General features: G+C 43.4%; 38 protein-coding genes and 2 long non-coding RNA genes across 65 annotated transcripts; 18 read left to right on the plus strand and 22 right to left on the minus strand.

Annotated features, from left to right (window-relative positions):
• Window positions 1-682: 682 nt before the first annotated feature.
• irg1l (immunoresponsive gene 1, like) lies at window positions 683-3,610 on the plus strand. The gene is made up of 5 exons (XM_053880045.1): window positions 683-818; window positions 1,520-1,707; window positions 1,870-1,962; window positions 2,029-2,234; window positions 2,686-3,610. Exons 1-5 carry the CDS (start codon window positions 683-685, stop codon window positions 3,608-3,610), a joined length of 1,548 nt encoding a protein of 515 aa, XP_053736020.1.
• Window positions 3,611-3,949: 339 nt separating this feature from the next.
• glod5 (glyoxalase domain containing 5) lies at window positions 3,950-5,071 on the minus strand. 4 transcript variants are annotated; one of them, XM_053879656.1, is made up of 4 exons: window positions 4,957-5,071; window positions 4,750-4,890; window positions 4,489-4,644; window positions 3,950-4,421 (listed from the first exon to the last, which is right to left on the minus strand). In XM_053879656.1, the coding sequence occupies exons 1-4, from the start codon at window positions 5,014-5,016 to the stop codon at window positions 4,287-4,289; spliced, it is 492 nt and encodes a 163-aa protein (XP_053735631.1). In that variant the 5' UTR covers window positions 5,017-5,071; the 3' UTR covers window positions 3,950-4,286. The 4 variants fall into 4 exon arrangements, with proteins under 4 accessions (XP_053735631.1, XP_053735630.1, XP_053735629.1 ...); XM_053879655.1 differs by having other exon boundaries at window positions 4,483-4,644; XM_053879654.1 differs by having other exon boundaries at window positions 4,489-4,890.
• A 912-nt stretch (window positions 5,072-5,983) lies between these two features.
• Window positions 5,984-12,507, minus strand: rlim (ring finger protein, LIM domain interacting). The gene is made up of 4 exons (XM_053879953.1): window positions 12,361-12,507; window positions 11,270-11,499; window positions 9,335-9,439; window positions 5,984-9,248 (listed from the first exon to the last, which is right to left on the minus strand). The coding sequence occupies exons 2-4, from the start codon at window positions 11,436-11,438 to the stop codon at window positions 7,543-7,545; spliced, it is 1,980 nt and encodes a 659-aa protein (XP_053735928.1). The 5' UTR covers window positions 11,439-11,499; window positions 12,361-12,507; the 3' UTR covers window positions 5,984-7,542.
• A 2,080-nt stretch (window positions 12,508-14,587) lies between these two features.
• On the minus strand, window positions 14,588-83,058 carry nexmifb (neurite extension and migration factor b). 2 transcript variants are annotated; one of them, XM_053878689.1, is made up of 4 exons: window positions 82,536-83,058; window positions 30,429-30,559; window positions 20,135-24,317; window positions 14,588-19,608 (listed from the first exon to the last, which is right to left on the minus strand). In XM_053878689.1, the coding sequence occupies exons 2-4, from the start codon at window positions 30,508-30,510 to the stop codon at window positions 19,524-19,526; spliced, it is 4,350 nt and encodes a 1,449-aa protein (XP_053734664.1). In that variant the 5' UTR covers window positions 30,511-30,559; window positions 82,536-83,058; the 3' UTR covers window positions 14,588-19,523. The 2 variants fall into 2 exon arrangements, with proteins under 2 accessions (XP_053734664.1, XP_053734665.1); XM_053878690.1 differs by having other exon boundaries at window positions 14,589-24,317.
• Window positions 83,059-87,892: 4,834 nt separating this feature from the next.
• abcb7 (ATP-binding cassette, sub-family B (MDR/TAP), member 7) lies at window positions 87,893-110,268 on the minus strand. Of its 2 annotated transcripts, XR_008416070.1 has the most exons (17): window positions 109,764-110,268; window positions 107,051-107,125; window positions 106,896-106,973; window positions 106,159-106,278; window positions 104,142-104,274; window positions 101,999-102,267; window positions 101,424-101,512; window positions 101,202-101,289; window positions 98,953-99,127; window positions 98,069-98,226; window positions 95,925-96,088; window positions 95,645-95,774; window positions 95,208-95,379; window positions 94,693-94,796; window positions 93,376-93,483; window positions 88,728-89,791; window positions 87,893-88,600 (listed from the first exon to the last, which is right to left on the minus strand). XR_008416070.1 is itself a non-coding variant. In XM_053878691.1 (16 exons), the coding sequence occupies exons 1-16, from the start codon at window positions 109,914-109,916 to the stop codon at window positions 89,573-89,575; spliced, it is 2,235 nt and encodes a 744-aa protein (XP_053734666.1). In that variant the 5' UTR covers window positions 109,917-110,268; the 3' UTR covers window positions 88,697-89,572. The 2 variants fall into 2 exon arrangements, 1 of the variants encoding a protein (XP_053734666.1); XM_053878691.1 differs by lacking the exon at window positions 87,893-88,600 and having other exon boundaries at window positions 88,697-89,791.
• Window positions 109,740-112,441, plus strand: uprt (uracil phosphoribosyltransferase (FUR1) homolog (S. cerevisiae)). The gene is made up of 7 exons (XM_053878695.1): window positions 109,740-110,473; window positions 110,931-110,973; window positions 111,038-111,107; window positions 111,170-111,232; window positions 111,298-111,459; window positions 111,859-111,957; window positions 112,126-112,441. The coding sequence occupies exons 1-7, from the start codon at window positions 110,250-110,252 to the stop codon at window positions 112,230-112,232; spliced, it is 768 nt and encodes a 255-aa protein (XP_053734670.1). The 5' UTR covers window positions 109,740-110,249; the 3' UTR covers window positions 112,233-112,441.
• On the minus strand, window positions 112,440-119,464 carry zdhhc15b (zinc finger DHHC-type palmitoyltransferase 15b). The gene is made up of 11 exons (XM_053878694.1): window positions 119,307-119,464; window positions 118,961-118,987; window positions 118,790-118,884; window positions 118,448-118,568; window positions 118,049-118,118; window positions 117,163-117,195; window positions 116,957-117,077; window positions 116,541-116,673; window positions 116,328-116,454; window positions 115,877-115,992; window positions 112,440-113,925 (listed from the first exon to the last, which is right to left on the minus strand). Exons 1-11 carry the CDS (start codon window positions 119,422-119,424, stop codon window positions 113,882-113,884), a joined length of 1,005 nt encoding a protein of 334 aa, XP_053734669.1. The 5' UTR covers window positions 119,425-119,464; the 3' UTR covers window positions 112,440-113,881.
• LOC128767019 (uncharacterized) lies at window positions 117,536-120,382 on the plus strand. Its single transcript, XR_008416071.1, has 2 exons — window positions 117,536-117,641; window positions 117,954-120,382. It is a non-coding gene; the product is annotated as an uncharacterized LOC128767019 (long non-coding RNA).
• A 39,525-nt stretch (window positions 120,383-159,907) lies between these two features.
• On the plus strand, window positions 159,908-165,159 carry fgf16 (fibroblast growth factor 16). The gene is made up of 3 exons (XM_053878696.1): window positions 159,908-160,321; window positions 161,749-161,852; window positions 164,101-165,159. The coding sequence occupies exons 1-3, from the start codon at window positions 160,018-160,020 to the stop codon at window positions 164,344-164,346; spliced, it is 654 nt and encodes a 217-aa protein (XP_053734671.1). The 5' UTR covers window positions 159,908-160,017; the 3' UTR covers window positions 164,347-165,159.
• Window positions 165,160-167,764: 2,605 nt separating this feature from the next.
• On the minus strand, window positions 167,765-194,477 carry atrx (ATRX chromatin remodeler). 3 transcript variants are annotated; one of them, XM_053878687.1, is made up of 35 exons: window positions 194,294-194,477; window positions 192,828-192,991; window positions 192,558-192,616; window positions 192,418-192,467; window positions 192,117-192,220; window positions 191,907-191,987; window positions 191,421-191,530; window positions 191,251-191,318; window positions 187,917-190,276; window positions 187,772-187,841; window positions 187,383-187,552; window positions 187,145-187,306; window positions 186,956-187,070; window positions 186,775-186,874; window positions 186,501-186,674; window positions 186,225-186,366; window positions 186,039-186,148; window positions 185,713-185,859; window positions 185,439-185,616; window positions 185,176-185,313; window positions 184,919-185,094; window positions 184,315-184,432; window positions 183,225-183,355; window positions 183,051-183,145; window positions 182,822-182,961; window positions 182,513-182,663; window positions 182,333-182,433; window positions 180,920-181,028; window positions 180,539-180,716; window positions 180,232-180,423; window positions 171,883-172,032; window positions 170,672-170,788; window positions 170,127-170,222; window positions 169,924-170,052; window positions 167,765-169,055 (listed from the first exon to the last, which is right to left on the minus strand). In XM_053878687.1, exons 3-35 carry the CDS (start codon window positions 192,573-192,575, stop codon window positions 168,831-168,833), a joined length of 6,405 nt encoding a protein of 2,134 aa, XP_053734662.1. In that variant the 5' UTR covers window positions 192,576-192,616; window positions 192,828-192,991; window positions 194,294-194,477; the 3' UTR covers window positions 167,765-168,830. The 3 variants fall into 3 exon arrangements, with proteins under 3 accessions (XP_053734662.1, XP_053734663.1, XP_053734661.1); XM_053878688.1 differs by lacking the exon at window positions 192,828-192,991 and adding an exon at window positions 194,031-194,146; XM_053878686.1 differs by lacking the exon at window positions 192,828-192,991.
• A 3,797-nt stretch (window positions 194,478-198,274) lies between these two features.
• Window positions 198,275-210,488, minus strand: kif3a (kinesin family member 3A). The gene is made up of 17 exons (XM_053878693.1): window positions 210,343-210,488; window positions 208,592-208,862; window positions 208,365-208,509; window positions 207,270-207,354; window positions 207,042-207,147; window positions 206,804-206,943; window positions 206,515-206,712; window positions 206,253-206,427; window positions 206,082-206,180; window positions 203,805-203,961; window positions 203,553-203,733; window positions 203,163-203,273; window positions 202,856-202,981; window positions 201,686-201,739; window positions 201,486-201,554; window positions 200,563-200,693; window positions 198,275-199,704 (listed from the first exon to the last, which is right to left on the minus strand). Exons 1-17 carry the CDS (start codon window positions 210,346-210,348, stop codon window positions 199,656-199,658), a joined length of 2,103 nt encoding a protein of 700 aa, XP_053734668.1. The 5' UTR covers window positions 210,349-210,488; the 3' UTR covers window positions 198,275-199,655.
• Window positions 210,489-210,845: 357 nt separating this feature from the next.
• On the minus strand, window positions 210,846-227,264 carry sh3rf2 (SH3 domain containing ring finger 2). The gene is made up of 11 exons (XM_053879764.1): window positions 227,107-227,264; window positions 226,524-226,877; window positions 222,520-222,726; window positions 220,826-220,921; window positions 219,299-219,691; window positions 214,270-214,391; window positions 213,961-214,131; window positions 213,018-213,292; window positions 212,644-212,945; window positions 212,027-212,325; window positions 210,846-211,956 (listed from the first exon to the last, which is right to left on the minus strand). Exons 2-11 carry the CDS (start codon window positions 226,851-226,853, stop codon window positions 211,776-211,778), a joined length of 2,376 nt encoding a protein of 791 aa, XP_053735739.1. The 5' UTR covers window positions 226,854-226,877; window positions 227,107-227,264; the 3' UTR covers window positions 210,846-211,775.
• An 18,739-nt stretch (window positions 227,265-246,003) lies between these two features.
• Window positions 246,004-260,453, minus strand: LOC128767505 (BTB/POZ domain-containing protein KCTD16-like). Of its 2 annotated transcripts, none has more exons than XM_053879602.1 (2): window positions 259,044-260,453; window positions 246,004-247,394 (listed from the first exon to the last, which is right to left on the minus strand). In XM_053879602.1, exons 1-2 carry the CDS (start codon window positions 259,846-259,848, stop codon window positions 246,943-246,945), a joined length of 1,257 nt encoding a protein of 418 aa, XP_053735577.1. In that variant the 5' UTR covers window positions 259,849-260,453; the 3' UTR covers window positions 246,004-246,942. The 2 variants fall into 2 exon arrangements, 1 of the variants encoding a protein (XP_053735577.1); XR_008416121.1 differs by having other exon boundaries at window positions 247,255-247,394; window positions 257,355-260,453.
• Window positions 260,454-263,289: 2,836 nt separating this feature from the next.
• Window positions 263,290-279,979, plus strand: nr3c1 (nuclear receptor subfamily 3, group C, member 1 (glucocorticoid receptor)). 2 transcript variants are annotated; one of them, XM_053878472.1, is made up of 9 exons: window positions 263,290-263,363; window positions 266,400-267,583; window positions 274,023-274,183; window positions 274,384-274,500; window positions 274,573-274,854; window positions 274,941-275,085; window positions 275,839-275,969; window positions 276,543-276,700; window positions 276,811-279,979. In XM_053878472.1, exons 2-9 carry the CDS (start codon window positions 266,400-266,402, stop codon window positions 276,961-276,963), a joined length of 2,331 nt encoding a protein of 776 aa, XP_053734447.1. In that variant the 5' UTR covers window positions 263,290-263,363; the 3' UTR covers window positions 276,964-279,979. The 2 variants fall into 2 exon arrangements, with proteins under 2 accessions (XP_053734447.1, XP_053734446.1); XM_053878471.1 differs by lacking the exon at window positions 263,290-263,363 and adding an exon at window positions 264,802-265,123.
• A 772-nt stretch (window positions 279,980-280,751) lies between these two features.
• ndfip1 (Nedd4 family interacting protein 1) lies at window positions 280,752-284,424 on the minus strand. The gene is made up of 8 exons (XM_053878473.1): window positions 284,249-284,424; window positions 283,280-283,373; window positions 282,491-282,630; window positions 282,329-282,416; window positions 282,142-282,266; window positions 282,005-282,071; window positions 281,831-281,939; window positions 280,752-281,490 (listed from the first exon to the last, which is right to left on the minus strand). Exons 1-7 carry the CDS (start codon window positions 284,282-284,284, stop codon window positions 281,833-281,835), a joined length of 657 nt encoding a protein of 218 aa, XP_053734448.1. The 5' UTR covers window positions 284,285-284,424; the 3' UTR covers window positions 280,752-281,490; window positions 281,831-281,832.
• Window positions 284,425-285,897: 1,473 nt separating this feature from the next.
• Window positions 285,898-288,946, minus strand: LOC128767264 (glucosamine-6-phosphate isomerase 1-like). 2 transcript variants are annotated; one of them, XM_053879187.1, is made up of 6 exons: window positions 288,819-288,946; window positions 287,668-287,769; window positions 286,888-287,070; window positions 286,629-286,813; window positions 286,380-286,554; window positions 285,898-286,300 (listed from the first exon to the last, which is right to left on the minus strand). In XM_053879187.1, the coding sequence occupies exons 1-6, from the start codon at window positions 288,940-288,942 to the stop codon at window positions 286,257-286,259; spliced, it is 813 nt and encodes a 270-aa protein (XP_053735162.1). In that variant the 5' UTR covers window positions 288,943-288,946; the 3' UTR covers window positions 285,898-286,256. The 2 variants fall into 2 exon arrangements, with proteins under 2 accessions (XP_053735162.1, XP_053735163.1); XM_053879188.1 differs by lacking the exon at window positions 288,819-288,946 and adding an exon at window positions 288,407-288,489.
• A 1,466-nt stretch (window positions 288,947-290,412) lies between these two features.
• On the minus strand, window positions 290,413-294,066 carry gnpda1 (glucosamine-6-phosphate deaminase 1). Its single transcript, XM_053879068.1, has 7 exons — window positions 293,848-294,066; window positions 293,623-293,750; window positions 292,528-292,629; window positions 292,211-292,393; window positions 291,952-292,136; window positions 291,717-291,891; window positions 290,413-290,560 (listed from the first exon to the last, which is right to left on the minus strand). The coding sequence occupies exons 2-7, from the start codon at window positions 293,744-293,746 to the stop codon at window positions 290,502-290,504; spliced, it is 828 nt and encodes a 275-aa protein (XP_053735043.1). The 5' UTR covers window positions 293,747-293,750; window positions 293,848-294,066; the 3' UTR covers window positions 290,413-290,501.
• A 696-nt stretch (window positions 294,067-294,762) lies between these two features.
• hspa4b (heat shock protein 4b) lies at window positions 294,763-302,228 on the minus strand. Its single transcript, XM_053878821.1, has 19 exons — window positions 301,925-302,228; window positions 300,960-301,017; window positions 300,621-300,761; window positions 300,190-300,312; window positions 299,978-300,077; window positions 298,938-299,071; window positions 298,625-298,869; window positions 298,468-298,544; window positions 298,209-298,360; window positions 297,984-298,090; window positions 297,768-297,901; window positions 297,118-297,302; window positions 296,950-297,045; window positions 296,730-296,885; window positions 296,540-296,665; window positions 296,370-296,477; window positions 296,176-296,295; window positions 295,519-295,680; window positions 294,763-295,365 (listed from the first exon to the last, which is right to left on the minus strand). The coding sequence occupies exons 1-19, from the start codon at window positions 302,029-302,031 to the stop codon at window positions 295,162-295,164; spliced, it is 2,535 nt and encodes an 844-aa protein (XP_053734796.1). The 5' UTR covers window positions 302,032-302,228; the 3' UTR covers window positions 294,763-295,161.
• Window positions 302,229-302,695: 467 nt separating this feature from the next.
• Window positions 302,696-304,264, minus strand: LOC128767523 (cytochrome b-c1 complex subunit 8). Its single transcript, XM_053879626.1, has 3 exons — window positions 304,165-304,264; window positions 303,237-303,407; window positions 302,696-302,864 (listed from the first exon to the last, which is right to left on the minus strand). The coding sequence occupies exons 2-3, from the start codon at window positions 303,388-303,390 to the stop codon at window positions 302,770-302,772; spliced, it is 249 nt and encodes an 82-aa protein (XP_053735601.1). The 5' UTR covers window positions 303,391-303,407; window positions 304,165-304,264; the 3' UTR covers window positions 302,696-302,769.
• A 530-nt stretch (window positions 304,265-304,794) lies between these two features.
• On the minus strand, window positions 304,795-307,220 carry gdf9 (growth differentiation factor 9). Its single transcript, XM_053879295.1, has 2 exons — window positions 306,899-307,220; window positions 304,795-306,234 (listed from the first exon to the last, which is right to left on the minus strand). Exons 1-2 carry the CDS (start codon window positions 307,218-307,220, stop codon window positions 305,351-305,353), a joined length of 1,206 nt encoding a protein of 401 aa, XP_053735270.1. The 3' UTR covers window positions 304,795-305,350.
• Window positions 307,221-307,746: 526 nt separating this feature from the next.
• sowahab (sosondowah ankyrin repeat domain family member Ab) lies at window positions 307,747-309,946 on the minus strand. Its single transcript, XM_053879299.1, has one exon. It carries the CDS (start codon window positions 309,886-309,888, stop codon window positions 308,692-308,694), a length of 1,197 nt encoding a protein of 398 aa, XP_053735274.1. The 5' UTR covers window positions 309,889-309,946; the 3' UTR covers window positions 307,747-308,691.
• Window positions 309,947-310,872: 926 nt separating this feature from the next.
• LOC128767439 (septin-8-A-like) lies at window positions 310,873-316,724 on the plus strand. Of its 3 annotated transcripts, none has more exons than XM_053879507.1 (10): window positions 310,873-310,985; window positions 312,142-312,256; window positions 312,671-312,866; window positions 312,929-313,115; window positions 313,176-313,337; window positions 314,258-314,354; window positions 314,419-314,587; window positions 314,677-314,809; window positions 314,916-315,103; window positions 316,107-316,722. In XM_053879507.1, exons 1-10 carry the CDS (start codon window positions 310,956-310,958, stop codon window positions 316,159-316,161), a joined length of 1,332 nt encoding a protein of 443 aa, XP_053735482.1. In that variant the 5' UTR covers window positions 310,873-310,955; the 3' UTR covers window positions 316,162-316,722. The 3 variants fall into 3 exon arrangements, with proteins under 3 accessions (XP_053735482.1, XP_053735483.1, XP_053735481.1); XM_053879508.1 differs by lacking the exons at window positions 310,873-310,985; window positions 316,107-316,722 and adding exons at window positions 311,064-311,217; window positions 315,766-316,077; XM_053879506.1 differs by lacking the exon at window positions 310,873-310,985 and adding an exon at window positions 311,066-311,217 and having other exon boundaries at window positions 316,107-316,724.
• Window positions 316,725-317,201: 477 nt separating this feature from the next.
• ccng1 (cyclin G1) lies at window positions 317,202-321,076 on the plus strand. Its single transcript, XM_053880092.1, has 6 exons — window positions 317,202-317,368; window positions 318,665-318,928; window positions 319,223-319,476; window positions 319,740-319,818; window positions 319,901-320,011; window positions 320,132-321,076. Exons 2-6 carry the CDS (start codon window positions 318,665-318,667, stop codon window positions 320,321-320,323), a joined length of 900 nt encoding a protein of 299 aa, XP_053736067.1. The 5' UTR covers window positions 317,202-317,368; the 3' UTR covers window positions 320,324-321,076.
• A 164-nt stretch (window positions 321,077-321,240) lies between these two features.
• nudcd2 (NudC domain containing 2) lies at window positions 321,241-322,341 on the minus strand. Of its 2 annotated transcripts, XM_053880093.1 has the most exons (5): window positions 322,277-322,341; window positions 321,934-322,164; window positions 321,661-321,709; window positions 321,435-321,586; window positions 321,241-321,349 (listed from the first exon to the last, which is right to left on the minus strand). In XM_053880093.1, exons 2-5 carry the CDS (start codon window positions 322,120-322,122, stop codon window positions 321,266-321,268), a joined length of 474 nt encoding a protein of 157 aa, XP_053736068.1. In that variant the 5' UTR covers window positions 322,123-322,164; window positions 322,277-322,341; the 3' UTR covers window positions 321,241-321,265. The 2 variants fall into 2 exon arrangements, with proteins under 2 accessions (XP_053736068.1, XP_053736070.1); XM_053880095.1 differs by lacking the exon at window positions 322,277-322,341 and having other exon boundaries at window positions 321,934-322,270.
• A 236-nt stretch (window positions 322,342-322,577) lies between these two features.
• On the plus strand, window positions 322,578-359,862 carry gabrb2a (gamma-aminobutyric acid type A receptor subunit beta2a). 3 transcript variants are annotated; one of them, XM_053880091.1, is made up of 15 exons: window positions 322,578-322,719; window positions 322,784-322,884; window positions 322,953-323,020; window positions 323,279-323,499; window positions 323,562-323,644; window positions 323,716-323,859; window positions 324,664-324,767; window positions 330,418-330,511; window positions 330,897-330,964; window positions 345,510-345,730; window positions 349,899-349,981; window positions 353,372-353,509; window positions 353,602-353,754; window positions 354,767-355,011; window positions 357,732-359,862. In XM_053880091.1, exons 1-15 carry the CDS (start codon window positions 322,679-322,681, stop codon window positions 358,086-358,088), a joined length of 2,121 nt encoding a protein of 706 aa, XP_053736066.1. In that variant the 5' UTR covers window positions 322,578-322,678; the 3' UTR covers window positions 358,089-359,862. The 3 variants fall into 3 exon arrangements, with proteins under 3 accessions (XP_053736066.1, XP_053736065.1, XP_053736064.1); XM_053880089.1 differs by lacking the exons at window positions 322,578-322,719; window positions 322,784-322,884; window positions 322,953-323,020; ... (2 more) ...; window positions 323,716-323,859; window positions 324,664-324,767 and adding exons at window positions 330,151-330,329; window positions 355,456-355,596 and having other exon boundaries at window positions 330,411-330,511; window positions 357,732-359,841; XM_053880090.1 differs by lacking the exons at window positions 322,578-322,719; window positions 322,784-322,884; window positions 322,953-323,020; ... (2 more) ...; window positions 323,716-323,859; window positions 324,664-324,767 and adding an exon at window positions 330,149-330,329 and having other exon boundaries at window positions 330,411-330,511; window positions 357,732-359,843.
• A 5,230-nt stretch (window positions 359,863-365,092) lies between these two features.
• Window positions 365,093-380,040, plus strand: atp10b (ATPase phospholipid transporting 10B). The gene is made up of 21 exons (XM_053880047.1): window positions 365,093-365,502; window positions 366,759-366,963; window positions 367,703-367,788; window positions 368,028-368,134; window positions 368,469-368,600; window positions 368,816-368,943; window positions 369,052-369,304; window positions 369,879-370,066; window positions 370,965-371,123; window positions 372,834-373,377; window positions 373,442-373,527; window positions 373,593-373,719; window positions 375,117-375,301; window positions 376,913-377,180; window positions 377,797-377,873; window positions 377,939-378,064; window positions 378,133-378,333; window positions 378,396-378,476; window positions 378,927-379,031; window positions 379,100-379,287; window positions 379,703-380,040. The coding sequence occupies exons 1-21, from the start codon at window positions 365,093-365,095 to the stop codon at window positions 379,938-379,940; spliced, it is 3,894 nt and encodes a 1,297-aa protein (XP_053736022.1). The 3' UTR covers window positions 379,941-380,040.
• A 1,510-nt stretch (window positions 380,041-381,550) lies between these two features.
• On the minus strand, window positions 381,551-385,842 carry fbxl3l (F-box and leucine-rich repeat protein 3, like). 2 transcript variants are annotated; one of them, XM_053879234.1, is made up of 5 exons: window positions 385,593-385,842; window positions 383,553-383,892; window positions 383,221-383,343; window positions 382,462-382,633; window positions 381,551-382,389 (listed from the first exon to the last, which is right to left on the minus strand). In XM_053879234.1, exons 1-5 carry the CDS (start codon window positions 385,760-385,762, stop codon window positions 381,746-381,748), a joined length of 1,449 nt encoding a protein of 482 aa, XP_053735209.1. In that variant the 5' UTR covers window positions 385,763-385,842; the 3' UTR covers window positions 381,551-381,745. The 2 variants fall into 2 exon arrangements, with proteins under 2 accessions (XP_053735209.1, XP_053735210.1); XM_053879235.1 differs by lacking the exon at window positions 385,593-385,842 and adding an exon at window positions 385,195-385,580.
• A 1,212-nt stretch (window positions 385,843-387,054) lies between these two features.
• atp7a (ATPase copper transporting alpha) lies at window positions 387,055-400,480 on the plus strand. Of its 2 annotated transcripts, XM_053878853.1 has the most exons (24): window positions 387,055-387,376; window positions 387,446-387,514; window positions 388,106-388,235; window positions 389,244-389,715; window positions 390,040-390,786; window positions 390,877-391,071; window positions 391,153-391,316; window positions 392,737-392,898; window positions 392,983-393,059; window positions 393,360-393,579; window positions 393,668-393,901; window positions 393,973-394,064; window positions 394,862-394,989; window positions 395,923-396,077; window positions 396,147-396,281; window positions 396,353-396,547; window positions 396,640-396,822; window positions 397,943-398,156; window positions 398,221-398,367; window positions 398,440-398,582; window positions 398,652-398,855; window positions 398,917-399,034; window positions 399,104-399,206; window positions 399,267-400,480. In XM_053878853.1, exons 3-24 carry the CDS (start codon window positions 388,116-388,118, stop codon window positions 399,538-399,540), a joined length of 4,482 nt encoding a protein of 1,493 aa, XP_053734828.1. In that variant the 5' UTR covers window positions 387,055-387,376; window positions 387,446-387,514; window positions 388,106-388,115; the 3' UTR covers window positions 399,541-400,480. The 2 variants fall into 2 exon arrangements, with proteins under 2 accessions (XP_053734828.1, XP_053734827.1); XM_053878852.1 differs by lacking the exon at window positions 387,446-387,514 and having other exon boundaries at window positions 387,057-387,376.
• Window positions 400,481-401,274: 794 nt separating this feature from the next.
• Window positions 401,275-407,539, minus strand: sfxn1 (sideroflexin 1). Of its 2 annotated transcripts, none has more exons than XM_053878854.1 (11): window positions 407,375-407,539; window positions 405,556-405,725; window positions 405,321-405,491; window positions 405,108-405,206; window positions 404,970-405,045; window positions 404,819-404,904; window positions 404,534-404,661; window positions 403,605-403,654; window positions 403,450-403,499; window positions 402,210-402,257; window positions 401,275-402,143 (listed from the first exon to the last, which is right to left on the minus strand). In XM_053878854.1, exons 2-11 carry the CDS (start codon window positions 405,717-405,719, stop codon window positions 402,047-402,049), a joined length of 969 nt encoding a protein of 322 aa, XP_053734829.1. In that variant the 5' UTR covers window positions 405,720-405,725; window positions 407,375-407,539; the 3' UTR covers window positions 401,275-402,046. The 2 variants fall into 2 exon arrangements, with proteins under 2 accessions (XP_053734829.1, XP_053734830.1); XM_053878855.1 differs by lacking the exon at window positions 407,375-407,539 and adding an exon at window positions 406,581-406,726.
• Window positions 407,540-409,799: 2,260 nt separating this feature from the next.
• atp5po (ATP synthase peripheral stalk subunit OSCP) lies at window positions 409,800-412,872 on the plus strand. Its single transcript, XM_053879465.1, has 7 exons — window positions 409,800-409,893; window positions 410,166-410,216; window positions 410,301-410,411; window positions 410,721-410,850; window positions 411,190-411,302; window positions 412,363-412,449; window positions 412,641-412,872. The coding sequence occupies exons 1-7, from the start codon at window positions 409,867-409,869 to the stop codon at window positions 412,749-412,751; spliced, it is 630 nt and encodes a 209-aa protein (XP_053735440.1). The 5' UTR covers window positions 409,800-409,866; the 3' UTR covers window positions 412,752-412,872.
• A 160-nt stretch (window positions 412,873-413,032) lies between these two features.
• On the plus strand, window positions 413,033-414,671 carry LOC128767450 (UPF0461 protein C5orf24 homolog). Its single transcript, XM_053879530.1, has 2 exons — window positions 413,033-413,280; window positions 413,462-414,671. Exon 2 carries the CDS (start codon window positions 413,468-413,470, stop codon window positions 414,134-414,136), a length of 669 nt encoding a protein of 222 aa, XP_053735505.1. The 5' UTR covers window positions 413,033-413,280; window positions 413,462-413,467; the 3' UTR covers window positions 414,137-414,671.
• An 896-nt stretch (window positions 414,672-415,567) lies between these two features.
• Window positions 415,568-427,292, plus strand: nsd1a (nuclear receptor binding SET domain protein 1a). Of its 3 annotated transcripts, none has more exons than XM_053879798.1 (23): window positions 415,568-416,229; window positions 416,918-417,726; window positions 418,189-418,330; window positions 418,427-418,599; window positions 418,921-420,640; window positions 420,722-420,840; window positions 421,454-421,673; window positions 421,864-421,958; window positions 422,019-422,063; window positions 422,168-422,368; window positions 422,435-422,527; window positions 422,602-422,725; window positions 422,788-422,988; window positions 423,122-423,301; window positions 423,897-424,053; window positions 424,120-424,325; window positions 424,398-424,510; window positions 424,573-424,842; window positions 424,906-425,022; window positions 425,083-425,224; window positions 425,592-425,698; window positions 425,765-425,969; window positions 426,118-427,292. In XM_053879798.1, exons 2-23 carry the CDS (start codon window positions 416,935-416,937, stop codon window positions 426,861-426,863), a joined length of 6,168 nt encoding a protein of 2,055 aa, XP_053735773.1. In that variant the 5' UTR covers window positions 415,568-416,229; window positions 416,918-416,934; the 3' UTR covers window positions 426,864-427,292. The 3 variants fall into 3 exon arrangements, with proteins under 3 accessions (XP_053735773.1, XP_053735771.1, XP_053735772.1); XM_053879796.1 differs by lacking the exon at window positions 415,568-416,229 and adding an exon at window positions 416,624-416,830; XM_053879797.1 differs by lacking the exon at window positions 415,568-416,229 and adding an exon at window positions 416,624-416,830 and having other exon boundaries at window positions 422,441-422,527.
• Window positions 427,293-427,861: 569 nt separating this feature from the next.
• Window positions 427,862-431,754, plus strand: slu7 (SLU7 homolog, splicing factor). The gene is made up of 15 exons (XM_053879302.1): window positions 427,862-428,012; window positions 428,157-428,312; window positions 428,421-428,574; window positions 428,651-428,731; window positions 428,847-429,011; window positions 429,108-429,173; window positions 429,248-429,379; window positions 429,493-429,590; window positions 429,694-429,761; window positions 429,946-430,085; window positions 430,567-430,728; window positions 430,797-430,898; window positions 430,975-431,049; window positions 431,219-431,341; window positions 431,405-431,754. The coding sequence occupies exons 2-15, from the start codon at window positions 428,164-428,166 to the stop codon at window positions 431,582-431,584; spliced, it is 1,695 nt and encodes a 564-aa protein (XP_053735277.1). The 5' UTR covers window positions 427,862-428,012; window positions 428,157-428,163; the 3' UTR covers window positions 431,585-431,754.
• Window positions 431,755-432,735: 981 nt separating this feature from the next.
• On the plus strand, window positions 432,736-434,475 carry c1qtnf2 (C1q and TNF related 2). The gene is made up of 3 exons (XM_053879868.1): window positions 432,736-432,869; window positions 432,948-433,202; window positions 433,332-434,475. Exons 1-3 carry the CDS (start codon window positions 432,821-432,823, stop codon window positions 433,970-433,972), a joined length of 945 nt encoding a protein of 314 aa, XP_053735843.1. The 5' UTR covers window positions 432,736-432,820; the 3' UTR covers window positions 433,973-434,475.
• A 618-nt stretch (window positions 434,476-435,093) lies between these two features.
• On the plus strand, window positions 435,094-452,750 carry ccnjl (cyclin J-like). Its single transcript, XM_053879865.1, has 6 exons — window positions 435,094-435,340; window positions 435,780-435,938; window positions 439,774-439,984; window positions 448,356-448,655; window positions 448,724-448,883; window positions 449,474-452,750. Exons 2-6 carry the CDS (start codon window positions 435,870-435,872, stop codon window positions 449,994-449,996), a joined length of 1,263 nt encoding a protein of 420 aa, XP_053735840.1. The 5' UTR covers window positions 435,094-435,340; window positions 435,780-435,869; the 3' UTR covers window positions 449,997-452,750.
• A 1,503-nt stretch (window positions 452,751-454,253) lies between these two features.
• On the minus strand, window positions 454,254-455,088 carry LOC128767668 (gastrotropin-like). Its single transcript, XM_053879872.1, has 4 exons — window positions 454,953-455,088; window positions 454,723-454,883; window positions 454,568-454,657; window positions 454,254-454,490 (listed from the first exon to the last, which is right to left on the minus strand). The coding sequence occupies exons 1-4, from the start codon at window positions 455,017-455,019 to the stop codon at window positions 454,434-454,436; spliced, it is 375 nt and encodes a 124-aa protein (XP_053735847.1). The 5' UTR covers window positions 455,020-455,088; the 3' UTR covers window positions 454,254-454,433.
• Window positions 455,089-457,540: 2,452 nt separating this feature from the next.
• LOC128767667 (alpha-1A adrenergic receptor-like) lies at window positions 457,541-468,060 on the minus strand. Its single transcript, XM_053879871.1, has 2 exons — window positions 466,909-468,060; window positions 457,541-459,441 (listed from the first exon to the last, which is right to left on the minus strand). Exons 1-2 carry the CDS (start codon window positions 467,858-467,860, stop codon window positions 458,876-458,878), a joined length of 1,518 nt encoding a protein of 505 aa, XP_053735846.1. The 5' UTR covers window positions 467,861-468,060; the 3' UTR covers window positions 457,541-458,875.
• An 18,735-nt stretch (window positions 468,061-486,795) lies between these two features.
• On the minus strand, window positions 486,796-489,769 carry LOC128767554 (uncharacterized). 3 transcript variants are annotated; one of them, XR_008416137.1, is made up of 4 exons: window positions 489,664-489,769; window positions 489,291-489,477; window positions 488,758-488,910; window positions 486,796-487,043 (listed from the first exon to the last, which is right to left on the minus strand). It is a non-coding gene; the product is annotated as an uncharacterized LOC128767554 (long non-coding RNA). The 3 variants fall into 3 exon arrangements; XR_008416138.1 differs by having other exon boundaries at window positions 486,796-487,317; XR_008416136.1 differs by lacking the exon at window positions 486,796-487,043 and having other exon boundaries at window positions 488,142-488,910.
• A 29,259-nt stretch (window positions 489,770-519,028) lies between these two features.
• On the plus strand, window positions 519,029-521,449 carry LOC128767460 (hepatitis A virus cellular receptor 1 homolog). The gene is made up of 6 exons (XM_053879540.1): window positions 519,029-519,115; window positions 519,191-519,529; window positions 519,599-519,637; window positions 519,693-519,754; window positions 520,220-520,310; window positions 520,415-521,449. The coding sequence occupies exons 1-6, from the start codon at window positions 519,037-519,039 to the stop codon at window positions 520,525-520,527; spliced, it is 723 nt and encodes a 240-aa protein (XP_053735515.1). The 5' UTR covers window positions 519,029-519,036; the 3' UTR covers window positions 520,528-521,449.
• A 1,324-nt stretch (window positions 521,450-522,773) lies between these two features.
• Window positions 522,774-528,690, plus strand: LOC128767275 (cell adhesion molecule DSCAML1-like). 4 transcript variants are annotated; one of them, XM_053879206.1, is made up of 15 exons: window positions 522,774-523,493; window positions 524,354-524,626; window positions 524,711-525,049; window positions 525,854-525,982; window positions 526,050-526,217; window positions 526,383-526,453; window positions 526,981-527,215; window positions 527,291-527,350; window positions 527,428-527,487; window positions 527,615-527,743; window positions 527,813-527,968; window positions 528,041-528,093; window positions 528,162-528,261; window positions 528,327-528,357; window positions 528,429-528,690. In XM_053879206.1, the coding sequence occupies exons 2-15, from the start codon at window positions 524,407-524,409 to the stop codon at window positions 528,493-528,495; spliced, it is 1,818 nt and encodes a 605-aa protein (XP_053735181.1). In that variant the 5' UTR covers window positions 522,774-523,493; window positions 524,354-524,406; the 3' UTR covers window positions 528,496-528,690. The 4 variants fall into 4 exon arrangements, with proteins under 4 accessions (XP_053735181.1, XP_053735182.1, XP_053735183.1 ...); XM_053879207.1 differs by having other exon boundaries at window positions 522,774-523,474; XM_053879208.1 differs by having other exon boundaries at window positions 522,774-523,089.
• Window positions 528,691-566,278: the final 37,588 nt, after the last annotated feature.

Here is a 566,278-nt window from a genome sequence, read left to right on the forward strand (position 1 = left end):
ATACACTTTTATCTTGGCCCCAAATCCATATGTTGTACTAAATGCCCATCATTGTGTTTGGATCAAATATTCTCTACTGTACATGCCTTCTCTCACAACATTATATACCTTAAACTAAAAATAACACAAACAGAACTGCAGTTATGGATGTGTCTAAGAACACAAGTAGTAAATACAGCATGAATATGATAAAATGAAGCCTCTTACCTGCTGAAGTGTCAGATATACCGCGTGGCTCCGCAGCCTCCCATATATACTGTTATTCCAAGCGAAGGAGGAGTTGCAGAGAATTTCCCGACCCAGGAGAAAAGTCTGCAACCTGAGAGTCTGCTCCACCTATAACAAAGACTGCCCCCTCCCTTTACGGCCACCGCTGAATAGAAATAATGCAGCTGACAGTGACTACATTGATGGAGACAGTGATGACGCAAACACAGGCTCAGGAAATTCCGGCTGAAAATCTGGTAAAATGAGGTAATATTTTTTCTCCTTCCTCGTCCCACCCAGGACGACATCACTGCTTGTGTAACAGGTGGACGATATAAGGAGCGTGTCGTCCCTCATCCAGGTGGCAGCAACATCTCAACACCTGAGACGGAGGAGACACGATGATGGTCCTGCTGCAGGTAAAGCAGAGTTCAGAGGAGTTTAAATGTTGGTGTCACCAGCGTTCAAAATATGAATGATCGATCATAGTTTAGTTGAAGATCAATTCATTTCTGGGGGAAGAGTCTTGTTTAACACGTTGTTATCCATCCCACAGAAAACACTGAGACTCCTGCAGGGTGCCAGAGGAATGCACAAGTCAGCAGTGGAAGGTAACCTGCCGTGTTTTTAGATTTATACACACTGTACTTGTACTTTACTTTGTCGCTATTCTTCTTTACCAGAAACGTTTCTTCAAAAGCTTATTTCTGCTTCATATTGCTTCACATCCTCCATGCTAAAATCAGTCTGTTATCATAGAAGGTCACCTGAATGGGGTCACCGGAAGTGTCGCATGATAACCTGAGACATGAAAATGAGACTATTATGAGCAGTCAGAAAAGAGACAGCGTTATTAATAATGATGATAAATAATGATGTATTTTTGTAGTTGTAGGAGTACCATTAGCAAGAATGACAACAACAACAACAACAATAACAATAACAATAATAATGTATCATCAAATAAAAACAAATATTGCGAGGAACAGAAGTGGTCAGAAGACAGAAAAATTTAAGCTACAATGAATGGATTATGAACATTAAGTGAGTGAGTGAAAATATATTGTGCTATTCATGTGACTTAAATATGATTTCCAGTCTGAGATCTTGCCCGTGAGGTAGAAAGAATATGTTTACATTATTTTTATACAAATTGGAAAATACAAAATATATATCCTTTTTTAATAACAATATGTAAAATATATGTTTAAACATAAAAAAAAGTGTAACAAATAGGGTTTGCGGATATTTGCGTCATTAGTCACCTCAGAAAGCGCAGTGAACAACATGGCTTGTGGTTCCTGTGCGACAGTGTTGAAGAGTCCACTTCCTGAGGAAACGGTGACGGCCAGTTTTGGGAAGTTCATCAGTGAGGTGAGGCCTGAGCACCTGTCCCCCGTGGTTCTGCGGCGCAGTAAGAGAATGGTGCTGGACAGCATCGGCGTGGCTCTGCTCGGCAGCAGAACGGAGGTGTTTGAACTGGCACTGCAGCACTGCCAGGTGAGGAGCTGGCTACCTGAAGGGCCTGAGGGATTAGTGTGACAGGATGCGAGCAGAGGACAGAGAACTGACTGGCCATTTTCACCGGAGAAGCCGGAGCAGGTGTTGTCAGAGGCCACGGTGCTGTACAGAAAGGGTGACGCGTGTTTTTTTTCCCGCCAGCACATGTACGCTCCACATCACGTCAGCTCAGTCTATGGACGCAGCGGCACCAAGCTCTCGCCGACCCTTGCGGCGTTTGTCAACGGAGTGGCGGTGAGACAAGCAAGTCCAAACCCATGTATCACTCAAACAGGTCGGTTGATAGGTGTCATCCGACAGACTCACTCCATGGACTTTGATGACACCTGGCACCCGGCCACTCACCCCTCAGGAGCCGTGCTGCCCGCTGTGCTGGCCCTCTGCGACATGATGCCGGCGAGCCACAAGCCAAGCGGCCTCCACCTCCTGCTGGCCTTCAACGTCGGCGTGGAGATCCAAGGCCGACTGATGAGGTTCTCTACCGAGGCGCATAACATCCCCAAGAGGTTGGTGCATCAGAGGAAGGTCAAGTCGGGCACAGGAAGTCTATCAGAGCCAGATCTGAGTGACTTCCTGCAGATGCACTTGGGTTTTGTAATTATTTATTACTTTATGTGTAATCATATTTTGATATTTTATTTTATATTATTCCTTTTAAAAACGATGTATATATATATATATATATATATATATATATATATATATATATATATATATATATATATATATATATATATATAATATTTCTATTATTTTTCTTTTTGTAATTTTGTTTTTATTTCATTCTTGTTTTTAATATTCCGGTTGTTGTTGCTTAACCTTTAGTACCAAAGACAGTCTGTAGGTGGAGTCACACTCATTCACTCTAAAATGGAGTGACAGGCTGAGCAGTCTATAAAGAGCACTATTTGATAGAAGAGTAGTGTAGAAACAGAATCTTTGGTTTTTCATCTCCAGGTTCCACCCTCCCAGTGTGGTGGGCACCATGGGCAGTGCAGCCGCCTGCGCTCGCCTCCTGTCTCTGACTCCACTCCAGTGCAGTCACGCGCTAGCCATCGCCGCCTCGCTCAGCGGCGCCCCCATGGCCAACGCCGCCACTCAGTCCAAACCTCTGCACATCGGCAACGCCGCACGCTTGGGGCTGGAAGCCGCCATCTTGGCCTCTGGCGGTCTGGAAGCGAGCATGTTGGTCCTGGATGCTGTGGAAGGCGTGGCTGGCTTCGATGCTTTCTACAGGGACTACGCTCCGCAGGCGTTAGAGGCCCCGGACTGTGGGCACCAGTTCTTGCTGGAGCAGCAGGACATGGCTTTCAAGAGGTTCCCAGCACATCTGGGGATGCACTGGGTGGCAGATGCTGCTGTCTCTATCCATAAACAGGTTGTGGGCATTGACCCAGGGACCTTGGACCCAGCTCAGGTGAAGGACATCCTGCTCAGGGTGCCCTTATCCAGGTACATCAACAGACCCTTCCCAGAGTCCCAGCATCAGGCTCGCCATTCCTTCCAGTTCAACGCCTGCAGCGCTCTCCTGGACGGCCAGGTCAGCGTGGAGTCCTTCAGCCCAGCTGCAATGGATCGTCCGGAGCTTCACGCCCTGCTGAGCCGGGTGCGTGTGGAGCATCCTGGAGACAATCCAGCCAACTTCAGCCGCATGTACGCAGAGGTCCAGGTGACGCTCCTCGGCGGTGACGTTCTGACGACGCGCTGCGACAGCTTCTACGGTCACTGGCGAAACCCTCTGACCAATGAGAGCTTGAGAAAGAAGTTCAGGAGCAATGCAGGGGCGGTGCTTCCATCAGCGCAGGTGGAGCGGCTGGTGGAGCTGGTGGAGGGTCTGGACACACAGGCGGACTGCAGCGTCCTCCTCTCGCAGCTGCAGTGACCCCCCACGTATTACTGGAAGAAGTGTATATGTCCTATGTTAGCAATATGAATCTAAATGTTTGTGTTGCGCAAGACAGTTCTGGAGGAAGAGCAGTACAAGTCGAAGTATATCCTTCAATATTATTGATATATGCTGGATACATTTTATATTTTGATATTTCATCATTTGCTATAATATTTGACGTTTGTTCTTGCTGGCATTTCTTTTTTCTAATGTCACCCACGTTGTTCTTATTTAAAATTAAATGGAATGGAAATGGAATGGATCTGTGGCGCAGCTTAAATATGAGGAGTGAGAGTCGGCAAGTGAATTTCTGTTTTATTGATGACCCATCTACCCGTACAGTATGCATGCACCCATCATTGTAGCTGGTTTGCAATCAATATTTATCAAAAATCTGACTCACTATTTACAACTACAGTCCACGACTAGTCATGTGGTCAGAGGTCATTCTTATGTCACAGTAATTACATGTATTACATACATCTAAAAATACTATTTTACTATTTATAAAAATTTTAAAAACCAAATGAAGTAGCGAATACCCTGAGGGTTGTTCTATCAGCCAAACATTTAACAATAGACATCTCTAAAGAGGATCTGTAAACAAGAATTCTCTGCTCTCAGTCAAAATGCCAGGAGTCAACCAACTATAAACAAACTAATCCAGCGCTCATTCTGAGCTGGGTGTGTCATAGTTGGACACTTCGATGAGGTTCCCATCTGGATCTCTGAAGTACAGGGAGGTGATGGGTCCCACAGATCCGCTCCTCTGCACCGGACCCTCCTCGATCTCCACTCCACAGACCTGAAGAGTCGACAGACGTGTCATAAACCTGCTGCCAGTGAGGACCACGGCGCTGACACACGTGTACCTGCAGATGTGCAGCCACTTCAGCCAGAGGCGTCTTGGTGATGAGGCACAGGTCCATGGAACCTGATGTGGGGTGTTTTGCCTTGGGCTCAAACTCCCTTCCCAGCTGATGGAGGTTGAATTTGTGGACCCCGAAACCCAAAGCCTTGCGGTCGCCCTGATGGAGGAGGAGGAGGAGGAGGAGGAGGCAAGGGGTGTGCTGCACAATATCGCCCTCTGCTGGTGAAAGCTCAGTAGACGCCTTCGAGCGCGGCGGACCTACCTTGAAAGTGATCTCTTGCATCCCGAGCGCTGTCGTGTAGAACTTGATGGTGTCCGGGACACTTTTCACCGTCAGAACCAGGTGGTCCAAGTGGCTCACTTGAACGGGACATGTTTTCTTGAACCGTACAAACCCTCGCGACTGTAACGCAGACGTAAAATAAGACTCTTTTGAAAGCACTCAGCGCCGTTAGTGAGACGAACCCACCGTCAGGAAGTTCGGCCTCAACAGCCCCAGTCGACTCCGAGCGCCCTGCAGCAGCGCCATAGCGACACTGAGGCGGCCACTTCCGTGTTTGAGGTGAGTCGCGCTGTTACTGTTCAACGCATCTCAATAGCCCGTGACTTCCGCCACATTATTGTCATGTTTACGCGGTGTTTCAAGTGTGACCACAGCGACACGTTTCGACACAAGATGTGAATGGAGCGTACGTATACAAATTGTTGGTTTTCATAACCTTTAGCTAAACATATTTCACGTCTTGAACCCTCAACCAACAGATGGCTGACAGAAAGCACAGATGTCGGAAATCACTGCGTTTGTTGGTCCCAAAGACTAAATAGCATTAAACCTTGCGAATTGGTTAAAAACAAATTACTATTTTATTCTTGCTTTGACACTAATAGATCATTTATATTGCACCCTTCAGACTCACAAGGGCGACTGAGTGCTTTACCTAAAAACAAAATCAAAGGCCAACATTCAAGAATTGACACCACATTGAAATAAAACAAACTAAATTGAATGAAACAAGGATTTTTGGGTTTTAGCGTATTGAGTAAATTAAAATAACTGATCCCTCCAATGTAATTACACTGTAATTTTCCAAGTGACAAAGTGAAACAAGTAAATAAAATAAATACTACTTTATGTAATTCTTTGTTGTTTTTTTGTCTTTTGATAGCTATGGACTACATTCTTTTCAGTCAATGATCAATTCATTAACTAAATTCAGCAACACTTTTGAGGTAGCTCGGGACCAAGCGCATTATATTCAGATCGATGGCAGTGAGGTGAGGAGGAGGAGGCATCACGATACAGTACAGTATTGCGAGATTGAAGAAAGTGTCCTTATTTTCCAGGGCCACTAGATGGTGCACTTGGTTCAGAAATGATGTGAAGTTTCATTGAAAATGTTGTTGTGCAAACTGGTGGCCCCTGAAAACCTGGACATGGAACCTCATCTACCGTCACAAATGCACGGTGACTAACGCAGGTGAGGACACAATTCAGATGCGATACTTGGATGTTGGTAGCATAACAACTTGTTTAATTCAGCGATTAGTTTCATTTCAAACACCCGGGCCACACACTGTAGCGGGTGGCACACAGAACAAGGCCCAAACTAATAACGCATGGCCCAAGAGGGAACATACAATCAATCACATATTGATGGTATTAAACAATGACATAAAATCTTGCATTCAAACTATTCCCCAAGGAGGGAAGTACAACTGCGGTAGAGACATCTAACAGTGGAACAACAGCTGGAAAGCTCATCATCACGGTGGTGCCACTCTCCCAGGTGGAGTTTCCTTGAACAGTGCTATTAAAAAAACCTACAGACCTCAAAATAAAAATGTTTCTCAACACTTTAGTATTTTATAGTCTTCATTTATGATCTTGTTTTTTTTTTTTTTTTAAACATAGTATACAAATATAACACGGTTTGTTTTTGCCCATATTCTCATCTGCATGTATTGCACACACGGAGCGGAACACCTGCACTTAAGGCAGAGGGAAGTAGACTCACTGACAGGCATCTTGACTCGGGCCGGAGAGCGTTGGTGTTTCACAGACTTGGCATGATACTGGGGACTCTCCGCTCACAACAGAAACAGTGGTATGTACATTCATGTGTAGTTATTTAAAACAAGATTTCGGCAAATGGCATGAAACTCGACTGCATTTCAAGAAAGTCCACTCAAAAACAAGTGAAGAAAACTTAAATTATCCAAACAATACCAAACATGACTAGAGGGAGAATTAAAAATCAAAGACAAACGCAGGTTGGATGTTAAGAATTAAATACAAGGGGAGAAGCAGCAGTGTAAGTGAACAGTTCTTATTGCCCGTGAGTTGCACTTGCATGACCGAAGCGTACAAAAAGGAAAACAGTCTAATCCATCCCTAATTCATCAATACTATTGGCCCTTTGAGGTGAAGACAGACTTCAGGTATCAAATTCTAGCGTCCTTGTAAAATGTATAAATAAAAAAAACAAAACAAATCAGCACTTGATAATTTTAAACACATGTAGTTTTAAATGGAAGTAAAGAACCAATTCAATCTTAAATAACATGACAGGAGACAGAGTTTGTTAAAGACTAAACTTTTGGTGCCAGAGTCTACATCATTTACAATCCAATAGCAATTGACCATTACAAAGTATGTTTGAGAGATTTGTACAAGCTTATTTACAGCTAATACCGCAACAAGGGAGCGTACTAATCGCCTTGAGGCCTAAGTAAGGTGTTGGGTGACTCGCGGGGGACGTATTGAATGGTGATGTGCTGCAGCTGTGATCAAAGAGTCGGGGGAGAATGGATTGGATTTTCATGTGTCCATCCTGAGCCATTGCACCAGAGACCTTGGTCATGAAGAGCATGCATTTCCTGTGTCTAACGTTGGGCTTCTGTAAGACTTGTCTTAAGAGGTGGAAGCTATGGCAGCTAATGTGCTGAGTGAGGCCCCAGGACCCGTGAAAACATCAGGATGAACTCACCGATGGGCAACAACAAGACATCTTTCCCCAGAGCCCCACACGGTTAAATGGCGGAGACACTGCCGGGCCTACACCACGCTCTCTCGGTTGGCAGACACCAGTACGGCTCGACGACAGATGGGGCACGTGGAGTTCTCAGACAGCCAGCGATCGATGCAGTGCACGTGGTACTCATGCGAGCAGGGCAGCTTCCGTAACTTGTTCCCCTCCGCATACTCGGTGATGCACACGCTGCACGTCTTCATGGCGTCGCTCTCACCAAAATTGCGCATGGTGAGGTTATCGATCTGCTCCTTCGTCAGACCCTGAGGCTGGTCATCATCGTCGTCGTTGAGCAGGAAGAAGTGGGCAAGGCGGAGGAAGGGCAGCGAGCTGGGCTCCTCAAGATTGATGGGGGGTCTGGGCCGGGGTCTGAAACCTATGGAGGGTGGAGCTGTGGCCAGAGTCTCATCTACATCAGCATCGAGTGTCCTGGCCCGGACCCCGGCAGCAGCTGCGGCGGCCGCGGCGGCGGCAGCTGCGACCGCAGCGGTGGCGGCAGCGGGCGGCTCCTCCACATCAGCAGCAGCTGCGTTTGCTGCGGCAGATGTCGCATCTGGATTATTGAGGGCCTCGGCCAAATCGGCCGCCGTGGTTGCGCCACGGTTTGAATCGGTTGAATCAGAGTCCGAATCCATGAGGTAGCCAAGTTCACCGAAACCAGTCATGATCTGCCGAATCATGGACTGCAGCGCCATGGAGGTGGCCTCTCCTAAACCTGCGTCGGAGATCCTGCGGATGGGAATGCGGATGGTGCTGACATAGGTCCTGACACCAGCGCGCTCCGAGCGAGAGAAAGTCCTGCGGAAGCCGCCACGCTCGCTTTCATAGAGAAAGGTGTTGTTGGAGTTCTGAGAGCGTGAGCGGGTCCGGCTGGCGATGCTGTCCCGTTGCCGATACTCGCCTGGGCGCACGCGGCGTACCTGAAGATCGAGCATGATTGTTGGGGGCCTGCGCCCAGCTGCACCTCCCTCCCCTTCCGCACCCGGAGCATCTCCTTCCTGAGACACAAGATTCTGGGCATCAGAGGCAGGTTCTGCGCCTGCCCCAGGCAGCGGTGGGTCACTTTCAACAGTGCTTTGCCTAGAAACGACGTGCTGTCGAGTCCGTGAGCTGCCCTCCACCTGAGGCACAGGAGAAGGACTGCTCTCCAAGCTGGGGGAAGGAGAGCTCTGAATGAAGCTTGGAACACGCAGCTCCTGCAGTGGATCTCGTGTAAGCGGGGAGCGACTGCGTGCCGTGCGAGCCCGGGTTTGGCGCACCTCAGGACTTCGGCTTCGGGCTCTCCTTTGCCCTCTCCGTGGAGGGGATGGCGTTGGCTGCACAGGAATGAGTGTTGGAGGACTGGGAGGCTCCTCTTCAATCTCTTGTGAAACAACCTCCTCTATCTCTGGCTCAGGCTCCACGATGACGGCCACCTCTTCCACGACAGGTTCCTCCAAAACCTCAGCCTCCATTGGGACAGCCGGTTCAGCGTTTGCCGGGTCTGTGGCTCCTCCCTCTTGCGACGCCTGTTCCCGCTCCGCAGCCGCCTGCTGTTCAGCCAAGTTTCGGTTAACACTGATTTCTAAGCTGAAGCGGAAATCTCCACTGTTGGGGTTTGTCTGACTCACTGCACGCCAGGACTGATTGCCACGATGGCCAGTCCGGGTTGTGTTCCCAGTGCGTCTAACAGTGTTTAACCAGTCCAACAGGCTGTCTCCATTAGCAGGCTCCTCAGAACCTTCAGGTGGTTCTAAAAAAAGAAAGGCATAGAATTACATTGGCACAATTATATAGACTTCTAGTTGAAAAATGTTTGGGAAAAACAAAAACAATTACCACTAGTCTCTTCTGCACTCTCAGTCCTGGGTGGATTACTCTGCTGCTCTGGTGCATCCTTAATTTGTTGAAGTCGACTTAAGAGCTCATCTTCTGTTACCTCTCCTGCAAGCAAAATGACCACAAAAATAATAAAAAAAAGTGGAACGCATTACAATTCATGCTACGGCTCCACCCCAGCACCACATCAAACAATAGGTTCATTCACAACCTATAAGCCATTTTTTTATCCCGAGGACATTCAAGTTTTACAACACTGCAATTGGAAAGTAAAGAGAGATGTAAGGAGCAGATTACAACAGTTCTGTCAAGTAACAGAGGTCAACACATAAATGAGGTTCAATGAAGGAAAAACAGAAAAACGGGGTCGAGACCCCTGACGCTCAGCAGCAGCAAACATACAGCAGCTATTCTCAGTATCCTCTGTAGCTTTCGTTGTTTATGAAGACAAGTGTCACCAAGCTGAAACAGGACAAGGTGCAAACCACAGCCTTTCCATTCAGAACTAGTTTTGCTGTGCTGTTCAAGTGTTTGTTGAGACCAGATCCACCACCCTTAGGTTTACACATGAAAGAGATCCAGGAATAAACCTGTCACCAGTTAAACGCTTCTCCTTCCTTGATCCACATGATGACCTTCGGTCTTCAGACTAGCAACATCCTACTATTCTGACTTGTGAATGTGGATGCATTATTGACTTCTTTTTATTATTTTGGATTGGAATAATTGAACAAATAGGTTTTGGCGAATCAAACATGATTTTTTTTTATCCTATAAGGTAGACAGATTTTCAATACCAGATAAGAGAATTGGGAAGCTGATGTATTGGTTGTCTAAAATAGTTATACGAGAAAAAAAATCTCGTAAAAAGATACACTTCTTGCAGGTTTGCTTCTTAAAGCAACAGGACAAAAACCTCGGCACTTACCAGGGCATGCCACTGTCCACTCAATGCCCTCTGCTTGCAGGCTGCTCCACTAAAAGACGCTCCAAACATATAATCCCCTTTCCACTGTTCTGGGACAGAAACGGATGGCGTGTCTTCAGTATTGTGAAGGCTGCTGGATATTTTAACACAGTGACTTTATCAGAAACGACTCTTGGTTTCAGCCACAGGACAGTGCTGGAGCAGCTTGTACCACAAATATTTAAATAGAACTTGGAGGTCAACGTGTGCTTCACTCAGCAAAACATCACTGCCTAAAAAAATAGCATCTGTTTTAGGTTTGGGCCTCATCACAAAGGGTGCGCTAATGTTAATCCACAACTCAACATCAACCGTTGTGTTTTAACTTTTACACATGACCATGTGGATATTCATCTTTGTACTCAAACCCACACAAACCCGCAAGTCACCAGACTGTGGTGTTTGCTGCTAAAGTTTGATGGAAAAACAGCATCAAATTGCAGATTACAACAAACTAAGAGACATCTTTAGAAGCGATCATCTAATCACCAATTCAAATGTTCAGGCAATGTTCACAAAGTAAAACAGCACCAGCATTACACCTTATCTGAAATGCTCACAACACTGTTTAAAACAGGAACAGTCGTGTGGTTGTCTAATATTTAAATCCAAAAGTGATGCACAGGATCAATTGTGTTGGAGGGAGCTAATAGAAAGTTGTCTGCATCTATATTTTGGGAGCAAACAAAGAGGGATATTGATTTGTTTTGTGGTAAGCAAAAATTAGAATTGTGTTATTTGACACAGTGTGACAGAAATTGAGTGAAATATATTTCTGTTATGGAAGAAATTGGAGCTTCTTTTCACAAGAAAACTGTGATGACATATGCCATATTAACCTCCTCAGACTGGAGCATTTGTTGGGTTTTGCTTTTTGCAATATAAATTACCCAGAAAGAGTAATAACCATATCTCGTAAGGAAAGTTGTTTAGCAAACAAGAATGTCCTTGTCTGTTAAGAGCCTCACCTGGGGTTCCCAACAGATTATTATCCCTCATGAGACGATAGTCCTCATCGCTGAGATTGTTGACAAACTGGTAGAAGGCTTCCTCTCTGTCCAAGCGGTCCAGTTGCCTCCGGCGTTGAGAGGCGAGCTGGTCGCTGCTGCTCTGCTCTGAGCTGTCAGACCCTTCCATTGACCCGGAAGGAAACCACAAGGAAGGGAATGAGTTTACAGACTCCTTAGAGATCAAGGTGCTGAAAACACAAACACAAATGATCAGAATCAGACAAGACAGTAACTAGGTTAGAACAGAATGGTTAATTTGAAGTTCATATGCAGGTAGCACAGAAAATGTGCTTGAGAAGGTCACATTACAACACCTGAGTACTACATAAAATAGTGTTAGTTTTGCTTATGTAACAACTTTGTTTATGGAAGGTTGTCAGGCTCTAAGCAATGTGGACATGGCAAAGCAATTCATACCATCTCTAAATGGTTCGAAACTACTTTTCAGTATTGATTTAGGAAACAAATAAATTTATTTACAAGCACGTCAGATCACCATCTTGTCTTATTGTACTGTAATGCGACACTCAAATGATACCCAGTCAACATAAAAACAAAATGGCATCATCACATTAGCCAACCATTAGCATTGTTTCCACTCAAAACAGGACACGATGAAATGCTTCTATTCACACCTGCCAGATTGAGATCACAGGAAAATAGCCAGTTTGGTGGTAATGGTGCACACAGAACAGTCTGAAACAAAGTGAGCCAGTGTACGAGAGCAGTTAGCTAGATGCTACGGAGCTAACTAGCCATGTAGCAAACGAGCAGGCTCCCGTAAGCTTGTCGTGTAACAGCTGTGCATGTTTCCTCCGTGTCAATGTTCCCCCCTGGCGTGTCGGACACAGTCGTAGCGTCCGGAATGATGTTGGATGGTGTCGAGTGGTCAAATACGGATTTCTATCGATGACCGAATACATGCAAGCTAACTAAGCGATCGACAAGAGCCAATGACGTTTGCAGTCAGAACCAGAGCAAACAAGATCAAATGAGGTTGAACATTAAAAACAGCCATTTAAGTTATTCACACAAGTCTGATACGTTACCTTTGTCGGGAAAACAGGTGTATCGGCGAGTGTCCCAGTTGTTCTTTAAATAATCTCTGATAAACAGGAGTCCATTTTCTTTCTTGGAGGAATGCTACAAAGATCTTCCGGAAATGACGAGGGACAAGATTCCCCGGACTGTGCCTCGCAGGCAGACACTGGTCACCCACTGCGAGCGCACGTGCGCGTGTGTATCTGTCTGCGAGCGTGTGTATGTGGGCCGGCAGCCTGCAAGACTAAATCCAGGGTAAATATTGCTCACGGTAATGCGAGCGTCATTTCGAGGTGTTTGTTGTGAACACTGGGGCGCTTTCGACCCGACTGTAAATAATAATAATAATAATAATAAATTAATTAAGAAAATAATAGTTATAATCTGATCATTTATGTATGTTCTGGTAAACTAAACAAGGTCATCTTTTTTTTTTTTTTCAATCAATTGATTGAAATTAATTTAAAACGTTTATATACGTCAATAATAGACACCAACGCTACCACGGGTATCGGACAATAGGCTAAGGTTAGTTTTTCATCACTTATATATAAACGGCGTACAAAGCATACTAAGCCTCCCAGCTTCAACAGTGACATCTAGTGGTGAAAAATTGCATGGTCTGTTGCACATCGTTAACGCCTTCCATGAACACCGTTTCTTGTTTTCTATCATCCAACTCAGAGAGCGCTTTTGTCTGATACATGTGGTGCATAACGGGACTGAGGCTCATGACGGCCTCAGACTTGGATAACGCGTTGGTCGTGGGCCAAGAAATGTGCGGATAAAGATGCTGAAAGTATTGTCGTCACAGCAGCTCAGACACAGCTCAGTTGCCAAGGCCAGAGTTGGCACCCGACTCCTTGCTTCTTCTTCTCTTTTTTTTGTTTAATTTGTATATTAGAAACAGTTGAATGAATCCCACATGGATGGAGGCTGTTCAAATGAGTGGTGTGTTTACATGAGGGGTTGGTGATTGGGGCGAGGAGGCGGCCATCTGGTAGGTGTTTGGTGAACCTCAGATATAAACACATTGTGGCTCGAAAGATCCAATTAAAGTGTGAACCGGTCTCCCACCCGTCTCAATTAAAACACAAGCATTTAACAACCATTGGAGTTGGAAAGGGTCACCAAAGCACCACAGTATGGTTTGTGGAGCTGTGGGTTTGACGGTTGTGCGCTTCCTTGCACAAGGCAGTTGGTCTTCATGGTGGGTTCAGTCCAGACTCAGTCTCAGGTTTGCTGGACTCTAAGAAGTCTCTCAGGTGGTGCTGGTGGAAGTCATGATCACAGATTTCACAATCAGAATTACTTTATTTATCCGGGGGAAATTGCTTTTCGCTACAAAAACTCTGACTCAAGATAAATAAGTGAATACAAAAATAGAGTGAAAACAGTATGTTACTCAAAAAACATACTAAATAAAAAATAAAATGAAAACATTGAAGAGCTAAGATCACAATAGAATAGAATAGAATAGAAGAATCATCTGAACATATTTACAGTGTATACACATTAAAAAGAGTTCCAGGCTATAGTACAATGTTGTTGCAAGTCATTTTGTTGCGAGTGGCATTATTTCAACGTTTAATTTACCCCATCATTCATAATTTAAAGCATTGAACAATGCTTCCTGATGAAGACCAGTGAGGCGCATCGAGTTTAAGCAGCATTTGTAATCGTAACTGTCTCCCTCAAGTGGCCGGATCGGGGAACTACTAACGCTTCCCATCAGAGTAGGATGATGAACGACAAGTATCACAGAGCAGCCCAGTTAACACCTGAAACAAAAGGCGCCAAGTAAGAGTTTGTAAATAAATGTGCAAATAAACAAGGTGAAACTATATGGGAATAAATTACTTGAAATAAAATGGAAAACAAAAATGTAAATGCTTTCTTCCAATTGTATTTTCATTGATATTTCTAAATTCATTTCTGAATTATTGCACTGCTGATGGGACCAAGAAGGGACACAGAGTTTGCTCAACCAATGATTCAGTTGTCACTCGAGTTCAGTGATCAGCGTGACTCAGTCGAATGCAATCAAACATAGGTTTGTTTCTCTGCCTCTGTTCAGTCTCTGCTGCTTATTAATAATAAAAAATATATACTACTATAACATGAATTACACAGCACTTCCTGCAGAGCACTGCAGTATTTTAAAAGGAAAACGAACATTTAACTTTGTACTTCTATTACATTTACAGTGGCAGGATAGCACCAAAACAGGCAAGTTGATTTTATTTTAGAAATTTGAAAGACATTTTTAATGTCAGGTGGTGGTGGTAAGGGCGTAATAATTCTGGCGAATGCCTTTTTACTACAGTACAAAATTAAATTTACAGCAGACTCTCATTCCAGTTTCCCAAAGTGTAGCTTCTTTTCCTCCGACCAAAATAAGGTGGTGTTTATTTGTATTTTAGGGACAACAATATTTTATTTTTAATCACCTTTTTACACGTGGCTAAATATTAATTCATTTTCTTCCAATAATAGGTTTGCAGAGACTGAGGTTTCCAGCTACATAGGGTGAGAGGCAGGAGACAAGTTGAATCACAGCCACTCATGCGGCTTCTTCACAGTTTACATGAGAGGAAACCCATGGTGCACTGCGACCTCAGAGATTCCTCAAGCTGCAGTTGAACCTGAGATGTTCTGCCTTTAAATCCATCTCTTCCTGAAAATAATAGAATGTTAAATTCCGTATTGCAAATTTGTCTTTTGCGCTTCCGTTTTGCCACTGTGCCATTTATGTATCAGCAGTTTACAGAGGAAATATTTTTGATCATAAAAACTTCATCGTTGGCATCATCTGCCGGACTCCATCCAACAAAAGCCCATTTTAATTTCAACACCAGCACACGGAGCCCGGCTAATGAGGAAGCTGCGGATGGTTCCACGTGCTGAAATAATGGAGATCTCATCTGAAGCATCCACAGAGCCCTTCCATGTATAGCTGGCTTTCTTATCTGTTGTGGGTGACTAAAGAGCAAAACAAAGCTAATAGCACCTGACAATTGAAGAGGCAGACATCACAGGCGGTGTTTATGGTCTGAGACAGTATCTCCAGCTCCAATTAAGCATGCCAGGATGAGTTGCAGCGCGGACCGCAGCGGCCCGGCTCAGAGTTATGGATGAGCAGTCACTCCAGCAAAGCCTGACCCTGAGTGCTAATTAGATATGACATTAAAATAACATGAGGCAGACGTGCAGAAATTAAAATGCCTCTCCTCTAAGAGGCTTCTGGACTAGCAAACAGCAACGGACTAATGATTTGGGCTGTGTTCACACGCCTTTTTCAAAGCAGGGATCAAACCCCTGAAAAATGTCGTCATGTTGTTATCGGTGGGTGAAAGTCCCTCCTTCATCCTGTAGTGAGGAGGTGACTGAGACAAAGTCTGCTCATGAGTTCCAGTTGGATTCTCCAAAAATGACAGAGCCAGGCTACAACTTTGGTTTTCAAATGATCCTAAAATAAAAAGACACAAAAGATGTGTTTTATTTCCTCCATCTGTGATCATTTTCACACCGATAAATATTACATAAAAGTGCATCTCCTTACTTTCCTTAAGTAACAGGAATGAGGAGTATTGACTCAGACGTTCAGAAATGTCAGGTAATAGACATGTAATGTAATGACATGGTAAAAAAAAACAAGGATTCACTTAAGGATTTTCAAGTGATCCACATCTGTAGTCTACAACAATCTTGGCTGACGTTTACTGACACAACTCTGTAAAATGGAAGTCTAAAACATAAAGCTGACATTCTGTCTCGCAAAAAAGGACATTAGAAAAGGGCAGAAATTATGTTATAAGTTATTATACATAAGTTATTATTCTATCGTCTCCTTTTCTATCTTTCAAACCATATTGAAGTGGGAGAGCTGTTGTTGTATATTTGATACAGGTTTGAAATAAACTGCTTGTTAATGGACTTTGACAGGTGAGATACAAGGACCAGTTATTTAAATCCCCTCATAGAATAATGCAAAGTAAGGTTTGGGTGTAGTTATAAAGTTACCTGTAAGTGCAATCATTTAAATAAAAAATACTGAAAAATCTAAAGGGCACATTTTGCATGCTGTGTATCATTTTCTGATCATGGGGAAAAATCTAAAATTCGGTTTTTACGATTAAAAAAAAAAGGACAGGACAGTGGAGGGAGTCATGATAGGTGGGTGAGGGACAAGATTAAAAACAGTATCAGATAGGTAAAGCTCATGTGGGGACCAGTTGGTGTGGACAGGAGAGACAGTGGGCATGTGGGACCATGGATGTTGGAGATGGAGAAACCAGGTCAAAGAAGAAGAGGAATGTGTCCAGCGAGGTTCATGGATGCATTGGAGGAAGACATGACAAGGGTTGGTGTGACAAGGGGGGGGGTGTAAAGGTCACAGGGGGCCACAATAGGACAGGTATCATTCTTTAAAATTCATCTCCTCGGGAGGTCGCAGTGTAAGAGGATGTGAGGGGCACCAAGAGGAGGACAGTCCTCCACCTTTCCCAGTTGCACGGGAATGCGACCGCATCCAAAGTACAGATAAAAGCGTAAAAAACACAACCCAACTCTCTTCAGAAAGCAGCATTCAAAACTGTATTTTAATTTGTATATTTACTCCATAAACATTATTACAAAACTCAGCAAGTTACCAATATTACATTATCACCATACAGGCTTGATCACAAATATTTAAAACCTTTGCAACAGTTACAACAAAAACAAAATAATACTCAAATAATTTACATGAAAATCTATAAAACAGCAAATTGTTCACAAATTATATTTTTTCCAAGTTTTCTTTTTTTTTTTTCTTTGCTTATTTGTGTTTTTCACAGTAACACAACACTCTCACAACAAGATCATGGTCTTATTACAAAACTTCCAACAAAATGTAAATATTTCTAGTTTTCTGTTGATACTTTCATATTTTGGTTTTTAAAACCAGAAACTTGTCATTTTATATCCTTTCCACAGCCCACAAAGGCGCATAAAAGGTTAATCACACACACAAATACTTCACAGCACTTTCTAAGAAAAATATACACTTACAAAATATGTTACAAATTGGCACACAAAAAATATACAAGATTTTGTCGTGTCAAGAGTTCATTAAGATTCCATCTGGTAACAACTCTAGACAGTATATATAAAGCTCGGTAATCTTTTAATGAAAAGAGCAAAAGTAATTCCAATCAATGTCAAAGAATTGTGACGTGAGAACATCGAACAGAACATTTTAATATACATTCATAAAGAGGGTTAGATACCTAATCTATTTTGCATTTATTTTTTAACTGAGGAAAACAAAACAAACCCCCTAAATCAAACCAAAAGAAGAATTTGTCACCTTCCTTAGCACCGTGAAAATGAGGCAGCTCAACAGTGGCACAATTTATCAACTCAAATAGAAAAAAAAAAAACAAGAAACAAAAAACAATGAGAATTACATTCAATTTGACAATAGGCAGGAATGAGAGAAGGCAGACTCAGTGGGCTGTGAGCCCGTGTGGAGCTTCCATCAGCAGCTTGTCTTGGTCCTAACCCTGATACACTCGAGAACACCAAGGCGTGGCCACGAAAAATGCCATCCAATGTGAGACAATGACACGATGACTAGACAGCGTGCAAGAAAGAAAGGCATGGTATTTCTTTTTTTTAAACGGATCGAAAATCTCTTCAATTGCACAGCTTAGCGGAAAGGCTTTTCTAAACCGGTTCACCGGGGCAGTACCACGCTGGTGTTTTGGTCGCCCTCATGATTGGAGAAAACAGCCAGGAGAAGGCGCCACCTCGACTCTGAAGAAACAGCAACGACCAAATAAAAGGAACCAGCAGTGAGAACTAGTTTCTGTGGCGAGTCAAGGAGCTTTTACTCCACCAGCAGATTGTACTACACCTCTTGTGTGTTGATGTCGATCAATACTTTTTATCAGTAGCATCAATAATCAATGCAGGATCTTTGACAGCCATCTGGTAGGTTTGTGCACACTTCAAAATAAAAACTGAAACCTCTGACAGTACCCTCCAGACACACTTGATGATTCAGTATTGTCATAAACCGGCAGACGTGTGAACAGCTGCCAAGCCCAGAGACGTGATGTCTTCAATATTTGCCGGCAGACGATCCAAAAACACAGGTGAATCATTTTAAGCAGGTACTCTGATGACGAGCATCTGACTTGGAGACTGAAGTCATTCCAGAACAACGATGAGATAAAGATATGGATGTTGAAACAACGCAAAAAAAAAAAAAAAATGGAACACAAATCCGAAACATACGAGAAAATGTTCAAATCATGGTCTTTTCTTCAGAGGATTAAAAACAGCTTCCACATGCTTTCCTCCCTTCACCAAATCACTGTACCACTTTTACATTCGCAGTGGAGCTGTTCACTCACAGTTGAAAGACGTGCGCGTGTGTGATGAACTGCCTTGAATTTGTGCTGCAAAACAGGTTTTCAGAAAGCCCCTACTGGCAAACCATTTAATTGCTTCACCCCATCATCTGTTCTACACTATCCTCGGTCAAAAGAAAGAATGTTTGAACATCTCTGTATTTATCTTCGTCTTGTACTGCAGCCTTCAGAGCAGATTTCCTCTTTGTCTCTCTTTTGTCGCTTCTCAGTGCCAGGTGATGTTGAGGTAAATTGAATTTGGCAGACAAAGTATCGGGAAACGAGGAGGATTCAAAGTCCTCCTGATTAGTTTGAGTACGTGGCGGTACCACTGCCAGCTGTTGGTGCCTTTCATCAGAGAAGACAGAAAAGTCCCAAATGAAGTGTACCTGCATTGGTCGGAGACTCCAACTCAAACAGGTGGATAAAAAAGAGGAACAACCAATATTCACACATATATCAGAGGTCATTTACACAGCATTGTTACTTTTGGCACATTGATTTCAGGTTATAATAATAATCTTTTTTGCAAATATTGCATGTTCCTGTACAACAACATTGACAAAAATACTCTTAGGGTGGCGCTTTCATGAATTTGCAAGGCGTGAAAATGTAACCTTAGGTCAGTTCCTCTTCAATCCAGATGGAAAAAAAAGCTTTTAAAAAAAACATTCCAACCTGGAGTGGGGGGGTGGGAGGTTGGGATAAGACAATGTCTGATATGTCGTCAATAAAAAATGGTCCCCATCTTGTGTTTTCAAGATGTCTTGGGCTTATATACGGCTCATTATAGTAGGTTTTCCTCTTGAAATGAGCCAGGCAGTGTATGAAGGACAGCAACAACAGGACATCCATATTCTGCATACAAAAACAGATGAGGAGGAGGGTTGCGTAGATGTCACTCAATGCATTTGTTTGTATAGCTACATCTTTAGGGAAAAGAGGGTGCAAATACATAATTCAGAGGAGATAGATTTGCAGAGAGAAAATACAAAAACAAAAGTTCCTCATAAAAGGCGACAGAACTGTATTCAAGGCTTATTCTATTATTTTCAGACAAAAATAAATGATCAAAACAACAATAAGAAGAACAAACAGAAGCTTAAACAACAAAAGCAAGAAAAATGCAGCCATGGTTGTTTCAAATCTCAATCAAGCTTGACACAATCACTCAATAGGTAGTTTGCAAAGTACAAGAAGTTTTTCATGCAGATATTAATTTCCTCTTTCGGGAGATTAAAAGGGATTGGGAGTAGTCAGGGGGAACGTAGTAGTCATGCAGCTCTGGCATAGCGTCAGTGTGGGTATGCTTGGAAGGAAGGGCTGAGCAGGTGGTGGGGAAAGAGAGAAGGGGGTGCAACAGCGGCTGAGAACGAAATATTACCTCAGTTTCTCAAAAGAGGTCATCAGTGCTATGTCCTTATTTGGGTCCCTCTCAGCTCGCTTCCCCTTCAGTGTTTCAATCCGAGGGAACTTGGCGCTGGTCTTGTGGCGGTACAGCTTTTTGTGCGCGGGCCCCGGGTTGATGAAGTTGGGCTTGTCGAACATGTTGCAGCCAAGAGCTAGCTGGGGAAACAGGGGGTGAGCGGGGTTGAACTTGGACTGGTTTTTCACTCCTTTCCCGCCGGCCTTTCTGCCGCGCCCAGCGCCCGTTAGCATGGCTCCCTTCTTCTTCAGGTCCGCCTCGGTGCCAGCCAGGATTTTCAGTGTCTTTAGGTTGAGGCTGTTGGCCTCAGAGGGCATGCAGGCCTCCGACATGGGATTCCACAGTGGCTCAATGGATGCCATCATAAACCTCTGGACCTCGGCCATGCCAGAGACAATGTTGGACAGTATGTTGGACGGCTCCTCGAATTCTCTCTGGTCATCTGCTACAAGATTGTTGCTTTCTGACCAGCCGGTGCCGGACCAGTCTCCAGTGCTGCAACTATCGTTAAGACCGGCGCCGCCAGCCTGGCTCTTCGCCGCCTTCCCCTCCAGCATGGCCTTTATCTTCTTGGTCGACCGAGAGTTTTGCTTGGGCGTCTTGACTTTCTCTGACTTGGGAGCTCTGGGGCCTCTGACTTTCTTTGGGCTTTGTCCGGCAGCTGATTGTTTACAACTCCCCTTCTTCTTGGACTTGATGCTCTTTGCAGCTTCACCTGTCTGTTCGTCAAACTCACTACCACAAAGCTCCTTCTTATCTAAGCATATGACGTCCTCACTGTTGAAGTTGTGCAGCAGGTGACCATCTTCAGCGGTGAACGCGTTGCCTGTATGCTCCTGTTGCTGCATGACTTCACAGTTCCATTTCACTTCCCTATTGCAGTCCATAGTCATGTCATTCACCTCTTGGTACTTTCCAACATTAGCAGGTATCTTCATGTCTCGCCCCACCACCTGAGGAGACAGGTTAGGTGTCTCAGGTGGGGACAGCTCCGACAGGGAGGAGTGTCTGAACTTGTCAGGTGTGAAGTTAGAGATATCCAGCAGGTCTGAGGACTCTCTGAGAGGCGTGAGGGCGTCCACACTCTGCTGAATCACCACTTTTGGACTACAGTGAGCCAGGAACGTATCCCGACCCTCCTCCTCACCTTCTCGCTCACAAGACTTGAGGCTTAAAGAGCTGTAATTGCTGGAGGACGCCGACAAAGAGCCGACCGAGTCGTAGCTGATCAGCCTGCCATTGTCTGTACACAAGGACCCTCTCTGGTATCGCACCTGGCCCTCAACACAAGCGGACTGACACACCGGCATATCGGGCCCAGGCTGAAGGCCAGTTTCTGTCAGGTAGTTCTTCTCATACATCAGCCCGTCGCCCTCAGGGCTCAGCTGCCTGTAGTTAGTCACGGGCATGCTGTCATTTAATGGCACAGAAGCTGAAAAGTTGCTGGGTAGGATGGGAGTTTCCGGGGTTTCGGGGCCAAAGTTTTGGCTGCCGGGACACAATTGTGTGTGCCACATCTGGGGGAAGCTGGGACAGTTTTGAGGGGATTGCTGGAGCTCGGACTCAGACGGAGGGGAGAGTACACAGCTCTGCGCCAGCTGCAGAGACGGAAACTGTTTCTCTTCCAGGGACAGCCCGACTGGATACTGCTGCCGGTTGGCCTGCTGAGGGAAGTATGTAATAGAAGCTCCTCCAGAGGAGTCTGTGGCATCTAATAGAGTTTGCAGGTATCCTCCTGGGATTACAGGGACACCAGACTCGACCTCCTGTGAAGCCGGCACTTTATCAGAGGAGCATGTTGAGGAAATGAAGGGAAATTTGTCCTCAGATGTGTGAGACGCGGCACTCGTGTCAGTGAAATGAGGTTTGACTGAAGCTAAGTTCATTTTTGCCTGATGATCTAAATCATCGACGGCATCCTCAATCCGGCCTCCAATCGCACAAGCATCCATTCCATTTGCCACCCTCCCAGCCGTCTCACCTTCCTCCTTCATTTTCAGGCTCCTCAGCCGGGCTTCACTTTTGAATTTCTTTATCCTGACTACGGTGTTTTCACCCAGCCTTCTCCTTTCTCTCTCCTCTATCTCCTGGGAGCGGCTCTTGGTTTTTACAGTGTGCATGAGAGAGTCTAATGTGACAGGTGCGCCTAGAGCTGTTATTATTCCTGCTTCCATAACCTCGTCTTTGGTGACACCTTCGTGGCCCGGATTAGTCTGAAGAGACACCTGTGCTATTGCTGATTGCTCCACAGCATGAATTCTCTGAACCTTAATTCTGTTAGCAATCTTGTATTTTCTTTTGGGATGATTTGCGTTAAAAGGGCGATGGTGTCGGCCATTTAGATGAACACCACGCTGCTGCTTATCTCTGGCGGCAAGTCGCAGCTGCTCCTGTCTCTTCCTTTGTCTTTCCCGCCAGAAGTCCTTCAGAGGCGCTAGCATCTCATACTTGCTAACTGTGCTGGCGGTTAAACTAATAGGGGCTTCCACAGGGTCCAATTTGCCCAATTTAATCGACATGAGCCGCTCTCCTTTGAACCTGTTAATGATGATGTATTTGATGACCACTGGCGGCTCTTTACGACATGATTTCCGACGTTTTTTAGGGCACCAATCGACATCTTCCTCTTCTTTCTGACCCGGGACGACTTTCTCCTTCTTCTCCGCGTTCTTTTCGCTTTCCAGTGAGTCAACGTCATATAAGTAGTCATCACTGTATCGTACCTTTCTTTTGGAGCGTAAGCCGTAATTGAGTGGGTTGGAGGGACTAAGGAATCTTTTCGAGGGGCCCTTCTTGAATTTGCCCTCGTGCACCGTGTCAGAGGAGGATCCGGTGCAGGAGCTGTCATCGCTGAATTCACCAGACTCCTCTGTAGAATTGAAGTCCATCAAGTAGCTAACCTTGGACGCAGACATAGGTGAACCTTGGGAGCCATCTAGTGGACTCTGTCCACTGCAGTCATTGGCTTTTTCATCCTGCCCGGTCTCCAGGATAAGCTCGTCGGTTTTTGGTTGAACCTCATCGGCGCTCCTCCTCAAAACTTCGCCGCCTTCTTCTTTCTTAGCACAGCTGGCGAGGACACTGGGGAAGAAATTGAACTGTGTTTCCTCCTGAAGCACGTTTGTTTTTTCCCTCATGTTGTCCTGGAATGATTCATAGCGAATCTTCAGTGAACAGACATCACTGCTTAATGTTGAGTCATCGTCTTCGTCATCAAATAAGTTGTCCACGTCTTCCTCCGAGAAGAGGTTGACCGACAGCTCGTTTTTAGAACAAAGGTCGAGCAGTTCCATCTTACTCTCGCTGATGAAGGACTCAAAGTAGCCCCAGTCTTGACCAGCATTGGCCAGCAGAACCTCCTCACCACTCACTTTGTCCAGTAACAGTCCCTCGTACAGATTCTTGGCTGTTGGGTCTTCTTCCGCATCTTCACAGTCCTCAGTTGTTTTGCTCACATCAGCACGCTTAGTCTCGGCTGATCCCTTCGGCAAAGGAAAGGGAAGCAGCTGATCAGAGAGGAGCTGTTCTCCATAGTGACTCACTGCCTCCCCTGCATGGCTTAGGCACTGAATGCTAATGTTGTTAATGTCAGAAAAGTCCTCTCGGCTCACGTCCCCCAACCGTACGCTAAGCCCGGCGTCGGAAACTGGATCTGTGGTTGGGTCGTGCGATGGGTTTTGGATTGAATCTGTGCCTGTGTTGTCACGTGTCTCAATAAAGCACCCAATACAAGTGCGGGCTGGGTGCAGGAGAGGGTCCTCCGCAAGCGGCGGCACATTCCCAGGCTCCATCATTGTCACTGAAAGAGGATGGGCAATAGAAAGCGGAAGGGAGGACTTTTGGGTAACTCCTTGGTCCCAGGAGGTGACAGTTGGGGTGGGAAGTGATGCGGGGGTGTGGTGAAGATGGGGTTCTACAGTCGGAGTCTCATGGAGAGGAGGGCAGGCAGCTGCTTTCAGGCCAAAAGAAGGATCGGTGCCAAGGGAGGGGGTGAGGGAGAGGGTTGGTGATGGAGGCGTGGTGCTGGGGTGTGGTGGGCAATCGCGCTGTGAAGTTTCGGCAGCAGAAGGGGATGAGGATGGAGGTCGAGCAGCATCTACAAGTCTGCACAGACTCAGATCACCACTCTGCTCACATGCCCCTGCGGGGAAAAAGAAGAGCGCTTTCAATTCGGAGAAGTTTTAACCGCAAATCAAAATTACATTGTTTCAATTCTCTCTCGTTACACCGGAATTTGTTCTGGCTGAGAAACACAATTAGTGTCAATTAAAAGTCCTGTCGGAAATGTCATTGTGTGTTGCCAGCTTGAAACATTAATAATTCAATTTTACTTCTAAATTTGAAGCCACATCGTGGCAGCTCCAAGCCAATTAATACTTCAACACTTCAACTTCTGCAGGCTCCACAAAGGCATAACTGTGAGTTATTTTCAAGAGAAAGAAGGCAGAGAAGAGAGACATCTTTCCTGTAGGTTACAAGAGGATCATGGGGTACAGCCAACTAACAGGCTTCCTGGGTGACAATACAAGAAAGTACTCTGATAAACAAAGACAAAAAAAGATGAAAAATACATGTGTCACGCCGTGTTAAACAGCAATTACCTCACAGCAGGTATTACGGTAAACCACGCCGGTACTAGGGAGCCTGTGATGGTATACTGGAGTCGCACAGAATCCCCCTCCAAACACTCAAACCTCCCTTTGTCACAAGCCGCAGAACAATTGCACAGATTAACATCAGAAACAGCAGTGATGACTGCATTGAAAGTGGGCTTTTCTACAGGTTGATTGTGACAATGTCTTAATCACTTGAAAAGATCTATCTGATGAGTAACAATCAAAACCCACAGAAGCGGCTCATAGCAGCAGGCAGATAGCTTTGTTTGCGCTGCATAATTAGATGAGAGCCGCAGAGGCAGATACGTACACATGGGACACGACAGCCCCATATGTTGGAGACTGTATAACCAATATCAGATACACCTGCCTCAATCCATAATCCCAGGATGGAGCCCCTCACACACAGTCTGAAAACCCTGCCAGGACTAGAAAAAAACAAAACACTTCTATTAGGTTTACATTCTTAGTTGTTTTTTTTAATTCTGTGCAGAATAATTCATCAATAATTCTTAATCTAAATGGGACAAGCGTGACGCTGCCATACTGGACGATAAAAGCTTCAAAAGAGTTAAGAAAGACATTCTGTCGGAATCAGGAAACTGCTCTCACAGCATCTTTGGAGTGGCTGCCAGAGAACCATGCTGAGGCGCTTCCCGCAGTTCAATTCGACAAGTCTAAATGACCTCATAGGAAAAGCATGCCATCGACCAAAGTTTCCAAGCACAAAGGAGCAGCTATTCTTCCAGAATGTAAAAAAAAAATAGCAGCATAAACGGCAACAACATATCAAGACAAAGATTGTACCTTGAGTAATGGCAAGAATAGATCTGATACACATCACGATACCAGGGTCACAATATACCTGTATATCATATAGCAATATTCCATACATCTAACTCAAGAAATACTCAAAGCTGATGGACAAATTAAGCTAAATATAAAAAATGTCAAATGTATGTGTGACATTAAACTGCTGCTGTAAAGAAATTATTTTTGTTTTTCCATTGACAACATACTGAAAACATCCCAACTTGCTCACCAAAAAGCTCACACTGTCATCAAAAACATGACGAAAGGATTGCCTTTAATTTCTGACAGAAGACAAATGACTGAAATGTTTTACTTCCATACTTATAATTATGAAAAACAACATAACAAGGGTGAAATATGAATATTATATCTGAGGTCAAAGTATCACTATACATTGCTGCATCATACTTTTTCACTCCTCTATATTTTGTCGTACTCTTTCAAGTTTAGGAACATATTTACAACTCGGGGAAGCTACCACAGGCCATCCTATTTAGAGAGTGCTCCAAAATCAATACCTTCTTCACATAGTATGAGGTGAGGTCACAGTCTATGCTAAGAGACCCAGGATTGTGCTAAACAGAGGTATCCCACTACGCTTCTGGAGCCAAGTCTTTTATGACAAATGTAATGTCTGTCATGTGGGCTCCAACAAAAAAAAAACATTATTATGAATGACCACCACAAGTGACATCTACATGATCATCAGATGAGAAGTAAACACTATAATACACCTTTAACTGGTGCAAAAAATACAGCTGCCAAACTAGTGTTGTAGTGTGAGCAAGTCAGCACAACATAAACCGGCCTACAGTATACAGTGGATCAGTGCAGTGTCCTCAGATATTATGTCACCTTAACTGCATACAAAGTCGATGAGTAACACATTTTCATTGCAGCATCAAACGCATTTCTTCAGGGTTTTAGAATGGATTATCGCGTCAAAGTCTTGTGCTCAGGTTTCTTTATTACGTGTGTGAATGCAATGATGTGTGTGTCCGTGTGTACTGGTCTGTGTAAAGGAGAGTGGGTATTGGCTCGGGGGGTATGGTGTTATTGAGAGGCCATCTGTCTCCAGCTGGACCATTAGCTCTTCAGCTGTTCTGAATGTGCCACAGATCAGTCAGTCAGACAGGTACACATACACTCGCAGTCGCTGGAGATGACTGTATCTGACAAACTGTGTTTGACATTTGAGGTCAAAGGAAGATTGGCAGCCTCCTGCTCACTGATATGGTCCAACAGAATGGCGCTATTACATCCGCGCAAGCAAATCTAACCACAATAGAGACCTCGTGATCTCACCATTTCCGCTCACAAACAGATTGACATTTTATTTGGTCCGACACAGACTGAGTTCTGCTCCTTACATGCAAGTCGTGTGAGTGCATGTGATGCTGGATCTAAGACTTCTCACCCTAGTTGGCGTGGACCCGAACTACTGAGCATATGGAAGGACCCGGCTGCTGGCAGGTGGCGGTGATCTTCTGATCCTACGACTTGCCAAGCCCAGTCATGCTAGACGGCCAGATAAGATCTCCAGTGAGAAGCCCATCAGGTCCATTGACCTTCTTGCATGTATGATTTTTGTTTATTTCCCTCACCTCATTTGGGAATCCCTCTTTAAATCAGGTTACAGGACATGACAAACAGTCAAACCCTACACTGAGTAAAGGTGCAGTCACCTTATTGAAATGCTACACAAATGTATTAGTTTACATAAATCCCAAATCCATGTTGACAAAGTTGTAGAGACTGGAGACGACATTCAAAACCTACAGTAACACTTAAGATTTGGGATTTGATAACTACATTTGTTTGTGTCATACAGGTCATATTCAAAGATAGTGATGATAAAATGTGTCAACATTAAACCAAACTGTGATAATACGATCCTGCACACTTCATTGGATTGACTTTTATTACGCCTTTTGCTGCAGTTTCAATAAGATTCTGAAACAAGAAGATTTATTTCCCCCTCGTGTTGCATTCAGTTTTCACTAAGATCTCTGTATTAATGAGTTGGTGAATACAAGCACGGAGCAAAGCCTTCTCATGCACATCGCAAGATTCTCAATGGGGTCAAGGTCTGGACTCTGGTGTGAAAAAGATGCCTTGTGCTATACTCTTTCACAAGTCGAGCCAGCTGGATCCTGGCACTGCCATCTTGGAAAATACCTGTGTCATCAGGGAAGAAAAAAATCCATTGACGGCACAACCTGGTCATTCTGTACACTCAGAAGACCTCATTATTTGGCCACATGATGTCACTGAATGAAGACCTGACCAACTGTAACAACCCAGGACAGTCCAAGCATCGTCTTGATTTTTATATTTGGCCAAGCTGTGTATGATGAGCAGGGCATGAGAAAGAGTTACAGCTAGTATGAGGAACCAGCACTGAGCTTTGTCTAGAGGGCCGGAAAACCAGTCCATCCCCAGCAGACTAGCATCAGCAGTCTACAGTCCTGACTCCACCGACTCACTCTTCAAACACAACTCACAATAGCCAGCTGGATGGATTAAGTAAAACAATATCTATAGAACATTAGTGGAAAAGTTATTGCAAAGTAAGCGAAGACAGTAACCACCCTGAAGCAGACCAAAGCGATGTGTCTTATGTTTGCATTAAAATGACTACGACAGGCCATCTGTCAGCATATTAATAAAAAATCTGTTACCTAATCCAAAGTATTCCGTATATCCCGCTGCTTCCCCTTTCTATTATGCAGTTGTGCTGATTTACAATTGGTAATTGTATCTCAGATAAATTCTGTGAGTGTCACCGATCACCCGCCAACAATCCAGGAGACTGCAGGTGTGTTTGCCACTGAAGTCTTTCCCAGTTGATATTTAGGTTGGAGACAAACAGTCCCACAATCCCTGCAGTGTATATTAAGTATAATGCAAATAAAACAGCTGACATGCGTATTTGTTCTTTTAATAGGTTTCTGGAGAGAGAAAAATGACTCTTATCCCTGCCACCCCCCATTCTGCTCACTATCTAGTCTCTCACCAACTTCTTATCCCTTTAAGAAGGCTTTTACATTCTTAAATGCTGAACTAGCTGTTCTGCAGCTCAGCCACCCGGGGCGTTCACTCATCCAGCTGATAGGCCAGCTACACTAGCTCCTCCACCTTCTGCTCCATCTTCACTATAGGGCATTTTGTGAATGGTGGGGGAAATCAATCCAGCCAGTACAGGATGTTCATAATAAGTGGTGAGTAACTGCAGCATGATTCATGGCCATCTTCCTCTGAGAGCTGCCTTATTCCTGCTCAATGAAGCAGCTCCAGACGATCCACTACTGCTCCTTTTTTCTTCTCCTATTCCCCATCGGCTATACCTACCCTCTTCTCACTTTCTACCTCCACTCAGCAGCTCTTAAAGAAAGTGCTGGCTGATCTATTTCTGTTCCCCGAGCAGGGACTGCTTGTTTAAAATGCCGCTATTAACCTCACGTTAGGATCGGCAGTTAGTTGAACAAGCTGACCAGTGAAGCCGGAGACATGAGACCAAGAAAACCAGAGCTGCTTTTTAGAAGAACAGACCTCTCTTTTAGCGCATATCCATCAGTAAGTATTGCACGAACTGCAAACCTGGAATCAACCAAGTTATTAAAAAACAGATTAGACTAGAATGCCTTGCCTTCAATTTGGACAAACAGGGGATTACAATATTGTCAATTACACAATCCACATAGTTATGATTAGTGCTTTGCTAAAAAGAGTTGAGCCAGACATCAAAAGAATTTCTAATGGTGAGGTGTTTTGATTGAGTCTAAAAAATGTTAAGATCGTATTAACTGTTAAGACAGTTTTGAAAAATAAAAAGCCAAAACATATTACATTATTGTGGTAATGTTGACATAACTTAATAGATATTTTCTACACTTCTAATCATGCAGTTATGTCAGTCTTTTCACTGTGAAACGTTTTTTGGGTGGTTGGCACTTTACTTTAAATTTTAAATAAGGCTAAGACGAGAAGCAGCGTGAATAGATTGGGTTTCTTTTTTTTTCTTTCCCAAGAATGGATTTGTCAAATGCAACATAAGTAGCTTAACAATACAAGCCAAACCGGTAAACTTTCTCCTTCAAGATTATAATATTTAACAGCTTCTTATTGTAAAGCCGCTTCCCTTATGCGCCATTATTCAATGTCTTCTGCTAATCTGAGGACGTGTTGTGGGGGCAGCAGCCAAAGCAAGGAAGTCAAGAATTCACGGCCCCTGGAAAAAGACTCTTGCTCTCGCTCCTGCCCATGAGCCAAACTCCAGATGGGTCTTATTTCTCATTCAACCAGTTATGTAGAGATGGCGAGAGGATTATCCATCTCCACTAAAAGTCTCTGTTTGGTTATCCATCATATACATGGTTCAGATACCTGTAAATTATTTTCAAAATGACGTAATAACCATTTCATTACATCACAAATAATAAGTTTGTGTGTCCTGGGGCAAGGGAGAACCAGTATCTAATGAAATATTTGACTCTATGGTTTTAGAAAAATATGTGCTTAAAGATTGGCTTCCATTTTTGCCAAAAGAAAGGAGTGAGGATGGTCACAAGACAGTTCCAAGGAGCGTTTTTTACATCATGCAATACTCCAGCTATATCGATGTGTGTTTCTAGGAACATTTTATTAGAGATTTAGTGATGTTATTTAAATATTGGAGAGGTTTTAGAACATAATCCGATCATCTCTATTAGTGATGATAGTCCTGGAAATAAATACGGCTCCTCCGTGTTTTGTGTTTTAGTGGATTAGAGTGGACACTAGCTTTATGAGTTTTCATGGAATGTAATGAAAAGTATCTTCACCTGTAATCTCAGCTTTGTTTACATTCTCTGCTTCGGAAGTCTTCACGATCAATGAAAGACTGCTGTCTGTTAACACATCCATCAATACGGTTCAGCATCGCACTTCCTACACATCATTCGGACTGCACCACCTGAGGAGTGAGAGACACAGAGACACATGAGAAATTAGTTGAACGTTGGCGTGCCACAAGACTGACAGAGGAGAAACAAAAGGTTGCGGCGAAAAGCAAGGACCTGATTCCTGCGTCTACAGAAGACCTCCTGGGCATCAAACAATTACACATTCCTTCACTGCGGACCAGATTCAAGTCTAAGATTAATTTAAACTGTGCCAGCAGAGAAAGTACACAAAGCAACATGACTGAGATCACTATGGCAACTGAGTGTCTTATTTTCAGCTTCATTTAACATTTATAACATCGTTGTTAACCTATGCGAACCCGCCACAGTTTGCTCTGAGTATATTTGTTTATTGTAATTTGCCGACTTGCTCATCACCCTGTAATCCAAGCAGACTCCAGGAGAAAAGATTAAAAAGAGAAGTGGTGACGGCAAACTGAGAATAATTCCGGCAGTGGCAAATGCTAGTGGTTGAACCGATGAAATGACGGAGGGTCTCTACAGAGCAGAGCGCGACATAACACAGAAAGTACATCAAGTAAGTCGTGTAAAGTGGAGTGGAATCTATGATAAAAACAAGCACTTTGTTGTTTGTAGTTAAGAACTACAAATGCTCAGTAATGAAGGGAGATGATAACAAAGAAAAAATATTGCTTTGGTGGATTTCGCTGCTTCATTTTCCCTTGCAACAGATGACACAGTCCGGAAGCTCTTTCAGCATAGATTTCGAAGCCCCATTAAAAACTGCAGCAGTGTCAAGGTATGCTTGAAAAGGCTGCAGAAAGATATGCCAGGGTCATCCAAAATCTCATCTCCGCGAGGCTAACCAAAGTGCACTCACATGTGCAGCGAAATCTCGCCGCCGGCCTGGACAGCTCTTTGTTGTGCCTTCTTATGAGCATTCTGCAACTTGATTGAACTGTTCTGCAACGATGGTCACTCGCAGTTTAATTTGAAAATCAAGTTGGACGGCTCCAATTCGCCTGCTTTTTTATCTCAAGCAAATGTGTGATTTATTTTTTGCAAAATGGATTTTCTGTGGCTGCTGTCGTATCAGTCGCCATCTTCTCATCTCACAGTAATACTGTGTGATGTGATGGCTGCACTTGACTACTTTGAAATTCTGAAGATTCCATAAGATTAGATTAATAAAGTCACCAAGCAATGACATCAAACGGAGAGCCATGTCAGGTCACGTGTGGTCTCAACTCCACAGACATGTGGTCCAAATCCGCTCCACAAGGGCATCTTATACAGCCTGTAAGAGCCTATCATGGAGCACGACTACAATAGTCTGCACACTCCCAGGCTGTTATCTTGCTGGCAGGGACCTCAAAATGTTAAAATTCACCAGCAAAACGAAAGACTAGAAGGGAATTTGATGAAGGAATATAATGCAACTCACATTCAACAATACATTCAACTCACAACACTAAAAATAAAGCAAAATTCTATTCAACAACCACAATTAAAATTCAGCAAAGGGAGCCAAACCAAAAACTCTTTGTTGGACAGAAAGCTCAGAATGGTCTTCTGGTACTCAGACATTGCCATATTTTGTAAGCATATTTTCTGAAAATAAATCATCTTGACGGTGTTAATTTTATTTTTTTTAATTTTAATTAAAAAAAAGATCGGTGTCGACTAAGTGTCCGTAATACTATTGTTTTGAAAGCAGTGGCTTTGACCAGTCTGTTTAACTGATGTCATGAAAATGCAAAACATCATTTCACCTATGACGTGAAGGACATCAACAGAAATCACGTAAAAATGGCGATCTGGTCAGCTTTTTAGCTTCAGGTGTATGGATTGGTGGACCATTGTCATTCTGTCTCTTGTAATTCCAGTCCCTATTCAGATTCACACAGATGATTTGTGAATAGGGAGTCATGCCGTGTTAGCTCAAAATGGATTTTAGTGATGCAAGAGGATGCCCAACCCAGAATTGGCACCCGAAGAGGTGGGGGGTGTCGGAATGAAGCTTCTGCCTATCTGATTGTAATTGGTGGCGTGCAGTGGGGGGAGGAAAGGAATATTAATCCAACAACACAAGAGACACAGGGGCCAATGAATGATGAACGTAATATTGCGGTCCCTTGCCTGTTTATATTGTGCTCTCTTTATTCTTCAGCTCCTGGATTTCTCCTCTGGAGGAGGGGGTGCTGCAGGATGACAAATGAGCCGAGGGAGGGGATCTAATAACAAGATCTTCTGGTGGTGAGGAAAGGGTGACGGAGAGATTAAGACAGACGCCAGACAATAAGACAAAGGTAGTGTGCAGCTGACAACAAACAACTGCCATCTCTTTCGTGCTATTGCTTCTAAATGTCATTAGCTGCTCACTGACCTGAATAGCGCTGCTACCTGAAGGGAACCCTGGCTGCAGCTTACAGTTGCATACACACTGGCTGGCTGGGTAATTACCTTATGAGCCATTGCATCTGCTCATGTGTGCAGCAGGTAGAACCATCCCGTAGAAGGCCCTCTGTCCAATCGAGGAGGCGCCATTGCTCCTAGAGCCACCGACTGGGAGCACTACACGCACATAGGCAGCTTCGAGGTGTATCAAGGAGGAAATAAACTACAAACAAGCCTCATCAAACAAGAGAAAAAAAGGGAAAAAAGGACAAATACTGACTGCAGCTGCAGACATCCTTAGCCCCAAAGCCGTAAGGCGCTTGAGGAAACACGGTGACGACTCGGCATGTCTGTGCTGGATGAAGCCCCTCAAACACAGCATCAGCACGGACAGAAACAATCCCAGAGCAAGTCAGAGAATGGCAAGCTTTTCACTCCGACAACAGCTAATCCAGACATGGAGTACGTTCTTGTATCTTGTTGATTTTTTGGTGACTTTTGTGAGGACTTTTACAACAGCGAACAAGTGGCCATTTCTCCCAACAAGTGATGTAGGGAAAACACTTATGCATAAGCCATTTAAAAACAAGCACGTTTGGGTATAAGAAAAAAACAAGAAGACACCATGACATTTCAACCATCAACTCAAATACGCGGGATTTAAGGCTCAAGTGAAGTTAACCAAGTGCCATCACTTCACATTTAAATTCCATCTGAGGTGATTTAGCTTTCATCACTCACATGGATGCATCAAACCACGATTGAAGAGTCTTTGACATTGTGTGTCTTTCCCACCAGCATGTCACCTATAGACAAAACGGATGGAGATCTAATGACATCCAATGGCTAATTCAAAAGCCGGAGAAGCAGCAGTTATCAGAATTGTTGATTTGTGGACCCAATATTGACTCATCTCTTTGCCTATTACAAGGGCAAGAAAGGGAAAGTCGAATAAGAAAAACACATCATCAAATTTTGGTATTTGGTATTCACTGTGTCAACTGTGCCAGCAAGTGTGGCACTCATGCGCATGGATATTTTCTTGCACCTCTAGTCATAATGCATGTTGGCGTAAAGATGTTTCAAAGAACATGAAGCCCTCCCATGGTCCAGATCAATGAGTTCAACGTGTTACATACTGCCAACCTACATTTGCATTTTTGTAAGGAGGTGTGTGTAAATGTAATTCAGCAAGAAAAACTATAACAGCACCTGTACTTTGTACATTCAATTGCATATGCTGTTCGACATGTAGACTTGGCTAATGGACTGGCAAAAGCATGAATTCAAATGTGGACTGTCACTCATTACAGCACAAGCTTTTAGACAGCCAGACATTTGCGACAGAGGTGAAACATTTCTTTGCACTTAAATCGAGTCCTTTTGAAACATTTCAGTGAATGATGCCCTGGATTGCAGGCAAACAAAAACGATCAGAAAGAACGGACCTCGAGCAAAAGACCATCAGTTTGAGTTCTATCAAAAGCCAACAAGCATGTCCAATTTGCCAAGCGGTTAAGTCCGATGTCTGAAAGCGCTACAGCGGCCATCAGCTGGTTTTCACTGATCTGATTCATCCATCCACATCATTAATACTTCACTCAGGGCACAGCCATTTAACACGGCATCCGGAAACAGGTCTTTAAACAGCGCACATTAGGGCAGGTAATCACTGTGCACTCGTTTCTGAGGCATTAGCAGCAGAAGAAAGACTCTGCTACTGCTGACCCTCCATTATTCTCATGTAAGTGCTCAAGGTTTGCCGCATGATAAGAGGCTGAAATAAAGACCAAGAGAAAACCAAACGGAATGATTAGGATTTAAGATCTGCTCCGCCACCTCCTCCACATGCTTAATGTTAATGTGCAGGCTGGATAACAAGATAAGAACATGTTTACTTGCTCTATATGGGACTTATCTACACTGCAATCTAAACCCTGCAAGCCTCTTCCCAGGTCTCTGCTTCTTTGCATTTCTCCTCCTCATTTCTATTGAATTTTCCTCCGGTGGAGAGGCAACACGAGGGACGACGGAGGTAGGAGTGTGTATAATTGCGGAAAATACGAAGCTCAGTCTCACAGCAGAGGTACACAGACACACAAAAGAACCATTGTGTCAACAGAGGGAAAGAGTCAGAGAGTAAGGAATAGATATCCAACCGAGTGCTCAAGGAGGGCACAGCGCCACACGGAACACTGATCCAAACAGACAGAATGAACAGACAGCAATGAAATGGCGACTCAGCGCAGGATTACAATTTCAGAGCAGGTTCACTGGCTGGATACAGGCAAACCTGCATCACACGCAACACACAGCAACACTCCTCGGGCTGCTCAGAGAAACAATGTGAGCAGAGGTGTCCCTCCCTAAACGCAGAGCACGCGCTGTGAAGAGCGTCACATACAATGAAGGGCCTTGGGCTACGGCCAAATTACCATGTGGGTTTTGTCTGCACCACTCTACCTTAAATTAGAACAGGAGAAGAAAAACTCTGACCAAAGCTGTTGTTCCCCTACGACTCAGTGGAAAGTGTCCCTAGTTTAATGAATCCTACGCAGACTCATGAACCACTGCTCATCACTTCAGATCAAATATCTTGTCGCACAAAGACCATTTAACCTGTTTTGTTGTGCTAAACGTTGACATCACATTTTGACTTCTTAGCTCAATGTTATTATCAGCAACATTTATTTCAACAGAGCACAGTATTTGGAAGGTTTTTGAGAACATCACCATGCAGCACAGACATGTGGGGAATTCTGATGACCAAACCCACTTATGAGGGCGGCCTGGTTCGTATGTGTTTGTTGCATCAGTGGAATGCCTCTAAATCCTGAGGAATGCTCATAGTTTTAGAAATATCCTAAACACATGAAACTAAAAACCTATTCTGACTCGGACTCACTCTCTCAGTCCTGGTGCGTTCACATATAAACGCACACAATCCGGTTACTGACTTCCAGTATTACAGGAAAACAAATAAATAGTCAATAAATGCGTAGCAAATTCTAATCAATACAGTGTGTCAGTCTGAACCCAAAAAGCAAAAGTCCACTTCTCCCATCTCCAGGTTAATGTTTATTGAAAGCCGGCTCCGCAAATTCATTTAGCAGAAAAGAGGTCTATCACCCGCGGTCTGAGGAGGGGCGTAAAAAAAAAAAAGACTTGAATTTTTACACCTTTAATAGAAATACAATATGAACAGCTTCAACTGTTGCACTGCATTATGGTTTGCAGGGGTGAAATCATATGCTAAAGAAGGACAGTGGCCCTTGACTTGAACACTGCCTCCATCGAGAAACATGTCATCTAATTGCTTGCGTTATCTTGACCTTTTAATGAGAAAATGAAACTGGAAATCGCAATAAAGCAAAGCAAGAGTTGCTCTCGCTGCTCCAATCAGGCCCACGCTGTCTTTACCCTTTACCTGGTGAAAAAATGCAACGCGGCCGTACCTTACGGAACACTGCAATAATCGAGACATATTAGCACATGCTGTGATGTGAAATTCTATCTTTGTAAATGTCATATTTTAGCCTCTCATCAGATATTTCCTTTTTTATGCCTGGCATTTAGATCGTGGCTAGTTCAACCACTGCAAATCAATCTTGATTCAATTAAATATATCACTGCACCCAGAAAGTCATATTGAGACCTGTTAGAGCTAATGCAGAACTTTAAGATATTAATGATGGATGGCTATAGATTTTTTAGTTCCTATTAAAGATCAATACATACTAGTGAGATGACCGAAAGCCTTTTTTTTCCACGTGCTCCAGCAATTCATTTTTTCATGTTTTGAATTTCAAATGGATGAAGAGCACATCTTTTCAAACAGCAAATATTCACTTCTTTTCATGGTATTCAGTCAGCTGAATGCCACCTAAAACCTTTCCAAGGCCAAGGTGACATAACCAAATGGAAGAAGCAGCAGCGCTTTGAAAACAGCTTACACAAAACAAAGCGGCAACTAATTAGCTTCTAGCTCAAACAATAGTTTTTAACATAATTGGTGCTACATAATCGGCAACATATACATCAGCCTATGTAAGGTGTCGACCTTTTGGAACCGCTTTACACACCTAGATATTCCGCAGCTAGCATCTCCCACTGGCTACCTTCATGTTAGTAAAGAAACGATGATCTCTGAACAAAACACAAGAGTTTAAAAACCAGAAATTCTTCTGGTGAAGTAGAACTGAACCATGTGTTCCTCCAGTGATTCGCAGAGGAGAGAACATGTTGTTTTAATCCGAGCCGACAAGTGCGGTTTATCTTGGACACCTCGACACTCACACACAAGAGAAACACATTCAGCATTTAAAAAAAACAGAGATCGTACATTAACATTCCATCTACACCTTAAATGATGTCTATCAACACAATTACTGTGTCTGTGCTCGTTGACCACATTTTCTCTGGACCATGAAAGAGTGAAAAGAGTGAATATGAATTTTCTTGTGAGAGGTTTTCTCGGTTACTTTTTCATTACTCAGGAGGAAAAAGTTTGTGTCTAAGAGTCAAAACATTGACACAACACAGACGTTTGTCAAAATGTACCAGTCACAATATTTAGCATCACTAACAAATTGTTTTAGCCATAGAACTCAAAGTGAATGACACAGTTGGTGGGCACCATTTCTTCTTCCAGCATGGATGTTTTCCTGGTTAACCGCACCCACTAAACTTAAGAATAAAGCAGATTTTATACAAATATAAGCAGCACCGATCTAGCCGCGGGTGTAGTGGTGCAGTCTGCGCCATAGCAAGGTCAGTGGTTCCAGTTTCCAAAATCCTGCCGTAACCCTGTTAGCTGCATCACTGTTTAAGCCGCAGGGTTTGGAAGAAAGTAGAAGCTTATAGTCTGGATATTATGGTAACCTCTAAATGTTCTTTGGCCTCCCATTTTCGCTCTTCATTTGCAGGAAACGTTTTCGATTTACAGCTTCAGGACATGCACAATCAGGCTTTTAGCTTGCAGGACGTCCAGGCGTCCTTGCGGAACCCTCATGCTGAAAATGGGACGCCCTACTTTTCGGCAGGATGCCTCGAAGATTCCCTATTATTTTCCCTGGTATCTTTGCTGAATGAGATTGAAAAAAAAAAAAGTGCTGAATGAAGCTCGGAGAGCAGTTGCTTCGCTGCTCTCTTGTTTTCCCGATCAAATCAAGCCACACATCGCATTTCATCGGTCACAATTCTGTGACGTACCATAGACAGGCGCAGCAAGAGGACCATTCCATGTCTCTTTAAAGGAAGGAGCAACACACTGACAACATCTGAGAAGTTCGTCTTTTCTTTGTCTTCGACAACATTTCATCATCAGCTTGATACAGCAGCATCTGCTGTCACTCAAAGAAATGTAACATGTGTGGTGTCGTAGCATTATGAATGCAAGCAAAAGCAGATTCATCTTTAATAAACAGATTCATTCGATGTAAGTAAAGATTGAAGGTATATTTGTGAGGCCGACATTCAGCCTGGCTGCAGCCGGACATGAGCAGTAAAAGCCGACGGGTTCATTAGTCCGCTATCCCACTGACATCCTGCCAGGGTGGCGATCCACAGGTTTGACTGATGAATGGATTTGTTTGATGCAAGTCCAGATGAAGAGGACGGACCAATCATTTCAAAGGAAAGATGCTAATCTTCTCTGAGTATTCAAGAAGATTTACAACCTTATGCAGTTTTACAAATTAGATGTGGACCTCTATCAACGGTTACACTGCTCTCTCACATGTTAGACTTTTCAAATGGCACCAGACAGAGGCGCCAAACTTAATCACCCAAGACAGGCCGAAAAAAAATGCTATTTATAGAACAATCTTAGCCTGGAGACCCGTGTACTGTACAGGAGTCAGTCACTGGAATTACTACAAGCTCATAACAGCATAAGATATCTCTATAGTTCACCACCTCTTTGCTTCAGAGTTATAACAGGGGAAACACTGGAACACGAACACACACTACAGTACACCAACTTTTTCATTACCCCAGATTATTTCTTACATTTAACAACTCTACCAGCCATGGAGGGCCCCGATATCAACATGCATCAAGGGGTAGCACCAATAGATAATGATCAACAATTTAATCCGTTCAAGACAAGACAAAAGGTAATAGAAGAAATGACACTTGTTATAATCCATCAGTAGAATTTATTTTGAATTACGTGTTAAATAAATATCTCGCAATAACAGGATTTTTTTTTAATCAGATGATTCAGCACGTTTCAGAATGATCTTCAGTCTTCTTCAGTCGCTTAGTTGGACATTCTGTTTTATTGTTATCACATCTATACTATTCTGCTTTTTTGATAAAGTTTCAAGACATTAGTGTTGAAGATGTGACCCATCAAAAGAGTGTGCATGTCAGACCAGCTGTAAAATTATCACCCAGGAAATATTCAATTATAAGTGCATCCAAATCTACAACAGTGAATTTGAAGACATTGGCTCGCAGGTATTTTGATCAGTTCAGTATAAAATCTGAATTCACTATATGAGAGTACACAAAAGAAGGGGGGAAATACTTGCACTACTTGTCCTGTCTCCCTCTAATAGATTAGAAATCTTAACCTAAAAAAACAGAGCATGTCCTCATTGATAGCAGAGAGATGGTATCCACTTGAGATAATCACAGACTGCTGCAGACAGACATCCACCACGAATCCAGCTAATAGATCTTTATCAGGCCAACACAACCTGCACAGGAAGATACAGTCACCGTTTTTCTGAACCTCAGAGGCTTCATAAACTCACAAGGATCCATTTGAATTCCAGTTTTATTGAATGATTTTATGGAAGAACAATACGGAGCAGAACATTACAAACTAAATAGAGCTAAAAAAAAAACGGAAAAAGAGAGTGCTGTATTATTAGAACCAATACATTTATAAACCCATAAAATCACCAAGACAGCTCATAATAGCAGTGACAATGCCATATGTGGCAATACACTTATTTTAGTTTCTTAACAACAGCCAATATTTAAAGGGAAACTCCCCTCCCACATAATCTGAATATTATGTGCATGAAAAGGAATGTATTGTAAGGCCTTCAGGTACAGTCCACAGTCCAAAGGAGGAATGAATATTACACACCTTTTCAGCTGGGTTCATGTATATTCAAACAGCTGAGGACCCGGAGTGAAGGTGGCTCTTCAAGGTCAGGTGGTGAAAAGAAGGAGGCTTACGTTACACATGTGGACTTGCCTGGAGTAACATGACATACTCACAGGAACATGTGTACGTTTGTGGCACCTTCAGTAGAACCAGTGTTTACCAGCCTATTGGATTCATTTGTGTAAAAATGATGTACTCGTTTCTCAAATGGGCAGGAGGTCCATGCAGGTGAATGGCAAAAAAAAGAGAATGGCAATGAGGCAGGAAGTAGCCGAGGTGTTAAAAGTTGATTAGGTTGTGAAAGGTCATGTAGTCAGGCCTCATCAAGTGTCCCAACGGAGCAGGAGCAGCTCAGGGCCGTTGGAATCACTGCTAATGAGACAGAAGCAAAGGCATCCTGACTAACATATGGATATCGCCGCTCCCATGTTCAGCCATCCTCTGACGCTACATGAGAGAGGGTGCGCCAATACTGTGTTAATGTGATGACATTAATAGAGGAACATCTCACCTAACTGGAGCTTGCTGTAACAAGAACAGGCTGTGCAAAGAAAGAAGACTCGCTAGCATAATGGAGAGACATGTAAAATTATTCCATCGCCGACGAAAAAGAAGCTCCAATTCAAATGTACGCGGAAACACAGCTAAAGCAGCATCAGCCTTTGCAGTCAAGTCCGATGACAGCATTTACATAAAGCCTTTGTGCCCCTTAGAAGCCAAGGAAACACAAGAACTTGAAACAAGATGAGTCACTACTTCAATTGCCACATTGCATTGATGACAGAAAATCCTAGGATTCACCACAGTCTACACCGCACATGGGTGACAAATCCTAATCTGTAAGAGGGAAACCAACAGGAAGTGCATGAAGGACGGTGCTCAGTTCTGGCTCTGGCTGAGCGCCATTAGTGGGAATGTTAATGAAGAGATTCATAAATGGAAAACGTGACATGACTGAGTTCATAGGGTGGATTACCACTAGTGGCTGGGACATTAGAGAAGCCAGTGATGCAAACATCAACCCACAGACTACAGCATCAAAAGGTTACGTGTGAATGGCATTTAATCATGGAATCTAGGTTTGAACATGCTTGATCAATGCTGGCTAATCTAACAGACATGGAACACCAGGGACCTTCTTACTGGAGGCTGGTGGCTTCCAGAGGCCTGCTTAAGTAGCAGAGTCAAATGTTGACTACTGACCGAACAGCTGGCCATTTTCATTTACAGATGTTGCCCTTGGAATGCATTCAACCATCAGCATGATGGAAGTGAAGGGTTAAAGAGCAGCAGCTGTCACATTGGGAGGCTATACAGTACAGAAGGGCTGAACGATTCATCAACACGAGCATGAGACTGTCAAAGCTGCCTTTGCTTCTCTGTCCTGCTGAGTAGACCGTTTCCCCATTCTTCTTGTGTCTGTGCATTTCTTTCAGAACATTGCCAACAGGCACCACAATACATTGCCAGACAGGTTCCCAGCTACTGTGCTAGGCTACGTCTTTTTCCTTGTAGAAATAAATGTGAGACAAATTATGAACTTTATTTCTTGACTTAAATAATTTTCAAATGTCTGAGGTGATTCTATTGAGATGTCCCGGTACGTTGTACATTTTCACTGCTGCCAGGCTTAAAAAATAAAATAGTTTATCCATTTTATTTCCTGAAAAATCTTCATTTTTTTCCCTTGAATTCTTCAGCCTAGTGATGGGCTGGTGAGGCTTCATGAAACAGTGTCCTTGTTTTCAGAGCCAAGCAGATGGCGCTCTTGGTTTAAAAATGATCTGAGGTTTCATTGAAATGCTTGTTCAAAGCCAAATATTTTAGAGCAGAGAGTGCCATCTAGTGAGCTCTGACAATAAGCACACTGTTTCATGAAGCTTCATCCGCACATCACTGCTTCAGGACAAAAGCACGGGACCAATTTTGCACAAAGAAGCCCTTCTCACATATTCATAAAGACCATTTCCCATCAGACATATTGAGATTTAGAATCAAGCGTTGTTCCGACAGGAGCCAAACAGTCCCACGTGTACAGGAGGTCAATTTCTATGTTCCTTGCGGTCTTGTGATATGATTGCATTTTTTATGAGGCGCTGCACAGAAACAATTACATAAACGCACGCTCCCACTCACACTTTAAAAGATGCTGATGTATGAGTAACTGCTTATAAATACAGAAGATGCATCCAACCTCCAGAAGCACCGAGCCAAAACTGCATCATCATGACGGAGCCTTCAAACGCAGCCGCCACACAGACTGCATCCATCAGATCATCGTTACTGCGACGCCATTTCAGCGGCCATTATCCTATTTCTAGCAGGTGCGTTTATTAACGCCGCACTTTGTTTGCGCTGCTGAGCGTGAACGCTGCGTGCTGATTGGAGGTCATTACTCCGCAGTGATCAGTGCTAATGCGGTCATGTAATGTCCTGCAGGTTTACATGGCCGCCGAGCCGCTCGCTCAATGTCGGATCCTGCCACAACAATACCTGTCAGGCACGTTTCGGCTTCCAGTGATCAATACTTTTTTATTACCACCACTTTGTTCCACCTCTCTCTCATGAGCTGGAGAATAATTGACATTTATGTAATTTTCTGGGCCACTGCTTTGTTTGCAGCTTTCTGTGTGTATGTCTGTCTGGAAGTGAGACTGTGTTTGTGTTTACTCTCGCCAAACTTGAGGCAACATTTTGGAGAAAAAAAAAAATCGCTGCAAAATACAATGCACTGAAGCATTTAAGACCAGCTTGATTCGGTGGTGAAGGAAAGCATTCAATTTGCAATAGCTTTTTATGACCATGAGCATGTATTCAATAGTCATTTCTTCACAGAGAAAATGCTAGATGAGAAAAACAAAAAAATGACCCCACAATGAACAGGATTCTGTTCCTTTAGTCACACTAGGTGGATTACAATCAGTACATCTGTTCACAGATGTCCATCATTGTTTCCTTTCCAAGCAGAGTAATATTCCACTGTGTTTTTGTCTAATAAGAAATCGAAGTCCTCCTGTAGTTTCATTCAAAGATTTCATTTCTGGTATCTTCATAATTTAATTCCTAATTTCATAAGGAATGTCAGACTCGTGTTTTCTTCCTCTGGACTTCAATGAAAACTTTCAGTACAATGAGAATTAGTTCTCCATTCTCACATATTAGCACCGCAAAAAAATAAAAATATGGGATCATCTCCAGGTCACATGTCCATATGAAACCATTTGAAAAACCATGAAAAACATTGCATCATTTGTCAGAAAGAGCAACGGTTTTGTAGATTTCAGACCAATGGTCGATGAAGTAAACAAACATAAACCAATCCACCAAAGCAGTTTCAGACCAGCATGAGCAGCACCACAAGCCTTCTCTTTGAACTCTAACTCTCTGAATATTGTCCTGAGGCGCTGTACTGTAAATCCATCATTGCTGCAAGGCAGTTACCTGTCACCCAAGGTTATTGATTTGTGATCAATATGAGAGGCGCTAAAGGGTGTAAAGGATTTTTAATGTGGTTTATTTTGTCACCTTCTCAATGTTGTATGCATCTATTAAAAGTGGACCATATTGCTATTTTTCTCTGTCAATTCTTGTTTATTTGCGTATATTTAGAGATGGATTAGGGGTGACTGTCTCCTTTAAAGGGGTTTAAACAGGTTTTTAGCCTGGGGCGGGGCGTCAAATGTAGGTGCTGAGTAAGCCAGATGTGGTTGGTGTGGGGTCTACTATCTGTGAAAATCGATACGGTTGCTGGATGAATTAAAAAAGTCCTTTTTCACATTGGATCAGGTGAGCTACATAAACATGCACCACCATAGGTTTCTGACTGCTGCCTTGATGGATTCTTTTTTTTTGTATTTTGGGGGATTTAAGGTGAACAATTTTCTCTACGTATATACGTTTGGTTTCAGGTGTTTGATGTGTGCTGTTAAAGAACGCGAATTTTCTTTAATAATACTTTCACTTTGGACTGAAACTGCTGCATTGTGTTGCTTACAGGAACCCGGGTTGCGGGTTGCAGGGAGCGTCAACTCGTGTCCTTACTTTACAGCGCATTGTGCGGTTCTCCGTCCACCATGTGGCGGTGAATCATTACCAAAGGTTTAATCGGTGACAAAGGAAGCAGAGGGATGCAGTTGCTTGCCAGACCCTGTGTGGAAAGGTGCAGCGCTGTCCTGACAGTCATGCAAACAAAGGACATTCACTTCGCCACGGCAAACACGGTTATGTGACTGTACACTGCAGAGACATATATTAAATGCAGCAATATATTTGTATCATCAAACCTGTGCGGTGACGCAACTAAGGAGGTGGTGATGGGCAAAAGGGAAATCTCACTCAGCATCAGTGTTGGCTACAACTGCCATCAACGGCTAATCAATACTGCAGTGCACCAATGGGAGACATGTTCCATTAAGTCTGTGAGTCAATGTGTTCCCCAGCAAAGAGCACTGGTATATTTTCTCTGACACTTGTCCCCCGCACCGCCACCCCACATGCTTGATTAGGCGCCCTGCGTGGCTCCATTGATGTGTATCAGCCGTCCTCCCCGGAGTCCTATCAGCCACTGACTCTCAGAAGGAGGTGTGAATATATACAACCTATGGCCTCTGCCCTTTGACACAAGATGACCCAAGATGACCTGCAGTTAATTAGTTGTTGCTGTTTCCCCCCCCAACATATGCTCCAATATTCGTTGATCCAAAAATAAATTAACAAAAAGCATGGCGTAAAAAAAAAAAAGCAGCTTTTTAATTGGCTTGTAGACAGACTGCATTATTACATTTCTCTATAATAACCCCAAAAACTGGTTGGTCTCCCTTATTCTAAAGCGTACAGATCATCTTTGTGTAGGATTTTCAACGGTTTCAAATGTTTATCCACTAACACGACATAGTCATAATGCAATACCTAGTAATATTAGTAGGCAGCAGGAACATGCTGCAGACCATTGCAAATCTTCAATTATCCTTTTTCGCTCAAACATATTTTTTTGTTTTTGTTGCCATGCAATCGCTATCGACCCTCAGACAAGCGAACACAATAAGGGAACACGCACAAACAGAAGTTAGTAATTAATGAAATGACCTCTGAATGCTACAGCAGCCGTCTTTCATCCCGCGTTCATGCGTTTGTGAACACAGATGCACGCAACCACAGAGCGGCTGCTGGAACCTGCCAATTATTCTGTACTTTACTGGACCGTTGCTGCATCGGAGGTGTGATTGGAATAACAACCATTCTCATGCCATTCTGCATTCCCTGTTGTGCAGCAGAGAAGAAACAGGGGAAGAGGGAAGGAAGCATGACGAAATCGTGGCAACTTTGAGAAGGACACCAAGTTGAAGGAAAAGAAGGGAAAGCAAATGTTTAAGCAGGAAACCAGAGACAGAGGTGAGGGGGAGAAGTCAGAGCTGGGCTTCTCTGGCAACATGCAGAGGCAGTATGAGACTGAGTGCTATCTGAGTGACACTCACTCTCATATCCCCCCTCAGGGGAAATAACCCTCTTAATCCAGCATGCTCTTTCAGATAGACAAGATCCCCCTTCTTCTCCCAGCAAGGATATGAGGCGCTCCCTCCTGCGATTCAAATACCAGGGACGAGGAATGGGAATCAAATAGACAACTGTGTGTCCTCACAACGCTGGAAAAAGACATCAATGTCTTAACAGCAGGTTCGATGTAATGAAGTGACAAGAGCAATAGATGGCTATTTAGTTGGAAGGGGGTCATAATTATGATAGTAGCCACAGTAATAGTAGTAGCAGTCATAAGAGTCATCGTAGAACACGTGGAAGTACGAGTAGTGACAGTAAGAGTCAGTAGTGGCAACAGTAGAAGCAGATTAGTCACAATTGTAGCTTGTAATTTCTTTTCTTGCTATGAGAAAAAGAATAAAATATGAATTTTTGGTTGGCGTGTACGACTCGATTTTGAGAGAAAGATCGTCTGCATCTATGAGAGTTTTCCAAGTACTTCTGCAGTCAATGTACTGTTTAGCCATGCAATAGACATTTACTCAAACCATGGGGTACTTTGTTTTTACCCTGAATAAATAGCATGATAATGACTAAGGAAGGTGATATAGCGAGTGTGTGTTTAAAAAATACACAATCAGTAAGAGCGTAGTTTTGATAGCAGCATTATTTCCTTCCAATTGTTGCTTGTGCTCATCATATATATATATCTATATATCTATATATCTATATATCTATATATATATATATATATATATATATATATATATATATATATATATATATATATATATATATATATATATATATATAGGTGGAAGGGAAAAACCTCTAGTGGCACATCCGTTGCGAGAGATCGCATTTCTCCACAGTCCAAGTTTGGTAAAATAACAAATTATAAGCTATCTTGCAGTCATGGGAATCACAACAGAGGCAGGCTATTAGCAGTAAAATGTGCTGTGCTCACCCACTTTGTGCCCCCTGCTATTTTTAATACCCCTCAGTACTGATTTAATTTGACAATCAGAAGCAAAGTGAACTAAAAGAAACAAAATCTGGACAAAACATGAGATCAATAAGTGAAGGATGTCCTGGTCACAGAAGGCCTAGCAGCAAGACCCGCCAAACACGCAGCCTTTTCAGTGTGAACCGAGGGTGGTCTTTCTCTCGCAGTACTGCTAAATCACTCCACAGCCCGGCTGCTTGGTACACAGTGCGAACTGCAGAGCTCGGCCGACACAGTGTGATATTATATTTGCATTACAAAGGCTTTCCCTCCATCTGTGACACACAGCAGAAAAAAAAAATCACTTTCCTGTTTGAGCTGTGAGTACTGATGTTTCCATAGGATCAGTGTGGAGCACTGATGAGAGCCCGGTCAACACAAGTCACATGCGTTGACTAGGGAATTCATGTGGAATTATCATCTCATACAAAAATATATTTCTCATTTTTCAACGCTAGAAGTGACCGTCCAATATACAAACACTGATATCAAGCTACTTGTGAGTGAGGAGAAAGAGTTGTGCGCTTCACTCGGCCTACAGGACTGAATAGACTTGGCTGGTCCACACAGCTCTCCCTGTTGTCACTAGCCCATGGTCGTCCGCCAGTCGCCTACTTGGCAGGGAGAGGTGCTGTACAAAGCAACTGGCAGGTCTGGTAAATAATGCTGATAGAGTGTGATAGAGAGAAAAAGCCTCTCCTTTATTCCAAACAGCGACTAGTAGAGAGACCAGCACGGTGGTCTTTCTCTACGATCTATTTAAATGCCGACGCAGGAATAGAAAATACTACCTGGCAAGTCTTGTCTTTGATGATTCCTGTCAGATTAAAAACAACTATTCGCCCTCAGACAAAGCTTACCAGGAGACCCAACATTACAGCTGCAGACAAACTGCCAGCAGCTGGGATTTACAGTACAAACTTCATGCAATTCCACAGATGAAGGAGGCACGAGTGGACAATAGAAATGCAGCTTTGAGGGGAAACACTCATCCAGGCAATCATGCAAAGCCCTCGACTTAGTTGGTGAAATAGTGAACAGAGAGAGAGGCGCGAATGAAAGAGACAGACGTGATTATCTGTGCGATGAGTTTAAGATTCCACATCGACGTGATCAAGCCACTATGTTGACGCTGCGTCTTCCGTGACAATGCTGTTTGTATAAACAGAGCCAAGCTCAAGTTCAATGACTGGATTAAAGCATTGTGATGCACATTTCCATACGGAGTTAATGGAGCCCGTTTATCTGGATTGGCACAACTGCATATGCACTGTAATTACTACACTTGGCCCAGCCCAACTCAGTTATTATACTCTTATTATATATGAGTGAAAACTGAAAACACTACAATTAAAAGGCGGTGGATTGGTCTTAATTCAATGCTGGTGCGGCCATTTGGATGTCCGTTGTTTTGACTAAAAATAACTTTGCTTTATGCTTTATAATGCTTTACAGCATATGCATACACATGTGAGTTACGCTCTTTCAAAGTAGCTTGCTAGGTTTCTGTTGTTCACTTGAAACCATACACTGACGTCGATTCGCCTCATAAATTAACAAGCGGACAAAGTTGAAAGAGCGTGTGTAGCGTTAGAAGTCTTCCCACAGCCACAATTTCATCAGTTATCTTTTAAGCTGCGAAAAAACTTACAAAACATTGATTGAAGGCAGATTACAATCGACTTGAGAACAATGAAAAGCTGAGGAAGCTTCTGCTCTTGTTTGTCTGTTTTCAAAGGAGTGATGTGGAGCTCTTTAGCTGAACAACACAGGCTACATACATCAAAAAGACAGGCTTCAACATTTCATCCTTGTATATATGTGTGTATACATATATATATATATATATATATATATATATATATATATATATACACAGTGTTTGGGATTCATACCTTCACTGCGACGACAAAGAAATGCAAGCTATTTGCAAGTTTTGAATTGACTTTCTCTCAACAGTTTTAAAACGATTAAGACTTCTTTTTAAAAGATGACACTTCTTTCTCATTGGATGAGTTCATCAAACCTCTCAGAACTCTCTCTGCCTCAAGGAGCTGCTACATCAGCTCCACTTCTTCATCTCTCACTGGATGCCACGTTCTCTCCTCTAAATTCAATGGGCTCAAGAGTTTAAACATTTATGTCAAGCAAAGAGTTTAAGTTATTTATCAGTGCAGTCTGGTGTGTTCATGGGGAAGAACCACACAAAAAATGGGAAAATGGAACAATTCCGAGCAAGTTTACAATTCACATTAAATAGTGAGTGAATACTGTATAAAAATATGAGACACAACTTTTAGGTCGAACCCCTCAAAGATTTCCACAGTAGCAGCTCGATTCTCCAGTCCATGCTAGATAGTACCAATCTAGTGCACCATGGACATTTAAAGGCACCAATAAACCAGCCAGTAGTGGGAACACTCTGTGAATTATTGGATGTCCTTTAGATGTGTTATTATATGTATCACACATACTACACGTGAGAGAGTGAACGGTGAGATGGAAGCGAGTGTGATGAAAACAGTCCCATCCATGTCTCGCGTGCTAGCTATTTATTTTCTGCACCTGCTAGAAACACAACATTTTCGCCTTAAAAATTCAGCGCAAAGTAGTGTTCCAGAGATAGTCAGTTCTAACCGCAGTGTAAAATTCTTGACAAAAATAAGGAGCCGACCTCGGAAAAAACTTGAGTTTGTCAATAGGTGTCCATAAAAAAAAAAACACATTCCAAATGAAAAATTAACAGCAGAAATGAATGCCATATTGATTTTGTGTCCAGTTAACCTAAAGGAAGCACTCTGGCAGCAGCCTTGCCGCTCGATGATGCCAAAGGTGAACTGAATGTTCACAATAAATGTACCTCCATTCGGGCACAGGGCACTAATTTAATTATTTTAAAAATAATCTCACACACCTTCCTCCACTAGGTACCTGAAGATCTCTGGTAAGAGCATCTTCACAAAGCTCTGAATGGGGTTCGTAGTACAGGACAACTGCGCATGTAGCAACTTGCATTTCCCAACATCATTGTACAAATTTAAATGACCAAATGGTGCATGTGTAGATGCTCTTCTTGTATTCAGGTTCAGATTAATCTACATCACAGGCTAGAAATTTGAAATTTCTAAATTTGACCCCGCCTGAAATTAAACTGTGGAACATTTTGACAGGAAAGAGCGTCTGACATCCCACCAACAGCACTCTGATTCTATGCAACATCGACCAATCAAATGCGAGTCACATGACTCACCAGTTCTGGATAACCACAAGATTTTGCCTGAAAACAAATATGGCGCCCACAACGGCATGGCCGCGGGACCACGAAGGCATGAGAATCTGCCTTCATCTCATTTTGATCTAATTCATTGACATTATCAGGGAGGAACACCTTTTTCATGGAAACCAGTACAGCAACAGTACGATTCAGGAAGTATACAGGGACTAAGGACCGGAAATAGAGCATCCTGATAAAAAAAAACAGGGTGTCTAATTTCTCCTGTTTTTCTGTTTAGGACGTCCCCAGACACTCCTCCGGCTAAAACCCTGACAGCATGGCATGAATGGTATGAATTTCGCCCCCAGTATTTGCACTGCTGGACCACTTGATGCAGTGTTGGACAAATACGAATCTGTGAATGAATGCTAAAACTTTCACTGAGCCCTGAGTCAGCTTCCGATATGAATTTTAGTCCAATGCCACGCAGCCCACCTCCTACCATCTGAAATGTTTGTTTCGCTTTTCGCTTTTCATTGTAGCGGCCTTTTTGCAGGTGAGGGACAGATGCAGTAGTGTCTATAGGATAGAACTCCTCAACTGCCATGTTGAAGGCTCAGCAATCCATCGGAACCAATATCATGATGACCACAGGTAAGGCTTCTATTATCATGGACACAAAGGAAAGGCGGTGAAACCACCTCTGACAAACTACGGCAGGAGAACCGGCGCATGCTGGTTAAAGCATGATGAAAGGAATGGAATCCAGAACAGCTCCCTGTCAGTGGATAATCAAACAAACCAAGCATTAGGAGCAGCGTATTCAAATTCAATTGTGAGAGCTGCTGCTTCTGAGGCAGGAAAAAAAGATGCCAAAGAGCAAAGGAAAATACAATTGTGTTGTTTGGAACATGGTCGGAGCCAAAAAGAGCTGTTTTATAATTCCTCCCATTAGAGAAGCTCAAACTTTGTCAGTATTTTCTTAAGTTAAATGCTAGCTGATGACTTGGGATTGGTTACACAATACAAGCAATGAGCGTTTTAGTTCCCTCTGTGTCAATCAGATAGTGCCCAAGGTTGCTAAACTGCAAAGAGCGGATCATGATTATATACCAGAACAATTGTCACGTCATTGTGAATTATATTCATGTCGCAAATTCATCACCACCAGTGTGAAAGAAGTAAGGCAGAAAAGTATTTAAAACGAAATTGAGTGTCTAAAAACATTCAAATCGCTCAGACACGACTTGTCTCCGAGCTTTAAATTCTCCTTTAAAATGACAAATAAGTATACATCAGTCAGAGGGGAAGAGGTTCACTGTCAGGGTAGGAGTTGATTTGTCCATTCACACGATGAATCATCAGTTTAGGTGCCACAGTCTCCTTTGTATTGCACATTTGGCTCCAGGAACCCGGGAACTCACAGTGAGGTGACTTCAGAGAGCTGTTTTATTTTGTCAGACAGCAAAAAATGATCAGACATTTGTTATTTTGGATGACCAGTACAGGCACCTTTGATGGTTCAGTAGGTTCGGTCCACGCTTAATGTGCTGGATCAAACCGCTTGGAACGTTATTGACAGATCTAGCGTCCCTTAACTGATAAGTCCTCGAAACAGCAGCGGTTATGCTTGACTGGTTAGGGCACATTGAGTCATAAATCAATTGAGGGTTATTCATAAAACTGCTTTCATACATAGGTCCCAAGTGCTGCTTACACAGTAAGACCAGATAGATGGTTATTTAAAGCAGATAAAGAAATAATGAAAATATAAATAAAAACTGAAAAGCTAAAGTGCGTTTAACATACTGTGCCTGGGACATTTTAAGGACGATGGCAGACTATATTAGCCAATAATTAATATTTAATCAGACATTAATCCATTCACATACATTAAAGTGAGCATTTGTCAGTACATGTCAATTTTCTGTAATTTTATCTTTAATTGGAACAAAATTCATTATTGAAAAAAAAAAATTAAATACAAAACAACAAAAAAATAAGACATTTGAATTTGGATTAAAAATTATGTGGAAAAAATATGAAGAAAAATATGATTCAAATTCGAATGAGACGTTTTTTTCTTCAGTAGCCAAGAGTAACCACACATTCAAACAATTATGACTCTCCAGAAAGTAAATTATAAATTGCCTTTTCTAGTTGAATCAAGATTATATCCTAAATAAAATATGATTGAAGGCATTGAACTGACATTGCAAAGCAGCGCAAACACATTTGCATGCGTGTACGTACTGAGATGGAAAACCAGCACACTGCCACAGCAGCAGGTTTTCACATTAGAGTGTAGTGGCTCCTCTGAGCAGTGCAGGTTACAAGGAGGCCGCCTGAACGCTTCACAACAGTGTGTTAAGTGGAACAAGGAGTGCAGGGAGAGTCGGCAGAAGAGCGGAACATCTCACTGACAGAGGCGGCGGGCCCTGCACTGAGCCGCCGAAACCACCAGTACATGGCACAGCTCATACCCGCTCACTATCTGCCACAGGATCTCACTCAGGATGCCTCATGCCAAAGAGACTGTTACTAGTTACTGGCAAATGCAGATCATCATATATGGACTGCACCTTCAAGGCCTTTGGTTGCGTATAGCTGTCAACGTGAGAAAGCAGGTGGGTGTGTTCACTGTATCTTTGTGTAAGAGAAGAAGGGAACAATGTGCTGATGAGAAGGAGAGGAGGACAAGTATCGCCATACAGAAGAGAAAGGCAGAGAGCAAGGACGAGGGAAAAAGAAGAAATGAGCGGGTGATTGTCAGCGATGGGGGTGGGAGTGTAAGATTACATACGTACAAACAACATTCTGGACCAAGACTGAATAGTCGTGTGGCTGTTTTTCCAGAGCTGCACTCTCTTGCAGTTCATTCTGTGCCTGCTCAATGCCCAGGGCGGCCATTCAGAGACACTCCCTAGCAGCAGCAGCAGCAGCACACGGTACATACACACCACTCCTCCATCATAACAGCTCACTGTCCAATGTGCACCAACACACCTGGGGTAAGAATATAGATATATTTCTTTACAAGTGTCCTTCCCAGTGTTTTCTGACAGCACACAAGCAAGCAGCAGCTATTCACTGGCTGGAACTGAAGATCAGAAGGCCATGGCCGATTTTATCACCACCGTCCCATACATACCAAGAACACTGAGGTGGAAAACCGGATAAGCCAGGATGAAACCTGAATGTGCTTTATCACGGCAGTGCATTTCTGTATTTGAAAAACAGATTGTATTAAACCACATAACTGAAACAATCGTTCAGGTTGCTCTGCACCTTGTGCCATTGAGTCACTCTCCAGTATTTGGCCGTGCTTTTGACTCTCTCCACCACTGAAGCCCAATGTTCATTGATTTCCGTTACTCGACCGAATTATTCAGTGCATCCCTAATCACCAGACTATAGATTACATCGCAGTCGTTTCTGGCAGGTTCAACATTAATGTAGCTTGATGGGGTCGACCATAAATGATGTAAGATAGATAACAGTCTCCGTTTTCAGGAGACAAAGCAAACATAGAATGCAGATTCAAATAGCTCCAGTCACAGTGAATCGATAGTGGAAAAAATTGACAAAGCAAAAGCACATACACATAATATTTTTTTAAGTCACTGATGACCCCCTCACCCTCACCCCCACCCGGGGATTTAGACTCCTACTAGCATAGGGGCTTTTCCTGCTGTTGTTGTGACTAGTAAATGGCTCAACTCTCTCTCTCTCTCTCTCTCCGTTTTCATGTTCAGGTTGTTATGCTAATGAAGAACACTGCATGCGGGATTGGACTTGTATACTTTAAATGGAAGCTTGGCAGCAAGGTAACTCTTTCACGTTTTCGCATTGAGATCAGACACGACAATTTAACTGTTGGATTGGGTGGGATAATTGCTTCTAGTCATCGCTGCTACAACACATGACAAACTTAAGATTCAAAAGGGTAGAAAATTATGTAACAATTGTGTAACACTTCTGACTGGGGAAAACACATTAACCATGAATAAACCTCCCCAAATTCATGACGGCCACAGAAAACACTTGAAATATAGAATAGGCACTATGTGAAAAAAAGAAAACGAATGTTTTGCTATTCCTTCTTCAACTAATGTCTGCTTTTATGGTGCTTTGAAGGATTTCTGCAGTGAAATAGGACACGTGAAAGGCAGCAGGAGATGAGAATGAGAATGAGAAGCAGACGCTAAATGTGAGTCATAGAAACGTTTTGAATCTGCGGCGTGACAATGACGATAAAATAACATGTACGCACAGATGCTTGGAAAATAAAAAGCACATGAAGAAAAGCAGTTTTCTCGATGAAAGGTGGAGACCATCCAGACCTCAACAGAGGGAGGTCAGCTGTCCATAAGGGATTCTAGGCCATAAGCAGCCAATGGTTTTACTTAGCAAGCCAATATTGAGGACTTTTTTAGCGAGAAGAGGAATAAAGAATGATGTTCAAAGGTCAGGGAACATTTGGTCCTGTTATGAATCACACATCTTAGACCTTATATGTTTTGAACGTTCATCAGCAGAGGATATGGATGGACGTTGTCCTCAGAAATGACTGCTTAAAAGCAATAGCTGCACAGTCCTGTTATAGCGGCGCAGCACTTACAGTTCTGCCAGGTTAAGAATATTGTTTCAACCTTTATCAAAGTGTACTGAAATCTATTTTACAAGACGGAGTGTTCTAAGATATTCGACTGCCTTTCCTTCTGGTGTATTTCAAGGAGCAAATATATGACTGACGTTCAGCAAAATCCCACCTTGCCCTCTTGCCAATGACTTCCACATGACAGTGGCATCGGATCACCTTCCATTCAATGCACACCGCTGCTCACAAAATGACGTCGAATATTTACGAGCTTTTGAGTCAAACACATCACATCTTCCTGAAATGTGACATGACAGGAAGGAAACCAGATAAAAACATGGCTGCTCTTAAACTAGAAGTGGGTGTAGCTGCTGGGTGTGATGCTGTTGTTGTTGTTGTCATGCAGCTGGATGTAAATTGTGTTTATTCCTGGCTGTCTGTATTATTTGATGAACACCACAAAAGAAGAGCTGTTGTGACAACAAAAAAGCCCCACTGACAGATTTTGTAATTGTGGCTTTGAGGTTGTAAACAACATGACTGATGAAAACTAGTGATGACTCATTTTAAGTGGTGACAGCAGACAAGAAATCCATGTAAACAACATAATATGTCTGTTAATAAGTATAATTCAAACCCAGACTGAAACCCTCCGTGATAGTTTGACTTTGGATCTATTGCTGGAGGACAACACCGTTTAATCCATGTATTTAGTGTTGGTACCGACATTTGAAGAATGTCTGATGGAGGATGGAGTGAAAATATTGTTGTCAGATTTGGACTTCTGTGGTTGGTGCTGCAGCCTCACAGCAGGCAGGTCAGTGGTTCAACTTCTGAGCTTGAGGCAAACCGGGGCCGGGGTTGAACCTGGGCCCTTTCTGTGAAGAGTTTGTATGTTTTTCGCATGGCAGCGTGACACTTGGACTATGTATCGGCAGGTATCTTGCGATACAATACGCATCCCGATACGATACATTGCGATATATTGCGAGGCTGTTTAGCAATATCTTGTAATAATAATTTAGAATCATTTCCAATAATCATTTTAAGGGGAAAATCATATAATCCTGTATAATATGTGTATGAAAACAAGTTTATTGTTATGACGTTAGTCTAGATAGAATTCCAACAGATGAATGAATCACTGCCAACAAAACAACACTAGCACACAAAAAAAGTATTAAACACGCCACAAATGTAGCACCATATCCAAGTATCTGTGTATTAAATATTGATGAAGCCAACATAAAATATCACACAATCAAGTATCACAATAATTCATCAAAAATATAGATACAATATCGTGCAATCAAGTATCGTAAAACATGAGCGTATCAATATTTCTACTTCTATTTTCCATTTTTTTAAAACTCAAAATACATATACTTGAAATCAAAGGGAAAAACCCATTTAAAGTCCACCTAAAGCACCGTGACCTACACAGAGTGGTGTGCATGCTCCTCCCTTCGACAGGCCAGCCATTAGAGACGTCAAGAGGTCATCTGAAAAGAGTCACAACACTTGATGCAGGGAAACAGGGATTTGATGAAAGCGGATGAGAGTGAAAACCAGGCTGTGTTTGCAGCCAGTGGTGAAGCAGGACAATTTATGTATTTTGAAGCTAAGCCTAGTGTTCAATAATTAAAAGGGACACTGATGTTGGATTCTGTTTAATCTACTTCTCCAATCAAAGAATGAAGACTGTGAATATGAATTATGTTCGGCCCACAACTAGATCTGTGTTTGAAATTTGGGCCCCTGAGTTTCTGAGTTTGGAAATTGACTTATCCACAAGTGTGGTGTTGACACCAGGTGAACTGGCCACCTGTCCAGAGTGTCCCTCGTGCATGTTTTGGTGATGACATCGCATTGTATAATGTGGTGCCCCTGCAATTTCAGAACAAACGCGATTCAAATAACTTGACTTGCGCGTGAAATGTGAGGAAATTGGGCTCTGTGCTCGTTCACTGTCATTTTTGCATTCACCTTAAGTCACCTTAAAATGAAAAATAAATTCATATGACATCATCTGCAGGTGCATGATTACGATGTTTAGTTGTTGATGTTGATCCAGACGAAAGGGAATTTGATGCAAGTCAAAATACAGTATATACGGTTCCACTCTTTTATGCTGCATCATGTACGGCCTTTTAATTTCTTGCGAGCAAAATATTTGCAGTCATTATACTTTTTAAGCGATCTGAACTTCAGAACCTCACATCCCGCCTCGTAATCATGAATATTTATGAGTTATTCAAAAGCCAAACGGCGATTTGGCCTTGGAAGTGTCTACGTTGTGTGGTGCAAAGTCAGCACCCTTGACCCCAATCATCCCAGGTCAGAACATTAATGCTAATGTCAGCATGTCAACTTAAATGCACCTTTAAAAGCCTGAATGCTTCATTAGGTCCCACAAGGCTCTAAGTCACTACGAAGTGAAGCGGAAAACATTTTGTTCTTGACGAAGAAAATCGACTCTTTTGAGAGCAATTTCACATCTTCCTGTAGCAAAGTTTAAAATATTTGTTAATTATGGGCTTCACCTGTCTGTTTATGCATCTGCATCCACACACACACACACACAGCTGTCAGCAGTGACAAGCGGGGGCGCCAGCCGCTCCAGGAGCTTAAACACAGGAGTTTATTATCCTGAGTAAAATATGTGCTGAATTGCCTAACACAAACTTTCAACTGGTCTAAGGTTTGTTGCACTCTTTTTTAAAGAGCAACTGAAGAAACAAAACCCCCAGGATATTTCAGCTGAATACCAACAAGGATAGCAAATATTTGGAAAAGATGGTGGGATGAAACGTAAAGACATTATCTTTTAATTGAAACGGAATGTTCCGATTGTATTTTGTACGATAACATTGTGTGTTTTGGTTGAAACAGCGGATTAATTAATGTTGCCCAAAGCATCAATAAATACAGCAATCTCATTCATGAACAGTCCTATTATAAAGCTAATACAAGTCTTAAATGAATACACATTTGCTTTACATCTTTAGCTCTTGAACCTGATGTACTGTCAGAGTTTGAACTGTTGCAGGGTATTACAGCGGAGGGTTATTAGATTGCAAAGCAACTATTTGAAAATGATGACATCATGGCCCCGTCTCACAGCACCGACAGACTACATGAACTTTCCATATCAATTGAATTGGACCAGGTGCAGTACAAGGGTGACTACGTTGTTGTTCTTTCTGCTCTTCTAGAAAACCGCGGGGGAAAAGACTGCCCAGGAAAAGATGTGTTTTGTGTGGTCATGGACTCGGTATAGAGGTTTATTGATAGTTCCTGGGGAAATCGTGTTATACACCCGTCTAAAAATGTGGTGCTATCCCATTTGGTTGTTTGTTTCTCCAACAGTATTTTCAAGCTGAGAGAAACCAGAGTATTGATTTCACTAGATCGATGAATAGCACATGCAAACAACCTACATACATCTCTGCAGAGAAAATATGAGAAGATTCATTCCTTATATTGTGTAAGCTTCACTTGGTAGTACATTTTCTGAGTTATCATACGGGCACTGATTTCACTGAAAATCGCTGAAAATTACATGATCCACCAAGGCGTTTTGTGTCTCATTCCAACAGGCAATATGTTTAAAAAAAAGGTGAGATAAAATCAACATTTCTCTTGGAAACATCTTGTTTGTTTCGTTCAAATTTGAATCCACCTGCAGTCGGTTTTATGCTCGGAATGGTGCATCAGCCGCAGCGGCTGCCTGACCTTGTTAGATGCTGTTTTTTTCTTGACAATTACAGCCTAGTACTAGGCTTTTGTCCTGTGCCATGCTGCGGTGGCCTTGCTGCCTGTACCCAGCAACTCGTGTGAATGACAGCTGATAAAAGCGCTGGGCTTTTGCTGGCGTCACTGCCTCTGTGTAATTCCACAGCAGGGGAGTGTGCTTTTAGCTATGAAGCCCACAGCCACAAGAGCACTAAAGACACAGGCACAAACCTCCGTCAAATTGCCCTTTAAGCTCCAGAGACAGATATTTTATTGGCAGAGACAATTGTCAGTGTTCTCACTGTGAGTGTTTTTATTGCATTGCATCAGTAGCCGTGCATGCCGACACAACGCTGTGGCAGAACATGCTGCTGGCTGGTACGCCAGGAACAACCACCCTAATTATGAGGGCCACATTAAATTTTCATAACACAAAACAAGGCAACAATAAAGCCTCTCAAGTCAATAATGCAGCACGACAGTGCAACCCAAAATTGTTTGTGAAAACAGACACCTAAAGTACTGATTTCTGTGTTTTCTTAAGTGTGTGTGTAAAGGAAAGAAAGGAAGAAAATGAGCGAGAGAGAGAGACCTTGAGTGCAATGGGAGGAGTTGATGCCGCAGCATTCAGGAAGACTCTTTCTTTCTCTCTCTCTCCGGCCCTTTCCTCCCCCCCTCGCACTTTCACTCTCCCTTCTCCCGCAGCACTTAAGCAGCTGCCTCCACTTATGCAGGGCACATTTCAGATGACCAGAAGGAGGAGGGACGGGGAGGGGGGGCAAAAAAAAAATGGAGGATAGGAAATATTTGTTGGGGGGTGGCATTAGGGAGGGGAGGTGAGAGTGTTAGGGGGAGGGAAACCAAAGGTTGCACAATGATTGCACAACCTTTCCAAAGCTGCTGAAGGGGGACGTTGCAGGTTAGGTGAGGATGCTCCCCCCACTGAGCCACCGTGCTCTAAAAACCAGCTATACATCAGAGATGAGAAGGTTAATAGCTAGACACTGTAACCCCTGTAATAGAGCTGGTTTCTAATGACCATCAAAGAGTGTTTACTCTGACTGCGCTTATGATGAATGGCAGTATAGGCGCCGCACCTCCATCTGATGGAGACAGAGACGTGGAGAAGATGACAGGAAGGGAGAAAACCGAACATCTGAATCTCAGGAGGGCGAAGCTAGCACACGCCTTTACCTTGAGAGCAAATCCAATCGCCATTTGATGTGATCCATCGCACATGGTGATCATTTTTAACAACTCTACGTTTCTAGTACATGTCTTGTATCTACACTAAACACGTCGCAGACCGAGGCTATTAAAATGCATGTGTTGATGCAGAGGACAGGTCCAACGGTACAGTAAATTATGCCTGCAACTCTGGGGTGCCAGTTCCACCCACAGGCCAAAGACATACATTCACAATGTAGAGGCTGCATATGTTTGGAAAATCTCTGGCCTGTTACGATTGGCTGCAGTTGCTCCCATGACCCAAGCGCGCTGAAGAAAGCCGGCCACATCCAATAAAAAAGTTTGAGTCAGTCTTCGTGAGCAGTATAATGCTTATGGCGTAAAATGAGTCGGCAGTGCAACACAACAAGGAGCTACAATTAAAACACCCAGTGCATCTTGGGATTTATAGTCGATACACAACATGTGAACCGCCCACAGAACCCATCCACACACAAGTAAACGCACTCGCACCAATAGAAATTCTTCACGACTTGAAAATGCCTATTAATAATACGAAGTTTGACGTTGTTTCTAGGGATGGGTATTGTCAGGGTTTTATGAATAACAGCACTGCTTATCGAAACAGATACTGACACCCCAAAAACTATACATCATACGAAAAAAAAATCACATGAAAAGATGTCTTCTTGTAAAGAGTATTATTATTGCCTTAAAATACAAGACACTGTTGCAATAACAAAATGCAAGAACAGCTTCCCTCAATAGCTATATTGTTTCAGTGACGGAGAACCTGCGTCAACAGTGACCCCAGCTCAGACTCAGAATAAATGAAAACGCAGCTGTAGCTGGGTTAAATAACCGCTAGTATCCAATAATAATCAATTTATTTCATTTCACTGCAGATACACTCCAGTATGACCCTTGTTCACAGTCAATGATCCAGCGTCCACAACCTCAGATGAACGATAGTATTGCGCTCCGTCAGTTAGCAGATCATGCTAACGTGTTAGCATCTGTATGGATCCACCATGGAGGTCTGGGTATAAACAGGGCTCATGTACTGGTTTGATTCGTGTTTAAAAATCAAAGTTTAGCCCAAGCATTTCACTTGTGTTTTTTTCATTGGCTGCTCTGCTGAGCAAGTGTCCGTGAAACCTCCGAGAGGCGTAAGCAAGGCGTCTCTCTGAGGTTGTGGTCAAGGCGTTCCACCATGGTGGTAAACCCTGCTACCTGTGGAAATACCCAAAACGGCGGTCTTTGCCCTAAAGCTTATCAGCTGTCCGATGTTGATCCAATTTCCAATACATACTGGTGCCAAAAAGTACCATCCCTCTTTGTTACCCTACAAGAATAAATATGAATTCTAAGAGACAACAACAGTGGAGACGTAAGGTCAGCGCCCACCTGTCAGTGTTGAATATACAGTATATTAACTTGGATATTTGAGGAACTGTTGACAGCAGGGCAATAAAGTGAAAAGATAATGACTGTGTTGATACAGTGGATGAGTATATATCAGAGAGGGGCACGGTTGCTGCAGCAACGAGTCATTCCCATGCTGCCTCCTACAACTTTGTGAGATGCAGTTTTCATGTGGAAGGTGTCTGACAAGTGGCAGCTCGGACAATCTGCCTGCTGTCACCATGATGACTGAGTCTCCATCCTCCACGGAGCCTCCAGTTTGTCTCACGCACACTGCTCTCCCTGTTGTGATGATTGAGAACAAAAATAACTCAGTAGGATAGGCCAAACTGTGGAGTCCTACAGGTTTGACTTTTTTTTTTTGTTTGTTTTGGTCACAGAACAACCTTTTGGAGGACCAAGCGCAGCCTTGCTTTGCGTTTTTGAGTTTTCAAGAAGCATGACATATATGGTAGATAGATTCATACATGCCACAGATGCACATATAAACGAGAAGAAAATTTACCAACAGAAACCACAAATCATACTTGATTTTACACTATTATTGATTGACCAACCAAGCTTGGCAATAGTCAAGTTAGGTACCTCAAAATTGACAAAACATGATTTTTTTTCTCACCAAAAGATGTCACCCACACACCATGAGGCAGTACAAATGTCCTGTTTTTTGAAAATTCATATATATGGTCAGAAAAATGGAATTCCAAATGGACACTATATTAGCAATGAACCTTTTTCATCTATCTTCCTCACAAAAAAAACACACAATGTAAGATCCTAAAAACACAAACATGAATGTCACTGTGACCACGTCCTGAAAAATGTTGAAAACAAGGACCTGATTTCTGTCCTATCGATTCATATTAGCAGGACCACCATCTATGTTCTGTTCCACTGTCTATTAAATCAGTTCCTTCCATGTAAGCACACACAAAAGTCAATAAAAAAAAGGAAAGAAAAAGAAGCTGATGGACAATTCAGCTCAGCTCAACAAATACAAGTGTCTAGAGTAACAGGGTCACACAGGGAACTACATCCATACAGATATATGTAAATGTATTTAGAAACACATTGAATAATAACAGCAAAAGAAGATGTGGCAAGGATTTGCGCATAAGTGGATGATGGGTGAAGACGTTGAAGGTCCTGAAAACATCTCAATCAAACAAACAATGCTCCTACTTGTATTGACTTGTATTACAATGAAAGATATATTTTTTAAATTGCAGAAATTTGGTGGCAATGAAGCAACATGTACAGTATTTGAAGCTCATTAACATGATGTGTCATTTTGGACGGGGGATTCATGCCATGCCCAAGTGGAAAATAAGTCGGGTGTAGCCCTCGTATTAGCTTTAAAAGCACAATAAATGCCCAGCTAATACGTCTGGCATCTCTTGAGCCAAGACAAAAGCTGATCATCGATCACGGCTCAATAAGCAGGCAAGGAGGTCCGAACAAGCTCTGAAGAATTTCACATCAATAAGCTCATAATCAATTGGTGGTTTGAAAAGTGAGTTTTAAAACCTGAAGCTCAATTTAGCTGCTACGTGACCGTGATCCACAAAAGCTCACGAAGCCCTCCTCTGTATTTAAATTGTTGATTCGGAACAATGGAATACACACCGAGAATCATTATTGCTCCACTTTTGACACTGGTTTTTAAATCCAATAATTATGATTCACATGACAAAGTCTGATCCCAAATTCTCCCATAAAATATTTCGCTTTGTTCCCAGAGCCAGAAATGATTTCTCTTTTGCCACAGAAGGCGACTCCTTTACTTGGCACCAAAACCAAAGGACAGGGGCAGGAGGGGCGGGGGAGAAGGGAGGCAGGAGAGAGAGAGAGAGAGAGGGGGTCTAGAGGACAGAGAGAGAAGAAAGGAGGAAGTCTGTGAGGGGAGAGGGTGGGAAAAGGGAAAAAAACAGAGGAGGCGAGAGAGAAATGTGAAGGATGTCAGTCAGGGAATGACACGGCAAGAGCATGGGACAAGCCGTCGAGCCCTCTAGACCGTTGTCAATCTCAATATTCAACTACCTCAGAGAGCTAATGTCCCGCCTTTCTTTCAAACGCGCTTTAAAGTCATTGACGTTATTAGTTTTTCTAACCCGGCTTAGGGGCTTATTGATAGACCGAGCAGATGGAAATATAAATGGCTCCTGAATCTCCGACGGCAGAAAACAATCATTCCCGTCTGTTGCTTAAGTCGCAGCACATTTCAACACGACCAGCCAGAGTTCTTGTTTTCACCTGCATCAAGGCTGTTTCTTCAGCAACCCTTTTGGATAACAAGTAAAAAATAGAAGGATTCCTATAAAACCTTTCATCAGGCAGTGTAGATTCAGAGAGAGAGAGAGAAAAAAAAAAGCCCACAGTCACAGCTTTAATGCAAGTCGCTGTGTTCTGGATGGCGGTGGGGGTTAGGCTTTCGGATGTGCCACAGCTGAAATTGGCAGACTATCAGTCGCAACCCTGTAACAGAATGTACAGCATTTCTAAACAGTATAAGGAGATTTGACAGCCAAAAGGCCGAGAAAAAATTCAGGGGGAGGGTGGAGGAGAAAAGACGGTGACAGAGTACAAAACAGAGACATGGCATTTTTAGAGCCCTGATGTGTACGTTGGAATGTCTTCATTATATCTGGGTCAGCACTGCACATACATCTGGACTCTAAAAACAACACTTTGGATCCGCCGTCCGGAGGCTATCTTCACATAACACAGCCACACAATGCTGAGTTGGTGCGATTAATGTGACATTCTTGGCACTGCTACAACAGGAAATGTGATATTTAAAATCCAATGTCAGTCAATTTGCATATATGGGGGGAAAATGAAAGCGTTTCTTTCACTATATCTTGCATTAGTTAAGGGCTGTCTGTGTTCTTAAATACTGTTACAATAGCTAAATGCGGGTTGAGTAGTTCTGATACCGCCATTACTATTTTATACTCCATCTCAAATGATATACCTTTGAATCCTGGGACTGCACCATTGGAAATCTTGTGATGGCACGTTACTCACGCAGGGTTGGTTCGACCCAGTGTTTTAGCAGGGTAGGGGTTCTCCACAATGGTACTCCACTCAAGGCGGACGCCCCCTTTTAAGGTAGACATTTAGGAGGACTGCTCAGGACAAACAACGTGCCCTGCCGTTGTCCTAATCACCCCCATCCTGCCCCCCGCAGGGACACCCCTGACTGCAACCCAGTCAATGAATGGCTGGTGAGAGGGTTACACAAATGTGTATCATCCATGCGTGACTGCACAAAATACATGCACAATACTGGCCAGTTTTGGTCACACACATATTTCATTTGGCAGTATTAATACCTAGCATGATACTCAGGTCGCCATCACAGCATAAGGACAGGAGGGTAAACCCAGTATGGACATGGGGTCTGAGACATAGGTGCTACATATTCCCCGAGTCGCACACGGTCCTAGCATACGACCCATTGTTTTTCCTTGTCAGGGCAACCCACCCAGGTTGAATGAAACCTGGCTTGCACAAAACTGAACAGAGAATTTAAATTACCAGGAAAATGAAATGATGTGTTGTCTCTGACTGCGGGAGAAGCTTCAGTTCCCTCAACGACAAAGTCAGAACAAAGCACAGTGTGCCTCCATGCTGGTAATCAGGCCTATTGATCAGTGGCTGTGTGGGTCTGTGAGGGGCTGCTGAGGCCTGGGATCTGGTGGCTGTGCGCTTATGCACAGGGGTATTAGCAGCGTTTATTTTCCAGGCCTTCGGGACAATGCAGCCTGTGAGCGAGGTGATTAAAAGACCTGCGCTATTGAGCTCTTCAATCAATGCTGTCCTGTGCTCCTTCCATGAAGCTGGAGGCCACCACTGCTACAAGAGATCCCCGCACTAAACCCTCCTCCAAAGTCTCACACCAAAGCCAGCTTCATTATGACCCTAAGCCAACATGGGACAATCCAAATCGCTCCACGAAAACCTATTCACTTAAGACACAACACGGCGAAGGGATTTTTCAATACTGATGCTGCTAGGATCAAACAGTGAACTGAAGAATGGAGGTAAAACTAGGCGCTTTCGATTTAAACAGATAAGGTTAATGAGTTATTTGTACGGTTGATGTATTCCAGCGGTTAAAAAGGTTAGGCGCATCTACACCGCTGCCCTTTGGAGTGATCTCCGTTTCACGCTCCCTCAAGCAGTGGTAATGAGAGGTCACCGTGCACCACCAGGACCCCAGGAGCTACATGGTCACCGAGACTGACGCATGCTATTTCTTACAATTTCCTAAAAAATAAATTCCAGAGAGGAACATGTAGCTTCACTTTGCTCGCAATCTCTCGAGTTCAATATCCTGGCAATTGGTTTGCATTCAGTCAACCATGACCTCGGAACAAGTGCCCTTCTTGTTTTTCTTGGGGTGGGTTGCGCACTTTCATGCTTTCAGGACGAGAAAAATCCTGATTCTGTTTTATAATGGAGATGCACTTTATTCTGCTTGTGGAAGAAGGAGTTTACCCTCTGGTGCTTGATTTGTCAACAGGATCAAACAGAAACTTTATATTTAATAAGCTGCATGCAGCTGGTCGGATTGAAGAACCGAGTTTTTTATTTTGAGAAATCTTTTCTGTTTAACCAACAAAAATACACAACCAGCAGGCGATTAAGACTTGCATTTGAAAAGAATGAAAAACGGGGAAGTAAACTGTCCAAACAACATCACAAATATAATGAGACACACACACACAGATTTGCATCTTCATGTCTCACAATGAAAACAACACACTCACACAGAAATCAGAACTGCATCTGTTGGGACACTGTGACGGCTAAACTTCGAAAATTAATAGGAAAATTATGGACTATTTCGGAGAAAATATTTTCAATTAACAATACATATTATGCAATAGAAAGGAGGCTACACTCTCCCGTAGAGATAAGGTGAGTGCCCCAGTTATCTGGGACAGACTCAAAGTAGAGCCTTCTCATCAAGAAAGGTCAGCTGAGGTGGCTCAGGCACCTACACGAACACAACTTTCTTGACACATGCGCAACTGTAGGTCTTTAGAGACTGAAAGCACAGATAAAATATGCATGCAGCTGGAGCTGAGGCTATTTAGGATTCAAGCAACTGTAAATCCAATAGCGAATGAGAAATAAAACCTTATTTAAAAACGTATTTTAGAATGAATACATATGAACTGTGGCTAATGATACAATTTCGTAAGAGCACATGAATATTTTTATCTGACAAAACTTCAAACTACTTACATTTGTCTTGTTGACATCATAGAAAGACGCAACACATTATCACTGCCAAGGTTGTTGTATGACTCAAAAAGTTTTTAATGGATTTTCATGACAGATTCTCAATGTGGCTCCTCATGCTACGTTCAGAACTAGATGTTAAAAACAGCACTCAATTGAATCGCTAAAATCCATCTTCTCCATGTGACTGAGGTGAAAAAAACCCCAACGTTGTTCACCGAACAACATATTTCACAGTTAGTGGGAACAATCATTAGAGCTTTGTACACTGAAGAATGTCACCGACCCGGTGGCTTAATGGTCAAGAAAGCTTGTCTTGACCATGGAACGCGAGTGAGAGAAATGCAATGGAAGGAGTTCTGGTTGTATGGAGTGGAGAAGAAGGACGTGGCAGCAGCATGCGTCTCTTGTATATGCGATCAGGCTAAGACGGAACATTACGAACTATCACAAGGAGAAAGGTGATGTTTGGGAAATTTCAATGGGATGATGACCAGCCATATTTAGATGACTATATCTTACTAAAAGCTGCTTTTACGAGGGAGTACCTTTGGTCATTTAAATTTAGAGGGAAAAAATACAAGTAAAATAAAATTGGTTTGGACACTTGGTTTGTGGATTATAGTGCTGGTTCTGTGAATAATAATTTTGTTTGCATAACAAAAAGATTAAAATAGTGAGACATGGAGGGTTTGTTGGTGAGGTTTGTGTTTACAGTTTAAGTTTGTTCTAATGTGACAAAAAAATATTTTTGTATATGTGTGAAATTTTCAAAAAGAAAAACAGAGCAAGTTTGAATGTCGGCACAGACGGTGCATTTTTGGCTGGTAAGATGTTCCAATTATAGGTCCACAAATGGATCATTTAAGGTTGTCATAACAACCATTTTAAACCAGTCCAAAACAAACAAAACACCAGAATTGGAATCTAATGCTCAACAGGGCTGACAGTATTTTTCCAGCAACTCTATTTTTCTGAACGACCACTGCTTGAAGAGCCGTTTGTGAAGAGGATGCTGCAGAGAATAAAAGTCTTCTTTGATTCATTTACAAGGATTGATTTGGTAATTACATTATAATCTGCGAATACAGAGAGACAAAAGCTGGTATCACAGGCGATGAGGCGTCCTGGGGTGTGTCGCTGTCAGGTTTGGCGGTGCGAGCGGCTGAGGTGGTGGGCTCTGCTTAAGACCGAGTATTGGACAAACACAAACAAACGAGGCAGTGGCCACTGTGACTCAGTGCTCTAATGAACCAAGGTATTGACTCGCTGGATTTTTCTTTCTCTCAGCCGCCCTGTCTTTCTCTCTTCCTCTAGTACACATTTTGCCCGGCTCACTCTCTCCCTCTGTCTGCTGTGTTTGTATGGATCCCAGCTGCCACTCGGAATACCAATTACTGATGGCCCAGGAGTGGGGGAAGGACAAGAAGGGAGATAGAATGAAGGAGAAGAGGTAGAGAATAAAGGTGAATAAGGGCGCAAAAAGAGGAAAAGAGGCAGTGATCCGGCGTGGTTTGCTTTGACTTGGTGGTCAGGGGAAACAGTTGTGGATGACGGTACAGAAGGGTGTCAGAGGAGGAAAGGTGTTGCTCCTTTTTTCTCGCAGAATGAGAATATCAAACAAATCCTCGATGCATCTTTGATGCCGTGACATATACGGGAAGGAAATCAAAAGCAGCCCACACCTATCCACGGAGAGAGGGGTCAAGCATTTTCCGTTTTCCGCTGGAATTCCAGCGATAAAGAGGCGTATTACGAGCCCTATTATAAGATATTTGTGTTTGATAAAGGGATTTGGATCCTGGAGAGCTTTCCGGCCCCAAGGACACTCCTTCTTTCCCTCTCCTCTCTTCTAACCACCGCAACAATTCTCATGACAACCATAATGAGCACGCTCACATTCTGCACGATACCACTAATTTGAGAAATTTCCAGCACAAAGACATAATTAGACAAACTAATTAGACGAAGACTTCGCTGCATAGAGAACCTCCGCAGTTCAACTCATCCGCCTACCTGCAGAAGACTAAAATAGGAAGCAGCCATCAAGCCATCCATGCTTGTGCCCCTCAGTTAGAGCACTGAAATGTTTGTGAGATGGCGCACCAGGGAGAATAACATGATCCCTCCCGGGGGCTGGAGCCGCGCCGCGGCAGACATACAGCAGGATCTTTGTTTTGGCTTTAGTGTCACATCCGGCTAACAGGTCTTAGCCGACCACAGATTGCCTCCCTATTTATATCCAACGCAACGACAGTGTCTCGGTGCTGCGAAAAGTCTGGCCGAGAACAGCAGTGTGACATATATCATGTGAATATATGACGATTCGGAGACTTCAAATAGGTGGTTCATACGGTATATCACATTTGGGGTTTTTTTGTGTAGAGCATCAGAAAAGTTAGAACGACAAGAAAAAGATAACAGACTCCCTGGGAAGGTTGTTGGATCCGTTAAACAAAATTTCCCCAAATTCTATTGAATTATTTTCAGTGGGATGTGCCTCAGATGCATTGAAGCCCACTTGCAACTGGCATCAGTTGCTAAAACTGCACACCCTCAAGAATCCAGAGGAACCAGTACAGGGCAGTCCAAGACAACAACATCAGGAAGAGACTTTACTATGCATCTATTTAAGTTCCAACAATTCCCACATTGTGTTTAAAAAGGAGGTGTAATGTGGCAGGTAATTTAGCAAAGCATGTAGCAGGGCAGGCTCTGACAATACAGCCGTTCACAATTGGCGCCTCGCAAACACGTGACCGCTTCAGGAACTGGACAGTGCAAACAGTGAACTTAGCTTACACTCGCTTTAAAGTTGTGCGTGCGTCACAGAGATGACTCATTAGAAACAAGGAGGAAACATGACGGTTTTCTTCTGTATCTTAATAAAAGCTAAAACAAGTCCAGACTTCACTTTCACAAGTAAACATTGCGAGGTCCACGGCATGTCAGGGGCAGACACACATTGCAATACCAGCTGAGGGGCAGCACCGAGAGATTCCGGACAACTGTTGTGGTTCTGAACTCATTTTCAAAACATGACATCAATAATTACTCACAATACACAATAATTACATTGGTAACAACAGAGACTGTGTTGGATTTATTCAATGCTGAAGAGAGTTTTCAGTCTCTGCCGTCAGACTTGGATTGTCATCAAGATCCATGATCAAACATGAATGAAAGTTCGCGCAGAGTTTCACCTTGTTATGAATGAAACAAGACTTGCGTTGTGTATCTTGTTTATCATTCATCATTGAGCGCCAATGTGTCATTTCAATTCAGCGGAGCTCAGGCAACATGAAACACTCCAGACCCCAACACTGCCTTAGCAAACACTATACTATACTATACTATACTACACTACACTACACTACACTACACTACACTACACTACACTACACTACACTATACTATACTATACTATACTATTCTATACTACACTATACTATACTATACTATACTACACCGTCCATCATGGGGCAACAAGAAGTATCACTGTGAGTTGCTGGCAAAGGGAGGTACGGTAATAAGAAAAATAAGAAACTGAAGTACTAACAGTACAGAATTTTACCTCAGCTACCTAGTATTTTAGCTAAATAATGAATGTAATTTTCCACTTTGTGAATCTAATGTCTCACTGAAAATATCCCTGGGGCATTTACATTTCTCTATCATGGTTTTGGCCGTTCTGTGAGAGGGTAAAATCCCAACACGATGAAATGAAATCTAGAGAAAAGGACGAAGCAGTTCAGGAAAATAATGAATTCTGAAACCAAAATGGATCATCATGAGCATTTTTGACACCGAGGTGGTGCTCAGACACTCTTCGTCCACTTACAAAGACAGACTTTGGTTGATAGTGAGCTATAGGTGAAGTGTCGGGCTTTCTAATGAAGTATATAAGGAGGCACTTGGAAAGGAATTGGAGAGGCGAGGGAGGTTTAAAGGTAATTGATTTTTAAATGTGATGGGAAAACCCACAGGTCTCTGGAGGGAAGAAGAGCTACATGGGTAGGAGACTCCTTGCCGCCATCAAAAGTAATTTAATTAACTTCTTAAATACATGTAATAATGGAAACATAAATTAATGTTTCCAAAAGCCCCAGAGATAAGAGTTTAAAAAATCATTACTTTCCTCTCCACAATGGCGCCTTTGTCCTACAAAGACTGGTGTGCCAGTGCTTGTGGGCATGATCTACTATCCAAATACCAAGTTCAAGAGTTAATCTGGCGTACGGTTAGAAATCAAATATACATGGATATTATGTAACACATCTTGGGTTGTGCTCAACTCAAGATTATTGTGCCGCTTGTGTCGAGATCACAGTACATTGGAGGATGGGCTCAAACTGTCGCCTGCTTTACTTTCATCACTGACATTTGTTGTTTAATTCATCACACATCTTTGTGTCTGTGTGACTCTTGGATTGGAGCGTTCTATGGCCAAGAGTTCATCCACCGAAATGACAATAATTAAATCATTAAAACAATGTGGTTACATACCAAAAACATACCAAGAATATCTGCGCTACTACTGCAAACAGTTGAGCTCATCCCCTCAAAACATGTTGTCACCTATATCTATGTAGCTGTGTACTGCACTAAAACACATCCACACATGAGTAGTTAAATCAGTTCCCGCAAAGTTGTATAGCGTATTTGCTAAGCTCATAAACGGCAAACTTTGTATTATGATCCTTCTATTAACACTGCAATTATCAGGTCGTTCCTTCGGAAGATAACGCGTGCTGTTTACGACACCATCTGAAGCCTCCACCAGCTCTGACTGTAGTTTGCTGCTGTTTATTTCATGTCTGGTCACTTTGTCCAGGTACAATCGCTGTCCCACAGCACAGACCTTAACAAGCAACGCAGCATGCTTCTTAGCGCTGCTGCTGCCTCTGAAATCGATCATTCGAATGCATCCGTGGACACACATGCAAGAACACATTCCAAATGCATATAGATACCTTATCTGTTCTCCAGAGGCCTCATCACCGGAGCCAAAACACTGCATCTTTGATTGTGAGTTTAAAACCTATTAGCTCATATTGCTATAAAGTATGCATGCAGACTGTACACATGCTCTCCAATGACAAAGAATCCCTCTCAATGGAATTACCTACATAAATAAACCATAAGATAATCCAAAATAGTGCACACAAAAGGGAAAAACCATACACAGGCATAGACCTCGGAGACTGATCTCAAAGGATACTCGCCATCATTTGAATATAAAAGGAGAATCTCTGGTGTTGTTATGATCCCGAAGAATTTAGCCCACTCAGTGTGTCCCGCTGCGACAGAGGCACAGCAGCAGCAGCAGCTTCATAACACTGACGGAGGCATAAAGGAGAAAGGTGCCGTGGTCAATGTCCTCCAGGAGCAGGAACATACAGCAGCTGTTGCAAGGAATTCAAGAATTCTAAAGAATCCTACGCTGAGTGAGGCGATACAAGCAGCCAGGGGAATGCAGCTGAATTTCAGATCCTGAAGGACAGATTCCGCCGGTTTCTAAGATTTGGGGACAGCACTGCACTGAAGAGTGGTACATTTTGATTCAGTTCATTTTCACAGACGTTTCTCATTCAAAATGAATCAGAAAAAGCCTACAATAAGCACGACAAATAACCCACAATGTCACATTCAAAATATAATACAAGTAAAAATTTAAAGCTAAGGACTGCAAGAAAATACAAGAATAAAATTGGAACTCAAATGGCTTGGAAATATAATCTGCAAATGCAAGGTGAAAAATAAGGACCTGCCTTGTCATTTCAAGGCACTTTCACTCTCCAATATATTTTGAAGTGCACTGGATACTGAGGTGAGTTGCAGTTATTTAAGTAAAATGATGAAATGACAAAGTATGGCAAACTCTATAGTGCTTATCCAAACAGAAGCTCTTAAACATATTTTATTTGAGATAACAAAAAGCCATATTGTCCTACATATTAATTAGCTATGAAATATTCATGAACATTTCTACACACAAGGATATAAATGCACATCTGTTGGAAGAGAAGATAAGATTAGCATAATATATCCTTGGCAGCCGAGCTGTAGTTGTCCCTGAAGTGGAGAGAGTTTCATTTAGTGGCCGGCTAATGGGAGATAAACGAACTCTTATCCTTTTTAATATCTTTAATTATGTTTGATGTGGCATGAGAAGAGGAATTTCATCATTTACTGAATTAATAGACAGAATCTCAAGATGTATTGGCTGTTATTTGTCATTTTTATTTCATTGTAAAGAAGAAAGGGGCATTTTTAACAAGTCCTCCCGTAACAGCGCCTGCCTCGCGTAACTATTCTGGAAGTAATACTACATTAAAACATCCTAACGCTTTCCTGCTGGCTACAACAATGACTCCAGCCAAAACTCACACCTCCTGAATTCCAGAACAGATGCGGTAACAATGAATCTCCGAGGTTTTTATGTGACCAAATGATGAATTAGCTCTTTTATCAGCAACGGCTACACTGAGGTGCATATTTGACTCCCTTTGGAGAGCGTTTTACCGGCTCCGCTGTGATTTATGCAGCCTGCATTCTGAGGGTGTCTCTGACTGATGACTGGAGGAAATGAGTTAGAGGAGAGCCGAGAGATAGCGCGGTGAAAAATATCTATTTGCATGTGACGGCGCTTCCCTTGCGTCACTCGGTTTTTTTTCAAGAGCAAACCTGAAAGATGTGTCACGGAGGCTCTCGATGTCAGTATAACAGAGATGTCTATGATGGTGAAGATGTGAGGCTGGTAGGAAACTGGAAATTGCTGGCTCAATAGCTGAAATAACCAGACATGAAACGCTGATGCTCACCGTAGGCTGCTGATTACTTCAGCTAGTTTACATATCATTTCAATAACTAATTCAACCTTCAGTTGAAGCTCCCAATTATTACACTGCAAAAGAAAATAATAATAATTCATCACCGCGTTCATTGTGGCCCGAATACAATCCATTACATTCAGAATGCTGCAAGATTTCACTATAAGAGGGAAGAGGAGAAGGTATACATAATAATAAATGTCCATGGATTTAAGATTAATAGGAAGGAATTTCAATTCAGTAATCAGACAACTTTCATAAATGAGGGCAGGGACTTGAACCTGCTGATTTTGATGAATTAATTCCAGAAAATAATGCAGATTATTCATGCGTGAAGTTTCTTTTGCAGGGAGCACCAACTCCAAGTGCATAACAGAAGCAGCCACGATGAAGGAGACTGGATGAGATGGGGGTGATGGATGGAAATGGAGTTCCCTCACCATGTTTGAGCTTTTGTGTAACAGATTCAACTGAAATTTGATAATTACACATCAAAATGCTACACAATGTGAGTAATAAATTCAAACCTCACCTATGTAAAACATAAAAGTATCACAGCCGCAAAAAAATAAATAAAAACATCATCTAAATTGAGACATAAATTAAGAGACAATAGAGATGATGAAGTGAGAAGAAAAGAAGGAAGTTTCTTTTACCTTTATAATAACTTTAAAGGGCTGCACACATTAATACAGAGGTGGATAAAATAAAACAATAAAAATGATGCCATCATCAAGCTAAAAGACAGGAGGAAAGCTTGATAGATATAAGAGAAAATGCAAAAAACATTACTATATTATACTATGTTATATGTTTTTTCCCATTTGAGATACATTTTATTCAAAGATTCTCAATATAATAAATATTGGCAACAGAATTATGGGTAAAAAGATTTTTTTCAGTTAAATATGTTTAAATTATTCTCAAACATATTGCTAAAATTAGCACTACCTGTTAGAATGAAGTAATTTTACATTTTGATATAATGATTAATAGCAATGGAAATACAGACATAAAATAGGTGAAAAAAGAAAAGATTATTTCTTGCATTAACTTGACAAGGACCGCATCAATACAGGGAAGGGCCCATGTGGCCCCCAGGCCTGCACTTTGATCACCAATAGACTGTTGAGAAGAAAGCCATTATGCTCATTTGAACAGGAGCATCTGTATCAAACGAATTACATTTCAATGGGATTCCATACATTGCATGTTGCCAGCCACTACTTTATGCACAAAGACATGTGGAAGTCAGTAGCCTAGAACCGTGCATGCACTGCACGAGCCCACTGCTGCGTTCTGCGAGAGAAAGCCGTGGCCACAAGCCGTGGCCGCACCAGGACGTGTGCACACGCAGCTGTACATCCTGGAAGTCAGCGTGCTGCAGCGCACACTTGATCCTCTCCTGTGAGGTGCATCTGAAATGAGGAGCTCTAATTATTATTTCCATTGTGCCCCACTTCTGTGACAAGGACCACTAGCTGTGAATGATTATGATTATTAGCCGTAGAAGAATAGCAGTCACGCTGTTGTGTCATCAGCAACATCATCCACCCGATCAGGGTCAGATTCCACTTAAAATTCATGTATGCCACTCGGCGCCCATCTCTGTGTTGGGAAATTTGACTTCCTCTCAGATGTGCTGCGCGGGCTTCGCCTCTGGCATGTTACGGTAAATGGGAAGTAATGTGTTATTATTTGTCAGCTGACAGGCGAAGGATTGCATCTCCTCGCCAGCTAGCTACTGTCGTCCTGCCATACGCCTCAAACACGACGTGAGCTAAAACAGCTTTCAATTGAATCATCCCTCACGTGGGATTCAGGCAGACCAGGCCACAAGCAGCAGCACAATTGGAGTGAAATTAAAAACCCCACACCAAACTTCCATTCAGACCAAAATATTGCCTGACTTCCAGATGGTTTTATGCCGGCAAACAAGGCTCTCTTGAATGGCTGGTAATTATGTACAGCAGCAAATAAAGGCCGCTTCCTTTCTGAGGCACTGGTGGCTTGTTAAGTGGTGAACAGACAAAACGGCATTTAGAAAATGAAAGGTGCAGAGAAACATCCAGGGCAGGCAGGGAGCTTCTCTGCCATTAAACACAGCGGCGTCTGCATCAGCACCGTTTGTTTGTTCCAGCTGGCTCTGCTGGGAGGATGCACCCTGAACCCCCCACCGCCAACTTTGTCTCTTCCTTCATTTGTCCCCCTGTCTCTGTTCTCCCTCTGTGTCCATACCATTCTCTAATCTTCCCACAACACGCAGCCTCCTCCTTCTCTGCAGCTCCCTTTCTTGCAGTAGGCTTCTCTCTCTTTCTCATCATCAACCCTTTTTTTTTTTTTTTTTTTCTCATCTCCTCCCCCTTAGATCCGCCAAATCAAAGATAAGGCTAATGAAGGTGGCTTATTATTTTAGCACTCTGGATGCTGACCGTGTCCTGCAGAATATGACTCTTCAGGTTTTGACATGCCATTTAAAAAAAAAAAATGAAATACTGTTCGAATTATACGGAGGGCAATGAATCTATTAGTGTTATTATATAACAAAAACAGAGGCGCTATTGCCACCGCGCGAGCCGCTACAAAGGGAACAATACATGGGCGCACACGGCGCGAACCCAATTAAAATCTTTCCTCGTCATATAGCCGGCTCCCTCGTGTCATGTTGTGAATGCGCTGCGTTCACACCCTCCGTGTGTACACCTGTGACCGTCGCATTAACTCCCCACGTGGTTGGGCTCTTTCTCATATTTCCCTGGTCCTGATCTGGGACTGTACCTCCAAGGGGGGCCGCGAGAGCTGCAGCAAAGCAGGGAAATCTCACATCACATCCATCCATCCATCCATCCGCAGTATAAGAGCCTGATAAGGAAGCGGGAAATGAGCTGTGAACCTGGCGCTGGCCAATTCCCAGTGGCCACCTGACGACATATTGAGATCAAGCAGTCAACACGGAAAGTGGTTTAATAGAGTCCCTCCTAATTGGACTTTTATTTGTTGATGGTGGGAATCCTGATGCATCGCTTTAATTATAAAAACAAAATGCTTCAGTAGAGAATAAACCTTCCCTTGAACGCGCATTTATGAGCAACCGCAATTAGACGATGGTTTAAAGGCTAAAAAGAAAAGGGAGGTGTGTGGGTTACGTCCAGATGTTATGAATCTAGATGCACCAGTATGGAAAGGTCACGTCCAGAACTCTCACTCCCTCCTGATGGAGCCTCCTCAGGTGCATCCTGGGACTGGTTTAGAGACGGGACCTGCCAATACAGCAGCCTGACTCAAGCAGAGCAAGTTATCTACTCAACAGTCGGATCAATTCTGGGCAGCCAACATCCACGATCATCTCCCTACTTGGTCTGTCAAGAACAGAGAAGTGACAGAGCTCATTTAGAAGCAAGTCACCGCAAAGGCTGACCCCTCTTGTGCCAGAGCACTGAGGCCGATTACAGAAATTCGTACGGATGGAATTGCTTTAGGTCGAAATGCAAAGTCAGGACAGGAGCACAAATTGCCCCTTTTGGCAGTTTGCGATATCATCTAACTGCAGCCACAAATGGCTGTTCCCGATTGTGTGGCACGTCCAGGGTTAGAGCTCCTGACTGGTCGGGCTCTCGGAGTGAATGACTACTTTGTCTTTCCTAGTAAACACACTGGAAGGGGAAATGACTTCATAACCCACCTGCATTCCGACGGAAACGCCCAAGTCGTAACCTTCTCCCCGCTTGGGGCACCTTGCTACTTACTTGTCAACTCAGCAACGGAACACAGAGGACAGACACTGAGTCTCTCGTGGACGACTGACCTCCTCACAGGAACACTTATCTACACAGATCTACTAATCGACTGTGAATAACAGCCATCGACCATCGTAATGGTGCAGAAGAAAGTAGAAAGGACCCGTCGCACCCATGTGCTCTGACTCAGCAGTGCTGATCCGCAGCTTCGCCACGTCACACAACCACAACAACATCACTTGCTAGAAGAACCATGGCATTTGAAGAGAAAGTTCCGCAAATCTTCTTTTAAGTCAAGCAAACTCATCTATATTGGTATTTTGGTTGCGTGTACACCTGCGAGAATTGAAATACATTTTCAAATGTGTTTTTGTTTTGTTTGTATGTTTTACTATATCATACTTTTGTTGGTTAAATGGACTCAATTGCTGTTCAAACACAATCTCTGGTCTGTGGTAAATGTTATTGTCTTAATTCAAATGGGATTTCACATTTCAGTGAGGTTATAAAAGATAAATAAACACACATCAAAGACAGTTCAGAGAACTCTACATAGCAGTTCCAAGAAGAAAAACCCAGTGCTAGTGCTTCCACTGACAATCTGTCTTTTTGGTCACTTTTTTTATGAAGTCTATGTTAATAATCGGGATGCTGACAGGTGAAAATAATGATGTGAAAAATGAATAACAAAAACTGGGTTTCACCTGAGAAAAATGAATTGATGCAACAGAGCATTTTCAAACATCTACTTCCTGTAATACTGTTCCATCCCAAGTGTCACGAGTCGTTGCTGGCCATAATCTCAAATTATAATCTTTTTTTGTGAAGTGAGTGGCAAATTACATTTTCCTGCTTTGAACCAAAACACGAAGTTGAGCTCAGTAGAAGCTTAAAAAGCATGATGTAAGAGTTTGTAAACCTTGTTTCATCTAAATCCTGAATTGAGGACACAAACCCTTCCAGTGTGTCTCCTACATCATTCATAGTATACTGCTGCAGTATTTCTTTTTTGTTAAAAAAAAAAAAAAAAAAGAAAATCGAGCCAAAATGATTACTTTCTTTCTTTTTTTTTCTCAGATGACACATGGAAAAAATAAATATTGACTATCAAAGGACCTCTGTCCTGGATTGTTTTATCAAGTCGGACTGTTATTTGCCTTCTGAATAAATAAAAGAAACCATGTGTAGATACCACTAAAAATAACTCTGAGCTTTTTCTTTTTCAATATATAATTCAACCTGTCTTGTGTTTATGAATGTAGAGGCAATGTTTACCAGGGAAAAACACAATAAAAAAACAACAATAAAGCGCCTAACTGGGGAGCACAGGTCCATGTTCTGGCTATAAAAAAAGACATTGGGGCCCACCTAAATCCTACGCAGGCATGTTCATGTTTGGCAGCCGTGGTCAGAGCGACCGCCTGCAGAGAGCACGTCCAAGATAACCACAGACAGCGTCTGCTCGCATCGACTCGGCCCAATCAGGCTCAGTCAGGGCCCAACATGTAGCCAATCAAGCCTGGATCTGTAATGTATTTCTGTTTGCACTGTTCTCAATCCATTACACAAGTGCGCTTTAGCAGTCCTGCCTCAGCGCCTCGCGCCGCACACACTGACACATATTCCCTAAAAAGAAGCGTTCCTTAAAGTAGATTAACAAAGTTTGCCTGTCAGCTCCAGATGCAATTTTTGCCTGGCTCAGCCACTGTGTTGAGTGTGTGTGTGTGTGTGTGTCTTCCTGGAACATCTCCTGTCTGGGGGCAGGCAGCAAAGAGCTCAGCAGCGCCTCAGTCCCCCAGGACACGCTGCAGCACTCTCCTCGCGGCCATGAAAAGCAATCAGAAGCGTCTCCCTGGTCTAACCTCTACCTCTAATTACAGAAGTCGGCGGCGGAAGCGGAGCGACTCCTCTGCTGGGACCCAGCCAGCGTGTCACATCCCAGATGCAAAGGCTGAGGTGGACACAGCAGGAGTTTGCATGGACTGACCTGACATCAGTAACATCAGGGATTTGCTTTTTTTCATTTCTCAGATGTAACACATCCAGACACGGAGACGTGTGTTGGATCTGCTGTGCGACCTTCTAAATCCGACTGAGACCAGACGAAGAAGGCATCTGTATTTTCTTTCAGCATTTAGAACATCACTCGTAGCATTAAATGCCCAATTCAACGGGACAGCAGGTGGCAGCAGTGTCTCGCCAGCACAACCAAATAGAAACCAAGCAACAAAGTCAGTCACACTTCAGATACAAAGATGGCAATGGCCCATGGGACCTTAATGCAAATCTGGCACGCCACCAAAACCTCATCATCCGCTCCTCGCCTGCTGATCCCTCCTGAAAAAATCCTTGAGATACATCCATAACTTGTCAAGTTCTTTTGCTAGCAAGGCAAAAACATGACCTTCCTGGCAGCAGAAGAAATCAGGAGAGGAAGAAGAATCTCATTGTTAAATTCAGCGGACGGTGGCGCTTTTGTCCTGAAGATAAAAGGGATTTTAAAAAGAAATGCATAGCTTCGAACTCCAGGTGCAGCGCTGCTGCTGAACTGCCGAAACCTTTCTGCAGCAGGAGGAGGGGCACCATAATGCACTGCAACAGTTGAAGCAGTTTTAATCCTGTTTTGGCCGATGCTATTTTTTTCAATAATAATAAATAAGTTATAACTTGTTTATGCTAATTAAATATTTTTTTACCTTGCATAACATTACTGTGGCAGTAAATGAGGTCTTTCACTACACAAACGCAACACAATCTGACTGCTGTGTTAATTGGTTCAGAAAAGTCACAGGCCTCAATAATGTTCTCACCTATTTTTAATATGTCACCACACGGGCCATAATAATAAAGCGGAAAGATAAGAAGCCAATACAATCATGTAAAGTCCTGTCAAGTGTTATGTATTACGGGATGTGAAATATTCATCAGGAGCGAGGGCATGATGAAAGCAAAAATGATGGATGAGATTGAGTACATTCTGTACGGCAGATGTTGAAGTGGAGGCCCATCACACCAGCCCGAGGCTGAAGCAGGAGAAGCCACAGAGCACACATGGGCACGGCGAGATAAGAGACTATGTACACAAGCTGGTGGTGGTTTTATTGCTGCAACATAACGCTTGGATGGCATTTTAAACACATTTTCAGCAAATCTGCCAGTGCTGTCTTTTGCTACAGCGGAGTTGAAATGTGTCATTGGGCTCAATTTCTCACCCAATTTAAACTGAAAGCAGAACAGCACTTTGGAGAGAGCTATGACACTGACCCGGACAAGACGAGGATGCAGTAATGACATACAAATCACAGGCGGAAGCCACACTGGGATATGATACCTCCACTCACCTTTGTGGCGACATCCGTATTTGGGGGTTTAGCATGTCATATTTGCTGCTATATTTAAGTCTAAACTGCTAAGTAGCTTTTAACTCTGGACTCGCTCAGGTTTGCCGGCTTTAACTTTTAACCTTTCAAAGACGGAGAATAACAAACTCCACTTATTAAAGAAAAAATAATGATGTAATGATGAGTCGGGGAGCGCAAAGTTTGAGGTCTGTGGGTTCAAATGTCATCATGAGGCTGTGGATTAAGAATCTCCAAGACAGCTCATGAAAATCAGGATTAAGAAAATGCATTTTTTCAGCCTCTTCTTTCAGCATTTCTCTTCAGGGGGTTACCACAGCAAGTCACAGCCATGACGCTCCTTTTTCATTCATGAATGTCTATGCTTTACAGTAACACACAGACGAAAAATATTGAACACCACTGCTTTAATAACTCGATACCTAAATATCATGTTGTACTTATTATTATTTATTTTTTACCAACTTAAACAAATGACTCAGTTTATTGTATAAATTCACAAAATTAGTGGTTTAGTCTGGATTAGATTATTAGAGCAGCTTCTCATATACAACAAAAAATCAGATTAAAAAAAGTACCTAATTTTATTTTATTATTAGTGTACAATTAATATTTCAAAAATAATAATAATATGTTTGCTTTAAATTAGTATTATTTTCTTCAACAGTCTACTATTATGATTATTCATTTATGGTGTATGATGGTATGGGCAACTCGCTCCGCTGCTCCATTTTCAACTGCAATATTAAACCCGGTGACAAATTTGGCGCCTGCGATCGCAAAGCCTTGGGCCCATGAAGGCATGAGAATCAGCAAAGTTCAATCCAATTCAGCAAAATTACTGAGGAGAAACACCCATTTATGGAAACCAGAATGATGGCAATACGATTCTGGCACTATATAGGCACTCATGATCAGAAATTATGGGCATCCTGCTGAAAAAAACAGGCTGTCCAATGTCTGATGTTTAGGGCCACCCCGGGACGCCCTGATGGCCCTCCAGCTAAAAGCCAGTCGTGGATGTTTCACTAATATTTAATAGGACCAAGGCTGTTGCTGTTGTTGTGATGGGTCACTTTATTTATTTTCTCCCCCAGGAGAAGGTGGTCAAGGCTGGGAGCCACCTTAATGTTACACCCCGTATTCAGGTACTTGAAAAACAATGTGCATATGCAGCTAGCAAACATGTTACCATAGATTAAAAGGCAGGAGAAACTCTCAAAACTAGTATTTGACCTGCTTTTCTACTCACTACAATCACCATAACCCAGCACCAGTACTGATTCATAAAAAAAAAAAAAAAGTACTTTATGAGCTTTATATGACCGGATCAGTAAATAGCATGCAGAATAACAATTCTCTTTATGGAGGCGAGACATTGGTTTATAGCAGAGTCTCATTGTGTATTCATGGCATAATAAGTCAACAGCTTCTTCGCTACCTTTGGGGCAAAGATGGCTTTTCACCCAAAAACCACAGCTACACAGCAAAATGGTGATACGAGGTGATGTGGTAGACAAAAAAAAATGTATCAGTGTCTTTTTTGCGGCAGACTTTTTCGTGAGCCAAATCGTGAGCAAGTACATTTCAATCCTTCACATTTTTACAGTGGAGGATGTACAGGTCTTCTGGTTGAAAACTAACCACAGCAGCACATGAGGCGTCCGGAGCAGGATACACACATCACCTCGCCCCGGGCCGAAAGGCACACTGTGCTGCCACACATGATAATGACACCCACATCAACGTGTCAACTCAATTTGCTCCTGGAATCAGGCGTCTTTGACTCAATCAATAGCTTCTGGCCTCCACTGCTGGCCTCACAATGCAGCAGGAAACCCTGCAGAGCCGTGCGCTGTATCCCCAGAAAACAGAGCGAATAAACATGCAGTGGACACAGCAAAAAGAAAAATCACTCCAGGCCATTCATCACACCCATAAAGCTCCTCATGCTGCAGACGCCAATAAACGTTTCAGGTCATTAAATCCTGTTCGGAGGAAAGTTAAGAACAAGACCCTCCATAAAGGTGTGGGCCGGCAGCTCAGGACATTCTCAGCAGGCTCGTCTGCCTGGGACATCCAGTCCACATCTGCCACCGAGCAGGGGAAGGAGACAGACCCAGTAAGCCACTGATCCACTGACCCAACAGCACAGGGGCGCGCGCGCACACGCACCTGAGCGGGAGCTGAGCTCAGCCAGCCTGATGTGCGGGTCAATTTCAAGAATTTGTGTCCATAAATCAATGTTGAATCATCGATGACCGCAGCAGAGTGGCGCGTGAGGGGCTGGTTTGGGGTTTCGCTGTCTCTTTCATTTATCATTCATTGGACTGGGCCATAGATTCCTCATCTCTTATTCATTTTGGGGGGCAGCAGCAGCTCTGCTCAGCATGCACAGCCTTGAATCAAAATGACGTCCGTGCATGGGCCACTGACAATACACGCACGGACACAAACACACGTGTCCATTTCTGCTGGCTTGCGATGCGACGAGAGCGGAATCAGTGTCGGTATTTTGGGGAGGGAGCAGGGGAGGACGGCTGACGGTGGGCTACGGCAGCTGTCCCGAGGAGGCAGGGATGCTACTACAGAAAATGTCTGAGCCCATCACAAACGTACCAGGCTAAATGGAGCTGTCACTTGGTCAGAGAGACAAAAACAGCAGCGTGAAAACAGCTCACCTCCAGAGCGGGTTGGTGTCTCCAAGCGGCGTCGCAGTAGGATCCTTCTCCAGAGTCGTGGACACTACCAAAGATGCAAACACTTCCCCGTCATGTTGCCCCCAGCCCCCAGCCTCAGCAGCAGCAGCAGCAGCGGCAGCAGCAGCCCGGGCCTGGTAGCAGGTGGACGCGCCTTCACAGATGGAGACGGCGCGACTCTCTCCTCCGCCGCCGCTCCATTTTCAATGAGCCGACAATCCCGGAGCCTACAGGGCAGCCAGCATGCCCGAACACCGCGGCGTTTCCTCGGACAAACACGGGCCTGTGCGAGCCCCGGATCCGCCGAGTCCCTCGCTGGTGCCGTCTACCAGACGCCTGATGTTGTCATTGCCACGGCGCGTCTTTTTCTCCGGCTTTTCTTCCTCTGAGTCGTTTTTCCTCCGCAGCCTCACCTCTCCTCTTCCTTGATGTGCGCAGGCTCGCCGTCGCGCGCCCGCCGCGTGCTTCTTCTCTGATTCTTTTCCGTCCCGACCTGGGAGCGCGCGCCGCAAGCAGGGCCGCGCACTGTCGCATGAACGCGCCGCGTGGATCGCAAACACGGCGGTGTCATCGCGCCCCTCCTGCAAACGTCCGACCTCAAGTACAACTCAAACACATGGAACCGTTACACTACAATGGTGAGACTGAATGAAAAATTCTACATGAAAAACACAAGCGTGAGTGAAGCTGTTCATATTGCAGGATATACAGGCGTCGGACAAAAATAATGGAAACACCTTAAAGCTTTTTTTTTAGTTTTAAGGTGTTTCCATTATTTTGTCCAACCCCTGTGTGTGTGTGTATATATATATATATATATATATATATATATATATATATAAAGTCAGTTGGAACTTACCTGTTTCAGTACTTGTTTTATTTGAAGAATAATTCTACAAGATTGTCACTGTATGTATTTTTTTTTTTTTTAGAAAGAAACAACTTTATATCGACCCAAAATGAAAACCCAGATACCAGTAAGTCATTTCAGCGTAATGTGGGACCTTCAACACAAGGCTCGGGGTCAATTTTAGAAACCAATGGGGCGTTCAGGTGCTATGAGATGGTGTAGAATTGCATAACTGACTTTTCACCATCGACTCCGCCTCATGTCACAACCTGTTTCTCCTCACAGCTGCACGTCCGCTTTGGACTTCATTCGGACATTTGTAATCTGCATTTGATCTTCAAACATAAACATCAAAACTCAAGCATCTTCTCTGTTTAAGCCTTAATGTACCTTCTTTTTGAAAATATTGATGTTTATTTTATATTGTACATTCCTTGTCTCTTAAAGGACCTTGGCCTTTCTTGCTTCAGATGCTGTTGTTCTCTGACTGTAAAACAGATTAATGACTAATAAAAGAATAATATTTCATGAACACAAAGACGTGCGAATATAAAACGTGTCAATAGAGCACTCTCTTAATGACTAATGAAGATAGTCTGTCCTCCTACGAGCTGTTTATATTTGGTCACTGGCTCTTCAGTCCACAACAAAAGAATGAACTAACAATCATTTAAAAAGGAAACAACACCATTAGTCAAGTTAAAAATGGGATGTGGAGAAACGATCTTGAAGTAGTACTACTTGAAGACCATTCATTCTGCATTGTGAATGGAATGGTTGTGTTCAGCTGAAGATTAATGCCCAGTTGAAACATATGGAAATGTCTTTAAAATTTGAAGATGCTTCTCAGGGTGACATACTTGACAGGACTCCCTCTGTTGGATGGGTTGAGAAGCAAGGCCATCAGACAGAGGCACAAAGTGGAAGGTCTACAGGAGGGAGATGATATGTCCAGGTTCAACTGGGAGGAAGCCACGGGGCAGATCCATGACATGCTAGAGAGATTAAGTCTCTTGTTTGACCTGGAGACACTTTGTAAAAGTGACGTGCTGATGAAGCTTCATGAAACAGTGTCCTTACAGTCAGAGCCCACTAGATGGCACTTTCTGCTGTGAAATCTTTGGATTTGAACAAGCATGTCAATGAATCCTCAGGTCATTTTTAAAGCAAGAGCGCCACCTGCTGGGCTCTGAAAACAAGGACACTGTTTCATGAAGCCTCATAAGCCCATCGCGACTCTATAAAGGGCGGGAGGTACTTCATCAAGATGTATGCCACATGGAATTCTTTAGATTATGCTCTCATTTATATATTGCATCCCTATAATATTTATTAGAAAAAAAATATAGCCACAGCTTCTTTTAAGTGAAAATATTGAAAAGATATGGTACAGTAAGACACAAAAACTTTGGGTAAATCCACATTGCGCATCCATAATTTGGCTCAAATGATCAGAATGTTAGTACAAATTATTACAGAAGTAGAGTTCTCATGTTACATTCAGCTCGCTTTTGGCAAATACTTCCTTAGGTAACTGAAGTACAGTTCTTCAGTTTTTAATCGCTGACACTCAGAGAAAAAGCCTTCCGAATGTTTTCACTGTCACAATTCATTTTCACTATCCTTTGATGCACTGCCTTTTATCACGAAGCTTGACAGATGCGTAATGATCTCCATGGCAACAAAAAATTCTCATCTTAAAATACAGTTTCATTTGCGAGCGTCATTCATATGTTTACGTCAGCTGTAATATAATTATTCACTTTCAATATACAGTGTGACTCACTTTGCATTTGTATAAGACTTGCTCCAAACAAAACTTCCAACACACAATAGTCTTCGGTTTTTGCTTTCGTCTCATGGGACAATTGGAGTGTGAATTAAATGTTCATTCTGTCCTACAGAGATTTTTTTTTTTTCTGACATTTAATTCATTAAAAAAAAAAAGATGACCAACAACCATGATGACCACATCGAGGAAGGGAGAAACTGTAAAAGTAGAAATGAAAGGAAAAGGGCAACAGAGAATATTGGATAGGGACAAGGAAAAAAGATACAGAGGGAAGGAAGAAAAGATAAGGAACAAGGAGGGATGGAGAAGGGAAGGAAGAATGAAGGGGAGAACCTATAAAATAATAAAAGAGAAGAGGGAGGAGCAAAGAAAGGAGGGAAAGAAGGGTAGAGGGAAGGAAACAGAGGAAGTAACCAAGAAAGGAGGCAGAGAAAAAAGGGATATAACAGAGGGATGAAAGTAGAGGTAAATGAAAGAATGGCAGATAGAAGAGAGGATGAAAGACATATGGAGGGTGGGGGGGAAGAAAAAGAATGGTGTGTTAGAGCAGCCAAGGAAAGAAACAAATGGCAGAGATGAGATAGGGGCAAAGAAAAGAGGAAAAGAGGCCAGGTAGGATAAATGGTGGAAGGATCCAAGGACGAGAAAAGAAACAAAAATCAATAATAGCAAGAAAGGAAAAGACAAATAGAAGGAAAGGATTGAACAAATGAAAGAAGGAAGAAAGTGATGAAATGAAGAAGGAAAGCTAGAGGCAATGGAAAGAGGAAGGCCGGAAGGATTGATGTTAAAGAAAGGTATGTGATGCAAGGAAAGCTGGGAGAATGAAATGCCAAGAAAGACATGAAAGAAGTGAGGGATGTGGCAGGAAACACAGGGAGAGTACACCGACCGAAGAAGACAAGGAAGGATGGAGAACTGATGAAATGAATGAAGACCAAAGAAGTGAGGAAGGAACCAAAGCGGCATGGTGACTACCTAGAAAGGAAGGAAGTTACAAACAGGAGGAATGTTTTTGTCCGTTCCGCAGTACGAGACACTGAAGTAATTAAACACACACAAGTTGTAGACGCCTCACAGGGTTGTTTGTAGGAACAACGTTCGCAGCGTATTGTGGACGGCTCACAGAAGAACAGCAGTTGTGCCATCCATAAATGAATGGGAGCGAGACGTGATGGTGTCGGTGAGAGAAACCCTGCAGCCGCTCACCACACACTGAATAATGGAGCAGCTCCGGCGGGAACAACCCTGTGATGTGACTTTACTGGGACAATGTGTTAATCACAGCCAGAGTTCCGAACATCGCCACGCTCGCAAGGTTGTGTGAAAATGAGTGGCAACTAGTGGCGATGAAGTGTCATGTGCTGGTGCTCCTCACAATCTCATCAGTGAAATCTTCACGCATGATTGATTATTAGGTCTATAAATTGAGCTACTTAAACACACTTCCAAGCGCTCTTCTCCTCCTTCCCCTCTTTTAAAGACTGTCAATTCATTCAGAAACCCAGTCATTGGACTGAAAAATGCAAGGAAATTGACAACAATCCACTATATGCTGCTGAAGCTAGCGTCAGCTTCATGGGTGTTTCTCTCGCTCCAGCTCTGTCAGGGGAGGGCTAGTGATGTGCTGATGAAGCTTCATGAAACAGTCTCCTTATTTTCAGAGTGGCTCTAAAAGATGCTCTAAAATCTTTGGATTAGCTTTCAATGAAACCTCAGATCATTTTTAAAGCAAGAGCACCAGACCCACAGTACCTTCTATCAACTGGGAACAGCAGGTCCGAGCTCCTCACCCTATCTTTCAGGGAGAGTCAGAGTAGCTGGGATAGGCTCCAGTGCCCTCAACAGGGGGTAAATGGAAGGGAAAAATGTAAATAATTATTGAGTAAAACTATGAAAATCTGGAATATCGACGTACATGTCGCAAGAATAAACAATCCGATTCACAAGGTGATACGAATCTTGTTCCTGAACAGAGCAGAGGAATTCGCAGATGCCTACCAATGCGCTTTGTTTTATAAATGCTAGCCAGGTTCTAAAGCGAGTTCCACAACTTTAAGTTACGTTTCCTCCACAAGCTCACCACCCGAACCGCTGGAAGTCCACACAGGTGATCCTTCAGCACGGCCGGCCACTGAGGTCATCATGCTTCTCGCTCACCCTGGTGACAGCCGGGGCGCAGCGGCGGGCCCCTCGCTCCCACCCCACTACAGTAGAACTGGGATGTGGCCACTAGCGTCTGATCCTTCATAAATATGCATCAGCAGCTCCTCGGAGGAGATGGGAGTTATTTCCACTGTTTTGTGTGGGAGTGTAAATTTATGTGCGTAATCCTTGTGTACTATATCACCGCTCCCGGTCAAAACGAGAATGAATATTCACACATGCGTGCTCTGATACACAGTGGCATGATCCTCTAATGTCGATAAACACAGATATGGTGGTCTCTGACGCTCACTGGGAGAGATTCCTCTGCTGATCCGTGACATTTCTATATCTCCATGTGGATCAGCGAATGAGAACTCACCAGTGAAGTTAAGATGCAATTTTAATATTTCACAGGCAGAAAGGTCTTTTCTCTGAAGAGCAATAAAAACAAGCCCGAGTTTTTTTTTTTTTTTCCACGTATAAAAAATGCACGAGATTCTCTGTTTGTTGTTATTTTTCTAAATGTGGTGAACTCTGATGAACTCCAGCTGAAATATTGATGGGCTGAGAAGTTATGCCAGAAATTCTTTCAGAAGGGAAGTCAGCGGCTCATTGGGAGGAGCGAGATGGCGGGGTGAGAACCTTATGTACCGCTCAGATCTGTTCTGGTTCTGGAAAAATCCAGAAGAATTTGGCTGGAATATGAGGTTTGCTAGGAAGAATATCAGTGTTGGGATGAGGCTTTAAATGAGGGCCGGAGAGGTTTTCCCAAAACAAAACGGAATGTGCGTTTGACCTCATTATCTCAGGAGCACTTCATTTGGAACCTCAATTCTATTTCACCCGTCACTCCTCGCTTTGCAAGTCAAATGTAGCATCCTTCAAATCACACACGGAAGAAGACGAAGAAAATCTGAAGGTCAGTTTGGAGATAATTCTACGTGTAAAACGAGGGAGTAACCTTTTAGGTTCCGTAGCCTCATTACCCCTTCCGTCATTAACATCAACTCCACATCTGAGGGCCAGTAATCCGGCCTGTGTTCCTGTTCAAGCCCGGTCCACTTTCATCTGCAACGTGTGACTCCATCAGAGGGCTTCGCGCCGCCGCTCGCCACGCTTCACTTCATCATGAGGATGTCGGTGTTGATTGTTGTCCCACCTGAAAGGCTTCCACCGGTTTGAAGGGGCATCGAAGAGCTGCAGGGGTCCAAGAGAAGGACGCTGCTGCTGATAGACTCTTCCTCTCTACCCAAGAACCTTGAACACATTCAGCACTGGTTTAAGGAATTCACTTTTCATCGGCTGATCTCGATGACAATGCTACTAGAGAGAAAATGGATTTAAAAACCTCATTTATTTAGACAAGAAAAACAGCGGTACTCACGGCAATGTGGTCTGAATTTACACACCGCCATGATGGTTAAAATGTGCACGGCAAAAGCAGCCCTCCCAAAACGAGGACGTACACCTCCTATAAATAAAATCAGAGGTTACATTGGAACACTTTGGAGCAGAAAGAATATCCAAGTCGTCCTCTGCGGTTGTGGTGATTCATTAGTGACGGCGCCTCGTTCCTCCAGCGTGTCTCATGAAAGTGTCATGGTGTCCTTCAGTGCATTAGTGAGTCTGGATGACGAAAACCATGAAGAAGACGTGTTGCGGAACATGTGGACATTAAAATGAGACACGATATGATGAATAATAAACAAATCCCACGGCTGTTAGCTCTAAATGCATCTGCTATTCAAACCTCAGATCCTCGGGAGACGCGGCTGACCACACTTGCGTTTAATATTTAAAAGGATAACAGGGATTTCTTCCTCCTCCTCTGCAAGGCATATGTGAGCGCTTGCGTGTTCTCCGCTCGGTTTTTCCAGCGTGATGAAAGATGTCAATAAACATGATGTCAGTAATGAGGGGGCGGGGTCTCCGTGTTGATGAACAGATGTCTTACACACACGTATGTGATATACGGGGTCCCTTGTTTTGGCTTCTGCTGAGACAACTGGCACATTAAGGATCCATGTCTGGACGGCGGCCAGCGCCAAACACTTGCTCAGCTCCGTGTTGAAAATGTCCTCTGCTCACTCGAGGGTGGAGGAAAAGCGGGGGATTGCCCGGCCCAAGGTGTCTGGGACGCACCTCCTCTTCCTCCCCCGAACCACGTACGGCTCCGTGTTTCCAGCAGAGGCCATCTGTGTGAGGGATGACGGAGAACGGCGGCGCCTCTCAACAGGAGCAGTTCCCACAGCCCTTTACGCTGTTGAGGATCTCCTCCTGCAGTTTCCTCCTCTCCTCCTCCTTCGGGGACAGTGGCTCCTCTGGCACCTGCAGCGGGTTCTTGCTGCTGGTGAGGATTTTGCTGTTCTGGGTGTTCCACAGGTCGGCGTACAAGCTTCCCGGCATGCTCAGGAGCGAGTGGTGGTCACCGCGCTCCGCCACCTTGCCCTGCAGCACAGCAACAGCACCGTGAAACATTCAGTCTGAAATGATGATGTTCCATCTCTTTGTCATGAGGAGGTTTAGCGCTAACAAGCTTTCTGTTGCTCTTCTATTCAGCATATTACAGCACGGACATGCGTCACTTCTGATGAGACCTTTTCCTGCACAAACAAACACCAGTTCTAAAGTTGCCAGTCTCTATTCCTGACCAGACTCAGCGGCCCCTAAAATCCCTGCCGCCTCCCGAACAACTGTTGCCATCTTCTCACAAACACACTGAGTCACAACACACATGCCTCCCACACACAAACGAAGAACCCCTGCCTCCCCTCCCATGAGCAGGCAGAAGTGTCAGGATGATCTTAGAGCACCCAGGAGGAGCATGTGACTTGTGTTTGCTGGATATTTTAATGAGTCCTCTACTGGTGACACGAGCGAACTCCATGACTCCATCACATGCAAACATGGCTCCTCACCTCGGCCCTCTGATCCCTGTCTTCTCAGGCAGGGAACATGATGGACACGCTGGCTCGCCGCGGTTCAAAGACGCCTCTTATTCATCAGATCTGACTCCAGCACCCCTGGAAAAATGTCACTTCACCTGCATTACAGTCGGAATGATCTCTGCCTTTATACAGCACGCAACGCAGCAGGGCACCTTGGAGAAAGCTTTAGTTGCCCTAAAAGAAATCTTTTTCAATTGCAACTGGAAAACTCTGACTCCATTTAAAGTTCATAAAATCATGTTTCTGCTACTGCAGGATCAAATATATTTTGGAAGTCATCAAATCCGGCTTAGTTCAATGAAAGTACACAGCAGAGGTGTCAATCGCACAAAGCGCCAATAAGTAGGGAGAATTAATGTCCGACACAATTCAGTACACAAAAACTGAAATTAAGTTTTAAGTTGATTCCTGTATGTCAGAAGGTCAGCAGGGAAAGATCACAGCCCCTTCCACAGCAGGTCTCAACCTGAAGGACAGACCTGAAACTGAGTATATTCTCTTGGGACCTTGACTTCTTCTCGAGAACTGATGTCATTGAGAGTTTCTCAGTGATGTGCTGATGACTAGATGGCACCCTCTGCTCTAAAATCTTTGGATATGAACAACCATTTCAATGAAACCTCGGCTCATTTTTAAACCAGGAGTGCCATCTGCTGGGCTCTGAAAACAAGGACGTTGTTTCATGAAGCCTCATCACACCATCACTAGAGTTTCTCAACGGGACAGGATTCGTTTAGTTCTTCTTTTCGAAAAGAAGTTTGAATTTTGAGGTCCCACCATGTTCATTTAAGCCCAACCACTTCAAGCATGCGCAGGATACACGAAGACAAGAGTAGGTCAGATTCAGCCCGCAGGCCTTGAGTTTGGCACCAACACTTCTTCAGGAAAACTGACTGAAAATCCAGTGTGGCTTCACATTTAGGCACAGAGGGGTTCAGACTCAGACCCTGGATCAAACTTACTTTACCTACAATGAGGACTCAGCTGACCTAAATTCAATCAAGAACAGCTTCACTACATTAAACATATAACTTCCTCACAAGGATGACAACCTGAGATGAGAACCTGAGAAGCAACGGCAGAATCACGTCATGCTTTCTAGTATTATTGATTCAAGCGAAACAAACCGAGCGCATGCCGACGTCTGCTCAAGCATTTAAGGACAACAACGGCAAGAACTGCCAATGATGAGAATTCACGTTGTAACAGGCGATGTGTCAGTTCACCTCGTGGGTATTACCATCTGCTCGGCACTGAACAGCAACGACATCATCAATTTAGTTTCTCTCTGCTGAAGTCTGCGACACTGTTGTTTCTTCATACTCCTGCAGATCTCTTAAATATTATCATACAAGGGAACATTTGTCATGAGCATCAAAAAACGTATCCCCTGCAAGTCTATGTTGAACAGGAGGAGGACAAACGGAGAGAATAGAGAATATTACAATAATTTAAATCTTTATTGTCGTCACTGATGAAATGTTCATCATGGACACATTTCAATGGCTCGTTTCACAGACCACTGACTGGCACAATAACGGCACACTCAGTCTGTATTATAATTTTGATCACAGTCCAGCCAGTGATATGGACAAGAGGAGTATAACAGTCAACTCACTTCTGTTGTAGCATTTGGTGCCCTTACAGAGGACGACAGTGGACTCCAGACTAAAACCGACTTTCTGTACCTGACATCATCAGTGAATGAATAAAGTGAAGCTGCTCCCCCTGGAACCTTTCCCTGGAACTCGCTCAATCGCAAGACAACAGCAACATCATCATTATGTCTAAAAGATGTTCATCTTAAAATGCAAGTTATTTATTTTGACTTTCATGCATGTAATTACAATGTAATTAAATGAACCAGCCGGGATCACTTTTTGATTGTCTGTGGTGTCAAGTGAGATCATCTTTCTTCTGACAGCTTGGTACCTGTGCCGCTGGCATCGCTGTCATGTTGACACTTAAAGAATGTAATGAGATTCAAAGCCTACAAATATCGCTTTATTCTGAAAATCTGCAGGATGCACTTCGGTGTTGATGACTGATGCGAGCATGAACGATCCTTTCAAATCCAATTTGGCTGGCAACACGTTTGCAAACTGCAAAAAATAGAACAAAAGCCTACTCTAGCGCTGCGGCACAAATTTGGTGCGGCTTCTCAGATTGACTCGCATTCTATTTTGCAAGGGGCAAAAATAACAACTGCCAAGACCCTGCTGGTGCCAGTCCAACGCAATGATCAGTCTCATTTTTTTAAGGACTAAAATTGTGACACGGGGAATTATTAACTGTTTGTAGACAGTGTAGTGCGTTATATAGTAAAATTTTAAAAGGGTAAAAACCCACTTGGAAAAAAAAAAAAATAATAAATCAACCCAGACACCACATAACACCATGATATTGAAATGTGTCACAGCTAACTGAAGGAAAAAAAAGAGTGGTCAAATTAGGAAGTTTAAAAGATAGCATCGCTACATCTACACAGAAGAGGTGACAAATATGGCATTAATTGTGTGCACTCGTATCTGCCTGTGTATCACCGAGCCCAATATTGATTCACATCTTCACTGCATCTTAACAACATTGCGTCTGTCTTGAAATGTTTAATACTGCATCAGTGTCTCAGCTGCGGCCCACGTATATTATTGCCAGCGAGATAAACAAGTTGTGTGACCGCGACATCCAGTCCAGTCTGACAGCTTTAATGAGCCCGGGTGGCGAAAATAACACTTCTACCTGTTGTCCGGATGCTGTTTAGTTTAATGAGGAAAATGAAACAACGCGTGTCCTCACTGCTTACACTGAAGAAAGATAACTGGAAACAAGCGAGTGTCAAATGCACCTGGTAAATTCTTGTCGCTGGCAGATGGAGTGAACTGCGGGTCACACAGAGAGCAGGTCACTGACCTTCCCCGCCGAGCAAAATCGTCTAATTGGACTGGCAATTAACACGGCGCATGTTTACGGCGGCTCACTCTGACTTGCCGTATCATTTGCTTTTTATGAGGCCGACGGTAGAACTGGAAATGTTAATCAGGCAAGGAGCGGGATCAAGCAAAAATGAAGTGGATGAGTCCTTACCTCATTGAGCACTATAATCTCATCTGCGTCTACGATTGTCGAGAGGCGGTGGGCGATGAACATTGACGTCCTGTCCTTCACCATCCCCTTCATTGAAGTCAAAATGTTCTGGAGACACATGAGGGGAAAAATAGAGGGATCAATGTTAAAGCTCTGGTAAAGTGGCCGCTTCTGAAGACAGAGAGATTTAGCCCCCCAGGTCTGCAATAATGGCTGTTTGGAAAAAAAAAAAGTGAATGACAGGATATATATGAAACGTTCTCCCAAACTCAATCGTGAAGGAGACTCTAAATCAACAGATTGTGGATCAGTGACATCTACGTTCCTCTCCTCCAGCGTCTACCCGTATTGATTCAACAACACCAAAGTCATGAGGTGTCGCACACATTTTTAATTAACAGCAACATATTATACCCAAAACCGTGGAGCGTGGAGTTCAAAGCAGGCGTATGGAACTTTCTCATTAAGTGTAACATTTACAAAGATGACAGGGTTTATGCGGAGAAGTGGGAAGAAAACAGCGGCAGGTGGCGAGGGAAAAATACGGGGGAGGTTTGTGCATCGCAGCCAACACGTGACCTGGGAAGGTGAAACTACTGTGCAGCGGTGCTGAAGCAAGCGCATACGGGGCAAAGAGGTGGCGCCCATTTTAACAAGCTGGTAATGAGGAAATGTAAGGGTGTGATGAAATGATAATTTTTAAGTCACAGAATGGAGAGGACATGAGTAAAAAGATCACACGTCTCTGCCCATTGCATAGGAAGGCCGTCCAACAAGAACGACAGCATGAATATTAATAACCAACGAACCAAGTCCTCATTCATGGAAGGTGTGGGAAAGTGGTTCCATTCATGTGCAAACGCAGTCACAAGTATCACACACCAAACTTGTGTGTCCTTGATGGAATTCAAGAATTGCACAGTGAGACCTGTTTGAGCTCTCTCCTGTCACTCTGAGCCCTGTTATCTGACAGCAGTACATGTAATCTGCTACAAACCACGCACAGAATTCCGGTGAGGAATGTGTGTCACAAATATGAACATACTGTATATCATTACAACCTGTACAGAAGAGTCACAAAACTGCACCATAAGGACGCTGTATTCGAACGGGATTTCTACATGTATCACTGTCATATTCACAGCACCGGTGGTTGATAATTGCATCTTTTTATAGACCGTTTCTGTCCTCGACTTTACAGGTGCATGTGTGCAGGCTGCCCTGATCTCCCTCACTAACATGAATGGCTCCGTCACACTGTAATTTTTTTTGACTCAAATGTGAGAGCTGATCCAATGAATCTTTTCAGACACTCACCTCTTCGGTGATGGAGTCAAGAGACGATGTTGCTTCATCATACAGCAGTATTGGTGGGTTCTTTAGAATGGCACGGGCAATGGCCACACGCTGCTTCTCTCCACCTGAAACATAAATACAGTTGGACTACATTGTGGCACTGCGTATTGCACTACAGAGTCAAAGGTCTGATCAGACCAGCACAGGTACTAGATGGACTTGGCTTGTTAGCGTGACTTATTGATGATGATGTCACACAAAGATATGAAAAGAAATAAGGCAGATATTCATTTTTAAATTCACCCTTGGCAGCTGCTTAAGCTGTGGTGAACTTCTGGGTGATTCTTGGAATGTTGTTTCTTATCATGTGTTTTAAGCTTAATTTGTATGACTGACTATGTGAGAGAACCCACACATTTTTATCACAACTGACTTAATTCTTCACCTTAAATAAATTGTTCATCTCAATATTCCCCAGCTGTGACATAAATACACAAAGAATATTTTGACACCGCAGTTGTCATGAAGCGACAAACCTGACAGCTTGAGGCCACGCTCCCCAACTTGGGTGTCATAGCCATGGGGCATCCTGAGAATGGCATCGTGGATGCCAGCAAGTCGTGCTACTTGATACACTTCTTCTGGCGTCGCATGAATGTTTCCGTACTGCAAGTTGTAGAAGATGGTGTTGTGGAACAGAACCGCATCCTGATGACAACACAAAAATAACAGAGGCTTCAGAAAGAGTCTTTGTTGCGGCAGAGAGAAGAACAGAGGGTGGGAGGGAGATTGGACGAAATGACTAAAATACTGTTTACGTACCATCTGCTCACATTAGCCTGTGAGCCCATTGAAAAGAAAGCCTTCACTAAATTTATCGTGTATATATATACGATATATATATATATATATATTGCAGTTACATTGTCTGACTGTTAAATCCTAGACAAATTTGAAGAGGAGAATACCAGACCTGCGGCACGACCCCCAATGCCTTCCTCAGGCTTTCAAGGCTGACGTCTCGGATATTCTGCCCTGCTATGTAGATGTTCCCCTGCTGGGGCTCATAGAAGCGGAACAACAGCCGCACAATGGTACTTTTCCTGCAACCAGAAGTGGAACCAATTGTTGGCATGATTGTGTCTCTGAGCTGTGCCCCCCCGCAGACGAGTCTACTGATGATGTCTGGCGACAGGAAAAACTAATGATTTGCATACCTGGTGAAAGGTACCAAAAAGCTGATTTCCACTTACCCTGACCCGCTGCCACCGACTATAGCAACCTTCTTCCCGGCAGGCACTTCAAAGGACACCCCATTTAGGACTTTCTGTCCTTCCAGGTATTCAAAATAAACATCCTCGAAGCGAATGGTGGCTTCCTGGGGAGCGACAGTCAACAGCGGGGCCAGATCCTTTTCCTATGGCAAATATAAGATCTGGATGTTATATAATTTGACATGAGGGATATGGATGCAGACTGGAGGGGGGAGCCTGGTATGAGGCAACAATCTTCCAACACCTTTCAGGAGGAACCCCTGCTTATGCATCAGGCAGAAATATTCCCAGCAAAACCGTTTCAAAAGAACAGCAAAATCTTCAAATGGTGTCCTTCGCCGAGAATGAGGGATCAATAAAAGTGAAAACTTGGGGTGCATACTAAGCAAAGCCACAGTAGCAAAGACAAGGACAGTCATGAACACAGCCATCCTTGCACAGACTAAAAAGCTGCTTTGTCGCTGGGTAACCTGACAGCAGCGTAATTACGCATAATCCATCTCAACCGATTACCATGAATTACATTTTACTGTTATGATTTTTCGGCACGTCCCTCACCAGCACAAGAAAATAGTAATAAGAAAAAAACATATTTATTTTAGGTTTGCATAGGGGCCAGCAGATTCAAGGGAGGGGCGCTTGTTTTATTTATTTTATTCTATGACTACATAATAGGCCAATGCGTTTCACCCAAAATGCATTATGCACTCAGGCAGTAATGGCCTGCTGGGCAGTTTCATTCCACAGGGAATCACAATGGAGACAGTATTACCGATGAGTGAGAAATAACTGGACAGATTCATTCCTCCTACTGTAATTACAGGCCAGAGACAGGAATGGTATTCACACTGTTAGGCAGCAGGCGCACATTTGCACTTAAGTGTGCTCCTCTTTTTCCGAAAGATTGGCTGCCGCAGTAAAAATATGGATAAGTGGAACACAATGGCTCATAAAAACAACACATAGTGATTACCCAGAATGCATACGGTTTTAAAGCGACAGTGATTAAAGCAATTGACATTTTAAATACAACGTGTGAGAACAGATTGAGTTCCGCACTTAAATGTGTTTTAACCAGGAGAGCTCATATACAACTACATTTCTTTTCAGGGTATAACATCTCCTCATAAGCACACAGGAATACACATGGTAATATTTTACTATCACATGTGCAATACCCATTTCATTTTGATAGACAACATTTATTAAAATTCTTCTACACTCGAGCACATTATTTTAACTTCACTTTTTTTCCCAATTTGAACGTCGTAATGCCCACTTAGCTGGAGACTGTAGAATAAATTGATCCCCATTGTAACACGGAGTGAATCAGATCCAGGAGCAGTAGAAGTGATGGAGTGCTAGTGTGCTAAGCTAATTTCATTTTTCAATAAGACGCCGCCCTGTGAACTCTTTCCAATTTAGTGTGTATTGATTCCACGCTTTGACATTTTCTTCTCTGCTGTATTTCTCCTCTCCATCCTTCAGGTGGGTGCAGACAACCACAGGTACAAGCGTATTGTGTTCATAAAAATCATGTGTCCGTGTGAAAGACGGAGTAACTATCGCATTTAAATTTTATAAAGTGGCATTGCGCCGCACAAGGAATTCAAGCTTAACTCAAAGTGAACAAATTTAAAATACGACTTGGAGTACATGAGGGTTTGGTATGAACAACTGCATCACAAAACCCCATCTAAAAAGACAAATTGAGGAAAAAAGAAAAATTATTTTAATCCATGTTCATTTAAATCAAAATAACAAAGGAAAGATGCCTTTGACTTGGCAGAATCATGAGGAAAATATTCTTCAATATAAAGTTGCAACACCACACAAGGTAGCATTTGTGTACTCCTATTCTATGTAGTCTGCATAAACACATCACCATGATTCTTATTTGACAATTTCCTTTTTAATCAACAAGCTCTGCCAGCTGCACCTTGCCAGCGCTTTGAGGTAGAAAAAGTTGCATTTCATTTCTCATTACCGACTATATTCATTTCCTTTTCTACCGAAGCAAATCTCCTTTCATTTTTTCTGTTGCCGAAAGAAAAATAACAACACAAATACCAAATTTAGGACTTACAGCGACAATGTGGAGGCATGTCAAGCTGACAGGTTACCTTGATTTTTGTGTCAACGCTGAGCAGAGTGAAGAGAGTGTTCATGTCGATCAGAGCCTGTCTGGTCTCTCGGTACACCGTCCCCAGAAAGTTCAGAGGGAGGGAGAGCTGGAAGAGCAGCCCGTTAACCATGACCAAATCTCCTACTGTCATTGAACCTGCAAATAAAAGACAGCTTTAATCAAATCGGCTCATATGGAAGGCTACGTTTACACGGTGATGGAATGTTACACTATACTGTCACTTCCCATCGTACATTCTGTTTATCCAAATCTGACAGGCCTCACCTCTCCCAGAACAAACGGTCCTGCGGCCCATTCAAGTGATAGAACTGATCCATTACTCTTGATTTCATTTATGATCAACAACCATATTTAATCTAATTAAACGTAAACAAAACAAAATCTTGTGAAATGACATGAAACCATAATATACCTGAAAACATTTCGGCAGGACGCCCTATTTTTCCTCTGTAACTTAGCTAAAAATGATTTTCAAAAAAATATTTATGATAGCTATGTACTTTTGTTGACCAAATCTCTCAACTAATTGGTTCAAAAGTTCTGTGACGCAACACGGACATGCCAGTCTGATTTGAGAAAGTGTCCCAAACAAAGAGGCTAAAAAGTACAATGATGGTGAGGAGGACAGTAGGGCAAAGAACCACTGTGAAGAGTAGAGTTGGGCGGAAAAAAAGAAATCCATGCTAAAAGCCAGCTTTCCAGCATGTGCTCAAGTGAAGGTGTGATGTTATTCTCACGACCATTACCCAAAACTAGTTAGTAAAATCACTAAACATGAGTCTCAAAGGAGAAACCCCAGTGTCGCTCTACAACATCAATGGCTACTCTAATAATTTCGTCTGGTCCTGCAGTCATACTCACCCGCTGCAATGCCCTTGCTGGCCAGTAGCATAATCCCAGTGAGGCCAACAGAGAAGATGGCACTCTGGCCGAAGTTGAGCATGGCGAGCGTGGATGTGGTTTTTAACGAGGACGACTCGTAGATTTTCAGGAAGCTGTCGTACCTCTCAGATTCATACTTTTCATTGTTGAAGTACTGCACACAAGATATGAAAAACAGGGTGAGCTGAAGAGAAAGGGGCTGAGCACATTGAAGGATTCGTAAAGGCATGACTGAGTTGAGGAAAGTACTGAAACAACAAACAGCACAGGTTAACGGTTGAACAAGGAGCTCTGAGTCTCAATATTCTTTCACTTTTCTCACTGTTTGTCAGGGGCCTTGAATCACCTAAGCGTGTGGCTCTTAACTCTTTACAACTAACTTCAATATGTAGAAGTAGAGATACACCCAACAATGATCGAGTATGAAGACAAGTGTAAAGGGTGTAAAGGAGAGAGAATAATAGAGGTAATGAAAACATTTCTTGAATCCACCTGAGTAATGGACAAGGGAGTGAAAAAGAGAGTGCAGGCAGGGTGGAGAAGTCTGAGACAGAGCAGATCTGCAAGCAAGAAAGTGAAGTGTGAGAAGAGGTAAGAGAATCAGGTCACTAGACAAGATCAGAAACGAGTATATAAGAGGGAGCACTTATGTGGTGTTAGGAGGTCACATCCGTGCATACAGAGAGGTAAAACTGCAGGCTGGAGGAGAAGACAAACAATGAAGTTCATGGATGAGATAAATTAGAATTTGTTTATCTTAATTACACAAATATAAATCAAAACAATGGAGAGGTTTTCAGGCACATCAGGACAAATCAAGGGGCCAGAGCTATTGAAAGCCTTTGAAGACATTCTGGTTTGCCTTACCACTACTGCCTCAGAGAATCCTGTGATTCATCATTTTGTACAGAACCCATTTTGTTAGATTGTTAAATAGTCAATGTTCATACACCTAATGGTGTGTGATGTAGAAGAGCAAAATGTACTTACAGAAGACACACAATCTGCATTTAGATGAAACATATAATGAATTCATGTTAAACAGTAACAGAAATTGACAAACTACTTCTTTGTGGTTTCATGGGCCTATGGGTTTAGCAAGACACTTTTCTTCATCAGAGTATCACACAAGCAATGCTAATGTGGTTTTAAAAATGCTGCTATTACTATAGTAAAAAGCCTGACGAATAAGCTGCAAGCTTAACTAATGACTAAGCACAACACATAAAGCTCGCTGTTATAACCAAGCTCCTCAACTCTACTGCCAACGACCTAATATTGGTGTTTGTTAAGTTTGCTCCTTTGTTTGGCTGCTCTGGTTAAGTGGGCGATTTGCTTCCCTGCCTCACGGTGCCGGTGCCACGCAGAGACAAACGTGCCATTGATTAGCATATCAGGCAATTGCAGAGAAGTGTTTCTTGAAAGAAGGAAGGAAATGAAAAACAAATGCAAGCAGAGTGCGGCACCACATTCAGGTTCTCATCCAGTCGTTGGTGAAAGTGGAACGGATTTCTGAGTGGGCGGAGATCTAATTACATATGCTCAGAATGATGCTAAATCTGGCCACATAGACACAGACGATACAAAAAAACAGTGAATGCTGCGCGTAAAAACCAAAAGGAAAACTCACATATACATTTGTTATATTGGATATATTTGTCACACAAAACGACTTGCATCACAACTGATATTGCAAGTTATTTACACGATTCATCATTGTAGTGCTAGAAATAGAACTTGGTCTATGTTTATTTTCTCTTATTTCCAGATGACATCATATGTTCTTTTTGTCAGACCATCACGTCACTCGAACTGACAAATGATAAAATATTCAGTAATAAAGCACCTCTGTGGTACTTTCCAATCCATATTTTGCTCATTATGTATATTGAGAATCTGCAAAAATAAAAATGTAGATATCATATATCATCATCATGGCATCATTATACATGTGAATATCCTTACCTAAAATATGACATTTATTTTCCTGTTTGGTCCTGGTTACTTTTCACATTCATGCATTTATTATACCTGTATTACCAGCATTAAAAGATGTTTTTCTTTCCCACTATACACAATGAATTGATACGATTATTAAAAAGAACTTCGGCAGGTCAAAAACTCATCAGTATTCTAATCAAAAATCTTCCCGTTTAGAAACATAATACTGAATATTCTCAAGTAATTTTGTTGAGATATGAAATTGATTATTTTATTTAGAGTCTCACCTTAACGGTCTCATAATTCAGGAGGGAATCAATGGCAGCATTGCCCGCTTCATTGTCTGCTTTGTTCATTTCGATACGAAAACGAGTCCTGTGTGAAGAAGAAAAGCAATTTCTAGCAGAATTTATGCAAATCACATTTGCAATATCGACACACAGACGATACCAAACCAAACACGACTACATCATGATTACTAGTACAAACTGAAAAAGAAGACGATTTACCTCCACTGTGTAACAAGAATGGTGAAAAGCGTGTATGCTGACAAGGTTCCCAAGGCCACTGCTGCAAACTGTCCTCCGCACTTGTAATACTGCCGAGGACAAAACAGAATCAAGACAAAGTAAAATGTTCCGCCTTGTTATAAAACATCCAGAAACCACATGAAATCACAGAGGCCATCATCACAGGGCATTTGAGTACATTCCATTTTAGTCCATTCCACTGTGAAATAAGGGCGTTGCAAATGGAGAGGAAACTATAGGGAACTAACGACGTTAATTCATTTGCTATTTGAGCAATGAAGTGTGCCCTCATTATGGAACCGCAAGAATTTCAGTCCTGCATGGACTAACTGTGCAAATCTATAGATGAGCTGTCAGTTCAAGTGTGGTGGGCTCAGGGGGTCCGGTTGTACTGTATGGGTGAACACGATTCATCATTGTCACTAATGGATCTGTGTTGTGCCTGGATGATACGAATGCGTTTCATGACTGGATGATTGCGTTGATAACACCACAGGAAAACCAGCAGCATGAACATAATCGCTGGCATTCGTGAGAACAACCGCGACACTTACAAGGATGGCGCTGACGAGGCCCATCTCAAACATGGTTGGCCCTAGGTTGAAGACAAGCGCACTGAGGACGAAGGAGATGCCTCGTGTGCCACGGTCAATTGCTTTGGACAGCGCTCCCGTCTGGCGGCTGAGATGGAAACCCAAATCCAGATTGTGCAAGTGCAGGAAGACATTCTTGGCGATGCGCCGGATCGAGCTCTGGGCCACTTTGCCAAAAACAGTGTTTCTGAGCTCATTGAAGAAGGCTGAACCAGCGCGTGACACACCATCTGGGACAAAACAGGACAGCGATTAGTGCACGTACTGTGCAAATACATGCGGTCAAGAAAGCCAGAGAGAATCGATGTCACAAACATGCATTAGATCAGATTTTTTTTTCTGTGCACATACAAGCACCATGGATGGATGCGTTGGATACATAGTATGACGGCTGGAATAGACTCAGTTCATGAGCACATTGGTGGAGGGAGGAAGAGCACTGCTGGAAAGCTTGTAACCACTTGATGTCTGATATGTGGCCATTAAATTGACATTCAAAGGCATAAATAAAAGTCATTACACAAATTGGGGATATGCATCTCTTCTACAGTTTAAATGCCTATTAACCCATCATAGAAACTGCCTGAAAGGACACACTTTTGAACCGTTAATTCACACTCAATTTGATTTTAGATTAGGGAATATATAAAACGGAAGCAGTGACTAAATCCTTTGAACAAACATTTTGAATTATTCCCACTTAACCAAGTTATTTGTTGCATGAAGGCAAACCACACAGTTGGCCTGCTACACCACGAGAAATGAGGGGTTAAAATAAATAGGTTTGGCTATGAGTCATTGGCTGAGCAAGGACTTCGAAGCACAAAGGGCAAATGCCCCATAGAAGTCTTGGTCAGTTAGAATGGAGTGGTCATTGAACAAGAGCAAGAATGAAGCCAATAAATGTAATTCAACTATAACACTGGCTATTAGACACATACAGAGAAAGCGAGTGATTTTTGGTGATTAATAATGGTACCACTTTAGATTGTGGAACACATTAACCATTTATAAAGTAATTACATGTTTATTTACAGTTACTTCTCTGTAATTAAGAAGAGAAAACTTTCAGTGACTATTGCAGGGTAAAGGTTTTAACAAGACACTAATCAATAATTTAAAGTCATCAATTAGTCGCCAATTTGCTGCAAATGCACATATGAATAAGTCATTTACTTAAGGTAATAATAAATGTTCCAAAGCTCTTCTAAATAATCTAAAGTATGACCATAATGGTTTAACATCCTGGAGTAGACTGAGAGGTTCTGTAGATACAAGACTGCTGCTGCCACAAGAGCCAGCAGAATATTCTCCGTGCCAGGCAGTGCCAACGGCGCAGTAATGTGGCGTAAAATAGGAATACACGTCAAAAAGAATAAAGGGTCTAACATCTGACAAGGCAGGATGAGCACTGAGAAAGCTTTTGCAAGAAATTACACACATCAGAAAAGGACAATTCCAGTCGGCTCAACATTTGCATTGTGTTGTATCCTTGATCTTAAGTCATGTTTGTGTCCATTAAATCAACAAGCCACATTTGTGCCGAGATCACAGCAACTCATTGTGTGTTTTGTTTCCAATCTAATTCCATTAAACTGCAGTCAAGGACGGCTTCATAAACCATCTCTTTTCAACAATCTATGCTCTGCACCTGGAGGTAAAAACTTGGTGCTCAGGGCACGTTAGGAGACCTCTTATAGACACAGAGCACAGCTATAAAAGGAGAAGTATGGGCAGGCACAAGTGGTTTGCAGAGAAAGAAGCATCCCTGGCCTCTGACCAACAGCGAAAACCAACACGTCTGAAAGGACTTTCGGAATTTCTCCTGTGCTGTAGAAATGATGGTCTGTTTACCAACGGAGCACAAGGGTCTAAAGAGAATGTATTCAGGGAGGTGCAGAAGTGAACTCTAATGTGGAATTGAGTGAGGATTGAGTAACGTTAAAAAAAAAAAAAAAAAAGAAAGAAAAAAATTGAGGCAGAGGTTGGAGAGCAGCATTGATATGAATGTGCTGGGAAAGGTCAGCGTGGAGATAATAGGCAGTCCCCCAGTCTCCTCTGATGAGTGCAGCACCTGCTAGAGCAACACAAGTCTGGGACTTACAGCCAATCAGCATAGCCGTTGCCATGGTAGCCACAGTGCTTGGCGCGTCATTCAGGTTCAGCATGTGTCCCGACATCTGGTTAAGCTCATCCACTGCATACTTAAACATGAAGGGCACCATCACGTTTGTGATCTGGGATGGGAGAAAGGGCAGAAGGAAAATTTTAGAGAGAAGGCAGGTACAACAGAGGCAGTAACGCAATATGTACAAGATAAACACATTCATTCAAGTCCAAATAATGATCCACAGTTAAACACCATCAGCAAACTTCCATCTCTCTCTTCATTAATGCCAGTGAACGCGTTTAGAAAAAACAAATACACGCAAATGGAACAAAACTACATTTGTTTCTGTATCTACAGCAAGGAAAAGGACAATGTAAATCAAGACGTAATGCTTGCTATAGAAAGCTTTTGTCTGTAATCACAATTATCTCTTCCTTACAGAATGTTCTGACCTCATGCAGGTGCAACAGCAAGTGGTACACCTGTAATTTGCTGGGTCCACTTAACAATATGACTCAACTTGTTTCTGTTCCTCTCTCAGAGAGAACCAAACCAGCTCTACAGTCTTATTAATTTGGAACATAGAGTACGGCAATGGAAAGACTTTTGGTACAAATGTTACTACCCTAATAATCGTCCTCCCCTTTCAACACTTTAGTGAGCCTTGTTTAAAATGGAAATGGGACGTACTCGGGGTTTTAAAAAATAAGCAGCTGTGGGACTCTTCCAGACCTGTGGGACTCTTACAGTCATGGACTGTGGGCCATTTTGGAGTGCATATTCCAAATGATGTTTCTACATTCTGAAATTTTACATTGTCAGAAAGGTTCTCGGAAATAGAGTTGTGCACCATATCTCTTTGTGTAAAAAAAAAAAATGGCACTAATAATAAAATATATGTCAAATGTAAACAGTAGCTCCAGATAACTGTAAATACATTAATAGATTGCTTTTTCATTTAGCCCTTTCTTCTCCTTCTTCTCCTGCAGTGTCAGAGCGAGCGCAGTGGCTGGTGTTTCCTGCTAATGGACTGAAATGGTTATAAGGGCTAATTAAAAGCACAGGGACAGCTGTGTGACGAAGGCGAGGCACTCTGGGTGCATTAAGACAGTTAGAGAGTGCAGCAGCTCAGAGAAAAGCATTTCCAGGTCCCCAGTTTGATACAATATAAAAGCTTGAAATGTGTGTCAGTGATGGTGTTAAAAAGACTCAATAAAGGAGTGCTTCGAAAGGTTTTTAGTTTACACACTTGGGTGTCATACTCCTACAAACAACCTTCTCAGCAGAGAAGGGGAAAAAATCCATTCTGCCATTCGGCTACCCAGATGACAAGATGCATTACAAAAACAGTAATAGCCTATAATCAAATGGTCAAAGCATCTTTCATTTCACTGCTGTGCTTCATTTGTTAGAGCAGATTGAGATACTCCACTCTAATGAACTGCATTTGAGACCAACTGGTTGGGTCTTATTTATAGCACAATGTCAATTATAGTGACGGAGGATGAAATAATACACATAGTTAATCAGTTGATTTAATTCCGCTCATGGTTTGGGCAAAGAGAAGGAAAAAAACAACAACAGAGGCCAACTATAACTAAGAAGAAATGAGAAAATGTTATTGCCATGCGCTCCCTCTACTCCTCCGCACTCACTAGAGGGAGCCATGCTGGGCAGCATCAGGACCGGCTTAATTAGGAGCCGTGAATTTGTCATCATCTCCCCGGGTGTGAATTAGAGACCAGCGACACAGAGAGAGGAAATTCATCATGCGGGGACATGATGTTTGCAATAGATATTTGAAGACACGAGTTGGAATAGCAACACATAATGTTCTTATTTCAGTCTATATATATCTTTTAGTCACCGTGGACTGGCTGCTTTTTGTGTTCGGTAGAAGCAGTCTGGCCATAAATGAGGGCAATAATCTGTTTTTTTAGCTTTCATAAGATTTCAAACACTAAAAACCTAAAAAACTTGGTCGAGTGAAAAACACATATTTTGTCTTTACCTTTGCTCCAGCAAGCAGACCCAGAGAGATGGCAACACGGGCCCTTAGGTCTGGTCTGTCCTTTGGCCACACGTAAGACACCATGGCAGACAGGATTTCGGAAGAACGAACCTCCTTCAACTGGACAAAAAAATGATTTAAAAAACATAGGTCAATTGGAAAATTGCTTGTTATTAAATCAACTGGATAAAATCTGGCAATAGACTTGCATTTTACAATTTAGTCTGACTATCACAATGAGGAGAGGAGGTACTCGAAGAAGAAATATTGAACATCATATGTCAGTCGAGCTCTCTAGAGGAACCAGGGAGCAGCCGCGACAGCAGAATCTCCAGGTGGACTTGGAGATTCTGCCTGACACTACACGTCCCACGAGGTAGTTGGGCTGTCATCCCAGCTGAGGTTTCGGACCCGCTGGTGCCAACATGGCTGTTTACCTTCACTTCACCAAACACCTGCCACAGGGACTTTCCACAGGGCCCAGCGTACAGAGTAATTGTTCTAATTCACCCAATATGATGGCGACATGTGACAGTGTAGCACCAGATTAGGGAGAAATTGCCCCAAGCAGCTGCTAGTAATCAAATTCAAGAGGGAAATACCAAGCATGTGAACTTGTAAGACAGTGGAGGTTTTGAAGTTAGCTGAGACACACCATACAAGTCAACACAAACATTTATTCATAAAGTGGCAGTCAACTATCCCTAAGCATATTAGACTGAAAGAATAAAACTTACAACATTTTTGGGGTCTGCATTGAGGCGTCCACCGGCATGTCCGTGCCAACATGTTCGTTTGTCTGTGAGCTGCACGTGCTGCAGAAACAGAAGAGCACAGAAAACCATCTCATCCCTCAGGGAATCATGAGGAAAAGTCAGACTGGCTTTCTTACTTTGACAGCTTCCAAAATATTCCGACTCTTGTTTGCATGCCATGTGACTGTTCTGATGTGCGGAGAGGAGTTCAGCTGAAGCACAAATAAAGACATGAGTGTTATACATCACTGTAGATCTGCACAGCAGCATTTCCTTATCTGATACACCTAAAGCCAGAGGTAAGTGACAGTAAAAAGAAGCAATTATCAGTGACATGACACCTGCACATAGGTTAATAAACCATAATACACTTTCATATTACACATCGAATGTAGGCTATAATATGCTATATGTACTTCTGAAAAAACACCAATCTGCATTTTAATATGTGCAAAAGGGAAAGCACTAAACAACCATATGTATATGCAGAATACCAAGAAAATACAGATGTAAAGAGACAAAAAAAAACAAAAAAAACAATATTGGGACATAAGAATGCACACAATGGATGGAGACCAAAGATCACTTTTAGTGACTGTTGGCTTCAAATCAAAGCCCAGTGATACAGCACTGAACACATATGAAGATTATTGAGGCGGGGTGTTAACAGGATTTGTGACGAGGAAGCTGAGCTTCTCAATTGGTGCTGGGACAGAAACTTATGTGTGTGGTGTGTTGCGATGTTAACATGGCCCATCACAGACCTCTTTATACCTCTTTGCTGCCACCACACTCAAGTGACACAATATAAACAGGATATTGAAACTCCTGAATACAATTTTAAGTTCTTATTATGGCACATAAATGGGCACAGATATACACTTTATATTTATATGAATGAATCACGCAATATGTTTTACAATGTAGGATGAATAAATGCTAAAGTCTAATTAAAAACATAATATAGAAAAAAAAGGTAATTCTGAATGCATGGTGCAGCACTGAGACAAGAACTACTGTAACCAACAGTGTGTAAGCCAACTTTCATTGACAAAAGTGAAACTGAAACATAACGACGGTGCAAACAAGTTGGTGCACAAGTCTAAAAGCTGCAAATGATCTCACACTTGGACTTTTGTTTATTTTTGCCATTCGGTTCTTGATGAACCAAAAACCAATTTGTTTTTTTCTAGGCACAGCCAGGAGAAAAAAAGCTTTGTGATAAAATAACACTACAGTAGCTAAAAAAATGGTGTGTCCACAGGAAGAAAGAATAGAGTTTTCAAAATTCCAAGAAAAAGTCAAAATCAAATCATTTTAAAGATTTGTTTTTGATTCAAGACATCAAATCAAGACAATCAAAAAATAATTGACAACAGATTTCTATTTTAACCTTGGTTCTTTGATGAAGCCTTGTACAGTCTTGAAACCCATGTAATTAAATCTCCAAAGACAAATTAGAAAATGCACAAAATTAATAAAATAAATGTGTTTTCTCCTTTGCTGATTTTCCCCAATTATAGGAGATGAGCGGGAAAAAATGATGGCAACAGAAGTATAACAGTTGTCAAGTTTGCGAAGGTGAAGCGCCCATAGTTGGCCATCACGTCGAACTGTTGGAGAGTCTTGCAGCCACTGGTATAAAGATGAGTTTATGATGCGACTGTAAGAGCTCTCCATCCGACACAGTTCACTGTTGAGAGGATACAAGGGGCTGTTCATGACGCTCCCTTTTGTATCTGCTGCTCTTATCCATCACCTCCTCCACACAGAGCCAGGCTTCTTCACCTTCTTATTCAGCCTTCAAGCTCCACCCTCCGCAAACCACTAATGCGCTGTCGATTAGCAGAAAGTGAAGGACATGAACCACCTTCAGGAGAATAGATGTCTTGAGGCGTCCAGGTTAGTGCCAAGCAGAACACCTCGCAAGGTATACAGGTATATATATATATATATATATATATATATATATATATATATATATGTATACTGAGTACTACTACTGAGTACAACAGAGTGTGTGTGTATATACATACACACACTCTGTGAAGTGTATATATATATATATATATATATATATATATATATATATATATATATATATAAAACACTCTCAAGTGTTGTACTCAGTAGTGGGAGAGTCAGTAATATTGTTTTGGATGGTGTGGCTTTCTTACACACACACATATATATATATATATATATATATATATATATATATATATATATATATATATATATATATATATATATATATATCAGTTTGACATTTAATTTGACAAAGTTGTTTTTAGAAATAATAGCTTTAAAACTGCCTCAACCTTTGAACTAATTTCTATTTAATAATTAATTTAATTAAAATAAATGTGTACCTGGTGTTTGTTTTTGACGTCAGGGGGATAATCAGTAACCCTGTCCTCCGGGTGGAACGAACCCTCTTATCTAATGCACGCTGTTGTAACCGCGTGACTCACTACTGCCGTGTACATGATAGCATGCTTCGCGTTCACGAGACTAGATAATGATTCGGCAATAAAATAATATAGCATACATTTAAATCACATAAACATGTATAAAAAAGTAACAATAATGTGTTATGAAGCAGGAGTGACACATGCTGTGGTTGAGCTAAACCTTAAGTTATGCTCGAACTCACAGTTGGTCAGTTCGCCAAGAGATATTTACGCGACAGTTCATTCACAAAAACACTATGACACCTGGGCTTTGTGACGTTCTGAAAAGCCACGCAACATGTTGTAGCCGCCCATAAAGTTCAAGTTATGAAGTCTTTCTTTCCTCCTGTCCTTGCTCTGACTGAAGCCCTTGGTGCTCTCCATATTGCTCCCTCACCTGATATCCAGTCTGGCGTCTGGGTCCACTTCTGTTTCCATCCAGGCGGCCACCCCAGACGTGATATGAGCAAGTGTGTCGCAGGAGAAGCGCTACCTTCCTCTTTTGGAAGCGAAAGCCACATTTCAGCGGTGCCAACAACATCGGCGCCATGTTGGCTGAGGGAGAAGGCGGTTAGTCAACACGCCGACTCTGACGTCATATCCTGTCCGCGCTGTCAGTTGTCGGCTAGCAATGCTCGGTTTTTGAAGACACGCTTTGTGAGTGGATTAAGTCAGATCCGCGTTTGGTCCACGCACCACGCATCGTTGGGATTGTTGGCCACTATACGATCGGCTTGATTAGTGGCTCGGCGAGAGCGTTCGGAGACTTATCTCCGCTGAAGTCGAGCGGAGGAGGCTAAACACGTTGTGCTGCCGCTAAGTCTTTGTCGTCGGGGGGGTCGCACTTGTTATCGTCCACAACTTCTGCTGCTTCAGAGCCAAGATGCCGTCCCACACCCAGCAGATGAACACTGTCAACAACGGGCAGGAATATCCTGTAAAGCAGGTCCGGTTTGCTAACAATAACAGCATACCGACGGTGCTGTCCAGCCCGGGGCCAGTTGACGTCTGCCCTCAGCCCATGACCCTGGACCCGCTGGGACCTCAGTTGAAGTTGCTGCCTCTAAATGACCAGATCCGAGAGCTGCAGACCATTATCAGAGACAAGTGAGAGCCTCATCATGTATAATAGTAATGTACTTCATGCATGCTTTTTAATAAAGTAGTAAGGGATAGCACAGTTGAAGAGGCGGGGGTCGAGGTTGAAAAAAGGGCAGGATCATAAATGAGTTTTTCTTAAGGACACTGACTATGATGTGAGTCAGGTTCTCGGCTGTGTATCCTACCACGGTGGCAGCAACCACCCAGCCTCTGTCATCCTCTCTAGCCAAAGAAAGCACCACATCCAGTTGCTCTAGTTTGGACTCGGAAGCAATTTCTAAAGTGACAGTTATGTTTGTGGGGTGTTGTGAAATGCAGTAAACGATTGACAGGATTGTGGAGCTTATTTATGCACAGCAGGGGGGAGGGGTAAACTGCAGCTCAAATTCCAGATTATGTACAATAACTATGGTGCCATAGAAAAAGCCTTAGAAAAACCCCGAGCAATTATTTCTATTTTCAGGACGACCAGCAGGGGAGACTTTGTGTTCTGTGCAGACCGACTGGTAAGTTCCTGCGCTTGGATTCAAGAAAGGCTGCTGAAAAACAAATTCATATGTTGCTTTCCAGATCCGTCTAGTCGTTGAAGAGGGCTTGAATCAGCTGCCCTACTCAGAATGCACAGTCACCACACCCACGGGTAAAAGGATTCAAACCTGGTGGCAGCCTTCAATGACATTTTAAATTCAATCTTCTCATCAGGTTACAAGTATGAAGGTGTGAAGTTTGAGAGAGGGAACTGCGGTGTTAGCATCATGCGGAGCGGTGAGTTGCATATAAGCTTGTTGTGTTCGGCTTACTTGTTACACTCCACATGTTGAATCTGGCAGGCGAGGCCATGGAGCAGGGTCTCCGGGACTGCTGCCGATCTATCCGCATCGGGAAAATCCTCATCCAGAGTGACGAGGAGACACAGAAAGCCAAGGTCTACTACGCCAAGTTCCCCCCAGATGTTTACAGAAGGAAAGTGCTGCTCATGTACCCCATCCTCAGTAAGTCTCCTTATCCAGCGATGATCTCAGTCCAAAGCTGGGAAATGTCACGAGATGAACCTTTTTTTTTTCCAAATCTGGTATTCATTCATTTTGAGAGATCTGTCTCAAGTTGACCTTCAGGACTGCGAGTCCACATTTCCACAGCACACCGGCTCATTCCCACTGTTCTGATAATTATGGCTCTCGTGGGGGAAATTACGCTCTGCCGGGAAGATGGCTACCAAGCTGCTGAAAAGCATAATGAGAGCCAACAAAAATAGAATCTCCCTTTTCCAGCGTCCTCCTGTTTTTGGAGGCCACGCGAGGTTGAAGGTCCATGTCATTATAATGAGGCGACACGTGGGCTTTTAGTGCTTAAACGTGTTGCGATGTAGGTTTTCTGCTGTGTGTTTGCAGGTACAGGGAACACAGTGATCGAGGCGGTCCGGGTTCTGATCGAGCATGGAGTCCAGCCAAGACACATCATCCTCCTCAGCCTCTTCTCCACACCTCATGGTAACATTGCTTTCTCAGTCTGATCACATCTCACCCAGTATTTCACTGAAACGGCTTATAAAGCTCAGCAGGAAGTAGTGTGAATGGCTTACTAGACAACACAGTTATGCTTTACTTGGTTGAACTGGTGAATATTGGAGTTTTTTTTCAAGACTTGTTTCCTCTCAGGGGCCAAATCAATCATCCAAGAGTTCCCAGACATCACAATCCTGACCACAGAAGTCCATTCAGTGGCTCCTACACATTTCGGGCAGAGGTACTTTGGCACCGACTGAAATCAGCCTGAGGAGCTTCACCTGTTTTTAATCAATATATGTAATGTGTTATTGTGCCTAAGGCTACAAATGATCATCCTTTATGGATACAAAATGTTTATTTATTTTGATCTCATTTTTGCTGTGAAGGCTTGAAACAAAACCATTCTGACATGTGGCAAGGTTTTATTTGCATGCTTCATTGATGGATCAATAAAGGTTTGTAAGCAGACATGAAGTATTTATTGGATGACAAGAACAGCAACCAATTTCAATGTGCTTTTTAAATCAGTGAGACAACGCTGAGGTCAAATTTGCCGTAATGTTATGGCGAACATACGGTCCTAGTGTTCAGGGTCTGACTCACTAAACTCATCACACACAGACACTCTTTATCAATAAATAGACACAAGACATAAAACATCCTTTTTTTTTTACATGCTTCTGATACCTAGTTAAAAAAAACGGTTTCTTCCATCCACACAGAACACCATGTTTGTGATACACGAGCCCACTATTGTCCACAAACCAAAGCCTGTACCAAATATAAGTAGAAAAAAAAACGAGTACACAAACACAGCTTCAAAAAAAATGACGTCACTTTGCAGAAACACAAAGACCCCACCCATCCTGTGGAGGAGAGTCAGACAAACACAGCTGTTTAAAAAGAAGGGGAAGACACCCTTCAGTAGTCCTTATCAGAAACCCATTGATTTGCTATTGCTGTTGATCCGTTAGTACTGCATTCGTATGACAGCCTTGGCCAAAGTGCACAAATAATCTACATGCATGCAGCATTGGTGTATGTTGGTTCCACTATGACTTCATAATTTACTGGTTTAAAACAAAATCTAAATGTAGCCCCTTAATCTGCGATAACGTGAGGTGAGGAGTCCTTTTTGTGTGGTGTTTGTACGCTCTCTATGTGCTTGTGCCACTCTTTTCCAGGCACTCCAGTTTCCTCCCACAGTCCAAAAACATACAGGGGTTAACCGATGACTATCTGTATACAGTAAGCTGTCTTTTGACCCGCTGACCTGTCCAGACTCTCGCCCAAGTAACTGGGATCAGCCGAGTGACCCCATAGGAAACAAACACATATTTCAAACATCTCTATTAAATGTTGATGTGAATTGAGACAAGGATTCCAAACCTTGCTCCTAAACCTTTGACCAAGACTGTCGGAGATAAACCCTGTATATGGTTAAATATGAGTGATGGCTGCTTGGTCAATTACACTCAACTAACAGCAAACCAAAATTGTTCATACAATTAAAGAGAATCAATGTGTAGAAAACACATTTAACTGAACACAGTGATACAGAAATGTAAGGCGCAGGTTAAACTAGGTGCACTCGCGTTGCAAATAAGAATAAAAATCAGGTTCATTTATTATCCATGGAACGATAGGAGCACACACAAAGTTGAGGCTCTGAGGCAGAAAGTAAACAGTGATATTGAGTATTTTTGCTCAACCATTCAACAAAGGTGATACATACAGCTCTCTCTCTGGTGACACTGCTGGTTGTCCATCTGGGTCTGCGTCAGCCTTTTTGCAGGACTGACTGCTGAAACTTGGTAACGTTCCTGACTTCAGATGCTGTTTGGAATGCACAGTGTGTGATATGTATCGGTTTCCACTGCAGCAGCATTGTCTTTGCTCTGGGAGCTCACTCCTCAACAACCACCGTGACAGACGGCTCTCCGTCCTCGTCTGAGAAGAGGAGAAAAGAATGTCTTGGTTAACAACACATGACCGCCAGGGGGAGGCAGAGTGTTTTGTCTGTTTGTCTCGTAAGCATTAAAACAGGTGGGAGTAAAAACAATAAGCAGCGACCACAGTCATCAAAAATAAAAGAATATCAGCATGTTTTACAAGAAGTAAGAGCAGTACTAGAGCAGTACGCCGCTGACAACAGAAGTATCGGCAACACTTTTATTAGTGTATACTGTAGATGCAGTGCTAGTCTTGTTTTGGTTAGATGTTGAAGGTTTGTAGTAATATATAAAGCGAAAGTAGCAGTAGCAGCAGTAGAACTTAAAATGCAAGTACTAGATGCTATTTCAAGAGTCAGGTGTATTATTAATACAAGCAAAAGTTAAGTAACAGAGTAGTTGAATTAGTATCATAAGTAGTAGCAACACATTGTTTAATAATACTACATTATTATTAATAATAATAATAATAGTCGATTGACATTACATAAGTCATATGTACATACACACACTGATGGCAGTAGACTCTGTCACCAAATGGACCAAGAAACCAATACTACAAGTACTAGTTCAACAAAATGGTGGCAACAGTTAAAATAGTGACATTGTCAATAAGACTAGAATCAGCAGTATAAGTGGTATTGCAGTTATTTGAATAGAAGTAACCAAAGCAGCAGTCATTACGTAAAAATTTGAAATTGTATTCAGTAAAGTGGAACCATAGTTATATGAGAAGGAGTAGTGGTAATAAACGTGACAGTAGTGAGTGTTATTGACCAGGGTTAGAAGCAGCATGCGCAGTTCTAATAGTAGTAATAATATATACAGTAGCAGGGAGTGCAGGACTAGCAGTAGCAGCAGTTGGAGCGGTTTTGCAGTGGTGTTCCTGGATGTTGTCACCGTAGCTTTTATAGCAGAGCTTGTTTACTTTTCTGAATCGTCAGTGCTCAGTATCGCAGCAAAACCCAATTTAGGATTTCTCTTTTACAGCCAACTGAAAAATACCTCTTCTGTATGTGTACCGTATTAAATCTTAACTGTTTGTGTGAGGACAAACGATTTAGACACACAGCTTCTATTCTCATCGTCAACACTCATTTATTTCCACACAGTCCACAGAGTTTAGTGACTATATTCCAGCAGCATGTAATGTGACTAACGTGCTCTCTTTGTTAGGAATCATAAAAGTCAGCTGATGCGGATTAAGGAAACCAAGGCCGAAGCATTTGTACCAACAACCTTTGTCAAAACAAAACAAGTAAAAGCTAAATAAACACACCAGGGAAATAATAAATGGTTGTTTTAATAGGACATGTGCTGTTATTTTATACCATCTGCAGTTATTTTAATGTCAGACTTTAGGGCACTGGGATCTGGAAAGCTTTATACGGACAGGAGTTTCACACGAAGATCGTGAGGACAGTCAGCTTGAAAACCACACGTCAAGAAAGAGTGCAAAGACATCATCAGCAAGATAAGGTCACCTTTGGATAACAACTATTGTTGAAATGTCTCCAAGAGCTGTTGATAATGGTGGTGGTCCACAAACGTGGGAATAAGTGTTCAGATGGAAAATATACTGGATTTTTAAGACAAAAGATAAAATCCAGAAAAGCTGACGCAGAGTGCCAAATCATGCAAGGAAAAGAGTGTTAAAGTAGAGCGTGCTGCGTCACCGTAGTGGTGGTGTTGCTGCTGCAGGCATTGTATCAATAATACATGAAGTAATGGCAGTAGTAGCAGCTGACGCAAGAGCTGTCGTAGTCGAAGTCATTTATGTAGTCATATGCCCCTGTAGTGGTAGTATTACGAGTAACCATGGGTATCCTCTACTGGTGCCTGGTAAGAACAATGATGTTGTTGTTCTAATCTTTTTGGCTGGTACAAATATTAGCATGAGGATTAGCTCATTCTAACGGCATGACTAAATCCATGCGCAAATAACTCACCGAAGCTTCCTTCCTCCGAACCGTCGTCAGACTCCTCCCACATTTCCCGGTTAGCCAACAGGGGGTTCTGGTACTCACTGCGGTTCTTCAGAGGGAAATAGTGTCCGTTCCCTTGACTGACATGCAGAGGACACAAAAACAGTGTTGCGAGGAAGCAGGGTTATAAATAAATCTGAACAATGACTGACAGAATAAAGGTGACATGATTTTATCAGGCTCCTCTTCAATTCCCAGCACATTACTCGCAATAGCAGAAAAATGATCAGTACATAGCCATCCTCATTTGGGTAAGAAGTGTCAAGAATATAGTACACTATGTCAACAATACTTAGTGGAATTTGGTGTCATGGTTTTGCTTCAGTTAATCAAACCAACCCAAGAGAAAAACACATTTTAGTACCGGTTGTTTCACTTTGCTATAAAAACATTTGGACTCTCCTTTACAACTCACCTTGTGCAGACTGGAATTAACCAAAGCCTTCGATCTTCGCCAAAAACCTGCTGAAGGTTTTTACGGATGCCAACATCAAATCCACTTTTATCTGGTCCACTGATGAAAACCGGTGCTGAAAAAGCCTCTGGAAGGAAAATGAATCATGAGAACGGAAAGAAAAGAAACAAAATCATTATAGTTTTTTCCTGGAGCACATTAGTAAATTAGTACCTAAAGTGGATCTGTTTTTGGCCACCAACCAGCAGTGGTAGCCGAAGAGGAACATGAGACTGACAAAGAACATGAGCGCAACAAACATGAGGAAGAGGACATGAAACTTTGCGGGCCCATTTTGCAGGTCACCCTGTGGGGGTTGGAGAGAAACAGGAGAGAGAAACCAGAGAAAAAAATTACCACGTGAAAGTATGCGTCATTGAATATGTTGTGATACAAATTTATCATATATCAATTGACATCTTTGGAATTTTAATCAGACAGTGAGACAAGTCTGAATTCAGTCATGACATGATGGCATTCAAATCTGGCTCTTTACAGGCATTAAATTGTGTTATAAACTACCAAACTGTCAAAAATGCAGTCAAGGCTCATGACTTCAGACATAAATTAGCTGATAAATTAGCACTTACCACCCAGAATTTGAGGAAATACTGAAAGACTGTGGCTGCGATGAAAACGCAGTATACCATGGAGTAGGAGAGGAAAAGCAGGAAAAACTTGTAGTTGGAAAACCCAACACAGTTGTTTACCCTAAAGTTGAAATAAAAAATATATCAGTAATAAAACAATAACTACAATTCAGAAAAGCAGAAATGATGTTTCGGGAGCACCTTACCAAGGACAGTGGTGGTCCATCTTCAAAACACACCTGCAATTAAAAGACGTTGTACATTTAAAATTGGTGATAAGAGCAAAGAAATTAAATTAAATGTTTATTTCAATCTCATTTGTTGAACTTCCATTGACATATGCATCAATCACATTCAAGAAAGATAAACATTTTTCTGGCCCTCATTCCTGTGTTTCCTTATGTTTCCAGAACAGAGGTTCTATGTTGTTGTAGGCAACACTATATGTTTATTTTCTTTTTTAGTGCTGCTTTTCTCAAGATGTTTCTACATTTTTGTCTGTGTAATGTCCTTTAATACATGCCCTTTTTTTGGTCATTTGCCATTTCCTTTACACCGTGTTGTGTGCTATGTTCAGTTGTTCCTGATCTTTGAAGTGTCTGCTTTCAAGTAGTCTGGAAGTCTGTGTGTCTGATACATTTTGTTGAATCGACAACAAACGTTGCATCGATATTTCATTTCTTCGGTAAGTCAGTCACATTTATACTTCTTTTTGTCAGAGTGAGGTTCTTGCTTGTGGTCAGAAAAATTCCCTCTTCTTCTATGTTTATCTTCGGCAGGAGTTAGTTTAAAGTCTTGGTAGGAATCTATTGCTGGATTGAAACATGACCACCAATATTTGTCGATCTGCCATCTCAGGTGATTCTCGCTCTTCAACAGAGCCTATAAGCACATCTCCAGGAATACGATTTGGCCCTGGCAACATAGATTTACTGTGAAGTTATCCTTAACCTGTTCACTCTCGTACAACTGTAATTAAACCTAACAACACCAACAGGAACAGGACCAGGACACAGAGAAGCGTCCACCGTTCTGCTGCGGCCTCATTGACAGGCTGAAAGTACGAGGACTTAGGAGGAGGGAGTGACTTACGTTTCACAGACAGAGCAGTGGTGGCAGCGGTCAGGCTTCAGCACCTGGCAGCGGTCACAGAACCTGATAGCTGGAGATAAAAAGATGGCCAGTTGAATGAGCGACATTTGAGCTAAGTTTACCCTTCGCTTACTTCCTGCTGAGTCAAACACAGTCTCTGCAATCAGCACTAATGAAAGAGATGCCTTGGCTGATTATTCCTGACATGGACGCCGTGCGGGGCCGAAAGCGAACTTGATAACAACATAATAACAAGAGGGGGAGATGTGATCTTTCTACAAGGAAACTGGGCAGTTATGTACTTGAACAATATGGATGCATTGTTCTACTTTAATCAGTTGAACAGTGGCATTTGTCCATTGTTGCAACTGTTTTAGAATGATACAAGGAGCACGATACCTCCAGACTGTGCACGGGTGAAGATAGGAAGTTTCTTTGCGATTTCAACCAGGATTTGTTTCTGAGCATCTGGTCTCTCCTCCATCTCGTATCTCTGCTTGTCTGAGTAGGACAGCTGGAACTTAAAAAAGAAAGACCCATTTAATACCAACATTAAATGATAACACACTTTAACACTAACAAAAAGAAACTGAGGCAATTCAGTTCCCATCAGTTACAATGCGTTTTCTTTTTTATAAGTTTTACATTTAGGCACACACTGAATGTGGTTAAAGGGGAAATCAAAGTCGTGAATGACATGCTTCAGTTATGTATATCTTTCACACGTCACATTCTACCTACTTTTTTGCAGGGAGTAGCGGGAGGAGTGAAGATGGACTTCCAGTACGTCCAGGAAAACATCACGAAGCAAATGTGAAACACCAGCAGATAAGCCACTGAAACCAAAGACGGAAATCACTCATGGAACACGTTTACACACGTGAACGAATTGTAGAATAGACGTGATCGAACCTTTTTCCACGGTGTTGGTGAGCGTGACTGAAAAACAATCACGAGACGACATGAATCGCAACATTGAGGTTATCTGGTTGAACTGGTTTGACTGATCACAACAAAAACACCAGGAACGAGCTAACGCTATCACCCGAAAAGACAAGTCGTTGCCCAGCTCTCTAAATTATGCTTTCAATAAACAAGACAGGGAGACAGTTTTGGAAATTTAACACTGATGCCATAGAATAAACGAGCCTCCCCTGGACACTTCCGGCTGCCGAGCTAGCTACATTCCGTCTATGTTGTGCGGCAAACGATCGCGACTACTACTTTCCCAGACAAAATCACAGTACTTTCTACTTACACAGACATAACTGGAACACATAGGCGTAGTACGACCAAAGGACCACGGACGTGATGATGAGAACAGGTATCCAAGAGAACACCCTTTGACAGCATCTCAAACCTTTGGAGAGAGCCATACTCCAGCTACTCTGGCTTCATTTCAGGGATCCGCTAGTATTCCTGGGCTCCTGGATCGATGTTATCGGAGAGCGATTAACCACACTGCTGGAACGGCAGAAGATCTGTTGATGCTTCACTTCTTATTAAAATAACTGCAGTGGATATAAACTTAATTTTTGACACTTATAAATACACTTTAGGACGAGGTAAAATATGAAGGACTGTGGTTCTTTGGAACACTTAAAAAACTACCAGCACCTCGTGAAATGTACATCGCATCAATCAATCCAACAAATATATTCAAACTGCATTGGTCAATACCAAAGGTACCATAAAAGGTACCACTTCAGGTACTGACCATTGCAAAAAGGGAGCGGTAGAGGACACAATATCATGCAATACCAGTTGCCAACTGGTATTGTGATTTACCTCATATTAAATAGCATATTATTATGGCAACACACCTAGCGAACAAACGTTTTATTCAGTATAAAATTACAGTTACCTCAAATTACATTAGATAATTTCAATAAACTTGACGATTTTTGTCCATCCGTTTATTGTTATTATTATTAATAATAATAATAATAACAATAATAATAATAATAATAATAATAATAATAATAATAATAATAATAATAATAATAATAATAATAATAATAATAATAATAATTTATTTTTTTTTTATAATAACGGATTTTATTTTGTACAATGGATGTTTTGCCTACTCCACACCAGCAGCGGATCGTCCTGCAAAATAAATTGTCCACCTCCCTAACTATATGTCTGTATTAAAGGATTATGTTTTTTATTTTACAAACACCTGCATTCCATCAACCTGGAGCGTACTCCCTTGACACTTTGTAGCATTCACCAATAGGAGGCAGTGTGAGACCCTTATAGCATCGCTGGCTCGATTCCGTGGAACCGAAGAACAATAAAGCTGGATTTAACGCACAATTAATGAAAAAGAAACTGATGAGCGTCCTGTCTTGTTTTTAAAGTACATTTTAAAGGATATTAATTTCTCGTATTAGTGCTCAAAATGATTTGCAAAATGCTGTACACCTTATCTGCACACACAGTTTTAAGATATTGATCTGTAGGCCATAGACAGCACATGCTTATGCAGATCCATAATTATATTTATGCAATTTATAGCAGAAAGAAATATCACCCTGTAGTCGGACCGATCATTCATTCATTTTCATGCGGGCTGGAACACGATGCTGGCTGTGAACATATGGGGTGAGTGGTTGGGTGCCTGCACATGTCCCATAGAGACACAACTACACTCACATTCACAGCGTTGGACAATTAAGGGTTTCAACTGTATAGTTGAACCTGGTCATCCCAGTAGGGCTGACACACTGAGACATTCCCACACCAGCCTGAAATCATGAGTCCAGCCATGTATAAAATGTAATCGCACAATCCCAGCTGAGGAAATGAATGACATTAAAGGCGATGCATTGATGCGTCACAGCCACTCATTGGACTACGAGGAGGATACATATGAGTGACACCTGACCTAGATCTATTCTACTCCTGCTGTTCAGAGTCACTGCTTCATTACAGAAAATCTTGTATTTAATTCAGATGACGGAATAATCACCTCTACAATGAATATCCCAGTTAAACCAGGAGTACAATGCGACTCCAGTAAACAAAGGCCTGTGCCTTTTATTGGTCCCATTATGTCTTGAAAGATAACATTTTAAAAAATCCCCTGTAAAATCATCTGACTTCCCGGGGATCAACAGGTCTGATGTCAGTGGAAAGAGGATCAGCCCTGATCTGTGACTAAACGTCATCTTCATGTTTTCAGAGAGGTGCAACCTTTATTTTGACTGTGCTCTTTAGACTTCTGGACCACCGTCATCCTCTGACGTGCGCAATAATCGCCCCGTTACTGAACACTCCATAAGCTCTCACCATGTCCGGGGACCCTGGCGCAAGCAGAGCGTTTCACCACAGACTCAGGCCAGCAGGACTGTTCCGACGTGCGGAGACGCTTTATGTGCTCCACAATAGCACCTGCTCTTTCCTTTACGTAACAATACAGAGTCGCATCCTTCTGGGACTGGAGTGTGAGGTGGGCCACGACTGCTGTTCCATCACACGCATGGTCACGTCTCACTCTCGCAAGGCCTTTCCTGGTCATTTTCAACACGTCACTTGCTCTAGATCACTTCCTTCATAGCACGCAGCAAACCTACACCCCTCCTTCCTCCCTCTTTGGGCTACAGTGTCGGCGGTCGGTGATGACAACTCCTCTCTCATTCAACCACTCACTGGAGGCAGGGAGCGGCCGCCCATCCATCAACACAGCAGCAAACCCCTCCACTACAAAACTATTGTGACGGGCAAAATAGTAACGACCTTTTAATCAAAACATTTTCCCCCATGTGGAAGTGAAACACAAAAGCACCTATCAGCAGGTTGGGGCAGACTCCAGGTCTCGGAGGTGTGGGTGAGAGCCGCGGTTGGAGGTGCATTCCAAGCCGCCCTGGTGGAAGTCTACATAAACAGACAGTAGGGATTGGACCGGTGCCCGTTTTGGGGAGAAGCCATGCGTGTCTGCAGAGAAGTGCGAAGAGATGGGCCTTCACAATGCACCACCATGCAGAGTCATTAGGCACAATGGCCGACACGGTCTGGAGTGTATCGAGTTTGCTCTTGAGCTGCTGCTCGCTGTTATGCCTTGAAGATGAAGTGGCACTTAGAGTGTGCGTTTCATTTGACCCGAGCTTGTCATGTCAGCCAGTTGTGCGGCGCAGTCACGGCTGATTCAGGGAACGCTGCTGTTGCTGAGCTGCACATAGGCTAATTCTGCAAAGTTCACAGCACAATCGACTATCAGATTTCTCCTCACTTATAAATAAGACTTTATCAAACATTGTTTCTGGGTTCAGGCACTGACAGTCGGCACTTCATGCCTTCCTCACTTGTCAGATCTGCACGTGTCCCAGAGATATTGTGGCGTGTGTGAGTGTCTGTGACGGCATGAATTTGCTCACCCTTAAACATCCAAGTATTAGGACTTTGTGGGGTCTAATCCAGCTACTCAGGCAAAAGGCAGGGGATACCCTGAATATATATATATATATATATATATATATATATATATATATATATATATATATATATATATATATATATATATATATATATATATATATATATATATATCAATTCAATTTCACCTTGACAATAAATAAAGTGCTGAGTCCCTGCTGATTCACTCTGATCTTCAATTTGAGGATCAAGAAAAAGCTGATCCATAAGGCAAAGCTCTGGTTGATGTTTCAAAGTCGGCCCTACTAATGGTCCGTAATGCAGGTGCAAGTGAGTGATCTCCCTGTAGAGGTGGCATCTTATCCAGACGCATTTTTGAGGAAGCCTCATTGATTTAGCTCCTGCACCAGCGACGGGAACTTGGAAGGACGAACAGATATGTCTGTTACCGACGATTTCTTCTGCTTCTTCTAAATTTTGAGAGCAAAGCTGAGGATCATTTCTGGCTGTGTGGCAGCAGCGGGACATCACAGCTCAGTGGTTAAACGTGTACTTACTGTTGAAGCAACAACTTATACAGTAAGTCATTTGATTCTTTGTCACCATAACAGCTATGAAGTAACATTTCTTGTCGCGGGCGCTGTTGTTGTAACATGTGGAGTCGTGGTTTGACTCCAGATGTGTGTATGTGTGTGAGGAAGAGGAATGAAGCTGCTATTTGTCGTGCGTGTTTAAAGACTGTCTCCATTTTTTTTTCAAACACCACAAGTTGCAGTATTGTATTTGATAGGATTTCATTCCCGGCATGCTTGAACGTCTGGACGCTGAATTCATCATGTGTGCATCCGTTTGAAGCAATAGCAGAGCAGATATTGGAAAGTCTGCATTCATCTTTACGTATTATCATTGGTGTACATCCAGGTGATCACGGACACGTTTCCGTGCGCACTTGCCCACATTACTTCACTCAGACAAAAGACAAGTGTGCAAAAATCAGACGTATGCAAAGGATTAATTGGAGCGACAAACCAGTCCCTGAAAACACAGCAATGACTTCAAATGAGGTGTCATTTGCAATTTGGGCTAACACAAGGCAGAATTAAGTATTCCAGCGTTCAATTATACACACGGAGAACTGCATCGTGTGCGCATGAAGCTGTCATGTCGGAGAATAATGCATGACAGTCCCACACTTTCAAATCACAGAGCCAAGTGTTCTGACTGAAAGCATCACTGCAGAACCTCAAAGACAAACGCGCAAATCGGATGATGGGCCCTGCCGACTTCAGACGTCTGGAAAGCTGTTAGGTCAGCGTGACATCAGCAAAAGAGAAAGGGCTCTCAAACATTATTCTCGCCTGGTTTTCTGCTCATATTCACACTTAACAGTCGAACAAACAATGACAGGGCGGGGAGGTATTGCAGACACCTCACCCAGCATGTGTGAAAATACATCTGCTCCAGGGTGGAGACCTGGATGTCTTCAACAATCATGGAAATTTAAATGGCCCCGCCATGAAGAGGGCAACATGTACAGCGTTTAATAAAGCCTTTTCATGACACTGTCGATATGTCACGCACAACAAGTGACTGATGTTTTACAGGCAGCCATTGGAGCACACAATGGGTCGGACTTAATGTTTCAGCTTAAACAGATTGATGTGCGCTTTACACACAAGACTGACAACTGAGCAGAGTTTTGTGGGAAGATGACTTCAGCTCTTCTCTGGTTGGAAACATAATAGGAGTGTTCTCAGGTTCAGGATCAGTTGTGTTTGGATTCAGTTTGTTGAGAGAGAACAGAAAGGACGAGGGAAGAAGATAATTTGAAATCTCACAGTCGAGTCTCCTTACACTGTTTCTTTGCTAAATATATCCACTGAGAAAACACACACACACACACCATTGTGGTGAGGAGGACAAGTGCCTGGAGCTTTCGGCTCCTGTGTGAGACCCTAAGGTACCGTGGATGGGAGTGAACACGACTATAAATAATATAATTATTGTCCAACGTACCATGTTGCTAATCCTGATTAACCGTAGTCAGCCATTAAACACCATGCAATTTAAAAAAAAGTCATTCTGAGGGGTGAATATATCTGGGTTCCTTTCTGGAGCTCTCACTGGGAACACACAAAGAGTGTTAGATAGCTATAGTTTCCCTGACAACCTCTTTGTACAGGTTATTTATGAGAGAGGCATTTTAAATTGAATGGAAGTTGGAAGTTAATGGACACAAAATACTGCACCAATGAGGTCTGTCTTTCAGATGACCTGTTATTGTTCTTTACTGTATTATTCCTCAGTAGTGCTTAGCATGAAAATGGCTTCACAAACACTTGGTCTCCTCAAGAAAAGGACAGAAGAAAAAAGGAAAATACGAAAGAGAAATTTGATTATATTCAAAGTAATTTTACTTTTGTTGACAGATTTTTAATATTAATAAAAGTTCCATAGTGGGTGTAGTCTGTTCTGCAATCATCAGTTTCCCTCCATTATCTAGCCAATCTTTGATTAAACATTGAGCCATTTCGAAAATGCAATAGACGCGCATGAATAAAAATGCCAAAAATATATGTGCTAAACTTGATTCTTTCAAGGTGATTCTTAATCGTTGCTCTCCCGTACCGTATGTGACTGGATCTGAAGTTAATCATCCATGTTTTTAAAAACATCAAGAGCACCAGATCACTTTTCAGCTATAGTAGAATTCTTGTCACATGACACAACGGCGTTATACTTACTACATGTTTTTGCTCGGACTGTGCGGCTTCACTTGAGAACACAGCAGGTCACCACTATGTGAAGATTCTTTCTTGACATCCTGGCTCAAAAAGCGATTACTCACTGACTGTGCAGTGGGGAATAGACTGAGGTGAAAGGCCTCATTGGGTTCTGATGATCCAGCTCTACTTACGCAACCGCAATTGGCTTCACTTGGGACCAAATCTGTCTTCCTATGCCATGAGTGTCAAAATTGCTCACCACTGTACGTAGAAACATACGGCGAATAACCCCTAAACTCATCAGTCAGTCACTCTCTCAGTAATGACGCTGAACTATTTAAGCATAAATAAACTTTACAGAACCATTGCTCGGGAGACCATGATGTAAAGTCCAGTCGAGCGTCGACTCTACCTGCCTGTGAAGTTCTCCATCTCACCACGTTACACTCACCTGCGGAGGGCGAAGGTTAATTCAAGTGTCAGAAGCAGAAACTCTGGTACCAGATGTGCACATTGCGACGTGAGCCAGATATTCTGAAGCAGGGAGCTCTGACAGAGTAGTAATGTGGCATGATGAAAGTTCGGGTGACAACAGCTCATCTGTCTCCCGCTCTGGCAGCTTGCAGTAATTTATGTGCAGCCCATTTGATTCATCGACAAAAGAATGCATTCCAAGGTTATAAACTCATAAATATTCCCGCAAACTGGTGACCTCTGTTAATGACAAAAAGTTACATTTCACCAGGCCTCGCTTTGTCTCCCCGCTCCCAGAATCTGGGTTACTTTCCCAGACTGGAAAGGGGTCTGGAGTTATCATCTCAAAAATAGATTCCGGTGCAGGTATTTTTGGGACTCTTACCATTTTCCATTGGAGCTCGCAGGGCCCTGCTGTGGGAAAGTGAAATAGAACACAGGGCTCAACCTGTGACAGGAGGGGATGCAATAAGAGAAAGATATGACACAGTAATGGCACAGGAAAACAAACATAGATAAGGTGAGGGGATGGGATCGCTGACAAGCCGAAAAGCCCCGATGTTGCCGCTGATACATTATCATGCTTCAGGTTACCAAAGCAAACATGTGAGAATGTTTTGTTCTTGTTGTGCCAGGAATGTAAGAGACACAGTCTGAGACCGCAGGGGGTTAGTTGGTAGTCATAGCACATGTTGTTGACCTTTTCTGTACCTCCACAGAACCTGGACCCGTGTCTGTGCCCGAAACTAACATGCCTTTGAAGTGTGGACAGAAAGCCAGCAAGCAGGCGGAGGAACAAGCAGAGCGAACCATCCATTTCAAATTGTTGCCAGCAGGATCACACTTCATTAGCTGAGATTGCTTGTAACTGTCTGTAGTGCACTGCTGAGAAACTCCATTCGGAGGATGTTCAGATATATAGGCATCAGTACAGTAGGTTTTGTCGAATTCAGCAATGTTTAAAGTCACGCATCTTGTTTGTAACTGCCGCAGGACATTAATTCCGTCTCTTGTCTTTCAGCTCAAGCCGATCCCAGCTGCACGGGAGAGAGGCGGCGAATACACTTTTATATAACTTCAAATAATATGTTATAATAAAAGTGAATGCATTTTTGTCCAAAGCTATTCACTACCATCATTGACCATAATGCGAAAATCCATCTTCTTGCCTTTACTATTACAAACCAATGAGAGCGCAGTTTCAGGTCACATGTCTCACATGACAGTCCATCACCACCTTGTCGTCCATTCATACTAATACGTGACTGGTTTACACATCCACTTTAATTTTGTGGTGATATACACAGAGTGGGAAATTCTTCAACAAGATGAAGAAGTGATTGGAGCGCTCACCAAGATGGACCCAGAGATGACTGCATCTAAATCGTTTTCACACAGTCGATAAAGGGCTACAATTCTGCCTCTCCTATCCACCATCTTGACATTTTATTAACTCTAGACCTGCACCCCGGAGATTTTTTTTTTTGGCGACCACTCGGGTGGGCATAGAGCAACAAGTCTTGCCAAGTTCTGTACAGCTTGACTTTTGTTATATGAATGGAACATAAAGTGTTCATAAACTCTTTGAAGGTTTTAAATACAAAAAAATGTGTTTAAACTAATGGTTGGATATTATTTGGACATTGCAACATTTATTTTAAATATATGTATATAAAAAGCATTGAATTATATAATGAGTAATTTTCCTACGTTGTTTGTGGTTGACCCCTCTCTTTATCAGCTGGAGGAATCTTATTTCCCTAAGTGGAGCCATTGATGTATTTTAAATGCTCCTTCTTTCCATTGGCAGTCTAGCAAACCCTGGCAGCTGAGTTGTCGGATCAGTGGTTTCAGTCCCACTGCTGTCAGGAGCCGCTGGCCAGACTGACAGCTGCTCGGAAAGACACACTCGTGGGCCCAAATACGACCTGTGCTTCCCAGTCTCAGTGCAAACATTCGCTCACATATCTTACAACTGCAGATTGATTAAGTTCTGCTCAATCCGTCTGTCGTGGCTGCTGGCTACATTCAGCCATTATTCAGAGGAGCCACCGCTAAAACACTGCACACACAAACGCTAACTTGGACAGCAATGAGACGAGCAGAAACATGCTTTGCTTGGATAGTGAGGTAAGATTAATGTGATGAAGTGCGGCACATCTGGCTGTAGTGGGTGTCAGACTAAAGACATCTCAGCTTAATCTCTTGTTATTAATAGTAACTCAAGAAACGATCAAGATAGGCGCTGTATATACAGCGCAGCCCGCGTCACCATAACAACTCATCCTCCAGATAAGAGAACACACTTCTCATGACACCACCATCATGAACAGAGAAATAGAGTTGTCATTCTCAAAAGAGCTCTGTGTTCACTTCAGGTTCAGGCGCGAGTTAAGTGCCATTAAGTGTCACCTCCAAATGGTCCCCTCATCTTGAAGCCACATAAAAAGTTAATTCTATGCACTGGAGTACCAATGAGAACTTTGTTACATTGTATTTTCCATTCAGAACCAATAGCCAAGAGAAATATGGCAGGAGCAGCAGTTCTACATCAAAGTCATGGCTGCGGAGAGAGAGAAGGCAGCAGAGAGGGAGGGGTTCCCATCATGCCGCTCCTGTGTATCCCTCTCTCCTCTTCCCGCCCTGTCAGGCTGCAGACACGCACTGCCCGGGTGCAGCGGCGCTGAAGCTCAGCGCTGGGACGGCAGCCTAACTATTTAGCCTCCGCAGCCATCCACCCGTCACGCTTGACACTTCTCCCTGCACTCCCTCAGCACATTAGCATAACAAACTTTCCACTTGACGTAGTTCTCATGAGATGGACGGGTCTTTCAGGAATGCCTATTTTCCGGAGGATGGATGGCTACTCATATGGTGTGAATGTATCTGTGGGACACAGGCGGCCTCTGCGCCGCTCTCGTGGATTCCCAAAAGCTTGTAAAAGCTGCTTTCATGTCACGTAGTCCAGTGTGGAGTTAATGAGTCCTGTATTTTTTACAACTGCCATTAATAGAACCAAGACTTGGCCCTCCGGCCGTAGAGTCCATTTAAGGGATGTAAATGGGTCAGACTTAGGTAAAAGTTGTAACAGATCGTTATTACTACTATAACTGCGATCCTGAGTCAGACTCATGTCGAGCAGACGGCTGGAGAATTGACTCGACAATTGCACACTGTAGCCCGCAGTGTGAAACCCGCCGCATTCGACTCAGGGAGAAGTAGACTGCACTGAGATTAATGCCCCACCCTTTTTCCCAAGTGACGCAGCCAAGCCAAGGTGTCTCTCTGGGCCTGAAAAAACCACCACCAGTGCTGCTTTTGAACTATGCAACCAAAGAAAACAAGCTGAACAGGCATTTTAGAAAACAATAAATCATGTCAGCCATCAGGTTTTCACAAAAAGCTATTTTACAAAAAGCATTTAGGGGTTCACTAACCCCAGATTTCTTTGGTTTCTTCATACATCAGTGCCAAAGGATAATAACAAATTATTAAAATCGACAAATGTAGAGAATTGGCATCTTCCATAGAAATATTGGAAAAGTGTCCTAAAATATTTTGATACTACTTCATTGAGCTGTCATCTTTTGTTTAGTTTAGTTTTTTACTTCATATTGGTTGGCTGCATGAAACACTGTCACAGATCTGGATCACAACATGGGAAATCCCCTCGATCACCTCCAACCTTTCCACATGTTTTGAGGAAAGACTGAGGCACATGAAATTGCTTAATTGAATAAAAGATGCATTGCATTGATGGAACACTTCGTCCTCATTAGCGAGACTATCTTTGCGTCACGACTGAGGATTCTGCAACTGATAGTGAGTGACACATGAGTCATCAGCACAAACTTTCTCTTTTAGTTCAGCTCTTCTGCTATTATCAGTCACCATCTCCCCGAGCACAACAGCACCTCCAAACTAAAATCCTCCTTTGGGCAAGACAATAGCATTTCTCAACAGTGTCCCTGATACCTAAGACGCAAAAGCTGGCGACAAAATCGACTCTCTGAATCTCTTATGTCAAGTAGAATCACTGCAAAAGTGACTGAAAAACAACTGTTTAGCTATCATATATCCAATTTCTTCCAGATGAAGCAGGAACACCTCCCTAGGAAGAGGTTGAAGAGACCTAAGCATCCTTAACAGACGCATCTACACTAGATGTGATGGAACAGAGATTTTGTTTTGTGCTTCCTCCAGATCCAAAAATTCAGCCCGAATTTTGCACCCTATCACTCACTGAAAGATCGGGATTTTTGCTGCGAAAATATACTTATCTTGGCTGTTTGTAGCCACTTGTATGTTCATTTGTCTTGTCATATTTCATTTCTTAGGTCACTACCAAAAGCTTTTGAAGGTAAGCTTGTAAAGCTAATAGGAAAGTTTGGCTCGGCTGCACCACTGAAGCTCCACCAATCCCTCATTATCAAACAACCCTATGAGATATTGGAGAGATCATTTGGATGACACTTTCCATCGTATCAGTCAGAGATCCACTGCCTTGACTTTAATATTCGAGCTGTTGGAGGCTACAAAAATGACTTATTCTTCTTATTTACTCTTCACTTATCGATCCCTTAAACTTTATAAAAATGGGAGAGTTGTTGCACATTTAATATGGGATTGAAACGTGAAACTAATTTGAAACTGTTTTTTTGGGTCTGGCTCCTGAGCCCTCGAGGTTTGAGCGCTGAGCCCGGGACATGTTTGTTATTTCATCGATCATTTGCACATAAAATCATTCTTAGATCAGTGAAGTGATTCCCATTTTTTGGCAAGACAATGCTAAAATGGTATTATTTTATCTCTTCATGGCATAATGAAGAGATTAAAACTGCAATATTGTGTTTCAAACAGTCTACTCTTCAATAAACCATCAACCTCCTGTGTGTCCCGGGTATAAACAAAGACTCTGACACAGAAGAGACTTGGCCACGTGAGGTCTGTCTGGTCAGAGCGAGGTCACCTCCTGGGCCATCCGTCAGGTAGCACATCCCCACATGCAATAAATCCCGGCTGAGATCGAAAACACACGTCATTAATGGCGGCGTCTTATCTGTGATTGATGATATTGATTTTGTTTTCCGTGCGTTCTCATTCTGAAATGTCTCCTCAGCATTTAGTCTGATTGCTGAGCACTGGCATCAAAGAGTGGCCGGGAGAAGCGGACACGATGTGTCCCGGGATGGCTTTGTGACACGCACAGGAAGGGCTTGGACACGTGCGTCTCGTGAGAGCGCTTCTCATGAGACCTAACAAGGCTTTACCCAAAGGTCAGCTATGCTCGCAATGCTTTCGTGTCTGATTGAATCAATGGCTGCCTGTACTGGCGTCTTAATAGTCACCAGGGGTTGTGATGGAAGTCATTTTCCTGCTGTTAAACCACAGAAAGAGGAGGACAGCCGTCCTCACGAATATAAAGGGCATCCTGATTCGCAAATCACTGATGAAAGAAAATAAAGAAGTACGCTTTGATTCATGCAATACGGAAGTTTCTTGGATTAGTTGTGAGCAGATGAGGCGCTAAAATCACAGCGACTAGAAGCATGAAAGGAAGACTGGGCCTCACACTGGATTGCAGGACCATATTCAAAGCTTTTGCCTTCTAACTACCTTAGGTTGAACCCTAACTGTAAACCAAATGACACCTTTAAAGGAGTGTGACAAGGGAAGGTCAAAGCCTCTGGTGTGGAACAGCCTGAGCGGAGTAAACAAGATCAGAATGCAGCTGTGGATATAAGGGAGAATGTTTGTTATTGTCACTGAATGCTTGCCCCTCAATATTAATAGGGAAAGATGGAACATTTGCGCTGAAACTGTTGTACAAAATGCAAGTTTAATGAAAGAAGGCAGTTGAACTTTTATAGAAACTTTGACTTCCTAACCACACAGATAGCATCTACATTTTGTGGCTGTGCACTGTTGTAAAAGAAAATATTGCAGTTTTCCTGGAGTCCGTCAGGCTTTTTGTTTCCATTGGGTTTTCGTTCACGTGATTCAACGGCGGCCATATTGGTTGGTTGCATGTTACAGTGCTGCCCCGGACCAGACCTGGATCACAACAGGGAAATCCCCTCAATCACATCCGACCTTTCCACATGTTTTGTGGAAAAACTGAGGCACATGACATTGTCCAATAACTTTAATTGAATAAAGGATGTCTTGCATTGATGGAACACTTCATCCTCATTAGCAAGAATATCTTTATGTCATGACTGAGGATTCTGCAACTGATAGTGACACTCAAAAATAAAAAAAAATAGTGAAGATTTGTCAGCTTTGTGCTCAGCTCTTCTGCTATCAAGGGACAGTACAAGCAGTGACTGGTTGTCTCCCATTGCCTCCCCAAGTGTAAGAACACCTCCACCTGAGCTCCTGCAGGACACCTGGAGATTCCTTTTTTTCCTTCAAGCATAAACAAAACTCTGAGATACAGTATCTGGAGAACTTCCGTGTCAATTTGAGAACCATGCCATCTAGACCTCCTCCACAGAGCTGCGCCACCGGTTGTGAATTGTAACATGATGTGCTTTTTGGAGGATTTATTGGTGGACCAACATTTTAAGAACGGGTGTGATCTCATCTTTCCATCTATGGTGACCTCTCATTGTTCCAATTTGTTCTTAAATTATTTGCAGGAAAAGGGAAGTGGTGAACTCGAGGCAGAAAGAATAGAGCAAGTTTGATCGCAAGTAAAAACAATTAAAATCGTGTTCTATGTGAGTAGCATACTGCACGAGCAGAAAGCTGAGAGAGGAGAAGGGGTGGACGATAAAATGGTTCACGGAACATTGTCCTTCATTGAGAAACGCAAGGGCAGTGTCGAGCAGCTAAGTGTTTGTTGAACACCGTGAGGCCAAACATGTTAACAAGTCTTTATCGATTTAGTAATGACATTCCCGTCCACTCTATCTCCACAGGGTGCCCCACCCTAACTGAATCCAGATGATCTCCATCATGTCATACTTGGAGAGGAACCAATCTTACATGACAGAAGTGGGTGGGTGTTTCTATACTTCTGATAAAAATTGGGAGAGTAGGAAAAACATTTCTAAAGGGACACTCTATTAAACCAAAGGCATGAGGCCTTTTCCACAGATGTTTTGCACATTGGCCTGAGTCAGACAGCGCGGCTGGTAATGGAGTGATAGGCAGTGTACAGACTTGCTCCACTGAGAGCCATTTTACGCCTTTCAGGGTGTTCAAAAAGTACATTATCAGGACCGCACACGCGCGTACCTCTCACACAGACTCTTCCCATACGCCTTCTGATCACAGGCCTTTTTGGCGGCTCACATTTGGAAGTTGTGAAGCACTATATTCTCTACACAAGACAGGAATAGACCTTCATAATTCAGGTTAATGGCTTTTAACATTCTTATGACTTCATGTTCTGACTCCCTAAAGTTGTACTGATTCATGTATTCCATTTTTGGCAGTGTCATTTATGCAGTTTTACTACGCTCATCCAGATCATTTTTGTGTTGCTTATCCAGAGACTGAAAAGTGTTCTGTTACCCTTAAACTTTGCGATACACTCACTGCAATAAATCAAAAGGAAAATAAAATCAGTATAGCGAGACAGACACAAGAGTTGACAAGCTATGTAATGCTTGCTAAACTCTGCAAAAGTACCCCCAATCACAAAGCCTGGAAGGCTCAAGATTTACTGCCACAGTTTCAAGCCCCTGAGAAAATGACAGATATACAAGCCAAGGATTTAAATGGTAACGTTTGTTACTATTGGGAACAAGCTACACTTCATTATTAGATGGGTGTCTGTCTGTCTCGCTGAGTTATCGTCCCAGTTTTTCCTCGGCTTTAATTTACAGTTAATTTTATGACCTTCAAAAACCAAACATGCTACAAACTGGCTTGGCCTGCTCGTAGATTTAATGTGTGGAATTCCGATATTGAGATAAAACAACAGCTTTATTTACGGGTGAGCATACCCCAAACCTATTAAACTTGGAACAGATGTGTATTTGTCCTGTCAGGAGATTGTGAAATTCTGCTAAATCTTGATCAGACGAAGAAATTTACAGCAGGGACTGTTATTAAAAACACATTTTTCAAGTTTAAGATTCACCACTTTTGTCATCCAAATTCCTTTGGACTTCGATCAAATTTTACGATAAGAAAAGTAATTCTTGCATCAAGAGTGTTCGATGCTCAGTTCATGTGCCGTCCCCGGTAGAAAGCAGAGATACATTGTCATTGAAAATAGGGACATTTAAACTGAACTGTTTATCTCAAAACATCCTGTAATGTCTTCAACTATCTTGTTTATCCTGTGCAATTCGCCTCCAACAACTTACTCTCAGTACTGTGCAACATTTCCGCCAGCTAGCTTCACTGTCAAATGTCCGCTCTCATCTTGCCAAGTCTGCAGCCCTTTGCCCTGCGTGACCTTTCAGCCAGAGTGCACCTGTCTTGTATCTTGTGTTGTTGAGATCGTCTTGGACATCAGCCATCTGTCTTAACTTCTCTGTCCTTCCTGTCTATCATCCGGATCTCAGGTTGTCACTCGCAAAGTCATGTCATCTCTCTCATTTGACTGTGCCTTTATAAAGAGTTAAAAGTGAGACTTAAAGAGGCTCAGATCCATGTTGGCGTCCCTGTCCCTCGGCCCAAGTCACCACACTTGTTTGGGTCACTGCAACCTTATCACGTTTCACATGTCTCCCCACTGTCATGCTGGCCACTCTCAAGTTACTTTGCTAAAACCATTCAGTCTATAACCATCTAGTCATTTACTGGCTGTTAATGAGGAGCCAATTTGTTTTAGCAACCAACCGTTTTAACTGTCATTAGTTTTCAGAAATGAGAGGCACACTTCTCTTTTCCATGACCGCTTTCGTCTCCATCCATCCAGCGCAGCCCAACACCTCAAACAGCTGGATAGGATGTGTGGATTTGCTCCGTCCACCAGTTCCCACAATTTAACTGCCTGGCACGCAAGAAACAGCCAATACATAAATGTGTACTTCAAAGTTCACTTCAGCTTCACATTGACTGATTGCCTCACTCATACATTAGAGTCAAGAGCAATACTAAAACAGGCTGTAAAATCACAATATCACTATAATGTTTAATGCGGTTTCTGATGTTTGTGCAGCACAAGACTTAATGTTTCCTTTCTCCACAGCCAAGACTTCAGTTCAGTGCCCCAGTAAACACTCAGAGCCACTCTGGGCTTCAACAGAATGTGCACATCACTGTGGAGTGGAGTGGAGTGGATGGTGAACAAACTCAATTACAGCGCTGCAATATGTGTATTTACACCAGCAAGCGCTCAGTCAAACTGATGTGACATTAGTCAGGTGGTAAGTGAAGCCATCATTGGATTACTTCACTTCCTTATGCAGTCAGTCAAGAGAAAAATCATCTTCAAAAAGTAATATGAGGGATTCATAGTTCAATGGAACTTTTCAGCATGAATCTCAACCACCAAAAACTGAAAAGATGAAACACACACACACAAAAAAATAAAACAAAACATAATGTTCCACTAATAAATTGGAAGCAGTCACTTATATGTGTAGTACATTTTAATATATTCTAATCATTTTTAAAACCAAATTATGATGATTATTATTATTGTTGTCATTTATTTTTGATAATTCACACAGGTTGCTTGAATTTGGTTGGTTTTCCTATTCCCTTATTTTATTATTATTATTATTTTAACTCTTTATTTTACAATTTTGCTTACATAGTTATACACATACATGGGGGTCAGAACAAACCTAGATAAAATAAAAAACAACAGGTGAAGGAATAGTGACATATAAAATAAAATGAACATACAGTCAGGCAAATTATATGTGTTCTTATTGCCTTGTTAACACACATAATAAACGAAAAATATGGCGTATGTTTTTGGGCATAATAAAACATTTTTTTAAATTAATTGATTAAAAAAGAAAAACTACAGCAATTACCGCACTGACATATTTTGTGCTGTATAAGAAGCCACAGTTGTTGGGGTATTGATGAAGAAAAAACATTGGAAAATATTAATAATTCATGCTTTGTGGCATTTCTTTGGCAGTAGGCATCGGTGTCTGAGGGGAGCACATGTATTACAGAGGTGTGAAAGAGAGAGACTGAGAAACAAAATATAAAAATAAAAATAAAGAGAGGAAACACTGAATAAAAAAACGGAGTGACTTTTTCAGTTTAAACATGGATCATTACTGTCACACTTTTGGAAAAAGAATATTTAATAAATAATAATAATCATTATCATCATCATCATCGTTTTCTTTCACTGTCATGCAGAGCACGTGTCCATTCCTTCAGTGCTCAGCAGAGACTTTAACGCCTTAAGGTAGTCACTATATTTATCTTCGGTGCGTCCAAAGATTCCCATCAAGCCAGATCCCAACAACTGCATTAGACTGCACCTTCAGCTGCATTGAAACATGCTCCAGCTGGTTTTACAGGCTTTGGCCGATCTCCGTTCTCCGTGTCCATACTGACTGGTAAAACCTCAGCGAGTGCACAGTGGAAAGTCAAGGTAGTTGGCCCGCGTGTGCAATCAGACAAAGGCTGTCAGGATGATTCCGGCCCTCCTCGCTCACTAAACACACAATAATGTCACCGAGTGGAGGAATGAATCCATGGAAAAGGAGCATAATCCTCATTACAAAGGCTTTTTGGCATTTCCTTTTATGACATATATGACTGCTGAACAATTATGTATTCTCCAATGCCATCAAGCCTCTCAGCACCGGCCTTGTGGCGGCCTAACCTTTACAGAGCGAATGGAATCTCCGGACGAAAACACAAACATGTCAGCTTCCTTTTTCCTATCAACATAACGCTGCACAGGAACAGGGGCTCTGGCAAAGTCACAGTCACATCCCCATTAACATGATGATAAGAAAAAGCGCTCAACAAATATGTATTTTAAAATATGATTGTTGATGTGACTTCATACGCTCAGCATCTTGACATTTCAGATCCCAATGTCCAACATTCCTCTCTTCACATACGGTCACCAGCTTCGACCCAAAGAACAAGATCCAGTTTAAGAGATTCACAAGTTGGTGGCTGGACTCTACAGTACAGTACAGAACACACATACAGTCTTTTAAAACACTTAGTTAAACTGTTAAATAGCTGGAACAATTCAGCCTCTCTCAGAACCTAATCTGGGCATTCGCGTCCCCTTCAGGGAGGCATCGCACTGCTTTAGTAGGTGGTGAATATGATGAGCTTGGTACAAGAGAAAAAGGCCAAGTAATGCTTTCCATACACCACACAACACGAAGAAGTCCTCTGATGTAGCAGATGGTTGGCTTTGTGATTTGTCCTTTAATCATAAAATAACAATGTTAATCCTTTGTTTGACTCACGGAAGGAAGAATCAAACATCATCCAGCAGCTCCTTTAGTTGCTGAAAACTTCCTTACTTGGATCGAGTTCTTCCATGTTTAGGTTCCAGAATGAATTACCAAGACTCGTCCATTTCACTTTTTCAATAATGCATTTGTTGCATTTGCACTCGCATAATGCAAATGTTTATGGCTGAAGTGAAAGTCAAAACTATTGTTATTCATTTGTAGGACTTCTTATTTTCACTGTCCTCATTCCTTTTTAGTATGTGTGTTTGATGTTGCAAAATACATAATAATAATAATAATAATAATAATTTGATTTATGGACATTTAGAAGACTAATGAAGCAGTCATTTATGTATATATTTTTTGGTTAAAAAAAAACATTTATTTGATGGAACTTGACCGAACAACAGCAGCAGATAAATCACACAAAACTTCAGACAACTTGACTGTGAAAACATCACACCAGGAAGAGAGCAACATGCTCGGCCAGTATGACCTCTCGAGGGGCAGATAAACACAGACAGAAGGCCGAACTTTGAACCAGTCTACACTATATTGTTGTTTGAGCAAAGAGTAAACCTCTTCTTCAGTAGCTTCTAGGAGTCTCTTCCTGGGGAGCGGAGGTGAAGAGATGCTCTCGAGCTAACGTTGCCCAGTTGATCGTCCATGGTCAGTGGAAAACTAAAGCTTCCTCCTTATAGTGACTGTAGGAGACAAGACTACAGAACTCAACCGCTTGGATCTTGACATGACACACATGACCAAGAGGTGAGAGTTCACGCATGGGCAGTACGTGTTTCTGATCAGTTCTTACCGGTGTAGTGTGGTGAATTTGAAGTTACGCATGCATAGCAATGTACATGTGGAAGAAACTCTTAAAACTGTCTCCAGTAGGTCTCTGAACATGAGGAGTGAATTGGCGGACTTGAGGAGCATGTGTAAAATCTGAGTTCACTCTTGTTGTTTTCTTGTCTGGATGTATGGAAGGCATTAGTTGTCTGGCAAGGTTCGGATGTCCACATCTCTGTGGTCTGATTTTTATTTGTCTCTATGGTTACAGACGTTTGCATTTGTGTTTCTGCTCACTGCAAAAACCCGTTATGAAACCCCGATGTCTTGGTGCGTGGATGAACTGGATCCTAAACAGTCGTCCATGTAAAACTGACCGGTGGTCTAGCGCTGAAAAGAGACGACCCCAAGTTTACTCCCTGACCCCGCACAGGAATCTTCCAGCGGCTTGTCAGGGTTGGCGGCTCTATCCCCGGGACCTCTGGCTTTCTTATCCAAATTTCAGTCAAGCTTCAAAAATAAAGAGCCCATGAGACCCATTCGCCAGAGCAGGCAAACCCTGAACCGACAATGCGTCACCAACTCCACACTGACACTTTTTTTTTCTTCAATGTTTCAACCATTTTCTTCTTTCCAGTGCTTAGATCTTCTCACAATTGTTTCCTCTTTTACCCTGCTTCAGTCACTATTTTCTCCTTTGACATTTCCCACACCCCCCTTGTCCCCCTCCCACCAACGGTCGCCCCCATCGTCTCCCTGTCTGTTGTTTTGTTTTTCTGTTTCTGCCTTTTGATTTCTATGGTGACAGTGCTCTTCCCAGGAATAATGGAGGCTGGGGGATTATGAGGCGTGAAGGCAGATGGATGGCTTTCTCATAAATAGGTAGGAAACTCCTGGAGCAGGGTAGATGGGATCAGCAGATGTGTGACAAGAGCTCAGGCTCTAATTGAGGATTTCTATGATCTTTCGGAAGTTCACGGCGCACATACAAAGATGACCAATGTGCGTTTGTGTATTCACGTTTATAAAAGATTGTTCAGGTTTCAGTACAGTACATGATGGCATTATTATCTTTATTATTAGTCTGCCCATAACTCCAACAATCACTGCTCTGCAACGTCACCTGCTAAACTGCCAAATTATCGGTCCATCCAAGTTAGAGCCGGGGAGATGTCTGGAGAGAGCCACCTAAGAAAATGGGTGCATAGATGTTAGACTCAGACTTATCTTCAGCCACATGACATTTTCACAAGGCATGATGAAGATCATTCAAAGTGGAAAAGTTGATCTGCTCATAAAAGTTCCCTAAAATGAAATATCCCCAGTTCTGCCTCGATAAAATGTCAATTTAAAGAAGTTTTATATAAATGTATATTCTGGGGTTTTAAATGGACCATTTCCATAACCTAAATTGAGAAGTCAGTCTGATCGTACAAAAACACAGCCATGTAACAGACAATATAAGACCTCAAGGCCTTGGGTCTGAAGTAAGAAAAATACGACACACCCATGTTTCTATCTCTATATTTGTGGGATCCACTCATTGCCATAATGCTTTCCCCAGCCTCTCATCCTTAACCTAACCATCCAGCTATTAACCAGGACTCTTAACTTAACTTAAACCTAATTATGATGAAACAGTTATTTTGAAGTCAACCTTGTAGGGGCCACACAAAGACATAAGGACCCCACAAGGAGGTGTTTCACCCAAAATTGGTCCTCACTAGGATAGCTATGTGTAAACACACACACACGCCTTTTAAAACAACAAAGTTCCTGCAGGTATAACATCATCGGATTGCAATGGCAGTGAGGCTTCACGATGACACAATCCTATTCTCCACGTCTCCCAATGGCATGGGAACCACACACACCGCAAAAGCCTCAAGTCAAAACACATCAAAACATTCAGGGCTCAAACACGGGCAGCTGAACAGGAGGCCGAACGGAGAGAAGCTCAGTGTGTTTATAGTCTGATTGAACTTGTTTAGAGGACATGTTTGGGCTGTTGGTGGATTCAAGGGGATGTTTAGCTCCGACGTGTTTGCAATTCTATCGTGGTGTAATGAGAGAGGTACATTTCAACAAGTGGTTTTGTCTAAGTAAATGCCAACCTCAGCGCTACCACAAAGTTTGCTTTGGACAGAGCGACAAAGAATATTGAGTTGCATGTGTGTGTGTGTGTCTTGAACATCCAGTGGCTGCTGGGCTCCATACTTGTCTAACCGCGCTAACCACAAGCGAGCCACAGCTAAGCCTCCAAAGCCAATTAATATGTTATGAAGTGGAGTTCCCTTTATTTATTTATTCATCCCTCCTGGCAGAGAAGAGCCAGACAGTTACTGTAACTACACATGGCTGGCTGCAAGCACCATTTTTGGGGGAGACATGTAAGTGGAGGTACCTTTGAGACATGTCTTTTTTTTTTTTTTTAATAAAAAAAAAATTTCCTGACGTGCAGAACAACCTTGGCTGCTCTTGATTCGTGCATATATTCTACGGGAAAGGCCCGCCGGTGCTCTGAGACCCACATTTCTGTTGCGTTGCCAACACATTGCTCAATGACGCATGGTGCGTTGACCACGTAACCCGGCTCCGTCAGAACTCAACCCCGCGTGTACCGGTCAATGTAAACGCGTCGTGCAAAAAGGGATCACCTCCCTTATAAAAACATCCTGCAGGTCCAGCTGAACACACATAGGAGACCCCAGCAGCCCTCAGCACCACGTACAAGTCAGCGTGGCAAACACCCCAGAAACACATACACACACATCGACAGGCCTCACACGTTCCCACCCTCGTAGCCACTACTCGCCCAAGGGAGCCACAGCCATGCTTTTCCCAGGCTTTGCTCATATTGTGTGTCACAGGTGTTTCGAATGCAGATACGGCAGCAGGGCTCCAGAATACCCCTGCTGCCATTCTCAGGCGTGAGAGAACATGCTGGATATTACCTTGACAACATGTTTATTTCTTTGCTGTTATTCCTGCGTCGAGACAAAATGCCTTTCCTGGAGTTTCCTGCATAAGTCCTTGTTCAACACTAACACCCTTCACTTGACAAGACATCACCTCCAGTAATGCTCAAGTCCTGATGTAATCCACCTGGCCTCACTCCACAGCGCCCACGATGAATCTGCCGCCTTGTGTCTGAACATAATTGGAAGTGTGTGTGTGGCTTTGTACGGAGCAAATCCGCAATTGTGTAAAAGAAAATGGCTGTGCTGTCACACATGATGAGTATACAGGGATATACCATGCATTTAAATACAGTATATGAGGTCCTTCGGGGCATGAGTGAGGAATGTTTGTCTCACTCACCCATCATCATCGAGGGAAATTGTTTGTATGATGATGTTTGAGGGGGAGGGGACGAGGAAGCACAAGAGAGTCACCAAAAGGAATTTCGGAGTGGAGTCTCGTGTCTAAGCAGGTTCAGGAAACAAAGTAAACAGCAGCGTGGAGCTGCAGCGAGAACAAGACAGTCAGTTCCAACAGGGGAGGCGGCACACACATTTTCATCCCATGATATTGCCGTTGTTAATGTGGGTCTGTCAGCGATGAACTCCAGTGATATCAATGGGAATTGTTGATGGCTTGAGTGAATAAGTGAGTTAGTTATAAGTGATAACGCATGAATAGGTGAGCAGCCGGAGAATGGTCTTCTTATGTAGGTGGTGATGACGTGCAGAAGATCTGAGTTTCTACTGGGTTGTGCGAGAGTTCCAGAAGTCTACCGCCACCAGCTGTCCCATTAAGCTCATGTGAATATGGCCATTTATGATATTCGTAGGTAGTATATTGACTCTTGTCAAGTGGACTCCTGCGTTGTATAGTAGAGTGAGAGAAAACATCATGGTCACCTCTGTGCATCCTCAACCTAACTCCAGTCATTTGTTTTGAATGCCAAGAAATGCCACTGGAGGGGACACATTTGAATCAATTGAAACAAATCTGCTCACGTCTGCATTAACTTTGGACGCAAAAGTCAACGTGATGATCGCCAATATGTGACGCCTTAGGAGTGAGGATGTGTTGCACTAATAACATAGATGAAATCAATGCAGACGGTGCGTCATCCAAGCCACACCGGTTATCGTGTGGCAATGCTTCTCTGTCAAGGAAAAGCACAACGGAACTATAAACTACTAAACCTTTAACGCCAAAAATCCGGTCTCTTTGTCACTTGGCCTATGCACTGAATTGGAGCGCTACCCACCGGCATTTTTCTTTGTTGAAGACTGTTGCGTTCGACTGAAGCTAATGCCGCAGCTAGACCCTGACACTCATTCCCTCAACATGTAGTATATACTGTTTATATTTGTCCATATATTGTTTGCCAATTAAAAAAGTGACATTTGCATGTATTTTAGTGGCTAAGAAAATCGGTAAAAAGAAATGCATGGGCTTGTTAGCACTCTCAAAAAAATCGGCTATTGGTATCGGCCAAAAACGGTGGAACCCTTGTTATGAAACTGCTGACTATTATGTTTACACAATGTGTTTTTATTAATTGATTTGGTATTCAGGATGGATAGACTCTCCGGAGCTGGAGTGCCAATTTAGCATCTCTCCTCGAAGCATCGCTGCCACCGAAGGAAACATGGAAATGGGGTTCTGATCAGTGTCTGTGTGAGAAAGCTCCTAATTCTGACAGGCATTTCCAGATATTCTTCCTCCATGGCAAGCTAAACCCTTTTGCTTTGCTAACAAGTCAATTGTATTGACCTTTGAATCACAAAGCATTCTGAGACCTGCAGTCACTGTTCTGTTCATTCCCTCTCGCCTTGAGCTTATTTCTGGAAACAGAAGACGGACCTGAAATTCAGATGAGGAGTTCAATTTATTTTTACAATAATCCAACACCCCTCATTGAATCATCGGAACAAAAGAGTGGTAGATCATCTCGTATCACCAACGCCTTTGATCAGAAATTACCGTGCTATTTCCTTAGCTTGAAAGAATAAACAGTGGCATTCCTTCGAGTCCAATGTACGTGCAGTCACATATTTGTTTTCTCTTTCCCCCCGACGCTCTATAATCAATCCCTGATGGAATTACTACATTATTCCATGGAAAGTGCCTGACATGAGCAGGTGTTTCAGACTCCGGAGCTGATTGCCAGACAGAGCCGGCCGCGGCACAGAAGTCTGTTAGCGCTAATGTCATCTGACAGGGTCTCTGAAGGCCGCGAGAGAAAAGGGGGATGATTCGATTTTCCAGCGCTGCCCTTTAGATATCAGGTTAATCACAGGTTATGTACACATCAGAGCGAACCCTCGCCGCTATTCTTTTAGTGGTTGATGAACTAGAGCTGTGGTCACCAAAGTGTACGAAAGAATCGTCCTGTTTTTGACGTGTAAATGAGGTGTCTACGATTCACTGTTACAGGACGTGAATGTAACTGTCAGTCTCTTTCTCACTGGGAGGAGATTAGACCTGTAGTTCTCAAGGCCAGCTATAAACTGGCTTCAGTACTTTGGTAGTAACTGGGGATGCTCCGATCGATCGGTCACTGATCATGATCGGCCGATTTCACTTCCTGTCACTGCCGATCACAGCAACTGATCATGTGACAGCCGACACTCTGATGAAGCCCCACCGGTCGTGACGCGTCCGCTCCTCCCTCCGTGCTGCTCACTAAGCTGTGGCTGGTGTGGAGCTTCTTTCAGTCTGTCATGTTAAGTTTGCATCCTGCAGCACATGCACGGGAAAATGCTGTTCAGGGAAGCGCCTTCAAATTAAACACGCCATTTAAAGCGCCAGCACGTAACAGAGCACGGAGAGTTTTCTGGGCTCATGAAAGTGAGACCGCTGGTTCCTCAGCACACACACAGAGCGAGGTGACCAGCCTTTCTCAGGTGTCGATTACACAGAGACGGAAACGACCAGAACCTTCACTGTTTTGGAGCCACCTGAATCTAAAACTTTTGAAAACATTCGGGTTGGAAACTTTCATAAATGCAATGCTCTCTGTCTTGGAGTCCCGCTACTGTATGTAAATATTTCACGGACATAGCACAGAGATTTCTAGAGATTCACCTGCAACGTCTCACATCAAATTATATGTTTCTCAGTTGTACTTATGACAGAATAGTTGCTGCATTCCGCAAGGTTTTTTCTACTTTTTGGATTCTTGAAGAGGAATATTAAACCGTGTCTGAATTAGAATGATTTAATGGTACATGTTTTCACATCATGTACACAGAAGGTCTCATCATCTAGATTACAAATTCATTGTCAATCCACGTGATCGGTATCAGTGATCGGCAGCAACAATCCTGATCGGAGCATCCCTAGTAGTAACTCTCGACATTTATACAAAGCATTCAGAACTTCTTAGATATAAAGGCAGCATATTTAAATTGACCGAGTAAAGCAGGATGCTACACCTTCTGTACGAACTGAGAGATATTATTCAGGAAATCACACATTGGGGCTCCTCTCTGTACTGTGTCCTATAAAAATTGCTACTTCAACAAAACCTTTTCCTGACTGCAGGACACCCAAGTATTCTCTCCAACTTTCCATCGATACGCCACTGTCAGGGAGAAGTATCGGCTTTGATTTGACATCCTTCCTGACGCAGCAGGTGTTTTGAAAGCGGAGCGACACTTCATAAATCCATAGAAGACCATGTTCACAGGCAAACAACTGTCATCAGCCTTAACATCCAGCAGGCTTTCCATCAAAAGCAGAAATCAGCAGGAATCTCGCTCACATCTGTTTCTGGTGACGCCAACAGACAAAAGTCATGAAATCACTCACTGGAGATATGGAGGTAGAGAGAGAGAGAGACGCAGAGGTTGAAGGTGGTTTCAATGGAAGTGCTATAGATGACCTTATATTGAAGGCCGGGGAGAACACGCTTCACACCATTAACTCATCAGGACTTTATGGTGTCGCTGTTGCCCCAGGACATCATCAAAGACTCCTTCAAAGTATTGTACTGCGCTAACAAGACGACCAGGAAAGTTGAAACTTCCATCAAAACTGCCATGGGCCTAGACAAACTGCGAGAGTGTCGCATCTGTTAGGCCCATAACTGGGCTAATCCAGACTGGGTCTCCGCCGCTATGCAGGAGAAAAATTCACAGACACCTTCAGTCTTCTTCCACACCTCGCCCCCACAACCAGGTTCTGATCCAGCTCAAATAATCCCCCCAGAACCTGATATCCTTTTAAAAAAAAGAGCATGCTGTTTTTAAATCTAACTGCCCCGACAATAGTGCGGCGTGGAGCGGTCTGCTGCGAGACAACAGCGCCATTCACTTCAACTTTTTTGTCAGCATTTTAATATTCCAAGGCAGAGAACGCGTGAGTGAAACCTTATGTCCCAGGTGCATCCGCAGAGCAGCGTCACAGCCTCTGATTGGGAGGAGAGGCAGACAATAGACAGGCTTTGTGAGGACAATGAAAAAGCCATGTGTCTATGTGGGCATTTCCAGACCCCGGGGTCAGAGATGTAAAGTTTCATAATGCAGCCATCACTCTGCAAACCTCTAAACAAGGCTTTAGCTTTAACATCTCTCCCCGGCACCTTCTCTGGAAAATGGCTTAAGTCTGGCCCTCTGGAATGTGTTTATGGACGTCTGTCCACCTGACAAATCCATCGCCAGTTATATGAACTACTGTCACCAGTCATTTCAAAGGTTGTGCTCATATCTTCCAAAGAGGCTGCCACTGTGTGTGTTCTGTTTCCATCATTGAACTGTGGAAGGAAGGAAGTGTACTCATGATCTCTGGCTCATGGCCCATGTTTCCCCTGGCCTGTTGAAGCTACCACTATCAGCAGCGTTTCCCATTGTGGCCAATCCCAGATCCGACTAACCGTTGAAAGAGTATTTGAAATTCTTGATGAAACATGAAGCCATGAGAACTAGAGGGATCTGAGGAGCAGAAGGACAGCGCTTCCCAACAGCTAACCAGACAGTAACAACCACAAGTCCTCAAGTGTAATAATCACGGATTTCATTCACTGATATTTCAGAGTCTGGATTATTGAGTATTTAAAGGCTGAAAAATGTCTGTTGCTCTAAATTAATAGTAATAGGTCAAAAAAAGCCACATGTAGTGTCATCGTGATGAAAATAAATCAGATTTTTCTGTCTGTTCTGTTCAATTTCAATAAGATTATGCAACATTTTATCGTGCCGTCGAGCCAACAGAAGCGATTCAGCGCTATTTCATGAATTATATCAAGAATAAAACATGAATTAATGTCCAGTTCCATCGTCACTTTGTCTTCTCAGAAGCTAAATCTTCCTGAAACTGCCACATGAACACTGCAGCAGAGAGGCTTTTCGGAGTCCACATCACACGCTTAAGCCAATAAGAGCATGTTAAAAGTCAAACACACCCGCTCCATTGACAAATAGTCTAATACATCATGGGCAAAGTTGTTTAGATTGACAGTGTGTTTTGTGCGGCAGGCGGCGAAGTGCTTTTGAGCACTTTGTGAAATCAGCCTGTTCTTTAAAGGAACATAAATACATATCAGAGGTTGATTTAAGGAGGATGAAGTAAGACTTTTAAAGAAGAATAAGCACATATGATGAATACAAGAAAGACTGTGACTCTTCATTCAGTTTGCATGAAGCTTTCAACTGCTTATTTTTGATGATGATATAGCAAAGAGGTTAGAGAAATTTATATATATATATGTCTAGTTCTATCTATATTTATATATATACTCTCTATGTTTATGTATATGCTATGCTTCATATGTTGGAACTCTGGACCAAACTGTACAAGTCTATAGGACAGTATTGTATTCCGAAGACTCTGTGACATCTTTAACAAGTATTTTAACTGCTACGTTTAAAGATACAGTCTTAAGTTTAAGATATCTAAAAAATTCAACATCTGTCAGAAAGAGGACACAGCTATAACATAAAACTTACATTTACAGAAGACACATTTATGTTTTAGGGTGCTAGAAGAAATGTAGGACAACTGTCCTGACTCCTTGTAGAACACTACCAAAGACCCATCTTTATCATTAAGTCAGCGAAATAAATATGCTGTTTGTGAGCGTCTCGAGCTGTTGCAAACATTTCATATCGCCAGTTGCTGAACAGCTGTTATATTCTAAATGATCCGTGACTGACAGCAGAGAGGCAGTAATAGGGTGTTATGTAAACACGGTTGCCAATACTTAAGTTAATTGTGCTTTACAGGCTCAGAGTTGCCGTGTAACCTGAAGTACAATAACAAACTCAATCCTAGATGCCATCAAAAAATGTTCTTGAACTATCAGCGTAGCCAGCGGGGCTCCACCAGGGCACGGTTCAAAGAAGGGTGGAAAATCCACACACAACCAACAGGTGAACCAAAGATCCTTTGTCCCCCACCAACTGATAACTACTTTTATCTTTGCCCACATTTTTCCCCGCTAATCCTCTACACATAGAGTCAAACACGGAAATGAGAACTTCTGTTTGATTGGATAAATCCGTTTGGCCGGTAAACAAAGCCTCTTCTCAGTGAGGAGAGGCAGCCACTCATCGAATTACCACAACTATTCATATCAGCCTTTGCTCTACTGGAAAGACTTAGGTCGTAACCAATCCTGCTTTTCTTCAGCCGCTTGCACTCTCTTTTAATTCTCCACACTTGTGCCGCAAGATTAACCACACGTCCCGCATACAACCAGTGGAAGTGAACTGTGACGCTGCATTTCACATGACGGCCACATGAGTACACATCCATAGAGACACCCGTCCGTTCAGGATTTATTTATGACTGCGCAATAACCAACACGGCACACATGACAATGGAGTTCAAAGGCTAAATAATTTATCATGGTATATGCTCTGACCACATCTAAGTTTTTATACTGTCACTTTCCACGCTAATAACTTTAAAACCTAAATGTTACTTGTTATAACTGTGAATATTATGCGAAGACGGAGAAAGTGTCGGGCCATTTTCTGTCCTGCTGTTGACCAACAGGTTTGCATTTGATGTTGAAGGTAGAGAGCAGGTGTTTCCCTCTGCAGATCGTCATTGGAGGAAACACATTGTCACTCCTGAGGCATTAAACATTGACTGTTTTCTGGTGGACTTTTGTGTCCCTGAGTGATGTCAAAGTCAGTTGTCAGGCTGACACGTTAGGCTTTCAGTTCCATCATATTTCCACTACCATGGCATACGTTGATGCTGAGGGCAGCGTCTCATATCTAAAAAAATTGAGTTTGGTCTAAGGGTTGAGACAGGTGGCGCTTCTTCAGGTTTCATGCTTGAAATTCAATTGAATGTCACTTGGTTTATATAGCACCTCATATGATCATGAGCTTCACACATGGTGCACAAATGCCGACTACAAAAGGAAGTATATATGCCAAGTAAGATCACACACACATGCCGCTATCTTTGTGTGGACATATCAACGACCTAACCATTTCCCCGGTCTTGAACTTAATCCCAATTATAATCAGCTTTTCATCCTCAAATTGAAGCTTAACTTTGAGGAGACTGGCAAAAATGTCCTCACAAGTAGGTGTGTTTCCAATAATTGGTTCCCACAACTATAGCTAAATCAGGTATACACACACACACAGCAGTGGACTCACGGGTTCAACTAAAGAGTGACAATGTGCTATTTGAGGGGGGTCAAGAGATGTGTCCCGAGACAAAAGGTGCCAGAGGTGGGATAGCGCTGTTTAATATAGTTGATGAAAGAATGAATGAATGAACGGCAGTATGTTGGTGTATTCTTGTTTTCCTGCGAGCAATGGTGTCAGAAGTGGGATTAGGAAATTTGAAATGTTTGTGTGCCAGTGTGTGTTTGTGTGCCAGTGTATTGGAAGAGGGGCACTTGACTCATTGAAGCACGCCCTGAACAGATGGAGAGAAATCATGGACCCCTGTCAGAGGAATCAGTGCGTGTAAAGAGTGCCTCAGGAATGAGTCGGTTCTCGGTGTGAGCACGAAGGCTAAGTCAGGACACAAACTCTGCGACAAATGCAACCCCAAACAGGCCCCCCAAAAAACTGTCTCCCACAGAGGGTCTCCAAATGATCAATCACTCCTAAATCGTGCAACACGCACAATGAAATGTTTTATGTGAATGAGGATCCGCCACTGGCGGGTCGCCTGGCAGCAAAAGTCTGGATGGATGAAGCCTCCAATGAAAGTTGAACAACAGGTGTGTTGTTCCACTTTGTGCAGGGAAGGCTGCAGCAGGCCGAGAGCAGACGCTGCTTAGAGTTTCACTCTTTGAAACTGATATGGGTGAGCTGCTTTTCTCAGGCCGAGCCAAAATCTGCCGTTGATGGACAGACCACCCAACTCTCTGTGCTTATTGGCGCTCAGTGGGGCAGCTCGCCGCAAAGGCAGCCCCCCCGCCACTCTCCTTTGGGAAGGAAATGGATCAGCCGACTGTTTGTCAAGTACACTGTCAGGGTCTCCCTCACAATCAAACAGCCAGATTTGTGGGCATGTCGCTAATGGAAACCCTTAAAGTACACAGGTTTACGCCACATCCCTTTAACAGTGACTGTAAGGTCCATGAAAAGTTCATCGTTCGGGCTCATTCAGGGTTACCTTCTGTAAATAATCACACAAATAATTTACATCTATATTAAAAATATGATGTTCTGGCGGGTTTTCACTTACTATTTATGGGATTTCAGCACCGAAAACATCCCTGTGTTTTTCACAATCCAGTACAGATTAATGGCTACAAGTAACATTTCATTCCAGTAGGAGTGAAAATAAAGGACTGTCAACTACAGTGTTGCATTTTCTTGCCACAAACATTTTTAAAAGTGAGTACGACTCTCATATACTAGTTCCTAAGGATATGTTGAAAATGAAGCAGATCAGCCAATACCTGTAAATTCTGCGTGGAGGTTAACATCTCTTTGACTCCTAAAAACAACAGAGGGAAATACTTGAATACATGTTTCATTTGGGAAATCTGATTGGCTACCTGTCTTGTACTTGCATCCCGATCATCTAGTGCTAGAGAATAACAGACACTTGAAAATATTCTTCCATAGTAACACACACCATTTGGATCAGAAGGTTGGGACACTCTGGAAACGTCAGCGCGCATATAGACTGACAACCACTCACACACAGTCTGTGAACCTCTGTGCTTTTGTACGGTGGGAGAAGCACGAGGAGAACAATGAAACTCCACACAACAAGGTCCATCCTAATCCCAGCCATGACTTATTGCTCTGAGTCTGCACCACATCCATGTTGAGGCAACAAGAAAGAGAAAATAGAGAATATTCTGAGTGAAATGTAATGCATGCAGAAGAATAAAAGCAGAGCAACACAATCACACACAATCATATTCAGGCTGAACAAATCATCAAAGTTGTGTTTATCTTTTTAGACAAATGCTCACTTATGATTAGAACAACAAAGTAGAGCCACATGCAAGAACCATTCAAAAATAAGATATTTTGCGAGAGTTAAATGTATTTTTTTATTCCCTTATCTCCTTATTTCCCTAATAAAGTTGGAAACAAACTATTGAAGAAATGTGTAGAATTGTTTAAATGCAATATTAAAATATGTATATAAGAAAAAAAAAATAATAATAATAATAAATAAAGCCCAACAATGAAGATGCACGCAATGGTCAGGTGTGAATAGACAGAAACCACAGCAGTAATACCGGCCATTGTTTTTCTGTAAGAACTCTGGAAAAATGTTTAAATCTTAGCACGACTTACACAGGAAAGGTTCTCACTCTCACGTTTAATCCTCGACAAAGATTCCCAAACAAAGTCACCTGGTTCAAATCTCTCTGTTCTACAATTATTCGCATATTTACCATGATTAGTCACATACGCTGAAACACTTTACTCTCATAAACATATTAGGAGGTGAGTGGGGGTTTAACTCTCCCCCCACAACTCCCTCTAAATAACAAGAGAAAGAGAAGTGCGAGCTGCCAAACGCTGCATCAAACCCAGAGCCAAAACAAGCTGCTCTACCTCTTGTCCTGGCACATCAGACCTACATCTTCTTGGATGCAACGCCTCCATCTGTCAGTCCCCCACATACATTTCTCTGTCTGTTCACATATTGCGGCAAATGTGTTCATGCTGGCGAAGCAGTGAGCTAAAGGACACCAGTTATGTTTGGCTGGTGAAGAGGGCAACCCCGAGAGTCCAAATCCCAAACATATGTGAGCCCAGTTCGCTGGATAAGATCTGAGATACTGATCATTTCTTTCATGGATTTTCTTGGGCATAAAAAGAAACCCCTCCTCGTCCGAACTGAGGCCCCGTGTGTCCCTTCACTCAATATGCTAAGGACTGAATGAAGTTGCTCGGCCAACCCTCCAGTTCCATTACCGCGCTTGGTGCGGCGTTTATGTCGAGCAAAGCATGAAATTCAACAAATATTTGAAAATCTTCAGGGTCTCTTCTCGACGATAAATCCCTCCGCCGTTGTGTAAATCATCGGACATATGAAAGCACGAGGCTGTGGAGAAATTAAGCCTGAGATTTTTGTCAAAACGCTTACTTCACCCGACACTCTTTTCATGACTCAGACACATCTGGCTGACAGGTGTCCTGTCTGTTGAGTAATTTCATTCCGTCAAAGCGCAGCGCATGGAGAGGAGAGGAGGATAAGGGACCCTATCTTCTATCTGTGATGACATCAGGGCTGGGAGAGCTTGTTAGCGATGGAGAGTTAAAGCTGCGTTGCTTAGTTTCAACAGACAGTAATCCAGCCTACCGCTGTCAGTGCCCTTTCAAAACACTGATTACTCCATTTCCAAGGGCCTAATCTCTGTAAACAATCTCTGTTTTCATTATCTTTTAAACTGATTAGTCCTATGAATATAACTTTCCAATGCTGGACTCAGACAGGAAAAAAAAAAAAAAAGGGTTCTGCCATATTGATGCCAGCTGTAGCTGCATGACTTTACAAGAGAAATAAAGCCCCGATACAAACACAGATAGAGAGACGGCTGGGAGGAACACATGGGACTGGGAAATGCTTAAAAGTATGACGGACAACGGATAAAAAAAAAAATCTCCTGAGGGAAACTCTTCAACCTGGTTGCGGTTTTGCACAATTTGCAGCTGGATATTATAGTCGAAACCTGGAATAAACAAAGTCTGGAGCATTTTCCCTCAGAGCGGATTGACAGTTTGTGTGGTCACCCTCAAAAAAAAAAAAAAACAATCTATCTTCCGTGCCATTTTCGTTTTGGACAAAGTGAGCTAATCTTTGCCAGCGCATGTCTCCATCTGTTAACAAACATTTCCAATATGTTGAGAACAAGCTCTTGGCCGTCGGTCTCTCATGCATCAGGATGTGATGAACGCTGTGCACCTGTCTCGGCCTCCAGTCTAGTTTCTGGCAGCGAGGAGACTGCCTTAACCCGAAAACTATTTACCCCCAGAACATCAAAGAAAGAGGAGTCAGAGGCTTCATAATAGACAGAAATCTGTTTGTGATTTTCTTCTCTCCTTTCTAAACTGTGACGACGAACCCACTGCACCCTGTTGTCATCACTGCAGCCAAACAAAGGTCAAGGAGCTGCCTTGTGTCAGCCACCAACCTACAGGCCTCCTGCTAACACATGGAAGCAGAGCAGGCAGAACCTGGCGCGGCCTCGGTCACAGTAAAGTGAGAAAGAACTCATGCAAACCTGCGTTTGCACTGTGACAAGGCGGAATGTAGAAGAATGAGAGCAACTCGAATCACCCCTCTCTGAACTCTCCACTTAAGTTCACTAATGATTCTCCATTTGTCATGGCGTGACATCGCATGATTGTGAGACGCTATGAAACGTTGGCTGGGCTTTGAAAGCAGAAAACATCAGCACCCTCTACTGTTGAACCTTTCCATCCCCAATGGTGCGCATCTGCATTTTGTTTTCACAAGAATGATTCTGTAATCGTAATAGAACTGTGCTTCTACCGACGCACACTGACTCTTATGAAGACATATCGGCTTGCAAGAGACAATAAACAAAGTGAATCCTTCATGATGGACTTTGTCTTATAACTCAATGAAGCGTTCGATTTGGGCCTTAACAGCTCCCTGTATGGGAAAGTTTGGTGTTAGGACAGGATCCCAGAAAGAATGGTCCCAGATGTTGGGAGCCAACTCAGCTAAAACATACACTGAAAAATAAAGTGAGGAGTGAGCACATCAGCAAGCCTCATGTAGACGCATCAGAAGTCTCTTTGCGTTGTCTTACTGTTAGTTGGATGAGGTGAGTTGGTGCTGCCGTGGGTTTTTAGGTACATAGTCTCGGTAAAAAGGCCGTGGCCCTCGTCTCCACACTGCCCTCAGTTGGTGCTCACGGTGTGGATGTCATTTTGAGCTTTAGAAGCATCGCCTTTAAACTTGGTCCAAATAGGATTCATAGTGACCAGACTTCTGAAACTATGTGTGGATTAATAAGTAATGCTTTTGTTGTTGTTGTTGTTGTTGCAGTGTACTATGGGACTGTGGCAGTGTGAGCTACTGAAATCATGTGGAGAAGTTAGGGAAGCTAGAGATGTTTGGACACGTTGGAGATGGAGGTACCAGGTAAAGGACGGAGGGATGTCCACCGAAGGGGCTCATGGATGCAGTTAAGGGCTCCATGAAGAGGCTCAGTGTGACTGGAGCGGAGGAGCAACATGGGGTAAGATGGAGGAGCCTGACTTACTGAGGCAACCGTGGACTCAAGAGGAGAGCCATACCCGAATGAGTTTGACAGAACTAGATAAGAACCCGATTGTAGTAGTTAAAATGGAAAGATTTTGGATTTGTTTTGCTATTTTTATTGTTTTTCTTTTCATTTTGCTTTTCATTTTAACATTAACTTGAGGCTTAAAGACAACAGTGAGCAGAACATAATGCAGTCTGTACTCACTTTGCTTGTTTGTGAGAGTAGTTTTGCCCAAACTGTCAATGTTTGAAATAAAATAAAAAGTTGGTCAGTTGTCACTGGACGTAATATTGAGAGTTGCTATTTAATACTAATAATAATGTAAAATAAATATTTGTTTAGTAATTTAGTAGACTTTTTTTTTGTATTTTCGGTCTCAACTCCAAATGAAGCTGCACAGACCTGGTTTTGTACACATGTAAAAAGACAAAAAAGGCATGTGAAATTGTTTCTCCTTGCTTGGTAAAATATTTCAGTAGGATACAACGCATCTAAATGGGAGTACAAGCGAGTAGTTCATTTAAATAGGCTCAAACTTTGCCAGCATCTATGCAGACTTTTTCCAGAAACAGTCATCATGATGAATCAGTTCCTCCTTAAGACACGCATCAGAAAAGGTATAAATTTCTGTGATAAATTTAGCTTGACTTTGAAGAACAACTAAATATAAATGTGGAATAAGTGGCTTGCGTCAGCGGCAAGATATGGGCCGCCTGGCCTTTTTCTTCTCTTTGTAACTGAACCTGCAACAGCATGTCACTGTCTCCCCGGCTAAACAAATTAGTAAGTTGGATTGATCAAAGTGAAAAAGAAGTATTTGATTTCAGAGACAGAGTGGGGGGTCGAGGAGAGAGATGGAGTATGCAAATGTGAAAGCCTGAGTGAAATCATGAGGCAAGCGAAAGACGGAGCAGAGCCTTAGCAGCTGGACTGCCATGTAAATAGCTGTGCGGATAGGTAGGGCTGGGATCGGAGCCAAAGGGCTCTACAAAGGCCTCAGAACATCTGTTGGAGGCTAGATTCCTGCGCCGTGTTGTCGTAAGAATAATAGCTGGGCTCTGAGCTCCTGTTCCTTCATTAGACGGGATCATGATCACGCATATGCACTGTGCCACACTCAGAACGCGGACAGGAGTTGCTCAAACGTATGCCGTTCTCATGCCATCATCCGTGTTTTTCAATGCAGTTTTATGTTGATGGATGACGTACTGACAACACTTCATTTCTGTAGCTCTGTCCACTGGTCCCAGAGCGCCTTTAGAGGCAGAACTGATCATAGGCAGCATCCTGGAAAATACCAAAACATCCTAGTACAAATGAAGGGTGTGCTTGTGGACACACCATGGACAAAAAGGTTTTAGGGTTTTAAGGTGTCCTGGTCACAAAATATGGCTACAGCAGTTCGTCCTGCAGTGTCTGTTCCAGCCTGTTCCAGGCTCATGTCAGTGTGATCTTTTCATGTGTAGCACCCTAACTGCCTCACACATGCAGGACCAACCTGAACCCAAACTGCAAGCACAGGACTGTCTCAGTATACCTGTCATGAACTCAGGCATCCTGGCTGTTTCCCACGGTGGAGAATGTTATCACTCAAGACGTACAAGACTCGCCTTTATCTCCACTTTATTGATTTAAAATTCAATTTCTGCCCTTGTTTTAACTTTGGTCAGGAGTTTTATTTTTAGTGGTAACACCCAGACTTTTATCTGAACCTGGACTTTTACGATCCAAATCTAAGTTCACTCTAACTATAATGAAAGGGAGTTAGAAGAAACTCCAGTATTGTGATGAAAAAAAAAATTTAAATTAAAAACCCTCTCAGACAACAAGAGGGACTCCTGAGCTCCCAGACACATTCCACTCTATTTTTCTCCCCCAGATGGAAGAGCTACTCCAAAGATGTCAACTGCATTGGGATAAAATTTGAAAAATCTGCAATGTAGCATGCAGTCATGGTCAGATTTGTCCATTCATTACAGCCTGTATGCAGTACACGTATACACACGTGTACCTGAGGGCAAATGTTTAGATGCCACGCAACAGGGCATCAGTGTCACAGAAAGAGAAAACATTGGTTTATTTAGTTCGGACTGTTGTTGTCCGCAGCTACTTCAGCGGGTTTGAACTGTTGGACGACAGAGGGAAATCCTTACGAGCACCTGCACTGACTCATCGGAGCAGCACTACTTCCAGTCTCTGGTGGGTGACAAAGCTTCTCAGGAGAGATGCCAGATCCAGTCACGGACACGCCTTCTTATTGAGCTTTCAGCAACAGTCTGTCATATTTAGGAACACCCTGTCTTCCGCTTAGTCAGAATGAACGCTGGTGGGAACTAGATTGTTGAACTTCAGCATGATTTTATGTTTCCATCTTGATAAGAAGTCCTGAATACCGGGTTTGGACCTTGAAATGGCTTCATCGATCAAGTGCTGGGAACTGAAAATTCACATCTATGAGCTTTAGCTTCCAGCTCATTGTTGTCATACACTCCAAGTCATGACTCTTTGGGGTTCAGTAGCTGCTGTCCCTTGTGAGGAGGGGTCACTTGAGATGGTTTGGGATCTCATTTGGAAGTCAATTAATATCTTACTCTATAGGTTTTCCAGGAATGTCCAGATGGCAAAGGAGCACACTGGACCAGATGGAACCCAACACAATCTCTCATGACTTGGAGCAGAAAGTTGAAATTTTTTAATCAGTTGGGCGACAATAAGCAGTTCACTTTGCGTTGCCTGGATGAGATGTAACAGCAGTGACGATGAAATAGGATGGTGTACAGGTAGGTTGAAATCTTGGGGAGATACTCAGTTTGGTCCATGACGTCTGATGAAAGTTTGCTATAATCCAAGTTGAGTTCTCACCAGAGTGCAGTACGTCAGCCTCAGCAGCAACCAAACCAAATATAAAAGTACAAACCACCCAGGCGAAAGACGGCAGAGTGGTTTCTCTGTTTGGCCCTCAACTTTGTGTGTTACGTTCGGAGCCCCTGGTGCTCCCATGTTCAATAACAGACAAGTCCAACGAGGCTTTCTCCTCACCACCGGGGCACATGCTAGTGATCTGTACAGCAAATGTTGGCTTTAGACTGTGTCCCTTCAGTACAAGTGGCTTCTTCAAACTTGAGGGGCTCCATTCATTAGGGCTTGAAAGCAAAGCAAACAAATTCATTAACACGATCTTTTAAGCGGAGTGGCCGAGGCAAGCCGGCCCTGAAACGTTAAACCATTACCTAAATTCGCATGCATCTGTCTGAACCCCCCTCCCAGCCCACTCCCGCCCCTGCCCCGGCGCTCACAGCGCCCTTGAACAAGGCCGAAGGACCACCTGCATGAAAGAAGAGACCCTCTCTGTTATGTCTCTGCTTGGGAATGAAATAACACGGAATCCAGCTCTGCAAATAACTCACAGTGAAGATCATTTTCCACATGCTGCTTGACAAAAGGTAAAATAAGAACAGATGACATCCCCACTCTTCTCCCTCTCTCTGGGAACTGGACAGGAGAGACCAGGGTGCGTGACCAAAGACCTTCCAGTGTCAGGCCGGAGAGCCACAGCGTTCCCACGTCGGAAGCACGGCTCAGCTAAAGCCAACGCACAAACACTGCAGTTGAACGGACATTTCATATTTGGGTATTCAGTGACCTATTTTCTGGACGGTCTCCAGATCACTAAAACGCTTTCATCTGTTTGAGAGTCGCAGGCGTTATTTAAGTAAACTATTTCCCAAAATGTCAAACAATTTACTCAAAGCCGACATGATGCCATAATGGAATCAAAAACATGTCTCCTTGTGTAAGGTATCACCTTAGCTTGACCAGGCAGACCCCTCCTCAGGACACACACTCATCCAAATAAATAGGTGAGGCACTTATTAGCCTCACATTCAGTGTAACTTCTTTTTTGATTTTGGTCCTCTGCGCACTCGAGGGACACCGAACATCAAAGCCCTTGGCTTGAGGTCATTATCTTCATTGCTATATCCGCGGCAGGTTGTCGGCATATGGTAACATTTTAACTCTGGATTTTCTTGTGTGTGTGTGTGTGTGTGTGTGTCTGCAGCCATAAATCTGCCGTGTCAAGTATAAAATATATTTGACCAACAACAGATGTACTTCTAATAGCTACCACGAAAAAAAAAAAGAAATCAAAATGAACTACGTTGAGAATGTTACACAAACAGTGGAGGGCCGGCGAGATGGATGTCAGTGGTGTGTAAAAGAGAGTGACATCATTAGAGGGGAGAAGAAAAGCAGGGGGGTGTTGCTTTTTATTTTTCTATTACCCTGCATCCATTTCTCTCATTCACTCTGCCCTCCTCTCTTTACTGTAATCCCTCTTCTTGCAGCCTTTAACTGAGACGAATTCCCCTTTCATCCTGGGCTGCAGCGAGGGCCCTCGCACAAAGCTCCACTATCCCTGACTCCTCGGTCAACCCCTGTGCCCCAATTCATCAAGCGGAGGCCCCGGGGCATTCATCACCCCCACCACCTTTCATATCCCGCACCAGCTGAAAGCCACTGTCCCTCCTCTGACTTCAATACTGCTGCGACACACCCCTAAGATTTATTGTGGCGTAATTAGTAGCAGCCAAAGGTCAGTCATACTGTACCCCACATCTGCCCCAAAATGGGCCGCCGCCACAGAGGGCCGGGGATTAGTCCAAAAAGCAAGTAGCTGCAAATATTAATCAAGACTGCGACAGTGACGGAAGAACAATGGTCCTGGTGGGAGAGGTGAGTGCTGCCCCTCGGGACGGGATTTCCACAAACAACTTGAAAGGGCTCTAAAATAACAAGCAGCGATACTCAAACTGCGCTGCTGGTTTAACAGCCTTCCACAGACGGCTAACTTGGTGAGCGTCTTGTCATCGTCGTCGCAACAAGACGGGACCTGTTGCAACATTGTGTTCCGGCAGATGCAAAATCCCCATTATATCATAACCGGTGCCTGATTTACAACCAGGCTGGAAGCAACTATGTGCCCTCGTGCTTTGCTATGCAAATGAGGAAAGGCAGAGCTTTTTAAATGCATTGTTTAAAAGCATGAATTAGCTTGGACAAGGTGTCGACCCTACGTCTTTTCATTGACCTTACTGGCTGAATCATAAGAATTATGACTGCTATAACACAAAACATTACTGCTTCACTCAATTGACACCGAATATTTGGGCTATTTAAAGTAAGCTAAACTCCAGGTCCAGCCGCTCTAAATCATTTTATTTTACTTCCTCTCAGCTTTCCAATTTTATTTACTGTTCTGACAATAACAACACATTTTGGCCCCTTTAACACTCCTTATCTATAATGTCTGAAGCCATGATAAAGTTAACAAGCAAGCTTAAAGAAAGTCGGACCTCATTCTCATCCTTCACATTTTAAATCACAAAATAAAAGCTTATTTCTCCGCTGTGAAGGCCTCCCGCCACTGGGCTGCAGTGTTCCCTATTCCACGTCAACCAACCAAGCGGTGCAATCTTCCTTTATTTTGTTATATACAGTCTACACTGAGCCTTCAGTATTCCACTACTCAGTCAAACGTAGACTCCTTTACTAGGACACAGCAGTTCTCTGCTTTTCAATACGTACTTTTCATGTTGACTCCCCGAGCTTGCCTGTCTTTCACATTTATTTAAAAATGTTACTTATTTAAACAACTCGAGGTGCCAATAGAGTAACATTTTTAATCATGTTTAATCGCACTCAAGCACTTCATGGATGAATTACCTTTTTTTAATCTGTTCCAAATGTTACTTTAAGGAGGATTTTATCAATGCAATTAAATTCTAATTTCATGTGAATTGAATTCAACAGGGCAACAGCATCTTTGCTGCATGTCTGACAAAATTCCCAACTGTAGAAAAGTTTTTTTTTTTTTCGTTTTAATAAAAGTACAAAGCTGCAAACCGGATCACCACCTTTTTTTCCCCCTGCCTGAAGTCCAACTGGTGAAGCTGCTGGTTAACTGGAGCACTGACAGAGAGGTGCAAGAAAGCACCTGCCTCAGACTCAGACTGTGGGCGGTGGGACAAACTCATGAAACTTCTCTGCAGACGGCTGGACGCTGGAGCTCAGGAAATTCTGATAATATTGCCGGGAAATGTTGCTTTCGAATTCCTCCTCTGCCTCTTCAAAGGCAGTGAAGTATGGCTCGTCCTTCTGAGGTGGACTACAAGATATATATATATATATTTTTTATAGTGTTCTGCTGAGCGGCCGGAGCCTCGGACCACAGCCACTGGAGTCAAGTTGTCCAGAACGACAGGATACAGCCGTGGTTTTGCGGGAAGAGGCGAGTTCTCCGCGCGTTATCTTGACAGGTTGGAGTGAAGAAGGAGTCGGAGCGCACAGTGGCGCGCGTCAGAAAGGATGCCAGCCAGGCGTGGCTTGGGTTTGAACATCCAATGTGGGAATGCGTGGGGAGCATGTATATAATACCAGTCTTTCCATGTGATAAACAGAGAAATCAATCTGATGACACCAGCTGAGGACCATCTATAATCGGAGCGGACTTGGAGCTGCTCGGTCGCGCGTCTTTTTTTTTGGCGTGTATGGGTCGGACTTGCACAAACTTTTCTCCCCCCTCCTTGAATCAGCGAACACTTTTAAATGCCGTCGCTTAATTTGACAGCTGTGCACACAATGGCGGAGGTCGGGAGTTTTCTCGGGACGTTTGACTTGGATTTACAGAGTTTTCCTGCACTGGGGAACGTGCCCGTACCGGAGTCTCCCGTGGGCTTGAACGAGCAGCTGGGCCAGATCGAGGGGCGGCTGCAGCGGGGGTCGCCGACGGACTTCGGGCACCTGAAGGGGATCCTGAGGCGGCGGCAGTTGTACTGCAGGACCGGCTTCCAGCTGGAGATTTTCCCCAATGGAACTGTACACGGGACACGACAGGACCACAGCAGATTTGGTGAGCGCTCCAACTGCTCATTCCCTTCATTTCCTGCAGTTTATTTGGCCAACTTTGACCTCACGAAAGCGCAGGATTTCAATGCTGTTTAAAGTGATTATCAATGAGGAGTAGTTAATGTTTATATTTCACTCGTTATTTCACCTTTAGAACTTGAAAATAGCCCTCATGGAGGGGCTGTTTCCACGACGACGGTCCCTTTTACGTCACTGTCACCTGGCGCGCGGCTAATCCCAGCGCGCGCGGGGGGAGGCGCAGGTGTCTCCCACCGCCGCACAACAACCGTGCGCGCGCACGACGAGACGTCTCGCGCCTCATGTCCGCTCAGTCATTTGGCGGGAATAATAAGTGGGACAACAGCGCCTAACGCGGAGCCAAAAGCGGCCGGTTTACCGGGACGGGCGGTCCGCTGTTGCTGTCTGGCTTCAGTTTGAAGGCGCGAGCGCGCTGTCTCTGAACAGCGTGGCTTTGATTCAACAGACTTGAAACACCCCTCAGCTCCGATCGCTCGCGGAGTGAGAGGGATCCTCTCGGAGCAACCTCCCCACCAGCCACCGGCTTCTCTTTTGCTCGCTGCTTTCCCGGCGTTTGTAACCGCCCGTGAGTCAGCAGCCCGTGAAGTATCCCAAAGCTTCACAAAAGTGATTCCTCGGTGTTTGCCAGAGTGGGAGGTTTCCGAGACACCACGAACATTATGATCGACTGGAAGCGTTTCCTTCTGGGGATTGCCGCAGCAGATAAATCACCATGTGTTATTTGTTGTTCTTGTTTTCAGCCAAAGCTTGTAGCGTCGTGTACAAGCTGTAATTTCAAATGACTTACACGGCCACACCTAGAAAACTGGGATCCTAGTTTTGGTTTTGTCCAAGCAAGTGAGATCCGCTTCGTTTAAGATGTGATATGAAGATTCTTGGCTTCATCCTTGTGCATAAGAGAATAGAAGACAGAAAGTTTGATCTTAAATCTGAACAGTCTAATGTCATTTTTAGGGTGCGACGAAATACGAGCTAGAAACAAGTCTTGCTTCAGGCCTCAGCTTTTGCCTCCCTAAGAGGAAGGAGTTGTGAAGTAGGAGCCGTAATGAAGGGTGTCCAGATGATAAGATAAGATCGACTGTATTGATCTCACAAAGGAGAAATTCACCGTTACGCTCTTACGTTGTTAGTGCAGAGACAGACATAAGTAAAAGTCCATTCCTCCATTTGTGCTTTATTTTAAATTGGCCCTAGAAAGGTTCCGTATGGAGAGTGGGTTGAGTGAGGTTCCGACAAAAGAAGAAGGCATCTTGGGAAATGAACGAGACTTGGTCTTGATCAGATCAACTTCATAAAAACAGCCTCTCAGTGTGGAGTTGAGACCTGCATCCTCCTTGAATGAGGAAAGAGAGCACCATATTTTTCCCCTGATCACTGTGTGTTTGGCTTCAGGGATCCTGGAGTTCATCAGCCTGGCGGTGGGGCTGGTCAGCATCAGGGGGGTGGACGCTGGACTCTACCTCGGCATGAATGAGAAAGGAGAACTCTATGGGTCGGTGAGTCAAACCACATGGCTGCGCTGATACGGTTGATTTTGTGGTGGCAGACGGGAAGAAGTCTGAGACAAAACAAGGAGATAGTTGAACAAGGACTCTGATATGAGGAGTGTGTGTCTTTGTTCTGCCTTTCAGAAGCAGGACGCGAGAGGAAAAAGGGGGAGCATGTGGGGGTACAGGTATCAGGTGTCCCAATGCATTACCTGGGGGGGGGGTCTGCTGACTGAAGGTGGCTACTTTTAAGCACAGCCATTCTGTGAAAAGTGCAGATATTGTTACTGCGCGCTATCTGGCCTCCTGGAGCTATGACCCCGGGGGAGGGGGCGGGCAACAGTGGGAGGCACCCACTCCAGAAGAGAGGGGGTAATTGCACACCTGACTGAGTCACCTGACTGAGAGGGGAGGCCATGCAGACACGTCTGTCTGAACCTGGGAGGCCAGGAAGTGCAAAGGGGGAAGTAACGCGGCGCAGCAACGAGACGGATGCCTCCGTGCCCAAAACTGCCGGACCATGACGAGCGTTTGATCCGATGAGTTGAGTGCGTGTAAAACGATGGGTTTGCTCCAGTCACGTGGCCCCGAGGTTGTGTTTACAGACAACAGCTCCGGCCTGTGACAGCCTATCCACCAAACTGCCGCTGGAATAAAAAGCGGCGCTGCTTTAAAACAGAGATCAGGAAGGTTGGTGTGAGAGTCAAAACAAAGGCAGAGCAGGACCAAACAGGAAGGAGGCGGGTGGCAGTGAAGAGGATGGACTTCCACTGGGACCAGTGTTTGCAAGAATTTCATAGAAGTACAGTTTAAATGATACGATCCTCTGAATTCAAGGCTACAGCCACACAAACTTGAGTCAAACCTCATGATGCAAACTGCTGCAGTGCATCATGGGTCTTTGGGTTCAATAAGATCTTACTCGCACTTTGACTCATCACGACAGTTAGCTTGTTCTGGGCTTATGCTAAAAAGTGCTAATCTTTATATTATTTGGAACAAAGACTCAGATTAGACACGACGTATGATGGTCACACTTACGAGTGCTAATATTGGCTGACTAAACGTGTAGAACAAACCGTGCCAGTGAGACACCGAGCTAAGTCGCTCACTTTGCCCCTTACATGACCTAACATGTATTTATTTTGTTCTTTTTAATGTCTGGAATGTCATTGATAGCATTGAGCACAATGGTACAGCAGGTGGCAGTAGTGTCCCGGGTACTCACTATAAATGAGAGCTACCGAAACATAGTCTCATTCCCATGGCGTAATCCTGACATTGGGAAAGTGTTTTTTTGCGTCTTAAGTTGATGCAAAAGGCAGCGTTCAGTGTCCCATGTTGACGTATGAGGCTTTCAATTGAGGCTTCCGCTGCATATCCGGATAAAGGGTGGGTAGCGTGTTGCGTAAACAAAGGGGGGTTGTGGCGGTTAGCGTTATCCATCCTTCCACTCAGAATTTTGCGATTTGTCACTTGGTATATACGGTCCCTCATGCTGCCTTCAGTCAGGAGAGCCACCTACGGTTCTACAAGTAACATCCGACTTACGACCTGCTCAACTTGACCACGACCACGGCCAGCAGATGCTTTTTTTTTTTTATTCAATGTCACCGCAGCACGTAGCAGCCCGGCAACGCATACGCCAGTTACGGCAGCACAGTATCCCAGCATCTCACTCTCACACAGCCATCTACCACTACAGTGCTACCTATAACCCTCGTGTCGGATATCCGACTTACGACCGGTTGGTCGGAACCGATCCCGCTCGTAAGTCAGATGTGACTTGTATAGATACCAAGTCACATCCAAGGTAACTCTGTGGAGAGAGCTCCCCATCGTCTGACCCGTGCGGGCTGTACCATGGGAGTGAGAAAAGGTTGGCGCTGCAGCAAATCTTTATGGACCCAGAGGGTGACACTATAATGGAATCGTACAATCCGATCAGACGTCCCTGAAAATCAAATTGTAACTTGTTCTTTTGTTTTTGCGTTGACTTCTCCAAAGTCAACCGACCTAATTCCGGTAACTGCTATTGTTCCGAAAAGGCATCTCAAGTGAAGGAAACGACTTGAGTGAGCGAGTGTGTGTGTGTAGTGGGTTCACTTGGTGTCTGAGAGAAAAGGTCAGAAGGTTCGAGGAGGATCTGCCTGTGGTCATATTGAGCACCTGCCCACATGAGCCTCTGTGGTTCACTTGTCGTGTGATGCAGACATCTGCCAGGGCCTTTAAAATATGTGTCTTTTCGTCTCCACAGCGGAAGCTGACGGCTGAATGTGTGTTCAGGGAGCAGTTTGAGGAGAACTGGTACAACACCTACGCTTCCACCCTGTACAAGCACACGGACACGGGACGCTTCTACTACGTGGCCTTGAACAAAGACGGCTCGCCGAGGGAAGGCGGCAGGACTAAGAAACACCAGAAGCTCACTCACTTTCTACCCCGGCACGTGGAGATAGAGAAGATCCATCAGTCCTACAGGGAGAACTTCCAGCACAGGTGACCCGGTGCTTATACTGGAATTGAGCGGGAAGGAGAGTCGCGGATATTTGGCTGAAGACTGTTTACCCTCAACTCCGCCGGAGGTCTGGATCACCAGCACTGATATAAACATGTTTGTGTAAGTCCACGCCGCCTCAGAGAGGAGATTCTTCTGTGAAACCACTGTGGATGCAGACCAAAGGAGAGTCCAGTCAGCTGCCATGTTTCCTTTGTGAGGCGTCGGAGAGAGCGTTGGTTTTTGAGCCATCACTTTTAGTTGCACCCAAAGATGGAAAGCACTGCAGACTGTGTGTACGTGGAGAACCACACAGTTCATAACCGAAGAGAAGGCACATAAACAGATGAGAGGACGGAGCGCCGCTGCATCCGCGTTTGTCGGCAGTTTGAGACTGTCAGACCGAATGTTTCGGCGCGTACAAATGTCATTGTTCGACAAAAGTGGCGGACGAAATCTCTCCAGCGAATGTGGGGGATGTAAAAGCACTTAGCGAAAAATGTTGACTCACATGTTCATCACGACAGAACCAAGTGATGAAGAGCGGAACTCTGTACAGACAAAGAGACTTGTGAGACTCGTGATGTTCCGCGCGTCGGAAACATTATTAAAAATGCAAGCAGCTGAGGGGTACATATGGGTGATCCTATTTATGAGATGTACAATATATTTATTTTCTACATATAAAGTATAAATATAAAGCTATATATTTATTTATTGCAAAGACTTTATTTTGTAATGAACTTGAAGTTATCTGGACCCTAGATTCTACTGAAATCACACCAAGAAACACAGAGAAAAAAAATGAAGAGCTGCAATAGCACGGCAATGAAATTGTCCTGCTTTGGAGGATTCATCGTGAGAGACCGTTTTCTGCCTGGATGAAAGTCTGATGTACCAATTAAAACCACCTGTAGAATACACCGCCAAGTGACAACTCTCTCTTCATTTCATGCTCATCCAAGTGTCCCGTCCTTTGATGTTTTTTATTTTATTTTTTTTACATAATTGTTAATAGGTGCGTTGAAGAGGGAGCAGCTGAAAGGTCTCTCTGATGACTGTCACCATTTTTAAAAACAGAAATAGTGAATCTCAATCTCATTACATGTGATACATGTGATATATGTTAAAATGATGTGCTTCTTTTCTGATCTCTCCTGATATTTGACGGAATACTCAGTCATTAATAGGCCTGGGATGTTAATGCAATTTATTAATTCCAGAAAAAAAGAAGAATATGACGGAAAATTGAAGTTAAAAAAAAACTTCCTCCCTGTTGTTTATATGTTTCAACTTAAATTTGATCATTCAAATATTAAAATTGACTGTAAAATTTGGGAAACAGGTATAAAAAGAATAAGATCAGTGGGTTCATCTTTATATCCGTAGTTCACGGACGCAAGTTGCATTTCCAGATTTGAATCCAAGTCACCCACTGATCCCCAGTAATTCTAAATCCACCTTGTGTCAAATGAACTTCCCAGGTCCATGATGTCACAGGAGGGTGACTCACCTCGCCATTGTACCCTCTATAGTAGGATGTCAAGTCTTTCATTTCAAGGTCCAAATCCAGAGCGAGTGAGAAAGGCACATGTGCAGGTTAGTTTATAAAAGCTCTTTCCGTTCCGACATAAAATCAAATAGACTTGACAGATGTCTGATCTCCGGGCGTTGTTATTTAGCTCGACCTTTAATGTCGTGTTGTAAAGAGACGGTGAGAAAATGGCGTGAAAGAATAGCGGCGATTCTCTCTTTTTTTTCTTTTTTTTCCCATGCAATCCCAGTGCCCTCATAAAGCCTCAGTAATGGCCACAGCCCGGCTCGGTCTCAGTAATGTCTCAGTCAGTCCACCGTGCTAAATCAGATTCCTTCTGCAACTGGATCCTGACTTCTAATTGGCTTTACACATCAGCGTGGATTTAAGCAGTGATTGGTTGTCGGTGCTGGGGGCCTCTCGCTCTCCGCCGCCCTTCAATGGACAGAAACAGCTGCCCGCTGCTGCGCGGCCAGGAGGCCGGCGACGTGCCGCGGACTCGGGCTGGTGGTAATCTGGGGCTAAAAGGGGACGGGATCAACATTTCAACATCTGCAATAGTTGTAATGTTTCTCAACTGGCAGATATCTGTGAGCCGCGAGACCGAGATCCCCCCGGGGGAGGGAATGGAAAAGTCAAAGACATGCATGGGGAAAACCCTGGCAGACAGAAATGAAAACAACACCGGCAGAGGAAAAATAGATGAAAGATTGAAGGGAGAGGAGAGGGGACAAAAGGTGCTCGAGAGTCAGGGGCCTGGAAGGCGGGTGCAGGACGCAGGGAAGTTCCTGCTTTTCCACACACCTGTGTCGCCCTCCATGACCGTACAGTCTTTATGACACTGCAAACATGAGCCTCTTGTCAAGACACCATGATCATGGGGACTCAAAATGTTTCAGGGGTGACCCTTGTTCATTCTGCAGCAGCTCCGTTGTTTTCCACCCTTCATTCATCTCCCGCTTGAACATCACTAAATTATTCTCAAAAATCAAAAATAAATGCCTCATATCTGTTATTGAGCAGCACTGTGAACTAGTTGTAGCGGCTTATGAAGTTTGCTGGTGAGATGAAGTTGATCTACTGTAAAGTGGACCAAAAGTGGACTGAGAATCTTTCACCTGCAGTTCATCCAGATTCAGACATTCATATTTCTGCTTAAAATATCTACATAAAAAGGGCAACCTTAACAACAATTGCTGCCACAATTAAGAAATAAATAAAAAAAATAGTAATTTGCGGAGGTGAGAGTGAAACTACTGAATTCATTCCAAATTATATGCACAGTGCAGCACAGTGAATCATAAGGTCAAATAATATATTTTTGTTTGAGCTGCATAATAAATAATCTGTAATCTGAAGTCTCAACCAAAAATCCTAAATCCAGCAGAGTTGAGGCTTTGACAAGACTCTGTCTTCCATTCATTCACAAGTTTTAGTTATATTCTGAAGAGGATTATTTAGAAAAAAAAAGGATTGATACAAATAACGCTGGTTAAATGCATTATTCCTGGCTACAATGTGTTATCATAACCAGAACATTCATGATGATGGAGAGCAAATGAGAATATGCTGAATTACAGACAAGTTAAAAGAAAAAGAAAAAAACTCCCTCCTTGTTGTTTGTGTCTAATGTTTCAACTTAAATTTGATCATTCAAATATTAAAATGTCAACAATTGATCTTAAAATTTGGGAAATATGGTTATAAATGGAATAAGCTCAGTGGGTAGATTTCCCTCGGCAATACTTCATCTTGAAGCAGATGAAATCTTGTCATACCAAGTGTTCTGAGCTCATACAGAGGAGCGATCGCCTCATGATTCCAGGCCAGCAGAGAATCTCTTGCCATATACTTCCACGACAGAATGAAAACGCCACCGTGGATGATCCTTTTGGTCGCTTTATTAAATGTTATATTAAATACAAGATAATCAGGTTCATGATAAAACATGTGGGTGTTATCTGCCAACATTCTTAGACGAGAAACCATTGAAGAAACACACCTTGTGCAAACACAGGAGCCGACTGGCGAAAGTTTTCAGGAGAAATGCCGACAATCTCATCTGGTCAACGTTAGCGTCACCTGGAGGACCTAAAAGCAGCTAAAGAGTTCCTCTGACGCTTGACCGACAACAGGTGCTTCTAACTACGGACCCTGTCCTGAACACACATTTTCAATTTGGACAGACTGGTTGGGCCCTGCCAACGCTGACCGAACCGGTTGTGCTTGGTCAGTCCTTCACCCCGACTGGGAATAAAAGCAGTAGGACATGAACAAGAGACAAAACACAGTGCTATGCTAGACATCACGTGACCACGTGGATGATGTCAGTAAGAAAGTAATCAGAAACCAGCAGGCAGTTCGAGAAGGACACAAGCATTCCGATAGCAACGGGTAACAGAAACATGGAGTAGTGAAATAGAATTTTAAAAAAAATGCTTGAAAACTCTTTACACATTTGAATAAACTAGTCATATAAGGCTGTTTCTGTCAACAAACCAATGGTCTTCCATCTCCGTGACGACACAGCAGCACCAGAGAGCAGATGGTGGAGGGAGGGAGGGATCTCCTCGGCCCTGGAGCCTTGCCGGCAACAACACTGGTCCCACTCAGCTCACTTAGACGTTGAAAACAGTATAAAAATCTCAACAAAACAACGCTCATCCAGGGGAAATCTTTTTCTTTAAATACTTGAAAACATGAACGTACAGAACGTGAGCAACTTTAAGGCGGTATGTACATCTCTTTTTTTTTAAAACCATGACAGGTTCCCAAGTAGAAGCCTTTCAAACAAGCATTTATACAGGTTTCTCCAGGCCCCAGTGCGAGTTCAGAACCACGTGTGGCCTCAGTGGACAGCAGCAGAGTCTCAGCGTTTGCACTGAGCTCCAAGTGGACCTAAGGTGGCCTGTGAAAGAGCAGGGAACCTCAGCTGGAGTCCAGGTGTCTCTTGGTCCTAAAGGCCCGTGGAGGGCCCGGGATTCTTGCCCATGGCTTGGTGGGAGCTCATGCCATGGAGCTGCTGGTACAGACCCAGCAGGTCCATTTGGCTGAGCCCGCCGGCTCCCAGCATGCCGTTCTGCAGAGCTAGCTGGTTCAGGTAGCTGGCCTGGTTGGCCATGGCCAGCTGCTGCTCCTGGACCTTCCTGTTGTTGATCAGCTTCTGGACGTACATCATCAGCTGCAGGGAGCAAACACTCATCAGGAAGGAGAAAATGACAAGGTCATGGTGAAGAGGTGAGGACAGGTACAGGACCAGCTGCTCCAGTGATAAGTTTGTGACATGATCTAGATTCAGGATCCACCTAGTCACTGAGGACCATGTAGTTCTCAGGCTGAATCTGGCCCATCAAGACACGTGGTCTGGGAGAGAACTTAAATGTCTATTTCAGTGTTTCATAAACAAGAAAAAAATCAACAGTTTCCAGAAGAAGATCTGATCTAATGTCAAACAACAGAAGCAAATGGAAGTATGGGGACAGGTGTTTGATGACAGGTGGAAATCTGAAGCGTGGATTTAGCACGTCACCCAGACACCCAACAAGGAAGCGATGTCAACTATGTAAGTGCTGTTCAACGTCACAGAAAAATGAAACGTATGGGTCAAGAATTCGTCACCAGACGGACACTGGTTCTGTTCACTAACCACAGACAGCAAACATGAATCCTGTCAATCCTTAACTGCATATGAAATTGTGGCTCCTGAAGTGATGTACAATCCTGATCCGGATGAGGGGAGGGAGCCCACACGGACCAGGAAAGTGTGATATAACCCACCTTCTAATCTGGACTGGAGTTACAGCAGGTGACCAGACAACATCCCACTGACTCTCAGACCACGTCCAACAGTTTCAACAAAGGCAGAAACCAAGGCGTTTGCAGTAGAAAACCCACATTGGCTGCAGCTATGACACAGAATCGTAGCTCATAGCTCCTTGTTTCAAACAGCAGAGGTTCACGATGTGAACGGGATCAAGCACGTCCTTGTCAACAACCCGATTGTTCCATCTGCAATGCCACTGCACATCTAGGTTTTTCACTGAACGTACCGTCTGCTGCCTGTTGACCACGTCTCTATAAATGGCTTCTCTGCGTTTGATCTCCATCTCCACGGAGGTGAGCCTGCCCAGGGCCATGGACTGGACCTGGCTCTCCAAGAGTGACGGGTTGTCCTTCCACTGAAAAGACAGCAGCACATGTGATCTCCGACTGACCTGCACCTACTGCAGCCAGCTGCGACAGCGCTGCTCACCAGGCGACCGACGATGTCCTCCAGAGACTCCCGAGGCAGAGCCTTCAGCGCGTTGGTCGCCTCGATCACCTTCTGTCGGCCCTGGTTGATCAATTCCTGGGAACACGATTCAACTTCTTCACACATTTAAACTACGCCACAAACACGACACATCCATGTCTGAGATGAGATACAGGTGGAGGAAGCTGCGTTGGTGACACTGAGCCACAACCATCTGAAGTCACTGGCCTTGTGAGCAGCAGCTGGACTGCAGCCCTCAGTGGTAAAAGGAAGGTGGCGCAGTGAGCTGGTCCTGATACATAATGGTGGCATCAGCAGTGCATTACAGGGCAGAGTGGAGGTCAGACTTCAGGAACATCACTGGGCACCTCATGGGGATCCACAGTTGAGAGGCCAGTCCATGTGCTGTCCCAGACTGGGCGGACTGACGGGGCAGAGCTGTGCCTGACTGTTGTCGCAATTAGCAGTTGGGCCTGTGGAATGTGGTGCGCCATGTCGAGGGGGGGAGAGGAGGAGGAGCAGGGCATGTGGAGCTCATTACTTACCTCCAGCTGCTGGTTGGTCATGGAGGCCAAAGCTGCCATGTTGTAGGAGAAGTAGCCAGAGTTCCCCATGTCTATACCGCCGTACTGTGTGGGGTAGTTGGTCCTCATAGAAAGACCCTGGGGGATTGTGAGAGACGTGTGTGAGCAGGTTCAGAGAGAGGCTGGTGGTGCACAGTTCCAGCAGAGAGGTCAACCCGGGACACACCAGACCGTTTGGTTCTGGTCCCACTCTTCCGTCGTGTTGGTGATGAAACTTGACAAAACAACTGTTAGCCTTTATCGGGAAGATGATCTTTTATTAAGCGCGCGTGTGAGTGTGTGTGTGTGAGTCCTGTCCCAGTTCAGGCCAGCAGGATGCCGATGTCTGTGTGTAATTGAGCCTCTGCTGCAGATGGTTTTCCCGTGCCCTGTAATCTGGCCATCCGGTATGTAAGGGTGTGTGTGTGTGAGCGTGCACTCGGGGGCCTGTGGGGGTCTTGGTCAGAGACAGGTGTGCAAGCCCCAACACTCCACACACAAAGGAAGAGAACACACTCCTAATGAGCGGCGTTCTCATCTAAACATCAACAGGAACGTGTCCACCCTCGGCTGGGATCTGGTTTCTGAGGGCAGCCGAGCACCACTCACACATCAGTTGCGCATTCATAAGACAAAAGTCGCTGGGCTGCATCCAATAGTTGACATTGTCAACAAGAATCTATCACAGTTAATTTCCCGCACGTCTTTCTGCTGTCATTTCAAGGAAGAGAGTCATCCTGTTTCACAGCACTCTATTGCCAGGTGTTGACAGAATGAGTGCAACATTCTTGTCTCCCTTTGTCCGGAAACTTGGGACTCCAAAATGATGTTGGTGGCAGGAGTAGTGTGTGTCAGGGGAGCGTGAGAATGGTGTAACTTTGAACCGTACGACGCAATGACGCCGTTTTTCATTCACACATGTTATAACCTCGAACATCGCATGTTGTTTGCTCAATGGCGACTGCCCTACTGTCCAATGGTGAGATGTGGCACTCAAAAAAACCCCAAAAAAGTCACTTGTTGCTCAGCGAGGGCTGTGGTGAGTGCAGTAAAAATAATCATTAGAGTAAATTGGAATCTAGGATTACAAGTGAGGAGTGAAAACCCACACTCCAGCAGCCCTGGGGACAGTCTCCAAACCAAACACAAATGACCCACTCATTTATAGGTAAAATCCCAAACACTTTCTCTACCTTTTTCTCTGCCTCGTACTCGGCCCAGGCTGCTTTGCGATCTTCCTCACTGAGGGCTTCTTCCTCCTTGTGGTCCAACAGGGAGTCATGTTCGTGATAACACACTATCTGGTCCTTGTTGCTCTGGAGCAATTCAGCCAAGAAGGGATCCTACAGAGAAGATGGCAGGAGAGGTCAACAGGGTCAACAAGTAAAAACCTCACATGGTGTGAGCATTTCTAATGCAATTGGAATCAGGAACTTAAGGAGAAAAAAAAATGTTTGACAGGAAGCCCAACTGTAGGGGGGTACGAAAATATCGGTGCGCTCAAATATTGCAATACTTCATGAATGAACTCATTTTCATGCACATAATATTGTACTGCGTTACCTGATTTTCCCCTTTAGAATGACGGCTCAGCTGATCTTACAGTATCACAATATATCCCAATGGCAAGATCCATGCCAATACACCGCCCTAGTTGACTGTGTACAGATGGCAGGACTACTAAACATTACTTTGATGATGTGCTGCTTTTAGTTTTTCTTCTGTTCTTCACACATTCTCATTAAATATCATTTGTATTTGTGCCCATATAATACAGCCACACCTCTGAAATGCAAAACAAAAGTGTCTGAAAATGTTTTTCAGCAACTGTATAAGTCAGTGCTGCTCTTTTAACGCCTCTTCAGTGCTCTACAGGATTTACGTCATACATTTCAAATAACTGAGCACCACTGAGATGGAGGGAATGAAGCCACGGACCTGAGCAAGATTATATATGAAGCTAATCAAATTTTTAAAAGCAAAACAAAAAAGAAAACCCATTCAACAAAGGTGACCGAGTCGATGCTGGGTATGTCATACAGCATGCTCATGACTGCCAGTGTTCTGCTAAGAAAAACAAAGGGCGGACCCAAGTCCAACACTTCTTCCACCCTCACCTGTCCATCCGGGTTTGGAATTGAGAAAGTCAGTGCTATCTCCATTGAGTTCCCAACATTTCACCTGAGTCGCTCTCAGTAGCGACACACACGTATTAACAAGGCATCCCTTTTTTACCAGGGTGCTTGAGCTCAAGTTCTCACTTGACTGGTCTTCGTCATGTGCTGAAATGTAACTTCTCCGTTCAACGCTTCAGTGACACCGACAGATTCAGAAACACCTTGACGGGGGATTAGAGGACATGTAAAAACACACAACTAAACGAAATAAATGAAGGTTTTTAAGTGGGGGGGGGGAAAAGGGGGGCTGGTTTCCATGACAACGTTGTTATTGCAAACAATACCTGGGGAAAATTAGGAGAGTGGGGCCAGGCTGTGCTCACACAAACATGGTTCAAATTACTCACACTGCACAAGGTTTGCTTTTCTTTGTCTGGACTCAGCTTTACATTAAACTGGAATTTTGCACTCTGGAAACAACGTCATGCAAAAGTTGCATCATTAAGACGCACGCGAGCCAATTTAGAACCCCCCTACTCCCCCTCCCCTCTGGCTATGCCTCCCCTCTTGCTCTATGAGCTGTGACAAGTTGGCACAGATAGTACAAAACCTAGATGCGGAAAATGCAAAATTGTCAAGGCAAACATGTAAATAGAGGCTCAAGTAGACAGAGAATAATTTGCAAAACTGTAGCGACGACAATGAAGTGCAGCAAAATCTCATGAGAAAGTGGTGGCAGTTACTAAACGGTATTGCTACATCACACTTTTAAACCACCTTGACAATAAACAACTTTTGAATGACCAGTGTGACTGTTCCCATGATACACCTGGTATTGGACTAGTCACATCTAAGGTTATATTTACAATGGCAGTCTGAATACAGCCTGGCAGGTTACAAATATATTTTGATATTCAACACCAGTTTCACAGATTGTGCGTGTTTTTCAAACTTGAGGTCCAAACGCATGACGGACTTCCTGTAAGTCAACCAGGTAACGGGTCAGCGGAGCTGCAGGTCAAATGACAGTACAGATGCTGCCCCTGGAACTGAGTACTTCTTGGGATACCCAAGTAATCCCCAGCAGCAATTGCTCAGGGGTGGTCCGGTCCATCTCCTGTTCGGCCGTGCGAGTGTGTGTGCATGTGTGCGTGTTACTCTAGTCCGCAGTAATGATTGGGCGAGTAACCTGACCTGCACCATTGTCATTGCTAAAAACCTGCACAGCTAAGTTGATCACCTCACAGGATCTTGGCACAAACAGTCGCGGGGTGAAGTGCTCGTGAGAAATACATTTAACCCGTAACTCTGAGACCGTAAATCAGAAGAAAAAAATCCATCCGCTGAAGTGAAAACCTTAACAACTAGCATGGCAACGATTGGACTCCAAACTGAAACAAAATTTTAACAATTCCTTTTTTCAGGGCCATCTGACACTTTAATCCCATGTAATCCATTCACTGCATCAAGAATTGTTCCTGGCACCATCAGGGAACCAGGGAAGGCGAGGACAGGCTCCCGACAACAGGAATGTGAGTAGCTGGGATATTTGTAATACCAAAACACAGCCAGTCAAAACTCTTGCTTGCAGCTGCACATCAATGATACAGCCCTTCTGGCCGCTTCTAAACAATCTCACCGCAGAAACACACTGGGAAGATTATTGGGCACGGCGCCCAACGTCGGCGGGCCAAGGCTGCCTTCCAGGCTTCTACCTTTTAATGCCGTGGACCCAAGAACATTGGTTGGGATTTATTTGGCCCACCATTAAAAAGCTTGCGTCGCAGGAGGCTAAACAAAAGCAATAAACACACCACATTCCGATGTAGGACTCAGGGCGGAGCAGGGATGAACATGAGCGGCAGAGTACAGAGTCAGACAGTGGACAATGGTGGAAATGTGATGGACAGGAAAAAAGGAAATTAGTTTTTGAATCAACAAATAATGAGAAATGTTATGAGTTATTCTCTCCATTTTTTTATGGGGACAGTGAGATCATCTCCTCTGAGGTGGTTGTGAGCACCTACCTTTTCATATTTGTCTACACTTTATTTCATCAGATGTCATTTACATATTGCCATGTACACACTGTGTCTTAAATTGTGTGTTATAGAGAGTAGAAGCATGAAACACCATAGAAACTAGAGAAGAGGGGAAAAACTAGAGATGCCCAGACAATTCCTGATAGAGTGGACAACAGTGTTCCCTCCACTTCACTTCATATCAGCAACAGTTTGATTTTCCCAGAGCTCCGCGCAGCAGAGAGGATTGTTCAGACATATTTCATAATGAAACACTATAGTAGATGTAGATGTTATTCACATTTTAGAGTTAAAGGGCGAAAAGGACGACATAGACTGAAGCTCGGCGTTGTGAGGAGACCCCTGGATGAATTTTGAAAGGCATATCTGTGTCACTGGTGTTATGTTTGTTCATGGAACATGGTGTCAATTATGGAATTATTAATTACACGCGTTACATCAGTACTCAGGAAGCACTCAGATCTAAGTACTATGTCAGCAAAAAAGTGGTATCGGAGCGGGACATCCCCAATGCGCCATACATATACTGTGATGGTTTGGACCTTTGATATAATATCAACATTTCATCTGTAAATACATTTTTGTGTTGTGTAAAAACAAAATTCTTTCTTGAGGTAAATGGAAAAAAAACTGCATGTTTTGTACAATTGGTCACCAACAGCCTTTAGTTTTCACATGGCATGCTATGATGCTTTTGGTGCCTGGTTTAAGGAAAAAAAGAATAAAAATTTCTTTAGGCTTAACGTCACGTAACTGACAAACTTAACATACTTCAGATTTTTAAATCAAGTGTAAGTGTGCAACATTGTTTTTAGACTTTTAGTATTTCAAAATCGTGAAATCCTTTTTAATCAAATGAACCTTCAATATTGGGTGATTTTTTTTGTAGTTTCTATCGTGCTATGACCCAAGTACTGTGATGTGTATCGCATCAAGGGGTTGTTGCCGGTACTCAGCCCTAAAAGTGGGATTAAAGTGAGGCATTATTTCTGCTTCTTATCCACATGACAGTAGTGCAGACATCCTCCTCGCCTTGGTAAGGTAAGGTAACTTTATTGTCAAATATGCTACCGTACGAGACATATAGCATGGATGAATATCTTGGAGGCTAGGACCGATTCCTTCCGCTTGAATCATCATGACACAATGTTAATAAGTTCAAGTAGAAAACACCAAAAACCAACCGATGAAAACCAAAATACTGATCCCATAATTCCTAAAATGTTTAGCTCTAATTCTGCCAATAAAAAAATGTGGTTATTGACAGCCGACCAACCAGTCGCCCACCCTGTAATGTGAGTAGTAAAAACATCAGAAAGAAATAGGGATCAACTCAGAAGTTCATCATGTTTCCTGGATTATTGAGTGCACATTTACAAAAGGCTTCATACTGCTGCAGCTTGGTGATGTGGAGGTCCCAGAAGAAAATCTATCTTCCTAAATGTTGCATGCAGTTAGATGTTGGTTTTGGGTAATTGATCGTTGCATGTCTGTTTGGAGCGGAGCCTTTGTTATCCTGGGTTACAGGCCTGCACTGTGTTAGCAAGGGACTGACAGCACAGGTCCACGTTTAGTCGACTCATCATGATCAAACAGACTGAGTTTCCTTTACCACCGGTGATGTGCAAAGACCCGTCCAGAGTTTGTAAACAGTATCAATGGGTGTGTTTGCATTTGGGCAACTGAAGTATGGATCACAATTCTCAGTCAAGCTTCACCAGAGGTATACCTCACTAGGTCAGGGGGACACGGGTCCCAGATCCACAATATCAGTAGTGGACAGAGGATCCTGGCAAGTGGCCAAACATACAGTGGTAGATCTTTAGTCCTGGCTAAGATACTGATCATGCAGCAACCATGTTTAGTTCTGAAAACCTTTGTCTGTATAAATGTTCTGCAAGTGCATATCTGAACTCTACCACGGTTTATTAAAACTGAGACTTCCCCATTCCACAGGAAAAAGACTAGAAAGATATGCAATTACACGTCGTCACGTCACAACAACCTAAATGCACAGAATTGTATATGTCCAGTGTATTACTTTCAAACTTCAGTCTGCCCAGTTCTGAGAGTACCGCAAACAATTATTTATTCTAGTGAGAGGTTCATATACAGAACCAAAGTCAAAAATCAGTCTCAGTCAACATTCCAAAAACACAATATTTAGTCTTATTTAAAACTTTCAAACATCTGCTTAAGTCAGTAAGTTTCACCTTTTTTGGAAGTTCACAGTCTGGTTCCTGGTATATATATATATATATATATAGACATATATATATATATATATATATAGAGAGAGATAGATAGATAGATAGATAGATAGATAGATAGATAGATATGTGTGTGTGTTTACCATCATAAAGGCTCAGAGGAGTCAGAAACTGGGAAGAAAAAGGCAAACTCTTAGGGGGCAACTCTGTCCTGACCTCTAATGAGACAAGCATGGTCTGGCTTATTACTTTGGCCTGCTGCTGTCTGTACTTTGTTTGAATTCTGCCTCCTCCTCCTGTACCTGCCTGGGCCTAATGACTGCTGCAGCCATCACCTGCTGGGAGCACAGAGAACCCTGCGCCCACGAGCGGCCAGACGCACCAGCGGTGATTGATGCAGAATCAAAGTGAAAACGAAGATATCGAAGTGAAACAGATGAATGGTGTCAAACTAAATTTGTTTCGATCCATTCTGCAAGAAAATGGCTGAGGATGTGCCGTAGTTGGTGGGTGGGAAGTCAAAATCTCATGTCTGGGTTTCAAGCCTTCTTTGTCATTAAGGGGAAGTGCACCGGCCTCCTTTGTCTTCAATTAGTCTCTGTGAAGAGCGGAGGGGCATCTTTAAGAGCAGGTTTAAATAATGACCCTTCATCAGGCAAGGAGGCCAGGGGAGTATAAGGAAAACAACTGGCTGAACTTGCTTTGAACATTCTGCGGCAAAGTGGAACGCGGAATAACAGATGGCCGTGGAGATTGGCGGGACAGTATGGAGGTGGATGGGGGGATAAAGTGAGAACAGTTCACGCACAGAAGGACGCCTTTACTGGAGGTGAAGGTTTCACCTTACACTAGGGGACAACCTGTGCCTGGAAAGTCCTGATCCCCATTGGCAGCTCAGAAGCAAGGTTTCCCAGGTTCTGATGGAGCTACCTTTCTGTCAGTAGTTCAGAGAAGCTCTCTGTTAACCTTCCTTCCCACACTCACCTTCAGCACAAGTACAGTGAAATAAATGAAATGAGATCTAAACCAGTGATTCTTAACCATAGGGCCGGGGCCGCTAAAGGTTTTTTTGTTTTACACCTTTGGGCTGTGAAGGCTGCGAGACACTCAGTTTTAATACATTACCCATGTATGGTGGCAGTAGTGTGTCACTGAATTGACTTGACAGCTGCAAATCCGCGATAGTTACCAACTAGTTCTTGAAAAGAAAAAATGATGAAGAAAGCCACCCCCAACAGTAAACACAGTTCCTGAAAGCACCCGTGGGGGGCCCCAAGAGAAAAAAGGTTAAGAACCTCTGATCTAGAGCGCACTCATCAGCCTGAAGACTCAAAGTAGAGCAAACACTTTTTCTGAAGATATGAGAAGAACGATGGCCTTCCTCACCTCAAGGCATGGCCAGCCAGGAAATGGATTTGGAAATGTCTCAGTATAAAAAAGTGAATTGGGGTTTCCATACTGTCTGACCCAGGCAAGCCTGAAGATAATGGGCAAGTAATACCTGCTGTAAACATTTGACTGACGAATTAGAATCATTATATACAATTACCTTGTTTAATATCAACTAATTTGCCTAAAAATAATCTATATCAGTGTGGGAATAATAATCATGCACTCCTTTTCATGTTCAATTTTACTTTTATTTTTCCTATTAAAACGGCGTTGAAATAATGAACGAATGTATTTTTTAATTTTAATATGTGAAAATTGGCTTAGGAAAATATGGCAGTGAAAAAAAAGTTACATCTATAAAAAAGTCTGTAGTGCAGTTTGGTATTGGGAGGATTAAAAACCCAAATACCTTCAAATATACATTGCATTTGCAGAAAGAATCTCTCATGTAATTTCTTTCTATGACTTGCATGATGAGCTGAAATACTGCAAACAAAGACAAATGAAGATTCTTTCAGATAAAAATCCAAAAGACTGTGTTATGGATCGGACCGGCTGTGACGCTGGGTAATGTGTTTAGGGGAACAAAAACCCCTACGCCGGGTCGGAGCACTGTATTGCTGGCTCTGAGTGATGGAGCGTCTCTGACTCATCTTCACATCATTCCAGACAGAAAATTCCTTCCATAATACTGCAGAGTCCTACTGCCACATCACAGTTCACCCACTGGCCAAAACAGGTCGACTTTTAAAGAGCTTGTCAGCCGCTCCCACTTTAATACTGTCACATAAATGTCAGTGGGCTCATTAAAGATCATTCACATCTAACAGGCCGCTGCTCAATGAACACATCTTTCCTCTTCCAACCTCCAACTGTGCTCCTCTGTGACTATAGTGGGCAACTGCTGGCTGCAGACAGAAAGGTGAGAGCAATGATACAAGCTAAAGGAGACGTGATTCATGCAGAAGGCTCCTATCTTTTAATAACTAGGAAGGGAATAAGGATAAAGATCTTTAGACGACACAAATGGAAAACGGCCTTTAAATCAAGGTGCAGGCAGAGGACTCAAGTTTCACTTACAAAAGTCAACAAGTTCAGTCTTTTTTAATCCGCTACTTTTACACATGTCTGCAGGAAACTTGGGAAACAACAAAGGAACCCAACATGACCTCGGTAAACCTTGCATCTAGTCAAGAAGTGATCAGACCAATAAAGACATCAGAAGAGAGGACAGCATAAAAGATGGAACAAGGAAAAGCACAGGTTTATAGACAGCCAGTGGCTTTGCTCATGCAGTGTTGCAATGTGAAGACTATTTAGTAAATAGCAGTAAACAGACAAAAGCAGTGCAGCTGTGCAGGATTGGATGGGCCATGTAAGGGCTGTGAGATCTTATTAAACCGTTGGGGAGGGGGGGCGAACAGTGACACAGCACCTGTGCTTAAGAAAGAAGGAGCGAGTGCAACACTGTGAAGGAGGGAGAAAATAGATAGATCCCAGAAATGTCTGGCAGACACATAGCTGGCACTGAGATGAAACATTTATCAGTGTGCTTAACTTGAAAAAGAATACGAAAACTACTTTGGCATTTAGGACAGCAGTCAGCACCATGTTTGCTGACAGAAAGTAAACAAGACCTTCACTGAGTTAATGGGTATCAGACTCCTTTCCTGCAGGAATCCTTTCACAGAAGTCAGTAAATGCGTCCTTATAAAAGTATTGCACATCTTAAAAAAAGATGTCTTTTCCAGCGTTAGCGAAAATGGAATCCAGGTTCGTACCTTGGGGAGCATGGGGGTGGCTCTCTTGCTCTTCTTCTCTGAGGGGTCATCCAGCAGGTCCGGCTCAAAGGAGTAGAGCTCCGCCAGCTCATTCATGGTAAAATGCCGCTCAATCTGCTGTTGGTCGACCACCCGAAATGACAGCGATTGTTTGGTAACCTGCCGCTCATAAATCTTCTCTTCCATGGTACCCTGTAAGGAGACAGTGAGGGGGAGAGGAGGACGTGTCGGTCAGTCATAACGGCTTCCTGCAGTATTAAGCCCCCACCAAGGTGTTCCCAGCCTCTAGCTCAATTAAAAGATATACCTGTGCCAGAAATCTGTAGACGTAGACGGTTCTGATCTGCCCAAATCTATAGACCCTGAAAATACTTTGGATATCATATGAGGGGTTCCAGGAGGCATCGAAGATAATGACTCGGTTAGCTGCCACCAGGTTGATGCCGAGAGAACCGGCACGAGTTGAGATGAGGAACAACCTGCCCCTGACGGAGAAGAAGACATTATTTAAGAACAGTATTGGTCAGATGAAAGTGTTTTATATTGTGAACTAACTACAAGAAAGGACCAGTCTTTTTTCAACATTGTGCAAAACTGTTTAGAAAAGCATGAGTTTATGATTACAAAGGCATCTCTTGCTAAGCAGTGCAAAACAAAGTGCGGAACAAAAATGGCATTGCATCTTTACCTCGTGTTACTAGTGTCATTAAAGTCTTCTGCCCACTTCTTCCTGGTGGTGGCATTAGTTGACCCATCTAGACGGTAGTAGTCAATGTTCCTGTACCACTTGCCCTCTCCTGCAGGCACAACAAAGTTGTTAGAAAAGCGATTCCATTTAAACTTCTTGTCAAGAAGACTTAGCTGAGGTATTTGCAGATAGACGGGTGTGCTGGTTAGAGGCCAGCTGCATTTAACCTTCAAGATGGTCCCCTCCAGCCCCCCACCAGCCTTCATAACCAACATTTCGGTATGTTTCCAATTACAGCACTGTGATCTTTTCATTACAAATTACAAACCCTTGAGCAAACATTTTTTGCAGAATAAAAAGTCAAGGTCTAATCATTTTCAAAATGAAAGTAAAACCAGCTGCTGAGGTTTAATTAGGAACACGACCTTACACCAGCGGCGCTGCGTACGTGTGCGAGTTTGAAGGAACACCAGCGCGCACACAGCTTGCATGTGTACTTGTGAAAACACTTCCCCTAAGAAAATGTGAGGTTATTTTCTCCTCCCTCACCAACAGTTTGGTCAGTTCTTAGAAGCAGCCGTTAAATGCAGAGCAGACTTTCAAGTCATTACAAATATTTTAAAGGAATGATAAAGAGGTTTGCTTGATATATGAAATGCTTTATCCACAGGAAAACCTGAGAAGTCAGGCAGTGAAAGGACTCATTGAAGTACTGTTGTCGCATCATTAAATGCATAGAATGTGGTGATTTCATTTAGTTTGTAATTTATCACCTCAACCAAGACCGCGCTGTGGCAAAGGCACTCAATTATAAAATGAAGAACTGAAGGAATGTCCTTTATGTTGCACAAATCATTCAACTACTGGACTTAATCAGAATAAGTCAACCAATTACTAAATGACAAAAGACAACACATACAGTGGATGGTTCCTGGCTGAAGTTGAAAGTTAAAACTGAACACGGACTTCAAGTATCTGCATAATTTTCAGCTTCCTGCATTGGCTTTGCTAATGACTGGGTTAGATTTAGATGATCTTATGATGACGTTCTGGAGTTCTGTGACCACGCTATCCTGGGGTGAAGACTGTTTTAGATATCCACAGCTTTCGTGTGGTTTTGTATGGAGCCTGCAACTTCAATCTGACCAGTTCATCATTGTTGGCAATGTCAACCATTTCCCCCAAACAATCATAACTTTCCTGATGATGACATCATCATCAGTTAGACTTTATTGATCCCTTTGGGATGACTCCCTCCAGGAAATTTACATTTACATTTAGCAAATAGCTATGGAGATAATGTGTTGCTGTTAGATTCAAGAGAGCAGTGGTTGTGTGTGTCTACCAATACGGGATGGACTGGTGACCTGCCCAGGGTGTCGACATAGTCAAGCTACTAATGTTTGTCTGCACCTTTGTAAGGAGAGATCTTGTCTTCATCTTTAGCTCTGCAGGCCAGCTCCAGAAAGTCTTCGATCAAGTCCAGTGAGATAAGAGACTGACTGAAGACCAACCTGGGGACCAGGTATAGATAAAGATGTTAAGACTCACTGATTCAGTAATGGCTGGAAAAGAAACACAAAAAACACTTACACTTTTTCATCCACTTCCTCTGCCATGCGCAGGATCTCAAAGAGCAGAACCATCTTCCCAGAGTGTTCCAGGATTTCAGCATCTGCTTCAGTAACAAAATCTTTGTGCCAGTCAGCACATGGACTTCCTGGTCTTGAACTGGAGGTCTGACCTGTCAAGCAAGCAAAAGAATGATTCCCATTTGTCTGTGAAAATATTCAAGACAAACACTTTGACACGGTCAAAGACATTTTTAGTTGTTGTCCATCCACCATGCCAGTGGATGTAGCCAGTATAAATCACCCTCTAAACTACAGCAGCGACACTTACGCTCCTCCACTGGATCAGGCCGGGTCCTGCCCTCTCCATTCCTGCCACGGGAGCTGCTGTTCCACTCCTTGATCACCTCCACATCATCACTATCTGAGTCTTCGGTCCCCTTCTTTTTCCCCTTGCCCCCTTTCTTTTTCCTGAGAAGCATATACCCAGAGGCAGGTTAGATAGAGTTTAAATGGGAGTGAATCATTGAAATCCTTTATTCATTTGGGTTTTTTTTTACTTCTTTTTCTTCTCCTCGTCAGAACTCAAACTCATGGAGGACTCGTCAGTTTCAGACGCAATGAACTCCTCCATGCTGTCTTCATCGAAGAATCCCTAGCAGAGAGAGGCAGTGACACATGACTTGACTGTGTTGTGATATCACTGACCCTAACGGTGATGTATTTTGTCTCACCCTGTTTTCTTTACTGATATAGTCCAGCTGAAGGCACCAGGGATGCGTCCAGATTCTGCTGAGCATCTGGAAATCTTGAAAGAGTTTGGTTCCTGCTCGGCCACGCCCCCCCTCCATCGCATTCCCAACACCTGCACATGAGATGAAGAGTGTAAAGAGGAAGATGAATGTGTGCTTTTCCCGTAAGGCCAGAGGTCTGGTTTTCATCTGTTTAGATACAAATCTATCACAAATGTAAACCCCATTTGTGGCTATAAAAGGCATGACACAGCCATTTCCTTTCATCCCAAACTTTAATGCCCACCTGTGGAAAAGCTGTAAACACCTTGGCCCTTAAACAAGTTTGTAAAATTTGTTTGGTTTGAGCTCAACTCAGAGTTACACAAGCCGGATTTGTTCAATCATCAATCAAGTGACAAGTTGTTTCGGAGCCACTGGCATTGTTCTTGCTGCACTGACCCCAAAAGATGTACACCAAGACTGCGACCTCAAAACAATGTGCCCCTCACCAATCTCTAGAGGCAAAGTCTAATGAGCGCGAGGGACGTTCCCTTCCAAAGGCATATCTGCTCGGATATGAGCTCTCCAGCGCCACTAAGGTGTAAAACATTTGCCACCCTTGGCTCAAATGTAAATTTCTTTTTTTCCTTCAACCCCAACTTTCTGCCCCCACTTCTGCGCTCCCTCTCTCCCAGAGCTCTTCATTAGGGAGACGTGGGAAACTGGGCTTAAGCTCTGCCTGAGGCTCTCTGCCAGCTGCCACTCTAGTACACACTGTAACACGAGCAAGCGCACACACTGGTCTTCCACTGCTTTCAGAGAGTTAAGTCCGCTAAAAGAAAAAGCTAGTTACGAAGTCCTGGACTTGGAAAATCAGTAAATGACAGATGAGAGGGAACACAGTGTTTCTGAGGGCATCCCAGAGCCAGCCTGTCAACCTGAAAATCATCATGATATATGTCCGACAAACTTATTTCATGTGCATCTGTAATGGCCAATATAAACAGTGATTGAGTGTCAGACTGAGTGGTTTTGCTGAAAAGATCACACCGTTCTGCCGTATCAATGAAGTGATGATGGATTTACATACCAGTAAAGTGCTCCATGTAGTATCGGTAGAGTTTGCACTGGATTGGAGTGACTCTGACCGACAGCACATACTCATGTTTTGGCGGCAGGAACTTGGTCAGCGCAGTGTAGTCTTTTCTCTGTGGAGAAATTCATTAAAAAAAACAGATTTAACTCTAACATAGCCCCTAAATGCAGACATCAACATGCTTAACAGGCATAAATAGCTACAGGAGTTGACTCAAGCAAGTCCGGCGTGCCCCAGTCAAAATAAAAACTTGGCCAATGTGACAGGGAATAGAGCAGGGTGCCAGGAACAAAGAGGAGATGCCAAGACCATCAAGAAGAGGAAAAGAGGGAAGTGCAAAAGGATAACCAGAGAAAAAAAACCTATTTGATTACTGCCATGCTGGAGGCATGTGGAGAACACACCAACTCCTCACAGAAAGGACCCAGGATTACTCAAGTGATGTCCCATGTGACCTTCTTGATGTGAGGCAAACAGCATGTATCATGCTGTCTCATATTTTATTTATTAACTGCTAATTGATGAGCAATGTAATGGAGAACTGACTTCCCACATGGACAAGTCTTAGGTGGACAATGTTCCTTTTCAAGTCGGTTACCTGAACACATCCAGCCAACATCTCATACAGGATGTGAGCTCTCTTCTTCATGACGCGCACATCCTGCGGTGTGGAGTCAGCACACTGACCGTTCTGGATAGGGTTAATGAAACGATTCCTAAACTCCTTCACCGACCCGAGCAGGTTCTCCTTGATGAAGTTCACCATGCAGTGGTCTGGCGTGCGACAGAAAGTACCCAGACTGTTGTGAATCATCTTGGAAAGAACAATGAGGATGTTGGTTCTATACCACTTACACTCAATGAGGTTGTTTTGAAGTGGAGTGCCAGTCAGGACAACCCGTCTTCTGGTTCGGATGGAGTTCATGGCCTTTGAAACAGCAGACGCCTCGTTCTTGAGAATGTGACCTTCGTCGCAGATCACTAAGTCTGGGCCTAAGGATGAAACAAAACAAAAAAACGTTGTCATTGATTGAAAATATCACTAACTTCCTCTTAGTACAACATGCATTGAAGAAGCCACATCTGAACTCCATATATGACAGTATTAGGGCAAGTACCTGGATCAACAAGTGTCTTTTGAAATGCCTCTTTCAGTTTCTTGCTTTTGGTGTTTCTTCCTTGCGTCAGATTTCGGTACATTTCATAGCCTATGATCATAACACCCCCTGACTCGTGCCACTGTTGGAGGGCAAAGGCTCTTTCCTGAGGCCTTTTTACTGTGGCCAGCTCGATCACCTTTTAAACAGATCCAAGATTACTTAATGTCCAAAACAAAAGGGGTGTCACATGGCCATAAAATTGAAACAAATAGTAAAGAAAATTGCTAAATACCTCCAAACTCTCCTCATCTTTCATTCCGTGCTGCCACTTCTCGAACTCATTGAGCCAGTTCAGAACCGTGTTCAAGGGACAAACCACCAGAGCGGTCGTGAAGTTCAGCTTCTCGCAAAGCAGCAAAGTGTGAAGGAATGTCACCACCTACCGGACAAAATAAGAACTGTCATTCAAAATACGAAATTCAAGTTAAGAGTCTGACAGCAGCTGTAGAGTCCATACTGGATATTCAGAACTCGATGTAGACAAACTCAAAAGGAAGACCTAACTGAGAGGATACCACTAAACACCTGACCAACCAACAACATTCAGGTCCTACTCACCTGCAGTGTTTTGCCCAGACCCATGCAGTGGGCAAGGATGCAACCAGAGCCAGCAGACTTCTCAATCTTTTTCACAGACTCGCAGCAGCAGTCCCACATGAACTGCACACCTACATCATGAAGCAGACATTACAGGAGGGTTAAGCAAAAGACAAAACAAGAAAAGTTTTGAGAAGCGAATCTTACCGTCGACCTGGTGAGGTTTTAGCTTCGTAACAAGGTTCCTGTGAACCTGAACGATTGGCTCCTTGGTTTCTTCATCTTCATCAAGCACCAATTTGGTTGTGATGGGACAAGTAACCTGAGAGGCCTCATCGACAACAATTGTCTGAGAAATAACAGGAAACGTGTATAATTATTGGATACAGTGAGGAAAGCTATGAAACATATGCATAGCCTGGCAGGACAGGCAACCTTTTTAAGAATGAGCAACACAACAACCAAGGACAATCAAGTATGTACCTCTCTGAGCTTCTTCCTCAGTTCTTCTCGCTCTGCGATGCGTTTCCTCCTCTCCTCCTCTTCCTTTAGGGCATCTCTCGTCTCTGTTCTCAACTTGTCATCCTTCAAAATTTTGCGAATCTTCTTGCGATTTTTGCGCCCCTCTCCGTCTGGATCATCGTCTTCCCCACCACTCTGCAAAATTGAACAATCACATGACACCTTCGCTGTTAAAGCAACACCTTTGATCAGTTTAAATTTAAATAAAAAGGCTTGACCATTAGACTGTACGCACCTTTTCATCACTGGATGAGGAGTCCTGAACTTTAATTCTGCGTCGCTTCTTTTTCTGCTTATAACTCCGCTGCTTCTCCTCATCCTCCTTCTTCGATGACCTGTAGAACCAGGGAGAGAAGCACCATTTAAATCAACCACCCATAACCTTCAGCCACTTGTTATTTCAGTACTTAATTCACCTTGTCTTTCTGCGCTTCTCATCGTTTTCTGAATCAGACAGTTCCTCGCTTAACTCAGTATTGTCATTTGAGGCCGACTTCTTGAAGTCAGAGTCTTCCGAGTCGTCACTTCCCACTGTGAAATACAGCAGATGCCTTTTATCAGTCTTCGCCCAAAAACTAAACGAAACGAAAGCTGCTTTTACAAACCCCTCCTTCTGTCTGCCTTCTTCTTAGCTGCTTTGTTTTTTTTCTTCTTAGCAGAGTTCTCGTCTCCAGATTCCCCTTCGCTTAAGGACAGCTTATGTCGTAGCAACTTGTGTTTCTTCGCTTTCTTTGTTTCAACAAGCGAACCCTCGGACTCTGTGGAATCTTTGTCACGAGGGAAATGAAAACGGTCAGAGGGATGCGTTACAAATGACAACATCATGTGATCAAGTTGTGCAACCTTCTTCATCATTTGTGTCATCCCTTTTACGGCCTTCTTTTTTGACCTTCTTGGTAGACTTATCTTCATCCTCCTCTTCCTCCTCCTCTTCCTCCTCGTTGTCTGAGGAGCTCTCTGCTCCAGAGGATAAGTTAGACTTGATCTGGGCGAGAAGCATCTTCTTTGCAATCCTTGTTAAGAAAGAAGAAACAAGCACCCGTCACAACCCACAGAAGAAACAGCAGTACATCCTGTTTAGGATGTTAGCTTGTCTATTCATATAAACTAGGCAGAAACTGAATTAGCTTAGCCTTTTTTGCACCAAGAGCAGGCAATTTAATATTTAACCGTAGTTGGTTTCTTATCCAAAAGTCACTGCTGTATCGCTTTCAAGTATATTTTGAACACACCTATTTTCCGGATCATCGTCGTCATCTTCAAAAGGTTGTGGTCCGTCCTCTTTACCAGACATCTCTTCGCCTATTAAAAAAATAAATAAAAGTTCAGCTGTTGAATAGTTCAGAATACAGACGACATCCTAGTTAAGACAATTACCTGAAGACTGACGGAAAGTTCCTTCACTAACAACCACATTAGACTCAGTGATGGGTTTGATCTTTTGTTGATCGCTGTCTTCTCCTGAATCATCCTCCGCTTGCTGCTCATCGTCATCCTCACCATCATTACTGGAGGAAGACTCCAACTTGGAAACTGCCTTGAGCTTCTTACTTTTGTGCTTCCTTTCGTACGACCTTCTGCGATCTCCTGGCTTTTTCTCTGGGGAATCTCTCTCCTCATCCATTCCTTGCTTCTTTGCTCGGCTGGACTTCCTTATTGCTTTACCCTTGGCGCTTTTCTCCTCGTCAGAGGAGTCGGACTCCTTGTCCACCTTTTTCTTGGACAACTTTTTGCTCTTCTGAAGATCTGAATCTGAACTGTCAGAATTCCTTTTACGCTTTGAAACCTTGTCCGAGGATTTGCCATTCGATTTAAAGGAAGTCTTTTTGGCACTTGAACTCTCTTGTTCGTCGTCTGAGTCGTTGCATTCAGCCGCCTTTTCAAGTAAAATGTTTGGGATTTCGTCTGAATCAGAGTCTTCTTCACGTTTGAGATTAGAATCCAGTGAAAGCTCCTCATTCTCCTGTTTGACGCTGCAGGACTTTTCAGAGAGATTGTCCTTTGCCCTGTCACTTCCTTCTAATTCAGATAAATGGCCTGTAATGTTACTCTCTTCCTTCGTGTTGCTGCGCTTGGACGATTTGGTCGGTTCTGCTGACTCTTCTTTCTCCGATTCAGTCGTGTCCTCCTTCCCCTTGCTCCGTGTCTTTCCAACAGAGTGCTTGGATTTGCTTGACGACCTTGTCTTAGGCTCATCATCTGACTCGGATGAGTCTTCCTTGCCTTTTCTGTCCACCTTCTTCTTGATGGCCTTTGAACGTTTGGATGACACACCCTCCGATTCAGAATCAGACGAGTCCTCGTTGCTGCCAACTTGCTTCCTCAGGGGTGTCGTCTTCACTCTCCCGGGCCGGGTGCTACGCTGCGGGCTGTCCGTCACATCTTCATTAGCATCTTCTTTGGGTTTTTTAAGCTGTTCGGCATCTTGTCCCTTCCTCTTAGACTTCAATGACGTGGATTCACGTGTCGTTACAACAGGAACAGGAGTCAACTTGACAATTAAGTTCTTTACCTTTGGTTGAGGGCGACCATGATCCTTTTCATTTGCCTTTGTGCCATCACTTGGGTCTGAACTGTTATTTTTGGAAAGCATGGTGGATTCCGCAAGACTCTCCACCATTTGGAAAAGTTCTTCAGGAACAGATGGAGAGACAGACATGATGTCCTGATCCAGCTCACCGGATGAAAGCATCTCTTCAGAATTTTCAGTTTTTGATGCAACTGTCTTTTCAGAGTTTTCAGTTTGGATGCTTTTCATTTGTGGTGTATTTGCCTTCAGATTGTTTTCCATGCTAGGCTCCTCAAGTTCTGCCTCTTCAAGTACTTCAAATCCAGCTTTTCCTGGTTCCTCAAGCATTTGCTCTTCTGAATCTTCAGGCTCAACAAATGGCATTTCTTCCGACGCCACGTCCTCATCCGAGGGCTGATCTTTTTGAGCAGGCAGTTTCTCGGGAATCTGATTTTCAGGAGGCTTCTCAGCTGACTTCTTAAAATACCCAGCGGGTCCACCCTCCTCTGGCACCTCAGAGTCCATTTGATGGTTGTCCGACTCTTCCGCTGAGTCTTCCTCATCAACCCTATTTGTGTGGTCTATACGTAGAGCAGCCACATTGATTGTGTTTTTTCTCGACGCATGCTGAGCCCCATCACCATTCTGTAACTCAATTTGCTTGAATTCAGGCTCCAGAGCTTCTTCCAAGGCACTGTGTGCCTTTTTCAAATCAGCAAGAACAGCCTTGAAGGCTTTTAAATGTCGATACCTGACAGACTTATCTTCCTCTTTCACACTGGCCTGCTGTATAAATTGGATGAAAGTGTGATTCAGTCCAGTTGTAGTTTCAATGAGCTTTTTTGCCTTCTTCAACGTCTCTTTTGGCACCTGAAGATTTTTGTAAGAAAAAGTCATGGTCCCTGAGCCTTCCGCGTGTTCCTTACCATTCACAACTGCTTTATGTTCTTTAACGGCTTTGCTCTTCAATGTGCTCCTTTCGCTGTCGTCCTGTTTATGTGTTTTTTTCTGTTTCAGCTTCTCGCTGACATGTTTTTCAATAATAGAGTGACACTTGGAGACCAGATCCTGAAGAGGCTCTGCTTGGCAGACATAGCAGTTCCACTTGGAGCCTTCATCTGTTATGGCTGACAGCTCCTTTCGACCGAGGTTACGAAGGATGCACTTTTTGCAGAAAGCGTTACTGCAGTAGTCACAGCAGATGAGATTGCCACCTTCAGCACACCACCTAGAGAAGAAAACCCCAGAAAGGACAAGTTATAAAAGAGGACATTTTTATGGTGACATAAGAAAACTGTACATTCTGGAGAATGGAGTGCACAGGAATATAAGTCGCACCAACTTAATGCATGGAGAAAAAAAAAATTGTTAAGCCACGGGCGCAGTGATGCCGTTTACACTGTAGAACGGTGATTTCAGCGTGCCCATCTTAAAAATGCACAAGGATCACTTCTAAACTAGTTTTGAAAACACGCTCCGGCATCGAGACTGACTCATGAGACAAACTTGTCAATGTTCTAAACTTGAATCATGAACTCCCCACATCTTTTATTTACATGAAAGCGCTCAAAATGCGCTGTTTTCGCCCATGTGTCTGACGTTACGACACCACAGCTGGTCTTGGCTGCTGCTTCTCGTCTCCTGTCCCCCAGGCAATCGGCTCTGGTGGCTGAAAACAGCGCCTTAAGGTAAATAAAACACCTGTGATTTCATTGGCTTGACGTGACGAGGCTCAATATTGTGGCAGCATGACGCCCTTTAGTCTGTCAATGTCAGTCTGTTTAATCCATATATTAGCACGTAACTATATAAGCCACTGGGTTTAGACCACAAGAAAAAAGTAGTGTCTTGCAGTTCAAACTTTACGGTACATGAACATGAAACATCTTCACTAGAGCTGGTTATCGATTGAACTTGTTTACACTTTGGATAGGCATATTTCAGTCACTTATAACATTTTGTATAAAATAATAACATTTCACTTACATAACTGAATCTGGTGCTTTCTGAATCAATACCAGGTCATGCAGAGGAAAATCGATTCAGATAACTATTTGAAACCATTTTAAAACCCATTTTCAGATTAAAACAATTCCATCTATTAGACCTTCCAGAGCAATAAAACAACCAACCATATTAAGGGGATTGAGCACTGTATGACAAAGGGCCTTTTGTTGTATGCCGGGGTTCTAAACCTCTTACCTGCACTGCTCATCCATCCCATCAGAGTCCCGACTGATGTCGTCACTCGTGTAATACTCGTAGCACGACTGTAAAAAGGGCAGAAAAGTGTGCACAAACATATCATTTAACACAGTGGAACATAGCTGGAACATTTTTTAAAAATGTCAGAGCAGCAGAGACAATTATACCTTACAGATGAGGACTTTGAGAACTGGATGCTGGTGCACAGAGCTCCGGCGAAACTGATTCACTTGTTTTCCACAGGCTGTGCAAGTTACCTTTTTCTGCATGCTGTCATCTACAGACATGGACATTAAAATATGATCTTTTACCACACGATATTCACTTTTAAGTTTCATTATAATGGGTGCCAACTTCTGTAAATCATCTTATTCTTGAGATTCATACTGCACATGGTTGGTTTGAAAAAAAAAAAAATCATGAAATGAACAGAAAACTTCCACACACGCCAAGTTGATTTCATGACTCGTGTCAGCATTTAACAAAGTCTTTAACATCAAGTTTGATGTTGGCCAGATTCGTGACCAATGTCCATGGGAGCACAATGTGAACATTTTTATTGGCTGGAAGGTGAAAGGTGTTTAATATTTCGGTGATAAAGAGAAACAGAGCTTTCAGTAGTCGTGCAAGTACATCAGAGAAAACCAAATCACCTGTAGGTTTGGACTTGAAATCCACTCTGAGCTTCATGGCCCCTTTATTTTCTTTCCCAGATGGTCTCATCACCAACGTACCTTAGGGCGGAGAGCAATTTGATTTACATGGATCTTCACTTAAGTCGCTGGTGAATAAAAATGTATATATATATATATATATATATATATATATATATATATATATATATATAAAATATATGGTTATACTTTTGGATACACTGCCGGTATTGCTGTCGGAGGTGGCGCCGTCATTCTCACTTTCGGCAGAGCTATCATTATGGCCAGAGGGCTTGGCTGTAGATGTGAGCTTCCTGAAACACACCAAGTCTGATATTAGAATGCAACAAACGACTTCATTCAAAAGATCATTTATCAGGAATAGACTGAAGAGAACATCAACAATTAAATGCTGATTGGATGGGCAACAACAAACAACAAATAAGTTTCATATATATATATATATATATATATATATATATATATAAATAAAGAGAGTGTAACTGCTGACCTCTTTTGTTGAGATGAGGAGGGCTTCATCCTGTCGGTCGAGCTACAAGGCTGAAGGAAAACAATGTGGACAGAACAGTTTTTCAAACAAATGAAAGAAAGACTGAGAATTGTGAAGATGTAAGTGCTTCTTGTTCTTACCTCCTCAGCGTTTGCCATTTGGTCGAAGTTTGATACACAGCAGTCTGGATAAACCTTACCTACAGGAAGAGGTTGAAATGTATGAACTCTAGGGTAATGTTTTTTAAGGTGTCAGCAACACAGAAAAAAATATTGGCATTACAGTAATTTAATAATTTACAGTCTGTGTCTCCTATGTGATAAAGTTAAATTTATTTTAGCTGACTAATTTACCCCTTTAGTTAGCAACTTATCGTAGACTAAATGATATGAAATTCAGTTTAAAATGACCTCTATTTCCTTGAAACTTTCTTTTGATTCAATTCAGTCTAGTCGGATGACTTGGACGACAGGTTGCAAACTGTGTTTTCCCCCACTAAGATTTTATCTTTGCCTTTTGGCTTCAGTCTGCTTTTCTGCTTTTGATCAGATCTTCACTGGAAGGAAACTCAGCTCTGCAAATGGAACACATGTTTGACAGCCATGACAAAATTAAAATGAAGAGAAATATTAATGTATGGTTTCATAAATATTAAACAACATATATCATAAACAGCAAAAAGGAGCAGAAATGCAAATGTAATTTGGAATTTTAGAATTTCTTTGGACTGAAGCAAACTACTTTCATCTGTACGGTGATTGTTATTGTGGCAATTCAAACAAATATTTGGGGGTAATTCAACAGCAGCTAGAGGTGTTCAGTTCGATAACACATTAGTTATGACAGTGAACTGCTGGTAATTACACTATAACAGAGTTCAGAAGTCCCATGTTTTCTTACAATGAAACTGCAGTTCACTCCATATGAAGTTCTACAAGGTGTTGTTGTTCGGAGCTTCCACATAAGTCGACAACATTGACGAGAGCAAGAGTCAGTTTTAAACAATCAATGAAGGTGAAAAACATGCAGCGTTTGCTGTCAATAAAGTCATGATACCATCTGTGGTATCGCCCTGAGTGGAATTCCAATTCATAACAATGACATTATCGTTCTACATACCGCGTATGAGAGAGAACGACATCAAATAAACGAATTAAATATGCGTTACATAATATTAATAAAACCGAGCAGCGCCACTCATTTAGCAGAGCTTCTTCGGCTCATGTGCATCTCCGAAGCAAGACATCAACGTTTATTTTTCCGGTCTGCGTCATGACGCGGTGCTCAGTGTGGCAACATATCTGGGCTGAACAGAGAGATCGCCCGTCTCCGGCAGGCCCCGCGACACACAGGGAAAATAACCGACGCATGGCTGTGCATTACCGGCGCCTCTGCATCATCACCTCTGTCTCCCCGTGATTTCACCGGCGCTTCACTTTGTTATGACCAGGGATGCCAGCGTTGGGGCCGCCGTCTGCGGCTGGATCCTGCGCTATGACACAGGACAAACACCGACATGTCCAGTGACCCGCAGGTGCTGGTGTCGGTGCTGCAGAACCGAACCGTGCCCTGTATAATTCACGAGCAGTTCAGGCCTCCAGTGCCTTTCTCACCTGGCGCCAACCTAGCATCTCACAGCCAGCAGGTTCATGTACATGCATTGCAGAGACTCGCTGCCTGAAGGACGTCAGTCCTGCACTGGCTTGTGCGATGGTCGGACGTGTCATTTCTGTGGCGAACATGAAAGTTAAAGCCTGCGCACGAACGTAGTTGGACGTTGCCGGCTGCGCAGCTACCAGCAGCAGCTAACCGCTACATAGCAGCAAGCATCAACGGCGGGGCGAACCTAAACAAACGGGATAAACAGAGTTCCTACCTGATTATCACAGGCGTCATCTTGTGACTCACAAATGTAGGGTTTGCTTTTGTTGAACTGTCAATGATTCAGAGTGGTGGGTGGCTTGAGTTGGGCTATTTCAGGCCAGAATAGAGGGATAACTCCGGTCAGTGCAGACAAAGCAGGGAGACCATCTTGCCGGATGACTCTGGACGCGGCAAAATGGCGCACGAGCCGAATTCCTTTGCGCGCCCTGATTGGCTGGCAGCTGAGGAGTGAGTCCGCGGGGAGTGTTACGACTCAGCAACATGATCGATCCGCGCCGAGGCTGCTGGCACTATTTTCACGCTTCCGCCTCCGAGCTCCGAGGAAATGGCCACCAGAGGTTTTTATTTGTGGTACTGTAGGTGATTCCCAACTCGGGTAAAATGCGAGCTTCGTGTGTTTAACTTTACGTCACAATCTATAATAATAATGATAATAATAATAATAATAATACATTTAAGCGAGCATTTGATGACTGTTTTAAATCAAATATATTAACCTTTTAAAATAGCTTATATTATGATTTTTATCTGATACTTATCTTCATTAAAAACATTAATTTTTAGTTTATTAAGACAAAATGCCAGTCACAAAATTCACATTATTCTAGCTGTCTGTCATGAATTGAAACCTTGGGAAAAAAAGTTAATTCAAGGTATTTTTGTTACTCACTACGCTATCTCCATGATGTCACCATTCTAAAAGGAGCAACCATTTCAAGATGATTTATCTTTCTCCAGAAATTAGAAAAAAAGAGCGTCAGATTTGAGTCACAACGTTTCCCGTACCCACCACAAATGAGTCGCGCTATCTTTTCCCAGATGTGGGATGGACGGTGTCAAAACACAGAACTTGAGCTTTCCGAAAGCTTCAAACTTAGAATTGGCTCTGATGGCCACAAAAGTCAGCCAGCCTTCTTCTCCGTCATGTTGTAACAAAGGCACAGCAGTATCACCTCCGACCCATGAAGCAATGACTCATGTTGCTCACAGACGACGCTCCCCAACAAACTGATGCTCTCACATCTTCCCATCAGAACCAGCTCTCACAGAGCTGTCCGAGCTGGTCTGCTCGATGGGTGCGGCCTTCCTTCCCCACGTGGATCAGCATCAGTTTGTCTTCAAGGAGTCATCTCTTGGGTTATTTGCCACTGGCATCCATTGGATCCTCGTGAAGAGACCTCCAGCAGAGCTTTCCTCCGGCTCTCCAGGGCAATGAAAGACAAAATCTTACCCCCACAGAGAAGCGCATGAGCAGATGTACAGTATTTTGAGTCTCTCATTGTTGGTCAAGCTTCTGTACCACTGAGGAAGAGTCCAGCCACCTAGTGGTGACAACTCATTTCAGTCTCAATAATTTGTTATCCACATCGAGAGGAACCAGCTGAGGTGGCTCGGGCATCTGATCCGGATGCCCCCTGGACGCCTCCCTGGGGAGGTGTTCCGGGCATGTCCTACCGGGAGGAGACCCCGGGGAAGACCCAGGACTCGCTGGAGAGATTATGTCTCCGGTCTGGCCTGGGAACGCCTCAGGATCCCCCGGGAGGAGCTGGAGGAGGTTTGTGCGGACCGGGAAGTTTGGGCTTCCCTGCTCCGAATGCTGCCTCCGCGACCCGACCCCGGATAAGCGGCAGAAGAAGGTGAAGGAGGTGAAGGTAATTTGTTATCCTTGCAGCTGGTCACAAGGGGGCGCCCACACTGCAAACTCGCCATCTCGGGTGGAATGAAATGAATTAAATCACTTACAATTATATATATATATATATATATATATATATATATATATATATATATATATATGGGCTCGTTGTGACAATTTACCAATCTCAGTGGTTATATTTTCAAATTATTGATTGAAAACTGATTCAAACTGGTTAAAAAATTGGTAATATGGAACTCTGTACTTAAATCTGTGCTACATTTTAACATAAATTTAAGATCTGTTGGCTGGATTATAATCCAGGACTCAATTTGAGGATTTCTACTTCACAAAAGTCCACTTAAGTAAATTTGGATTGACTCGTAAACTAGGCGGTAAAATGCCTCCAAAGTCAGTCACGTGACATATAGTACCTTGATCAATGGTATATTTTGATAATTTGATATATTTTGGACATTTTATAAATCTGCATTAAACGGCAATAACATTTGATGTCACTGAAAAAGTCTATGGGTCCAACAGAATAGTTAAAATTCACTGCAAATCTGCAAAAGGGATTCATTTATTGTTGTGAGTCAAGGTCCACTACAGTTCACAGCTACTACTACTACTACCAGTTGTGAAGCGGCCGGGATGAGGATATATATATATATATATATATATATATATATATATATATATATATATATATATATATATATATATATATCTTCATTTTTTGTTTGACTACATTCTTAACTATTTCCTCCCAAAAAAGTATTTATTTTGATCACCTCCAGCCTCAACTATGGAATTATGTTTTTTTTTTATAAAAAGGGACGCAGGGGAAACTTGTCTGATCGACTTGATATGCACGCCTCCTTGACGTGTTTGTGGTTACTCGTAATGTGAATAAAAGAGCATCATCGTCTACGAGCATACATTCGTTTTCTTTTCCTCGTACAGTGAGTGTTGACTCAGATTTTTTTGTGCACCATGAGCAAGTCTGTTTTTCGGAGCGTCACACTGATGCTGATGATTACAATGGTACACTCAGAGTCCAAAACGGATTTAGTCAAGCTTATAGAGCTGAAATCGGCAGCAAACGCGACCAAATTCAAGGTAAATGTGACTGCGCTACATTTTGTGTTTCTCTTTGAAATGATATTGATGTTACTTCACAGGTATCTTCACAGGTATCTTCACAGGAATCTTCAAAGCTGGATAGGTTAGTCTCGAAGCCGCCACCTGGCAGCAACCCATGCGAGGTCTGTTCTACATATCCCAAATTAACCTGGAGTGCATTATATATATTTTAACACTGACTGTATGTGTTTTGTTTTTTTTCACAGGATAAATTCTTCTGTTTTGTGGAGCAAGTGCTTGACAACGTGAACGTGTCCCTCACTGAGCTTTCAGATCTCCGCCGTAAACTGAAAACATACAACGAGGTAGATTACAATTTTATTTGAACTACTGAGTAAAGTTCTACAAGTTCATTCTAACTTTTGTGTTAGGCAGGGAATTTCTCATGTCGCCTTCGCAACGTGGGCCCAAAGTACCAACTATCCACTATGATCGGTGCCCTCCACAACTGTGCAGCCAGCCGACTTGCATCCGGTCCGGTGTACTAGAAGACTAAACTATTTATTTTCTATTTAAAATGGTTATTTATATGTCCATTTGCTGTTATTTAAATGAAATGAAATAAAATGTGAATCTTACCCCTTGTATTTTATTCAACACTAAAACAACTATTTAGTGTTGACCACCTTAGTCACACCCTGAGAATATGTGGGGAGGGGTAGACACATTCTGGAAATATTTTTACATTAGTCAACTCAAGCTGGGAGACTGACTCGAAAGTCTGGCCCAGGGACCATCCGAGAACTGACCTTTAATCGTGACTCATGGAGGCGTAAAAATATTTATGGCTCAATGGTACTGTCACTCGGAGGGTGATAATGCAGAACACACTATTTCAAAAATTACAAACAAACAGCCTGATTAAGAGCGTGTATGAGTTGTATAAATACTAATACCAAAAATATTTGTAGTTTAGTTCAGTAGAAATATGTATCCAGTTTCCTTGAAGTTTGATTCGCCTCATACCTTCGGATATTAAAGGCAGATATTTCGTTTTTTTAGATTTCAATATCTGGTCCATTTCAAGTAAATACAAATAAAGGTTACCAAGTTACCATGGGTCAAAGTTACCATGGTTAAACACCATGTTGCCCCCTACATCTACAACCCTCATCAAATCGGTCTCTTCCTGTGAAAACCTTTGAAATTCAGCTGACTGAGCAACGCAGCAGTCAAGAAAATTCCAATACATGTGATTTTAAACATTTCAAATAATTTAATAAATAAAATATCCAGGGGTTAGGTGCATGTAAATATTTGACAACATGAGTCAACTATGAAATCAAATGACCACAGAGAAATTGTGCATCGTACTAAGGCATACAGTTTCTTATTCAAACATGGTTTTTGGACATTTAAAAAGAAAAAAAAAAGTCACAAAAAAGAGGCATGCATGGTGTACACAGCTATGAGGGATAAATAACGTGCTTAACATCTGACACGCTTCAATGTTGTTTAAAAACTTGACTGACAACAGAGACGTGGTTTAAAAAAAAGCTTACATTGATTTTGACTCTTAAGAGTGTTTTGTGGTTCACCAGGCTCAAACAATCTCCCCTTTCACACAGCATTATAACAGCTTTTCACATACAAAACCTTTTCATGATCGATTATGCAATCTAGAGTGAAAGTCTGCAGAAATCATTTTGCAACGTACATCAACGGATCTTCTTTTGGGGCAGATGAATAGAGACGTGATAGTGCAGAGATAACTTTAAAGGCCATCTAAGAAGTGTGAGTAAACTGTATCCAGAGATGTACGAGAGTCAACATAAATGTCACTGAAGCCTCGCACTCCTCTTAGATAACAAACAGCTCTAGCATGGTTATTACATTCTTCGGTGAAGACACTAGATAGATAGGGATTTCAATTTGTTTGCTTTTTTAATTCTTATTTTTGATTTGCTATTATTGTCAGACCTTTTCAGGTGTCTGCAGTGATTTGGTCATGTTCCTCTTGCCCATACGAACCTGGTCAGAGATGTATTGTAACCACATGGAATTAAATGTCTCGACAGGAAGAATCAGAGCCGTGAGGAATACAATATGAGTGCTAGCAGGAGAACGTGATACATTCGGTTTGATACGAAGGACTGTGTCACCACAAGCAAGACCAGACAATATGCAGTGATTGCTCAGCTCAGTGACAGCAGCAAAAGGAAAGCTAGTGCAACCTAAGGACTCTTGTCAGTGACTTCTTTAGCGTTTATCACTTTAACATTTAACACTCTCATATAGACTTTTTCTTAGAAATATCAAATAAAATTGAGCAATTCAGGTTTAATCACTGTGCAGTTTTGTCATATTAAAACCCAGAAAGTGACGATGAAATGATGACCCCTTTTTTTTTTTGGCCAAGTGGCATATGAAGATTGAAGTGTTGGGAAAAATCTTCCACAAAACCACTAACACAAGATCTTGGTCCTACGGCGGGTGCTCCCTTGACGGCAGCGTATTGACACGGCTGCCAGCTATACAGTGTGTTCAGATCATTTTATAAATAACAACCAGCAACTACACACCACTGACTTTGATACTTAGATGTCAGGGTGATGATGTCTTCACGGCCACTTCACTGGAGGAGGGACTCTATCACAGCATCAGGCTTCGCAGATCTTTTCCTGTCATGAGACAAACGGTTAACATTATCACTATGACCCACTTTTATAAGTCAGTATTTAACCACATCACTACAAATGCATTAGCAATGGCTAAAACGGCGAACATGAAACATTGAACAATTAAAGCCTTAGACTGAGGTATCGCAGTCAACACAGACACATTTTTCCACTGCACTGATTGATGTGCGATAGGCTACGCAGGTGACTATTTTTGGCACAGTCACTTGTTTTGCCACTATTAGACAGTTCCAATCTCTTCCAGCACATCGATGACGTCCCTCACATGTCTAGTCATGAAATGGATCTCTTCCTCCCACTGATTCCATTCACCGTGTATTTTCCCTGCATGCAGTCATTCATTCTTGCCCTCTCCTCTGTCTTGTCATTGCTGTAGTTTCATGGGTGACAAGAAGGGTGGGTGCCATGACCAAAAGATGAACTTACAGGGGAAAACCAAGTCACAAGACATGGGCCTGAATGATAATCAATAAGTCAATGAATCGTACAGTGACTCAAAATGAACTCGGCCACTTTAACCTCCAACAGGAGTGCTCACTCTGTCCACGACATCAGACACCTCTCCAGTCGCTTTTGTGCCACAGCCGCATGAACAGACTGAACACTCTTGTCGGTGAACTCACAGTCAGTCACCCAGCCAGCACATTGTAAAGGAAATACATTGGCATTACACTAAAAGTTAATTTGGTCTCATTGATTGGTCTCTGAAACAATGCTGACAACAACATCAGTAATTTGTGGGACAATTTGTGGGAGACTTGACAACTACTCCACCGTCATTCATCGCTGAGCTAAAGGTTAGGCGATGCAAGATCACACCCATAGTGGTGAGTGCTTTACCTCCGGCCGGTCTTTGGTCTGCCACTTTTGCTACTTTTTGAAGACTTGGGCCTTTCTAGTTTCATCAGCGACTGCCGCATGCTCTCCTCGGTGTAGGCCAGATATACATGGGACAGATCCACCTCAAATGGCTGGAAGAGGAAAGAACAAACATGAGTGGAGTCTTGTTAACACATCTCAATGCCATCATTCAATATCAACTTATTTAGCTGCCTCACTCCTTTGTCTAAAAAGCCTGCGAGTCCAATTCTAGTCTCCTCTCTGATCTACTGCAGTCCATTCAGATTCCTATGGTCATAAGCGTCTAGCTTGACCACTTTCACCAGTTAACATGCATCCTCTTCATGTCCTCATTCACCATATCCATAAGCCTCTTTGGTTGGTGTCTTCTTCTACTTGCATGTCCATTTCCAAAACTCTCTAAGAGGTCAAATGCCTCTCCTCTTCGGGTGTCCAAACTGTTGGGCCTCCCAAACTTTGTCTTAAACTTTGATGTGTCGAATCTGACTACTTCCAGTCACTAAGTCAGTGCATCTTCAACGTTCCTCCTGCCTCCCTTCACACACTTGGATTTATACTTTCATTCCTCCTCGATCCAGTGCCAACCTCCACCTCTCTCTCCTATTCTCCTATCTTCTATTTTATTTCATGTTTATTTATTTTTTTGTTCATTATTGCATGATGTACCAAAGCGCTTTGCTAGTTGGTGGGATCCAAAGCTGATTCTGATTCTCACCAGGTTCTCTTAAAGCTTCTTCTTACTCATGCAACAAATCACGTTCCCATCAGCAAACATCATGGTCTACACAGACAAAAGACTCCAAAAGACATGAGTTCCTCAATGGCAGTGTACCTAAACCTGAGCAGAATTAACAAATATACATGTGACTTGGGTTCTAGAGAACAAAAACCACAGAACTCACATCTTTTTCTTTCTTGTCCGGTGCAGGTGTTTGCTTCCTCATGTTGTTGCCAGTGTACGCCACGCATTTCTGAAAGAGAAGTGACACTTCACTGTTGAATATCTTCAATTTGAATAAGCATGGAGTTCACTTCTGCTGTAAAAATAATACATTTAAGGGAAAAAAAAATGAAGATTTAGGTGATGAAAAGTGGGAATTACCAACTGCCATTCGCCAATGTCTTCATTCCAGTGCACATAATTATCGATCATATCCTGCAATGCAGCAGAAAAGAAACATTGGAAGCATTACTATGATATTCTAAATGGGGCATGGACTAGTGCAACTCAATTACTGCTCTTCTTAAAACAACATTACACTGACAGTGAGTTTTCAAACCAAGGGCAGGGTCACACTAAGGGCCATTTTATGTGGGCAGCGCCATGTGTAGAAGCCGGATTGTTAGCGCTGGGCCCCATGGCCTGTGGTCACACTATCTACACCGACACACAGCAGTCAGAGCACATAGCGGGACTCGCCATGTGTTCGGGCCATGGGTTGGTTGATAAACAGCAAATTTCGTTGATGGACAGGTTTGCTTTCATTAATAATGTTAGATTCCATCTGTTTTCACTGATGTGCTCCTGCAGCTGTCATCTTGAAGAGAACTGCGAGGAGGAAAGACACTGATTGTACTTAATTTTAAGTAAGAAAAGTACTCAAAAATCATTTAGACGTTGACAAAAATAAGGTTTATAATATTGTCGCTAACTTCAACTTGTGAGTGCAGCATGGGTAAAATGCCCGGAGTAGTTCCACTATTTCGTTGGATAATGATCATGAAAACACACACTCTCAACTTAACTTTTGGATGTGGAACGTGTGTAACACCACATTCTGTCAACGCTGTGGAAGAGGTCCATCAGGACAACGACATGACGATGACAGTTGTTGGTACTGACAGAGAAATGCAACTTTGGCATTCTTATGTCTTGTCCAGCTGGTCTTGGATGCGGCTTTCCACCCAAATGTCCGGCAAACATTGTACCTCCTCATCGGATTAACATGAACCCTTCGCCGCCCCCAACGTTGTTTATGTTTATGGCACTAGTTAGGTCACAGGTTGCGTTTCCCACGTTGAATGCATGACTGCCCTGGAGACTGTGCGCATGTGTAACCAATATGGCATTGAGCACGTTTGCAATCGTGCTGCTCTGAAAAAGTGTGCTGTGCTGAGCAGCAGCTCGGTGAGGTCACACTGTAGAATGCAGGCTTTTAGCTAAAGCATTGACCATAATGTCACCTTGCTCAAGGCAAACAATCTGTCCCAATAAATGTTAAACTCAACCAACAACCAATGATTTCAGAAGGAAAAAGATGAGAACTGAGACCTGATATTCCTTGGGTATGAAATTGTCAATGATGAGCATCTGCAGTCTCAGATCTCTGCTTAGCTGCCGTATGTTCTCCAGAAGTCCTTCAATTTCTCTGTGGTGTTCCTGCTGTAGATCGGCCATCTAAGGAAATAAAACAGGAAATCATCCATTTGACTGACTTCACATAAAGTTGGACTTAAAGGAGACATTCCATGATAAACACGAGGATGTCACCGACAGTCTCACGGAACAATTTCCAAGTCAAATAAACTAACCTAGATTGAAACTCAGAGCAAGGTTTCAGTTGCAGGATGATTCCTACCTCTGATTTGGCTGCCATCAGCATGTTCCATACTTTCTTAAGTTTCTTGGTCTTTCCTTGAGCTTCCTCTTGAAGGCTTGTGTACTTCTCCTCGATGTCCAGCCGCTCTTGCTGTTAAAAAGTGGAAAGAGTTTATGATAAAAAATTATTGTGAAGTTACCTCGACAATACATGAACAACAGATATACAGATGATGACAGTGAAGTTGTGGCAAAAAACTCTTGAAATTGAATTGGGCCTACAGCTCTTGGGAGTTTTCTTTTCTTATTAGGAATGGCAACTGAACACATGAATGAATGAATGAATGAATTAATTTGAACGGTGAACCTGGCAGTCATACATTTCCAACAAATAATATCTATTGAAATGTCACAGCTGATCAAAGTGCACCTCTTTCTCTTCAAGCTCTCTACGGAGCTGCTCGGCTCTCATGCGCCGCTCCTCCAATTCATTGTTGGATTCCTGCAAAAGCTTCTCCTGCTCCTCAGCTTTGGCCAAGAGGTCAACGCCGCCCACAATAACCTTCTTCTCTAAAGCCGACAACTTCTCCAGCAGCAGGTGGTGCTCTTGCCTGAGAGGACACGACATTGAGAATTATATAACTATTAGCTACTAAACAACTTTCACAGAGTCCAGTCTTACTGAGCTTTAAGCAGATCTTTCTCTCTTTTTTCTAGCTCAGCTCTCGCCTTGTTCCTCTCCTCTTCCTCCATGTCCAGCTTTGCCTCCAAGGCCTTTCTCTCTTCTTCAATCTTAGCTTGCATTTCCATCATCTTGTCAGGAGAAACCTTCTTTTTCCCTTTAAAGAGACAATCAGACTTGAAGGGCACAAATTCACTGAAAATATCGCAAATAATTTACTTCCACTGATAAAATGAGTTATGCATCCACTGTAAAAATGAATTGTTTTAAGTATATTCAGTAATTTGGTGGGGTTGAAGGAATGCAGAGTCAGACATTGACTTATTTGCGTGTTAGTGAAGCATCTGTTAGTCATGGCCAAAATAAAGAGGCATTGCGCAATACAGTATAACACTATTAAAGCACATAGTTATACATTTATTAAAACTCATGGTGGTGTTCAGGATGACACGAAAAGGGACACCTTTGCTATGGGTCAGTAAGACCATGCAGATTTTGGGACCAACCTATTTCCTCTTTCGTAAGAAGTGGAAAGAAATGAGAGTGCCCCAATTGCATCAGCGAAAGGAGGGTTAGATGAGAGAAAGCAAGAGAGAGAGAAGTAACTCATCACAGGAAGACCTAGAAGTGATATGACGACAAATAGCACTTCCTACACATGTGGGATGGAAGTTTTGACGAAATAACCTACAATTTACAATCATAATAAAAGAAAACTAGAGATAAATTTAAGTGCGGTTTTGCACGTCTTTAGGATATCTTCATTTTCTTGCTATTAATTTAAGCAAACTTGATGTCTGAGTAGAAAGTCTAGAACTGCAGAGCTGTTACAGGAGCACAATATCGACCATAGCTTGAAATGTATACCAGTGAAATCACTTTTTGTGTTACAAAAAAAAAGCTAAAATTCAGTCATAATCTATTGAGGACTGTCCAGCACAAACCTTCGGTGTGAGTTTGTTTCACCTACTACTTACCTATTTATCGTGATTTAGGGCAGGGGTTCTTAACATTTTTGATCTTGGGGCCCACCTTTCCCAGAACAAAGGGGCCCATTCAATAGAACTGATTCATTACTCTTGATTTCATCTGTGATCCATAACCATATTTAATCTACTTACACGTTAACAAACCAAAACCTTGTTTTTCATCGCAAAGATATTTGTCATCAAAAAGTCCAACCAGCAGCAGAAGTCATATTCATCAGATGTACTAAAGATGCAAACTGTTGAGAAAACTGGAGAAACTGAATAAAATTCTGAATGAAATAAATATAATAAAACCATGTATAAATATGAAGATATAAGTAAAGTGTAGATGAAAGTATTGCCATAAAATAATAATAATTAAAATAATAATTAATTTTCAAAACTACTTCAACAGGTGCTTTCATGAACAGTTTTTACTGTTGGGGGGGAGGTTCCATCACTTTCATTATCATTTTTTATTTTCAAAAATTTCTCCACAGTTAACTATCACAGATTTGCAGCTGTTAAGTGAATTCAGTGACACACTACTGCCACCTTACGTGGCTAATGTATTAAAGCTGAGCGTACCCTGAGCTGAGTGTAAAACAAAAAAACTTTCAACGGCCCTCTAGGAGGCGCCAGCAGCCCAACTATGAGCCCCGGGCCTATGGTTAAGAATCACAGATTTAGGGGAAACAAGCACATTGAAATTGCCCAAAGACACTACTTAAAGAAGATAAAGCTTCATTCTATACATGACAGCTCTAATTCAAGTGGATGTCACATTTTGTTTTTACGTTTCAGACTACTAAGAGTCTGCATTGAGTAATACTAGTAAAATGGTCATAAGTCAATAATAACTTTTCACTCATTTTACAAGTCTGAGTAGAACTACAAAACCAACAAATGACGAAAATGGAACCTTAAATGGAACCACCTACGGATATTAGCCACCTACATGCTTGTGATTACAAACAAGGTCAGAGTTTAAATACAGCTTCAATCATACAACAGGAAACTGTATTTTCCACATATGTCATAGTTGATGACAACTTGAGTAAAAAGTAACACCCAAACGCATTTATGCACACAAAGACCATAAGTTCATTTCATTAACAACCATATTCTATGTTGAAAAGCACACAGTTGGCATGAAAACGAAGACCACAAATATTCTTCTCTTGTCTTCTTCTCTTCCCATGCGTCAGTGATTTGCCCGAATGAAACAACGCAATGCTCTGGCACAAACATACCCAGTTAGAAAAAGTATAAGTAAAAGCTAACCCACATTAGTAGTCATAGTCATCACCTCTTCTTCTTCTGCGTCCTTCTCCTGCATCACCTCCTTCTTCATCAGCTTCATCGACTTCTTCTGAGCCACTGCCTTCAGAGCCTGAGATCTCTTCACCTGCAACATCAGTAAGACTAAATACGAAGGTAAAAAAGTGTCAAGGGAGTGGAAAACGGTCAGGCTTTTCACCTTCCTCAAGTTTCTTCTTCAAATCCTCAATCTCCTTCTGAAACTGACGCAGTAGGGCATCTTTTGGATCCTCATTGATTCTGGCCTTGTTCTTGATGTTTTTAGCCCGGTTGGCATAGCGCAGAGTACTGATAGTCTCATCGTAGTTATAATCAGCAGGACCTATATTTGCACACTAAGAGAGGTAATGTTTGTGTTTAAAGATCAGTCAAAAGACAACTTTGTTGCATGGGCAATAAGAATCAGGTAATTAATTATTTACCATCATTGTCTTGGAGTTTCCACCGAGTGAATCCTGCAGCAGACGTGTCAGTTTGGAGTTCCTGTACGGCACATGTTTGCTCTTGCCATCCACAAGGGCAGAGATAACATTGCCCAGTGTGGACAGAGAGAGATTGATCTTTGTAGCCTCCTTCAAGCGTTGACCAGTCGCTCCTGTTTTGCCCTGCCTCTCTGAACCCTGAAGTGATGAGGAGGAGGACAAAGAGCCGTTGTGCATAAAGTTAAGCCACTCAAATACCAAATAAGATCCAGAAATATTTGATACATACTGCCAGATCGACTAGATGCAGTTTTCCCATGCGAACATGTTGGTTTCCATCCACACCCTTTTCACTGCACTCAATGGTGATGGTGAATATGGCATGCGAGCGGGAGCTGTGCTCATTCATGTTCGTAGCTCCAACAGAGCCTAGAATATGCAAACATAATATTCAAACACCTTTGTATGTCAGACTTAATCTCCCGGTCCACACATTATTTTGCTCTGTAATTCTGGTCAGAACTTACGATTTTTGTGGCCAAGGGTCATAATTTTGTCCATGTCATCAGCATTGTTCACCACATAACCAGAGAGGTCTTTGATATACACACCAACATCTGGTCGCTCTTTAACCTGGCATGAAAAAGCAGACCCAAAATAATGAAAAATATGATGACATTTACTCATGATACATCAAAAATTACAGCCATTATTTGGCACAATCTCATATCCGACTAATGTTTCTTTTTCTTTACCTCTAGCCTTTGCATTTGGTCCTTGCCCAACAAGTCTCTTACTTCTTCATTGTATATTTCCAGATACGAAACACGTACCAAAAACCTGAAAAAGCACAAGAGCATTATCGGCAACATTAGTCGAAGTCAAAAGTCAAAGTCAACTGTATTGTCATAAATACTAAATGCAAAACATCCAGTATAAATGAAATTGCAGTCCTCCCAGCACACAGTTAAGTGTATAAAAAAAAAAAAGATAAAATAAGATTCGCATTCAAGTACTAAAGAGAATAAATAACTAAATACAACAACAACTAACAGAACACAGAATTGCAATAGTGCACAGTCAGTTACGGATTACCATCATAATCATTATAATCTAGGACCTAAAACAATCGATTGTTGAAATTATGTTTCACCAATTAAAGTTTAGTCTGAACTGTGATGAAGCTTTTTAAAGTTCATCGTCTTCCTTTCATGAAGGTGTTATTTTGCGGAAATGAACATGAATGACTTATTTAACTAATCATATTGAGATAACCAAATGGTTGTGTAATGAAGACAGAACACACAAAAACATGAGGGATCCTGTTATCTGTAATATTATCATACCAAATGTCTGTGTGCCTCTGATGTGACATAAAACAAAATAAACATATGTACATACATATTATAATTATTATCACAAATATATAAGCTACATACTTTATATAGTATTACCTGTCTTACATTAGAGGTGGTCATCTTTTACCATGTCTTGATTCAATTCGACAACCGATAAGATTTTGATTTTATTCATAGCAATTTCCGGTCTGATTTCTGATCATGATCTAGTCTAATCTGCTTTGCAAGACAGAATGACAAATAAGGAAGTGTTTGAGTTTCAAACATGTATCCATGCTGAGATAGAATTTTTGCAACGACAGCTAAGACAGAGCTGCATCTCTCACAGATGTGGGTTTATTCCAAAATGAATCGTAGCCAATGACTCAGGACTCTTATCTGAATCTATTTTTTGGCACACCCCTACTCCACATACAGGCAGTTTGAAAATTATACTATAATAAAAATTAAAAATATATATATAATATTAATAACCATGCTACATTAACTCACCTGGTATCTCCTTCTGCCTTGGCAATGTGACCGAAAATATGAGCAAAGGAATTCGGGATTATGCCTCTGAGTTCTGGCACAGCTCTGACACCTTCCATGGTGAACGTTTTTCCTGTACCAGTTTGCCCATAAGCAAAAATGGTACCTAGGACAAACGGCAAATCAAATAATGACAATCTGATGAACAGCTTCAATAACTGAAGTAGCAAAATATTTTAACGACTTACCATTATATCCCTCTAACACAGAGTCAACAATGGGCCGTGCTGTCAGATTGTAAACATCCAGCTGTTTGCTGTCTGGTCCAAAAACAGTATCGAACGTGAAGGTCTTTGGAGGCTCCTGTTGCGAGTCAAGTTTGTTGACGGTGATGGTTCCTCGGATCTCATCCACATTGACAGCTTGTTTGTGGCTGACTTTCTCCTTTTGATTGAGTGGTCGACATCGCACCACCACCTTCACATTGTCACTCACCTCCTGTTTCTCCGACTTGTTGCTCTGAAAAACAAAATAGCTTTGAACAAAACAACTATATAGAGCTGATTAATTTGGGATGCACACGACATTGTGCTGTATTGTTTTTATTTCATATTGCACCAAATCAGAATGGACTCCTTAGAAGACAGCAATACACATTAGAAGGGGATTATACGGCATACATGTCAACTAATCACGATTATTCAACGTTGGATTCAAAATTTCTTTTCGTTTCATCAAGCATGACTGACTCTGTTGATGTGGTTACACTTCGACAGCAAGTGTGACTCGAAGTCTGCATACGGTGTTGAACTTAGCCGTCCATCGACTTACTCCCTCCTGGAGGGATCCATCATACTTTGTATTAATGCGGAACCCACTCTAGAAGTGGGAAGAAATAGACACCCTGTGTGTCAGTGTTATTGTGGTGCCCCTCCACACTGAGACTGGGGTTGGGTTTTTACATTTGTTTTTCATGTGCCGCGGTGCTATGTTCCTGTGTCTAATTGGATCAATTTAATGGTAATTAAAAAAGCATGAAGTCAATATTCTATATAATGAGCAGAGGTTTTGCTTTTTGCAATTGGTTAGTTAAAATAAAGATGTCATTCATATCAATGAATTCATCAATCATCACATGAATGCTTAGCTAATGCTGGGGTTTACATGTGTGTTTATACTTAATTGTATCACATTTCGTGTTGGTCGTACTATAGAATGTTTTACTGCTTATGTTTAGTGAATAACGCAGGAAAGAAATACCCTCTTCATAAACATGCATGCTGAATTGCAGTTGCAACATTGTTAAAATAAACCACAATACATTTTTCCCAAAATCGTTCAGCCCTATTGAATAACAACAATGAGGAATATATCCTCCTATTCTATCAACTGAGTCAGTCGCCTAGTAAACCTAGTAAGAGCCAATAAGACAAGATGGGTTCGCATCATCATTGCATTCTCCAGCCATTTTGGGCAACAGCTCAGATTGTTGGAGTATTTTTGTTCTGAAACTGTATTTGATTGACCACATTGTCTTGGTGAATGATTTTCTTGTTTTATTTTTAGTCTTACATAGATGCCTGAAGGCCAGATGTTATGATTTTAACAAATGCAGATGTGTTTTTTAAAAGCAATGTGGTATAATGTATACTAGCGCCGTTGGACTGACATCTGTGGGCAGCATCGATGCGATGTAAATTAGCCATCAGACCCTGTGTGTGGTTGCCAGGCAGGCGCAACGCAAACGTTAGCATTGGCGGGCTAACCACAATAGGCATTGTCGTTAACTTGAATTTTGACGTTATGTGCTTTCACTCGAGGATAAATCGTCACCTGTGACCCATAAAATGCCTCACGTGAATCGTAGACCTCGCAGTTAAAGGCGAACGAACGGTAACAGTGGAGCTAGCCGGAGCTAGCCGAATAGCATCACATCATTGGTGGTAGGGAGGAACCCGTTGGAAAACACAACAAATGGCAAACATGCGTGTCATCCTACCGGCATCTTTATGCTTCTGGAAGGTAAATGCAGGAAGCGGGAGATAGCAAATCAGTAGCTGCAGACTTTTGACCATCTGATATAATGTTCTTATAAGATGTTCGTCTTCGCTGCGGTCTCCATATCGTGACTAGCTGGTCTGACCAAGGCCGCCTGAGTGCGCATGCGTACATGAGATAGCAATGAAGTGATGCTGCAGAATTGATAACAAATCAATTTAAGGTCCCTAAAAACAAAGCTGGTTTGACGTACATGTATTTGTCCCCTCGTTAAATTTACCTTATCTAGAATATTAACAAGGATCTATTAATAGGGCTATTTATATCGAGAAGAAGAGTGAGTTTCAAGTGTTTGAGATGCACCGTAGCTTTGTGACATATTAGGACACAAATTAACTCTTCCTTTTATTATTTGACTGGGGATTGAATAAGATCCATTGAAAGTATGGAGATTTTCAGCAACTCCACAGCGCCGGGGAACGTGATACAATCCAGTTGGAAGTCAAGGCAGTTAAGGATGGAAGATGAACCCTGCAGAACTGTGCCAGAGTGACAAAACACATGTTCTCTCATTCATTTCACTAAAAGCAGCACACATTCTTCAGAAAAGCTTTTCAGATTTGTAGATTGAAAAAAATACAGTAGATGTTTATTTATTTTCCAAACAATGTACATCCAAAATCATTTGCAATCATGATCGGTGCAGTTGTCCATCCCATTTATTCCACAAATATTTCAAATGTTTTGAAACTCAGGACTTATAAATTGTACATGCTAGAATATAGCTCAAAAATAGGCCAATCACATTGAAACCTAATGGTGCTAATGCTTCTTCTTAAAATAAGGATTTTTTTTCATCTATTGTTGTTCATTATTCAATCGACCCCAATGCAAAAAAAAAAAAAAATCTAAATGAGAAATCAGTGGTTGCAACAGGTTTTCACTAATTACAAATCACATTTAATTGAATCATATTGGACAACAAACTACTGAAATTCTTAAGTAAAGCTTATTACATTTCTAAGGTAGAAGAATGCACTTGACTTTCTTTACCCTGTGGAATTTGACAAAGGCACTCACCTCGATGTGTAACAGGTTATAAACAGGGAACAGTCTTCAGTGGGAATCTTTGTGCAAAATGTTAAATCATGTACACATTGTACACATGACTTAGATTGTGGGACGTGACGTGATTTCAATGACACACTGTATATCTTCAAAGGAATGTTTGCTTAAAAAAATGAGGACAGTTTTGAGTCTCCAATTTGTTCATGAGCATATAAAGATTGTTAGTAGGAAACCAGAGTACCCTGAGGAAACCCACACCAGCACTGGGAGAAAGTTCCTCTCCACAAAAAAAAAGTTTCTTGGCAGCTTCAAGTTTCAATCTCAACACTCATGATGTTCACATCAAGATGGAGGTTTTGAAAAATACTAGCTGAGCCTTTCTAAAGCTTGAAGAATATTAGAGTGAAATAGACCAGTCTGCCCACTGCTCTCCTGAGTCACCAGCACGCGTCCATCGGGTCTGGGTCTGTGCACCAACACCAGTTCTCCTTGTACGAGACTGAGTTCAGAGTCTGTTTGGGCTAGATGTGTTGTGGCCACTCTGTGCCTGAGGAGCCAAAACACAGTTTCAGATGTCAGACACAAACTCTCCAGTCAATCAAAAAACTCTAACTCACCTGACAGGGCTAAACTGTGCTGACGCAGCAGACAGTAGTGGGTGTGATATCGGCTTTTGAGAGTTTGAATTAAGATCTGAGAGGACTGTTTCCTGACCCCTCCGGAAGATGGGCGCTTTTCCTTCTTTGAAATGAATTCCTGGTCCATCCCTCCCAAGGGTGAGTGATGGAGCCCACACTTCTAGTGAAGGGAGCCCAGAGTGACTATTGTAATGAACCTGATTTCCTGAAGACCATGAAGAAGTTCGAAGGCGTGGAGTGGGCTCTTCGTCTGTCATGAACCTTACAGACTTAGCGGGCTACAACAGGGAGAGAAAAATATTTGTGGGCATTAATTTATAATATATTGAAACTCCTAGCACAAAATTTTCATTAACATCATTGAACTAGTGAGTTTTGTCAAGTGGGAATTTTAATATTATTACAAACTATACAAAATTATAAAATACTTTTGGGCCATAGAGTGGGAATTCTACACAAAACTTTAGGGCTACTCACAAGTCCGGGAGATAAACATAATTTATAATACATTGTCAAGACAAAACATTAAAATGTGACAAACATTAAAAAATAAACAGCGATGCATTCATAGCAGTAGTTTAAAAGTAATACATCACCTTATCTGTATTGTTTTTGTGTGCATCTGGTCTGACTAGAATTGACTGGGGCCCACCGGACGGATGTCGCTGACGTTGGTACACAGCTTCATGAGGACCGAAGTCGCGTTCTTTCATGGTAGCACCAGCAGGGTGCGCTGCTGACTCGTTCATCCAGCCCAGCGGTCTGCTCGAGTTGGACAGGACGCTGAAGTTTTTCTTTCTCTGCGGTGCTGGAGAGTAACCGGATGCCTGAACTTGTGCAAAGTGCTGTGAGTTGGACGGGCCATTCATGTTGGATGAATGGTTATAGAAATTTGAGGCTGCAGAATATTAAAGACAACAAAATGAATTCTTGGAGACAAAATAAAGTGAGGACCAAAAAGCAACTTTACCTTTCTGTGGGGTGAAGAGGCGTCTCACAGTGTCCCACCCATGTGAACCCCCATAGTAGGACGGTTTTCCGCTGCCAGCAGACGACATTGCTTGCTGAGCTCCGTTTGGGGCAGAAGGGACATGTCCAGCTGAGTGCGTGTTTCCATCACTGTTCACTCGGTCAAGAGCCAGGACCACAGCTGGATTCTTGGCAGTGTTGGGCTTCTTTCCAGCTGGCATGTTGTGCTGCGGCGACATATTAGCTGCCTTGGTCTCCAGTAGTCTGGCTGACGTTCTGTTGAGTAATCATGGGAACATTTTGACAGATAAGTGTTCACCCACACAGAACCACGAGCAATGCACTGTGGACGGTAAAGGCTTCAGCAATCGGTGTAAGATGAAATAAACAGATTCAAATGTAATACAATTTATTCCTAAATAAATACATAAACGCATTCATATTTTCGTCAACATCCTCTAATGCTCCCCAGAAGTTACTCTACTCTTCTTGCCCAGCACTGGCAGTGAAGGATGAAGACTAGCTTAATTTAAAAAAGGGCAAAGGAATATATCATCTCTGAGATGATATATGAGGATGATTTAGTTGCACATCATAATAATCATCCTGTCTATCAGCACCTCTTCTGGCTCCCTGCTCTTGCTGTCAGATTGCGACAGAATATCCATTTTACAGGGAGGTCGATTGGCTTCCCTTAGATTCAAATCTTCCCCCAGGCACCTCCTACCTAAGGTGTGAAGTCAGGATTTCATCTTTCCATCTCACCCCTGAATCCTCCTGATTGATCAGAACCAAATAATATCCTGCTGTTCAGGTACACCAACGCACACTTGAAGACCATTAAAATACCATTAAATATAGCAATATTTTAGCCCAATTTTAGGAATCAATACTGAATATTAAACAGACGGAGAGTTAGTCTCATTCGACAAGTTTGTTTATACCTGAGGACGGGAGTGATGAAGTTGCTGGGTAGAATGCCCACTTTTCCTGTTCTCAGGGACAACCCACGTAGCCAGCCTTCCTTAAACATCCCATACACCCCCACCATCTCGCCCTTCCTCAGCTCCAGTTCTTCCGGGCGTCGTGGTTTGTAGGAGTACAGCACGGCACACCTGTGAAATTGCACAGGGGCGTTCACCATGTAACGATCTTATTAATAACACTGTTATTGAAAGGATAACGTTCTATTCATATGTGTATGTGTGTGTGTGTGGTTACTGTCTCTTATATGATCTGATGGAATGACTCACACACTGATTGAGAGCTGCTGCGTGGAGGCGTTTTTGCCGTCAGCAGATGCAGAAGACATTTGAGGGTTGAGCAGAGCCATAGAGATGTTGGGTGGAGTTGAGTTAGTCATCTTCTTCTCACTCTGTTATGTGAAACGCAAAAATGAAGTTATTTTAAGAGAAAAAGGTAGATAGCTTCCAACAACTAGCAGAGAGAGAAGAAATCCTAACATGTATACAGAAATGAATGGTTAATAAGGAGGGTTTCATTATGCATTAGAAAACAATTTTGTCAACTCACCTTATCCAGGACATTCTTGGCACTATCAAGACCTCTACATGACTGACTTGATGAAATAATATCTGTAGTTTTTTTAGGCATTTGTGATTTGATTCTGCTCAAAGGATGTCACTATTCATGTGATAATAAAGAAGTCAAAGCTGGAATCATGCTTGTCATGCTTTAGCTCTAGTCAATCATTTTGTTCTATATGTATTTGTAATGCATTCACCCCACACGTTTTTTTTATATTGAAAGTACATTTGCCAAAACACTGAGCCAAAGTGAGACCAATTGGCAAGTTGGTGAATATGGACTTCCTAAAGAAGTGACGGGAAAAATTCAACAGATCTCAGGGATGCCTTGTGAAGTTCTCTGAGCTATACTTAAGTACTCATACACTATTACAGACTACACTGCAGAATAGACCAGATTGTTGCTGCTAGAGAAAAACAAAATCATTCGCAGTAGTATATGAAAAAAAAAAAACTCTCCCAAAAAATGATCTTACTACTTCTAAAGTGTTTTGTGATCACATCAGCCCGATAAAATTAACTTCCTTTTCCACAGCTCTGACATCCACAAATGCATGCAGCTATAAACAGTGCTTCTACTTGACTAGTGCTTAAAAGTTATAATACTGGCCTGAGGCAAAGAGCTTTCCTCTGTATAGCCTGAATCTTATAGTGCACAACGTTGACGCGCCAACATAATGCTCAGAATGTTTAAGGCACACCAGCACTGCTTTTCTGATCTAAAACAGAGCTGTGAGGCAGAAGTAAAAGGAGTAAGTAAGTAAGAAAAGAATGTCCCGGAGACAGCTTCCTCGCTGATGGTAGAGCAGATTGATGTGAATTACTGGTGCCCATAGCCTTGTTTCACTTTGAGTAGTGTTCACAAAAGAATGCTCTATGATGGAGACAAATCACTTCAGTTCCTGGTTTTCCATGTAAGAACGCATGTACATCTCTAACACCACTAAATATGCACTGTAATTCATGCATCAGAAACACCATCGGTTTTATCTGTCCTATTCCATACACAGCATTGAAACACACACGTGACTAGCATCATGGCCTCACACAAAAGCTAAGACATAATTCTCATCAAGAAGATGTGCTCACACGATTTTAAGAGTCACGTGTAAACAGAGCTACTTTATTGTTGTCGAGTCCATGTTGTCAAAGAATAATAGTAAAAAAGTATTTATTTACTGAGTATGAGTTGGAAAAAATATGTCAAAGAGCTAGTGAAGACGTGTTAAGTCTCTTAAAAGTGGCTCTGAATTCTTGCTTTGACAGGATATTTCATAACTGGTTTTTGGAACAGTTGTGCCTTCTGATGGCCAAATGCTGCAACTTCTTATCAAAGCAGGAAACTCAACAATTTGAAATACAATGAGGCTTAAAGATAATGTAATCAATAATGTCAGGCTGAACAATGGAGGTTGGAAAAGTTGAGATAAAAAGCTGAGACAAAATTCTTGGTCATGACATATCAGTGCATTGAAAATGAAAAGTACCATGTTTTCCCTTTTGTGACATATTAAAGCATCACATAAAAAGCAACATATCAACGACCCCATTATCGTTGGAACAAAAATGTGATCACCAGAGATGCCAGACCAAACAAAACTAGTAGACTCACCATGAGTCAGACATGCCCAGTCCAAATGACACGGACCACAAAACGCTTTGTGTTACTTTGAAAGAGGCCGCTTTTCACATTCTAGCTGAGCATGAGCTACCACAAAAGTTAAAAGAACTGAAATACCATCGAGCCATTATTCTTGTCATTACAGGTCCACTGTCCAAAGGTTATTCATTGGTTTTATTCAAACCCGCATACACTTTCATTTCTATTGATTCTATTGATCCTTCTGTGTGGAAGTTGAGAAGTACAGTCGTAACACAAAGCAAAGTATAATATTTAAGTTAAAGACATACCTAGATTGTTGTCAGACAGAGTTGCTGCAGTGTTTCATAGGTGTTGCATCAACAAAGCTGCAAGGCAGTGACAAGCTCGAAAGCTGTACCGAGTCTTTTAGCAATTGACCCAAAAGTGTATTGGCAGCACACAGACAGGATACAGGGGGTGATAAGTGTCTGAATGAAGGGGTTGGCCATGACGCTCTCATCTTTGTCCCTGGTTCTCTTCTCAATCACCTCCTCCACACAGTCTTGCTTCCTTCCAACAACGACACCAGCCTTCTTCACCAGCTTGTTCAGCCTGTTGGTCTCTGCCTGCCATATGTCAGACATTTCAACATCCATTTGGACCAAATAGCTGCTTGAGGAGTAAGTCAGGTGTCCAACTACTGATGTGTGAAACATTGGACAACAATATTGAGTCATTCCAGCTCCAATTTATGTTGTATACTGTGTACTACTAAATATAGGTCATCAAGTAACGCAGAATAATACCTATGTATGTTTGCACTTCATGGGGTAAAAGTCATGTGTATAATGAGGTAGAGTTCGTAGAGTATGAGGTGACCCACAGAGAGGCTTTGCTTTACACATGAAGTAGCCTTAATTGATAAGTGAAGCGCACTGTCATATTCTGTTTTGAATCTTCTGTGCAGTAAAAGTAACAGTTATAGATTCTTCAAAAGTCCATCATGCAACTTGGACTGTGTCAGAAATTTGGGCCCCTTCGTGATTGAGTTTGAAGCCCCCTGACATAAATATTCAGTCTAATGTAGATTTGAGCCACAGTTGGCGGCATGAGATGTCTTGCTGGGCAAACGCAGGGCCAGAGGTGAGATCTGACGGTGAACAACATTATTAATGGCAAGACTTCTGGTTTTCCCTTTGAGGAATTCAGCATCATCTTAAAGGAGCTCTCTTCGGCATCAAGTGTGCGGCTTGTCTTCTATTACACGCCCACAGACGAACAAATGAGCGTTACCTGCTTAGTGAAGAGGAAGGAGTTTGAGGAAGGCTGGGGAGATGGGGGGGGGCGTTTGTTATGTAACAGATTTCACCAGTGACTCATCATCAGCAACATGAGAGAGATAAGCAGACACACTGAGGGACTCTCCAATCCTCCCACTCGAAATGTAACTCTCATTTTTCTCTCCCCTTCCCACTTCTTGTGCCTTTTTTTGTAGCTGGCAGAATTAGTTTGTCTCTCTTAATATTTCCTTTTTGTACTTTTAACTTATCTGAAATTATCAAAGTAAAAATGATCTACACAAGAAACAAAGTACATATTTTTTTCCATGGCTACTGTGTATATGCAGTGTGAGGAGCACTGGGGATGTGATATCACCTCTGGATGAATCTAGCCCATTAATTGAATGGCCATTGTTTATTATTATACTCTGAGGTTCATGCAATGACTCCACAAACAATTATTTTGGTCCAAAATAAAGCATGTCCTCTGTTTCAAGATTATTCCTGGATGTGATGTAAAATATACTAAAATCATCAAGCAAAGAAGTGTATTGTGAGTTACAGTTCTTCTCTGTAATTTATTTACGGATTTCGCTTTTTAAACTTATCAATATACTTAACTGTGCTTGTTTTTCTTAACTCAACAAAACCTAATAATTCACTTGTGAGTATATAGAGATGATAACACTTCTCCTGTAATGTGAACTGGTGAGGTAGCAACATAAACCAGGGTTGCAGGGTTGAATGACTGCACTTAAATGAAGTCAATAATTCAAAGCAAATTTGAAAAGACTAAAATAGACACTCAATAATGTGAATATTTCAACAGCAAGTATACGTGTGGTCAATGTAAACCATCCTGATTATAAAAGCTCATGTATAAATAATCAGTGTCATCTCATTTACTTTACACACTAGAAAGATATCACTGTCACAGAGCATGAAGGAGGAGATCAGCACTGAAGGGCAGCATCCTCTGTTTAAAAAAAGTTGATAAATTGTTTGTTACTACGCCCATTGTGATCAACTCTAGGGCCACAGCACCCAAGAAGATCCTGAAGAGCCTTTGATGCTTAAACATACGTTTCAAGTTCACAGCTTTGACAGCATGCATTCATTGTATTAGTGAATTTAAGTCAGTAGTTTTGCCATTGTTTTCATTTAAATATCAATTCAGAGACAAAGCCTTATGGTGAGGTGAGTGATTGGGAGAGCTCATGGATCATTCATCAACATTTCACTATTTTAACTTCCCCCCAACAGTCTAGGTCCTAGAAGATGAAATAAAGGTTCAAGAGACTGATCACCTCAGTGAAAACAAAACAAAACAAAACAAAACCACAGTGGTCAAGTTCTTAAAATCTAGTAGTGCTTCAGTATTTGTATGATCTTAACAATGGATTTTCGACAACATCAAATACAAAGCCAACACCTTTCTTTTTCATTCCTGAGGCAAGACATCATCTTACTCCCCAGTACACTTAGACCGGAGCTTTAATGAAAACATTGTGCTGGACACCATCACAACTCAGGACGATCACCTGCTTCTGATTAATCACCACAAGCTAGAACTCTCTTAGCCTCCAATGAACACTTTGGATTGTCCAGTGCGAGACAATGTAACTTGACTCTGAGTGCTACACACTAACAGCATAAAACAACCACAATACCCACAGCAAATGACAATATTTGAGCCAAGCTTCAGATGTAAGCTGAACTAAGCACACATTTGGACTACATTATTAAATATTGTCCATCTATTATGCATTATTATGTATTTAATCCTTTACTTCACTAATGCATCACTGAACCCTCAGAGCTTTTGCTTCACTAATGCATTGTTTTAAATGTTTTTTTGTGATCAAGAACTCACCTGTGACAGGTGCCTGCGATGATTGTCAGAGTGACGTCGGCCTCGTTGTGAGTTCACTCTGGAGGGAAAAGAGAGTGACCGGCCAGCAGGGGGTAAAGACAGTCGGTGCGTGTGATCCCGGCGTTTGAAGCTGTTGAAGTTGTTGACGTTGCTCGTGTCACCTTTGGTACCGTAGAGCAAGTTGCTGGTTTGATTCTTCTTCCACTGATGGTAGAGGGGAAAATCATTGATAAAGGGGGTCTTTGACGAAACCTGCGGAACTCTGGAGTGTTCGATCCTCTTTGGCACTCCTGAGGCCGTTTCTTTGCTGCGGCTCCCACTTGATTGTTGAAGTCCTGCTGAGTCACTCCTCCGACTCTTTCCCTCCAGTACTTTAGCAGCAACCAAGTTCGGCTAAAAGGGAGAAATGCATGCAAATGAACATCTACGATGATCAGAATGTACCCAAACAGACCAGCAAATAATCCATCATGGCGAGATGACACCCGGAAAAGCATCCCTACCTGTTACCAGCATCGGCAAACGACTGCGGCTCTGCAAAGAAGTCGACAAGACACGCCCACTTATCACTTCTCCCTTCCCCACTACAACTTGTTGGACAGGCAGGAGGATAAGTAGCAGCCAATAGGCCAAGAAGGCTTCCCTGCTGCTGAATAAGGAGCAGGAAGCGATGAGAGATGTAGAGCAGCACTGACAGAGAAGCATTGGCAGGGTAAATGCTTTCACTCCCCACAGTGATGTGCCGTTATGCCACCCAAGCAGAGAAAGCATTACTGTGTCTTCACGCCTGGCTGCTCAACACGAGAGGAGAAGAGGATAAAAGAGAAGAAGCAAAGAATAGAGTATCGAGGTAGACAAGATTGGAACTATGTGGAGGCGGGGCATTCAGAGAAAACATGGATGAGGTGTAGGCGAGAGAGGACGAGGAGGAGGAGGAGGGAAAACTGACTGGCAAATGAAGAGAAATCAACAAAAAAGCAGAAAAACATTAATGGAAGGACAGCGGTGAAGTTAATGTCAGGAAGCACCAATGCAGGGGACAACTAATGACGGTTATCTAACTAAGTGAGATGTAGAACTGTGACTAAACCACACAGTCATACACTAATGAGCAGCGGCAGACACTGCGGTTCTGCAAATATAATATTCTGCCTCACATGCTGCAGCATGATTATTGAAAATCAGGATGAAGATGATGATTCAGAAGGTCAAAAAGTTGGAAATAACCCAAATGCATAAATAACATTGTTATAACAAAGACTAACTTATATTTACATAAGTAGAACTTGTATCACAATGAACATTGGCATTCAATAATGGATTTTTTTCAGGATTCAGGGTGGAATGTACTGTATGTTTTCTCTCCACAGAAGTTACTCAGATTTAGAAAAAAAAAACAAAAGACATATTAATGTGACATACTGTACTACAATCCCATTAGAGACATCAGCACATGATTTGCCCTAGATATTGAATTAAAAACAATCAAGCAATGAGTGGAAGTACGGAATGAAAGACGGAGCTCACCTCTAAAAACTGGAGAGGGCAAAGTCCACATTTGTCTTCAAGTTTGGCTTCCACCCAGTGTTCATCCACCCGTCTGATGAGTGAGAGGACATCTCCCTGTCAAGCACGCACACACACACACACACAGATACACGCAGACAGTAGACGATGAAGTGTGACAAAAGGGTAAAAGTCACAGGAAAACTTCAGTTTGTTTAAGAAAAGTGATCTGCCGCTGCCGGATGAACACTTAGTTGAGCCGTGCACTCCTCCCCTCTGCTTTTCGTGTCTCCAGGCCTGGTCCTTTCTGCCATCAGCCTCGCTCTAAAAAAACCATTTGACCATCTGCATTTAGAAGAAGAGCTGAAGTGCGCTTTAATGGAGGACCCTTATATAACGCTCTCAGAAAAACCTTCAGGGTCACTAAGAGAGGTCCGTGTCTTCAGTTCCACAAGTCTTCCAAACATCAAGGGAACAGGAAGTGACCACTCACTAATTTATGTCACTTTTACTCAGATTCTTCTTTGTAATATATGATGGACAAATGTGGAGCCAGTCCAAACTAAGATTAAACCCGATCAAAACCTCAAAAAAGGCTTCAGCTTCAAAATCTCATGAGTTGATATCAACTTAGCTTGAAGATGTAATATCTATACATTATAATTATAATAATAATATAACACCATATCAAAATTCATCTCACTGACTAAGAGAATTAATGAGCAGATACAAATAATACAGATAAAGAAAAAGTCTCTTATCTTGAGGTCTTGTTTGAAAGACGTGTTGCACACAACAGGCCCCTTTCATTAATGCTTCAGTGTCTTTCTGGCCCTTCGCAGATTTATATGTGTGAGGGGCAACCATGCTGACACCATATGTTTCAGCAAGTCAGTCATTGTCCTTACTCAACTTTGTGGTCCATCATAGAGGAGACAATATGTATGTAGATTTTTGAAAATGGCGTTGAAATAGAATGCAAAGCTGTATATTTTTTTTGTCATGAAACCCGCAAGTAGTCAAAGCAGTCAAAGCCATTTCACAAAAAAATCTTTCAAATCAGGTCTGAGATCAGTGACTTTCATTAAAAACAGTGATTCAGTCCCTGCGGTGTCTTTTCAGGCATGTGCAAACGGGAAGACAAAGTTTCTCACAGACTTTTTTGAGTGTCTAATTTGCATAATTAAAACTAGATGGACCACAATGGTATAAGGGTGGAATTTCAGGTTTGATGCGCTGCTGTCTCCGTGACTGCATGTCAGAAAAATATCAGTTGAGAAAAAAGTTTTCTCCAGCGTGAGTATGATAACTGTAGAAAGCAGTTTTTCACAAGAGTTGGCTTCAATTTATCATATAACAATGAATAGTTAAACAAGAAAGTTTTATGAATTAGGTTTCAAGGAAAACACAATGCTTCCATCAGATTTGAGGAAAGAAAATAATAATAGTTCAGTTAACGTCAAGTTTAAAGGGGCCCTATCGTGTAATCAAATCACTCATAGCCTTGAATCAAAACAAAACAGTGACAACAGCTGCAAAGGACCGCAGAGTCTGATGACTGACCCTTGTCAGTTTCATTTAAATGTGCAGATATGTGGAAAAGGTTCTGCTAAGGCAGGTCGACTTTTCATGTAACTGCTTGTGGAGGTGAACTGCTTCTGATGAGGCAAAAAGAAATGTATATATTTGTTGAATCTGCAGTATCGTAATCATACCTTGAGGAACCTGAGGCAACACTTGCCATCCTCCAGGTTCATCTGCTCTGGATTGAAATCACACACAGCTTTGCAGAGAGCCAGTCGTTGGGGCTGCAGTTGAGTCATAGGTTTTCTGTGGTTCCAGTCATCATCTGCCTCTTGCATTTGGGTGATAACGGCACCTTGAGCGGGAACAACCTCTCCTGCAGGACTTCTGCGCCAGATCTGAGAAGCAGAAGATGAGAGTACTTGCCATGTTCTGGACAATTGCCTTAGTTACATTTATAAAGATGCTTTGCTAAAATCCCAAATTACAGTGGCAGTGCATTAGAGCAGCCTGTAAAACGAGTTATATAACTTTCAATCTTGAAATATGACAACTTGGTTTAGACAATTCAGGACATCCTTCCCATTATGCAGGAGAGTTTAGAACTATTCAGGTTAAGCCATACTCGTTGCCTGCTGTATTCCTAATAAAGAGTCAATTATGACTTGATTTCTCCTCATCTATGGTTTTGCATCAAGATACTTGATGTAATCCATTTTGAACAAAACAGAGTTAATAACCCAGCGTCTAAAGTTTGCACTATCCATCCATCAGCATCTGTTAGGTCACAGGCACAGCAATTTCACAAAAAGGTCCTGACCTTCCTCTTCCCCAAAACTAACTCGGTTGATGCTTAGGCCATCTTAGAATAATGTCATCTTTCCAGTGTACCTTCGGTCTGCCCTTTTCCCTGCCCCTCCAAGTTTAACATCGCTAAGAAAACCATAGGAGGCATGCAAAGAGTCATGCATCAACGTGATGTGGACAAGCAGCAGTTCTAAATGAGGATCATCCTGAGGTCCCTTATCCTTTCTCAAAGGTTGATTCCAGAAAATGAAGACATTTTGGTTATAAGATCTGCAGCCCTGTTCTCTCATTCACTACTGACAGTACATCGACGGGTGAGAGCGTTGCAGGCTGACTATCTACATTATCGACCCTGCTGATTCAAATCCGGTGGATGGTTATCACAACACTTCAAGATATAAAAAGGTCAGCTCCTCTGCCAGGGGTTTTCCTTGAGTCATTATCAACTTTCATGAAGCGATATAACTCAAACGAAATCAGCTTCGAGGATCTAGAAAATATCTTGTGACACTTCACGTTTTCTTTCAAAAGCTTTTACAGGCCTGGAAATGTCTACCTAAGAGCCTTCCAACTTTGTGAGACAAATGGTCAGAGGTTCCGTTTAAATCAGAGGAGGTAAATGTAACTCTTGTGACAAAAGGCGTGGGCAAGTTAGGAATAAAATCTACCTCTGGAAGTGTTGTTTTTTTTCAGAATACAAACTGTATTTCAAACGTCTCCATTATTTGCCATCAGCCCCTTAACACCATAGCCATATTCCAAGATGTGGTCTGTCCTGCTTCTCTCTGCTGTCTAGCTCTCCATCCCAAGCAGATTAGGGTCAACGATACCCAAGTTCAACCACGCGTACCACCTGATGTCACAAATGATCCAGAGAACGGATCAGAGATATGTGCTTTTGGTCCTGTTGTTGGGTCTCTCAAAGACAGACTCCAGTCAGAGATTTGTTGTCGAATTAACGTGGATTAACTGAAAAGACGTTGATGGGTGTTAGCCCAGGCCACGGCAGGAATTAAAAAAAAAAAAAAAAAAACAGGCTCAGCGCACTAGTTTAAGAGCGTCTCACCCAATGCACACTCATACATGCATCATACATAGAGAGGCACTGACAGCATGGAAGATGAGTCTGGAACAAAGCTGCTGGACAGCTTTTAGACCTGTCAATTAAATGAAGACTAGACCCTGCAAAACACAATTTTTATCTTCGAGTGGGAGGAAATTCTGATGTTTCTGAAAGAGGAATGGATCAACAAACCATTAAATCGATAAAACCTTTCATAACCACGGTTAGGGTTAGTATGTTCATTGGTCATTTGTTTTGGCTGGTTTGGTTTAGCATGAGAGGCTGGGGAAAGCATGAAATTCAATGGAATGTCCCCACAAAACACAACTGAAGTGTATATGTGTGCATACTTCAACAATTCTATACAGTATGTATCCATCTCCATCTTTGTGCATTGTGCTAAAATGTCTTTTTTGTAAGAAAAATAACTTCAATAATGAAATTCAACATAGCAGTGAGAGCAATATATGACTTTAAAGGTCCTAAATAAACAATTTAAGTTATTTAAGTTTAATGTAACTCACCTTATCTCAAGAAACAGCAATATTGTCACATTATTACACAACAGTGTTTGTTTAGAAAACAGAACACTATAATTGAATTTAATCAGAATGCAGCATACAACAGCATACTCCGAACTAGAGTGCATGAACTTTCAATCTTTTTCAATTAATTCACTCTATATGACGACAAAGAAAAAAGTCAGATGTTGATGCATGATGACTGAGAATGGTACAAAACCTGTGCTTATCTTGTTATTCACTAAACAGGACACTGGTCTGCAAAGGATTACTACACAAAGGTACTGTAAAAACAGAAATGTGGAGTAGAAATAACAAATGTAGGATGTTAAATGCCAAAGCACATAGGTAAAAGGTTGACGGTTCATTTCCTGTGAAGTTGCAAGCAAATACAAGTAGATTAAATGACAAAGGTTGAATAATAGTTATGTGACACCTTATAAATTAAAGTTTGTACAGCATCAACCCTGTCAACTCTGTCCGACCTCAAATCAGGATACAAGTTGTCGCTCTGGTTTTTTTTTATGAGACTGTTTGGTATTAGTTGCCAACTAAAATAAAACGTCAAAGACAACAACCAATGCATATCACGGCTGTCAAATGCAGTTGCAGTGTTTGACAAGCTGTTAATTGGTAATATTTAAATTAATTTTATTTAAGAAATATTTTTAATAAAATGTATTTACTTATATATGTATAAAACTGAATAAATTGCCTTATTTGGGACACGGAAGACATTGCGTAAGTCGAGACTATCCCAAGGACCGATTTTGACAATCCTGTTCTGATGCGTCACATAATCCTCGGCTGTTGCTCATATTCATCAGGAAAAAAAAAACGCCCACTGGTGAGTAATAAATGTATATTTGAGAAAAATGTGGAGGAATTAATGAAAGCTACTTCACAGAAGGCATATATATATACCGTATGTTTTGGAAGTATGGACAACATTGATTATTCCACTGTATAACACTCATTTGTTGTCTGTGTTGTCAAGTGTTTTATAAATAAAGCTGTTATGGTGTATTTCCACAAAAAGACTATGTATTATTTCATTTGCAAGAATGAAGTCAGTTTTTTATGTTTATTTTAATATTAAAAAAACAAAATTTTATCATAATTGACTGTTCATAAGATAGTTAAATAAATAAAACAAATGTAATTTAAAACAAGTGTAGAGAATTCATTAATGACAAGCCTTTAGACATTGGCCACCGCAGATACGGAACACACCAATCTGCAGTTTTGTTTTTTAACAAGCCTTACAGTATTACACAATAATTCTTCAGAATTTTTCTCATTTTCGATGGACAAAAACTATTTTAAATAGACAAAGGAATGACAAATAGTTGGGCTAAGTGACCAAAAACTATACAAATAAAGTGAGAAAAAAAAATGTTAGTAAATTTCAAGTGCTGTGACGTTATTCAGCTGTTAAACAGATGTTTGTTTTTAAAAGAAAAAAATAGTTCTTACAAAATAGCATGGGGAAATTAACAAAAAAGTGGAAAAAACAGGTTTAGTATTAAATACATTTGATATAATACCACCACAACACCATAAAAACAAAGATTTAATTTTTAATTTAGATGTTAACCACTTAATATTTTTGAAATAGTGAAGGAAAAGGATTAAAAAATGACAGAAAATCCTAGAGGAATCCCAAGAAAGTTTAAATACCTTGAGGTAAGCAATAAAGAACGCAATGAATGATTGACATTAAACTGGTGATAAAAAGTTTATAGTGTGGGAGAGGTGGCGTGATATGAAGTCACTGCTATAGACAGAAGATGACAGCACTGACCTCACTGTGCACTGGCAGTTGTTGACTTTCAGGCTGACCCCCAGAGGGGGCACTATAGCGGGCAGTGTGGGTGTTCCTGCCGGACCCTGCTGGAACCCGCATCCCTTCAAGGAGCCGCACTAACAGGACGTTCTCAGGGAGCTCCTCCACGGTCCGGGCCGGGACAGGAGCGTCGCACTCGGGACACAGCAGCAGGGAGTGAGCCGCCTGGTGTTTCTGTAGACAGGACAGGCAGAAGGTGTGCTGGCACGGCAGGACTTTGGCGGACACGTCCAGCTGCTTCATACACAGTGGACACTCCAGCAGAGCCATTAGAGACAAGCCCTCCATTTTCCTCCGTGTTCATCTCCCACACTGGAGACACACACAAATAAATACACACACGTTAAGCCATAAAGAAGGAACGAAGACCGTGGTCCCATCCCAGGACAAAGTTTGCGGTAAACATTACGTCACACGGCGCAACAGGTGAATCGGCGCAGGTGAAACGTCACACACGTCTTTTCCAGCCACACACGAAGGTACTCACACACACCTAGGTATCCAAGAAACGCCAAACTCACAGCTGTTGTCAACGACTTACACGCGTTTCTGTTGAGAACCCGGCTAACTTCGCTCAGGAAATGCGTGACTCCTTCTCCGTGGCCGCCATGATGACGCAGCGGGAACCCGCGGCGCGTGCGTGCGTGCGCGATACCTGTGCCAAGATGTTTGGAAGACGAGCGCGAGTCCCGAAGAAAACTGAGTTTTGAGGAGCGAACACGGCCGCCAACACGCCCATTTAGCAGGAACTGGATCAGATTTCAGCGGCTGGGGTTTTTAAACGCACACGAACGTTATTGATACAACATTTCAACAAAAGAAAACGAGAATATGCAGAGAATATGAAGGTATAATGGCCGTTAACTTTGGGCATTTGATGAACTTACTCCTGGAGGTGAAGCGGGACTCCGAGAAGACACCGAGCAAGGGGGGAGATGTAGTCTCTTCATCTCCTCCAGGGTCCCAAACTGCTTGTCTTCGAATCTAAAAATAACAAATTTTTTTCCTTCACTTTTCTTCATATTCTTTTTTTTCACATTAATGTCAATTCCTCCGTGGAAAGTTCTTTCTCATGTGCCAATACATTTTCGTCCAGGATATGTCAACAAAATTATTCTTTTGAACACAATAATTTTGAAAAGAAAAATGAACTTTATATGTCTAGCTATTTGTTACTTTCATTCAAACAGTAACGTGTAAGAGAAGGTAAAAGGCCTTCATTTGACAATAAATAAAGATAATTTAAAAGTGAAAATATGAATAGTTTCATCACAATGATTGGTTATTAACGATGTTCATTCCAATTAATTTTTATCGCAATAATCGAAGATTCTATCTTTCAATCTTCGGCTGAATATTCTCATGCGATACCTTGCTTTTTTTTTTTTTTTTTTTTTGTAAAAACGATGTAACCTCTTACTATATGACACTGCTGTATTATTAAATTCTTTTTATTCAGCAGAATGATAGTGGCTGAGCAAGTCTATTGTGTGACGTGGTCTCCCTCTGCTGGTGCGTTCACTCGTGTCCTGAAATGATGTTCAGGAAATGACTGAAGAAATCTCACTTCTCTTGCAACACTGAAAAAAAAAATCCCCTGGAGATAAATTGCTGGCTACGATTTCAACAGTTAATTATCAGTCCTTGTTCCATTGTTCTGACTAAATCGTTTACTCCTATTTACTCTGTAGTGAGTTCAGGACATCCCTTTGAATTTTTTAAAATACCATGAATCTTTCATCTCTTTCTCCACGTCAGCAGAACTCTGGGAATTCTAAAAATGTACAAGCGGCTTTCAGGGAGAGGGAGAGCGATGGAAAGTGGGAGAGATTTGCCATGACTTATTTACATGTTCATATCAGTGTTGATACAAGCACTTCCTCTCAGCCCACTCTTGGCAGTGACACGGAACTCTGGGTGGTATTTCAGTTTAGATCTGCACTGATGTGAACTTGATCGATCAAGCTTATTTGATATAACAAGAATGAGAGGAGGCGCGTGTCTATCAGGTTCGATGGTCAGTCTGACCTGCACAGGAGACGGAGGCCAGGTTTGATGGGTGTTCCATACATACTCAGTGAGTGGGAGGGTCTCAGGAGAAAGCTCTGCGTCTGGTCGCTGTCTCTCAGAATATCATGGCTTGTCATGAATTGCAGTATGAGGAAGAGAGTGCCTCCTTCCCCGGCTTTCATGTTTTATTTAAAATGCATCCTTGCCTGGAGAGTGTGGCGGAGTCATTGAATGTGGTCTGTCTCTGCATTGCCTCTCCCCCTTCTGATCATTTGACTGAATTCAGAATGTGTTTGAGCTCTCTAATGTGAACAAGGTGCCAGTCAAATAGTATAATCCTCGCGCAGCAATTGGAAGGGGATCAAGTGAGGATCGAACGGGCCTCTAGGTGCATCATGGTGGCGTAATTAACTCCTCTCTTTCAGAGGGAACTAATCCTCCACTCCAAAATTTACGCCGTGTCATGGCTGCTGCAGCTCTCAGGTAATTATCAAGTGACACACTCTTTTGTTTTCCTTACACTTTAGTTTCACTGAGTAAAAAATGTCTCTCACAGTAAACATGGGGTGAGGCAGGAAATGTGTCGCACCAGTCTAACTGGCTCGACTGGACCATCAGCAGGCTTGAAGATAATCCCGCACATGCAGACAGCACACCTTAATGCAAGTGACCTGTCACGCCCTTCCATCAGACGTGGGGTCATTTGACCACAGATGAGCCATCATTTGGAGATAAAGTGAAAATCTATGCAAAGCAAAAAGATACTTTCTCACTCCCCACAAAGCAACTTTCAGATTCTTCCACCCACAGTTTGTTCTGCTTCCTTCTCCGCTGCCATATTCAATCCCATAAATATTTTATATTTGATAAATAAATGAAACAAGCTCTTTTTATACTTCTGGGTTGCTCTTCTACCTACGAGTGCACAATCTTATCACAGCACTGACGTGGGTTTAGTTCTCGACCAAATGAGGTTTGGCTCAAGGGTTTCATCTATTTTTCAAAATTGTGTCAAGCGCACACATTTTGCTGGTGACAGAAATAGATTTTTTTTTCAATCGCCTCATAATGCTTTTGCCCATTGGCAACCACAGAAGTAAATGTTTTCATCCACAACAGACCCCTTTTTTTATTTTTGGAAAACAACATTAGGTATTCCGTGTCTCTCAGCAGCTCAAAGGAGATATAAAATATGTTCAGCTTTTACTTTAGTAAAGGAGGGAAAGTTTTATCTGCTTGTGAAGAGAGTTGAGCAAACTAGCGCTTCATTAGAATGTAAACAGAAATCTCTCGGTCAATGCACCTTCCCAACTGGTCATAATCTTTCAGCTTTCAGATGAAGAAATCCTTGTCAGGCTCGTTTGTCACGTGCCAACCTTTGAAGTATCTGTAATGAGCTTGTCACTGAAGTGTCCGTTCCTCACAACACTACCTCCTCCATTGCCGCTCATGCTTGCTGGTCGGGGTATGATTCTAACACAAACACATAGACAAAAATAGCAGCAGTGGGCTAGAGGTGTGCTAATGATGACCCACTGATAGGCTAAAGGTGGGTCAAACTAAAAACAATAAAAAGGCCATTGTGTGGGTTTCTAAACAAACAATCCTGTCCTCTCGGCAAGGAGGGAGTAACTTTTTTTTTTCTGCAAGTATTTAATACTACTTCAACAACTACTTCTGATAGTCTCCAGAAGGGGCACTTTGTCATGCAGGAAAAAGGGCTGGTGCCGAAAGCACAACCAGGTGTCCCTGAACTCCGCCCAAAAAATGGTGAATGGCGGTTGGGTGAGATGTGACAAATGGTGTCTGAGAGCAATAGAAGAGTGCATCAGTATGAAGGAGTTTGGTCTTTTCATTCAGTAGGTTACCTACTGTTTTGCATGTACACTGCCTGGCCTAAAAAACTCGCCACCAAAAAGGGTCATTGTTTCGATAAGCTTCTGCGACGAAAAATCCATTGATGGAATAACCTGGTCATTCAGTATATTCAGGTAGTCAGCTGACCTCATTCTTTGAGCACATAATGTTGCTGAACCTAGACCTGACCAACTGCAGCAACCCCACATCCAGGATCCAGGTGGCCACTTTTTTTTTCTGGCTTGGCTTCCTGTGGCAATTTTTTTAAGGATAAATATTTGGGATATTATTCTCAGCCATTGTTTGAATGTGGATAACCGTCACAAGCGCTCCTTTTAAGCTGATGCCCACAAAACCCCGTTATGAGGTTTTATTACTGTGTAATGCCGGTTATCACCTCTTGGTGGCAGAACAAATCTTATTGTTTTCAAAATCAATTTTAATGAGGGAGAAGCTGACAGTGTTGGCAGTTAATCATGTCCAGTGGCAGTTCGCTCAGAGTCTTGCGTCCATACATACATTACTCAGCCCGGCTATTTACAGCGGTCTCTTCGAGCTGCAGGCTGAGAGCAGCAGCACAAGGCCTGCTGTGGGTCATGTGTCTTCACAACACATCCAATTCCAGTGTAGCTGCAGCCTCCAAAGCCTGAGGACCGAGAAAAAGCTGGGCTAACCAAGTGAAACACCTGAGCCTCTCCAGGATCTTTCAATGAGGGATTAAAGAGGCATGTTGGTGTGTGACGCCGTTTGGGTTTATTAGAACTGAAAGTGGAACATGTGAACCCCTGAGCTAAATCGCTTGCTTTGCATCTATATTTGCCACTTTTGTCCAGACCCTTTGTTCCCCAGAGACCCAGTTGTTTGACTGCGTTTTCCTATCTGTGCGTCCAATAATCGGCCCTTGTTATTGAGCCAGACCTGGGCACCCGTGGCAGGCCAGAAACTGGACACCATCTGCTTTCATTGCCGCCCTGAATGGAACACAGAGAATGTGACGGCGTTACCTTTTGAGGCTGTGTGGTTGTTCCCACCATAAAAGTAGCTCAGAGTGCAAATAATTAGTTTAATTGGTCTGAGAATGATCCAAAAACAGATTTATATTTTTCCTGTCCAACATTGGAAGCACATAATTTGGCGTAAATGTCTTGCTCAGTCATGGAAAGGCTACTGAACTTCTTTGCTGATGCCTCACAACAGACATTATACCGAGAATAATTGCATCCATAAAAGAGACGTTTTGCTCCACCTGTGCTTGAATTTTGTAAAACAAAATCACAAGTCATTGCAAACTAAGCTGGATCACACCCCTTACACCAATGTGAGGTTAAAACCAATATTAACATCTGGGTTCTGTGAGTCCCAAACACGATAGGCTGGTCACCTCAAAATTTATTTTGGCCCTGCTGCATTTTTAGAATATATATATGGTGCATTACTTTCACATACTGCCATTGCAAGGGACATAAAAGTTTTAGTTTACTCCTGAGAAGCGAATTGATGAATGAGCCTTAAAAGCGAGTGATAAACCCTCAGATGAAGTCTAAATTATGCATCGCTTCTCTGCCATATTTTTAGTCTACACGTGTAAAAACGAATCTTCACAAGATTCACATAATAGATATGAATGAAAATGCTATTTTTCTTTTAATTGATATTTTTCTTTAGTTTTTGCAAAGTAAAAGTCAGTATTTCGATGAGCACATTCTCTCACTTGCTCACAGAGAATTTGACTAGCAGAAAGCACTGGGACAGAACACGTTGCTGTCAAGCTGCTCTTTCGCCCCCACATTGTGATTTTCATTTTCACCAAATATTATTGCCCCTACATGAATTTTATCTGGATAGTTTGTGTTTGGAGTATCCCTAGTGCTAAGTATGATCTGAGACCAGACACACACGGGGGCCACAGAACCTTCGAAATAGTAAATTGCTAAATCTACAGTTGTCATTGTAGTCACATGACACAATGATTTAATTTTGTGATTTTGTCCTCTGTTTTATTAAGTCAGTTCCAAAGAAAACATACATAGATACATCGTCGGTTGACTACCACTTTCAGGGTTGAGTGAGGTGTCAATCCCAGCGGTCACTGGGCAAGAGAACTGAACTGGACTCTAACCCTGAACCTTCTTGTTGAGAGTCAGCAGGTCTACCCATTGTGCTACTGCGCTGCCCCATTGAAAATAATAGGATAATAATTCTGATTGGTGAAGGTACTGGATTACAGTCAATATTTTTAACATGAAAACCACAGTGGGATGAACTCCCCTCTGACGTCCTCGAAGCATAAAACCTTCAGATGTTCCACTGCAGAAATAATCTAAAAATAATCTTGTAGTTATTTGTAGCACTCCGCATTATGGCTTTTTATAAGTTGTCATCCTGTAGAAGAAATAAAAATATGATCAGCATTGGATTAATGATTGAAATAATATATTTGTAAACAGAAAACGTATTAATCTTTTTAACTATGGGTTAAATGAAATATTGCTGCAACTTGATTTAATGTCATTTCACTCTCTAGGTATATATATATATATATATATATATATATATATATATATATATATATATATATATATATATATATATATATATATATATAGTCATAACTGACTTGTTGACTGACCCAATCTCTCAAGCTGCGTTGGCTCTGCACACTGGCGTTAGAAGGTAATTATGAAGCATGTCACTGGCCAACATGGCTTCACAGTCTTTGGACATAACTCACTCCGTTTTACTGGGCCAGCTGTCCATCTTTAATTTTTAATCACGCCTAGATTGGCAATCTGTTCTCACGCGGATGTATCCTTAATGCACAGTTTGCATTTGGTAGAGAATATTTGTTGACCCTAAATTTAATGAGTTGGTTTGGACTCCACATCTGGTCCGTTTTGGTTGATGGAAGCCATGAAAACATGAAAACACACCTTAGAACACGAGGGTCATCAAGGGTTTATAGACAAAATTATGAACAAATAAAAGTAAAATCAAGTATGAATTCTGAAACTTGCCGGAAGGAAACACCTGTATTTTTTGTGAGAATCTCTCTAGGAATGACAACAATGACAGACAATAGCTAATCTACGGAGCATCATTTAAAATTTGTCCTTCTTCGTGGCAGCTTGTGTTTTATAAATCACAGAAGCGAGAAGACTCGTGCTCATGATGCCGAAAGAATACAGTGATTATTATGGCCTGTGTGCACTGATGATGAAAGCAATTCACATGTGAAATGACTGGCTGAGTGTCTTTCACTCATCTCCAGTGTAACAAACCCCATCAGTCATTGCTTTTGATGTGCTTTTGTGTGCGCCTAATTCCCATTCACTAGGCAGATGCATGTGTCACCCTGTTTGCAGGTTCGAAGGAAGACTCACAAAAACAGCTGCACTATTTCTTCATGAGGTTTAGAACTGGACAAATCGTAATACGCCGAGAAGCCCTTTCAATAAATACTCTAAGAAGCGTATGCGGTCACCGCTGAGGTCTGTGTCAGCCGTGATTAAGGGCACACTGAATGCCATCTCCAGTCCAGATCACTTCTGAGTCCTGTTATTCTGTGGATTTAATCTGTGTTGTGCGCAAAACCCAGAAATGTCAGCAGCTCCCTGAGAGGTTTATGCAGTAGCTGGAGGCTCCCTCGCTCCTCTATGCTCACATTATAATGAGGTTTGGGACGGCTCGGAAAAAGTTGCACATTCAAAACTTAAATAAAGCGGTCTCACCCTTGCTTCCCTGTTCTTCTTTATGAGAAGGACAAGGTCATCAGAAGAAGCTTCGGTCCAGGAAACACAAGTGAGAGACACAGGCAAGAGGCTCAATGAGTCCTTAACAAGATGGAGGGGTCTTGAAAGCCATAAGAGGCTAACAAAACATACATGTCATTCCACGGGTGGCTGATGGAAATTTTGGTTGGTGGCATGTGTGGATTTGAATCTAGCCCTTTTTTTGCCACTCTAGTGAACCAACAAAGTTCCACATAGTCAGTTCAACTACAGAGTCTGTTATGCTCCTTTAAAATATTGCTGCATCATTCAAATCGCTTTTCACATTTGCAAGTAAATTGTGAATTGTGCCCATCGCTGTGATGTATGTGATTTTCTGAACTCGGAACACCATTTTACAGCTACATTTGCATTTTTTTACATTGCATTTTGCCACTCTGGAGGTTCAAATAGTTTTCAGGAAACAGTTTTTATTCATCTGTGCCCAACAAACAGAGCCTCCAGTCACATGCTTGCCTGACGTTTCAGCACCTCCACTGACCATCAGACCTGAGACCCGCACTTGTTTTCACATGGAACCACATTTATATCAAAAAAAAGAACCACTCAATTGGGATCTGGCGACCTGGCAGTATAAAGTGATTGAAGTCAGAATACCAAACAGGATTAGCAGGGATTTAGGACCTGTGTAAATGCAGAAGTGATCAATGTGATTGAGGACAAGGTTGAATGAACGTCAGAATTGGATTTTTGGAAATGAAAAGTAGGTGAGACACCTTTATGCTGTGGCCCTGAAATGCCTATCACAGTAGAAGAGCGTAGCCACTCACAAAAAACGATCATGAAAATGAAATGGAATCACCATCGTGAACAACCAAAATACAAAACAAGGAATCACAACAACTCAAACAAAATCATAATAACCACCCAAAAGCTGGGTCACAATCACAAAAAAGATAAACACAACGATAAGACACTGTATTACAATGGCAAAAACACAGATACAATTGCAACATGAGAGTGTGACTAAGTTGCATAACCATTTCCTTTTTCCTTGTAAGCTCTGGCAGAAGACACAAACTCACATGGTGGGACTTTGTTGGCCCACGTACCTTATGTTGGACATTGCATGTGATCAGGTACTTTAATTCTCTTCAATTGAGCTTGCATTTATGTTGTTCTCCGCCAGGAGGTGTGATCCGGGTTCAGCCAGGTTTTGTTGTCTACTTTATCTAAAGTTAATCACACAGCAGACCGAGCTCTGCCTCCAACTGTCACCCAAAGCGTGAATTCATTTATCACGCGCGCACACAATCCCACACAGTCAGCCTTTAAACTTTCGGCTGTCCTGCTTTTAGATTAAAAAAGCCTCCAGATGTTGATATTTCACTGCGTAAAAAGAGGTGATACAAATGGCACAGAGACCCAAAGAGAGTCAAGCAGATTAGATGCGTGTTGCTTTCAAGACTAAGCCGTGTAAGAGGCTTGTTGGGCGAACACACACTCTTGATCAGACCTCGATAGACTGCGCCACCACTTTGTGAAGTCATTAATAGCTCTGCTATTTAGGAGCGTCATTTTCCGCGCAGCAGCCGGCTGTGATTCAGCACCACAAAAGGAATCAGTCCCAATCACCCGGGACTTCTCGGGTCCTTGGGATTATTTTTGAATTTGTTGCCATGGTGACCATTCAGTCAAGGCAGGGAGGGATTAGATGGTGATGTCAGACATCTGTGTCAAATCCCTCTCTGGCTCATTTCAGCCATTTGTCATGTTCTCAGATGACAGATGATGGCCAGATTCTTCCAGACCGACTGAAAGCGCTGGCATAAGTTTCAGACCGTGATTTCTGTCCCTCGTCTTTTCCCTATCTCTGCTTATACGCTCTCCTCGCCGAGGTCCCTCCACGTCCAGGCTCAGCCACCTTGGCCTTTGTGGTAAATATCATTTGTTTGGTGGGTGAATGATGGCTGAATAATGGCTGAAAGTACGTGGCTAAATGAGAGTCCGAAGCCAAGGATCAGAGTAATCTGGCCTTTGTTTCTGAGCGGTGACATGGGCCAATAGAGATTAATGAGCGCGGGGCTCCAACACATTCAGGGCTATGGAGGGAAAGCATCTGGCCTTTTTTTTCTGTTCCGGCAACAAACCCTTTGTTATTACACGCTATTAACCTTTAAAACAACTTGATGAATGAAAATGGGGTGAAGTGAATCCCATTACTTCCTAGTGCGGACATCTGGAGTCTACACAACAGTGTAATCTAAACCTGGTCAAAATGTGCTCCTTATACCAGACATAATATTCACTTTATGTGTCTTTTAAACTAAATATCATCATCCATGAAGGCGCCACCAGAACTTCATCTTTCAGGCTGTCAATCATCACAGCTGATGACAATTTCTGAAGTGCTCAAAAATATCTCCGAATTTATTTAAAATGATCTACGTTGTTTATTGAAGTGTCACGACAAACATAATGCTCACCTTACTCTATTCAATTAATTTTGAGTCATTTGTAGCCTGGATATGGCCAATTTCTTACTTGGAAATCCCCACATCAAATGTTAAGATCAGATATTGTTTTAAACATTATAGTATTAAATATTGTTTCAAACAGATAGAGGCCATTTTGGAAAACAAGAGTACATTCATCTGTAGTGTGTTTAAAGCCGAAGCCATTTTTTGGTCTAGTGGTGGTGTCAGGGCTGCGGACTGCTGGATTTGCCTCCTTGCACTTTCCCACAGCATTCACCAGGACCTCGTCCCAGTGTGACAAATAATTTTAACCAAAACGATGATCTTAAAAAAAAAAGCGTCCGTTCTAAGCCAATAGTGTACAAGTGCACTGTTGATAATCTCAGGGATGGTAGCGGGTCAGCTGATGTGGATAAAACATCCCAGCCATCTGTGAGCCACATTTAATCTCAACAGGGATTATTGAGAAATTCCCTTGGCGACATGAGAGTTTTTGAAAATGCATCATTCACGCCTTTCTACTGCAGAATAGTTAACCTTTCATCCATGTCGTAGATCTGCAGCAAAGGTGAAGATAAGCCAACACTTTCTTATGTAAGAGCGTCATAATGAGTGCAGATGAAAAACAAACATCCATCCCCTCCTCCATCCTTGAAAGACAAGAGATTACCACTGGAAACACACCAGATTAGACTCAAGGAAATGTGAGACTGGCCGTTCACCATCCCAGCATGATGATGTACAGCAGCACTTGAATTTTAAAAGGGACATTCTGCATGTAAACTACCATAGTGTTTGTTTTCATTAAACCTGAACCCCCTCGGGTACCCCAGGGTCCGTGTAGTAATTTCGATGGGAAGCATTCGTCAGCTGAGGTTCTCCCTCTGGCCCTTGTTAGTAGGCTTGAAAGAAAAATAAACTGCATAAACACAGCTTGAAAATTCATATTAAGAAATCATCTCCTGCAGCTGTTTAAATAAAATGACTGACACATAACGCAGTGATATTCAAATGCTAATGTCAAGGTGCAGTTTAGCAAGGGACTGACACTCTAACACAAGTTCCTGGTCAAACAGAGGCGAACGGCACCTGGGAATGAACATGAGACTAAGCCGCCAGTCTCACTATTAGTTCTTGTTTGGCTCTTTTTTAACTGGGAGGCTGAATTTAACATGCTTCTCTCAGTAAGTATTGTCAAAATGTAAATTGTCTGCCTTCACCACCCTCACCGGCTCATAAGGCAGAAGACACAAGGGTTTTTCTCCTTCAAGCGGTACCACATAAGGTTGTTGCCCATGTTTGAGTAAACTGCATTCATTCGCTTCACTTGCTCTTGGATGTCCACTTTCACCACTTCATATCAAAAACAAACAAAAAAAAACGTGTTGAGTGCCAGCTCTACTCGTCTTGGGTTCGCCATGTAGACAATTTGGGGGGGCTACAACCTCTCAGAGCGTCTGTATTTCAACAGGGAAAGAAGAGAAATAAAACTCAGTCGACGCTTCCCACGCACCTTGAGCTCTACAATAAACAGTTTTCAAAGTTGTATATCCATTTAAAAAAGGAGATTTAGCACACAAGTAAAATAATGAAAATAAAAGAAATGTCAAGTATCTTATGACGTAATTCGATATATTATTCAGTCTCCTTATAATATGAAATATTCAATACAACTTCACCAAAAACACGGTTTCACCGACACAACAAGCTCCCTAGTCGTACACCACGTGCGACGTGTGGACAAAACTCCATCAGGATGGAAGCTTGTTTTAGGTCAAGTATCTCTGAACTCCACCACGTGTCATCAAAACTCGTACTCATAACATACAGTATTTTCAGCTAAAATAACAACACAAACAATTCCGGAGTGTTTTCACACTTTAAGTTTAAATGCAACAGGCAGATAAGAGAAATAACATTCAGATGAAAATGCTATTAATCTATTCACCTATCACATGTCTGTGTTTTTCTTCCTTTGTTTTTGTTCTTTTTTTGCGTTGGGTTTGCTGCAGAAGTTGTTTGTTGACTTTATTGCCATGAAAATGTGCCCAGTGTTTTGTCACTACAAGGCAATGCCCCAAAATGTGTTGAATTGGTCATCGTTTAAAAAAGACAAAGTATCATCTGTGGATGTCTAGTCTTAAGAAGATAAATGTGTCATCTTTGCAGCTGATCAGTAAATCTTATGCTATGCTCATACAATCATCACCAAACAAGCCTTTTGGCTCATAAATCATGCATGGTGGCTGACAGACTGTATATGACTTGAATAAGAGCAGGTGCAGTTGGGTGGAAAGAGCAATTTGTGAAATACGTTTTGGAGTTACTCAGCTAATAATGAACAGAGAGATTGCTGACATTATATTCTAAAATTGAGTTGGTAAATTGTTCCTATGGTCACTCTGAGGAACCATGGAAAAGCAAAGGTGATCAGAAAAAAAAAAAAAAACTTTTTGAAAAATTTTGAAGTGCATTTGTTCCCATTACTTAAAGTAGCACACAGTAAGTGAAAGTTTCTGATTCGTAATGGGAATCAGGCTTAAGACAACTGGTGATGTGTTTGGATAGGTGGGCAAGGAAATGTATGACCCTTACTGCTCTCTGACCCCCACATTGCCTCCAAAACAATGTTTGTGCAAGAGTTATGGAAGAAATGAGAACATGAGAAACCAAGGAGAGCAGCATCATCCAACCAAATGCAGTATCATCACTAAACCTGTTGATCAAAATATATTTTAATGTATGGTATTTATTGTCCATCAGGAGTCCTTGTCCTTCAAGGCGTGGAGAATTCAGAAACTTGAGGAAGCAATAAATCCATTTCCTTAACTGCAAAACACAGCATAAAGTTAGTGAGTCCTTGTCGATTCACCTTTAACATCAACAGTTTACATATTTCACCGTGCTGTATCACTGCTTGACGACAGTCAGTGTCCCCCAGTTTTTTCATGCCGGCTTACCTTGATTTATCATCGCTGCTGCCCTGCTCCCCAGCACAGTCCAGTGATCGCCCGCTACCGTGTGGTGTGGCGCTGCTGATGAGTAGCCCTGGGAGGTGATTTATGAGCGCGGGGATTTCCGGTCTGAACAGCTTAATTGAGCCTCTATATTCTCCAAAGCAGTCCTTGAGAGAGGGATAAGGTAATGAGGGAGAAAACGACAGGAACAAGACACTTTGGCTGTGTGGTAAATCCAACAGCTGCAGAGAGGAAGTGTGTTCTAAAAGGAGCTTAAAGTACACCTGCACAGGAGCTGCGGAGCGTCAAGTTCACTTCACTGACCTCATAACAAGACAGGAGGCTGGCCTCACAGCTACAGAGTTTCCTCAGCCAACAGCGGCTTTTCGGGTGATCACGGATTTGAAAATTCCCTGCTCCAGCACTCCTGTCGGAACCTCTGGATGTCTTGCCTCATTAGGAGCTTTGCACCTGCATCCACAACTGTTTCTCTGGGGTAGAACACTGGGCCGGTCCCACTGGGATTCACAGGAATATCCAAGAATGTGTGGAGTTGTTCACTATAACCAAGTATAACGCTGACAGTGAGAGTCGGAGAGGATGAATGAGTGTGTCTGCGCTGCTGCCCTGGCGCCTGCACAGCAGGGGAAGAGAGGAAAGCTGGCGCCGAAGAGAGACAGTCGGCTGAGTGGAGTAAAGACCTGCCAAACGATTGACTGACACTTGTCACTATCCTGCGCATGCTTGCTTTCCGACGCACCGCTGCAAAAATTACAGAGGCAAGGATTGCAAAGAAAGATGGTGACAATGAAGGTTATTCAGGAAGAGTCAACTTACACTTGGTGGGTGCAAATTATTATATGTTAAAATCTCATGGCTGAAAAAACTAATATAGGAATTGAAAAACGGAATATTGGCTGAAACATTTTTCTATTGAAGTAGAAAACTAGTATTAAAATTCGTTTTTTCAGCTGTCCCTGGTCTAGCCCCTCTGAAACATGTTTATAATGGCCTTGTTTTGTGTCAGAACTCTGAGCAAGGTGCCCGAAATGTTGAGTCCATGAGAAAAGATTGACAGTGATATTTTCAAATCATGTTCTTTGCACAGACAAAAACATCTTTCTGTGATCAATCCTGCGAAATCAAGATGACAAAACATCTGGGGGACAAAAAGAGCAGCGATGATATGAGACTTTTCAAGCAAACATACTCTCATTCTTACTCATGTCAAGTGTCTGTACTTGTGTGTGCTGCAGCACTTTTTCGCTCGCTCCACACACCAGCAGAGACTCTCACTGTGCCGAGTATCGCCTACAATATTGTGTGGGGGTTGAAGGATGATGACATTCATCGGGATTTTGTCATTTTTCTCTCCAGGGTTCATTTGTAATGTCTTCCAATGCTATTTCCACACATTGGACTTGGCAGAATCAGGCCGGAGTAAGACCCTAAATGTACTTGGAGGCAGTAAATTGGTTCCAGTTGCACTAACTACGTCCCCAAAGGCTCACAGAGAGGGAGCAATGTAGGTTTTAGTATAATCAGAGCATAAAGCGTGATTCACTTTTTCATTTCCTGAATAGGTTTAAACAGAAGACACTTGAGTAATGCTTGACTTTCTTTGGTGAAAAACAAGATAATGGCTGGTCTTTAATAAATGAGGTCCTCATGAAAAATAGATTTTCTGAATTAATGTGGTATAATCTCATGGTAAGTGAGATGAGTGGGAGAGTTCAACGTTAACATAAGATCATGTTGTAGCAGAGTGGATCTCTCTCATCAGCCTTGGCGCTCAGGGTGCAGCAGAGGAGGATCCATCATGACCACTGTGTTTGTTTTCCAGATCATGCAACAGTGGACTGTGTAAGTCCTGCTAAGGAATGGTGCTGACTCCTCCAGAAGAGCGGATCACTGGAGCACATTCTGAGCTGCTGTCTGAGGGCCCTGGGAGAGGGACGCTATCGCTGCCACCATGACCACTGAAGGCGGTGGCAGATACCATCATCTCTCCAAGGCATTTCATCCACTTTGTCAAAGCTGGGGAGAAGCCACGACAACAAGCAAGCCCAAGCAAGGACACGTGACCTCAGAAAGAGACGAAGCAGCTCAAATTCCTGACTGTGCTGCAGTTACCACCCATAGGAAACAAAGAGTCAGGGGTCCTGCTGGAATTGACTGTGCCCTGGGAAGAGAGGAGCCATTCAAATGAAAGCAAGCCGGTTAAGTAATGCAGGAAGACCCGACGCAGCCCATTCAAGGTGCAGGGGCCTCGTTGGCCAGTCGTCTTTGGTGGCTTTCAACAACTCATTCTCTCTCCTAAGGCCTCACATATCCTCGAACGTCAAGTTTAGACTGCGTCCATTGTCGACACTGAAGTCAGCTGAATGTTGACAGAATGGCGTTTCCATGGAGTCAAATGTTGAACGTGACGCTCAAAAGGAGGGGTTGAAGTTAGGACTTCACTCATGGTCCCAACAAGTAGTCACTGTCAATGAGGCACGTGATGAGGTGCTATATATCCCAAGTGACAGCACAACCCCATCCAAGCATTAACCCTGTCTTTCTTTTACACTGCGGTGTCAGAATAGAGAATAATGTCACTCTTCGACGCAAAAGGTCTCTTGAAAATGTTCCATATTAGGAGTGGGAATGTGCTGCCTTGAGTCTACTAGGGATACATGGACTGCACAGTAGGACGACCATCAGGAACATCACAGATTCTGGTGAGAATGCGTTGGGCCATCCATGGACTATCCAAGCAACCAAGACACAAGTCAGGGACTAGGTGTCTGATGTTGAAAAACCAGAACACCATTAATGATTTGCACAGTGGGAAGTATAGTATAGGAGAACAACCAGGAGTGGACCCTCTCAGCAGGATCTTTGAAGATTCATGGATGTTGTGGATTTGGCGAGGGGATGGAAAGAAGGATAGATCTCTGGATGGGCAGACAGGGAGGTAGATTTAATCTTTCTACTCCTCAATACTGCTGCCTCTTTATATGGGGACAAAAGAGTATTCTTGTCTTTTGTCGGCAGTCTCATTCCTAATTCTGTACAGAGCATGTGAAATCCAGTTTCCTGCTTTTACCTCCATTATTCCATGTGTGAATAACAGTCTTTTCTGGTTGCCTAGTATCTGATAAGCAGGTCCATCCCCACACAGTCTTCTCGGTAATTTGCTATTACCAGGGCTGTAATCATGCTGTCAGACTCGTCTCTTGCTGGAGAAAAGGCGTTGGGGGAAATGCAGAGGCTGCAGGAAACCCTGCCAGATAATTGAGGGCAGTTAGTGGCGGGCCGTGACGCTATTTTGATTGAGGATTTAATGTTGCTTTGCATCTCAGAAGACCATGTTGACTATTGAACAGAGTCTGAAAGGCTTGACTGTGGATGCAGGGCAGGATCTGAGACGATTGATCTGCCGGGAAATAGGGGGGGCGACAGCCTGGAATGATCCATGCCAGCCAGGCAGGTGAGGGGGAACTGGAAAACTCATGCTTTGAATCTGGGAAGCCCCTTCTGTGGACGACTGCTACTACCCATACTCTGCATGGGACTTTGCCAAATGATGTTTGAATTATTATTATTATTATTATTATTATTATTATTATTATTATTAGTAGTAGTAGTAGTAGTAGTAGTAGTAGTAGTAGTAGTAGTAGTATTATATGTGGTAGAAGTTTTACTTGTTGTAGTAGTAGTTGTAGTAGTTGTTGTAGTATAAATGTTTTTATTTCTCTAATGAAAATAACATTGTGACCTTTAGCAATTTCCTCTCTCAGCTCAAGGTAGTTAAATCCTGAGCGTTCCTTCTTCATCACGGGTTTTCGTCTATATGGTGAGTTGTCGTAATGCAGCGATCTGACTATTGACCTGTGAGATTCGGGTTAAAATGTCAGCCGGATCGGATCTGTCTTTGAAAGACAACTATAGGTTAGCAAACTGACATTTCATGCTCTGATTCTATTCAGTGATCTTGGTTCATGGTGAAATGAAATTATTGTGTTGTGTTATTCCCCCTTTGGCTCATTCAACCAGCATTTCAGAGTAAATAATTATGTGTAAACATCTGCGGTGTCCATGTTCTTATAGCAATCCAATGTGACAGAGAAAATAAAGCACTAGAGCATCATGTAAGTGAAGACATTCAGTCTGGTAACGTACATTCACTTGAAGAATTTGGTGCTTAGACAGCCATGACACATGTATATATATATCACATAGTATAGATCAGTGTTTTTCAACCTATTTTAGGCCACAACACGCTTAGTTCAGTGAAAAATCCCAAGGCACACCACCATAGGAATCTGAGCTGAACCACAATTGTGCTTTGTTGAAAGTCCTGTAGATAAATCCCTATTCATTTGTGAAAATATTTAGCAATTGACACTCATGCATGCACGTTAGTTCCAGAAGATGTATTTGTTTAAAAACGTCCCCGGAATGGGCTGGACAATATGGCAAAACTGTATAATGATTTATTTTTGATTTTAAATAACCGTTTTAATTTTATCACAATCTCAAGTTGCAGGTCAGTGACAGTCTCTCATGGCACACTGGCTAAAAAACGCTGGTATACGTAGATATAACGCAGCAGTATTATGTGGATGAGCTGATTCTAAAAGTGCACAATAGATATATTGGGTTTGTGTAATTGAGCAGAGTTGAAGAAGAGAGAAAGGGGTGGTGTATTTGAAGTATAAGTATATTGTACTGTATACTGTAGAATATAGGATATATAGTGAATATAGTATACTGTATTAGAATATGGATTTCATAGTGTGGTGTAGTCGATTTTTTATATCCCAACCAATTCACCTCCTTTACTCCGCCCCCAGATGTTGCTCATTTGCCTGAAGAGTTTGTGACCTCCAACACTCATGTTAGGCAAGAAAGAGACACTGGAAAGCAGTTTGGTGTTTGAGATAAGTGTGTATGTACTAGCAATTCACCTATCCCATTTAGATCACCATTATACTTCTAAGAACAACCAAGTGTTTGAAAGGATTTTCTCCGACTACAAAGCGGTTCCTGCTTTAGTGTTTTAAAGAAAGTATATCCTGGCTTCTCTCTCCAATTAGCTGTAGACGTGAAGTCAAAAAGCTTTGCCTTTGATAAACTACTTTGTTTCATGCTCGTGAGTTGTGAAGAATTCGTCACAAAAAGCTGGATGAAGCAGATTTAAACTTTCAAAAGAAAACTAGGTCCACACAGTGATGTGCACTTTCCTGGGCGAAGTTAAAGAGCTTACTCGCTCTAAGTGTCGCTCTCGTCTGGTCAGCGTTACAGAGCCCTAACAAAGCACTTCATTCTTTGAACTTGTTTTGGAGGACACTGTCTCCAAGGAGAGCGAGCCATTCTTCATCTATCATCACATGCGCTGGTGTCGGGGTTGCAGCACTTGGGTCCCTAAGCCTCGCTCCTTATGGATGCACTGTGGCGATACTGCAGTTTGCTAAAAATAGTGCAATGTATGAGTGCTGGAGATGTGCAGCTATCATTTCCAAATCCTCTTAGGATGATAAGAGACAGAAAAATGTCAACAAGGAAGGATTCATTTCACTACTTATATTACAACCAAATTGTTTGGTGTTATTCAAAGAGGAGAAGTGCTTTTGTTTTCCAGCCAGTGTATATTCTTAATCTGGATTTGACCCAGGAATTGGGGCACGCATGTTTCTTGGGAGCCGCCAGATGAATAACTTTGACTGTGTAGCTAGTTACTTCACTGTTGCCATCAAATGTGTAGATATTTATGTGCACATACAGCGGTTTAGATGTAGTAATAATAATAGCTGTAATACTAAAGACAACGCACCAGATATATTGTTGTTGGTCTTATCACTTTTAACTTCACAAAATACTCTTCACAGTTACTTATCAAAGAGAATGAGGGATTATAGGTTTGGCTGATGTATGGACAGAATTACTGAGATGATCCTTCCTCTTAGCCTGGCTTAAACATTCAATCCATGCAACCTCATGAAATTGGATTATTTTTTTTCAGGAGGATTTGACCAGTAACTCAGTCATTTAAGTTGGCAACGCGAAAAACATTAGGACGGTAGGGATGTGATGACCATTTACAGGCCATAGGGAAACATTGTGCGTGTTTAAAGCACGAGTTCTTGTGAGCACTAGTGTTATTTGTAAATATAATAGGGAAGTTTATTCTACTTGTTTGTTTTTCTTTGTGACTGTGCGGCAGGTTCAGACAAAGAAGCTACAATTTGGCAGCCGAGACTCTGCTGCTGCTGAGACCGGCTGTGGAGGCGGAGCTCCGGGAACACAAGAAAAGCAGGATACACACAGTCAAAACAGGGCATTGAATACTTTAATGTAAATAGAACACCTATAAGTCCATTGGTCTGATGTGTCTTATATTATTAAATTTCGTTTTTTAAAATGCCATGGGTTGGATTACCACTATCTTTGCGATCGAGCAGTAGATCGAGCAGTAAGTTTGCTCATTCACGACGTGCACTCACGTGTCATATCTCGTCCATTGGCCAAAGAAATTTAAATGCAAACCTTCTATACGTTTTTACACATTTCATCCAAGTCTGTGAAAAAAGAACGAAACTAAAGTCAAAGAATTTCAGGAAAAACAAGCAAATTCGCTATTTAGATTTACACTCCATAAACAACGGCCTCACATGAACCACTTTTAGCCCATTTATTGAGTTTTTTGCACACTTACAATCAAGGATTCGTCAAATATCCATTGGCATTACATACTCTACCTACAGAACATGATCTCACCGACATATGACATGACATCAGACAAAAGGTTTCACAATTGCAGGTTTCTCATATCTAGGCAGTGTCTTACTCGTACCACACCACGGAACCCATCACACTGAAGAGTGTACTCGAGATTGGTTTGATATTGCATAAATATGCGACGGTTGAAATGACATGACATGCAGTGCCATTATGAAAGCTCACTACAAGTAAATGTGTTGTTCGTGGAGTAGAGTGATATTCATCGCTAACTCACAGCACCATCATGGCTACATCCATTGAAAGACAGCTATTGTGCAGTTGTTCACACACAAATGTGGCAGATTGATGGCTATCAGAATGTCGCCCCTGAGGTTACTTTGTTGCTTCGCATCAGCATTTCTACCTTCCAACGTTCTGCAGTGACAACAGGTTTGTGTTGTAGGCCTCAAGAGTAGTAACCTGATTTATACATGTGCTTGATACAAGGTGGTCCACTGTGCTTACTGTACAATACACACTGCCTGGTTCTGTGTGTGCTTCATTTTCATGCTTCCATTCGGAGTATTTGTTTATTCTAGTACAGTCTGTGAGTTGCAGTTTATCATCGAATTCTTTTCATTTAGAGGCGATACTTTCGAAGAAGCTCTGACTGCCACATGTACTTCCGTTCGGGAAAGTGATCCGGAATTCTAATGCGACGAAAGTCCTGGATGCATTTCTCCAGCTCTTGCTCTGGTGTCATCTTCTCTTTGTTGGCTTTTCTCTTGGCAGCGTCTCGGTCTCGGACTCCGAAGGTCCTCACTCGGAGCATGTCAGTCTTGCGACGCATCTCCGCCTGCTGAAGCATGTGACCTGGTCCTTTGGGTACGGGGCGGTCTAGAGTGTGAACGTTGGCGCGGCGGGACACGGGGCCACAGATCACCGTCCCCTGCGGCGAACTGGCTTCGGACTGGGTCTCGGAACAGGAAGTGGAGAGCTCGTTGAAGGATGTGCCGCTCTCTCCCTCGCGTTCACTCTTGTGGCTCTTGCAACAGCAGTCGCAGTGGGAGGAGGACCAACGAGACGGTCCACCTGATGACACAAAACAGACTTTGAATCAAATATTTGGACACACACAACTTCAATTTAGATTCCAGAAAGTCAGAGAATGCATGGCTCCGTTGCTTAATTGAGGCCCAGAGGCCAGATCTGTGATTGGACTGTTAAAACATTTTCACACAACATGAATGACTTTGGTTTGAATCAGTTGACCTTCAACGCAGCATCGTGACCAGCCATATTTATTGCCGCATCATAGACTACTATCATCCAATCGCAGAGTGTTATTGATTGAGATTCTTGCGGTCCATGCGATCAAAAGCCAGTGTTTTGAACTCAAAAACAAAAGACCACATTTTCAAGGTCTTGGGCTCTGTATCGACTGCTTTATAGGCAACTGACTTTTAATCACAAACGTGTGAAATGCAACCACTTAAGCTCATCTATTTTGAAAAACTGCCACCCATTTACCGTCTAAGTGCTGGTAATGCTGTATGCACACTCTTTTAATGAATCCATCCACATACCATATGACATAGCTAGCTCTAAATGCAAACAGTCATTAGCTTTGTTACCCCTGTGTGTGTATGCTTGAACACTTGAGTTTACATCATGTTAGAAATGAAAACCTTTCAGTCAGATTTTTACTAGATTGGAGTCTTGGTGCCCCAAAAAGGAGGAGTGTTTCAATAGCATTTCTTATAGTACAAAATAAATGCACTTATGACCTAACAAACAGACTAGTGCTTCTGTGTACTGTATTCAGTTTGCTCCAGTCTTCTCTCTATCTCGCCCCTTCATGTCATAGTCTTGGTCATCGACTCGACCTCAACAACACGACCAAAAACCCCTACTTTTGGCAACCTACTTGTCAACCATCCATCCTCAGATTCCATTTAGAGTTACATCACGGCATGGCTCTTAAAAGAAGGAAGATGCCTTGTGTGAAAGTGGGTGATTTTGCTTTTTCATTTGGCCTCAGTAAACAAGCCAAAGAAGTTGCTTTCATTCTATCTGGAGGCCACACAGTAGCAGACGCGAGTATGATTCCTGCTCAGCGGAGAGATGAGATGTCCAGACCGCTACATCAGTGATATTCACCACTTCTCTATCTTTTGTTGTTTCACACACAGAGACACACACTCCTACACTAATTGTGCAACACTGCTAATAACTATAAATAGTGTTCCGCACTGCCTGCTGGCCTGTGAAGCCGTTTCAACTGGAGACAAGAAACGGCGTTGATTTCTTTTATCTCGAAATAACCGTGACATATCACATGCGTCTCTTCAGGTATGCTGCTCTTCCAACAAACAATCGGCTGCTTCGAGAAACACACTAATGCACATTCCCCTTAAACATCTTAATGGCTTCTTTCAGATACAGAGTCAATAACAATAATATCTCTGAGGGAGTAATCATTTGTCCATTACCTCCTTCCAGTGCAAGCGCCGATACATACTGAGTGGAGTTCAAGGGGGGTTTGAACCTCTCCGTGCACACTGTAATGATGACCTTATCTCTGCCGCCATGATTGCACTGAGCTGATAGTGAGAGAGTCACTAACAGCTTTTTAATAGCTAATCCATGAGCAAAGAGGCCAATCAGCGCAGCAATTTCCCCCCGCAGAGGGGAAATATAGCCGGATCCTGCAGACGAGCTGCACCAGGCAAATGGATGCAGGCGCTCTTGTGACAAGGACCAAGAGGGAGAGGAGCGGCGTGTTGTTTCTATGGTCGCTGTGGGGTGGAGGGGCGCAAGCCGTTCAGAAAACTCACCTGTAGCTGCATGAAACTTTAAGCACTACAAGTGAGTGGAATGTAGACCATCGACATGGGCTATTGGTCACGATCTTTGAGTCGGCCGAGGGTGCACGTGTTCCTAAGACTCTGTCCAAGGCTCCAGACACAGCCACAGCTCCACCACTAGCACCCAGCCACCACATCCCTACAGAGTAAAAAGCCTCCCAAGTGAAAGCAAAAGTCACTAGCATTCTGACTAGTAATTTTACGGGCTGGAATAGGTGGTTGACTTCAGCGGGAAGTTGAAGATTTACTTAAAAAGCTGGGTGTTTTCATGAACCGACTTAAGTCCCCTGACCTGGTGCAGAGATGCTGCAGCCTACCACACTCGTACAACTGTGGTGAATTGAGAGTCAACTGACCTGAGGAAGAAAGAAAAATCCAGAGGAGACACAAAGAATGTTTACTGTAATACAGAGATACTTTCAGGAACCCAGGGATCCTGTGTCTATGGTCCAGACCAACTCTGGCAGGTCATATACAGCATCAGACAGAAAGGTAGTTCACACGTTTACTCTTTGCAGATAAGACTATTTTAAGGCTGCAAATGGCCCAGAGCTGGTCCCTATTGACATAACTGGAACAAACAGTCCCTCAGATCAACACACTACATCGGATTTCAAGGTCTTCAGTCCCTGTGAGGCAGCCTGACCTCAGGTATTTGAGAAATGGCGGTACCCAGAACCAAAACCCACTTCAATGAAGCAACTTTTGGCCAATGGCCAAATAGTGTTCATGTGTGAGGACACCTTTAAATCACTTATTCTATCAGTCTTTTTGCATTGCTGATACCAATCTTTTACCCATTTTTTTGTTTTGCAATCTGTTCTTTAGTATCATTTGGTCAGGACAGATCTCTATTTACAAAATCTGCGTTCTGTTATATCACTTCTTTTGGAGCGATGTGTCAACCTCCAACAAAACACTCATTAACAAAGAGTGTAATGTGACACAAATGGTGTGTCATGGTTGAGGCGACATGTTGTTGGGCGATGATGTCTGCTTGTCAGTCCAGACAGGAAACAACAGGCTGTGTTGCCTGCGATCAGTCATTCTTCGACTTGTTAGAACAAATGATGTGCGATACGCTCTCGCCATCTTTCCATCTTTCTCGGCTCTTTGGAGCTCAGAGATCATTTTGCCAAGAGAGGATTTTGCCTTCAGTCCAGCGAGTAAGCACATAAAATGGACGTAGCTAACAGATGGTCAGACATGAAGGCAAATCTCAAACTTCTCTGACATTGTTGCTCAAATATTTGCCAGCAAGCTTTCAAGTCCATTAAATTCATGGACTCTCTGCTAAATTATTTCTAAAAAGTAGAACATTTTCTGGAGGCAGAGTGGTGAGATGGTCACAAATATAAATGTCACTGACTTTCCTGCCAGATATTAGCATGTTTGTGTTTTAGCTTTGCTTTCAAACTGAGTCATCTGACGGTCCTTCCTTTAGCAGCCGAGCTGCTGCGGGCTGGACTCTGAAATCTGAGAGTGGTTCAGAATTACATGCTGGAAGTTAAGTGTCGAGAAAAATAAATCAACTTGAAAGGAAGACTGTGCTGCACTATAGCGCCGCAAATAAACCGACCATCATGGCCTTTACTGCTGCTTATCAAAGCTGCTGGAGAGATTTTATTCCGGGTATTGAAGTTAGGCATCTGCCCCTGCATATGGAAACATACATAAATGTGACCAGATAACACTCCTCCCACTTGCTACATTAAACAAGCTTCACTCATTATTGCCCTTCCAAGTACAGAGGACAGTATCTGAGGCTGGCACCATTTTGGCCAAGACCATTTTTACACAAAAACTGTTTGGGCTCAGCATTTTAAAATATCGGAACATCAACAATTTCAACATGTATTTAATTTCAGCCAATAATCCCGACATTTTTTTCCACAGCAAACACCTCCTCTGGTGGATAACTGAGGCAAGCTAAGGACATCCATCCTGCAAGTCATGGGTCCACCACCCAGCTGAACGCGTCAAGTCTACTCGCGGATCTTCTCTTGCTTCTCCTGAGGGAGGAACACTCTCTACTGCCATGTCTGAAAATACAGTCCAAACATGTCATTTGTATCAGGGATGTTGCTCGATCACTACCACATCCCATCTGTCCATCCTGTAACATATGAACAAGACTTGTTCCAGAGGGGATGAAAAGGTATTTCGAAGATGCGAAACTCAAATACTGAAGAAAAAAACTATTTAAATAATATTTATAATAGTGATGGCTTGCTGAAGCAACTGAACCATCTGGTCTTTCTAACCATCCAGGAAGAGATGTATGGTGTGTACAAGTTTACTCCACATTGATTCAGTTTAAGGCCGCGACAAGATTCCTTTAAGCAATTTGGGTGCTATGTTCGGTCAGCATCCTGTTCAAATGGGTCAACAAATTCTCTTGGTTGGTTCTTACATCCATGGAGCTGGCAGGGGAGTTTTTCATAATGAAGCATTAAGACATTACTAAGACTCTCACATTCTTCTGCTCAAATATCCAGACACATTTTTCAGCCGCTGCCTTAGGAGAACTGGAGTTTACATGCTTGTTAGCTTGCAAATTAGGCCAGCGTGTCCTTGCAGCAGAAAAACGGCTTGACTTGCAAAGCCAGTGACCGTCCTCTCAGGGAAAGGGGAAATCCATTTGACCAAGATTTGCTAGAAAAGTATCACCTCAGCACTTTGTCTCCGGCCAAGAGCTTGTACCGGCAGCAGTTGTAATATCATTTATACCTGTATTCATTTGAATACATTTGTCACCGCTAATCACTTTCACGCAGCGACAACATGCTTCAACAGGCCTCAGCAGTGATAAGAAAAAGCTGAGTGTGAGAGGAGGTGTGCCAGGTTTTGAAGTGCTTGTTTGAGAAAAGGACTATGTGCGCGCGCCTCTTTTCCCTGAATACCCTGCTTCATGTATAGAGCTTGACAACTTCTGCAGCTGATGGTAAGAGACTGAATTGTGTGGCACCCTCCCGGAGTCGGAGGGTCACAGCAGCTGAGTGTCTTCCTGCGAGGCGGATGAACAAGCAAAGCAGACGTCTGTATCAGCGGCGCATAGAGAGCCTCACTTTCTAAAGATGTCTCAATCATCCACGACTGTAGCTTTTGTTATTGTTGTAAATACTATTGTGCAAGTGGGTGTCAAGACATAAACCTAAGTCAAGATGCCATTTTTGAATCCTCTGTATATCGGTGGCTTCACAGCAAGAGGCTGACTCATGTTGTACCAGCCCACATTTTTGGACATTACTCTGTCTTGCTCTTAAATGTTGGCGTCAAGTTTGGCTGGAGACACAGAACAGTTCCAGCTTTACAACTCTAGCTTCCTTGAGCAACGTGGAGTAACGTATAACCAAAAAAGTGAGACACACTTTGCTTTTTTACATTTAGTTGAAAGGGAAGCCCATTACTGGTAAATAAACGTGGACTAAAACACAGGCACACGTAATTGCCGGCGAAAATTCTACTGATGCGCCCATAAAACGACTGTCAGCTATACATAGGGGCAAAACTTGCTTTCTTTTACAGTGTGGATCTTGAAAATAGAGATGAGCTCAGGCACCCAAAGCCTCAGATGAGAGCCAAGTTTCTGGAAGTCCAAGTGGAGACAGCAACTCATGGCAAACCAAAGACCGTCAGCAGTCGGAGAAACCAGTCTGGCACTCACTTTACACACACAACTTTGCAATGGATAATACATTTAAAAGATGACAATGAGAAGGAGATTCATCTAGTTAGCAACTGTCGCTTAAATTCTACTTGGCATAACTGCTTGACTGACGTGTGTCTGAGGCCTGACAAAACATGCTGTTTTTTCCCCTCCAGGTTATCTATACAAGAATCTACTTTTGTGCTCTTTCCATTGCAGGCCGTCTCCTGAAAACCTCACAGCTCTGTCCTGAATATCAGACGTACAACTTCTGAGTATCCATTTAGCCTCTCTGGAGGCTTCATTACAGTGTTTGCAGTCAGTCAGTGAAAACAGCTTCGCTGTCTCTGAAACTGCAGCGGCACGGCCGGTCGAAATAAGAAAGAGGCGGTGCTCAATTGACTGTCAGTCAATAAACTCTAGCTAAAACTTCATCAATGAGTCATACAATTTCTGTCAGGAACCTGATTCACATGCCTGTACTCCACCGCACTTTTTGTCTGGTATCAGGGGTTTTTGCAGGCTTAGCGTTCTCATCTTCCCATGCTATCCTAACTGCTTCACAGCCTCTGCCCTTGCTGCCCTTCAACATCGCCATCTCAACCAACTAAAAATGATCTGTGTCCATTGCATGTCTGGTCTGAATTAAGACAGGATTTGACTCACAACTGATAGATAAAACCAAAACAAAGGTTGAGGGGTGAGCACATAACTAGCTATGAAGTCTCATGTTTCTGATACCGATACATATATGGAGGGCTGGAGCTGATCTCAGCTACTTGGGGCGAGAGGTGGAGGACAACTAGATCAGGTGACAAGTTCATCTCAGGACGCATACAAGAATGCTCTAACCCATTTAGAGCCATCTGCTAACCAGAGAGCCATCAGGAAACTCACATGTTTATGCGAGATCCTGGTGAAGTCGTCTCACAGGGTGATCCAACTGCTGATGAAAGTTAAAAGGTCCTGCAGGAAACTTTAAACTGCAGATTGTTCCCTTAAATGTTCAATAATGCGCGGCAGGTTGTCCACTTGAGCTGATGTAGTGCGCTGGTTGTGAGGAAATGGCAGCAGTAGAGACGCCCTCACAGACATGTACGAGTTATTCCGGAGGCCATCATCAGTCACCGGTGAGCAGAGCCGATATCTGAGTGCGCTCTCAGGGAGTTCTGAGCGGCCCTCATCTCGCCGTCCATTACGCTCAGACAATTGATTCCTCTGCCGACCTGCCATCTCGTGGTCATTGTTCAGGGGACATTAGAACCTAGTATTATCTCTTCCTCAGCCCAAAAAAGACAGTGCCGATATATGATCCCAGCACGCCTGGCAACTCTGCCATCTCTCAGTCATACTTGTCAGCCTGCCACCTGGTGTGGGATTGGAACAAATGTTTGGGGTTGTGCAACTATTATGGTGGTTTTGAAACACCTTATTTAAGTATTTTAAACAAATGTTTCCATGTTTGTCCATGTTTCAGCAGCAGAGCCCAGATTGTGTTTTAATTACCCAGCACTCTCTCCCCAGAGAGAATAATCAGAAAGGGGACTGGTCACAAACGCCATCTGCGACGACCAGGCTGTCTTTCACAACAAATTTACTGTTGCCACTGCACACAGCGATCATAAGCGCCTAGACTGATATAGTCTTAAATCGCAAGTCGATGGTCAGAACTGTGTCACAGAGAAGAAAGACGAAGAACGTCCTGAAAAAGAAGATCGTTTTTTCATGATGCCGTTCATGATAAATGGGCAATATTTTGAAATATCACTTGTTTCCTAAAGGGCACTCAGGTCTCTGTCTGTTGTGTGCAACAGACGGACAACTTGCTCAAGAAGCTTTGGAGAAAAATAATTGTATTCAATTCATTTGAATTAATCTTAAACTGAATTCGTCTTAACTCACATTCGCCAGCACAAGCAAAGCACATGCCCACAATGCTTGGCTTCAGCACTGCATCAACTTTGCACCAGCACTTCACTTGCATTCACTTCAGTGTGGAGAGTGACTGTCAGGATGCGTAGTGGCACAGCTGAGACAACAACACAAGAACTCATCATCTGCCGCCCACTTCTTATGATTCATGCATTCCTCATCTTGAAATTTTGGACCTTTGCCAGGTCAGAGACATTCCTAGACTCAAGCCCTCACTAATGTGATCCCAGGTAAAAGCAGTCCTTTCATTGGGAAGAAGCTGCTCCACTTCTGGTGTTGGTGATGTATCTCTGAATCTGAGCAAAGACCGACCTGAAACCTAAACATCCATCCACTCCCCTCTGCTATGAATTTGGGTTGAGGGGCAACTGTCTGAGCAAAGACATCCCCACTTCACAATCTGATTCTAAGAGTGGAGGGGAAGAGTAGGAGCACATTGGGGCATCAGTGAGTTTTAATGGCACTGCAGCTGGACAAAGTGCTTCAAGTCCAGCAAGACAACTTACCACAGTGACTAAAAACTCCCCCCTGTGCTGGAGTGATGTAGACCACCTTCACATGAGATATATGTGGCAACAACAGCATTTTCTTTAGCTTTGGTTAAGGGTTGGATCATGGGGGCAGCAGCTGAAGTAAAGAAGCCCAGACTTATAGGGGACAACAAGCAGTGCATCATGGGTCCGGCTGAGGACGTCCAACTGGTAGGACATGCTAGAAACATCTTTAAATAAAGTGCATCATACGTATCCCCAGGCCAGCAGTTCTTCCAACTGTGTCGAGCGTTGTTAAATAAGAATTATTTATCAATGCTGTGATCATGACAGATGTTGTGTTGAACAGCGAGTCATTTGTGTAGACTTTGTCGGCCTGTTGGGGGGGGGGGGATAACAGCTTACACTCAACACCAGGAGAGAGAAGCATGTAAACTGGGGACAAGCGCCTTGACTGTTAATTCAGATGAGTTATTGTTCGATCCAGATACGGCACAGCGAAATGATGAATATCTGCTGCAGGCGGTTGTGAAACTGGAGTCCCTGCGTAAAAGTCAGCAAATGCTTTCGGAAATGCATTTAACAAGCTCAGGCATGATGTAATGGAAGTGGCGGCTGGAAGACCTTCTCTGAGCATGTTGCTTTTTTGTTTGTTTTAAGACAGGACCATAGAGCTCAACAGAAAAAGAAAAAAATAGTACCACGAAGGTGTCTGAGTTCAGGACGGCCTGCCCTGGGCCAGCCACTGTCCCACATTCAGAATCAGGTTGCAGCTTTGAAAGTGGATGCGAGCCACTGTGCTGCTGCGAAGCAAGGACTCGCACGCTTGTCTGCATTTGATGTGTCCATCCATCATCTTGACTAACGCTCACTGTGTGTTTCCTCTCTCACCTTGCCTGCTCTCCTTTAATGAAGACCCATCCCGTGTCACCCTCATCTTCCTGTGGACCCACTCAACTTTTTCTCTTTGATACAGACGTTAATCTTTTCCTTTTTGGTGCCTCTCCTTTCTGCCTGACTTCCTTCCACCCATTGGCCAAGTCTCATGCAATTTTTACTGTCTTCTCCGCCTCAGTCATTCTCAGCCCCATCTGCTCGCGCACCTCGTACTGTCAGCTCTTTGAAATGTCTCTAACTCTTATCGCTGTCATTTATTACTCATCACCTCTCTCTCTCTCTTCTTAGCCTGCTCCACCTCAAAAAATGTGGAGCTCCGACAATCTTGTCTGGAGAACATTTGGGTTAAAGGAACGCCAGTAGAATCAATAAACTCTTCCCTCTAATACAAAGCTCAAGATAAGGACTGGGCTTAACTACGATCCCTCCTCCACACAGCGTCAGCTGAATTGTTAAATCATACGTCCACTCAACGATTATGAGACAATGGCAGCAGAACAAATCAAAAGTGGCCACCTGCTCTCGCTCTCGCTGCACCATCTGCCACAGATCGCTGACTTTCTTGATAGAGTGATGGACTTTCTGGAGATGCCAAACTGACAACACATCTTAAAGTTATATGACGCCATTTAACTTCGGCATGATCAGCACTTCTATTTGTTTGTTCAACACTGACCTGCATGTAGTTTAAAGAGAGACATGCTGGGAAAGGGCCATGAAGGTTGGTCCAAGTGGTGAAGAGGGTTGGTTCTATTACTGGTAGAAAGGAGGTGAGGAACGGATGGGGATCAGATTCAGTCAGAGGCTCTAGTGTTGTAGTTATGACCAAGACCAAGACCAAGACCCAACTGCATATCGAATACAAAACTGCATTAGTCATATAGACACACACATTTCTTTCTTAAGAAGTGGCAGTAATTTCTTCCTAAATAAATGAGGAATTAAAATGTGTCTCTGTATGCTCTGGTCAGGACTCATCTGGACTGGACACTCTGGCACGAGGTCAAGGATGAAAGCCTCATGGGACGAGCTCATAGTTCTCTGCTAAATATCTCTGACAACATGAAGCCTTGTTTACTACACAAGATTCTTGGTTTGCTGTTTTGAGCTCACACTAGCACCTCTATAGTTTCTCTAATCTCCATAGTTACATCCATCCACAATGTAGTCAGAGCTTTGTTCTAATTATGTCCAGCATAAGACAAAGTAAACTTACCATCAAGTGTTAGAATCTAAAAGAAAAAAAAAAACAACAACCCATCTGAGTCCGTCCTCTCTGGGTTATTGAAAAGCATTCTCCCGGGATCTCAGTCCACTCTCCTGGCTTGCCAAGTTCTTTTGTCCACTTCAGTTTTCTGTAGCCAAATAAGTCAACTGACCAAGGTTTTTTTTTGCTTTTGACTTAGTTCAGCAGAGCGCTGCGGGCAGGAAAGAGAGAAGAGTGAACCGCCCCCAGGAATTATCTAGGCCTATCTAAATCTAACATAATGGCACTAGGAGAAAGGATACGTCGAGTGGTTTGAAAGCTAAAGCAAGAATGCTCATCATACACTGATCAGCAAAAACATTATGACCATCAGTATACCTCTTTCATTCATTCAGTTTGTAAAGGCTATTCATGCAATTGGGGTCGACACACACATGCTCTGCTGTCCATGAACAACCAATCCCAACCTTTCCTCTATGTATTCCGGGGATCATATGGCCTTGACTTCCTTCAATAGATCCTTACGTGCAAACACGGACAGCGAAAATCAAGTATTAACCACCTGCACGTGGTCATAATGTCCCAGCTGATCATCACTAGTGCACAGCATCATAAGCAGATCATTAGGAAAACACACCTCCCTCATTTGCAACCCACAACTGGATCATTTCGTGTCAGCGTTTGATGAGATTCTCCGGAATAATGAAACAAGAACAGTTTAATTGGCCATATGCTCCAGCTTCTCCCAGAACGGGACCGCGTTTGTTATGGCATTTTCTGATTGCCCAACTTCCTGCACAACTGACTCCAGACACAGCCGCACCGAGGCTGGGATGTTTCGCTGCCCACTGACGTTATATTATTCATGGGCTGGCAGAGTCCAAACAGTTGGTCATGTTTTTTTGAAAGCATGACACACGTGTACTTAGAGTGGAGCGTTGTTCGTCCCTGTAGGAAGTGTTTTTATATCTTACGCTCCATCTAAATTGCATGTTTCGGCCACAAAGGAACGTACAGATTCAGAGAATACATCCAACCCTCAGAGACACCGCTGCTGGACCTCCAATGAAACTGCCTGTAGCCATTTAAGAGCAAGAAAATATGCATTTTTCTTTGCGATATGTCATGAAATTTAGTTTCACCCCTGTGAGGCCAGCAAACCGAGTGCTATGGCAACATGCAAATTAGAGCAGCGGAAAATTAAACAAGCAGGGCGACTATTTAAAAGGACTTTAATTGTTATTAATTGCCTTGTAGCCTCTGTATATAAATGAACCTAAGCACTGTGACTGTTCATTTATAACACGGCCACAAGGTTTTAAGTTTGTCGACCAGACTGTGTGTGTTGGGTTGTGGTCTTTGCCCACAGTGTCTGTGTCAATGTGATCGTGTTTATCACGTTACAATCTGAGCACTCAGTAATGCGTCACATGCTGTCAGTGTGGAGGGGCCGTGCCCCTGCTGGCCCTGCCCCAACACAGAAAACTGCATTTGACAAACTATCTCAGTGGTTCATTTGAAATGTTCACATGACTCCAGGAGTCAGCGTTTAATCTGCAAGCTTGACCAGGTTCTTTTCAAGCTACTGGCCACTGCAGAGAGAAAACACCCCTCACCACAAGAGGTACTTAGCAAGTGATAATGTTACAGCTGATCAGTGAAAATGGAACTTAAGTTAAGTAGGGTACAATCACTCACGGTAGAAGATGTAATGCGCGTTATTGGACCAGAACTTGTCGTCTGCGTAATGGGCGGTGGGGGGCGCAGTCAGGGAGGAGTTGCAGGCCACCATGTGGAAGCCGCTCTCCGACAACATGTCAAAAGCCCTTTCCAGCTGCTTGAACTTGAGGTAAAATCTGCAGGTGTATCGATCCGGGGGCCTGTCGGAGTCCCTGTTCTCGTTCAGGGCATCTCCGAACACCTCTTGAGCTAAACCGATTCGGCTGCTGATGAAAATTCTGGGTAACTTTTTGGCTTTGGCGTCACTCTCTCTCCCTCCAGCGGCGCACACGCTCCTGACTGCGACCGTTATGTATCCATACCGCCTGTCTAAGGAGTAAGGAGGGTAGAATCTTTGCTCACTGCCCTGCGACACATCGTCCAAATCACTGTAGTACAAGTCGTCTGGACACACTTTGGAGTCCTCGGAGGACAAAAGTTTGACCAGCTCCGGCAGCTGGAAGTACTCAGCCTCTCTTTGCAGCCGCCCTCTCTCCGGGAAGTGGTCGGGGAGCACGACTTGTTTGTCTCGCAGATAATCCAGCACGTATCGAAACAGGAAACCATCTCTGTCGATAAAATAACGTCCTCTTAGGTCCCGCGACAAGTCGTTAGAAGACCCTTTCTTATTAGAGAACAGTTTTCCAAGAAGAGAATTGGGGAAGCTCGCCAAAGTTGCGTGACGGGTGTAGTACACCTGACCGCCCACGTTCAGCTCGAGAACATCCGATGGAGGGTTCTGTTCTTTGGATGGTTGCGTTTTGCAATTCTCACTTAGTGCCATTTTGTCCGAACCAAAAAAAAAAAGAGTCTCGTTGTCTTCAGGCTTCAGTCGCGTGCAGCTGCATGGTTCCGATCCATCCACAAGCCCCGCTGGTAGCAGTGATTCCGAGGTGTGTCCACAGAAGATCCGTGCGTAAATGTGCAAGAATCGATGGTCATAAGCAGCGAGCGCGTCATATTTCAAGCATCGATACGCTCCGCCGAAGACCCCAAAATCTATTTCTATGTAAAAGGCTCGATCATAAATAAACTAAAAAAAAATGTTCCAGTCAAGTTGTCAATCGCCTTCCCTTCACGTTTCTCTTGGAGGAGAGAACGACATTCCTCTCAGAAAAGTCGCCCTGGGATTTTATTCTCCGAATTACGCGCACATCTCCAACCCGGACCTCAGCGCGCACCGAGCGACTGGACCGGGTGATGGTTCCAGATAATGTCCCTCCGAGCAGTACGAGAGGAGAGAGACAGAGAAACGTCCCATCAAGTTCCCTCTTACATCATCTTAAAGACGAATGCAGTTGGATGACGAGGGTGCAATTCCGGTCCACAGCCGAGGGCGACGTGCATCTGGGGGAGAGGATCCGGGTCTAACGTCGTCTCACAGTTTTAATCCCGTCACAGAGACCCGCGCAGACACTGAACGCATTTACAGTCACGGCTCTTCGCTTTTACCCCATGTGAGAGGTGAAGGGTTAGAAAGCACTCTGTTATGAGGCACCATATTCAGAACCAGCCTCAGTCTTTCAGAGGAGCGGGCGAGTCTGCAACCTGATCCTCCATCATCGATCAGCGTGGATTCCACTTTCAGCACCACGGACAGATCTGCCTGTCCCACTTCCTCTGATCCATAATCTGAACTCATTTGACCTTTATTTAACAGTCATGTTTCCATCTCCCCCTGCAACACGATACTGCTCATACAGTTCTCAGTTGTTTCCAAAATCACTGTCAAGCTGCACACGTGACACTTATTTCTGTAATTTTATAGTTTGTTTGTTTTACTAAAATCATGCTTTGTGCCAAATTTCATTCTCTTATTCTAACCATTTAAACGTTGATTGTAACCATGCAGTGTGTGTTTAAGCACCAGTGTGTGTGTAAGTTAATTTCAGCTGCAGGATCATCAACTCAGAGACAGTGTTCATGTAAATGTTTTCACAGATCAACACGGTGTGGCAGTTGCATATTGGATATTACTGCACGTACTGTTATGGCTCGATTGAAATCCAACAGGAAGATTCTCTCACTTGATGTGTGCTACTGTGTGGCACGCTGTATCACGTATGTGTGATGTTAGCATGGCTGGGGGCCTTAGTTTTTGCTGGGAGTCAGTGTGTAAGCCTGCCGCTGTCTGCCTCATTGCGGATGTAGAGTGACAGTCCTGTCTACGGTGTCACATTGTCTAAATGAAAACTGTCTCGCCCATCAGCAGAAATGTTGACACAGATGTGTCACGTGGCAAATGTGCAGTGGATCAATGTCATTGACTGGTTCATAAAACAATAGTGCTTGGCGATGCAGCTGCATGCTTGTTTATTGCAGGCCTTGGGATGTTGACCCCAGACTGTGCCAGAGAAAGAATCCTAGACCAAGACCAGGGCAAGACCAAGACCATGACAACGTAAAAAAAAAAGAAGATTGGTGTTGAGTACTACAAGTCTGATAAAGTGTCTCTCTATATGTTTCCTGTGATGGACTGGCGACTTGTGGAGGGTGCCCCCCACATCTCACCCTATACAGCTGACAGAGGCCGACGCCCAGTGTGACCTTGTTAAGGAGATTAACAGAAAATAATGAAAAATAAAACATTGTGTTGTAAGTAAGGTCTATTGTAAATTGTCTAATAATTTCAGAGAATTTCATCACAGTCTGTTGAAGCTAACACATGCTCCCACATGCTTTTTTTTTTCGGTCTGGGCAACACACGGCGCTCTCTCAAAATTCATTTAATTACATTATAATGGCAGCTCACTGCAGGTTTGATTACCTATTCATGGAGGGTTTTTATCAGCTGCTCTTAAACGGCCTCAGTACAGTTGAGCCAGCCACAGCAGCATGTCCTTGTTATGGGATCGATTCAGCTGTATCCATGAATACTTTCCATGTTTCAGGTGTTACACATGCACTATACTCTGCATTTGGATGTAAGACATTCATGTTCATTCATTGGGTGTAGCTGCTGCATATTCTTGCCTCTATCTCCATCCTATACAAAACCTTAATTTTTAAAATTATTACTATTGGCTCCACATGCATTTAAGCGACTGTCCGTTGGGCCCGAAATAATTCATTCATCCATTTCTACTCCCCAAACTGCCAGGAAGTGGGAGGGTTCTGGGAGTTGAGTTAATCATTGCCGACATTTGGGTATTTTAGATTAGAAGAGCAACCTTCATGCACGATTTCGCACAAAAGTGTGAGGACATGAAGCTGTCGCGCCATACAAAGACCCCAGATTTGAGCCATTGCACCCGGCACAAGATCTCAAATCGTCAAGTTCTTAGAGATTCTGGGCCACAAGAGGCTTTATAAATCAGGTTCTTGTGTAGTTTAGTATATATCTATACATATTTCATTTGAACTCACATAATTGTGCGGCTTCACATTTCGGAATGGTGAACTGTCATTTGCAGGTGCCTGAACAAAGACAGAAAAACAGTCATTTCTTATTATTTTCTCTTTGAAATTGCAGCACTTTTGGCCGTGGCTGGGACAGTGGCGAGTTGCGGTGCTTTGAGGCAACTTCAGATTCGGAGTGAACCAGGGACGCTCCTGTGTGGAGCTTGTACATTCTCTGTGTGCGGTTCCTCGGAACACTCTGATCTCCCACAGACCAAATATACGCAGCCTTTAATTGGTGACTTGTAATTGTATATTGGTAGGAGTGTGTCTATATGAGTCCTGTGGACTGGCAGTCTTCCCTCAAAAGGTTCTTTGCGGCAGGTGTAGATTCCATAATGGCGATAGGGTTATTTCACATATTGTCGTGTCTATTTTCCTTTCTCATAACCATATTGAATTTATCTAGAATGCTACCTAAAATCATTAATATACCATATTTTTTGTGAGATCTTTTTTCCCCTGTTTGATAACCCTTTAAGGACCCTGAAGTTAGCAATGAGAGTTTAAATTATAATTATTATTGGCCTCCTATATTCATTTCAATTAAATTCAGTTGATTTTATTCAAGATGATGTCATTTTAATTAATTTGTTAACTATTATTAATTTAGTTTTTGATAATCGTATTTACATTAATGTATCTTCATTTGATCTGTTTGTTTTTATCTACAATCTATTTTAGTTTCGATCACAATGCCTTATCTCCTCTGACCTCCATGCTGTGCCCACATTATCGTGCCACTGTCAAACCAGGAAGGAAAAACAATCTTCTCTCATGCCAGGACCATGAACCACTCCCCCAGCTATTATTACAGAGTGCCAATTCCAGTTAAGAGGAAGTATTTTGTGCCTGGAGTTGTGGTCGGACATTTTCTGCCATCATCTATGGATATGAAATGTACGTAAGTAGCAGCAGGTTTGAGATGTTAATGTCAATAAATATAGACATTGATCAGAAAACATCTGTCTCTTTAAGTGAGGGCAGAGCTGTCCTGAAATATGTCTGGGATTTCAGACAGTTTAGTAAGTCTTGTTTGCACTGCGGCTGCCATTGTTTGATGTGTTTTGGTGTAATAAAGCCGACTTTTATTGCTGTGGTGCAGAGAAAAAGTCACAGATGATGGCGGAGCACCCTTGACTTGTGGTTGTGAGGAGGCAGCGGTCACGCTTTACCCTGTTAATTCAGACTATGTTGTACTGGAGAAGGGTTGCTAAGCAGCCACAGGGGATGAGTGGGATTCAAACAGTGGGGATTTTGAGCTACAGTGCGCAAAACACTGATTTGTTTCTCTCAGATGTACAGTTCTTCTGGTCATGGTGCGTTAAATATTTTAATTTCATGTAAATTCTGTGAACTTAAGGAGACATACGTTGGCACGTAGGCATTGATGCTCCCTGACTTGCATTATGTATCAAATTACATCAAGTACTCCTCAATTTATTTTCTGTTCTTTCCTTGGAGATGCATCTCTCTGGCCACTCTTTTTTATTCATATCACTCAACATCCTATTAGAGCCAATTTCCCTTCCCCTGTATGTAATTTATTTCCTGCCTGTGCCAGGTTAGATTCCATCTTTTGGAACAGCTTGAATTTCATGCAAGTACAGCATAAATAATAAAAGACAATGTGGGCCTGACAGAGTGCAAAGAGGATATGTACTTGCATTTAAAATTTAAGTGTCAAAGTGAGGCAAAATAACAAAACATCTACATTCAAATTAGATATTCAGCGTTCCGTTCCCAAACCACTGACCTACGAGGCAGAGTCAGTAAAGCAACACTGACTGTCTTAAGGTGATCTGCCCTACTTACAAGACTACAGTGCCTTTTGAGCAGTAATAATAATGGTTTGCTAAGGACCCTGCATTTCCATGGCAATGCCTTGGAGACCGAATTTCATCCTGAAACTGACAGCACATCAAAAAGCAGATATAAATACCTATCTCTGAGCAAGAAAAATAATAATCTGCTTCACTTTAGAGTTTTTAACCATTCACACAAAGGTGCTGCTGTGTATTTTTATATTATACTGTGGAATTTAGTTTCCTATGATAGGGAAATCACAGTTGACCACTTTACCTATCACCAGTACAATAGGACAAGTCATTCAACTGTGTTATATAGAAATTTAATTTAAATTTAAATTTAAATTAAAAGCCAGAAAAAGCTGCATCATCCGATTTGTTTTATTTTATAGAAAGTGAGTGAAAGTTTTTGCAAAACAACTAAATCGCAAACTGAAATTAATGGTTGTACTAATGGGATGTAATGTTTCAGTAAAACCCTGTTTTTTGTTTTCATCTGCTTTGATACTGTAGTATCAATCAGTGACCAGTAGGTGTCGCCGCGTGTCGTACACAGGCCAGCCGACTCCTGTTCTCCATTTTGTATGTTTTCCTGAAGGTTAGCGCCTACTTCCAGACTGGGAAGCGAGATGAGAAGAAACCAAACTTAGATTTGACTGGCCGCAACACGAATAGAACGTATCCAAGGGCTATATTGAGAAGCTTATGAGAGGTTTCTGTCATCGGATGTCTAATGCGGCGTGAGTCAGGTTCGTATTGAGTCAGTGTCGCGTGCCTCGGACCGCTATCTTCAACCAAAACAATGTTGACAGCCGACCTATGGACATTCGTCAACAAACTGTCATTTCAAGGGTGAGTACAAGCGTATAGTTGCACGCTGAATATTGCGCTATTGACTCGGGAATGTAGGTCACGACTTGCAGTTTAACGAGGTACACTAGCATGTCTGCTAACACCTCGGTCCCTACTGTAACTGTATGTACACTGCTAGTTAGCATTCCCGCTCCCACCAGACGTCGCAAGCTAAACTATCTCTCAATATTCCTGCGTGTTGTCGTCCCCGTTTTGATTCCTAGTACACGCTTTTGACCATGTGCTTATTTTGTATGGTAGCACTGTGAGACATCAGAAGTGCTTTCTGTTGACAGTTAGCTCTGCTACTGTTAGCTTTGAAGGGCGCGCATGCTTCGCAACTTTATCAGTATTCAGACTCGTTTGGGATGAGCTCGTCACTTATATTGCGTTTAATGGAAACATTTTTGACGTGAGTGGGTTATCCGAGCGGCGTATTAGCTAATTGAGGCACACCTGGATCGTGTGCTTGGTTTAAAAAAAGAACAGACGTATGAAGTCGATGCGTTCGTAGATGGCAGCTCTGTTGTCATACCGACTTAGAAAGAAGCGCTTATTCTCAAAGACCCACGAGAGATTAGGCGACTTAACACTGGCCTGCCACACCTGAAACCCCTCAGCTGCTCGAGCCTTTTTGATTAATACCTGTTTACGACTACGTTTCACCTCAGCGCCTCCATTTGCGCCATGTTCCAGGTCCAACTGAAAAGACGACATATTTCCGTGTGATCCACTCAGAAGTTGTGTATTTGATAAGTGAATACTGCAGCAGTGCCTGTCGACATATGGTCGTAACATGTCTACTATGCTTTTTAAACGTAAACAAAAACTGCCGCAGCACTACGTGGCCTACATGGAATGTAGCTGTACATTTAAGGAGTAGACTCTGAGCAAATATGACCCACTAGTTTTGCTCAAGCAACCAAATTAGAATTCTTATGAGAATGTCTGCAGTCATGTTGAATAGAAATGTGATCGCAATGTTTCTGTGACTGGTAAAATATGTCGTTTCAAAGTTTAAGTCCGTTGCATCCCAGGTGTATGCTCATCTGTTTGTTTATGGTTGCAAGCAACAAACAAAACAACATTTACGCTGATTGCATTCTCAGAATCATTGACACTGTGTAGCAAACAAATTTACATGAGTAGCAAGTCACTTTAATGTCATTTCAACTTAAAAAAGTATGATTAACATTAATTCTTCAATGTTGTCATTGACATTTTGTTTTGCGTTTCAGTTCTCGCTTTTCACACTGTATTTTTCCTCCCAAATTAGATGGATGAAAGTGGAGTGGAGAAGTTAAACTATGGAAGAGATGGCCATTTAAGCAAACTCGTCTACTCTGAAAATCCTGAGGAGGGAGGTCCCCTAAAAGTTGTCCCCCATGGGGCCATATCCGTCACATCTTCCACCCCTTTTGTTTCATCCAGCCTTTTGATGCAGCCTGGACAGGTACCAAACGGCCTCCACACTCAGCCTCTCCCATTGGAGCACATCTCCACTTCTCTCGCTGGGACTGTAGGCGCGGTGCAGGATGAGCAAGAGACCAGGGCCCTGACCAAAGAACAGAGGCCTCCACAGCAGTTGCTTCAGTCACAGACAACTTTGTTTGGTTCACTGGGTGTGCATGTGCCACTGCTAGAAGCCAGTAAGCGAGACCTAAGCCAGTCCTCCATGGATTCATTGATTGGGGGATCAGATCCCAATTTATTTCCAGTAAAAACAGAAGATTTTTCAATGGACAGAGCAGATCCCATTGATTTTGATCATGCTTTTGACAACGTTGGCAGAGAAGTGGATGTGAACCAGAAATTATTCAGTGATAATACCCTGGATCTGCTGGATGATTTTGAGCTCATTGGCTCACCTTCCAATTTTTATGTTGGCGACGAGGCCTTCCTGTCAACTCTAGCGGACGAGTCATTGTTAAGCGATCTTAATCCAGAAAAGGACATCAAGCCTGTTGTAATTGAGACAAGCAATTGTCATGTCATCTCTGGTAGCCAGAACGGCAGTGTTTTATCAAGTCCAGCTCAGTCCAGTCCAACCATATCGTCCACTGCCACCCTGAGCCCTACACCAACCCCAACTACTCTGGTAAAGAAAGAGAAAGATTCTGGGTTCATACAACTCTGCACACCAGGTGTGATAAAGCAAGAGAAGGCATCACCAGGTCACAGTTTTTGCCAAATATCAGGCACATCTCCAATGACCAGCACCGGCACCATCTCAATCTGTGGAGTCAGTACTTCAGGAGGGCAAAGTTTCCACTTTGGAATCAATCCCAGCAGCTGCAACAATGCCTTGAAGGACCAGAAGGCGATGTCCACGCTGTGTCTCCCAGTCACGACAATTGGAGGAACCTGGAACAGAGACCTGAGTACAGTGGAAAACTCAGCCATACATCGAGCTACTGAGACTTTCTCAAGCTCTCCTTCCTTCACCAGCAGCTATGCCAGGTATATCTTTCTACCTATTCATTTTATCAGAAGTGGACCAGTGTCATTTGTCAGATTTTTTTACTTTCAACAAAAGGCCTAGGTGGATCTGCTTGTGCGGGTCTGTTTAATCATGAGTCTTCTGTTTGTGGCAAAAAAAATGTGTGTTGCACCTGAGAGCGCAGAATTTGCAAAAACAATATGGTGAAATCAGCAGGGAAATTCCACTTTTACCTTTTCTCTGTGAAACTGAACGCCTTGAGGTTCATGCTGTGCATGTGGTGTAGTGGTAATACCTGAACGGCCAATGACTGAGCTGTATCTGCTAGAGATCTGTGGATTGTTGTCTTTCTAAAGACTGATTTCCATTTCACTTTTCAATGTGGGCTCAGTGAGTGAGTGGAAAAACACAGCCCCACAAAGTGTCTCTTGTGTAATTACTGAGGTGCTGCCCTGTAAGAGTTTTATGGTTCCAGCTGTGAGCTTGGGTTTGGGGCCCTCTGTTACATTAGTTCCATAGAATTTCCTCTGAAACATAAGCATGAGAGCATGATTGCAAACAATTTCTGTATGCGTGTTTGTTCAATCGATTTGACCGTTATCTGCAAATTAGCTCAAAGACTGATGAACTCAGTTGTGAGTGAGAATAGCCTTGGTGAATTAACATTCACATCATATATCATTTTTCACTTGGGTAGTTGAACCCATGCTGGCCAATGTCAAGGCAAAGGCTGTATTATTATTTACTTGCATCTTTTCAAGGTATGCTACTTTACTTAACATCAAGATGCATGTAGAAATATTTTTTTCTTGAAATGATTCCTTTCCAGTATTTCAGTCCATAGTTCGGACCAATCCGGCCTTTGCACAATAAGAGAAGTATCAAAGTATTGTGGTGCCATTGTGGTTTAAACAATCCAAAGTTGGAGATTAAATTCCTGCCATTATTTTATCGTCTTGACGCTCAGGATAACCTGCAGTTTCCCCGTGGATTTTCAGTTCGAGTTCAGTGGAATAAAAAAGAGAAACATACACAACTTAATTGGCGGTAGTTATAGACATTGAACGTGTCACTTTTTTAAAACAGATTTTACACATTTCAAGCATCAACAGATGCAGTTTGGTAGATGATGCAAATCTTCATCATATGATGGTGAAGATTAACTGGTTGGAATTAGTCACTGAAACCAGACTGGACTGACTCAGAACCTGTATTTCAGTGAGTCTTTGCTTTAGGGAGGTTTGCCCAGGCACGTTTCAAATGGTGCACATGTGACACTGGCAAAACACACGTGTGGAGATAATGAGTCAACTGTGGAAACTCACTTTGAGTCACTGCAGAATACATCTATAATTGAGATTCTCACGGCTGCACTGGAACAATTCCCTTTTGTTTCTCTTTTCTTTAGTGCATGCTTCAATGTTGAGGTGATACTTTGATTTGAACTCTGGAAAACTTAATTTAGTGTTTACATTTTTTAAGCGGTTAGCAGTTGGTATTTTTATGTGTGCAACAAGGATGTCTGTGCCACAAAAATGCCTGCCAAGCCCACAAGCTCTATTTTTGGCCCATCAGAATTTACAGTGACATTAAAAGGAGCGGTCAGAATAATACCAAATAAAACAATAATAGACCTAGGAAAAGTAAAAAGAAAACAAAACAGTAACACACAACTTCGACATGACTTTCAATTTACATAATCTTACAAAATGAAAACAATAACCTAAGCAACAAACCAAGTCTGTGATTCAGTTTCTCAAATATATATGTTATAATATGTTATAATATGTTAAACAAAATAAATAAAACATGTATACACTGCTACTTTGACTACTGTTATTGTTAACTATAAGAGAAGACTTGCAACCCAAATATAAGTGAAATTATGAGTAATTGTAAATTATGAAGTAATTGTACATGCTAAACCCAATTCATTCCTACTGGACACATCTACTGTTACATCCGATACAGATGAACTGTCCTGCCAGTGCTGCGGCCGAGGGCAGATTTTCCTCAGTGCATGTGAAGGTTAATTTTGGACTGAGCTGGAGCGGAACATGATCTGTCAAAACCACTTGTAAACAGAATAAATACTGAGAAAGCTGTGCAAACTGATCATCGACTGAAATAGAAAAGTCTGCTATGACTGAAGCCACAGAGCATGTAAGCACATCTGTCTGCTTGCAGTCCTCTTTGTTCTTATGAGCCATTCTACCAGAATGATTTGAATCTTTTAGATCTGGGCATTATTTAACCAGTCGACTAGTCAAGCGTCAGTAACTGAAGGAGGTCATCAAATTTTCTTGGGTTGATCTTTGTTTTTGTTTTTTTTTAACTCCACACCCTCCTACAGAAAGCCTGTTTGACGACATGAAACTTCCATCTTCTGTAAATCATCTTTTACAATCATGTTTCTGTGTGCTCTGGAGGCTTCTGTTTGCTAAGATATTTAATATGAGTGAGGCGGTCTGTATGCATTAGCGCATATATGCGTGTGTGGGTGTGTCCTGTATGCGGCTGCAAAGCGCTCACTCACTTGACCTACTTTTCTTCCCACAGCTGGCGCCATGTGAGCGCACCAGATGAAATGCCAGCCATTCCACTCTCTTCTTTTATCACCAACCATGATCTCACTTTTTTGCTGTGTTTTACATATAATTGTATTTTTGATATTGCAGTTACTGTGATGCAGCTTCTCCAAGCGTATTGTTTGCTTTCCTCATCGAGTTTATGTCAGCTATAGTCGCAGCTTAGAATAAAAACGGCTCACAAGATGCGACAATCTTTATGATCCGTTGGTGAACCCTGAACTTGTCTCCCGACTCCCTCCCCTCCCTAGCATCCCACATTATTGATGCTATTATGGGTATCTTTTGGTGGTGGAAACATGTCTATCCCTCTGGTTTTCACATGCATCTGCTAATGTGAGATACATTCTTCCACTGATACATGTTGTCTGTTGCAGTGAAGTGATAGTATAAGGTTGTTTATTTTACTTTCTAGTCTAACATATCTGGTCTGTTCATTCTCAAGTAGGTAGATGGTGCAGTTTGCTTCGAGTTACTAGCTTGAAGTTCGTGATTTATACTTGCTGGGGTCTGTGTCCAAACTACCAAAGGGTTCGACACTGTCACTACATGATTGAAACTAGTTTGCAGGAGCACACCATCTGACTTCGAAAACATGCTGAGTTGGGTCTTTGTGCTGTTTCTATGCGGCATACAAAGAGAGGCCATGATGTCTATAGAACCACGTACGGCAGTGAGACTTGGCAGACCGGTTTATCCATGTGGAGGCAAGCAACAGCTCGTACTGCATCTAATGTTAGCGCTAATGGCAAAATGTTCTCACATAAAGCAGTTATAAGTAAGTTGCGATGGCATTTATGAATCAGTCAGAAGCAAAAGAAGTGTTGGCCAAACACACCTGCCTTTTCATTGCTTCTGATGCATACAGTGTTTCCCTTATTGTGGGGATAACTTTCGGGGACCACCAGTGAAAATCCGCAGAGTAGCAGCACTATAATGTAACCCTGGATTTCCACCACAACTCTGTAACTAGTAATGCCATTATTGAATGAGCTCTTGAATGAAACATAAACTTGAAACTTAGACTCCAAACAAAAATCTTTTCCATCTAGAAGTGGTGCCTCATATAGCTCTGTAAAAAATAGTACCGTCACCAATTTGAAGCGTAGCTGAGGTCTGCTACCACGCCGCGCATCAGGGATCGTGGTCATCGCATGAGAATGGGGAAGTCTGGCGTGAGAGCCTCTGACAAGCCTCATTTGCCTGAGAGTTGGCAGCCCAGTAAAACTCTGTGATACACTGAATCCACAGAAGGTGAAACGCGAGGAAGCACTGTTATACATGACAGTCGGTCAGTGAAAGAGGAGCACTTACTTTTATAATCATAATTCTGTCCGTCAGGACTGAGGAAAAAGGGCCGGTATGACTGATGTCTTGCAGCTGTATATTGACTTCAGAACAAATTCATCAGTCCAAGTGTCTGAGTGCAGCCGCTGACCAAACAATGTTGGTCTTCTGACATCAGAAAAGAAGTGTTGTTCTCTCGCATGTGAGTGACTGAGAGCGTGCAGACCAGTTCCGTTTTCTATTTTGATGGTTCTCACCCCGGGGAATGAGCTTCCTTCTGCGCCTTCACTGCACTGGCATGCATGCTTCGATTTTATCAAGTCAATATGAGCAATGGTTACAAAGCTTTTTTCCTAACAGAATCAGCAGTTACAACTGTGTGCAAAGAATATGGATTGCTCACTCGAGATAGAATATTTAATAGCTATTGCCATGGCTGCTAACTGTAATTGGAGACATGTTTTCTGGCATAATGGCTACCACAACAACACAACACTCGGAAATGCCAAGTGGACAGCATTTTATAGCATTTTTCCAAGTGCACGCTCATAAAAAGGGCTGTTACATTCCCATAATGAACTATTATTCTTAAACGGGTGATTCTCCACACCCAGGGTCAGACATATTCATTTTGGCCAATGTTGCTAACAAAATAAAGACGGTATTGACACTGCTATTTAACCTGACAATTACGTATAGATCGTGTTATGTACACAGTTATGGAAAAACATGAAGCACAATAAACTCTCTTTTTGCCAGGAAGATTGCTCCTGCTCTTTACAAGCATGATACTTATGTGAAACATCTGCAGGTTGACAAGCCATGGCCCCATCAATCTCAGCAGATGCACGTGATCTCAGGACAGGAAGCCATTCCACCACAAAGCAGACCAAAGCGACAACTCACACAGATATAGAAAAAAACAAGGCAGCCTATTCTATGTTTTTGACTACAGTATTACAGCCACCACCTCTGTGAAATTTGATGCGGGCAACAGTCAACTTGGCTGGCTTTGTCTTAATCGCATTCTCCTTTTTGTGGTCACAATCGGACTGTTGTGAATTCTGTTTTCACACAGTGTTCTATCACCTGCAATTGACGTCACAGTCAATAAAAAAAAAAACATTGATATGATTTCAGATGTCTCAGTCTATGGTTAATCATTTACTCTGAGCGAAACAGAAGTGGGGCAGATTCATGAGGACTATACAGATTCATAAGTTTAGATAAGCCATTCCCACCCGCTCGAGGGTGACACGAAGACGCCAGGCTTAACCAAGGAGGGTTCTACCAGCTTCATGTGATACTCGTAGTCAAAAGAGGATTATAAATTGTTAAGCAGGCCTCGACCAGGCCAACAGCCACCGAGTCAGTGGCGTGACAACATGCAGCACACAAATGAAGGCAGACAACTTTGTTGGAATTCAGGCCCTTTTCTTCTTCTTCATCTGTGAGGAAGAAAAGGTTTGGTGGAGAGCTCATACGCACCCTAACAGATGATTCCCCCTGAAGAGGCAAATGTTTTGGTTTTGCTGTGTTAGTGTTTGCCTTGAAAACACTGCATGAAACGTAATAAAGTATCAGGGAAACGCGTTGAGGAAATGAGACGCAGCTTCAGTAATTGGATTGAGACAAGGAGACTTAGACCATTATGGAAGCTCTGTGATTACTCCAGGGTGGTGGCACCGCTGAAGGACAAGCTGGAGGGTACCTTTAAAGACACTACAGTGTGGGCGAGAGGTCACTATTTTGACAAGACTGCTACAGCCAAAAATAAACAAAGACTTTTGATGCTGCACCTCAAATGAGCAACACGAAAAGGCCTGATCGTTTTGAGCTGAAGAACAAGGTTCAAACAAAACATTGTAACTGTTCACAAGTGGATAAGAACTGACTCCTGCTGTTAATAACCATACTGAAACAATTGTCTTTTGAGTGTGATGTGAAACAAGATCAACCTTTTGACGTTGCTTGCCTGCGTCAACTGTGAAAATATCATTGATGTGCAGGATGTGGTACATTCATCGCACATTAGGATCTTGAGTTGAATACCAAGGAGTGATGTGTCACACGCACTTGCGTGATTGTTTTCTGGCCTCCAGAGGACATCACACGTCGCCCTGTTACTGCTGAGGCGTGGTCGTCCGATGTGTCGGTGTGAAACAGTGTGGCATGTCCGCTGGAGCCTTGAGCACTTTCAGCATATAAACCATATATTCCGTTCTGGAGTCGATCTGTGGGCCCACACTTGTTGTTGTTTAGCTGCTAAATCCCTGCGAGTATTTTTGTCTCTGGGTTGGCGTGGGGGCGTGGACCTCTGGTGAATGGATGTTGCAAGTCCAAGTGACCTCTGGTGGTGGTTTTTGGAAAGGAACTCATTCTGAGCCGCTCACAGTTTTTAATATAGAATGTTGGACTTGTTATTTATGTAGCATGTTAATTATTATGTTGTTATTTTCATGATGTGGCACATTTGTGCTACAATGGAATATGAGCTAAGACTAAATTGATAATTCTTTTAAATGAGAAACACTTCTTGATCTGTTGAGTACCGCATGTTAATGTAGTTCTCTTATACCTGCAGCTCCACTCCCAGAAAGGAAGCTGGCACCACCTCAGGATCGACCCAGGGAAAGAGTGGGACTCATAAAATCTGCCTGGTGTGTTCTGACGAGGCCTCAGGATGTCACTATGGCGTGCTCACGTGTGGAAGTTGCAAGGTCTTCTTTAAAAGAGCGGTGGAAGGTAAAAAGATTTTTCAAAATACTGAGACTTGGATAAAAAAAATCACTGATTTTTTTGCTTCCCTGTTGTTTTATATTGTCACCAGTTTAGTGTCCCTCAAAACCTCTCCAGGCTTTTAACCTTTCTTTTTATTAATATGTTTCATGTGACTCACCATTTTATAATAAATGTGTTGACATGTCAAAATATTTCCTCAACAGGGCAGCACAACTACTTGTGCGCTGGCCGGAATGACTGCATCATCGACAAGATCAGGAGAAAGAACTGCCCAGCTTGTCGCTTCCGCAAATGCCTGATGGCTGGAATGAACTTGGAAGGTGTGGAATGATCCCAAATAAGTGCCAGCAGAAGGGAACTATCTCTGACAGTTTACAATTGAATTGTTGCAGCACGTAAAGCCAAGAAGATGAACCGCTTAAAGGGCATCCAGCAGAGCAACCCCCCTGAAGTTATCCCGTCCCCGCCGGTGGACGCGCCGTCCCTCGTGCCCAAGTGCATGCCTCAGCTCGTCCCAACCATGCTGTCGCTCCTGAAGGCCATCGAGCCGGACACCATCCACGCAGGCTACGACAGCACTGTGCCCGACACGTCCACCCGCCTCATGACTACCCTCAACAGGCTGGGCGGTCGACAGGTCATCTCTGTCGTCAAGTGGGCCAAAGCGCTGCCAGGTCGGGCTGCCACTCTCGACTGTGACCTTTAGCGTCTTTTAATTCATGGAGCAGGTATTGATCAGTGGTATTACTCCTCTGCACAGGTTTCAGAAACCTCCACCTGGATGACCAGATGACCCTCCTGCAGTGCTCCTGGCTCTTCCTCATGTCCTTCAGTCTGGGCTGGAGGTCCTACCAGCAGTGCAACGGCAACATGCTCTGCTTTGCACCCGACCTTGTGATCAATGAGTAAGTACTGAACTATCACTCTGGACCTCCAGGTCCTCAGAAAACCAGCCTGGTACTGAAGTGAGCGAGCTAATAGCGAAACTTTGGACACGGCTACGCGTAGGAAAACCTTTACAACAAAGGAAATGATTCCTAGATTCTGCCAATGGCTCTGGCGCCTCAGTTTTACAACTAGGAAATGGGAAACGATCGGTGCACAAGTGGAACTCTTCCCGCTTAAAAATAAATGAAGCTTGATGCTAGCTGTTGCTGACCGAGCAGGTCTTTGTTAACCCAAACTCTAAAACAGGGAACAGCGGATAAGTGAGAAAGCAGTTTTAGAAATATACAAAAACATGTATGTCTTGTCTTATGAACTCAGAAACTGACAAATCCCTCTTCAGTGATTTGTCGGGTATTTGCAGTTAGCAGTGCAAAACTGCTGATGGCAGTGGAAATTAAATATTGGCCCCATGACTTGTACAACGTGTTAAACAATAACGCAGAGTCACTGCTGTCATCAATAATGTGCTCATAATAACTGCACCAAGTTTGGGTTCAAGTGAAGAAACTCTTTGTTGTTTGCCTAACAGTTTTATTTCCCTCCCGCTCCTCTCCACTTTTTAATATATTTGTTTATGCATGTTGCTCCGCTCTGTGCTGAGTGTCACCATCATTTTAAAGTAAACTATGAGCAGAGAGTTTTTCCTCTGTGTTTCTCTCTGTATTATCTTTTTGTGTCTGGATTCAAATGGCCATTCTTTGTGTTTGCAGGGAGCGTATGAAGCTGCCCTACATGGCCTATCAGTGTGAGCAGATGCTGAAGATTTCCAGCGAGTTCGTGCGGCTGCAAGTGTCTCACGACGAGTACTTGTGCATGAAGGTCCTGCTGCTGCTCAGCACAGGTCAGAGCCCTCACAGGTCCCAGCTTGATGACTCGGCTGCTGAGTAAACACGAGCGTGACAAGAGGCATTAGGTGGCGAGGCTCGGAGAGCAGATGCTGCCTCTAATTTGAATGGATGCACGGAACAAAACGCCACGTCTCCCGAAATCATTCATAATCTGAAGTAGTGTGGCATAGGTGTGTTAATACGTGGTGGCAACCACGCCAACTACTGTGAGACTTATTTCAAAGGTCATCAACATATCATTCATAAACAAATGTGTCTATGAATGTAGTGATTCAGATGAAGGACAGGACAAGTACAGTTGAAGTTGGGATCACATCCATTGTAAGCTTAAAAAGGACACAGAGATTTCTGAAACACCTTAAGTAGAGTCTTTAGCCCAAGTATGTTTCAGTGAAGGCTTTCTTTGTCTTCAAATTCAAACAGTACTTATGAAACGCAGTTGTTTTTGCCGAGAGTTGAAGTATTTCTTCTACTTCTCTCTGACTGCCCAATAGTTCTGTTCTGTAGTTTCAAGTATTTTAATGTTACCAGTGCTGACTGGTTGACGCTTTCTTCCTCTCCTGCAGTGCCAAAAGACGGGCTGAAGAGCCAGGCGGTGTTCGACGAGATCCGGATGTCGTATATCAAGGAGCTTGGCAAAGCCATCGTGAAGCGCGAGGAGAACTCCAGCCAGAACTGGCAGCGTTTCTACCAGCTGACCAAGCTGCTGGACTCCATGCACGAGGTGAGCCTCCTTCTGTGCCAGCCACAGGTCACCAAAAGTGTTGGTGAGAAGTAAAGGGCCCAGTTTTCTCTCTTCAACTTGACCATGCAACTGTCTCTCTCTCTGTGTAGATGGTCGGGGGTCTTCTGAACTTCTGCTTCGACACGTTTGTGAACAAGTCCCTGAGCGTGGAGTTCCCAGAGATGCTGGCCGAGATCATCAGCAACCAGTTACCAAAATTCAAGGCCGGGAGCGTCAAAGCTCTTCTCTTTCACCAGAAATGACTGAGACCCTGAGAAAACTCAATGCCTTAACTCACCCTTTCCTCCACCCCCCACCCACCCCACGAGAGAGTGAAGGAAAGATGCAGGGGGAACACGAGTATGCAACTTAACTGTTTCCAGAGCGGAGCAGCTGCAGGAGCCGACGCTCACAAGTAGGAATCTTTGTGTAGGATATAGGAAGAGCAGTTTGGAGTTGATAGAGAAGAATAGAGGCACCCATTTCCTCTCAGGTTTCTTACCCTCACATTCAGAACATAAGCAGAATATATTCATCAGATGTATCTGTACAGCTATTTTCTACATTTTACAAGTCTGACAGTTTCTATAGTTTCCCAGGAGGACGGTCCTCAGAGGGTAACGAAGCTAATGGACACCTTTGTCGTGATAGATGTGTACGTTCGTCCTAGTTATGATCCAATCCTTCTTTGGTCCTTTTAAAGAAGCTTGTTTTCCTTAGATTGTTTACATGCACCATTGACTCGTCCCACAAGCCCGACCTCTTCCAGGTTTACTCACGTCTGAAAAGGGAAACGAACATGTGCCTTTTTTTCTCATATCATCCACCCAAGATTCTGGAAACTCTCCTCACTGGGCTGATTGTACTTTTGAGTCACATGCAGTTGCAACTTCCCCTCTGTCGGCGCTCCTCGTCCGTGCAGAGCATCCACTTGTTTCACGCCGCCAGGTGCAACACAAGCACTTTTTACTCTGCGCAAGGCTTTAACGCACCCCCCTTCAGCTCCGTGTGGTGTCGCCCCGCCCCCCTCGCAGTCCTGCCAGAAATAGGATTGAAAAGAAACCTGCGTCCGCCAATCAGGAAGGAAAACCCTATTTATCATGTTGATATTTGAACCAATTAGGAGCTAATGTTTTGTAAAAAACTCGACCGTAAATGACGGTTCAATGACGGAGTTGCTGCTCCAGCTTTTGATAATCACTGTTCAAAGTTCAGTCCAGATTCCAGGTTTCTGATTTACCCATCGGTTTTACAGCCACATTTACAGGAGGAGCACAGCCGAGGACTGGAGGCCTGACCTCATTCATTTACATGCCACTCTTTTTTTCATGTTTTCTTCATGAATACACACCACACCGATACCAGGCTTGAGGACACGCACTCATACAATGGCCACCGATACCACAAGGCTGATGCCAATTTACAGTAGCACACGGTTTTTGAATGTCAGTTTATGACCGTTTGGTAAAAATGTGTTTGTGATGCAGTTGAACTTCACCATTCGTCCATCTACAAGAATAATGTACCGAGGAATTGTTCAAATAACATTATAAATGGAAAAAAAAAAGAAAAACTCAAAGTAACTTTATGTGTAATGGACAAATTGCTTCATCGATTCATATGTTTATTTGAATAGTTTGAGATGAAATCTCAACATGGCTCCTCCATGAATGAATGAATGAGTGAGTGGTGAACCGGCACTTCCACACACACACCGTGGGTAACTGAGGAACCTGGAATCGACCGGCCAGGAATGTAAACCGTCAGTGTTCAGTGTCAAATTTGGATTCTCCAGCTTTAGAGATGCAGGTTTTTGCACTGCGTAAGTGTAAAAATGAATCATGTTGTCCCCTAACACGAGTAAGCGCTTAGCACCAGTCACCTTTCGTGGAAGTTGATCCTCACTCAACGTCAGTGCCAAACTGCTGTCCTGTCCGTTTCCAGTGATGTTGGTGTTTTGAGTCCCGCCACCAGGACCCTGTCGTCGTGTAGTGTCACGTGACGTGTAATGGAACCTGTCCGTCATCCAGTTCTCACAACCTCATGAAGCACAAACTAACAAGTCAGATGTGAATGTGAATTTTGGTGAGTTGAGGTGGTTTCATGTGTGAATCTGTGTCAGATCAGCGCTGTGGAACACGTCACTCTTAGTTTGAACACAGAGAGACTGATGCTCTCTCCAAAGCCTGTGTTGTCTCAGCGGCTCATTCGCTCACATCCAAACAGGACAAATGTCTCCTCAAAGTATTGAACAGTGTCTGCAAAAATTCACTTTGCCCACAGCACAGGCCTCCCCAGATTCATTTGCTGCCATTTGTCAATTCCTCCGCCCCACAGTGTCCTGCTCGCCGTCTGTGTCTCACTGTGGGCTGGTCTGACACAGATCGTCACCTCAGGTTTTGCAACCATCTCTCTTCTCTGACTAACAATCGAACCTCTGTGCTGCTTTTATCCAACTCTCGTCATCTTGCACTTTTGGTTTTTAATTTTGTTTCCATGACAACCGCTCCCCGGCTCGCTGTAAACACAAATCTCTGCTGCTGCTGATTCTTGTCCTCAGATGAAACACGCACACCTGATCCTCCCGCTCCGAAATGTAGCCGTGGTTTTACATTTCGGAGGAGGAGTTATGCAATAGAAACGCCCTCATACACAAGATGTTTTAACTTCCTTGTTTTATTTCTCTGATATAAGCTATTTTGCAAACAGGAGATTCACACGCTTCTCTGCAGGCCAGACTTTCAGGAATGGAAATGCGTCACGGTCCTCAGCGACGGTGCCGACAAAGCTATTTTAAAGTTTGAATACACGGTGACCAAAGCAGACAAATTCAACTTGTCAGTCTCAACATTTGTACAGATATTTCTTTGTAGACTTTTTTTTTTTTTTACTTTTAATCCGACAACTTTGGTCAAACTGTGTAAAACTGTGAATAGAATATAGAATAGAAGTCAGTCTTTTCACAATTGTTGTGGAAGTCATTAACTAGCTTGGAAAAAAAAAAACATAAAAACAAAAATATTTGCACTACCCAAATATTCTTTAAGATCTATTTTGTATAAGACATTATGCAGGCGTGGACTTTTGAGGACGATCATGTTTCACTGGTTTCTTCAGTTTTCCAGCTTAGTTTCGATCGAAATTGTAAATGTAAAATCACTGTAAAGAAAACCTCGCCCTGGTCTCAGATCTGGTTTTCTACACACTTGGTTTAGATCTCTGTAGTGTACAACCTCCACGTTGACCGTTCCCTCCACTGATTAAAGATTTTGCTGAACAGTCGCCGCCTGTTTTTTTCAAAGAGCGCGCGGCCACACCAACTGTCACTCAAGTCTGTGAACGCACACCCTACAGTACACCAATATATGAAGCATACAGCACCACACTCACGTGTGACAACACACACACACACACACACAAAAGAGCAAACCAAAACACCCATGTCCGCCGACACTACAACCCACAGAACTCAGAACCATAAACACTGAATCATCCAAGATCTAAACCAAACATAAACCCCATTATGATGACCCAGTTATTTTAGACTTGTGGGGACTAGAAAAGACGTCCCCACAAAGCAAACTGAACTGAAAGTTTTCACCATCAAAGTGAGGCTTTACCTTGTGGGGGTCCAGCAAAAAGGTCCCCACACAAGTACCTACAGCAACGTGTACTATTATCCTTGTGAGGACCTCTCATTGCCATAACCCTTTCCCCAGCCTCTCACCCGAAACACATGGCTGACCTTAACCAGGACTCAAAAGCCTCAAAACACACGATTCCAAGTACAAAAATACACAAAAAAAAAACAAAACAACCATCAAAGTGTAAGAATAACACAAAACGCACACAGATTCCTGCACACCTAGAGCAGCACATACCCTGGCTACACACCTAAAACCCTGTTGGACACAGAGAACAGGGGCGTCTGTGGCTGCGCTGCGTCTCCTGCTTTTCTTTAAGGCTACTGAACACAGCGGAGCGTGATGTTAATGTAAGGCTGCTCGTCTGTGCAGCACTCCGTCTGCAGGATGGTGTAGAAAATCACGACCACAACATCGGTGGATTAAAAGTTACATTTATTCAACCTAAACATTTCCTGTACAGTTTTGCAACAGTAAAACCCGAATGAGCAGTTTCACAGCGCAGTGACAAACTGACCGCCACTGAGTCTAACGGTGACGGTCAGTTCACCGTGCTCTGGGCTGCTCTTGGCAGGACATGTTGGATCTAAAAGTGCACCTGAAACATTCTTCCACACGCTCACCAGACAGCCAGCATCTTAGCCCCGCCCACGTTTCCTGGATTTGACGCACGATTAAAGAAGCTTGTTGGAGGACTTCCGTCCGGAGCGGGACCCCGCCTCTGGCTCCGCCCCCGGCCCAGGCCCAGGCCCGGCAGGTGAGTGCGATGTTGGGCTTTGCTTGTTCCCAGTTGTCCTCTTCAGTCCATAACAGAAAGCAGGAGGTGAGAAGTGGAATATAAAGTGAGTCGCATGCGTCGGCTGCTTCAGTCAAGTGTCCTCTTGACTTCCTGACCACGTGAGCGGTGCATGCTAGGACGTCACCGTCACATGACGTTCACATGAAGACTACGCCACACACAGATGTAGATAGAGCAATTAACATTGGCCACTAATGGAAACAGCGAGGGGCCGCGATCGTCGCCCCAGTTAATGAAACAAGTGATACGAATCCTGATCAATGAGCCACGTCTTCATCTACACAGCCATCCGTCCGTCCGGCCATTCGATCGATCGACCGAGCGATGGCCCCCCCGCCGCTGGAGTCCTGCGGAGAGGAGAGACAAGGTGGTGTTTCGCTCCAGTCAAAGTCAGACAGAGGCACCGCCTCTTCTTCTTCCCGATTTCGGAGTCAGCACTTCAGTTAGTCAGGTCCGTTGTTGACGGCTACTACAGTAACACCGCCATCTGGTGGTGGTACAACTTTTTTTTTTTATTAATACAGAATAGAATTGAAAGCAGCACTACGACTTTAACCTCTTGATCAGACTGATGCACCGTTGAGTTTGAAGCATCTTTGTGCACTATCATGTGACGCAGTTGAGGAGGAAACATCTGACTCCCACAGGGTTCACTCCCACCAACAGGTGGCAGAGTTGGCGGCTCACCTCTAGTAGATGAAGAGCACTCGTGTTCTGGGGAGGGAGGCGTAGCTGGGGTCAGCCAGTTTACGGACTCTGGAATAGTTGATGAAGCCTCGGACAAACAGCATGAAGCCTGCCGCAGCATGAAGACCGGGGTTAGATGAAAGTTTAAAAAGCAGAGGGCGCGGGGTCACTCACCCAGGGCCAGGAAGACCCACCACAGCCAGTACTGACCATCGAAGTAGCCAGGGAAGTAGGCGGAGAACTGGGGGGACACGGGCAGCAGAGTTCAGCAGCAGTAGGTTTGAGCCAATGAGGAGCCAGTCTGCACTCACCCTGACAATGAGGACCCACTTGATGAGGGACAAACCAAAGCCAGAGATGGCGCCATAGCGCCCCGCGGCTGACGTGGTCAAGCAGAACGACAAGAAGAAGCCAATCCAGTTGAAGAGAAACGCCACTGGAACATGGGAGAGAGGACCATTACTGGCTGACTGGGCCTCAGCATCACCAGAGTCTTACTGAAGAAGGTGAGCATGAAGATCCCGTCGTTCCCTATCCGCAGCTGGTCGGCGTCTTCAAACTCGTCTCTGGCCACAAAGTCTTCATCCTGCGGGGGACAGGCCTGTTCTCAAGCGCTACGCTGCCGGATATATTTTGCAGTGTAGAGGAAGTCTGCAGTACCGTGACTCGTCCAGGGACCAGCGGGATGGTGGACTCCACCTTGCTCCTCTCTGCTTCATCGTAGGAGGGCAGGGTGGTGGCCACACTGTAGGACGGAGGGTTGGGGAACTGCCCGCCCTCGTCCTTGTATTCAAAGAAGGCTGAGGAGGACAACACAACACCTTATTATGGCTGACGCTACACTGACAGGGATGAGGGGAAGAGCGCAGAGAAGGACGTTTAAATGCTGACACACTAAAGCTTTCTTTCACTTCCGACCGCAGTTAAAGAAGTGGCAGCGGAAGAGTCTGAGTGGAAGAGAGCACATGAAAGCAGCTTGTGTCCATTAGTGCTGAAGCCTTGAGGGCACGTTTGTTGCTCATCACAAAACACTATTGACGTGCATTGACAGCCTCCTGAGCTCAAGAGTTAAGAACCCAAATGCGTCGGTTCTTTTTGAGTAGAAACCTGCAGAATATATCATAGTCAGGTGAGCATCCCTTTTCTCCATCCCAGATCCAAAACACAGCCGTTTTTCTCTTGAAGTATATGTCTGCACTGGCTCAAAAACCTCTTGCTACTGAGGCAGTGCTCCTGTACTTCACTCGTCCAGCTACAAGATACAACGTTCCAACCACCAGAGGTTGATACTGTTTCTTCTGCTTTAAAGACTTTTAAAGAAGAGCCGTTTCTAACACAAATTTCAGAGAAACAGGAAAAAGGTTTATGGTGAATCACGGTGACAGACATCTTTGCAGAACTTTCCCTACAAGTCAAGACGATGAGTAACAGAGGGCCTCAGTAACTGACCTGCATTTGCCGCAGCCACACTGCTGTAAGGCGGAGGAGCATCCTGGGTGGGACCCTCTGAAGAGATCTGTGTTGGCTCCTCCTCGTTGACCAGCTGCAGACACCACAAAGGCATGGATGGATTCCATATTTACAATGAGGAACAGAGCACAGTCAGTTCCAGTACAAGCACCGAGCTGCATCGAGTCATGCCTGATGTAGTGGATTTTTTTTAAACACAACTACATGAAAACAGAGCATATGAATGTGTCATGCAGTTCAATGTTTTGGCAAAACTTTTTTCATAGATTAGTTGCCCCATAGTTTGAAAAATAAATCAAATTTATTGCATCTACATCCCGGTTAGTTTTGTTTCTAAGCTGATTTTGATGCTCGGGTTCAGGCTCATCGGGCATATACTGCCTGAATAAGGGTCATAGATAATGTGGTTTTTTAATGATCTACAAACATTGCACTGTTTTCAGTTTACTTTTATGTCAAAGGGGCGGAGAATATTCGGGGCATCGCATCACCTTCTGTGGCAAAAACACACTGGTCACTTTACACTGACGATAAAACTTGACGGCTGTATGTCATAACATGCTATTACTAAGCGTGTTGAACTCAATACAATACGCGTTTGGCAACGTGGCTTTTACAGTAAAACGAGAGTGACAATAACGTCACGGAATGTTCAATTAAAGTTTATTTTCTCTTTATTTGGAGCATCATTCTTTAATTTTGATGTGGTCACAGGAGAAGAGACGTATCTGCATTTCCATTTTTGAACGCTCAAGCGTCTCCCGGTAGTCACGAATACCTTACGAATTGCTATGACATAACGAAGACGTATGAGCGGTGCGTTTCTATATGTGCTATGAGACACAAGTGCGACGCAAGGGAACGAGTTCGGGGCGAGTGTTTTCGACTCGACAGGCCTGCTAACACGGTGCTGTTTTCCGTCACGATGACAGTACATGTCGGACTTACCTCTTGGTATCTGACGTTACTGCTTTGTTCCGCCATCCTGGAAGAGGAGCGAAACTTTCAAAAGCCCTCTTTTCACTGAAGCCGAGACAAACGGTACTGAAAATGACAATCTCCTGCGAGTGTCGTCAAGCTAGGCCGCCATCTTCTTTCTTCGCCACAATATTGCTGCGTTCACTTGCCATCGTAAATCTGAATAGACAAACACATACAGTGTTCTAAATGATATAATAACGTCAAAAAACCAAAATTGTAAAATACATTACAACTTTATTAGTCCGTTGAAAGACATATAAACCAATTAAAATAAGACACAACGGTGAATAATGAAAAAGTAATCTGTGCTTTGCTATCTGAGTTGGGGTTTTCAAGGAGCTCTGAAGGCAACACTGTGATTTGCTTATCGTCATGTGACAGGAAGACGCCGAGCAAATTCAATCAAATGAACAGACTGATAATAAGTGATTGGAAACAAACCACAATGTATATATTATATTGCGTTCAGCTATTAAAATAGATAAAGACATAGACAAATAGATCACATATGAATCGATCAATGGTGTTATGATAAATATATGGGTACAATATATATATATATATATATATATATATATATATATATATATATATATATATATATATATATATATATATATATATATATATATATATATATATATATATATATATATATATATATATATATTGTGGGAATCATGATATTTTACTTATGATCATATTTATCAAGTATCTGCTATTGAATAAATGCTTTGTCTAATGAAAAACTGAATCCAACAGACGCAGTGATAATGGGTAAGGTAACCTCAGTTTGATCCAGTATGAGAGGTGTGTTTGATAAGGATAGTGGGGAGAGATGCGTGTATGGAAGAGTGAGTCATGAAAGGCAGGAACCACCGGGTACCAGGACCATTGAGTAACCCAGGAGACATCTAACCCAGAACCGGTCCAAACAGCTTGAGCTGAGTCTGAGTTTGTGGGGACAAACATCTACCTTCCCCCAAGTGAAGGAATGTGGAAGATAAGGAACCTCTGGCACAGCGATGGGTCAGGAGGATGAATTATGGACCCAGGCAGAGCCAGGCAGAGATGGGACCAGCCAGTCCACCAGCAGAAGCAAGCCAATCAGAGGAGGGGACTGGATTATCTGTTTACAGCTTTCCACCCAAAAAAGGCCAGGAAATGGGCAACAACAAGAGGATTCATCAACGTCGCTCCAAACCAAGGGGTGTCGAAACCAGATCAGGAATGTGGCGCCATGGCAACGGGGACCCCAAGAGACCAGGACCAATCGGTGGAGACTACACCCCAAGATGAACTGAAATGTGTCATAAAAGGGTCAGGGCCAGAGATAGTCTTTGTCACTCTACACCACTGGAGCTAAGGCTAAGTCAGGCGTAGTTGTGGACCCAGAGCTCTGTTAGGGTAATTAGACTCCTCTGTCAGGGAATAAATTCTTTTGGGTTTTAACTTGTTGGTCTTTTGGTAGTCATTCTCACGAGTAAACGAACACGCGGAAGATACATTAAAGGTGTAGATTCCTACAATATATATATATATATATATATATATATATATATATATACATACCATCACATAATGATAGAATTTGACCATTGTCTATGTAAACTGCGGACGGCGATATGTCGATGATGATGGGTGGGATTGGAATAAACACAACATATAATTTATTCAAGTCATTTCTGGATCATCTTATTTTGACTCTGCTCTGCTTGCCGACATAAAGTGACAAGATCAACATGACAAAGTGACCTCAGTGACACAAAGTGCACAGTTGTGTTGGCTTAGCAGAAAAACAGTTAGGATGTGATCATGCTCACATCATTTTGGTTTCCTTCTCTTTAGTGTCTTACGACAAAGCTTGCAAAGAATTTCATTCTTTTTGTTGCACATTCCATAGATACAGATTTCATTTGGAATTTATTGCCTTAGGATGAAGTAATCTCTGAAATGTTGTTCTGGTCACTAGGAGTCAAGGAAGTGGTTCCACCAGCTTGTTGTGCAGAGGCATCATTCCTGAAGAAAAGGAAAACCTTATTAGGTTAAATTTGATCAATGTAAAAATAAAAAAAGAATGAAAGAGGTGGAGGCTCACCTTTGAAATACTTGACGGTTCGGCCTCGCAGTTCCATCGTGGCGTCCTCGTCGCAGACGAAGACGCTCTGCGGGTGTTGCTGGAAGGCCGACACTGTCCACATGTGGTTGACACCTTCTTCTATGGCCTTATATAAAGCCAACGCCTTGTGTGACCCAGTGATGAGGATCATGACCTGAAATTGAAGAGTGCTCACCAGAGTAAAACCAATAAAGGTTCATTTCACCTACATGTGGGGAGATCACGCACCTCTTTGGCGTCCATGACAGTGCCCACCCCAACAGTCAGTGCCATGGTGGGCACCTTGGACAGATCTCCATCAAAGAATCTGGAGTTCGCCTCAATGGTGTCCTTGGCCAGAGTCTTGATCCTGGTCCGGGACACCAGACTGGAGCCCGGCTCGTTGAAGGCAATGTGGCCATCGGGTCCAATGCCTGAGATGTTGGGAGGACCAGCGTGAGAACAAGGAGCCAGGGCAAACATACAACTGTCAGGGAACCACTTCCACCTCCAACGAAGAGCTGGATTCCTCCAGCAGCTTTGATCTTCTCCTCAAAGGAGTTGCACTCTGCGATCAGGTCGCTGGCGTTGCCATCCAGGATGTGTGTGTTCTCTGGTTTGATGTCGATGTGGTTGAAGAAATTGGTCCACATGAAGGAGTGGTAGCTCTCAGGGTGATCTCTGGGCAGCCCTGGACAGAAAAAAGAACCAGAAGTGAGGCACGGTGTGGCAGTCTACTCTACGCAGGCCATGGTTTGCAGCTGTATTTGACGTCCTGATGTGATGGCTGAACCACCTCCAGTGACTCAACTCAAGGCGGCCTCTTCAGTGGGGCTCTTGAAGGGAGGGCTGAGCTACAGAGGTCAGAGCTACATAAAGCCTTTGGTCAGGAGGCTGCCTTCATCTCCACCAAATAAAACTAGTCTGGTCTACAAACTACAGCAACCCACATCCAGTTGAAAATGCATTTTTAAGCATATAGTCATTGTAGATGCATTTTTTCTTTTCTTTTTTTAGCAAGGTCACGAGCGGAACCATCAGGCTGAGTCGGCAACTTTCAATCAGAGCCACACCGCATCCCGTGACATCACTTCCAGGAGGTACTCTGAACCATCTGTTCTTAAAGACTTGTTTTTCTTTGTCAGTCATCAAATAATTGTGCGATATTTTTTTTCTTCTTTTTTTATACAAAATATGCAACATTTATTCAGGTATTCTGAATTATTTATGTTATGTTTATTATTTATTTAGTTTCTCATTCGGAGAGAGAAAAGAATGACATTCTTACCTACATACTCATCCATGTTGAAAGTCTTCACGTACTCAAATGAGAGTTTTCCATTTTTGTGGAATTCAATCAGCTTTTTGTAACATCCCAACGGAGTACTTCCTGTTAAGACAGGAATATAGCAGATGATGATGATGATGATGATGATGTGCCCCACCTCTCCGTCGGACGCAGCTCTTAACCTTCAATACTGGAAACAATAATGGCATAGTGAAGGTGTTCCTGCGCACTGTGCTCCACCTGTGTCGCCCCCATTTCTTCCCTGCCTGATCTCACCTGCCTGCCTCCTCCACCCCACTGCTTCCTGCAAATTCCTTCTATTGCTCTCTAAACAAGTCCAATCTGACCCTTGAAATCTTCCGTTTGTGCTGCCATTCAGTCCAAATCCACCTCCATCTTTGCTGTGAACATGATCAGGCGGAACAATTCAGTGGCCCAAGCAGAGTAAACACAGACTGGACTGGTGTCTCAAAAGAGTGAGAAACAGGTTAGTGATCAAAATAGCAACACTTGCGTGACAGAGTTGGACATTCAACCTGGGAATATGGGGTTGAGATAGCCTGTGACTCAATGTGAAAGTGATAACATCCTCTTTAGTTCCTGCTGACACCAAAGTCTCAATGCCCAGTGTGTGTCAGAGGGAAGAAGGATCAGCAGTGGCTGATGGAGAGTAGGTCAGTATGAGGCAAGGCAAGAGCGTGTCCATGCAGGCTTCACAAACAAGTCCGGATGCTGCAACCTGGGTCACTGAAACAGCCTACGCTGAGCATGTGGACGGCAGAATTCAAAGACAATGGTCCAGACTGAAGAATCCTTGGTTTGGTGATGAGTTGGTAACAGACAGCGCTCGACTTGGACACCAGTGGGCATGCGCACAGGCATTTTGTTAAGCAGGTGCCCAAGCCAGGAACAAAGGGTCAAAAAAGAAGTCAGAAAAATGTTATTGTTGCAATCATTATAATTCTTGCTGAGAATTGAGGAGGAAAAAGTGGCACTTTCCCCATGCAGTGAGGTTCTCTCTGTGCACGTGCTTGGACACTAGACTTCTTTCATGCCAGGTTCTTGTCCTGGTCTCCGCAGGAGGAACTAGCTGACCCCACACTTGTGTTTGAACGATAGCCTTGTTTTCAGGACAAACTAAGAGAGCTCACCTGTGGGCAGTCCAAGCGTGAAGTATTTGTCCGGACCTGGCTTGAACAAAAGTATCTTGTTCATGATGTACTTGGCAGCCCACTCACCCACCTTCTCACTGTTGTCAACGATGATGAGCTTCATGGTGTCTGCCGGTGGAAGAGAGCCGCGAGTCTTGAACAATGTGCTTAAGTCAGACTTCAGACCCTTCAGGCTCCTCCTCCAATAATCTCTGACCACTCAGAGAGGTTGGTGTGTCCTATAAAGAGAGTTATATCGCACCTCAGGCTTGTGATCTGCCAGTGGAATACACACACTTTTAAGATGAAACAACAAAATATGGCCTTTTAATTTTTCTTCAATATAAATTTCTGGTTTTCCTTTGAAAGATCCAGAACTGATCTCTAAACTTAACAAGCTGGTTTTTGCCTTCCTGAGGAAATGCTATGATGTACTTTCCCCTCCTTTCACAGTAGTGCCTGTTCTTCTTTCGTTGCCTCCTACACTGTATGAAATCATGTATGGTGAATTTAATTCTTTGGGAGCTATTTTCAGCTGTATCACTACATGACTTCTAAATGATGAGTCTAGTTTCTCTACACTAAAAACAGGCTTTTATAAGTGGACAGAAGGTGACTTTTTTAGTTTATTTTTGAGACTTGTCCAGAGTGAAGGACAGTGACGGGAGGTGAAGAGGAGAGTGCAGGCCCGATGGAATGAGTGGAGAGGGCTAACATCTATGAAAGTAGAGCAACAATGAGTGAAAGGGAAGCGCTATAGAACAGCCTTGGTTGGATGTATGGTCAAGAGAAACAAAGCCTGGGAACAGTGGGAGAAACTAGGAACCCAAGACCAGAAATGGGTGGACAGACAAAGTGATCAGAAAAACCCTTCTTCTTACCAAGAAATGAGCGTGACGGAAGTGACGGTCAGCTGGTCTTAATAACGCACTGTAACAAAAGTGTCATGCTAACAACAAATGCGTCGTCGGGGTTTCATACTGGCTTCTCTGGCGTGTTGCACCTGCTGCAAGGAAAGCATGTGGTATCACTATCACCACCGTACAGCTCAACTTGAAACTGAAATCTCAACTTTTTACGGCAGATAGCCAGCAGAACTGATACGCTGCGGTGTTTCTGTTCAGCCTATCAATCTTTAAATGCTTTTATCAGGGGTCAACAACTTTCAGGAGCAACCCTGAAGAGACTGCTTGCTGAGTGTGTCGCTTCAGATCAGTGTTTTATTGGGCAGATATTGAGGTGTAATTATTGAGTGTGCCATTGAATCACGCTGAAGTTGAAGTCAGGTATTTCCTCCTTCAGACCTGCTGTCTCTTTATGCTTGATATAACATGACAGATTCCTAGAATGTTCTGCAACTTAGTGATGAGCACTTCTCCATGTGCCAGTACTCTTGCTTTCAATAGCAGCTGCTAAAGCGAGCTAATTCTGAGAATGTCATAGGAGCAAATAAAGTCATGGTTATGGATTACCTTCTGCTTCTGAAGGTCAGGTCGGGTTAAGGTTGTCCTCTCTTCAGGACTCTACCACCTCTTTCATGATGGAGGCAGGCCAGTGGTGCAATGAAACACGACCAAAAGAGAGTGATGAAAAAATGATTTATTAAAATTTGAAACAAAGGACAGAGAACTATCACAGAAGAGGTTTGAACTTGAGAAGGAGGGGAGATGACATGTTGACTGGTCAAGGCTCAGACCGTGGAGGAAGTGGCTCCACCAGCTTGTTGTGAACATGCATCATCCCTGCAGGACAGAGCACAGATCAGCACGCCGCTCATTCATACATGACTCAGAGAAATAGAAGCGCCAGTCAAACGCTCAGATCATATCACGCAGAGATCTTGATACCACTTGACCACTTCTTGACTGAGCTACAAACAGCTGATATACTGCAGATGCATCTTCGTATCATCAAGGCTGGCACACGACACACATCACAGAGGGGAGCTTTAAAGTGCAGTCAGAACAAGAGGATACATGAGCTATAAATAACAGCATGATTTGTATTTTTATTGACTTACAGATGTATTGTCCTCCGATATATTTCCTTAATGCAGTATGATGATTCTTTTCCATATTTATTGGTCCACTAACTTATCTTCTTCCATCAATTTCATGTCAATACATATTTGTTTATTACAGAGACATCGGATTAGGTAACACATTTGAGCCACTAAAAATGCATTCCTGCCTTGTAAGCATTAAATAATCAGTTATTACATGTTTATAGTGACGTCTTAGTTTCTATTCAAGGGTAGTCATAGTCAATACTTAAATTAGACTCTAACAACTGGCCAATATGCTGCTAATATACACATGAATTAATAATTTGGTTTATATATATATATATATATATATATATATATATATATATATATGTGTGTGTGTGTGTGTGTCTGTATAGCTATACTTGTGAGGACCAATTCTTGGAAACGTACCTCCTTGAAAATATAATAACTGCATCATAATGACTGAATTTAAGTTTGGTTGAGGTCCTGGTACAGGTTAGCCAATTCTTGACAAAACACTGTCCTTGTGGGGACCATTTGGCCAGACCCCACAAATCCAAGCTTCGAGTTTGAGTATGAAGACATGGGTCAGAGTCCTGGTTAAGGTCAGCCATGTGTTTTGGATGGTTAGGTTTAGGAGAAGAGGCAATGGGCGGTCCCCACAAGGGTGCGTGCATGAGTGAGTGAGTTCAATAATATGATAAACTACGTGTTAAAGTGGTCAGTGCTTGTACATCGGTATGACACAAATGTAGCCTGTTCCGGTGAAGTGTAGCAGAACTGTCATGGTGTTGGCGTCTGACAAATCATGGCACAGTAACAGGTGTTATCAACCTGGGTACATGCAGGTCAGTGAGGCCCCCATACAAGCAGCCTCATTGTGGACTCACCTTTGAAATACTTGACCGTTTTCACTCTCAGTTCCAAGGTGGCGTCCTCGTCGCAGACAAAGACGCTCTGCGGGTGTTGCTGGAAGGCCGACACTGTCCACATGTGGTTGACACCTTCTTCTATGGCTTTATATAAAGCGAAGGCCTTGTGTGACCCAGTGATGAGGATCATGACCTGAAGAATGAGAAAAACCAGTCAAGCTTCTTTACGCTAATATCGAGGGAGATCACGCACCTCTTTGGCGTCCATGACAGTGCCCACCCCAACAGTCAGTGCCATGGTGGGCACCTTGGACAGATCTCCATCAAAGAATCTGGAGTTCGCCTCAATGGTGTCCTTGGCCAGAGTCTTGATCCTGGTCCGGGACACCAGACTGGAGCCCGGCTCGTTGAAGGCAATGTGGCCATCGGGTCCAATGCCTGAGATGTTGGGAGGACCAGCGTGAGAACAAGGAGCCAGGGCAAACATACAACTGTCAGGGAACCACTTCCACCTCCAACGAAGAGCTGGATTCCTCCAGCAGCTTTGATCTTCTCCTCGAAGGAATTGCACTCTGCGATCAGGTCGCTGGCGTTGCCATCCAGGATGTGTGCGTTCTCTGGTTTGATGTCGATGTGGTTGAAGAAATTGGTCCACATGAAGGAGTGGTAGCTCTCAGGGTGATCTCTGGGCAGCCCTGGAGAACCAAGGAGTGGAAGCACCCGAGAGTCGGTGAGTCATCGTCGTCTTTCATGCCACTCTCCTTCAACTAACTCCTGACTTCTTTCAAATAATGACAACACTCCCTCTTGTTCACTAATATCTCCTTACCCACATACTCATCCATGTTGAAGGTCTTCACATACTGGAAGGAGATCTCTCCATTTTTGTAGTATTCAATCAGTTTCCGATAACAACCCCGGGGAGTGCTTCCTGCAGGGGAATCACAGAGGAGATGCTGAAACAAAGGGGTAGATTTCAACACAGACCGGAGTCATGTGGGTGTAAGGTTCAGACATACACTTGATATTTGGGCTGTCACACCTCTACCGCTGCTTATTTTAGCCACAGCCTTGTTATTCACTGCCATACTGTTGCCTGACGTGCACCTGCCTGGTAAACAGGCTCCACCCTGGGTGCATGTGACTTTAAATAAATAGGAACTGCACAAAAACAAGAGATGCTAAGAGCTATGTTGATGTGGTTGAGCTACGTCCGGGTGAACCCCACAGCCACTGTCACATTTCCCTCTCGCACACACGCTCGGCCTCAAGTGAGTGAGCAGCAATCTCTTCTTGTCACATGACCACAGTCCTTCACTCTCCCTATGCGTGTTTATGATATAGATAAGTGGACGTTCCCCCAAACCCTCCTCAGTCAACGCAAGCAAATGAGAAGTCAAAGGTCAACTTGGATGTAGACAATGCTGACACTGGTATGAACTGGAGCATTCATGAAACAACATCAATAACATGATACTTTTCATAACTCAACATTCATTTTGTCTCGTTTCTTCCTCTTATTTCTACGCAGGTGTATGTCCATGGATTAGTATGAATGAAATGAGCGACTATAGTCAGAAACATTTAACTGTGATTTCACTTTTTACTGGGCACCTCTTCACTCCAGCACTGGTGGAGCAGCATCCGTTATGCATTTATACTTAGATTCTCCACATCTGCATAAAACAAAAATTATTTCAGATTCGGTCTAGAGAAAATCTTTCTTCCTTAAAAAATGGTATATTTTGAGTCCATCAGAACCCTGTGACTCAAATAACTTATTAAAAGAGATGGGTGTTTTTACTAGAATTACGAGTCTTTTATTTATATGTTGTTTTCCCCCAGTGTTGCTTTGTAAACGAACAGCGTGTAACTGAACAAGCCGATCAATCTGCAGCGTTTTCTGCTCTGTGGATCTTCTGACCTGTTGGGAGTCCAAGAGTGAAGTACCGGTCCGGACCAGGCTGAAACAGCAGGATCTTGTTCCTGATGTACTTGGCAGCCCACTCACTGACTTGAGCGTAATCGTTGAGAATAATCAGCTTCATGGTTCTGAAAATGAAAGGGGTGAAACATTCACAGGCAGCAGGTCGAAGTTCAAGATGCTAAAACAATCGAAGGCTCATTCAACAGTGAAAATGATACTCACGAAGCTGCGCGCAGGCTGATGGAGGTGTGGAACTGAAGGCGGTAAACTGTGACACAACAGTTTGCGGGGAACAAACCGTGGAGTGTGCTCTTCTCAGCAGAGGAGTCTGGTCATGTGACCGCAGGAGGAAAACACAAGGGGCGACGACTCCGTCAAGCTAACGCTAGTTAGCAGGAACTAGCGTCGCGCGACCTCATGAATTCAGGGTTTAAAAGAATATATATTGCTATTCGAGTTTAAAAGTTGATGTAGTGCTACCACCGCCGCTTATTCATAGATAATGATAAATAAAGGCAGTCGTCAGAATTATTTTATTTTGGAACAAGTTACGTTTCCGGTGCTGACCACTTTAACGTTTATTTGATCTATCAAGCAAAAGTAAATAAAGCTCATTTGAGAAATCTGTCTTGAATATTTACGAATACTTCATTTAGATCAGAAAGCATCAATTTCATATCAATCGCAAACGTATTCACTCATGGTCAGCTTGTATAAAAACTGGAATTGGGGAAAAAATAATCATGATTTAGGAGTAAACTGTAATAAAACAATCTTAAATAATAAAAAAAACTGCAATTGTAAAAAAAAGTGTGATTCTGAGCTGGGTTCTGTTCAGGTGCTCAGTGGAGGACATGCAGTAAGGACACGAGACATGAGGCAGACATCTCCTGTGTGTGATGTTGAGCAGCTACATTAGACATCTTCATATTTAAACCTGCACCCATTCAAGAAATACCCAGTGTTCTTCATCAGCATCCATCTAACGTGCAGTACAGAAGCAATGGCAAAGACATATTCAAAACAGCAGGTGATACTCGCTTTACGTTTGCTCAGTCAAAGCGAGCTCTCAGCCCGGTCCTCACAAGAACAAACTTCTCGGTGTATATTTCAAACCACGTTGCAGTGAGCCACACGTCAGCAAGAAATCAGTCTGCGCTTTTCGTGGGTAGATACAAGTCATTTTCAATAACTTTATTAAAACCATATTGTGACACAGACCAGAACACGTACGGGGCACACAACAGAAATAAATACCATCATGTGTACAGCGCTCATTGTCGAACAGACTTATTGCGGCTGGCTTTTGATTTACGTCGTCGGGAATAAGAGAGATGCATGCTATGTCGTCAGAGGAGCCCCCAGGAAGTGGGCTCAGTGTGCTAACAGCCCTGCCTGTTAGACGGTGCAGTGCCATACCTGAAACATCTCCCCTGCTCTGATACACACACACACGCACGCTCACACTTACACACTCAGACTGCATCTCACTCCAAATCTTCCGCCCGGCAAGGCTCCCAGAGGATTTGTGTGGCTCTAATCAAGGTCCATATCAGGCTTGTTTTCCGTTTCTGAAGCGGGGTTCGCTGTGTTCTCAGTCGATCCTTGGTCAGCGCCGTCCCCCTGGGCTTTCTCCTGTCCGTTGACGGGGCCGTTCTGGTCAGCAGGGGCCTCCTCCTTGGGTAACTCCACCTTGGGTTTGGGTTTGGTCACAGTCGGGTTGCAAGCAGAGAATAACTCCTGGAATTTAAGAAAAGAAACGCAGTCCTGACTTAAAACAGAAATAGTCTGCATCTTTTTGAGGGAAGCATTTCACGCTCTCGTGACGAAAGCCTGTCCCTAATGTCGGACAAGAAGACGAAGATGAAGAAGAAGAAGATAAGAAAGTCTCACCCTGGTCTTTGCTCGAATGTCCTTGACTTTAATAGACGGATCCACCGTTAAGCTCTGTTTGCTCTGCTGGTTCATGCTGCTGTTCATCCACATCATCGCCTCGCTGGTCAGTTTGTCCACTTTGGAGACGTCAGCTGCGTCCAGGTGATCATACTGTTCCTCCTGAAAAGGAGCAGTAAATAGTTAATATATTAACCTGTTAGATAAAGTTTTCCTGATCATTTGGCAGCGAGCCGGCAATTCTGTACTAGTTATAAATGACCCTAGACCCTTTTTTTTTTCCAATGCAACATTCAACAGTGATATCGCTATTTTGAGAGGCTGTAGCTTGTAGACTGTTAAAGAGAATCATCTCCAGTGTGACCCAAACTTCGTCATCTATTCCGACATCACCAGGTGTCGGCCATAGTGAAGCACATAACTTTTACAGACGTTTATCTGATTCACTAGAGACATTCTTCCTCGTCTCTCAAGCAACAATGACGGTGACAACAAGGCAGCGTGGACAAGTCATCTGTCAGTCACATGGTACAGACAACCACTCAACCACACAGCAGATCATTCTAACAAATTAACCTCTAGGTTTTTGGACTGTGGGAGAAAACATGGACATCAGCAACACAACATAAGCAGAGCGATTTGAGTCAAGATTCCTACCTTCATATTGAAGGCCTCCACAAACTTCATATACTGCTGGATCTGTTTTCCCAACTCATCGAATGCTTTCGGTCTCTCCTCGGCCTCCAAGTACCTCTCCTGGATGGGCTGCCCCAATTTCTACAAGGCAAGGTTTCATCACTGTTGAAATCAGCGCCTTCACTTGAAGGTGTGGAAACCATCACCGCCGTTACCTTCAACTCCGCCAGTTTGTCAATGTACACCTGTTTGGGTTGGTCCTCGCCGTCTTCATACAACCAGTTCTCAGTGTCTTCCAACTTCAGGGACAGAGTATCTCTCTCCTGAGAGCAAGAAAAGTAAGAAACTGGGACGGTACGGGACGATCGCACCCCTCCGCACTCACCGATTCACCGACAAACTTCTCATACATTCCATGCAGCTTGTCCCTCATGTCGTACACATACTCTTCCACGTTGTTCTTGGCATCGTTCCTCTCCTTCTCCAGCTTGTCCTGCATAATCATCTTACCCTGGACAGAGAATTTTCAAAATCTCAGCACCTCAAACTTGATTGGGAAGGAGGATGAACTGTACCTCATTTTCAACGAAAAGGTTCAGCATGTCATCAGCTAGCTGCCACTGCGGACTGTTTTCAATCGGAAGTTCAAGAACTTTTGTTTTAACTTTGGGCTTTTTGGCTTGTGGGGGCTGGTCCGACTTCTTCTCGCCTTTGTTTTCCTCTGTGGTCGTCTGAATGAATGGGAGCAAAGATCATGATTTTTGCTTTAAATCACACCAAAGAGCAAATCCCTACCTCCATCTCCTCATTCTCTTTCGGCGTCTTATCCTCACTTTCTTTTGTATCTTCCGCGCTAGCCGGCTGCTCTTCCTGGTCAGTTTGCATCTTGTTCTGCGGACCGGAAGTTGTGTCAGGATTTCTGTCGTCACATGAAGCCCTTCCATGACCTGTGTAACTCCATACCTCCCCTTCTTTATCGACGGTCTGGTCTGTCTCCATGGGTTCTTCCGTCTCATCTGACTTTAGCACCTCGACCAGAGAGGCACTGGAGACGCTGAAAATACCATGGATGTTCACTCGCACCTTCACTTTCACCTTGGAGCTTTCACCCGACGCCTGTGGAACAACCTTCTGGATCATGAACTGTCCTGTTGGAATGAAGCACAAATACGAATCAGGAATTACATCCAGATGGATGGGGACCTAAGACTCGCAGCAAAAATATACTATATATAATGACTCAAAAGCACCAACGCTCAGGTTGTGTTAGACTGCCTGACAGCACCACCTGCAGGTAGAAAAGTGCCGGCTTAAATGTTCATCGCACATTACTGCCGTTTTATGGATGACTCATCTGAAATTACAATTACAATTTCAAAACCAGTCGGAAAAAAAACCTCAAACTTCAACTCAACTTTGACTCATATTTCAGACTCTACAAGTAACAATGGCCTGTGCATTCAACACATTCCATAAATGGAGGGATCTCAAAAATGCAAACTTTGATGAATTCTAACCTTCATCATGGTGTTCTAAGTTGAATTTTACAGTATTTACAACCTTAGTAAGCGATAAACAACTGTATACAATGTCCATAAAAAAGGTATTCGTACCAATCGTGGGGTCAGGGTAGGGCAGCTCATTAGGGCAGTTGTAGTAGGCCTCCAAAGTAAATGGCTCTCTCCGGTAAAAGGTCAACACCTTAGAGAAAGGTGCTGCGTGATTCAGGGGGAAAACCTCACAGTCACTGGCGAGAGAAGCAGAAAATCACAGACACATTGAATACGACACAGAACTCTTGCTGTCGGGTGGAGGAGACGTGTATTTACCTCAGGCCTTCCTCAGCAGCAGAATGCCACTTGAGGGAGATGGGATATGGCGTGACATCGGTGATGGAAAATTCACGCACTTTGAAGGCGGGTGAGAGTATCGCGCACTGTGAACACAAAACATTCAACATCTCAGTCATTCCTAGGACACTTTTTGCTAAAACACAGAGAGGGAACTGATTTGTGACCAGAAAGAGGAAGTGCAGGAAGCAGCTTTTCAAATACCTGCAGAGCACATCCTCTGGCCACTGCCTCGTCAGCATTCAGTGTGGTGCTCAGTTCTTTTCCGAAGAATTTGCTGATTCTCTCTTTGACAGCAGGGATCCTGGAGGCTCCGCCCACTATCTCCACTGAATAGATGTCCTCCTTTTTCAGTTCTTCAGAAACAAAGAAGAAATTTGTCAATTTAAAATGGTAGCTCAGCCAGGAGAAACGTTTTGCTCATGAGTAGAAAAAGGGAGCCGAGATGAGAGATACTACTCACTGGTTTGTTCCAGCAAGCGCTGCAGAGGAGGTTCAACTTTGGTCAAGAGATCGGAGCACATTTCTTCAAAATGACCTCTATTCCAACGAAAAGCAATCATAAAAACATCAATGTTCCATTCACAGACTTCATTTTAAACATTGGGCTTCTATCTTACCTGTTGAGCTTTCCAGAGACATCAATATCATTCATGAAGCACTCGATATTAAGCGGCAGGTCAGAGGAGTTGGCACTCATGAGTTTTTTCAGCTTCTCACACTCCTGGTAGAGTCTGACCAGAGCGCGGGGCTTGGACCTCACATCAAGCTTGTACTTCTTGGCAAATTCCTCACAGAAGTACTTGACGAGAGCTTCATCGAAATCCTTTCCTCCCAATTCTGGGTCACAGGCTGTAGCAAGGACCTGGCGCGGACATGAGATCAAGACGTTTAAAATCATGAGGCCCACTTCTCACACGCAGGAATACACACCTTAAGTTTGCCCTTGTTGAAGGCACACACTGATGTCTGGTACCCAGAATGGCCGAGGTCCACAAACACCACATTCCGGGCTTTCTCTTCGGGAGGAGGAAGATCCTGCTTGTAGATACCATATGCCAGTGCCACTGGAAGAAAGACAAACAAGTCAAAGATGTCAACTTGAAACAGCAACAGCTTTCATTCTGAATTTTTTTGTCCTGTCTCAGCATGTCAGCAGTCGGCATAAATCATCAAACAAATGATGGCAATATTCCATATTTGCTTCGCCTCTCTTCCCTTAAACTGTTGATGTGGCTGAAAAGTCTGATCAAGCCCCAGAAAGTTTTGTGATAGAAGCCAGTTTATGTCTTGTTTGTACGCGTCTCTGAATGAATACAAACGCACAGTAGTTATGAACAGAAAAAATAAAGACCATTGGTATTTGTTGTTTAGTTCACAATAGGGGTGGCCCATGTGGCAAAAATATCATATCACAATTTAACTCAAATTCCATTTTACTTCTATTTTTGTGACCTGTTTGCATTTTCTGCATGTGAAGCAGTATTAAAGGTGAAAACACAACAATGGTATACAACAACAACACTTGGTTAAAGAGCACTCCTGCAACATAAAAGATGGCTTTCGAGCAACATGGAACTTGCTATGATATCAGTCAAGACATAACTGTTTCATTGCCACAGTAATTTTAACACAGTGGAAGCGCAATGTCTCATTATTAGACCTGCGAATTACAGGTGTTGTAATTACAGGCATCTATATACAGTACGGCTATTTAATCTAGTTTCAACTTCTTCAAAGTAGACATCTTGTCAGATTCCTGTCACAGATTGTTGGCTAGGAAAAAAACATTCTGTCAACTATGTCTGGCGTGCAATGAGTTAAGGTTGGCATATTGAGTGTTTTCAAGGGTCATGTTAGCTGTTAGCCCTCAGCAGTGCAGACAGTCCTTAGAGCAAGAGCAAGTCCATGAGCTGACATTGCCATAATGCACATCACCAGCAGCTGCACATAAACGCATAACTCAAACAAACCTGCAGTTGTCTCATTCATAAGCCTCAAGCAGTTGAGTCCTGCAATCTGTGCAGCATCGACGACTGATCTCCTCTCAGCATCGGTGTAGTAACACGGGACCTAGATGTAGAGAGCATTTTAGAAGATTCCACATTTCACAATGGATTTTGAATATAATCCATAGAATCTAATTCACATGTCAGGAAAAACCTTGTATTACAGAGACACTTACAGAGACGACACAATCAGCCACGGGCTTCTTCAGCGCACCTTCAGCTGTTTCCTTCAGCTTGGTCAACAGCATGGCAGTGACCTGCTCAATGCTGAACACCTTCTCTTCCTCCATGTACATCACCTTTTGACAGAGAGAAAAAACTCATCACTTTTTGTTCCAACACTGTGCTGATGATACATGATGTCACAGAAACAACCTCATTCAACCTTTGAAATAAATAGCTGTTTATCTTGCGCTACCTAGTGCAGATCTCAGGGGAAAAAAAACAATGCATCTAATCGAATACTATATGAAGGCATCATAGTCTTGGCAGAAGTAGTCGACTTCTACTGCAACTTGGATTTCTTACGATGTCAAATTGGGACTATGCATGAGCTTGATTAAACTGAGATATTAGTTGAAAACGAGTCAGAAAATGATTTGCTAACCTTGATACCAGTTGTTCCCGTAGGCATTTGTGCAATATCATAGACCAGACTGGACTTGAGGCGCTGCACGTACGGATCTGTGAATGCCCGACCATGGAACCGCTTGAATCCCTGCACTGTGTTCTTACAATTTGTGACGACCTGTTAAAAGCAAAAAACAGTCATTTACTTTTTTTTTTTTTTTCAATAAAATGAGTGATGTCACCCAGCAACTGCATAAACACAAACACTTCATACCATGGTAATACTAAAACAGGAATTTACAAACAGACAAAGGCTGTAACAAAACAAACAAAGATAAGTTATTGTTAAACATCTTTGAAAAGCATCTTAACAAACCTGGCTTTTTGCTGCTGCACCAATTGAACGGTTTCGGGGGCCAAATGAAACACATGATCTAAAGGAAGAAAATTCAAGGCAAATCAAGTTACAACAATGAAACAACTTCTATTGGTTCCACTTCAACCAGATGTAAAAAAAACCAACATTTTTTTCAAGGTTTAATTTCAACAGCAGATTGCTTCCTATGTGGATGCAAAATGTCATTTATAATCATTTATAACAAAAAAATAACAATAGAAATCGTCATGTCCACACAAGTAAGTTACCAATCTGCATTCATAAAAAGGTCTGAAACGGCCAAGATTTGTGAATTAATTACAAATAACCAACAACACAGTTTGAAAATGAATATTTCCACCAACTAAATTCTGAACACTGACCAACATCTCGTGGTTTTATAAGTTTCTTTAAAGCTATTATTTTAACGTTACTTACATAATTCAAGATGACAATAAAGGTGATTAAAATGCATACAGGTTTGCTCATCAAAAGTGCCACTCTTTCCTTGACGGTATAAAAGACTGAAAATAGCGGTGAAATGCTGTCGTAATCTGAGTGCGAGAGAAATGACCCTTTTACTCCACACGTCTGGTTAATAACCAATCTTCACTGACAATGAGATGTCGGTGGAGATTTGACAGCCAAGATCCGGCCTCTAACTTTAAACTATATTTTTACACGAACTTGCCACGAGAATGATGTTGGCCAATGTGACTATATTGAGGTAATAACTAGACAACATCCCGTGTAAGATAGATCGTGTTCCTCACCGACTCACAATAGGCTGGGTTACAAGTTAGCATTAGCTTTAGCAATCACATGCTGCTTCCTATTGAGAAATACGCACAGGGTGCTAACGAGCTAGCCGTTAGCCTCTCTACAATATAACAACACAAACACGCATGTAATTCCACATTAACACGTGCGTTCAATGGAGTAGTAATAATGTAAATGAGACTCACGGTGTGGAGCGATCACTGTATTCATTGGCGACAGTTTCAATGCCGCCGGCTCTGGCTACCGCTACATAGCAGCTCATGAAGCCGACGTCGAACCCGACTACTGACATGGTGACAAGTTAAGCGTCAAAGAGCGGTGGATACGAGGAAGAACGTGACTACAGCAGCGAAATACGTGTGGCGAGGATGGCTACAGTGGGCTTCTGTCAGCGGACGATGAGAGACACTTGTTCTTGTTCCATGTAGCAGCATGCGGTGCGCCGGTTGATGTGCGAGAGCGTTCAGGAATCTTCGGTCGGCTCACGGAACCAATAGGGACCCACCGCATCCTTCACGGAGTGGATGAGTTGGCGCCACTTAGAGGTCGGCGACGATATTGCAGCCTCCGCCATGTTCTATATGGTCACAAATCCGAATCAGCTTCAGTCAAAAAAATCTTGGTCCCGTCATGCAGTGAGCATCACATTTAAACTCAGGCAAAACTAAATTGAAGTACGCAGCTAGTTCAGTCGCATTGTTAGTTCTACAATATTACATCTATACCAACATTCAGTCAGAGACTGGCACTACAGTACATTTTGTCTATACTGATCCCATGGTATTGATGCATCAAGAGATGTGTATGCACTTTAGTATGTCATCATCAAATAAATGACTAGATTGTTTTTTATGTTGGGCAAGTTTGTAAGCTGCATTATGACCATCAGTTGGTCTGTCTTTTAGCCCATTTGGATCAGTTGGGAAATGTGCAGAAATGAACTGAAACACTGGGGGTCACATAAATATCTTTTGTCTTTATTGGCGGGACATTAACAACAGAAAGCAGCTTTCAGGAAGGTGGTTGGGTTTCACTCGTCATTCTCAAAGTCGGCAGCATTCTTCCTCTTGCCCTGCTCATGGACGCTGTTGCCCCAGGTGTATGTCAGGTACATGAGGGTCATTGCTGCAAAGAGGAGAACAAATGATAAACATCCAAACAGAAGATCATTGAATTTCTGTTTCAATGAAAAACAGAAATTGTTTTTCATTGAAACAATTTCTGTTTCAATTGTTTCAATGAAAACATTTTTGAAACTCACATTAGAGAGAGATGGTGTTTTATAATGATTAGGGATGTCTACTGCAGAAATCATTCATGTGCATTGGGGTACATTGACAGCTTTAACTTGTGCTTTTATCTATGTAACCACTGTCACCTCTTGACCTTGTTTTCTATTCTTAAACTTCTTAGGTTCTTAAAGTATTTTTTTGCAGTCAAATAGTTGTATATTTAGGCAAAGGTGCGTTTTAAACAAATCAAATATAGGCGTCTTACGTGGGGCGATTTTGAAGAAGGAAGCAGAAAACCGTCTCCACACATTTGGGATCCCCTTGGAGAAATAGTTGGGAAAAGCCCTCTGCTCGAAAGGCGACAGACTGTATGTGATGATGTGTCTGACTTTAGCCAAGTTCCCAAAGTGGCGTCCCATTGTGAGTTAGAGCTGATCTGAAAGATAAGTTACATTTTTTTGAGAACACGATACATTTCAAAAGGCACAGATCAATTGGTGCAGGAAGGAACAGTTCTTCAAAATATAAAGACCAACACTCTGCTCATCAAGAAGATTTAATACAGTCGCTTGCATCCCTTACATTTGTTTAAAAAACAAGAAATGTTCTACACGTTAGTATTACTTATTACGAGATCACTTTGTTCATGATTGCTGTCAGAACTACATTATAAACATAGTAAGATTAGGGCAAAGGGCACGACTCGGCTGCTACTAACTTTATTCAGTTCAACAAAACGCACGCATGTGTAAGTAATCGAGGTACATACATCAATATCAGGACGAAAACAAACCCATGTCGACTGAAACTTAAATAAATTCAGTCGTTATGTAGAAGACGAAACTGAGCTACTTAAAAACAAATAGTGTCTGGGTCGTTTTTCCTCAAAAAGAAGAGTTTAAACTGGGTCGGTCCTTAGAGTCAGCAGTACTTTTATTTTATTATTTTATATTTATTTACTGCAAATCGCGTCGTTGAATAGAGAAGCAGCGCAACTAGCGTCGTTAGCATGTTAGCTACTGAGGTACCAACACTGGACCTTGAGCTTTCACATAAAACACACGCGGTAAAACTCAATCACATTTAATGAGACGGTCATTTAAAGCAATAATGCGAGTGACTCTAAATTATTTCCGGGCATCTCTGCTAGAGGATGAAAATCAAGACCTTAAAATGTTGACATTGAGCCTTACCGTGCCGCTTCTCGAGAAGGTTTCAACGGCGTTTCCGGTGCCCTTCTTCGTACAAATAACTGTGTGACGTCAGCGACACCTATAGGTTTGGATGTCAAACGACCTCGCTATCGCTATTGCAGTGAGGAGCTTCTCTGCAGAAGTGCGTTAGTTCTAACTACATTGATGCCAATACGTTTCATCCATGTTTTATTTTTCATGTTGTATTTTAGTCCAATCTGGAATATCAAACAACTTGTGATGTCATTGTCTGGTTCAATACCTCGAAAATGAGTTGGTGCCAGTCTAGATCATGATAAATGTGTTGTAGTAAAATCATTTGGTGGTGTTCAAGTGAGTGGAAAACACCACAACAAGCAGTACATTCATTAGCATCTGAACAAATCAAAGTGTCCTAACCAGTCCATCACACCACACAGCTGAATTAGTGCATGCTTCTTTTTTTTTATTTTCCAACTCTTCAGAGAATAGATCTTTACATCCATTTGAATATTATCCTGAACACAGACACACAGTGAATTCATTCAATTTGTATAAATAGACATGACATGTATTCAGTCACATTGAACAAGCACAAATTCATAGCAATGCGGTCACTCAGTGACCAAAGATAACAATTACACACTTAAACCCAGGATAGCTTTCATTTTGGGACACGATGATGATGGGATTCATTTAAACAACCATCTCAAATCACTAGGTATAAAATGATATCTAAAAGGTTGTATAAGAATTTGTGTGGCTTTTTTTTTTGTACATCTTTCTTTCCAGAACAGGGCTACTTAAAACTTGACAGACGTGTCAAACTAAAGACTGCGCACCCAAAATAAATTAAACCCCCCAGAAAACTGAAGAAAAAAAAAAAATGAACAAAACAAAAATTCACTCAGGATCCATCAAGTGCATCACTTTCAAAATACCGGATCAAATTTCTACCTTCCTTGAACAAAAAAAAAAAAAAAAAAATCAAATGACTGTTCCACATTATCTACATGGATAAAATACTTTAAGTAAACACACCTGCTCCAGATTGGAACGACATTATAGATTCATGAAATCACCGAGCCTGGTCAGAAGAACTGAGATGGGGATTAAGTCCTCTGTCCGGAGCTGCTATTGTCCTTTAGCGGGGTTGTTCTCTTGAGCTGGGAAAAACAAAACCAAAAAAAAAAAAAAAAAATTGATTTCATCGACATGTACATCTTGTGGCGATCATGTCTTCAAACTCCTTGTAGACATAGGAGCCGTCTTCCTCAAAGATCATAACGCTCAGGGGGCTGTAGTGGGAGGGAATACAGGAAGGCCTCGGCACAGAGGAGTCAAGCCTCTCATAAATGATGTTCTGCACCATGGTGTGGACCGGAGAACCATAGATGCTTATGGTTCTCGGGCAGATGCCTCTGCAGTACCTGGGGTTATACTTCGGTGGGAACACAATCCAGTGGTCCAGCTTCAGCTGGCTGAATCTCACCTTAATATCATACAAGGCGCAGTCACTTGTGGGGTATTCTGAGCTTGAGAGAAGCTCAGGTAAATGGATATCCAGGCTTTTACTTCCCTGCTTGCTTTTTGAGGATTCCCGTTTCCATCTGCTCTTGCGACGCAACCTCTGATCAGATTTAAAAATCACATTTTCCGCAGCAGATCTTGGACTCATTTTAACATGCGATCTCTGATGTGCAACTTTGCTGGTGTCATTGAGATAAAGCAGCAAAGGAGGAGACCTCATGGTGGTCTCAAGGCATCCATTACCCCTGTGGCTCTTCTCCTCTGGACACGTGACGTTGATGAGAAGGCGTAAAGTCCTTTTCTGAAACTTCAGTAAAGGCAGGAGGAGTGATGTCACATCCACCTCCACCCAGTTTCTCCTGCCGGGCCCACTGGCGGTGAAGTTCACAGCTCGGTGAATCCCAGGACACAGCTGACATCTGTCTGAACGCTCCTGCTCTCTGATGGTCAGGAAACACATAGAGTGCACTGGGTGGGAATTGTACAGAAGAGCCGACTTCAGAAGTTCCTCTTTCTTTCTCACTTGATCGATGCTATAGGACAGATCCTGCATGAAGTTCTCTGAGAAGAAACACACTCATGTCAATCATCGTGCTTCCAATCAGATAAGGATCAGACAGAGCATGAAGAAATATATATATATATACATGTGTAAATATATAAATAAAATAAACAAATTAGTCTAGTGTTAGTTTTTTATAAAAGCAGTAAAAAGTGAAAAAGTGCCGATTGATATATGATGCAGACATACAGTATGGTGGGAAAAAATATGTGACAGGCAGAAATGGTTAACAGGCATAATATGAGCAATACATTTTTCAGAGTACCCATAAAACATTCTTTTTTGACTCGTATGTAAATATACATATATAAACTGATCTTAATCTTGTAGTAAAACAAATAAGTCCAAGGTAGGCTTTTAACTCTGATTTATTTACGTTTAAATAAATAAATAAATAAAACAAGGATTGTGTGTGTCTTTAGATTATTTTCCACACTTATTTTTACTGCAAGTATAGTATTAATATTCTCCCACTGACTTATGAGGGTCCTTTCAACATTTAAATGGTAAACTTGACCGGGATACTTGCACAGACATTTGAATTTCATGAAATGTTTGTCCTTTCAGAACTATGGGTAGCGCGATGGTATTCATTTGGATCATTTGCATTTATGTTTTGATATTACAGCCATGATACGATCTGGATTAGCGGGTTAGTCTCACCTCGATCGTGGGTCGCCAAGCACTCGTCCAGCGGTTTGATCAGCCGGACAGTGTTGTACTCCTGAGTCCCTTCCAGGCTCCTGTGCACTCTGGACGACTTCTTGTACACTTCGGTCAGATACTTCATGTACTTCTGCTCAGGCTTGATCTTCTTCTTGGACCCCGGGTCCCACCAGGAGCCCCCGTGCTCGGACAGAGCTTTGAGGAGCGGAGAGAAAATGCTGCCATAGTGGGAGAGCTCCAGGCTGTGCAGCGGGCTGGCGGCGGCGGAGGCCAGCGAGCGGCCCCCGGATAGCACCACAAGCAGGAGCAGCGGGATCATGCGGAAGCAGCCAGAATCAAAAGGCTTAAACATGAGTTCTTGTGCGTTTGACAACGTCCACAAGGGGAGACCTTCGCGCTGCTTGGAGACCGAGATCGCACCTGCGGCGACTCATCATCACAGGTGTGGCCAATCATCGCCATCACGCAGGTGACGTCACCAAACTAGAAGGGTTTCTTAGCGAAACGAGTTTTACTTTGAAGGGGCGCGGGAGGATGTTGTCACTGATGAACTTGTGCAGTGTGGAATTGTTTTTGTCAAATACTGGTCAGTCGCTGAGACTCTCCTCAAGCCGTTTTTTTCCATCTCAGCAATTGCTTGTTTGATATTGTTTTCTTCTGATATTTCTCCCGTGATAATGTGAACTGTGGTGTCTCTCCTCTTTCAGTGTTTCCTTACTTCGAAAAAAACAATGACTAACAACTAGTGATTTAACAGAGCTAGAAAAATATCAACCACTGAATCACTTAGTCAGAGAAAATGTTTCCTTCTCAAGAAAAGGACACAGCACTGGGCGCTACAAAATGTTTTTATTCAGATCATGTGGGATCTTTTATACCTTGATCTGCACAATTCTTCACTAGTGGGAAATACATGAGACGTTTCTGCAACTAGTGAGCCTCCCCTCTCATTGTGTCTTTGTTCTTTTCAACTGCACCAGGCCAGAATGGGGCCCACATTCCTTATGACAGGGTTCTGGTCAGACTTTGGATTTGCAAAGGGGGATGATGAAGAAGACGCTGCCACGCAGCAGAGTTCACCCTTCATGCCTGTTTTGAAAGAATTTACCAGAAAATGTCCAACTGGAGCAGTTGGACATTTTCTATACACTTCATTTTGCAAAAAAACAAATGTTTCATGATACATGCACCAATTAAAAATACTTAAATACATACACAGCTCATTATATTTAAACCCAGCGTTGCATTTAATGTAAATTACAGAAGCGCTATTTAGACCAAACACATAAAGATGGAGGGAAATAACTTCATTTAGAAAAGGTTCTAGTTTTTAATCACATTACTTGTTGCTTTGCACAGGTATATTCACAGGTATATAACAGCTTGCACTAAATATTTACAATATGATCATTAAAATGCTACTGTGTGTATTGACCTGTGGTCCTAGTTGTAGCCTATTTATCATGTATGCACCGTTGGTCATGTAAAAATAGTTACTTTCATGTGAGTTCTTATTTGCTTGATCATAATCAGCCATAATGTGAGAGAAAGAGCTGAATTCTGGGAGGGGAAAAAAGAACATACAGCATGTCACAGTGATAAACATCCTTCCACACACTTTTTGAAACAAAGTTATTGAACGGTTCACACTCCACAAATAAGCTTTGACATTTATTTCTGCATTTAACTGAGAGATTGTAGGGAGGACACTATGGTCAACCATCTGTATCGTACTCAAAAAATGGAGCATATTTTTAGACTGTGAGAGGAAATTCCCTTGAGCACAGGTGTCACCAGTCGTGAGCAAACCTGGCACTGTACTTCTGCTTCCTGTTGGTATGAGGCTGGAAGAGTTTACTGATGGTGTTGAAGCCCTTGTGCTGCTCTCTGCAGAGCTCGTCTTCTGTCTTCTTGCTGTGGAGCAGTCCTCCGAGCAGAGCCCTCACCTCCGCTGAAGCACCTTTCCTCAGATAGTGGCAGGCCTTCTTCCCATCGTTGTCTCGGATGTTGACGTTGGCTCCGTATCTCCTCACCAGCAGCAGCATCACACCAGAGTGTCCGTGGATGGCAGCAATGTGCAGGGGGGTGTATCCACCGTGGGCTCGGCTGTTGATGTTGATGCATGAGCCACTTCTTCTGGAGGTGTCCACAAGCTTCTGGATCATCTGGCTGTTGCCGGACTTGGCAGCCCAATGCAAGGCTGTGAACCCGGATATGAAGTCCATTTTGTGAGCCAGACCAGGGTCCTGCTGGAGTAAGCGGCTGACCTGACCCCAGAGTCCGCTGGCACACTTGACCAGCCACTCGTGAGCCTGTGGATCAAGAGGAACCGACTCCGAGCAGACGTCCTCTCCCAGTCTGGTGGTCTTGGTCAAGGCTTTCTCCTCTGGGACACTTGATGAGTCTAAACACTGTGGGGCTTTGAAAGAGGAAACAACGTTGAGGTTTGATAGTGAAGGTAACTTGTTGATGGAACTGTCTGAATTTTGTGGGGTTCCATCTTGCTGTGCTGGTAATTTTGGGGGTGATTTGACTGCTATGACTGCAAACACTGGCCCCGATTTTCGTTTGGCGCGGTCTCCAGATATATTCAGGACTTTCAAAGTCGTATCCGGATCATGTTGAAGGCTTTGCCGACAGAAGTTACCGTTGATTTGCGAAGGGCAGTTATTGTTTTCCAGGTCGGAGCTGAGCATCCCGTCAGTCCGCAGGGGGGTCGCCAGTCTGGACTCCTGTCTGGGGGAAGCATCGTGATCTCTCACGAAGTCCTGGTACCGTTTCTTCACCACCACAAACGTGACCTGGTCGACGGTGCGCACCACGGCGACGCTGTTGACCAGCGTCTTGAAGAGCTCCCTATTGTGCTGCTTTTCCGCGGGATCGCTGCTGTGGATGTGACCCCTGAAGTGGTTCACCAGATCCGAGTTCCTCACCTTCCCGCCACGGTCGAGCAAAAACGACAGAATGGACTCCTGCGTCAGCGCCATGCTCAGAGCAAGAACAGAAACGAAGATAGAATCTGAAAATGCCCGGCAGAGATGATCAGTTCCCCCTGCGCCCCCCCTTCTTCTCCAACCTGCTGCTTCCGGTTCCTCCTCGCCTGCTCGGTTCTGACATGACATTTAAAAAAAACTCTGGAAACACACCGTCCAATATTGATTCATTACAAAGTTGATCTGTTAAAATTGCAATTAAAATCCGAGTCGTATCATCATCAAACTTCATGGTAAAAAATCATGATGTTCCCCGACCTTCTGTCATGATTTAAAGATTTCAAGTTCCTTTTTACTGACGTCAGAGTTCATTTTATTGCTCCAATATGTCACCCATCATTATCGTGCAAATAATACGAATCGTGATGTATTTCAAGTTCATCTTGAATCAAAGACATGTAGCTGAATTCCCTTCCATTCCATCACCTTTTGTAATTCATGGCGTTTGTTATCTGTAACAACCAGACAAGCTTTAACACCGTGGGTGAAAATAATTTGCCTACTTTGGACAAAAGTACTTTTGATTAAAAAAAAAAAAAGTGTATCACATTTTATTTTGATCCACTACATGTTTTAATGCCTTTGTGGGCCACATTAAGTAGTACTGAGCCATACACAACTGTATGTATATATTTTGTCCACAGGGATTGAGGTCGGAATCAGAATCAGCTTTATTGCCAAGGTTAGTGAGAATCCCACCAACTAGGAAAGTGCTTTGGAACAACGTGCAGTAGTGAACGGAACATAATAATAATAATAATAATAATAATAATAATAATAATAATAATAATAATAATAATAACATGACTCATGGCTTTAATTCCATTGCTTTCGTGGACGTTATCTAAACCTCATAACTGACCCACACCCGGACCATATGGACACTATACCTTAATAATAATCTAAATAGTTTTGCACACGGCGCATCAACAAGCATGAGCGTTGGACTCTTTGGACCGCTGTCCTCCCTACAGCGATGGGAGAGTGTCGCCACCTAGCGGACTCCCGGACCTGAGCGATGAGCAGCTGAAGGCTGATCGCGGATCAGTGCTCTTGTGACGATGGCGGACTCTGAGCTCCATGATTTCGCAGTAAGTATGATGTAGGCCAGCGCTGACGCCTCGTTTTGGATGCCGTGTGCTCCGTGACAGCGCGCAGGTGTGTGTCAGAACCGCGGTGTCAGGTGATACTCGGCTGTTCGAAGGGCTGTGGGACGGGTTTGTTCTGAAATATCTGTGCATTGGGAGCAACGAGAGCATCATGGTGCGTTCACGGGACCGTGTCAACACTTGCGACGTGTGTGAACAAACCTGGTCGGACGAGGTAAACTGCGACATAACGAGGACGGCGCGTATGTCACATAAACTGGAGTGCAAATATGTGTGTGTGTGTGTGTGTGTGTGTGTGTGCGGGCGTGCGTGCGCGTGGGTGTGTGTTATTGGAGAGAGGGGGTATGGTACCAGGGCAACCGCTTGGAAGTTCTCCATTCTGTGAAATAACGTTTAGATAAAGAGCTCTTTGTGCGTGTGTGAAGAGATGACGATGACTGTATTAAAGACATCCTAGTTTCCCGCCAGAGTCTCACAGTGTGTAGTGGAGCAGTCTTGTTGGATCCAGTTTGAAGCGAACGTGTGTGTCTCACACATTATTTAGCTTTACATTTGATTTTAAACATCATATTCTAGTCATTCTTCTCTTAAACGTGAGCATGCAGAAATGGATTGTTATAATATGGAGAGGAATTTGTTTGACCCCTGTTTTGACCCCGTCCGCAGTTGAGACCACTCATTGTTTCCCGGTCTTCGGTTTTCATATATTAAAGTGTGAAAAAAATGTTCCTGTTTGATGAAATTATGATATTCTGAAATATTACTTAAGGTTATGATAATGATATACTGCATACTATTAAATGGATTAAAAGTATTTTTAAAAGTAAACTTCAATATAATGACTATGAAAATAAAATGACTATAAAAAAAAGTTTGCTTGAGAGAGAATGTGAAGCAGCAGAATCAATATTTAAAAAGTCAGTCTTTTTATAGTCCGTTTCTTAGGCGGGGGTTGTCTGTGATGTCTCTTTCTTAACACTACTGCGTGAGCTGTCCTCAATAGAAGAGAAAGCTTTCATGGGTAACAGCAGCGTGCAAGGATCTGACAGACAGACAGACTTTTGTATCTTTGGAGAAAGTGATTTTTGAACCATCATTAACTGGGTCGAATTTATTATTTTTTTTATTATTCCTACAGGGGGAAGAAAAACGAAGCTTAGAACTTGGAGGTCATGTCGGGTTTGACAGTCTTCCTGATCAGCTGGTCAGCAAGTGTGTGGCCCAAGGGTTCTGCTTCAACATCCTCTGCGTTGGTATGTCAGCTACCGTCGACCTCTAAACGGTTATTAAAGTAATCCACTGGAATCTTTGTGCGACTTACAATCACAGTCACACTTAATCATGGTAATCCTACTATAAATTCTATTGACAGAGTCATTGTAAATGTTGGGCGAGTCAGTTCATGTTATTGCACACCATTCAGTGGACATTCAAGCATCCACTCCATGACTCTGTGTGTGCATGTCACAGACTTTTGGGTCCATTACACAAGGCTTATCGCCACCATCCTACTCCTGACACCACACAAACTACTTATCTATGTGTCATTGCTCCACAACAGGATGAGTCAATGTTGAGAATATATTCACGTTGAACCTGATGAATTGTAACAATCACTAAGACCAACTTAGCTGACAAACCTTTACGAGTGGCGTCTGCTGTCTTAGGTGAGACGGGGATTGGCAAATCAACGTTAATGAACACGCTTTTCAACACGAAATTTGAGAATGAAGAAGCCAGCCACTATGAGCAGGAGGTGCTTCTGCGCGCGCACACGTATGACCTGAAGGAGAGCAACGTCAACCTCAAGCTAACTGTCGTGCAAACCCAAGGTTTTGGAGACCAGATCAACAGGGAAGCCAGGTATGAAGTCAGAGTGCGAAGCTGATCTGTGACCTCTGGTGACACGACAATCTTCTGTTTAGCTTCAAACCCATTCTGGACTACGTCGATGCCCAGTTTGAAGTGTACCTGGAGGAGGAGCTGAAAATCAGACGCTCACTCTCCAACTTTCACGACACCAGAATCCACATCTGCCTGTACTTCATCGCCCCCAATGGTCACTCTCTGAAGTCCCTGGATCTTGTCACGATGAAGAAGCTGGACAGCAAGGTGAGCGTGAACACTTGTTCATCGATTAAAACTAGGACTTAAAGTTCTTTCCCTCCACAGGTGAATCTCATCCCTGTGATTGCAAAAGCTGACACAGTTTCCAGGAGTGAACTGGACAAGTTGAAGATCAAGATTATGAGCGAGCTGGTCAGTAACGGAGTGCAACTGTATCAGTTCCCGACTGAGGACGAGGCTGTGGCTGAGATCAACTCTGCTATGAATGTGAGGATTTGATTGTTTTTACTGTGTGGTTTCTCCTGGTCCTCGCAGTCATTTCTGCCTTCTCTTGTCATGCCTGCCAAAAGTCTTCATAACAGCATAAAGAATGTGCTGGATTTAAAAACATTGATATATATTGTGAAATGCCACAGTCTGCTGCCTCACTATGATCCGCAGAGGATGCCTTGTGTCGTTTCCCTGCTCCAAAAAGTCTCCTAATTACTTGACATTTTTGGAAAATAGTCACATAAACCGAAATGAAAATTTGGTTTTCATGACTTGACACTTTACTTTCAGTTTCCTACAGTATTATTGTAGTGATTTATAGTGAGAGTGAGGAGGATGGAGAGGAGAAGCTGAAGAGTTGGAGGGCTGGAGGGAGAGTTTGGTGATGATGTGAGGTGAAGAACAGAGTGTAGGCAAAGTGCAGATGGCTGCCAGAGTACCTGCAAGAGTGAAACCTTTATCAGACAGTAAAGAGACACATGCTTCTGAGACAGGAAGCAGAGTTTGAAGATGTTGAGGTCTTTGTTTGGAGTGACCTTACTGGAATAAGATTGCAGAGTGGAGAGACAGTTGCTTGAGAAGAATGTTGCTTGATGGAGATGACAAGAAAAAATGAGACGAAGAAGACAAAGAGGCTAATGGATGCGGTGAATGAAGACATGAAGAGGATGGATGTGATGAGGAAGGGTGATCAAGACATGCTGACCTCAGGCAGCCCCAGATGAGATGGGCTGAAGGAGAAGGAAAAACAAATTAGTCTCTTTACCTGTGCTTCTTCAGCTAGTCTGGTGCTGCCACAAATGACAAAAGTGGAGTCAAAACTTTATCCATTTGTTGTTTCATATCTCCAAAACCAAGACAAAAGTGAAATGAACATTGGTGTGTCCAGCAGGTTAACATCACTAACACTGTTTCAGACTCATCTTCCCTTCGCTGTGGTTGGAAGTGTTGATGATGTAAAAGTTGGAAACAAGATGGTGAAGGCCCGACTGTACCCCTGGGGTTCAGTGCAAGGTGAGCAAATGTATTTAAGTCATCAATCATTATTTGAAATGACTTAAATTATTCTTTTTCCCAGTGGAGAATGAGAACCACTGTGACTTTGTGAAGCTGAGGGAGATGCTGCTGCGCGTCAACATGGAAGACCTGCGGGACCAAACGCACGCGCGCCACTACGAACTGTACCGCCGATGTAAACTGGAAGAGATGGGCTTTAAGGACGTCGACCCCGAGAGCAAGTCATTCAGGTAAGGTGGTGAATAGATAGGATAGAGTACGGTTAAATACAGTTTGGTCAGAAAATGATGAATTATGATGAGCTCTTGGTTGCTCTCAGCCTTCAGGAGACGTACGAAGCAAAGAGGAAGGAGTTCATTCTGGAGCTCAAACGTAAAGAGGAGGAAATGAGACAAATGTTTGTCAACAAAGTGAAGGAAACCGAAGCTGAGCTGAAAGAGAAAGAGAAGGAGGTGAGCGTTGACGTGATTGCGGACGACCGCCTGCTTGAATCATGCTTTGTTTGCTGTCTCAACAATGTTGGCTCATCCGATCTTCATCACCGAAACCCCCTTGTAGCTTCATGAAAGGTTTGAGCATCTGAAGCGGGTGCACCAGGAAGAGAAAAAGAACCTGGAGGAGAAGCGGCGAGAGCTGGAGGAAGAGATGAACGCCTTCAATCGGAGGAAGGTTGCAGCCGATACGCTGATGGGTCAAGCTCTCCAAGGCTCCCAAAATCCCTTCAAGAAGGACAAGGACAAGAAGAAGTGAGTTTATTTCTCCTAAACCTTTATGTCACGTAATAACTTAGCCAACACTGGGTGATAATCCGAGCCGAAGGAAGTGTAGATGAGATTAATGCGACCGTGAGCTCTTTCCAGCTCACTTGTTGGAGCACACAGGGACAGATTTAGAATGATGCTATTCAGCCAGACACGGCAGGATGGGTCACAGCTTGACACGCTCCTGTCTGCGCAGGATGACCTGCCAGGCTGCGTCCGAGGCGCTGGCTGTTGTGGTTGTTTACATGTGCAGTACTCACGCTACACACCGCACTGAAGCTGACCAATTTTTTTCAGGATTGTGTTTATGACGCACTTGTGAGATGGAACCGTAGCTCCTGGAAACTCTTTATCTGCTGCTGCTGGAAAAAATAAAAAATGCTTGTGTGTTTTCTTTATCAGTGAATCACGTTTTGATCTGGCTTTAGTGACTAAAACACACTGAGCTGCTTGCAATATTTTTCGTCTGGCCAAAAGCAAAAGCGCATGGATATTTTTTTGTTGTTAATCTTGAGCATGCAGTTTTTACACTCTTGTTTTTCTTGTAAATTTTCTAATGTTCCATTTAATTTGAAGTCCCCTTTCTTATTTTCAATAAGCATGGATCATTTGTTTTCCACACTTTTTATGGTTTCTTCCCTTTTCAGTTGATTTATGGGACAAATACCCATGGAAACCGCTGAATGTGCCTGCAGTCAGTATGGTAAATGAATTAACAACAGAAAAATCAAACTATCCCTGAATGTGTGGACTGTAACATTGGTTGTAGCGGATCAAGATTCACGTGTACGTCATGTGTGAGTGTGCTCACTATGTTAATAGGAGTCATGAATTTCTTGTCTTGCTCTCGGTGCTCATCACCCATTGTCTAACAAGCATTATATATTTTTTATTTTGTAAAAGGGAATCAATGAGTCATGCTAGCAGCTAACTGATATTAATTGTGGCTCTTTCATTAATGTCTCATTTTCTTGTTCCCCTTTCTTAGCTTTTTTAGTCTTCCGTCTGCGTGCTCATTAACATCAGGAAGAAATATGAACTAGACTGGACTTTCCCCAACTTCAAAAGACTCACAAACTAACAATGGAGCGTTTTATTTTTTACAGCGAATAAGCCTTTTTATGTTACTGACCTGTACGTCTATCTATGGCAACTACTGATGTACTTTACTCTGCTATTGAAGGAGTGTGTAGAATAGGCTGTGCATGATCATGAATAGCGAAGCGTCTACAGAGTGACTTTTTCATGAAGTCTAACTATAATTTATTGACATTGTAATGCTGTATGTTTCTGGCTGATGGCTATTTTCACTGTGAATTAATCAATATATGACGTAACTGTGTTACAGAACTTAACATTGCCTATGTAATATGGTTTGTTAGCACTTTATATGTAACCAAATAGATATTTTACCCTTCATGTTACGTTGACTCTGTGCAAATACACTATGAATAAGAAAAGAGATGTATAAAGTAAGTAGAGCTAATATTTATATATGGTTGATGATGTTTATCATATTATTAAAACGGCTATGACATGAAAAGTCTCGTTGTCTATATAAGCGAATCATAATTGTTCCATATGAGCAGATCCTCTGTGGCGCATTGGTACCTCCCAGATGGTTCGGCTTCCTTCAGGATTGTTCCAGATGACCGACACTGTGTGTCCACTTGCAGAAAGAGCAGCTGCTGGTTTATTTCACTACCATGGTCTTATGTCTGGAAGTTGTTGTCAGTGAGAATTAAAAAAAAAAATCTTAATATATTTGTTTCCGATGTGAGTTGGTCTAAATAAGTATGTGAATAAATAAATGGTAAGTAAGTCCTTTCAAAAGCTGTTATAACAACCCTATTAGCAGTAAAACACCTTCGTTCAATTCTGCGTTTGTACTGAGTTTATTTACTTTTTTTGTCTTATCGTCGAGGGAACACAGACGGTAAACACTTGTCTAAGTCCCGCCTCCTCGCCCTCAATTGGTCGTCTAATTGGGACTGACGTGAACATCCGCTAATGAAGTGACAGAATAGTCAAAGACGTCAGCTGGTGGCCAATGGCAGCGCTCCATGTTTGGGCATTTAGGCCTGCTTGAATAGGCAGTCTTTCCTTTTCCCCATCGCCTTTCGCCAAGGGTAGGGGGTGTGCATAGGCAGAGAGACCCTATGCTTAAAACTTTCTTTCGTGCAAAAGTCATACTTCCACTTTTATTTTAACAACCTTTTAAATACCACAAGCAACGCAACTTGATTCACGGTAAGAGTGTTGATATTCTCTCTTCTTGTACACGACTCGTTTATCCAGACAACGCAACTTGCATTCTAATGTATCATGGTATAGTTGCAACTGTAGACTAGTAAAACCAGTTTTATTCTTAAAACTCCACTTACTGTTGGTGTTAGCATTAGCGGCTGCTGCTTCTCTGTGTGTGTCTAAATCTAAAAAAAAAGAAACACCAGTAGGTAAGAATGGATTAAATGTTCCAGTTTAGGCCTCATATTTGTTGTTATTCAGATGGAGAGTAAGTTCACATTGGTCTTTGGTTGGATATTACAGGGGTTGGTTATCTCGCCACTGGTTTCCATGACAGGAACATGTCCTGACATAACACCGGCCCAGTTGGTTCTCACAGGCCGCTTGCTGCGACAGAGCTCCGCCCTATCAACAACGAGCATTCACTAATACCGGTTGATTCACTGAAATAAAAAATGGCTGTGTCTTCTTGACTTACCGCTAAGCAATACTTGAAATATGAGGGAAAAGTTTTTGGTAATGGCCGTGTCACGTTCTGCAGCCCCGCCCACTTTAGTCCAGTTAGGTCCAGTTTACTGACAGCTGCATCTGACACACTCGGGACTCGTGTTCAAACCCAGCCGAAGAAGTGATTAAACTCAATGTGTTACAAGGCTTTTTTGTAGTTATTGGATGCGAAAGTAAATTCATTACTCAGATAACTTCATCATAAGCAATGTACACTTACAGAGATCTCTTATCCTACTTGGTTGATTTGTTCATTTTCTGCGGCATGTTCTGAGTTGGGATGGTTCTCAGCCACTTGGGTGAGAGGTGGACGTCAGCCTGGACAGGTCGCACCCACACTCACACCTGTGGATGATTAAAGTTGCCTATCACTGCTATCAAAATGTGGGAGGAAACTGGAGACAGTCTTTGCAGCCAAAAGAAGGTCCAAACTCCACACAGAAAAGATCCAGGCTCAGGCTAAACCCAGAGCTGCCTCAAGATTAATTCAGTAATGTTCTACATATGTAAAATAAAATCCCCATCCTTGACTCAAAAGGCAGATGTCGGAATGCAAATGCAGCTTCCGTCAAGACTAAACATTTAGCGACTTCTGGTGGAAATTCTGGGACATGTGCAGGTGGTGACATTACACTCCTCATATCCTGATCTGATTACAAACTTCACTCTTAACTCATGAAGCTTGTGTGTGTTACATTTGAAAAAATTATGAATGCAGTTGGCAAACCTTGTTATTTCATTGCTTGGTCATTGTGTTTCAAATATTAAGCAGTCTTCTCCCTGTTGCAACAGATGATTGACACAGTAACCGGACCCGGAGCGCTGCCTTTCGCAGCTCAGTTAAAGACTTTAACAGATCTGGAGAGTCGATACCAGCCCAAACTGAGTGGCTTGCGGCTCATAGAAAGCGCCCAGGACAATGGGCTGAGGATGACCACCAGGCTCCGAGAGCTGGAGGTGAAAGACCTCCTTTCACTGACCAGGTTCTTTGGGTTCAGCTCAGAGACCTTCTCTCTGGCCATCAGCCTTCTGGATCGATTTCTGTCTGTGATGAAGGTGAGTTGTTTGGTATATAAAAGTGATGTTTTCAGGAATTGGTTCGTAAGTTGGGGGAATATATTTTTGCGATTCAACAAACTAGTTCAGTGGTGGCTGTAGTTGGGGTCATGATGTTGATGGCTGGTGTTGCCCTATGAGAGACTGCTGATGCGGTTGTTTTCGTCACCACTGCGAATGACAACCTTAAGGATGCTCAAACAAACAAAAGAAATCTATAAGAGGCAGACATCTTGTTCCAAAAAACAAGACTGGACCTGATTGGGTGTAAAGATGGAGCTTTTGTCTCTGCAGATTCAGCCGAAGCACCTGTCCTGTGTGGGCCTGTGCTGCTTCTACATCGCTGTGAAGTACTCAGAGGAGGAGAAGAACGTGCCTCTGGCCAACGACCTGATCCGCATCAGTCAGAATCGCTTCACCGTATCTGACATGATGCGGATGGAGAAGATCATCATGGAGAAGCTCTACTGGAAGGTGAAGGCGCCCACAGCCCTGCGGTTCCTTCGCCTCTTTCACGGCCACGTCCAGGAGCAGCTGGATGCTGAGAGGTAAAGACATCCTCTTCCACCTGCGGGCGAGCTCATGACTCATCTGAATGTGTTTACTCTGTCATCTCATATTCATCTGCTCTGGCAGCTCAGAATATTCCAGTGCCGACAGGCCTTCTGAATTGGTGCAGATTGTTGACATTATTTAAAAAAAAAAAAAAAAAGGGTAGCGCTCAACCGGAAATAAGTGGTTGACCGCAACTCTTGTCAATCTTTTCCCATAAATATTCGGCAGCATCAGAAAATTATTGTTCTACTTGCAGCAAGCAGATCCTGAGCCTGGAACGACTGGAGGCTCAGCTAAAAGCCTGTCACTGCTCATTCTTCTTCTCCAAGATAAAGGTAAGAGTCGAGGCGAAGTAAACCTTATTTATTTAAATGTGAAATGTGGCGCAGTCAACTAACAATTGCTGCCCCTCCACAGCCATCTCTTCTGGCCATGGCCATTCTGTGCCTAGAGGCTCAGGATCAACACGAGCCGGAGCACAGCGACAAAATATCCGAGGCACTGAGAAGTATTCAGCAGCATCTGAATGTAAGTGCATGTGGTGCCTAATCACAAGTTGTAGTTTTTAGTTTGTGGCCAGTGAAAAAGTTAGTTTTTTTTTTTTTTCCCTGCTGTAATCCCTCCTAATCCCAACCATGTGTTGCACAGATCAAAGATGGCGACCTGGCATGTGTGCGTGAACTGGTGGGAAAATGTCTGGCCGAGTACGCCACCACCAAGAGCTCTCGACCCACAACCCAGAGACTCCGCTGGACCATCTCAGGCCGAACAGCCCGCCAGCTGAAGCCCAGCTTCTACAAGATCGCTCATCTGCCCACCATCCCCGAGTCAGCCTGTTAAATTTGTCTGTCCTAAATTCCCCTTTACTTCCAATTCACCCCGACCCCCCAAAATTGTTTTCTTTAGAGATCTCCATCAGTGTTGATGGGGTTCTCTAAAGAGACGTTTTTCGCTTCCCCACGTATTAGCCGTGAGCTTTCAAGTGTTTCCTGGATGAGTTGCTTGCCGAAGTGCACAGTATGTTCTTGTTTTAATCCGGTCCAGGGTGTTTGTTATTCCCTGGACGGGTTGCTAGTTTTAAGCCAAGTATGGAACCACCTAGGTCCTCAGTCCACCATGTGGAAGAGGAGGGAGAAGGATTTTGAGAATAACAAATGAAACAAGAAATCGAGCCCAAAGTCCTTCACTCCCACCCTAGGTTGCTGAACTGTCCTGAATGCACACTCCTACCCAAGGTGATGATTTTAGTTTTGTTTTTGAGATGGTGAGGGAAATCTGGTTTACGCCAGTTCAAGTACAAAGAGTCACAATCGGCTCAGCTCCAGGTGGAACGTCCGCCTGGTTTCAGATGTTCTGATTGTTCATTTGATGACAGAGTGAAGCGCCACGTGTTTTATTTGATGCTTAACTTTTCAAGTGCTGTAACGGTGACGTAGAAATTTTGGTTTGGAATTTGTGAAACATTTTTTCTGCCACTTTTTCTGACTAGACAGGTTTATTTAGCTGCAATGGAAAATTTAAGATGATCATTAAACACAACATCTGGCTGACCGATGTACTTGTACCTTTCAATAAAAGATTATTGAAAAGCAACCACAGAGTATTCGGCTGTTTTATTAAAAACACAGATGTTGAAACGGCTTTGTCCTTTGCCGTTGTCTGAAGTCAATAGTTCACTTGGTTAAAGGAAGAATGTCTCCAGGGCTAAATCTTCCTTCCTGTATTGTTCTGCAGACACCAGCAGGTCTAGTGGTTTGTTGTTTTTTTTTTTTGGCACTTCTGTCACTTCTGTAAACTTGACAGATCTGGACCCCCACCGCTGTAATTCCCTGAGATCTCTGCACCACTGAAGTCAAATCCAGGATTCTAGGACAGAAGAACTCTTGTTAGAGTCAAGATTCCACTTTGAAATGCATGTTCCAGATCATATCTTCTTTTGCAGCAGACTCACCTCTCGTTGAAACCGCTCCAGTGTGAGCTTCCTCTGCATCTGATCCTGAACACAGACATTTGCGCAGTAGTCCCCTTCTATCAGAGACGACCAGCAGTTGCCAGCATCTCTGTTGGCCTTCATCAGGATGATTCGGATAAGACACTTATCCTCTATGCAGAGAAAGAAAGGAACCTAAGTGAACCACGACATGACTGAATTTCAATTCAGAACGATCAAGGCTCACCCAACGTCCATGTTGCCTCATCGGACACTGTTGTGCCAAACAGCTTTCCCTGCCAAAAGGCACCAATACAGTCAATATTTCACATATAGTGTAAGGTGACAAAACATTTTAGTCATAAGACCCTTCCTACCCCCCCTTTTCAAAGGGGAGTGTTGTCCCGCTGTTGTCTACTGCAAACCACACTCATCTTTTCACTCTGGGGCAAACTGTCCACCACAAACCCGGCAGCCAGCACTCACTGAGTATCTTTTTCCAACTCTTCCACCCACTTACCTTGATCAGCTCTTTGCCTCTGACGTTCAGCTCAATGTTCCTGGCTCCTAGGTGACACTTCACCTCTTTAGCTGAAGTACCGCGAGGCACATTGACCTCGATAAAGACTTCATCCATGGTTTGGCTCCAGGACCCCCACGGCGTCACACAGGGCACGACCCCGCTTTTCTCCTCGAAGTGTACAGACATGCTGAGGCTCGAAGCCGGCTCACGGTCCGGTCATCCAGAAGCCTGGTAGCATGGGACCCGGTTACCCTTACACGACAATTTAACTCACACTACATCCTCATTTACATCCTCATGTAAACTGTTTCGGTTTGTTTCACCAGATGTATCAACTCACCGTCTTGTTTTGACTCGTTTCCGGAGTGCCTCTTCTTCTCTGGCGTGTCGTCATCAGGAGTTTCCATCACCGCGCCATCTAACGTTCAATTGAATCAACTGCACCTAATCGGAATATTATAAGAACTAATAAACGGATTGTGTTTTCAAATATTTTCACTTCAAGTGGTGTTATGATATGAATACGAATATAAAAGTAAATGTGTACATGTACAACAAAACTGCGTGAGAGGCAGTTTGTCTAAAATTGGACAGGATTGACTAATCTGTTAATAAGATTTTCTCCTCTGATTCCACTGAAGTGCTCTGCCACCCGTTTCCTCAAGGAGGGAAAGATGTTGGCTGCTTTCTCTTGAAGAACAAACTGACAACTATTGAACAAGGTGTACAGCTGCTTGTAGAAATGGACCTTCTGCTGCTGCTTCTGACCCTCTGTTGGATCAAGTGAGTCCACGGCACACTGCCAACCTATCTGACAACCTGCTAACCTTGACTTGACTTCACTTAGTTCAGCCAATGCGAATGAGAAGAGCTACTCAGACAACATCACTCGCATTCTAGACCGACTCCTGGATGGTTATGACAACAGGCTGCGACCGGGATCTGGAGGTGCTTCAGGCTTTCATTTATAACCTCGCCTTCTTCTGGAGATCATTCTGTTGCATCTTCTGTTTCAGGGGGTCTCACTGAGGTGAAAACCGACATCTTTGTCACCAGCTTTGGGCCGGTTTCAGATGTTGAGATGGTGAGCTATAGCTTCGACTGAGAGAAGTGATGTATGTGTCGGCAGTCCTGTGTTGGCAGTCTGCCATGAGAGCGTCTAATGAGCTTTATTCTGTTTGACCACTTCTATAACTGCATTATCGATGCCCTCTAAATCGATATGAGAATGTGTCACACACGGTGAATGGCTGAAGGAATTGATGGATTATCACGTGGGATCATCACTGCGTCATCATCTTCCACACCTAGACTGAGGCAGGGCTTTGTGTTTGTGGTCCAGGAGTACACCATGGACATGTTCTTCCGTCAGATGTGGGTGGATGAGCGACTGAAATTCGAAGGTCCCATTGAAATCCTGCGACTGAACAACCGCATGGTTGACAAGATCTGGACTCCGGACACTTTCTTCAGAAACTCCAAGAAGTCCATTTCCCACAACATGACCACACCGAACAAGCTTTTCCGAATCATGCAGAATGGGACGGTTCTCTACACCATGAGGTGATCATAAATCAGAAGGATGTTGGAAATAATAATAATAATAATAATCTGTTTAAATCCAGGCTCACGATCAGTGCTGAGTGCCCAATGCGACTCATGGACTTTCCCATGGATGGTCACTCTTGCCCGCTAAAGTTTGGAAGCTGTGAGTACAGATGAGCGAGACATAAGCGGCGGTGAAGCAGATGGATAAATGTATTTTGTTTTAATTCCTAGATGCCTACACAAGCAGTGAAATAGTGTTCACCTGGAGGAAGGGGCTTGTTGCGTCTGTTGACTGCCCAAAAGAGTCCATGAGTCTTCTGCAGTATGATCTGGTGGGGCAGACTTTGTTCAGCGAGATCTTTAAGTCAAACACAGGTGAGGCTAAACTCTGTCTTTGAACAAGATCGATGCCATGAATGTATACAGTCAGAGGGCGAGGGGGAGAATTGCATGTTGTTTTTCAACATGGGCTGTGTTAGATTTTGGCCCTTGGCTCAGCAGACTGGAGGATGTAATGCACGTGAGTGGCCCCAACACAGCGTGCAGGTTTCCATTACTCATCTGCAGCCTGTGAGAGTCTTCCCTCCCCAGCCATCTAGGATGCTTCAGCGGTCAGCTCTAATGGCTACAGTGCACCTGGATTGAGAACCACTTGGTATGAAAGTCTGCTGAATGCAGTGCATTCTGCCTGCTCACCAGAAGACGGAAGAGTGCTCCCCTGCTGAGAAGCCGGCAGATTCCTGGAATAGAGAGCAGGAAGAATGAGCCACCTCTCAAACACAACCATGATATCTATTCATCAAGCAGAGAGACAGAGCGGGGGAGTCATCCTCTGCATGTGTGCGTGATGCAGCTTGTTTTTGGCCCGTGAATGTCTGCATGCATGTGTTTGGGCCTGTGTTATGCGTAGTGACACTGCATGCATCTCCTCTTCCTCACCCCCTCCCGTCCACTTCATCCAAATGTCGACCGCACTTCTCTCCTCCTCTTCACTGTCTTTCCTCCTCTCTATTCCTCCTCTTGTCTCGCGTACATTCTGTGGGTATCCCGCCACTAACCGCGGCCACACAGCCACAGTTTGTTTTTCCCGGCGGCTCCTCTGTTTCAAGGGCAGTCAAGGGCTCCGTGCGGCTCCGTCCCGCAGGGCTGCTCTCATCACTCATGCTGTTTATCTTGCAGGTCACTACTCTGTGCAGGTGGTCCATTTTCACCTCCAGAGGAAGCTGGGCTATTACCTCATACAGACGTACATCCCCCTCATCATGGTGGTCGTGCTCTCGCAAGTCTCTTTCTGGATCAACAAGGAGTCAGTTCCAGCTCGAACTGTTGCTGGTAAATACACAGCAGCATTTATTTCCCTTAGTATTCTACTGAATCGGACCAGAGCTGTGTCTCTTCTGTGGCCCTTCCACACCCCCTAAATAACATATTTCTCACGTTGTCTTCTTTCCTTTATATTACATTTTATTCATTTCATATTATAATTTAATTTAAATATATAGCCAAAGTCATATCCTCAAATTACTCTAACATATAAGTCTTTTTTCAAGACTTTCCATTTGTCTTTAGATACGGTTCTGTTTTCAAAATAAACAACGCTCTTCATTCTGTGACATTTTTCCACACGCACTCCATTTTTTGAGATCATTTTTTAAGGTAATGAAGGTGTGTGACATTTGTACTTCAACAGAGATTTAGAGTTTGATGTTTCAGGCCGACTGGTCACTTTAATGGCAGAGTAGAAGACAGTAGACAGTAGACAGTAGCATATGCATAATCACTATAACATTTGTCTCTGAGGCGAACTGTCCACACGCACTATGATGGCTCCACCTCAGAAGTCAACTCTCAATACACAGTATTTTGAAATGTAGATTAAAATACTGTCGTGATATTTTCTTGTCACAACAGTCACTGTTGCCTTTTTATGTTTTTCAAAATGGACGAAAAGGTTTGCGACTCTTTCAGTGTGGGAAAACGTTTTGTAAGTCAGGTGTGTCTGGTGGTCCATAACATATCTCCTGCATCTTTCTTACTCACACCTTTTCACATGAAACCAGCACCTATGCTTCCTGTGCTTCAACCCAGGTCCCACCTCCATCCAGGAAATGGTGGAACCTGAAGCCAACCATCCCTTCTCTCTGCTGACATTACTATTCGCTCTCTAAAAAGAGCTTCCTGACGTCATGATTTGTTTTTCACCTTTGCTTTTTCCGCTCATGTTTCTTTAATTCAACCACATTTATTCTCACTATGTAAAGCATTGGCCTCTTTGCCTCTCCCTCACACTGACATGTCTCCTCCAGGCATCACCACCGTCCTCACCATGACCACCCTGAGCATCAGTGCACGTCAGTCCCTTCCTAAAGTAGCCTACGCCACAGCCATGGACTGGTTCATCGCCGTGTGTTTCGCCTTCGTGGCCTCCGCCCTGGTGGAGTTTGCAGCAGTGAACTACTTTGCCACCCTGCGCGCCCATCGACTGAAGAAAAAGAAAGAGAGGCAGGACAAGCTGGAGGTTCTGGCCGCTGGCAGCGAAGACGACGACACACTTTCGGTGATGTGTTAAATCTGCCATGCGTCCTTGTTTATTTAAATCACTAACTCCCCTCCCAGTCAAATACATTTGAATTAAATAATTCCTCTGCAACAACCTCTGCATCCGCACATGCTGCAGTGACGCAGAGATGTTGACCACATTCAGAAGAACATTTCTACTGAATTGAGGTCATTTTCTTTGCATTTTAAATATCACGCCTCCATCCCTCCTGCCCATGAAATAATAATATGTTGCTTTGTAACACTCTCATCTGGAGCTATATGCTTCATGCTAATACAGGAAGCCACCGCAGTGTCCTCCTGGGATCCGTCTCACGTGTAGGGCTCATGGTTGGATGCTTTAAAAATAGCCTCTATGTGAGAACACAGAATAACTCCAGCGCTCTTCTCCGCATAATCTGCCAACAGTCCTATGGGCATCCAGTGAACTACCTGCTGCGATCTATAGGAACGTGGAATTCCCATGGGATCCATCTGGACCTGCAGCCTTTTACATGTGACACCACTGTGTCGATGGAGTTGTGTGCACTGACTTTGCTTCTGTTGTTTTCTTCAGACTGATACCAACACTCACGAAGGCCTGAAGAAGAGGAACCACTCCGTGTCTCGCAGTGAAGTGTCCGAGTTCCCACAAGTGCCCATCTTCCTCCAGCAGGGCTCAGCTGTTCCCACCAACCCGAAGCTGGCTGGCACCAGCCCAATCGACAAGTATGCTCGCATCCTCTTCCCCTTCTCATTCGCCCTCTTCAACTGTGTCTACTGGTACATCTACCTGGCCAAGGACAACTTGCAGAGTGCCAGGTAGCCCCACCACTCACTCAATATATACAGTATTTAGCTGTGGTTAGTGGCGCAGCAAAAGCTCCACTTCAAAATGCATAATTTCCCTCACTTGCTGTCGACTCCTTCATACTAGTTCTTCATACTAGACCTCCACTTGTTAGCCTGTTGAAGGGAAAAGCTAGAACGCCGGATTTGGCCCCAGGGTCATGAGTTTGACAAATTACCTGCCTTGTGCATGAGTTTTATCCTTTTTGGATATTCCAGAATATGAATTTGGCATCTTCGATTTGTGCTCGCTGCATGTTAGTGACTGAAGTTCATCCCTATGCATATAGAAATTGGCAGATAATGCGTTTGTCAACATGCTCGTTGAAGTATTTATTCATTCACTACTTTATGTACCGCATATTCCCTAAATAGGGTCGCAAGGTGGTGTTTAGCCCAGCTAGATAGAGCTAGAGGGAGGTCAACCGTAGCCAGGTCCCTGGTCCATCAGGTACCCACTCACAGCTTTATTTAACTGAAGGTCTCGAGCCTGTGACCAGACACCCACAGCAACATGAGACTTTTCTCAAGCTGACATTGTGGGCCAGTTTTGATCCAGCGGACCCCGAGTTTGACAGTGTTTTACATTTTTTTCTGTCTTTCTGACAAGAAAATTTGTTCAAAAACTTGCAAGCTAGGCTATTTAAATATCATCCCACAGGGTTGCCAGCCACAAACTACTTATTGTTGTGTCATATCTTCTGTTAAATATAGCAAAAATATTGTTTCTGTTCACATCCTCCAGGGAAAGACTGGATGATGCCAAATATTGTCCATCCACCTTCTATTTGGAGTTTACCTTGCTGCACTTTAATAAAAACACTTTGTCTCCACGGCAAGGGGGTCTCACAGGAAATAAAGTCTAATCTCATAATATAAGAAGCGTCTATTCACTCATGAGCGGGAACACAAAGCTGGAGAAAGATAGAGATACAGTGCAGAAGACAGAGCGGAGGAGCGAGAGAGAGAGATGTCTTATATAACCAGGAGTGCAAATCTGCTCATCATGCTCCTCATGCTGCTGTCAGAGAATTTTTATGGTTGTTTTGCTTTAACGTCGTGCAGAATAATGAGGGAGACAATATGGAGGAACAGCTGCATTACATCCTTCAGAGAGAGGAGGAGATGAGCGCTAAGTGTTTGTGCTGCAGTCTGGCTGTCTCACTCGCATTCTTGTTGCAGGAATGCGGACTGAACATCTTAAAAACCAGGAGGACCTAGAAAAGGGCACGTGCATCTGGAGAGACCCTCTGCATCTTGCCAGCCCCCACCCCTCCCTCTCCAGTGAAAAAGCTCTCAGCATTGGCTCTGCTCTCATCCGACAGAGGAAATGAATCAGAAACTCATTTATTCTCCCGCACATCTATTCATTTCACAGGCTCCGACCACTGTCCGCACGTCCTCTAATCTGCAGAGATGCCCTTCACACACGTCCGTCGTCGCATGCTCTTAAAACGAATGAAGAATTAACAGGAGATGCCAAGCTCTATGATGCTGTACCTGATAGTGATGCAAGAATGAACCAATGCGCTCAGAAGCCCGCCCCCTGCAGGAGAAGGGCTTGCAGTGCAAGGAGATCAAAAGCGGCTCGACTGCAGGATTCTGTTGAGAAAATAGTACGTTTGTTTTTCCACCCCGATGTTCCCCTCCTGCACCTTATGAATGCTTTATAACCTCATGTAAACACTGCGCTTGAGCTGGATGTACAATTGTGTCATTAATGAAATATTGACATCAGCATGTCACAGAAAACGTGTTTTATTGGGATTCTCTGAAACATCAGACACTGGAAATATACGCATCTGGTGGACATGTCCTGGAACTGATAGTTATCACCTATACACTGTACATTTATTGAATGCAGCATGTTCTACATCCATCCATGAGATGCCTTGACTCTTTACTTGGTTTCCTGAGCTCCTCGAGCTCTTTTAAGGGAAGACCAGGAATAGTGAAGCACCTCTACGCACTCTATGCAGGAGACAACATAGATGACCAAGTTCTTGACCCTAGCGCTGAGTGAAAGCCCAGCCACTAGGTGGTGAAGACACAGTTTGATAGCTCTTATATTTGAGTCCCCATAGCCCAGATTAATGATGCCCCCCTCATCTCCTTGTCATGAATTAAGATCTCCGGTGCTCCATCCTTTACTCACACCAGACTTCCAGTAGTCATCCTTTACTGACTCAGAATCAAGGTTTCCCACCTGCAAACTATTCCTGAACACAGTTCAACTAAGTTCTGGACGTCGCATTGGAAGTCTCCTATGTTCAGGCTCTAAAGTTGTTAGGAATTTCTGTATGAAAACTTTTATTATTGTGAAACGATAAATTACAACTTGTATTAGCTCACCCAGCATACAAATTCTGACAGAAGAAAAACATATATGAATAAGAAATTTCATGAAAACTGACTTCACTCATTGATCTGAAAAGGGTGGAGTGTTTCACAAGCCTTTGGGGAAATTTTTGATGTCTGTTAGAGAACAAGGTAACTAGCTAGTCTACACTCCGACCATCAACTCAGATCATCCAGATTTACCCAAAGATCAAGACCACTGATACAAGGACAGGATAGGCTCTACACTGCCATCTTGTCAGGATGCCTCCTTGATGCATCCCTTCTGAAGACGCCCCGGAACATGACAAAAAGATCGCACCCCCTCGGTGGAACACCACCTAAGAGAGCAGGAGGGTTCTAGGTGGCGTGAAGACAAGCAATCATTTCTTCCACTGCGGCACGGCGACCCAGTCAGTGACTCTATTTTTACTTCAGCAGGGGAGAGAAAGATGTGGGGATTTCTTCAAGATAGTCAATTATTTATTTACGTCTACGTGCTGTCTGTTTTATAACACACAATGAAACCATTATTAGTCCGGGGCCGACTCACTGGTGCGCTCCCTTTGTCTTTACATTAGTGTGACCGGGTGGTTTTATTAAAATATAACAGGGTTCAGCAAAGCACCAAAGAAGTCTTGGTTTGCCTGTCATCATGAGAGACCTGGAGTAGAGCAGAATGTCCAGGCACTTTCCAAGCACCTCCAGAAGGGGGAGGACAACAACTTGGTGAAACAGTTATTATTACCTATGATTCAATCATCAGTTTTCATTCTTGACCTTGAAGGACTTGGACGCACCACGGGCTGCACATACATTGCCAGCTCGAACCCAGCTGGTCCAGATCGCCGCTCTCTCACATCCACTTGTGTCTCTCATCCATTTCTCTGCAATGGAAACTGCTCATCCACCATCATCGCTCTCCACTCTTTGATGTGAGGCTGCCAGCACGCATGCGCGCATCAGTGGCTTCTCTGCAGCGTCTGGAGGAAGTTGGATGTGCGCTCCTCTCACTCGCATCCAGAAACCAGCCGAAAAACTGTTGCGATGGGGAGGACCAGGAAGAACCACTTTGGGATTTTGACTTTTTCCCTTTTAGTGACCTTTGTCTGGACTCAGAGGTAAGCGCTTTCCGCCGTCTGTCCGCAGCTCTCGTGCCATGTATGGTGTCAGCATCGCTGCGCGTCTTTCTCTCGCCACAGCGTCAAGGATATCAAGGACCCCAGCAACATGCCTCTGGTGAAGGAGACCGTGGACAGGCTGATGAAGGGATACGACATCCGCTTGAGGCCAGATTTCGGAGGTAACCAGCCGATGGAGCCTGTTGGAGTGTCGTGCGTTTCTCTCCTTCACGCCCTCTTGATGCGCAAATACATGTTTAATGAATCGCAAAATCTGCTTTAATTTACATAATCGTCATAGGCCTTTCCAAATCGACTGTGGCGGATCATGTCCGCATCCCAGTCTTGTAACTGGATCGATCCCCATTATCACTGTTAGACCAGTCTCCCCCCCCCCAAAAAAAAAAACAGCCCAGAAATGATGTGTGTGCTAGTCATGACGAGTGTAGGTGGGAGAGCGCGAGGCGCGCGCCTCACGAATTGCTGAAATGTATCTGAGGATGATGATGATGATGATGATGATGGTTTTGGGGGGGAAATGTCTGATCATCTGATCGCTGTGTCCAGGTCCCCCGGTGCGGGTGGGAATGAACATAGACATCGCCAGCATAGACATGGTGTCTGAAGTCAACATGGTAGGTGCACCTTCTTCCTCCTCTTGATCCTGGATGGGATTTCTCTCAAGTGGGGCTCCTTCGCTCGGATTGGTCGCTTGGCCCCCAGTTTCTGTTTTTCCGAGGGATGTCGAGTGCTTCTCCTTCCTCTCCTCAGTCCCGCATTCGCAGCTCAGCTCTGCTGCTGCATTTGAATTCAAAACACACACTCACTGGCGCACTCTCGGACGCACGGCCCAGGGTGTGCGTGCGCGCCCGTGCGTGTGTGAGAGAGTGTGTTGTCAGGCCTCTAGTGTCATTTTGTTGACACGCCCCCCCCCCCTCCTCTTTCCTCATCTCGATGCAGTTATTTGCTGCCAAAAATCATTGGAGCTGAATTTTGCACAATTTCCATCCGTCCATCCTTCGTCACATTTTACGTAAAGCCCTGTCGTCCTACTTGTTAGATGACGTAAGCAATTAGTTCAAAATGTCTCCGGGGAAAGTTCAAGTGTGATTGATCTGTGTCGTACATGGTCCCACACACACACACATCAGCCATTCTTTTTGCGTGCCTTCCTGTGTGTGTGTGTGTGGGGGGGGACTCTCCCACCATAAAGGTCAGTGGTCCATCGCAGACCCAGCACACACTGCCCCGCTTCACACACAGAGCACGTCTCCGCTATAATGCTATGCATGGCTTTCTGTATGGTGTCAGTGGTTTTCTCTGGGTGTGGATGTGCCATCTGGACACGTGTAATGGTTGTAAATGTGACACACGGCTGATGAGGAAGATGTTGGTGGTGATGATGAACTGGCGATGACCAGAGGGGCGGCTTGAGGAGCTTGTGTCGGCTCTGTCTGGTGATCTGAAAGAGTCTGGCATAAAGGTTATTGCTGATGTTTGGAGGATTTTCAAACAATCGGAACTTTAAATAGTGAGGGAAGTATTTTATCTTAAGACTTGGTTGTACCTGAAAGGACATATACTAGAATATAGTGCTATATCAATGAGGAAAATGAGTGGAGCATAAAATATTGAGCTTTCAATAGTTAAAGAGTAAAGTGAAAATATAAAATTTATACATGTAATATATTTCTACATAAAAAAAATATCTAAAACAATCAGAAAATATGGTTATTTTACCGCAAGATTATTTTGGCTGGTCACTTGTTTTTCGTCCCCCTGCGATGGTTTTGGTGGACAAGGTAGAATGGATTCATCGGCCATGAAATGACTGCAACCTCTGTTAGATAAATATAGACATTAAAAAGAAAACCACACATAAGGCTTATGAACGGTGAACAAATACGTTGTTTAGAGAATGTTGCTATTGTCTTCAGCTGTCAACTTCGTGGTGACCGAGCTCACTGTGTGCAGTGACTCAACCCAAGTGGTTATAAACTAACATATCGAACTGAGAGTTAATCTACTTTTAAAGTTGTTTTCAAGAGGCAATTCCAAGTCTATCTCTCCAATGCTGTATTCACAATAAGTTGGATAAAATTGTCGGTAAAATTTGTATTATAAAAAAGTGATTCAATGCGACCTGTATATAAATCCACAATCTCTTTTGGGCACAAAACATATTAAAGCCACCCAAATGAACAGTTCCACTGAGTCCGATATGTGAATGGGATACCAACAACTGAGGTTTTTTTTTTAAGTGGCACACTTAAAATAAAAACACTGTCTTTGTTTGAATGAAGACAGACACTTTTATCTCACTATAAAAAGGCTACCACACCAAATTTAGAACTACTGGTGTTTCCCTGTTTTTTCACATTCATCTTCACGGCCAGGTATTTTGAGGAGTTTGCCTCTGCTTCAAAAAGAAACTTGTTCATGTGATCCCAGCTACCTGGTGTGAGAGGCAGGCAACACCCTTGACAGGAGCACAAAGAGTCGTGTTTATTTGAATATTATAATAATACTTAGTGACCTGTCTTATTTTTCCTTTACATGCTAACCACTTTTGGGCTTCCATTAAATACTTTAAGTCATTAAAGAATAATTTTAAATACATAAAAAGTCACGAATACAGCCTAGATAACGGTTCAACTATATGAAAGAGCTAGCCATGTTTAAGCTAGCCTAAAAGAATGAGAATATTTGATGAATTAAATGAAAAAAAAAACATCAAATGCAGAAAAATGTAAGCAACATCAGGGAGCGGTTTCAACAGTTTTAATGAAGTAAAATGAATATTATAAAATATATCCAGGTCAGTTTCAGACCAGCTTCAACTGACGTGGTTGAAATGAATTCTGGTTTTCTGACTTTTACCATCAACTACCTCAAGGGCAGGGGAATAATGGATTTTTATTTGTCAAACTCTCCTCAGGAATATTTGATTAATTATGAGATCTTATATTAAATCTTGTGTTTGCTCCAAATCCAACGCGAGGTCTTTGCAGAGAGTGTGAGCAGAGCAGCAGCCTCTCGGGGGCTCGGGATAATAGAGACGTTATATAACCACATCAAAAAAAACAAGTTTGCCACTGGAAATGGAAGCAGGCCTAAATGGATTGACTCAAAATGATAAATTAATTTCTCAAATCAAAACAAATGTAATAACAGTCATTGGAAATGTAGTGGCTTGAGTTGCGCTTGCAAGACATGAGCTGCTGCTGAAAGCAAAACAGATGATACGTGTGGCTGTTGGACGTTCAAACCAAGTCTGGCCTCTGAAACTGTTGCACTTAGACCCAGGAGACAACCCACTAGGTTATTAGCTTTCACCAAACGGTGCACACAATGGGATAGTCCTTTTCCAGTTGCAGTGCTTGTGGGCCTTAAGAATCGTCATAATACGAGTCTCATGCACAAGTTTGAGGGTTCCGCAATGCAGCTGTGTGGTGCTGAGCCTCGGAACATGGGCCCCATCTTTCTCAAATGCAAGGTATGTTCTTATTTTCAATGACGGGTTTTATAGGGGCCAATTCATGCTTTTTTTTTAATCGACACAATTGTGACTACATGACTGAATTAGCAAAGTGGGGTGCCGTAGTCCAACTGGGTTTAGTCATCTACCAATGCATCCAGTCACTGGCCCACCATCCTGCCAAGATCTGTCCCAGGCGTCTGGCGGGCACCAACCAAGACGAAATGGTTAAATGAGCAAACTATTCCTCAACCTTGATGTTAGTTTATTTGAGCTCTTGAAGTATTATGTTCTATTGTTCCGGCTTTTCATCCACCATTTTGGTTTATAATGACTTTCTGCTAACTATGCAGGCAGACCACTAACATTTAAGGCAACCAGTTGTGTATTCAAAACAACAAGCTCTGGAATCTCATTCATGCAGTCAGGACTTTTCCCAGCACAGATGGAGGTTCATCCTCCACGTTGCAGTTTGTTCTCCAGTTTCATATTCACTCATGGAGGGTATCAAGTTAGTGGCTATGTTCCCTTCATCCAGATGTCTGCCATGTTAGACTGGCTCTACTTTGACCCCCTGCTGTGTCTTAAACCTTTCTAAAGTACATACATGCACACTGAATGAAGTATCAATTAAAACTTCCTGGATCCAGACAGTGATCCGGATCACTCCCAAAATGGAATCGTTTCCCATAAATTTCATTCAAGGCCGTCCATATCAAGTTTCACGTTGTATTCAACACAAACAGTAAATTAGAGAAACAACAATATTTCTCAATAGTAGCTTTATACTTCATTTCAGCAGAATCTTTGTGAACACAGAAGTTAAGTGGTATTAAAATAAGGCAGATAAACTAGCTATTTTACAGCAGTTATTCTGTCACTCTTGAGAAACTAAAACCTCACACACACGTGGTTTTCCATAAGATAAGTTGTGTGACAGTCCTTCACATTACAGCTGCCTTTTCTCTGTGGGTCCTACAACAATTCAGCCTCCCAAGCTGAGGGCCTGTCACGCTGAAGAACAGGAGAAAGCATCTTCCATGAGCGAAGGGCTAGATGCCCTGATGAGCTTCAGCAGATGACTACAGATTTATTTGAGTGGAGGATGCAGCCAGAACAGAAGCGCTTTGTAAGGAATTGAAATAGAAACCCCTCACTATCCTTCTCCTTCCTCCTCCGTCCTCCTCCTCCCACCATCTTCGACTGCATCCTTGTAATGCACCTCTGCCTTTCTCCAAAGGGTAATCTCACTTAAGAACATCAATGTGAGCGTTCATCTGGAAAAAAATACAGCCTCGTACATCTGTGAGCGTAAAAGAAGGATGCATTGGCGGTGAATGGGGACTGACGTCATTTGGCTCCCTGTGGCGATGAAACTAAATTTCATCTTCAAAAAACAAACTCCTTTTTGTATATAAAAAAAGCTTCAAAACCACAACAGGCTTGTGATCCACATGTTGTTTGGTACCTTGAGAAAATTCCTCTTTGGATCTTACATAAGAGGTCAGAATCTCCACCTCCTTCTCTCCTCCTCCTTTCAATCTCTCTCTGCTACAATGGAGGAGATCACAGTCAGGAAGAAGATTGATCTCAGAGTGATCAATAATATCACCGAGCAGCCAGATCATGAGGATGGTAGTTAGTGACCCGCTCTGGGCCCGGGGCGGCTTTGATCTGGCTCATGGGGGACCTTCACTTTTCAGATAAAAGAGAGGAAACAGCACAGAGAGGACAGAGCCAGCGGAGGACAAATGAAGGTCATCATAATGAGTTTCGTCTGTTACACATAAACATGTGCAGCAAACACACCATTACTACAAAATGTGGGCACTGAGACGTCTCTGTTAGATGGTTCTAATCCCACTCTGGACACACCTCTTTTTCCTTCGTGTCGGGGGAGTGTCTATGGTGTGGTGATCCCACAGCTCTGATTGTTATTGTCACAAAAGAACATTACATTTGGAAGAAACACGACATTTAAAACTCACTGTTTAGAAAGGCAAAGCATATAGAAAAGTACCTCAGTAGACCTCTGGTTAATAGATAGATGGTTTTATCTGAAAACACAAGACAATATCGAAATGGCAGAGAGGTCAGTGTGGGCAAGTTGGAAGTCCAAGCATTTATTTGCTGGGGAGATGATCGGGGGTGCTAGGCTCCAATGGAGGTTGTGGTGGAGTGTCGACAAATTGCGAGTCGACAGACTATTAGGCAAGGTCTAGTGCAGGGGTGGCCAACCAGTCAGAGGCTAAGAGCCACATTGTTTTACAGTGTTGCTGAAAAGAACCACATTCTACAAATATATTAGGCTGTAAGCCTCACCTGAACAGCTGGTCACATGACTTAGCGGCAGTGTAGCGGTTCAAGCACATTCCAGTGTGTCACAAGGTTGCTGGTTCACGGTCTCTTAAAATTCATACATTTTACCTCCCCGAAATATCAAGCGGCACAGATAGAAATGTGTGCGCCATTTATTTGACTTATATATATTTTTTCTCATGGCTCATGCCACCAATGACACCGGCCTGATAACGTGTGTGTGTGATCGGCGCTTCATTCTTCACTCCACTGAATTAAACAGACGATCAACAATGAATCATAGGTGAAACACATGCCATACGTTTAGTTTAGGGAAGGACAAAGTGAAACGTGGAGGCTGCTGTTGCGCCAATTCGCAGTCAAAATATTAACTATATTAATTATAAATCAACAGCAGAACAGTGTTTAAATATCACAGCACGCTGTCACTTTCACTGATCCACATGCTTAATTATTATTGTTAATTCTGACAGCATTACACAAACACAGTAGGAAAGGGACTGACACTAGTGAAAAACTAGTTTGGATTGAAAGTGAGATCATCTGGGTTGGTGTGGGAAACACTGCCCTCTAGCGGCAGGAGGTCCTCAAACATGTCTCTTGACTCCTAAACTGATGCCCACATGTGGCTCTCAGTCCTGTAGTTTGGCACGTTTGACGTCAAATGCATGATATGTTGTGATTCTGTATGATTCTAAAGCCTCACGCTGATTATTCATGAGCAATCGGAGAAGATGTTTCAGTCAGCTGCGGTTTGCCGTCACGCGACACGGAGCTGGTTTGGTTTGTGAACAGCTGCTCGTTCCTCTAATTAAACATGAAAACGCCTCTGGTGGAGTCTGAACTCTGCATTTTGGCAGATTGAAGTAACGTGCCGTGCTTCTTCTGTGGTGAAGGGCAAGCGGCGAGGTGGCGCTTGTTTGCTCGGCCATGTGCCTTCTTTTGTCCACTTGCAAGAGTCGCGAGCTCCACCGGGGCTGGAAGGTCATCCGTGTCGCCGGGCGGTGGAACTGTGCGGGTCAGTCGGCGGCAGACTGGGCCGCATGACATTACAAATGTGCTATTTTAAGAAGGAAGTGTCCTCCGAGTGTGAGGTGTGACCACACATCCTGCCTGGGTGGGCTGTGCTGACTCACTGGGGTGAGTGCAAAATATGGCACAGATATGATATCATGCCCCCTCCTCTCTGTTCTTCCCACAACCACCTCTGTTTACCATCTTGTGTTGCTTTCGCTCTGTCTCATCCCTTCTCCTTCACGGGGCGAATCAAATTTGCACAAAGCTGTTTGTTTTTGCTGAAATCACAAATCCAGGATCCAAACTCTGGTTAGAAGTCTCTGCACACACACACACACACACACACACACACACACACACACACACAGAGTCGGTGCAGCTGATCAAATAGTGTTGTTTCAGCACTGCACCACTGCTGCATATTAACAGGTCCACAACATTCGCAGCTCAGTCGGTGTCTGGTCCAGCGCCGCGCATCCGTTTCACGTAAGCAGCCGCAGCTGGTTGCAAGCTCTGCCTGTGCTATAATAGTCTTCTCTGAATGTTAATTAGCTGCCTGAGAATTAAAAGATTTAAACAAAGCAGCTGTGGTGGCTTCTGGGTTGGAGGAATTAGTGGGGCGTGAGCGCTCCCTCTATTATGATCATTATCCAGGCGAGCGGCGCTTCTTTAACGTGAGAGGAGAGGACGCGGCCGTCAGTGACCAGGAGCCGCTCCGCTGTCGCTTTTCAAGTCGGCGAATTAGCAACCATTTTGATCTTGTTTGTCCAAAGCGATCCTGTTCCATTTTATTTTCAGCTTGTGGGAAATAAGCTTGTGTTATTTTTACTCAGTGTTGCCATGACGACGCTACATTTTATGGTGAATCCAAGGAAAGCAAACCAGGCCTGTGTTTCTCCAGGCTGTTTCAAGATGTCTAACATTTACACTCCAGCAGAAGCTGCGCTTTATTTTGCTACTCTTGTTGGTTTGTTTTGTGTGGCGAGGGTTACGGATGGCACAAGATAAACGCAAGCAAACGGAGCATTGCTCCATAGTTTTCCAAGAGAGACAAAACAAAACTAAATAAACAAATTAAAAAAAAAGGAAATACTGACTTGATACTGACCCAAAATGATACGATGATTTCTGAATTTTATAGGGCTGTTTTCTGGAGCCAATATTTTATTTTGATTGAGCTGAAAAATAAAATAATCAGAAACGACAAATAAAGAAGTAAAAAACATAAAGATTTTGAGTCACTTTTTTGGTACAAAAATACATAATACAAAAAACACTGTCATTCACCGCAGCTGAGTAAAATTAATTCCAAAACATAATTTATTTATGTATTTTTTATCTGAGGAAGTTGTGGAAAATAATGAGATTAATTCCATGAAATGTGCTGCCATTAAAATTAATAAAAAATGAATTTAAAGATCAACCAAAGTGATGTGTTTATTTACTTAAAGTGCCAGGATGAACAATAAGACTGTATAAATAAGTGAGACCATCATAAGACTGAACTGCTAAGGTTTTCTAAATCATGCAAGTCCATACAAAGGACTGCAAGATGTCTGTTTTGAAAGTCACAAAGAGAAAAATATTGAAGCAGATATTATTAATGATTCAGTCCTCTCCATTCTGAATCTTTTTTGTTGTGATCTAGGGTGCCAATCCTTGTCACTTTAAATAAACACTTACAATGACTCCATTCTTTCTGGCTTCCTCGCAGTTTTATTTCAAACGTTGATATACATCTCTTGAAGCAGAGGAACAAAGGGTGTTTAAATAACCAGTGTGGACCATCAGAAGCCTTTAACATGTTGATGCCTCCTCTAATGATTCTGTCCGGCACTTTCCCCGCTCAAGCTAAGTAGCTGAAAAACGTGGCGGAGGAGTCATGAAAGCGTTCATGTTGTCACCTCCCTGGGGGTGTGGAGCGCCTGTAACTCAGTCAGCGTGCAGCCGACCCCTGACCCCTTTGTATTAAATGTAAGTGCGGTATTAAAGCAAACACTCAGAGCAGCGCGCGACTGGATCCACCAGACATGCTTGTTAGCGCAGAAATGCCAGCTCCAGCTCTCGCAGCCTCAACTGACCACTATCAGCACTTTCTCTCGTCCTGAACGCTCGGTAGCACGGCATGACACATGGAACATTAGCAATATGCTGAACATTTGTGCGGCCGTGAACTCAGCAACAATGCTACATGCAGTTGACATTTTTGGAGTGGCACTTCAGAGCTTTGTAATTTTTGTGTCGACAAGCAGAGGGGGCCAGGAACTACCCACTAGTTTGAGGAGCTGAGTTCATATGAAAAATCTGTGGTATGAGCATGTCATGGAGTTCAAACATCTGATGTCTAGTTGTGCTCTCCTCAATGTCCCATACAAGGTGTGGATGGATCGCTGTCTCTGGAGAACAATTAGTGAGTGCTGCAGCTGAGTACCAAACTGTGATGATGGACTCAAGAAGGAGTCAGGGCGGAGTCAAAAATCTCAACTGTCAGTTGGCGAATGTTCACGATTGAGACAATGTTGATTCCTCATTTGACGTCAAGACAAAGCTATCATTGAATTCTTGTTTGAAGTGTGTTGTTCAGTGTAAATGTTTTGTTCTGTTCGCATTTAAAACTCCAGTGGGGCCCAAGGCTTGCTGGTCCTTGTCCCTGAGCAGCCATTTTGTTTCTGGTGGGGAACTGCCATGGCTGCTTTTTGCAGATCATGGGGTCTTGCTGACTCCATTGGGCTGAGAGCTCTGTGACCAGTTCATCTTCTCTGTTCAGGGTCAACAAAGGATGGAATATTCTTGTCTCTTTTGGAGAGTTTCAAGACAGAGAGGGTCTTGTTTGTGAGTGATGGAAGGGGCTACGGTCTGTCTCCCAGGGTTCTCCCCAGTGCTTTGGTAGTGTTGGTGCCCCTCATGCTGGGATTTGGATTGCCAGCAGTCTCACTTGCAATGGGAGAGGTCTGCCACAGCCATTCGTAAGGAAGACCATTAATGATGTACAACTTGCTCTGCCAATCCCATAAATATCATGACCATAAGTGGCAGAAAAGGATTTTCCCCATAGAGCACAGCTCTTCAAGTTGTTCCTCAATGGATTGGGATGGTGCAGGTTTTGGTTTTAACCAGTCAAGTTTCAGTTTTAGCAATAATCTGCAGCTCCCTGGCTCTCTGAGGACCAACTTGAAGACCCCTGCTCTAGGTGGATGGGTTTTTGTCAGGGAAACCTGTCTAGATCACCAAGACAAGTCTTCAATAGCACTTCAAAATGGAACAGAATTCAGACCAGTCAAGAGTGTCCTTTCACTTGCAGCAGACGACGTGGAACTGACAGTGAGCACTCACCCACCTCGATCTTTTATTGAAGCAAGAGATTAGGTGTGGCAACGAATCATATCACCATGGAAAATTACCAGGAGGATTTTCTGTGTCTGTCATCCGGGTGTGCACAATCTGTGTTTCAAGGCATTTCTTGCTATTCTCTACACGTGAATCCTCTTACACAACGTGCGGTTATTCGGCCTTTTTTCCAGTTGTTCTCTTCAGCAGTGCACGGTGACATTGTGACATTTAATCATAGATAACATAGTGTCTGATTAATTCTTTTACAGTTTCCTTTTTGATACTTGATAAACAGACGTTTTGCATACTGCTCCGTCTCCTCATGGAGAGAAGATGGAAGCGTCCCTTGCATGCTGAAGAGAATCTGTTGTGCTAGTATTTCTCCTAAAGATTTGTCTGGGAAGAGCGACGTCTCTGCCTCTCTCCTTATGGATGGATGGAACTGTCCCGCTGTCTTGTCACTACTCCATTCTGGTCAGTGCCCATGGTGTAGCAGTGACCTATCACCGGCACCAAACAAGTCGTGTGATAAAGACAGTTACGATGCAATGTTTTTTCTATCAATGGCAATGTTTGAACTCTTACACCAGCCAAAGGAAGGAGTGTGAGTCATTGAAAAGCTCAATTTGCATGTGATATATACAGACAAATACCATGAAAAGTCGCAAAAGCAAAGGAAAGCTGCAAAAGAATGGAAGGATTTGAGATCGATATCATTCTGACAAGATGGCTGCTGGAGTGAAGAACATGTGGCAGTGCAAAGTATTCCTCTGGTTTATCAGCGACTCCCTCCTTCTCAGCAGCCGAGGAGGTTGTAATGAAGGTGTTGCCTGTCAAATGTTTCACAGCAACACACATGTATGTCACCCTGACAGTCTCTTAATGGGGTTTGTTAGCCCCGAATCTGCATGAGAGTATCACTGTGCAACCAGCCTTGATGTTTTTAACTCACCCGGCCTCCTTTGTAGCTTCCTTTCATATTCGCTGCTGTCCTGTCATGCATCTTTTTTTTTCCACCCCACCCCTCCCAACGTTGGTGCTCTCCACAAGATGTCTCCCTCACAGAGTGTGTGCCATGTTAATGGAGTTTCTGAGTAGTGCTTGTGACAAGGAGACTGAAGGACGCTGTGGAAGCTGACGCTGTGCTGTGGGATGGTTTGTCTTGCAGTTTATCTGCAGCTTTTTTGGGTTTCCGCTCACTCCATCGCCCTCCTCACCTGTCTCTCTCATTTTCTCTCTTCTCTTTCATCTGTGGAGGAGGGGACTTCGCGCCACTCAAAGGCTGTTACTCAGAGATGATTATGCAGGAAAGGCTTGTCCTGTTTCTGGACCGATGATCATTCTAAATGACCTACATTTCATTTGGTAAATAAATAAACACATGTATTGAAACATGAAGCTCATGTCTTTGGACGGTTACATGATCGTGCTTCAGGCGGTTTGATGGGAGGACGGACAGAGTCTGAACCGACTTGTCAGGAGAGCTAGCTCTGTCTTGGACACTTCCCTGAACTCCATGGAGGAGGTGGATGAGGGGAGGATGTTAACCAAGCTGACATCCATCATAAACAACCCCTGTCACCCCCTGAACCAGACTGTGGGGGCTCTGAGTCGCTCCTTCTGCAGCAGAACGCGTCAGTCAGACTGAGCAACACTCATATGTAATGAGTCCTGCTCGTACCTGAAACACATAAAGCAAATCTATTTATCTATACCACTGAATCTAAAGTCACCTGTTGTTTATACAGTGTATACAGTATATTTTTCACTTCTACTTTGGTTTTATCTTTTTTTTTCTGTTACCTAACATCTTCAAAATTATAATACTGGAAGATAAATGGGTAAAATTTACCATGCCAAATGTTCAGACGCATGATAGGTTGCTGTCTTTTTTGAGGGATCTCCATGAATATTAATCACAACAGGGTGGGGGTGATTATTATTGAATATAATGTACAATATTGAATATGATGTTTTTATATTTTAAATATTCTTGCTTGCATTTAAAGACGTGGGCCATTTTAATTTCCTTGTTGTTACAATGCAAATGTAACATTTCTTAAGTATTATCAATGTTTGTTGTTATGTTGACGTCTTAAAGTCGCCATTGCCAGCCAAAGTTTGAACTTTGAAATCTGGAAAATGAACTACCTGGGAGCCACTTCTGCCCTTCAGCCCACAATCCCTTCACATAATGCGCTCACATTGACTTAGCAGTGACATTATAGATTTGGTTTATTTACTTGCCTTCTGGATGAATACAGTAGTAGTCATTCTAGGACCCTGTGATGGGGGTAAATCTCCAGTGTAAAAAACATATATTTATCGATTTGAATCCGATGAAAACCCTTCCCAACGCTCAGATAAACCTATATGTGACCTGCTGCCCTCTGGCAGGTGCTAAAGGTCATTCTGCTCAAGATTCAGGGACAGTTTCTATCCAAGAGCTGTCGTTGCAATAAACTCGAATCTGACATTCACTCACTATGCACTTTTCACCACTGGCCACCGGTTACTGTGCAATAACAACAATATCTACCTCCTTAACTTTTAAACTTTTAAACCTTTTAATACCTGTTGTTTACACTGTGCTGCACTTTATTACCACTTAGTTTTTATTATTATGCTGTTGCACAAGGGAGATGCCACTCAATTTCGTTGTATCATCTGCTACAATGACAATAAAGTCTATTCTGATTCTGATTCTCATATGTTCTCCCTTCCTTGAATGTGTTGAGTTCAGTTTCACCGTCACTTTCAGTTCAATGCAGAATATGGACTGAGAATGATGCTACCTTTTTGAGCCACACTAGAACAAGCTGTTACAGCAAGTCCAAATTCTCACTATTGAATCCAAATAAACTCACTCTGCCTCATGTCGACAGATGAATGGAACAGCTGGTTTCCCACCACCCCTGCCTCCCAGGACTAAAATCTATGACTAGATAAAAAATAAAAACAGATTCCATATCAATGTCACAACATATTCCGATGACTGACATAACAGCAGGGCAAGAATTTCCCCAAATATTAGTGCACCAGCATTCACTCATGCTCTCTTAATGGTGTACCCATCCAAATGTCAAAGGATGTCTCACCCTGATGGTGCTGAGAGCAGTTTCAGTAAAAATGTTGCGTGCAGCATTTCATCAAATGTTAATGGAAAATAAATATGCGCCGGGCCATTAAGAAAACCTGTAGCCATGCTCTCCATGCTGCTTCTGAAAGAGAATCAGGTCAGCAACACCTCCCGGTCTGACAATTCTGGTGCGTCTTCATCGTCTCAGGGAAGCGTTGCGGTGTGGGCAGCGGAGTGTTGCAGGAGAACCTGCCCCGGCGCCGCAGACTGAGCCTTCAGGCAGCAGCTAACTACTGCAGAGGTGATAGAGATATCTGATCGACAGCCTGATAACAGCGCTCGCTGGGAGCCCAGGTGCCCTGTAAAACAGGGATGCCAAGTCCTCACTTGACTTCCTGTCAACCTGGGACAAGCTCATGTATTTTTAGATGGCAGTGTTTGGGTCGCACACATTGCATGCGATGAATGAATGAAGAGACTCTTAAGTGTGAATTTAGCAAATGCTTTGTCACGCCTGGGGAAAACGGCTTAGGAGCACCGCAGCTCGTGGTGATGGCTGTTCGAAGAAGAACAAAAATAAACCCCTCATTTCACAGCCTGTATTTGTTAATTTGTTTCCCGACTCTGATGGCACTGCAACACATTTCAGCCATGAAGATCCAACTGTGGATCCGTGTTTAGCTGAGGCTGTGTGGGTGTTGAGTCTTATTTTAAGACTGGCAAGCAGAGAAGCTCACACAGAGGAGTTTCACTGCTTCAGATTTGGGAGTGGTCTTTGCTGTTTCGGTTCACGTTTTTATGTATTCAATCACTTATTCATCTTTTGAAGCACTTTTTCCGGCTTACTTTTTTTTTTTTAATTTCATATAATAATAAACAATGGAAGAACCACTGGAAAATAAGCAAGTATCACCAAACAATAAAACCCACTAATAAATAATGAAAAAAAACTATATTGATCTGTTTTACTTGAGAACAATAAAAAAAGATAAAAACAAAAAGACAGCATGAACTGCATGTGTATTAGCCACTTGTTGCCATAACAACTAATTCAAAAGAAGCCGGTGGTCGCTGTTCCCTCCGTAAAGTACCTTTAGAACAAAAAGTGAATATCTTGAAGATTAATAAGTGCAACTGGTACATTTTTAGCAGACATGTTCATGTTTATGACGCTATATGTGCTTTCCATGTTGTTGGGATTTACTCAGATGATGAAGTATCTGAGCTCTTCTTTGATGCAGTGACTGTAAGTAGCCAGCGGAAGACAGCAACAGCACTGTTGCCCTGCTCCAATACCGTGGTAGTTGTCCGTGATTTGTCCTTTTGGTGTAAAAACCTGTGACATTAGAATCATCAAATATTCAAAACAGTTGAAAAAACGTGGAGTCGCTTCTTTATGTCATTTTTTTTAGATCTTATAAACTGAGTCACATATCATCTTCCGCCTTAAAATGAAACCAGTTAATGTTATCTGATGGATTAGAGTGACCACACATCTCCCTCATAGTGTTGTGGTTCAGATATCCTTAACCAGAAGATGTCGTTTATATAATATAATATAATATTACTCCTTTACTAATATTAATAGTGCACTGCAGAACAACACTACTATCTAGAACACTTAAATACAATGAACAGATGAAGTCCCACATTGTAACTTTATTTTTTGTTTTTGTTATTTCTGTGAACAAGTAGTCGATTTGTAGATACATCATATCAATCTCACAACCTAGTGTGCAATCCCTCCCATTGATCCCAGTTGCTCAAGTAGACAAAAGCTTTGACTGGATGTTCAATACAAGCCTTTTTATTTCTCATACATTGGTGAAAGTTGCCAGGAACAACTGATGTCAACAGACATAATACGGTGGATTTAATTGATTTAACTATATGAAAATAAGGTCAAAATATGTGCCGTATAGATCTTTATGATGATTTTTTTCTTCCTCCCGTACAGGACTACACATTGACCATGTACTTCCAGCAAGCTTGGCGGGACAAGCGTCTCTCCTACTCTGAGATTGCCTACAACTTGACACTTGACAATCGAGTGGCTGACCAGCTGTGGGTCCCAGACACGTACTTTCTCAATGACAAGAAGTCCTTCGTCCACGGCGTCACTGTCAAAAACAGGATGATCCGTCTCCACCCGGATGGCACCGTTCTTTATGGACTCAGGTAAGCCAATTACACTTCCTGTGTCATAGTTACGAGATTAAATCTGAGCCATAATGAGGAATGGACAGTGGGTCTATTGAGTGAGCTATAATTATTAATCATAATCCATAATGTGGCAGTTCAGAACCGGCCCTGGATCTGCGTGTGCACAGATGAGTTGTACACAGCATTGATCCGTACCGCTTCTTTTCCTGATCCATCACTCCCTCTTCTTTGTGTTTCACTGGTGGGAAAGTTCCCTGGTTGGTATCGATGTTTTAGAATGGGATTGTTGCTAGTTTAGTATATTGCAGCGTTCTATTATCCCTCGCTCGACAGAGATACTTGCGCAAAGACCATTTAAAAAATTTAAGTATCTGCACTGCACCAGTTTCATATCATCTGTGGAGAGAGGGGCACGCAACCTCTAAATATACTGTACTTTGCAACACAGCTGAAGAAAGAAATCGTATCAGAGTGGGGGGTTTGTTGCTCTCTCCTGCCGCTGCAATTTTATTTTGGATTTTTGGGGTATGTTTTAGTTTGATTCTACTAAGCTCAGACGTAAGCTAGAGTGAGCCAGGTCAGTCCGTGAATGCATTGAGCGTGCTGACATAACTCCAGAGATGGCTGACTGGTCACGGCATCATGAGGGATGTGGACAAGATGGCTGGACAGAGTCTGGCAGATACAGAGTAAACTCCTGAGATGACCTTCACATATTCAATCTAGAAACGACTGCAGTCTATAAATAGACCTTTTTTTCCTTTTTGGAGGTAAAAGCAAATTATGAATTTATATAACTCAAATGATCTGTTGAAGATGGATGCTTTGTAGTATAGCGGAACCAGTTCAGTATTGAGAAGAAATTATTTAAATGTGGAGAGAATATTTTTTTCAACCAAAAAAAAGTAAAGGAGAAATGTTGTGAAATGTAAAATAAAAATATTTAAATCTAATCATAATCTAAAGAATGAGAATAAAGACATTTAAAAAACATGTAAACATCCATTTGGAAAAATATATTTCAGCTATAGATACATAAGAAATCGAATGATTAATTGCGAAGAGTGCAATGGAGCTTTATGGAAATACATTCTGAAGACATCAGCATGTAAGCTGCTGTTGATCAATGTTGACGCCTGTGTATATAGCTGTGTTCGAATGACTCCTGACTTGTTTTGAAATGGTGAAAATATCAAGAATCCCTTCAGCCTGCCGCCGACCCTCTGAGCTCGCAGAATATTCTGGCTTCTTTTGTAAGCGGACGTATCTTTGTGCTATGGAGACTGACGTTGTCTTTTGTCATGACGAGGAGTGTTCCACTCTGCCGCTCAATAGATGACATCGCATGGCCAGAAGGAGAAAGCTGCTGAGTGGAGAAAGAGGGATTTTATTCTGCCTTTTTCCCTGTCAGTGCTGCCAATACAAGCTTAGCGTCGTCTTGAAAGTGTTCCGCCTCCAAAGGGTTCATTTGGGCCTTTAGATTTAAATTCAGGTGGTTCTGTGTTCACGAGGCGTGTTTAGTCACATGCAAGACCCTTTTTTTCTGAGACGACTCTGCAGACATTTTCAAATTTGGCAGAGCCCGGAAGGAGGGAGATGATCCTGCCATGTTTTCTCAACTCATCACGGGCACTCCGTTCAAAATGGAGGTGGATTCTCCGTCTTAATTAGGCGTTTATTACAATGTGCGCATTGTAAATAGTGCGGGTTGAGATTGAAATGCCTCACCTTCTCTCACCTTGAAGTGAGATTTTTGTCTCAGAATATGTGTTGGTGTTGTGTGCCCGTAAACAAGGTCATTCGGAATAAAGGTGCACAGGCTGCTTTAGGGAACGTACAGACACATTCACGCATGCACAAACACTCACAGGAGTAGGGAGGAGAGAAACTGCCTTTTTTAGAACTCCATGTCCTGTTAACTCAGACGCAAAGCAAATGTAGCGTGTTTGAATCTGTGGTCGGACGGAGAGATGGACTGGGCTTTATGTTGATGAAAAGCAAACAAGCCTGCTCTTCATGATCTCTGCTGCTGCTGCTGCTGCTGCTGCTGCTGCAATGATCCACTGCAGCAAAGACCAAGCAGAGGAGGAGGAAGAGAGACAAACACTGGAGCAAAGAAACCCCCATCTGTCTCTCCTCCTTGTTTTGGACGTACTAGCAAGGCGAGGGGATGCAGAAGCAGCTCTTGATCACTGAGGCAGAGTCTCTCCTCAGACAAAAAATGCTTCTGCTGATGATGTAGGTGGGCTATAAATAGTCTGTTATTTTTACCCCTGCCATTTTGGCCTCAATTTTTGCTTCTCCCCTCCGTTTCCTCTGCCAACGTGTGGCGACGGGGATGTCGGCCGATGAGCCACCGGCGTGTAATGGCTATTTCACCAAGTTTTGGCCATCAATGGGTAAAGTAGGACAGACAGAAGACAATCCCCCGGTGAGGCCTTGCTAACTGGCTCTTACGTAAGGAACCAGGAGGGAAAGAAGGCGGCGATTCAGGAAAGAAAGAAAGACTGTGGCTCTACATGTCGGGGAAAAAAAAGAAATCCCACATTTGCCAGGCCGGTCCCGGGGGAGAAGCACATCTGATGTAGAAGGATTTCAAATAAACTTCTGCTCTTAATTATTAAAGACGAAGGCCTGCCGAAGACAAGTGTGTGTTTGGGAGGAAGCTTTAGGGAAGATTGATGCTGGTTTAGATGCTCCATTGTCCCTCTGCTTCCTTAAGTGATCAGATGAATGCGGGAGCGATACTGAGCGCCAACATTCATGCAGCGCATCTTGGAAGGTCCACATTTGATGGATAATTTATTATTAGGGACAAGTAGAGCTGTGCATTGGAGTCAGTCTGTTAGTTCTGACCTGCCTCGACATGGCGAATTTGGTGTTTAGCGGCAGCTTTGGGCAAATAATGGAAAACATTGCACTGATAGTTATTCTGGGAAACTGAGTTCATATGTTTGTCAGTGCTTGTTGCCGTTCCATGATGATCCTGGTTAGCCAAGTTACTGTGGTTACTCTGATTTCCTCCTGCAGTTCAGTAGTAGCAAAGCAGCTATTTGGTTGAACATGAAGTGGATGTTGCTCTGCTTCAGCTGTGACCACCTCACATGGCTGGAAAGACCTCACGGTGGACAAGAGATATTTGCTTTCATCTCATAACAGAGTGGATTTTTTTTTGCTTCACCCTGTTGGAGAAGCTCAGCATTTTCCTTTGCAAGTCAGTGCATGGGCAGTGTATTTAATCGACTGCTGGAAAAGACTGAGGAGGAATAAAATGAGGCGCCAAAGGCAAAGACAAAGATCGAATATTGTGGTTAATAATCTCTAAAGCATTTATGTGTTGATATTGTGAGAGTGTTGGTTATCTTCCAAAGGTTTCAACTCAGTGCTTTCATTAGCTACAAAATAATTGGTTTTGTATGAATTGCTATGAACTAATTGCAGTCCAGCCTTCTTTAAACATAAGCGAATGTGAACACATATGAACTTGGGGCTCATGATCATAGGTTTTACTTCTACATTTGTGCTTTTCTCTCAGGTGATTTAGCAGCTGCTTCTGAGACCTTCCTGTGCAGTGAAAGTAAATTTAGAAATATTCATAAGGCAGTGTGTATGAAATTAAACTGGCAATAACTGGGCTGTGAAACAACATATTTCTTCAGATGATCAGTGACAAATATTCTTTCTGACCAGCTGTGAATGTGTGGACCATGTGACAGTCAGGACAAGGGGAACCCCCCGCTCCTGCTTCGTCCAGTACTGGGAATTCTCCCATCGACTGTGAAAATGTTTGAATGTCTCTCACCTGGACTTTAGCTCCAGTCACTGTATTGTCTATCTATCTATCTATCTATCTATCTATCTATCTATCTATCTGTCTATCTATCTATCTATCTATCTCTCTACTCATTCTACAGCTGTTTACATCTGTAGAAGGTATTATAATGATAGAAAGGCTTTAGTATTCCAAAAGTGAAACAAGTCATTTGGTAACCAGTTTCAAGGTTGTTAAGATAATTTACTTTGGAATTACGCTGTTTTTCACCACTGGGTTTCACCTTCAAAGAAGGTCACTGGCAGAGACATCCAAGAAGTCATTCTAGATTTTGCAGTTAGAGCTGCATTTGGATTATAAATCTTAAGCCTCAAACCTCACAGCCAGTGTTTTATCTTTTTCTCTTTTAAGGATCACCACAACTGCAGCGTGCATGATGGACCTGCGCCGGTACCCTCTGGATGAGCAGAACTGCACTCTGGAGATCGAAAGCTGTAAGTACCGTTGTCCCTGACAACCAGCTCTCACTCCCACATGAAGACGTAGATTTCAACAGAGCCCACGTACACATGCAGCGCTAAAATCCGGAGGCTGGGAACAGTCTGTCGCCCCAGCAGAGGTAGAAGGCAGGTTGATAAGACGGGCATGTAAAATGCTGAGAAAGGCTGATGAGATATCAGCAGATACAAATCAAGAAGTGGAACATCACAAATGGCTCTCTGGCTGATAACATCCTCCGTAATTAATTCAACTCCCGGCGTGGAGCGCTTTGATTAGGTCCTGCGATTCAAGACTCCACCGATTACGGGCCTCTGGTGTGACGTCAGACTCCAGCAGCCGCCATGTTTGCTCAGCACGAAGACTCCAGAGTGGAAGCGAGGGAGCAGAATTGTGGGCCAAGGATGTGTTACCGGGATCCGTCTTTCTGCGCTTGATCTCACTCCAGCCAGCATGTTATGTTAAGCAGAGTGGGTCAGAACCGCCTCTCTCTCTCTCTCTCTCTCTCTGCCCATCATCCACTCTTTCCGCTTCTCATCTCTTTTCTGTACACAGACTCATCCGCTGCTATTTTCTTCCATCTCTTTTTATCTCTTCATCGCACACACTTGCATTCATACTTACACACAGAGCTCCAGTTTTGATCACCAGGCAGGATCTGCTCATCTATGGATTAACTGGCAATGGTTTTAACGTTGGAATCGCTTCATGCCTGAGCCCGCTATTTTATTCACACTAATGAGCCCAGAGAATTCCCACTTCCCTTGATAAACTTGATGCATTTTTAACAAACACGAGACTTAAATCCACCGATCCCCTGATAGATCAGCAGCTCTGGCTGGGGCCAGCCGCCCCCCATACTGAGCAATAATTGATTTGTGACTGAAGACGACAAGCGTGTGCATACAAACAGAACATACACCGGCGCCCTTCAAATGTCCAACAACGCATGAATGCGTATTGATTTATGGATAAACTCGGCTATAAAAAGAGAGATTTTTCCCACATGATTGCACAAAGTATTATTTTTATGCCTGATAGCCAACAGCTCCGGGAATTGACTATTGACGTACTCGTGGGAAGAACATCATAGCGGGGGAAAACAGCTGACATCATGAAGAACTTCACCAAATAACTGGATAGCTTTAGTCCAATTTATTTACATAGTGATTCAATAAATAATTTTGCTACTGACTGACAGTGGATGTCGATAAAATGATGTTTCACTATAGGTTTGTTATCGCTTAAAACCTAGTCATTTTATCGTCTGTTGAGACGGCTGGTGTTAGGCATTTGTGACAAATACTTTTAAGTATGTTTGTCAAAAACATATAGAGACATTTGCAAAGTGTTTCATTGTGATAACTATCAGACTGTGTATCTCTGTTGTAACCATTTACTGCGGAAAAGTCTGCCATCAAAACATTCTCAGCAATGACCATTATTCTATTTCAAAACAGGAGTGAGTCACCTCCTGAGCCAGCTGGTGTAGTTGCTGATTTTCATTCCATCTCAGGAATGTTTTTGGAAAGTTCATAATATATTATTCTCATCTGTCCTTGCGGAGAGACCGGCAAGCTTTAGATGCAGACAGAAACACTTAAACTAAGTCATGTATCAGCTAATAATATCCAAAGGTCTCCAGAGGGGGGGGGGGAACTGTGACGTTTGCTTCATCTCAACAGCAACCCAGTATTACGTCAACCTTCACTTTCAATCCCATCATCACAGGAACAAAGAATTGTGTTCTTTTAAAAGAAAGACCCACCAAGTTTAATTATTCATGCTGTCTGAGTAGGTCACTGCCTCGATTTTAAATATGAGGCAGACAAAGTAGCAAGTGCGGAAACAAGCAAGAGGATGTTTCTTTTCCCCTTTTTAACTGACATCTTGACAGATTACAACTCAGGACTTCGTATTCCAGAAGCTGGCGGAAGTCCTTTTGAAAATCTTTAGTGTGATAGAGACAACCTGTTATTGTTTTCGTCAGGGAACTCTGTTTTGCTCTGATAGGTAGAACCATTTGATGTAGTTGCTGCATAGCTGTAGTGTTGCTTCAGACTGTTTTCTAGAAAGTTGATGGCGTCCATGTGTGTGTTTTCACAAGGTGTCAACAAATTCCACCCACAACTGTGCTATGTGTTGGCAGGGAATTTCAAAATTGCTACTGATAACTGGAGGCAGGACAAAGTTTATCCAGTGTTGATTCAAGATCTTTAGATGGGAGTGGATGTAGTAACAGACGCCACTAGATGATGACTGGAATATTGTTTTATTGTCTTTTTAACCATCTCATAATAAAAGATGTTTGCTTTCCATAAACACAAGTGATGATAGCTGACTACTAAGGAGGCAGAGTTTAAATGCAGAGACAGTGTTAGCATGGCGGTTGAATGCGTTCAGCGGAACACTGAGGAAGCTGCCCAGTAAAATCAAGACCACACATTCTCACTCAAAAGGCATCTATAGCGAATATCTTCAGGTGATTTTTGCATCCTATGTTGACACAAACATCACCCTTCAGCGTTGCATGTTGACCCACTTGGCTTTGAATTGAAGCAGAAGTAAAGATGGTGGTTGGGGTTATCCATGGGATGGTGCACCTCTCGCTCTACGCAGTATGATGTGTCACTTGTTGTAAATCTTTCTAGTGCTAGTCTCGCGAATAGAATAAATAAAAATGAATGTCTGTGTTGTAAACACTTGCATATTGTCAAATCTAGCTTTAAATCTTTTTATTTGAATTTTAATTGCTCAAAATGGGGGGTGAACGATATGTGTCTTTTGTCCAATGGTCCCATACATTCAGTGTTTTGGGTTGTGATGGTCATGTTGCCCCAGCCAATTCTCCTCCTCATGTAGATTGTGCAAAGAGACCGATGTAGTCATGACTGGTCAACTAATGAAACCCTGGGCGACTAATTTAATAGTCGACTATAGTCGACTGTGTTGGCTAGTAGTTGCACACATTACCCAAGTGACATTTGCCCGAAGGTTGCTCAGGAACAATTTCACTCCATGGAAACACTGATGTGTCAACACTCAAGGCTCAAAGATAGTCGCAATTGGGCATCTTGGACGTCAGAATGAGTTGGCTGAGCACCTTTAAACACCTTTAAACCGCTGAGTAAAAATGAGTTGTCGAGCTTTGAAAAAAGTGCTGCTTCACTTTGACTGTCAGTTTTCGCCACCACTATAAGATTTTGATGATTTGGTGACCTAAAACACCAAAGAAGCAGTATAAAAAGTTTGTAGATTTTATCCTGATCTGCAGGCTTTTCCAAGCTGTTTCCTGTGAAGCGCTGAACCGATATAAAAGTTGACACCATCCTTTGCATCAGCTGTGATCTGATTACAAGCGCTGATTATTTGTCTCTCCTCTGCAGATGGTTACACCACAGACGATATTGAGTTTTACTGGCGCGGCGGCGATGGAGCAGTGTCTGGTGTCGACAGAATAGAGCTCCCGCAGTTTTCTATTGTCGATTATAAACTCATCTCCAAGAACGTGGTCTTCTCCACAGGTAAATGCCTTTTCCAAATGATGAAAAATGCTTTCTCTCTCAATGTCAGGAGGAAAAAAACATTTTTTTTTTCTATCAAATTCTTCCTTCAGGTTCCTACCCTCGCCTTTCCCTCAGCTTTAAACTGAAGAGAAACATTGGTTACTTCATCCTGCAGACATATATGCCTTCCATCCTGATTACCATCCTCTCCTGGGTCTCCTTTTGGATCAACTATGATGCCTCGGCTGCCAGAGTGGCCCTGGGTAGGATCGCCTCGTCTCTGCTGAGCAATGACCCGGGGATAAACAACCTGGAGCTAAATGACAGCACGCTATAAACACAGCCACTTTGGCGTCCTGCAGCCTTTTACGTTGAGATTCGCAATCGTCTGTCTTGGGCCCGATCGCCGCTTAGACCCCGCTTCTTTTTCCTGTTAGCTCTGAGCATGTGAGCGATAGCAGTTTGTAATGGGCTGCGGAGATAAATGTCTGTTGTTGTTCAGACATGACTATATGCATGACTCACGCTGCCAGAGAAGCGATGCAGCTCGACCTTGAAGCACATTGTCTTTCTCTCCGTCTGTCTTTCATCGCTTATTTTGGCTTGTCAAGGCCTGCTATGATGAGGCTAATGACATGCTATTATTAAATGTCTACGAGCTCACTGTAGTTGCAAAGAAACCTTACAGGAAACATGCGTCACTGCTGTCACACACCATTTGTTTGAAAGCGGGGCACATGCATGTGACTACGTAGGTTTAACAGCCAGCGTTCCAACGTGAAGTCCGTGCGAGGCTGGGCTTCGTCCCCTGGGCTCCTATGATACGTGTGAATTTGACCAAGTGCATATTGTGCATGAGGAGCGCTAATCCGCCCAGCACAGAGCACATACGAACAGGTGTGCTCCGCAGAAACTAATCGCAGATGTTTACGGCTTTGATATACATCCAGCTGGAAGTTTCAGTGGAAGGGGAACTAGCTCAGAGGCGTATTTAGTTCACTCGTACATAATGGAGTGTCATGAAGGGTAGTCGTGGCCACTCGCCTCACACACCTGAGTGCCTCTTGCTAAAAGGGAAATGAGAGAAGAAGAAGAAGAACCTTCCACACGTAGATGTATTATTCACCTCTCTCAGGAGGCGCTAGCGCAGTCTGACCTGGTGGTGGTGTTTCAGGTGAAAATGTTCTATTTCCAGCCAGGTTCTCTGGGATGGTGGCCTGTCAGTGCGTAACATCTTTCCTTTCTCTCCAATGGTGTGACTCTATCGACTTCCAGGGATCACCACGGTGCTGACCATGACCACCATCAACACGCACTTGCGGGAGACGCTGCCAAAGATCCCCTATGTGAAGGCTATAGACATGTACCTGATGGGCTGCTTTGTGTTTGTCTTCCTGGCCCTGCTGGAGTACGCCTTCGTCAACTACATCTTCTTCGGCCAGGGTCCTCAGAGACAGAAGAAGGCGGCCGAGAAGGCCGCCACCGCCAATAATGAGAAGCTGAGACCCGATCCCAACAAGGTACAGGCGCAGCCCAGCGTCCACCCAGAGGTTTCTGTCCCCATCATCTAACGTGTGTGACTGTTTCTGTGTCAGCAATGACTTCTTTTCTGCTCTTGAGGAAAATTTGATGCTGTGACCAATGTCTTTTTTAACATCTCTCTTTGCTAGCCATCCATTTTTATGTGGTTTATATCGACAACAGCTGAATGAAATTGAAAAAAAAAAAGATTATTGGGTGGTAACTGAAAAGAGTGAATCACTTGCTTTTGTTTTGTCGGCATATTTCTGTGTCTCTAAAAGGCCACGGTCCTGTAAAACTCTCAAGGCCCTCCACATTTTATTCAGCTGCTCCAGTTAGCCGGAACAACAGCAACATAAAAAGAGATAAAACAGCCTTTCCTTCTGAGTGTGGCAAGCTACGATTTCCCCCAAGTAACAAGTGCCAATTTTGTATGCTTGCAGTGGCTGGTGGGAAATGTAGTTCAGAGAGATGATGCTCTGTATGCCAGAATGAAACAGAGGGAAATTGACGCGTATGACTCGATGTGGGATCCCATCTTTGTGGACGATGCCGCATTAGGACTAGGCGAGCAAAGAAATAAGGTACTGAGGTTTTGAAAGTCAAAACTATGTCATAAATCTGAATCAATCCAGATCAGAGGAAAATGCTGTAGTTTTTGTGCATTTCTTTGATTTCTATAGATTTTGAAGGCAACCTCGATCATCACTCCCACCATTGTGTTTTTTTCCCTCTCTTGGTTTTGCTCTTCATGCATTTTCCTGACAAACATGACTCAGCAGTCAGATTTCTTCAGATTTAGTGTGAACTTTGCAACATTTTAATGAATGGACCAAACATAAGAGGAGAAGAAACGATTCTCTCGATTGTCTTCCAAGCTCCCAACCTCATTCGATGAATCTGTCATAGACAACAATGGATGGTCATTTATGCATAAAGCTTTAAATGCAGTTTGCCAAAACAAACCAAAAAAAAAAACAAAAAAACAAGAAGACAAATCAAAGCTCTTATTCTCATGGAGACAGGATTGGATTGCAGGGCCGTTCTCCTCAGAAGTCAGGCTATGGATGAAGAAATGTTGATCCGCTCACTTTTCCCACAACGTCTCTCCTGACCTGCCCTGAACCTTTTGAGCCTCCATCTTTGCCAAGTCCTCGCTCTTCCTCTCAACCTTCTCCTGTCACTTTTATTTTGACCTTTGAGTTCCTCTTTTTGTTTCTTCAGTTTGTCTTGTGAATCAACAGAATTTTAACCACAGCGGTTGAAATTCTGAGATGACAATGAAGACTTCTCCATGACAGTCAGTTGTTGCAGTTACTCTCCCAGGAATGTTCTGTCATAGTCTGTGCTTGTGTTATCACTCAGAGCCAGATCAGACTCTTAGATATTTGGTTTGTGTGCTTTGTGGCCATTTGACTTTGACGAAGTGAGATGAATCAGTTGTTTATTTAACTTCTTATTATTGTTTGTGAATAGTATGATTTGGCACGATAAAAAAAAAATAGAAATAATAATTGTGTTATAATAAATTATTTTGCAATGTCCACTTTTATTCCTACTCTATTGTATTTTGGACATTGTTTCTTTTAATATTTATTACAATAACAAGTTTTATAGTAGAGTCTACTTTTTTACCTAACTAAAATTCCATAACATTCAGATGAGGGAACATACTGTATATTATGTGCAATAGCAGCATAGTAGTCAGGAATGAATCATCAAAAAGTACTGATGAATTTTTTTCTTTAGCCTGACTATATTTTACCCTGCAACGTTCACTGAAACTTAGACAACACCATGTTCATCCATTATTTACTGTAAATTGGCAAGTAATTTGCTTATAATAGATTAATATGTGTCCCCTAATGTGTAATGAGTGTTGTGCTATAATGTGTTATATTGATAATAATATAATATAATTATAGGTGGGTTTTGGTTAAAAAATAATATGAGAATTTGTGATTGTAATCTCAATTAATCGCACTTTAATGGTATCAGAATATCTGCCACGAGACGCCACATTTTTCAATTGGAATGAATTCGGTATATGACTGAATCAAATTATGGACCCATACACACATTTAAACAACAAAATATTGTTTATTTTGCGTCAGTTTGACAAGGGCACAATAAATCACGATGGTGGCTAAAGTTTTTATATCACCTTATTAAAACAAAAGCTCTTTTAATGTCTTGAAAATATTTGTATAAGAATTAAAATTTTACAATATTAAATTAAATTAATTGATTTTTTGTATTGAATTAATGTAATAATGTTGTAAGTAGTGGTCTCACCACTAAATATAACACATTCTCATCTGACCAGATTTTAGTATAAATTGTATAAATTATATGTATCTGTGCTAATTCATATGCAAATAAAACATGTCTTCAATTGCCTATAAACGTTCCCAACCATAGAGTTGCTGATGGTTACATTAAAAAAAGAGCATAAACTTCACTTTTTATCTTCGGCTGCATCACACTTGTTTATATGCACCGCCCATCACCGGTATAATTTCCGACGGCGTCCGTCCTCGACTCAAAGTTGGATGGCCACAACGTACGTGTTATAAAACGCCTTTAGTTAGCTTAACACTCTTTGACTCATTTGCATTATTCATGATAACACCTCATGAGTTTGTGCTGGTTGTACCCGCTGTGACTGGACCACTTCCTCCTGGCAGTCTCTTCTCATCTTATCTGCGCCCTCACACAGATGACTCCCGACGACAACATCCTGTTCAGCACTCTGGAGATGAAGAACGAAATGGGCGGCGCCGGGGATCTGTCCCGAGGCCTGGGAGCACCCGGGGACCCGCGCAACACCATGCTGGCCTACGACAGCTCCACGCTGCAGTACCGCAGGGCAGCCATGGCCCGCCAGAACTATGGCCACAGCGCCCTGGAGCGCCACGCCCAGAAGAAGTCGCGCCTACGGAGACGGGCCTCCCAGCTCAAGGTAAACATTCCGGACCTGTCCGACGTGAACTCTATCGATAAGTGGTCCAGGATGATCTTCCCCACCGTCTTCTCCTTCTTCAACGTGGTCTACTGGCTCTACTACGTCCATTAAACCCGGAGGCGTCTGGTGGTCATCCCGCAGCGTTAAACACAGGGGGAGGAAGGAGGATTTAAGAGAGAGAAATCAAGCGTGAGGTGAAACAGTGCACCAACTTTTCCAGCTGGTAGCTTTTGGAGATGGCGTGGGGAACGCAGAGACTTTTGGATGGACTGCAGCTGCACCCAACACTTCAGTCAGCAATGACTCTTTCAGGATCTGGTCTACACCTTATTACCACTGACAGACACTCAAAAAAAGAAGAGTTTTAAAAAGACAAAAACGGTGCCTGTTCCAGAATTTCAATATATCACTAATATTTGTCATTCGTAGCTTACTCTCTGTGGATCAAATATTTATGCTTGTGTTTGCATATACTTTAAGACTTTGTTTTGTTTAGTATCTATTTACTTCGTAGCCGAGCTGTCTGCATCCAGGAAAGCTTTATAAATGATTTTCAAGGAGTCATCCTTATAGTCTATTTTCCTATAATTACTGTATATCAAAAACATCCTTTAAAAGCATGCTTACTTTTGGTTTCATTCGCATCCGGGTCGCGAAGACACTGATGGAGCGGCTTTTTTTGTTCTATAGTAAAAACCTATTATAACTAGCCAACAGCAAGCAGTAACCATTTCGCCGCTTCGGCTGGAGCGCTGCTGGACAACACCACGTGGACCGAAAGGGGGGCGCTCTTCTCTCTGGACACGAGACGCTCTCTCTTTCGTTGAAGGCCCCTCACCGTCCGGCAGAGGAGCGGGACCCTTGGACTCCGGCGCTTTACCTTCTCGTCTTTTGCTGTGCTGACAGAGTCGCCACCTGTTATTTTTTTAAAGAGAATATTTGACTTTCTGCTGCCATCGTGTGAAGAGCTTTAGAGGTGGAGAATGGCTTTAACGTGTGTGTACCAACCGCTGGTAGATACATCCAGTTTAGGCCCTTTTCATCGCAACCACTGTTGCTGCATAAATATGGCAATCCACAATCATTATCAGTAGAAATGAATGATAGAAGTATGTTTCATTGTGGTTAGGTTTCTGTTTTGAGAACTGTAGATAAACATAAATCATATTTAAAGAAAAAGAAAAGATTCATTTTTATAAACCAATACTCACATTATGTGTAAATATTATGAATTTACTCTATTTAAATGGGTCTCTGTTGTTGTTTTTGCAGTTGAATTCAAGATCAAATGTTCATTCAGTCAAAAAAAAAAAAAAAGGAAAACGCAATTTAACGGAGGAAAACAGAAAAAAAACAGCATTGACAATTTTGCTGACGATGTACTTTTGGGACTTTTCTCTCTTTTATTTCTTTTTAACGGACTCTTAAAGCACCTACTTGCTGAAACTAAAGCACTTCCAGACACCTGTGAATTTTGGGTCGATGTTTGGTTCTCCTGAAACACAGTAACAAGGAACCCGCTATATCCAGGCATTGAAGTCAGGCGTATTTTGTATAAAGTTTATGTAAATTCCAATTGTAATATTTCATAAAGACTGTAAATATATTGTGTAATGATTGTCAGCAATTATGAAGATGTATCTAAATTCAATTAAAAACTTAATTCAGTCTATCACTTCAATGAGGGGATGCTTGTTCTGTTTGTCCTGGGTGAGTGTGCGCGTGCGCGTGCGTGCGTGAGACCGTCCGCGCTTGTGGCTGCATAATAGATGGAGGAGATGGGCGTGCGCCTCTGGGGACATTAACGCACGGAGCCGTGGATATGGACACACTTGCCAGCTCCTGGAGCAGAGTGCATGCTCCAAAAAAAGACAGGAAGTGGAGGAGAATAAAGAACAGGATAGAGAGAAACACTCAGCTCGTCCCCGAATTTACCTCTCACTCAGCAGAACAGCAGCCGCCGCACGCGCTCTCCGACCTGACCGCAGTCGCAGCCTTAAATGGATGCGCTTGAATAATGGATGCTGCGAAACTCTGAATATTTAATATTTTAAAAAGGATTTTGTTCTGCCGGTGACAAATGTGAAGCTAACGCTGCTTTTGAACTTGAACACAATGAGGATGTAACAAACAGGACGTCGCCTACTTCACCATTCATTCATCGTCTGCTTTGGAACTGAATAGAAACTGAAAACATAATGGTCGCTGAACTATTTAAAAGGTTTCCAATGCATACTTGGATATTTGTTGCAAATAAAGACAAACAAATGTGAGGGGAAAATGTAAGGAAAAGAGGCACAGTAGCTCAGGGACAATCTGATTATTAATAATTCATACAATTCAATACGTTTTACACATGCTTAATAATTTATATACATAGATATGCATAGAATATTGTGATATAAATGTATAAATGTATATCACAGAATATCCTAAAACATACGTTATTATTATTATTATTATTATTATTATTATTATTATTATTATTATTATTATAAAGCAGGGAAGCTACCAAAGCGATTCAGATATTATGTGACCAATACTTTTCCGAGTCTAAAAACCATGCTCCAATGACGCAAAAGACTACCAAACATCTGCCTGTTTATGCCAGTTCAACCACCATGTGTGAAATTATTCACCCAAGAAACATTAAGAATCATAGTGGTGTATCTGCTGAGGCTTCTCTTTTGCTGACACTCTTCTGTCACAGATCACCCTGTAAGTCGTCTCCACCTGTTCCACCCTGTCTGCACTCGCTTCTTCACCCATCGTCTCACCTACTCTCACTGCAACTCACCATACCATCAGCAAACATCATTGCCCACATCTATTCTGCTTTGAAAGTGTCTTACATTCTGTCCCCTTAAAAGAGGTCTGAGCGTCAGGATTTTGTTTCTACCCTCGTGAAACACATGAATACAGATAACAGATGGGCTGCGCTTTAAATGGGCCTCTCTCACTCCTCCCTCATGTAACAGGGGAAAGGGCAGATGTGTTTAACTTTGTAGTGTTTCCACGTCAAAGGAGTAATTCGGAATGTACAGACCTTTAAGTCGCGCACGTCTGTTTGTCCTTCTCCCCGCGTATGTGTCATTTGGATTCCCAGCTGCGCCGCGACACAGCTACTGTGCCAAGAGTCTCATCCAGAACTAAGTGGGATGGGTGAGAGTCTGGCACACACGTGTTGTCTAACCCTCCTGCAACACAACCTTTACGAAATGCATTTTTATAGCAGAAAATAAGATCCTGTCATCCGATACCAAGCAGCTACAATGAATAGTACACAATTATCCATGTCTACCGTTGAATTTTATACATTACACATTAGTACTTCACACTGTTCAGCAGTGTACTGAGTGTAAAGAAGTAGGGATGGCCTTGGTACTTTGGTCTCCGCCAGCTCTATTCACTCTCCAACCGTTTTTAACAAATATATATTTGTATTTTTTAACAACATGCATTCACAAAGCCGTATCCCGTATACTGTAAAGTCACATACATACATTGCATATACAACAGCAAGCTGCGACCTAAAGATGTTTCACGCTGGGATTTTTACATTTTCAACATTAAAAGACACTTCAAGTTAAGATTTTAAAAGCAGTTTTACTGCACTTTAAACGTTTATATCCCACCTACTGAGTGAATCCTTCCTTGTTGGTGATGTCACACTATGCATGGCCCATGTTGTAGTACAATCAACAAGGCTTGGCTCAGCGCGGTAGAAGGAGACTCTGCATTTTTTGCACTTTCTTGGACAGAGATGAATAGATTGATGCCATAAGTAGAACTATAGAGTCGTTGAGTCCAATACATTCTCACTCCCAAGACGTAATATATTGAGGTTGGGGAAGTGACAACGCGTATAGGATGCAAAAGTGCACCAATGTCAGTATATTATGCCGTGGGAGTGCGGGTGGGTTGTTGAGTCAAGTTCTGTGATGAAAGAACAGAGCTCAGTTGTAGCTATGGTCCATCCGTTGTCTTGCACAGTACCAGGTGGGCTCCCACGAGCAGCTTCTTCCCAGAAGAGAGATCATTATTGAATCTGTTTCTTGTCCTCTCAGTCACAACCTCAAACTCACAACCGCAGAGTAGCAGCCGTCAGTCATTTTCCACTGCTTGGGGAAGAAGCTCATCCTGAACTTTTCCCAAATAAGAACCACAGTCTTTTAATCCTGGATGCTTTACCCTTGCACACAGTCAATGCAAGAAGTAGCGATGCGAGTCAGAGTAACCGGAAACCCTCCACACCCTGTCACCGACACAACTAGAACTTCAAGCTCTGTTCCTTCCCGTCTGTGACCTGGTTGATTGACAAGAGGCGGAGGAGCTGCCATACTGCTCCATGACCCTGGTGACAACCACGGTACGTTGCTCCTGATGAAACTGAAGCCCTCTGTGGACCTCAGCAGGGAGGCTCTGCAGAAAACCAACGTTGAATCGCAACAGTTTCATTCAGCTTGCTGACAACTGCATGAAAAGTTGTGGCATCAATAGCTGGGTCTGAAGACACTAACCTGCCGACCCAGTGCATGTCAGGCCTGTTTGAACAGGTTCAGCAGCCTGCTCTGGAAAAGACAACATATGTCAACACAAGGAAGTGGAAGGCTTCCTGCATTGGTGCCATCTGTGCACGAGGCTTCTCCGTAGTAGACATGAGAGAGAGAGAGAGACTCTGAAGCCTGGAATATACTGACCTCATCAATATAATTAGAACCATCAGCAGGAGAACATCCTCCTGTCTCTCATTTGTCGTATTTTTAGACCGCTTCTCTGCCGTCCCGCCACCGCTAGCTTTACCCATCTGCACGGCATAGTGGCAACACAAGGGGAGGATGCGAGGTTGCCCATGGAAATCAGTTGTGAAGATTCTATTTTCGCTTCTGCACCATTAGAGGCGGCCATTTTGGCGACATGTCAGCATCAGCCTCTCCACATGAGCCTGTTTAAAGCCACAAAGACAATGAGCGTAAACAGCGTTTGCTCTCTGACTGGAGTCGTGGGGAGTGTGTGAGCCGCTTCACGCTGCAGACTCTTTCTGCACGTTTCGCCCCCAGCAGTAGCTCTGCTGTGTTGAGCTGTCAGTCCACATCTCACTATGACCCACTGCACCAATTATCCGCTCTGCAAATACTTGATGGTCAAGCCATTTAGAGTCGTGTGTACTTGTTTTTGGTCTCCGTCCTTTTTTATGTCCCAGTGCACCAATCAAAACATTGGTGTGTAACGTATATAATACAAATCCCTGGTTGGTCCTGAGCTGGTCTTGTAGCGGTCCCCTGTCTGACCTTTCCCAATAGCTCCCAGGCCTATTTAGCTTCACTTCAACAATATCATGTCTATAAGCTACAGATTCATTTGTTTACAGTCCAATAAACGCCACTGAATTCCCTACATGGCCACGACAGGAGACCCAGGTTGACCTCGACCTCAAGGGAGACATGTTTACGGAACCTTGTGCCAGCAGCATCGTGACCTTAGACTTTGTTGCCATGGAAATCAAAATGTGTTGAGCTGCTAAAAATGTGTGACAAACAAACCCCGTTAAAGCAGAAATACACATTTTATTGCATTATTCAACTACTACTCGTACTGTATAACCACAAGGTTTAACTACAATGCATTCTGGGATTCGTAGTGTGTTTGGGTTAGCCATTAAAAACAGTCAATACAAGTCAATAATTCATTGATGTATTATTTAACGTAATAATAATATCTTTATTTGTCCCAACTTTCCCATCAATGAACATGGCTAGTGACATGGCCAGTGACAACATGTAAATATTATTGCTGTGTCTTTTGTTTTGGTCTTATTTTTCTAAATAACAATGCATCGTTCCAGTGTGCATTCCTGCTCCGAGTATGACGCAATCGTGAAACCTGAACATCGTCAAAATAGTTGGTCACATGGCTCTTAGGTTTATAGTGCACACCGTTTTAGGGGTGAGTTTTCAACGTCTTTTTTTAAATCCAACTAAATCATTAAAACCGCATTGCCAACTTGGCGCTACATCTGGCGATTTTCCAAACACTGGCAACACTTATTGTCCAAAGTGACAAATCTACTTCCTTGTGGCTCCAGTTTCTGCTCCGAAACAAAACATAGAAGCAAAGCAATTACAACCAACACAACAAAGAATGTGTTTTATTTGTCTGGTGATGTTTCATGTTCTAGCATTTCGATCCTCATCCAGTGCTTGTGGTTTTGGACGGTGTCACCAGTTCCCAGCCCAGTACCCAGCCTGCTCCTTGTTGAAAATTTGTCAACCTTTCTATCACTTCTCTTTCCTCCGAACTGTTACATGGTGGTGCTGGTTTTCTCCTCTCTACGCTCCAAACCAATTCCACATACGTACGTTCATGTAAAGCGAATTCTCATCTCATAAGAATGAATCCAGTTCGATGACAGCTTCAGCTTCAGAAACCATCCTGCTCCTGCAGCATAATATACCTGGTGGCTATTACATGAAGGTCTGTCTCAGACTCAGAAAAAGAATATCAGCTAGTCTGTAAAAAAAATCCTAGGGACGAAAACATGCAACAAAATGAGTCACTTTTATATTTGTGATTTGTATTACCGTTTGGGAGGGACGACGAGTCTTCATAACACTCATTCACACAGGTGTGTTACGTCGCTGGTGATACATGCTGCTCATTCAGGGTGTAGCTGTCCTCTTCGAGCTGCTGTGTAAACTGTCGTCGCATGAGTTGATCTTTTGTCCAAAGCTCGCCGTTAACTGTGTCACACGTGAGACAAACCAAATGAGACAGAAGGAGAGTGTGTTGTTCATTTCTTTGTCCATAATAATCTTCTAAAATGAAGAAATTTTCAAAAATATGTTAAGAAGTGAGAAGCATTTTTGCTCAACAAATACTGGGTTAAAGACATAAAAACATTAGTGCAATTTGGTCATTGCAGAGGTTTTAATTGAGAGCCGTGGACGGGAAATGGAATGCAAACACACCAGTCAATGTAGCAGGCGGAGTCAGCAGAGAATGAGGTGTGCTGTCTCCTGTGTGTATTAGCAATAGGACACACACCTGCTCAAGGACCAGCTGAATCTTTAGAAGAGGATGGCAGGTGAGTTGTGTTGGTGAGCTCGGAGGCAGCCATGACATGGAGGAGCCCGGCGGCCCTGATCAGGGAGGCCCTGAGAGCTCAGCGGGCTCGGGAGAGAGAACTACGCCACTTGGTCTCAAATCTTCCCTACGAAGGGCTGGGGAGGGCCAAACAACCCAACCGCTTCTTTGCTGGCAACGCCATCCAGACCACCAAATACTCCCCGCTGCTCTTCATCCCTCAAAACCTTTTTGAGCAGTTCCACCGCACTGCCAACTTCTATTTTGTGGCGCTAGCCATTCTGAACTTCGTTCCTGAGGTGAACGCCTTCCAGCCTGAGGTGGCGCTGATCCCCATCCTGGTCATGCTGGCCTTGACTGCCCTGAAGGACGGCTGGGAAGACCTCAGGAGGTACCAGTCCGACAGGAGGCTCAACTACACGCCCTGCTCCCTCTACAGCAGGTAAGTGACTCAGCACAGCTGTGGAGCCACTGCTCTTATCAAAGAGTGTAATGTGCGTGTTAAACCTCGTGGGTCGGAGATATCACCATGAGTCGGTGAGCAACTTCTGCCGAACAACAACAACTGAGCAGCTGAATATTTGTTGGTGAAGAGTAACTGTATCAACAAACATCACCAGTCTGAGGGACGTTTTTCACACTGCTCTGTCAGGTTGTCATTTACTTTTTTGCCTCAGTTTTCAGAGTAAATGAGTTAAAATTGATCAAAGTTTTATTTTTGGAGGGGTGTCTGGTTATATTTTGCATCTTATCATGTCGGCCAGCTATTTCTTTTTCTTCATTCAGACATTGTTTAAATCCCATCCTTCGTGCGAACTCTGTCCAACTCAATCATATACAAATATTAATCCTAATATATTGACTAATATTTCATCAGGATTCAAAGTTTGCTGTGTGTTTGTGAGACTTGCAAACCATTAAAAATATATGTATGAAATAATACAACAAAGGAATCTGTATCTGTATCTGTATATCTCTCTCATTTGTGATGTCTATTAATAAATGCATCATAATTTAAAAATGCAAACATACATTTGGTTTCAAAGTTTATCTGTCCGCCTACATCACAAGCTTAAGACAAGATAAGAGTGTCAGTATTGTAGAACAGCTTTAGTAAATACTGATAAATTTTGAAGCTATTGTTTATTTTTCCCTTTGTTTATAAATAACTACGCTCCGGTCCAGTAACACTCATGACAGACTCCCTCAAGCAACCGATCAGTTCCAACAGATTAATGGTTCATCCTGGTTCTATTTTTAAATCATTCAGTGTGTGGAAACTGAATGAATGGAATGACGCTAACTTCAGAGCCTTTACCAAACCCCTTCTGGAACGACAGGATGTTTGCTGTCCAAGTTTGAAATGAGCTCCACTCTAATATTAGACCTGCTCCTCCTCCTTGGCTTTGTTCAGGGCAGGTGGGGTGGATGCCACCCCATCAGGTCCTACATGCACAGCAGCATACCTGCTCAACATACTTGTCAGTGGTTACGACACATGACGGGAAAAATGACTTCCAAGGAGTGCGGGAAACAACCCCCCCCACCCCAGAGATTAGATTAGATTAGATTAGATTACTCGCCCATCCTCCTTACAAGCATATTTGTATGTGTCTTCCTTTATTGTTGAAGCTATTAATATTAATATTCAATTCAATTCCATACTGAAACACTAACCGTTGTCATTGTGGATTCCAGGGTAGAGAGGCGCTTCTTGGCGCGGCAGTGGAAGGACGTGCGAGTGGGAGACTTTGTGAAAGTGGACTGTAATGAGGTTGTCTGTGCCGACCTCCTGCTCCTGAGCACCTCAGACCCACATGGGATCTGTCACATAGAAACGGCCAACCTGGACGGAGAGACAAACTTAAAGCAGAGGAAGGTGGTGCCTGAACTCTGTGTCTCGGTAAGATTCGTGCAAGAACTGACTCACTGTTGACGCTGCAGCTGTTTGAATCACAGGACTAGGATCATGTCATATTTCACAAAAAATGAAAGACACACACATTTGTAAAAGCCTCAAACTCCACAAATTGGAATGGAGTACTTTTATAGTACTCTGCATGGATGGTACCTTGCTGGCATTTGCAAACATTCCTGGTTGGTAACTGTCCGGTTCTCTTTCTAGAGAATGACTTCTTTACAGTTAACATTAAAGCTACTGATATTTATTTCTGGTTATTGGGAGTGTGTTCGTATTAAATAGATGTAGTTTTAAAATTTCCTCTGAACTAAACAAAAACAAAGTCAGATCAAAAGAATAACACATCAAATGACTTCCAGCAATTGAGAATTTATTTAGCATGGTTTTAATTAAAAAAAAAATCTTATTATTATTATTGAAGATCCCATCACATGTTGGTTTTGCTGTTGTGTTGCCCTCTCTGAAACTGAAATAAAACAATTTTATCAACTAGGATCAGAGTAATAAGTAACACTTCTTAATTATGGGAGAAACAAAACATTAGCAATTATTTTTATTGTTCAGTGCTTGGTCACGTTGTTGCTATTGGCATCTTTGCCAACTCTCTCTGCCAACACTAGCACCACAGGTGTGACTCTGCTTTGAGCCTTGAACTTCCTGTATTTTAACCTCCGGTGCCTTCCTCATACTCGACGTTGGAATAATCCATCCTACTTTGCAGGATCCACATTTTGAGCCTGAAACCTTCAACGGTGTGGTGGTGTGTGAAAGACCGAGCAGCAATCTAAACTATTTCAAGTGTTATGTGTGAGTATCGACTACAGGTATGATATTACCCAAACATTTAACCAAATTACAAAGCACTTGCACTCTCCATTAACACCAGAGGAACCATTGAGACAGACTGCCATCGATCTCGGTGCACTGCTTTTCCTGTTGTGCCGTCCAGTTTTGCCCTGGAGAATTGCAAATGGGGAAACTTTTAGCATTAATACACGCCTAACCTGATCTGAAATAAAGATAGTTGTAATGTTACTTTCCTTCAGAGAGAAACCTGATAAAGTCCGGACAGGCGCTGGGATAGAGAGTCTCCTGCTCAGAGGTTGCACAGTCCGAAACACCGATTATGCAATTGGTTTTGTGGTTTATGCCGGTAAGTAATGTGTATTCATTTACATCTTGGATCTTTAACCAGATTTTATATACTTTATTCATGTGACTGTGACTTACTATCTCCTGGAGTCTTTACTATTGCTGCTGCCATTATTCTTGACTAGAAACGGATCGTTTTGAGTGTCACATTTAAGCTACCTCTTTTTTATCTTTTACGGTAAAGATAAGATGTTAAAACAGACTTAGACAGAAACAAATGCACCACAGTCAAAACAAAAAACATGCTAGTGTGATTTACTCTGTTTGCTATACGCTGCCAGCAGCTGTTTCTCATTCAGCTCAGTGAGTCTCCACCTTTTCATGTCAATTTTCAGGCCATGAAACCAAGTCCATGCTCAACAACAATGGGCCCAGATACAAGCGAAGCAAATTAGAGCGGAAGCTAAACCGGGACGTCATCTTCTGCGTCATTCTCCTCCTCGCCATGTGTCTCATCGGAGCAGTGGGTCAGTGATGAATTGCATAACTTCACAATAAAAATCACTATACGGATCTGCAGCCTACGAGTGTGGCATTTTAATTTCCACCATCCCCCCTTTTCTGCCCCCCCTGTTTGAGTACATTTCCACATGGAAGAGGGGAAAGAGACAGGGCGCTAAAAATAGCCTGCCTCCTCGTGCGACAGTCGCTGTGATGAATCCTTCTGTCCTTACTCATGCAGGTCACTTCTTGTGGCTTCGGTCGTTGCCTGGCGTGGCCCCTTACCTGGTCCCCGACAGCGGCGGCCACCTGGACAGCCCCACTCTCTCCGCTTTCTACATGTTTTTCACCATGATCATCCTCCTGCAGGTGGACCACTCACTCTGAAACTGAAACAATTACAATGTGTCATCTTCTATTAAGACTGATGTGGTTTGTCGTCATTCCTCCTGATTCGATTTCCCTGTCCTCCCACAGATCCTGATTCCCATCTCCCTCTATATTTCCATTGAGTTGGTAAAGGTGGGCCAGATCTTCTTCATCGCTAGCGACGTCGATCTCTACGATGAGGCCACAGGCAGCCTGGTCCAGTGCAAGGCTCTCAACATCACTGAAGACCTGGGACAGATTGAATACATCTTCTCGGACAAGACCGGCACTCTGACTGAGAACAAGATGGTCTTCCGCCGCTGCTCCGTCATGGGAACAGAATTTTCACACAAAGAGAACGGTATCTAGAAAAACTATGGAGTTCAAGTGTCATTTATGAAGCGTTTAATAGATTCCATGGTCAGGATGGTGACAGTTTAGAGCAAAGGTACGGCCCAGGGGCCAAATGCTGCGCCCTGCCTGCATTCATGCGGCCCTCAAGAAGGCGGAGCATAGGCACAAAATAGATCGATGGATGGATGTTAAAAACAATTTTAAAATACCTTGTAAAATAGTACCTTCAGGTATTAATGATCAAGATTGTCATGAAATACATATATGTAAATGAAATACAATAATGTATAATAAAAAATACAAGTGTAAAAAATATAGACTTTACCCCAATTTGCTTTATACTATTTGACCTGCGTATCCAGAGGAGAACATACTCTATAACAGCACTGTTTCCTTTAAAAGCACTCAAGTGACACAGTTGAAGCCACTGTATACTTGCACTGTGTATTTATGCCATAGTTAAGAAATACCTACAATATGCTTGAGAAGTTCAACATTTGAGAGAGCAATATTGAATAGACATTTCATTTTAACAGTTTCATAAAGCACCTAATTGTGTTTCTTTTGTTTTCAATTTGCAGCCATTCGCCTTGCAGTCCTTGATGAGTCATTGTCTCAAGATGACGTCATCTTTCAGAGTCAACGTTCAATGCCGAGATTGTCTGTAAATATTGAGGAGAGCATTCAGGAAGGGGCGGAGTATCATGGCGGGCAGCGCAGGAGCCAGCGTCCTGGGAACCTCAGTGGCGTGGCCTTCAGTAGTCCACTGGTAGGAGCACAACCATCACTGTGAAGATAAGATCTCAGTTTTGTTTCCACTATTATGCCAAGTCACCCTGTTTTAAGACGAACAGGACGCATAAGCATTGTGAGAATATGGTTTGAATAGAGTTCATAACTCATTCAAATTGCCACTGCTTATTATTTGGGATGCTAAATGTGAGCATAGTCTCATTTGGTTACAAGAAATCGTTCATGAAATCAAGCTTCCCTCACTGTGAAGCCTCTTTTTGTCAAATAAATAAAAATATTATCTGTAAATAAACACAAACAATTTCTGGAATGCTGCACAAATAGCAATAGGATTTATAGGGCAATAGGACATAAATTCCTGAACCAAAAACGTGGGGTAGAGGAAAGGCGCCGGCACTTTGGAACTTTGAGTTTCCTGCCACCTTGAGTGAAACGGCTCAAACTCAAGTGAGGTGTGGTCGGTCCCTCCAATTCTACTGGTCACGCTTTGCTACTTCCAGGTATCAGAACAAGCGTGATGTTCCAGAGGCAGGTTACATCATCATATACATCTGAATGCACACGTCAAGCTTCCATTAGTTTAGTCAACCTCATGTCAAAGGTCTCCTGGTCCCAGTCCAGGCTGCAGATGGTCTTGAGCCCTAAGAGGCCAGAAATGAGCGAATGTGTTTTGGCTCTGCGTCACATGACATATGGTCCTACTGGCCTCCATTTGGCACGCAGCACTGACAGCGCACCGACTGTACATGTGCACTATAAATTAGTTGGGATTTACAGTGGCTGTTGCTAATTTTAGTCCTGGACGACAGACAAATAAAACAAGTCTACACGCGACGACCTGAGGTGGAATCAACACGCCGACCCCCAGGGAGCGTGGACTGACACCGAGTGCTGTGTCTTTGTTTTATTGACAGGAGAGTGAGGTGATTCCAGACAGGCAGCTGCTTGAGAGGACCAGCAGAGCAGAGAGCTGCAGCAGCAGCAGAAAGATGGATCCGTACCTTGACTTCTTTCTAGGTCTCGCCATTTGCAACACAGTCATGGTTTCCATGGCAACAGCACACAGACAGAGGGTGAGCGCTCCTCGTGCTGTCTCTCTGTACGACACAAGTCTGAGGTGATGGAAAATGTGTTAGAACTCATGAAACGATAAAAGCGACGATTTAAAGAGACGTCTGATGGGAAATATCCTCCGATTTGTTCTTTAAGCTTCTTAGTGTGAGGGAAGTTTTGAAGGCACTAATGGTTTGGCAAACTTTCCTGAGTGGTCAGTGCTTAATTGCTGCTGTTAAAAACCCAGTTGGCAAAGATCCCAAGTCGCCACTAAATTAGCCCAATTATCTGCCGAAGTAAAGGGCACCCTCGCAGACACATCTGGGGTTACGTTTATTAATTCTGCTCTCGCTGTGCTGCTCGGGGTCCTGACAGATGGAAGGCTATTCCCTTTGAGTTTGCACTTAAATTGGCTCTGACAGAAGCCACATTTGCTCCATCATGTCTCCTTAATTTTGTGTTTGTTAAACTCCAAAAGGTGTGAGCAAGCTTCAACTGTGTTGTAAAACCATCCATCCATCCTCATCTGCTTGTGTGTTGCCGGGTCGCGGAGGCAGCAGCGTCACAAGGCCGCGGCAAACACCCTTCACCCAGGCAACATCCACCAGCTCCAACTTCTTTCAGTCATGACCATAAGTGAGGGTTGGGATGAAGATTACTCTGTAAATAGAGAGCTTTGCCTTTTGGCTCAGCTCTCACACAACAGTGCGGTAGAGCGACTGCAATACCGCCCCTGCTGCGCTGATTCGCTGACCAGTCTCCAACTCCCTTATCCCCCCCACTCGAGAACAAGACCCCAAGATACTTAAACTACTCCACTTTAGGCAGGCACTCATTCGTTACCCGGAGAGAGCAATCCACCCTTTTCCGGTTGAGAACCATGGCCTCAGACGTAGCAGTGCCATCATAACATATAGTCACTAAATAAATATTAAGTTGTTTTGACATTTATTAAGCCAACGTGGAGTCTTCATCGACAATGATGTTTACGGATGATATACCATAATTTGCGGACTATAAGATGCTACTTTTTTCTCACAGTCTGAGCACTGCAGCTTATGCAACAGAGCTGCTAATATATGGATGTTTACAGGCGGAAATCAGATTCAATCAGAGGCAATGAAATCAATGCAATCAGAGGCTTTTTATTTACTGTTAAAACACTCAAAATGTGCTGTTTTCACGGCCCCATCAACAGAGTCGATCTCCTGGAGGTCTGGAATCGAGAAGCATCCGCTGAGACCGGCAGTGGTGTCAGATCATTGGGCACTGGGTCGAAAACAATGCATTTTGAGGGCTTTAATGTGAATAAAAGATGTGAGACGCGTTCTCGAGACAAAGTGCGTTCAGCTCAAAATCAAGACGCTCCATATTATGCGGCTTGTTTCCACTATTCCCTCACTCTCAATGCTGGACCCCGTTTTCAAAACTAGTCCTGAAAAGCGTTTTAAGACGGTGCACCTCAGACCTGTCCACAGCGCAGACAGCACCACTGCACCTGCGGCTTATAGTCCAGTGCGTCTTATGTATGAACAAGATTTATTTTCCTTCCTAAAGTTAGTGGGTGTGGCTAAAATTGCAGAATACGGTAGTTAGAATATCTATATACAGTAGTTGATGACACTATGATATAGTGTAGAAATAGCTGAACAAATTTTGTGATTAAATAGTTAAATGTTTACTTGAATGAATCAACACTTATTGTATACACTTTGTATGACTCATTTCAGGTGAAGAATCAGCGCTGCTCCTTTCAATCCAGCTCCTCCCTGACAAATATTTCCTGGCTGATGAAAAAGGCCAGCTCTCTGTCTCCAGTCTTCTCTGTGAAGCAAAAGCGCGACCGCACTTTATCAGACAGCTCTGCATTAGAGGACGACCAGTTTCCCCCTCCTGTAAAACCAGAAAGATCTGGAGACATGAGAGTCACAGACGGGGTCCAAACATGTTCGCTCCATGCGCCACCTCAATCTGACGTGTCAGCAGGGACGCTGAGCGAGAGCCGCTATGAGGCCGAGAGTCCAGACGAGGCTGCATTAGTGTTCGCAGCCAAAGCATATGGCTTCACTCTCCTGGCCCGCACCCCAGACAGTGTGACAGTGAAGCTCCCGTCTGGGAGCAACCTGGTATTTGAGGTGATGGACACGCTGACCTTTGACTCCAACAGGAAGCGGATGTCTGTCCTTGTGCGACACCCCATCACCAGAGAGTATGTGTTGTACACTAAAGGGGCAGACTCTTCTATCATGGAACTTCTACGTAAACCAAACGCAGGTATGGGAAAGTTCTCTGAAGACACTTGAGCTCAAAGTCACTCTTTTGAAATGAAACATTTCAGATCAGAAAGACATGATCGCAGCAACTCAGCGGCATCTCGACTGCTACGCCAAGGAGGGTCTCCGGACGCTTTGCTTCACCAAAAGAGTAAATATGCAGACTAACATTTGGTGCTACCAGAGTTTTCCTTCTTGTTCTTTTGCTTCTTTCAGGTCATCAGTGAGCAGGAGTTTGAAATCTGGACGTCGGAGAGGGAGAAGGCTCGGGCTGCCATCGAGGGCAGAGAGGAATTCATGATGGAGTCAGCAGTTAAGATGGAGACACAGCTCACCTTATTAGGTACAATTGTGCTACAATATATTCTTTATTTCATATGCCTTGGCAACCTACATTGGTTAGACCAGATTCTAGGAATGGGCGATATGGACCACAAAAGTTATCGTGATGAATCCATTTTCATTCTATTCCATGTGTTGGACACTACAGTCTCTCCTGAAACTGTTTCATGATGAAACTCATTAGTGGAGTTTGTCTCCAACATCATTATTTCTTTATGTTCAATATAAGAGTTAACTAAGTGTAGAGATGAGAAATTCAATGTTTCATGTCTCTGGTAGAAGCTGGCGGTGTCTCACAGACTGCTCTGCCAGCTTTATTTAGGAGTTAAATTGAGCCGTCTGTCTGCTGTATCTCATGTCTCTGAACAGTTGACTTGATGCTATTGAAGAAATATTTGAAATAATGTGAATAAATAATCATTTAGTTATATTCTCGAAATCGTTAGGCAAACTGTCAGTCCGTTGTCTTGTGTGATGAAAACCCTTTTCACAATTCTCCCTCCTAAAATAGTTGTTTTTCATTGCGTTATTGAAGATTCCACTAATACTTTGACCACTTTAGAAGTTTATGATGGTCCCTTACTGATGCCGGGGTGTAGCATTAGCGCTGCCTGTGAGAATGTGTCTGCGATCTGTGAACCCTAATGGGGACGCAGAAGAGTACGCTCATCATGTTCATGCGAGTGCGTCGCTGCATCGGATTTATCGTGAGATGCATTGTCATCGTGGAGATTGTGTTTGCTGGTATATCGTGTACGATAAGTTATCGCTCATCCCTACCAGAGACAGTTTCATTCGTCAAGATGATTTTGTGCCATAAGATCTTTGGAGTCTCCCTAGAGACCCTCAAGGAGATCCACTTCTTCTCTACATTAAGAGGAGCCAGTTGAGGTGTGAGGTGAGCCAGGGATGTCCAGCTGACAGGACACAGACTCACAACATTCTTAAGAGAGGATGTCTCAAGGTAGACTTGGGAACTATAGTTTTCTGCTGAGAGGGAGGGTGAAGCCTTGTCCCCAAAACCGCTGTCTGGTCTTCCTGACCTTTACAGGCCAGTATAAATAACTGGCCTGTAAAGGTCAGGGAGAGGGGACCAGTAAAAATAGTGTCATCAACTACTGTATATAAATATTCTAACTTCAACTTTCTGGTGGAGTATGATGGGGTTGTCTCAGTATTTGGACCAAAGTCGAATAACCCTGCTTCAGACAGGGGTGTTTAACCAGTCATCATTCTCGCCCCACTTTCACCTGTCTCTGACATCAACATTGTTGTTTAAGTTTTTTTCTGGGACAATTTCAGTATTTACAATTTCAAATTGAAAAGACGCATTGTGCTAATGCTTTGTATTTTCTTAAAAGATTTTTAATGCCAACATGATTTTATTGTGTTTGCAAGGGGCAACTGGCATTGAAGACCGTCTGCAGGAGGACGTCCCAGAAACCATCCTAGCTCTGCGAGAGGCAGGGATCCAGGTCTGGGTGCTGACTGGCGACAAACCGGAGACGGCGGTCAACATTGGCTACGCCTGCAGACTGTTGCACGATCAGGACCTGGTCATTAATATGAGCTGCAAAGACAAGGTGAACATCTTACCATCACCTGCTCCTCACTTCAACTATGGCGTCGTGTCACCATCATGTCAATTTCATCATGTTTACCAGCGATGGAGGACTGTAGAAAGCAAGTACCAAAATGCAGTGCAACAGCAAAACAAGGCTTCAGATTGAACCTGATTTGCCCGGCTTTCTCTCCAAAACAATGCTGGCATTATTTTCTCTTGCAGAGAAACAATTCAGCCTGTGGATTAAATCAGCATCAGACAACATTTTCTATTAAACTGAGTGTTGAGTTACGCGGCAACGACACACTCAACCTCAAAATGTTTATTTCTCTATTGTTGTCTGACCAGCTTTGTTTAAGCTGAGCCAGAAGTCTGAAAGTTTGCAGAGGTCACTCAACACCTGAGACCCCAGAACCACAGTCATCCTATCTAAATGACCAGCTGGATTCTTTCTGGAACAAAAGTGCAGCTCTGCGACTTCGACGGGAGCAGTCACTGATGATGAATGGAGTTCGCTGGCCCCAATAACATCACTAATGTCTTCATATCTAATTAACAGTCTAATATCCAAACCCTCCGAGGAAATCTCCCTTCTCATATGATCCGGAGTGGAGACATTTTGGCAATGATTTATTTTTATATCAGCCGCACAAGGACCACGAGAGAGATCCACTCCCACAGATTCCAACACACATAATGAAATTCTACCAGCAATGGTGTGAAAAAAACAACAGCATGTGACCCACTTCTTGTCATGTTGTTGTTCCTTTTGGCTAAAGTTTTGTGTTTCCGCCGCGATGGGAGCAGAGTCTTGTAATTACTCGAGAGCCATGAACACATACGATGATCGTGGTTCCCTCGGGCCCCTCTACCTCCTCTAACCCCTCATTTTAAATGCTTCCCAAATGAGTTTATGCTTGACAGATCCCTTTCAAAGTGCGGAGGAAAATAATAAAATGTACTCTAAATAGATCTTTCTTTTTGTCTTAGTAGACTTGACTGTTGCCTGTTTAAACACGATACACCTCAAAATCTGAATCAGAAACACTTTATTTATCCAGAGGTAAATTGCTTTTTGTTACAACCACAACTCCTACTCAAAATAAAAGAAGAAACAGAGAGGAGTGGGTAACATTGAATATTACTCAAACAAACATGCATGATAAAAATAAAAATCAAGATTTTATAATATATACTACTAAGAACAAATAAAAAAAAAAACCATCTAAACAGTATTTACAGTGTATTCCCATATCAAAATAAAGACATAATACATACTACTGAAAAAAAAAAACTGTTTGGCAAATCACCAGCACAGCATGACTCAAAAAAAAAATCCTTATCTGTCCACTGAAAACATCAGTTCATCAGTAAGGCCAAAGTACGACTCCTCTTTATATGGAAGAAGCAGTTGAGGGATCTCAGATGGCCTTACTCAAGTCGTGAGTCTTTATTCTTCAGTCTTAACTAGATTGTGTGCAATGTGGAGGGATAGAAAAATGCAGTGTCAAATACTCGCCGTGATAATACTGAAGCTCAAATCGCCCTCCTCATAATATATTTCTCCACTGGTATTTGCTGTGTAGTGGCTCAGATGTAAAGGTGGTGAGATGCACTCTGTTTCCTCCAGCTATCATGCACTTCCATTCTGAACTGCACCCTGGAGGAGATGAGGAGATACGCCAGTGACCCTCGTAACGTGGATACCACCCAAGACACCTCTCTGGTCATCGACGGCCGCACCCTGACCATGGTGCTGGGGCCGGACCTGCGAGAGCGCTTCGTGGACTTGGCCCGCCGCTGCCGCTCCGTCCTCTGCTGTCGTGTCACGCCATTGCAGAAGAGCCAAGTGGTGAAGGTCATGAGGGAGAAACTGCAGGTCATGACTCTAGCTATTGGTACGTATGAAAAATCCAGAAGTGAAGTTGTAGCAACGCTTCAAACATGACTCAAAGCAAATGAAGCCAAGAGTAGAGGTTGGGCACCTGAAGAAGACGTGCAGTTCAGATCTATCCTCAAACAAAACATAGATAGCCTCCTGCAGAAGACATAACTGAGCCCAAAGGAATTGATTTTATTCTTCATTCTTCTTTGCTTCTAGACAAGTCATTGTTGGAGGGTGATGGAACTAGTTCCAGGGGAGAGCAAAGAGCAGGCCGGACAGATATGCATTTCTATGACGACAACACATGTTGGTACACGCCGTGAGCCAACACATCAATGTGTGTCCTTGTTGAATATCCCTTATTGTTACAGATGCCACTCTCACGTAGTTGGTAGAATGACAGTAGCTGTGTGCACAATGATAGCCACACCCTCCTTAGCAGGTCGTTGGCTTGGCAGTAGCACAAAATGACACCATGACAGGGCGTGTTTAATGCTGACTCACACAATGTTTCAACATGCTCACTTCAAGAACAAGAACTTAAAAGTATCTTGTACTTTTATGAAGTCTGAGACCCTTTTCATGTACTTTCCTAAGCGGGAGCTGAAGGGGTTAACTGATATTCACAGGCGACGGGGCGAATGACGTCAACATGATCCAGGCAGCCGATGTAGGAATCGGAATAAGTGGCCAGGAGGGGATGCAGGTACAAGCTGAGGGTCATGTTGACTCAAACTTTTGATTCCTGAAGTTTCCTGTTGTCTCCTCCAGGCGGTCATGGCCAGTGATTTCGCCATACCTCGCTTCAAAAACCTTCAGAAGCTTCTCCTGCTTCACGGACACTGGTGCTACACTCGACTCTCCAACATGATCATTTACTTTTTCTACAAGAATGTGGTTGGTGGCTGTTCGTCTCCAACCTGCTGAGTGCGTCAGGCCCTGCATGACAAGGCTGTCTCTCTCAGGCTTACGTCAACCTGCTGTTCTGGTACCAGTTCTTCTGCGGCTTCTCCGCTGCTTCGCTGATCGACTACTGGATGTTGATTTTCTTCAACCTCTTCTTCACCTCCGCACCACCCATCATGTTTGGCATCATGGACCAAGACGTTTCCGCACCGATGCTGCTGGGAGTCCCGGAGCTGTACCGGACCGGGCAGGGAGAAGGGGTCCGTCGGCTCACTAGCTCACGTGAATTCAGCTCATCATTGAGTGTGCGTTTTCGTTCCAGGTGTACAGATTTTCAACATTTTGGGCGTCAATGCTCGACGCATTTTACCAGAGTCTGGTCTGTTTCTTCATCCCATACCTGGTAAGAATAGTACCATCTATACCTCCAGCAGGGAGGCTATGTTTTCAATTGGTTTGTCTGTGTTCAAAATAGCTTGAAAGATTATGGATGGATATGTATGGATTGGATTTGATTTGTTGAAATGTATGAAATAGGACAGGGATCCATTTTGGGAGTGATCCAGCTTATTTTTAAGCGATCGATTCAAGCATTCACTTCATGTGGCATAGACACTTTGAAGGTCTCCACGGTACCTGCTGGTCGAGGGGTTAGGATACAGCGCTCTCACACTGTGACCCAGGTTTGATTCCTGGTCAGGCAATTGAGATTTAGATGACGGCGGTTTGCACTTACCGAGTGCTTTTCGAGTTTTCTAAAAACATCCAAGTGATGACTGGAACTGACTGAGTGGCCCCCACAGGTGAGGTTATAACACTCCTGGCGTCTCACCCAGAACCTTTTCTCTCTCAGGTGTACCAGGACTCTGACATTGACGTGTTCACCTTCGGAACTCTGCTGAACACAATCTCTTTATTCATCATTCTGCTGCATTTGTCGATCGAGATCAAATCCTGGGTGAGTGATCAATGTGTGATCACCGCTATTAGTCCATGAAGTAGTGTCAGGTATAATGTCTCTTGCAGACTGTGATCCACTGGCTGATCATGCTCGGCAGTGTGGCGCTGTACTTCGCTGTGACTGTGCTCTACAGCAGCCTCTGTGTCACCTGCAACCCGCCGAGCAACCCGCACTGGATCATGCAGTACCTGTTGGCCGACCCGTTATTCTACCTCATCAGCTTCCTCACAACGGTGGTCGCTCTGTTCCCCAGGTATATGCAGTTCACATATCCTGTTTGTTATGGCAAGGTACAAGCAGAAGAACAGAACATCTACGATGAGCAGAGAAACAAGGAATAGTGACGTGACAAAAGACGTATGCGACAATTATGCAGGTGAACACACCAATTACAGAACCTGTGGGATCAGTAGTGTAAAGTCGGACTATTTTTTTAAACACTTTGTTAAAAAAAGACAGTGATCTAGAGCTGGATTTATTTGCTTTGAGCCTGATTTGTTCTTTAGTTGTTTTAAAGGTCAGGAATGTCAGGGACTCTCCGCGGTTCCTGATGCTCCACAAAGTGCTGATATTTAGAGGGAACGCTCTGATTTACATCAAAGGGACGTCTGTTTTTTTTCTCTCTCTCTCTCTGGCCTACTTTCTCAGCACCACGCTCTCTCCCCCAGGTACTTGTTTCACGTGCTCAGGAACTCTCTCAGCCCCTCCCCTCTGGTCCAGGCCAGGCACCTGGACCGTCTGGACCCCACAGTCAGAGAGCAGTGGATGAAGGAGTGGAGGAGTTTCCGAGGTGGAGGGGAGGTCAGACTCCCGGAGCCTTCTACTCCAGAGATCTTTGCGGATCCTCGGTCGCCCACCGATGACTTCTCACTGAATGTATTCACTGATAATCAGACACCTGCGTAGCAGACTCACAGGCTGCATGGTGATATGCATGGTTTCACTGGAACTAGTCAGCGAGGAGCTGCTTGACGGGACAGCATGTGCACCCCTCTGTCACCTCTGAACCGACATGATAGCGTTGACTGCTCATTGATCAAGTGCGCTCTGAAAGCAAAACTACTCAAATGCATGTATGTTCCTCCCTCTGAAATGAATGCACTCGAGGCTGGTCCTCTGTGCGTATTTCAATGAGCATTTGGTCTGTTCAAAGAGTAAAAAAAAAGGCTTCCTCTTTTCTGTCATGTCTGCCGTCTTTATAGTGGAAATTCAGTGTGCACTTGCAGAATCCTCCAGCAAAAGGGCTGAGTTATCATTGGCATACTTCATTATACAGCTGCACCACCGCTTATATAAGCGCCGCGCTTAGATTACTGCTGCCCTCTAGTGCTCACTAAGGAGAACCGCAGGAAGGCCATACGGGACGTTTATGTTTTGATCGCGACCCTGGTTGAAATGAAGGCATACAGACGATTTGGATCACCTTCCTAGCCATTGTTGACCATTAACTTCATTACCTCAGTCCGTTGAATATTTTATTTTCGATGGCATTTATAAGATAGCCTAAAAATATAAATAATTATTTGTCAGACAATGATTTGTCATGCAGGTCTACAAAACACAGAGCAGCTACAGCGCGCTGTTGCTCGCTTGCTGATGGTTTTAGAGGGGTTGCTGACCCTCACCTTTGGGTCGTGACCGAGAGTGTGAGGTCCCGGATACAAGCGGCTGAAATGGGTTTTCTCCGAAGGGTGGCAGGCGTCTCGCTTAGAGATAGGGTGAGACGTTCTGTCACTCGGTAGAGGCTCGGAGTAGAGCCGCTGCCTCTCCACATTGAGAGGAGTCTGCTGAGATGGTTCGGGCATCTCATCAGGATGCCCTCTGGACGCCTCCCTTTGGAGGTGTTCCAGACAAGTCCAGCTGGGAGGAGACCGAGGGGTCGACCCAGGACCAGGTGGAGGGATTATATCTCTACGCTGGCCTGGGAGCGTCTCAGGATCCCCCAGTCGGAGCTGGTGGATGTCGCTCGGGAGAAGGGCGTTTGGCGTGACCTCCTGAAGCTGCTGCCCCCGCGACCCTGCAACGCATAAGCGGGCGACGATGGATGGATGAATGGATGGATGACAGGCACAGGTCAAGTCACTGCTCACACAGTCGATGTAAAAAGTCAATCTATTCATTAGAAAAAATGGATTTCATTCTGACATGCTGTTATTAGAGCTCCCAGGATTTTATGTTGTTATAGTTTGTTTGGTTTTTTATTATCTAATTCATCTGGCTCCTCATTGTTTTGGCAGACCTCTTAATGTTCATCATCAGTCATGTGACCTCCTCCGCCTTAATCTCATTGTCATAATCTAATTTCATCAGTTCATCAGTGGCCCATATGTATTTCACTCCCGTACCACTGTTGTGCTCAGAGGGTGAACTTGGCCAGGAGGAATCATGGCGGCCTCCATCACCAGAAAGACACCTGGAGTACAGCAGCTGCTTTCTCATTAAAACCGGAGCAAAGGGACGTTTGAGCTGACTTGTCTTGTTGAAAGGCAAAAACAAATTCTTACAGTTAAGAAACATTCCTCAGACATTGAGTTTAATAGTCCTTACAAACAATTCATCAATAAATAAACAAGGACACAAATGTTTCGATCACAGAACGTTGTGAATCATAAAAGGTTCTGACAAAAGCACATCATCTTATTTTTCAATATACATCAAAACAGCATGTTTGAAGGTAGCTGTGTACAGAGGTGTGTTCTGTGCTAGCTCCACTACCATGTGGGCATCATGTCGGGGAACCACATGCGGCCCAGGTGCTTTGACACCTCATTGTGGATCTGCTCCATGTTGTAGCTGCTGTCTGGGATCAGCACCTCCTCCATGATGGACAGCTGCGTCAGCCGGCCCTCGCACCTCTTCACAAACTCCACGAAACCGGTGCAGGTCACTTCGCACTCACCCAGGCCAATGGCCGTCAAGCTTTTGCAGCGCTCGGCTATACGGATCAGCTCCTCGTCCAGCGGCTGCAGCCCGTTGGCACAGACCACCAGCTCCACCAGCCGAGGGCAGTTGAGTCCTATTCGTCCCAACATCTCTTTACTGACCGCTCTGCCAAAGTACAGGTGAGTGACGGGGGTCTCCTCACGAAAGAAGGGCTCAAACTCCTCTTCGTAGAGAAAGAAGTACATCACGATGTTGACCTTGGGGGAGTGTCGGACCAGAGCCTCCCAGCTGGTCCTCTTGATGGTGTGGAAGTGGGTCTGACCCGGGTTCTCACTCACAACATCGATGCGCAGGTGCTCCAAGTGAACATGTTTCTCAGAGGAGAGAGCCAGAAGGAGCTCGTCACTCAGAAGGTGGTAGTTCAACGCCAGCTCCCTCAGCCCGTGGCAGTGATCTGCAACACACAGAATCCCTGAGGAGAAACATTTAATCATCCATCTGAGTTCTGCTTGGCAAACCTGTTCAACATTCGACAATGACCGACCTGCCGGGGACACGTGCGGACAGCTGCTCATCTTCAGCAGCTTCAGCGTGTCACTGTTGTTGGCCACCAGAACCTTCAGAGAGGGATCGTCCACCGGTGTGTCGTCGATCTTGATGGAGGACAGTGACTTGGAGTTGACAAACACCACCGTCAGCGCAGATACAAAGTGGGCCTGGGATCAGAGAGTGATGTAACGCAGTTGTCAAAACAGCAGTTACACAAGTGAAGGGCACTTGTAGTGACATCCTCTGAAGTTAAGGAGGGAGCCATGTTGAACCTTTGCCCTCTCCATATTTAGCGGCAAATCTTCAAGTATGTCGTGTCAAACTTCATTGGATTGAACATTAATTTACACAGTAAAACTAGAATAGCACTCAGAGAGTATAGACTTCCAACAAGCTGCCTCTTCACACTTATACAGGTTTTTCGATCTACTTCTTTTTTTTTGCTTTACTGCAATAACCTCAACATTTTTCCATTTTACTGTATTTTACTTTGAATATATTTCATAATATATTCTACATGTAGAAAACAGACAAAATGAAATTTCATTAAATAAAATGAGTAATGAGTAGTTTTTTCCATTGCATTAATACATTAAATTTATAATAACTAAACAATTAATCTTTTTTTTTTATATATTCAAGCGTATGATTCAGTGTTGCAGCATCCCTTGCTTTTGTCTTTTGTGTGTGTGTGTGTGTGTGTGTGTGTGTGTGTGTGTGTGTGTGTGTGTGTGTGTGTGTGTGTGTTTCCTACATGGGAGACATCCATGAAGCTCGGTCTGGCTGTGGAGATGAGCCCGAGGGTCTTGATGGTGCAGTTGACCAGCTGGGAGAGAATGTCACAGGCCGCCTCTGCAGATTCAGTGCAGCTGTCCACCTGATGTGATTCAGTGTGATTTAGGTAAGAGTGTCGGATGAACACGCACAAATACAGCGTGTGAGAGCCGACGCAGGGCACACGTGCTAAGCTCATTCACGGCAGCTGAGTGGTGCGTCATGCAGCAGCAGGTGGTTTGGATTATGGACGGCCGTATTGTGCAAACAAAGGAGGCCAGTGAAGGTGAGAGAAGGCGAGGCGGCTCCTACCTTAAAACTCACGTACTGCAGGTGCTGGGCGTGCTTCTTGATGATCTGCTGAATGAGGTCGGGGTGTGTGGAGCGCAGGTAGGAGGTGGCCGGACGGTTCAGCTCAAACTCGAACCTCCTCCACAGGTCAGGCGTGTGGAAGATGTCGTTCCAGCGCCGGCACACGGACGAGGCTCTGGCCCGGTCGATGAGTGAAAGGTGCTGGAAGATTTGCAGGACGATGTGGTGAGGGAGGTTCCCCCAGTCCTCAGGTGGGCTCAGTGCACACCTCTGCCTCTTCGCTCGACCCTCGTGCCCAGGATGTGACTCGGACTTCAGACTTGACCGTACTCGCTTCATTCTAAGACAGAGGTCACGTCTTAGTCTCCTTGGTTTCGTATGAGTATAAACATGCGATCTTATTTCTCCTTGATCAAAATACATGCAGCCCTCACAAGAATGATCATAAAACACTCAATAGACGTAAAATTACATATCTCATTTAGAAAAAATGCTAACTGAAACGTTGCACCCGACAGTTGGTCAATGCCAGTTTAGAAACACTCTAGTTAAGATAGCTCTTGGTGTGATGTCCCTCCCTCCTCATGTGTAGAATGGCTTGCCCTCATCCAGTTTGGATCTGTCTGCAAGTGTGAGAGGTTATCTAGGATGAGCATCCAATGCCATACAACCGACTAAATTTATCAAAAATTAGCAAAGCGTGATCAATATGATGTATTTTTTTGCTGACAGAGCACACTATTCTTTTCCTGATGGGGATGTTTACTCAGTTTTCAACGAATCAGGAAATCAAATGTATTAAACCTTTGGTCCATATATGAGCATTGCTTGCTGCAGCATTAAAACATTGTAGTGTTTCTTTTTTTAAGCTTCATGACTGATGTTTACAAATGATGCTATGGGCCGTCAGCGCTGGTGTGGCCCAAGTACCTTCAGCTTGACGCGCCAGACCTGTAAGAATGTTTAATGAAAAACTGTATCATAAACTGTCAACTAAACTAGACGCTAGATTTATGTGCAAACCTGGTGGCCAAGACGTCGCCACTTGAAGTAAAGGAGTAAGAAAGGTGGAAATGGGAAAGAGTCTGTCACATCCAACTGCTTTCATGGTCTAGTTAGATGTTGGAATTGAAATGGGTAACAAGAGCAGGGCTTCTTCATTTGTTCATCTGAAAACTGTGCTTCCTGAGGTAGAACATTCAACCTCGTGTCTACCTCAATTTAAAACGCGAGCGCTCATTCGTTTTCTTCTGTTTATTCCCTCGGTGGGGTTGCAGTTTGCTACGAAGAGGGCAGAGCAGTGGAGGACAGCCTGAATTCAGCACAAGGGATTTCACTGCTGAGACACCATTGCTTTCTTCAACGCTACGACGCACAGAAATGGCAGCACACATGTTCAAGTCTGATGTCATTGAAGAGATAACTTCCACTATTCGAAGGATTCTCTGAAACATTTTCAAAATCCTCACTGCTGATAATCATCGTTGAAATTCTCCAAGCGTAGTTTTCCTCCAATATGTTCATTGTACTATACACAAGTGAAACAGTCTCCTGAGCAAAAGACAAAATCTCATATTGGTCATCGACAATAAAATGTATTTTAAAGGGAAAGTATGTGAAAGGAGTCAAGGTAGCAGCTTACCTGAGTGATGATGCCTTGAAGTCAATGCTTTCCTATGTATGATTTAAAGTTGCGCCTGAGATTCGCTCTTGTCTCGATGCATTCCTCTGACCTGTTCTTGTCTATATATACTGTATTTGTGTGTACCACCCTCCACTCATAAACCACAACCTACATCTTCATCCACTCAGCAGCAACAGATGGTCCATGAGACCTCAGTCTGTCAGCTTCTTGATTGATCGACTGTTTTCTTTCTTTCATTTTACATTTTATAACATTTGAAATTTGAATATATTATTTCATGTAATAAATTGATTTGTTTATTAAAACACCAACTCCTAAAACGTGCGTTAAAATACAGTTTCATCATCAAACTAGGCATCAGTTTATCTGGAAGAAAACACACAGCAGCTACTCACATGGACGCCCGGCTGAAGCAGGTTAGAAGGAGCAGAGGGGACTGGGATCCATGGCTGCAGGAGGAGAGTGTGGAGCTGCTGACACTAAGCAGGGTGACGCAGGACAGAAGGAGCTGCTTTATAATGAGATCTGTGCTGAGCAGGCGACGCATGTGAGAGCAGGAAAACATTGATCTGCAGCAATCACCCCGACAATACCGCCGCTCACACACGTTTCCATGTTGACAACCTCGTCATTAGCGCGGGTGTGTCGGTTCTTCCCCCGCGCAGGGTGACGGACTTGAGGACGGGAAAGTAGGTCAGTGTGTCAGTGTGCACGTGCGTGTCAGTCTATGGGGTCGGTAGACACTCCGTGACCTCTATGATCAGTTGATAACATGATGACTGCACATTGAGGTGTTTGTAAACAAGTATTTCGACTTTGTTTGGGAAATGAGCTGAACACAGTAGCTTCCTCAAAGTCTGTAGACAAGGCAATACTTCACAGTGAAATGTCTCAGAAACTTGCTATATATATATATATATATATATATATATATATATACCAGGGGCACAGATGTTTCCGTGGTTAACATTGTTTTTGACAGGCAAGGACGATTTCATTGAATGAAGGATGTTACTATGGCAACTCATTTTTGCACCACAATATATATATATATAAAATGTAATAAAATAAAATAAAAAAAAGAAAATGTATTGTAAAGAAAAACAAAACACATGTAGGCTGTTAGGATCAGATTTGTAAATTGTCGTGTATATATATATATATATATATATATATATATATATATATATATATATATATATATATATGTACATATATGAGCATTGCTTGCTGCAGCATTAAAACATTCCAGTGTTTCTTTTTTTAACCTTCATGACTGATGTTTACAAATGATGCTATGGGCCATCAGCGCTGGTGTGGCCCAAGTACCAAGTACCAAGTACACTGGTGTGGCCCAGTATATATATATATATGGACTGCACTGCGTGCGGCTCGCTTCAGGGTGTAATCCATATCAAGGTACGTGTTCACAGTTGCTATCATTGGTTTCATTTTATGCTTGTCAACGATGGATTATTCAGGTTTTCTTTATATATATATATATATATATATATATATATATATATATATATATATATATATATATATATATATATATATATATACACGACAATTTACAAATCTGATCCCAACAGCCTACATGTGTGTGTATACATATAAATATACATTTTCTTTTTTATTTTATTTTATTTTTATTTTTATTTTATTTTATTTTATTTTATTACATTTTATACCGTTACGCCTGAGCTGCGAAAGAGGGGGCAACTAAACCCTCAGTTTTAACTTGAAAGATCGCTTAATTATATTTTGCAAAAAAAAAGCCTTGCCTGATCTATCTATTTGGCCGCGCAGTATTGGGTGCAACTTTTCTTGACAGCGTTATAATGCGGTGGATCATTCATGTGGCGTTCAATTCCATCCTGTAAGTCATAATTTCGGGTTTACTTTTCACCGTTGCCATGGATCCCCTGTTGCTCCGCCTTCGGCGATGACGTAGCGCGGTGGGACCGTCAGTCACGTCGGCATGAGAAGGAACACAACAGCTTCTTTGATTTGTGACAACAAGAACAAAAGCTTGCTGGAGCACTTCTCGTTCGGCCGCTCTGGCGGCACGATGATCCGACTCGCCTGTCGTGACGTTTCCATGTGCGGCTGAAGAGAACCAGGAGGAAAGCTAACCTTGATAGCCTGTAGCTAACTGCTACGTCCGTTCCCTGAGGTAAGAAGAAGCTTTTTTATTTCTCTTTTTAACGTCATATTTACTCTTTACCTGTTCTCCGTTGTACAGTTAATGAAAGTGAACACCAAATTGCCTCCTGTTTTTCTCATGGGGAATTGGTCATAGGACGAAACTAAGGTTAGCATTTAGCTTTAAAGTCCGCTTAGTCTGCTTAAAATCATGAATAACATCAAATACAGATTTGCTAATGTTGTGAATGTGCTGCATTCTGTTTGAACTGCACATTTCCCTGGTGTTCATGTCTCAGTGGTTGGATGAGATCGAGAGGTGGGTCTGTATATTCTATTATTGTTATTATTTCCCTTTTTTAAGGGATGTCGCTGAGCACTCGCCCACGTGACACATGATCCATGACAAGGTCGTTTTGACATTTCCTGTAAACTAAGCTTTTTAAAAAGGACTTGTGTTTATTACATGTACATGACTGCAAACAAATGTGTCGTGTCATTTATAGAATAGGTTCATGACTTCACTAAAATTCTGATATTATGGCCAAACATTCTGAAAGTGACACGTTTTCTTTAGATGTTTTTACTGATGATCAGATCAGGTTTACACACACAGCTGTAAGTGTAATTACTTGACAAATGTGATGACACCGGGCCAACATTTTCTGTTCTATATACAGTATGTGATGAATGCCACTGAGGCATAAAGCAAGGCATGATATTAAACTGGTTCCTAATATTGTTTTTGTCATCCTGTCAGGCAGAGCATCATGACGCAAAACATGGATCTGTGCATGGTTTCCCTCAGCGTCGAGGGCATGACATGCAACTCCTGCGTGCAGTCCATAGAGCAGCGCATCGGCTCGCTTCAGGGTGTAATCCATATCAAGGTTCGTTTTCACAGTTGCTGTCATTGGTTTCATTTTATGTTTGTCAGCGATGGATCATTCAGGTTTTCTTGATCAAATAGTTGTTCATAAGATTAATTGATTTGCAAAATTAAGTTAAGTAAAGGTCCCTGTCAATTTGTCAAAGGTAGCTGGATTTATCAGTCTACTTCTTTCCCGAGGGAAAAGGTGACTTAATCTATTGTATGTGAAGCCACAACCATTAATGCCAGTTGCCTGCTGTTTGCCGTGTACTGTGTTTACCCCTCCAGCAGAAATTAGACCCTAACGCAATTGTTTGAGAAAGAGTTCTGTCCTTTACAAGCCTGTGACGGAGGGTCTACTAACAGGAAACCATATTTTATCACAAAGCCAAGCACTGGAATATTTCACTGTAAACAATACTGACATGATCTAATGCGAGAATATTGAAGTTACGCAGAACATCTCTCATGTGTTTCCCCCCGATTCAGTTCTTCTAACTTGAAAAGCTGCGTTCAGCTGGCACACTGGTTAACTACAAACCCCCACTGTGGAATGAAACCTATGGCTCAGTCAAGTGATCCCTCTTGTGTGTCACATGTCCTTTTCTTGCTTAATCTCACTTTAGGAAATGCTGTGAGGAAAAAAAAGAAAGGTCTTCTCCTCTATGCGTCTTTGCGTGTGTTCTTCAAAACAAAACACCCTTGTGATTTGCTACATTTTATATGGATGTCAGTGTGCTCTAAAAATAGTTTCAATTTTTATGCTTTGCTGAGTAGCTCTTATACTAGTCAAAAGGTTGATGCTATTAATATTTAAATTGTATTTGTTATTATTTTTTTAAAGTGTCTTTCACCTGACAAGAGAATTCCAAATTTATATTACAGAAAATCCGAAGACTGTCAAAGTAATTGTGTTAGTTCCAGTTTCCAGTTAATCGCCTCTTGATCTCAGAGGAATTTAATTATCTTTATTGCATGCTCATAAAAAAACAAATCTCCTTGTTAATGAGATCCTTTATCTTTTCAGGTGTCTTTAGAACAGAAGAATGCAACGGTTGTATTTGATCGTGCCACACATAGTCCATCGACCTTGTCGGAGGCCATTGAAGACATGGGCTTTGAGTCCAGTCTGTCGGACTGTGGTCCAGTTACACCTGTCTCTACAGACACTCAGCTGATTCCCACCTCAGGTCTAACAGCGGCGGCTCAAGAGGAAGCTGTCGAGAGACTTTCCAAAACGCAGGGAGTTGTGGAGGCAAGACAAATCCCAGACCAGGTTGGGATTATGGTCACATTTGTCTCATCTTTGACGTCCTTGCTGGAGCTCACTGAAGCCGTGGGCAGCGGGACACATTTGGAGGCACCTGTGTCTCCGTCTCACCAAACAAGAAGTGGGGTCACACTCGTGAAGATGTCCATTGAAGGAATGACCTGTCACTCCTGCATCACTACCATTGAAGGAAAGATAGGAAAACTAAAAGGAATTGAGAAGATCAAAGGTGACTTGTCTTTCTTGTTCCAGTCACATATTAGCTCAGTTTATGTTTTTCTGCTTTAGTTAAACTGTTCCAGAGACACAGCCACTGGTCCACAAGGGTCACATCACTCAGCAGAAATCAATATTGAGTCATCAACTTCATGTTATTTCGCATCCCGTTAAATACAGTAAAAGATAAGGCTCTCTGAGTATAGAAGCAGATCTGCAGCAATAAAGCCATCAAACACGGATTACATTATGACTCCTGCCAAGATAAAGATCCATAGATAGGAGCCGTATTCAAAGTACTTCACCTGACAGATCCTTTCCATTGGTTTCTCCACAGTTGTCCTCGACTCTCAGGAAGCAACCATCGTGTACCTGCCTTACCTCATCACTGTCCAGACCATCATCGATCAAATCGCTGTCGCCGGTTTCAAGGCTGCGGTCAAGTCCAAACCCCGCCCCCTGCAACTGTCTCCGAGTGAGATTGAGCGACTTGCCGATTCTCACAAAACAACATCTTCGCCGTCAGAGACTTCAGAGGAGACTGAAATATTAATTGACTCAACTCTTGTCGCGCTCAGTGTAAAGGGGATGCATTGTCGTTCCTGTGTGGTCAACATTCAGGACAACATCTCCACGTTGCCCGGTGTATCCTCTGTTGAAGTCTCACTGGAGAAAGAGAAGGCCACTGTCTGTTACGACCCCGAAAAGGTCACATTGGCGCAGCTGCAGCAGGCCATTGAAGCTCTGCCTCCCGGGAACTTTAAGACTGAGCTGTGGGACTCTGCTTCCTCGCCACCTTTGATTGCCTTACCAACTTTTGGAACCCTCCATGCCAAACCAGCGCCTTCACAGCCAAGTGTCAGTCAGCCACTGGCATCTTCAGTTAAAATACACATCGAGGGGATGACGTGTAATTCATGTGTTCAGAGCATCGAGGGGATGATCTCTCAAAGGAAGGGTGTGGTCTCAGCGCGTGTGTCTTTGTCTGATCATGAGGGGGTGTTTGAGTTTGACCCCCTCCTGACCTCAGAAGAGGAGCTGAGAGAGGCTATAGAGGACATGGGCTTTGATGCGTACCTGCCTGGTGAGACAGAACTTTTGTAATTTTTTAAATTTATTTTATTAATATGATTTAATGATGTTATGATTTGACACTGCATGGTGTTCTTCACAGAGACCAATTCTCTGCTGCCCAAATCTGATCCCAGTATCTCCAAGTCCTCAAGTCCCGTGCCTGTTAAAGACAAAGACTTCAGCGAGTTGACAAATGACACGGAAATCAAACGGTCAAAGTGCTTCATTCAGATCGGAGGCATGACCTGTGCGTCCTGCGTCGCAAATATTGAACGTAACCTCAAAAATGAACCAGGTCAGCACATCCAAAACCTTTCATGTCACCACGAGATGTTGTGCTTCTATCTAAATCAACATCTAACATCTCTCTGTGCAGGCATCTTTTCAGTTCTGGTGGCACTCATGGCTAGTAAAGCAGAGGTGCGTTACAATGCTGAAATTATTGACCCGATGAAGATCGCAGAGTGTGTGAGGGAGCTTGGTTTCACTGCCTCCGTGATGGAAAACTATGAAGGCTCGGATGGAAATTTGGAACTTGTGGTGAGTCTCGTCGCTGTATGACCCATAACCCATGAGCAATATGGTTTGGCTGTTTAGCCATCAAACTTGTTCATCTTCCTGATGTTGTGGTTGTTGTCGGGACCTAAAATTCAGGTTTATATTACACCGACCTGCATGTGCAGTACACACAAAGCGCACAGATACACAGCCTGGCCACTGACTTTTACCTTGCATGCAGCAAGCTCCCAGCCTGGTCTGTGGTGTGGTGTGTTCCTGGGCTTTGATTATGAGCACTCAAGTAACTCTTATTAACAATAGTGGAAGACAGAGTGCTGCTTATCGTCTGGTCTAACTCAAGCCCGATTTAACTCACACATCCTCCAGTCTAATCACTCTACGCTCCTCCAAAAGAGGTTATGTTTTCCTGTGTTTCACACTGTTGAAGACGTTGGACGTCAATGAACATCATAGGCAACTTATTCAATTTTTGATTGATGATCCTCATGAATCTGTCTATTGTGAGACTTAAATTTGTCCACTTGAAGCCACCGTAGTGCTATCTGCCTGTGTTGCTGAGGTTAACATGAATGATAAATGTTTCTTTCTTAGACTACACTGTTAAATCTTTCCCATTTTCTTCACTTGACCAGTGTTTAGTCTCTGCACGTGCTTCTCCACCGTGTACAAATGTCACGCCTCCAACCACAATTTTCTCAATGTATAGGCACATTTTGTCCAATCACAAGCGAGATATACAGAAATAAGTCTGTCACATGCTGAATGCTGGAGACCGGAAAGCCCAGTGAAACGCCATGTGTTGATTCGAGAGGTGTTGTGAGCTATAGATGGAGATGAGGATGAATCCGCGCCGAGAAATGACACGTTGACGAGTAAATGGGAAAGAAATGTGATGGATTCTGACCTGGTTTAACAAAAGAACAAACTATAAAGCTGCTCTACAGCAAAGGGAACTTTCTTCAATGTTGCAATGTCCTCCAGGGGTGCGGGCAGTGCCACAACATTTTGATGTTGTCTGTGTTTAGAGTAACTAGAAAGTTATTGATTGCTTTAGATGAAGTTTTCAGGAAATATGTGAAATGGGACAAGGTGGTTCAATGTTGGGGCTGGTCCAGTTTTCTGCGTGTTTCGATCACCATCTGGATCCGGGGTTTGTTTTTTTTTTGCGTCACCTATGGGAGATTTTGTTGGGCTGGACTGAAGGTACTTGGCTGAGGTTAGCCCTCTCTAAGTGCTTGTCTAGTTTTAATTTAATTTATCATATTCATTTTTTTATTATGTGTTAATGTATTTTAGAGTTTAAAGTTGAAATTCTTTTGTTCTTTTTGTTTTTTTTTTTTAACATTTCCATTCTCTATCCCGTCGTGATATCTTGAGTGTCCTCTCATCCTTTTCACGTCATTGTTCCTCTGCTTGATTTCCACTTCGCTTCTGCTCTCAGATCCGAGGGATGACGTGTGCCTCTTGTGTGCACAAAATTGAATCCAACCTCATGAAAGAGAAGGGCATTATCTACGCTTCTGTTGCCCTAGCAACCAACAAAGCACACGTGAAGTACGACAGCGAAATTATGGGGCCGAGAGACATCATCAAGCTGATTGAGGTAGCTCAACTTGCAGTAAATACCCAAAGAAGATCGTGGCCATGCTTGGTATGCAATGCATTTATTGGATCTTTTAAAAAATAGAATCTGGGATTTGAACCTTCTTTGGTGAAGAGGGATCGCACAGCCAGTCATCTGGACCACAGCAAAGAGATCAGACAGTAAGTGGAATTTATTTACCTCGACAGATGATGTTTCCAAACCCTTAGTTAGAATGGTGTTCCGCGGTTGTGTAGGGTCATTCCAGTGTCAGACTACAAGATGTGTTTTCTTACCTGTAACAGCAAGCGGAACTATGCTTTTATCTAACTTACCAGCTCCGTCTGACCAGAAAATCTTGTTGCTGCACTTCCAAAACCTGTATTTTGTTTTCAATTAATTTGTGCTAATCAGAGCTGGAAGGATGCCCTGTGTGTGGTGAGCTGGTTAAATTGACATGAAACCAATGTCTTCTCTGCTAGGTGGAGGAAGTCTTTCTTGGTTAGCTTGGTTTTCTGCGTACCTGTGATGGGGATGATGATTTACATGATCATCGTGGATCACCAGATGGTTTCGCACAAGCACAACACCTCGGCAGAAGATCGCAATCATTACCACTCCACCATGTTCCTGGAGAGACAGCTGCTCCCAGGCCTGTCGATCATGAACCTGCTGTCTTTCATCTTTTGCATCCCTGTACAGGTATGTCACAGACCACATGGTCTCACCTTTCAAGTTGTTCTGGTCTTGGTACTGCAAAATTGACTTGTGCTCCTGTTGTGTTTTCCAGTTCATCGGAGGACGCTACTTCTACGTCCAAGCCTACAAAGCTCTGAAACACAAGTCTGCCAATATGGATGTGCTAATAGTCCTAGCCACCTCAATAGCATTCACTTACTCATTCGTGGTGCTCATAGTTGCTGGGGTGGAGAAGGCCAAAATCAACCCCATTACCTTTTTTGACACCCCACCCATGCTCTTTGTCTTCATCTCTTTGGGGCGCTGGTTAGAGCAGATTGCCAAGGTAAAACTACACACTTGGTTTTTTTTTTGTTCTGAGATCTGTTGATGCCATTGGTTTTTCTTTTTTTCCAGAGTAAAACATCTGAAGCTTTGTCGAAGTTGATGTCTCTTCAAGCTACCGAGGCCACTGTCGTCATCCTGGGGAGTGACAAATCTGTCCTCAGGTAGCACTTGCCTTTTTTCTTCTTATTGTGTGCTAGATCCATCTGACTGATGTTTCTGAAATCCATGCCGCTGAATGAATCCAGAGAGACACAGAAGTATCATTCCTGTGCATAGCCCTTACAGATTAAACAGTGGGTAGTGGGAAGAGCTAAAGTAAATATGGCCCCTCGCATTTCTTCACAGTGAGGACAACTCCACATTACAACATCACTGCTATATTTTTGTCAACTAATCATTACCCCTTATTAAGAAGAGCCTAAGGGCAAAGCAAACCTGCTGGGCTTCTAACACAACTGAGGCGGCTACATTCTTTGTTGGCTAGGTCACATGTTAACAAAGAAATGAGCACACTTAAATTTCAGGGGGACAGAAGGTGGCAAACTGGATATTCACTCAGTCCCCACAGTGTTTTCTGGCATGACCATGTTTAATCTGGAACACAAGTATAGTTTTGGGGATTTCAATTGTACAAGAGCTTGAACTGCTGCAGTGCATTATGCAACTTTTGCTTATCAATAAGAGTGACACTGGTGGTTTATATACTGCCAGGCTTTAAATATGGACCTGTTTGCTTGAACTCTCAGGAAGGGATAAATTTGAAATGAATAAAGGAATAAATATTGGTGATTGTGGATTATAAAAGTGTGTTTGATAACTTTTCATTGTCCACTGATTTAGTCCAAACTTAGCCACTCTGGATATAACTGTTGTTTCCTGGTGTTATCTTGTATAGAGACATAAATATGGACTCATAGAAGATCGTCAATAAACTGGGGCAGCTTGTGTGTTTTTGCAGTGAGGAACAGGTGGATGTTGAACTGGTGCAGAGAGGCGACGTGGTTAAGGTCGTGCCTGGCGGGAAGTTTCCGGTGGACGGCAGAGTGATCGAGGGCCATTCCATGGCAGACGAGTCTCTCATCACCGGTTTGTAATCATTCTCATGTCGCCTCTACATTGTCGTCATGATTTGATGTTTGTCACATCTGCTATTTTCGAATGATCTACGCTGTTTTTTTTTTGTTTTTTTTTCTAATCACTGACTCATTGAAGGCTGCCAAACTAAATTACTCCTCGAATGGACCGGCCTAGTCATAGTTTATAACTGCCCCTCCTTTAGCAGGAAGAAGTCTCAGCAGAATCTCATATCAGGCTTCCTTGTACTGTTTTATTCTTTGGCTACCGTAAATTCCGGACTATAGTGCGCATCAGAATATTGGCTGCACCCTCTCTCTATAGGAAGGAAAATAGATCTTGTTCATACATAAGCCGCACCAGTCTGCAAGCCGCTGGTGCAGTGGTGCTGTTTGCGTCGTAGAAAGGTCAGTGGTGCTACGAGGATCACTTTTAAACGGGCTCCAGCATGGAGACTGACTCATGAAGTAAAGTGGGCAATGTTCTGAACTTGAATCATGAACGCCTCGCATCTTTTATGTACTGTTTTTGTCCACGTCTTCGAAGTTCCGACACCACAGCCGGTCACAGCTGCTGCAAAAACAGCGCATTTTGAGTGCTTCATGATGAATAAAACATCATCAGTTGCATGAGACGAGGCTCAGTATTTTGGCAGCATGGCGCTCTTTAGCCTCTAAGAATCCATGTATTAGCCGCGTCGTATAAGCCGCGGTGTTCTGAGAGAAAAAAGTAGCATCTCATTATCCGAAAATTCCGGTAAATGAATCAATGATCTCCCTTGTGATGTAGCACTTTCTAGTACAAGCACACGTCCTGTGTCTCACTGATTTCCAATCCTTCTGTTTCAACTTTTCGGTTTGGGGAAGTTTCCAAAACATTCCATTTGAGTGGGCTTATTAGGAAGGTGCATGGCAAAGCTGTAACACTGTACCCTCTTCCCTGCAGGCGAGGCCATGCCAGTGACCAAGAAGCCTGGTAGTTTTGTGATCGCAGGGTCGATCAACCAGAACGGCTCCCTGCTGGTCAGCGCCACTCACGTGGGCATGGACACCACGCTGTCTCAGATCGTCAAGCTGGTGGAAGAGGCTCAGACTTCAAAGGTGCGATCTCACACGTGTCTTTTGCTTTTCTGCGCTTCAGCTGCTTGATGGTTGACGTCTCATTTCCAGGCTCCCATCCAGCAGTACGCCGACAAGATCAGTGGCTACTTCGTCCCCTTCATCGTTGGTATTTCTCTCCTCACTCTCATTGCCTGGATCATTATTGGATTCCAAGATTTCTCGCTGGTGGAAACCTACTTTCCTGTAGGTATTTTATTTTGATGTTTGCAACTGTGATCTGCACTGGTTTTGCTGCATCCATTTCTTCCCTGCAGGGTTACGACAAGAGCATTTCTCAGACGGAGGCGGTGGTCCGTTTCGCCTTCCAAGCTTCGATCACAGTCTTGTGTATCGCTTGTCCCTGCTCCCTTGGCTTAGCCACCCCCACTGCTGTGATGGTGGGCACCGGGGTTGGTGCGCAAAATGGCATCTTGATAAAAGGCGGGGAACCACTCGAGATGGCACATAAGGTGCGATAATGACACCTCAGACAGTTATGCAACAAACCAGCTGTCGACATCTTTGTATTAGGTTAGAGAGCTAAACCCTGCATCACACACAGGTGCAGTCAGTGGTGTTCGATAAGACGGGCACCATCACGTACGGCGCACCAAAAGTCATTCAGGTGAAGATTGTTGTGGAGGGGAACAAGATGCCCCGCTCCCGCCTGCTGGCCATCGTAGGGACGGCAGAGAACAGCAGCGAGCACCCGCTGGGAGCTGCCATCACCAAGTACTGCAAACAGGTGGGTTTATGTTCTTGTTGCTCTCAGTCACAGCGCAGATCAGCGGTGGACTCATTTCTGCTGCGTTTGTCAAGTCATTTGTAGTCAAGTGTTTCTCATAGTAACAGTTCAACCTTGTCATTGGTCCACTCAAGGGATGGGTGTTAAACTGGCCCAAAATGATCATGAAAATTATGCCACTAAAAAAAAATCACTATAAATACATGTTCTTTCTATTACATGTGTTACTAACTGGTCGGTTGTGTTCTCTGCAGTACTGGAGTTTTGTCTCCAGCATCAACAATAATGTGTTTCTGATTAAATCTAATAGCTAACTTAAGTCTCAATCTTCTACATCTCTGGTGGAACCCTGTTGTATTCGCAGCGGCACAGACTGGGTTCTGCCTGTTTGATGTCGGGGTTATATTGTTGCGGTGTGAGACTGGTAGCCCCAAGATGTTGGTAGATTCTGTGGTGTTTAGCGAGAGACGTGGCAGTGACATGATGATTTTTAGGGAGAGTGCACTCAAGGTGGGGAGCAGTTTTGGCCATGGGACCTGGCACGTTTCACTCTTATCCACGTTACCATCAGAAAACTTATTTGGACCACCTTGTCTAACAAAACAGACATTAATCCAGATGCATGCCATCTTCTTTATTTGTTGCCTCAATATTACATAGCTATACTATTTCACAGAAATTGGTTTTCATGTGGAGTTGGTTTGGTGTGAGAACCAAGCTCCTGGCATATTGTTGTCTGGCGCTACGTAAAAGCGGAATCCTGTTTTGCAACAACTTTCAAATCAAAGGAATTTGAAGAGCATTTGAAGCAACGTCAGTGGGGATGAACGTGCTTTCTTGCTGATCATGGCTGTGACCTCACACCACCACCAAACCTCTTGCCTTTCAGTGATGGGGATCGGACTCTTTTGATCTCTGTGCCTTTGTCGAGCTTGTTTTGTCTTCAGCTGTCCTGACACACTTCAGAGAAAAAGTTCTGAAGCTTGTGATCGAAGGGAAGGGCAGGAATGCCAATGACTACCAGTGGCACGTTCACGTCTTTGTGTTCTTCACTTTACTGCTTTGTCACAGTAATTCATCTGTGAGACAAACACCATCTTGGTCATCTGCTTGTGTGCAGGAGCTCAGCACTGAATCCCTCGGCACCTGCACGGACTTCCAGGCCGTACCAGGCTGTGGCATCAAGTGTCAGGTGAGCAACACCGAGACGCTGCTGAAGCAAGCGGACAGTGACAGCGAGGACAGCAACCAGCGCAACAGCGTCCTGGTCCAGATCAGCGACCCCCGGACGTCCACCAGCTCTCACCCGCTCATCATGGACCCCCAGCCTCTCAGTACGTCTTGTCTGTCTCCTGCTTCCCTCCGTGCTGTGCTCATGAATATTGTGTCTCTGCTAAGGTTCAGTCCAGACGGCTTCTTACGTCGTTCTTATCGGCAATCGAGAGTGGATGAAGAGGAACTGTCTGCAGATCAGACCCGAGATAGATGAAGCCATGACTGAGCATGAGCGCAGGGGGCGCACTGCTGTTCTAGTCGCGGTGGATAGTACGTTTGTCGCCATCTGCTGACTGTTTTGCAAAGCTGCGTGCTGAAGTCCGGTGTTCTGTTTTTGCGCAGATCTGTTGTGTGCCATGATTGCAATCGCAGACACAGTGAAACCGGAAGCCGAGCTGGCCGTCCACACCCTGACGGACATGGGGCTGGAGGTGGTGTTGATGACCGGTGACAACAGCAAGACGGCCCGGGCCATCGCTGCGCAGGTGCAGACTCTCGCTGGACGGTTTCTTGCCGCACAGGCTTCATCTCATTTTCTCCGGTTGTCACACCAGGTGGGGATCAGGAAGGTGTTCGCCGAGGTGCTGCCGTCACACAAGGTGGCCAAGGTGGAGCAGCTGCAGCAGGCGGGGAAGAGGGTGGCCATGGTGGGCGACGGCGTCAACGACTCGCCCGCTCTGGCCATGGCCGACGTCGGCATCGCCATAGGAACCGGCACAGATGTTGCCATCGAGGCGGCGGATGTGGTGTTGATCAGGGTGAGAGTTCATCTGGCGACCATTTTGAAAAACTCAATTCATCACATGGACCTGTCGACAGAACGACCTGCTGGACGTGGTGGGCAGCATCGATCTGTCTAAGAAGACGGTCCGGAGGATCAGGATTAATTTCGTCTTTGCGCTCATCTACAACCTGATTGGTATTCCCATCGCCGCAGGTGCGTGGTGGGCCGTGCCGTCAGTGTGGTGAGGGGTGGTCACGCTAACCCAACTGTTGCTGTGCGCAGGCGTGTTCATGCCCGTGGGCCTGGTTCTGCAGCCCTGGATGGGCTCTGCTGCGATGGCCTTGTCCTCTGTCTCCGTGGTTTTGTCCTCACTACTGCTGAAATGGTAACGTCACCATCACGAAAGCATCAACAAGAGAAAATTGTAATATCTTTTTTCCTCCAGTTACGCTAAACCCAGTGCGGAGAAGCTGGAGTCCCGACTGAGCAGCAGCAGGCGGCAGAGCAGCCTGTCTGAGGTCAGCGTCCACATCGGCATGGGAGACCTCCGTCGCCCGTCCCCCAAACTCAGCCTCCTCGACCGCATCGTCAACTACAGCCGCGCCTCCATCAACTCCCTGCGATCGGACAAGCACTCCCTCAACAGCTTGGTGCTCAGCGAGCCGGACAAACATTCGCTGCTGGTCGGGGAGGCGGCGTGCGAGGAGGAGTTCTGCTGAAGTCGGCTGTATGGGTCACTTAAAATAATGGCCTCGCCATCTGCTGACGGCGCCCTCGGGCCAGGATGTGTCGGAGAAAGCGCTCTTCTTCTTTTAGCTCAACCAGCGTGCACTTCAGTGCTGGGTCACTTCCCCTCCGTCAGTGCTTCTTTTGTGGAGGTCGCAGCCCTCAGGCGCCCTCTTCTGTCCAGCTCTGTTACACTTGCCTCAGTGATGGGCCTCTGTGTCAATCTGTCAGTACAATCACCCATCCAAAGACATTTTAAAATTTTAACTCCACTGCTTGTATTCTGATGCTGATTATTTATATATATATATATATTTTTCCTATTTATCTGGTTTTCTTGATGTGAAGAGTTTCTGAATCCAAAAACACTTTCAAGTCTGGAATGTTGAGTTACCCAAGTGCCCGACGAAACTGCACATTCCAAAGATAGCGCTGCTCCGACCTGAGGTGAACCTGAAGTTTGAAGTCAAAGGTCGCGAACAGTCGCGCTGGCTTGAGAGTTGCTGACTGTGGCTGTACAAAAAAAAGTGTTTGAGCTTTTATATTCCAGTGAAGTAAAGACATTGTTACCGATTCTGTTGTTTGCTGAGGTCAAACCTGGTTCTGGACAAGCTTCTGCCTTGGAGCAAGTGTCAAACATTTGTCGCCGTGCTTCAAAGAATGTCTTGTCTTCACGCCTCACATGTGTTGTGCAATCATCTAATGTGCATTTAAAACCAAAAGTGTCAATGTAGCGTTTCATGCGCTTGGAATCATGACTGAACCTTGAAACCCAGCCAAGCTGATTAATACCTCAGAATGAATATGGAACATGTTTGTGACTATTTCTCTTCATTCTAGGTCCTGGTAGTCAAGGTTCACCACGAGTCATGTCCTACGTGTGCAACTTCAAATTCTGCTCCACGTGCTTTGAAAATAAAATGCCTTTTTGTAGTCACAAGTGCCGTGTCCACTGTTGACCTGTCGCGGACGACAGAGGGCCCAACATCGTTTCACCATCTTTATTGAATCCAGCTATTCTCATCGTCACAGAAGTTCAAAAACAAACCAGTGAAGATCTGTATCTCAAGTCGCCACTTGGGCTGTGATTTATTTATTTATTTATTTTTTAGGTTTTCTTGATAGTGATTGGCTGATAAATTAATACTGTTGTTTTTGAGGAATTAGAAAACAGGCGGGTTATTTCAACCTGCAGTTGTGCTTTCCTGGAAAAATGCATGTTGCTACATTCATGACCTTTTAGCACTGAAATGAAACCGCCTCTTATCAAAAACACTTACAATATGAAATTAACTTACATCCATTTACAGCATATTACACGTAAATCACTTTACAGAACGATCATGATTAGAACGACACGTGATGCATTTCTACCAGTAAAATTAAATCGGACACAAAATGATTGATAAAATGGCAGTACAAGTGAAACCTGGCTCATTCTGCTCTTGTCCCCTCCGGCCCGACGTCACCATGCGACCTGCAGAGCTCAGATGTTGAGATAAGTCTGCTAATATTCACCTGCGTTATCGGCCTGATAACAGCCACTGTTACATAAATATCTTGAAGTTTTTTTTTTTTCGGATGTGTCCAGTCAGCAGGTTAATTCAGTTAATAGCAAGCTTTATAGACATTTATTATCAACGAATTACCTGAACTTTGGACACAATACTGGATGAAGATCACACCACAGGGTCGTGAAGGTATGACATCATAATACTGACGATATACTGTTTAAAACGACTGGTACCTGAAGCATATGAGTCCTGAAAACACTTGAGTTTAAGACAAAATGCCTATTTCTGTGTCGACCGGAAGGGGGCCAAACTGGGTTGGAGATTTACTAATGAAAGCTAAGTATTTTTTTATGTAGTGTTGGCTACAATTTTGCAGCTAGCGTATCTAAAAAGTTCAGTTCAGAGAAAGTATTTGAATGTTCTTCCTTACTATCGATTTTTTTTTTCAATTTCAGTGTAGTTCTACAGTCTAAAAACAAGCAGTGATGATCTTGAATTCATCGTAAACGCATCGACGGATCGACTGACTAATCCAGAAAGTGTTTGGTTTCGCGTTGAAGCAGAGGACCCTGGGTAAATATCAAAAGTCGCCTACAGGAGTGGTTTGTTCACGCTTGAATAAATATGATGGGATTACCTCTGTATTAAATAGCACCAAGTTCGCTGGTATGCTGCGTCACATTTTCTCGGGTCGGGATTTCGTCATGAACCTCATGGTGTGTGTGTGTGTGTGTGTGTGATGGGCCTAACACCATGACACAGAATCTGGGAATCACACGGTGAAATTACAATGACTTAATTAGCTTGGCCATTAATAGAAAGAAACGTAGACATCTGAATCAAAATACTTCTGCGGGAATCTCTGTGACGGCGCTGAAGACGCAAACTCAACTTTGGCACACTGAATGAGGAGGGCCGAGGCCGAGGGCGCGGGTCGGGCCTGACCGGGGGGTCTGGCAGTGTTTGGAGGAGGCGGGTCCGACACTCATAGACCTTTGTTGAAGTAGACCCTCTCCACTCCGGGGTGACTGGCTCGGATCTTCTCCCGCAGCTCCGGCTCTAGACGGCTGACTGATATGGAGCTGGAAGGGAGGAAAGCAAGGGAACTCAACACCAGCCTGGACCTGCGACCATATATTCCTACTCACCTCTTCTGAGGGAAGAGGGCGCAGCAGAGCGGCGTGGCGAACACCAGGCTGAAAGTCAAGAGAAGCACTTGATATTCCTTGGCATGTCATCAGTTCTGGGCCACAGGGAACTGGTTAGTCATGATGATGATTTCCTTCCATTTGCATCGCAAGTGAATGCTTTGATGTCGCCTCTGACCCACCCGCATGTGCTTTACAAACATGGTGAAAAGTCGCAGCCCGTCTCTGCTAATCTCACATGCACTTCCCTTGATATGGTTTCCAGGGGAAACCGCAGACTCCTCCCGCTCTTCGAAGGACGCAGTGAGCCAAAGATATGCAAGTAAGCCGGAGACATAACAGAAGCATCGCCTCGCTCTGACCACCACTGGCAAGGTCTCCATTTGGATGTCACAGCACAACAGTCACAACACTGAGACGTTGCTCGGGGGGAAACTGTCGCCGCCATTCTGTTGCATCAGAGCCGTTTATATATAGGTGGCTCAAACAGAACACAACAAACTTTGACCAGATGTTCAGTGAAAGTCTCTAAACCGAGGGAGCTTTGTAGCTTAACGGGAATTGTGCATTCCTATCTCTCACCTTACCTCTCACCATGTTCTACCTCGTGTGCTGAAGGCGGTGACATTTAGTGTGCCAACGCTTCATTATGAAACCTGGAAGCGATGCCGTGACAAAGGCTGTTAGCTGCCACCAAACTAGCAGGCTCATTTATCTCACTAGATCACACATCTGTGCTCCTGGAGGCGTTTCTAACTGAGCAGGTGGTTTAGGCTCTTCTGTGGCCAGCACGTTTGCCGTCACTCGCAGGAAATCCCTCCTCAGTGGTGGGGTACATGAGTGAGAGGCTTTGATTTGGGAATTCCCTGATGACACTTTAGCTACTAAAACCAGTGTTTGAAGGATGAGCTCTTATCACGCCTGAGTCTTGTTCACCCCAGCTTAACCCTACAGTGAGGAAACTAAGCCAACGGAACATTCTGGTTTTCGTTTTGACTCACAGCAGCAAGATAAAGGAACTTGGGTGTCAAGAGAGACGACGCTACAACCAACTGGACCTTTCTGAACTTCACTTTTACCGTCAGTCTGTGACATCGATTTCCCAGAATCTCCTCAGAGCTATATATGGACGCACATAACCAGAAAGAAGGACTTTCAACTTCGGGTTTGTTCTGAGTCACTTCTGCTCTACACAATTAGTTTTGGGAGTTAGCTGGGCGTCAGATTTCCGCCGACTCACCAGAATCCCACCAGGCCGACTTGAATGGGTGCACTCATCCATGGAAACCTCTGAAATGACCAGGAGGGAAAACAATGAGCCTCAACTTAAAACTCCTCGCATGCAGAGCGACTGAAAATGGAGAACCGGAATCGTGAATTTGGAAGTTGACCAACCTTCAGGAATGCCTTCTTCTCCAAATGGTTCATCAGAAACGGGGGGATGGCTGAAAGCACAGACAGGTTGTTGATGTATGAATTGTAGCCTTGATCCTACAGAAATGTCAAAGTCTGTTTCCCAAAATGTACTTGGAGTCAGACAGACTTGCTCCTTTCCGTTAGCCATGTAGTGTATTCGCTCCGACATCCCTTTCTTCGACCCACCTCCTCTCACTTTCATTTCAAACTCAAATCCAAACTAGCTTGACAACATTCACCGCACATTGATACGTCTCCGGAGTCAATATTGACATCTGATTTCAATGTATTAATCCAAGCGCGTCGATGGGTGACAAGTCATTCAATGTATTGGGTGGATTTTCTTTCAGCCATTGACAGTTTAGAGGGCGGGTGAAGGGTGGTTCACCCCCAGAGGACGACGGCACCTGACCAGATGAAGGCGTCAGAGGAAGGATGGGACCAGCGTGTGTCTGAAGGAGTGACTGACTGAGTCACTTCCCAGCTGTTCTCCAAACTATGTGGGGCATGTGATGGCAGAAAATGGACTGAGTGAAGCCCGGTTTAAGACCAGAGCAGACGGCACGGTGAGGTTGCAATGGCAGGAGTTGAAGTCACCATGGGAGCTTTGGCTTCATTACTGCCATTCCTCAAAAGCTGAAAGGACGAGGCCAGTTCACTGAGTGTTTCCTTCACACTTTGTGACAAATGGCGCCAAAGGTGATGTGATCCTAACAGAATGGATGTGCATGTTCTGCATGAGGGCTCCCTTTAAATGAGTGCAGGTAGCACAAGGGACCCAAGTGACGGTGAAGGATGAGGTGGCTGTGACAGATATATCTACACTGGATGATGGAGAGAGGAGTGGGCGGAGCCCCCGGGGCACCTGGGCGACATGCAAAGCCTGACTGTGATGTGTGTTTTCCTACCCATTCCTGGAGATGCCATGAGAATCCTGGAGACCACGACCTGAGAGATGGCTTGTTGTGCTGCTTTGGTGGACTCCCCTAACCTGTTGTCGTTCTCGTCCGTGATGGGAATGCCGTGTTTGAGCTCCCTGGAAAGGAAGCAGGATCATGAAGTGTCAGGAGAGGCAATAAAGCCTCCTCATAGCCATTAACTGTGGCATCCTGATCAAGCCATTTATAACCAGTGAGGCGTGAACGGATCCAGTGTTCTTTAGAAGAGTGCTGACTGCAGCACTTTCCTCTCACCGTTGCCTCATCAGCGGGATGTTGATGCAGTTGGCTGCCGCTACAGCAGCGAAGGGAACAAAGCGCCCGATGAGTGGTGAGACATGCTGGACAAAGAGGAAGGAAGTGAGAAAAGTGGTGATTCCAGCCCAAGGACAGAGCAGTGTGTCACCTTGGACAGAGAGTTGAGACCCAGCGCGGTGACCACGGCTCCTGTCGTGGCCGACACGTACGCCGTGCCCAGCTGACTGCAAACGCAAGGGTCAGAGGTCATCTCAGAGGGCCGAGGACGATGAATGAAAGCTCGTACCCGACTGTGATGGGAGCGTCACCACTTCTGTTGGTGTAATTGACGATAGCGTTGAAGGACTGATTGATCCACTGCCAGAACACAACAGCTGGGGTCGTCCTGAGGCAGCGAGAGCAGAGGCAAAACGTGCAAACATCAGAGGCTGAACTGAAGAACTGAAAGCGCTGTGGTCCAGCCGAGCCATCGCATGACTAACAGCCGGTCGCCTCGTACTTGTAAAACGTCATCATGCATCCGGTGATGGTCATGTTCATGGGAACTTGTGCTGACATGCGGCCGATCAGGATCATCTTCTCGCCAGTGTCCGGGTGGAAGGCGGAGTCGAACACATACTTGGCCCTCCAGAGCTCATCCTCCGTCAGCCCCGGAGACACCACGCCTTTCCTGCGGGGAGACAAGCGCGTCAGGGACAGCTAGCGTCCCGCTTCAAACCTCCGCGCCCACCGACCTGTAGTCTGTGATGATCTTGTGCGCGTGCTCCAGCTGTTCGTTGGTGAGGAGGACATTTCTGGGGTCTGTGACTGTGAAGAAGTGTTTGGCTCGGCCCATGAACGTGCTCTGGTCCCAGCGGGGCTCCTTGATGTTTATGGAGGTGGAAAGTTCTGCTGCCATATTTATCTGAAGACGAAAACAAAACTGTGAATTTCATTCAGGACCTCGGTCAACTGCTTTCTACCATTGGTATTATACGGTCGTGGTTTTGATCTGGGTTTTTGCTGCCATTTTGAACAGATGTTCTGTAGTTCCATCATGCTGAATGTTGAGGGCGCAACCATCTAACATGTTAGCAGTAACAATCTGGATATTCTGAGGAAAGTGGAAAAGGCAAACAGAGCCTAAAAATGTGACTGTTTCCATCAGGAGATTGTATTTAAGTGGCTCTACTCTGAGTCTCTGATAGATGCCAGAGCTGCCTCTTTGTCTCCAAATAGGCTGCAATCCAAATGGGATTGAAAATAAGACAAATATTTACCTCCTCATAAGACTTATTTTTTCTGAAACAGTTATGAATTACAGCTGAAGTTTATTGCTCAACAGTTCAGCAAGTCAGATTTTTATTTTGAAGTGAAGTGAAGTCCTACCAGGTAACATATCATGATGACAAATCTATTTTGTATCTCCAAGCTGCATTACACAAAAAAACGATAGAAAAATGTGTTTATTATTCATAAGAAAATCTAACAAAACTATATTCTGAACAGTTTCAATGAGTCAGTTCTCAACATGTAATAAAACTACGAATAAACCCTCACATCTTCCCATGAATATTGTGTAGTCCTGCCATGAGCGTGCATGAGCTGTCCACAACAATATGAACACCATATTTTCCGCCACACCAGCATGAGTTGGGGCACGATCTATTGGATGCAAGTGGATGTCACAGAGCACAGAGCACAGAGCTGCCATGCTTCTAATTCAGTATAGCGTTGCTATGGAGACGGCTGAACCAACACAGGGGTTGGGAAAACACACCTTAAAAGCAGCTCCTGAGGGGAGAAAGTGAGATGATCACTTGGGTTTGAGTTGGATGTCTGGTGAGGCATTCCAGACCTGCCAGGTGTGTTGAGCTCATCCGACTCAGGGACCCGGGAGCAGGTCTCCTGTGCAGGCAGCATGATGAAACTCCAGAGGGAATTGCACCAAAGATGGCTGCTGGACTGACAGCACACACACACGCAACTCTGGATGTGTGTGTGTGTGCTGAGGCACATGAGCGACACTGGCCCTTTAAATTGCATTCAACTCCATGGGGCACTCACGAGGTGCTTTGAAAGAGGTCTGCGCCTCAGTCACGTGACTCGCACTCGTCATTAATTGGGATCTGCTAATGAGGACGGTGGGGCCTGAACTTTGGACCGACAGCCTTTGAGCCCGAGCGCTCTCAGCCAATCACGAGCGGCCGCCTGCGTGGCTACACATTAACCTGCGCTCACAACAACTCTCACATCCCCACATTTCATTCATCTCACCCCGATCCCTTCCTTCTGGCCGTAAACAATCCCCGCGCGTGCGAGCCGACGTGGACCGGTCCGATCTGGAGCGGTCCGATCTGTGGGAGCTCGGTGCGTCGGAGCCCCTCACCACGTCGTATCACGTGAATCCACATCTGTTCTGATCGCGGCGCTTGTGCCAGCCGCGCGTCCAGATTCAACTAGTATCTTGCTGCCACATCCTCACACCATCACGGCCCCCCAACACACACACGCACACACCGACACGCGCGCTGCTCAGACCAACGTTTCGCTTTCAAGATGCGGGTGACTTACTGTGCGAAGGGCCTCGGTGGCGAAGAGTCCGGGAAGAGGCTGCGGACGCGGCTAGTCTTACACGCAGCGGCGTCAGCGGAGCAGCGAGCACACACACACGCACACACGCACTCGCTCTCACACTCACACACACACCGAGAGAAAGACACATCCCCCCAGAGGAGGAGTGTGTGGCTGCAGCTGCACTGTCACCACCTCCGTCAGGAACAATAGTGTCACACGGGGGATCAGGGGCCACGGCGTTCCTCATGCATCTCTAAAGTGGAATGAGAAAGGTGTTTCACCGCTATTGTTGACTGCTTTAAAAGACCTTTCTGAGCCACTTAAAATGAACGGGGATTGGGAATGAGAACTTGCAGAATTAAGATCATAATTTATATTATTTATTATTTTAATTCAGGGTTTTATTTAACCAGGTAGTAAAAGCATTTGCTTTCCTGTTTGCGACATGATATTTAACACATCATAAATTATTATTTAATGAATCAATGTAATGTGTTTTTTTGGTCTGTATTTGTGTGCAAAACATCATATCTTTTTCTTTATTTTGTATATATTATCTTGGGATTTCTCAAGGCATTAAATATATTCCATTATAATGTCGTTTTGTATTATAGATGTACTGTCGTCACAATCTTTAAAACTCATTTTGCCTCCAATTTTGTTTGTGTTTTTATATTGCACATTGACGTTTTTAATTACATATTTTATTCTGCTCAATTTGTTCCTTATGAATGTACAAACACATTTTTGTACATGTTCTTGGGTGCCATGTTTTTATTCATTTATTTATTTGGATATACAAGCGATTTTAATTACCACTTCACAGGCAATGTGGCCATTGTATATTTGTAGCATATTGGAGCACAACAAATAAATTCATGTTATTGTGTTTCTTTAATATATTGTGCTTTGATAAGCATTTTGTGACACTTTTTAATGTCAACAATTTTAAAATCAAATTGTTCTAAATTTCAATATATTACATGTTTCAACAAAATGTTTACTGGCATGTTGTTCAATTTATTGTGAGTTTTTGCTCCATAAACCCATGTTCATTCTTTTCTTTTAGTTCTATCATAATAATATGTTTTCTTGATACATATTTAAGTTTAAAAGAATGGATTTCTTCCTCCTCTCTACTATTACCACATTTCCCCCTTCCCATTTTTAATCTTTCTTCCAGTGACTGACCTTAGCCCCTATTTCCTGATAATTTGTTGCTGTCCCAACACGCAACAGCAGGTCACAGTTGTTCTTTTGGTATGGAGAATGAACAGTAGAAACCTACGTTATAGAAACGGGAAAAAGTAGTCACCTTCTTCAATTTACTTTATTGTTGTCAGTTTAGATTTCAGGAATAAGTAACTAGTAAATGGTGTGTATATTTCTGGTTCTACTCAGTGCATGTTCCAGATTAAGTTCATTTTAAAGTCTGCCTGATGACTCAGTGCAGATGTGTTACCATCAAGTCTCTGTTGTAATCATGAGGATGATACATCATTGATGCTATTTTACAATCGTACGGTTAGAAATCGAGAAGCTGTTTTCTGGGAATTCCAGGGTTTACTTGCTTTTTTTTTTTTTTTATAGATGCGTCATCCAGTTCAAGTCAGAGAACCACTCCACCAGTTTGAGGAACAACAAAGCATGACCTGATAAATTGCAATATAATGAGTGGTATTTTTGGCTAACACCACACTGTTAAAAAATGAATACAATATCCCAAATGAATAAAACATCCATATATTATTGTTGTTATTGGTAAGGTGATTCATTTTCATCACAAAGTGAGGAATTCGTGGGAAGTCAGTTTTAGGGTCTACATGAAAATATTGACCAGTTTTGTCCATAGATTCCCACTATCAGTCATCAGTGGACTCTTGGACTAGCAAAGACCTGACTGTCTACAAACATCACATACAGCATACCGGAGATCAGAAAAATACATTAAATATTTCCTATAAAAAAGACTCTCTGATCAAGTCTTTGTTGTGTTTCCTGCGTGTTTGGTGCGTAGCTGAATGTTGTGTAGCCTTGTCCATTCCACTATGCATCAAATACCTGTCTCAATTTGTCCATAAACGTCCGTGGTATTTACTTGATAAATAAATAGATACAAAATATTTTCATATTTGAATTAAACATATTCAAATATAGTATGTGCTTGTGATGAAAGTCTTTAGCTTCAGATCCAGCTTCATAGATTATAGGATTAGTAAATATTATCGGAACATGCGGTTAAATTAGCATCACTCTGTGTGGATATTTTTACATTACTGTGTTCGAACATGTGTCTCTTTTTTATTACAAGACCAGTTGATGTCGCTATCACATTACTGTCGGTTTTGTCACCGCTAAATAGACACCGAAGAAGACTTGACTTTTCCTTTCCGTTTCTTCTATACAACTACACTACCCATAACTTCCTATGTTCTACTGAGGTGCACATGCGCAGTCCCGCGTTCTATCGCCGACAGCTGTAGGAGAAAATGGCAGCACACATGCTAGGACAGCAGGTAAGACGCTCAATGATTTCAGCAATTTGGCTCGATTCATGCGTTTGTTCCCGATGGCGTTATTACTCAAACATAGCATTATGTGTTAAATTCATTCTATAAAGAAGCCGGGCGCTTCATATGTCCCATAACTTGGATCAGCGCGTTGCACTTGAAGGACTGCTAACCCGTTAGCCGGCTAGCTTGCTGTCTTTGCCGTAATCTGACAGAAGTTCAGTCACTTGAGATGCGTGTACCATGATTTTGTGGTTATAATAAGTATGTTTTCGCAGGTCCGTCAGTTCAGCACGTCTGTGATCAGGCCTGCTGCCAAACTGATCAAGGTAACCCACTAGCCGTTTGCATGTCTCTGGCCCCGTGAGCTTGTTGGTCCTAGAATTGATGACGGTTGATCCATTTTCCTCCAGCCTCCTATCCAGGTGTACGGAGTGCAGGGTCGGTATGCGACTGCGCTTTTCTCCGCTGCAAGCAAGCAGAAGAAACTTGACCAAGTCGAGCAGGAGCTGGGTAAAGTCTCTGTAAGTAAAAAGGTTATTCAAGATGAAGTAGTGTTCGATAGACTAGAATTGTTTTGGTTAAACTTTAGGTGCTTATTATTCATCTCTTCAATGAGCAAAACACTGGCATTCTTGTCCCTCAGTGTGTTGTATGTTTTGTCACCTGACCAGCACAGTTGAATCTCTCTCTTTTTTAAAGTGAACCATTTTCATAAGGACATGTTAAAAACACTGTCCTTAACTTCTTCCCGCTCTCCATTAGATGCTTCAGAGGTGACTTGTGGAACTAGAGAATATTGCACATTTAATAATCAAATGTCTTTTACCCAGGCCATCATCAAGGACCCCAAGATGTCCAGTATTGTCATGAACCCTCATGTTAAGCGTAACATCAAGCAGAAGACCTTCAACGATGCTCTTACCAAGGCCAAGCTGTCCCCCCTCACCGTCAACCTCATCAGTGAGTGTGGTTCACCCGGCAGGCTTTTTGTCCTCCTGCTTTTGTTCTAGAAAGCTGCAGTCATTTGTTCAGTGTTTCTAGTGGAATGAATCCATGGTTGCATTTCTATCTGTATAGCAGGCAGATTGGTTTAGTCCACTGTTTGAATAAGTTAAGCATGTGTGTCTTCTAGCTGTATTTAAAGAATATAATTTTCTTCATATTGCCAGGTGAAGCACGTCTTGCTGAATGTTCATTTCCTTGTTTGACATGGGGTCATGTAGGGCTTCTTACTTCAAGGTCACCTTCAGTGAGTTGTGTCATTGTCTCCCACCTAAGTTTGTCTTCTGTGATCTTCAGATGTTCTGGCCGACAACGGTCGTCTGACTTACACTGCAGATGTTATCGCAGCTTTTTCCAAGATGATGAGTGCACACAGAGGAGAGGTTCTCTGCTCCGTCATTACTGCCCAGGTATTCATTCAGTCATCTGATGAAGTGCATGTGTAAATGTGGTGTCTTCATGATGCAGAAACATTATCAGCTCTAACTTGACCACACTGGCTTCCAACAAAGATTGTTGCAATACTTTCATTCTTTTTATTCAATGTTAACTCATAACTCATGAGCCTCAGTAAAACCTTCAGTTGGTGTTGTTCTGAGACTACTTGGAACACAGTTCATCTAATGGTCTTTTTGCATTGGACCCATGTGCTCCACTGTAAATGTGTAAAATGTGAAAGGAACAGTCAGATCCTTCCATCCTCTGTGGCATGATTGTCAGTATTGGGGACAAGTATGTGGACATGTCCACCAAAACAAAGGTTCAGAGAACTGAGTGGTGTCTGTGTTGTTGGACTGGGACAACAAAACTGCACCAAGATGGTCACTTCTTACGTAGTCATATTTTTTTTATCTCTTCAGTTTGGATTCATTTGGTTAATTCAAAATAAGTAGTATTTTAGTGAGTTGCAATTGCTCTCTTGAGTAACTACAAAAGTTTAATTCATAAAGCCGCTTGACTTGTCCTTGTTGCCACAGATTATCTATGTAGAGCTGCTGGTTTTATTTGTATTGAGTGATAAAGTCAATTATTTTGGTGAAAACTAAAACACTGCATGGTCATTGACCGGCAGATGCTGCAGGTATGATTTTTTTTTAAATTTAATAAATGATTCCTGCATTATTAATATATGGTTTGATGCAGCATGTAATTCCCACTTGCCACTCATGTGCCACTTATTATTTATGGTGTCCAGCTGCTTTACTGTAATATATGGTGACATTTTTTTTTTCCTGTCACACAGAGAAGTAAAAATAGCTAATAAAATGGTTAGTCCTTCATTGATGAAGGATGTGTTAAACTATGCAGTACTTATTGAACTTGAAGTACGTTTACATTCATTTAGAATTCATTCAATCTTTCTGGATTATTTATCTTCACATTTGCTTTTGTTATAAATGTGTTCAATTGCAATGAGACAATGTAAAGGTACTGTTTATCCACTACAGTAACAATGGTCTTTTCCCTCAGCCTCTGGATGAAGCCAATCTTGCTGAACTGAAGGTTGCTCTCAACGGCTTCCTCCAGAAGGGGGAGTCCATCAAGCTGGAAACTAAGGTAAACTCACCGCTGCATCAATATTAGAAACAACTGAGTGGACTGAGATGAATTGACTTCCGTGGTTGGAAAAGGAACAAAATATGCCTTAAAGGAATATGAGCATCTTAGTTAGAAGCTACAAAATGACTAATGTTGATGAAATGGATTTTTTGTTTTGTTTTTAATCATGTTTCCATTCACTCCAACAGTCAGATCCTTCCATCCTCGGTGGTATGATCGTCAGTATCGGGGACAAGTATGTGGACATGTCCACCAAAACAAAGATTCAGAAGCTGACCAAACTCATGAGAGAGACATAAGTTTTGATCGAGGGGTGTGCTGACTAATGTATATTGCTATCTGTTCTGCCAGTGCAGTTGCTCCATGAATCCAGTTTCTGTACTTAAGGTCCTATGGATGTTAATAAAAATCTATACAAAATGTTGCAGTGCCGTTTTAATCATTGCGTTTGTTTCTTCGTTGCTTCCCTGTGGCGTGATGTCCTTGTTCTAAAGATGCTCCTTTTGTTCTGAGCGTCACCATGAAAGAGCAGCACACGCTACTGCGCCCGGAGATCTGTCGCGCATGCGCGAGCAGCGCATCCTGTTGTGTGTGTTTTTTTTCCCTCCTCCTCGGAGAAAATGGCTGCTTTCTCATCCTAACCTCTGCCAGAAGGATTCAGTGTTCCGAAGATCTGGAGCGGTCCCTGGACAGCGCTTCCTCGCCGGTCATGGACATCGCTGCGTAGCCTGTGCTCCGCCATCACGAGCATGTTGACGCTGTCAGACGGAGGAAATGTGTGCCACCCGACTTTAACCCTTTCTACGCCAACATCTGCAGACAAATGAGGTACGATATAATCGCTGCTACGTTCATCGTCGCTCGCGAACGTCGATGAGTTCCTGCGTCAAAGTCGCGTTTGGCTCGTAAAGCATTTGCTAGCACAGGAAACTACTGGCTACATTGTGTAGTCCATCCGGTTCATGAGTAGCATCTCGCTATAATGACTTGGATGCTCTGCTTTCCACAGAAGACGATGAATCAGGTGACCAGCAGCAGTAGCAGTGACTTCTGTATGAGTGGACTGGCCGTGGACTGCCATGCGGCCAGCCATTTCGACGTGTGCAGCACCCAGTCAGGCAAGTTCTACCCCACAGCAGCCCACTCCGGCCTGCACTTGTCCCTGGCTGGCTTAGCCCCCTTGCCTCAGGGGATGCACAAGGTCATGGCGTGTCAAATGCAGGAGAACCAGAACAGTTTTGAGCCCGAGGCTGTGATGGTTCGGGTGGGTGATCCTCTGGAGGCCGATGGCCCTAAGAAGAAAAAAGGTACGCCCAAGTCTGGCCGACGGGGGAGGCCTTCGGGAACCACCAAGCTGGCAGGGTATCGCACAAGTACCGGACGCCCACCTGGAACGACAAAGGCCGCCGGCTTCAAAACCAGTCCTGGGAGGCCACTCGGTACGACCAAAGCAGCCGGGTACAAGGTCAGCCCTGGACGGCCGCCGGGCAGCATCAAGAGTCTGGCGCGGCTGAAAAAGTTGGAGTTTGCTTGTGACAGTGCAAAGAAACTAGACTTCAGTGGCTGTAGTGAACCCAAGAAACTAGACTTCACAAGCTGCGACGCCCCAGCCTTTCCCTTTCTGCTGATGGACAAGAGAGACGCGTGTGAGTCTGGTGAAAAAGAGGAGGAACCCGGGAAATGATCTGCGGCACCGCCCTCTGAGCTCATGCGGTGGAGAGTATGCCTAGACCATTCATCTTAAACGTTTTATTTGATAAAGACTGGCTTCATTTTTACACGATCGCATGATCCCGTCGGACAGAGAAGCATGTACTTGATTAAATCAGTCGAGGAACTTTTTATCAGTTTGTACTTTAAATACTTGCACCTTTAGCACTTGTTTTTGTATCGTGACATACAGTGCATCAATTATTTATTCTAACCAGTTGATAAGATCAGCTTTTTTTTCTTTGTTCATAAACATGTAGGTGTGTTTTTGTTGTCTGCAGCAATGTAACTCACTTAAAATGTCATGCAGCATTGTTTCTACATGATCGAAAAGTAATTGTTCCAAACACCGTAACTGTTATTTCTTCACTGTTATGTAACGTGAAAACCCTTGTTAAAGTCATCTGTATGTGGCTGTGCTGTCCTGGAGTAGGAACAAATAACGCTTTTCAGACAATTATTACTGTGCTGTAATAAAAAAACAAACTGAATAAAACGTTTTTCAAATAACGGTCATTGGGCAGTTTGGTGTTTGAATTGCATGTGTTTTATATTCAGAGGCTGTCAGATTGTTCACAGCTGTTGCACCTTAGTTCCTCCACTGCAGTTGTACCTGAACTTGTTGATTTGCCAAACTAGTTTCCAGGATGATTCAAACATGTAGCTTTGTCTTGTTTTTGTGAATTGTAATGTCTATTCCTAGTCATATTCTAAGGAGATTTTTTTGGGGACATGTGCATGTGTCCACATGGAACTGCTTTTTCATGTCGTAAAATCACATTTTTCTGACACTGAAGTATGAAGTACTGTATGCATGTGATACTTTCATGGGGGTAGTGTTTGATGAGAGTATCTGTACCACCACTGCACTGATGTATACTGTATATAACTGTTTACTACCCTTGATAGTGGGTGCTATTCTCCTTTCCGCCACAGTGAGGCCAGTCTCCTCCAACTAGTCATCTGCCGGTACTAACACAGTTATTACTTATGTATGCCCAATGAACAATTCCATACCGGAACTACTCAATTATGCGCTTAATATTTAAAGATAAATCGGGTTGCAACGTTTCATAACGGTTTTGTCGTCATGTTTATAACGACTTGGTTTTTATTTGAGATGCACTGGATGAGTTTGTGGGTGCTGCTCTGGGATTCTGAACTTCTGAACTTAATTCTAGATGGTGTTTGTGCGCAGACACGGTGAGCCGCGGATGAATCCGGCCGGGACACGTCGTGTGGCTGCTTGGTCTTTGTCTGGTCCAGAGGGACTGGCCTGGAGCAGCTATTGTACTCGCAAGGCAGATGTTTCTAAAACTGGCGCAGTTGTAGTTGATTCGTGCGACCACTTGAGCCAAGTCAGAGCCAAGAATGACACGTGTCCAGTCGTTCTGAGCGCGCCTCGGCGTCTTTTCCTGGTCAAAAGCGAGCGGCGCTTCGAACCAACATGGCGCACAATCTGAAGAGGCCGAGCTGCGTCTCTCTTCCTGTCGACCCGCACACACGCGCTCGCGTCTCCGAGACGACTTCAACGGCCACAGCAGCCGAATGACATCCAGACGCGCTAAGAACGAGTCGCCGGTTTATTGAGAAGTCAGTCTGTGCCGAAACTTTACCTGGACGCGCACGCGCGCCCCGGTAGGCTCATCCGCGCCTGTGTGCGCGCGTGCTCCCCAGTGACGCGCGCGAGCGGTGTCACGGCCTGTGTGCAGACGGGGGGTTGTGCCGATTGGCTGCCGCGGCTCAACCAGCACCGTCGGTCCGGGCTTGTTTTAACACAACCAGGGGCACTTCGACAGAAACCATGTAGTCAATAAGGCGCGGTGTGTGTATAGAGGACCCGCACAGCAACAATGAGACTCGCCGTGGCTCTCTGCCGCCGCTTCTTTGCCGTGTAAAGTGACAGAGAAGGGCCGCCGCTGCTGAGGCGATGGGAGCGAGAGCCTCGGCCTACTACTACTGCTGCAGCTGGGATTGTGCTGCAACACACACACCGAGAGAAACACTGGCTTTGCAGCACACTTCTCCCCACACGCTGCTGCTTTTGTCGTCACCGAGCTCCAAATGGTGAGTTTCCCGAGTGTTTTAAACTTTTGCGGACGTGATCGTTAATCGCAGCTTTGTGTGTCGGTGTGTGTGTGTTTGTGTGTCGGTGTGTGTGTTGATGGCTCAGTGTCAGCACCTCTGATAGAGCAGAAGCTCCTCCTGGGACAAAGCTAGTCAGCGTTTCTCCTCGGAAAAGGACGTTTTCTCTTGGTTTGTGAATGAAGCGGGGCTACACGGAGACGGTGTTTGTCCTTGTGTGGACCGGCCTCTTGTGTGGAGGCCATGCTTCTCAGTGTTTGTGTGTGTGTGGACTGGCCAGCTCTGGTAACAACAGTTCCTCTCACGCTTCCATTTCCGCACCTTTGTTACTTGAACGCAATTTCTTCCAGTCTACTCGGTACCGAGGCAGGATTTCACTCAGCTGCTTTGTTTTGATTGAAAAGTACTGGGGGTCGGAGGAGGAGAGGAACACACACGTCACCTGAAATGTCATCCGTTTGAGACTTGTAGTGGATCTGTTTAAGCAGAGCGATGATAGTTGAGAAACAGGGCTGTCACTGTGGATCTTTCTTTGGTGGAGCAGCTCTGCAGACTCACCTCTGTGCTGTAGCCGAGGAGCATGGTATGAATCAGGAGGGAAATATTCTGCATGACAGTATGTCAATTGATATTCAATGAAGTCGCTGAATGATGCTCTTTTTCTTTGCAGGATTCCGTCATGAAAACATGAGTCAGTCATACAGACCTGGCAGGACAGTGTTTGGCTCCAGTCAGCCAGATCTGGGGTCCCACAATGGCCAAATGAGCACCTCCTACGGAAACCAGGGTAGCATTCTAAAGCGTAAGGCCGACAAGATCTCAGCACTGCAGCCACCCTCGCCCAGTCTGAAACAGCCGGTTCTTCTGGGGTACAGTCACTGCTACAGCCCTCTCAAGCGCTTTCCGACCTTCAGGAAAGAGGACCCGGCGAAAGATCCCCACACTCGCAGTCATGTTCACTGTGCAAGCCCGATCAGCGACGATGAGTTTGAGGCGCCGGCGGTCCATCTACCTCCTTCTCCTGAAGACGTGGAGCCTTTTGACTCCTTGCAGGGTATCACCCGGAACGGTTTCTCCCCTCACAGCCCTGACTGCTTCGAACGGTGCTCCCCTGTCCCCAATGACTACCTGCATTTTGGGTCCACGCTGTTTGCAACCAGGGATGAACAAGAGGAAGAAGAGCACAGTAGCGACCATGAGCTGATGCCTTTTGAGCGGCCCCCCAAGTGGAGTAGGGGTCGAGCTGTTACAGACAATGACACGAGTTACAGTTCAGGGATGGACAAGCGGACTTACAAACCTACTGTCTTCAATCTGATGTCAAAAACAATTTCTGAGCTCAATCCTACACTAAGTCCGAGTGCACTGCCTGAAATAATCATGAGGGATGAATGGACTGTTGGGGAGGAGTCGAGCAGTGATCGAGAGCTGGCTTCCCCTGAGCCGGCACTTGTTTCACCCACTGGCACGGATTCTAATGTAAGTTTTTATGTCATTGTGAGTAAGTGGAATAACTTTGATCTCATCTTCGGAATAGTGTCCTTCCTTTGTGTTTGTGTTTTGTTCTGCTGTCCTCTATAAATCTTAAAAAGAGCGACAGTCATGAAAAAAAATGTCGTATTCTTCCTAGTCAATTCATTTTGACTTGACGTGATAATTTCATTAGCTTTTTAAATTACGATTTCTCTGTGTAAATGAGACTCATTTTAAAGAGATAGGTCTTCAGTCGTCATTGCAATGTGGAGTGGTTCCAACACCCACCAAAAAATCTCATTCAGGAACTTGGAGATGTGTTGTAACATAGCCATTTGTGTAGTGATATATTAGCTGTTCGGTGGGTCGGAGTGTAGATACCTAGCTGATTAACTAAATGTAGCATTATTGAACTTGTTCTCAATGCATTTTTTTCCAAGTCTCATTTGTTGTTGTTCTTCTCTTTAGTCCAACAGTCCCAAGAAAAAGCTTTCCCCCGGCGTGAAATACGTCGAGGGAGACCTGGTCTGGGCTAAATTCAACAGACGTCCTTGGTGGCCCTGCAGGATCATGTGCGACCCAGAACTGGGGATCTACACTAAGATGAAAGGTTCTGTCCAAAATGAGCCTCTAATGATAAAAAAAACATTGGCAAAACTCTGGACACACCTGTAAGTGCTTTGTTATTTTGCATGTATCCCTGCAGTGCCACATCCTCGACCTTGCCGGATGTATTTCCTCAAGACAATCGGGGAGATGGCAGAGTGTGCCTGGGTCCAGGGGAGTGCCGTTCTAGCTTTCGAAGGAGGTCATCAGTTCGAAGACCTACCTGTTCTGAGGAGGAGAGGGAAGCAGAAGGAGAAGGACTACAAGTATTCAGTAAGCGCTTACATTTGTGAGCTCTGTACTATGGCAACCCGAGATGTCATGCTGATTTATGAAAGCGGGAAGCAGAGAGGAAAAGCTATGGATTTATACAGCCAGTGAAAAGTGTTTTTATTCACTTTGTGTCATGTTCGTTGTTCCTGAGCAGGTGAGTTCTTCCGCTGGTCCAGTTCTGTTGGCCAGTTGCTTTCATTGTGTGACAGGCGTCTACTCTGACTACTCTGTGATAGAACATATAGAAAAATGACAGGAAAGGTGCCCTGAAGTCTCATGATCTGACTGGAAACATTAATAGTCTTTTTTTGTTTTTTACAGATACCCAAAAGTTTATTGACTGCTTGGAAAGTCAGTGTGGCTGAGGCGGAGTATTTGCTTCCAACCCAACAGCAGAGCACTGAGTCAGTACCATCGATATCCGGTAGAGGTGAAGCTTGTGGACTAAAACGACCTCAGGAAAGGTCAGAAGAGCAGCTCTTTCTCTCGGCGGATACTGGCCAGAAAACACCTCAGGGTGTTACCCACTCTCGCATTTCCATGCCGAATAACTCGGAGACGCCCCAATCCAACCAGAGCACACCGTGTAGGAAGAGAAAGAAGTGCTTATCGGACATTTTTGGCCACATGGTCGGTGAATCAAGTGATACTTCTGTCTTCATGGACTGTTCTCAAACACCCATCAAGCCACTAAAAGAGTCTGTGGAGTCGCCTTACGCTGACCTTGACACTGTCCCAATGCTGCATCGTCCAAAACAAAACGTACCCTGCCCTACAAAAGATCTTCATATACCAGTCATTAAAGAACTGGATTCATCAGACGTCGAACCTTCTTTTAGAGCAAATGCGACAGATTTATTTAGCTCCCCACTGGACTGCTTCACGAACTTTGAGCCAAGTTCCGGCTGCTATCAAAAACCGTCTGACGCTTTGGGTAGAACGCATTCATGTGGTCCTCCAGACTGCGGCCGTTTAATCTCAAGAACAACAAATGAGGATGTGGTGCTCGATAATGCAGTGGCCGTGAGCCAGTCCTCACTTCATGGACTCGCTAATGGTTGTCATAACAAAACACCGTCTCCCATCAGAACTGGAATCTCTCCTGACTGGAAATTATCCCCAGGTACATTATCTTCTTCGCATCATCGCTCCCCAAAGAGACGATCGCGGAAACCGGAAAAAAATCAGATTCGCAATGGCTCGCAAATGAAGTCTAAAAGTGGGATGTTAATGGGGATGCCCATGGAAATAAAGGAGGAGGACGTTGATCGAGGAATATCGCCGTCCTCTTCCCCGTCTTCATCTCCATCCCCGATGGAATCATTTAAGAATTTAAAAGAACTCACGTTTCAATCTTTAGTGAGAGAAGAATCCAACTATTCGGACTCTCCTGTGTTTCATCCTGATTCCAATTACAAGTACAGCACCTTCCTGATGCTTCTGAAAGACATGCATGATACCAGAGAGAAAGAAGGAAATCCATTGATCGTCCCGCCGCCACCCGGACTTATCAAGGAGGAGCCTCTCATTATTCCTACCTCTACAGATGCACTGAAATGTTCTGGTGCTGCTATTGGTCATGGGATCAAAACCGAGCCACCGGTTCGGTCGGATCCCACCGAAGTCACACCTGTGAAACGAAAAACAAAGCCAGTCATGAAGGTGGACACGTACCGCGTGGGAGATTGCTTCAATTACCCCGACAAGCAGCGACGAAAACAAAGTGTTCCTGCCCGATTGGCAGCATCAAAGGTGTCCTCAGACCCGACTGAATCGCTCGACAGCAAAGAGGTAGCCACCGGTGACTCCACCGATCCTAGATGTGGACACCCGGCGTCCACAAGTGTTTCTACTGGCTTTCTAGAAAGAAATTCAGACACGCTTCTGGCTCCAAAGAAGCGCTGGCAGATGCAGAAGCAGAATTCTGCTGTTAGAGAACTTGACACGAATGGCTCACATTCACCTGGTGCTTCTCCAAATCCAAGTGTGGAAGTTAGCAAGCCCGAAGAGCATAACTTTTTGGAAGCACGCAGTGTAACAGGTAAAAGTTTAGCACAACCGCACAACCTAATGGATCAAGAGGCATGCGACTCTGAAATAAATCTAAATGATATACTCACAGGACATTCACACACCAAGCCGCCCCGCAAAACAGCGAGAAGGCCCGTGGAGTCATCCCACAAGTTTGATCATCATATTGCTGCCAAAGCAAATTCAAAGACACATGACACCTACAAAATGGTGAGTTGTTTTCTCGTCTTGTTTTGTTGGAAAGTCACTTTCTTTCCTAGTGCTGCACTACAATTCCGGCACGTAGCTGGGATATGGAAACAGAGTGCAAATGTGAATTGATTTTCTCAGCTGTAGCTTCAAGTCTTTCAGTGCATTATGGAACTTGTACATAGTAGTAGTACTACTATGTACAACTATGGCAGTACTACTATGGCAACCTATAACCTAAGGCCTGTGGGCCTGATGTGACCCACAGGCCTTAGGTTATAGGTTCGTGTTGTCATGGTCTCTCCTAAAGCCATGCTTGAGTCCAGCATGAAGAACTGGTCCAAGGCAAACCTGGGTCCTTCATGTGTGGATGTTGTTCCCTGTTCTTCAGTAGTTTCATCCCATGTGAGAGTGCGTGAGGTTTTCATGTCCCCTGTGATAAACTGGTCATGTATCTCGTGTGTCTATGTTAGTGGTGTGATAGACTGCAGACCTTGTTACGAGAGTAAAATTTAGAAAATGATTTAATGTTAATGAGGTCCTCAAATGGCAAGACTTTTCCACTGTTACTAGTTATGCGTTTGTCACACAGAGAATGGAGATGATCATCTGACAGACCCTTGTTTAATTGTAGGACACTGATGCATTCGTTGACTGTGAAACTGAAGAGATGCAGAGCAGCTCCTCCCTCCATGACCTTAGCATCACATCAGAAATCTCAACCGGGTCGTTCGTGGAGAGCGACGAACCGCAGGAACTGAGGACGAATGAAGAGCAGCTTCCAGCTGTTGAATCATCCAGATCCCAACCCTCCCTCAGCCTCGCAGGACAAACTGATCTACCTCCTCAGTCCGGTACGAGGAAACTTGGATGTACAAGAATGCACTGTGTTTAAGTCTGTGGTGCTGTGCATTGCAAATAGTTTAATAGTTTCCTGATGAAGTCAGGAAGTGACATTGCACCAGAAATTGCTGTGTGAAATAGATAAATGCTGCTTCTAATATAGTTGCACTGAAGTGTGTAAGTTTTTACTGTGTCCTTTAGACTCAAGTTCAGAATTATCGGAAAGAAAAAGGCCACGGAAGTCATCACACAAGGTCCTGCCCTGTGCCATAGAGGAGCTGTCTTCCTCAGAGAAGGTAGGTTGCATCAAGCTGGGAGTGTTGATGTTTTTTGACAAATATGTTTGCGGTTTACAGCCCGACTGTCTGTCTAAGCTGGAGGAGTCCCAAAAGAATCATCAGGTAATACTGAATGGCTTGGATGCTTCCTTTCCTGGTGGTTATTGAGTTGAGTTAGATCATCAATACAGAATGCTAGCTGGTAATCGTAACCACAATTTGGACAGGTTGAGCCTGTCAAGAAGGAAAAGCCGAAACCCTCATCGCCTCCGCCTCTTGCTGAGCTGCAAAGTGGGCTGAAGAATGTTAGAGTTCTGGTTCGAAAGAAGTCCTTCAGTCCCCGGCGATCTAAGAATCCCAAAAAAGAAATCTGTGACGAAGAGGAAAAAGAGAAAGTCCACACTGGCAAGGTGGCAGCTAAACCTGAGGTGTGGCTCTATAATCACTTTGATCAGTGGATTATCAGGGCGGAACAAATATTTGCCATCTTTCAGGTGCAGTCGGTTCAGATATGTGAAAACGCCTCCACCCAGATCGATGTGAAGGGGAAAATCGGAGCTGCATCCCTGAAGGAGAACGTTTGTCAGGTGTGAAGGAGTCTAGTTCCTTTTGAAATGATGGTGTTTTGTATTGTGTTTGATGCTAACGTTGATGCTCGCAGGTGTGTGAGAGAACTGGAGATCTGCTGGTGTGTGAAGGTCCCTGCTTCGGAGCCTTTCACCAACACTGTATCGGTTTATCTGACGCACCAAAGGGGAAATTCATCTGTCAGGAGTGCAAGAGTGGTGCGTTCACTCTCCCCGCCTTGTGTCATGAAACCAACGTTAACCACTCTATGTATTTTTAGGTGTCCACACGTGTTTCGTGTGTAAGGAGTCCGATAGTAGCGTGAAACGGTGCATGATACCATTGTGTGGGAAGTTCTACCACGCCAGCTGTATTCTGGCCTACTCTGCTACGCAAACACACAACAAAGGGTTCCGCTGCTCCCTCCACGTCTGTCTGTCCTGCCACATCACTAATCCTCTCAACATCTGCTGCTCCAAAGGTAAGCTGCTGAAAGATCTGCCCCTTGGAACTGTTGGGGTTGATGTAAGGACAGCATCTTGTGTGTTTTTACCGTGTTTTGTTGTGGATCAGTTCATATTCACCATGTCACGATTCTTGGGTCTCGCCTGCAGGTCGCTTGGCTCGGTGTGTGCGCTGTCCTGTTGCCTACCATGCTAATGACAACTGCATGGCAGCAGGAAGCCTGGTGCTGGCCAACAACAGCTTCCTCTGCCCAAACCACTTCACTCCCCGTAAAGGCTGCAAGAACCATGAGCACATCAACGTCAGCTGGTGTTTCGTCTGCTCGGAAGGTAGGACTGACAAGAGTGCTTCACTGTCGCCGCGTGTTATGTTGTATTCACTGTCGTTTAGCTGACACCTTTCATCTGCATCTGTTGCAGATGAGTGTGGCATATTGTGTAGAAGACTTTGCCCATGAGCCGTGTGTAACAAGTCAGTGTGCAAAGGAGCTAGCAAGAGTACAAAAAATTATATAATTGTGCATAACCCATTTTACTGATCACTCTCATCTGGATTTAAAATGGCCGAGTTTATATGTGATTTCATGTGTCCTGTAGGTCCATTTGGATTTACAAATTTCCTCAAGATTTCTATTGCTTCTTATTGTATATATACCATGTGACTGAGCTGCATTTGCAAGGCACTTCTTTGCATGGCTCCTGAAGAGAGCAGAGCAGAGCAGATCTGCTCTGTGTTTGGGCAGTAGTGGGGACTACCTTAATGGCGGGTCTAGCTAAGCCCGGGTTCTCTTTCAGGAGTCACAGTAACATCGTGTTGGCACCACAGAATTGTGAAAATGGGCTTCAAATAGTTCAGGGGCCACAAATAACTGTCTGTACTTGGGTTCTATTTTGCTTGAATTCCTAATGCTGCTCTGTGTTGCAGGTGGAAGTCTCCTGTGCTGTGAGTCGTGTCCTGCTGCTTTTCATCAGGAATGTTTGAACATGGAGATGCCTCAAGGCAGCTGGTTCTGTAATGACTGCAAAGCAGGAAAGCGGCCTCGAATAAAGGATATCCTGTGGGTCAAATGGGGTCGTTACCGGTAGGTGAACTGCAGACTAGATTTCAAATAAATCCAGGCCTCAACAAGCACGACTCTTGCCCGTAGGTGGTGGCCTGCCGAGGTGTGTCAGCTGAAGGATGTGCCCACTAACATCATGAGAATGAAACACGATGTGGGAGAGTTCCCGGTGCAGTTCTTCGGCTCAAAAGATTTTGTCTGGACGTACCAGGCCAGAGTGTTTTCTTACATGGAGGGAGACACACACAACATTGAGAAGATGGGGAAGGGTGCCGACGCAGTTTACAAAAATGGTGAGTTCAGTTTGTGAATACTTGTTGATGTCAACTGCTTCAGATCAACTTATTCATTGTTGCTTCTCACAGCCCTGGTTGACGCAGCTGAGAGATTTAAAGAGCTCCAGGCTGAGAAGGAAATGAAGCGTCTGCAAGAGGACAAAAAGAACGATAAGAAACCTCCACCATACAAGCAGATTAAGGTTTGAATGATCGTGTCCTTCTGAAAAATATCATGAATCATGACACTCACGATACTTCTTAGGTGAATCGGCCGGTCGGGAAGGTTCAGATCATCACTGCCGACTTGTCAGATGTCCCTCGCTGCAACTGCAAGGCAACCGATGAGAACCCGTGCAGCGTGGACTCCGAGTGCATCAACCGCATGCTCTTGTACGAGTGCCACCCTCAGGTGTGTGCTGCTGGGGAGCAGTGTCAAAACCAGGCGTTCGCCAAGCGCCAGTACACTGCTGTGGAGATTTTCAGGACGTTGTCACGCGGCTGGGGTCTGCGGGGCGTGGCCGACATCAAGAAGGTGGGTAGAAGAGAGGCTGGTTAACGTGGAGTCGACCTTCTGTAACTGATGGTTTCACATCAGGGTGCTTTTGTGAGCGAGTATGTGGGAGAAGTGATTGATGAGGAGGAATGCCGCGCCAGGATTCGACACGCGCAGGAGAATGACATATGCAACTTCTACATGCTTACACTGGACAAGGTGACACATGAAGCCTGCTTCATGTTTTTGGAGGACAAGACTCACACCACCTCTTTTCAGGACCGGATCATTGATGCTGGACCCAAAGGGAATGAGGCTCGCTTTATGAACCACAGCTGTCAGCCCAACTGTGAGACCCAGAAGTGGACTGTGAACGGAGACACCAGGGTTGGACTGTTCGCCCTTGAAGACATCCCAAAAGGTATGAGATCATCATACGAAAATCTTAGTAAAACTATTAGCAATTCAGATGAAATGTGGACGTGCGCCAAAGTTTTGTGCATTGAGCTCTGCATTGCCTCAGACCAGTCATCATGTGACGTTAAAGACATGAGACTGGGTCACCTTCCTTCATCTCTCTGTGCTCAAGTTCTCATACTCACGTTTGTTTAAGTTGCCTCCAGCAGTGAACGGAGGTCAGATCTAACGTTTGTCTGTCTGACGGCATTAAGCTGTTGGATTAGATCACAAAGATCCCCAACCCCTCCCACACTGCTTCTTCTTCGGAGCCGCAGAAATACTTTCCCCCAGATGTGGTTACGAGGGTCTAATATTTTTGATCATTCCAGGGGTGGAGCTGACCTTCAACTACAACCTTGAGTGTCGCGGTAACGGAAAGACTGCCTGTAAATGCGGAGCGCCCAACTGCAGTGGTTTCTTAGGTGTTCGACCAAAGGTATAAACTAGTTTATGCTATAGTTGTATGACGTTGCTGTGACATACCTTATTTCTTTTTTAATAGAACCAGCCGCCAGCTGATAAAACTAAAGTGAAGGAAGGGAGGAAGCGGGTCGCTGGGAAGAAGAAGACCAAACAACAAGTGACAAAGGAGAGAGAGGACGAGTGTTTCAGCTGTGGGGACAGTGGACAGATCATCACCTGTAAGAAACCAGGGTGTCCGAAAGTTTATCACGCCGACTGTCTCAACTTGGCCAAGAGGCCGGCAGGTAGGAAAAGGGACTTGAGTATCTAGCTCTTCTTCAGTCCGTTTTATTAAGTGAGCTTTTTTACGTGAAACGCATGTTTGTGATACGATCCACAAATGGGTGCCTAGCCTTTTATAACTAAATATTAATTTCATTCTTTCCATTCCAGGACGATGGGAGTGTCCATGGCATCAGTGTGACGTGTGTGGTAAAGAGGCAGCATCCTTCTGTGAGATGTGTCCGAGCTCGTTCTGTAAAAACCATCGCGAGGGGATGCTCTTCATCTCCAAGCTGGACGGCAAACTCTCCTGCAGCGAACACGATCCCTGCGGTCCCGATCCGCTGGAGCCGGGGGAAATTCGCGAATATTCTCCGAAAGGGAATTCCACAAACCCTGCGGCAAAGTCTGTGTCATCTGCTGCATCTTCCAGGAAGACCAGGTCCACTTTTAACCCTGATCCCCAGCAGCCCCCGCCTCCCCCGCGTCTCTACATCAACACTAAGACGGCCACCTCCAGCTTCGTGCCCACCAGCAGATCCTACTTCTCGGGGAGAACTGAAGGGAAATCAGGGTCCTCAAAAGAAGATGGTGAAATAGAGGACGGTGAGGTTTGCAGGTTAGGGATCGAGGAGGTGGATGAGGACGATGATGAGGATGATGATGATGACGATGACGACGATGATGACGATGATGATGATGATGAAGATGAAGAGGATGAAGAAGACGGGGATGATGACGATGCAGAACATGTGAGTGAAATGGAGATGGTAGAGGACGAAGGAGCCAACCTGGAGGAGGAAGACGAAGTAGAGGGGGCTGAGGACGAACATGAGATTTGGGACGATTGTGCTGAGGATGACATTGAGGACGGAGAGGTGGATGGGGAGTACTGGCAGCAGGATGAAGTGCAATGATCCTCCATTTTTCCAGCTCAAACTACAGACTTGAAAAACTGTTGCTTAAAGAGTGTGCTATTTTGGTACCTACTTGAACGCAGCACCTGCCTTCGCTTTGGTACTGTGATGCCTTCTCATCCTCGTTCTGCTGGACTGACAGCGAGGATGGTCATTGGTGCTGCAGCTCCTCGACTGATACAATCAGTCGTCCTTGTTTTTGTGTTGTGCGTCCTGTTAGGTTCTCATTCTTTCAACACTGTTTACATTTTTTGCCTTTTTAAAAAGTATTTGTATTAAAATGTTTATCTGACCAAACTGTCATGATCATGAGGGCATCTGATGTTTTACATACTGCAGGAATGATTGTTTTACTGTCTCACTGTCGTCATGTTACATGTGGAAGCGTCACACAGCTGCTGCTTCTGAAGAAAACAAAAGAATAAATCACTGGAGTTGTTCTCATGACTAGTGTCCGCACGACGATCTGGATATTTTGGCATCAAGTATCTGTGGGTCACGTTCTCAAGTGACGGTCCTGGTTCTGGCGATGCAATATAACAGTTATGCATAGAAATTACGGCTTAAGGAGAGGTTAAGCTGTCAGCACCGTGTTGCGTTCACGGACCAAATCTGCTCCTGCATTCGTTAACACGGGGACGCGTCATTTATAAGTCATACTATATTCCGTAGTGTGGCAAATTAAATAGATCACATTGCCTTGTACACCCACTGACTTATAGTACCGATAAAGTGAACGTGGGCAACCATTATGACCGGTGACTGGTCAACCAAAGGATACTTTACTAGCACTACCGCTATAAGTCAGACGCAATACTAAACAATCACTAAAAACATGAGCGCGATCGGGAATGAATAACTGATTCAATATGGACATGCGGATATGCTACGTTAAATAGGGTCGCAGAACCGACTTCCAGAGTGCAATGAGTTACGACCACTAGATGTCGCACAATGTTATTAACACCCTGTGTCTACATCTTCATACCATCGAAGAAGACAGAGTGACGTACTGGTGTTGTTACAAAATGGCGACGGTTTGCTAGCCTCGACCAAAACACATTTTCCTTCTTAAATACGTACTTAGGAGCTTTATCACGGAATCGAAAGTTGTCGTCTTATATTTCGAAGGGGATATTAATATCAGAAGTAAGTCATGACGTTCATTTTGTGTACAAGTAACTTGGCTGTATTTGTACTGCGACACTCGGATTTGATGGGGATGCACTAATTCAGTTTCCCTCTCAACAATTGTGGCGATTTATTACATACAATTTCATTGTGTGCACGTAGCGTCACCATGACGGAACAAACCAACGGTGGTTCGGAGGCTACCTTGGGTCTGGATGAACCCAAGAAGATGACCAGGGAAGACTGGAGGAAGAAGAAGGAGCTGGAGGAGCAGAGAAAGCTGGGAAACGCTCCCGCTGAGGTGGACGAGGAAGGAAAGTGAGTTCGTCTGGCTGCTTTAGCTGTTGTTCCTTTTCGTTTTTACTGTGTGTGGAAATAACTAAAACAAACCTGATCTTCTTGTGCATTTGATCTTTCCTTCGCCAGGGACATCAACCCTCACATTCCTCAGTATATTTCATCTGTACCATGGTACATTGACCCATCGAAGAGGCCCACGCTTAAACATCAACGGCCACAGGAAGAAACCCAGGAAAAATTTTCATCTATTGGCGAATGGTATAAGCGAGGTGTGAAAGAGGTAAGGGTGTAGATTTGTGCCTTTACCTTGAAGTTCATGTCTTAGATATTTACAAGTGTCTTACCTTGTGAACTAGAATTCAATTGCCACAAAATACCGGAAAGGAGCTTGTGAAAACTGTGGCGCGATGACACACAAGAAGAAAGACTGTCTGGAGGTAAACATTAACTGTGAATGTGATCCACTTCATTCTTTATTGTAATTCTTTAAATTCTAGTTCACTATATATTTGTTTATAAATAACATAAGGCCGTGTGGAATATTTTTATCAGAGACCCAGAAAGGTTGGAGCAAAGTTTACTGGCACAGCTATTGCTCCAGATGAACATGACCAGGTCCAGCTTACTATGGATTATGACGGGAAGAGGGATCGCTGGAACGGATATGATCCTGAAGATCACCAGCGCATCGTTGAGGAATACGCTAAAGTAGATCTGGTGAGAAGCGTTGATGTTCACTTGTTTTCCTTATTGCATTTTTTTACTCATTTATTTCTTTAAATGCATGAAACTGAATGTGTTTTTATGTTTAAGGCCAAAAGGCAACTGAAGGCACAGAAGCTTCAGGATGAGCTGGCTTCAGGAAAACTTGACCAAAGTGTAAGTTGACTGCGATGGATGTTGGCTGCTTTTCAGAAAACCGATGGTTCATTTCTTATTGATTCTCTGTACAGGAGCGTGAGCATGACAGCGAGGGAGAGGATGAAGACAAATATGCAGACGACATTGACATGCCTGGGCAGAACTTTGACTCAAAACGACGTATCACTGTCAGAAATCTGCGTATCAGAGAAGACACGGCAAAAGTAAGTATGATTTCTGTGTTGCCCTAACACTGTTGTTTAGTTAACTGTTATGGTGGTGCAATAATTTTCTTTCTATTTTTTTAATTGGTAATTTTCCTGAATGTTGCTTTCAGTACTTGAGGAATCTGGATCCAAATTCAGCCTACTACGATCCAAAGACTCGAGCTATGCGAGAGAACCCGTACTCAAATGCTGGCTTTAATCCAGACGAGTAAGTCGTGGTCATCTGTTGCCATTATGTTTCTGTGAGAGTTAGAGTTAGAATTATTATTATTGTTCCGTCCTGTTGACATTCTGTTTAATTTGTTTTGCAGAGTTAGTTATGCAGGAGATAACTTTGCTCGCTACACTGGAGACACGATCACCATGGCTCAAACTCAGTGTAAGTACATGTGTTTTGCTCTTCTCTTCACATTACTTAAAAACATTGTGTCATCAACACAATCTTTCACTCTTCTTTATATCATAGTTATAAAGGTAAAACCATGATTTGGAGCATTGGACTGAATGCTTGATTTATTATTGCATCCTTTTTAACAATATTCTCAATGTGTTTTTGCCAAAAGTGTTTGCTTGGGAGGCCTACGAAAGAGGGTCTGAAGTGCATCTGCAGGCTGATCCCACCAAACTGGAGCTCCTCCATCGCTCATTCAAAGTGAAGAAGGAGGATTTCAAGGAGGAGCAGAGGGAGAGCATCCTGGAGAAGGTATGTTCAAGTCATAGACTTGGGCGCATCCTGACGTTCTGATTACATGGTACACGTCATGCCATTTTTATTGAGCGTGTTTGAACATGTGTCTCCCGTGTCCAATTGGATCCATAGTATTATATCCAAACCACTTTCAAGTTTTTAGACTGCCAATGTTCGGTTGCAAAAATGGCCGTCATTGGAAAACAAAACAAACGAAAAAAAAATCTTTCATTGGACAGATTCTAACATTAATTATGAAATAAACACAATCCAAAGTCTGTTTTTGGTTATTTTGAAATCTCTTTTTGGAGCTTACATCTGCTCATTTTTCACTTGACTATGAAATAAGGTAACTAAACAACAATTGATGCGTGTGTGCTGCCCCCAAGTGGTGGATGGTTGTATCGCATATTGTGAGACATGGCTGCCATAAATAATCCTTAAGTTTGACGCATCATTGGGATTCAGCTCACTATGTTTTTGTCCCATTCATCAGTACGGAGGACAAGAGCACTTGGACGCTCCACCGCGAGAGCTGCTGTTGGCCCAGACTGAGGATTATGTGGAGTACTCTCGTCACGGCGCCGTGCTCAAGGGTCTGGAGAAGGCGGTGGCTCGATCCAAGTACGAAGAGGACGTGCTCATCAACAACCACACAGTGAGCGACACTTTACACCCTCCAGAGAGCCTGGATTGTGAATAACGTTTCCCTGTGTCTGTGTCCAGTGTATTTGGGGGTCCTACTGGAAGGATGGCTTTTGGGGTTTCAAGTGCTGCCACTCTATGGTCAAACAGAGTTACTGCACCGGACAGTCAGGAATCGCGACAGTGAGTACACGCGTTTCTGTGTGCATGTGCCAAATGAGCCCTGACTAATTTACTTGTTTCAAATCTCACTGTGTAGAACAATACAGACTGTGTTCCGTTTGAAGAAGGGCTGAACGAGGTCGAGGAGGAAGAGCCCAAGACATTGCTAGAGGTCAGTGCGCAGTGACATGTGACTTGGTTCAGTGACCAACGCTAACTGTTAATGTGTCTGACATTAACTTCGCTTGCATTTATTTTATATTTTCACGTTTTTGCTGCTTGGGTCATGTTCTGTCAAATGACTTTCCATCATTAATCTTCTTTGTGGTCTTCAATCTCAGATGCATCAAGATAAAATGTTGAAAGAGAAAAAGAAGAAGAAGAAAAAGAAGTATAGGAGGCACAAGAAGCATGAAAGCAGTGATTCAGAAGATGAGGAAAAGAAGAAGGAAAAGTTGAAGAAGGTAAAGTGTTACAGTGCCCCCCACAGAGATGAGCTCCTACTGATCTGGTGTTTGTGCTCCAAGGCTCTGGATGCAGAGGACAAGCGCGTGAAGCAAGTGGACGCCATGATGCAGCTGGACGAAAGAAAGCGGCCGTACAGCAGTCTGCAGGAAGTCAAAGCTCCCACAGAGGAAGAGATGGAGGCCTTCCGCATGAAGCGCTGCCGACCTGATGATCCGATGGCTTCCTTCCTCGGACAGTGACCTGCTGAAACGTTACTGACTTCCTATTATGTCAGCTAAGGACTCGGCCAGAGCTCTAGCTCGGTGACAAACAAGTCACTCTGAACATGTGTACATGATTTCAACGTTTCTCATTTTGACCAGTGGATTATTGTAGATTATGTTTTCAACCCTTTTTAAAATAAAATTCTAGAGAAAACTTCAGTGGCTTTCTGAAAATGTGTGACATCTGACGCAGCTATGGGCCTGAGAATAGACAAGAAAAAACAGTGCAAGGTCATGCTTTTCCACCAGGAAAATAGGGAAGCAATAAATACAAATGTATTAAATTACAAAATTGTGTTTAATAATTAAGCAAAAGTTGGAAGGATGACCTGAAATATGGGAATTACAATGATACTTTGAGAGAAAAATTATATTAAAAAGGCGCTGTTGCAGAGGACGCCTCCACAAAGCCTCTCATTCCACTTTCTGTGCACGTTTTTCATCAATATCTTTAATAACATGAGCGTAATGAGCTCAAACGCACAGCAGATGGCAGCAGTGCTACGGGTTCCCTTTAAAGCGCACATAACGGACAGGAAGAAGAGACTGGGCTTGATTAAGAAAACCATCATAACGGAGGCAAAGACACATTTTGTCACATTTATCACGAAGTTGATTTCCACCTGTTTCATCTGGAGCTGGTCATGTGACCATGCATAATGTTCCTCACAAGAAAAAATGCCCGGCCCATTTCCAACTCACTCATATATTTCTGTCTGATTTGAAGTTTTAATGTTTTATGGAGAATAATTGTCAATTGTTTTTCACCCATGTGTTCTCAATAGTTGCTCATAGTTTTCATGGGGAGTCACTCAAGGTCCCACAATGCTTTGCATTTCATCTTAATTAATTCATTTCAGTTCACTGACAAATATCGAGGTCGGTCCCACACTGTGGCGCTTTTTTACACTACACCTACAATAGAAGACACAGAATCCTTGACTTACTCTTAAAAGTCTGCAGTGGAATGGACTTGCAAGCTTCCGTGATCTTCTGTTAACAGTGCAGAGCGTTTTGTGTTTTTCAACTGTTCACACACCAGTTCAGTGACATCATGGCGAAGGTATTTTTGGCAGCGGAGTAGCTCAACAGGGCGGATATTACTGACTGTGATTCACTCTTCTTCACGTTTCTCAGCTGAGCGTCTCACGGAGAAGACCATCAAACACAGAGGAATCATGTAGGAAGGTTTAAGGAGCCCGATGAGGAAAAATGATCTGGATGCATCTGAAAATGCCTGCGGGTGTTTACTTGCCAGCTGGTGAGTTCTTTCTTTGGATCATTTACACACTTTATTTAAACAGACGTGGTGTAAGACTCATCTCTGCTACATGTCCAGCATCCGTCGCGCTCCAGATCTTCTGGATCTTCTTGCTGTCGGTCGTGCTCTCGCAGTCCTCAAACCCTCTGCCCAAGAAAAAGCAGAACATCACAATCCAGGCTTCTCAGCTGGTGTGCAGTTTACCAGGTCCACCTGGCCCTGATGGGTATCCCGGCGCCCCTGGATCCCCTGGTCCCTCTGGGCGAATGGGACCTCCTGGGATGGATGGACCAGACGGGAAGGATGGTGAAAAGGGTGCGAAGGGTGATGAAGGTACTTGATAACACTGTTGTGGCGAAGCATGATGGCAATGTTTGCTAGAGATGTTGTGCTTGGTTCTTCACATTATCATGAGATAAAGTGAAACACTCTCTGGTCATAATAAGCTCAACTTTTTGCCAGGGGATCAAGGGAGGCCCGGAAATCAGGGAAAACCTGGTGTCAAAGGCAGAGATGGTGTGATTGGCAAGGCAGGACCAAGAGGGTTAAAGGGCCAACGTGGATCGGCGGGACTGACGGGAAAGAGAGGACAGAAGGGAGATGTGGGGGACAAGGGTGAGGAGGGTCACCCAGGGCGCTGCAACTGCGGCACCGCAGCCCGGTCGGCCTTCTCAGTGGCCGTCACGAAAAGCTACCCCAAGGAGAGGCTGCCCATCCGCTTCTCCCGAGTCCTTCTGAACGAAGGGAACCACTACAACACCAGCAGCGGGAAGTTTGTCTGTGCAATCCCTGGAGTTTACTATTTCAGCTACGACATCACTCTGGCCAACAAACACCTGGCCATCGGCCTGGTGCACAACGGACAGTACAAGATCAAGACGTTTGACGCCAACACCGGGAACCATGATGTCGCGTCTGGCTCTACTGTTCTCCATCTGCAGCAGCACGACCAGGTCTGGCTGCAGATCTTCTACTCGGAGCAGAACGGACTCTTTTTTGACCCGTTCTGGACGGACAGCACCTTCACTGGCTTCCTCATTTACGCTGACCAAAACGTCCTCAATGAGGCAGATAGAGAAGCCAACGCTGAGGACAGCAGGTGAACGCTGCTTATTCCAAGAGTCCCAAAATGCACAGCAACAGTTGAATCTCCTGGAGGACAAAACAGGTTTCAACTTGTTTTCTCTTCTCCGTTTCTTTTTCCTTTACAATTAAAATACATTTTGTAGTTTCCATTCCACTGGTGTTGTCATCAAGGATGAGGATCAAAATAATACAGTCTTCAAAGCAAGACTTTCATTGGAGAGCTTCTTTTAAAAGGCTTTTATTTCAAATGTGTTTTACACAAGTCTAACACGAGGGGGCGCTAAATACAGTAAACGTTATCACCTGCACCTTCAGTCAACAATATCAAACGATTCGTGGAATTGTTGTTTGGATATGAACCGTCTTTCATTCATTTTTTTTTTGGAAAATAGTCTTTCAGGAATAAGACATCACCAGTCCGCCAATAAAAGTGTTGTGGCAACTCTTAAACTTATTTAATTTTCAGTTCATCTGTCGCGACTGTGTGTGGCAATTATTGCAAATATAAACTCGATTTTTTTTTAACGTCATATCTTTTTTATTGAAATTTTCCAGTTTGACAAAGTGCTGTCATGATGGGACAATTTCAGAATTCTGAATTTGATTCTGTCACGATGGGACAATTTTGCAATAATTAAAAAAAAAGAGTTTTGGTTCACATCAATAAAGTGTACAGTATATATGTGTCTGAAAGAGAAACAAAAAGAGAAAATAAAATACAACAACCCCAAACAGAAAAAGAGTTTTGGTTCACATCAATAAAGTGTACAGTATATATGTGTTTGAAAGAGAAACAAAAAGAGAAAATAAAATACAACAACCCCAAACAGAAAACGAAATGCTCGATTTTGTAAAATTAATATTAGGGTTAAAACAAAAACAAAAAAATCGAAAATATTTATTATTTTTACTATTAATCTCGTTAGTGCTTCTTGTTACTTGCGTGGAAATCTACGACTAGGATTGATTTTAGTGAGTGTGAAGTGAAGTGTTTCTTATGTTTTGAATCTGAGGCGCTTGCCGCTGTCGGCGCCCCTTAGACTTCAACTCCCATGATGCACTCGGGAGCCTGACGTAGAGCGCAGCGAGCCTCGCACGCCAGCAGCTGGTGCAGCTGAACAGACTTTGTCGAGCCACCGGGGAGCGAGCGAGTGAGCGAGCGGCTGACTGGAACCAGTCGGAAAAGTGCGACCAGCAGGAAAACGCCGCCGCCAAACCCTTCTCTGGGTTCTCGGCGGTTTAGAAAAACAATAGCTGGTAGCTTGGAGAATCCAGTGGCGCGTTTTACTCCCAGAAAGCGTCTGAAAGTTGAGCCGAAGAGGACTTCTCTCATTCAGGATGTCGGACTGAGACAAAGGGGTCTGGGGGGCATTCCTGACGAAGCGGTAAGTGACACGAGCATCAGCCAAATACACGAGAAAAGTTCCTCTGTTTGTCGCTTAAACGCTGTATCTTAAGCGGTTTAGTTTCACACCGCGTGGTTTATTGTTTTTAGCCACCCCGAGTGTGCGGTAGCTTCGGTGGGCGACCAACTTATACACGCTGTAAGAATAAAAGAGTCCGTCCGAGGTGGTTGTTTCACTGCCGTGATGTCTCACTGGAAGCATCCGGGAAGACGAGTCTCTGATAGAATCATTATATTCAGTCGAGCCACAGCGTGTGGACGCTGCCTTGAACTGAGCCATTTAAATTCCTCGTCAGACGAACTGGTCTGCGCCGACGCGAGACTGTTGAATCCATCACTGAAGGCGACGCTGAACTTCCACATGTCCCTTTGTGATCACGTTCCTACTTTGATCCACTTTGCGTTATTTCTGTGCGCAGTGCCATAGGTGCTGCCTGCTCGCTGGCCACATCACGTTACTTTTGGGGCAGGAAAACGAGATCCTAGAAGTCTCCTCTGGATGGGAAAAGATGGAAAGGGAGCAACTATGGTGGAAAGGACAGCTCGCAGCCGATATCCATCAGTCGCTCCGCATCAAGGTGAGCCCCAAACATTCCATTTAAATCCTCTCTTTTCTTGGATTGTAAATTATTTAGTGGCATATTTTTACTTCCTGTGTGTTATCTATGACCTACCTTACCTCTACACATTGAGTTAGCTGTTTGTTGTGCTTACATAAAAAACACTCTAAATCCATCTTGCATTAACACCTGGATTACTGCATTTTCCTTTAATCCTTTAACCCAAGACATTACAGAGCAAAGTTCAGTTATTGACTTGAGTCAAGTTGGGTTGCAATGTGGTGCATTTTGTGATAAAGTTTAGGAATTTTAATGACAACATTTATTTGTTTTACATGTGCACTACTTAATTATAATAGTAATGGGATTATTCTGTCTTGGTTTTACGATTACAAACATATTTCAAGAAGGGATGAATGCAGATAAGAGAAAAACAGATTTTTTTTTAAATAAGAAAAGGTGAGTAATGGCAAAGACAGTTATAAAGTTTGTTTTAACTACATAGACTGAACTTCCTGGTTCTACAGAACTTAAGTTTTTTAAAGAAATATTGTTGCCTCATGTCAAGTTTCTTTACTCTTTTATGTGGAATCATCACTCATCTTAGACCTATGGAAGATATTTCAATGCATGATACGATTTAGAGTTGTAGTTCCAGATGCATGAAAGGCTCATGTTGCGCACCAGAGTTTTGTCTGCAGCCTGGAGCTAAACTTCTTCACACAAGGATTGATGTAGTACAAAGCAATGAACAGTAAAGGCATTCCACAGAGACACAGCGTCTTCAGTTTCTAACCAAGTTTCTCTGCATCATGCAAGTTTGATTTATTATTTTTTTAATGATAGCAGCGTTATGGAGTAGTTGGAGATTGGTATCAACATGCTTGGTGTTTTTTTATTCAGGACCAAGTTAATATGTGCTTAATAATGCATTTCATGTCATTCTTATTTATTTTTTCCTAGTAAAGATGCTGTTGTGTCATAGATTGTGGTATTCTTTGTTGTTGTGTGCGATGCTTTCTGAAAGTGAGAAATGTTGCTTTCTAGAAAATGCATTGTCATTCATTACCTCATGTCGCTGCAGTGATTAAACGGCATGAATGGGAGTCATTTAGAAAACATGGCCGAGTTGTCTCTGTAATCATGGTCTGAAATCAGATTACATGCAAGTTATGAGGCTCATTAATTTTGGATGTGTTAATTAACGCAACCATGCTCGCATTGCGTTCGTTCTTTGGTTTCTCACTGATAAATCCAAGCTGACAGCAGCAAACATTTATCACTTTTTGTATTTGTTGTTTGGCTGTGAGGCTCTGGTTCTCATCACGTTTGTGTTTACAGAAGAATCAAGCGACCTGCTTTTCATTTAGCTTTCTAGTTGCTGATTTGGAGCGAGATACCGATGATGACGAAAACACATCCTGGGCATGTCTACCAGATCTATATATATATTAGTGGTGGGACTTTAACAAGTTAATCACGACTAATTAATTGCATATAATCGTTTTAATTTAAAATCATTTAACAGTTTGCTCTCCAGACAACAGGGAACCTTTGTAAGTGCATGAGTTCCTGGTCCACTGATCACACTGATGCACAAGACAGGTGGCAGCTAGGATGATGATAACAACAACAACAACAACAAACATGAAGGAATCCCTGAACAAAAGCAAACAGAGATGCTTTTGTTTTTCGCTACACAATCGCCAGGGTTTCCACTACTCTGTATTTGAAGTTCTTATAAAATTGAAATTCTTATACAAATATTTTCAAGACATTAAAAGAGCTTCAGTTTAAATACGGTGATATAAAAACTTGAATTTAGCCAACATCCTGATTTATTGTGCTATTGTCAAACTGACGCAAAATAAACAATACTTTGTTGTTTAAATGGATGTATGGGTCCATCGTTGGTTTCACTAATATACCAAATTCATTCAAATTAAAAAATGTGGCTTCTTATGGCAAATATTATTATACCATTAAACTATGATTAATTGAGATTAATTAATCGCAAATTCCTTAATTAACAAGATTACATTTTTTTCCCCTGATGTATATATATAATTTAAAATGATTAAGAAACTAATCATATTTTAATGGAAAATCCTTGGTTTAAAACTGGCTACTGGTCCAGCAAAAAATGTTACTTCTGTATTTGGGTCATGTTTGCTATGGTTTGTCAAGATTATTTGTTAAATATTGTAAAAAATATTTTAGAAATGTGCTGTTTTTTGCTCGCTATGGTGCACTAGTAAGGCATATTTATTTTGTTTTAGAAGGGTAGCAACTGAAACAAAACTGTAATGCTCAACACAGCACGTGATTTCACTGAGCATATATTAGTATTATCATTGTGTCTTCCATGATGCCTTCATCTGTACTCGAGCATTGAAAGGTGACTTCAATTAAAGGGCCTCTCTGCTGTGTTCTGATAGCCCGGGCGGCGCACGCACGCACACACTCACTCCTCCTGCCTTAATGGCGTTTGCTGCAGCAGTGATGCCCTGATGTGGGAGATAGCAGCGGTGTGTAGCATGTGGCAAATTATCAGACATGCAAATCAGCCAGAGGCAGCTGTGGAATCCCTAATTACGATGTGGGTCCCCCCACAAAGGCACCTCACGTCCTCCAGCCACCCCCACCACTCGTACCCCCAGACAGGCAGATGGACCAGAGGCATGGCTGAAGATGTGGGAGGAGAGTTTGGGGTGGGATGGTGGGCTTGATTGTGGCACCGGGGTGGAGCTGTTATATGCAGCCACTGGGGGCCAAGGGGGGTGGTATTTGTTTTTGAATTCCATTCAGGAATCTTTTTCAAATTCCATGTCCAAATCTCAGATTATGGTTAACACAAATGCAGTTTACGCAGAGCAGAAGAAATTGAATTTCAGATGCCGCTTGACCTTTATTTTGGGGAAAACAAAAGGTGAAACTCCCTCTCTTACAGAAAGTAGAAAAACGGCGGATACCCTCGCGGCAAATATGGGAATTCTCTCCCCTTAAATTGCATGGCATTAAGATAAGGAAAAAACGTATGCACATACATGCCACTATATTTTTTTGAAAAAGTCGCTTGAAATGCTGTTGAGCATTTTCTCTCTTAATGATTGAAAACTGCTTGAATGAATGGGCATTTGGTGTTTTTGGAATGTAAAGTTGATGGTATCAATTTGGTGGAGCAAAACTAAAAACAAGCCATGCAGCTATTGTTCTACTGAGATGGCAAATATGTTGATTCAACAAACTCCTAAAGGACGCCTCACTTCTTTGCTGTAAGAAGATTAAAGTGCCAACCTCAATCTCCTGTCCCCAAATTGAAAGCTTTTTTTTTTTGGCTGGGATTTGCTCAATATTTCTGAACACAAAAACAATTTCTGGCATAAGCAGCTTAGAAGCGCAGCGGCGAGTGAACAGTCTCTTGTTTCAGAGAATGTTGGAGAAACTGGAGCCCGGGTGTTCTGTGTGGCTGATTGGGGAGAAACCCGAATCTGATTCAATGCTAATACCCCTGAGTATCTTCCTTCCACTTTGAAACACATGTGGCTAATTGAACATGAATAGGAGATGTGCCCCGGGTGAAACCTAATCCTATCTACCACTCAACTACCTAACCAACCCCCTCACTCACACCATTAGCACATTATTCAGAGACCCTGCAATGACCCAAATTGTACCCCAATTAAAACCTCCAGAAAGGTGAGGTAGTGACACAGAAAAGGAATTTCGATTTAAACACAGTTTTAGTGCGGATTTAAAGATGTTCCGCAGCAGTCCCCAGGAGAGCTGACCCCCCCCCCCCACTCCCCTGTCTCCCATCGCCCTCTGATATTCCAATGTTCTTTCTCTCCAGGAGCTGAAGCTTCCAGTCTTTCGGGCACATTCTCCGCAGATCGGCATGCGGCGGTACTTCGCGGACTTGCTGGCCATCCTGAGCAACCGGTACCAGCTGTGCCCCACGGCCCGTCACCTGGCGGTCTACCTGCTGGACCTGTTCATGGACCACTATGATGTGGCCGTCAAACAGCTTTACGTCATCGCCCTCTCGTGCCTGCTGCTAGCTAGTGAGTGCAAGTCGCTTTATAAATGCAGTGTTCATGTTAGACATGTTGAAGTGACGTCTTCTTCCAACTGTATTTGACAAATCCTGACATCTGCATTAGCCTATTCTTGGTTAGCGCCATCAGTGACTGGCCTCGAGTGTTTTAAACGGCTCTTTTGTGCTCCTAATGAATGTTTACATCCAGAGCTGTTGCTGAGAAAGAATGCACCATTGTTTTAAGAGAAAACAGGTCGGGCTGTGAGAGATCACTCTCAACTCAGCAGGGCTTCATTTATCGCCCTGATCTTGTCTGTAAATAACACGCCAGCAGAGGCTGCTGGTACTTGAGGCCGACACAGCCGTTGCAAGGTTGGACTGTCCTTGTCAGAAGTGTGAATGTCATTCCAAGGTTCAGCCGGCTTCCCGGTTACGTGAGCTATATTTAGACGCAGTCTTGCTCTCACCGTTGGAGCTGCGAATTGAAGCCAGCTTCTTCTTCACATCCGTTTTACTCTAGCATCATTGACCTTTTTATGAAACCAACTAGGCCTATTAAGTTCACATTTCTGCCCATGTTTTCAAGCTTGCTACTGAATTTTACCAGCTTGATGATCTTAAAACGTTTCAAGTTTACTTGCTGTCTATATCTGGGGGTTACAACTTTTTGATGTGGTGAGAATGTGTGGGGCCCCAAGTGTTGGCGCTTGCATTCTTAAACCTGCCGACAAGGTTTGAAACAGCTGAGTATATTCTTATCTTAGCCTAGCTCACTCTGTCTTCAACAAACTCTCCCAAGTTTGTCTGAGCTTGAATGAGTCAGACTGGTGTTAATGTGTTAATGGTGGTTCTTAGTATATAGTGAATATGCTGACAGGAAAACACGAGCTCGCCTGGCTGTGTATGTAGTCCGAAAAATTGGAGCTGATTGGAGCACTTGTTGGCCATAAATGTGAAATTTGATCAAGGGCCGCAAATGCATATTGCAAAAATCATGATGTGATTTGTCAGTGGTGTGTCTCAATGTTCTTCTGCAAATGCAACCGTCATTGTGCTTGGAATTTATCTTCGGTTAGATTTATTTGCATCCAACTTTTGGACTTGGCGGGATGAAGTTGGTCTGCCTACACATGAATTGAAGGATTTGTCAAATATCTAAACTTAGGTTTTAAAATCTTGTTAAGATATGACAGCGGATGCTCCGTAGAGCTCCAGACTGGGAACCCACTTGGAAGGTTTGTGCCTGATGCTGTTTTCATCTGTGCGTGTGTGTGGATGCTTTTTCTGGCTCTTGCTCCAAACCTTCCAGCTTTGTGAGTGACACACCAGTAAAGACTTCAGAAGAAGATCCTGCCTAACACGCATTCAGAGTCGTTTCACAGACATAGCCGATGCTGTGTCCATAAGATCTTACCTCTGGCTGCCCCCCACTGGGGCTTTTTGTTCATGGAACCATAAAGTATGTTGCTAAATGTAGCCAGCGTGTTGACAACGCAATTTGGCAAATGTAGGGCTGACTTCAACATTCAAGTTACATTTTCTTTTCTTATGCTGTTTTAGACCAGTAGTGGCAAAGTTGTTCATCGACTAGAGGGCGCCAGTTTAACTAGAATTGCATAATTAAAAGTTTTTCTTGCTTTTAATTTGCTTTTCAGTGTTATTCTGCTTGACTGTAAATGTGCGTAGTTGAAACGAACCATTGAAGCGGAACGTCAAGCAACAAGCACTAAGCAATTATTTTTAGGTACAAGATCAAAAGAGAGGCGAATTGTTGTTCGCTTCTCTTCAAAGAGCAGCTGCTTACAGAAGATTCACACCACCACACAACTTAAACTGTGAGTCAATGACTCGACTGTCAGTGTTGAGTAGAGTTCTGATTTGAAACCTCACATCCCTGATGCCGGAGTCTGCAGGAGTCAAGCGGCTGGTAATCGATTGATCTTAGTGTGTGTCACACCCTTTGTTTATGTTTGAAACCGTTTCTGGCTTCCAGTGGCTGTTTTCTCAAGCAGCCAGTGTTGAAAGACTTTCATGCTTGGTGGCCAACGTGCGTCCCATATAAAATTGTCTTTCATGTGAAATGGGTTTGTAAATCACCCCTCCTCTCCCCCACGACGGCGCACAGGGCAGACTGTGTGGTAGTTATTTGGGTCTCTGTCTGTTTGGTGATTAACAGACTGTGAGGTTTTCGGTACATTAATGCAGCCCCTGGCATCATGGGTAATTAGACTAATGATGCCGTCAAAGTGGAAGTCTGGATCAGGGCCCGCCGCAGACCAAGGGAGGGCGCCTCGCATGTAATGAAGCCGAGGCAATCCGACTCATCTCCTCTGCGGCGTCAACGTCAGCATATTCAAGGGCTTCCTCCGTGTGTGCGACTGGACAGAGGCGCTTCCTCCGTTATCAACTCTCTGTATCAAGTGTCTTGGAGATGTTGGCTCTCTCCTTTCTGCTTGACTACATGCGACTCCTCCAGGGAGGCTCCGCCATGATTGATGAAGGCTTGAAAGGGCGTTTGATTCCAAGTTGTCTTTGGTTTTTATCTGTCCTGAGGTGCTGTGGAATCTGGCCTAGTTATTGAACTGCCTCCCCAGATCCCATAGCATACTTCGACAGCCTCGGCATTGTCTTTCTTAAACATCTTCTGCCTTCTGTGCCGGGTTAATTAATTGCTACCTTCTTTGTGTTTCTCAGCAGTCGCCGCATAATCCCTTTATTCAAATGTGTGTGAGCTCTTCTTCTGGAGGAGCGGTCAGATTTTTCAACGAGGATTATTCAGTAGGCATTTATAAAACCACAGTCCCTACGGCGTGCCTTCTTAAATTAGGCTTGTATACTTATATCTAGTAAACTTTAGAATTATAAATGCATATGTTTGAAAAGGATGTTTAAAACATGAAGTTTGAGAACCCCCCGCTGTAGTGGATCTTTTCAAAGTTTTCCTTAGGTTTGCCAGCTCTGTGTTGTCGGGATCACATCTGTCTTCCTGACAGATTGCGGTGCCTGAAGTCGGGGTTCTGCTTACACAGGTCTATTTGTTATGGTAATTGACATTTTGGATGTCACTCTGCTGCTGGCCAGTGCAAGAATTTTAGATTAGATTAGTCAAATGTGTTTCTATTGAGCTGTCTTCACAGTTTGTTTGCTAAGTGGCGCTGATGTAGTCGATCATACGCTGGGCGGTATGCAGGATTTATTATTGAATTATATTAATGCAGATGATGAACCTGTCATTCATTCACATTTAAAATATTCTATTGTTATGATAAATTTCTTCATTTTACTCGAATATTTAGTTAAAATAAATCTTTAAATGTGTGTAAAAATACAGTAATGCCCCAGCTAAAAGTGTCTTACTATAATATTATTAATGTTGGGTCTGATCAGTTTTTTCGCAACTTAAATGTTAAAGTTTGTACTTAATATGTCTCTGTACAATATTCCAGTATATAATACATTGAAAATACTCTTTGAAGTGCTGTTTATTTTTGCTCAAAACCATGGTTTATTGTGGTCATTCACAGTGACAGTGTTGTTGTTTGACCCTTATATTCAGCTGTTATGTTTGGTCAGTCAGGTTGAGCCGAGGGTCCGGGACATAAAAAGAGCATCCTGTGAAACCTACGTGAAGCTCACTCATCTTGACGACATGGAGCACTTACGGAGGCCTCGCAGCCCAAGGGTGGGGAGGAGCAGTGCGCTGAGGGGCACCTGCCATATGCTCTCCGAGTCAGACCTCAAACAAAGACCATCAATGCGAGCAGCCAGCCAGACCCCTGCATGCGAAGGGGGAGGGGAGCCCGTGTTGGTGTGCATTACTTGCGGAAAGCTAATGTTGCTAACCAACAGAGTGGTCGGGGTGAACAGGAGAAACCGGCGTTTCCTTCGAGTTTTTAAGAAATTCACTGGCTCTTTCCTCTTTAGCCGCTGGCTCTGTTTCCCCTCCGTTCGCCTTGTCAAGGACGAGCTGAGGGGCAACCTGGGAACCAGCCACCAGTCAGAGCACCCCACTTTTTCAGAGGGGGTTGGTGAATGAGTGGAACACACTTCAAAGAAAGGTTGGCGGCTGATGTTAAACAGGGTAGAGAAGGAAAGCGAGATGGTGGCCTGCGAAACTGGACATGTAAGAGCTGAACTGCTCAGCAGGGGGCCCCCTGAAATGTAGATTAGTAGGAAGCTACCCCCCCTCAGTCCCCTCGAGGGGGTTTGACAATAATTCTGGGAGACCTGCTTTCATGGGGGGCCTGCATAATCAAACTAATTATGTTGTGTGTCAATATTTTAGCAGTTTTCTTTGTTCTCTCAACAATTCCATCAAGTTCCTCAGCATCCAGGCGTTACATGATGAGAATTGTTCGAATAAAGCCATTTATATGAACCTCTTTACCAAAATACCCATCGTTGGGTTGAATTAATGGCATCAGTCTGAATGCAAACCTCTCTTGGTTTCTGATCTTCTCCTCGGTTACCCAGGCATTAGCATGAAAGGTCAAAGGTTGACTTGGCCCTGCATTGTTAGTGCTGCCGGAGCCAACGGTGGCTACACGCGGATTCTGTGACGGAGCTGCGACCAATTTCACACTTCTAATGAAAGCTGCAACAGCGACTGAAAGCTTGAAATGAGCACTGAGAATTCCATTCATGAGGACGTATAATGCAGCGATGATATCAGTAAATCAATACTGCGCACCCCGATCCCGAGTCCATGCCCCATATATAATATATAAGCTGCCTATTTTGGGCTGCAGACTGTATTTCTCGTGAAGGCTTCTTGCAAGTCCAATGACATTCTTTACTGTTTGCACAGGAAGTGGATTGTCCCATCCCTGAGACGGACAAATATTTGTTGTCTACCAATTGACCATAACTTTATGAACAGCTAAGTCCTGTTGGCTTCTGGTCAGATGTAGCATGTGATGGGATCCACTGAAGGAAGGTTTTAGCACAGAAGTGGATGCCTGTAGCTCATTGTTTAACAGGATTGCTTCTTTTTGAGTCACGTTGTGCTTCATTTAACTGTGGCGGACTTTCATAAAATATATCCATATATCATTTTTAACTCCACTGGAGGCACTCTTGGAACCCGTATTGTTTGTATGCCTGCGTGGTACTGGAGGCATTAACAAAAAATATATTTATGTAAGCAATGCTCCTCATAGCTGATGGACATGCTTGAGAGCAAACTCATGTGAACTTCATTGGTCCTCATAAAAGGGAATTATATAGGCTGGGAGCATGACCAGCCCTTGAAATACTGATATAATTGTCAGTTAGAGCACACACAACTAGGTCAGTTAAAAGGAAGTACTGTAAGGTTGAATTTGATTATCACATGATAAAGGCTGTCTAATTACTTCCCTGAGGTGTTTTGCTTTATCACTACCTTGTTGTAGACTATCTCTAACTGTCTGCATCCAAAACCAGTACAACAGGGAGGAGCTCCAGCATCCTGGTTCTCACCTTTAACCTCCAACTGTTAGCATGACCTTTTCTCATGCTTACCTGCCATTCTTTCCTGTTGAGGAATTGGACTGAAGGCCAGTTGTTTGTGAGGGCGGCGGTGGATTTCCATGATCCCTGCTGAGTTTTCCTGACTTCCAGGTGGATTGAAGGCTGCAGAATTACATGGCATTCTCATTACTACTCTCTGTGAAATTCAACTAGAAAAAGATAGTTGCCTTGTTTGCACCATCTGTGACCACTCACAGTTTGTCACTCCACACTAATGGCACATTACGCACATGAAGCATTTTTTACAGTCGACTTAAACAAACAATCAATACTTAAAAAAAAGTATTTGCCTTCAAAGAAACAGGGCCCTTGGGGCAAGTGTTGGTACCGAGTTCAAAAGTAACAATGGGGATTGCTGTTCTTTGTAATCAGCACTTTTCAGCTAGTTCTTCTACCTTTCTTAATGTTTCTGTTTTGGTTAATATGGCTACAACAAGTCAGACGTTAGTGATTATTTGTGGCAGTGGACCTTTTCTGACAACAGTCTGCATTCGCGCTTCTAACTCCAGCTGTGGCCGGCAGTGAGTTTAAAGTGCCTTGAGGCTAAGAATGTGAAGCAAAAATAGATCCAGGCAATCCTTGATTTGTCGGTTGGATAAGGAAGCTATTTTGTTCCTATTAAGCAGATAATGCGCCAGCTGCATTTCTATAAAAATAATCATCAGTTATAAAAGGGTTAAGTTGGTGTTGGCAGAATTTTAAACGTTACCCGAGCTGGTTGATGTTTCCTTTTTTCCTCCCGCGGCAGCTGCTCTGCTCTTTGAAATTAAATGCGACCACTTTTTTTTTTTTATGAGACAGACACCTCGGCCGTTGTTCGAGCAGTAGTGAGATCTGTCTGCCATCCTTCTAACTAATAGTTTGCCGTGGCATGCGCTTGCTTTCTGTTCCATCTATCACAAGGTTGAACAAAAGAGTAATGACTGTAGGAGGTTGGCTACTGCGTCTCGGTAGATCAAAGCCTCAGGGCTTATATGGAGATTGGAGGTATTGATGGCAGTTTATGACCTCGTCTGTGTGGACATTGCAGTCTAGCACCAGCAGCCCTGCATCCAGAGGATATGAGGGGTGAGAGGGCAAGTGTGGACGAGGCTGTGGAGCGAGCCGCGGTGTGAACAGCCCTGCTTTTCTCTGCTTCCTGTACTGTTAGACAGACGCCATTACAGCCTCTTTGTTAATTACCCCTCCAACCGAATGAGCTGCAGAACCCCCATCCATTTCTCTAACCGCCTCCATGCGCATACATCAGCTGGTGCATGAGTGGTAAAACTCACACTTGCTACACTACTTCTTATAAGGAGTGCAGCCCAGTCATGCTCAGGCCCGTGACTTGTGGGACGTTGGATTTTAGCAAGAGTTTTTTGTCCAACGTCCAATGGTCTTCCTTAAATACTCAATTTCCTGTTTTAATATTTGCTACTAGATCACACTCGACGCTGCTGAAATCAACACCTGCGGCATGTCGCACTCCCCCAGCCCCCCACTGAGTAGTCTTCACACAAATGTGTCACATTACTTACAATAAAATGTTACTTGGGAAACGTTGACATTCCTGATCCATATCCTTGTAGCCTTTAGCATTTGCGTTCGCATCAATTTTAGCATACTTCTCATCATTATTGTCTTTTTTTTTAGTTAAATAGATCCATGTCAGCAAGTGTTTTGGATGTGTTCACGAGTCCCCAACTAACCGCTGTACATCCCGACTCCTCCTCACCTTCATTGTGCAGTATGAACGTGTGAGAAGCTTGTTAGACTCTTTGATTGAAAGCTGAATCACCACACTTCATGGGTCGCTCAGACCTCTGAGGCCTTTGGGCCGTTGCTATGGAGACGGTGATCTGTGGGGACTCGCAGCGATGGCTCTTTCTGCTGGGATCTGGAAAAAGAAAAAGGCTGAGCCAGAAATATGTGAGCTGAAACCTTCTTGAAGTGGCTGGTCTGTGTAATAAGCCCTCAGTGACGCCTCCCAGGCTTGTTAGCATGGAAGCCTGTGGGTTTTGTGCCAGATGTTCGGTAATAGTCCACTTGATTGCATGTGCGCTGCAGACCCTTGTCAGGGCAGAGCAGCGTGAGGCTGTTTCACTGGTCCTGATCAGTTGCTTGTGCAAATATTTGTTGATGTTGGTCATATAAATGACACACTGCTGAACTTGAACAGGTGTATTTGGACTTCCTGTATTGCTTCCAAGTAATCCAGGGTCAAGTAGTTGGAGGCTGGCTACTGGGCGCAGTAAAACTTGGGGCTTCACTAGCTGTATTAACTCTGTACTGGTCCTCTCATAACCCACACACTTGCCATTGTTTTGGCTGGTTTGTGGCGATTACTTCCTGCTAACTAATACACTCATCTATTAAATAACACTGTATAAAAATATTTATATAAAAGGACTGCAGGAAACAAAATAACTACAATGAAAGAATGTTAAAAATACAGTGCTGTGTGGGTTAACAAAAAACTACAACCTTTATTCTTAACATGAAACCTAATTCAGCACAAATAATTGAGCAGCGACATGGATCTGTGATAAAATGCTAAACGCACAATGAAGGGCTCAACCTTCAGTTTTTTCCATCATCATTTGTTGATTCTTGACAAGCAGCTGCATTTCTGTCTCCTGAAAGGCAGCTTCTTCTTTCATCCACCACATGTGCACATGGGATGGAGAGCTAGTTTCGGGCAAATTTAGAAAACAGAGGTTCAGTCTCTCGCATTACCCTGGATAGCCTCCGGAGAACCTTCATATTTCATCTGCTGTTTTTTGATCCAGTGTCTGGTCAAGTTTGTCGAGTCATTTTGTTGACAAATGGCAAATCTTTCATTGAAGATATCTGCAGTGGAAACAAACAGCCTGGTGCTAAACAATGTTTTCCTTTCTTTGAAGGCAAGTTTGAGGAGAAAGAGGACCGTGTGCCCAAACTGGAGCAGCTGAACTCACTGGGCTTCATGTGCAGCCTCAACTTGGTCCTGAACAAAAGGGATTTGATCAAAATGGAGCTTCTGCTTCTGGAAACCTTCGGCTGGAATCTGTGCATGCCCACGCCGGCCCACTTCATTGACTACTACCTCAACGCCTCGGTCCAGGAGGGTGACCTGTACAACGGCTGGCCGCTGTCCTCCCTCTCCAAGACAAAGGCCTTCATGGACAAATACACTCACTACTTCCTGGAGGTCTCACTACAAGGTAGTACTATTGGCCGTACTTAAGTCACTATTGTCGGACAGCATTCCTGATGTGTTGTGTTTCTGTAGACCACGCGTTCCTGAGTTTCCGACCATCTCAGGTCGCTGCTGCGTGTGTGGCAGCGTCACGGATTTGCCTTCAGATCTCTCCCAGCTGGACAACGGCTCTGCACCTACTGACTGGATACACATGGGACCACCTCACTCAGTGCATTGAACTCATGCTGCTGTAAGAGACAACACTCACTTGAGCTCATTTCTCTTTCATCTCATTAAAGTCAGCCTCCAAGCAGTAGTTTGAGGGGCTTGCAAGTGGATTGAAGACTGTTTTATTGGATGGAAAGTCAACCCAACCTATTAGTATTAAAATTAAAGTAAGGTGAAATATGACTGGAGGCTGTTAAACGTTGGATTTGTGAGTTGATTATGACATGTCAGGTGTAGTCAAAGGGCCAGATGTGGCCGTGAGGAAAGCACAATAAAGCGCTCTGGTCTACCTCAAAGTTGAGTTCTGACAGGTCAGCAAAACATGCGAGTCATGCCTTTGAACAGAAACGGAGCGCTGACCTGACGCCGCTCCACACAGGATTGGTTTTCTGTGGGAGAAGCGTCGTCAAAGCTGCAGGTCGGATCATAACAAAACAATGATGGCGCGTGTTTTCCAAGTAAATTCATACTGTTCAAATAATTATCTTGGTGGGTTGCAGTACTATCAGCTGAAGCTGGAGTTGAGCCCCTTTATTGCCGTTGTTCACGTGTTTCCTGCTGTCTCTTGTGAAGGGCCAATAACCCCCGTGTCTCTCACTTCTCCTTTTACAGAGCCCATGATAACGATGTCAAGGAAGCCAACAAAGCCAAGTCCACCCCTCCCCACAGATCCTCCTCGCTTCAGTCCCAGCCTCAGACCTCTCACCTCTCCCCTGTGTCAGCCATCCAGAGACCCGCCTCCTCTTCCTCGTCCACCTCCGCCACACCACAGCTGCTGTTTCAGCCAGATGGCTTCCCACACCTCTCCCAACATTCCCCGTCTCTGTCGCAGCTGCAAGCGCTGGCCGACTCCCAGGCTCTGGGGCCGGTGGTGAACGTGTCTCAGGACTTGCTTCAGAGTCACCGGATGGGGATTCTGACCGGAGCTGCGGCCATCACGGCGGGGAATGGCTTTCCCTCCTACCCGTGTCTGACGTCCGGCCTCCAGCAGGGGGCACGAGGCCTGCCCATCCAGGGGCCCATTTCTGTGCAGATGGCCCTGGCAGGAGAGCCGCGCCACTGCCTCAGCATGGCCTACAGTGGCGGCTACCTCGGCGCTCACCACACCTTCGCCGCCGGCTGCTTCGACAGGTGACGCCAGGCGACGGAGAGGGAACTCGGACCCTTACGGGAGTCCGCTGGAATGGTTCCACCCCCGAAACATCAGTTTTCAGAACTGTCTCTCTCCGTCGGCCCGGCCCCTTCAGCGTGTCCAACTGTCCCCGCCCCCCCGCAGAGACTCCTTAAGCGAAAGCAGAGGTCTAAAGGCAAGAACGACCCGGTGGAGGTCATCACACTGACGTGACAAATGGACTCCTCCTTTGCCAGATATCATTTCAACAGGCTTTATGGCTCTGCTGAATGACACTGTTGTCACTGTGAAGGAAATGAAAGCAGAGGTGTGATCCAGCACCCCCTCAGCCAGTGCCTGCTCACACATCGCCCAGCCTATTTTGGAAGTGCACACTACACACGGGCACCGCTGCCTCATGTCTCTTAACTCCTCTCAAGTGGCTTTGACAGAATATTTACCAGGCTGTGACGTGCAAGTCATTGGAAATGTTGAATCCAGGGCCTTTCATTGTGAAAAGCTTCGGCGCTACACCTGATATGTGTCAGGAATGACGGGCCCCTCTGGGAATTCCAACCAAGTGGAAGTACTGGGATTTGTCCTTCACTCCTCCTCCTCCTCCTCCTCTCAAGCGGATCCTGACCACATCCACTCTACTTCTGTCTCTCCGGTTTTCAGACACTACTATCTCCATCTCCGAGTGTCCTCTCAGGAAGCCAGCTTTGATGCTGCTTACACGGTATCACGTGAACTCGCATCAGTAAGCTACAACATTATGGCCACTTTAGTGTGATTTTTCTTGTCAAAACAGGGTCTACATTTTGTTCAATCTAGTGCACAACGGAAGCATGTCTGTCATCGTAGGTGTTGGACGTCCTTTTGTTTTTCGGTTCACAGATGTTCCCATCAATGTGCTACTTTTACTACATGTTAGCCACTGAAGACGAACTATGGAGAGTTGGTGGTTCTTAAGTTTTTTTGGAGGCATAAGTTGCGGCCTGTTCTGTGTTGCCGTGCTTCTGTTTTGTAAATCTGGATGGAGATAGTCTTATCTTGAAACCGGTGTGAAGCTGCGGTGGGTGGAGGTGCAGGATCCTGAGCCCCTCTCACGTCTCCCGCTCTCAGAACAGAACACTACTCTATGTGACTGGACCAGCATGGTGAAGGGATGTGGACGCGTTGTTTGTGTATATATATGAAATGCTGCTGCCTTCTTATGAACTGTTGGTTCCATCTGTGTTGATGTTTACATGAACCACTAAAGTATCAGGGACTTGAACAAGATTACTTGAATATGATGCCATTGAAACATGCCATAGCTTTTTATTTATAATTTTTACTTTTTCTATATTATTTTGTGACATAGTGAAGCTTTTTTTTTTTTTAAATAGATACATACATTGATTCATTCTAGTTGTTCATAGCAGCGTGTGTTCAGTCTCAGGTTTTTAGGGCTGAAACCATCAGCACTCCTACTGTTATGCTTTAAGTGGATGCTAATGTAGCATCTCTGGGATCTAAAACATCCCTCCTCTTCATCACTGGACCATTTGCGAATGAAAGCTTGTTTGTTTCCGAGTGGAACAACCTTGTAGCCATGAAAAACATCTGCTGCCAGTTGTCGAAAATTGCTTTCCAGATTTCTAAAGCTCCCAATCTACGACTTCCTGTTGAAGTATAAACACATCCAGATTCTCAATGTCGCTGAAGGGGGCTGCACATGCTAATGCCTTCCTTGAGACTTACTTTAAAAAAGCGATTCTGACCGCAATTAGGTGAGATAGAATTGACGGATTACTTTGGATGTAGAGGCTAAAATGGTGAATCTGCAGGTTGAGTTTAGAAACCTGCACTTTATGATGTCACAGTTGAAGGCTTCAAAGTCACCAAAATGTTATACAGCTAGACTGATTCCCATCCGTGAGAGGTTCGATGCTTTTCACCACTATGAACTAAGATATTTAGCTTTGCTTTGATGTACAGTTTCTTTTGTTTTACATTCCTTTAACTTTCTAGGCTTTGTTCACCCCATTATGTTTTCATGGTTTTACTCCTTGTGCTATGACTTGACCTCATGTCAGTACTCTGGATTTTCAAACCAAGACGTGGTTGTTTGAAAGGACATTTGACACTGTTTTCATTTGAACCACCTGGTGTCTGGAACACTGATTCACACTGCATCTGTGCGATGACCTGTACAGGAAACCAAACGTAGAATCCTCATTCAACTGCATGTAGTCATTGGGACACAGCCTCAGTTTAACGCTTTAGTTCGGATCCTTATGTAACACAAAGTCTCCACTGAGGTGCCAACAGTGCAATAAGTTTTCTGTTTAAGCTGACTCAGCCATCACTGTCACATGCACCGCTGGTTCCTCGTTTTTATACTGTACGTGCGATTTAATTTGAACAAGTTCTGAAGAATATGTTGCATATTGCAGCCACCATCGTCAAGGCGATAGACTTTAGACTTTTTTTTTTTAATGCTGTTACATTCACAAACCAAACACGAAGTGATGAACTGACCTTTCTTTTATATTTTTATACTTGTACCGATTTGTAGTTTGACTTTTTTGTGACACAGAACATTTATCAGATTGTGCCATGGGGAAATAAACACATGTAAGATGAGATGAGTTTTGGGAAGTGCTTGTTCTGGTCCTCTGAGATGCCTGGAAGAGGAAGCGGTGACTTCAGTTCAGATGGAGGACACAGTCGCCGCACCGGCAGCGTCAACACACACATCGCCTATTGTTCATTTTTGGTCCTTTAATTCAGCTATTCTTTTGCCGTCTTGCACCTAAAGAATTTCAAGCCGTTCCCAAACCGCAGTGGAAATTCATGGCTTCCTGAAGATACACCGGGCATTACTGAGTCCCAGGTGGCTCTTCACTTTACCTTTCACAAATGGTGCCTCCGGAAAACACACTGTAGTTACATGGAACTAATTTAGTGTCAGGCCCCTAGTCTTGCACTTTGGGGCACTGGCTCTAGCATCCTGTGGCACTTGGCAATAAATAAACACCTTGTGATTCTTAACATGTCAACGCAAGCATGTTGACATTCCAAGGTCCCAGTTCCACCTCATGAGCTCACTGGAATGCAGCATACTTCCCCACTCAGTCAGCATTCCATCACTTCTAAGTTAGGAGCCACGGCTTTGAATAAGTGATGCCTGTCCTTTTTTTTTTTTTATATTATGTTTAACAGTGTGCTTTGTATGAAAACAATGGTCCCGCTCACAGGTGAGTTGCGTCTTTGCGTTTGCAATTGTGTCATTCTGCCAATAAAGTAAAATTAATTCTTAAATGGCGACGATTATGAAACATAAATTTAAAAAAAGTACATAATTTCAAGTTGCTGAGTTCAAAGTTGCTGTGACTTAAATGATGTTCCCCATTTTGATGATTTAACTCTCTGATGTGCATTCATAGTATGATCCATCTGTGACTTCTTCTACGGTGTGTTATCAATACAGCGGTTTGCCGCCATTATTCCTCCAACGCTGTCGCTCCACCTTAAACACGATCGGCATTAAAAGAAAAGAAAAACTATCCCTTGAAAATTTAAACGCTCAGGGCTTATTCCGTCATTCCGCATTGGCTATATTTGAATTTCGTTTTAGTTTTATTTTACTATCACTCGCTGTTAGTGCGTGTAGAAAAACGTATCTAAAGCAATAGATTCAATTTTCCTCACCTTTTTTTTTGGAACAGTTTGTATAACAGAGGAGCGACAGCGCCACTCAGTGGCTACAGAGTTACTCGCACGCATCTTCCTAAAAGAAAGTCGTGCACCGAAACTGCACGCGTGTTTGATGGAGCGGAACAGGATGACGCGACTCTTTACTGAGGGTATGAGAGGCGTCTTGACGGTGAAGCCTCTTTCTTCAGAAAGTTAGATTCCAACTGGCTCCTGTTTGTTTCTCTCTTTCAGTAGCACAATGAACTCCTTGTTGCATCATCACCATCTCAGGCGTATCTGCCCACAGCTCTCACTCTGCCTTCCTTGATCAAGTGTGAAGTGGTGGTGAAAAAGAAGTCGACAATTCTGGGTCAGGAAGAGAAGATCCACCGAGGTAAAGTGTGGCACGCTTAGGTCATGTTTGAGGCTCAGCCTCAGAGGGTGTGGCATCCCCATCATTTATCCAGCAGTTTGAAAAAGCAAATATAAACAGCTAAAGTGCAGCTTCCTTTTCCGATCCATTTGGAAAAGAAAGAAAGAGCAGGTGATCCGCCATGTGGTTCACTGTTAAGGAATGAAGTAGTCAAAACGTTTACATTGAGAAACCTGAGTTTTATTTTTTAAAAACATGGCACCAAAAGCTCCTGTGGTCAAAGGCCAAAGGGTTTTGACATATTGGGAAGTTGTTGGTTTCACTTCTTACTGTCTGTCTGGCATCAGCCAAAAATCGTGAGCAGCTCATTTTTCCATCCTTGAAACGTGTACAGTCTCGCAGCGTCAGATCGGTCTGCTGACTCGGGTGAAAGTCACGCCCTTCTCTCTGGTTACGCAAGTCTACGGAAAAGAGGTTCAGAAAGTTCCTCAGATGAGGTCTGTGCTGAGAGCAGAGGGAGTGGATGAGTGCGCCTCACCATGACTAGCTTGCCTTTCTCGATGTAAGCTGTCAGGTGGTAGTCAGGGAACTGTATGGACAGCTTTCCTTCCTCCATGTTGACCGGAGCCTGTCAGTCCAATAGCTGAGCATCATTGGCGTTCACAACGGTAACATGCCGTGGTTTCTACTCACTGTGAATTTGGTGCCTGTCATTGTCACCAGCTCGCACTCCTGACCCACAGTGAAGTTATTTGTCCAGGACCATGTGGGAATACTTTGAGTCCAGGAGAAGACATTGCCATCTTGAACCACCTCTGTGATCACTTTGCAATCCGTTTTGGCGTCGCTCAGCCCTGGAAGAGAGAACCCTCAACAGCCCGGTTCAAATTTTACTCACAGTTTTCCTGAAGTGGATCTGATACCTGTGGCTTCCAGAAACTGTTCGTAGTTCTCCTGACTCTCCAGCTCATACTTCCCAGAGAAAGCCATGATGAAATGAGGAGTTGGGTCTCCGTTCACTTGACTGATAAAAAAGGGTGTAACCAGAGGAGAACACTCTTCTTCTGAGCGTCTGTGTCATGTCTCCTCAGCTCCTCCCACACGTACCTCAACATGTGACATTCAAGCATGTTGGTGTATTGACACAGATGACAGTCATTGTTCTCGTGCCAGTGCATAAACAGCCACTCGTTTCCCAGAAAGATCAACAAGAGGACTTAAAACGCTGCACATGAAACAGTTCCAACAGTTGGCTACAGATGTTACTTGTCCAAATTCAACTCTCTTTTATCTTCCTGTGCTTTTGTTTGTTAGAAGAATGAATCCACAGTGGAAAAAGAAAGTCTCCAGTCTGAAGTACAAATGGACGTGTGGTTAAAACCTCACCTTGACCATGGAGCTCACACACGTTTCTTTGCTGCCGTCGCATCCGACGGAATTATCACTGCATTTCTATGTTGTTTTCGCACCACCTCTGGTGAACTCATCGACCACAATCAAAACGATTGTGAGTTGAGAACCGGAGAGAGGAAACCAAAAGGAACGCAATCGCTTGAAGCTCCATTATGACCAGCACCTCCATGATGTGTAGTTTTAATACTCACCTTGGTGGGTTTTTTAAGGATTGTTTGAGGATAGATCTGGCGGCTGTGACCCCCCGTGTGACCCCGGACCCTGAATTTTCAATGATTCTAGACAGGTGTCTGTGATAACGGCAGCTGTCATTCCGGCCACTAGATGTCAGCATTATCAAGAGAGCAGCGCTTTACCAACCACACGTGCTTCCTGGTCACAGAGTTTGTTGTTTTTTATTGCCAAAATGAAACACACACTCATGAACACGCCCGTTACAATGTCAAATCACTGTACAGGTGTATGTGGATGGACGATATCATACGATATAAGTATCATACATAACAACATATAAATGAAAATGACGATAAAAATAAATAAATAAAATAGGATGTAAAATAAAATATACATATTAAGCTAGCGGGTAAAATGATTTCAATGAAGATTTTAAATTGAATTATTAATTTTTGTGCTTTTTGTTTGGTGGAATGTTTGATGGAATTGAAATATTCTTGTGTTTCAATGTAGAAACCAATTGAGGAAGGGCATCTGTGAGCATATTTAGACTGATGGCTGAGATTATAATGAAAGTAACAATAAAATAAGATGGAGATGGAAAAGTAGTTATTACGTTGTTATAAGTGAAACCTCAGATTTGCAGCCAGAAAATCTTCACTACAGGCCAAAGCCAGAAGAGATGTAAAGATGATGCAAAAATGCTGTCGATATCTTTCTGAAATGGTTTCTTAATAAAGTCTCTGCGAGGATGGAATTGTGTGTAGATTTTTAAAAGAGATTTCCCTCACTTTGTTGCTGAACCCAAGAAGTTGGGTATTGTCTCCACGAAAACAATAGCTGCTGTCTGCAGGACTCCTCTGAAGAAGCAACAGTGTCAGTCGTGATGACAGAGATGTAGGACGTGAAGGCAAAACCAGATGACAGACTTTCACAACAGCGCTTGAATACAAAATTGATGCGCTGCCATGGAGCGTCAAAGTCTGTGATTGTCTGAGGTGTGAGATTCCCTGACAGGAACCATGAAGGAGCCATCTGCCGCTTCTCTCTGACTGTAGGAATAGATTGGTGTCCTTTGGTGGGACCCTACCAGAGCGCCCTTATGTGGCTCTGAATCTCTTCACTGGGACCAAACTTCATTTAATAAGCCTTTCTCGCGCCGTCCTGATGTGATTGTAATGTGCTGCAGTGATTTATTTCCTGGCTTGACTCCAATTTTGTTTACACTGCTACAGCCATGACTGGAGGATAAACTTCAGCTGGGCTGTCAGCGCATTGAAAATGGGTGTTTGTTCTTCAACGTGAGGCCGTAGTTAGCGTTGTCATGCAGGCAACAGTACTGGGTTTGTTTACTCGGCTGCCAGCAAGTGGCTGCGCATGTAAAATAAAGGACGGTCAGCGCTGTGCGCAGAGAGAGCAATTGGTGGGAGGGAATGACTGTCTAATTTTTTCAGTCTGCAGGGAACATGGGAGAGAGACTTTGGCAAGGCATCACAGAAAGAAACGGCCATCTCTCTGTTGTTGTCGGTCACAGTCTTGTCTTTCACTTGATCGTTGGTTTCCAGTGTTACTTTAAGTTGGGACTTCCTGCCTTTGTCTACTAAGAGTTTCCTCGACTTATCAGAAGAAAATATTAATTCTTGCCGTTTTACTTTTAAATAAGGTGAGAACTTTACCAGCCCCACAGCTTGTTGAGACAGAGGCAGGGGTTTGAGGTGACTGCAGTCTACAACTAGATCCGGTGGACAACTGTAGTCCACACACAGTGAACTCAAAGACTGCCATGTTTTTCACAGGAGGAAAGAAAGAGAAGATTTTTTTAAACGATTGGACATAAAATCACATATCCAACAAAAATACCAAATATTTATTTAAAAAATCTATAATTAAAATGTGCATCATTTTGTTTCAATAAATGGAAAAATAAATATGCACAAAAAATGACACTAGTAAACACATAGAAAAAAAAGGAAAAAAGAAAAAGGAAAAATCGAAAAATAAATGTATAGTTGCTATTTATTCTATATCAATAAAATGTCTGACAGGATAACTGTATCTCTTGGCACAACATTATACAGAAAATGTGTTTTTACGTTACTTTTAAAATCTATAATTCACCAAATCATACTGCTAAAAAATAAATAAATAAATAAATGAAACGCCCAGCCAGACAATATATGATCTAGACAACCACTAACCTCTCACCTGCCATACACACTATATTTTATAAATGGATATTATGCATGTTCTGAAGCACTTTCCCAGTTGGTGTGATCCTCACTGACATTGACAAAAAAGCTTAGTGAGTTATAGTCAGCGTGCAATGAGCACAATCAGTCAGCAGGTGGCGGTAGTAACATGGAGCGTCTACACCCCACAAACCCGCTGGGGACTCGAACAAGAGGGTGCCAGAACCAGGGAACGAATTAGAAAACCTTCGACACATAAGTAAAACAATATATTTACTACCACAGGTGCATGGCAGTCGATGTATTTCAGTGGCTTGAATCGCCAAAATGTCCAGTTTCTGCCTGTTTTAGCCCAAGCTGATCACGTTATTAAGATAAATTTCAATGTCATAGCATGTTTTGGACAGTAAAAAATATGCACAAATAAAATGTAATGATAAAAGTGTATTAAACACACACTGACAGCCAAACCCTTTAAATATCAGAACAGAAACTTTGGGCATTTATTTGTCACTCATGTGGGCAACATGTAGCTATGCGGATGTTTCTCATGCAGACAGCATCGCAGCAGGTGTTTATTCCCAAGAAAGACCTTCAGTCAAGTACTAATGCCATTTTTAATATCAATCACCCACTGACTTTTCAACTTCAGCACAGCAAACAAAGCAGGTTATACTTTATTTTCCACAACATACCGTAGTGATATCTAGTGACAAATAAGTGACTGTATTCACATCATACACTTTACACATCTAATATACAGACTTTCAGTATATTGAGGTGATGAAAAAAAAGTTTCTCCATTGAATCAAAACACATGCACTGGGACTTTGTTTATTTATTTTTTTTTACCAGTGCAGAAACTTGTGTCTTAACTTTCATTAAAGTAAAATCAATGTCAAGCACGGACACACTTTAACTGGACAAATACACCGGAAACAGCAGCACGACTCTGTAATCTTCCGCTCACCAGTAACAACAGCGACTGACTGAAGACAGACAGCGAACGCAGCTCACCGGTGACGTCCTTCATGTCCTAACATTCTGCAAGGCCATTTATTTCCTGACTGTCACACTTTGTCGTCTGGGATGATGCAGTCTTTGTTCCTGCCACCTTCGCCTTTGATTCTGGCGAAGGAGAAAGAGAACACGCTGGCGGGAGCGTCCTCCGTGGGTTTGACTCTCCTCAAGTCCCCTCTGAGGGATCCTTGAGGGCAGTCCATGTGGCTGCCGGGCAGCAGGCTGGGGGTAGAAGGGCTGGGGGTGCTGCCTCCCCAGATGTAGAGCGGCTCCCCCTCCGGACAGGGAGGTAGACCCTTGCTCAGGTAGCTGGGGCTGGGACTGGCCGAGGAGGGGAGGGTCCGCTGGCTGCCGTTCAAACAGGTGGAGTTGTGATCGGCCGAGCCTTTGCGGGAGTGTCCGGATGCGCTGAAGTTGGAGGAGCGGTAGTTGTAGGCCCTCCACCCGGGTCGCTTGCGCTGCTGCCACTGGCAGCGGAGGATGCGGATGAAGGCCAGCTTGAACTCGCGGTTGTAACACGGGTAGATGATGGGGTTCAGGCAGCTGTTGAAGTAGCCCAGCCAAAATATCACTTTGAAGAGAAGATCAGGCGGACGCAGGTCCTGGTTGAAAGACCCTGCGACACAGAAGAACAGAGTGTCATCGGTTTGTCTAGAAGCTTATTCTGCTGCACTACATCAACGTGTTCACCCCAAAAAAGGGAACGGCTTCCCTTCCTGGCCACTTGACTCGCTGTAAAAGGGGCATTGAAAAACTCACAAAGGATAAATGAATGAATCAAGCCAAATCTACTGTTTGCTGAGCTCTCCAAGATTTATTCAATTTAGGGGAAAACTGGACTTGGCGGTGCGTAGGTATTTTCAATCCAAATATCTGTAAAGTTTCCAGTTCTGGGATGCCATCCAGAGGTTCCCTGCATCAGACACGATGCAGATATTAACCCAGCCAAGGGTTGAACAACCGAAACCGTAAAATTATGGGAATTCAGCTCGATCTTTAGACCTGGTTATGAACCATAACGGTGTTATTGTACTGAGGTTGACTCAGATGGGAACAGAAAACTACGCTGATTACACGAACACAACTTTGTTGCAAACAAGAGAAAATTGTGCAGGTTTTCTTCACCGTCTGGAGCAGTGCAGTCTTAGATACACATATCACAGTCTAAAGAAACAACTCCAGACCAACCTCAAATGACCAAATTCAGTGAAACTAGCAAAGTCTTCTGCCCTCTGACTTGACATTAAGGCTAGTTGTTGGAAGCAGCAACATGAAACCACGCTTCCTCAGTTGCGGTGCATCTTTTGCATTAGAACTTGGCAGATTAAAAAATATAAATATACATCTGACCTTAAAACGATTTTTTTAATCTATAGAGCATGGAAGGAAGGAAGGAAGGAAGAAGAAGAGGAAATAGCTTCAGCTCCTGATGAAGAACCACTCACAGTTTCGCCGTACCAGGTGAGTCATGTTGGAGCTCACTCTACAGACCACAGGGATGTTCCAATAGTTTCATCTGTACCACATGAGGCTCTTTCCGATGGTCACCTTTGACCATTCAAACTTGGCTCAGCACTGCTGCAAAGCGCGAAAACCCTAAAGAAGGTTTCAGCAATTTCAGACATGACGGGCCACTTTCTTTTCCAGGCCACATCCAGCTTGCCTGAAAGCTTCCAGACAATGACTGTCACGTCTTATGAATGTCTCTATTAAATATTCTTGTCAAGCTCAAAACCACGGTGCAATTTGTGTCTGGAGGGAGACAACTAATAACTTTGATAAAGACAAGCAGCAAACAAAACGTCCACCGATTTGAAGAATGGGACGTGATGCAACAGTGTGCATCGGTCCAACGTGCGCGCGCCTGTTGCCAGACTCCGAGGGAACCAGGGAATGTCGCCTGAGAGCCCCTCGTCTTTACCCGCTGCCGATGAATGGTTCACAGTCGCTGGTGCTTTCACACGCTATTTCCAAGGGTTGATGCCATCTAGAAGATCATAAATGAAGATCTTTGATCTGCTTGTCACTTTTTATCTTCTAAGATATAACCCTGCCTCACATGGCAAGAGGTGCCTTTGAGTTTAGCCTGGTGAGCAAACCACCTGATGCTTCCTGGTGCCAGACATGCGGCCTGTTGAACGTGCCTGTCTGGGGCAGTGTTTGTGCCGAGAGGATGTGAGCGCTCGGCGGTCAGACAATGGCGTGCAGATAACCCCGCCAGCTTCATTGTTGCAGCCTTGCCCTCTTCTGCTAGGAGAAAACTCTGCACCTCCTTCCTGAAAACAGATACACCTCCACCATGAAACGTCTCAGCCAAAACAAGGCATCCTGTTATTCAGCCTAATTGGAGGAGGCGATGCGCGTGCACCCCACGCCGACGCTGACACACACCTGTAATTACCTTTATTAAGTCTTGATAGAAAAGGACAGTGGCGCTATTGCGGGGCCCGATGACACTCCACGTTTCCATGGCGTGATGCTATTCTGGGCAGATTGGCTTGACATCTCATGAAACCACCCTTTCACAGGAGCTGCCCCGTGGCGGAGCGGCGTGGCCTCATTTGCTTTTGTCCTGCCTCACACGTCCAATTCTCATTACCCCCACCCTTCAAAAGTCGTTTCAATTAGCCCCCAGAGCAGAGCAGTGGCCGCTCCGCCGCGCGCCTGGGTGAAGTTTGCTTTCACTTTCCCTCACGTTTGGAGGGAGCGTTGAGTTAAAGGAGAGTTTTTACAGGATGTTCAGGTTCATTGAACATGGACTGTTATGGTTGGTCGTCTATACATGAAGGACAGGTGACTACAAAGAACATACTGCAACATTTTTTCATGTTAGCTACAAATGCGAGTCATATAAGGGGTAAATTTTAGAGAAGAAATCTTCTTGATGAAAAGATAAACAGGTAAATATTATTGTTATTCTTATTACATACATGATGCATATTTGCGGCGTTAACTCTATTAAACACTTAGAATACCACAGGATGTTCGCTGCTGTGTGTCCAGTGCACAACACAAGTAGCTCTTTATGTAATTTATCGGAAGATGAGTTGATCTCCGCTGCACGGCTATATCAAAGTTGACCTTTAAAAACATGACATTTACCTAGAATTAGAATAGCATTAGCGAAGAAGAAACTCTTAATGGCTCCCTCTCAACCGCACGCACGAACACACCACCGTGGTTGTCGGCCACCTCCCTACATTAGCTTCCGCAGCAAAGTTTCTCTTGAACTTTCCTGTCTGTCTCAGTCTCTGCTGCTTCGAGATGCCACCTGCTGCTCTGTCGACCTGAGTCACTTCGCCGCGACTGAAAAAAAACCCCTCACTTCCAGATCCATCTGGCCGCTAACAAGGTCAGTGCAGCTTGTTTGTGGTGGCATATGCTCAATCATTTTTGGGTTATTGCTCAACAGCATTTTATTTTTCCTCCTATATACGTCCTCATCTTCCCAGTTTTCTGCAGTATGAGGTGCTTCAAATGATCCTGCTGCGTTGATGTGCTCATTCAGACGTCCTTGACTCACTAGCTTCCCTTTCCATCGACATGCCTTATCCATCCGACGTCTTGCCTTTGGCTTGGCTCTTTCTTCACCAGGATCTTATGATCGTATCAGACCCACACTCGTGTGGCAGTACTTTAAACACCATTATACTCACAGAAATGTAAAAACTGAGTGAGTCAACAAGTGCAGCTTTCATTGTCCGTTTTTGTGTTTTGGCTCATAATATGAAAAATGACACAACATTTTCGATATCACGACTCAAGAATGTGTCATGGAACAACAGCACGTTTCTATGTCGCCCTACCTGTCAAACACTTTGGTTGGATTTGAATTAGTGAGCTGCTTTTTGTCCAAAAATATTTCCAAGTGCAACATTAGGTTCCAGCCTGAGATGATGTTTACAGCTCCGGAGTTTGTGTAGTTGATATTCTCAGAGTAAATGGTGAAAGAATTCTACCTGTAAAAGGAGTTTTCGGGGTTTAAGAACGCACACTGACCATTTATGTCAGAGCAGATTTGAGGTGGAGAATTTGAAAAAGACATCATTTCATCCCTTCCTCTGTTGAAGCATCCACTCATTCTAGCTGAGGTCAGGTCGTGGGGGCAGCCAGCAAAGTAAAGAGGCCCACACAGAAACGTCCTTCAGCTTTTCAAATGTAATACTGCAGTCACCAGTACAAGCTGCTAATACCAGTGTTTAGACTCAAAGTTAGGATGAAATGCTCGGCCATCCGTGGGAGACTCAGCGTAGAACTGCTCCTCCACATGCAGAGAAGCCAGTTGAGGAGGTCCGGCCAAACTAAAACACTGGACCCGAACCAATGAACTTCAACAGAATCTTACACTACAAGAGAGAAGCTGAGATAAATAGTAGTGGGAATTTCACAATGGATATTTTTGTCGTAAAGAACAGAAATGAAGGTTTTGCTAAGTGGTGAAACCATTGAGCTTCTCATGTGTGACTCATGAAACTGACCTAAGTGAACTTGCACACGCAGTTTGAGCGCAGAAAAAAGCTGTGAGACAGGAAATCCCAGGCGCTGGGTGGAAACTATTGAATAGCCAGGGAGCAGATCAACACTCTGATCAACAAGTTCAAAGGAAATTAGGAGAGAAACTTCAACTGGGCCACGAAACCGCAGCGTTTTACCCTCCTATAGCTTCACATACAGAGAGGTCTCACTCTGTTAAATGAATTCTGCCAATCTGAATGTTTTTTAAAAGAAGAAAAATGGAGGCATGAAACAGAACCGAGCCTTGTCATGATTCAACTGGAGGATTACGCACACAAACGCTCTCGTGGGAGTCTCTTGGCACTTTGTCGATCAGCCTTGCGTAAACACCCCACCCCCCTCCCAAACAGCAGAGCCCTCCATCTCTATACTTCACGCTCTGCGATGTGGAACTACGTAGTAAATAATCCCCATGTGCCCGGCCATACTGATCCAGCCTCCGCTGAGAATGTGTGTCTGTCCATCTGACAAGGTGAGGAGTGTAGCTCACAGCCACCACCATCCTTGGACAATACACGCATGTCCATTTATGAAACGCTAATCCACACGGTAACACAGGACTAGTCGAGCACTCTTTTACTGTGGAGCTAATTGTGAGGTTCATCTGTTGTTTGGATGCTTCCAGGGCTCATGGGTTCATTTGTTTACTGTTGGTTTAAGAGCATGAACATGGGCTGTCATGGCTGGTGAAGGAACGATGACTTCAAAGTGACAGATTATCAGCAGTGAATACAGGTGAATAATAATGATTTTACTGCAACAATTTGGGTGTTGGCTACACATGGAGTCATATAAAGGATACATTTTAGAGATGAAATCTAAATTATTTTGAGGAAAAGATAAATATTTGCAGCATTAACTCTATTAAACACTTAAAATATAATGCAAAGGCGCATTATGAACCAACTATATTTGATGTTTAAGACTGGGATCCAACTTTGTTTTTTTGTTTTTACATTTTTTTTTATTTATACAATCCCCATTTGAAATATCAGTGACTGCAATGACCTCAACCGGACAGGAGGTGGGGGTGGCGCTATACTGCGACGACACACACGGAGGGCGGGAAGACAAATCGCACTAATGGGAGGTGAAAACCTTCAGAACCTTTGTCAATCTAGATCAGAGGTGGGCAATTAAATTTCCCAAGGGGCCGGGTTATATATTGTGACCGTTGAGAAGGGCCGTCAAACACAAAGAGAGGAGGACAAGAGAAAATAGAAAATAAAAATCATGTGTGATTATGAATCTACACTGTAAAAATGCATAGAAACTGTTGGTTTGTTGTGTTTTATTTAATTTAAACCACATTCCATTTAAAGATTGTCAATGTGGCTCATACATTTCAAAATTTACTTAAGGGACAGAAATGCTCCTAAAATAGCCACGAGAGAAGATTTAGAAAAAATAATTAAACAAGAAGGTTATGTTTCAGTTACATCATAATAAACAAAAAACAATCCATAAGACAAAATGTCAGAGACAACAACAATGTCAGTTTTATAGTTTTGCTCTGACTCCAGGAGGGCCACATAAATACAGTCAAAGGGCCGCATTTGGCCCCCGGGCCGCACTTTGCCCAGGTCTGATCTAGATGCATCTACGGTTGAATAAAAATATATGAATTTATTTTTGAGCTATTCTGGTTTCAAACAAACTAATGAATGAACATTACCTCTACTACATAAATATATAACAACAGATGCTGGATTGAGGACAACTGAATATTTTCAATAAAGACTATTCATATTTAAATATAACATATAATGCAAACTACTACTAATAATGGAAAAAGTATTCATTGCTTGGGAGGATGACGATGAATTTAAAGAGGAAGTTATACATCAAACAAACGACTAGAAGCCAGATCTATGTGACAGATCTACAGATCAACATGGGCTCAGAAGCAACGCTGGCATCAGGGCTGGAATAAGAAAGGACCACACGAGGCCCCCAGACCACACTTGAACTTTACAACGTCCTGCTACATCTACTTAGTAAGAAAAAAAATGTGATGATGCCAAGCAAACAGTTAAGATGGAGGATTTATTTGCCCTGTTTACTGCCACTTAACAACATGACAAGTTATTTATTAGTTCATAAAACATGTCCGCCCCTTTTAATTAGGCCTTTTGTAATTGAATAAATTACATAGGAATATTCATCAGCAACTCATAGCGTCATCAGGGTCTTTGAAATGGTCTGTGGTTGTGTACTGATAAGATCGGCAGCAGTTGCCGCTGCAACTTTGGGCGCCGTGGATTGACTTTCATTGAACTGGCTGCAGAGTGCTGGTGTGATGCAGGTGCCTTCATGTGCCGGGCTGCTACACAAGGCTCCGCAGCCATGTCATGAACAGTGAGCGACTAGAGAAGGAAACGACTGTCTGTGTCACCAAATAAAGTGCAGAGCAGCCGCATCTACCACTCATCTCTTCACTGGAGAGATTCAGGCGTCAGTGATGTCAAATGAACACGGCAGTTCCACACCTTAAAGGCTGCTCCGGTGCCAGCCAGCAGATACAATTCACCACACGCCAGCTTCTTACCGCCCACGGTTTATGAGCATAATAACGTCTGTGACGCTAATTAACTAAGTGAACACGAGAGACATTGAAGAAAGAACCAATGTTCGTTTCAAACCGACCTGTTGTAGCTGGGGCGGGATGGCAGGTTTACCTCAAACCTACACTGAGATTGCAGTTTTGCATTCACAGTTCATGCCTGCGGACGCCATTTTGAAGAGCTCAATAGGGTTCAGTCCTGAAAACAGAATCCTTTTTTTTTTTTTTTAGGCAGGTCTTTAGCCACGTAGCATTCACACTAAAGAGTCGCGCAACTGTTGTCAGTGTAGACCAGAACAGACATCACACCCCACTATGACGTAACGCCTGTGTCACGTGATCCTACAAAATGACAGGAAATAACAGTAAGTTTGGATTGTTTTATGTAAACTACGTCAACACTTTTAGGCTGTGAATCACGTGAATTGAAACATAAACTAGGCTGAGAAATACTCTTTGTCTAAACGTGACTTCTGCCGGAAGACAGTGGACTACAATGTTCAATAGTTTACCACACCACATCATACAGACATGGAAACTGTGTCCTGTTCTGTACTGCAGACGTGCAAAGTGCAGCCCTGGGTCCACTTTTTTTTCTTTCCCTCTTGACGTTAGACTTTTTTATTTTCATTTCGTTTTCTTTTTTTTTTGTACTTTCCCACTCACACAACAATTATTTGCAGCTAAATTAATTTAATTGTAAATGACATTGAGACATTATTAGCGTATATTGAAATCTGTTTTAGATCTGTTTCACCAGATGTTTCTAAAAATGTTGTGTCTATTGATAAAAATATATACTAGAAATGTATAACTTTTTATGGTTTATGGAGTCCACCATACTCCGACTCTCTTCCCCTTCTTTGGCACTGTGTGAGCAGCTACTGTGTTATACTGCACTACAGAAATGTCAACACTATCAACTCTACACTCTCCACTTTATAAGTTTTTTGTGTTTACTTGTGAGAATAGCACTTCACCGAGTCATGCCGAGTCGGTACCTACCTATGGGTAGAGCCACGAAGAAGGGCAGCCAGCAGAGTGTAAACATGCCCACCACTACTCCCAAAGTTTTGGCAGCTTTCTTCTCTCTGGAGAATTTCAGAAGTTTCACAGTGAGAGAACTCCGTGTCTGGTGGGCCCGGCTCTTGGCGCTGGCCGGGTCCTCGGTGACCTGTGACCCCTTGTGGATCCTGAGCGTCAGCTCGCCGGAGTTCATCCTCTCCCGCATCACTCCGGCCTCCAGGTTCTTGGTGGTCCGCTTGGCCACGATGTAGACGCGGCAGTACATGGAGAGGATGACCACCAGCGGGATGTAGAAGGAGCCCAGCGAGGAGAAGAGCGCGTAAAACGGCTCCTCGGTGATGAAGCACACGTTGTGGTCCGGAGACGGCGGCTGCTTCCAGCCCAGCAGAGGTCCGATGGAGATGACCACGGACAGCACCCAGACCCCGAGCATGGCCAGCAGCGCGCGCTTCTCCGTCACGATGCCCGGGTACTGCAGCGGGTAACTCACGCCGATGTAACGGTCAATGGAAATGACGCACAGGCTCATGATGGACGCGGTGCAGCACAGCACGTCCACCGCAGCCCAGATGTCGCAGAAAATCCTGCCGAACACCCAGCGGTTCAGGATCTCCAGGGTGGCCGACACCGGCAGCACCGTGGTGCCCAGCAGCAAGTCTGCGATCGCCAGGTTGATGATGAAGTAGTTGGTCGGCGTCCGCAGGTGCCTGTTGCACACCACCGACAGGATGACCAGGATGTTCCCCGCGATGGCGAACACGATGAAAGCCGCCAGAACCAGCCCGAGCGGGATGGCGCGGCTGAGGTCCACCTCGCTGCAGTCCGTCCCGTTCCCCCCGGAGCTGTTGGTGAAGTTGGAGAGCGCAGTCCCCTCGGGTTCCAAGGAGCCATTTTTCCACAAGTTAGTGACATTGTCAGTGCTCACACTCATTTTGAGTCAGGGGGTCCTCCATAGCAGGGTCGGGATCACCAGTAAGTGCGACTCACCGCTGCGCAAATCACAAGTTTCCACACGGCTCAAGTCCTCATGGCTCCACAGCAGCGCAGCGCCCCTCTCTCGCCGCGCGCTCCCGCTGCTTCCTCCGCTCTCCAGGGGGCTCTGAGCACAAGTGAGCAGCAGTCCTCTCCTCCACCAGCAGACCTGCTGGAGGCTGACCGACTCGCGATGTGCGCAACAAGCGCACACGACGCGCTTCGACCTTAAAACTCCGAGAAGGACAAGGAATCCAACAAGCCTTTATCCAAGAGTTTCAGAAGGGGAGAGACCTGACAATTTGAAAACATTTCCTGCTTAAACAATGCAAGTCCATAAAACTCTCATTTATTCGGGGAAGGGCCGCTTGTTGATTCATTTTCTTATTTGAATCTCATATTGTTTGTTGACCTAAATTATATATACATCATCACAATATAGCAGGCAGCTCAGTTTCCCACATTCTTTCCTGTGACTAACCAAAAGACTGGAATTGTTAATGAATAAATCATAAATAATCATGGCAACTGAACTCTAAAATCTACACATTTTTAATATGGCACTTATTAAAAGGCATTTTCTTCAATATTCATATGCATTTTTTTTTATTTTCAGGCTCAAAAACAGAAGAAACTAATTCAGAAAGAAAAAAGAAAACTGAGTCTCATTTATAATGCAAATTGTACATTTGCTCTGACCTCATGCAAAGGGCCGTACTTTACCCACTAACAGCGGGTTTATGTTACTGTACGTAATACTTTTTGTTTGTTTTGTGGGTGAATTCTTAGAAAATATATATCCAAAATGAGTGTAGCTGAAATGTATGCGGTGAGTGACTTCACAATAGGATCCTCCTCAGCTGAGATCTGACTCATATCCTCTGAATATTTGCCCTGAGCACAGATTGATTTCTGGTTGGAGATGTATCGCATGTTTGTTCAGAGTTGTCCTTCTATGGTTCATATTGACTGGCGTGATCTTTGGCTGACTCAGCGCCAGCTCTGGCATACAAAGGCTACAATAACAAGGCCGGCTCTTTATCAGCACCACGTGAGCCAAATTCAATGCGTCACGGAGCCACTCTTATTGGTCTGGCCTCTCCTCATCTTGTCTTAAATGATTGTCTTTTTCAGCGGTGAGATTGACAGCAACAGGTATTTGTTCTGTTGCAGACTCCCTGTTGGAAGTGTTGGCTTGCGGCGTCTGACCTCTGTTTTGTGTTGTAATGAAGGAGCGTAGGAGAGAGCTACCGTCATCGTTTCGCTCTGCTTCAGCTAGTGTCCTCTGTTGGAAGCGAGCCACGATCACAGCCCTGACCTCTTCTGCTCTCATCCAAATACCTATATTGACTTGAACGTGTGCCGAGTGTCTTCCTGTCAAGGTTGTGCATGAAAACAATGAGTTTCATTTGAGGTGATGTTTTTTAAATCAACAATACAAGCCCTGTGAACTGTGGGGAGGTCGGAGAAGCAGAAAGTCGCTTTTGTTTTTATAAACTTTGCATTAGTTGAACTCAGTCCAGAGGTTCCTCTTGGCTCTCCTGCAGGCAGGAGTTAAAAGAACAAGGCCCTGGCGTGAACGTGGCTCTTCTTCAGGTGCAGAAGTGACGTCCACTGACACGCAGATTTGCCCTTGAAGGATACTCTGCTGCAGTTCTAGCGTGTCTTGATGATGTCACCAGTTTTATGGCTGAGGCACATTTCCTCCTAACTGCTAAAAACCCAGTCCAGTCCGTCAGACCATCAGCGAAAAATTATCCCTGCAAACAAATTCATTTTGATTCAAAACTCAGTTCTAACAGGTAGAAGCACATTTCCCTAAATTCACCTTCACTGCATTAGCACCCGGTCCAGTTAAGAACAGACTTCAATATTTTATTAAGAACTTTCAAAGTCCATCTCAGACACAAGTACATGGAAATTCTGGTCCTCGAAAAGCCAGTCAGAATAGAGGATCCTCGAGCAAGTCCTTGCTAGTTTCCCAAAAGTTCAGACTCGAACGAGGAGATCCCAAACACCACATGTACCACCACCTTTAAAAGTGTAACGGTAATGGTCTCCATGGGTTTATATCCGAGTGGATGACACTCAAAACTTCTTGTTTATGTTACTGTGCTCTCTGTAAAACACTTAGTGAACAGTCTTCTGAAGGGTCCTGTTTAAATATTATTTTAAAAGGTTTACTAACACTTTAGGTTGGAACACATATCAACTATTAATGAACACATTTTTGCTTATTTATGGGGAATAAACTGAAATTATGATGCCATTATAGTGAACCTTTGGTGACCACGCCTGGGTAAGAAGTAGTATTAGACTTAACAAGACATTAATAAGTACTTTAGAATCCTCCATTACATGCTAATGTGCTGCTTAAGTGTGACCAAAGCTGTATTATGATGATTTTTATATAGCAGTCTCCCACCTTATGTGTTTTATTTTTATTTGTGCTACAGTGAGTGAGAAAATTTTGAGGTTAAAAAGTTGTGTGTTTTCAATAATAACCTTGTGCACACTGTTTTCTATAAAGTCAACATCACTATGCTTTTGAGCAGCATCTTAACTGTGCCATACAAATGCAAAATCATGTGAACAGGAGGGAAAAACGTATGGAAATAACTGTGTATTTCCTTGGTGTACACATGGCGTTACTTTGAATAAAACCTTCAAATGTGTTTTTCCAGCCAACTGAATGGCTGTCTTCTTCAGGCATTCCACCGACTCATGTGGGCCAGTAGGCTCCTCCCATGCCTTGTAGTTGGTTCAGCATGTCTCTTCTATGGCTCACTACCATCCTGTCAAAGTCACGTCAGCTGGCAGGAACGGTTTCTGTGCTCACAAAGATACACTGTGAGCGTGACTCATGAAAACCATTAAGAGCCCGCAGACCCTCGAATGGCTGATATGTACTTTGAAAACAACCATTCACTGGACTCCAAACATCCCCATCAGTGTGAGTTTCTGTTTCTGTGCGCCATGTTTATGCAAGCAGAAATGTTTCAAGCTGAAATATGTGTAAGATTTGGCCCTGGACGCGCTCAGTTGAGAAGCGTGGCTGTTCCTAAGTTGTCAATAGTCCGATTGCTCTAGTGGAAACTGGGGTCTCTTATCTATAAAGGGTTTGATGAAGATAAACAGGGTGTAACTGATAACCAGTGAGCCACAGCAAGTCCAAAACCATCCTTTAAAGTGCTGCATTTCTGCTGGCTCAGACATAATTGGGTTCCCTATGAGTCTGTGTTAACTTGTCACTCAGCTGTGGCTAAGTACATTCTTGCCTGTAGTTTATGGTAAAATGCTCTGAGGACGATGCTCCGACTCAACCCTCCTGAAGGCCAATAAAAGCTCTCAAGTGGTCCTGACTGAAGATGAAACATGTCCTTGTTTACATTTATGGATACAGCGTCTTCCTGCAGTGGGCCGCCGGCCTCTTGTTGGGAGAGAGGCTGCCGACATCGTGGTCACACAGCCTTGTGTGGCAGATCTCTGCCATCGATATAGTTGCAGTTTCAAAAAAGGCAAATTCAGAGAATTGAATGTTCTGCGTTTAATCCAATTGTACCGAAGCAGGCGTGTAATTTTAGACCTTCCGTTTTGAAAATAAAGCCTCGTGCCCACTTCCCCGTAATAAGATTCGCTCGGCTTGTTTTTGTTGCGGGGTCCCCAAACATTTCTGGCATGTTTAAGCGGGCAGATTTTGGAGGTTAAGCCTGTGAGGTCAGGTGGAGATAACAAAAATCACATACAATCCTTGCCTCTATAACAGGGATATCTCGTGAAATGGATACCTCTTTTGGGCAGAAGCTCCTCACGGTAATCTTGTTTTGGAAGTGAGCGCCGTCAGCAGGGAGCTGGTGATTTAATGGCCGGGGATGAGAGAAAAAAAAAGCACATTCCTTATGTGGATCGTTCTGGGATGAAAGATAAAAAAAGAGTTTAAATAATGTGAGTGAGCTTAAGTCTGACATGCTGCCTTTCGGAGTACAACATACTAATTCTTCAGGATGCTCTGAGATCCTCAAGCTGCAGTCGTGTAAGACAGATCCAGGCTGTCAAACACAGTCATGCACCGGGCTGAAATTTCAGACTGGGAGGGGAACTTCATGTATATCTATCGCCAGTCTTTTGCCCGCAATAGATGTGGAAACATAAGGCATCATAAGTCACCCGGAGGCTAAGTTGAGCGTAAAGCACTGCTGTGTTTCATGTCCAAAAACATGACCTGTCCTCCTTCACCACCACTCAAACATCCTTCCTGTCTCCCATCTTTCATCTAGTTCCCTTCTGTCTGCATCCATTGTCCTTTATCATTGGTATATCTTAGTCGGTGAAAATATCACTGGAGATTTTGTAGGTTTTGATGTGTTTAGAATTGTTTATTTCAAACCTACAATGTGTGAAAACTCGTATGAAATGACTTGACGGGTGGTTGTGTCCGCTGGGACTTGAGTTTGATTCGCTAGATAGATGTTCACAGTCGATATACACACTTACAGAAGTACCTAACACTCTCACTTCTAGTCCTTCACATGACACTCATTTTTGTCACTAAGTGAAAAGTATTTTTTTTCTTACAGTAACTTTTACCAAATCAATTTATGATAGTTTTTGCACAAACATTGTGATCATGTTGTCCAACTTCTCCTGAGGAATGTTTTGGACATCGGCTATGAAAAAATATTTCCATTTGTCGTACTGATAGTGAGTGATGACGTACAGTAATCCACCTCACTGTATATGCGCTACATCAACCTACACGATACTTGTACTACTAAGAATATCAAGTGGAGCTAGCACCAATATGGGCCTTGAATTTAACATTTTTCTTTTGTTACTTGTCCATCGACTGGCCGTTTTATCTCAAGCTCAAACCCTGCAGGTCACATCTGGCCTGAGATGAAAAATATGAGGACAGTTGTTCCACAAAATACTATTTTCATTTGTATTGTATTTAAACCTGGTTACCCTGGAGGGTCAGGAATTGATTTCTAGGGAGGGAGAAGTCTGGGTCTGACCTGACATAAACAAATGAAAACCTCTTTCATTTGTGGACTTGCACTGAGCAGGAAGTTCATGCCATTTGAAGCAGTGCACGACAGAATAAAAGAGTGGAACTGTGACACGGGCGCTGGCTACAGTTTCTTTCCAAAGTGCTAATTCACTTTCTCCGTCTGCACTTCAACAGATTGTTGTCCTCTCACTGGTTTGTGTATTTCCTTGTCTCTGTGTTTTAGTGTTTGAGCCCGTGACTTCACTTCAAGGAGCGTGTTTTAACTCTGCCCCTGTCTTTGTCTCCTGTTGTGTTCTGAACAGAGGGCAGCGGGAACTCCAGCAGAGGCGCGTGGGATATTTTGGCAGTTGTTGATGTCATCGGAGAGATCATATTTAGACCCACTGTCAAATCTAATAATTGCTTACAGTTGCGTATGGGCCAAAACGGAGGCTACATTCAAATATAGGTGATATAAGATCCATGGCAGGACACGCACGTGTTTATTTATATCCTTTCCTTTCCACTGTCACCTTGCTTTTGTGGTTGTGATGCTGTGGCTCTCTGACGCCTGATAGTTGTGGGTGAAAGAACTACATTCACGTTGAATAAGCCAAAGTTCTGCTTCATTTAGAGCAATGTTTTTTTTACTGTCGTTCTGTACTTACAACCAGTCTCTTTTACAATGAAGGACATTTTTTTTTTTTTAAATAATGCTATTTTTCTTGTGAATGTGTTCCACTCATCTGACGTTCCACCACTTGTTTCTCCTCTATTCATACTGTACCTAACACCATTAGTACTTTTATTTATGGCTCCATTATCATTGTGACTTTATCTCGGTGACAAAATGTCTTTGTGTTTTTTTTTAATGTTGGAAATGTCCTATTGTTCCATTGGCCTTGGACGGTACGGCAAATGGCGGCGCTTATCACATTGGTCACAGCAGAAGTGAGCGTTACTTCTGTATTTTTAGACTTTTATGGAATATTATCCAAACGTGAAGGCCGGACCGTGGCATTGATGTGGCCCAGGGGGGGTCCTTGGACAGCTCCTGTGTGCTCCCCACATGGGCCACACCAATAATATTTTAAACTTTAACAATTGCATTTATAATCATATTTGTTTTGCGAATATAATATATGGACGACATTTTAACCTCTAAAGTTGTAGTATTCATATTTGTTTTTCATAGTAATATATGTCTTGATTTCATAAATATTTATTTTATCTGCTACAGTTAATTGAATGCAGTTTTTGTACTTATATTTCTCATGATTTTTTTCCCATTATTTTTCGGTGAGTCATAAGATGTGTTTCCTTGTGTAACTGTCACAATTGTCACAATAGTCACGCTGGTAAATGAGCGCAGGAGGCATTTATCTGACCCGTGGGGTCCGAAAAGTCAAGTCAGCTCTGCACGAACGATTGAAAAGCTGCAGTATGATGCTGACCCCTTTGTGAATAATCCCCCCCCAAATCATATTAATTCCAAAGTGAGACTTGATCATGAAGTAAAGCACATTTCACTGTCTATTTCACTCCATTGAGTCCACTCAGCTTTCAAAAGCGTCTGCTGCTGAGCCGACTGCCAAGTGAGCGGAGCGAGACACATTCTGACTCTGTGGAGGAAAAGCTGTCTTAAACAAAGACTTCCTCTTGAGCCTTCATCACAGCGGGCCAGAGTTCAACGTGATTTGATTTACTTCTCGGCCAGATGGACAATAGGAATCTTGGGGGGTGTTATTTTTCAAAATGTTATCTTTATATCAGATTTTTCCAGATATCATCTGAGAACTCTAAGAAGCTCAAACTGCGCACTGTCTTCATACCAACTGTGAAATGCTGCCAATAAAACATTACTTTTCCAAAATAATTTTGTCTCTGTTTATTTATTTATTTGCCACAGAGTGATTGTCAAAATGTTTCACATTACGTGACGGCTGTTGAGGCCCCGCCTGACCTCTTCACCCCTACCTCCTGCTAAACCCACATTCCTCCCGCCCATGTCTGGGTGGTGATGCCCACAAGACAGATGCGATCGGAAACCACAGGACATGCATCTTTTTGAAATCCAGATGTGACTTGTGGTTTCAAGCACTCAGCATGTTGCAACAAACATTGACTTATTATTGTGTCTATTGCGGCACATTAGAATATGGACTCAAACAGAGTCTGAGTGCAGGCCGGGGTGGTTTGACTGACCCTGTCTGGGATGCTAGAGTGAAGACCAGTATGTGGCTAGTGCTGCAGCCTCATGGGTTTGATCCAAGCTCTTGACCAGGTGGAGTTTGTGTGCTGTCTGTGGGCACTCTGGTTTCCTCCCAGAGTTTCCTGATGCATTAGTGCATGTGATTGTCCAGCACTGGACAACTATCTATAGAGAACAAGCAGAAAGTTTTCCAACTTCAACATTTCTTCATGAACTTGAAGTCAATGGAAGGATATAAGTTTTCTGAAACAGTCAACGTTTCAACACATAAATCTCTTTACTTGTTTTCTTCATCGATTTCTGTCCCTGTCGAGCTTCAGCTCCAGAATGTTTTTCTTGCTGTGAAGAGGTCAAAGGTCAGGTCTCCACCTCACATTGGACCTTTGACCGTCAGGTCTGGTCATGATGTTTCCTGCCTTTACTAAAAGCACATGTTCAGCCCTCTTCATCTTGACCGACGTCCTCTTGTCCTCCTCCGGTGTAGCGTTTTATCCATTTCAAAACATGTTTGTTCCAACTCGTCTTGTTCTGATCCACGGAATAACGCGGCCGTGCCAGCTGGTCCGGAAGCCCACACAACACAGCAACCCACCTGGACGAGTGGGCTCCGTCTGCCCCTCTCCATTTATGGAAGATGTTGTGCAACATGTCAGGACCCTGAAAAATCTAATCAGAAATGAGATTTTGGAGCACCCATATATAGACCCAGGGATCATGTCGGGGCCTTCGGGCTTGTCGCTCACCGTATACTGTTTATTTTCACACGTCTGAAAGTCTTAAATAACACCGTAAGCAGTATTAACCTGAGGCTCACCAGCAGAAGTTGAACAATCTCTGCATCACTCTGGGATTGTGTTGCGAGAGCTGTGTGTGCATTAGATAACCCAGTGTGTGTCTCCTAAACAAGACAGTCTTGAAAGGAGTTATCGCTCATAGAAACAACAAAATGTGTCCTACAACCTTCAGAAGGTAAATACAAGAATGCATGTGCATTAGAAAAGTGTTACCAGTAGTTTCCGCCAACACAACATTTTTATTCTTGTGTCTAATCCTCATGAGTCCATACTCCATGGTACTCTAAATCTAAAGATCAGAATCTAAAAGCTAGGATTCAGATGCTTGTCCTGATCGAAAAAACCTTGTTCGACTGTTAACCAAGATGAGCGTCGTACCTAGCTTCAAACTGTGTTCTGCCAGTTTTAATTTGGGGTTAAATTATGATCTCAGTGAAGTTTCATGGCAGAGATGCTGAATATTTTGTGTTGTCAACATCGACATATGATGCCATTGTTGTAAAGCGATGATTTGTTTTTTTCAATTTCGGGTGAGGCAGGGAGCAGTTCTTGTCAAGGTGGGCGTCTTCACAATATACCACTACAGGAAACTCTATAATCAAAATACAAAAATTGTCCACCGCCGACTCCTCAGCATGAAACTTTTGTCCCGTTGAAGCCAACTTTTAACAAATTCCCTCCCATCTGCGTCCCTGGTGCCTGAAGAACGTCACTTGAATGGCGTGGTATCTACTATCTAATTTGAGATTATGATTGAATGTGGCCAGCTCAATGACTTTAAAGCAGTTGTGCGCCACAGTAAATAACGTGGCGAGCCAGATGTGGCCCCTGCATGTCGCGCGTGACATGTCTCCTTGAAGCATGAAAATGCCGTGGCCAGTTTCTACAGACTTTTTAGTTCCACTCTTGGCAAACGTGTCCTGTATTTGGGATCATTTTTTTTATGATCAAGACCAAATATGGCTCGTAAGGGGAGAAGCAAAGCCACACCAGTGCCGGGTACCTGCCAGTCATCTGCCAAAGTAGCTTGTCCAAGCGACCTGCTGACTTCCAACGGTGGCTTCTAGTGCACGTCCAGCTGGAACCGAACCACCACTGCACGGAAAGTTCACTTGTCAGCGCCACCTGGTGAACAAGCAAAGTGATTCTGAATGTCGACGGTACTGGTCGCCCGCATTACAGAAACAGATAAGCAGCAGCGAGACATGAGTCATGTTTTAACAAGACTCTTCTGAGGCAGTGCAGTAATAATTATATACCGCATACATGTGAGTATGTGACATCATACTGAAAGGTTTTTTTTCCAACCGTCAAACCTTCTCTTGGAGAAAAGCACAAGTTGTCTCATCTGTAGTTCTTCATAAACCAGCTGCTGGAAAGCAACAGGACACCAGCTGTCAGATGCCAGGAAAAAAAAAACTGGAGTGAATTCTAACACAGTTTTCTGTGGTTTAAATGTCTGCTACTTTAAATTGGCAGCTGCCCACGAGACGCCGCCTCCCCCAGAAGTTGTTTCTGTGTTTAACAACATGCAGAACGGTTGTTCATGCAGTGTAGCCATTACCTTGGTCAGTGCCTTCAGGCAGCTCAGCATCTCAGTGGTGCGGCTGCGCTAAACTGCCAACAATGACGATGAAAACTGAGAACGTATCAGGGGAGCTATTTCTCCTGCTGCTGGCCCAGCCACAGAGTTTAGTCTATTTCTCCCCCTCAAGTGCATGAATGCACATTATTCCACTCGCTGTAGACCAGAGCTGGAAATCACCCAGTCACCTTAATCCTGACTAATGAAGGCCCTTCCTTGGAAACCCGACGGTTGTATGAGATCCTTTCATTGCTAAACCTTCCATCGGACTCCAACAGTCAGGTGACCGGAATACGCTGACTTGGCTCTTTTATCGTCCCAACCGTAGGAAGATTTGAAATCCAGCAAATGCGAAAAGTGTAAAGTAAAGGAATTATTTTGGGTTTGGTGCTGTTGACTTCAGTGTGGAGTGACTGAGATGAGGATCAGCACATCTGACTTTGAGACCTTGACTCACAGATGAAGAGGGATGTCTCTTCGTGTCTCGATCTCCAGTGCACGGGTGCAGCAGTGATGGTCCAATCTTCAGTCACAGGGTCGCTGGACGGGTCTGTCCTGGCACAATAATCAGTGTTGTCCCTCACTTCACCAGTGGTCACAAACCTTTTGGCAATGACTGAAACACTGATAGATGCAGTTGAAATCCATTCACCGTATTTTCTGGTCTATAAGCCGCTACTTTTTTGTCACTGCAGCTTATACAACGATGCGGCTAATATATGTTTTTTTTACTAGGGATGCTCCCATCGATCGGCCACCGATTGTGAAAGGCTGATCTCGGCATGATGCCGATCACATCATGTTTGTACAAGCGAACCCATCATGCGGTTTGTGATGCAATCGCTCCTCCTTCCCTCCCTGCCGCTCTGCCACTTGCCAGTCTGAGCGAGACATTCGGAACGCGAAGCATATTGCCCAAGAAATAATCTTTCATTTCAACGAGCCAGATGACCAGCCTTTCTCAGGTGTCGTTTTAAGATGGAATCGACCGAATCCACTGCTGTTTTGTGTGTGTCAGATGCAGCGTTCCTTGGCCACCTGAATCTGAAACTTTTGCAAACGTCCGTAAAAGAAAACGTTTCGTAAAAGAGGTTGAAGACAGCTGCTTCCGCTGAGTGCTCTCCCTGTGTGTCGGAGTTTTTACAGTCTAAAGCGCATCATGCTGACAAAAATATGAGCCTCGCCACATCAAACCGATGACATCACGGGCATTTTATTTACCTTTAAAGAGCTTAAATTGTGCTGTTTGCACCTGCGTGCCCACAGTTCTGCCAATAGAGGCGATCTACTGGAGGGTGAATACAGAACTTTTTGAACGCTTTAAATGTAAATAAGATGTGAAGAGTTCACGATTCAAGTTCAGAACATTGCCGACATTGTTTCATGAGTCAGTCTCAGTGCTGAACCCCATTTTCAAAACTAGAACTAGAGGATGGCTAGTTCTGCAGTGGTGCACCACTGCACCCGCAGCTTATGGACCGGTGCGGCTTATGCATGAAAAAGATTTATTTTCTTGCGCTCTATAGAGCGGAAAATATGGTAGATGTCTCTCTTACGATCATGTGGCGAGGCTTGAGCGTGGCACCACAGCTCCTCTGCCTTGACTGAGGTGGCACTGGCGCCTTGTCAGAGTGCATCTTAGCCCTCTCCCTGGTGACGTGTTCCTGGCACGTCCAGCTTGAAGGGAGCCCCAGGCGGACCCGGGACACAGTGAGGAGATTACGTTGTCATGGGAACGCCTCAGCAGAGGAGAGTCAGGGCTCAGACGGCTGCGAATGTGAGGAGGGAAACGGATGGACGTCGCTGCTGTTATAAAGATAGCTGTGATTCACATAATGTACTCAATTAATCCATTCATTTTCTGCTGGGTGTAGGAAAAAGTTAGGTGGACTCGATTACCATCCCGATTAAAACTGAAAGCCGAGCTCATTAACGAACACAAACAGGCAGCGCTGCTGAAGGCGCCGTAGTTAATGAACGCTTGGTTTATTTGTCCGTGGCAGGGAAGGTGAACAGGAAGCCCACACATGCCCGTGGTAAACGTGAGTGTGCAAACTGCCTGGGCAGCCTGCCTCTGAGTCTCACCTCTCATGAGCGTCTTGGAAACTGATGAATTGATGTGTTATTATGCAGATGAATCACAGTTATGTGTCCCGTTGACAGGTTTCAGAAGCTGGCGGCTCGCAACAAATGGGCCAAGCTCACAGTGACGTTTCATTTGACTGAATACAGGGAGAGTGAAGACAGAGTCGTGATGGTGAGCAGGATTCTGTGCTCATTACATATTTGCTATTGTGAAAAATAGTGAGGTATTCAGGAGGTTAAGTCAGAGACCATGATTCTCACTGAGAAAAAGGGACCCTTCAGGTTGCAGATGAGCTCCTGGTGAAGAGGATGAAGTCTGTTGCTGCTTTGTTGGAACTTGAGTGAAGAATCAAAACTGAATCCCTACGCTGCTATGCTCATGAGCTTTGGCTGAGCTCTGCCTATGCTGGAGACCTTCTTTTTTCTCCAGCAGGAGCATCTTCATGGTCCTCTTTACTCATACTACAGCTCAGAAAAATAAAGAAATAAACTGCTGAATGGATTTTTATCATTCACATTCCTCCAGGACTCCAATTTGGATGACTGATGTCAAATGAAGTGGAAGGGGATCATCATAACTCACAGCACGATGAAGGACAGAAATGCATCTAAGCTTCTCAACAGAACATGTGCCTGTGGTAATACAGCCAACAGCAGTTTGTCAGTGGTTACGATGATGTCACACTTGGCCTGAAGCACTGTAACAATCGTCCTCAACGTCACTTCCTCTTCGCTCTTGTTCTTCCCTACTTCCTGATCCAGCTCTGCTCATTTTGAATCCGAGACGGTGAGGGTGTCGCTCCCGTCTTTGTGTGTTTTCGGAGGCGAGCATTACTGAGATTTAAGAACAACAAGAGCCGGGTGGTTGAATCACAGCTCGAGGACGGCTCGGTGAAGAGTAATGAAAAGCTGAGAAAATAGATTCCATCAATACTGCACAGCTGCCGGCATGCGGAGGAGCCCAAGCTCTTTTGGCGGCACAAAAGAGCATATGAATGTCCTTTCTCCTCCTCTAAAGAGCCCGGGGCCAGACCGAGCTCATCTGGCAGAAGATATTTTCAAACCTCTTTTCACTCAACTTCTATCAGACACCGTGCACTTTGGCCCCCCGACTCTCTTTGCTGTCAATATGACTGACCGTCTGATCTGGAGGAGCCAGACCTCGGCGGCACGACGTCCACTGTCGTCCTGACGTCTCCTGCTTCAGATTTCTGATAAGAACTTTTGTCTAAGACAGTCTCAAAAGATTTCATGTGGCGCTTGTTTTTTTCTAAAGGGCCTCCAAAAGGTGGAGGGGCAAATGAGTGGGAGCTTATCGATTCAGTCACAAGCAGAGTGATGTTTTCCTTCTCATGATCGACAATTCCTCATCACAGCGGGGAGTGAAATAATTCCCGAGAATGGCGAGACGATACAAGATATGTGTTTCAGCAGCTGGGTCACCTTATGACCAGCCCGTGGGTGTGGGTTTGCGTGTCACATGGGAGATGGGGGGGAGGCATTCGGATGCTTTCTTCACTGAACTACACAGGCTGTTTATAAGCCCTCTCCTCCTTGGTGACGGTGCCATCACCGCGACTGAAACGTTTGGGGGGCTTTAAATAGCAATTGGCACGCTGTCACATATAGAGTGAAAGGAGCGCCATCCCATACCTTACCTAACCTCTGCCTCCTTGCGGTGCAGTCTCGCGTGCCCGAGTGCGACTGTATTGATTTCAGAGGTTGAAATTGACTTTTGAGATCGGCTGCACCGGTGAGCTCAGACACTGTCGTTCAGATGATGTGAAGCAAATAGCTGCTATTACGGTTACTGAGCATTTAAGTCACATGATCTTGACCATCACATGGATCATCTCGTGGACCGTTCACCTTCAGCTTTTCACCGCCTTCAGTCCCAGTTAAGTGATAAGTGCTGACTGGCTCAGTCGTGCGATGGGAAGCTCAACAGTCAAAGACAAACCACAAATAGGCTCGAATGAGGTTTATGTTAATGTTGAGTGTGAAGAGGCTGATTTCCACATAGATGAGTTTCTCCGTGTGGTTTTCCAGAGATAATGTGAGTTTGGCTTATTTATGAGCCACGGGTTCATCTGGGTAGCGTGTCAGGCCGTGGTGATTGACTGAAGCAGCAGGTCACAACACGGTATCTCTGTCATTGAGAGGAACAAAGAAGACGTCAGGCTGCGAGGGCAGGGCAGGCGCCACGGCTGGCACACTGATCGAAATGTGTGTACCTCCACACTGACTCCACACTGAGACGGGAGAGACGGAGACGATGAGGAATAGTGGGAATGATAGCGTTAGAAATTCCTTCACCAGCGCAGGGGGCTCAACTATATCGGCTTCTCTACTGTGTAAAACCTGTCTGCATTCTCCCGGTGACAGTCGATCAATCCAAATCAATCGTTCCGTGCCAAAGTCCAAACAAAGGAACGTCTGGTCGTCTTCACTGTTGGCACGTTTCTCTCAGCAAAACAAAGCAACTGATTGCAGCGTCAACCATAAACAGACTGTGGACATGCTCGTGCTTCATAGGTGGCCATGTGCAGTGCTTTTCAACAGCACGGCTCGCAAAGACGCGTAACTCAATACAGCACCATGTCATGTGGCTTCACTCCACAATGTCAAGACAGCAACTTCACCTCAGGCAATATTATACATATGTACACATAAAATAGAGAATGGTTTAACACTTTAATGATATAAGAATATTTGCCACAAGTAGCTACATTTTCCAATTTGAGTGAATTTGGTATATTACTGAATCAAATGATGGATCCATACATACGTTTGAACAACAAAACATTGTTTATTCTGCATCAGTTTGACAATGGCACAATAAATCACAATGGTGGCTATGTTCAAGTTTTTGTATCACCTTATTTACATACAGCTCTTTTAATCTCTTGAAAATATTTGTGTAAGCATTTCAATTTTAAAAGAATTTCAAATACATTCAGTGTAGATGAAACCCTGGCCATTGTGTTAAATGTAACTAAATTTCTGTTTTTTTTAACTTGTTAAAGCCTTACCACTAATATATATATATATATATATATATATATATATATATATATATATATATATATATATATTGAAGCCTCAATATAACAGCAATATCACTGATGCTATCACGAAAATGTAGAGCTGGTTCTCAGCCACTGTCAGGACGAGCTTCAGCATTTTTATCTTAGATGAAACACAGCAGAGGTTCAAGGTATAATCTGTCCCCCAAATACATCACATTAGTCCTGGAACACTTGAACACTGGATGAATACTGGCCTCTGCAGATATGGACTGTGACGCTGACTCAGCAAATAAAACGGAACTTTATGTTGTGCGAGGTGATGGGTGATCTTTAGCCATTAGGGCTTCAAAGGGTAGAAAAACCGGTGATGTCATCATAATGCAAACTTTTTGTTTTTGCCTCAACCATTGAAGCGTCAGTCAATTTCAACTTTAAATGAAAAAAAAAGAAGATTTTTTTTTTTGTGATTTTGTTATTTTCCTCCCAGCTCTCTTCAGTCACGACTTTACTGTTTTCCTGTGCTGCTGCAGCACTTTGTCAACTTTTTTGAAACTCCTGGTTGAATTTTTTGAGAGGGTGAATGGAGGTGCTCAAAGCGGTTCATTCGCTGAGTGACCTCGGCGGAGACATCACATCTGCCCGCCCAGTCTCGTGGAAGCCGGCTCCCTTATTTACAGCCGGACACGCGGCGTTAACTGCGGCTGGGACGCTGCACCTGCAGGAAATGAACAGCTGGCAAAAGAAGCCCTTTCTCCCTCAGAGTGGAAACTACAGGTCCGACACTTTGAGGAAGATTATTTATGTTGGCCAGAGGACTTCAGGAAGCCTCACCTTAATTTGATGCACCTGGCGTGCGGCTGCAGCCTGACCTTATCCTGAATGGTCAGAGCTGTATAGTCAATGAGCCAAAGCAGGGGGCTGAGCTGAATGACCATCCTGGCCAGGAGCTTCATGTCGCTGTGCGCCACGGAGGGGAGCCTTGGCTGATGGTGCTGGAAATGGTCTGGCCGGGGCCCAAGTGCTACATATAGATCGCTGCTGAGTGGACACTTTAGAGGAGCGGCGAGCTCCCACCATTAGGTGATTGGCTTTGTGTGGGTCGTGATGACAGGCTTGTGACAGCTTCAGTGTTTAGCCCAGGTGGATGTCACAAACATGGCACACGGATGAGGATGAATAACCTCTTAGACAGAGAAGACGCAAACCTTTTAACAAACAAAAGTGACACTTCTTGTAACATGGCAGAGCAGTGCTCGTTGGATTACAAAGCAAATTGGGTCCAAATGGGTGTCAAACACAATCAGGCAAGGGGCCAAACTGTAGAGCGCAGTCCAGGGCACCAGCCCAACAAGTGTTTATCGAACAGCCTGTCACTGGCACTGGGAAACAGAAGCACATTAGCAGTCTCACTTTGCGGCATCTCTGCGGTCCACCTCGGAATCATGACTCAGTTTTGTGAGTCACGATGGCTCAAGCGTCAGGCAAGCATGTGACCTGAAGCTGCTTTCTCATTGGCTCTCCCTGGATTATTGCAAGATCAGGGTTCGATGCACTCATTGATCTAGTCCGGTGGGTTGGAGCGACCTGCTTGAGAAAGGTTTGACGAAAATCTGCACTCCGGAGTATTGACTGCTAGCTTTCAAGCAAGCTTTGAGCATGAGGCCATGATGCGAGGGTGAGGTAGAAATGCTACTACTGCATGGAAAAATCAACTTAGGAGCTTTCCCTTGTCTCACAACTAGTTTTTTTTCACAATTTAATTTGTTCAATACTTTTGTCTGACTACAAAAATAATTTTATTTAACTTCAGGGTCATTTAACTCTTAAATAAATGGTACTTCTTTAGAGAGATAAGATCAGTTTAATGTTGCCTTGGGTTTATTCATTTGGACACGGCCTTATCTACACTTTAACAACATAATTTTCCGGAAAAGGAAAGTTGCGATAACTTTGCCGAACAGATATGAAAATATGTCCTGGCAGTCGGCGTGATTTGCTCTGATTTACTTTGGCCCCACTCTGCTGGCACGAACCAGGAAGTGGGCGGTGAGAAAAAGAGGAGCAGTGTCTCAGTAAATGAGACAGACAGAGCCCGTTCTGATGATGCAGGTTGGCAGAGAAATAAGAGCAATTTCTGAAAAACATCATACTTGTATTGTGGTCAGTCCTTTCCAGTTGGTCGGGTCCAGTTCCACCTCTGCTGGCAGGACTGTGGAAAGCCGAGACACACTTCCAGATCGCCTGTTAGTGAATCTGACCACCCTCCAAAAAACCCTTCATGCTTCCACTTTCTTAACATTCCTGCCCTTTTAACGCACTTCACTTTTCAGTGGCATTCCAAAGTCCTTGAGTAACCTTGTGAACTCGAGTCGGTAATAACTAGCTGTTGGTCATCTTGCCGCTTTTTCTTGCCGCGGCGTGTGCATGTCATCATGTGAACGATTTTGCAGTTACTATTGATCGTCTCTTCAGCAGAGCACGTGATTCAAGTGCCTGGGATGTAAACCTGCTGTTTGTTCCAGCTGCAGCCGGAGTAAACACACATTGATGTGAGAACCAGGGCACAGAGGTATTTCAACACCCCAATATACTCTTGGATGGACAACACATTCTTTCAGTATGAATTCAAATGTTCGTTTTTGTATTTATAAAGCTTCCAAAGTGTGCGTGTCTGTGTGTGCCCTGTGGTGGACTGGAGACCTGTCGCCGTAGCGTCCCACTGTTTGGCTCATGTAGAGCTCCGCCGCGGGCCTTGAATTGCTAAGAAGTGCAATCAGTTTGAAGGCAGTTTTGGGTTCCAGCGCCAGTGACATTTGGCCAATTTGAGGATTTTCCTCTTTTCTCTGTTGAGGCTCAGGCTCTGAGGACAATGCACTGCTCACCCAGTCAAGGATGAGGCTTGAAAAGCACATCTTTAGTGCTTCATAACTGCATTTCCGTTGGCTTTATCCTTGGCAAACAAGAGAATGGCAGCCTCTTCAGGGCGTCCCCAAACTACACGCCACAACGTTGCCTGGTGTACGACAATTTATGCTGCAAGTTCATCTGACGTACGACGAACAATCCGAATTGGACCATCATTTGATCATTTCTGCTAACTTGTGACTGCAAAAGTTTATCATTTGATCATTTCTGGTAAATATGCCTGTAAGCAGTTGGAGGTTTTTGAGTTTTTAAAACACCTCCAAAGTTGGGGATTTGAGCGGCTTCATCGCCGTGAGTGTGTGGGAAGAGGAGCATCCTGCGCAGCTCAGTTGCGAGTGATCTATATTGTATAGAAAGAACGTGAGCGACTCCATGTCATCTCCTCACGCAGGTAGATTGTCACCATGTTCTCATTCTTCATGGCTTAATGATATCATATCTTCCACCTCTAGCTCCAGAGACTGGATCATTTTGCACGGCTCACCTGACAGTCTTGCCTTGGTTGTAATTCAGATTGGACTTAAGTTGAATGCCATTCACAATAGCCGACGCGAGGGTTATAGGTACTACTGTATAGGATACATGATGTCAATCTGTTGTGTTTTTAAGCAACTTTTTCTGTTGAATATTATTATATACCAAGCTGTTTACAGTCGTAACTGTTGTACACGTTGCCAGGCTGCTACAGACATTGAACCAAAAAAATAAGCATCTGCAGGCCGTGGTCGTAAGTACAGGTCAGATGTTACTTGTGTATGGATTGACAGGTTTTTTTTTTCCATAGTTGTCATTTCAGTTTTCGTGAGTGTGCAATGGTTTCACACTATGGCTGTGTATTGGCAGGTATCTTGCGATACTGTAAGTTTAGCAATATATTGTAAAAAGAACCATCTTTTTAAGGGGGAAAATCAGATAATGGAGTACAATATTATGTTCCTGTTCATGAATTGATTGTTATGACATCAGTCCAGTAAGACTTTAGCCACTAAATAACTAGAGAATACAAAAAGAAAACATTAGTATTAAACACATATCCAAGTATTTATCTATTATATATTGATCCAGCCAACTTAAAATATCAAAACACAATTGCACAATCAAGCTCTGCAATATTTCGGCGTAAAGATATTTTCTTGCACACCTATGTCACACACAAAACAACTGACAAACAAACAAAAAAGACAGTTTTATTTGACAATTCTTGCGCAGTGATGGTAAGAAATCAGTTCTTAATGATTCAGTCACACACTTGCCTGTAAACTCCGGGGACCCTATAACTTCGCACACCCGGCTCCTAAACAAATGGAGCTGTTTGGCGGAAGTCTTTCTTGTATGAGGGTAAATATTTATCAGGAAGAAAATGACATTTTCTGTGGGAAGAGTCTGCCTCTCATACATCTGTTTAGTTAGCCTGAACATTTGACACTGGAAGTGGTTTCTGAGAGCAGCAAGTGGTTTTTGATGAACATAATATGACCCAGACCTCCAGACTGAGGCAGTGGAGCTGAGGTCACTCAGATCCCTGCGGGGAAAAGTAAACTGTCAATGTATGAAGCTGAGCGAACAGTGTCAAAGCCAAGATACAGCCTGTGTATTCCAGTTGCCTTCACAATGTATGGTTTGGATTTGATTGAGAAATAATGAATTCTGCTGCCGGGCGAGCGAATGCATCCATGAGAAAAATGCTGCGGCAGTGAGAGGGCAGCATGATTGAAAGAAAACATCACTTCGGGGACAGTGTTGACAACACAGCTGTGGATCAGCTGCTATCTTCTGGAGTTTGAAGGTCATCGGCCCTGCAGCAGATTTCCACCACAAGCCAAAAGTTTTGTCAACGTACGCTCAGATTCAGCTGAGCTTCTTCTCAAAGATGAAATATAACTTCTAATTGGATTTTTATTGTCTGTCCTTCAAATCAAGGTTGTGCATTGGGAGCTTGGGCTCAAAAATAAGTTTTGTGTAACCTGGATATTTGAAAGTCTGTCATACTTTGTTTGTCGTCATCACATCCTGTGCTTGTTTTTGATTTTAGTTGAATTTTCATGGATGTTCGTGACTGCTCCCAAACAACGTGTATTATCATGTAATTGTGTGTATTATTACATGTAATATTTGTAACTCTGTCTGTCTCTGAAGACCTTTACGACACATGAATTTGAATAGAGATTTTTGTTGGTTATACCTGCATCATCTCCATGTTATTTATTTATATATTGTAATATGTATTTTCAGTGTGGGCCGACCTGTGCACAATGTAAATAGAAACAACACCCTGATTTGTATCCTCATTTTGTGTTTTTATAATGACCAAAATCAATAATCTTCATGAAACGATGAACGATAAATGATAAAAAAAAAGGTTTTAAACATATTTTCAATGAACCCATTAAGATTTTACTCCCAATATCCTTTTCCTTATAATAATTATAATACTAATATTATTATAATTCGGTTTTTCGTGAACTTTTTCTGTTTTTTATATATATATTTTAAATAATTTATATTTAATTATTTACTATACAAACATAATTTTCTGTTACTTAGATTTAATTTTTAATTAAATTAGAGTTATAATTTACGTAGTATCATTATTTATTTATCTGTTTTTTATTTACTCAGAATGTGTATCAGAATAATAATTCATATTTAATATTTTTGCTTTACTTTAGTTACATTAATTTTGTCAGTTACATTCTGTTTTCATTCAGAAAAATGACTTCATGATGATTTTAGTGTGATTATTTTCAGTTATTTTAAATCATTTTTGCCCCTCATGGTGCCTGACTTTAAAAGAAAATAATGCCTTTGTGAACCTCTCATCCAAAAATAAACCAAAATGAGCTGCTCGCACAGGGATTTTTGTTCCTGCATGCATCGACTTGTTGGTTAAAAAGGATTAGCAGGTGAGAATTGATTGTTGTGTCGTCACTCTTTCAGTCAGCTGTAGGAAGCACTTTACATTGGAGGGATTGACTGAGGCTCACTAAAGGAAGCAGGCGGCCATGATGCTTTCATCGATGGCGCTGCAGTGTTGTCTGTACAGCAGATGCAGAGCTGCACACATCAGAGATTCACTAAGCTCAGAGGTTAATGCAGGTGAGCCCAGAATACATTTGCCACCACAATAAACCCACTTGTCAACCATTGCGACGCCTTTTATAAAGTCAGTGGTTAATCTTATTAAGAATGTTTTGCCCTCAGCACACGGCCATATGTTATGTAAAGTTCTTTATTACCTGCTGTGTGGTCCTTCTAAGTTTGACCTAAGGACTGGCAGTCGATCATGTGGACGCTCTGAACCCGACCTGTTAAACATAAAGAAACCAGTGGGTCCTCGGTGTGAGGCTTCTGCAAGTGATCATCTGAGGATCTTTGGGGGGCAGGACACGCTGAAATGGAAAAAGCAGCAATCAAAATAAACCTTGAATGGAAGTTTGTAAATACAAGGCCAAATAAAGCTCAGCAGATAGCTCTCTTGACATCGTTCATGGCCAAACCTCAGTGAGGAGCAGGATATTTTAATCCTGAGAATGGTCATGAATCGTGAGTCGGAGCTGAGAGCTTCTGTGTTTGGCAGCATGTCAACTTCTGTTATTAAAGTTTGATATGTGAAAACACAACATGAGGTCGGTTGGTGAGCACACCTACATTATTATTCAAGTATCCTCCAAAATTGCCATGGAACAATGGACCCTCAGATCATTGCCCACAAGTCCTCACAGTTCACATCCAGGTTTGAGATCACAGAAAAGTAGAGAACCACACTTACATTATTATTCAAATATCCTCCAAAATTGCAGTGTTTTTTTGTGGACAATGGACCTTCAGTTCATTGTCGACAAGTTCTCACAGTAGAACATCAAGTTGGAGATCATCAGAAAGTAGAGAATGTATCTTGCTGCTTTGCCCAGGAGTTCTTCTGCAACACCTCAACAGGTCAATGGGTGTTTATGTTTCTATAAGAGGAAAATATTTAATTTTTTTGTGGCAAAATTGGGGTTTGTAGCTACTGCAGTTAAACTACAAAAATATCACCCAACATATTTTAACTACAGGATGCAGATCAAACTATGAAAGCAGTTTAAATACTAGCAAACTGTTGGAATTCAGCTTCATGTCACCAACACTGATGATCGACTTACCATTTTATTCTCTTTGCAGGCATCATTTCAGGACAGCAGGAAAGACGGTACCTTCCCCAGGCTCCTGTCACCTCTGCCCTCAGGTGGAGCACTCATCAAACAGAACCCTCTCGCCCTGACAATACATGTGCTGAGCAATAACAATGAAATCCTCCTTTCATCTGCACTCTGCAACAGAACATCACAGCGCTTTTATTTGCAGCACCTTTGGTGTCACATGTTGAGAGAAGTGGTTAGTTATACATCTTTTAAGACAAGGACACTCGACAAGGACACTAAATGCAGGTCCTTATTGGGCACCATGGACCAGTGATGTGTCCCACTGTGTTCATAAGACATGTGACAAGGAATTTAATTCTGTTTCATAATAATATATATTGTTCATGTTTTGTTTGTCATGTGAAATTTGAGAGTGGAGTGCCTTATTACATAAAAAAGAGTAATTACATTGGATTATTTATTTTAATAAAAGTGAAAAGCCATCTATTTATGAGCTGATGAAGCTGCATTTTTAAAAATAAGACACCGTATTGTTCTGTTCCTCAGGCTGTATATTGAATAGATATGCACAGGGTGGAGGAATCCAGGTTTCCTCCGTCTTCTCACTTCCTCCACAGGATATTGTGGAGTGTCCAGGAATATGTCAACTCCTACGACCTTTTGCTTGGGAGGAGTGAGAAGAAACAACACCAACTGACTCATCACCGCTCTCTCTTCACTCTTTTGTAAAGCACTTTGGGATGTTTACCTCGATGAAATTTTAGATAGTAAAGTCTCAAAATCCTGTCAACTCCATTTGTTACAAATCCAATTTTAATCCGAACCAGCTCACATCATTTGTTTTCCAACCTGTCCTCTTTTGCAGTCATCATATGGATCAGAAGCCCTCTGTTCTGTGATCGATGACTCCTCTCTGGGGTGTGAGGTAAAGAAGAGTGCATGAACTTTAGCAACATAATTCTCCTTTAATCGACGCTCCCGCATCGATCCCGCTTCCATAAACAGGCCGCGCACATGGATCACTGTTGGCACATGAGCTGAATAGACAGAAAAATGAATGTGCTAATTTAGCGAAGCCTCAGTTCAGCGAGAGCACGGAGCCAAGAGACACTGTGGATGTAACTTTTTGTAACCTCAATCGTGATGTTGTTTTAGCTGCACCAGAGCTCGGCTGGGGGTCGATAGTTTGTCTCTCAAGTAGTCACGCACTGTCGGCCAGAGTGATGGGGAGGAAGGGGGTGCGCGAACGTTGTTCGTCTGTGAGTTATTTAAGGTCGCCGTCGAGCGTGCCATAGTCAAGGCACATATCTATAAATGTATGTATATGGCCAGCTATTTCATAATGTCCAGAATCATGACTGTTCAGCTATGTGCAGCTCTTTCTACAGGTACAATATATTTTTTGAATGCTTGAAAATCTTGAAAACGGCCAACGTTCCCATAACTGATCTGGCTTGAGAATGTCTGACGGACCCTCAGTCAACGCTCACTGAAGCGCTGGCTCAAAATGAAGGGTGGGCTGGGGGGAGCTGGTCCCCCTGCAGCCCTGCATGTGCTGTAAAAAACAATGAACTTCTGACTTCTTCTCATGGGAAATACTGCAAATGTTTGAGATTCTACCGGAGAATTTCTGCGACCCTCTCACATCCAGGCTGCTGAGAATATCATGGATGTCCCCACAAAATGCCATGGAGGTAATTGACTTATCCAATTTGGCGAGAGCTTTTATTGCAAACCTCCAGCTCTTCCCTGTGTTTACGCTAAATGCTTCTCTTATCACTGACGGCTCTTCAATTACTCCATCCTGGCTGCGAAGCCATTTAATGCCTCTGAACTGTTTCATTTCATTCTCTTCTCTCTCTCTTTGTTTTACTGTTAGCTGGCATCTTCCCGCTCGTCCTCGCTTCCTCTCCTCTCCGTCTAGTGGACATCTGCATATGCAGCTATTTTTTTAATGAGGGGAAACTTGCCGTTGACTCCGAGCTCAGGTAACGGAACAATGCTCCGGATGATAGTAATGGTAAACAGTTCATTTCAGGGAACATTGGGTTTTGGAGGGCTGGCAGGCAGGGCTTGAGGAACCCAAATTCATATTCACCCAGGTGACAAGATGACTCAGCGCAGGTTGCTGACTCCCAACTTTACTGACAGGTCTTGATAGTAATTTGTATCTTGAGCCTTATCGCGAGAGACATGCCCCTGCGACGGTGTGTAGTCGGGGCCTTGTCATGCATGTATGTGCAAAGCTCTAACTCTGCCGTGTTTTGTGCTGCGATAAAATAAAGAGACTTAAGGTGTTAAATATTCTCAAGGTTCTGTTACACTCCCCAATCTTAATGAAGCAAACATGCAGTGTTGTGGGGTCTGATGTCAAGTTTTCTCCACAGGGGTGAGTGAAAACTTTTTTGAACACTTTTTCAGTTCTTTTGGAAGTAAGTGAGAGCGAGACAAATGGAGGGGTTGTCTCTGAACAGGAGGGCTGCCGATAGCAGTCAACGATTGATATAAAGGCAGATAAAGTCAGTGAAACTATGTGAGCCTTGTCACATGAGACCAATGAAAGTACAGGTGTTTTTATGATATGAAAGTGTTTTCCACACCCATGTGTAATACTCCAGGCCAGCTCTGCATTGTTCCTGGAGCTCCACCTCCACAGCCGATCTAAGCTGCAGCGTGAAGCTCCAGGCTAATATTCATATGCAGCCTATCGTCCAGAAATTACAGCGACTGTTTGATGACCGCTGAGCATGGCATTTAGGAACCTTCTGTGACTGGCCAGCAACATGAATATAACTACTGTAATTTGCAATTCTAAGGCTTGATCGGGGTCAGTGCCTATTTCAGCCAGTATCAACTGATGAACGTGCGGGACTCCTGGAGGGTTCAGAATCCAGCTGGGAGTTGGACCTGTATGGCTCCCCGGTCCAGCGTCTCTCCCTGCCTTTCAATTCCAGTTTAACTGCATCACAGGAAATCTTTTTTTTGTCCCATAATCCTGATTAAAGGTTTGGTATTGTGACCTACGTTTGACACTTGAGAACTGTTTTCTCTGAAAACAAATGTTGCTTGTCTTGTACTTCCTGCTTGAGCTTTGAATCAGTTCAGTTTATCTGTGAACACATCCACGAGCCAGCAAGTAACACCATCTTGGCTGAAGTCTGGAGTGAGATAGTTTGGTCACCTTTTGTGACCTGTGCCAAAATCTTTTCTAAAATCTTTGCCCCCGTGGTTCTGCACCTCAACACCTTCTCATGTTCTTCTACTTTCTAAGCAATCTGTCTACCCATCTATTCCTTTGATGGCAGCATTAGCATCTCACCACCAAGGTCACGCTCCTCTCCGTCTGCCATCCACTGGAGCTGCTCATCTTTTGTGTCTTTGTCAGGCCGTCACTCTTTAGCGGATCCCTGTAATGGCAACGTGCCTCTCCTGCTGACAAACCAAATGTACTGCCACACTCTTTCATTCCACATTGAATGCCATCTGACTAATGGAATACTGTCATGCTGTTGCTGCTGTTCCTTTAGTGCCTCACAGACAACATCTATATGCGAGATTCTGATTTTATTTGAGTGACAGATGCATGATATCAAACAACAGCAACAAGATAATGAAGAATTTGATGCACGTGTTTTCTTACTTTAATTTATGTTCGTGGCTGTCTGAGGTTAGACCTGGGTGCAAGTGAGTGCTGGACGACAGAAGGCACGGAGACAAGGTTAAATCGATGATTTAATGAACAAAGACGAGGTCCTACACAGACGAACAGGAACGATGAACAAAAGGCGCCGGAAGCAGAACACGGACCAGAGTTACACGTAAGGGCTCTGGAAAAACCTGGAACAAAAGAGAGGCGAATTATAATCAAACCTTACGAATGGTGGAAAACACACACACATGAGGAAATAACTGTATCAATGAGAAAACAAAAAGCGAGATCTACAAAATACTCACACGCGGAAATCTACCGGGGATGGAAAGCGAAAGCGAGAACTAAGGAAGCGGCTCAAAAGGAAATCAAGCGCGCTCAGACTTTAGAACCTTCAGAAACATGAGAGGAGCGAAGGTCAGGAGAGTTTATGGTGAGGACGCGAAGCAACCATCTGGCAGAGCAGACTGGAACCCAGGTGTAGAAATCAGGGGAGTCTGATCAGCGGAATGGCATCCAGCTGCACTGCTATGAAGCTGGGGAGAAACAAGGAAAAGGAAACGACACACGAAATAACAAAATAAAAGTACAAGAGAAACTGAACATGACAATTCATAGGCATCAAATGTTGCCCTGACTCGCCCCAAAAGGCAGATTGGTGATGAGCAGTGCAGCGGGAATGTTTTTGTAAAAAGAAAAAATACTCTAAATGACACTATATTTCACGATACCTGTTGCAGAAAACTAGCGATAGTTGGAAATTCACAAACTGATATTGAGGGGAAGAGGTGGGATTCAAACAGCCCGTCCAAAATCCATTGTTTGCTCCATGTAGGGATGTGTACCTGCGAGACTTCTGTTAGTGAACATGCTCATGGAATTTATTAGTACACCGTCGGTTACTGTGCTCAGCCACAAACTAGCCTGTTTAACATCCAATATAAATTCCAAGCTGCACTCAGATCCCCACTTAAATGTTAATGCAGAGGGAAACACTATATATTTCAAGCCTCCATCACAACACAGAGGTCTAGCTTTCGTGCAACTTTAGTTCAGAGCATGTGATTTCACAATGGTCACTTCCAGTGGTTGGCTGTAGGTGGACGAGTCAGTGCCAGATCTGTGCACATCTCAGTCGGCAGGAGCTTCACCAAGTTAACTTCGCCATTTAAACAGCGTGTTTCTTCATTATGATGCAGTTTAAACCCGGCCTGCGAGCTGACTGAAGAGTTAGGCGGTGATGGCGGTACATCTGTGTGTCGTTAAAGTCTGAGCGTGTATTTCCCTTCTCTCACACTCTGACAACCATGGCAGTCAGATGAGGTTGCCATTACTAGCGTAGCATTCGAAACAAGCGTCGCACCGCACCAGCACGCGCTGCCCTCACATTAATATCCAATATCTTCACTGCATCCAGTTTTGCAGGAAAGGTTGCAAACCCTGTGTGATCTCTCACTTCAGAGTTAATAATAGTTGCGAGCGAGCCGTGATGGCTTCCGGACCACACTCTGTGAGTGAACTCCCCAGACTCGCCGGGCAACTGTTGAACCTCGGCTTGTTGTTGTGCTGCTCCGCTTGTCGTCTGACGGCTGCCAACTTGATTGTGAGCTCAGCAGCGCCTCTGACCCCGGAACATCAGAGGGCTACTTGCAGCTTTCATTTTCACAGATGAATGAAAACATCGTCATGTAGCTTTTGGGCCTTTTATTCCACTCTTTCTCCCACACTTTGGCCTCTGCAACATTTTATTTCGCTTTTTACTCATGGCTCCAGCAGTGAAGAAAACACAGTCTCGACACTAGTGAAATCCATATCCCGACCATAATCTGGGTGTTTTTTAGGGAGTCCTCCTGCACACTGTGGCCCAGTTCAACTTTCCTTGTGCTTCGCTTTAGGGAGTGCAGGGAGTTGGCGTATTTGTCGGGGTAAAATATACATTTAAGTTCCTTAATCTTTTATAATACTTCATAAAAATAAATAAAAAAAAAAAAAAAAAAAAAAAAAATGTACTTGACTGAGGGTTTCACAATGCCAAGTGTGTGTGACATCGCAGTCTAAAAATGAATGAAAAAAGAGGAGGGGGGCTGGGAACATATCAACTGCTCAGACTGACAGTGGAGACTGTGGAAACGCCTCCTCTGTGATTCAATACGTTTAATAAGTCTGATAGATATTTGGGAAGAAAACAACTGAACAAAAGACTGTGTAATGTTGACGTTGTCCACAGCATCGCCAGTGTTTGACAGAGAATTGTTCTGGGTCTGCTCCTCACCTTGACTGCTGAGACTCTGTGTCTTCACAGCAGAATTGTCCAAAGTGACTTGGACTTACCTGCACGTCCACAGCGTGATCACCACAATCGATTTCACCTGCGCAGAATCGGCTCACACTGAGGCACTGACAGTAAATTATTTTGGAATTTGTTTACACGGAGTATGGCTCACAGCCATCTGACCACTTGGCCTGCGGGTAATTCCAGCAAGTCCACTGACAGTCTGGTATGCACAAGGCCATATAAGCAGCTTCTGTTCTCATATGTGGCTTCCTGTCCGTCCCCGTCCACCTCGCCAGTCTCCTCCCGGGTCTGCTCCTGCCAGCTTCCCATGTGAAAATTTGCCAGACGGACCAAAAAGGCAATCTCTCGACTTCACCTTGGACAACCGACCACGCCCACATCTTGAGGAATGGATGATTCGAATGGGTCACATTTTGTCTTGTTATGTGACTTACATGTTGGGGCTTATATTTCTATCAGACAGACCAAAGACTGGCCAAATAATGTTTGTGATACGTGCTTTATTTATCAAGTTAGAAGCATTAAAAATAAAATAGAATAAACTAAAATAAACACCTGCATACATCCCTCAAATTCAAATTTGGAAACGTTCAAAACAAGCCCTCCGCCGAGCTGCGGTGGCATTTCATAAAACTACAATAAGCACCATCCACAGTCCCATTAAAGTTGCTCCATGTGATTAATTTTGCATTTGCAAGCCAGTACTGTTCTACCACAAATAAAAGGTCACTTTTCACTGCAGCGTACACTGCTGTGACAGGATTTCATCTCCAGTGGCTTAGCAAGAAAGGCTTGTTTTTATTTCCAACAACACGCTGCCTTTGGTGAGAAAAAGGTGCGAGGTCGTGCTGGAGGTCTCGGCTTCTGGACGTGCCGGACATCCTTCATTTAGTCGGATTCTGTCTGTGGATTTCTCAATGACTGACTCTTCAGGGTATCGCGAGTAAAGTGCGTGTGTCACGGCAGGATACGAGTGCTGCCTCGTTTCCTCTTACATGGATTTACATGAACATACATTGATATTTAAGCCCACTTATCACCGGCGCTAACTCTGCAGCACTTCAGGTTGCAGGAGTGTCAGGTGAATGTAGCGTGGGTGGTTCAGGAGACGGGGTGAGTCATCCATAAATCACAAGCTAGAGGGTCCTGGGCTCCTCATCCTCGCCTCAAATTGTCCTTGAGTGCAGGGACACCAAAACCTGAGAGTGGTTCTGATGGATCAGCACGTGTACCGCTAGTGTGTGCGTGCCCTTTGCAAGAGATGAAAATTAATATGTTTCCAAATGTCAAGCTGAAGGAGAAAATGGGAGCTTTTAAACAACATGGCTGCCAGGATGTGATGCGGGCGGACTTGTGAATGATTCTGCTTTATTGAAGATTAATTTTAATGCATTAAAGTTCAATTTTTGACCTGAAAATGACTGTTGTACAGGTTCCGACTCATCCTCACTCCCATGGCGTAATATATTGACATAGGGAAAGTGGAATTTTGTCTCCTATGTTGATGCAGAAGGCAGCCCTCAGCACTGCATGTGACGTGTGGAAGCACATGTCCCGCCTTCTGCGGCTTCTCCTGACGCCACAGGGACCGCGTCATGTTTAAAAAAAAGACTTGGCTGTGGTTAGGGAAGCCATAGGATGGAGCTGCTTCCCTGCTACATGTAATAACATATGAGTTGTTGTTTAAACCCCCTCAAAATCCTGTGGGTTTGAGTCACCTTTCAGGTCATTTGAGTGACTTCCTGGTGGCACCGTGAGTAAGGTGGAGAGCCACATAAGCGTCCAGGCATCCAGTGTAACTCAGTAATGAGATCTTCTGATCGGTTCCCTGTGCCTCTGAGGATTCACACCCTGCTGCCCAACACGGTAAAGAAGACATTTTCACTACATTAGACACACGCTGCCTTTGTCGTCAGTGTATGACGTAAAAGCCCCCTTTCCCAATGTCAATATATTAAGCCATGAGAGTGAGTCGCATTAGTGCAAGCTTTGATCCAAGTCCTGGATGTAGCTTTGAAGTCTTGCGGTGACCCAGCATTATGGATTTGTTCTTAACAAGCCAGACATATTGATCTTTCTACACACTTTTACACCCACAGTAGACAACATTTAGGGGTCCACTAAGAAGTGCAGACATCTAATCCAATCTAAGTTACGATCTAACGCTGTAGTACTGCTAATGTTTTGTAGTCCTTGATGCTCTTTCGAGGTAAAACTCCTTGGGTATGTGAGATTCGATTACCGCGGAATAGTACACAATAGCGGTCCTTTACATTTTAATACAACATGATAGTTCCTGAACCCAAATTTTTACTTGCTGTTTTACTTGTGTGACTGAGGTCTGGATGATCCGAAGAAGTTGAAGAAACTGATGTCAAGAAGATGGACACCATTCTGTCTTTGAAGCTGTCAGGAGTTTATATGATGCTCGCAGGTAAATTCACCTCTGTACTTGATGCACCCAAGTCATTCTGGATAAAGTGTGTGCTCGTGCTCTGTCACCAATGTAGCGGCTTCTCAAAACATGGGACAGATATCGGTTGAAGAGGTAGTGAAGGTCAAGACCACGGTAGGAGTGGGATGGGGATAAAGATCGTGAACACCAAAAGCAAGGTCGAGGGGCCACATCTGGCCGTGAATATAAAAATCTATGGTCATGACTGATTTCATCTTGTTCCTTATTAATAGGTTGTCATTTTCAAGTCCAACAATGAGCTGTAACAGTTAATGGTGTTAGAGGTTAAACTCATATCTACTGATTAAACACGAGCAGTTTAAGAACTGAAATGATTGATTTGTGCCATAAAAAATACTAATGGACTTATATATAATTCTTGATATAATTCCATTCAAATGAGGAGACTGCAATTCAAATAAATACATTGTGGATCATATTTTACCATTTGTTCTGTTTTTTCATGTCATTTCTTTTGGGTACATTCATTCAGAATTTTAATGTTTAAATATAATATAATCATTCAATGATTATTATATTATTCTACACTATGAGTCTAAGATGGAGAAGAAGTGTTTCACGGTAAGTAAGAAGCGGCTGTTAAAAGACTATTAAAATTATTTAAAGCAACATATTGTATTGCCTTAATAGCTTTACTTGAGTAGAGAAATGTTTCACGGTATAAAGACTGACTCAACTTAGTTATTAAATATACAACATTCCTCAGCTGTTACTGCTGGAAATAAATATTAGGAAAAATTTTAAATATCTCAGGTTCACAACACTGAATAGCGAGGGGCTATATTGCAGTAAACAAATAAATAAATATTTTCTCATATGGTTTTTAAAATTGTTTTCAAAATGCCATGAAGCGTCTATAATGAAAACTATAGAAACAAAATGATTTCGATTAATGAAATTAAAAAGAAAAGTAACAGTAAAAAACATGAGAAAAATGAACACTAAAGAAATGTAGAAAAGTGTAACACTGCACACTCTTCAAGAAAAATAAATATAATCAGAACATAAGAACAACTCGGCACACATCGAGTCAAAACTTGCTAGTTTGTTGTCCAATGCTACAAACAGATTCCTCGGTTAAAGTTGCCAGGAACACCAACAACCAACCAGGCTAATCTTTTAGTTGTATAAATGTACTTTATTTTGTATGAGGCATCATCTATCGGAGTCCAATCCCAAGACGGGAGTGAGAAGAATCCGCACGTTATATTCTGGTACGTCTTGGTCGTCGCCAGTCAGGTTCTCAACACAGTGACCCCTGTTGGTCAGGGAGCAGAGGTGTATCTAAGACACGGGGTGACAGCCGATAATCGATCATCCAGAAATGGTCCACGATTATTAACTGAGCTGGATCAATCCCCCAGGCCTGATACTGAAGAGGACGCTTTGCTTCTCGGGGTCCTGTGAACAATGCAATAAATTACAGCTGAGGTGTGATGAAAGAAGTTCATACGGAGATGACATAAAATATGACTGAGCGTAGAATGTGACACACACTTGCAACATCTGCTGCAACAATTCTTGTCCTCAGATAAACCGCCTAAACTCACCTTCAATCCAACCTTGCCACTGAAAAATATAAAAAAAATGAATTTCCCGAATGAGTCCAGTTGTTTGTAGCCACTCCAAATTGGCGTTTTTTTTTTGTACAAACTGATCATCATCAAGCCAGAGGTCCGTTTTCACAAACATAATATCTGCCGTCTGCAGTCATTTTTCCATGATGACTTTCATTTCTCTCATTTAGTGCTCACTGATCATTCAGGCCCATAAATGTCAGCAAGTCCCTCTAGTCAACAACTAGGAGCGAATCACTTGTGGGCACATTCACACGTCCCGCCGCCTCAGACACAAAACGTCTCGCTCTGGGGATGCTTGTACGTGCGTGTGCAACTGTTTCCAGGAGTTTAAATTTGGATGTTGTCCTCCTAAATATAGCCTGCAAGAATGCAGCTTTGAATTTTGGCAATCATAGGGGATTATTTTTTTCCACATCTGTCTCAATCAATTAGTTCATGTCATCTCCCCGCTTGTCTCTGTGCTAACGTTCCAGGCTGAATAAAACCTCAGCGGTGTCTGTTCTACTGGGCTTCCACAGTGATAGATGTGGGGCTTATTTGGCTCCTCCAGGAGTTATTTACAGCGTGAGCCAGATGAACCGTCACACAAACCCTGGCATTTCCGAGGAAGTTGGTTTCAAAAATAAGACCACGATGTGTTAGTTGAAGCCGGCCATTTTTGTAGTCCTTGATTTCAAGGTAAAAGTTGACTCTATGAGCAAAAGTGGCCCTTTATTTTAATTCAACACGGTAAAATTCCTGACCCAAAACTCGTGTGGCTCAGGTTTGGATTATCCTCCCGCTACTGTAACACCAAAAATGTAACTTCATATCCCCCTCTAAATATAGATTTCTTTAAGTATGAATCTGACTTCACCAGATGCGCATTAAGTCAGTCGAACCCAAACACACGTCTGATAGTGTATTTAGGAAAATTCCCCTCCTTCTCTCTGGCTACAAAATGAAGAATCGCAGAGCATTTCTGCGCAGCAAGCATGATTTATCATGAGAGTTTGAGACTCTTGTCATGTTTATCTGAGCACACATGATCTTTGCCCTGTCCATAGATTTGCTCCACGCCGAAATATCTTCACATGATTTGGTCTGCGGCCATATTTATCACCCCACGCTCTCTCACACAACTGAGCTTGTTGTGGCTGCGAATTATGCTGCTCTTCCTCCAATATCGGCTTCTCATATACAAAATTGATTGAAGACCAGTTTCATCCTCAAGTCTTCTCTGTTTAAGACAAGACTTTTTATTCACGGTGAATGTATCAGAGTTGGCCCTCAGGAGCAATTTACTGTGGTATTTTTTTTTTAACAAAAAAACCCCATATAATTCATGTCACTTCTTTGTCCTCCAACTTCTCTTGTCTCCACTTTTTTTATACCCTTTTTAACTGGCTGAACAAACCATTTTCAGCCCAAATTGCTTGTGTTTAAGTAATTCTTTCTGTAGCAGTTGTAGAATTTGAAGCTCAATTTTGAAGTCTTCAGGTTTGTGCGAGTTCTCTGTCTCTCATTCATCCAGATGATTACACTGAGATTAAAGTGAAGGCCTAATCTTCAGTGTGTTACACTTCCTTCCCGAGAAGACGTCCTCCTCCTCCTCCTTCTTTTGAGACCAAACCTGCGGGCAAAACAAAATGCTGCACAGAAACACAGTGGCACGCTCATATGAAACCTCCACAGCCATGTTCCTATTGCCTCTTTAACCTTCAGCATGAGCTTTAAATCTCAATATTTCCAGTGTTTCCCCCACAACAGCTTGTTAATCAACCTGCTCAGAGACACAAGAACCTGTTGACCTTCAGACGGCAGCGTCACAAAAGAGCACCTTTTTAATTAAGTGCTGCCCTTTGAGCCAATTTCCCAATACAACATCATCTTAAATCTGACATATTTGTAAGTGGACATTCTCTCGGAGGACATTTTCAATTAAGCTGACAAAAATGTTGCGCTTGGAATGAGATATGTTTTGTAACTAGTGAAAAAAAAAAAAAAAACATTTCTCATTTGAGAACAAAGAGACTCAATGTGTGCCTGACCTGGGGACCATTTCAGTAATATTGTTTGTGGCTCACCAACACTGTGATGCAGAGCGTATGAAAGATTAGACTCAGCTTGAAATAGCTTTTTAAACATTACAATAGTGATTAGGGGTGTAAGAAAATATCGACACACTCAAATATTGTGATACTTGACTCCACGATCAACATTTTTGTCTTGATATTTTAAGTTGTCTACACATATATTTAATACATAGAAGCTTGCTGCTGCATGTGTGGCGTCTTTAATACTACCATTTTCTTTTGGCACTTTATTTTGTTGATAAAAGGAGCGATTCCTTCCTCTGTTCTGGAATGCGAAATTCCAACAAGTCCAACTGGACGGACGTCACAACAATAAACTAGTTTTCATGCTCATGATATTGTACTGCATTATCTGATTTTCCCCTTTAAAATGATGGGTCTTTTTACAATACATTGCTGAACTTACTTACAGAACTTCGCAATATAGCCCATCACCACTTCTGTATGGGGATACGTATCGTATCTGCCAATACACGGCCTATTCCATGCTGCGAAACCGTGTTTTTGACCTGTCATACTTGAAGGCAAATGATGTTGTATTTGCAAAAGTGGTTCAAAAATGTGATTCAAAGAATGTAGCAGGCCCATGTATTTCCAGGTCATCCAGAGTGGAACTCCTTGAAAAACATCAGTGGTTTAATATAAACTGAGCCGCCCACACTGTTTCTGATGGGGCTGCAGATAACTTGTGTAGAAAATAATTTCAAGCCATGATGTGCTTGGAGCACCCTGGAAAGTTTTGACGTCACAATGGCCCAGTTCGATGCTCCTTGGCGACCTGGAATGTAATGTAGCGGCTCACACTGAGAATGAAAGTGTAAAATTGTATGATACTGGAGCATCACGGAGTCCGACTGCAGTCTCTGCGGTGCTGAAGTTAAACCAGAGGTAAACAGCGTTTCTGTTTCCATCTTGTTTTCCCTCATTAGATAAGACTTAAATTGGGTTCACTGACTCGCAGAAACTTATTGAATGCCTTTAAATTACCTTTCTCAAAATGTTAAATCTCTGCCACATTCCAACAGAGGTGCACAGTCTCCACTGAACAACTAAAACAAAATATCAGATGAAGATCTCTGGGACTAATTGAAAGTGCTGCCGTGAATAATTCATCAGATTTGCTTCCTCGTCTTCCGGAGAAGCTGGGGAGGACTTTCGGAAAGATTGTGTATTTCTGACTTCTTCATTTCCATCTATTTGACAGTCAGTCCTCTCAGTGCATTTACAAGTCGTGGACATTTGTCGTCCACACGTTTGACCGCAGCAGAGCTGTTATCTTCTCTCTGTTTTAATTACTGTCATTACAGTGTGGAACAGCGTTTGTGTCGCAGGCACACTGCGAGGAGAGGAGCTGTTCCCAGGCCTGGACTCCGCACGTCGTCATCAGTCCTGTTCCAAATAGACATGGGCACCAGATCGGCAACATCGCTTTATCTCTGTCTGTGAGAAATGATGACGCGAACGCTGAACTTGTTCTCTCCGTTTTTCAGCTGCAAATGAGCCCAGAAATCCCTCCTACGGAAAATAAAGACTCTTGTGAGGCACACAACCCCATTATCGGGTGACATGATGCTGATTTAACCTGGAACAAAGACCTAAATTCAAATGTAAATTCAGCCTTGCTTCAATTATAATCCCGTTTCAGCATCCTGAGACTCTCTTTGAAGCTGCCATTCTCTTCGCCTTTTATCAAAGAGAACCACCAAGGATCTCCAACACATTCTTTGGACCAATGAATGTCATGGAAAATAAATGACATATGAAAATGAAGTTATTAACGTCATGTGGAACAAAAATATATGTATTCGGTGACCTCAAATTGGTTGGCATTTGCTTCAATATTCAGTTTGTTTCTCAAAATCTCCGAGTTTTAACTTATACTGTCTCTTGACTTGTGGTGTGGCCACATGTGATTGTTGATAACTGCATTCATGAAGTACTCATTATAATCTATTAATATGCCTTTGTCTCAATTCGATTTTGTCCCGATCTGTGGGACAAAACCAATATGTTTCATTGCTGTTCTTCTACTGGTGCCATTTGACATCTCAGTACGACCCTCGATAGCATTGATGGTGCTAATCCAGCGTGTACAACCTCAGAGGCGTGGTAGCGAGCAGCGATTAGCACTATGCGCTAACCAAGTTTAGCATCCAGGTGGATCCAGCTAGAAACTGTTGGTATGGCTCCAGTACTCATTTGGTCCAGGTTTGAAAATAAAGATTTTCCGCTAATATTAAACTTGTATTTTTAACTGGGTGTTCATTTGAGCACGTTTCTGAACTTCTGAACATCATTTCTGTCATTTCTGCCTGTCAAGATAATACCAATTCTGTGGAGAAATGCATTGTATTTGCGAATCAATTTCACATTTTATTTAGTGAGACTCCCCAAAAACATCCCAGATGACACTGTGATCACGAACTACTGAGAACTTGGGTCCAGGGTCAAGAGCTAACTTGTATTTCCTTTGGAGATCAGCATTTTGCACTAACACAAAGCGTTACATTTTATAAACTGAGAAGCAGATTTGCGTGGTCTTTTCATTTGCAGTGCAATAAGTGAACACCAAAAATGAACCCCGGAAAGTCTTCCTGTTATATCGGAATATCTAAATATTCCATTTTAAATTCCGTTGTTCATCTAATGGAATGGTTTGATCAAACGATTTTTATTCCCAACATCTGGCTGAAACATTTGCCACATGAGGTGGTGACTCATTTTAAATTTGACGGCTGCAGCACATTACCAAAAAGCAGGGAAAAAACTGTCTTCCCTGTTGTTTACCATCTTCCTTTACCAGCTGCGGACGCCAGTGGAGATCTTTTTAATGCAGTGCTGCCCGAGGGCCGAGGATCAAACACACCCCTTCTGAACCTTCAACCTTTTCCCCTTGAGCACAGACGTCTTCCTGTTTCTCTGATTCGTTCGATGCTACGATAGCACCATACACGCCATGAAAATAAACATTTTCCTTACTCTTACATGCAGGTCAGCTCAGCTGCCGTCCCACAGCTGCCAGCCTTGTTTGGGCCAATCTATTGGGCAAAACCCGCGAACCAGTCCACATTCCAGATGCTAAAATTAGACCGTAATTAAGACGGAAAGCTCAGCAGCAGGTGCTATGGATTTGAACAAACATCGATTCAGAAGTCGGACAAATGTTTTCTCATCAGAAGAGTTTACAAATTGCATTGGAGTCCCTGCCAGCTGTTTTGGAAAGCTATGAGCCTGAGTTCCCCCAGCAATTTCACTGCAGCTGAAGATGAATTCAAGTGACACACGCTGCCCTCGCACCGTTCTACACTCTGATCCGTCTTTCTCACATCTCTTCTCTCTTTCTTTGCTCTTTTGGGTAACAAGTGAGAAAGATAATTACATTTTCCTTGCAAAAGATTCATCGCCTCGCACAGCTGCGGCACGTCTACGGTACAGTGGTGCGGAGCAGTGTGAACAGTGTTTTGCATGTTTGTCTCACTTTAGCGTTTCAGGTCATGACTCAAATCCAAGTAAAAGATGCAAACACAAAATGCAGTTTTAGAATCAGAATTAAGGCACATGTCTGACAAAGTGAAGCAGAACAAAAGAGCCTCGAAAGCTGGACGAGAATCTGAAGAAATTCAGGAGCGAAACAAAAAAGAAGGCAATTGACATCTGTCAGTCTGGAAAAGGTTATACAGCCATTTCTAATGCTTTGGGACTCCGGTGTGCCACAGCTATTATGCACAGATGGTGAAAACATGGCAGCGTAGTCAACCTTCCCAGGGTGGCCGGTCCAACCAAAACTACCCCCATGTCCCATCACAATGGGACAAAATGGAAAACTCGGGAAATGTGCGTATTGAAAGAGGACTTTGCGCAAGGTGAGCTGAGGTTAAAGCTGCTTCAGTGAATCTGCAGTGGCCACTTGATTTCCCATGGGGCAGCAGGAGAACTTGTCATATACTCTATATTTGTGTTTTAAATAATGATGATGACAAATGGGAGGTGTCCGCCCAACCAAAACTACCCCCATGTCCCATCACAATGGGACAAAATGGAAAACTCATTTGGACCATAAAAACAAAAACAAAACAAAAACATCTTTATGATGTGCTCTGGCTGTTTGGGAACAACAAAGGTAAACATTGTGGAGACATGTGTGCCATTACCTATGGTGTAAACATAACTCGGCATTTCCCAAAAATATCATCATCCCACCAGTGAAATGTGGCGGCGGTAGTGAGAAGGACATGCTTGACTTGCTGGGATCAATGGCATCCTGAGGGAGAATGTCAGCTGAAGCACACTCGGGTTCTTCATCTGGACAATGATCCAAAACACACCAGCAAGGCCACCTCTGAATGAACCTCTGAACTTTCCCCCATTGTAAATCTCTTTCTCACACAGGGCCTTGTACTGTAGGTTGGACAAGCGTAGCCCAGATCAGAGCTGGGCTGTAAATATCTCTGTCTTCAAGGACAAACTCAGGTGATGTAGTTACTGTAGATGCACAAACATAAATGCTGTCAAATTGTGGCATCAGACCAGAGAGCGATTCTCTATTTCATATACATCTTCAGACGGAGATATTTTTTTTTGGAGTTGAGTGTATTTTGGAGGTGGCTTCTTTCCCCCCTAATTTTTTTCCATCAGCAACTTTCCAATGACACCTCACATTTCGTTTTCCACTCACTCACACACACACAAGTCACTGTGAAACCCAGAGATTTGTCCAAATCTGTGAGGAGGTCCTGTCATTCACTAGATGGAAACGGTGGAATAAGATGCACAGGATAATGGTGCTGGGGGAAAACTAATGTTCCTGGATCACACGTTCACGGGCGGGAAATGTGCGTATTGAAAGAGGACTTTGCGCAAGGTGAGCTGAGGTTAAAGTTGCTTCAGTGTGGCATGGCGCTGGGGTTAAACGCGCGCAGGTAATGGGCCACACATGCCCCGGGTCTGCGCTCGAATTCAGGGTTGGACGTGAAGTCACACTCCCTTGTGTGTCAGTAATGGGCACGGAAATTCTGCTCCACTTACCCCAGTTGCTCTCTTATTTTTGCCTCCACCCCTAAATCCCTTACCATGCAAGTCTTTCAACGCATTTCTCATCGACCCCAGGAGATTTGCGACGGAGGCGTTTTATCGTTCACCCCTGACCCGGTCCAGGGTGGTGGGTTGTTGTTTGTCTGTACGTCTGATGTATCAGACATTGCTGTTGTCCCAAAGCTATTACACTCATATCCAGCACAAGTCCCGGTGCTTCAGGCTTGTGGGTGAGAGGAGAATGATTTTATCCTGCGCTGCTATTTGCAACCGCAAACCTGCATTCCTGCACTTTGGGGGAGAGCTACTTCCTGCTCCCAGCGGGGAGCCATTTGTTGGCCCCGCGGGGTCACAGCCTCAGTCCTTACTCTCTTGCTTTCACACTAGCAATGCTTCACTGTGCACTGTGTTTTAAATGATAGGACTTTCATTGAATGGCGCTTCGTGCTAATATGCACTTCACAGCAAATGTTGCTTTTTATAGTTTGTGGAATTTACACAACATAGACAGTGTGCGATCAAGTAGTGTTGTGTCATAATAGCGCCTCCTGCTGTGTTAATATCTTGATCAAATTTAGATTTAATGGCACGTTTGACAGATTTACGCACATGTTTGACTTCCCATTAGAATCTTGCTGGGGTTCCAACAGCAATTTCTTGTACACACATCATTGCTGAGATGTCGAAACTCAATGAGTCATCATTTTTGAAGTTGGATCAAAATGGCTTTTGTGTGCGATGAGCTTAACTCAGTTTGGTTGGAGAGTGGTAAACACATTAAAGTTCCATTCTGGAGCATGAGGAATGTTTACAGACTCAGAAATGATGATCCCAAACCCAATCATTGGATCTTAACTCAAACATATGTTCAAACCAAAGACGCTGCTTCTGGCTCTGGTCACAGGAAGTTAGCGATTGTCATTGGTCAAGGTGAAGGTGGTCAACATGAGTACGACGCTGTCACCCTCTCTGGAACTCTGCTCTGGTGCAACTTTGCCCCGTTCATCCGCTCCAAACAAAGCTCCACTCCCCATTGATGCTCTCGCTGCAGCCCCCCTGCACAAACTCTGCTCTGTTGAAACCTGCTGTGACCAGCCAAAACAAACAGCGAACAATAGCTTGAAGAGGAAGTTGTGAAACTGTAAGCGCTTTGCTTTTGTAGAAGACAAACTGTCGACAATATCACAGATCATTTGTCCAAATGCTGAGATGACTTTTTAATCTATATCCTAAAGTATTTCTCGCTTTAGAGGGAAAAGTTTGTTGCCTCAAATATTTTTCCCCAACGACGCTGCCAGAGAGACTTTTGTTGGCTCATTGTGATGCCAGCAGCGTCTGTGAGAAACTCATGCCGTCCCACTAAAGTGTCGGCCAACTGAGCTGCACTGTTACAGCCGCTGCATCTCCGTGGAGATCCCAGTCTGGTTTTAAGAATGTTTCCATTTTTTCTAGCTCAGTGCTGCAGAACAAAGTTTTTCTCACTGTAAACTTTGCGTGGTTCTGCGAGGAAATCAGCGGCGCACAAATAGTGTCACAAAAACAACACATCTCTGTAGTTAGAAACGCAAGTCTCAATAGAAGTAATAAAAAACAGCTCCTTCCATGAGCTCCAATGTTGCTGTACACTCCCTTGAACTCCTTCTTAGAATCCATATAAACAGAGAGAAATGTCTCTGGGGTGTCTCAGGACCTCCACCTAGTTGGACTGCTCTCACCGCTCTCCTAATAAGATGCTTGAGCAACTCTACCAAACACCTTGTTCAAGAGTTTTTCTCATAAAAACAGCATGGTCTCTTGGTCACAATTGAAAGTACACAATCTCTTGGAGGTCAAACTTGGCAATGAGATTGATGAAAACTGCTCAGTTTCGTCAAAATATATGTTTAAAATCTAGGGACATTATGGCAGTGGACATCAAACGTATGGAGTTTGCATTAAAATGAGTCCAACCAGGGAGCAAGTCTACAGCTAGAAATTGTGTCTACAGAATGTTCTATCAAAACCGCATTGGACTGTAGGTGCAGCCAGTGTGCATGCGTGATGATCGCAGAGATTGTGGTGACATCCAATAATGAAAGAAGATATGGAGAGCAAATTCTTCATCCTAGTTTTAAAATATCTTTGTCTGAGTACTTTATGCTTATGTTAACACAACAGAGCAGGTCCCTAGTGTGTGTGAGCAACAACACACTTCTACCGCCTCCGAGCTGAACATTTGCCTCATTGACAAATGTTACAGTGAAGATGGACGGTTGGCTGATGTCAGTTCACAAGGTGAGCAGGCATCCAGAAGACTTCGAGCCAGCTCACACACTGAGTGGTGATGACCTCACGTCTTGTTTACCACTGTTTTTGCTGTTTAAGACTCCAGCAAACCAGTGATGCTGATTAGATTTATAGGTCCAAACTTCCTCTCAGTTTCAGTGGATTTACGTGAACAAGAAGCTTCCTGTTTGCCTCTACATCCATAACAAGTTTAACTAAAAGCATAAATGAAAAATTACAAATCTCTCCGTACATTTGTATCTTCATGGGAAGACACTGAAAACACTATCTGAATGCGGTCATGCAGCTGAGGAGCCATAACAGACACATTAGTATTCTCTGACTCTAGCTAGGACATTATGTAGCTACGATACATTCGGAAAATACGTTTGAGGGAGAGTTCAAAAAGCCTCTTTTGTGATGATCCGCTCCGTCGTCTAACCCAGGTTCTTTTGTTTGTGGAACTTATGAAGTGATGTACCACATGTCGTCCGAGAAGACTGACAGTGTGCTGCTGTGACACATCAAGAACAGGCCATCTGCTGCTAACAAGTCCATCATCGCAGAACAAATGTGTCCATCCGGTTATACAAATCAACCAATTGATCATAGCTGACAATTGAAATCTGCTATAATACGTGAGTGATTTTCCGCAGTATTTCTGCTCAGTACCTCAGCAAGCACCTTTTTAGTTAAGGATCATTCAGAAGAGAGAGATCCTCACCTTCGGATTGACTCCACCATCATCAAGACACCTCTCTACTGAGAACAGCTGCCCCTGAATCCAATCCTAAACCTTTCTGGTGCCATACACTGCAGCATTTAAAGAAACCAAGGTGCGAATATGGAGCCTGATGCAGTTACTTCTTTACACAAGCCCAGCCATCACCATTGTTGCTTGAGAGATGAGGGAGAGTCGCCAGATAGACGTCTGCAAAAGTTATGCCGTTCACAATGAACGCCGCCAGGTGACATCATAGAATACACATTTGATGGGTGATTTACTCCAGAGCCAGACTTTGGGTCACACGGAAGAGTCTCATCATTTACAGTAGCCTTTGTCTCTGATCATTTTTAACCTACAGCCTTTTGAAATAGTGATATCAAAGTGGAGTATTTCTTTGGAAGCTCCTCGAGTTAAGCGAGAACAAGAGCGGGTGATATCAAATAACATTTTCCGTTTTCTACTTATTGAATGAGACTATTCATTTAGAAACGTATTTTTGGAATATAAATTCAGAGTGCAACACATCAACATTCGTCACTATCCCAAGACCGGGCTTGAGTACTCGTACTGATAGAATGGCGAAACTGATACCACTTTATAGCAGCATGCAGTTTTTGAACGTCAGTTTATGTAAAATTTATGTTTGTACTGCTGTGAAACTTGTGACCAATGTAGAGAAAGAAAAACTGAGGAATGTTGTTCAAACAACGATACAAACTTTAACTTTATGAAACTTTATGTGTAATGGTGTAAATACTCTGTATCAGTGTCAGCGAGTACTAAAAAACAAGTACTCATACACTACTCATTTTGGAAAAACTGGTATCGCACCCCTAATAAATAACAACTGGTGCATCATACATGACGTAGAACTAAAATTCAGTCATTCCAAAGGGGCAGTAATTGACTTCATGCCTTATCTAAAAGTGACTGTTTGGTTTTCATCCAGAATCAAAAAAGAAAAAAATGTGGCAGCAGTCGTGAGTTGGTGAATATGAACAGATAACCTGATATACTGTATTTTGGGGGCGTTTGCAAAGAAACACATCAGTCTGAACAGCAATTACGACCTGTGTTAAACCACATTTGAAAGTTTAGTAAAACGTAATGTGGTGCTCAAGCGAAGCTCCAGATGACTGATGTATTGATTTTTTTGCCCAGTGAAAGTGCAGTAAATCGTAGTAAACACTCGACGCAGACGACCACTGCGCACAACATTAGCAATATTAAAAGCCAACGCTGAAGATGAATGCAGCGCCTTGCATTGTGTAATCCTCTTGCCCGTGTCTGATGACATTCTGGTGAGTGTTGCCAGCCTGCTCTGGTCTGCACTGAAAACTTTATGAATCCCGAAGGGAAACAGGATTTATTGGCAGAGCATGATAACAAATGACAAGAGAGCCATAAGTCAGTCAGGTCAGAGCAGAAAGACGCACACTCTCTCATCCAGAAGGCTTGGGAACTTTGGTAGCCCACCATTCCTAAATGTTATATTTCATTCATTAGAGCGATGGATTTGAGTCGAGCCGAAGCTATTTTCACATCGGACGACAAGCGCTGCAAAGTGTGTTTCCTAAAACTGCTGTTATCTCATGCGATGAAAGGAGAAGTGTTTCATGAAGATGAATCGACAGTTTGTTTTTAGGCTTTGATGAAGTTGTTTCAGTCTGAGGTCTGGAATGTTTTTCAACATTATTACGACCAGAAATATCCCTCTTATTTAGAAGGGCTTCCGTATTAGTAGTTTACACATACATGTTGACTTCGAATCAGAATACACTGATGCATTTCATCACTGTATGTCATGACAAGCAAAGAAAAAAACTTCCTTCTGGGTATTTGTCCACCAGATCTACACGAGCTTCACTCCGACACCTCCCAGGTGAGATCGTATTCCGCTTTCCTCCCCGGATCCTCAGTCCATTTGTCAAGACGTTGCAGCTTCCTTCCGCCCTTTGTTCACATACGAATCCAATGAGCAGCAATAACTGCCAGAAGATGGATGGTGTTCTCAGCAGACAGGACAGCACGCGGAGGAAAAGAATGTCTGTCTGTGAAAATTCTTGAAATTCCCAAAGAAGGTAAATGAGTCTGAGCGGGGATGCTTTCTTTGACCCCGGGTCCCACATGCAGGAGCACCAGCGGAGATGTGAAAACTGACGTGGCAGCTGCAGCAGTTGAGAGGCGACTCGGAGCACGCTGACATGTCAACTTTACTTTGATTTTGTATGTTTGTAAATATTTATATGGCCCCTACTGAAGCCTAGTGGGTGGACTCAATAGACAAAAGAGAAAAGTGGAAAAAGGATATTCAGCACCATCTCGTGCTCCAGTAGTGACACCAAACACTCTGGGTTTATCTTTCGGGCACAGCAACAATAGACACTGTACTGCTGCTTCAGTCATGGGTCCAAAGCCTTTTCCTGTATGCCTGTCCTTAACAGACAGGTATCAAACTCTATCACATAAGGGGTCAAACTCTCATAAACACTGACTGCAGTGACCTGTGTAGAGTCCTAAAGGAATTTTCCAGATTCATTCTTCATGTTTAGCGTCTGCTCTTGCTACCATGTCGAAAGCTAAAACTGGAATGCTTTTTGTTTTACTCAGGTTGTTGTTGATCAAGTTTTTTTTTTTTAAATCTCTTGTGACTCACTTGGTGGGCCAAATTTGGCCCCCAGGCCTTAGGTTTGACACATGTCTTTACGTGTGTTGCTTTATCAACAGAGCATTGCTATTTTTTGAGTTCATTTTAACGATATTAATAATTAAAATTCACATGAAAATAGATCCTGTCTTCCTTAAGCTTATTTATTTGTAAATAGCATGCTCTATTATCGCCTGTTATCAAGAGTTTGTTTTGTTTGTGTCTGTTTGTAAGGCTGAGACAGATGTTTGAGCGCTGAGGCGTCGAACTCATTTGCTGAGTGAAAACAAAAAACAAAAAAAAAATACAAGTTTGTTGAATTTTTAATCAGAAACAATGCATTATGTAAAAGATGGGAGCGTGTTTCCTGGCAGGACATTGATCATAGACATTGGCCCTTTCATTGAATTGATGTGACCTCATGTGACCTTTTGACCTTGACGTTGATATACCACAATTTGAGTATAAGGAAGCCGTAACGTCGTGGGTTATGACTGTTTTTCTTCCACTTATTTTGCCTTTGTAAATAGTTTTGCGCCGCTAGTCAGCATCTTTTGGTGCATGTCAATGTTAGCACCTCTGTTCCCTTTTGCTAGTAGTACTGAAGAAGTACACGGTTCAAGTGTGCTCTGAGGAAACTCCTCTTTAGTTAACACGTCCACCGTTGATCCGCCTCCAGCTGCTTCAGCGTCTCAGGGACTCTGCCGCTTGTCTCCTGGGCACAGACTTGTTTTGAGCGTTTTCCCGACGGTCTTTTAGAGTTGTGCTTAAAAAAAAGTTAGGAGCCATTAAAACCTCACCTCGCTCGAGGCTCTCTAATATAAGATTGTTACCGATGCATTAGGTGGATTGATTTGTGGCAAAATAACAACTTGTCCTTCAGAGGAAAAGCACTTTGATGAGCTCACAACTAAGAAGTGATTTGCATTTACCGTACGGCTTCTCTTCCCTTTTCTCAGCGTCTCCTCGCTGTGTCGCAGGGGTGGCCCAGCCACGTGACAAACCAAAAGAGGACTCTGTTTCCCAGCGGGAGGAGAGACTTGGATGTGGATCAGCCTCGGGTCAGCAATGCTTTACTCCGTTGTACATCCCTGATCATCTTTCCTTTAAGACATGTTTATGTGTGCACATTTTTCCCTTCTGATTCCGCCAAAGGAGAGTGAACTCATGAGAAAGCTGTTGGATTAGCCTCTTCCTTTCCTGCAGCGTCGCTCGTCTCTCTCACTTCTCAATATCAGAGCAGCAAACATCCAGCCGTAGATCATTGATCCAGTGAAAATATTTCCCCCCCGAGGAAAGACTTCTGCAACATGAAGATGCTGTGAGTAACAGTGCAGAGAGTCATGGCAGGAGAGCAAACAAATACAGGGAGGAGCGACAAAAGAGCAAGTGTAAACATCAAATTGCCAACACGGAACAGGGTTTTAATCTTTTCTCGATTGTTTTCTCAATCGGTGTTTTGCCTTTCGCATCCTCATCCCACTCCGTTCCTTCCTGCTGCGCTCAGAGATGTTTCCGCTCCCAAACTCCTCGTGAGCCCCGATCTCCCAGTTGGGATATTAATAAAAAGGAGGGGGGAGAAGATTGAATCACATTCCCAAGAGGGGTGAGAGTGGGAAGTTGGGAATCGCTCGGGGCTGTGGGAGTGACAGACATGAACACAGCACTGCTAATTGTTCATCAAAGTGGATGTACTAGCATTAATTGGTTGTAAACAGACTGCTCAAGGACAAGCCACGGCCCGTGGACTGGAGCTGGGAGCTTCTGACAAACAAACAGTCACAGTTTGACTATTGCAACCCTGTTTACGCTGCGCCGGATGCGGATGTTATCAGTCCATACCGCCCGCCCATGTGGTCCAGCAGGCTCCTACTGTGCCTCCTGGTAGCGTGTTCACCCTTTTCTATGGTTCGCTACGCTCCTACTGTACCTTTGATGTGTTGCCAGCATCTTCTTCAAAGTCATTTTTTTCCTTTAGATTGTTTCAGTAGTTTCCTCCCTTTTATTTTTATTGTGTAAAATGTATATTTGCTTTATAGTTGGTGTAAAAACTCCAAAGGATCGTGTGTGACGTTGCATGTTTGTGAAGCGCTTCGCCGGCTGCAGTGGCAGCAGGAGCTGCGGCTCCTGTGGGAGGCAGCGCCTCGTCCAGATTGGGTGCCGAGTCAGTTTAGATCGTGCTTCTGGTTTGTATCGCAAAGTCACTTTCTGCAGTGAAAACAGGTCTGTTGGACTGATAACTACACAGATACACCTATAGCATCATATCACAAAGTCACCAGCACTTTAAGTTCAGCACACGTGTCAAAGCCAAAGAGTGACAGCATCACATAAACATTCATTAGCTGCTATAATCTGAGTTAGATCTGGACTTTTACAACATCACTGACAGGCGATAATAATAGGCTTAATGTTTTTACTGTACGGACATAAAGAAAAATACATGAGCTGTTTCTGTCGTCTGAATAAAGCTTCGTATTTCAATTTTAATTCCTTGAGAAGCACACTCACCTGGAAACCCAGGGTCCCACCAAGTACATGTAATACACCGACACTGACTTTACCATATTTAAACATGGAGTTCACAATGCAACGACTGCGAGGACGGAGGAATCAATTGAACATTGCGCTGAGAGATTTCAGTATGTGCGGCTCAACAGTGAGGTCAGGAGCCATTGTTCTTGATTCATCGATGGTCATTGAGGTCACCGCTGTTTGGTTTTGCAGCAGCAACACAACGGGGAGCAAATTAAATTTTAATAACCTCGTGGAGAGAACCGGGTCAGAGGATGAAGACTCTCCAGACCACAGGTCAGAGTCTCATCACATTTGACCTGCAAACATGACAGACGACCATAACAAAAATAGCATGTGAATGAGGTGGATTTCTTCCTGACATTAGCTGAGCGGAGTCTTACAACTACAAGGACAGTAAACAGAACTAGCTAGACAAACACACCGACCTATGAATGACCGCAAAATCTATTGCGGTGAGAGTGTGTTGTATAAAACATATTCTGCTACACTTTTCTTATTCCGTACATATTTCTATAAAGCACATAGTAGAATGTGATTAGAATTATTTTGTTGCTGCTCGTGAGGTTAGAAGGCAAACTTTTAAAAATACTTAAGTCCATTTAATAGATTGGATTCATGCAACTAGTGAGCTACTAATAAAGTTTTTATTGACCATCCACTGACAGTTTTGTTTGTGTTCTTTGACGTCAGAGCTGGACTTATGGGGCAACTCCTTCAGGAAGTAGTTCCCATAGTTTTAGCTGGCTATATAGCCTGCTGGGATGTTGTGGGCAGTCCATTTGGGAGGAGGTCCCAGGACTGACCCAGGGAGACTCTCATGGCTGACCAGGTAGCTCCTGTGCCTCTACACCTCCTTACCCTAGGCAGAAATGACAGACTCCACTGCAACTGTGGAGCCCAGATAATAGAGTGAACCTGTAGAGAACTACAACGCATCAGTTTGGTTTGACAAAAGCCATAATGGCGGTGTTGGAGGAAGTATGAGGATGTGGTTCGGTTGGATGGCTCTCAGAGAATGTTCAGCAGAGCTGGAAGCTTTTCTTTTGAACAGTCTGTAAAACAGTAAATCATATAAAATGACAAGATGTGAAGCCATTTTTCCGTTGGTTTGGGTCAAAGGCCCGCAGCTGCTACCGGTGCTTTTTAAGCTGTGGTACACCATCAGGCTCGGAAAATGGCGGCGCCATCGATGACATGACTTTAATGGTATGCACTTTTGGACGCGTGCTTCTCCTGAAATGAGAAGCGGAGCCGTCATCTTTCCTTAAGTAGATTTAAGAAATGGTTTTAAAGGATTCCAAAGAGCTGGCGCTTGTGGATACTGTCGAGCAGTTAACATGAAGGAATGAATGACCTAAATAGTGCTGTCACGTCCTTCCCCAACCCGGCTAAAACCAGAGAACCAGGACCGAGAAGCGGACCAACCGGACTTGTTTGGACTCTTTAAACAAGTCTTATCCATGAGATGGTGTTGACTGGTGTGGCTGTGCTGTCATCGTGGTTAAATAGAGGGAAGATAAGAAGTTGCAAACTAAAATATTTGGATAACACTGCAACCAAGAGGTCTCTCTCAGAGCTAGGGGATCACTAGGGAACCGTTCGCAGATCCTTTCACTGGCAGGAACGTGACATGAGGCACTTCCTTCAAGGTCACACGACAAAGTTCAAAGCTTCAAGAATGTACTGCATGTTACTTATGGTCATGATTAAGAAGCACAGGTGGAAAACATTCCTTAAACTATAGACTTCACTTTCATATCTTTTTTCTTTTACATTTTCTCTCTTATCTCTTCCTGCTCCTGACATGTCTAAAAAAGGAAGGCACTTTGCTTGTCGCAGTGCGTCTTCTAACCTCAGCGACCGCGTCAGTCGATGCTGTGATGGACGACCTGAGACCTCAGATTGACAAAAATGCATCATTGATTATGTAGTTTGTTTCCAACAAGCCACATGTGCCTCTTATTGAAGTCACACACCGACACACACACGGTGAGGCACACACACTGTCTGCTGTCTTTGTGACATAGTGCTTTCCCCAGCCTCTCACCCTAACCCTAACCATCCAAAACACATGGCTGACCTTAACCAGGACTCTGAATCCTCAAACTGAGGCTTGACCTTGTGGGGACCATTTGCCAGTCTCAAAGGAGGCTGAGGAAAACATTGTGTCAATGCAATGTCCCCACAAAGACAGCGGAACAAGTGTGTGCATTTGCATGAATGGTGCATGTGTGTGTGTGTCTAGCACCTTCTCTGCGTTCTTGCGAAAGACTCACATGAAGTCAGTCTCACAACTGAACAGTTTCACTTCTTGTTTTGTCAAGTTGATGATGTCCCTGCAAATGTCTCCCCAGCAGAGCGGCTAAAAACTGACCTGTTTTTCATGATTTATTTGAACAATGGACTCCAAGTTAAACAGGAAACAGACTGAACAATTGGGCTTCTATATGGGGAGCACTTCAGTTATCATCCCTGGTTACATCACTGACATCATACAGATATTTCTATTTGTTGTTTCCTCTACATTTGGAAACAGGGATGGTGACGTGACCTTGTTCGTGTCTGGTTCAAAGACAGCTACAGTACGTCATTTCAGTTGGAGGAAATAGTGTTACGGACCACGAACGTGTAAATTTGAAAGGCCACTATCAGCTTTAGAAGACGACACAGAAGTTAAAATGAAATATAAAAAGTAAAATAATGTAAATTGTATCTGATTCATCTCAATAGCAACTTGTAATAGTCAGAACACAAAGCAGCAGAATATTTACACATGGTTGACATACAGACGTAGCTGAATCAAATAGTTGGGAACTGTTGTCCCCTGAATTGAATACATTTATATTTTGGTAGAATTCGAACAAAGACAAATGTGCCTTTTTCCAGCTGTTGCATGACGCATTGATTACGACACTCCAGGGAAGTGAGGTCATGCGATATCCCTCAGCATTAGAATTAGAGGTCAGCAGCATTTTTCTGGTCAGACATTGACTAGTTTTATGTCTGTTAACTGACACAGCAGTAGCAGCACTATGACATTTAATAACAATGAACTTTTACGTACCTTCTAGACCTGGGACGTCACACTGGTGTCAGTGTTTTAATCCTATGCAGAGACACACGCGCTTGCTAGGTGTTATTGTGCATTCCATCTCCACTCTTTCTCTCCACACACACACACACACACACACACCCACACACATGATTCAGCCATCACACCAAATAAAAAAAGAACCTGAGTGGGAAGAGATGAACTTCAGTTAAAAGTGTACACACAGAAGAAGGAGTCACGCAAACCCCCAAAAACGACTTCTTCTGTTTGGAAGATATTTCAGCATGAGACGTGACTCTTCGACCACAAGGACAGAAAAAAAGAAAAACTCAAGAAGACACGTATTTGATTCTGAGTTACAATTTAAATCAGAAAATATTTATAAATCCAGCTTTGTTTTTCAGAAAAGGCTTAGATGAGTTGCAATATGGCGTCAGTCACAGTATGGTGTGATTTGTTTATTTATTTTCAGTTGCTAATTCATGCTGGGTTTTGTTTTCAGCCACAACTTGCTTGATATGAAGCTGTGGTTCACAAATGGGGGCACGCAGACTACATTAGGCCCATTGATGCTCAGCGTTACATGTGGATCCGGATATGGACCGACACTTCTGTCCACGCTCTGCCTTCATTCGGACATTGTTATGTCTCTCTTTAGAGCGAGGAGCCAGAAGGCTCCGTTGGTATTTGGATCTATAGCTAACGTTGGGCGTAGATGGGCGGGTACTTGAAGGCTCTCTACAGTTTTCCACGAATGGGACAGAACCAAGTTTTCCCTGGTTTCTTTACAAATTTTTTTTTTTTTTTTACCCAAATGTTTTCGCGTTTGACATGAGTACTCGACTTAAAAGGTATTTCAGGGGTACATATTTTAAGAAAACAAAGTTTGAAGTCATCGAAACATAAACATTATTGTGGCAGTCTTCTTGCTACTGAACCGTTTGGTCAAATCAACCATGTGGCCATTCCATTTCCTTCCTTATACTCCAAATATGGAAGCAGGACCTGATAAAGCAGAAGTTGAAACTGGATGCTGCATGGATCACTTGATAGTTGTCCAACAACCTACAAGCATGCGTGCTTTATGGTATTTCATCCTTGGCCTCTTCACCCAGGGTAAGTAGTTTTTCGGTTCTTGCCATGTTGCGAGCCAGGTGTTTTTGTATTCACACTTTGATAATATTCGAACAGCACAGTCCAGCACATTGCGATTGACTGGAACCGTTGGGGAAAACGTCACCTTGCCGTGTCGATACGTCAAACAACCTGGCGTGGAGTTGGATTTCTGTTGGGGGCGAGGACCGGTGCCCACTTTCAAGTGCTCCAACGCCATCCTCTCGTTCGTGAATGGAGACGTGTCATTCCTCAGCGACCATAGTTACCGACTGCTGGGCAGGGTGAGCGTCGGAGACATGTCTCTGACCATCATCGACGCCCAGATGAGTCACGCCGGCGCGTACGGCTGCAGGGTCGAGCTCCCAGGATGGTTTAATGACTACAAGGTCAACATGGAGCTGCTCATGGAGGAAGGTGATGCAGTTGGAGACAACCAGGCCTTTGCTCATCTTTATTTATCATCATTTTTGTTTTCTTTTCCAGCTCCCACAGCTACAGAAGACTATCCCTGTGATCTAGAAGGTAAACCAAAACTTGGTCTGCCAGAAATGACTCGACTAATTTGTAATGTGTACAGACGATCTATCGACTGAGGTCACTATTGTGGAAGTATCGTCGAATGCTGTCATCTCCTTTGAGGTATGTGTGTTTATACTGACTGAGAAGCGTCCGTATTATAAGAACTTCCTGCCTTAAGATTGACTTTATAAATCAGGTTGGACGCAAAAACTAGCGACTTTGCTGCCTAGATCAAGACAGCTACTGATAAATCAGTGTTTTTTTTTTTGCGCCTGCTAGATGGCAGTGTAACAAAATGTCGCTACTGAGACTTCAGTGTCGAAACCTACATGAAGCATAAGGTGAGCGCCGTCTACTGAGCTCTGCCTCACGAAGCTTCAGTTGCTAACAGCAACACCAAGCAGTATGACCTTAAGTGACCGCACCTCCGCCCCCCCCAAAGCTGGACATAAACTATGAAACCACTTGAAAATCTAATCTTATTCCTGCATCAGATCTTCCCTGTTTAATGGGAGGTGAAGATAAAAATCAAAGGGGAATATTTTCGGTTCGAAATGTTTCTGACGGTGTTCATTTCCATTTCAGCGTTTTAAATCCTTGCTGCAAGACGGAAACATTGGCAGGGTTGCAGCTATTTTCTTTCTCTCCTCCATCATAATCCTGGTGCTTATCTTTCGTAAGTGCGTGACGCATGTGTCATCTGATGAATTTCACACTTTAAATGTGTCCTGAGCGGGGCCTTGCTCTGGAGGAAACACTGATGCGTGCTCTCCACCCCAGGCAAAAGGTTCCAGGGGACGCTGCCACTTGAAGGTCTGGACGCACCATCGGTGGAGAATATCTACCAAAACAGCCTGATGAGCGACAATGGCTATGAGTCGGCAAATATTTGAACTGTATTGTATGTACTGCATGCACGTGAGAGAGGCAGGTTTGCTCATGGCTCTAAGACGCGATGAGATTGTGCCAACTGTGAGAACGCAGTGCCTCTTAGTGGACTGAAAGCTTCATTGCTTCCTCTTCAGGATGAGTTATTAAAGGCAGTTGCAAGGGTGGAGGGAGCATCTTGAGCAGCAGGATGAGAGAGATGAGACATGAGAGATCTGTGTCATATCATATGGTGTTTGAAAAGGCAATATTAAAAACACATTCATAAATCAAGTAAAGTGCAAGAAAGAGAGAAAAAAGTAATAAAAATAATATTGGACTGTATTCCAAATTATAACATGATTAAAGCGGTAAAATTTGTATTGTTTGATCTGAATATTAAGTTGAAAAAATGATCATTTGTTCAGTTGCGGTGACCTTTTTAACATGCCTCCTGGACTGCTCTGGTGAGGGGTTGACTCCAACTGGGAGGAGAACCTCTAGAGGACGTACCTTTGCTCCAGCTGCTGCCCCGCTGACCTGACCTCTGACAGGTGGTGGAAGCTAGATGGATGGACTAGTCCTCAAAAGTGTTGGTACAGTGAACCTCACATGCCAGTATTATACACGACAGCAGTGAAGGAAATCACATGCACATCCGTTCAACCACCTCCTGTGGCAGCTGACAGCCATACGATGATTCCCAGATCCTCACTTCCGCATACAATAAAAACAAACAAACACTTCTTATTTAGTTCACTCGTCTCAAACGTATTTAACAATGTGAAGATACATTGAACATCTGAAGATGACAACAAGACTTTTAAGCTTTGGCAGAGAAAATCACAATAAAGGAGTAACTTGGAGTGATAATAGAAAGTCATTGTGTGGAATCACGAACCCTCACTTCATATTTTACTCTTGTTTACTTGAGGTACTGTTGTGTAATTTCCTCAGAATTCAAATAAACATTGATTTCCTTCCTCTTTTGAGTTCCGTTTTATTGTAAGGCTCTGCGGTTTCTCTGAAATCTTAAATGCCTGATGAAGATAAAAACATTCAGGTGTCTGATCAAAGCCCACAAAGGTAGTCATATTTTCATTTTTTAAAAATGTGTTTGACATTAAGTCAACATATTATGCATTAGAGCACCTACATAAGATGCATATTGTTCAATGTAATATTTTGTGTATATTTATATTTAGTGTTTTCTCTGTGTTTTTATTGACTCAGCTAGTTGTACAGTAATGGTCAGAATAGAAAAGCAATGTTCTTGTTCTTGAGTGACAGCAGAAGGGGGGATGATGAAGAGCTTCACTTCATGGAGAAAAGCTAACAAAACAAACGTGGGTCAGACTTGGGAGTAACTGTTCTCAGCATGCTGCCTGAATAATGACAGTGGAACTACTTGTCCAGTCAGTCGTTGGTTGAGATGCTGAGTTAAAGGTTCAGTGAGTGGCCTGTGACAGGCTTCTGTCTGTAGGGACTAGCATGAGAGGAGAGACTTTTGAGGAAAGACTCATAGTTTCACGGACAAATGTCTATTTTAGAACTGTTGGTCTGATAGATAGAGGGGCATCACAGCCTTCTGCTCAACTGATGAAGGGTGACGGCGTGTACAATATGCTTGTGCCATCGGGGGGCCGCAGACGGAGGACGTCACCACATCATGCTGCGCACGGGTTTGTTCATGCCAGTTCACTGGATGCCTTCGTCTGGCCCAGCATGAACTTCACACTTGTCAGGAAGTCGTGTGCTGACTTACCCAACATCCAGCAGACTCAAATGTTTACTCAGCAGTCACCGGATTACAAAAGTCCGTTGCCCTCAAGAAATCCAGACGTTCTATTTTGGTCAGTTTTATTTCACAACCTAAATAACATACAATCGATGGAACTTTAAACAAAACCGTGTGACCTTGCTGGAGCTCCTCTATAAGGGAGCGGCCAGAATGTGATACTAGCTCGCTCAGCATCTCTGTGGTTCATCACAGAAGGTCGAAGGGCATGTGTGTTGGACTTCATCGCTATGGTTTGGCAAAATGTTTTGCCAGTTATAGACAATGTTCATTCGGCAGTTTAATGTTTGGTATAAAATGAGCAGGTCACAGACATGACGTAGAACTTTTACAAACATTTAAAAAGGCAACTTTCTGGCTTTGAAAAACTATAACAAAGTCAAAAAGGAACTATTACGGACTACTATATTCTTTTCTCTTGATGTCTTAAGTGTTGCTAGAAAGTTGCCATTTTGAAATGACTAAGTTTTGTGTCATGTCTGTGATCTGTGTTTTTCTGCAACGGAAACAAAGCAACTGAAGGACCGTCCTCTGTGACTGGTGATTCCAGCATTTATGCCAGGGGTTGTACATACACCTAAAGCTGTTGTGGGCCTTGGATTTGACACAGAACTGATGTGAACTTTGTTATGTGTATGTATTGCCAGATGTTGTCTTTGAATTGTTTGGGGTGCTCTTTGAGGCGCTTTGAAGTCTCATTAAAAGCTCAGAGCAGAACAAAGTTTGTCGCAGGTTCCTAGTAAATTCAGTCAGTGGGCTGTCGTGGCCTTGGTAGAGTTGAGCGATTCAGGTAAGAACCAGCTGGACGTTACCGTCTTTGTTTCACGGACTGAGTAGTGTCAGAGGTTTGATGAGCGTCTGTCTAGAGGCAAGTGACAAGCTTCAGGTTTGAGTCACAGACCGGCACAGATCTGCTCTGGATTCTAAACTCTAGTGTTCTGGAGGCATTGAAAACAGAGACCGAACGTTGGGCTGTCAAAAACTCTACCAGGGAAGAGGATGTGAAACTTACTAACCAGTGTATGTTATGCATATGCAGTATACAGAGGGGAAAGGCTTCATCTGCCACTTTATTGTCGAAGGTTCCTGAGTCCATTCAGCCAGTGGGAGAATACGTTCACTGGCCCGGTTGTTTAATGCTGACCTGGGACTCACATGACACATGAGTGGTTTAGGTGAGAATTGGTGCCAAAGGTCCGTCTTATTCTTATTCTTATTCTATTTCTTATTATTATTTTATTGTGTTTGCATTGTGTTTTGTCTTTAAATTTTTTTCTCATATACTCTACTAATTTCCCATCTAAAAGTAATGAAAAATATAGTTCATAGGCTTCATTTATATTTTTCAAATTTTGTTGCCAATTTACATCAACATGACACTCAAGCATGAATCTTCCCTTGCATGACATCGGTTAAAAATATTTGATATTAATATTGTGATTTTCCTTTTCCTTTTATTTTAAATCACAGGAGATGTCTGAGCAATTGTGAGGGACATTATGTTTATGATTCTGACCTTTGATGCACGTTTGTAGGATGATGTTTGTGTCCTTGTTGCACCACTACTTTAAAGTCACATGAGAACAGCTCCCACTGAAACACGTTTTTCAAACTTCAGTCGGTGACTGGCAGAATTGATGGTTCCCTGACAGAAAAGGTCAGACGAAATGGTTTAAAAAAAAAATCAGCATTATCACTGAAGTCTCTTTTTTTCTTTGGTCACATATATTTTTTTTATGTGCCTCACATTTTCACCTTTGACTTTGTCATTCTTAGGGTGTAATAGTACACTATTAGTTTAGTATTGTCTTTTTTGTCTTCTCCAACAAGTGTGTTACTCCTACATGAATCATTACTGAAGATCACAAAACTGCTGCTTCAGAATGTTAAGTGGAATTTTAAACACTGCCCTGAAGGTCAACTAAACCCTCTTCGGCACCAAATCTTTTCTGCTGAAGCCACGCATTACTTGAGGTCCTATCTCCAAACACCAAATCGTACAATGTGTTTTTGAGGTCACCAGATAGTCTTGCTTCTGTGTTTCTGCTCATCAGGGTGAGAAGGGTTTTGACCTCGAGGATAAGGAACCAAAACCACAAAGAAGGAAATGGTCCTCCCTCGTACTCCTCCTCAGGCTGGAGAAATGCAACCTCATCAAGGTCGCCGTCATGTGATCTGGAAAGTGTTCAGATGTGAAAGCCACATAGCAGTGTGGAGCGCTGTCATTCAGCAGGTGAAACACGTTGGGGTGCCCAGACTGAACAGCATGTTTCTGCTCGGCTATTCTGGATTTCTGTGGGCCAGTCTCCTCCTGAGCGGGCTGTTGGGTGAGACCCACTTTGTCTATGAAAGTATCCATGTCCCTTTGTGATGACTGTTTTTTTGTGTTTTTGATGATGTCACTTTTGCAGACTGCGTGTCTGCGAGCAGCGTTCAGGTCACCGTGGGGTCGGACGCCACCCTGCCATGCACTTATGATGTTCGATCTAATGGGAAGCAGCATACATGCTGGGGCCGAGGGCCCGTCCCCAGCAGCGGCTGTGCCAGTCAGATCATCATGGCTGACGGGACCGGGGTCACCGAGAGGACCTCCGGACGCTACAGGCTACTGGGACAAGTGGATCAGGGCGACACCTCGCTGACCATACAGCAAGTGCTGGAGAGCGACTCTGGGGTGTACGGCTGTCGTGTCATGATCCCTGGCTGGTTTAATGACATCAAGAAAGACGTGACCCTGAGGGTGGTGCCAGGTGAGACCACAGGCCATTAACCCTGCGACAACCAAACATGGCAGCACACATTTTTCAGACCTTTCAAATTTCAGTTCGATGAGGTCAAACACTTTGTGGATTTTGTGTGCAACTAAAAAAATGTTTTTAAATATATATATTTTTCATTTGAGTGCCTTCCAGAAAGTTATTTCCCAAATATTTGACTGTCAGATGAATCTTATCTTTGGCAAAAACAGGATTAACCGTTATATTATCAATAACTGGCCACGTAAGTCACTGGAGCTTTAATTGTTGCATTGCATTATGGGCTTGGTGGTGGGGAGGCTTTGTCATGGGGTGGCCATTTGCAATAGACATAAAAAAAAAAAATAAAGTTGCTTGACATAAGGTGATTATTAATTTGGTTTGCATAATCCAGAACTGCTGAAGCCGTGAAAATGAGAGCAGAAAGAGTCCAGTTAGGTTCTTTATCCCGTCCTTGGTTTGAGTTCTGTTTAAGAGCTGATAACTACTAAGTTCTCTGCTCCTCCTGTTGGTGGAAGTACTGCAGGTTTGGTGCTGACTTTAAACATACGATCTCTCTGAGTTTTCACTTCGCTCAGTGACTGACAGGTTTGAGAGCTGGTGGTCCTCACAAGAGGCATGCCTCAAGTTATGTACTCATGAACCTTACCTGAAATGATATATTTTTACCATATTTTATTGAGAAACATGGGTACCCATTTTTTGAACAAGCAAAACGTGGACCATGAATTGGCAAAACGTTCCTGTGCAGATGAACATTTTGGAGAGTGTTAATGGAGTGCCACATCTTCTCCACAGGGCCTCCTCGTCCTCTGAAGGTGGAGGTGATCGAGGTGCGAGAGAAGACCCTGACCATTCACTGGAGCTCATCCTTTAATGGCGGCCGTCCCATCACCTCGTACAGGATCGAGTGCAAAGACGGACAAGGTAAGGAAAGTCAGTCCCTCCCACAGATGAATGAGCGGCTACAGTGTCCGCGGCCTCTGCTGCACAGCCTCCTGGGACACCGCTGTGCGGACCGAAGTCTACAGCCCTGAGCAGACTCAGCTCATTCTGGTGGACCTGCTGCCGGCCAGGAGCTACAGTCTCCGCATGTTTGCTGCGAATGTTGTGGGCAGCAGTGGCGCCAGCAACACTCTGACCTTCACTACCAGAGAAGCAGGTACTGACCACCTGGGTAAACATGATCCCGGCCACTCCTACAATTGAAATCACATGACTCTTTTTCGCATTTCGCACATTGAAGAAGCTGTCCAAAACAGGACCTCCTTGGCAGAGGTAGTATCGAGACAGGCCGGTTAAAGCTTGTGTGGTTCTTGCTCCTCAGCACCGGGCGGTCCACCCCTGGACGTGCAGCTACAGGCTCTTTCAACACAAAGCATGCGGGTCACCTGGAAGGTAAAGTTGTGTTACTGCTGCAGCGAATTATAAGATTTCAATTCCCAGTTTAATTTGTTACTGACAGCCAAAGCAGGAATTATGAGTTCCATTATGAGTCCTGTAGGAGGGAAGCTTGTGGGTGTTTTTTGTTGAGTCTTCAACTCAAAACACACCTTAGTAAAGCTGTATGACTTCAACAACAACTAAGTTCAACAACTGTATGTGGACTAAAACACTCAACAAATCCCGTTCTTAAAGTTCTACAAGTCAAAGAGTGCTAAATCTGCGAAGAACCTGAGCAAAAATAGAAAGAAAAAAGAAAACAATACTGATATATACTGTACAGGTACACAAAAACATCATTTGCATAAGAAAAATAAATCAAATTCAGAGGTTGTGGGTTGTTTATTGCGTACATAAAGGATAAACTTGCACTGTATTAAAGGGGGATAGAAATGTCATGTTGCGTAATGAAACCCAGTATTTGACATTTCACATTTGTTAAGTGATAAAGCCGGGTAAACTTTGCCTCTTCTCTGCACCAGCCTCCGAGAGCTGAGCTCAGAAACGGGAATCTGCTGACTTACAAGATCAGCTACCGAGAGTCCCACAAGATTGGCCGACGCTGGACTGACCACGTTTATCCTGCGAACTCGCCACAGAGCTTGGAGCTGACTGGACTGAAGCCGTCCACAGAGTACTCTGTGATGGTGCAGGCTGGAACTAAAGTTGGCCTTGGACCTGCATCACTCCCTCAGACCTGTTCTACTTTTGAAGAGCGTGAGTTTCCTCAAAGCAATGACTGCAATTTAACACAATATTTTATCTTTGTTTTTTTTTTCATTTTTTGTGAAGCGGTGGTGACTAAACTTCCACCCTCAGAGACGGTTTGGGACTCCACAACTCTCAGCTCTGGTATTTATCAGTGCGGTAGATAGTCAAACATAAATATGGAATCATGAAGCTCTTCATTCTTTCTTTCTACTCACCAGTGTCTGAGCTTACTGAGAGCACAACACTCTGGGGAACAACTGTCACAACTCTTTCGCCAGGTGAGTACAGACTCTTGAAACAAGTTCATACACTCCAGAAGGAACAACAAACACCCTGAACCCTGGACTCGAGCGGTTTCTCTCTCTGAAGTCACTCTTGCTCTGACCTGTTCTCCGTGCTCCTCAGACCGCCCTGACCCTCCTGTGCTGGTCTTGAAAGAGGTAGATGAATTCACCATCTCCCTTGCGTGGACCCCAGGATTCCAGGGTAGCAGCGCCATCATTTCCTACACCCTCGAGTACAAACCATTGGATGGCAAGTGTCCCCACTGTTCACCACACCTCCAGTCTTCTGTGACATCATGCAGTCTCTTCTCCCCTCCAGCTACTTGGAATTCCACCAAGATAGGGATACAGTTCAAGCCCACTGAGACCATGACCACCATACTGGAGAACACCCCGTCAACCTACAATATCAGGATGTTTTCCACAAACAGCCATGGAACCAGTGAAGCCAGCAACGTCCTCACTGTCACCACTGGTGCTTGCTTCTGAACAGTGTGTCTCAGGTGCCACCAGGGGGTTTATGGTTTTCCTCTTGTGTGTTGGCCAGGTCATCATGAGAGCGGCGTCACTACTACAGTCACTACCAACAACAGCGCCTCTGTAAGTGTCACAGCGGCTCGTCTTCGCGAGCCGTACTCACCTCATCTGATGTGGTTTCATTCCTCCAGATGGGCGCAGAGGACGAGGAGGGTGTCAACATGGCAGCCATTGTGGTCCCGGTCGTGCTGGTGCTGCTGGTGGTGACTGCAGCCATCGCCTGGCTCTTCAGTGAGTGTCTGACTAAAAGACTTCAGGATCCATGACTTTAAACTTGATTTGTTCTTTTGCCACAGGATTTAAACAGAAGCACGGCCACTTGAACATGTGAGTCATCTCTATTTTCTGTTTTGCAGTTTTACTGACACCCGAAATGACCTGAACATTTCCCTCATCAGCAGGTTGATGGTCAGAGGACCGGAACACTACAAGGGATCAGAACTGGAGTCCATGCAGGAGCTGTGAAGCTGACATGTAAACTACTTCACTATCAGGAGTGAACTTAAAAGTAAAAAAGTTTCTTGACCTTATGCTCTAAATGCTGTAAAAATCTGTTTCAAAGCCTTAAGGTGTGAAGAGTTTGTAAATGATATACAATTGCTTGACTGTGACACTTGTTTTTCATGAAAATAAAGTTCAATAAAGTAGTTGCGCTGAGAATGAATGATTTATTGACTACATTGAAATGGAAAGGTTTACATTTCAAGTATTTAAATGAGTGAGTCTATATATATATATATATATATATATATATATATATATATATATATATATATATATATGGCTCAAGTAATACGTGACCTTGAACACAAGAGGGCACCATAGCACCGTTCTCTGTCTCGTTTCTCAGCTCACAGTCAACTGAACCGTCCTCAGGGGCAGCAACAGCATCAGCTGAGTTTCCATCCATCTGTCGTGATAATCTCCTCATTGGAAGCGTGAGTTTTGATACCTGTGTGGCCAGGAGAGCTGGTGCTGATGGCAGATCACAGGGGGCCGGGCGGGGGGGGACGGGGATTCCCGGCTGAGCTGCACCAGGACAACTGGGGTCACACAGAGTGTTTGTTTATGAGAGGAAGAATAGACACACGCTTGAATGGGAGTTTGAAAGGAGCCACTTCCTTTTGTACGTGTTGATATCTCAACAAGCGAGCCATTGAAATGGGAGGCTGTTGTTGTTGTAATTCATAGCTTGTATTGTCACACTTCCTGTGCAACTGTACCACTCCTGCTCCTTGGTCGCTGGTTTGTGGCCGCAGGACTGCTGAGTCTGAACCACAGTACAATGTGTGAGAGTGGCCCGTAAACAAACAGGCACCACATCCCTCCTCTCTGGTGGAGAACTTCCTCTCAACTTTGGAGCCCTGACTTCCGCTGCCACTCTTTCCCCCTCTGGTTTGTGACTTGGACTCAAACAAACATCACAGGCAACAGGCTCTGGTGCTTTCCTGCGCGTCTGCGCCTCTCTCTTCCGCTCTGCTTCTGCTGCCGCCGGCCGCTGACATGAAGAGAGCGAAGGGGAAGATTGAGGCTTCGCAGACTTTGATGAGGTTTCTTTGATTATTGGAGCAGTTTAGAAAACAATTTACCTCCCAGTTCTGAAGGGGACCACGGTGCCACCAGCCAGCCGCGGTAGTTAGAACCACATGGGAGGTGATGGCTTTAAGTCCAAGATCACGCCGTCTGTCATTGAGTAACGTACATACAGAACATCTTTTATATTCACAATACCATATGTTATATACTGTGTCAACATGGATGCATTAACGCGGATTAATATTGATGTTGTTGTACAACCTGATCCGACTTTGTTTTTTGACCACTGTCGTAGTGTTCAACAAAGTGGCTTGTTAGGAGCCACATTGTCTATATTTAGCCAGTGTGAAACTATGCCTACACTTCTGCTGTAGTATTTAAACTATTCAAAATCCACATTCTAGTTTTCTTTGTGAGTCAGAATCTTTAAAATTCTTCACCCCCTCCCTGTTTTTTTTTTCTACAAGGAGAGACTTACGTTTATGTATTTATTTTTGCATTTTATTTGTTGCGACAATGCTGAATTTTCATATCATTTTCTACTTCTCTAGAAACCTTTTTTTCAGTTTTTTTTTTTTAGCATTTTTGACAGCATCAGACCTTCCATATCTTTTGCATTTACTGATTTATTTTGTTCATGGTTTTTTTTTATTTGCTAAAAAGACAGTCAGGGCAACCAGTGGGATTGTTGTTTCTTTTTTTCTTACTTCCAAACTACTTCCAAAAAGGTTGTTTTGCATCCATTCTAAATTCTCTAAATTCATTTTTTTTCCTATTTTGTGACTGGGCAAACTTGTATTTCACTTTTTTTTAATGTTTATTTTCACCTTCACATTTGTAGCCCATTCGCTGACATTACCTGAAACATGGTCCTCCCTCCCTGCTTTTTTTGGACTAATCCGGATCTGGAGAAAAAATGTGAAAAGTCAGGTCCGCATGACAAGACATGTTGTGTTGTTTTGCTAACAGACAAACTGACGCTGGCGGCCCATGCTACTGAGGTGCTCTGCATTCTGTTGTGGACATCTTCAAATAAATGAGAATCGCCACATTTCCCCACAGTGGTTAGAATTCAGCGGAGGTTCAACGTACCGTGTAGGTGGGAATGTGTTCATGAATGTGTTTTATATTGTTGACGTGGCATGTCACATTTGAGTGAACCAGGACTTCAGTACTGGACTGAGCCAATGATGAATGAGTGACGTTGCAGCGATGGATGAGCTCAGGTCGGTAACATTTAGAATGTGGGGTTCAAATGAGGAGGTACCATCCTGAATGCTGTCGAGGCGTTTGACTTGTGGACGAATCTATGAGTTGGAATGTGAGTTGGGATTTGGCCCAGATGAGAATTGCTTTTATTACTGTTGAGCTTCAGGAGGTTCCTAATCCTCCAGCTTTGGATGCCTTCAAGGTGGATGAGGGACATGTACTGTAGATCTGTGTGTCATCGGCGTACTGGTGAATTTGGTGCTGGTGGACTATAGCCACAGGGAAGAGGTTAATAATGACGGTTTGAAATGTTAAACCGAATGAGGTCTAAGTGCCACATCTTGAAGAAACAGAACAAACAGGTGAAGTTTGGCATCTGGGCTAAGTTTGCTTAAAGACACATTAAACTTGTGGTGGCACTGCATGTGGCAAATGAAGCGTTGGATTTGCTGAAGTGGTGTCATCACACCAGTCTTGTCACACTGTCCTCCTCGAGCGTCGGAGACCACAGTCCCATTAAGTTCTCTATAGAAGCCATGCATCGCTGTGTCAGCCGTGGCAGGCTGCAGGTGGGAGATTGAGGAGGGGGTGTTTGGTCATAATAATAATAAGGGCAGTATTAACAGAGGGGACAAACTTAGTGGAGTAATAAATCATGCGTTATGGTTCTGGCCACATCAAGGCGCCGGCACTCAGGAAGTGGAGCCTGAACGGTACCACAAACACCAAAGGCTGAGCTCCACAGGAGGGGCTGCTCTGCAGACCCTCGCGCCCTAACATGAGGGAGCTGCCAGATGTTTGGCCCTCTGGAGCGCCAGACGCCGTTGGACCCGAATGAAAGGCGGACCCACCAGGAGATTGAGGTTCTACCAAACAATGCACACTGTCAGGTAATGGCTCATTTATTGATCAAAGAGGAAGTAATTGATTCAAGTCTGCAGTGACCCCCACTTCCCCTCTCCAGAACTTTTCATCTCACTGGGCTGCTGTGCATGTGTAGCTCCCAAATAAATGTTGCCAACGCAATCTGCCGAAGATCCGACGGTGTCACTTGATGTGATCTGATTAGTCAACCTCAGCGAAATGGAAGCCACTGCACATATCTGAAGGTCAGATATAGCGGTTACCATGGCGACCTCCCCGTGTAGACCAAGCAAAAATATGAAAGTGCAGCGCTGCTTTCTTCCCAGACCTGCATCAGCCAGTGTCTCCCAAAGTGTGGCACTTTTAATTATCGCTGCGCTCCGTCGCAAAGGTGAGACGCTCTCTGCTCAAACACAGCACAGGCACAGCAACAATAGAGCTTCAACACGCAACGACAACAGCCGAGAGAGAGAGAGGACATTCATGATAATTCATTAAATATGCAGGTTCCTCATTAATCACTGTTTATTCATACAATTGAAATGAAGCGTTTATGCGTGGGCTGTGACAGATTAAAGAAACACATCAAGGAGGACATCATTTCATTAAAATCTTATTTACATTGCTCGAGTTTTAAGTCAACAAAAATGAATTATGCTCTTTTTGCATTTGCTGTATATATATATATATATATATATATATATATATATATATATATATATATATATATATATATATATATATATATATATATATATATATATATATAGGTGGTGTCTCTGATTGGAATTTGCATCGTATCGTTTCTCAATTCAGAATCTCCCCAACACGTTTCAACGTAGTTGACCGCAACGGAAGCCACATTCAGGGACAACAGTAACCAGTTTTATGGTGGAGGTTTGCAGTTTGTGTGGGCTCGTGCCTGCGGAATTATAGGGGGCTGCTGGAATTGTGCCAACTATTGCACCAACAGGTGCAAGGTGTTGGACACACTTATTTAAATCAGAGGGTTTTTTCTTCTTCCGTTGGTTTGGAGAGGCGCAAGCAAACTAATGAACCAAAATGTAACATGTTGGATTTATGGTCCTGTGACATAAGGACCATAAAAAGACTATCAGATCTGGAAGCAAATGTTTTTGACTTTGTGTGACATCTAAATATGTCGCCACAACAGTTGGAAATATGTACCTTTAATGTTGAGTATAGTTAATAAACTCATGTTTTTAAATATCGTAATAGCTGATTCATACTGTAATTCATATTGCCGCAGCTCATATTGCTCTGTCTCAGGTTTTCTATTGTCCATAATGTGACCCGTAACTCGCCAGCCCCGATTCTCGACCCCCGGTTCTTCAGCGGGAAGAAAAGAATGATAAAAGTGACTATTTTGATCACTATTTTAATCATATATGATATGATATAATATATATCTAATACTATTATTATATATATTATAGATAATATATATTATATTATTATTATTATTATTATTATTATTATTATTATTATTATTATTATTATTATTATTATTATTGTTATTATTATTATTATTATTATTATATAAATACTATAATATTGTAATGGTAACAACTGTAAATGACGATTTTTCCACAATGAAAACTGTGCTTTTTTGCTCATAAAAAATGTTTGTATTTGTGAGGAGGATGAATCAACAAGCTCCGAGTCAAGCTGCCCTTTTGTCAGCTCTGTGATGATGGATGCTGCCCAAACATCAGCACATCACGAGTGACTTTAATCATGTTGGCGTTACTATGATGGGAAATATGTAAATAGAGAGATATCAGTGGCTGTGATGCGGTTAAATAAAATCCTGATTATCACTACTGAGATTAACTCTCACATCTCGCACGGGTGCAGAGGGTTTCTCTGATAAGTCATATGCAAACGCATGATAATAATCCTTTTTATATTAGCAGATCTTGATCTGAGAGGCAAATTCCAACCTTCTCCAAGGTTTAAGTTTCCATAGAAACACAGTAGACTTCATATTGATGTAGCCAGTTTATCAAATACTGGAAAAAATGCGGTTGGCAGCCTGTCATTGAGGACAGAAATAGCTATCCTGACATGCTTGTTGCCTCCCTTGAACACCCGTAATCCCAAACGCTCGCAGATATTTCCATGAATGTTTGAGCATCCAAAGTCACGATTCATATCACGCCTCACCTCTCCTTCCAAAAGCATTAAGTGTCAGAGATTTAACCGTGTTCTAATCTATTCAAATGTGCTTCCTCCTCTGTGGAAAACAGCGCCGACTTTTTTTTTTTTTTTTTTTTCTTATACACCTGCCCGGGGGCAAGTTCTGGTGAGAAGAATCGTCAGATTGGAAGACCTCCACGCTCCTGGCAGCTGAGCACAGTGGAAGTCTCGGATCTGTTGAGGGGATTGAACCGGCACACAGTAGACAAGTGGCTGGCACCCATGAATGGAAGAGAGAGGTTTGGGGGAGATGGAGGAAGACCAAGAGGTAATCACATCAAGGGATTAGTGCCTCTGTTAGTGAAGGAGGAGGGGCATCCATCTATCGAGCTATTCACCCATCCACCCATCCATATATCTAATAGCCTGCTCACACGCAATTTGCTGTAACATCCATCCATGTCTTTCTGTCCATTTGTACAGCTGACTGGATCCTCATATTCATCCATTCATCTGTCCAGCCAACGGTTCTGTCTTAGTAACTGTCTGCCCCTTCATCAGATGGCCATCCATCCATCCATCCATCCATCCATCCCTCCTCCAACCCTTCTATCTCTCAATGTACTCCCCTGTATGTCCAGCACTTGTCTATTGACCAGTCCAACCAGTATTTTCTATCTGTCTGTCCATTCATCTCCAGCTTCAACTTCTGTCAACCTGTTAATCCATCTATAGATGCCTCCTTAATACATCCTTCAACCCATCCATCCTTCCATCTATCCATCCATCAAACATCATCCATCAATCCACCTTTCCATCCACCCTTCTATGCATCCATCCATCAAACATCATCCATCAATCCACCCATCAATCTATCCATCCATCCATCAAACATCATCCATCCATCCACCTTTCCATCCACCCTTCTATCATCCATCCATCCATCCATCCATCATCAAACATCATCCATCAATCCACCTTTCCATCCACCCTTCCATTCACCCTTCCATCCACCCATCCATCTGTCAACCTGTTCATCCATCTATAGATCCCTTCTTAATATATTCTTCAACCAATCCATCCATCCATTCATCCATCCACCCAGCCATTCATCCATCAAACTATCCATCCTTCCATCCATCCATCCATCCACCCTTCTATCCATCCATCCATCCATTCATCCATCCACCCAACCATCCATCCATCCATCCATCCATCCGTCCATCCATCCATCATCCATCCGTCCATCCATCCATCCATCCATCATCCCTCCTGTTCTATTGCTCAATGTACTCCACTGTATGTCCATCGATTATCTGTTGAACAGTCCAACCATATTTTCTATCTGTCTGTCCATTCATCTGATGGCTTCAACTTCTGTCAACCTGTTCATCCATCTATAGATCGCTCCTTAATATATCCTTCAACCAATCCATCCATCCATCCATCCACCCACCCAGCCTTCCATCCATCCACCCATATGTGCCTGTCTGTCTACCAATCCATCTGGATCTGCTCTGTCAGACACTAATTCAATCACACGGCTGTCTCTCCTCCTCTCATCTGACCTCTGGGCGACGGCAATGTGTAATGATTTTGGTTTGTAATATTCTCGCTACTTCATGAGGGAGAAAAATGATCTGCTCCCTTGCTTCTGTATTTACGTGAACCCCGCTGCTTGTGTGCGTGCGTGCCCGTGCCGCTGGTGTGTGTGCGTGCGCCTGTCACTCCTTGAAATATGGCCGTTCAGTGGTGAACAAACAAGACATTTGTCTAAAGTCTTGCATCACCTAAGGGAAGACTCTGTGGAAATATGCTCTGCCAGGTTATCTTCTGCTGTTATTCCAGCCTCCCTCTGCGTTAGATGATTCCAACTGCTGCATCAAAATACGTGTGTTCAATCCCTCGAGATCCACAACAATGGGAGTAACTGGAAGCTATTTTAGGCTGGTTATAGGATATACAATTCTAATTGGTGAAGAGAGATTGACAACTCTTTCTCAAGGTGTACACACACACACGTGGACGCCCAGTGGCTCCCTGGTGAGAGGATGTACCAGGATACATTTGCAGACTCTTTCATCAGGGAGAATTTGCTTCAGTCTCGCCACAAAGTACTTTCATCCTCTGAATGGACATTCAAGGTGATGAAGAAACTAAAGTCCTCCTGCCACATTGCTCCAGGGGCCTGGAAGTGCTGCTCTATCTCGGCCACTGGCAACTTCAATATGCTTGATTTGTAAAGCCTGCATTTTTGAGGGAGTAGAACAAGCAGTGGAAACACCTCAGGAGGCCATCCAGTACAAGCAGACACAACTGGGAATACTATGGCCCGAACCCCAAGGCATGTGTGTGTTCAACTCCCAGCGTCAGGTGCGATTCAAATTCATTATAAGAAAAAACACAGGGCGAATAAATGGCAAATGGCTCTTACTTATATTGCGCCTTCCATGCTTATCCAGCAACCAAAGCGCTTTGCACTCAGTCACACATTCACACACTGACGGCAGTAGGCTGCGACGCAGCGCGCCATCTGATCCATCAGGAGCAAACCAGGGTTTAGTGTCAAACTCAGGGACACAACGACACAAACACATCCGGAGAAGGGACACCATTATCCCACTTAGGCGCGACTGAATATTTAGACTGGCGGAGTCCATTATGTAAACTAGCTACCTGTCACATTAGACAACGGCTTTGACGTCAACTGCCGTGAATTCCGGACCATAGTAAATTTAAGAAGGAAAATAGATCTTGTTCATACATCAACCAGTCTATAAGCCGCGGGTGCAGTGGTGCGGTCTGCACCGTAGAAAGGTCGGTGGTGCACCAGGCTTAGAAATGCATGATTTCTAAACTAGTTTAGAAAACGCGCTCCAGAAATCCGGAAATCATGAACTCCTTACATCTATTATTGACATTAAAGTGATCAAAATGCGCTGTTTTTGCCTGTGTTCTGCTGCTGCTCTGGTCCTCTAGGAGATTGGCTCTGTGGACGCGAGGGTGAAAACCGTGCTTTCAAGTAAGTAATACCTGTGATTTCATCCGTTCCATGTGAGGAGACTGAATATTTTGGCAGCATGACGCTCTTTAGCATGTAAAAAGCCATATATTAGCCATGTTGTTGTATAAGCTGCAGAGTTCCGACCGTGAGAAAAAGTAGCGGCGTATAGGTCGGAAACTGCAGCAAGTTAAAGGTTTTCCAGTCGATAATTTCCACCCCTCCAAAAGGGAAACAACTCAACTTTAAAATGAACTTTATTGATACTTGACATGGCAGTAGTTTGCTCCCAATGAACTCTGGAAGTCAACGGCCCAGCGGGAATTCACTCCCGCACACACGCGCCGATTTGTGTGTCACCATCAGGGCTCCATTTCCCCTTATTCTCATCATAGAGGGAGAGATCCCAGCAAATGCTTTCTAAGATTAAGGCTTTGTGTTTTACATGTGTTATCGTTGCTTCCCTTCGTTATCCCCGCGCTTTTGTCTCAGCCTCCTCCTCTAATTAGAACCGTGTCCCTTTCATTCTGCCGCGCCGCTTTCTTCCACCTGTGAGAGCACGAAGGAGAAGAGCGGGGAAGAGGAAAGAAAGAAGAGGGAAAAAAGGGGGAAAGGGAAGATGAAAAGCGCGCCACACTGAGCGAGTGTTGGAGCGTTGTGGAATGCTGCGTCTGAGGGGAGGATGAAGGCACTTGTCACATCTTATCACACATGTGTACACATCCGCACTCGGGCGCGCACGCACACACTCACTTGCAGACGCACAACCTGGATGTGGTGCAGCTGAGGCACGGGGACCCGCTGAGCCCGCCTTTGAACAGAAGAAAGTGCAAACGGAATGAAAAAGAAGAAAGCAGAACAAGCAAGAAGAGGCTTCTGTGTTGGATGTACCAAATTGACCCATATTTGTCCTGACGCATAAATCAAACAGCCACTGAGGAGCCCAGTGCATCTGACATGGCGGGGTGTAGCATGAAGGAAATACATAAGCAGATCAGACCAAACGCACACACAGCTGGTGGCGGCAGCTGCAATTAGAGGGGGAAAACGATAGGAACAAAGTGGTTGCTGCCATTATGGAAGACGCTATAGTTTTGCGCGACAGCGAACTTCGACGTAAAGTATAGAATCGTCTCTGCCCCCCGCCGCTTCCAGCCAAGTTCAGGGCCGCCTCTATCCCTCTGGTGTGTATATGGGAGGTGAGGGGCGGCTGGCACGGCGCCTCAGTGTGCGGTCAGGCTGTGTTTACATCTGTCTGCTCCTGCAGCCAACAACCCGCAGTTGCGCGCCGGTGCATCCTGGACATCGCCCAGCAGTCTGTAGCCAGACCAGGGCTGCGACCCTCACTGTGCCTGATGAATAGCCCACAGTTTTACAGAGCCATGTGTCCCTTTGCATAACTAGAGCCCTTTGCTTTCAGGAGCCTGCGGTCTTCTCTGGTTTGTTTTCTTTTATCGCCTCCAACCTGCACTTCACACTGCGGACTCGTCAGGAGCAGAGTGGAGGGGAAGCAGAGCTCAGCCAGTCTTGATGGTTTGTAATTGAAATTATAAAACAATGCGCTTGTGTAAGCTTTAATGCGATACGGTCTGTACGATCCCATCCTGTCACTCAGGACGGTGCCAACACCAAAGCCCTGCTCTACAGCCCTCAGTGAAAGCTCCCTATGCTATATCCCACTTCTGACACCAATTACAAAATAGTGCTAAGTTTTTCTGACGGCAACAATGTTATAATAACAGTGATGAAAACTGTGTGAATGTGCGTTATAGCTGACAAGGCTAAAAAGTTTTATCTTCCAGTGTCTTCAGACGAAACTGCATGCAGAAGGGTTGCGGCCAACGCTGGCGCATGTTAGGGCTGCAGTTGGTAAGTTTGTATTTCATTTAAACCTGTTGATGCTCATCTACGAAAGCATAGCTCTTTAGCTTTATTTCATTTACATCAATTTTTATTTTATTTTGTTGGTGTTTCAAATAAATATTAGACATGCACAAGTTGTAAATGCAACAATCAACAGCAAAGTCGCATCGAGGATTCATTCATTCCGTTTGTTCTCAGTGCTTAGTATTCCAGATTTTTAGTCAGTGTTTTAGCCATGGGATATAAGCCAAACGGAATAAATAAAGAAAAGGTATCTCTGGAATGAAAAGAATGATTCAAATATTTTGACTAAAACTTGACTAACGGAGTTTTCATTTGACCTGACTAAATTGTTGCGACTTTTAGTCGAGCAAAACATGGCTAACAAAAATGATGTGTGAATGAATAAATGTGACTTACTAAGACTAATGGCCTGTTTGTGCTCATACATACAGAGCTGAATACGAATGGTGTCTGTGCTCTGCGTTTATTTTGACTGTGTGAAACGTTCCCACGAAGCTTCTGAATACAGACTGAACGGAATAGTACCACTGGGAACCATGGGGTCGGTGTTGTGTTTCTAATGAGACGCGAAGAAGATGTAACAATGGCGGAAATTCTCCGACCTCCAGTTGCGATATATTTGACGGTCTCACGACTACCGCCTCTTAAGAAAAGGGAGCATCAATGAAACGCAATTGAAAAATGGGGACAAAATGTACACTACTGCAAAAGAGTGTGGGCAGTACGTAGCTTGAAACCTAGTCTTCCTTGCAAAAACCATCGCACAGACTTCAACACTTATGTGTCTGCTAACCTTACATCAATGTGCCGACGTTAAATTCCGAGGTTTGAGGCAAGAGTGGGTCTCTAGAGGTTAAGGACACTCGCCTTAGGAGAGTAAGGCAGGACTTTCTTAAAGCTGAACGCACCTGCACTCAACTTTAATTCAAGGACTGAGATATATTTGCAGATTCTGGAGTGTATATATACATATATACTGTACTAGATTAGCATTGAAATAAGAGTTAGGATTTCACAGGACATCCAGTGGTGTTAATGTTCTAAAAGTATTCAAGAGATTGATCTGGATTAGGGCCTCTCTAGTGGCACTTAGAGCAGAAATAAAAAGCTGCTTCTCTCTCCATTTACAGCGATTAAACACATGGAAACAGTCGTGAACGTTCATCACATATCCACTCACAAGTGAAAGTTAAATGAGTACAGAAATGTACTGCACTTCTCCAAATAGTGCTGTGAAATCACAAGTGCAGGCAGTTAATGCGGGAGCTGAAGGGAACTTCTGGCTGAAAGCCGCAGACTGGCTGCTGCTAACTGAGTGTCTATATTCTCGTACTTTGGATTTGTGTGTCTGAGATATGTTTAACACAGACTAATCTGCCAGAAGCAGCGAGCGAAGGAGAGAACTGAATAGCGGCGTTTGCGGTACATGACAAACAGTGTGATCTGCCTTTTGTTTTGGGTAGCTGATGAATATGCATGTGGTCCCCGAGTGACAGAGTTTGGGTGGGGGGGCTCTGAAGAGCATGTTGAACAATGGAATTACATCTCTGACATGCAACCACCGCAAGGCTGGGATTAAACGCAGCACAGAGAAAAACAGACAAGAAGGAAGAAGAGGAAGGGATTGAGATAGAGAGCGGAGCGATAAAGAACAGATCCGTTGCTTATCTGTTGAAGAAATGGAGGCCTCAGGGGAAACATGGGACTAAGGAGATGAGCAGCGAGAAAAAAAAAAAAAACAAGGGGGAGGGGGGGTTCATCAATCCCATGTATTTAATTTCTTTTGCTGTGAGTGAATCATCAAGCGGATGATACAACAGTGGATCAAAGAACAAGCAGTGGCGCGAGAAACATGCAGATTAATGCAAGTGGAGTTTCGGAAACAAGCAAAACTCTCCGCATTCTCTGATTGCTGTCGACATTTCCACCCTTTTCTTTTGCTCAAGCTCAGTTACAAGTAGTTTTTACAACATGGGAGTCATGAGTTCGGCAACAATACGGTACAAACCAATAAAATGCTCACATTTATTCTTAACACGCAACTTGGAAGGAACTGAGCTTCCTGTTAATGTGTATACAATATTTATTTATTTTTGACCAATTACATTTTTCCAATTATTTTACAAGACTATTATTGTTGTTATTTTTATCTTTTTCCGCTATGTGTCTTGACTCATTGAGCTGCTAAATACACCTCACACTTTCCTTTTTTTTTAACAGATAAATAAATAAACCGATGAAACAAATCATGTTTCAGGAGTACATAACCAAGAAGCTTGTTTGTGAAAGCAGGCTGCTGAGAGGGTTAGTATTTCATACAGATGAACTTGGCCTGGCCTGAGAGCCCATGGAGGTGAGAGGTGGTGCTGTGCTGGGGCCCTCACGACTCCTAAATAGTGTTCAATGACTAAATCTGTCGCCACCTGTTTCATCTCTAAATGCCTCTCTTGTCTGTCTTCCAGAAACCCTGGGGCTGACCACTTGTTTAGCCTGCGCTGTCTCGGATGTCTGGAGCCTCAGCTGAAGTCTGCGCATCATCCAAACTCACTTTCACTCACAACAGCATTGTTTAAAATGAGCAACCGCATATGCCCACATTGAATGGCTTCCTGGTTTAGAGACTAAATGAGCCATGACATGTTCTGCAGAGTAATACATAAATACTCCCATAGTCCCCAATCTTAAAGTGCTGCTTACTGAGAGCTCAATGTTGACACCATATTGCTACAACTTCCACAGATCTGCTCTGCAGTAGCATTGTGTTTGCTTTTTAAATTGGACTTGAGGGAAAAATATATATTTTAATATATTTTTATGAATATTTTTTAACATGTTTTATATATTTTTTAAATTATTGTTGTCACTACACTTATCATGTACTACACTTATGTATTTGTATTTTACCTTTTAAATTATTGTTTGTTATTGTTTTGTTTTTTTTTTTTACTTTTTTACTGGTCACTTTTGCTTTGAAGTATTTTTGTTGACAGAAAAAAAAATATATATATATAGATAATATAGATAATATAATATGGATAATATATATATATAGAGAGAGAGAGAAGAAAGAAAGAAAGAAAAAATACATGTACATTAAATAGTTAAATGGTAATAAAGTAAAAAATCATTAATAATAGATAATATATGCAAAAAAAAAAAAAAGAGAAATAAAAGGCCCCACGGTTCGAACCAGTTAAAAAGGGCTCAGCAGGGCTGGAATTGAAGCCAGGTGGAGGCCGTGAGTGCGCATCAGTGAAGGCATGTGTCTGAGCTCAGGCGTGGCTGAGCCTGGACGCCGTGACCAGTCCAGTTCAAACAAACCTCAGCCACCTCGGTCAAGACGACATCCCGCTCTGCTAACGCCAGCGCCCCCTGGCCAGCCTCCTCACCTGCTCCTCTAGCTGGACGTGTGTCTGTGGGAAAATATGTGCGCTCCAACTCTTGCGGCCATTTTTTTCTTTCCCTCCATAAATCCCCGAGTGAAGTGAAGGAGTCAAACCATGTGCAGCCAAACTCTCGGTTGAGCGACAGTAAATATTGACCCTAAGTTCCATGTCTCTCTGCTTTGACATGGAACACCACCAAACCCCCCCTCCTCCCATGTCATTTGGACTCACTCGCACAAATATGTGCCCATGTTGCCAGCAGAGGCTTAACCCAAGCGCTGACCCTGGTCTGGATATTTCTCATCCTCCTGTTGGTGAAGAACAGAAGGAGGAGGGGATGAGGCCGATGCCAGCGCAGCCGTGATGAATGCTGGTGACATGTGGTCTCCAATCCTTGTGCGTGAAGGTGCACCATCGACAAGAAAGGGTCTTTATGGTGCCGAATACGTGGATGCGTGGTCCCTACTTTTGTGTCAGCGAAGCTCCGAACGCCGAGGCAGACAGGCTGCCTCCTGACAGCTATTTGATAGTTCTGGTCGCCGTGTGCTTTGTCAAACCTCTCCTCCTGCTCTCCAACTCGGCGAGGATAAACACAACGGCTAAGAAAAGGCTCACGACACACACTTGTTATTGTGAGAAAGCCTTGTCTTGCTCAGCTTTGATTATCTACGGCTCTCTGTTTGTCGCCCATGTGGCTTCGGCTGGAGCTACTTGTCGGATTTTTGTGTTTGCACGCTGCAGACGCATTACATCCTGCAGAGATAAACTTTGTCGAAAGCCAGAGAAACATCTGTTGCAGCTGGGTCTGCTAAACAAGAGTGATGGAGCTGTGAGAAAGAGGGATTCGGGGCTCTGCACTCAGATCGCATTATGATTCTAAGAAAAGTATATTACAGCAGGTTGTCTGCTGGCTGGATCTCCGGGTCACAGCCATAACCCAACCAAACAGGCGTCACTGGGGGACACCATGGGGAACCACTCATCATTTTTCAATGAGTGTTTCATAAGAGTGTTTATTTTTTTGTATTATTGTATTGTATTATTATTTAAGTATTAAGCATTGTGGATTTCATAAAATGAATGAAAATCAATGAAAAGGAAAACTGCGTTATAAAGCGTTATATTGTTAAAAAAAAATTGAAAAAAAATTCTACATTGAAAACATGTAGTGTACAGAAAAAGAGAATAAAAGAAGGCGCATAGAACAAGAAAATACAATGTGTTAAAAGCAAAAAATATAAAACGATAAAAGTAAAAAATATATTTTGTTTTAAAATGTAAATAAATATGTACTTTTATTTTTGAATATTCTATATGGAAAAAGTAATTGTGAAAAAGAGCAGAACAAAACAAACAAAAATATTTAAAAAATTCCAGTGAACGAAGAAAAACTGTATAAAACAACAGAGCAAAAATGGATGTAAAAAAATCAGTTGGATAAATTAGATCTTGAAAAAAAAATGGACACTTAAATGCTCAGTGTGAACAAGTCGACATGAAGAATAATTGCCAAAGAAAATAATTCATAATTTGTTAAGAAAAAATACCATGTAAATAAAGACCAGTCTAAATAAAAAATAGAACAAACAACTTTACATAACATTTTAAAAATGAAAAAAGTCTAATGTGTCCAAAAAATAAGATAAATAAATACATTAAAATCACAGAATAAAATCATGTTTTAAACTACCACTGTAAATATTTGTATTTATTTGATATGCATATATAATATATAATAACATATAATATTTTACATTCAAAAAGTCAGTGTAAAATGAATGTCAGAAAAAATGTAAAAGTAAAAATACAATGCTGAAAAAAAAAACTATTGAAAATAAATATATCAATGTAGCAATCCAATGTTCAACAACTGTGTGAAAGCAAATTCATTTCAGTGTGAAAAAAAACCATCAGGCTCCAAAAAAAAGGAGGGATCAATGAATGGAAAGGCATCATGCACGATTGGAGGAGCACTTTTCGACGCTTGCTGTAGCAGGCAGCTGGTGACCAGCGACATTTCACCTTCAGCACAGAGTTTCTTGATCATTCCTGAGACCCAGGAACGTCATGAAAGCCCTTTGCTATAAACATCTGAGAAGTCTGCTCCCACATCAGTTTGGCTGAACGCACCTGCACTCAATATGAGCCCCCTGCCCTCCCACCACATCACATGTGCACCACATCCTCCATGAAAAGCCTCACACACACACACACACAGCACACGCTCGGTGGGGCCTGTTCATGTACATATTCCTCTCCCAAACACCATGACGTACCTGTCATAAGTCCTGCACCGGGCACCTCCCCCCCCCCCAACCTCCTCTTTTGTCTTTCATTCAGCCTGCAAATTCACTGCAGCCGGATATCCTGAACATTTCCCTCAGTAGAGCAGCAGATGTGCTCGGCTGGCACAAACCAAAAGAGAGCTGGAAACGCTCTCTGTAAACTTGAGAGGGGCCGATGCCTCCCAGTTTTCTTTCATGTGTTTCCTCTTTTCTCTTCGTATTAACGCGTCCGTCCGTCCGCTTCCACTCGGCTTCCTCCGCGAGGTGACAGCAGGTTTGGGCGCCTAAAGGCTGCGGGCTTGATGGGGCTGCTGTCCTCAGAGGTTCCTGGCCAGAGGTTGCGCCCCCCTCATTGATTCTGACTAAACCTCAGCAGCATGATTCTTTGATGAGCTCTGTCCGGACAAGTTAGCGTGAGCAACTCGCTCTGATCGAACTTACCTGCAAGGAGGAGCAGGAAAGTTCCTCTCTGGTGTCCACGGGGCCTTGGGTGTCAACATGCACTGGACACACTGTCGGGGTCTGGGACATTTGAATATTGTTCTTGGAGCGTAATACGGCGCTGATGTTATACCAGCAGACTGTTTGACAGTATGAAAAACATTTTGAAATAAAGCGAAGTATTAGCCAGTAAGCTGGAGTAGACTGGCTGCTCGTCCCGTCAGGTCTCTGCTCTGAACTTGACGTGCCTCCAAGTGACACAGCAGAGGACAAGAAGACCCTGAAACTATTTCCTTTCTACTGGAAAGTCAACCCTACATTTAGAGGCTCTAGAAAGAGGAGATGCAACAGAAAGCAAAAGTGGGGCCTGGGGGCCACATTCGGCCTGCCACCTGCATTTATCTGGCCCCCACGACTTATTAAGTCACTTTTTTGTAGTCACATTTCATCTATTTATTCACTGCTGAAATTCAATTTATATTATATTTAAGATTGAACTTCTTTTTTTGTCTTTAATTAAAGCTTTGTTTTGAATTTTTGTACATTTTTATTGTCTTCTACACAACTTCTCTTTTAATGATTTCTCCTTTATGTGGTGATTTATTAAAAAAGATTAACTTCTTCATTTTAAAAAATAATTTCCTTTTAATTTCAAATAATTCTTATTTTATCATATGATTTAGTAAATCATAAGGCTTTTTTTACATAAAACAACAAAAAATAAATGATCACAACCTTAAACAAAAAAGAAAACTTCCAATACATATAGAATTTCCCCACTGGACATTTCAATGCCCTGACACTTTTTTAATTTCTAAGAGGAAACAAAAACAGAATTTTGGGTAAAAAAAAAAAAAAACTCCTTTGAGACGACACACATTAAAGGCAGCAAGAAAAAAAAACTTTTCGAACAAACCTTGAATAAAACAAAGCTGAAGCGATCTGTTTCGAAGTGCTGAAAATGTTTTCAGACTTAAATACAATCCGGCCATTGTAGATCGTTTCTCTCCATTGCCCTCATATCATTTTGACCATGGTCTCATGACTCCACTTTCAACACGTCAATTGAAAATGTTATGTGCGTCTCTTAAAAAAAAGCTTTTACATTTATCTGATATTAAACTGAAACTTCTCCTCAGATGTTACAGACACTAATATTTGCTTTGGTTTCTTTGTTCATGCAATGAAAGTGGTGGAAAATGAGGTTGGATCAGAAAAACTCAATAATTTTCTCTTGTCCATGAGAGCTTAATTATAATTAGTAATAACTCCAGCTTGTTGAAAAGTGACTTTTTGATACTTAAATAAATAGAGAGGGAATCAATGCCAGTCCCTCTCACCAGCATTTTGAAGAACAAAGCACTGTGTTGGTGTCTATGCTTTGTTCCTCCATCACACTATTCATGTCCAGTGAATGGTGGGTGTCCAACTGCTGAAACCATTGTTGAACATGGTTCTGCACTCAAGGTCTTGGTTTGGATCAGAGAAGTTTTTACTCTGCTGGAGGTGGGACGGCGATGAGATCCTCCAGACCGTGGTGCTCCAGGCCTGGAGGGTTCTGCATCCTGTAGGTTGAAGTTGAGATGACTGGACAGACCAGTCAGGTGTCTTCATTCATGAGCGTGCATCACCTTCTGGTCGATCTCGGCTTTACTCTCACTCGGCTTTAGTTAGTGACAGATAGAACAAACATCTTCCAATGAGTTTTTTCGAACCCGGGTGTCTGGACTGTCCCTTAGAGATCGAGGGAGAAACTGGGTCGGAAGAGGTTCACACTGTAGAAGGACCACATCCCTAGTGAGGTGTTCCAAGCATGACCAACTGAGAGACATGACCAAAACTGTGGTCCGCTTTGCTATTCCTAAGGAAGAAGGACAGTAGTCTGGACCTCTTCTCTTTGGCTCCTCTCCCAACATGTCATGACAAAGTAATAACAAGTATAGTAAAGTAAGTGAAGTAAAAAATATATATATACTGGGCAGTGACAGTGAGTTTAGGAATGCTAAACGGTAAAAAAAAAAAATTCAAATTCCAATAAAAGTGTGAAATAATTTTCCAGTCCAGTCCACAAACAATAACCTGGCAGGTACTGTTATGTATATACATTTTTGTTACACCATTGGTAATTATGGTGAAAACGCAGCAATGAGACAAGTATTTCAGAGGAATATCATTTGTCATCCATTATATTTTGAGATTTCAGAAGTGTGTAGTGAACCCTCCGGGACACACAGAGCCCTTGGAGCACTTTTAAAGGATAGAACTTTTCTGCACATAGCGCTTCAGTCAAATGTGCTGCGGAAGTTAAAGGTGTTAAAATATGCCCAGTCAACAGTTATTTCTGATTTCAGCGTTACATAACTTGGGATAAAGCCTGCAACATGCCGTCCTGACCGTCGTCCGAGAACAGGCTCTGTATGTCCTGACCGCACATTTACAGCAACAGACGGCAGCCTTAGCCAAAACTTTCCAACTCCTGACGTGTGAATGTGACCGCAACCTGCTGACGCTCTTCTTAGAGTTTCATTTGTTGACACCCGCCGCACAAAAAGTCCACAGGCGCTGGAATGCGTAGGGAGAAGCGTCTCTCAATCCCCAGTGTGTTTGCAGCCCTATAAATAAAAGTGGTGGTGAGGAGTGTGGTTGACCATAATTACACAGACCCTTCTGACTGTCTGTCTGCCGAGGCGCTCGCTGGGCCAGGCCACGCCCATCCACGCACCACTGAGGAAGACTTTTAAATAGGATGTGGGTCAAAAGTTTTTGTTTTTGTCTCCTTTTTTTATTGCTAAAATGCTTGACAGACTGTTACATAATCCCCAGAACCGGTTGTTTGGACCTTTTCTGATCAAGCCAAATAAGCGGCGGAGTCGGGCGCCGCTCAACATCCACCCGGCTACAAGTGCAAGTTGTAAGACTTCATTTAGTGGCGATGTATCTGCGGCGAGCCTGTTCACATGCTAAATCTCCATCTGGCCGCTGTGAAATGAAATTCACAGCATTGGAGTCGAGATGTAAACACACATTCACACAGTGTTCTCTTCCTCGCTAAGCTGCCGAGACAGACATTTACCAAACTGTGATGTATGTCGCGTATCTCCACCAGCCAAGACTGGTTTGATGTGATGTCTGTTTTTTTTTTTTTTTTTTTCTCTCACGCCACAAGAACAGACTCGCGATAAAAAGAAGGCAGCTTTCAATTCTATATCCTTGTGCTGTGTCGGACAATTTCACTTTCTTCTCTGCTCAAATCTCCGCCAGAACAACAACTATAGCTATCACACTCCATTGCGATCATCGGGCCAACTGCCAAAGGAGAGAAACACTTCCAAGATTTTTAATACCTTGCTTTAACACAAGCAGTTTTTTTTTTGCACTGGAGCTTGTAAAAGCCAAACGACAATAGCATGTACAAGAAAGACAGGCTTTCTGGTGTAAACTCACGTCTTAGTTCGAATGCCCGTAGGCCGCCGTTCCCCCACCCTTGCAGTCCCCCTCGTGGTTTTGCGGTCTGGGAAAAGACAGACAGACCATGGTCGGGGTTTGTTGCTGCAATGTTGTTTGTCTGCATTTTCTGATGTGAACACAATGATGGGTCCAGATTTGGTACGTGTGAAAATAGCACAGTCACACATTTGTCTTTGCTCTGAGTCTGTTGCAGACTGAGTGCGTTGGAGTTGGAGCAATTCCACGGCGCTGAACAGCAGCGATGGAAAAGTGCTCGAAAATCTCAGATTGATTCCCTCGCCTGCTTGTTTAAGAGTCATTTTCTACTGCTTCTTCCCGAGGGCTCGAGCCTCAGATACCATGTAGGGACACCCTGGAAAGGCACCCCACCAGATGACCGGGAGGGCATTGCAATTTTATTAGTTCATTCATAAGACATCATCATAGATTTATAAGGCCCTATAGAACATGTTCTGGATGTTCATAATAATGTAAGGTGAGTTGTGACAAGGTTTCTAAAGTATTATAAGTTGTGGACTTGTAATACTTTAGACACAAGAACCCCCAGTCTGATCACACGCCATAATACGAAGATGAAAAGATGCAAGAAAAACATGACATGCAACATGTGAGTGAATGGGATGACAGTCGGTGTTTTATTAGAAGGAAAAATGAACATCAGAAGGAATGGACCCAGTGAGGATGGTGGTGGGTGCAACAGAGATTTGCTCCTCAGAATTAAAAGTCACTGTTTTTATTGCCAGCAAATATTGTGAGGACTTTTTTCTTCCTTGTTTCTGAGTCGGCCCGCTTCCTAAATGGCTACGCTCCATTCCATGTCACAGTTCAAGTCTCTCCACACAGACACCAAGGTTTTTGTTGTACATGTTGAATATTTACGATTGTTGGCGCAGACTATCCTTCTGTGTCCACCTTGCTTAAACACTGTAATGCTGCGTGTGTGAGAAGCGGCAGCCAGTGAGGAAAGATACTTGTGTACTTGTGTGGTTTAGATCAGATGAGAATGAAAGTATCTGATCAGAAAACAGGTCTGAAAACTCTTTGTTTAATATAAAAGGAATGATGCATCACAGCTTCAGTAAGTGCCAGAATAGTCAGCAAAACCAGTGTCACAGTCCTGACAGAGGCTGATCCTAGTGTTGGCTATCAGCTGGGATTCATGCTTGATGGAAGACATGAACACACCGCAATCATCTGAACAGAATGTGATCAGTGATCAGATCAGTGATTCTTAACCATAGGGCCGGGGCTCCGGGCGCCTCCTAGAGGGCTGCTAAAAGTTTTTTGTTTTACACCTCTGGGCCGAGAGATGCTCTCTTTTAATACATGAGCCACGTATGGTGGCAGAAATGGTTCACTGAATCGACTTGACAGCTGCAAATCTGTGATACTTAACAACTGTTCATGAAAGCAACTGTTGAAACAGTTTTGAAAATGAATTGGATCATTTTTTGGCGATACTTTCGTTTGCACTATACTTAAGTTAAAATAAAATATATTATTTTATTTCATGATATTTAGACATGGTGTTATTATATTTATTTATTATTCAGAATTTTATTCAGTTTTTCCAATTTTCTCTACAGTTTGCATCAAGTGTATATAATTTTTTTTTCTTTAGTAAATTTGATGAATATGACTTGCACCAGGTTCTGCTGCTGGTTGGACTTTTCAATGACAAATATCTTTGCAATGATCACATGATTTCATGTCATTTCACAAGGTTTTGGTTTGTTTATAGATTAGATTAAATATGGTTATTGATCACAAATGAAATCAAGAGTCATAACTCAATATTATTACTTCTATGGCCCAAAGATCAAAAAGGTTCAGAACCCCTGCTCTGGACCACCTCTGTCAGTGTCTTTAAACACATACTTGATGTCCAATACGTGTAAACATCAGTGACCCTCAACTGCTCTACAAGAGCACCATCGCAGCCATAAGACTTACCAAAGCAATCTGTCGTGTCCATGCATGTGAGATATAAATCGATGGCTTCAAATATGCAACACAGAAGAGCACCGGGGCTTCACCATATGAGAGCTTTTAATGTGTCTCTCCACAGTCCGTGTCCAGCTGCTGCCACGTGTCCCACTTCACTTTTCATATCATCACATTTCCAAGTCTTTCTATGCATCACTGAGCCGCGTCCCATTAAACATGTAGTAAAGGAAATTAAATGCCAACGCAAAAAAAACAAAAAAAACATTTTTTTCCTCAAAAGCAATGCCCACAGCTGGCAACCCGACTCGGAAGAACACAAGTTAAATGATTCCCCTCCTTGGTGGTAAATGTATCACACCATATATACTCATTTAGTTTATTGCTGGCTCAAATTGAATTGGTGCCTCAGAAATGTAATATTCAGATCTTAAGGGGGTTGGAGGACTGATGCAGCTCGGCCATCAAGATAGATGAACGCGGGATGGAGATATTGTGGGGCGCCTGATGAACGGTGATGCATCATCACATGCTTGAAGTGTCGCGCACGCTCAGCGTCACCACTTGTTATCCAAACAAAGGCCAATAACACATTTCATGAGGGAAATGTGGAAACATATGAGATTTTTTTTTTCATGGTTTTACTTTGTGAATTGCATTTGTGTTTCAAAGTAAATCACCTTTTCCATCATTTCCAATTGTTCCGAGCGCCGCCTGGAAACCTTGCAGCGGCTCGGAGTTTTCAGGGATGGAGCGTTGCTGACCCGTCCACAGTGATGTAACGTCGCTGTGGAGGAGGGTGAGTCCTGTGTCATTCAGGCTCTCACACTTCACTGGGAGAACATACAGCCACTGCCTGCTGTAGTGCGACGGCCATGGATTTTTCAAACGTCTCGAAGGCGCGGTGTGCAGTGACAGTTTCAGTTTAGTTGCCGTGGTGATATCCCCGACCAGGTGCTTCGCTCACACACACACACACACACACATGCCTGGACACTCACAGCTGGTTGCTCTCCTCCAGTAGCTTAGACAACCATCATTACGGGCAGGTCCCCGCCGCCGCCGCCGCCGCCGCTCCTCCGTGTCACTCTCCATCCTGCGCTGAACACCGTGCAGTCACCATTTCTGCAGGTGTCCAAGCGATACCGCCCCCCCCACCCACCGCACACTTGCTAATGAGAGTGAAAATGAGAACAATGGGGAGAGGAGCACTGGGCCCGCCAGCTCATCTGGGCTCCGTTGATCTTGTTAATTGCGTCCGTGGACGAGCTCCGCTCCCTTTGAAGTGTGTCTGAAGAGCCGCTTCAGAGACTGGCAATTACGGCACATCATGTAATTGCTGCAAGACAGGCAGCCGTATGAGAGAACGCATGTTGCTGTATGTGCGAGCGCGCCAGGGAAAGAAAGGCTCTGATGACAGTCTGATGTCTTGTAAGGTGCTGCAGCAGCAGATGCCAGCAGCGGAGCACACGAGGAGGAAGCCCTCGCAGCTCGGATGATCACAGTTCTGTAAAATGACTATTACCACTCTGTTAAACTGGAGCAGATCAAAGGAGATCTTCGCCCTTTGAATTGGATTAACTCGTACAAAGTGCCGCTGCGCTGCAGTTTAGAAGTCCACGCTGTGTTTACGTCTCTCAGATGCTTTTCTCGAGGTCACCGCGGCTCGTGTTGTGTCTCTGTTGAACGCCGCCGGTCGTCTCGTGTGTGTTTTGGAAACCACACCGGGATCCTGCTTCAATTTTATAGATTATTGCTGAGCCTGGTCAAAATCAGAAGTTATTTAAGGTCACCACAGTGTCCATAATGAATAAACCGAAGAGGCTACAATTGGAAAAGTCAGTTTTGCTGAGGTTAAATGAGGGCACAGCGTGAAACTGAACTGTTTTTATTTGATAAGAATGTTTTTATTCTTGGAGTTGCAGTAGGAGACTCTGTAAAACAATTGACACCCTTTGGTTCTCATCCACATGGGGCAGTTCTGAGGCCTTCCCACCAGGCACAAATGAGTCTTTTGTAAATATTTTTTTCTACAACAACTTGGACTGATTCAGTAATGCCAAAACTGCATTTGAGAACTTGAAACTGCAGCCGTGGTCTGCTGCAGCGGTTAGAAGAAGGCCATGCATGAGCATCAGCCAGCAAGCGGCTTGTTTCCTGCCATCATAACGTAAATATCTGCATAGAACAACTGAGGCAGCATTATGAATTGGGTTGCTCATCTGTCCAGGAGGAGAGCGACCTGCTGGGAATCTAGTCTGACATTCCCAAAGGCGCTCTCCAGTTTGGAAAGACGCCACCAATGTTTATGCAGACTTTGGCTCATTGCTGGTCAGATGGCTCTCTCAGCTCCGATCCTCTCTTCCTCTCCTTTAGCTGCTTTGCTGTATGAGCTGCTGCAGTCGATGCTGGAATAGCAGTTGAAGTGACAGGAAGGTGCATCTGGAATACAGAGCGGCCTCGAGACCACGCCCCCTCGCTGAGAAGGCCTGTGATTGGTTTCCAATATCCGAACTTGAGCTTGAAAACAATAAGATTGGCAGAGTTCTATTAGGGTTTTTTTCTGTCACTTAAGTTTATAATAGAATTACAAAATATTTCTACTTTTACATATTCAGCGATGAAGCCAAATATAAATTCTCTTGCGTTCCAAAACCATGAAACCTAACTGGTATATTTGTAAATCTAAGTCGACTGGTAAATACATGACCACAAGTTAGAAATCCCTCGAGAGACTTGCTAGTTAGATGATGCACAGTGGTGAACCACACCATGTCCAGCACTCATGTCCCTCTGTCTTATCAGATGAGACAGTTAATTCAGCAGCCCATGAATCTCGACATGGCAGCTGTTGACAACCATTCACAGCCTACGAGACAATCAGAGCAGCAGATGCTTTCAGTTGGAAGCTTGATGAAAAACATGGAGGCATTATTCTTTACATGTCAGAGCAAGAAAAGTTTCTCCACACAAAAGACCTCTGTGATGTTCTCCGCTGACCTGCTCGGCGCTGCAGCGCGGCCCTGTTTGCCAGCAATCAGATTCTGTTACAGCTGCGCGCCGCTTTCCTTTGTAGGAGAGACAGAAGCGGCGAGGCCACCCCGTGCCCCCACTCCCACATCTCAATACAATGGAGAGTGGCGCAGATGAAATGCACCACTCCGAGCTCACTATGGCTGGAAGATAAATGCTGTTTGGTGTTCCACATTTGCCTCTTTGTCGTCCACTACACTTGTAAAGCAGCATGTCGTGTCTGTCCTCGCAGTTTCAGCCGCCACAGACAATAATGGTCCAGTGCCTCATTTGAGGGGCTCTGCGTCTGTGTGATGGGTTCCAAAAACCTGAACAAACAATAAATATTGTTTTAAATAAATGTTGTTAGATATACAGCATGTTGCAACTGTCTATAAATGGAAATGTACGAACAGGCCCCAGATATTTCAGAGAAGAGGTGAGATTGAATTTAGCAATGCTGTGGACAGAAGCAGGTAATGGTCCTGTCTCTGCACTCGCGCTTTAGAGACAGGGTGAGAAGCATTCTTGAACTTCTTGGTCAGGTCGAGTGGGCAACAACTGCACCAAGGGGGTCCAGACCTCTGTATTTTACGTAGTCATTAGCAAGGCAATCCATTCAATGTGTTTAGAGACAACTCTGTTTTCTTTCTTCTTTTTTTTCTTCATAGAAAGTATAAATGTGTCATTGCAGAAAAAGTATAATAATATTTACAGGGAAAATGTAAGGATACAGTATCAGCAAAAATATTGTATTTAAAAATATTGCAGGGCAAAACAATAAAATATAAAAATAATAACATAAAATGAATAAATAGTGTGTTAATAGAAACACGACAAAATTCAAGAAGATCAAAGGGAAAGTATTAATATTAAAAACATTTTTGGCAAATGAATTTTAAAGGAAATGTTGTTTTTTTAAACCATTCTGTAACCATTGCATAAATTTATATCATTTATTGTGTGTGAAAATAAAGAAAATAAAATAAAGACCCACGTCTAAGACAGCTCTAAAGCACTGTTGCACAAATGATCGTGGAAATTTAACATTAGTCCCTTTAAAGTACAAATAAACTGATTAAAAGAGCTAAAAAAATCATATGACAGATTCTGTTCATCCTCTGACTGACTGAAATTGTCCACAAAGGCTGCTTAGATCACAGCTCCTGCTTATCCGGATGCTCCCATGACGCCATCAAAGTGAGGGGTGGTGGTCATGTCCATCTCGGAGGAGGCTCAGGTGCCAGAGGTGGGATTGTGTATCGCAGTTGGAACTGGAGGTGTCTCAGGAGTGGGAAGTCTGGGATGGCTTGCTCTGTGGAATAATAATAACAATACTAATAATAATAATGGAGAACGTCCAAGAACATTTGTTTCAAAAAATCGCGTTAAAAAAAAAAATTCAGGCCGGGAATGTTTTTTTTTCTCTGCTGACTTGGTGCCCACAAACCATTTTTAGACAGCTCAAAAGGACCGGATGACTGTACCTGTGCACGGCAATAACATCGATAGATCCAGATGTTAGCCAGTTGGAAGAGCAGTATTTCTGTCTCCAGCCACTGAGGAGCTGATCAGATGTTCACAAACCAGCATCTCAGTCTGAGTCACTGCATGTTGGCTGACAGTAGAAAACTATTTCTAGTCTGTATCCTTGATCTCTTTCTTTTGGGGACGACCCAGAGTTCATATCCACCACTGCGAGTCGGAATAAAAGTAGATCCAAAAGAGTGAAGACTGCCTTCTGCCTTTGCCCCTGTTTTCTTTTGACCACATTGTGGATGAAAGAAAGAGAGACTTCTTCCCGATTTACACTGTAACATCCACAGCAAACATATACAGTAGATCTGTTGTAAGTCTGACAACCTAAAGTAAATCATACTGCAGCTACAACAGTCTTAAAAGAAGCAAATCTCGAATTTACAACATGTTTTATACGTGTCAAAAAATCTAGAGTGAATCAACAAAACAGCATTAATGAAGAAAACCTAAAACTATATATATATATATATATATATATATATATATATATATATATATATATATATATATATATATATATATATATAATCTTAATGTAAAAAGGGACGATAAAATAAAGTTACTTGAAGGCTATTAGCTAACACTGGTTCATAATATAATATGTTGTTTTGGTTTGTTTAAAGATTTCCAAAAATCAGGTGCAACAACATCACTGTAAATTCTGGACTATAGAGCGCACCGGAATATTAGCCACTGCCACTTAATTTAAGAAGGAAATTACATGTTCATACTTAAGCCGCGCCGGTCTAGAAAGGTCAGTTGTGCTTAACAATGCATGAGGATCACTTCTAAACTTGTGTTGAAACTAGTTTTCACCCGTGTGTCTAAAGTTCCAGCACCACAGCTGGTCTCAGCTGCTGCTTCTGGTCTCCGGTCCCCCAGTGAGAACTGCTCTATTGGCAGAGCTGCAGATGTAAACAGCGCATTTTGAGCGCTGTAAGGTAAATAAAACACCTGTGATTTCATTTTGGTTTGATTTGACAAGGCTCAGTATTTTGGCAGCATAACGCTCTTAAGCCTGTAAATATCCATATATAAGCCACGTTGTTGTACAAGCCGATAGGTGCAGACCATGAGAAAAAAAGTAGCTACTGATCGTCCAGAACTACTGGTACTCAAAAATATAATCTCTTTACAGATTGTCTTTTTCATTGACTCTAACTCCAGGGCCACAAACATACATGGCCAAGGGCTTCACGAGGCCCCCGGGCTGCACTTTGAACATGAGCAGAGGTGTTGATGAGTGTGGAATAAGATCTTAAAATGGCAACAAGGGAAAAGGCCAATTACCAATAATACGACCACCTGGGCGTCATAATTGGTTTGAAAATGTCAGCAGGGAAGGAAAACGGGTTTCAGAGCTGCAGCTATCAGGAGAATACATTAAAATTAGACCCATGATAGAAGGCGATTTTAATGCTGCTCTGCAGGAGGGCAGCAGTGGGGTCAGCATGGCCAAACAGCGCGGGGTCCTGAAGGCTATAGCACGTTAGAAACTTCCATTTTCCATCTCAAAAAAGTTTGTTTTTAGATAGTAATGAAGATGGTGATTGATTTTTGAACTACATTTTTACAACTCAGATATTTTAGATTGAAATATGGGAATCGAAACTTTTGGGTCACAGAGATCATTCCAGAAAGAATAGAGTTAAGCTTCCTGGATGTAAGGTAAACAGGATGTGAGTGTGAGAATATGATTCTCAGAACACTGGGGCGGGAAAAAGACAGACAAGCTGGATGTGTTCTGTCGTCACTTCTGCCAGTTTAAGTGTTAATGCACTTCTTTTAAACAGGACGGACGTGTAAAAGCTCAGGTTACGTTCAGAGACTTGCTTTCTCAAGGCAGGAAGGCAAATGGAAACTTGGCTCAGGCAGCTCTCTCATGTGTGACCTGTGATGCAACAGCCGTCATTATTCTGCTAAACCTATAAAATAATACAAGCACACACAGGCACTCACACACCTTGAAGCTGGGAAAAAAAAAAAAACGGTTGCAGCGAGGCAGTTTGCCGGAGGGCAGTCGGCCAAATGTGTGGGTGAGAGAGAGGGAGAGACAGACAGAGAGAGGGAAGAACAGAGGAAGCCAGGGCAGGAAAGTCCTTACATAGCCCGCAGGAAGAATGCTGTCAGGGCAGGAAGCTCCTTGTATGGGCATTGGGAGGTCTCCTGGCAAATGGGAAGACTGACATTTCCTCTGTCCTTTGGCTTCTGGAGAAGGGATCACATGAAAATTTGAAGTAGGCAGCAGGGGTGTTGGGCCGCCGACCGAGCTGGGCCGGGCCGGGCTCTGGTTACAGCTCCCTCCGTCTGAGCTGTGTGCAGCTGGTGCACTCTGTTTGACTGCAGACGCTTCACAGACCAACTTTTGGACTCTGAACCGCGCAGACACAGGCGCTGCTCTGTTTACGTAACTGCTGTAAGAAATCTCGTGCTGCCATCGTGGTTGATCGCTCACACGTTAAAAGATTATTTAACTTCATTCTTGGTGATCATCTCGCGTCAACCCAGAGAAGTGGCTCAGACATTTTCCGGATTTCTCTTTCCCTGCTAACTGAGTGGAGGTTTGCAAACCCTTCCATGCTGGAAACATATTCTCACCCTCCGACTCAACTCTCTCCAGCCACGACAAATGATTTTCTTCAAATTCAATCTTTTTTTAAATTAGTGAAGGAATACTTTTCCCTTTGATATTGTTCCAACAACTTCCAATTCAATTGGCCTAAATGACGTTATTAAAATTGAATTATTTTTTTATGAAATGGAAGCATCCATCCATTTGTTTTCTCCTGTTAGTTAAGGTCAGGTCGAGGGGGCAACGACTGCACCAAGGAGGTCCAGACCTCTGTATCTATTCAACATGTTTAGAGACAGCTCTGTTTTCTTTCATCTTTTTTTTCTTCATAGTATCAATGTAGTATTACAGAAAAAAGTATAATAATATTTACAGAGAAAAATGAAGGATAATAAAGTAAACAATAAAGTAAACAAAAGTGCGTTAGTAGAAACATGACAAAATTCAAGAAGATCAGAGGGAAAGTATTAGTATTAAAAACATTTTTGGCAAATGAAATTGAAAGGAAATGTTATTTTTTAACCATAAATTTATATTATACTCATATTTATGTCATTTATTGTGTGTGAAAGAAAAGTGGTCAAAAATAAAGACCCACGTCGAAAAAAGCTCTAAAGCACTGTTCACAAATGATCATGGAAATTTAATATTAATCCCTTTAAAGTACAAATAAACTGATTAAAAGCATCATATGACTGAATTTGTTCATCCTCTGACTGACTCAAACAATTGTCCACAAAGGCAAACACGTGTTACACTGAAGGAAAGGCAGCAGACGGAGGGAAAGGAGTGAGACGTGGAAGAGGATGAAGCACAGACTCAAGTGATTACAAACAAACAACACAAACAATAACGGTGAAGGAAAAAATGAGACCAGCTGAGAATGCACTTTACATCAAATAAAGACCACAATGGTGTGTAAAGGATGACAAATGTGCTAATATTTAGAGCTGTTTTGGCAAATTCAGAGAGCCTCCCTCTCACAGCAGCTTTTAGCCGCTGGACTTGGTAGAATAACAGAGCAGGATGGGGCCATTACTCACCATGGAGGACTCTATTAAGTAGAGGCAAACGCACTACCGCTAAACTCCTGAGGTATAGAGAGTGTGTGTGTGTGTGTGCAGCTCGAATGTGTGGCCTTCTCGCTGAATTACACTTAACTGCAGGGATATTTCCAAACACACTCACAATCACACAGATTGCTGTGAGTAATCTAACACCATTACTGGCAGCTTTATGTATGTTAGAGGGGGGAAATGATGGAGGGTGAGGCGAGAGAGGCTCGGTGTGAGGTGCAACAATTCCAAGAGTGATATAATCCGAGCGTACCAGGTTCGCGATCCCTGGTCTCCCACTGGAACCTGAATATTGTTCCAGTAATAGAGAGCAAGTCTGGGCCCCGGACAGCTCTTTTCTGGTTCAGTTTGCAGTTGAAATCCTTCACCAGCTAATGTCGGGTTATCGCCGTGGTCAAGGCTCATGACTCTGCCTACACCGGCGGTAATAACCTGTCAACTGCTTCGCATTAGGAAGCGTTAGAGCCAACATATCCACCCGACACAGCTGACAGACGCTGACATGCCGCTGCGTGCAGTCACAGGCCTCAAATGAGGAGCTAACAGTGTAGATGTGACAGAGATGCGGCCCAGCCACGGTTAACTAGCAGCTCTGGGAGAGACGCGGGAGAGGAGACGGAGCGATAGAAATCACCTGGAAATCATCTCATCCTAGACGCCTGAGCCTTTCCTCCCAGGGAATCTAAACTGGACTGCTGGACACAAGAGGTTCTCAGCAGGTACGACCAGCGTTGCCGCCCTTCTTCTTCCCGGGGGCAGCAGGCTGATGACATCAGCTGGTGTGAAGGCGGCCATTAGTTCCACCTCATCACTGTGGGACAAATATAGCAGCGGCGAGGCTTTCATCAGGCGTGGAGGACAGCTGTAGTGAGGGGGCGGGAAAGGAAACCTGGCCAGATGATGATACACATTCCATCCAGCCTTCCTCGCCCAAATTCTCACTTGCCCCTGGTGATCACGCAGGCACCCCAGAGAGGGATGGCACCTTGTGGCACCCGTGGCACGAACAGGCTGTAATTGCTGTGGTTTCAAATGAGACGCTTGTTGAACATTCTGAAGCATCTAGACTCCCTGAGGTCTCTATTTTCTTTATTTCTCCAGTTCATCTGATGCAAAGAAATGTTTCTTCCCCACAGCATCAACTATATTGTAAATGTAGAACTCATTCCCACCTTTGAATATGTGTTCACAAAAATGGATTTCAAATTGAATCTCAACTGTAGAACAAGATCACACTTGTGATAAAAAGTCAAAGATAAAAGTCAAGAAGGGTATTAATGCAGGGAGTGAAAGCAATGAACAGAGATTTAGGGAGGTGAAGAAGAGTGTGCAGGTTGGGTGGGATGGGTGAAGGCAACTTAAAGCCTGGTTGAGTTTATGACTGAAACTTGAGGCCAGACAGCCAAGTCATTTCATGCATCCAGCGAGAACTTGAGTACAGATGGTTCAAAATAAAATAAATAATAAAGTGCACCAAAGTCTTGTTCACTATAGGGTCAGTTTTGCTGTATAGCAGATTCTTCCATGGATGTCAACTTGTAACATTCAAAAATAGAAATGAATTGAAAGTGTCATTCTGATAAATATAAACTTTCTTCTGCCCACCATGTTCCCACCTAAGTGCTGGGTCTGGTTGCTTCATCTCAGGTGGCCAAGTAATGCGTACCATCTGCCCAGGCCCATCCCCGGTTCCCACCAAGTACAGTCCTGTTTTTTGGGTCAGGGACGTAGACAGTGGCGTTAGTTACTCGTGAGGGTTCATCCAATATTTCAAGTTATTAATGTCCCTTCAGGTTGTGGCTTCTCATTGCAATGAACAGCACAATGAAGTAAAAAAATAGATTAAAAAATACTCCCATTGTGACGTCAGTTCAGCATGTGACGGAGACCTGGGAACCCACTCGTCAAGCAGACCAAGAAATGGTTTGGGTCAGATCTTTTTTTGGTCCCATTTGGTAATGGAAATGTCCTCATATACAAGTCATTATATTACGATTCTTGTACGAATAAGAGGACATTGGATGGAGAAATGCAGATATCAGGTTAAAGAGGAAGAGGATGGCAACTTATTTTGGGAGAAGGAAGAAAAAAAAATGTGTATTTGCTGCCCACTGATCCTGCAGAATTGTGGAATACCCAGCAGAGTATTCAAATGTGGCTGTACTTGCAACCAAACAGGGCTCATGTGGGACAGAAATAGGTGTTACCACCAATGTAGCAACCCTTTCACCACAGATGTAATTGCAGAAGGGTACTGGTTGTTGAGAATTGGCCAGAGTAGCCGGTCCAAGTCTAAGGGTTCTCTTGGTATGTCTCTGATCCTGTATAAAGGGTCACCTTCAGGAGCCTCTGGCTGCTGGTCGAATTTTTTTAATGACAACTCAAAAAGTTGTGTGTTGCCAGCAGCAGTAGGCGGATAACAAGCTCTGCTTCTGCACTGCTTCAGCTTTGTCAAAGAACAGCAGCCGCAGCGCGCAACACTATTGTCAGAGAAAGTCAAAAACTCTCCGACAACAACACAAAGGATGTCTCTCTTTGTCCTAATCTACTTCTAATGCCAGAGAAAATGAGTGATGCTTTGTTCGGAGCTTTGTTTGGTTTTCCATTGTGGCGCTGGAGCGCGTTCTGCGCGGCTGTGTGATTATATTCTACATCAACAGGTATTACCTGGTAAGTGGGTTAGAGATTACGTTCGGCATGGACGGAGATTAAGTTATGATCAGTGCTGATGACAAAGGAGGACAGAACCAAAGCTTCATATTTCTCAGTCCCAGCAGAACAGCGCATATATGAACAATACAAATGTGTTTGAGGAGTTAAATACTCTTTCAGTCAAGAACAATGTGAGTAAATAAGACAAATAACAGTGTCACAAGGCAACTGACATTAAATCTCCATCACATTTACACCATTCCAGGTCATAAGATTTAAAGGTGTGTCAGCGTGATTGATGCGTCAGCATATAATTCCACAAAGATTTGATAAATAAACAGCGGAGAAGGTCAAATCATCGATGGCATTTGACAATACAGACCACCTCATAAACCAGCAGTGTGGCGTGGATCCGCCGAGGAGCTCATGAAACATGACTTTATAAAAACACATCACAAAGTCAGATCGATACTATAACTCCCCAGCTTCTGTTGGCTCAACAGTATGACAGCATTCCTGACTCTTCAACATGAAGAATAACACATGAAGGCAGTCAGTTGAGTACATTTTTTTATCTCAATTAATCGCACTAAAGAAGAGTTAACTCGCGATTAATCGCAAATAACTCACGGATTTTGTACCTGTTCTGAATGTGACTCAACAGAAGATTTAATCCACACCAAAGTGGCCAGTAATGTTTACAATGTTGTGCTTGTCGATCCTCCTCAGAGCCTCTGAAGTTAGAATGTTCTGGACAGTGTCTGTTCTGTTGGGTTGTTGGAGTAAACAAATGTTTGCATGAGGACAGCAGGTGTTGATAACATCCCCCTTTTAAAGATACATTTACAACAGATAGAAAATGTGTGACTCATTTGTCGTGAATCACGAGTTAACCGTGGCTGTAGTGCGATGAATTGAGATTACATTTTTGAATCTTTTGACAGCGACACACACATGAAAGCTGATTTATTTTAGTGCTTTGACCGAGTCACACCGTTTAATTGTCTATTTCCAAGTGACAGATCCATCTGTTTTTGAGCTGTTCTTGACAATCACCTCCTCAGCGGAGGAGAGAACATCTCCCCACCAATTTAAAAAAGTCATTTTGAAAGTGAATACAGTTTTGAGTCACACCTGCTGACATGCCTCTGATCTGTGTGAGAAGTAAGTGACAGAAAGTTGGAAGTGCATCTGCATCTGTGACCTCCTTGTTTTGAGGAAGGCGTGAACCACAAATCTCTACGACTGATGTAACTTACAATCTGATACCTGGGATGTTTTTATTTACTCAGCCTGTGAGTCCCACTTTGGAGAGTGAAAAAAAAAAGAAGACTCGCTGTCAGAAATGAAAACAGCTCAAGCCCACTTACTAGCCTTGACACATAAAGACCTGTTTGAATTTCAGAGCCACCCAGGTGCCTTTTAGAAAGCCGTAGTGCACTTGATGCTGAGTTGAAGGGGTGTCATATTTGGAGGTACTTAAGCATGCGATGTTTTGTTGCCTGTTCAAAGCCGTGTACTTCAAACGACTATGGCTTATTAAGTAGAGCTGAAGTTGCCAGGACACCTGTGGATTATTGTGGAAATGATACGTCAAAAATCTCCTTTGTGAGCCACAAATAATTTCAAAGATTCCTGTGAGTTGTGCCGCTCTCGCATCTCTTGTGTTTTGAACACACGGCAAACACTTATTTCATGTCTGCGAAACGCACAAATTCATTTTGAGATTCCACAGTGCTATTGTCACTTTCCATCACCGGGAAAGTGGCGCGTCTGTTGCGCCGGGTCGCAGACATAACGGACAGGTAGATTTCCTCCAGATTCCTCAGCCGGCCGGAATGGTTTTAATGTGAAATACAGCAGGTGCATTTCCTGAACAGAGCGTCTGCATAACTGTTACACGCTGCCAGAACTGTGACACGGCTGGCAATCAGGGAGCTCTAATTAAAGCCTACTTATCCCGGAAGACTCAACAGGTGTCAAGTGTGAGCAGCAGACGAGGGGAACGCACCTCTCCCTGTGGGTGAGCTGGGAAAGCTCTCGGAGCAAGGCGTCGGCGGAGCATGTGGAAGTGACACGTACAGTAGAAGGCTCTCCTCTTGGCTTCTTCCAATAGTGGAGGGTGTGGATCAGAGATGCCAGCAATGCGTTACTTAGTAACCTTTTTCACTAAGGAGTACGCGTTCACTAAGGAGTAATCGTATTAAAGTTACTTATCTAAGTCACTGTGCGTTACTATTGTTGCCATTGTCGGGAAGTGAAATATGACCACTCTGAGTCTTTGGGCATGACGTCATGTGCCAGTCACGTTTTCAACACGCGGGCAGCTCACGTGTCACGTGTTACACGGCAGTAAATAACAGGCGTGAGGAGAGAGATGCACGTTTCTAGCTGGAAATACAGCCACTACTTTGAATTAGTGTCTGCTATAGATGATGGTATTAACACTGCAGGTTATGACATAAAGTGTCGAAAGTGTGGACTCAAAAAACTATGTACCAGTTTTTTTTAAATCCTCTTGATAGGTCAAGTTAAGCAACACTTATGATAGATTTTTAGACTTTTATAGGTTGTTTTTTTTCTTTAGCGCAGGAAGAAACGGTACTGAAGTGATGTACTGATGTCGCATTTTCTCTCGAAAGTCAGAAATAAAATGATCCTCAGCCAACAGGGGACATGACACACTGAGGCTTAATAAACAAAAAAAATTAAAAAATAAATAAATAAATAATGCCCTACATTTTATTACATAAATCACAATATAGCGCTTTGTTTTGTTTTCATACTTGTTGCTTTTTGTGTGTGGTTTTTGCTCCAATGTGTTAGAGTGTGTCAAAGCAAAACATTGACTGTTCGTATAACTGAGACTGTGCTAAAAAATGGAAAAACACTGGACCCGAACTCCAGCCTAAAAACTGACATAAAAGACCATGTTTGGTCAATGAGAGCTGTAGCTGCCAAATGTAAGTTGTCAAGCAAATTGTAATCTAACTTAGTTACTTTTACATTCCAGTAATCAGTAAAGTAACTACGCTACTTTTTGAGGGAGTGATCAGTAATCCGTGGTCGGATTACTTTTTCTGTGTCAACGCTGGGGTGTGTGCACCCGAGGTAGGACTCCTGGAGGAGTCCAGGGGTGAGGGCAGAGGATAAGGGATGGCTGGCGCCTGTAGCCTCTCATTCACTCATCTGACTTGCTCACATTAAAGGAAGCTCTAATCACTGCAGGGACTTGGCCGATGACGTGCTTATCAAACGGCATATTTCAAAAAGGCATCTTAAAAGGCCCGAGGGCGAAGAGGCAATAAGAGCACATTTGTATGTGGATGAAAGGGAAAAGTGTAGACAGACCTTGCATCAGAATACAGAGGGGGGAGATCATTAGCATCTCGAGCAAAAAATGCAGCGAGGGAGAGCGCGATCAAGTCAGCAAGAGAGCGCGAGAGAGAGAGACGTGTCAGTGGTGTACGGTGGGATAGCTGAGGGAGAATGATTCTTTGGCACTCGTCCTTTTTTGTTTTACACAGTCCCCAAAAAGAATAAGAGAACAAATACATTTTTGAACAAAGGCATTACTCTTGAAGTGGGAGCCCATTGGGGCGTGAGGTGGCTCCACTGTGGGTTACAACAGAGTGAAGCCCCTACACATCACCATTCCCAACTCCTCTCACGCTGCAGTCGGAGATCCCTCAACACAACAGGCCCTCTGTCTGAGCTTTGATATGCAAGCCAGAGCTGGGAATAAGAGCAAAAGCATATGATGTGTGACACCATTTCCGCATGCTTTGAGGGCGATCGGCCTCATGTCACTCGAGCAATCGGCTCAAGGATGGGAGCAAACTACCCACAACGCTCCTGTTGCCTCTGCAAAACACTTGCAGTGAAGAGATGTGACGGCTGTTTCTTCTCATTATCAAAATGAAATATCCTGATAAGATGCGATTGATGTGCCCAAGACATGGCGACAGGTGCAAACAAGGACAGGAAATAACAGAGTTTCAGATCCTCGGCAGCTTTGGATCTGTGTCTAGAAGTTTCAGGGAAAAAGTACATCCACTGGCGAGTGAGAATGTTCCCCTCATCAAACACACACATGCGCACAAACACACAAATCCGCACGCACACATGCACACACAAAACCAACAGCAATATTCCTGGGAGTAGCAACAGCATCGCTACGGTCCAGTACAGATCCAATGGATTCAATAAAGGTCATGAATTGCACCTATTTGAAATTGCCTCAGACAAACTCTACACCAGACCTGGGCAAAGTGCGGCCCGGGGGCCATATGCGGCCCGATGCCTGTATTTTTGTGTCCCTTTAAACATCAGACTAAAACTATAACTGATAAATTCAAATTTTTCTGGCTTATGCATTAAACACAGCACCTTTTTGTTTCATTGGCCATTTTTGTGTGTATTTCTTGTTCCTCAGAATGCATTGAAGGAATACTGAAAATATGTTTTGAAATAAATTGCCTTTTTATCTTGAACGTCTGGTCCATAGTTATGTTGATTTCCATTCAAATTCAGTGCTTATGAAATGAAATATTTCAATAGTTCTCATCGCATATTTACACTTCTTACTATCCTTACTTACATTTTATCTTTTTAGGTCAGCTTGACCTTGTATTTTGGATGTTTTTCTGTCATGTTTTGTAGTCATCGCTGTCTTCCTTTTGATGATGGCCCCTTACAACAGTTACTGTGGCCCTCCAGAAAAAAATAATTGCCCACCTCTGCTCTACACCACAGGGTTGTACACCAAAAGATAACTGTCTCCAACTGGTGTTGAACCAGAGATCCGCTTCCTCTTTAAAACATTGTGATGGATTTAAAAGCAACGGTCGTATAGCTGTTATGATCCATCACGTTGAAGGTCATAACAGGCTGTCTACAGTATGGGTGAGTTTGCTGTGGAGTCATTTTGTGGTTTAAATAGTGTGAGTCTCAGGGTTCAGTGATACGAAGCTCTCGATACAGGAGAAGCAGCTGCCACAATGGTGGCACGCTCACACCGAGAGAATTGCTCCGACAGCCAGTGTACACAACGTCTGCGTGCTGTGCAGCAGCTCACAAACAAACATGCATGCGCAAACACATAAAACTCATTAGACCTAATTTAGAAAGTCAATTTGGGATCAGGAGACCAATTATCCTATTATTTTCCCTCTCCCTCCATCACTCAGCTCTTCTTGTTTCCCTGCCTCCCATTT

This window comes from Synchiropus splendidus, chromosome 11, assembly GCF_027744825.2.
Source record: "Synchiropus splendidus isolate RoL2022-P1 chromosome 11, RoL_Sspl_1.0, whole genome shotgun sequence".
Lineage (NCBI taxonomy): Eukaryota > Metazoa > Chordata > Actinopteri > Syngnathiformes > Callionymidae > Synchiropus > Synchiropus splendidus.

Excerpts from the sequence above, each read along its gene's own strand:
- irg1l (XM_053880045.1), top strand. The coding sequence starts at position 683 with ATGATCGATCATAGTTTAGTTGAAGATCAATTCATTTCTGGGGGAAGA. Across the intron at positions 1,708-1,869 it reads TGGCACTGCAGCACTGCCAG|CACATGTACGCTCCACATCA; the intron begins GTGAGGAGCTGG and ends TTTTCCCGCCAG. Across the intron at positions 1,963-2,028 it reads CGTTTGTCAACGGAGTGGCG|ACTCACTCCATGGACTTTGA; the intron begins GTGAGACAAGCA and ends GTCATCCGACAG.
- glod5 (XM_053879653.1), bottom strand. The coding sequence starts at position 5,016 with ATGGCGCTGCTGCAGGGCGCTCGGAGTCGACTGGGGCTGTTGAGGCCG. Across the intron at positions 4,891-4,956 it reads TGAGGCCGAACTTCCTGACG|TCGCGAGGGTTTGTACGGTT; the intron begins GTGGGTTCGTCT and ends TCTGCGTTACAG. Across the intron at positions 4,422-4,482 it reads CTGCACATCTGCAGGTACAC|GTCTGTGGAGTGGAGATCGA; the intron begins GTGTGTCAGCGC and ends TCGACTCTTCAG.
- rlim (XM_053879953.1), bottom strand. The coding sequence starts at position 11,438 with ATGGAAGGGTCTGACAGCTCAGAGCAGAGCAGCAGCGACCAGCTCGCC. Across the intron at positions 9,440-11,269 it reads TAATCTGTTGGGAACCCCAG|GAGAGGTAACAGAAGATGAG; the intron begins GTGAGGCTCTTA and ends TTTTGCTTGCAG. Across the intron at positions 9,249-9,334 it reads GAGTGCAGAAGAGACTAGTG|AACCACCTGAAGGTTCTGAG; the intron begins GTAATTGTTTTT and ends TTCTTTTTTTAG.
- nexmifb (XM_053878689.1), bottom strand. The coding sequence starts at position 30,510 with ATGGATGTGTTAACAGACAGCAGTCTTTCATTGATCGTGAAGACTTCC. Across the intron at positions 24,318-30,428 it reads AAACAAAGCTGAGATTACAG|GGGCATGTGAGCAGAGTGGT; the intron begins GTGAAGATACTT and ends TTTTCCCCGCAG. Across the intron at positions 19,609-20,134 it reads ACCTCTTTTGAGAAACTGAG|AATATGGATGTCCTGTTGTT; the intron begins GTAATATTTCGT and ends TTTTGTATGCAG.
- abcb7 (XM_053878691.1), bottom strand. The coding sequence starts at position 109,916 with ATGGCGCCGATGTTGTTGGCACCGCTGAAATGTGGCTTTCGCTTCCAA. Across the intron at positions 106,279-106,895 it reads ATGCAGACCCCAAAAATGTT|TTGAAGGAGGTTCGTTCTTC; the intron begins GTAAGTTTTATT and ends TTTTTTGTCCAG. Across the intron at positions 104,275-106,158 it reads GTCTGCTTGCTGGAGCAAAG|ATCACAAACGTGATGGTGCC; the intron begins GTAAAGACAAAA and ends CTCCCATCCCAG.
- uprt (XM_053878695.1), top strand. The coding sequence starts at position 110,250 with ATGCCGTCCCACACCCAGCAGATGAACACTGTCAACAACGGGCAGGAA. Across the intron at positions 110,474-110,930 it reads CAGACCATTATCAGAGACAA|GACGACCAGCAGGGGAGACT; the intron begins GTGAGAGCCTCA and ends TTCTATTTTCAG. Across the intron at positions 111,233-111,297 it reads TGTTAGCATCATGCGGAGCG|GCGAGGCCATGGAGCAGGGT; the intron begins GTGAGTTGCATA and ends TGAATCTGGCAG.
- zdhhc15b (XM_053878694.1), bottom strand. The coding sequence starts at position 119,424 with ATGGCTCTCTCCAAAGGTTTGAGATGCTGTCAAAGGGTGTTCTCTTGG. Across the intron at positions 118,988-119,306 it reads TGTGTTCCAGTTATGTCTGT|TCACGCTCACCAACACCGTG; the intron begins GTAAGTAGAAAG and ends ATTGTTTTTCAG. Across the intron at positions 116,674-116,956 it reads ATTTCCTCAAATTCTGGGTG|GGTGACCTGCAAAATGGGCC; the intron begins GTAAGTGCTAAT and ends CAACCCCCACAG.
- fgf16 (XM_053878696.1), top strand. The coding sequence starts at position 160,018 with ATGCCGTCGCTTAATTTGACAGCTGTGCACACAATGGCGGAGGTCGGG. Across the intron at positions 160,322-161,748 it reads ACAGGACCACAGCAGATTTG|GGATCCTGGAGTTCATCAGC; the intron begins GTGAGCGCTCCA and ends GTTTGGCTTCAG. Across the intron at positions 161,853-164,100 it reads AAGGAGAACTCTATGGGTCG|CGGAAGCTGACGGCTGAATG; the intron begins GTGAGTCAAACC and ends TCGTCTCCACAG.
- atrx (XM_053878686.1), bottom strand. Across the intron at positions 186,875-186,955 it reads GAGAAGCGCAGAAAGACAAG|GTCATCGAAGAAGGAGGATG; the intron begins GTGAATTAAGTA and ends CTGGTTCTACAG. Across the intron at positions 169,056-169,923 it reads TGGTCAACAGGCAGCAGACG|CTGATGATGTACGTCCAGAA; the intron begins GTACGTTCAGTG and ends TGCTCCCTGCAG.
- kif3a (XM_053878693.1), bottom strand. Across the intron at positions 203,962-206,081 it reads AGGACGCAGAAGAAGAAGAG|GGAAAAAGAAGGTTTCTCCT; the intron begins GTGATGACTATG and ends GTCTCTTTAAAG. Across the intron at positions 199,705-200,562 it reads AGACCAAAGACCGGCCGGAG|GAAAAGATCTGCGAAGCCTG; the intron begins GTAAAGCACTCA and ends GTCTCATGACAG.
- sh3rf2 (XM_053879764.1), bottom strand. The coding sequence starts at position 226,853 with ATGGAGGGCTTGTCTCTAATGGCTCTGCTGGAGTGTCCACTGTGTATG. Across the intron at positions 214,392-219,298 it reads ATCGCAGGCACCTGTCACAG|AGTGAGAAGAAGATGACTAA; the intron begins GTGAGTTCTTGA and ends TTCACATAACAG. Across the intron at positions 211,957-212,026 it reads GCACAGTTTAGCCCTGTCAG|GCACAGAGTGGCCACAACAC; the intron begins GTGAGTTAGAGT and ends TTGGCTCCTCAG.
- LOC128767505 (XM_053879602.1), bottom strand. The coding sequence starts at position 259,848 with ATGGCACTAAGTGAGAATTGCAAAACGCAACCATCCAAAGAACAGAAC. Across the intron at positions 247,395-259,043 it reads CGCGCATTACATCTTCTACC|GTGGACCGTCTCGTTGGTCC; the intron begins GTGAGTGATTGT and ends TTGTGTCATCAG.
- nr3c1 (XM_053878471.1), top strand. The coding sequence starts at position 265,091 with ATGGACATTCGTCAACAAACTGTCATTTCAAGG. Across the intron at positions 265,124-266,399 it reads AACAAACTGTCATTTCAAGG|ATGGATGAAAGTGGAGTGGA; the intron begins GTGAGTACAAGC and ends CTCCCAAATTAG. Across the intron at positions 267,584-274,022 it reads TTCACCAGCAGCTATGCCAG|CTCCACTCCCAGAAAGGAAG; the intron begins GTATATCTTTCT and ends TTATACCTGCAG.
- ndfip1 (XM_053878473.1), bottom strand. The coding sequence starts at position 284,284 with ATGGCGGAACAAAGCAGTAACGTCAGATACCAAGAG. Across the intron at positions 283,374-284,248 it reads GTAACGTCAGATACCAAGAG|CTGGTCAACGAGGAGGAGCC; the intron begins GTAAGTCCGACA and ends TGGTGTCTGCAG. Across the intron at positions 282,267-282,328 it reads CTTCATGCTCACCTTCTTCA|TGGCGTTTCTCTTCAACTGG; the intron begins GTAAGACTCTGG and ends CCCATGTTCCAG.
- LOC128767264 (XM_053879187.1), bottom strand. The coding sequence starts at position 288,942 with ATGAAGCTCATCATCGTTGACAACAGTGAGAAGGTGGGTGAGTGGGCT. Across the intron at positions 286,814-286,887 it reads AATCCAGCTCTTCGTTGGAG|GCATTGGACCCGATGGCCAC; the intron begins GTGGAAGTGGTT and ends CCAACATCTCAG. Across the intron at positions 286,555-286,628 it reads CTGTCATGGACGCCAAAGAG|GTCATGATCCTCATCACTGG; the intron begins GTGCGTGATCTC and ends CTTCAATTTCAG.
- gnpda1 (XM_053879068.1), bottom strand. The coding sequence starts at position 293,746 with ATGAAGCTGATTATTCTCAACGATTACGCTCAAGTCAGTGAGTGGGCT. Across the intron at positions 292,394-292,527 it reads CAACATGGATGAGTATGTGG|GGCTGCCCAGAGATCACCCT; the intron begins GTAAGGAGATAT and ends TTGGTTCTCCAG. Across the intron at positions 291,892-291,951 it reads CTGTCATGGACGCCAAAGAG|GTCATGATCCTCATCACTGG; the intron begins GTGCGTGATCTC and ends CTCATTCTTCAG.
- hspa4b (XM_053878821.1), bottom strand. The coding sequence starts at position 302,031 with ATGTCAGTAGTCGGGTTCGACGTCGGCTTCATGAGCTGCTATGTAGCG. Across the intron at positions 298,870-298,937 it reads TCAACAAGGGCAAACTTAAG|GTCCTTGCTACAGCCTGTGA; the intron begins GTGTGTATTCCT and ends TGTCCGCGCCAG. Across the intron at positions 297,902-297,983 it reads GCTGCTGAGGAAGGCCTGAG|TGACTGTGAGGTTTTCCCCC; the intron begins GTAAATACACGT and ends TTCTCTCGCCAG.
- LOC128767523 (XM_053879626.1), bottom strand. The coding sequence starts at position 303,390 with ATGGGACGCCACTTTGGGAACTTGGCTAAAGTCAGACACATCATCACA. Across the intron at positions 302,865-303,236 it reads CTTCTTCAAAATCGCCCCAC|CAATGACCCTCATGTACCTG; the intron begins GTAAGACGCCTA and ends TCCTCTTTGCAG.
- gdf9 (XM_053879295.1), bottom strand. The coding sequence starts at position 307,220 with ATGATCCCGCTGCTCCTGCTTGTGGTGCTATCCGGGGGCCGCTCGCTG. Across the intron at positions 306,235-306,898 it reads CTTGGCGACCCACGATCGAG|AGAACTTCATGCAGGATCTG; the intron begins GTGAGACTAACC and ends GTTTCTTCTCAG.
- sowahab (XM_053879299.1), bottom strand. The coding sequence starts at position 309,888 with ATGGCGCTGACGCAGGAGTCCATTCTGTCGTTTTTGCTCGACCGTGGC.
- LOC128767439 (XM_053879506.1), top strand. The coding sequence starts at position 311,155 with ATGGTGCGTTCACGGGACCGTGTCAACACTTGCGACGTGTGTGAACAA. Across the intron at positions 312,257-312,670 it reads CTTCAACATCCTCTGCGTTG|GTGAGACGGGGATTGGCAAA; the intron begins GTATGTCAGCTA and ends CTGCTGTCTTAG. Across the intron at positions 315,104-316,106 it reads AAGGACAAGGACAAGAAGAA|CTTTTTTAGTCTTCCGTCTG; the intron begins GTGAGTTTATTT and ends CCCCTTTCTTAG.
- ccng1 (XM_053880092.1), top strand. The coding sequence starts at position 318,665 with ATGATTGACACAGTAACCGGACCCGGAGCGCTGCCTTTCGCAGCTCAG. Across the intron at positions 319,477-319,739 it reads GAGCAGCTGGATGCTGAGAG|CAAGCAGATCCTGAGCCTGG; the intron begins GTAAAGACATCC and ends TTCTACTTGCAG. Across the intron at positions 320,012-320,131 it reads GTATTCAGCAGCATCTGAAT|ATCAAAGATGGCGACCTGGC; the intron begins GTAAGTGCATGT and ends TGTGTTGCACAG.
- nudcd2 (XM_053880093.1), bottom strand. The coding sequence starts at position 322,122 with ATGTCTGTACACTTCGAGGAGAAAAGCGGGGTCGTGCCCTGTGTGACG. Across the intron at positions 321,710-321,933 it reads GAGGCAAAGAGCTGATCAAG|GGAAAGCTGTTTGGCACAAC; the intron begins GTAAGTGGGTGG and ends GCCTTTTGGCAG. Across the intron at positions 321,350-321,434 it reads TGGAGCGGTTTCAACGAGAG|AATCCTGGATTTGACTTCAG; the intron begins GTGAGTCTGCTG and ends CTTCTGTCCTAG.
- gabrb2a (XM_053880091.1), top strand. The coding sequence starts at position 322,679 with ATGGACCTTCTGCTGCTGCTTCTGACCCTCTGTTGGATCAA. Across the intron at positions 322,720-322,783 it reads CTGACCCTCTGTTGGATCAA|TTCAGCCAATGCGAATGAGA; the intron begins GTGAGTCCACGG and ends GACTTCACTTAG. Across the intron at positions 323,500-323,561 it reads ACGGTTCTCTACACCATGAG|GCTCACGATCAGTGCTGAGT; the intron begins GTGATCATAAAT and ends GTTTAAATCCAG.
- atp10b (XM_053880047.1), top strand. The coding sequence starts at position 365,093 with ATGACATGGAGGAGCCCGGCGGCCCTGATCAGGGAGGCCCTGAGAGCT. Across the intron at positions 370,067-370,964 it reads TGGCCTTCAGTAGTCCACTG|GAGAGTGAGGTGATTCCAGA; the intron begins GTAGGAGCACAA and ends TTTTATTGACAG. Across the intron at positions 377,874-377,938 it reads GTGGCCAGGAGGGGATGCAG|GCGGTCATGGCCAGTGATTT; the intron begins GTACAAGCTGAG and ends TGTCTCCTCCAG.
- fbxl3l (XM_053879234.1), bottom strand. The coding sequence starts at position 385,762 with ATGTTTTCCTGCTCTCACATGCGTCGCCTGCTCAGCACAGATCTCATT. Across the intron at positions 382,634-383,220 it reads GCTTCATGGATGTCTCCCAT|GCCCACTTTGTATCTGCGCT; the intron begins GTAGGAAACACA and ends CTCTGATCCCAG. Across the intron at positions 382,390-382,461 it reads TCCGCACGTGTCCCCGGCAG|GGATTCTGTGTGTTGCAGAT; the intron begins GTCGGTCATTGT and ends GTTTCTCCTCAG.
- atp7a (XM_053878853.1), top strand. The coding sequence starts at position 388,116 with ATGACGCAAAACATGGATCTGTGCATGGTTTCCCTCAGCGTCGAGGGC. Across the intron at positions 398,856-398,916 it reads CGGATGTGGTGTTGATCAGG|AACGACCTGCTGGACGTGGT; the intron begins GTGAGAGTTCAT and ends ACCTGTCGACAG. Across the intron at positions 399,207-399,266 it reads TCCTCACTACTGCTGAAATG|TTACGCTAAACCCAGTGCGG; the intron begins GTAACGTCACCA and ends TTTTTCCTCCAG.
- sfxn1 (XM_053878854.1), bottom strand. The coding sequence starts at position 405,719 with ATGGCAGCAGAACTTTCCACCTCCATAAACATCAAGGAGCCCCGCTGG. Across the intron at positions 404,905-404,969 it reads GTCTCAACTCTCTGTCCAAG|CATGTCTCACCACTCATCGG; the intron begins GTGACACACTGC and ends CTCTTTGTCCAG. Across the intron at positions 402,144-402,209 it reads GCCCTCTTCCCTCAGAAGAG|CTCCATATCAGTCAGCCGTC; the intron begins GTGAGTAGGAAT and ends CCTCCCTTCCAG.
- atp5po (XM_053879465.1), top strand. The coding sequence starts at position 409,867 with ATGGCAGCACACATGCTAGGACAGCAG. Across the intron at positions 410,412-410,720 it reads AGGAGCTGGGTAAAGTCTCT|GCCATCATCAAGGACCCCAA; the intron begins GTAAGTAAAAAG and ends TCTTTTACCCAG. Across the intron at positions 412,450-412,640 it reads CCATCAAGCTGGAAACTAAG|TCAGATCCTTCCATCCTCGG; the intron begins GTAAACTCACCG and ends TCACTCCAACAG.
- LOC128767450 (XM_053879530.1), top strand. The coding sequence starts at position 413,468 with ATGAATCAGGTGACCAGCAGCAGTAGCAGTGACTTCTGTATGAGTGGA.
- nsd1a (XM_053879796.1), top strand. The coding sequence starts at position 416,740 with ATGATAGTTGAGAAACAGGGCTGTCACTGTGGATCTTTCTTTGGTGGA. Across the intron at positions 417,727-418,188 it reads CCACTGGCACGGATTCTAAT|TCCAACAGTCCCAAGAAAAA; the intron begins GTAAGTTTTTAT and ends TCTTCTCTTTAG. Across the intron at positions 423,302-423,896 it reads GTGTTTCGTCTGCTCGGAAG|GTGGAAGTCTCCTGTGCTGT; the intron begins GTAGGACTGACA and ends TCTGTGTTGCAG.
- slu7 (XM_053879302.1), top strand. The coding sequence starts at position 428,164 with ATGACGGAACAAACCAACGGTGGTTCGGAGGCTACCTTGGGTCTGGAT. Across the intron at positions 430,086-430,566 it reads GGGAGAGCATCCTGGAGAAG|TACGGAGGACAAGAGCACTT; the intron begins GTATGTTCAAGT and ends CCCATTCATCAG. Across the intron at positions 431,342-431,404 it reads AGAAGGAAAAGTTGAAGAAG|GCTCTGGATGCAGAGGACAA; the intron begins GTAAAGTGTTAC and ends TTGTGCTCCAAG.
- c1qtnf2 (XM_053879868.1), top strand. The coding sequence starts at position 432,821 with ATGATCTGGATGCATCTGAAAATGCCTGCGGGTGTTTACTTGCCAGCT. Across the intron at positions 432,870-432,947 it reads GGGTGTTTACTTGCCAGCTG|CATCCGTCGCGCTCCAGATC; the intron begins GTGAGTTCTTTC and ends CTACATGTCCAG. Across the intron at positions 433,203-433,331 it reads GGGTGCGAAGGGTGATGAAG|GGGATCAAGGGAGGCCCGGA; the intron begins GTACTTGATAAC and ends ACTTTTTGCCAG.
- ccnjl (XM_053879865.1), top strand. The coding sequence starts at position 435,870 with ATGGAAAGGGAGCAACTATGGTGGAAAGGACAGCTCGCAGCCGATATC. Across the intron at positions 448,656-448,723 it reads CCTGGAGGTCTCACTACAAG|ACCACGCGTTCCTGAGTTTC; the intron begins GTAGTACTATTG and ends GTGTTTCTGTAG. Across the intron at positions 448,884-449,473 it reads TGCATTGAACTCATGCTGCT|AGCCCATGATAACGATGTCA; the intron begins GTAAGAGACAAC and ends CTCCTTTTACAG.
- LOC128767668 (XM_053879872.1), bottom strand. The coding sequence starts at position 455,019 with ATGGCTTTCTCTGGGAAGTATGAGCTGGAGAGTCAGGAGAACTACGAA. Across the intron at positions 454,884-454,952 it reads ACAGTTTCTGGAAGCCACAG|GGCTGAGCGACGCCAAAACG; the intron begins GTATCAGATCCA and ends TCTCTCTTCCAG. Across the intron at positions 454,491-454,567 it reads AGAAAGGCAAGCTAGTCATG|ACTTGCGTAACCAGAGAGAA; the intron begins GTGAGGCGCACT and ends TCTTTTCCGTAG.
- LOC128767667 (XM_053879871.1), bottom strand. The coding sequence starts at position 467,860 with ATGAGTGTGAGCACTGACAATGTCACTAACTTGTGGAAAAATGGCTCC. Across the intron at positions 459,442-466,908 it reads CTTCGTGGCTCTACCCATAG|GGTCTTTCAACCAGGACCTG; the intron begins GTAGGTACCGAC and ends TCTGTGTCGCAG.
- LOC128767460 (XM_053879540.1), top strand. The coding sequence starts at position 519,037 with ATGGATCACTTGATAGTTGTCCAACAACCTACAAGCATGCGTGCTTTA. Across the intron at positions 519,116-519,190 it reads CCTTGGCCTCTTCACCCAGG|CACAGTCCAGCACATTGCGA; the intron begins GTAAGTAGTTTT and ends ATATTCGAACAG. Across the intron at positions 519,530-519,598 it reads GGAGCTGCTCATGGAGGAAG|CTCCCACAGCTACAGAAGAC; the intron begins GTGATGCAGTTG and ends TTTCTTTTCCAG.
- LOC128767275 (XM_053879206.1), top strand. The coding sequence starts at position 524,407 with ATGGTCCTCCCTCGTACTCCTCCTCAGGCTGGAGAAATGCAACCTCAT. Across the intron at positions 525,050-525,853 it reads GACCCTGAGGGTGGTGCCAG|GGCCTCCTCGTCCTCTGAAG; the intron begins GTGAGACCACAG and ends TCTTCTCCACAG. Across the intron at positions 526,218-526,382 it reads CTTCACTACCAGAGAAGCAG|CACCGGGCGGTCCACCCCTG; the intron begins GTACTGACCACC and ends CTTGCTCCTCAG.